Source organism: Panthera tigris, chromosome E3 (genome assembly GCF_018350195.1).
Source record: "Panthera tigris isolate Pti1 chromosome E3, P.tigris_Pti1_mat1.1, whole genome shotgun sequence".
NCBI classification, from domain to species: Eukaryota; Metazoa; Chordata; class Mammalia; order Carnivora; family Felidae; genus Panthera; species Panthera tigris.
This window is the reverse complement of record NC_056675.1, coordinates 32841065-33373983: the sequence shown is the minus strand read 5'-3', so window position 1 is coordinate 33373983 and position 532919 is coordinate 32841065. Positions and strand designations below refer to the sequence as shown.

General features: G+C 47.2%; 2 protein-coding genes and 3 long non-coding RNA genes across 5 annotated transcripts; 4 read left to right on the top strand and 1 right to left on the bottom strand.

Moving 5' to 3' along the window:
• The first annotated feature begins 47367 nt into the window (after positions 1 to 47367).
• LOC122234526 lies at positions 47368 to 53105 on the top strand. The gene is made up of 4 exons (XR_006212290.1): positions 47368 to 47436; positions 52132 to 52253; positions 52424 to 52569; positions 53023 to 53105. It is a non-coding gene; the product is annotated as an uncharacterized LOC122234526 (long non-coding RNA).
• A 72-nt stretch (positions 53106 to 53177) lies between these two features.
• Positions 53178 to 421024, bottom strand: GRIN2A (glutamate ionotropic receptor NMDA type subunit 2A). Its single transcript, XM_042971083.1, has 13 exons — positions 420844 to 421024; positions 418969 to 419400; positions 201406 to 201998; positions 162648 to 162762; positions 126913 to 127118; positions 120886 to 121054; positions 120623 to 120776; positions 115268 to 115393; positions 111659 to 111888; positions 104050 to 104210; positions 85451 to 85638; positions 61555 to 61793; positions 53178 to 55039 (listed from the first exon to the last, which is right to left on the bottom strand). Exons 2-13 carry the CDS (start codon positions 419380 to 419382, stop codon positions 53240 to 53242), a joined length of 4395 nt encoding a protein of 1464 aa, XP_042827017.1. The 5' UTR covers positions 419383 to 419400; positions 420844 to 421024; the 3' UTR covers positions 53178 to 53239.
• On the top strand, positions 57661 to 66664 carry LOC122234525. Its single transcript, XR_006212289.1, has 2 exons — positions 57661 to 58062; positions 66340 to 66664. It is a non-coding gene; the product is annotated as an uncharacterized LOC122234525 (long non-coding RNA).
• LOC122234527 lies at positions 61492 to 62575 on the top strand. Its single transcript, XR_006212291.1, has 3 exons — positions 61492 to 61648; positions 61754 to 61941; positions 62399 to 62575. It is a non-coding gene; the product is annotated as an uncharacterized LOC122234527 (long non-coding RNA).
• A 103741-nt stretch (positions 421025 to 524765) lies between the features above and the next one.
• Positions 524766 to 527742, top strand: LOC122234545. Its single transcript, XM_042971198.1, is given in 5 exon segments — positions 524766 to 525203; positions 525206 to 525856; positions 525859 to 526353; positions 526356 to 527282; positions 527677 to 527742. Coding segments are annotated over 5 exon segments (2577 nt in total).
• The last annotated feature ends 5177 nt before the right edge of the window (positions 527743 to 532919 follow it).

Below are 532919 nucleotides of genomic sequence, written 5' to 3'. Positions count from 1 at the left end.
ATATATATATAAAAAAAAACCCTCCAAAGAGACAAGAAAGTGAGGGAGAGCGCAGGGCAAGATTTGTTACATAAAATCCATGTGAAGAATCCCAGATGCTCACTGGTGGTTGACCACAGATTGATTTCTATACCTCCTAGCATCAAGCTGGAAGATGCAATGACAATTAATTATGAGTTACGCATCTAAGCACAGAAGCAAACACAGTGCAATGAGCATTTATTGAGCACAGACTAAATCCCAGGCCTGTGCACACATTATCTCATCCAGTCCTTACAACTAACCTGTAAGGTAAGTACTACCCTGTACATTTAAAAAAAAATCTTAATGCTTATTTATTTTTGAGAAAAAACAGAGCACGAGCAGGGGAGGGGCAGAGAGAGGGAGACACAGAATCTAAGCAGGCTCCAGGCTCTGAGCTGTCAGCACAGAGCCCGACAAAGGGCTCGAACCCACAGACCGCGAGATCATGACCTGAGCGGAAGTCTGATGCTTAACTGACTGAGCCCCCCAGGCGCCCCTACCCTCTACGTTTGAAGAGGCCTGAGAGAGAGGCGCAAGTTGATAGAGCTAAGCAGTGGTAAGGAGGAAATGGCATACCCAGGTCTAATCTCTCCAAGACCTGCCCCCTTCCCATCGTCCTGTCCCGAACGTCCCCGCCAGCAACTGCTCTGGAGAAGTACCACCTTCCCTTGCGCTGGAAAGTGAACACAAGTTCTCCGAGGCTTCTCAGAGGACTGGCCCTGCATGACGTAATGAGCAATGCTGTCAAAGCAGCCTCAGAGCAAACAGAGAAACATGTTTAAAGATAATTATTTCTCACCTGATCCCTAAAGGCAAGTGGGCAGCATTGCACCAATGTAAAGTTTGGCAAGAAGGCACCCTTAATGGGGGGGCATCTGATACATGACAGGTCATTACTATTTTGTTCTTTAAACGTGCTGGGGTGAAACGCTCCAACAGAGAAACTCCTGGTCCACCGCGCAGTCACAGGGGCCCCGGTGAGCAGACTCCACGTTCTGCGTCTGGCATCCGACTAACGACGTCCTGAGAGGTCAGTTCTGCTTCAGTGGACACCTGCAGGGAGGTAATGAGCTGCAGCCTGGGCTGAAGTAATTACCCAGGTTAGAGACAGAGGCTGAGCAGGGCCCATTTCGGCCGGACACAGAGCTGCCGGGAGCAAGAGCGAGACAGGCGTTGGTGAAGGGAACGAGGGGTAATGAGATGTGTTTGGGAGGCTGTGAATTTCAATCAAGCACAGGCTTAATTAGAACTGAAACAGCTGGGGCGCCTGGGTGGCTCAGTCGGTTAAAGCCTCCGACTTCAGCTCAGGTCATGATCTCGCGGTCCGTGAGTTCGAGCCCCGCGTCGGGCTCTGGGCTGATGGCTCAGAGCCTGGAGCCTGCTTCCGGTTCTGTGTCTCCCTCTCTCTCTGCCCCTCCCCCGTTCACGCTCTGTCTCTCTCTGTCTCAAAAATAAATAAAACGTTAAAAAAAAAAATTAAAAAAAAAAAAAGAACTGAAACAGCTAAAACAGTAAAAAAAAAAAAAAAAAAAAAATGTTCCATGTACTCCCTTAAGTGCCAGCAACGTACGTCTTGGCCTGGTGCTAGACCCCAGTGCTTTCCCATCATTTAATTACGAAATACGTACCATGCACGAGGACCTGCCTCTATGGGTACAGAGTGAGCCTTGCCCTCGGGGGAGCCCCCTTCTGGAATGCCCGGGCTCCGTCCCTCCACTGGGCAGCGGGGCAGAGAGGGAGACAATCTCAGGAAGAGAGAATGGAAATACGCTTTGCCCAGTGGACGGAGGTTTAGGCGTCTAGCTTTTGTGAGTGCCACGCACTTGACATCCATAAGCCTATACACCCCAAATCCTGGGGATGAGGGACCACAGCCTCCCCATAGTGTTGGTGGGTAACAAAGGCTGGAATCGGAATCTAGTTCACTGCGGCTGGAATGCCTGATTCATTTCACGGCATCTCACTGCTCTTGACCAATCAGAGGTCTGGGTCGGGGTTCAGCAGGTGCGTTCAACAGCCTCCCTTAGGCTGTCAGCTTCTCCTGGGCAAATCTCAAATGAGATAAAACCCCAAACCTTGTTATACGAATGGGATTGGGTGTTCACACACCAGAGGTTATTCTCCCTATCAAATCCCCAGTGAGGAGCAGAGATTAAGCCGGCAACCTGGCCGCCAAAACGTAACAGAGGATCCCGAAGTCACGTGGTAGGTTCTGTTCACACTTTAGGCTCTGAAGTCTGCGCTGGAGGGATCATCTCACACTTTGCACCCAACCCAACTAAAGAAGGGGGTGAGGAGGGGCGTGGGGAAGGAGGTGGAGAGGGGCCGCTGACAGCCCCACGGGGAAGGACTCCAAAAACCCTGAAGAGCAGACCAAGCTTAAAAAGCCCGTCATTCCCAAGAGCCAGTCCTCTGAGCCTTGGACATTTCCAAACCCTCACAGTATCATCACACTTAAAGTTCCCAGAGAGGTCATATGCTGAATATTAGTAAGTCAGGGTTACCTGGGCCTAGCATTACTTATACTGAGGTTCAATATTAGTTAAATAGGATCGGTACGGGGAAGAATCTTGATGATTTTTCCTGGAATCCCCCCTCCCTCGCCACCGCTACTCAGTGACATTCTGGGAGATATCTGATGCTACCTCCAGGAAGATGGCCATGCATTAACAGAATTGATTCTATCCCTTTGGGCATTTCTGTTGCCCCAATTAATTGCTTTAAAATATCTGTATTATTTCCATGCACCCTTCAGACAGGTGCTTGGGCCCATCAGTATGGAAAACACTGACTCATTAGACATCCTCAGAGCAGACAGCTGAAAGTAAGAGTGGGTGCTGTGAACTTTGGGGGCAAAGGAGAGCTCACCTGGCAGGACCCTTTTGTTGTACGGGTTCCCATGGTGACGACAGCTGAGGCTGAGAGGAGACTGGGTGATATCAGTAAGAGATGCCACTTGGAGAGAGATTATTGTCTGCTAAGCATGGTGCATTCACCTTTATTTTTTTTAATGTTTGTTTATTTTTGAGAGTTGCATGAGTGGAGGAGGGGCAGAGACATGGAGACAGAAACCCAAGTAGGGGCCACACTGTCAGTGCAGAGCCTGACGTGGGGCTCGATCCCATGAACCGTGAGATCATGACCTGAGCCGAAATCAAGAGTAGGACGCTCAACCGACTGAGCCACCCAGAGGCCCTGTCCATTCTCCTTTAATCCTCAGAAAGACCCCATGGTCTACTTTTTACAGATGAGGAAACCGAGGCACAGGAAGTCAGGTGACGTGTACAAAGTCTTGCATCTAGAGGAGGACACAAGCTGGGATGCGATGCCAAGTGGTCTGGCTCCAGAGTGGACACTGACCCATCACTATGTGCTGCCTGGAGAAGGGGGTGAAGCAGGCAGAGGTTGCCGTGTGAATGTGTCTCGTTGTTTCTGACTCCCGCCGCGGGAGAGACACGCAGGGACCCTGTCCCCTCCTCCGGAGCCAGCACCGTCTCTCCTAGTTATCTTGCAACCACAAAGGGGCTGCCATTGCCCAGAGGAAGGTGCCAAGCACACCCACCATCTCGAGTGAGAAAGAAAATCCAGATTCTCGATTCCTCAACTGTGTTGAAGACAGGAAATGACCAAGGTAAAAACCAGTGGGTCACCCAGGAGGACAGCTGAGGGGTGAAGAAAGAAGAAAGGACAGGCGTTTGAGCTCTATGACACACACGGGCAGACATTCCACAAGTAACTAGACGGAGGGGATCGCATGCCTCGTCTCCTTCCGCGACACAGAGTCTCATTATCCAAGATCTGCTCAAAGACAACGCCGTACCCACGACCCAGCTGCTCCGCATCTAGATGTTTACCCAGAAGAAATCAAAGCTTATGTCCAAACAAAGGCTTGTACGTGAACGTCCACAGCAGCTTGATATGGAGCAGCCGAAGCCAGCAACCCAAACGTCTACCAACAGGTGAAGGGGTGAACACATCACGCTGTATCTGTTTTCTGTACGACGGGATGTGTTGGAGTAGAAGGAGCAAAGTGCTGACACTTGGCAGCAACCTGGGTGAATCCCAAAAATAATTACATCAAGTGAAAGAAGCCAGACCCCAAAGAGCCCGTGCTGTATGGCCCTACTGATCGAAAATCCCAGAAGATGCAAACTAGCCTCTAAAGGCAGAAAGCAGGGACGCCGGGGTGGTTCAGTCTGTTGAGCGCCCGACTCATGACTCGGGTCATGATCTCATGGTTTGTGGGATTGAGCCCCACCGTGGGCTCTGGGTGCTGACAGTGTGAAGCCTGCTTGGGAGTCTCTCTCTCCCTCTCTCTCTGCCCCTCCCCCACCTCAAAATAAATAAAATAAACATTTAAAGGCCAAAGCAGACCGGTGTCTTCCTGGGGGCCGGAGGGAGGGGAGGTGGGGGGAGCTGTAAAGGGACAGGAGGGAACATTTAGGGGGATTCCTACTCCTACTATGTAGATTGTGGCCATGGTTTTCCAGATGTATTCACTTGTCACAACTTTTCAAGTTGCACACTTGAAACAGTGCTTCATCTTACGTCTGTGACATCTCAATAAAAAGACAAGAGAGCGCGATGGGCCAACCAGTGGAGGCAGCTGCTTGCGTAAGACAAGGGGCAGGAAACCCAGCGGTGCAGCGCGGAGCTCAGAGGAAAGAGAACAAATAGAAAAAGTCACAGAACAAAGCTAGAAGACCAGGCAGGACGAGCTGAACTGAGCCCGTGGCCGTGGGGAACCAGGCAAGGAGGCAGAAACCGAGGTACGGGTGTGGGCTGTGGGCAGATCAGGAGTATGCCTGTGGCATCTAAAGTTTCCATGAAACTCTTCATAGGCAGTGGGCACCCAGCCAGGGGGCCGGAAGGTCTGGCCACTGGGACAAAAAGCTTCCTCAAAGGGCTTTGTTTTTCCTTTTCAAAGCAGACCTGCCATGTCCTTGAAGTGGGCAGGCGCTGACCACCCAAGGTCACCTGAGAAGGCGGAATACCCACGCTATGCTGATAATGCAACCACATGCCTTTCTTGCAGGTACTCCCACGGCTTTCAGAGGACCTTGCATTCAGAGACCTTTCCAGAACCTCCTGCTCCTCCCTGCCTCGTGGGCTATTTAATGAATGCTGCTTTCTTCCCAGGGTAAAGTCGGCTTCACAAAGCAATGGGGGGACGGCCACCTACTCACCAGGAGCGCAGGAGACCCAGGAGCGCTGAGGGTGTTCAATGCCCCTGGGTGACTTCCCGCCCCCCCCTCCCCACCCCCCAGCCCTGCTGTCTCTCCACACAAAGAAACTCTCCAGGCAGCTTTCGGTCAAAAGCCACAGTTTCAAGAATGGGTCTCAGGAAACAAAAGCAAACAGATCTGACATAGGTGAGATGGACCTGGAACTCTCACTCAGTCATCACCAGGGGATGGCGGGACTGGATTGCTGACCTGCGCTCGCTCCAAAAATGCAAATCATTTGTCTGTTGCCCACCCCCCAAAAGAGTTTGCGTTTCTCTCCTGGGTTCTTAGAGGAAGAAAAGATTTTTCTGCACAAGCTAGCCAACGACCGGCGAGTGCAAGGCAAGGAATTACGGAATGCCCTGGAACACCGGTGGACCCTCCCTTCTGGAGATGGGAGGGGCAGGGCGGAGTCGCAGGGTGAGGGGCGGCCAGGCCCCAAGTCATCAAGGGGCTGGTGTGCTCACCTTCGTCCTAAAAGCTTGGGAGTAATGTTTTTGGTTTTGTGATTTGGAAGGAGCATGATGGCGGACTTGTGTAAAATAAAGCCCGTCAAGAGACAGGAAGACCATAAAACTCCAGAGTATGGTCGAAGGTCAGAGGGATAACTAGGAATGCAGAAAGGGCCAGCCTGAGGACGGGACTATGGTGGCTGGCTCAGAGGCCACCCCTCCAACCAGCCAACCTTCACGGCTCTTCTCGGTGCCTGCAACGTCTATTACTTTCTAGGTCCCCCTTGTGACCTCCAGAGGTCCTAGCTCCTTGGGTATTCTGCTGCTGACAGTGACCTCTTCCTGATTAGCCTAAACCAGGACCTCCTGCAACGTTTCTCTGGCTGGACTCCAAGCAGTTCACCTCTCTGACATCATGCTGTGGCCTAGGTCCTCTCAACACGAATACAAGCACACTAGACTTTTGGTTCCTTAAAGTGCCATGCTCATTTCTGCCTCAGGGCCTTTGCACGTGCTGTCCAAACTACCCATCTCTGCCAGAATGAACTTGCACCTCACTCTGCTTCTGCAAATGTTGCCTTATCCTTAGAGCTCCACATTTATCTTTAAAGCAGACTTTTCCTGTTAACCCCTGCCACTTCACCCCAGCTAAATTAGACTCTCCCTTTGTTTTTCCTAAGAGTGCTATTCACATTCCGAAATGATAGAACCCATTCTATGTTTAACCACAGTGCTGCGTGCTACACTTTACAGGGCAGGGAGTATATCTGTTTTGTTCAACCCTGTATCCCTAGCATTTATTCTGACGCTGGGCACAGAGCTGATGCCTGACAAACGTCTGAACATTCAGGCCCATCTTGCAGCCTTGAGTCTTCTCCTCCTTTTTCTGATGCACCATCAGTTATAGGAAGTATCCTCAAGTGGTTTCTATATATGAGAACAGCCCTGAGAAAGAAACCCTATTTGGTGGACCTTTGGCATCCCTAAGACCTGGGTTCAAATCCCAGCTCTACCTCTGAGTGACTGGGAACATTACCTAATCTCTGAGACTCACGATTCTCCTGAGGGGGGAAAAAAAAAAAGGAAGATCTTGACTTTATTCACATGGTTTCTCCAGAGTTCAAATAAAAATATACATCCGCCCCTATGGCAATGCACAACGTCCGCTAAGCACTTGGGAAACACAGGTCCCCTTTGTCAGTACAAGCCGTACAAGGACAGGAATGGCTTCTATTTATTAAATTAAACATCTGTGATATTGACAAGAACTTGAAGCTTTTTTTTCCTGAAAATACAAGAATATTTGAATTCACTTCCACCTTAAAAATTGAAAGCATTAAAGGGTCTGTTGAGGTTTGCCTCCTTCTGTTTTTATCTTATTTTGCTGCCCTTCCCCTGTTGTGTTTCTTAAATCCCACATAGGAGTGAAATCATATGGTATTTTTCTCTCTCTTATTTTGCTTAGCATAATACCCTCCAGTTCCATCCACGTTGTTGCAAATGGCAGGATTTCATTCTTTTTGAATGCCTAGTAATACTCCACTGTGTGTGTGTATGTGTGTGTGTGTGTGTGTGTGTGTGTACCACATCTTCTTTATCCATTCATCCATCGATGGGCATTTGGGTTCTTTCCATACCTTGGCTATTGTTTGTTTTTTTTTAATTTTTTTTTAACGTTTATTTATTTTTGAGACAGAGAGAGAAAGAGCATGAACAGGGGAGGGGCAGAGAGAGAGACACACACAGAATCTGAAACAGGCTCCAGGCTCTGAGCTGTCAGCACTGAGCCCGACGCAGGGCTCGAACCCACAGTCCGCGAGATCATGACCTGAGCTGAAGTTGGACGCTTAACCGACTGAGCCACCCAGGCACCCCAATACTTTGGCTATTGTTAACAGTGCTGCTATAAACATTGGGGTGCATGTGCCCCTTTGAATCAGCATTTTTGTATCCTTTGGATAAATACCTAGGAGAGCAATTGCACAGAGAACAAACAGGGTTGGGGGAGGAGAGGCGGGTGGGGGATGGGCGTCAAGGAGGGCACTTTTCGAGATGAGCACCGGGTGTCCTGTGTAAGAGATGAGTCACTGAGTTCTACTCCTAAAACCAAGACTACACTGTATGTTAATTAACTTGAATTTAAATTAAAAAAAACAAAAAAAAAAAACAAAAAAAAGCAGTTTTCTCATTCCCGCAAAAAGCACATTAGCCACGTACAGAAGCTTAGGTCCCTTCAACTGTTTATAAAACACGTGTCTGTGTCACACGTCTACATTCACGTGAAGCATACATGTTTATAGAATTGTATATATTTGCAACTTCAACATCTGGCTTTGAAATCTGACTCTGCCCGCTCACCAGCTCAGGGACCTCGGGACTCAGCCTCTCCTCAAATGTACCATGTAGATGATTACTGACCTCACAGCGGTCACTTTTTGTATCAAGCACTGAAGCGTGTCCCACACGCAGCAAAGGTCTATACGGATTGCAGTGACGACCACTAATGTACTTTGGGACAGAGCCTGGTGTGTAGTCAACAGACTCACGTGAGCCGTGATCAATCCGCTTTTGCTCAAGTCTGTTGGAGGGGACCCGGGAGGAGCGAGAAATGGCAGGGTGAGGGGTCTCCGGGCAGCTGGGGGCAATGCTGCCGGCTGGTTCACCAAACTGTGATGGCTCAGCCACGCAGGTGCTGAGGCGGTGCTGTTGCTTTAAGGGAGGATGTCCGGTATGCTTTTCCTCTAAAACCCCAAACGGGAGAATGCCAGGGCTTGGGAGAAACCCAGCACTCACACACACGTTTCACTTGACGTGTTCTAACCTCACGAGCGTGAGCCCACATCTCCTCTGGGGTGCCCTTGCACGGATATGTCAAGACCGTCTAGGGGCGCCCGGGTGGCTCAGTCCGTTAAGCGTCTGACTCTTGGTTTCGGCTCAGGTTATGAGTTCATGGTTCATGAGTTCGAGCCTCACACTGGGCTCTGTACTGACAGGGCGGAGCCTGCTTGGGATTCTCTCCCTCTCTCTCTGCCCCTTCCCCTGCTCTCCGTCAAAATAAATACATAAACTTTACATACGATTAAATATAATTTAAGTAAACTATGTATATGTATATATATATACATATATATATATGCACACACACATATATATATAATAAAGACTGTCTAATCAGCAGTGTTTTTTTTTTTTTTTTTAAAGCATCTGGAAATATTTAAGGCTTTTAAGCTAGAGCAGAGATGGGAGCGAAGCATAGAAAAGAACTCTTATTTTCCCTCTGAGATCTTAGAGCAGAGCCTCCTCCTGAGAAATAAAATGGGAACAATTTGGTGGCCAGTGTCAGGGGCAGGGCACCTCCATCTGGTTGAAATTGTTTTCTAGCTTGTAACTAGTAAATTAGCACATGCTTAGACTGCCCGGGAGGTAATTCTCTTTAATGGCTGGTTTCCTTCAGCATCTCAGAGAGGATCGTCCAAGAGAAAAATCAGAAGTGCCAAAAGAACACTGCTGTTTGCTCAGTTCTGACTTCTCAGGCTGGAGAGGCTGTGCGGCAAGAAAGAGCCTGGGCCACGGGAGCTAGTTTTCATTCTGGCAGGGAGGAAGCCGCAGCCTAAGAGGCCACCAGGCCACAGGGCAGATAAGGCAGCCAGAGCCAGTCAGAGCCGGAATGTGAACCCAGGACACTGTGGTCTCTGGGTCCAGGGCTATTTTCTTGAGGCTACAAATAAAGGAGTCTTTATTTACTGACTCTCCCTGTGCCAGGGAATCACCATCCAACAGCACTGTATTTATCGTGGTGCACACGTTACCTGGCCCATGAGCCGTGAAGGCTGAGTCAGCTCACGGTGGACTCTGGGAAAGCTTTCCTTCCACAGAGAAGAGGCACAGGAGACATTCACAATCTCTTTTTTGACCCTGGGTAGCACTGCTTGTGTGTGATGCCTGGAACTGTTGCAGCCATCTTGAGGCTGTGAGGTAAGAGTACATCCTGTCTGCTGATGGCGTATCAGAGAGAGGGAGAGAATGTGAGCCCTTGTCATTGTGTTTCTTGACTTTTCGATCCTGGAACCATCCAGAAGACCCCATGCCCTTGGATGATGGAACACGGACTAGACTTCCCCTGTGTGACTGCCAGTAGGATAACTTTGAGAGAAAAATTACAGAAGTGACACATGCATTGTAATGTCTCCACAGTCACACAGGGGAGGTCTGGCCCATATTCCACAAGGACAGTGCCACCCAGGGGTGGAAACCAGTATCCTTCTGTGTGTCCTTTTTTCCCAAAATATCCCCAGCTGACTTAGCCTCCTGGCTTATTGGCCGGGTTTAATGCACATGCCCGGATTACAGCATGAATCACCAGACAAAAAAGAATGGAGTCTCCATGACTATCTCAGGTCAGTGCTTCTCAGTCCTGGCTTCCCAATAGTACCACACTGATGCCTGGACTTCACCACAAGTGGGTTCTCCCTGAGGACACAGTTCTCTCTCCTTGCCTCATATCATGGGGTCTCACTTCTGGACCACCCCCCCCCCTTATTTTGGAGGGCCAGAGAATTCCTCACATTAGGGACCTGTGTGTTACCCAGAATGGCACATACAGTCACTTGTCCCTCAACAACTCCCCACTGAGCATCTGGAATGGGGCAGAAAGTGCTCAGATCAACGCAGATGCTATTTTCATAAGACAGAGGGGTCCATGAGCTCAAGGAACTTTATATTTCAGTGAAGGGAGACGAGAGAATCAAGAGATGCCCATGATAATTTCAGATGGCGATAAATGCCGTGAGCAAAATAAAACAGAAGCATGACATGGATAGAGACTGGAGCTGGAGTGCCAATTTATACAGTCAAGGAAGGTTACTTGGAGACAGGGACACCAGAACGACCAGGGGGCAAGATATCATTCTTGGAAAAGGGGGAACAGCATTCCTGATGAAGCACGAGCCCAGCGTGTCTGGGGGATGCACATGAGGCCCCGGGGCCAGGAATGAATGAGTGATGGGAGCACGGCAGGCGATGAAGTCAGAGACAGGCAGGAGCCTAGTCCCTGAGAAGTTATAGTGGGCTGAGTGGTGGCCCCCCAAAATATATGCCCAGCCAGAACCTGTGAATGCGACCTTATCTGAAACAAGGATCTTTTCAGATATAATTAGTTAACAATCTTGAAGTGATATTATCCTGGATTAAGGTGGGTCTTAAATCCAGTGAAAATACCCTTATGAGAGAAAACAAGAGGAGAAGACACACAGATGAGGGGCGCCTGGCTGGCTCAGTTGGAAGAACATGTGACTTCTTTTCTTTAATGTTTATTTACTTATGAGAGAGAGAGAGAGAGAGAGAGAGAGAGAGAGAGAGAGCGAGAGCAGGGGAGGAACAGAGAGAGAGGGAGACACAGAATCCGACGCAGGTTCCAGGCTCCGACCTGTCAGGCTCGAACCCACAAACTGTGAAATCATGACCTAAGCCCAAGTCAGACGCTTAACTCACTGAGCCACCCAGGCACCCCAAGAGCGTGTGTGACTCTTGATCTCTGGTTGTGAGTTTGAGCCCCATGTTGGGTGTAGAGATTACCTTAAAAAAAAAAAAAAAAGAGATACACACATGAAAGGGGGATATGAAGACTCAGGAGGAAATTACAGGGATGCGTCTAGAAGCCAAGGAATGCCAAGGACTGGCGACAGCCACCAGGAGCCAGGAAAAGACTGTCCCTCAGAGTCTCCAGAAGGAATCAGCCCTCGACTTTGGACTCCTGGCTTCCAGGGCTGTGTGTCACGTTCCATCACCGAACACGCGGTACTTTGTCACGGCAGCCACAGGAAACTGATGCAGAAGAAGTCACGGCTCACGGGTGACCGGAGAGCCCGCCATTGTGCTGCTCTGAACTCGTGCTACATGCTGGCACCCTATCCGGCTCCTGACGGGCCAGGCCAGACTCCCCCGAGCCTGTCCCCTCCCTGGAGACATCTGCCTCTCCGTTCCGCACATCCTAGGAACGTTCAAGAGACCATCATCGCTTGAATGCCCGCGCCTGGAAAGACGACATCTGTGCGTGTTTGGAAATTCAGCCCGACTGTGGAGTGCGCCTTGGCAGCCATTCTCACGCTAGGCTGAAATTATCTTTCTGGTATCATCGAAATCCAACAGCAGCATTAATTGTGCTGGGTCCAGCTCTAATGGCTTCAAATGATTATTAGCGGCTGCTCATTATCTCTTTTGGAAATCCTAAATACACACTTATTTTTTAAGACGTTGGCTCGTGGGGACGGGGAAAGGACAAAGACGTGCGTTCTCAGGGCTGATGTGAATCGGGGTGTCGTCAGGAAGACTGACATTTGGGGCCCGGGGGATGCCAACTGGAAGGACTGAAAGCTAGGATATCAAGCCTCAGCTTTCGGACGCGATGCCCAAAGTAAGACGCAGGGAACGAGGAGGGAACGGTTTCCTTGTGTTCTCTGAGCCATCCAGCTTTCTTTTGGGGTGGCGTATCCCCCATTTGTCACTTGCCCATAATCTCCTACCTTAAAGTGTTTGAGCAAACTTGGGCCTCTGACTTTGGCTCAGGTCATGGTCTCACTGTTTGTGGGTTTGAGCCCTGCACAGGCTCTGTGCTGTCAGCTCAGAGCCTGGACCCTGCTTCAGGTTCTGTGTCACCCTCTCTTTCTACCCTTCCCCTGCTCACACTCTCTTTCTCTCAAAAATAGATAAATATTTAAAGAAAAAAAATGTTTGCACAAACTGGTCTCCCACATGCACCTACGTTCAGCTGTGTGGATGGCAGGGGCTGGCCTAGAAGTCTAGAACAACCTCACTCATGTGCCAGGTGGTTGGTGGGCTCGTGGCTGGGGTGGTCAGTGACTGGGTCACATCACCTGCCATTCAGCAAGCTAGCGGGGCACCTGAGTGAGTTTCCCATAAGAAGTGTGGAAACATCCGAGGCCTCTTGAGACCTCAGCGGCGAACTGGTACTCACTGTTAACCTCTGTGGCACACTATTTGCTAAAGCAAATCCTGAGGCCGGCCACACCCAAGGGGTGGAGAGAGGGACGCTGCTTCTTGAAGCCAGAAATGGCAAAGTCACGTGGCCACGTTATGGGGGCAGCGAGGGGTAAAGACTTGGGACAATTTTGGAATCAATCCAGCACACACACACATCACAGATAAGGAAGGCGAGGCTCAGGGAGACCCAAGGCTCCAGATTTCCGACCCGGGCAGTCTGCACCCAGAGCTCAAGCCTGGAATGTGATGTCACCCAATGAGCATTACCGCGCTTCCCCTATTACCCGCCCCCGTGGATGGGATCCTCTTTGCCCGACTGGTAGAAAGCACGGAAAGAAAGCCACTAATTTATCTGCCCTGAATCACTCGGAGTCTGCAAGAGGCTTCAGTCTCGGGGAGGAGGGAGAGAATGGCTTTTGGACTTTAAAGAAAGGGATCAAAATCAATCTAGAGGGCAGAAACAGACACTGTGGTTTCTGCTTGTCCAGACTCAAGTCCTGCACCAACTTCCAAGACCCCGACTTTCCTTTGGGAAGAACCCCTAGCATGCATTCCATCTCTTGTCCACACCCAGGGATTTAATAATGCCAGTCAGAGCCACTGAGAGTCAGCCCTGGGACTCTGGATGTCTTGGGGACCAGAAGGTCCCTTTCAGGTGCTGAATGGCTACAGTAAGAGGCTGCAATTCTTGGTGGCATCTTATAACCTCATAGGCAGAGCATATTTTCCAATGGGGCAGACACAGAGAAAAGCAAGGATAAGAGACAGAGGGAGATAATACCTGAGCAGCTGGATCCATCCATGCCTGAAGCTGCATGTTACTGAGTTAGTTATATCAGCCAATACAGTTCTCTCTCTCCCTGTCTCCCCCTCTATCAGTTTTTCTTTTTTTCTCTCTCTCAGCTTATGCAAGTTTAAGTTGTGTTTCCGTCCCCTGAAGCCAGCAACCCTACCCAACACAGAAATTCAGCCGTAACAGTCAATCTGTTCCTAATGACTCTTAGACAAAAGTCCTTCTTTCTTGCCCAAATAAAATGGTCTTGCAGATCAACGAAGGCAAAGAGTCTGTGCTGACTGTGAGGGGCACAACATAAGGAAGCTGCAACCTGCAATGAGCTGTGTCTGCCCAGCTGAAAGCACTTCTCGCACACACACACACCCACCTGCACACGCTCATCATACGCATACACTCTTTCCCTTGGAAATTGGGGTAAGATCACCTGGAACTCGCGGTTTCATGTCTCACGGAAGTCTGGGGCCCTTTCTGGGTTTGCCATCAATTATTTAGGAGGGAAGGGTGGGTAGGGTCTTGAGGTCACCTCTGACTTCAGGATCCTGATTCTCTCCAGCCTCCTCAGCTCCAGCCTTCATTGAACAGTGTGAGATTCACGCCCTCCCAAAGTACACACACACACACACACACACACACACACACACACACACACACACACACACAGAACCTGTCAATGTCATCGGTTAAACAAATAAAGACAACTGCATAAACAGCTTTAAATTGAGTCACACGGATCCCTTTACCTTAGTCCACCTCTCCCTAGAGAGCCCCTGCCAGCCCAGAGCCTCACACCGTCCTGGGGACTCCCCTCCTTTTCTTCTCTTTCCCCCTTCATCTCCCGAGATATTATACCTCCCTCATTCTTCCACACAAGGAGAGCCTCCCTCCCTCCCCAAACCACACCAATATCCCCAAAGCTCATCTTCTACACCAAATAGCTCTCTGATGTATGATTTCAGACACTAAAAGAAATTCATGGCCAGATATGAAGATAATATTTTCCCTTTATATCTTTGTGGAGAAATATCAGATAGGAAATGCCCCAACATATTACAAGTGGGTGATTAGGTTACAAGTGGATTTTATTTTCTTCTTTAAATTTTTTAAATGCTTATTTATTCTTTTTGAGAGAGAGAAAGGGCATGAGCAGGGAAGGGACGGAGAGAGAGGGAGACACAGAACTGGAAGCAGGCGCCAGGCTCTGAGCTGTTGGGACCTTAGCCAAAGTCGGATGCTTAGCTGACTGAGCCACCCAGGCACCCCTATTTTCTTCATTAACAAACTGTATTTCTAACTACTTTCAGTGGGTGATGAATTACATTGTTGTATAAGTGTTCCAGAAAAGAAAACAAGGAAGAATAAAACTTTATTTGTAGCCCACACGATGTTATTAACTGGTTATTCTTAGATGCATAGAGTGTGGACTTCTCTGACAATACGTGGGCTCAGGGAGTAACATCGGAGACATCTGATTCGAGCTTTACTTTCTAGAATGACTTCAAGGGCACCTTTTCCTGCGAAACACCGATACAGCTCAGAGAGGTTAAACAATTTCTCCAAGGTCACACAACCAGAAAGAAACAGAGCCAACATTCAGACTCACAGGTCTGACTCTGGAGATGATGGTCTTTTAACTGTTGCACATCTCTACCTGGAGAGCCTGAAACCGGAGATTCAAGGACCCCAGCTGGTGGGGAGGAGCATATCCGAAGAAGCTGGGAGAATCTGTGGTTTCTCACAGGGCTCTCTGACATCAATGGCGAGTGTCCAGGCACACGAACGTGCTGCTGGAGGTTGGACAACCTTCATGCCTCACCCCCAGGCAGCAAGCATATCTGAGAAGATATGCCCAGCTCTCCTGATCACCGCCAGGGGCATTTTAGCTATGTGAAACAGTGCTGGGAAAGAGCCCTAGAACAATTGTTCCTCTAAAACGCTGTGCTTGAAACATGGTCTTTTAAAAATGAATGTGATCAGGCCCGATTTGGCTATAGTCATTTGAGATACTGACTCATCACTCTTTTATTAGAACCAGAAGATGGTCGCCATGGTTTTCTGCTTGGGAGTTGATGATCAACCTCCCCACCCAACACACACACCATTCCGGAGCAAGAAATATGTAAGCTATGGATAATGTGTGTCCACCCATGTGCACACTTGTGATTCTGTGTCTGGTCCAAGGGGCAGGGAAACAGACCCCACCTTGGGAAGGCAGGGTCTCTTTCCCCAATTCTCCCTCCAAGTTTGGGGCTCCATTTTATCTAGAAGGCAATAAAATAAGCATCAAAGCCCAAAGTGATAAGGCCTTGATAGTAACCAGGCAAAAGACAGTAGTGCTGTATAGGGCAGTGGCTATGCACTTGACTCAGACTGTGGGGCTCCTTTGAGTATTCCATTTCTCAAACATTTATTATACACCTACTCTGCACCAGGCACTGTTTTAGGGGCTGGGTCTACACCAGTCACTAAGACAGGCTTTCATGATGTGCCAGGCCACGTTCAGGGAGAGAATCAACTTATAAGCAAGAACCTAGCAGATAGTCGTGAGTGACAAGGGACAGAAAATCAGGGTGGGGTCACGGAGGGGCTGGGGGCTGCTTTCACTGCGGCAGGGGACGGGTCAGGGAAGATTCCTCTGCGGAAGTGACGTTCAAGACAGAACCCGAGGGAAGAGGATCAACCAGCGTGGGAATTTCGGGGAGATGAATGCCATTTACCAGTTGTGACCTTGGGAAATCTCCTAAGCCCCGTAGGGCTCAGTGTGCTCATTTATGAAATGGGGGCAATAAAGACTGAATGCTGTGACTCATCTGCAGCCTCAGCACCGAGTGAAGCTGAACCACAGGAAATTAACGACGCAGGGCGCCTGGGTGGCTCGGTCGGTTAAGCGTCCGACTTCGGCTCAGGTCATGATCTCACGGTCCGTGAGTTTGAGCCCCGCGTCGGACTCTGTGCTGACAGCTCAGAGCCTGGAGCCTGTTTCAGATTCTGTGTCTCCCTCTTTCTCTGCTCCTCCCCTGTTCATGCTCTGTCTCTCTCTGTCTCAAAAATAAATAAACGTTAAAAAAAACATTAAAAAAAAATTAACGACACTTGTTTCTGGCCTACGCGACGGCAGGTTATATAGTCCAGCTATATCTCTGTTTAATTAATGACAGCTATTAGTATTCATGATTACTGTGTATTGAGCACTGGCTATGTGCCAGGCACAGTCTTGTTTACTTTTTCTTAACATGGCTTCTAATCTCTACAATTTAACAAAGTACACATCATGAGCTGTGTTTTCTAGCACAGGGAATGGAGAGTCAAAAGGTGAGTAATATGCCCAGGGCCACAGGGCCAGTAACGGGGACTGTCTGCCCCCAAACTGATGGTGTTTCACCACCACACCCCCAGTGCCCATGGGGGTCCCAGCACAGCGGCCCCTGCCCACAAGGGGCCCGTGTGAGATTTGTTGAACAAATGGAAGCTGGTGCTTCCTCCCTACATCCACGATGACCAAGAATGCCTTTAATAACCCTGAATGGTCAACTCATCTTCGACAGAGCAGGAAAGAATAGCCAACGGAAAAAAAAAAGACAGTCTCTTCCAATGGTGTTGGGGAAACTGGATGGCGACATGCAGAAGAATGAAACTGGGCCACTTCCTTACACCACACACAAAAAAGAAATTCAAAACGGATGAAAGACCTAAATGTGAGCCAGGAAACCATAAAAATCCTAGAGAAGAAAACAGGCAGCAACCTCTTCGACCTCATCCAGACCAACTTCGTACGAACATAACTACTGGGATCTCATCAAGGTAAAAACTTCTGCACGGTGAAGGAAACAATCAACAAAACTAAAAGGCAACCAACAGAATGGGAGAAGATATTTGCAAATGACCTATCAGTTAGTATCCAAAATCTATAAGGAACTTTTCAAACTCAACACCCCAAAAAACAAACAACCTATTAAGAAATGGGCAGAAAACATGAATAGACAGACATTTTTGCAAAGAAGACATCCAGATGGCTAACAGACACATCAAAAGATACCCAACATCACTCATCATCAGGGAAATAGAAGTCAAAACCACAAGGAGATACCACCTCACACCTGTCAGAGTGGTTAAAATCAACAACACAGGAAACAAGAGTCATTGGCGAGGATGAGGAGAAAGGAGAACCCTCTTCCACTACTGGTGGGAGTGCAAAGAGGTACAGCCACTCTAGAAAACAGTAGGGAGGTTCCTCAAAAAGTTAAAAATAGAACTACCCTACGACCCAGCAATTAAATACCAGGTATTCAGCCAAAGAAAACAAGAATACTGATTTGGACGGTACATGCACCTCGATGTTCATAGCAACCCTATCAACAACAGCCAAACTATGGTGAGAGCCCAAATGTCCACTGACTGATGAATGGATAAAGATGTGGTGTGTGTATGTGTGTATATATATATATATATATATATGTATAAATATATATAGTGGGATATTACTGTATATATACATATAGCGGGATATTACTCAGCCATCGAAAAGAATGAAATCGTGACATTTGCAGTGATGTGGATGGAGCTAGAATGTATTAGGCTAAGCGAAATAAGTCCATCGGACAAAGACAAATAACCATATGGTTTCACTCATATGCAGAATTTAAGAAACAAAACAGATGAACATACGGGAAGGGGGGGGGGTAGAGGCGAGAGGGAAACAAACCACAGAGACCCTTAACGACAGAAAACGAACTGTGGATTGATGGAGAGGGGTGGGTGAGGGGATGCACTAGGCAGGTGATGGGCATTAAGGAGGGCACTTGTCATGATGAACACTGGGTGTTATACGTAAGTGATTAATCACCGAATGCCAATAACCAATAACCAATATTGCACTGCATGTTAACTAAAATTTAAAAACCAATAACCAATATTGCACTGCATGTTAACTAAAATTTAAAAACAAAGCTCAAGACTTCCCCAGACATCATTTCCAAAGTGTCATTTTAAAAACGCTCAGGAATTTCCTGCAAGTGTTGTGTCACATCTGGGCTGGGCTGGTATTTGTCACTAATCCCAGCTAGAAACCCCTAAATGAACCCTAACCCTGAATGCACATGGAAACCATCTGGGAGGCTTTAAACGGGATGCCCGGGTCCCAACCCTGGGGATTGGGATTTGATGGGGCCAAGACAGGTAGTTTTTAAAGGCCCCCGCCCCCAAGAAGATATCATGATGTGGCTAACTTTGAAAAACAGTGTCTTAGATACAAAATGACCAAGAAGCATCCGGCTAGGCCAGCAGGGGATCAAGGCACTGGGCCACGTGGGAGGTGGTTAGACCATTTAATAAATAGGACATTTATCTACAACAGCCAAATTGTGGAAATGACCCAACTGTCCACTGACTGATGAATGGATAAAGAAGGTGTGGTACATATATGACAATGGAATATTACTCGGCCGTCACAAAGAACGAAATCTTGCCATTTGCAATGACATGGAGGGAGCTGGAGGGCATAATGCTAAGTGAAATAACTTAGAGAAAGACAAACACCATATGATTTCACTCCGGTGTGGAATTTAAGAAACAAATGAGCCAAGGAAAAAAAGAGAGACAAACCAAGAAGCAGACTCTTGACTATAGAGTACACACTGCGGGTCACCAGAGGGAAGTTAGGTGGTGGGGTGAGTAAAACAGGTGATGGGGATGAAGAAGGGGTGACGTACATATTGAATCATGATATCGTGCACCTGAAACTAATATTACGCTGTATGTGAACTACCTGGTGTTTAAATAAAAACTTTGAAAAAAACCAGGACTTTTACTGCCAAGCTAAAGCAGCTTGGGACTCGTACTCCAGAATACCACTCCTTAGTTTCTTCTCTGCACTCTGCCCTAAGAGAAAGCTGGAGAAGGAGAGAACAGTATATCCCCTGAAACATGTGGATCTCAGCTCTGCTTCTTACCTGCTGTGTGACCATGAACAAGTTCCTAAGCCTCTCAGACTTCAACTTTCTTATGAGTGTAATATGAACAGTGAAGCATGCCCCATGAAGATACTAGTCTCTCTATAAACATACATACATGTATATGAACATGTAGATGCATGTTATAGTTAGCACAGTAATATATGCATATCTCTCACATATGTATTATAACTATTTTTGTAAACACGAACTATATTTATATGTTATAAACATAACGGATATTACTGTATATATTTAGCCATGTGCCTGCCTGACACCTAGAAAGAACTCAAATAATGACAGGTATTATTTTGAAAAGACACAGCGGGGGTTCCGAGGTAGCCACCCCCCAGCTGCTGCAGTGGGCACTTCTGTGTGATATGACATAGACCATTCTCACTGCCATCATGGAGCTGGCTTTCACGTCCATTTTACGAATCAGGAAACCGAGGCTCAGACTGGTTCCCTGGCCGTTAAGATCACACATTTCCCAACAGTAAAGCTGGAAATTGGATGAGGCATGACTTTTTACTCCACCACTGAGCCTTTCAAAGATTCAGGTTAAAATACAAAAAAAAAACTGGAATTACTCCAAGCCTGACCAGGGTTGGGTAACTGTTCAACCTGATCCCCTTCTCTGGCAGGGCTGTGACTCCGGATCAAGGGCATTTTCATTGCCTTGATGGCCCCCATTTCTGATGCAGGAAGGTGAGGTTCATGCTTTTTGAGGTTCCAACAATGAAAGATAAAGCTGGAGGATGTCCCTCATTAAAACTCTTCTCTCCTGTGCGTACTCCAGGACATTTGAGCTGTTAGGAATTCATTTAGATACAGAGCTAAGTCCAGGGGAGACAAAGAGGAAACGCACACAATTAGGGGAAATCTCTGAGATTCATGTGGCTCAGAATCACCTGTGAGGGCCTTCCATACGCTTTTTAATTCTGCATTCAGTGAGGTCTTAGTAATTCTGGCTCAGTATATATAGACGGGGCCCACAAGTCTGGGGTGGTTTTTTTTGTGTGTGTTTTTGAGAGAGACAGAGCGTGAGTGGGGGAGGGGCAGAGAGTGAGGGAGACACAGAATCGGAAGCAGGCTCCAGGCTCCGAGCTGTCAGCACAGAGCCCGACTCGGGGCTCGAACCTATGAACTGCGAGATCACGACCTGAGCCAAAGTCGGTGGCCGACCAAATGAGCCCCCCAGGCGCCCCCCATAAGTCTATTTTTAAGGGGCACCCTGGGTCTGCTGCCCGTGTTAACAAACGCTGCTTGAAAAAAAAAACAGCAGACCTCCTTCTAAACGGTGTGCACCTTGCACTGTTTCTACAGGCATTTAACGAGCATCTATTATGCGCCAGGGGTGACATCGCATGTGCGGGATACAGATGGTAAGTCAACGCAACCCACACCCTTCCCGGTTCCTGTCGTTCAGTGCACGGTTATGGCCACGTCCTGCTCATTGACCTCGGTTAAGTTACTTCTTCCCTTCAGAACCCGCCCTTTTTCAGCTTTATTGAGATGCAATGGACACACAGGAATTGTATGCATTTAAGATGTTCCACTCGATGTTTTGGTAGCTGTCTACCTAGTGGAGCAGGACGATCTAGTCAATGAAGGTAGGCATCAACTCCCTCACCCTAGACGGTTACCTACTTTCCTTCCCTCCTTCCTTTTTTGTAGTGAGAACACTTAGGATCTGCCCTCTTAGCAAATTTCCAGTATGCAATATGCTATTGTTAACTGTAATCAGACTGGTTGGCAAACTGGTCCCGGAGCATGCAGGGAGGGCAGGGACACAGCGAAGAGAGAGGCAGGCGCTCCAGACTGGCGGACAGCAGAGTTAATAAGCAAGCCGACTTAGCTGCAAGGCTTGAAGACCAGGGGAATCTCTGCACCTGCTGCCGGAATCCTGACTTTACAGAAAGGCCCTAATGGGGCTCAGCCACGATAGTCTCCACCACACCTCACTCTCCAGGCTGCTTCCTTGCGCCGGGTCCCACCCTGGGGCAGTGAGCAGGGCGCACATTCCCCCCAGCGCCAGAGGCCAGCTCGCTGGTCACCGGGGTCATGCCCCCTGGATGACCTCTTGCATCGCTTCCCCGGGAGCCCACCTATCCGGGCTCAGATCCGGCTTGGAAGGACTGGGACCTCAGTTGCCGGGGCCTGTGCCCTCTTAGCTTTGCAGAGGGCCACCGAGGACTCCAGCTTCTCCTCCCGCTCGCCCACCTCGCGTACCAGCCCCGGAGCCGCCAGGCCTGGGCCAACCCCGCCCTCCAGCCAGCTCTCTCACCGGGGCTGCAGCCTGCTAGGGCCCCTGGGGCCGCGAGCCCACGGGAGACGCCGGCCCACCTGTCGCCGGCGCCTCCCTTTCCCCCGGCGGTTCCAGAAGCACGCAGAAGCCGACCGGAGGCCTTTCCCCCCGTCCGGTGCTCGCCGGGTCCGCCGGCAGCGAGGGTCGGCCTCCCTCCCCAGATAGAGGTCACGGCCGCCTCAGGATTTCCCAGGACCGGTTCCTCGTCTCCTGGCCGCCCGGCCACCGGGCTCGCAAACCAGCCCCGGACGCAGGGCCGCGAGAGCAAGAGCGCAGCGGGTCGCTGAGCGCGCGCAGGTGCAGGTGGCACGTTAACAAGCGAGGGGACTTACCTGGGAGGCTCCGCCGGGGACACCGCCAGGGAAGCCGGTCTCCGCACCCGCCGTCAGGATCCTGAGTTCGTGGAGGAGACTTCACGGGGCTCGGCCACGTCCACAGGGAGGACGGTCTCCTCCAGGGCTCGCACCACACCTCGCCCTCTCCTTGCAAAGACGCCGAGGTGGGAACCACAGGTGCAGCTTGAGTTCCGGAAAGGGGCGGGCTGAGGAGCCTCCCAACGCGGGGTCAGCCAGGGTCACGCCCTCTCCGTGACCTCCGCCAACAAATCGCTGTGCTGCAGCGCGGGGTCTCCAGAACTCCTTCCTCTTGCGTAATTGAAGCTCTGTGCCTTCCACCGACGACTCCCGGTTCTGGCCCCTGGAAGCCGCGGGTCTGCTCTCCGCTTCCGTGAGTCCGGTGAGAGCCTACAGCACTCACCCTTCTGTGTCCGATTTCGCTTTGCAAAATGGTTTACAGATCCGTCCATGTTGTTGCAAACGGCAAAAAGTGCTGCTTTTTATTTATTGTTTTAAGTTTATTTAGTTTGGAGAGAGAGAGAGAGAGGAGCATGCGGGAGGAGTGTGGGGGCAGAGACGGAGGGAGAGAATCCCAAGCAGGCTCCCAGCTGCCAGCAGAGAGCCAGTTACAGGGATGGAACTCACGAACCGTGAGATGGTGATTGGAGCGGAAATCAAGAGTCTGAGGCCTAACGGACTGAACCACCCAGGTGCCCCCTTCAATCATATATTTCATTATGCGTGTCTTGATTCATCTGTTGATAGACATTTGGGTTGTTTGCATATCTGGGCTCTTGTGAACGTGGGCCTGTGGACACCTCTTTGAGACCCAGAGTTCGTTTCCTTTGGATAAATACCAAGAAGCGTAATTGCTGGATCCTATGGTATTTCTCCTTTTAATTTTTTTGAGGAATCTCCGTACTGTTTTCCATACGGGCTGCACCAGTTTGCATACCCACCAACAGTGCACGGGGTTCCCTTTTTCTCCACATCCTCGCCGACACCAGCTGTCTCTTGTGTTTTGTGATGACACCCTTACAGGAATGAGGTGATAACCCCTTGCTTGGATTTGCGTTTCCCTGCTGATGAGTGATGATGGGCACCTGTTCATATTAACTTTTGGCCACGTGTCTGTACTTGGCATTTGTATGTTGGGAAATGTCTAGTCAGTTCCTTGGCCTCGCTTCTAATTGGGTTATTTCTTTATTTGTTTTGCTATTATGCTGTTTGAGTTCCTTCTATATTTTGGAGATCAACCCCTTATCAGCCAGCCCCGCGGGCAGCAGGTGGAGAGGCCGGGGCCCCAGATGTTCAGTCTGACCCCTTCAGGGAGAAGCTAGGGACTGGGCTGTATGGTTGGAGTGAGCTGTGAGGAGGGGCCATGGGGCATGCTTGTGCCTGGGACGTTTAAAACCACCGGTCTGTTCCCTGCGACCCTGGGGGACTACGAAATGCGGGGCCACCAGCTTCAAGAGGCATGTGGCTGGGGAGCCAGTGCCTCAGGGAGCAGCCTGAAACGGAGCGCTAGATGTGTGTTCCAAACCCTTCGATTCTCAGCGACCAGTTGAGAGCAGGGGACCCCTCCCCCGGTTGTATGGCTGTGCCAGTGGTGGGGGTAGATTACGTCACAGGTTTTCCTACCCATTTGGATGTATTTTCTGAGTCGTCCAGTGTGCAGGAGTCTCGCTAGAAGTCTCTGGACATTTTCAAGGGACCAGACCCGGGCCGGGGCTGCGTATCGGGTACATTCATGGGTAGAGGGTGAGCCCAGAGTCTCCTATTCCGGCTCGGGAGTGCCACCCCCTTTAGAAGTATGTTGACTGCCCCCTGCTGCACGGTGCACGAGGGGAACTGGCCTCGCAGGGGCAGGTGAGGGAGACGCGGCCTTGCCCAGAGCCGCGTGAGCTGGAGTGAATGAGAGACTAGAGCGAGTGAGCTCACGCAAAATACGTTCCATCGCTCAGGACAGTGGCAGACATGGCCAGGCAGCTAAACTGAACCATGAGGTGGAGAATTACAGGGGAGAGCGAGCCGCCTGCCAGGCCCCATCTCCTCATCTGCAAAGTGGGTCAACAACATCACCTGCGTTGTGGCTTCTGCCTAAGGGTTGTACTAAACAACAGTCACAAGGGCTGAATTCACTGCCTGGCCCCGGATAGATCATAGGTGACAGGCAGGGCCCCGCCCTGTCCGTGGAGGGCTAGTGTCGACAATACACCATAGGCTTTGGACCAAATAGAGTTGTTATCTGGCCTTGGGGCCCATCCTGTCTGCATTGCCAGATCTCACCTGTAGGAGGGCACCTTTCAAAAACCCCAGTTTGGGTGACTTAATCAATAGACTCCTTTTCCTTTCCCTGAACCCCTTTTCCCACGTTGGAAATGGGCAGATGGGCAGAGATATATCATTTCCAGTCGATGAATTCAGTAGTGCTGCTTACTCAGTGGGACTGTTTTGCATTCATAGCAATAATCATTACCACTTTCACATAATCACCATCACCATCTAAGAGTTTTCCAGCATGCTCCCTGACCAGAAATCCTCTGCACAGCCAGGTGCATGCCCTGTGGGCCAGGTGGTGAATTGACAGTAGCTGTGCATTCCAGCCACCCTTCTGCCACAGGGCCTTTGCACATGGTCTCCTCCATATCCAGCGTGGTCTGGTCCAACCATCTTTATCCAGTTGACTCTGCTCAGCCTTTACTTCATCATAGATGTCTTTCCTGTTCTCCTAGTCCAGATCGGGTTTCTTTGTTGTTCTCCATTCCATAACAACATTCTGCAAATACATGTCAATGAGTGACATTGTTGGCTTCTTCTCCATTAGACTGGAGTCCATGGGAGCAGGGACGGTGGCTCCTTCCACTCACCATAGGGTTCCTGAACTATGCGTGGCATTTGATTCATAGAAGATGTTCAATAAATATCAGTGAAAAGAAGGTAGAGAAGGTTGAAGGAAGGAGGAAGGGAGGCAGGTTAATGACCAACTAAAATGCAAGCTCTGGGCGTTTGGAAGGAAGGCCCGTCCTTCTTGTTCTTTGGTCAGGAATCATTTTCGATTTATTTGCGTCCTGAGATCACTGACTTAGAATGAGTCAAAATGATACAATCCATTATCTTTGGCTGGCCTAGTCGCACTCAGAAATTGGGTACCAGATGAACGGAGAACAGTTTCGTCAGTAATCAGATCTCTTTGGTGGGCTGTGTCTGAGATGGGGCAGTTTGCTCTGACCCTCTGCTTGCTGAGCCGTCAGCCCATTATTACAGAACTTACCATACTGTATAGTAATTGTTGATTGTCAGTCTCCCCGACTGGACACTTGGAGCCCACAGACCTTGGCTAAGGGGGCCCTGGGCTCCATATTGAACGTCTCAATGCAGTAAATGAATGGGACGCAGATGTCTCTGTCCAGTGTCCTATGCAACATGATAGGAGGACCCTCAGAGAAAGAGCCCCTGACAAAGAGTTCAGAACTGTTAAGTAAACGAAGGAATGGCACTCCCTGTAAGCCCCCTTTTGTAAAAAAAAAAAAAAAAATTTTTTAACATTTATTTATTTTTGAGAGAGTGTGAACAGGGGAGGGGCAGAGAGAAAGGGAGACCCAGAATCCAAAACAGGCTCCAGGCTGTGAGCTGTCAGCACAGAGCCGGATGTGGGGCTCGAACTCATGAACTGTGAGGTCATGACCGAAGCCCAAGTCGGACGCTTCACTGACTGGGCCACCCGGGAGACCCCCCCGCCCCCGATCAGCCCCCTTTGTGAAGAAGCTGAGAGTTCATCTGAACAATCCCAGTTCGTTTAACTAGAGCAGAAGAGATGAACAGAGCACAGAGGGCTGGTAATGCACACGTTCAGTTAAGCTACAAGTCGCTGAGTGAGGGAGAAGGAAAAGAGAGAGACGTCTGTGACACTGAGGGCACCCGTGCAGCAGGCTGGCTCAGTGAACAGGGTGTTGGTTCTGGAGTCAGGATGGCTTGGATTTGAGTACTGGTGCTGCAATTTCTTAGCTCCGCGACCCTGGACAAGTGACTAAGCTGCTTGGTTGTCTCCCAAAACGGGGAAATATGGCTATTCCATGGAGCCGTTGCAACGAATAGTAACTAAATGGTCCAAGAGCAAAAAGAACCAAGGATTAGACCGGACAGCATGTGGAAAATGCCTCGCAACCTGGAGATTCTGCGCCTGGGGGGGACTCTCGGAGAAGATGGCATTCACTTTGAGATCTAGAGGGAGAATAACAGCCAGGGGAGAAAGCAGGAGAGGTACAAGATTAAATTCAGGTTATGTGATGACCTGATGCGTAAAGAATGTTTGTGTGTTCAGGAATTTGAAGTAGAGGGGTGCCCGGGTGGCTCCGTCGGTTAAGCGTCCGGCTTGGCTCAGGCCAGGATCTGGTGGTTCGTGGGTTCGAGCCCCGTGTTGGTCTCTGTGCTGATAGTTCGCAGAGCCTGGAGCCTGTTTTGGATTCTGGGTCGCCGTCTCTCTCTCTGCCCCTTCCCCACTTGGACTCTGTCTCTCTGTCTCAAAAATATTAAAAAAAAAAAAAAAAAAAGGAAAAAAATCTGACGTGTGGCCAGTGTGCCTGGAGCACAGTGAGGAAAAGGGCCATCTGACTCAGATGGAGGTTCAAGGTCATTTGAGGAGGTTGCATTGCATTCCAAGGGGTGAGTAGGGAACAGACTCCAGGAGAGAGCTGGGGCACTTGGGTGGCTCAGTCGGGTAAGCATCCGACTCTTGATTTCGGCTCAGGTCATGATCTCACGGTTCGGGAGTTTGAGCCCTGCATGGGGTTCTGTGCTGACAGTGCGGAGCCTGCTGGGCTCTGTCTCCCTTTCTCTATGTCTCTCCCCAGCTTGTGCACACTCTCTCTTTCTCTTAAAATAAATAAATAAACTAAAAAAAAAAGACTCAAGAGGAGGGGAAGAGTGGAAGCAGAGAGAACTTGCTGTGATGTCATTGAAATGGGGTGATGTGGCCAGAGGGAGGAGGACAGGACTGGCTGGGTGGTGGGTGTGGGCGACGCTGAGAGCGAACGGCGTGCTCTCTGCTGTGAGCGTGGGTGACGGAGGGACCGGCCTCTGCAGCGGGGAAGGCTGCCGGATGAGGGAGCTTTGGGGTGAGCTCAGGAGTTGAGTTTGGGGATTGTCGAGTCTAAGATTCCTGTTGGAAATCTAAGTATTTGGAGATGTCAGGGAGGCACATGAAAATTGCAAGCCTGAAACTCTCAAGGGAGGTCTGGACTAGAGAGAAATCTGAGCTGGAGGGTGGTCAGCCCACAGCTCGTACTGAATGCTGTGAGAGTGCGTGGGGATATAGAAAACACAGAGAGGAGACAGACCTTAATGCTCTGTAATTACACACACCGTAACATTGAACTTGGGGACATGGCTATGTGCATTCTGCCTCTGCCCTTTACAACTGTTGTGACTTTGGGCAAGTTATCGCGCCTCCTGAACCCCACTTCCCTTATCTATGAAATAGAATGTGAAGGTTTCCAGGAGGGTGAGAAATGATAGGCCAGCGTCCCTGGGTGCACCCTCCGGGCACCATTAAGGATAGCAGGCTTGTTGGGGCCCCTTGTACTTCCAGACCCTTCCCCGACCCCCCAGCCCGTGCCCCCATCAGGAGACACCACAATGGTCTCCTGATGTCATTCCAACCCACCCCCCAAGCAGCAAAGGCAGACCATTGATCTCTCTGTGGGGTTCCTGTGATTTCAGATATCTGTCCAATTTTCCTTTCTTCGAGTAATTTCTGGCTCATCTGAGCCATCTCCAGACTTCTCATGTGGAAAAAGAAGAGACTTTGGGGATGAGCCACTTTCTAAGCTGCATGCTAATAAGTAGTGTTCTTATTGTTATTATATTTGCTTTCAAATCAGCAAGAATTCTGATTAGATTGTGTAGCTGGGGGACAATATTAGCCAATGGTGTGAAGAAAATAAAGGCTATTCTTAGAAAATCTCTCTTGATTAGACCCTGATGCTTATTGGATAGTGGATGGTGTCAGTAGCTGAGCCGGAGAAGTGCTGGTGGGGAAGCCGTAGGCGGCAGATGGGGGTGCACGCGTGTGTGGGGAGCGGGGCACGGCCTTCCTTGTGCCAGGCCACCTCCCTCACCAGCAGGTGCTTCCAGCCCGGGACCCCCACCCGGTGCCTCTGAAGTATCTGGCGTGAGGCCGAGGGAAAGACGATGAAGGGCTCAGCTCAGGTCCACACAGGGTGGGTTCCAATGTGGTCTCTTCTAGTTCCTGTGACCTTGAGTGGGATACCAATCACCCAAGGTTTCCACGTCCTCCTCTAGAACACGGGAGACAGGATGCCCCTGCCTTGTGGCTTTGTTGTGAGGGTTCAAGTGGGACAATCATGGGAAAGACTTAAGGACTTTAGTTGGAACATGGTCACTGCTCTACAGATGTCTTTTTTTTTTTTTTTTACCATCTTATTATTTTGGGCAGGTGGTAATATCTTCTCTCCCTGTCTGCCCTTTGCCCAACTCGCCCAGAAGGAAGCTCCAAGGTGTTAAGGACTGATCTGGAGACCCAGAGAAAATCCACAGGGCCAGTGTCCGACTCAGGTTTGAGTTTGAGACTTCCCTAATCACGGCCACCGTCTTTTCTTCTAAACCCATAACCTGAATGCATGCTGGCAAACCAGTGACAGTGTCACTGTGGTGACGTAGAGCTGACGGGTGATGGTGTCCTGGGTGTGTGTGACCTGCCTGAAGACAGGCCTGCCGTGCTTGACGTGCACATTCACATGTTCAGCCAATACCCACCGAGCTCCCAGGAGGGCCACCTGCTGGGCCAGACGCTGGGGGAATCAAAGTTGGGGAGTAAAAGGCAGCTCGAATCTCCGTCCTCCTGGACCTTACGATTTGTGGAAGGGGCTTGTATGATGCACATAATCACCAGATAAGGGTACAGTTACAAAGCAGATAATTTCTACACTGGGAACATGCAGGGTCTCTATTTTAACATGTGTGCGGACACACACACACACACACACACACACTCACACCCTGTGTCCCTGACTCCCTGCCCTAATCTGAGGGCTCAGAGAAGGCTCTCCCAAACAATGTTATTATGTAATAATAATTACTAATGCTTTCATAGCATTACTATGTGCGAGACCGAGTTTTCTTGTTCTGCGTTACACATTATTCTCGCAGCAGCCGTATTAAATATTGCTGCTGTTACGCCCATTTTAAGAGGTGGGGACGCTGAGACGCAGAAAGGTTAAGTGGATTACTTGCCCAAGGTCCCACGGCTAGCGAATGGCAGGGCCGGACCAGGCAGTGGGCTCCAGAGTGCATGTCCTTAGCCTTGCTGAGGTCTGGGGGATATGGGGCGATCAAGCAAGCAGAGAGAGGAAGTAGGGGGGGTGCTCCGGGCTGAGGACGCCACGCACAGATCCCCTTTGCAGTAGGGGCCACAGTTTCCGGGACTGGATGCAGCTGGAGCTCAGGGAGCCAGGACAGCAGTGCAGCAAGAGGGGTCCCCCAAGGGTCTCTGAGGAGAGAGGCACCAGGGGGACCGTGAAGGCCACCAGGTGGGGTTAGAGGTTTTGGTCGTTGACCTGAGAACTGTGGGTGTCCATGAAGGGTTTGCAGACAGGAGCAAGCTTTGCATTTTCTAAAGTTCACTCTGGCTGCTTTGTGAGGACCAGGGTGAAGAGGTAAAACAAGAAGGAGCAGGAGCCCAGGGTTAATGAGAATCTCGTCCTCGTCTGGGACCGGATGACAGGGGCCCAGATGGCAGGGTGATGGCACAGCCAGAGGGAAGCTGGCAGATGAAACACACTGAAGGTACGGGACAGACGGGATTTGTGGTTAACCGGTGCTGTGCGTGAGGGCGAAGCACCAGTCAGTATTTCCTCACTGGGTCGAGGGCATGGCGAGCTGGTCTCTAAAGCCAGTGCTGGTCCACAGAGAAAGGAAGAGGGATGCAATTGTCAACGGTTTGTGATCTAAAGACTCAAGAGGTTGTAGTTAACTGGTATGAGTATAGATCATTGGAATTGGGCCCCAAATACAAACTGTCCAAGAACATGACGGGGCTGTTAGTCCTCATCAGAGCACATAGAGGCAGGACCTTGGGCTCTGAGTCAATGGGGCACGGGTGAGTCATCTGTGTGACACAGCCACCAGAAGATCTCCTATCATCTCTGGGTGCCTCCCCTGGAAAAGGGACACATACCCTTGTCTCTTTTGAGATTATCAGAAGACACCGTATGATGCCCAGTCCTACATATTATGCATTCAAGGAACTGACCCACTCTGGCCTGTTGGACCGGCATCTAGGACACTGATGGAAATATAACACATTTATTCTTGTTTTAGTTTTTTAAAAGTTTATTTATTTTGAGAGAGTGAGAGCACACAAGTGGGAGAGGGGCAGAGAGAGAGAGAGAGAGAGAGAAAGAGAGAGAGAGAGAATATCCCAAGCAGGCTCCACACCATCAGCACAGAGAGCGATACAGGGCTCGAGCTCACCAGCTGTGAGATCATGACCTGAGCTGAAACCAAGGGTCGGATGCTCCCCCGACGGAGCCACCCAGGTGCCCCTCCAAGTGTTTATTCTGCATCAAGCAAGCATTCGCTAGGCTCTTCACAAACAACCCTTAATTTTCCTGACCTTACCATATGTCATCCCTGTTGACCAGGGATGGCCACAGCTCAGATATTTAAGTGACTGCTTGGAGGTGGTACAGCTCACAAGAGGCCAGGAGAAGTTTTAATTTGGGGCAGCCTGACTCAAATGATTATGCTTTGTCTACCCTACTGGGTAAAATGAAACTATGGTTAGCCTTGAAAATACAGATTTGGTATTTGTTTTTTGATACATGATGCAGACTCCCCATCTGTAAATTGGGGATGTTAAGAATACCTACCTCGTGGGGTTATCGTAGGAATCAATGACATAATGTACATAAGGCCCTCAGCCCCATGTCTGACACAGAGTCCTTCAGAAATGTTAGTTTTCATTCCCATTATTATTACTGGTAGTGGTGTTGTTGGAAGGGAATTGAACTTCTTTCAGACAAGTCCAGAAAATAAGATGAAGGCAAATGGGTAGAAGGTGTGGAGAAGTTCATTTGTCTCTGTGGGGTGAGGTGGGGGGGTCCTTCAAAAGGTAGAGCTGACCCACCGTGCAAGGAACAGCCTCAGAAAGGGGTGAGCTTCCCATCACAGGAGCTGCCCAAACCTCGGCTGGACAGCCATTCAAGGAAATGCCAGACGGCAGATCTGCTCCTCAAATTGAGTTGTACAAACCCCAGTGGCCCTTTAAACTGAAAATCTGATATTATCTCCCCCACCCCCACTCTAAAGTGACAACTTTTATTGTGACGTGGAGTAAATCTAGGGCACCAGTTCCCAAAATAGCCTCAGAGTAAGGCGGGAGGAGGGATTGGGCTTGTGCATGTCACCGTCACTTTGACTCCCTCCTCTTGTCTGTCCCAAGGCCAGATGGGAGCTGGGAACCAAGGGGACAGTCTGTGACTTCCCCCAGTGTCTCAACTTGGCTGGGCGCAACTCACTCCATCTGGTCCTGGGAGACCTGGCTCGGTGACTGCCCCTTAGGGACGGGCACTCTAACTTTGACTGAGGCATCTGCCCCAGGGACACCGGCCTGCCCTCCCTAAGGTCCCGATTCTGAATGTCAAGAAGCTGTCATCCTAAAAGGATGCCAGGCTTCTGCTCTTAGGAACTTAGGGCTAATTGAGACTTCTTGAGGATTAATTGATACTAAGCCAAGTGAGGGCTTCTGAAAGATAGGGATTATATTTTGTCTTCATATGCATCACCATTTAGTCCAGGACCTTGCACATAATAGATGCTCAATGAATATATATGAATGAATATATCAGGTAATGAGCAAATACTTGAGTGTTGGAATCCATTCACTTGGCAAATATGGATCTATTTAATGCAAGTGTTAGTGTGTGGCTACAGGTTCAGGCAATATCTATAGGCAGGGAAGAGTCCAAAAACTCCAAGGGGTTCAATTGTATTTCTGTTTCCATGTGCAGGGCTTGGTTGGATGTAACACCCACTCCATGCAACAAAGACAAGAAACCAAAAGACCTACCCTGAGTAAAGTGAGGTCACACGTAGTTGGCTGTCCCCTGTGCTTCACTCTGTCTTGATAGTGGGCTAGCATATGGGCACAAATTCTTTGATACTCTTCATTTCAAAAAGCAAAGTTTTGGGGCACCTGGGTGGCTCAGTCTGTTAAGCGCCAGACTTTGGCTCAGGTCATGATCTCACGGTTCACTTCATGAGTTCAAGCTTCGCATTAGGCTCTCTGCTGACAGCTCAGAACCTGGAGCCTGCTTTGGATTCTGTGTCTCCCTCTCTCTCTGTCCCTCCCCCACTCACGCTCTGTGTCTCTCAAAAATAAACTTGAAAAAAATTAAAAAAAAACCCAAAAGCGAAGTTTAATTCCCTCTTCTTGAGTATGGGCTGGATTTAATGAGTTCCTACTCTTGCATAGACTTTTATGGAGGAGCGGGGGAGGGGGGATCCAGTTCTGAGACAGTGTCAGGGAAGGCATGACAGTCACCTCGCTCATCACCAGCTCTCCCTGGACAAGCAGATCTCATGTCATGAGCATGCTCCAGCAGCCTCTGCAGAGGCCATGTGGCGAGGAGGTGGAGCTTCCAGCAGGCATGTGAGTGAGCCTGGAAGGGGATCCTCCAGCCCCAGTTGAGCCTTCGGATGACTGAAGCCCTTGTTACCCTCCTGACTGCAGCCTCGTGAAAGACTCCGAGTTAAAACACCCAGCCGAGCTGCTTTCAAATTCCTGACCCGCTTTGAGGTATTGTGTGCTGTTGCTTGAAGCCGCTAAGTTTGGGGGGCGGTTGTTTTTGCAGTTGTAGATACCAATGCAGCTGTCATCCCCCTTCTTGGTCCACATTCTGTATTAGCCAAGGTCCAATCAGATTAGAAGCACAGGAGATGGATTTGTTACTGGGACCTGACGTCAGGCGCTTGTGGGGGCTGATTAAACAGCGTCTGTGGGGTTTTGTTTGTCAGGGCTAATGCTGAAGTCTGCAGGGAAGATGGCGAGGAAGGTGCAGACTGGTGTCATGGGGAGGAAAGGGGAAGAGCACTGGGGAGCCTGTAGCATGAGCCCGGTACCCACAGTGAGAGACTGGAGCCCGTGGTGGTTCTCACCACCTGCAGCCACGATGAAGTGAGCGGTGTCCTGCTGGAGAAACTGGCACCTTTGCCGTGGAGCCCCCAGAGTCAGAGGAGTGAGGGGGGGTTCCTTGAGGGTGGTGGAGGAGTTGTGGGTCAACATGTGACCCACCCCAAGGAGGGGAGTGGCAGATGAGCAGCTCATGTGAGCCACCCTGACCTTGCAAGCATAAATGCCATGACTGCTTTCCCCCTCCATATCTCCCTCCATTTCTCTCCTGGCCCAGCCGGTCCAGAGAGTCCACCCAGTGCAAATCCAACCCACTCTTTCAAGTGGGCTCAGCCACACCCATGGATCACGATCTCAGTGACTTCCAGATTAGCTCAAACTTTTGTCCTGTGACTCGTCTAGGTCACTGTCTTTTTTGTTGAACCACTTTATTGAAGTATGGTTGGCATATAAAGAGCCTTACATATTTAATACGTACAACTCGATGAGTCTGGGGATAAGTATGCACACATGTGACCATCACCACCATCAGGGCATAGACATACCCATGGCTTTCCAAAGTTTCTTCCTGCTCCCTTCTCCTCCTTCTGCTGCTGATTCTTATCATTACAAGAATACTTCACATAAGATCTATCCTTTTACAAAATTTTAAGCACATAATGCAGTGTATTTAGCTAGAGGCTCCCTGCAGTACAGTAGATCTCCACAATGTTTTTTATCTTGCATAAATTAAAGTTCCTATTCTTTGATTAGTATCTCCCCACTTTTCCCTCCCAAGCTCCCGCCACCTCCCCCATGCTACCATTTTACTCTCTGCTTCTATGAGTTTGATTATTTCAGAGTCCACATATAAGTGAGGTCACACAGTGCTTGTCTTTGTGTCTCTGGCTCATTTCACTCCACATGACGTCCTCCAGGCCCATCCATGTTGTCAGAGATGGTAAGATTTCCTCCTTTTTGAAGGCTGAGTAATACTCGATTGTGTGTGTATATGCCATATTTTCTCTACCCATTCTCCCACAGACAGACCTGTTGTATCTGTGTCTTGGGTGATGTGCATGATGCCACACAGAAGCTTGGCATGTAGGTGTCTCTACAAGACAGTGATTTCATTTCCCTTGGATCTATACCCAGAAGGGGGATCGCTGGATCAGGGGTAGCTCTGTTTTTAGTGTTTTGAGGATACTTCATACTGTTTCCCATAGTGGCTGCACCAGTTCACCTTCCCACCAACAGGGTAGCGGAGACCCCTTTGCTCCGCATGCCCACCGACATTTACCTTCTGTTTTGTAATAATGGCTGTCCTGACAGGTGTGTGTTTGGGGTGGTATCTCCTCGTAGTTTTGATTTGCATCTTCCTGAAGATGAGCGATGTTGGGCATCTTTTCACATGTCTGCCGAGTCATGCTGGCCATCTTCTTTAAGGGGAGCCTCACAGCAGTAAACCTATAAAGGGGTGAATGATGTGCTATTGTGGAAAAATACACAAAAGGTCAGAGGAGCTCAGAAGATGGTGCCGCTACCTTTGGGGGGTGCTGAGAAAGGGTTCGTAGAGGTGATGTGCGAGCCAGGATATCTGTGTTTGCCAGGTGGTTGCAGGTTATTTATGAAGAGGAAACAGTATCTTTGGGGGACCATTTGGAAGGTTCCAGAGGTTCCTTTTGGCTGTAGGTGCCTGTGTGTGCAAGGAAGTAGTGGGAGACGGGGTCAGAGTGCCTACGTTTGCAAGAACAGACCAGGAGCATCTTTGCAGACACGTCACACAGATGGGTCTTCACATTCTAGACAATGGGGAGCTATTAGCAGTGCCTCCATTGGGGATGGTGTGGTCAGAGTTGCACAGTAGAGCAATTCCTGCAGCAGGTGTGCAAAGAATGAAATGTGGGTCCATATCGGAGGCAGGGAGACCCGTCACTATAGACTATCACAATCCATCACAAGGGAGAAGGTCAGAGACGGAAGGCAGGCAGTGGGGGTGGAGGGCAGGAGGCGTGTGGGATGCACAGGATAGGAAAATTAACTAAAATGGGGGAGTGACGCGAGAGAGGAGAAGGGAGGGTCAGGACTTTGGCCTGGTGACTGGGGGGGGGGGTGATGTTGCTTCGCTGTGACACCGGAGACCCTAAAGGAGAAGCAGGTGCTGGCCGCAGGGGGCATGGATGCGTTTCATTTTGAATGTGTTGAGTTTGGGGTGCCTTTGAGGTATTGAAGGCACAGCCAAAAATGTATTTCTGTGTTATTTTTTTTAGGATTATATATGGTTTGTTTATTTTATAGTTTTTATTCTCGAGATAGTGAACATTCAGTGTTGTCTTGGCTTCAAGAGTAGAACCCAGTGATTCACCTCTTTACTTACCTTATCTTTGGTGAACAGAGGTGAACTTTAAGGTCCTGAGCTTTATCCCTTACGGCCAAACATCAAAAATGCCCAAAGCCAGTTTAACACCTTCCCATGTTTAAGGCAATATCACTGCTCACGGTTTTTTCTCTCAGTTACTCTCCCCTGCATCTCATGATGGGAAGGACGGGGGAAGGTGTGGAAAAGGCTTTGCGGGTTGTGGATTTGGGATGCCCTGGATTCTCAAGCGTCATGTGCTTGTTGGCTACGTTGCAACAGGCTCATGGCGCCACATCCCCTACTCTGATGATGTGTGAACAATTTCAAGTCTGTCAAACATGCTGTGGTTCCGTGAGCCAGGTTGGACCCAGACCTCTTTGTATTACTCTGAGCACCATAGGGAGGCCACAGAGTATCACCTTCTTGAGCAACAGTTGTTTTTAATTGTTCAAATTTACATCCAAGTTAGTTAGCACATGGTGCAACAGTGATTTCAGGAGTAGATTCCTTAGTGGCCCTTACCCATTTAGCCCATCCCCCCTCCCACAACCCCTCCAGCAACCCTCTGTTTGTTCTCCATGTTTAAGAGTCTCCTATGTCCTGTTCCCCTCCCTGTTTTTATATTATTTTTGCTTCCCTTCCCTTGTGTTCATCTGTTCTGTGTCTTAAAGTCCTCATATGAGTGAAGTCATATATTTGTCTTTCTCTGATTAATTTTGCTTAGGATAATACCCTCTGGTTCCATTGACCTAGTTGCAAGTGGCAAGATCTTGTTCTTTTTGATTGCCGAGTAATACTCCATTGTATAGATATACCACATCTTCTTTATCCATTCATCCATCGATGGACATTTGGGCTCTTTCCATACTTTGGTTATTGTTGATAGTGCTGCTATAAACATTGGGGTGCATGTGCCCCTTCGAAACAGCATCCTTGTATCCCTAGTAATGCAATGGCTGGGTCGTAGGGTAGTTCTATTTTTAACTTTTTGAGGAACCTCTATACTGTTTTCCAGAGTATAGAAAGCTGCACCAGCTTGCATTCCCACCAACAATGCAAAAGAGATCCTCTTTCTCTGCAGCCTCACCAACATCTGTTGTTGCCTGAGTTGTTAATGTGAGCCATGCTGACAGGTGTGAGGTGATACCTCATTGTGGTTTTGATTTATATTTCCCTGATGCTGAGTGATGTTGAGCATTTTTTCATGTGCCTTCTGGATGTCTTCTTTGGAAAAGTATCTATTCATGCCTTCTGCCCATTTCTTCACTGGCTTATTTGTTTTTGGGGTGTTGCATTTGATAAGTTCTTGATAGATTTTGTATACTAACCCTTTATCTGATAGGTCATTTGCAAATATCTTCTCCCATTCTGTCGGTTGCCTTTTAGTTTTGCTGACTATTTCCTTCGCCGTGCAGAAGTTTTTATTTTGATGAGGTCCCAGTAGTTCATTTTTGCTTTTGTTTCCCTTGCCTCTGGAGATGTGTTGAGTAAGAAGTTGCTGCGGCCAAGATCAAAGAGGTTTTTGCCTGCTTTCTTCTCGAGGATTTCGATGGCTTTCTGTCTTACATTCAGGTCTTTCATCCGTGTTGAGTTTATTTTTGTGTCTGGTGTAAGAAAGTGGTCCAGGTTCATTCTTCTGCACGTCGCTGTCCAGTTTTCCCAGCACCACTTGCTGAAGAGACTGTCTTCATTCCATTGGATAGTCTTTGCTGCTTTGTCAAAGATGAGTTGACCATATGTTTGTGGGTCCATTTCTGGGTTCTTTATTATGCTCCATTGATCTGAATGTTTGTTCTTGGGCCAGTACCATACTGTCTTGATGATGACAGCTTTGTAATACAGCTTGAAGTCCGGGATTGTGATGCCTCCTGGTTTGGTTTTCTTTTGCAAGATTGCTTTGGCTATTCGGGGTCTTTTCTGGTTCCATACAAATCTTAGGATTGTTTGTTAGAGCTTTTTGAAGAATGCTGGTGTTATTTTGATAAGTATTGCACTGAATATGTAGATTGCTTTGGGTACTATTGACATTTTAACAATATTCTTTCTCTCCAGGAGCATGGAATATTTTCCCTTGTTTGTGTGTGTCTTCAATTTCTTTCATAAGCTTTCTATAGTTGTCAGCATATAGATTTGTCACCTCTTTGGTTAGATTTACTCCTAAGTATTTGATGGTTTTTGGTGCAGTTGTAAGTGGGATCGATTCCTTGATTTCTCTTTCTGTTGCTTCATTGTCGGAATGCAACCGATTTCTGTGCATTGATTTTCTATCCTGCCACTTTGTGGGATTTGTGGATCAGTTCCATCAGTTTTTTGGTGGAATCTTTTGGGTTTTCCATTTAGAGAGAGTATCATGTCATCTGCGAAGACTGAAAGTTTAACCTCCTCGTGGCTGATTTGGATGCCTTTTATTTCTTTGTGTTGTCTGATTGCTGAGGCTAAGACTTCTAATACTATGTTGAATAACAGTGGCGAGAATGGACATCCCTGTCTTGTTCCTGACCTTAGAGGGAAAGCTCTCAGGTTTTCCCTATTGAGGATGATATTAGCGTTTCTCTGCACAACGGCCGGCTGCTGGCCACACCCAGGAACATTCGCGGGACTCTGCTGCTGCCGTCGCCAGAGACTGCGGCTGGGCGCCAGCCCGCCCCAGAGAAGGTTCACACGATCCTGTAGCAGCAGCATTGGAGGGATCATGCAAAATCACAACACGCATCCGGCCCCAGGCTTCGCCCTTCCCACCAGAGCACCGCCAGGTATGGAGGCGAGGAGTTTCAGACTTTGTGCTCCCCATTTATAGAGTCTTAATGGAATTTAAACCCTCTCCTTTCTCCTTTCTCCCTTTTTAATTCAGTCCCTGTGGCTGTTTCCACTTTTCTTCTTTCTCTCCAGCTGCTGTTGGGGTGGGGGGTGCTTTTCCCGAATTCTCTCCCTGTCTCCGTCCTCTCCCTGCACAAGCAGAAACAACTCCTGCCCTCTGAGGCTTGTCTCTCCCCCAGTTTACCTCTCTGTGCCACGTACCTGCTGAGTTCTGTGGTTCAGGTTGTGCAGACTGTTGCGTTAATCCTCAAACCAGTTTTCTAGGTGTGCAGGATGGTTTAGTGTTGATCTGGCTGTATTTCATGGACACAAGATGCAAAAAAACAAAACTTCCATGCTGTTCTGTCATCTTGGCTCCTCCCACACAGTTTTTGTTGTGTTTTGTTTTGTTTTTGAGAGAGAGAGAGAGAGAGAGAGAGCAGGGGAGGGGCAGAGAGAGAGGGAGACCCAGAATCTGAAGCAAGCTCCAGGCTCTGAACTGTCAGCACAGAGCCCAAGGCCGGGCTTAAACTCACGCACCTTGAGATCATGACCTGAGCTAAGTCAGATGCTTAACTGACCGAGCCACGACTCTAATTTTCCAGGTGGGAAGTCTGCTCTGCTCGGTGAAAGGGAAGACAGAGTGGGATCAGGGAGCGGATTCTTAGGGGCTGGCCCGCTCTTCCTTCTCTCGCTGCACATCCCCATACTGGGCTCTTGTTCTGGGCTCTTGGGCATTAGAGGCCCCAAGCAATCAAAGGTAACAGCGGCGGTGAGCACATCGGATCCCATCATTTCTGGGGCCCCTGCCTCTGATGTGGTGACTAGGATTTCTCATCTGCTCTGGAAGGAATGTGAGAGGAGGAAACTCTCCCTCTTCGAAGGGCTGCCCGCAGTCCCCTGAGTTAAGAAAAACAAGACTGCTGCTTCTTCCTTGGGCAGGAGCAGAGGCAGAAGAGAAAGAAAGGGGAGGCTTCCGAAACACAAAACACGCTGGTATGTCAGCGAGGGTTGGGAAGTGGGAGAGACGTGGGCTCTTCTTCAAGGCAAAATAAAGAAGTTCAAACGGAAAGTCAAAGCACGGTCTGCTCCCGGTGTCTGCCAGCATGCAAGCTGGACGGAAGTTCTTGCCGAACCAGAGCGTGTAAGCGTTTGCATCTACCTGCCTAGAAATTTTAGCTCCTTGGAGCTTTCAGAAACAGAAATGTGGACCTCTTTTCTATCTGCCGTCTTAGGACAGTAGTGAGAGCTTTGCACAGTCAGCCCTGGAACTTTCAGCACCCCGGAGAGCTCAGGAACAAAGCCTGTTTTTTCTACCCGCTTCCTTAGTTGGGGGAAAGGCCTGATCTGTGACCTCTGATTCACAGAACCATTGTCACCTCCAGTCAAAGATACTCTGTGTCTCCGGTAAAGCTGGCCAGATGGCATATGGACTTCCAGCCACTTCAAAAGGAAGTTGTTTCTCCTCGGACGTGCCCTGAGCACAACTTGTAAGTTCTGGAACTGAGAAAAGTACAAGGGGGAGTTATCTTTTGTATCGCATGGCTAGAAATGTTTCTGCGCACGCCAGTGAGGAGAGCAGGTTAGAGCCGAAGATGCTATTGTACAGATATGCATGAGAAGAGCAGGCAAAAGAGCGGAGGAGTAAAGGGATTGGCCAGAGGTCAAGCAGCTAGGATGTGGCCAAGAACCTAGACCTCCTGGCTGCTCTTTCTGCTACTTGTTTATTGAAAACTACTTACCGAGCATCCACAGTGCATAAGGCATTAGGCACCCAGGCAGTTCCTGTCTGCTCTCTGTCAGAATCGACGTAATAGCACACAAGTAGAGATGAGGGGCACCTGGGTGGCTCAGTCGGTTGATCCTCGACTTGGGCTCAGGTCACGATCTCGGGGTCCGTGAGTTCGAGCCCCACGTCGGGCTCTGTGCTGACAGCTCAGAGCCTGGAGCCTGCTTCAGATTCTGTGTCTCCCTCTCTCTCTGTCCCTCCCCTGATCGTGCTCTGTCTCCCTCTCTCTCTCTCAAAAAGAAATCAACATTAAGAAAAAAAAGTCGACACGAAAGATCACAGCGTGTGGAGTCCAGCCGACAGGTGCTCACCACTGACCCTAGTGTCACAGCCACCTGGGTCACCTCAACTCTCTGAGCCTTGGCTTCCAAATATGTCAAATGAGGTTTATAATCTCAGCTACAAAGAAGTGCTCTGAAGATTCTAAAAGGGTTTTGTTTTGCCTTTTTTTTTTTTTATATAAAGTTGGGTTAGTTTAATGGCCCCAAACAAATTTCATCAGACTTCTTGGAAAAGAAGACAAGTGACCCCAAAACTCCATTTCTAGCAGAAGACTCCAGGGTCTCCCAAGAGAAATCTTTTCTATCCTCAGAATTCTAGCCACCTTGACTGATAAGTGGGAGCTTTTCCTCCCACAGGACTGCCTGGTAATTAGGTTTGCTCGGCTGTCTGGCCATCTGACTTCAGCCCGCAGAATCTTGGGGCGTAAAGGCAAGAGCGGAGCCGTTCTGGACAGCCGCGTCACTGGCAGGAGCTAACGTCCCAAGTTCCAAGTATAAATCGCCTTCTAATTAGGAAATAATTATGTCCCCAAATGGGGCTACATGGATGTGAAGGCATCTCGCAAATTGCCGATTAGTTTCGTAGCAGCGATGGTGTTTAGTGCCACTTCAGTTTGTAGAAAATGTGTTGGAAATGGCCCATCTTCAGCCACTCAAACAAAAAAGAAAAGAAAAGAAAAGGTCACGGATGAGGAAAAGCTCAGAAGACAGGAATGAAGGAGGACAGGGAAACACTTGGCGTTTTTCTCGCAGTGAGCTGTCCTGTCAGAGTCTGGGGCGTGGCGTAATGGGGGGCGGAATTTTCATTTTCTTCCAGCCATAACGAAAAGTGGTGTAGACGCCAGAGCAGGTGAGGGGTACGATCTAACTCCTGTCTTTAAAAGATTACCTGTGTCTTCTGGAGAGCGGCAACCCCAGGAGGCAAGAGTGGAAGCAGGTGGAGGGTTGGAGAGATACCCCAGTTACATACGTGGGAGGTGGCCGACTGCCGTGATGGTGCTAGAAGAGATGAGAGGCGGTGGCTCCTGAGGGGAGTTTTTTTAAAAAAATGTTTGTTTATTGATTTTAAGTGAGAGCTCACATCCAAGGGGGGAGGAGGGGCATAGAGAGAAGAAGAGAGAGAATCCCAAGTAGGCTCTGTGCTGCCAGCACAGAGCCCGACGCAGGGCTCGAACCCACAAACCGTGAGATCGTGACCCGAGCTGATACCAAGAGTAGGATGCTTAACCGTTGACTAAGCCACCCGGGTGCCCCACTCCTGAGTGGATTTTAAAGACTATGCAGACTGGGCTGGCCAATGCATTGGATGTGATGGGGGAGAGACAGGTGAAGGACGACCAGTGGGTTTCTGGCCTGAGAACTCAGGTCAGTGGCAGTGCTGCTTCCTGAGATGGGGACCCTGGGGAGCATCCGGTTTCTCTTGGGGGAGGGTGGTCTAGAGTACTTTTCAAAACATTTTAAAATGTGAATGTCTGTGACATCTCTAGGCGGAGAGATAAACTATAGGTGTGGATATATGAGTTCAGAGTGTATAGAGGAGGTTGGACCCCACATACGAAACTCGGGGTAATCGGTGGCATTTGAAGTCAAAGGATTACATGAGATACGGTAGATGAAGCAGACAGTCAGGGAAACCAAGAACAGATTCCAAGGCACTCCATCTGTCTGCCCACCCAGCCCTCCGCCCACCTGTCAGCCACCCACTCTTCAACTAGCCATCCCTCTATCCGTCCAATAGTGTTTAATAAATGCCCTGTTTGGGTCAGATGCTGGGCTGAGTGCTGAGATTCAAAGGTGAATGATTTTATCAGCCCCCACCCTGAAGAAGCTGCCGGATGAGGAGGGAGAGCACACATAAACAATATAGCGAAGCCTGGTAAGTTGTTTGGTAGAGGTGTGTACATGGGGCTGGATCATGGAGAAGTCACCTGTTAACTCTGCTGCTGGGGAGAGTTGAGAAAGACTAACAGGTTTCATTGAAGATACACCTCAGAGGAGGTGGGACCGGTGTCCCAGGAATAAGGAAGAGCATGCCGGAAGGCAGGGAAGCAGAAGAGCTTATGGGGTGTCTTTGGAGGAGCACAAAGACCTTTGATCCTAGGAATGGCCATGGCAGGGACGGAGGCCGTGTGTGCTGGGCTATGGAATCCAGGCTTTTCCTGTAAGCCACTGTCTTTTTTTTTTTTTATTTTTTTAAATGTTTATTTATTTATTTTGAGAGAGCAAGCAGGGGAGGGGCCGAGAGAGAGGGAGGGAGAATCACAAGCAGGCCGTGTGCTGACAGTGCAGAGCCTGATGTGAGGACTGAACCCACAAACTTTGGGATCATGACCTGAATCGAAATCAAGAGTCAGATGTGTAGCCAGCTGAGCCACCCAGGTACCCCATGGGCCACTGCTTTAAGCTCAGGGTTTTAAAAGGGGCAGTGGAGCGGACATGACTGGATTTGGGTGTTAGAAATGATGCTTGATCTGGGAAAAAGAGTGATCAAATAAAAATCCAATCTGGATTTAATAAGGAGAGGTCCTATTGAGGAAACTTACTTTAAGGGGGAGACAGGGACTATTATAGTGGGATAGGCCGCAAGAGTTTTTCTGCTACAGGGAGGAGGAAACAAAACCAGAAAGAAGGGAGTCAGGAAGTTATGTGCATTGGCGGTGGAGGGGTGGGGGGGGGGGGCGCGTGATTGGATGGATCAGAGGGTGTAAGGTCAGCCTAGTCCCGGGGGAGGGTGTGTGTTGACTCAGGCTGATGGTGTTCAGGGACCTGGGAGGAGGAGAGAAGCTTAACCAGTGTTCACTTGACAAGCATTTTGTTCTGATCGATTAGTGGGGACAAGAGGTTTGGCTAATCATTTATGAGCAAAGACAGGGATCTTGGAGGGTCTGTGTCTGGCCGTGGCATAGGGAGCCAGGGAGGGGGTGTCCGGGGGTCATATCTAAGTCCTATTGAAAAGGGTGGTTCTTTACAGTAGGCTGTTTCCTGGAATTCATAAAGGAGAGAAGGTCTTTAACTGCCCCCTTTTTCCCAGAATCATGAGTCACGGAAGCTTGATGAAGTTCAACATTATCAGAGTCAAGGCCGCGAGCACGGGAAACTGCACAGGAAGAGGAGAACCAGGTAAGGGACGGCGGCAAAGCTTGCTGCTAAAACCTGAAAGCCGATCCCGGGATTCTTCCGATTCTCTGCTTCCTTCTGTGCTCCTCCTTTGCACAGAGTGGGAAATCAAGTTCTCTGCCCCTTGTGCAAATACCGAGCCTGCTCGAAACATGCGTGATGCCCAGGGTAGCAGCAACAAAGACCACAGAGACCACAACAGCATTTCTCATTTTCATATCAATCGGCAGAAATTATCTTTATTAGAAAAATGAAATTTTCCTGTATTTACATTTTTACACCATAGGACTGGGCACTTTTGTTGCCTCGGGAGTTATGTACATATATCAGTTTGCACACACAGTTTCAAACCCCATTCCTTAAAACAGTTGAGAACACGTTGAACAAAAAGAAAAGACATACTACAAGAAGACAACCATAGTATATACTTCCTCTATCATAGAAAGGTGTTAAGCAAAACGTGTAATTTTGTAGCTATGCTTGGAAATATTTAATACAGTTATCAGCACTTCCTCATGCGGTTGATTAAAACATGACAGGTATAAACTGCTGGGATTGGTAAGTGAGTGTCTGTTCCCAAATGAGGACCACTGAGTGGAGCACACAGCTTGCTTTAGGCCCCACCATACAAGAGATCAAGCCAGTTCTGATGTGGGTTTTTTGGACTGGGTTTGGGTGTCGCTGTGAATGGGAAACGCTCTGCATGTGGAGTGTTCAATCCTGCCCATGTTGGGTGAGGGATGGACTCAGACATGGGTCTTCAAAGCTGCTTCCCAGTCCTTCCTTGTGGGTAAATGACCGGCCTGTGTGTTACGCAACAGGTCGTCATGTGTCTGGAAGGTGAATAGTTGACCCTCTTTTTCTGTCTGAGAAGGCCACTGTTGGTGACTCTGATGGTCTATTTCTTACTCCAACCACCCGTGAAACTCACCTCATCCTTTCGGAATATTCAGCTTGAAACATATATACTATACATAAACACATATGCACAAACATCCTTTTGTGATCAACAGTAAATTCTACCGACTAAGTGATTTGGCAAGTGTATGCTTTTCAATTTGTTTCAGCAGGGGAAGGAACCAAGACTAAGACTCATAGCTTAAGAACAACTGATAAAGAAATCTTTGAGGAACCTCAGGCTTGGAAGGCCTCTGAGCCCCATCTAGCCGTGTAATTAGTTGTTACCGAGTGGTTTCCTGAATTTTCTAAGAAAATGTTATTCTTGGCCTTATCTCCGATTTGGGGGAAAAAAAATACGCACTTGGCATCCTTTCGCAGTGAAAAATGGGGGGAAACGTGAAAGTTAAAAGTCCATTTTCATCTTTGTAAATCCACCAGAATTTTCAAAGATGATCGTCTGAATTTGACCCCAAATACTCCGAATCTTCAGTTTCTAAACTGGAACATTTCCTTAGCGGCCAGGGCTTCAGAGCTATGTCCACAAACCTAATAAACCTAGAGTTTTGTTTTTTTTTAATAAAAGAGTTTTAAAAAGTCAATACCGCTCATTTATTTGAATTAGCTTAACTGAGAATAGAAATAATTCGATAGGTCTTAGATGTAATGCAATGTAAAAACGTCAGTTGAATTCAAAAGGCTATGATTATTTTTCATGGAAAAACTGACAATGTTTTTATATTTCTGGACCTTCACTATTTGCTCAGATATCAATAGTCTTTGATTTGAGCCCTTTCAAAGCTTGAAACAGCAAAATGTCAGATCAATGAGAAGCATTTAAAATGCCAAAGACAAACTTATGTTTGCTGGAGAACAATTAACCTTATTAATTTAAAAGGCAGCTGTGGTATTGGCTACGTGTTACGTTAATATTCTTTAGAAGGCTCGTCTTAAATCCTTCCCAAAGGTGTGAGAGAATTAACTGGAGGAGGTTATGACCCAGGGCTACTGCTAATGAGGAATGTTCCAGAATCGCGAAAATGCAAACTTACTGTTTCATGGACCTGGTCCCTAAGAGGGGTTTATGTGAGTGATAATCTCAGTTTTGTCCTGTTTGTCTCTGCACACTGTGGACACCTTATTTGAGGAAGTTGATCTGAGAAACGACTCCACTGGAGACAGTTCGGTTCTGGCTCCCTGGAGAGCTGTATGCTTTGAAATACAGCCCCAGAGAAGAACCCCTACCAGCCAGATGGTTCTTTGGAGTGTTCCAGTTTCTGCACAGCTCGTCATCCCCTGGAGAATGTTGTCATGCCCTTGTAGACCCAATGACAGGATCTCAAAATAGCTATTAAATCATAATAACTTTTCTGTCTTAAGAGACTTTTGACTGCCAGCTTGGAAGATTGTAAACAGCTAGAGAACTTCTCAGGGACGAGGACACGGCCGCTCAGATGCACTGGCCCTCCAGAAGGACTGAATCACAGAACCTCCCAGAAGAACATTCCTTCAGATCCCAGCTCAGTTTCTTCATCTATAAAATGACCTTAATGTGTCCCCAATTCATGGTAAACATCAACGCCCGCCGTTCTGTGGCTCAGAACACAGGAGCCGCGCAAGAAAGGAACACACGGGCTCAGGGTCTTGGCCTCCCCGATGCGTTATGCACGCTGTCATCTTGGACTCCCAGAGAGCCCGATGGAAACATTCCAGATCGACACCCTTTAAGGAGGCAAACGGAACACTCCGTGGTTCAGTAGTTACCTTGGTGCCAGTGATGACCCTGCAGAGACGCTCCCTTGCAAGTAACAGGACCTTTCTGAAAATGGGCCATAATGTTTAGGGGAGCTCGAATGGGGGCACCCCGGGGCGGCCTGTGTGCCCGCACACACGTGGGAGAATACGATTTGCCCATGTTGAATGGAATGAACCCTGATGTCTACTGGGAAAAAGAAGAGAGGTGTGGAAAGGGATAGTTGAAAGTAGGCACGTGCCAAGGGGAGAGAGTAACTCCCCAGGAACCAAAAAAAGTGAATGCCGAGTGCAAGCGTATGGGGAGAGATGCAAAACCGCATTCGAGTCTCAAAAGGGACCTGAACAGAGGTGAGATCCCCAGGAGTTCTCAATACACCCCAAACCAGACAACGGGGGGTAGGACACTAACAAACCTCCTCCCCGCAGAGGCTGAAACTCCAGAGAGAGCCCCGGGGACCTCAAAACAGCACATCTCTCTTTCCGACTTACATTCTGACCTCCCTGGCAGAGATCAGGCACTTCAAGAATACACCCAACGTTAGGGGTTTATTAGCAAATTCCTGTTGCTGATGAGACTGAGACCAACCTGAGCCTCAGCTTCCTTATCTGTAAAATGGGAGCAATCACACTTCTATCCTATGGTTATGTTGAGGATCTTGTTCTAGGATATGCCTAGGATAGTCTACACTCTGTGTGGAGACATTTTGGTACTTCCAAACTCAGGTGCTGACTGACCCAAGGCACATAGCTGGGACAAGGAGAGACTCCAACATCCTGGCAATGCACAGAACAGGAAGGACAGAGAGAAAAGAAGCTCTGCCCCCTCCCCAAACCCCCCCCCCCGATTCCTGAAACACATCCTGATTCTTCTCACCATCTGTTTGCCCCATTTTCTCTCCAGGGAACCTGATGAGCTCTCTTCTGTCAGCCACACAGTAGGCACTTGGGACTCAACAAGGAATTCTCCCCACTCCCTTCCCTGATACATTTATACCCTGAACTATCAAAAGTATTCTTCATAAGTCAAAAATAAAACCAACCAAACAAAAAAACCTTTCAGGAAATAGTTTTTTTATATCACGGTCTGTTTTCTAATCCTTTGGCGATTTCTTTCAACCTTTTCTTGAAGCACACGTCATAAAGTGGGGCTGGAAGGAGGCAGGATTTGGCAAGAGCTGGAGAACCCCATGGACCCAGATCTGAGTCTCCTGCACACAAACGTGAAGGGTAAGTCTGGTCACCTGTTTAGATGCTCTTGGCTTTCCCAGGCTCTGTCTTGGAAGGTTAAAATCATCAAGGGTATCTCCGGGAGACTGTATTTTCCAGAGTTACTTACAGGTCTAAGGAAGGAGGGGTCTGTTTGTTTGATCCTGGAAAAAGTTAGATTTTTATTTCCTGGCAAGAACTTGATTGATCATTTCCAGTTTTTACACTCAGTCTCTGCTTGCGTTTCATGGGTTCTCAGTTATCTTTTGTCCTAGGGAGCTGAATTTCTAGACCGTAAGCTGCTCATGGGAAGAGACTATATATTTTCTATCACCCTTGCATCTCCCAAACCCAAATTGGTCTTAAAAGGAGAGTAGATCCTTAGGCAAGTGCTATCAGCTGGTCAGTGTCCTTTGTTCATCCTTGGCTCATGAGAAACAGAACTGTTACCTCCGTGATCGCTGCCAGCTTTCATCTTTGGTTTGAGGTTTTAAACTCTACTCCTTGTTGACTTTCCAGGGAACAGGTCCCTGAGAAAAGGTTTCTCTTCCCCAGGAATCTGAGGCAGGGAGTGTTGGGGAGCTGAAGGGAAAACCGAATTCAAAGAGGGATGTATGGGTCTGTATAAGGCAAGAGGCAAAGAAAGCGGGGTCAGTTCTGTGAGGTTCTCTGGCTCTTATCCCAGAGGTTCCCGGAGACCACTTGTGAGAGAAGCCTAGAACTGAGTCACCTGGTCCAGGGAACCAGGTGAAGAATTACGTGGACCATACGTGTGGGTCTTGGTTTCCAGACCTGGCTCTGATACTGTCTGTCTGACCATCTTATACAGATGGTGCCTTTTTGGGACCTTCATTGTCTCTTGATTTTCTCACCTCCCTTCCCCCCAAATCTTGGTGTGGTCCTATAAGTTCTGTTTTTCTAAGACCCTTCTGGGCAGGCATCTTTAGCTGATGCCAAATCAAGAGTACTTCCGGGCACACACGTGGGGATGGGGAAGACGATGGGGATGATGCCCTTTGACGCGTATGCAGAAATCACACACACGTCCATATCGGCACTGTCTTCAGAAGTAAGTGTGAGTAGAACATGAGCTGTGCCCCTAACTCCACATACCGCTTTTGAACAGAGTCCAAGGACACCAACCCCCCAGATTCCCCTTGGGCCCTGCCATCCTCCCTAGAACTGAGTTGTTGTTTTTTAAAGAGTGCCCTCTCTTCCTACATATCCTTGCACCGATAACCAGAATGGGTTTTCCGCGGGTCCATAACCATCATCGTCACATAATTTTTAACATAAACTTTACACTATATACAATGTTATTTGGATAATACACTTACGTGTGAATTGTAGAAATCAAGCATGTGTATGATATGTACATGTGTACCCGAGCATTGGTATTCACAGGATAAGTGCATTTTACCACGTCTGATGTCTATCGAGTGGGAAGCTGACCTCATCGGATAGGACTAGATGTGAACACAGCATGATGTGAGGGGGTTGAATGGAAAAGCACAGCTGAATTTTGGTATAGACCCCACCAAACCTCTCATTCAGCACTTCCAACCCTGTTGGCCAAAAGAATATGAGGCATCCGGAAGGCCTAATTTTGTCTCAGGTGGAAATAAACACTACTTCTGCATGGAAGACCGCCTTTACGTGGAACCCTGGACTCCCGTGAAATACCGACCAATGAGTTTTGTTGCCACGCGTGCCATTTTTTTACCCCTAGAACTCTGAGTTCTGCCCACGTTCGTCGCGGTCAAACGCAAACAGCCTCTGTTTCAGAAACGACTCAAATCCCCTTCGCAAGGATTCCTGAACAACAGCTCTGCACAAAGAAACAGTACAGGGATGTGCCTGAAGTTAACAAATATATTCAGCTCTTCTGAAAGATATTTTGGTTTCTCAAATGAGTATTTATTTAGGTCTTATACCATAAGGGATTTCAGTGCAAGGTATTTATTTATATGGCAACCGATTATTAGAGCTGCACTTCTTAGGTTGAAAGGACATAAATTTTTAATCACCATTTAATTAACACCAACTTTGTTTTTTTGTTTGTTTGGTTTTTTTTTTCCTTTTTCATTAGCAATTCTATTTGCCAAGAATTCAGGGCATTTGTCATTTCCTGAGAAGGACGCAGAATATTAAACACACATCACTGGCAGACATATCAAATAGAATAAACAATGTGGGGCTGTAGGACTGCTATGGATCTGTTGACTAATTAACAGCCTTGGCTAGAGTCCCATTTAAGTGAAACTATTTCATTTGTAAACAAGGTGTAATTTTCTTGTTCCTTCCTTGAAAATAAGTGTGAGTCGATTTGACTGATTTTTGCTGTGATGATCGGTTTCATCAGAACAGCAGAGGGTGAAAACTTCTTAGGCTCTCTGCAACAGGGAAGAGAAACCTAGTCTAATCCACGAGACACCCAGTCACGTGGCTGGCTGTAATGACAAAGTGAGATGTGCAGAGGACAGAAGAGTGGGGAGATCATAATCCCGCACCTCTCAAGGAAGCCTCACTGGCAGAAAAACAGACGCATGAGGAACCTGTCTTCTCAGATCAGTGAAGCCAGAAGTGGCCTAAGACTGTAAGGATAGTGAGGACTATTTTTGAGAAACTCAAAGGTTTCCAGGGTAGAATTCATGCCCTAGAAGGCCCTCCTCTTACACACAGTGTTTTAAGCTGGGCCTGTGTATACTGTTACCGATCAACAGAAACGTATGTGTCTGCATTCAGAAGAAAGAGCCGGATCCCTCTCAAGTAGAGAAGGCCAGTTAGGGTGGCCAAAGTACCATTATGGATGCCAGCTGTGACTTGAGTCAGGTGAAACTCAGGCACAAATTTGGGTTCAGAGATTCTGGCTCTTCTTTGAGATCTAAGATCTCAAGCTGGAATGTCAGCGGAACCGTCTGTGATGGGTCCAGAGTCAAGGGCTTCCTATTTATGCCTTGATAGGCTTCTGCAAAGAACAGAACTGACTTGATTACTTTGGAATCGCTCGGCGTCATTATCTTTCTCTTGGCAATTGCCCATCTGATTCGACGGTCAATTTTCTGATGTTTGTGATCATCACCGTTGAGAGTCAACGAATTTGGAAAAGAGGGAAATTATACATTCATTATATATAGCATTCCAATCCTTATTGTTTATTTTGTTTAAAAAAAAACACTTTGGGTATTAAAGGAAGCACGTGTTTTTTTCAGTATGTTACTGTTGGTTCTTCCAAAAGCCCCATCTTTAGTCTCTTTACCTAGATAAACATGGGGTTAAGAGCAAAAATTATGCTGTTATTAGCAGGAGGGTTTTTGATCTATGGGACGTTATGAGTGTAAGTCACCTTCTCCCTGGAGGTCTCTGTCACAGTTGGCAGCCCCCTTGGGTTTTGAGGACACGGGAAGAAGACAGAAAGCCTCTTTGAGTTGATGACACAACACTGCCGTGTGTGCTGGGGAGACTTTGTAATTCATTTCACGTCATGACACGCCAGTCTTGTGAGGGAAGGAGGTGATCCTGGCTGGGGGGAATGTAGGTCTGGAAAGCAATGGGAGGGCAGAGGCAGAAAGTTCTAAAAGACAATACAGTCAGGGCTGTGCCTAAGACAGGAAATGGATATGGGGCTCTCGCAGTCTAGGCTTCTCCACTGTTGGCTCTTGGGCAGCAGAAGCATACCATCTGAGAAAGAAAATACAATGTCTGAATACGTTTGTCCTCGGTGCCTAGCCAGCCTCTTGGGCCTCTCAACCTCAAAGGTGAGGAGAGGACTTTTGGCCCCTCTGCCTCCCCACCGATGACCCTGAAACTTACTGCGACCACTTCTCATTACTGCCGGGTGCACTGGCCCAACGATGGAGCTATTCAATGAATCCTGAAGCTCTCAAAGAATCGTTCCTGGCCCCGCCCCCTGGCAGGAAAACCCTGCCTACAAGACAGAACGTGCCATGTGTAAAAGAAACAAGGTAGCTACCCCTCCGTCCCCTTCTCTGAGAACCCAAAGCAAAATGCGGGAGGAAACCAGGAGACTGTCAGGTTCATCTTAGCTTAGGGTTTCCACAGTATCTTCTTGTCAAGCAGACTCAGCCACTCTACAGAACCTGAGGCCTAGTCATCCCAGAAATCTCAGGGGCGATAATGAATGTAAAATAATCCAAATCAGAACTATATAAAATGTGCAACTAACATTGTTTGTGGGGGTTATAATACTTAGTTTTTAAACTAGGAAATTCTGAGAAAGTGTCAGAACATAACAACTACCTTTTTGAGGGGGGGGGACTTGGTGTGAGTGAGGTACTGTGCCAAGAGCTTCTGATGCTGAAGCTTCCCCTTCTCCCCGCACTGTTTTTTTTAAAGGCGTATCATTTCATATCACACACAGATCTGAGTAAAGCAAGAATCGGACAACGGGGGTGGCTCGGAAATGACAAATGCTCTGGGGAGTTTGTCATAGATCTCTGTTGGTGCTGGTGAAGCACTGTGCCTCCAATCGAGCGAATGTTTCAGAAGAGAGAAATCGTGTTTGCCACTGAAGTTTATCCACGATTTTGGAGGATGCTCAGGGTCGATGCATGAGGGTCTCTCATGTTTTGAAGGCTTTTGATCTGAGGAGGTTGGGGTGGGAACGAGTGTCCAACTGAATTTCATGAGGTTAAGGACAATTAACCTAAAAGCGTGCCAGCCTTCAGTGGACAGACGGCATCGTACTTTTTACAGATCACGGTACACACGTGGCTGCTGGCATATGCCACGATGTTGACAACCCTGGGAACAGTGACACACACTTGGACTCCACCATAGCTGTTCGGGGACCGAACGAGTGATGGTCACTCTAGGAGGTAAGGGGTAACAGATACTATACAACCCTGAGTCGTCACCAGAAGGGAGGGGGGGGAATGCAGACTTACGTACATAGGAATCTTCGGGATAAACTACAACAGCCTCTGTGTCCAGAGACAGACGACCCACAGATTAGGTGTCGGAGACATACACGTATCGGTTTGTGCAGCTCTGAACAAGACCATCGAAGCCAAGGGTGAGAGAGTGTCTGTGAAACACACAAGTTGACATCCAGAGAGATTCTCGTCGTTCTCCGCCTGAGGGCCCTCCTGGCCTTTTCCTCCAGATGAGTCTTGGAAACAGACTCTAGTGAAGGTAGCATGGTTACTGTGAACACGGGAATTTGCGATTCTTTGTGTGTGTGGTGGTGGGGGGGGGGGGGGCGGAGCCTGGGGTTGGTTCTGGGGTCGGGCCTGGGCAGTGATGGGAGGCATGACACTGAAGCTGAGACGGGTACAAAGCCAAACTTCCTAATCTCTTGCACGTCCAACTCGCTGCGGTGCAGACGCATTCGTAACTGCTGTGTCTGTTTCGGGTTTACATGCGTACCATATTGCTTATTCTGGATGAGAGAGACCGTTAGGCATTTCTGATGAGGAAATTACATGGTGGACTGGTCTTCGTGGACTTTGGAATATAGAAAATCATAACATCACCACTGGCCTCCGACGCATCGTTATTGCCAACATCCCTAGAGGGCGTGTCCCGGAGACCTGCCCTATTATTTATTATTTATTTGCTTTTTTTTTTTTTTTTTTTTTGGTTAAGGACTCACCTATCCGGTATCTGCCATGCTCCGCACACGCCTCACAAGATTCCTTGAGGGGAAGACTATGGCATGGAGCCAGGTGCAAAAGAACCAACAAAAAAAATACCTTCCTAAATCCCCTTCTCTTTGCAGGCACCATCGGACATCCGACATTTACCCTCCAGAACGTTGGCCGTTATGTATGTTTCCCTATAGATAAAACATTAATGGAAGGTTCTAAACATCAGATTCGATACTAGGCATTTTCTTGTACACACGTCTACTGCTGCAGGAATTCAAAACCCTGGGGGTGGAGTACATATTGTTCTTATTTGCAGCATAAGGCCTAACATGCTCTGAGATATACACGTCGTCGTGGCCTCTACTGTCCCTGGAACAGTACGACGCTGTGGACCTCAAGGACGATCGAAGGTAGCTGTCATTCACGGCCTGGGACGGCAGCGAGTGTTTGTAAGGGTCCGAGGGGCATCTCCCAATGACTAAGCGTCGCTCGTCCCCATGGCAGCGGAGGAAAGGGTTCTCGGAGGTGTGGTCCGGCAAGAGAGACTTGCTCCGTTTGCTGTCCTGCAGACCCTGGGGTAAGAGGGAGCTTTTGTTCCCCAAGAGTTTGCTTGAGGGCACGCTACAGAGACTCCCGTACAGGTTTCCCTCCAGAAGCCGTTCCCGGTCCTTGAGGCTTATGCTCCTGGAGGGCCTGCTAAGGTCTGTCTCCCGAGGTTTGTCGAGAATGTTGTCGTAGGAGTGCTGACGGCTGATCCTGAGTTTGTTCTTCTGGAACTGGAGGGTGCTGTTCTGCGCCCAGTCCTGCTGGTAGACCTCCTCCTGGGCGGCTGGGCTCCCTGTCTCCTGGAGCATCTGGTCTTCGTCGATGTCGTACAGGTTCCCCATCCGTAGGCAGGCGTCGCACTTGAATGGGGACCTCACGGTGAAGTGGCCTGAGTAGGTGGGCAGGTTGGAAAGGCAGCTCCTGCAGTGGGTGGAGTTCTGTCGGTACCGCTCGCTGCCCTCGCTGTGAGGGGGACTCTTGTCTTTCAGGGTGAAGTGCTTGGAGTAGAACTTATACTTGTCATTGTTGGGGGGTCCGTCTTCATTGTGCAGGGGGTTCCTGGTGGCCGGCAGCGCGGGGTCCCCCTTGCGGAAGTTCTCGTCGTGGTCTGGGTAGGCGTCGGTAAAGTCCACGTTCTCGGGAAGGGCCATGTTCTCAACGAACTGGGGAGGGTCTAAGTGGAAACTGGGCTCCTTCTCACCATCGATGGTGTAGATCTTGTCCCTGGGGGAGCTCGCTTTGGTTTTCAGGTAGGAGCGCTCGACCTCACTGCAGTCCTTGGGGTATTTGGAGGCTGCTGACCTTTTGAAGTTGTCCTTGGTCTTGTGGTTCTTGTTGTTGTCTGGCTCTCTGTGGCACGTAGCCCGACTCGAAGTTTCCGAGATGTCCGAATGGGCCACCTCTTCTGGAAGGTATCTAGGACTCTTTAGGGAGTGGGTCCTGTTCTCCACTGCTCCCTCGTCCCTCTGGGAGACAGGGTTCTGGCTCAGGGAGTCTTGGCGCAGTGATTCCATGGATTTCTTCCAAAGCTGCCGGGGCCTGGAGTTCGCTTTGGATTCTGTGCTCACGGCCACCTCCACCGTGTTGGGGTTGGACTCATTGAGCGTGAGAGGGTGCTGTCCCTGGAACACATAGTTATTGAGGCTGTCCTTGTGCCTATTGGCCACGAATGTTTGCAGTTCGTTCATGTTGTCCCCAAAAATGGTGTCTTTCCCCTGAAAGGACCTGTTGTCTGAATAGATCAAATTTCCCTTATCTGAAACCATGTCCATGATGAGGGAACCTCTTTGGATGAAGTCTGCAGCCCTTTTGGGGGAATCCATTCTTGAGGAGTTCATGTTGGACATGTCGGAGATGTTTTTGGCTGACCGAAGGAGTTTTAACATGTTGCTCTGGGATCCGGTCAGGTTGAAGTCTGGAGACTTCTTCTTCTCTTCGATGTGTACTCCATGAATGCAGCTGTAAATGCCCTGTGGGAAAGAACACGAGACATCATCAGTGGCAGCAGGGACACAAAAACACTGCACACCCAGGCTTTACCTGCGAAGGTGAGATGTGTCCTTCTGGGAGGAGCCTCGGAGAGATGGCAAAATCCAATCTGAATCCTGGTACTGTTTCTTAAATGTACCAGACCAGTGGCAAAGTGCCCGGCTTCTCTGGTCTCCCTGGCTCAAGACGATCTGACACGTTTGCCTATGACACTCATACACAGAGTTTGAGAGAAGGTATCGACTAATGGTCACGTAACCATACAGGTCTCAGTGCCTCCACAGTGGAACCTGGGGTACTGGATTGATAAGTGGGTTGCTAACTCATCTTTCCCCCTGGTTTCTCAGGATCATCTTTGGAGTGTGGATACCAGGGTCAGTTATTAAACTGGCACGGGGCCCCTGGGTTGCTCAGTCGGTTGGGTGTCTGACTTCGCCTCAGGTCATGATATCACGGTTCGTGGGTTCGAGCCCCACGTTAGACTCTGTGATGATGGCTCAGAGCCTGGAGCCTGCTTCGGATTCTGTGTGTCCTTCTCTCTCTGCTCCTTTCCTACTCACACACACACACACACACACACACACACACACACACACACACACTCACACACTCAGTCTCTCTCTCTCTCTCTCTCAAAAATGAATTAAAAAACATTAAAAAATAGAATAAACTGGCATAAAAGGACCATCCATTATTAATTCTTCAGGGGAGCTGCCCCAGCAACACACTGAAGCTGTCAGTCAAGGCATGAGACCCAAGCAGGTCAACCAGAAAACCCTTTGTGGTCACTCTAAGGGTGGACATCAAATCCATGGGTGATCAATCACACATTTTGGGGAAGGATAGATACAGAAGCTGGAATAGAAGGAGCAGACGCAGGGAACTAGTCTTGTCACTATGTGGGGATGTTAGCCTGAGAGTGAAGCCATCATAGGAGGGAGCACGGTACAGGGGATGGAGAGACAGGACATGGTTGGAACCCCTGGGGACACCACTTGGGACTTTTCACTTATGCCGCTTAATATATTCCGTGTGTGTGTGTGTGTGTGTGTGTGTGTGTGTGTGTGTGAGAGAGAGAGAGAGAGAGAGAGAGAGAGAGAGAGAGACAGACAGACAGACAGACACAGAGTGTTTCTGTGCATCTCTGTGCTGCGTGTGGTTCCTGCTTACCTGCTGCCAGGAGGCAGGGTCTCCAGTGCGCGCTCCTGTGGCTGCTGGGTGACGGGATCACCCAAATGCACTGTGCAGTTCACAGCACAGTGCTTCTGAACCTGGCCTGTGAACCCACACCTCCCACCCAGCTCAGTAACATGGGAATCTTACACCCTGACCCAGCGAGATTTGGCTTGTGTGGGTGAAAACCGGTGTATCTCCTGTACGTTTGGATCAACCCAGGTCTGTGCCTTGATTTCATTTTGTCAGTACTATAAAAAAGTAGGAGTTAATTTTTGTTGTTTTCTACAGGCGCCCCGCTGGCTCAGTCGGTAGAGCATACGACTCTTGGTATCAGGGTCGTGAGTTCAAGCCCCACATTGGGTATGGAGCCTACTTAAAAAAACATTTTTTTTTCTAAATCTGTAATTTTGTTCTAATGAGCTCCCCCCACACTGCTAGAGATTTTAAGAACTTCTGTCTCCCCCTTCCCTGACAGAGCAATATGTTAAAACCAGCTGAGATGGGCTGGCTGTCTGTTTGAGGGGGGCCCACAGAGGTGGTCAGGGGGCTGAGTTATGTTTCAGGAGCAGGAGGATGGCTGCTGACTGCTTTTGCTCTTCCCCAGTTTGCCCTAGGGCTCACAGGATACTGGGGAGGCACTTCCAGCTGCTGGGGTGCAGGGGGAAGCCTCGGAAAGGAGGCCACGCGATGGACCCAGCCCATACCCCAGGCTTGGGTGCTAGTGTTCTCCCACTCAGTTGACCCACCTTCTTGATGGGCTGCTGAGGAGGAGGGGGTGCATATCAGAGACACACGGAAAGAGCCAGAGCCTGGAACCCACTGGAAGTGAGTCCCAGCTCCACCTGTTAGTAGCTCTGTGACCTTGGATAAGCTGCTGCAGCCTAAAAAAAATGTGTTCTAACATTTATTTTTGAGGGGTGGGAAGGGACACAGGGAGAGAGGGAGACAAGAGAATCCCAAGCAGAGCCTGACGCGGGGCTTGAACCCATGAGCCGTGAGATCATGATCTGAGCCAAAGGCGAAGGGTCAACTGACCGGGTGCCCACCTTTTCTGGTGCCCTTCTTTTCTGTCACCTTTTACTCCTTCACACGCTAGCACGAGACCCCACTGCACACTTTCCCACGGCTGCAAGAAGACGCATGCTACCCTTTACTACCGAAGGTTTGTTCTCCTTGGACAGCAGCCCAGACCCTCCCTCGGCCCCGCCGTGGCTCTCCTCAAGGGCCCCTGACCACTCAGAACACTCCTGATGGGGCATGCACCCTACTGCCCTCTGTGGTTCCCTGGAGTCTGGGCTTGACCCCTGATGTATCTTCCAAGGCCTACACGTTTGTGTCCCCCCAACAAATCCACATAATGAGATCCTGACCCTAAAAGTTGATGGTGTTAAGAGGTGGGGCCTTTGGGAGGGGGTTAGGTCATAATGGTGGGGCGCTGGCCAGGCAGATGACTGCCCTCGTAAGAGAGGCCCCACATTGCCCACGGCCCTTCCATGTCGTGAGGACACAAGGAGAAGCCTTATGACCCAGAAGGGAACTCTCACTTGACCACGCTGCACCCTGATTTCACACTCCCAGCCTCCAGAACCATGAGAAGTAGGTGTCTGTTGTTCACAAGCCACCTAGTGTGTGGTGTTTGGTGATAGCGGCCCTGGGAGACTGAGGCAGTATCTACTTCTGCTCTCTTGGTCCTGACTGTGGGGGAGCCAGAAGCCCGTCACTGTTCCCAGGATCCCCTCCAAGGAGCCCATGGGACAGGCTGCCACAGTCTCCATCCCGTGGTCTCTGTCTTTGCTACGTCTCCAATTCCTCATGGCCGAAAACCGAGGTGGGTTCTTTTTGCTGGTGACACTGACTATTTTCTTCTAGGGGAGAGGGAGAACATTTTGGAGAGAAAAATTAAGAGCCTCCTGCAGACTAGAGGGCACATTTATTTTTTAACCCGGAAAAGCCAAAGGCCCCAGCTGTGGGAGAAACTGGGTTCTCATGTGAAGTGAATGACTTCTTTAAGCTCTGGCCCGCCCCCTTGGCAGGCCACGAGTGCCCACATATCCAGTCTGTATTTTGCTGCACTATCCAGGAGCTTCCCAAGGGACATCGGGCTCTTGGGGACACTTGCATGTGTCTGCTGCGTGGCAACAGCTAGGTCCACAGGCTGGGTGTTGAAGGTGCTACCAGAACTGGTGAGTGGAGACCCCTGGCTGCTGTGCAGGAAAACACCTGCCTCGGGTGCAGGCACCTTTAAGAGCATCCTGGATCCACATCCCTACACTCAGAAATGGACGGAAGCATGCAACCCAGCCTGGTGCACAAGACAGTCCTCCTCTTTCCTGCCTTGTTCTGGCATGATAGGTGAAGCAGGAGACATAAGGTGAGGCTGAAAGGGTCCCGTTCCGCCCTTCAGGGCCTCAGTTTCTCCATATCCATAGGATGGGTGTGGTCATGTCACACACAGGTGCTGTCAGGATTAGAGATGACAGGGGGACGTCAGTCACCTGGCCCTTACTCGCACGCTGGGCATGATTCGTTGTGGGGTTGTGATCTTGGCTTGGTAGGAAAAAGTGGGTTCTTGGCTTGGGGATTCCCCACTGCACGTTTGTTAAAGAAAATGTTTACATGCCTACAACGAGGGCGCTTCTGTTTCTGTGTGTATGGCCTGCTCGGTGTAAAGAATATACATGTAAGCTGGCATGTGTGTGAACGTGCCCATAAGACAAATTTAAGAGATGTGTGTTAGCCCTTGATCAGAAAGGAGGAACATTTTTCTTGAGCAATCTGAAAGCCCTGCTATGCGTGAAATTGGGTGCTGAGCTCATTCTGAGTTCCCTAACAAATGAGAGAGGCAGGAAAAGTATATTAAATATGAAATCCTTCTCTTCACACATATTAGGGCTGCACTTATTTAAAAGATAGTATCTGGGGAGAAGGAGGGTCAGTGCTCAAGTAGCATTCCCTTCAGCCTTTGAGGACACAGGAATGCTGGTGGATGGGAGTCCCCAAGGGGCACAAAAGTCCTTGCAGTGCTCCTGTGAGGCACGGGGTCCTCTCTCCCCCAGGGAGGGGAGACTGAAGTTCAGATTCCAGCCTGTAAAGCTGATGATGCCTACTCATGTGTGCCCCACTGCCCCCCAATCCTGCTCAAGATGCTTGCAAGGGAAGCGGGGGATTTAGTTCATGCCTCATAATGACGGTCCTCTCAACTGGCTGCCTTAATGGTATCTCAGAGGAAACGCTCTTCGAGATCCAAGCAGGATTTACAAGGAAATGCAACAGTGTGCATTTGCTCATGATAATCCCAGAGTCATTTGGGTATGGAAAGCCTTTAGTAATTGGTGGAGAGAATTAGCTTAAAGTTGGCATAATACCTAGCTAGATGCGTGCACATTGTTATTTTTAAGCAGTCTGTGTTTAGATGCCATCAAGTTAATTAGGAAATATGTATTTGCACAGAATGCAAGTTAAGAGTGCCACTGAACAGAAAACAATAAATCTTCCTCACTAAGCTAATATGTGCCTTCTGAATCTCCCAAGTTCTTAAAATCACCAAATGCTAAGAAAACACAAATTCCTTTAAAAATGATTATTTAGTTTTCCCAATAACCATTAGCATATAAAACCAGGTGTTTGTGCCCAAGTGTTTTTCACCATGTTTCATGTCTTAATTCATTAAATTCTTTCAGAGTGAAAACATTCCAAGGTGAGTAAATGGGAGAAATAGGTAGATAAATAAATGGACGGGATGGATGGATGGATGGATAGGTAAATGGGTGTAGGGATGGATGTACAGATGGATGAATGAAATGGGTAGATGGATAGATAAAACAGGTGGGTGGATAGATGAGATGAATGGATGTATGGGTGAAATGGGTGAGTGGATGGATGGATGGGTGAATGGATAGATGGACGGATGGATGGATGAAATGAATGGATGTACGGGTGAAACGGATGGATGGATCGATGAACTAGGCAGATGGATGGAAGAATGACTGATGGGCTGTGAGGTAAATAGATGTTATATTCTGTTAGAAGATGAGTGAAGGATATGCACATATGATGTAAGTGACAACAAGATCATGTCAGTTGCACGCACATATGTGTCATGTACTATGATCTGTATCAAATCTCTTGTGTTGCTTGTATTTGATGTTTGTTGCTTGTGTGGGAACCTGTGCTCTGGCTGGTACCACACCACCTCGGCTCAAGTCCCGGCTCCACCAAGGCTGGGCAGCCATGGATGATCCTCTGACCTCATTCCCCATCTGTAATCTGGGATGAAGAACAGTTACACGCCTCACAGAAATGGCTTGTAGGTGAAATGAGATGAAGAGTATGAAGTCCGTACAGGGTGCTTGGCACCTATCTGTGCTGCACAAATACAGGCATTTTCCATGATCGTTGCTATTACTGATGACCCATATGTGCTTTTTTATGGTAATATACACATGCCACATTGTGTAACAGGAGAGGGGTTTTCCTTGCATTGTGGGCGAGTTCGTTATAGCATGTGTGTTTGCGGCTGTAGTTCATGCTGGGTTGAATGTGTATTTTGTTTTCTGTTTGACATGTGTGCCTTTCCTCGTGGCCCTTCGTGTCTTTGTTTCGTTGGAGGCTCTGTTGTAATGCAGACGCTCTTTGTGTTTTGTTAGATGTGCGGATGCAGAGCATGCCATGGGATGTATATTTGGTTTTGGCATATGTGTCCCACTGGGATGTGTGCATAAACTGTAACATCCTGCACAGGAATGGTAGTCGTGTCGTAAAGCACATCGGCTGCTAATGGTGGACGCCAAAGACTGCTTCATTTGGCCTACGTGGTATTTTGGTGTTGTCTAAAAAAATGGAACTAGTTACTAATATTTAAAGAGTGGGAAGCCTTCACATAAAATCAGATGACTACTTTCTCTCTGACAACCTACAAGACCTGATAATATTGCCCTTGAATTCCCATAAGACAATACTCAGCAGGACCTGAGGACTGCCCCCTCTGGGTGTGGTAGGCATTCTCAAGTGTTCCCTCACCTTGAACCCCAGGGACATTTGCTGTTTTTCATCTCACTGGTGCTATTTTTCTCATGCCCAGCCTGCATTACCCATTTTCCTTCCCTCTCTGGCTTCCCGCGGTCACCTGGGTTTGCTACCCCTGGGTTAGGAACACACAGAATCTGGATGCCTTTATGACAAGCCCAACAGGGATTGGTGAGCGAGGGCAGGATGTGCAAATCACCCCCCACCCAGGAGTCCAGAGTCCTCGATTCTCTGGGAGCCCCGTGCTCTTCTGGACCTGCTGCTGCATCGAGAACGAGCCGCCCGAGGTACTGACCCTGCTGATGGAGAACAGCAGCCCCGGCCGGTCGGAGCACACGCCCGTGAAACAGAAGCGCAGCTTCCAGTAGAAGAGGTGTTCCCAGATGAAGGTGATGAGGCTGAGGGCCATGGCAGCCGCCAGCATGTAGAACACGCCCGCCATGTTGTCGATGTCCAGCTGACTGCTCATCACCTCGTTCTTCTCATTGTGGCAGATCCCCGTGAGCCACAGTGTCTCCAGCTCCTCCATCTCGCCTGGACAGAGGACAAGAGCCACAGGCAGTGAGGAGCACGGTATACACTCTGGTTCTGGACACACGCGGGTGACCCACAGCTGGACATGCAACCTGCAGGCGAGTTCCTGATGGCACCATGTCTGCATGCGCTCATTCGTTGGGAGAAGGTAATAACGATAACAATACCTACCTGATCTCGTGAGGAGGATGAAGTGAGATAATGGATAGTTACATTCAGTCCGGGTCATGTTTTTGTTTTTGTTTTTGTTTTAATGTCATTGCGTTCTGCCCTTCCTGCTTTTCTCTACCTGTGTCTCTGACACCCACCCAAGCCTGGAATAGGGCCCTACCATGGAAAGGCTCATGTTCCAGGTATGACTTCATCACTTCCTAGCTCCTTCAGAACTATATCTCTCCTGTCTATAAAATGGATATAATAATAGTGCATACTTCCTAGACTTCTGGGGAGGACCAAATGAGCTGATGGGTGCAAACTTTCTAAAGGTAGTGCCCGGCTTATGTAAGTGTTCATAAATAGTAGTGTTCACAGGATGGAAACGCCCAGCACCATGCCTGGCACACGGCAGTCCTCGCATATATGTTGCTTCTTTCATTTTCCTTTAGAACATCTGGGGCTATTCCAGGAAGTCACCCACCACCAGTGCACTTGGGGCAAAAAGCACGAATGGAAAAGAGGCTTCTCGATCAGCTCTGAATGGCTCCTTGCAAACTAAACACCTCGCCACTTGAGCAGGCAGCTAGAGAAGCAGGTGGAGTTTTCAATGGAAAAGAAAAAGTAGGCGTGCGTAGCATTATTTCATCTTTTATGTGTGTTTCATCCAATTGCCATTTAGGAGGAAATTCTCTGATCTAAACGTCTAGCAATTAAACTGTCTAGCAGTTCACGAAACTATGGCACTTACGCTACGATTCAGACTTTAAAAATTATCCTTCAAGGACAGTGAAAATCACAGATGATGTATATAATGTTAAACGGAAAGTATGATTTTTGGGCATGTGTGTGTTATCTAAGATATAATATGAAACAGGCAGAGAAAAGTAAAGGAAATACTGCAAATGTTTCTTTGATTCCCTTTGGAAGAGGTTAGCACAATTAATGCTTTCAAGTTGCTTTCTTTCTCACTCTTGAATGATTTGGCTGAACAGAGCAATCTAGGTGGATAATGATTTTTTTCTGGACCTTTTGAAGATGTTACTGAGTTTTCTTCTGATCTGGATTATAGTCGTTGAGAAGTCGGCGAGTAATCTAACTGTTGCTACCTTCTATGCACTCTGTGCTTTTTCTCTGATTGTTTTTGAGACTTTCATTTTGTCTTCGGTGTGGAATTGAAATGTGGATTTGCTTTAGGATTTTTTCTGCTCTGTGACCCAGTGGCGTTCTTTGACATGTGACTTATAACTTTAATTCTGGAAAAATCTCACCATCCTTACTTTGAATATCGACTCTCCCTCTCCCCCCCATTTTTAAAAACTTAATAGAATGTACTTTTTAGAGTAATTTTAGGGTTACGGAAAAATTGAGAAGTTCAGTGGGTATAGCAAGTTCCCATACACTCCTCTCATCCTCCCCCCCACCCCGCCCTGCCTCAGTTTCCTCCATTAACATCTGGCACTGGGGTGGTAATTTTTTTTTAACAATTCATGAACAGGTATTGATACATTATTACTAATTAAATTCCACACTTCACATTACGGTTCACGCTTTGTGTTGTATGGTTTTGTGGGTTTTGCCCAATGCTTAATGCCATGTTATCTGCCATTACAGTATCGTATAGAATAGTTTCACTGCCCTAAAATTCCCGTGTGCCCCCGATTCACCTCTCCTCATGCCCCATCCCAACTCCTGACAAGCACTGATCTTTTAATGCTCTCTATAGTGTTGCCCTTTCCAGAACATCCCATACTTGGAACCATAATGCACACAATAGCCTTTTCAGACAGGTTTCTTTCACAGTAACAACATGCATATTTTTTATTTATATTTTTTTAATTAAAAAAATTTTTAACGTTTATTTTTGAGAGAAAGAGAGCATGAGGGGGAGAGGGACCAAGAGAGAGGGAGACACAGAATTGGAAGCAGGCTCCAGGTTCTGAGCTGTCAGCACAGAGCTCGATACGGGGCTCGAACTCACGAACCGTGAGATCATGACCTGAGCTGAAGTCGGACACTCAACTGACTGAGCCACCCAGGTGCCCCAACAGGCATCTTTTTTAAATGTGGGCAGTCATCTGATTTATAAAAAGATGCAACAAAATTTAAAATGATACAAAATATCAATTTCAAAACATCAAAAAGTGAGTGTATTTAACCATACTCAGCCCATAACAGAGCAAATGGGTAAGTGGAATAATTCAAGCTGGAGCATATTGCTATACGAACTGGCAGCAGTAAAAGTTGATAAATGAAGGCAGAGGAACTCTATTCAGAATTAGAACCGAGGGGCTTCATAATCATCTGGCGTCTGTTCCATGTTGTACTTATGGCTAGAAATGCACATGATGGGAACTTCAGAGATCTTTTGGATCCTTCCTTTAAGCTCCTGGTCAGCAGTGGCTACAGTGCAGGGCTTGTGCTGAGAACAATATGCATTTAAGTTCCTCCACGTCCTTCCATGGCTTGACACAGCTTGCTTTTGTTTGTGAATAATATGCCATTGCATAGATGTACAGTTTGCTCATTCCCCTACTGAAGGATATTTCGGCTGCTTCCAAGTTGGGGCAATTACGAATAATGCCGCCATAAACATCTGTGTGCAGGTTTTGTGTGGACATATGTTTCCAGCTCATTTGGGGAAAGACCTAGGAGCACGATGGTAGGATTGTGTGGTAAGAAGATGTGTAGCCTTGTGGGCAACTGCCAAGCCCTCTTCCGAAGTGGCCGTGCCATTTCGTGTCCCCTGTTGAGCTTCCGTCACTCCACATCCTCACCAGCATTTCTCATGTTGTCAGTGTTTCGGGTTTTAGCCGTTCTAATAAGGTGCATAGTGGCATCACATTGCTCTGAGCTGCAAGCCCCTAAGGACACGCGACAATTCTCTTTTCTTCTGATTGTGTTTTAAGTATTCTAAACCTTCTCATTCTGTTCTCTAGGTTATTCACTTTGCTTTAGTATTTTCCATTCCTTTATCACTCTGTCCTGTGGTTAGATGCTTCCCGCAGATCTATTTTCCAGCTCATTTATTCTTTCATTAGTAATATTTAGCGTTATGCTGTCATTTAATCTATTCTAGTTCTTATATTCACCTGGCCATTTAAAAATTCTGCCTGTTCGTTTTTATCATAATGTCTCATTCTTCTGTTATGACTTAAAAAAAACTTCTATATTTAATAATTTCAAACCCACCATCTTTCAGATTATTCTCTGCCTTGCCTCCTCCCCCTAGTCCTTGTTGGGATTCACATACGTCTGGTTGCTGTGTGTGCTGACCTCATGGTGGATTTCTTCCTTGTGCTGTTTGTAACTTCTGAGTCTGAGCTAATACTCAGCAGAGGTTGTTTTCCCCCCTAAAGCATGGGGCCCCCAAGCACACTGGGCTATAGGAATGTTCCTACAGTGGGGTTGAGTTAGCTTCTTCTGTGGTTCCCAAGGTACTCACAAGGTAACAGTTTCTGTATGAAAAAAAAAAAATGTGACTGCCTTTGCCACGCCATTTAGTGTACATTTGGACCTCCATACTCATTTAGGTTTTTAAAAACTATTTATTTTGGGGGGTGGAAAGCACAAGCGGGGAAGGGGCAGAGAGAGGAGAACAGAGGATCCGAGCACTCTGCAGTGACTGACAGCAGTGAGCCCACCGTGGGGCTCTAACCTACAAACCGTGTGAGATCATGACCTGAGCCGAATTTGGACGCTTCGCCGACTGACCCACCCAGGTGCCCGGATATTCATTTAGGTTTTAATTTCTCACTCAAGAGCTTCAAAGAGATGGCAAGGCGACTTTTACTGCCTTCACTTTTATGGACAGCTTTTTCTAGTCTTTTCACAGATGCGCTGATTCACTGGAGAGCTCAGATTTATGCATCCACATACCTTGGATGTTAAAGCCACGGCCTCCACCCCTGCTGCCTAGGTCCCCTGAGGCTGCCGCACCTCAGCAGGAAAAGTGCCCGTGAGAATATCCCATCCCCTTTGGTTTCCTTTCCCTTTGCTCTTTACTGTGCTTTGTGCAAGCACACATGTGCATATGCATGCGTGCCTACGTATGTGCAGATGTGCATGCGCGGGTGTATGCGTGAGCATGCCTGGAAGGGTGCGCATGCGCAGTCGTATGTGTGCGCATGCGCCTACTTCTAATCCTGCGCTGTGATGTGTTTGTAGCCGCAAGGGGGCTGCTGCTGATTTAGTCTCCGTTGTACCACAACCATAGAGGCATGTATACCTCTTGGTATCAGGGCTACAAAAGCATTGCATTTTTGAGGGGAGACAACAGAAAACCTATCCCTTTGTAAGTTCATCACCTACAAGGAAGGGTGCTGGCTCACCAGTGGTGCAGGCTAAGTTATGGGAAGGGACATCTCAGTTTCAATTCCTTTCCTTCCGACAGCCTCCAGAACTTTGCACATGATCACATTTGTCCCGGGATCCTGTGTATCATCATCTCATCGTCTACGCCGGCACCCCCACCTGCTCATCCAAACCCTTCTACGTTTTGGCTTCCTCTTCTCAAAAACACCAGTGCCGTCCCTTCGAAACTACTGTGTGCTGTTGACTTTCCTCTCCCTTTGGAGTTTGGGAGGACACAAAAGTGAGTCTTCTCACCATGTTTCCGTCCATGTTTTGTATGCCCAGAACAGGGTCAGTCTGGGTAAGGAAGAAACATCATTAGATTCCTTTCACGATGTAAATACAAAGACTGCCTTCTCACCAAACATCTCTCTCTGAATAAGTCACCTCGGTAAACCAGACCCGTGTCGCAAAAGGAGGGAAGACACACATTTCTCAATCTCAATTACAGCCTGTTCCAGTCATTTTGCAGTCACTCATTTCCTGCCTTGTGGCCTTCTACTAGTTCACTGAACTGTAGTTCAAATACTTTCTTATTTCGTTTTTAATTTACTCAAGTATATTGTAATCTCCTTGGGGGAGATCAGGGACCGTGTTTCATGATTTTGATATTTTTCATGGCCTGCAGCACACAGCAAGCACTGAATCCCTATTTTCTGTTTCTATTTCTTTCCCTGCATCCCGGGGCTTAAATTAGGCAGCACTGCAAACATGTTCAGATCTGCCGGGTGAGTTTTTCTGCCATATAAATAGAGGAAACACAGATCAAAAGGGAGCTTGCCGTGGGCTTGGGAGTAAGAGGCTGAGAAGTATGCATGTCCTCAGCTGGGGTGAAGCGGCGAGGGTCATTTTTCGAAGGAACAGCTCTAAGATGCTCGTTCCACCGTCCGTTTCTTCCGTTACAAAGAGGCCGCGATCTTTGTCAATGTGGTCTTGTGAGCTGGAGCTGGTAAGTGGGACAATTAAATCTGTTTCCTGAGGCAGACTCATTCTTGCTGGGAAGACAAAAGCTAAGTGCTCTCCTGGGAGCACAGAGAGCCTGGGCCACTGTGGGTGTGCGGCCAGGCTCCAGTGTCGTCCTCCTCGCACCTGAGAGGACAGGTCCCTGCATGAAGCTGCAACCCCCACCTCCCCACACCCCCACCGCCGCATATATACATCTAGGGGCAGGAGGCTCACCAGCACCTGAGGACACCTCTCCATCCATGCATGTCACACCTGTTCGAAAGTTCTTCCTGTATCTGTCTTCAGGGGGCACGATGTTGTCTGCCACAGGTAATCCCTGCCAACCTCTGAGTTCTGTGCCACCCTGAGGAAGGCTGTAAGGCCCATACACAGAGCAGGCATCCCAGCTCTCTCCCTTCCCCGTGTTGCCATGAAAAGGCAGAGTGGTGGGGCTTTAAGAGGCAGGGGCCAGAAAGATGTAAAATCTAAAAGGGAACAGGTGAGAATAATTGAGACAGAATCAGCCATATGCCTGAGACTTGCTTCCATTAGCTGCTTGGATGATGCTGTGAGGCTGCTGAGTATGTATCCAGCCGCTCACTCAAAAGGTACACGCTCGTTTCTAGTTTGCAAAAAGGAGGCAATGCAAATTCAAATAGACACCTTCCCCAAAAGCACAAGAAAGAACGTTGCACGTAGAAAACACTAGGATGAGCCTCAGGAGGGAGGGCCCTTACCTGACAGGTTTGAGGAGCAAGTCCAGGCATGCTGTCGGGTGGAGACTGCCCGCACTGGACTGCCTTGGGCACTTAGGACCCATTTGACCTTGGTCCCGGTACTCTGCTTGCCTACCCATCCACTCATCCATTCCTTAACCTATCTTCCTATTCTCATATTTAACAAAGTTACATAAATTCCCTTCCATTTCAGGCACTATGCCAGGATTTTCCGAAATTAACCCATGCAACCCTCATGTCAACCCAATGTGTTTGGAGCCATCACCACACCCATTTTACAGACGCACAGAAAGGAATCTGCGCTCTCTCTCTATCGCCTACAAGCAGCATGTGACAGCATCTCCTACGAGTCGTGCTGGAGTTCAGTGAGGTCACGTGCACACCCATTGCTCAGGAATCGTTGAAGATACTGTTAGTTCCTGCATGAAGCCAGGGCAGCTGGGGGTGTTGGTGGATCTCATTCCCCCCGCCCTCTGCCTTGCCAATTCGTGGAGTCTGTGATCCCCGGAGGGCACGTCCAGAGAGAAGGCTTCGCCCTCCAAGAGGAATCTGTTATGTCCAAAGTAAGAGAAATCAGTTCCTTATCTGTCCTCAGACTCCTCTGCACTTCCAGAGGGACTGCAGTAGCTTTTCAGATTAGATTTCATTCTCCATAAGACTGTCTGAGAGCTGAGGGGATTGCTTCGGGAAGAGATTTTATAGCATGTGGTGTGTGTAGCCTTCAGACTTCCTGAGCATTTCTCCCCCGAGGTCGCTTGTAAAAAGTTCATTTTGGACCTGTACCCTTTAGGCTTTGTCCGGGGCCTGAAAATATGCTGCAGTACATCTTGTGACACCAACCCACACACAGACCCTTGCTGGCACATATCCACATACTGCTTTTTCTTGGTGTCGGGCCAAAGCACCTGGCCCAAGGCAATGACGCTATGGAAGGATGTAGTGTGTGGTTTGAGGAAGCTGGGTGTGATGCCCTCTTTCATTTCTAGTCAAGGAAGCTGATGCTCTTTGGTTCTCCGAAGGCTTCATTTGGTCTTGCCTTACTCCCTCATTCATTTGCTCGCTCATTCATTCACTGAGAAAAGAACATTTTTAAAGCATTTAGATGGGGTGCCTGGGTGGCTTGGTCGGTTAAGCGTCTGACTTTGGCTCAGGTCACGATCTCACAGTCCGTGAGTTCGAGCCCCATGTCGGGCTCTGTGCTGACAGCTCAGAGCCTGAAGCCTGTTTCAGATTCCGTGTCTTCCTCTCTCTGACCCTTCCCTGCTCATGCTCTGTCTCTCCCTGTCTCAAAAATAAATAAAACATTTAAAAAAATTGAAAAAACATTTAGCACGTCGTTGGCGGCATCCCTGTATTTTCATGTAGAGACAAATCCTACGTAGTCTTGGGGTGCCGCTAACTCTGAGTCCTTTGGGAGGGAGGATCCTGCAAACCAGTAATTCTGGCAAGATGAGATGCCTGTGCATGGGGCTGGAGGCAGGAGAAACGTGGGGCATCTGGACATCGGAGAGAGGTGCAGAATTTGCAGGGAGGAAGAAGTGATCCAAGGGGGCCCAATCACAAAGGACCTGGCTTTTGTGTTGAGGAGCTAGGGTGTCCAGGGGGTGGGGGGGACACCGGATGAGACCAGCTGTATGCTTGCTGCATCCAAGATTCTTCAGTGTCCGTCTCCCCACACATAATGTAAGGCAGGCTGTTACGGGTGGGTGGGGTGGCAGATTTGAGTGATGGGGCTACAGTGCGGAGGTCTCCAGTAAATTCCATGCCGGTGACAGAATCACTGTTGGAGTCCTGTCCCGGTCTCGGGGGCAGGCAAGCCATGCGGATGAAACTCTCCTGCTCTCAGGATATATGGTAACTACAGAGAACTCTATCCGCAGGAAATCACTGGTAAGGATCCGTTGTGAATTGTCATCCCCATCACCAGGGCCCATGACAGTTTACTCTGGATGTACCAGCTGTGTGGTATCAGGCTGAAAACTAGCCAGTGGGCACCTCTTCAGTGCAGCTCAGAGGTCTCCACTTGCAGGAAGTCTTCCCTGAATGCACAAGGACATGGGTACGAGATCACGGTTTCTCCTTCCACAGCATCCTGGGTCTTTCATCAGCAGAGAATCTGTCGCACTCCAGTATAGTTGCCACTTGCTTCTAAGTCTTCTCCATTGGGAGGTGACTTCATTCCCCCATTTGGGGACTTTATTCAGGGTGGGCATCCTGCCATATTCTTCTTATATCCCCAGTCCCTGGCACAGGGCTCAGCACACAGAGGATCCATACAACTGTGTTGACTGTAGATGACACGAGGCTCCTTTCCTTGATCAGCTTCTGATACACTGGAGCATCAGCATAAGGCAAAGAGAGGAAGCAATCTGTGAAGTCCCAAGCAGAGGGGTCAGGAATCATCTCTGAAGCCCAGAAATCAAGGCCAACTCTCAGGGCAAGCGAGTTCCGATCAAAGATCCTGGCATAGATTTTGGTGGTTCCCCACAGGGAACCAACTTCCATCTATAGCCGAAAGACGTCAGGATGATGTCGCTGCTGATCCCATTAGGGTTTTGCTGTCAACGCCAAGAGGAGAGCTGACCCCGTTTCAATCCTGTTTTCATGTCTTGCCCAGGGACTGGGCACTTCATGTTTCTCAGAAGCCCGAATGGAATTGGAAATGGCAAAGGAACAATTTTCTTTGTCGAAATCTAGGGCACCGTCAATGACAGGCTCATGCTCTCGACGATAACAGATTCGGTCATTGTGAGCTCTGAACTGTGGTCCCCAGAGTGAGGACAGCTTGGGGTCTGCAGGGTTGACACCACGTGTTCTCTTTGTCCAGTTGCCCTGGAAGGAAACTGCTGTCAGGTCTGGGATGGAGTCTGTGGGCCTGGAACAGAGTGAGGTCAGCTAGATCGTTCGATTACTGACCTTGGTGCCTTACCTTTGTTAATTTTACATTCTTGACTCAAAGCCAGGTGACCTTGGATCTGGAAATCGCATTCCAGAGCCTAGGACCTCTGTATCCATGACCTATGAGGGTCAATGAACAATTTGCTGGAGAGAAAAAATTAAAAAACCTTCGGTGATGGTGATAGTACAAGAACCTGGACACAAATAGACTAAATCTGGAAGATGCATCTCCCTTATTTAAGTGTCAGAATATTCCATTTCTGTATAATGCTGAGAAGTCACAAAAGCAACATAAAAATAGGGCCAAGCTTAAAAGTATCCAGTCAGATGCAGAGACAGGCTGTCTTTGGCATCAGTGTTTTACTACCACCTTCCAGCTGAGGTCTCTGCTCTGTGGACAGAGCCAGGAGCACTGCATGAGGCAGTGCTGCTGGTCGCCATCTGGCTGAGATTTCACAGGCCACACGATCAACGGTGCACTGTGGACTTGGGGACTTGCATGCACACAGGTCCCCAGCCTGTGTGTTCCTGAAGAAGGGGAAGGAAGAAGAGTATAGAGATTGTGCAGCCCCATCAAACATCAGACAACATACATGGTCGCAATTCTCCAACACATGGTGGGAGTGGGGAGAACTAATTCTCTAGAGTAAAACTGCAGAAAAATGGCAAGATGTCCAGGAAATCCTGTGCGGGCCAAACACCTGTGGAGTCTGCTTAATGCATGTGCCTCACACATGTATGGATGGCCAAGGTGCCATGGCTTAGCAGGCATATGCACTTGTGAGCATAAATGAATTCACAGTAACTTTTTGACAACTGCTCATTTCCCCCATCAATAGTCCTGAAAGTCCTATGACTCATCTTGTATGAGGGCTTTTTAATACCACAAGGAGGTCCTTGTGTCTTAAAAGGCCCTAGACATAAGCGGCCGGCGCTGGGGGGCAGGTATAGAAAAGGACAGCAATAATCCCACATGCCAGGTTGAGGAAGATCTTTGAGGAAGTAAAATGGTATTGCAACTTCCTGGTTTCCTTTTTATTGAAGGGTGATCAAAAGACTACCCGAGACTGTGGAGTCCTTAAGCAAAGGGGATCCCATCCATTGTCCGTTGTACCCACATTCCTCATCCTCAAGGACAGGGCAAGGACTTAAAGGGCATCAAGACTTGGTTGTGGCATGGAGGAGAAAAAGGAGGAGAGATAGGAAGGAAATCGGAAGGGAGGGGAAGGAGAGAAGAAGAGAAGGAAGAAGGAGAATGGAGAAGAACAGAAAGGGGTATAGACCTTTCTAGGAAGTCCCCTGTATCTGCTGTCACTGCTGTCCATAACCAGAGTGGAAGGAAGACCAGTCTGTTGATGGACAGGGTGGGCTACAACTTAAGAGAGCTCTGAGACGGCTTTGATGACAGCCCTCTTCCTCCATTAGGAGCAGCGGTGTTCCTCTGGCCTCCTCTTTCTTCTCCCAAGTCTGAAGTACCAGATAGGGGTGAGACCGTTGGCAGAGAAGAGTGGGAGAGTGGACAGAGATGGTTAGATTAGATGTCAGCTCAGGAAAGTATGTGGGGCAGACACCACAGTCCTCTTGCTCCACTCTACACAAGAAGGAAGGAAGATGGAGAAGGAATTGGGGGTCTCTAAACTGTGAGCTATGATCGTACAAGAACATCCAACCAGTGCCATAATGCACACACCTAGCGATCAGTTATACAAGCCCGCTTTGCCTCTCTCCTAGAAGGGAGAAACAGGGCACTCAGAAGTTTCCAGAACCACACGCTCTGCTGATGGGAACATAAACGGGTTGTACTTTCCCTGCAAATTGTTTGGAAGTGTCTACTGGAACAGAGTATATGCACACGCTATGACCCAGCAATTTCATCTGTAGGTATATTCCCAATTAAGTGCCTACTTGCACCAAAAATGTACACGAATGTTCAAAGCAGACAAAATTGCAAAATAACACAAATGCCCATCGACAACAAATGTATAAATAAATTTCAGTATGTTCATATAACAGAATGCCATGCAGTCCTAAATAAATGATACGCTTTAGTTATATGCATTACTATAGATTAATGTCCTAAAAAAGTTCAAAAGGAGGCAAAACCTGTCCGTGTTCATGAGGGGCAGAGTGGTGGTCACTGTGGGGGGAATCCTGGCTGCAAGGGATTTTCTAGGGTGCTGGTCATGTTCTAGATCCTCATCTGAGTGGCAGTTACACAGCTGTATAAAAATTAATTGGACATGGAGATTTTTTCAATATAATGTACATATGTTCTAATTTACAGAGAGAAAAAATGGGCAGCCATGGCAAAGTAGAGGTGTAAAGCATTCTTCCATTTTGGGGGTCAAGAGAGAAAATAGCAGAACAAAAAAGACTTTCTAAACCAGAAAGAAAAAAACCCTCATTTTTTTTAAGAAACATGAAATTTTTTTTTTTTACAAAGAATAAGTTCTTAAAGGATAAAGAGGAATGAGTTAAATTAAATTCTTCCATATTGTTGGAATTATTTTAAAAGAACATTTTGGACTTTAATGATTGAAGCCAGAAGCCACCAATCTTTCTATAAAGGTCTAATTAGTAAATATTCTCAGCTTTGTGGGCCATCTGGTGTCCGTTGTAACTACTCAGCTCTGCCCCTGCAGGACAAGAACATCCTCAGACACACATGGTGAATAAAAAGGATGTGTCTGTGTTCCAATAAAACTTTATTGACAAAAACAGGCAACAGGCCAATGCGGGCCATAGTTAGCAGAATCCTGATTTAAGCAATTTAAAAAAATGGAAAAAAAATTTTTTTAAAAAGTATATATATGAACAAGAATAAATCCCAATTTAAGGAGACGCTTATCACTGTTATGATCTATGATAACTTGCTGAGTACTTACCATTTCATGGGTAACATACCTAGCAGTTCTCATACATTATACGATTCAACTTGGTGAGGTCGGTGCCATTATAATCCCTAATATAAAGACAAATGTGGCCCTTACAAAGGATAAATAACTCTCCCTAGACCGTGGAGCTAGAAGACATCAGTTGTTCTATTTGAACCCAAAGCCTTTGGTCTTCACTAGACCCCGTGTTGCCACATTTATGACTTTTTTTGTGTGTGAAATATTACAACTAGAGTCTTAATAAATTACTTAGATATACAAACTGTCCATAAAAATCTTTATGTAAAAATAGTTAAATGTTCCAAAAAGAGGAAAAGACAACTCACTTTTTTTTTTTTTTCCATTTTCACTGCTATTCAAAGGAACTCAAATTAAGGCAACTCTAAGATAGCACATGCTCCTTCTAAAACAGCAAAAAGAGCCATAATGCTCGAAGCTGCTTGACTGTTTTAAAACTGGTACATTGGTGCGTTATTAATAGTACTTTTAGATGGAAACAAACTTTTGGGGTATTAATAGGATACTACAGATCAAGACTCCTAGACATGGTTATAGCCATTAACCCTTTGAATTCTACCTCCAAGGGTCTGTTAAAAATAGACAATTAAAAAAAAATAGGCATGGGGGCCCCTGGGTGACTCAGTCAATTAAGCATTCAACTTTTGGTTTTGGCTCAGGTCCTGATCTCCTGGTTTGTGAGTTTGAGCCCTGTGTTGGGCTCTGTGCTGACAGTGAAAAGCCTGCTTGGGATTCTCTCTGCCCTTCCCCTGCTCACACGTGTGCTCTCTCTGTCTCTCAAAATAAATATTTTTTAAAAAGGGAAAATAGTGTAATGAATTATGGTTTCATAATGGTTATAACATTTTATACACCATTGGAAAGAACCGTGAGGACTAGACGATGTAATGACCTGAAAAAAAAAGTTTAAAATACAATGTAAATGAACACAGTGGAATATAAAAGCGTATATAACCAATGCTTATATATTTACAGCAGTGTTTCTGCATGAAAAAGGACCAGGAGGTATAGCTAAACTGAAAATAATTCTGTTGAGGTAGTAGGCTGGGAAATTTTGTATGGACATTAGATTGCCTTTCCAAATACGGGTTTTACAAAACATAGACGGAAAGGGATTCGGGGCCATTGTTTATGCATCCTGTAATTCCCACATTGGGTTCTGTGACATCAGGGTTTGACTTACCAGCAAGCTATTCATTATGTCTTATTTCAACTCTGACGGTTCTCTTGACATTTGACTTTCCCTGGTTTGAGCGATTCACTGCTTGTCAGGCACGAATTTGGCACTGCTGACCTTGTTCTAATCCTGGCATCAGATTGATAATAAACACTGCAGCTCTGAATCTCAAGGGACCTATTGGGAAATTCACTGCTAACTTAGGCATATGAAACCCCTCCAGCACAGAGGGAAAGTCAATGGCCCTCCAGGATATTTATGGATTTTATCTGTTTCTTAAGTAAGTGCTGCTCCATTATTATTCCAAATATGTCTCTAGTTAAAATTAGGAGGGAGATAAACAAGTCTAATTTTTATGGTACCATCTGGTCACAGGCCAATGAAGAACCACTTAAACCCTTTATGGCTAATGTAGGCTTAGGACTGACACATTTCTGCCTTTCAGAACATTTCATTTCTGAATGCATGGTTTGCCGTGCGGTTACATTTTACATCCTAGGAGGGTCAAAGTGACTTGGTTGCTGGGGCGTCCAAATGGCCATCGATCACCACGCCCTATGGGTGGATGGCATCAAAGCTGCCATTCTGTGTATGAGTGACGTCTGTGTGCCTGTCACAGTCATCCACGCACAGGATGTCCCTGTGTTCCATACTGTGGTCGCTGTGCAGGCTGACGCTTACACGTTCTACAGCACTTACTTCTTGCGTTTTCACCATCTCCAAGGTCTCTGGATATGGAAACCCAGCTAAGAGCCTTGAGAGACGAGGCTGGAGAGAACTCACGGTGAAGACCCAATTTCATGGACCCCACACGAGTGATCTGTTGGCCCCTGGCCTCTGTATCCATTACTGACCAATCAGAGATGCATACTACTAAGGGCTAAATACTGTTATTCTAAGGAGTGGTTCTTAAATCTTACTGCGTTTTAGATATCCCAGAGAGGATGTGAAAAAATGCCCCATGGGGTAAGAATCAGGTATCTATATTTTCCATACGTTCTCCAAGAGAGTCTGACGGACACAGTGTGCCACGAAAGCACTTTGTAAGGAAAGTAACTATTAAGAGCAATAGAGCAGGAGCCTCTAATCATTTTTATATTCCACCACCTGGAGCTCAGAAGCTGCTCAGTTATTGTTTGTGAATGAGTGTCTAGAGGCAGACTGAATGAATGAATGAACAACTGGGTTAATAAATCAGGGGGCTTTGTCAATGGCACCCGGTCTTGCTAACTTGATTATAAAGTTCATGATTTATAGAGTAGCCTAGCTCAGCCCAAACTGTGATTTCTGCCTTTGAAGTCTCAATTTGATTAAAACACGTTTAGCAAGGAACAATAACCTTCTGAAATGCCGGGGATTATGCAGCTCCAAGGAGCTCTGTGGGGAACAAGCAATTCCGGCAACCAGGACGGGTCTTTGTGAACCTGGAGAGGCCTCTCTGCAAGCCTGTATCGGGGCCAAACATCTGACTCCTCTTAATTACACTCTGTCCTTGCTCCATTCCTTTTCGTCTCTGGCTTCTGGGTCGTGAGTTTTCCCCAAACTGCCAGGGTCGAATGATCTCAAAAATTAGGCTAAGCCTGTCCCCATGGTGCCGGGGCCTGGGGCATGGACAAGTCTCCTTCTCCGTGGAAAAATGGGGAAAAAAAAGCATAGGTCGCTTGCTCGCCTACCCTCAACCTCTGTTGCCAAGTTATTCTGCCCAGTGTCATCTGCAGGGAACCGATGCTGTGCCTTCAGTGCAAGAGGAATGAACGCTGAATATGGATTCTGGCCAATCTGCATTTAAATCACAGCTGTGACCCTTTCCAGATGGGAAGCCTGCTGTAGAGATGTCGACGAGGGTTGGGAGTAGACAAAAGGAGAAGCACTACTACAACATGGTTAAAGCCAAGGCCCTGTGGCCCGTTTGCCTACATTCCGATCCCAGATCTGCCACTTAGGAGCTTGTACATATTCCTTGACCTGCCTGGGACTCAGTTTCCTCATCTGCAAACAGGCGTTAATGATCATAACTCATGCCATTTAGCCATTGTGAGGACTGGGTAAAATTAATACCTAGACAGACTGAGATTGTTCTGTGACCCATAGGTCTCCCTCCCTAAGTGTCATCTCTAACTGTAAACATCTATAACACCAGTGATCATGGTGGCTGTTGACCCACGGAAGCATTTAGAGAAGTGGAAACTGTCTCTTCCCCTGAAACGGGGCTCTCGGATCCTCGGCATCTCCTCTCCTCCAACTCCTCCCTGCTCACCCACCCCAGCCTTATTCTGGCATTTATCTCTTTAAACCGGTTGAAGCTGCTGGTTGCACTAGGGTGTTGCTGAGTCATCTGAGGACACGGGGACCTATGTCACGAAGAACTGCGGGCAGAGAGGCCAGCGGGAGACAGATTAGAGGCCTCCGAGGCAGGAGTGAGTCAGCCCGTGGTCCGCGCCTCGCTTCTGAGTGGAGCCGGTCGAGACGGGGCGGCCGTGGGCTCTCAGCCTTTTCCAGTTTCCACCGCACCGAGGCTAATTGCTCAGCGGAACAAATGCAGCTCCCTCTGTAGATGCCCGGGCTGAGTCCTGCCTCCCTCTGGCCTGCTCTCCGTGGCTCCTCTGTCTCCTCCTCCCTCCCCTTCCTTCCTGTCTCCTTCCTGTTTGACTCTTTTCTTTATCATTCCTCCCTGCTCTGATTTCTGGCTTCCCTTCCTTCCTCTTTTCCCACCCTCACCTCCCCCTTCCCTTAGGAGAACTGGAAAACCTCCAGTTTTAAGTCTTCTCTGCCCTCTCGTCTTTCTCCAGACAGCCTAAGACCAGGAGCCATCACACTTTTTCTATGAAGGGCCAGACAGTAAATATTTGGAGCTTGGCAGTCTGTGCGGCTGCTCTCGTGGCATCTCGACTCTGCCGCTGCAGGGTGAAAACAGCCACGGGCAGTATCTGAGTGAATGGAGATGGCTGTGTTCCAATAAAACTTTATTTTCAAAAACAGGCAGCGGCTGGATTACACGCCATGGCCATAGTTGGCCAAACCCGGGGGAAGATACTATTTCTCCTGTTTACTTCCTTGATGCAGAGACCACAAACTCGTTAACAACCGATGATCCATTTAGGTGCTAAAAGCTAGGAAATATATAATTTTGCCAGTTATGTCCATCCCAGAAATTCGAGTTAAAAAGACGAGTGCAAGACAGATATCTGACTACAAGAGCACACAGATTCAACAAGGCAAGAATTTGCCTCCATCTTATAGTGAATGAGGGGGTCAGAGGCTTGGGGAGATTTTCAGACTGCACAGTGATTGAGTGATTACTTTTTGCGACTCCCTCCCTAGAGAGGCACCTAATGTCCTTCCTAAAGAAAATGGCATCCCCTTCATCAGAACAGATATTTGATGAAGTCAGCCCTGTAAAAGTGTGCCTGTAGTGTTTTCTTTAAAACAATGTTTGTTTATTTTGAGAGAGTGTGAGTGGGGGAGGGACACAGAGAGAGAGAGGGAGAGACAATCCTAAGCAGGCTCTGCATTGTCAGCGCAGAGCCCAACACGGGGCTTGATCTCACAAACTGTGAGATCGTGACCCGAGCCGAAACCAAGGCTCGGACAGTTAACAGACTGAACCACCCAGGTGCCCCCGCCTGTAGCGCTGGCAAATCTACGCGTTCGTTTGTCCATGCACCAGTGAGTTCTGTGTCAGCACCAAGCTCAGTCGTGGGTCCTAAGGGAGACAAAGGGGCAGCAAGAATGGACACGATAGCGTCTGCCCTCCAGGGACTGAGAACGCAGTGCCCCTTAGCGGCACAAGGAAGTGGGGAGGTCCGCAGTGAGCAGGCATGTAATACGTGCCAAGCACTAGATTAGTTTGTGTTTGCTTTCACATAAGCCCCAAACAGCTCCAATAGAGAGGTAAGGAAACTGGAACGCAGAGAAGGTAATTTGCCCAAGATCACACAGCGAGGGAGTTGGGGAACCTTCCACCTTTCCCCTTCACGCGTGATGCTCTGCCGAAGGCCACCAGAACGCCGTGAGCGCGGTGCTAAAGGGGGTCACGGTTTATGAACGCTATCTAGTGGAGAGCTGTGGTCTTTAAGGAGACCTTAAAGGGGGACGCGTGGGCTGAAGGATAGGTCAGACACCCAATCATCAAACGGGTTCAGGAGCAGATTGGAAGAAGGAACTCCATTTTTAAAGGGGGTTTCATGCAAGAGTCCGTGCTTATCTGAAAATACTTCGGTAGAATTTGAGACACTGCAGAAAGTTGAATGAGGAAAATGTTTAGGGGTCCCTCACTGATCTCCTCAACCAGCGCTGCCCATGCATTCCTAAGTCAGCCTAAGAAGACAGGCCAGGCCACCCAAGCTGTGGGGGTGTCCAGCTCTCCCCAAGACTCGGACGTGAGCGCAAAGATATTAAGCTGGGAAGTTGGACTAGGGCGGGGAGGAGGATATTAATGACCCATCCAGTGGCTCAGAGCAATTTATGAGAATCCTAATTAGATACACAAAGAGCTTCTGCAATCACAAAACCACTGTCTACTCTGGCTGGCAGCATGGGGTCCCTTCCCACCCAAACCCACCCTGCCTGCTTCACTGAAAGAGAGGCCAACAGATAAAAGAATTGGGAGCACTGACAGACCCACTCAGAAGTAGGGAGTGGGCTTCCCCACCAACTCCCTCCAGCACTCCCCAGTCCAAGGTCTGTGAGCACTGTTCTCCTGGAGTGGTGCTTTCCAAAGCTTTAGAGAGTCTATTGTAGCAAGACGTCTGACTGACACAAGAGCAGAGTGTGTGGACCCTTCTAATCTCACATCAATCTGGATGAGTCTTTAAAACGATTGCTGGTGGGGGCACCTGAGTGGCTCAGTCGGCGAAGCGTCCGACTTCAGCTCAAGTCATGATCTCACGGTTCGTGAGTTAGAGCCCCGCGTCGGGCTCTGTGCTGACAGCCCAGAGCCTGGAGCCTCCTTCAGATTCTGTCTCCCTCTCTCTCTGCCCCTCCTCACTCATGCTTGGTCTCCCTGTCTCTCTCTCAAAGATAAATAAACATTAAAAAACAATTTAAAACGACTGCTTGCAAAGTTGCAGTTACAAAGGGGCAAAGGGCCCCCAACGTACCTGTCCAAGTGAAACGATATATATGGTATCTTCCAAATATGTCACATATGATATCTGTCATACGTGCTCAGATAGGATATAACTGGGGTCACTAGTTTTAAACTGGGAGAGTCCCAACAAAATGGGTTGAGTTAATCACCCTATTAATGCAATATTAACACAGGGGCTGTATGTGTCATACCTCTCAAATATTTGACATGATATCCATCATATAGATGTAGATGTAAGTGCAGTGGAATATAGCATATAGCTTATAAAGATGTACGATATACATACATATATTTGGTTTTATTTGTTCGGTGAACTCGGACGAGATACCAGGGACAAGTAATGTATTTCTGGGTTTAAAAATAAACCAACAGCCATGAAAACTGAGCAAAGTACAAAGAGGAAGATTAAATGTGTCTCTGTGCTAGAGCATATTATTTATAGCTAAGGTGATCTGGCCACTAGCAACCGAGGATTTGCCCCTGGAGCATGGCCCCTGAGCAAGACGCTCAGAACCGGAGTTACACGAACCATAAAAAAATCCATACAGGGTGTTGTCCATAGACCAGGAGCAGCTTGTTAGAAATGCAGAATCTGACCCCTGCGCTTGCTTCCCCCATCCCCCGACTGACCCACCGAACCAGAATCTGCACTTTAACAAGATCCCCAGGTGATTCCTGTTTACGTCAAAGTCTGAAAGCTCTGCCTTGGCTCTCTTAACCCAACAGAGCCTCATTTTCCTGCTCTGCAAAATGGGGATAAGATCTGCCCCAGAGTAATGTGTGAAGGGCTGCTAAGAATATTTGTGAGGTACTTGGCCCTGCTGGGCCACTGACAACAGGCTCCAACAACAACTGTTTTCCTTCCTTTTCCCAACATCACTGGCTGCTGAACAGTATTATCATACAGTCTTGTTCTCCTCAATATCTACTTGCTGGCCTCTATACGCCCACAGGGCTTTAACCTCTATGATCTTCCATCCATCTCTTCAAATCCCAGGATCACATTTTTAAAAAGTACAAAATCCGTAAGATTGATGGGACCTAACATCTCTCATTCAACCTCTCCTGTGAAGCCAGAAATGCCGTTTTTTAGGTCCCAGACTTACTTACTCTTTATTTCTCACTCAAGTGTCACCTTTTAGGTGCCAGGGAGATACCAGATACTCAACAGATATTTGCCACTTGCTGGATGAATTAATGAATGAGGCTCTATGAACTCAGGCCGTTCTATTTTTTGTCTAAATCTTACTATACCTATTCCTTATGACTTACTCTGCCTTTTCATTCTTCCATTAAAAAACTCAAGTGTATCCCATATTTCCTCTGGACTCCTCTCTCACCTATCCAAGATACCTAAGAATATATAGCCACATATATGTATATGTTACTTCATATTTATGAATTATTATAATAAGCTTGCATCTTGACATTAGATATTTTAAGTTTGTACATTGCCAACCAACTGGACTGTAAGTTCCCTGAAGGAGAGAAGAAAAAGACCATGATATTCCCCTCTAGGAAAGTGTGTTTCCCAGTAAATGTTGGATACTGATGATCAATGCTGAAAAGTACTCATGAGTGTTGTTACTAAAGTACTGAGAAGCAAAGATCCCCGTGGGGCACTCCACTATTTCAGAAAGGATACAGCAATCAGACAGGAAAAGGAAGGCGAGCTCTTATTGTGATTCTGCGTACCTCTTAAGGGAAATCAGCAGTCCATCTCCTAGGGAAATGCCTGGCAGGCTTCACGTAAGAGGCTCCCCCAATAACTAAATGCTCCACTCAAAGGTTGTATTTACACAGCTCATTAGGAGAATTTTTTATACTTTTAACGCACATTAGACTCGTAATCGTCCACCAAAGCTACTCTATAACAAGAGATAAACACTCCATTCTAGAGGATGAATAATAATTAGGTACTGCTTAGCACTGTGCTCTTTACAGGTCTAATTTTAGAGCATAATTAATCCTGCTGAAGCTGCATAAGATAAGTGAAATATTTATGCAGTTGTGTTAATTCATGTATTTACTCCTAGAGAGACATTCAGAATTGGACGTGCCTTTGCGAGAAGATTATCTTAAGACACCCCCTGGAGCAACGTCATTTTCTCTCTAATGTCTTTGCTTCCAGATGGCCTCTAGAGATGAAGCCGAGAAGACACGTGTCCCAATCCTGACAGTCTGACCGGGAAAGCAATGATTGAGGACAGAAAATATGTGTAAGAATCTAGATGCTCTGCTACTACCAGGAACACACTTTTGACCTATCTGGATGCCTGTATTTTGTATTTTTTATTTGCCACAAAGAGCACATTTTATGTTCAGCACCATAAAGGTTGTTTCCATGATACTATTAACCACCAATATGATACTAAATAGGCTGTACTGAATATTGGAGTTGTGGATGGACAACAATGAGGAGGAGGTGGAGACTGGTAATGATGAGGATGGTGGTGGCGATGATCATGCTGGTGATAAAATGGTGATGGTGGTGATGGTGATGATGATGATGATGGTGGTGATGGTGATAAGGACAGTGATGATGGTGATGGGGATGGTCGTGATGGTGATGGTGGTGATGATGGTGATGGGGATGGTCGTGATGGTGATGATGGTGATGGGGATGGTGGTGATAAGGACAGTGATGATGGTGATGGGGATGGTGGTGATGATGGTGATGGGGATGGTGGTGATAAGGACAGTGATGATGGTGATGGGGATGGTGGGGATGGTGGTGATGGTGGTGATGATGGTGATGGGGATGGTGGTGATAAGGACAGTGATGATGGTGATGGGGATGGTGGTGATGATGGTGATGGGGATGGTGGTGATGGGGATGGTGATGATAAGGACAGTGATGCTGGTGATTGGGATGGTGGTAAGTACAGTGATGATGGTGATGGGGATGGTGGTGATGATGATGATGGTGATAAGGACAGTGATGATGGTGTTGGTGATGATGATATAATGATAATGATGGTGATGACGATAATGGCGATGGTCCTGATAATGATGATGGTAATAGCTTGCATTTATTGAACCACTTCTATTTCCAGGTGCTGGGCCTAGCTAAGCTCTTTACAGGTATCCTTTCATTTCATCCACATGCCAGCCTTATCAAGGAAATATTTCTGCAAGTGTTCATTCACAGATGAGTAAACTGAGGCTAAGGAAGATCACCCCCTTCATAGAAGTATTTATCAGTGGGGCAAAAGATTTCAGTTCAGAGGTATACTAGATTACTTCTTCCTGAAGTGTCTATAAATCTCATGGATACAATTATCCAACTTTGATAGACATCGTTGGGAATTAAATGAAACAGGAGTGTGACATCATCGATCCCCTTCCAGATTAAGGCACCTGACGTAGAGGCTCTACCACTTTCCATTTCCCCCTCTGTGAAATGGGCATAAGCAACACTGAACGTCATAAAGTTATCATGGATATTACAGAACACAGGTAACGTATGCAGTCTGGCAGCTGGCTCCCAACTCTCCACCCCTCTCTGTGTCCACACCCCTGGTCATATAACTCCAAACTCCTCCCATAAAAGGCAGAGTGTACCTCTGATCCCTTTACTTTGGGCTTGGCAATCTGACTTGCTTTAGACAGAAGGGTGTTAGCAGATGTGAACAGGGCCAACCAGAGACTTGAACAGCACGTGTCCAGTTAGATGTCCTTCTCTGTGCCTGTGACATAGCCGAGAAAAGAGCTTCTGCCAGGCAGCCTGCTGCCCTTTTGGCCTGAGACCCAGAATAAACACACGCAGAGCAGAGACCACACATTTGGTCCACGGACGCACAGCGGGGGCCAGAGCCACCAAGGCCACCACAGCCTGACACAGAGCCCCTCCACTGAACCTGTACTCCCACAGGGAAAACAAATGCTTACCGGAATATGCCTCTAAGATTTCATAGCCAGAGCTGACCGACACAGCCACAAATCACGATTACACAACAGAGAACACAGATCGTGATCAGAAGAAGGTGCAAATGCCCCACAGGGAATTCACTGGATCAGACGTTCTTATTTGGGAGTTAAATATAAAACACATTTAGATGTTTGATGGTACTTTGAGAGTCAAGGGCTTAATTCCGGGAGCAGAGAAGAGGGTGCATTGAATGATGCACCTTGTTCAGATCCACGCCACGCTGTGTACTAACCTCTGCCCATTTCAATATTCTATCTGACTGCAGTGTTGACGGATCTGCCTCTCCCAGCTGCAGAGGCACAGCGTCCTGTGTAACCATCTCTGAATAGGGCCTCCAGCCGTCCTTGAGTACAGCTTCTGCCCGGGGCCCGAACTTCTGTACCCCGCTCACACCCACTCAAGTCTTCAGGCGTCACTGGCCATGAGGCTCACTTTGCTTTTCCCTTCTCAGTGTTGGCAATTCAAAGGGACACCCACATGCCATTGGAGCCAGGATGGGATCCTAAAACCTGTGGCGTGGAACTCTCGTGTGCTGAGGTCACCGACCAGGGAGTACGGAAGGCCAGACTGAAGGAAATGTTGGCTGGAGACACAGTCGGCCCAATTACCTACACCGATCCGTACATGCCAAAGTCCCATTAGACTGTGAGACCCACGGGGGTGGGATCTATCTTTTGGTCTGTTGAGCAAGAGGCAGACTTTATTCCTTTCTACAGACTGCTTCTCCTTCACCCCTCCACGGGATAATAACAGGAGCTGTTTGTGTTAGAACAACATAACCCCACCCCTCAGGCACTCCTGATGGGCCCAGGAAAAAGAGGTTGATTCAAAATGCATCAGGAATCCTTCCTCTGCAATGTGAAATTTAGAATTTAGAGAACAGAGCTTAGGACTGGAGCCGAGTTCATGCAGAGTCATGGTTTCTCTGGCCCAGCACTACTAACATTTGGGGTCAGGTGATTCTGTGTTTTGAGATGTGGAGGGCTGTCCTGGATGCCGTAAGATGTATGCCAGTACCCTGGCCTCTACCCACTAGAATCCAGGAGCAAACAGCCTCCCAATCATGACAAAGATGTCTCCAGACATAGCCCAATACCCACTGGGAGCCCAAACTGTCCCCAGTGAGACCTGGTGCTCTAGGACAGATCTACGAATTCCTGCTATTAAGACTCCAGGATCGCTCTGGTTCCTGTTTTCTTTTCTCTAAGCCTATTTGCTCAACCCTTCCCTCAATTCACTGAGATAGACACTTCTGCATCCTTAAAATAAATCCCCTTTGACAATTTCATTGTCTAAAACTGGTTTCTGTTACAAGCAACCTAAAAAACGTGGTGTCGTGTGAGAGGCCCCTGACCAAGAGTGCGCGAGCTCACCCTACCAAGGTCTACTAGAAAGCCAATCAGAAAACAGAGTGCAAGGGTGTCATGTCCCCCGAAAGTTAGGGGGTCACCCAAGGTCTTACCATCACCCACAAACTGGAGCAGGGCCAGGTCAATCTGCCTCTTCCAAGGGGAGCCCTTCTGGAGAGCAATTCCGTAGCCAGTGGTGGCGAAGATGTACCCGCTCCCGATGGTCACCAGCTTGCAGCCTTCATCCCTCCCAGCCTTGTAATTCAAGACCGCAGCATCGTAGATGAAAGCGTCCAGTTTCCTGCAATGATAAAAAACCAGGGGGTCATGGGGATGGCGGGGTACCATTTCGGGGCCCAGCTCCTGGGGCCCGAGGCAGCACCTCACACTGTCTTTCACACCACACGGGGTGACTCATGGCCACTTCGTCCCTCGTCATAAAAGGATCTATTTTTAATGAGGAGATAAAAGCCAGAAGCTTTTCTCTCCAAGTTACAAGAGTCAGCCAAATAAAGACATAAAGAATCCTTATGCCCAAGTGAGTAAACAGTTGAGTTTGCTGGTTTGTTAAGCACTTAGCACTCCCAACAGTGGAGAACAGCGGCCTATTTAGAAAGGTTTGCATCAGACCAAAATAAACCATTAAGGTACAGGAGAATTTTGTGGAGGGTGCAGGAAGGGAGAGCGAGTACATAGGAATGATGTCTTTTCCTCCCAGAGGAAACATGTTTACTGTCTATGTATATTACAGAAATTATTACATGATAATTTTTAGAAACCTCAATAATATAGAAAGTATCAAAAATACAATTAAAATTTAAATTGCCCATAATTCCGTAATTCAGAAGCAGAGGTTAACACACTGGTGAACAGCCTTCCAAATTTCTCAGGCAGTTGTACACATGTATGCTTGCACACACACCCACACCTTTAAAAAAATTCTTTTTAATTTTTTAAAATGTTTTATTATTTACTCTTGAGAGAGAGAGAGAGAAAGAGAGAGAGAGAGAGAGAGAGAGAGAGAGAGAGCGCAAGCGTGAGTCGGGGAGGGGCAGAGAGAGAGGGAGACACAGATTCCTAAACAGGCTCCAGGCTCTGAGCTGTCAGCACCAGGGCCTGACACGGTGCCTGAACTCACGAACCGCGAGATCATGACCTGAGCCAAAGTCAGAGGCTTAATGAACAAAGTCAGAGGCTTAATGAACTTAACGAACAAAGTCAGAGGCGCCCCCATACCCACGTGTTTTAAAACAGGGGTTGGCAAACGTCTTCTGTAAAGACAAGATAATCAGTTAAGCTTTGTGGGCCACACAATCTCTATCATAACCTCTCAACTCTGTTGCTGTAGCATGTTTTGGGCTGGTCCCCCCCCCCACCCCCAACAAATTCCTATGTTGAAGCCCTAACCCCCGGCATGTCAGAATCTGACCTCGTTTGGACATAAGGTCATTGCAGATGTGATTCGTTAGCCTAAGGTCACATGGGGGACTTGTGGGCCCCCAAACCACTATAAAAAAGGGGGAAATTTGACCACAGACACACAGGCAAGGAGACCACCACCATGGGGAGGCTGGAGTTCACACTGTCACAAGCCAAGAAGCTACCAGACGCTGATAGAGAGGCCCCGGAACAGATACTACCCTCGTGCCCTCAGAGCCAGCACAGCCCTGCGGACCCCTTGGTATCAGATTCCAGCCCCACAACAGTGAGACCGAAAAATTCCTATTGTGTAAGCCTCTCAGTTTCTAGTACTTTGTTCTTGCAGACCTGGGAAGTGAGTACACAACACAAAAGCGGCCCTAAATAATGCAGAAGTGAATGAACTCAGCTCTGTTCCAATAAAAGGTTATTTATAAACACAGATTGGCCCGTGGGCCATAGTATGTCCTTGTTTCAACCTGCAAATTATCATTATTCCATACAAACTACTTCCCAAGTTGCCTTCTTTGCTTGTTGCCATGTCAATAACATAGCACATTTTTTCCCTTTGTGGATGTATTTATTTTTATTAAGATCGAATAAAGTGCCACATAAATTTGTACCCATTCTACATCCTGGAAATCACCACACAGATTAAGGCATCAAACGTTATCATCTCAGAAGTCCTGCATGACCCTTCCCAGCCCACGCCCCCAAAAGGCAAGCATTAAATTGTCCCTCGATACCGTGGCTGTACCTCTTTCATTACCCAGGTCACTGTCAGTGGGTATGAGTACTGTTCGCAATTTTTAAAAGTATTTAACAAGGCTGAAGTGGTCGCCCTTGTACATGGGGATGGATGGCTCAAAACTAGGTAGGGATGGGATGGGATGTCCTCAAGTAGATAGAAAAGCTAAATCTGAGATTACTCAACGTCCTGGTACTTTCTCAACTTTACTGCCTTTCTTTATTTAACAAGAACACATAAAACAGTGAAGCAAAGAAAAATAAAAGTGGCAGGGAAAGGAGGTAAAATGTTGCATTCTTTCAGAGACAGCTGCTGAAGGCCTCCCGATGGGAATAAAACTATTTGGAAGGTTTACAGCGGCATGCTTCATTTTAATTTTTTGTTTCTGTAATGGTTAGAGGTGGGGCAAGACTGCAAGGCTCATCTCACCAACACAAAGACTCTAAAGTCTTTCTCCCAAGGCTGCAGAACTGAGGGTTTGGGATTATAGTCAGAGAGTATTAAAAGGGGATGAGATCATCCAAGTGGAAGGGGAAGGAAACTAAGCATTGTTAATGGTGATGGTAAACCAGAGCTGATGAACCAAGAGGAAACAGCCTTCTGGACAGCCAGTAATGCAGAGAGCTGTGGAAATATGAGATGGAGAGTCAAAAACAATTTGTACATGAAGGCGGGGGAGCGTGTGACAGGAGCAGTGGATGGGCAGGTAGAGGGGCTTGGGATTCTCTACTAGACTTGGAGACGGTGGGACCTCGGGAAACTCACTTTCTTCTTTTGGATTGCCAGTTCCTCATCTGTGAGGTGGTCACTGGGGTGCTGCTGAGATACTCCTCTAGCTGTGGCATTCTGATTCCACAAGCCAAGAGTCATCTTCTGTGACTATCAGTAGGGAAACTGAGGCTCTTGATGACATGTGTATCCTGAGGACTTGGGGCCATGGATGGTATCTGTCTTCTTCACAAAACTTACGTGCTTGCAACGTCAATACCTTAACATATTAAGGTTGCCATGGAGATGCTGGGAACGTGGGTTTTGCTGAGACTTCCTAAGCCTCATCCCACTCTCTCAATTCTCAAAAAGACATAAAACAAAAAACAAAAATACACACATACATGCATACAGGGGCATTCAAATGTTAAGACCATCTGTATGTGTGAGGTGAAATCTCTCCCTATCCTGGTAAGCCACCACACATTGAAGCGTTTCTGGGATAGAAATCCCAGTGCGGTTTTAACCAGTTTTTACTGGAAATCCCAGTGTGGTTTTAACTGCACCTGGCAACCATCAAGAGCTATCCAACAGCAGCTTAAATCACCATTTTATGGACAGGCACAGATTTTTGCAAATCATTACCATTATCTCATGATAAAATATTCTTCAGCTGAGCACAAAACGACCAGATGAGCAGAAAGAAAAAAGGAAGTTTTCTCAGGAAACAAAGTTTGCAAAAGTAAGATGCTGTTAAGGCAGAGGGAGGGCGATCGCAAAAGACCCGAGTGAATGAAGCAGTTCCACACACTGGTGTGTCTGGTGTGGGCTGGTGGCCAGGAAGGGCCACAGAGAGGCCTGGCGCGGGTCTCAGGCCCGCATCAGAACCAAAAGGAGGACAGTTCAGGAAGGAAAACTGCAGGGCCCTGTGATGTTGGTTTTCTCTCCCTCATCAGTGATTCTAGAGAGCTGAGGTCTAAATGCAATGGTCAAAGACACCTGCGTGTTTACAAACATCCTGGGGCTTGCACAGCAATCCCCCCCCCACCCCCCATAGATAGCTAGTCCTCACAGCGCTTTGCAAAAGAGGAGGGAGATATACAATTGGTATTGTTCTTTTCCTATGTGGTCTATGAGCAGAGCGGGTCCCATGGGTCTAAGGCAAACGGAAGCCCGTCTATATCACTGTCTCTGTGACAGTGCTGCCCAGTAGAGCTTCTGAAACCAACGCTGCACGTCTACTCTGTCTGATGTGGCTATCACGCATTTGAAGTGCGGTTCGTGCAAGTGGGGAACTGAGTTTTTATTTTTATTTCCTCACATTAATTTAGATTCTGTCGTTAAGTGGTCGCTCACGGCTGGTTGCTCCTTAAGTGGACGGCATAGCTCCAGGTGGGCAGGGGAAGGCTGTGGGGAGCGGGTTCCCTCCTTGCTCTGACCCAAAGAGGTGTACCTGCTCTCTTTTCAATTGAGAGAAAAATGTCCCTATTTTTTAAAAGAAGAAATTGAGACGTGCTGACATCCTCAAGAGTGGGCTCTGTGGTCAAAGACTCGGAGCCAGGGGCCTGTGTTTCCGAGCCCCAGTCTTCTCTCTGCAAAGTGGGATGGACAATCTCTGCCCTTGGGGGGCTTTGGGAACAAGGTGAGGTTACGTGAGTAAAATGTGTGCACCGTGTCTGGCACAAAACAAATGCTTGAAACACACCGATGCGTTCAATCGAATTCAGATTTTATGGCCTTTTCCACGACGTTCTGTGCACTGCCTGTGACCAATCCAGTCCCGGGTACTTGACACGCATTGTCTCATCCCACTGAGTCCTGCTATCAGGGCACGGGTGGATGTGTGGCTGCCATCCCCATGGCCAGGTGAGGAAACGGAGGCAGTGGAGGGCCACGTGACTCACACCGTCTGGTGTCACCACAGTGTCTGGCCTTCCACACAGTCTGATGCCAGAGGCCACAGACACAACCACTGTGGCCACGAGGTTCTGTGACACTTGCAGGGTAGACCAAGGCAAGTCTGTATTTTGCTCATGAAATTCAGACCGGCGGGCACAGCTGTGAGTCAAGCCCGGCGCTACGAGACAAGAAGCCGGGATCAGAGCCTGGCTGCAACAGCCTCGATGGGTCAGCTTCACGTGTCTCTTTCCCAATAGATGCACAGCCACGGAGGGTCCAGAGTCTCCCCCGCAGAAACCTTCTCTCACCCCCAGCACACCCCACCCCTGCCTTCAGGACACGTGTAGGCATAGAGGCCACAGCTCCCGTTGGTGCAGGGTCCGGAAGAGAAAAGCCACCTGAAACGGAAGCATCTGGGGGCCCGGAGCTGAGATTTCGGGAGACAGCCAGCTATCAGGCCGCAGCGTGGTAGCTGACAGCCCCTGGGTGTGAAGCAGCAGGAAGTAAAGCCGGCCCGACAGGAAAGAGGCCCCAGAGCTCACAGGGGTCCCCGGGATGCTGGGGGGGCTTACAGGTAAGGAAGCCAGTCATGCTTCTCTGCTCTGTGTTTCCCGCTCCTGCTTTTCAAGAGGAAACCGTCTTCGTCCCGCCTTCCCAGCTCCTGCCCATGTCCCATGGCTGTCACAGGCTGGAAGCTTCTCCCACGGGCCGGCGGAGGCCTAAAGGAGGGGATCTGAGAATAGCCATGGGGACAAAGCCCCTACCTGGTCCACCTCTCTGCCTGTCCTCCCCACAGAAGGGCCATCTCTTCTCCAAACATTTGTGACAAGTGAACGGCCACCTTGGCTCCCCAGCCTGAGGTGCGGAACAGAACTGGAGTCCCAAATGAATGCAGTGCTGTGCTGTGTGTGCTGTGTGTGTGTGTTTGCTGTGCTGGCCCACCCCCCGCCATGCATCGTAGAGGCGGTGTGGGTGCCCTTGCTCGCTTCCTGTCACTGGCAGTCCTCAAGGAAAGCAAATGATTAAAACCGGCAGCCATTCGGGATGGGGGGTGGGGAGCAGTAACACTTCCGTCTGCCGATGTGCCAACATGCAAAGTAAGGAGGATGTCACACGTGCCCCGTGCTACTTTAACCGAGCACTTTCCTGCCAGAGTCTTCGACGGCTCTGAAGAGGCTGCTACAGCTTTCTTGAGTGTGTCGATCTGACGCTGTCACCGGGGTCGGTGTCCCTTCTGCCAGCGTGGTGGCCTCAGAGTTCACTCCTTGCCCCAAGACTGCCTGTCGGCCAATCTGATGCCCCCAACACGAGGGAAGGCCACGGCCCCGAGGCAAGGCCTGGCCCTTTGGGGAAAGGGACTTGTATGGTGAGGCAGCTTGACATTTCCTAATCAAAAGTTTCCGGTTTTAGCTCATCATCTCCTTCTGCATGTTTTCAGATGCTCTCTGGGGGTCTCAGTACATTTAAAGGCTAATTATATCGTTAGAGTTAATTATTCATCCATTAACATTCAAGAAGCCTTTAACGAGACACTGACTTGTTCTGATGAATTAATGAATCTGGAGTGTGGACGGGTGTGTCTGTGCCTGCGCACGTGTGTTTTGGAGTCTAGTCTAAAGTGTTATGAAAATTAAACACTTCTTGGATGATAACTGGATGTACTTTGGAGCTCACGTGCGAGCCTAGCCAGAACGGAAATGCAGCGGCCAGAAATTCAGGCCAATCAGGGCGTTGGGACGCCTGGGGGTGGGGCTCGGGTGACTAGGCAGTCTCCGCCAGTGAGGCCCCCCGCACGGGACCTCTGTGAGCTTGGGTTTTCCCACGTGGAAGAAGGGGAAATGACACCTCTTTCTCAGGGTGGCTGTTGGATGGACGAAGACAGATGTGAACATGTTCTGTAAATTCAGGCGCAAGTTCAGGGGCTGGCGTGGCCGTGATGACGTCAGTGTGCGCGAAGGCGGTATGGATCCTCAGCAAGCACCCAGACACAAGGCTGTTGGGGGGTTGAGGGTGTTCATGGGCCCAAGAAGTGGTACCAGTGAGGCATGACAACCCTTGGAACTACCTGCTTGGGGAAGAGACCCTCAGCACGCACAGGCTGTACCTGCCGTCGGCACGGGATGGTCTAAAACTGGCTTTACGAAAGTGGCTTAGAATCACATCTGGACTCCCAGTTTGTGAATATAAGCTGTAAAATTAGAGTTATATGGACACGGATGCATTTTCACTAGGGAAGCATTTTTTTTTTTTTTTCAGAGCAAACTCCATTAAGCTAATCTAATTCCTAGATCGATGTCTCCTACAGCCTAGTTATTGTTTCCAACTTTTCTGGAAACTGTTTTCACTGGGATCAATTCTTTTGTGTTTAAATTTTATAAGGATTTGACTCACTGATCAGTGTGTGGACCACAACAAACTTGACTAATTTATAGCTGCTGCCATTTTGAGTTCCTTGTATGGTTATTATTTCCACTAAAGTTCAATTCTCCTGAGTCAAAATTGTGCAGAGACCCAAACTTGCTGGGGAAAGTTTGAGTCATCTATGGATTTTTAGTCAATAACAAATTTCACCCTGTGTGCTTTTAACTGTTGTCAGTTTAATTTGTATGAATTATGTCTACTGGTGATGATAGTGGCCGGGAACTGGGTTTTAAAAAGACCGATAGTTAATATTTATTTTTTAGCTGAGAAAATTCTTAGCAATTTTGTGAGACAGAGACAGAGAAAGGCAGAGAAGGAGGGAGAGAGAAGGAGGTAGAGATATGGATGGAAGCGGGCACCAAGGAAAACAGGAAGAGAAAGAGAACGAGAAAGAGGGAATCAGAAAAAGAGATGGTGAAGGGGACACAGTAAGTCACAGACAAGGAGAGAATAAGAAACGGGGAGATGGGAGAGAGAGAGAGAGAATAAGAGACACAGAAGAGGGGGTGTACCTTTGCCTACTGATGAATAACCTCAAAAGTAAGAAATAGTTGGAAAAAAAATGCAGCAAATCCTTGCTTTGTTTCTGTTCAATTCAACAATGGACCCAACTAGCCATGTCCAAGGAGTTGACAGGTCGTGTAACACTGTCTTTTTCTTTTACTATTTTCCAACAAGGCAACCGAGGCCCTAAGATCTCTGCCTAAGGCCTCCCACAGTCCAGGATTCCAGACCAGTCCATGACTTGCCCAAGCAATGTGCCTTCAGAACACCGCTGTGGGGCTTCCTCACATGGGATGTGGGGTCAGAGGAACAAGACCGTGGCACGTAGAGTGAGTCTGTGTGTTTCTCTAAGCCTTGACCAGAAGGAAAACAATCTCCCTCACATGGCTGTATACTGGTTGGATGAAGTAACAACTACAAACATGTTCTGGTGAGTTCTAAGGCGCTAGGCAAATGCTATGCTTCTTCACCCCACAATTCACGTTCCGACATTGGAAAAATACAGATTCCTTCTGGAATATAAAGCTTTTATACAGAGTCCCTTAGATTACCCTCTTCAAGGGTTGGGATCATGCTAACCATTCTACTGCTAATTCCGTGGCGCATGGCCTGTTATAAAGAATGCTCAGGGGCACCTGGGTGGCTCAGTTGAGTGAGCACCCGACTTCGGCTCAGGTCGTGATCTCACGGTTTGTGAGTTCGAGTCCTGCGTCGGGCTCTGTGCTGACAGCTCAGAGCCTGGAGCCTGCTTTGGATTCTGTGTCTCCTTCTCTTTCTGCCCCTCTCCCCACCCTCAAAAATAAGTAAACATTTAAAAAAAGAGTGCTCAAAAATTTTTTCTTAGACTTTTCTCGAATGTCTGCCGTGTGCCAGACACTATGTTATTTGCCTACATATCTCATTTAACCCTACCTACCCTGTTTTCCTAAGCCGAGGAGCCAAAATTAGCATCATTTTATGCATAGGAAGACTGGGGTGTACGGGGTTGATTGACTTGTCCCAGGCCCCACAGCTGGACGTTGGCAGAGTGGGGACTCCAATCCAGGACACTCAGCTTGGAGGCATCACATTATACTGCTGCTAGTGACAGTGACACTGCTGAGCCTGTCACACCAAAACTGAAAGACGGGCAATCGCAAGGACCGAAAGCCATATGAAAATGAAGGAAAGAATAGAAAAAAAAATCAACATTTGATAAAATGCTGTTATGCATCAGATACAGTGCCGAGTACTTTCCCTAGAGTCAATTCACTTAATTCCAGGGGATGGGACTGTACAGATGTGGGGAAAGCTCAGAGAGGTTATTTATTTGCCAGAAGTCACAGAGGTGGTCGTTATCACAGCTGGGGTATGCATCTAGTCATTTCTCACTCCCAGGCAGATATTCTGCACCAAGAGTCCACCCAGAAAATAAGCCAATCAGTCACCCAAATAAGACTGAGCTTTTTCAAGAAGGTATATATACTTTGACTCAGATATTCTCCTTCTTGAGATTATCCCTAGAGAACTACAGAGGACTCATCCGGATTTTTTTTTCAGATTTTAAAATTTTCTTTCTTTTTTTTTTTTAATTAAATAGAACTTATTGTCAAATTGGTTTCCATATAACACCTAGTGCTCATCCCAACAGGTGCCCTCCTCAGTGCCCATCACCCACTTTCCCCTCTCCCCCATCCCTCCATCAACCCTCAGTTTGTTCTCTGTATTTAAGAGTCTCTTATGGTTTGCCTCCTTCCCTCTCTGTAACTTTTTTTTCCCTATGGTCTTCTGTTAAGTTTCTCAGGATCCACATAAGAGTGAAAACATATGGGACCTGTCTTTCTCTGCCTGACTTATTTCACTTAGCATAATACTCTCCATTTCCAGCCATGTTGCTGCAAATGGCCAGATTTTATTCTTTCTCATTGCCAAGTAGTATTCCATTGTATATATAAACCACATCTTATTTATCCATTTGTCAGTTGACAGACATTTAGGCTCTTTCCATAATTTGGCTATTGTTGAAACTGAGCTATAAACATTGGGGTACATGTGCCCCTATTCATCAGACAGTCTCTTTAACATATGGTGCTGGGAGAACTAGACAGCAACATGCAGAAGAATGAAACTAGATCACTTTCTTACACCATACACAAAAATAAACTCAAAATGGATGAAGGACCTGAATGTGAGACAGGAAACCATCAAAACCCTAGAGGAGAAAACAGGAGAAACCTCTTTGACCTCAGTTGCAGCAATTTCTTACTCGACTCATCTCCAAAGGCAAGAGAATTAAAAGCAAAAATGAACTATTGGGACCTCAACAAGATAAAAAGCTTCTGAACTGCAAAGGAAACAATCAATAAAACTAAAAGGCAACTGACAGAATGGGAAAAGATATTTGCAAATGACATATCGGATAAAGGGCTAGTATCCAAAATTTATAAAGAACTCACCAAACTCCACACCCGAAAAACAAATAATCCAGTAAAGAAATGGGCAGAAGACATGAATAGACACTTCTCCAAAGAAGACATCCAGATGGCCAACAGATACATGAAACAATGCTCAATGTCACTCCTCATCAGGGAAATACAATCTAAACAAAACTAAAAGGCAACTGACAGAATGGATAACAATATTTGCAAATGGCATATAAGATAAAGGGTTAGTATCTAAAATCTATAAAGAACTCACTAAACTCAATACCTGAAAAACAAATAATCCAGTGAAGAAATGGGCAGAAGACATGAATAGACACTTTTCCAAAGACATCCAGATGGCCAACAAACATATGAAAAGATGCTCAATGTCGCTCCTCATCAGGGAAACACCAATCAAAACCACACTCAGATACCACCTCACACCAGTCAGAGGGGCTAAAATGAACAAATCGGGAGACTATAGATGCTGGAGAGGATATGGAGAAACAGGAACCCTCTTGCACTGTTGGTGGGAATGCAAACTGGTGCAGCCGCTCTGGAAAACACTGTGGAGGTTCCTCAAAAAATCATCCGGATTTTTAATGGAGCAATATGACTGCCAGCCCACAAAGAGAAAGGGTTAAACAGACCGTGATGTGGATACCACCCAATTCTGTCCAGTAGTCAAAGAGAATGAAGGCAAAAGACACCTACAGATATGGAAGGTTCTTCAAAACGTATTATTAGTTGGACACCAAACTGTGATATAACTGCATGGCTTGATAGCATCCCACAGAATGAACTGATAATGATGTGTGAACATATAAATACATACAAATGAATCTACCAAAGGTCGAGGAGAAAAGGCCTGGAATATCAAACAGACAGCGGTGCCTATCTGGTGGTGTGTGTGGGGTGATGGTGGTGGCGGCGGTGGTGGCTTGGGGCTGGGACATGGTCAAAGGGATGCTCCTTTTTCTGTGGTTTTGAGTTTTTACAGTGAGAATTTACGTTTCAATGAGAAGCAATGCAGCACAGCAGTTAAGGGCCCAGGTGCTAGAGCCAGTCCGAATCCCAGCTCTGGAGCTTACCAGCCCTCGCCTGGCCAAGAGCATTGACCTCCCCGGTCTAGAGCCCCTGCCTCATAACAAAGGCGTCCATCTCTCCCAGAACTGTCCACCTGTTGGGACAAGCCAAGAGTTAGCACGTACGGGTAGGAAGAGATGCTGGGCTGAGTGTGAAGGCTGGCTGTGACCCTCACTCAACCTCTGGACAAGCTGCCTCTCCCCCTCAGCCTTGGCTTGCTCTTCTGTAAAATGGACAGAAGGCCTACTTGGCAGAGTTGGAACAGAATGAAATGAGATCACACAGTCGAAGCCTCCGTGTGAGTTGGGCAGGCAGTAAGAAGAGGCGGTCCCTCAGGAGAAGGAATCTTCCAGAAACCCCCTGCCTCTTCACAGTCTCCAGGAGGAACTTCTAACCACGTGTATCCTAATGTAAGAAATATATCCTTTGCAGGGGGGTTGTTTTGTCTGTGAGTCCATTCCCCCCATCTCAATGGAAGGAGAAATAGTGCCCCCTTTTTAAAGCAGCATTAAGATTTTCAAAGGGAAAAAAAAGACATTTTAAAGTATGAACAAAATTAGTTCTGGGTTTTGTGTAATAGTGGGCAATTTAGCAGGCTAATTGTACAGTGTTATGGGAATGTTCATATTTATATTCTAAGTCATGGCTCGAAGCATGGGCTCTGGAGCAAGTGTGACCCAGACAAGCTGTTTATTCTCTCTACGCCTATTCCTTCCATTGTATATGGGAAAACATGAGAGTCGTTGGCTTGGGGTGGCTGTGAGGTTTAAATAATGCAGGCACAACACTCAGAGCAGTCCCCAGCACATAGGTGAGCGCCCAATAAATGTTATGGGCTAGGTAGAAATACCTTGCTTAGATCCCCCAAACCATTCAGGTAGCTTAATGCAATAGAGTAAGGTTTAAAAATATGGATAAAGAAATCCGATTGAGTTACGGGAAGTCAGAGGTGGGATAGTGGCTAAAGCTTCAGGGAAAGTCAGGAAGCAGATATTGAGGCCCTAAGCTCTCCACAGTTGCCGACAGAGGATCGCAAGTCGAGCTCTGAGTTATGTAGTAGCCCGGGCCAAAAGAAAATCCCAGAGATGGTGTTATGCACAAGGTAGAAGCGTGCCTTAAGGTGAAGGAAAACGACACTGTGCATGACGGAGACGTCTGAGAGGCGGTGGAGGGCAGCAATGTGAACAAACTGATCTACAATGATGGTACCAGGAAGCTTCCTAAAATAGCTGTTTCTTTAGGGGGCTCCCATGCCAGCCACAGGGTGATGGAAATGCAGAGCCGTGAGTTACATTAATTTATATTCCTCTAACTCGGCGAAATACCGTCCGGTCGTTAAATGTGAAAACAGTCCAACACCATGGTACAGGTTGGAGAAAAGCAAAGTGCAGATGTGCACGCACGGCGATTTGAGGGGTGTAAGCCACACAATGCGAGGACAGACACCAGGAGGAAACGGAGCGTTGTGTTCAGAAGAAACTTTTCTCTGATTATTACGAGTAATACTTTTGTTGCAGAACAGTTGTGACACACACAAAGATGGGAAGAAGATCAGACTCCCGGGCAATGAGCAGTATCTCTGATGCGTTTTGATGTATTTTCATTTTTGCCTTCTTTTTACCTCTCCCTCTCCCTCTCTCCCCATTGCTGAGTTTACAGAATTAGGATCCCACCTTTAAATCCCCCCCCCATTCTTTCCTATTTTTAACATTTTATGGATGGCCTTGAAAATCCATTAATATAGTTTTAATTGAGTTTAACAAGAAATAATTGCAACCACTAAAAAACCCCCCAAAAAAAACAAAACAAAAAAGTGCCTGTGCCTCCCTGAGTTTTTATTTTGGAAAAAAAAAAATCCTAACTCTGTGATGTGGTAGCAATTATTTTTAAGCTTTATTTGCAGTGTGGGGGTGGATCTCAGAAACCAGGTCACTGTTGATCTGACTTTTCTCTAGAGATGAGGCTATCCCATTTAGGAGAACAGCTCGTGGAGCCCTGTTGTCTATGCCTGCTTTCAAACCCAGGAGCTGGAAATGAACCCTCTGAGTTTGATCCTGCCTGACTGATAAAATATAGCTAATATTTTAGCTACGTATGCCACTCAGAGAGCATCCTGGAAAGAACATGCCCCACACAGCAGCTAATCATCGATGACAATCCTTACGCCTTCCCAGGCTGCCTTTGCCTTGGCAACTTCAACATCTCCCAACCAGTTTCTTGTGGGGATAGAAAGGACGATGCTGTGATCTTATCAACTCTCAGGTAGTCAGTTGATAGATATGTAATATAAAATATCTGTATCTTATATGCAGTATTTTAAATATGCCTAGATACACACACACACATATATATCAGAGATAAAACTGCGGGCTCCAAGTCTTTGGAGCTCTAACCTCTTACACCCAGCTGCCTCACTGGCACGCCGCTGAGGAGAGGCAACCCCAGATATCACACTTAGTAACTCTTCAAGGTAGTGACTTGGTTAAATAGCCTGTTGAGTACTTTAGTTAACCTCGGTTCTTCATCCCTTAAAGGAGACACCCGGCTCGGCAGCATGCTGTCAGGATTAAACGGGATTATTATGCATGTGAAACGTTTGGGGCTGCGTCTCACCAACTGCTGGGTCTCAACAGATGCAGAGGGGAGGTGGGTGCCCAATGATGGGGTCCCAGAGACACTTCCAATTAAGCCTGCACAAAACCTCCTCCATGCCTCGTCTCCTCCGGGGCACGCCTTCTCAAATGCCCTTCCTCTTCAGACGGGACACCATCTCCCAACATTCAATGAACCTCTCAGAAGCCATGGACTACCTCTACCTGAGTCACCAGAAGTGCTAATAGAAGCATGGATTCCTGAGCCCCAGAGGCTTGGGGACCCTGTGCTCCAGAACAGGGGCTCAGTGCTCCCCTTTACCGCGAAGGCAGTGCCGCGAAGCTACGCAAGTAGCTGCCTGATTTTATTTTTACAGACACATCCCTGAGCACGACGTGAGGCCTGCAGTAAATGTTTATCGGTCCAAAGGCAACCCTCCCTCCCCACCCTTCTCTCCAAATACTCAACGTAAGGGAAGCCGAAAGATGCCTGCCTGTTTCCCAACACTCTTGGGCGGGACAGGAAATCAGATAGATAGGGGACGGCATGGCCAACGGCTAAAGAAGGATGCTTCCAAAGGAAATTAGGACTTTTCATAAACGTATATACAAATAACTGCACACGAACATCAGTGAAGATAAACAGAAACCATCCCACTGCGTCTTGAAATATTAGGCTCTGAGGAGTCCTGGGGATGTTGACGGTTTAATTTAAATCTGCCGTAAAACACTGGGCTTGCAAGTTTGCCCATTTGCTAGAACCGCTTGGAGAACATGAGCTTCTCATGACAGAGCATTTGTAAATCTAAATCTGCCTCCGCTCATTTCAGCTCCCTCTTCCAGAGTGGATGTCTTCAAACCTGGATGAGCGCAGGTCAGAGTTACCGAAGAGCTTCCTCTGGCATGCCGATTCCCAGGCTGCCGCCCCCGGACATTCTGATTCTGTCGGCTCAGTGGGGCTCAGGAACCCACATTTTTATTAGCACCTCTACTGACTCAGACTCAGGCCACCCTCGGAGAAATACTGGTCTAGAAACCCGGGGTCACAAACCGCTCACCCACCTCTGATTCAGGAGAGCCCCTACCTGTCACAACAGACCCAATCCTGAAAAACCCTATCCCTGTCCATGTTTGCACGTCATATCTTGTTTCCTCGTTGATTTGCCTGCTGATTTCTGGAATGGTTTATCTCGACTTAAAGTTTCAGTAAACAATGAAACCTAACTTAGTTTCAGGTTTCTCTCTACCTCTGGTCTTAAGGCAATTAGGGATCCCAGAGATAAGCTACGTGGTTACATTGACTGGTCTACTTTTTATATGTTGTCTCAGTAGAATGTGTTTATGGAATCCCTTTAGAACAGTAGTTCTCAAAGTTCAGCATGAATCAAAATCACCTGGAGAAGAAGGATGCTTGTTAAAATGCAGACTCACAGGGGCGCCTGGGTGGCTCAGCTGGTTGAGCATCTGACCTCGGCTCAGGTCATGATCTCGGAGGTCCATGAGTTTGAGCCCCATGTCAGGCTCTGTGCTCACAGCTCGGAGCCTGGAGCCTGTTTGGTATCTCCCTCTCTCTCTCTCTGCCCCTCCCCTGCTTGCGTTCTTTCTCTCTCTCAAAAATAAATAAAACATTAAAAAATTTTAATTTTAAAATCTCCTCAAGTTTAACAATTCAGGGGTGCGTAGGGCACCTCTCTCTACCTTCCAGAAGATTGGAATCTTCTGGAGATGCTGCAGTGAAGGAGGGGAATGGCTGGGTGCTGGGTATGTGAGGAGTTCATTTTGTTACTGTTATTCCTTCAACAACACAGCCTCATGATATTTACTCTTGTGAAATGATTGCCTAAGGCACATCATGTTTTAAAATAACCTATTTCCTAGTGGCAAGTTTTAAAAGGAGACGAGATGTGAGAGGTAAGGAAAAGATAAGAAGCAAGGTGAGGCAGACACTTGACTCTGATGAAGTCTTGGAGGAGGAGCAGATGAGACCCCCATGGAGTTGCTGGGATCCTGGTACCATTCTGTGGTGGCAGGTTCCCACATTTTGCTTCTCGTAATCATGTTGAGGGGTTGAAGTCCTATCATATCAGGTCGTGCCCCTTCCCTGCTCTATCTTTCTAAAATAAAAAAAAAAATGCAACTGGGATAGAAGAAAATTCAAGAAAGGAATCTCTTTTTGGAGTAGAGAAGGACTTCTGAATTACAATTCATAACCCAGAAGACTTAAAAAAAAAACTGATAAATTTGACTACAAAAAAAAAATCGGCATGGAAAAAAAAATACCATCTGGAAGCTCCAAAGACCAGAAAGCTGGGAACACCATTTGTAACTACACCACAAATAAAGGGCTTAATAAGAAAAAGACCAAGAGACCAATAGAGAAAATAATGAACGTTTTCAAAAAAGGAGCTACAGAAGGCTTTTAATTATGCATAGATTGATCTGGAGGGACACAGGATGGTCAGGAGATGTGGTTGCTGTTGGGGATACTTGGCAGAGGAGAAACAGTGTGGGGGGAAGGTTCTTCACTGTTCATCTTTTTATACAATACTTTTTGATTTGGAATTATGTAATGCATTCTCTATTCAAATTTTAATTTAATTAATTTAAATAATTAACCAAGCAGTTCTTTAAAAAAGATCCATACAGGGGCGCCTGGGTGGCTCAGTCGGTTAAGCGTCCAACTTTGGCTCAGGTCATGATCTCACAGTTCGTGAATTCGAGCCCCGTGTTGGGCTCTGTGCTGACAGCTCAGAGCCTGGAGCCTACTTTGGATTCTATGTGTCCCTCTCTGTACCCCTCCCCTGCTTGTGCTCTGTCTCTCTCTCTCTCTCTCCATAAATAAATAAATAAATATTTAAAAAAAAGAAATAAATATTTTTTTAAAAAGACTCATACCTCTCCAACTCTGGTTTCTGAGTTTGCTGTAATAGCACAAATTATCTCTCACATGGAAAACTGAGTATAGAGTAAAGCTGCCAGCTGCCCAGGTTTGCTGGGATGGATGTCATAATTATTATATGGCTTCCAGAAAACAATGTATACGATTTATGGCTAGGAACCGTTTCCATTCCTTGACTCCTTTTTGTTCGTATTGTTTTTTTAAAAAAAAAAAATGGGAAAGCAAGAAAGCAACCCATTCACTGCTCTGGGTGACAGATGGATAGAGACGGGGCCAGCGAGACTCCACTCGCTCTTTCTAACCACTGTCATCCACATTTGCGTTCATGGTCCGTCCAAACCGACAGTGTATGTTGAAGAAAAGACCATGGCAGAAACAAACCTACAAAACCCATATCTGGGGCTCAACTGGAAAGTCATCAGAATTTTCTGGTATCTACCGAGATCAAACACACATGCATTTTACAGCTCGGCGATTCCTGTCTTAAGTATGTATCAAGGGCGGTGTACTCCCTTGTGCAGCGAGGGCATGTATGAGAATGCCCCTAGAAGCATTACCCCAAACATCCCCGAATGGGACGCTACCCCAACGTTCACGACTAGCAGACGAGGATGACTCTGTGGCATGTCCCCACAGTGGACTTCCACACCGCCACGGCAATGACAGACCTGCAGTGACACGTGGCAATCTCGCAAACAGACTGCTGGGCTGAAAGAAGGCGAGCGGAAAAGAAGACGTCCGGTGTGATCTTACTGAGATGCTAGAATAACAGGCCAAATGAGTCTATGGTGTTAGAAGCGAGGCTGGTGGCGGGGGAAAAGGGCGTGGCAGGGTTTCTAGGGATTGGCTACGGATGGTCAGTTTGGACAAAGTCGTCAAGCACTGTCCTTAATGTGTGTATCTTCTCTGCATTTGTGTCTGTCCTCCATGAGATGTTTTAAAAATCACTCTGAGCCAGAATGCGCAGCACGTGAACGAGTCTGGGGTAAGCCATGGGCTCGACTTCTCAAGACGTGTTGTCCCAGCCCCTGCTGAGATACCAAAGAGATTCCAAAGAGACTGAAGGGACAAAATGCGACCGGCCAAAGCTCCTGGAAATCATGCGGAAGTTGGGCTTGAGGGTTTAGACGGGGCCCCTAAGGAAGAGGCTGTGGACGAAACTACGGGATGATGCACAACAGTCATGTCTCACACCCCCCAAGATGCATTTTGCACATCCCCAGCATTTTGAAGAGGCCACAGAAGAGAATTTAACCTTTACACCAACTAAGAGCACTGGCAGTCGGGTCGTGTCTATGCAAAATGCTTTCCGGCACATCTTCCCTCAGTCCTCACAAAACCCCTACGAATTAGGTCCCGTTAGGATTTCCATCTTACATATGAGGCTGGGAACAACTCAGCGTCTGTCCCAAGCCACACACGATATCAACGGGGGGAGGAGAGGCACACTCCAGCTTCACCTCCCAAGATCCTAGCCTCTGCGGTCTTTTCTCAGCAGGTCCTCCCTCCGAGTAGGCTACACTCTGCAGTGCCAACAGGTGGACGGGGACATCGGCTGCACCTTTAGAGACGCTGCTCTTCTCTCCAGCTTTCCTTTCTGCTTCGTCAGTGCTACACTATCAGCTTTTACATACAGCCACTCACCAAAAACTCCTACTCCAAATCAGATAAAAGTCTGCAGCACTTTGTTTTCAGCACTTTCGAGAGGCTAACAGACCCTTTAGATCTTTCTCTCTGGCTGAAATATCCCACAGGGTTGCACCAACTTCTTTATCAGTTGAAGAAACCCCTCTGGTTCTCTGCATTTTCAGGTGTCCTGGATTTGTGTTTCCTTAACACGACTCAAAAGGAAACCTGTGGTGCTCATGAGATTAACAAAAAGAGCCCTCACGTAGGGTTCATCTGAACCACAGCTACTTTCCAGAAAACACAGCTGCGAAGGCAAGGTAAGCACCAAGGCACGCAGAGTCATTTTCTGTGAGGTTTATGGGCTGGCAGGCCTGCAGAGAAGAAAACAAATCCCCATCATCCTTACCCAGTTTTCAAGCTGACCAAGGCATCTTCCACTCCCTTCTGATTGAATTTGGTCATGTACTGATGCATGTAGGGGTAGTTATTACGAATGTTTCTCTCGGTACTGCCGTTAGGCACCGTGCCAAATCGGAAAGGTGGGGAATAGTCGTGAGGTCTCTGAAACTGGAGAGACAGACAGACAGACAGACAGGACAGAGACAAAGAAAGAAGGAGGAGAAGTCAGCCACCATTGTGTCTTGTGTCGGGAGTTAAACATATGCACGCCCTAGCACAGGACAGCTGAAAAACCATTCATTTCTGTTTCCTTTTTTATTTAATCCCACCTGCCACTGGCCCGTGAGCTCTGAGAGGTCAGAAACAGTGTCTGTCTCGTTCCCAACTGTCCCCCCAGTGGCGAGCACAGGGCCTGGCTGAGTGTGCGACAGGCATTCGTTGGATTAACTTTTTTTGGCCCCATTATAGACTGGCCTTGCGGTGGGCACACGGGCCGTGCTCAGGAAACACTAACTGCCAAAATGAAGGTGTTACTTTAACTCGGTTCATTTTATCTACCTTCTCATGAAATTTCTCTGTTTTCCCCACCAATCACTCCCTTGTCTGAACCTCATTCACAATTACCATGACCGCCCCTGGGCAATGATGAACAACACAATGTATCACGCCAGGATACGCCTCCTTGGCCTAAGGATTCTCTTCGGCTGGTTATTTTTACAAACAGCAGACACAGGACAAGGTCTGAAGAGTAAAAGCCCTTTTGTAAGAGACGCACTGATATTGGTAGGGGTGTCTTCCTCTCAGCACCTAGAGAAGGAAGATGTCTCATCTCTAGAAACTCTTATTGTTGAAGGCACCAACTTAAGTCTATAGAACAGCCCTCATCCTTGTTTACTGTGCTTTTCCTGACAAGCTCCCCTAACAGGACTCCTCACCCCCGCCCCCCGTGTCTCTCATTTGCCCTTAGCTGGTGACAGTGGTCAAGTTGGTGGCTTGGGCCATCGCAAAGAGTTACTTGGCTTTCCTGGGCATGTCCCACGTCTACACAATGTATCCATGCTATTAAACTTTTGTTTGTTTTTCTCCTGTTCATCTGTCTTTTGTTATAGAGGTGTCTCAGCCAAGAACCTACAAGGGTAGAGGGAAAATTATGTTTCCTCCCCTACAGTAACTCTGTGTTTGCCATTTACTCATTCCCCACTCGCTCATTCATGCATGGCCCACTTATTGGGGACCTAATATATTCCAGGCATAATGGCAGCCTCCACGAACGTTTCTTGAGCTGGAACCATTAGCTTCTTGGGGATGCCCATATCGTGAATGGCTCTCAAGCCTCCATTAAGGTTGGCTCTCCATGCTCCACTTGTCTTCCCTGATTGACTGATATTGTGTTCATAAGTGCAGTGCCTGGGACAGCCCAGCGAGATTAGGAGTCAAGAGTACTAGGTCTGACTGAGTCCCAGAAACAGAATTAAAATCTAGAGTCAGCAGAGGGCAATAGGTACAAGTGTGAGCTCAGGTTCAAAAGTTAAAAAATCAGGTTCTACCATTTATGAACTATGAGACCTTAGATAAGTCACTTTATACTGCCTCCATTTATTTTCCAGATCAGTACTCCTCTTGTAGGGGTTAGTGGGGCATTCTAAAATTGCTAAAATTTGTCAAGTAATTAAAATAGTGCCTGCAACAGAATGAGCACTCAAAAATAGTTATTATTACTTTTCAATTTTATTATCAGCATGGACAAAAAAAAAAGTAACCTGGGCTTCATTTTTCCATGAAATAGGAAATTCTGGAACTATACAGTAATGATAATGACTGGCACTTTTTGAGGACTTGCTTAGGGCCAGCATTGTGCCAAGGACTTTACAGATGCTGGAGCATTTAATCTGCACAACGAATCTGCCAGGTAACAAATCTTAGAGGCTCCATTTTACAGATGGGGAAACTAAGGCTGAGGGAGGTTACGTGACCTATTTAGGATCCCACTGCTTGCAAGCAGCAGCCCAGAATTCCATCGCACCTATGCCTGACCTCAGGTTAAAGTCTGAACTCTGTCCTTCCTCAAAGTCCGTCGCTAGTAACCACTCCTCTTTTAGAGGGAGGACCATGCAACCCACAGAAGGGAAGGATGCCCAGCAAACCCATGGCGGGACCAGGGCTAGGATCCAGAGGCATCTGAGACTTCTAGGTCAGCATGTCTTACACGCAGCTAAGAACTGCCGGAGAAGGCATCCAAGTTCACCCGAGCCAGACCAACCACAACCATCATTCTTCCTTCCAGACTCACACTTCATTTCACCGTTAATTAAAATTTCCACTTGAAAATCGTGTCCCCTGAATTAGGCAAGCTGTTGTGTAATAAGCAGCCACCACTGCATTTGGGGGGAAGTGGCCATACATTGGTCAAATGAGATCTTCCTGCTTGGTGCCTTGCGTTGGTAGAGTGTGTGTGCATGTGTGTGTGCGTGTATGTGTGTGTGTGTGCGTGCACATGAACAACAAAATGCTCTTTGCACTCCCTCTGGCGGGCAGTGCCTCAATTTATCACCAAAAGAGGAAGAGGCACCAGCCCCGCTCGTGGGCACGGCAGCCGCCTGCTCTGGGGACACAGGTAAGTACTCTGTATAAATCTAGGTGCTGTGTCAGCTGCTTCCGATCTCCAGAGGCATGGGAGATGGTCCACTTGACCAGATGTGTCCCCTTCACTCCCTGTCTGCAGCAGAGGGGCCACGTAGCTCTTTACAGGTTTGCTCTGGTCCCTACCTTGGGTTTGCACAGTGACAGAGGCAGATGTTCAGCCTCAGTGGTGAACTTCCACACTTCTCAGGCCTTAACTGCACCATCACCCCCACAAAATTCAGCCCAGCACCGAGATCCAAAAACCTTTCCCACTAGAGTAAAGGCTGTCAAACTTAAAAAAATTTTTTTTTATGTTCATTATGCTTGTTTACTTTTGAGAGAGAGAGAGAGAGAGAGAGAAAGAGAGAGAGAACAAGCAGGGGAGGGGCAGAGAGAGGAAGACACAGAATCTGAAGCAGGCTCCAGGCTCTGAGCTGTCAGCACAGAGCCTGACGTGGGGCTCAAATCCACGAACGGTGAGATCATGACCTGCACTGAAGTTGGATGCTTAACCGACTGAGCCACCCAGGTGCCCCAAGGCTGTCAAACTTTTTACAGCATGACTCTCAAAACACACTCTATGGACTAGGACATTCTTCACGTATACCCTGTCCACACACACACACACACACACACACACACACAAGTGCCACTTCCCTGCACTCTTTCTACATGTGATCTATTCTGATGTCACTAAGATGTTCTATTTCTTTAATGGCCACAACCGTTACATTAATTTCAGGGCTCACTAAAAAGCTAGGACCTACAGTGTGAAAAACAGACCATAGGCACACGAGGTAAGTGTGGGTCATCTCTTAAATCCGGGGGCCTCCCACTGAGGACATCATCCGTGTAGTTTTCAGAAACGATTTCTTGTGCAACTTTCTCCCAGAGAGTTCTGTGTCCAAAGAGAACAAAACAGATGTGGGCTGTAGCAGAGGAAAGGGTGGTACAAAGATGTCCATGGTCAGCAAGACCACAGAGCAATGTAATCACGATGCCGGGGGTGGAGGGAGTCAGTGGAACTCCCTGGGGCTTCTCTCTCTGAAGACTACACTCCCTGGTCAAGTTCATTGCCTTCACTTGGTCTTAGGCTTAGACAATTCAGCTCCTCATCTGCCCCTTAGGAATTGAGTCATTTGGGGCAGCTGCCTAAGTTCTCCAAGCCTCAGTTTCTCTATGTGTAAACTGGGGACCGCTTTTGCAATTAATCATTTGGTCCTTCAAAGAATACGTGGCTTGATACACATTGCCTCATCACCTGCTGTCACCCAAAGTGACTTTAGCCAAATAATGGAGCCAGTTTCCTTCTAATCCGGAGAGCAAAGGATTAGGAGGGTTATATTCTAAACTTTTCTTCCATCCAGTATGTGAACAAGTCTGGAAGTCATCCAAGGGGGCAAGACACGGCAAACCCTTCAGGACCACGCAAGTACAGATGCAGGTCTGGGGGATAAAATGCTTAGGACAAATGTGGCAATGGACCAGGACATTTCTTTATTCCTCTTACACATCCAAACTACACATTTATTAAAAATAACTAGGGGCGCCTGGGAGGCTCAGTTGGTTGAGCGTCTGACTTCTGCTCAGGTCATGATCTCGCAGTTTGTGGGTTCGAGCCCCACGTCAGGTTCTGTGCTGACAGCTGGGAGGCTGGAGCCTGCTTCCGATTCTCCATCTCCCCGCCCCCCTGCCCCTCCCACTTCCCCACCCTGCACTGAGCTCTCGCTCTCTCTCAAAAATAAATAAAGACTAAAAAAAAATTAAAAATATATCTGTCTTCTGTGACTACAGATAAGGGTCACTGGCATGTGGAGTTTCATTTCGAGTACGGTCTGCTCCTGCTGGTGATGTGCCACGAGCTTCTGGAGGTCAGCATCAACCGACTGTGGCCCTTAGAAGGGAGGAGAGGCTCAGAGGCCTCTGTGCAGCCGGTGCCCACCCAGCAGCAGAACCGCAGCGCTCGGGGACAGCACAACTCCACGGGGACACATTCGTGGGCTCCGCTACCGAGGCAGGCTCCTGAATCCCCCCATTGTCACAAGAGGCCAGCTGGTGCAGCACCGCTCCCAGCCCCCAGAGGTGCGGAACAGCTCATGAGGCAGCAAGGCTGAGGAGGAGGAGGAGGAGGAGGAGGAGGAGGAGGAGGAGGAGGAGGTTCATTTGACCCCAAATCTGGCGTTGCTCTCGCCACTACATTCATCTTGGAGCTCCCCCACCCTTTTTGGGAAGCTTCCCCATCAACATTTCAACTTTTCTTTAGTATTTCCTAGGGGAACATCTACCTATGAATCTGCCTATTTAGAACCGAAGCCCGAGCTCATCTGAGTGCGCCACGGGCTTCAACGGTGCTTTTCCCAGCAAGCACTAAGACTGCAAAATGCTTTAAAAGCATCATAAACCTGAGTTGTTACACAGGTAATCATGATTTAAAAAAAAAAGGGGGGGGGGGAAAGGAAAAAAAACACCTGAGTGTGTACAGTATTAAATTGATTCCATATAGATTTTTTTATTTTGTAAACTTTTTCGGTGGATCTGCTATTACTCTTCTGGGAGCATTTAGCTTATTTACTCCAAGAATTTTGCTGTTTATCTAATTGTACCAAACATTTAATTAAAAGAACTATCTGCGTGCCACTAATGCTCTGAGCTTGGGAGCTGAGCTGTGTCCCATGAGGATGTGGTATCTGTTACGAGGCGTCTCAAAGCCAGAGAAGGTCAGTCAAATTATTAGTGGTTCTAATTAGTTTTCCCACAAGCGGCCATGTTATTTAGACCCAAAACTACGTAGCAAGGGATATTTTTTTCTCACCCTTGCCTTTGAAAAGAGCAACAAAAAGCAAAATAGGCCGTGAACTACTTTCTTGAAAAATCCTGGTTCCCGATGCTTCTGCTGTACCTCAACCTGCCTCTTCGAGGAACCATATTTTCGTTCCCCTGATGTGACGGGAGGCACGTACCGGTGCCGGTGGCTGTGGGGGATTTTATGGACTACAAGGCACATTCACGACTGCTGTCTGCCTCTCTCGCTACAATCTCTTCTCCTACTAAACGTCAGGGAGGAATGAGGAGGCACGGCCAGGTTCCGTGACTATAAAAGCATGGAGTAAATCGCACCTCTGAGTTTGCCCTGCCCAGAAGCAAAGGAACGACTGGGGTTTTGTGCTCCCACACTGGTTAGCTGTTGTTTAGAGGTAACCGAAGGGATTGGGGGAACTTAACCTTCCCAGAAGTTTACCGTTCTAGTGCCCCAAGGTGAACCTCCTGTGAAGATCCCCCTTATGAGCCTTTGTCAGCAAAAGTGGGATGGGTACATAGAGCTGGAAGACGGATCCCAGGAGACCCAGGTGAGATGCCTACAGTGTCCTACACAGCATGCATTTGTCACCCAACAAACATATCCTGAGCACCTAAGTGCCAGAGAACTCTCTCCTAAGCATTCCCCTGATAGCCCCTCCAGCCATGTCAATGTTAATCTCACAGGTTTTAGCTCCTTGATAATACTTGTTCCTGCCTGGAATTTTGTTCCCCATTTACATTCATGCATGTGTTGTTTATTTCTCTCTACTAGAAGTGAAGTATCGTGGGAGTATGAGAGCAAGCTGCCAAGTTCGCCACAGTGGCTGGGAACACCCCTCCCAAGAGGTGACACTTTCCCTAAAAGACCGGAAAGTCAAGAAGGAGCCAGCCATGAATGATGGGGAAGAACATTCAAGGCAGAGGGCAGAACAAGTGCAAGGGCACTGTGGTGGAAATCTGCTTGCGGTACTGAGGGTACAGGGAGGGCGGCTGTGCGAGCAAGAGGGAGGGAACACTTGAGGGGTGCACCAGATAATAGAGGGCTCTGTCGCCATGGTAGAGTGGCATTTACTCCAGCCACAGTGGGAAGCGTTCAGAGAGAGGCCAACCACTCACCCCTGCCACTCATCATCTTTCTGATGACAGGCCTTCTCTCTACCTCTTTCAACCACAGCATATGTCACAGATAAGCTGTTAGGGCCTTTCATGGTTGATTTTCTATTCAGCGGTTTGTTGACGAATGCCAAAAGAATACACGTAGACTTAAGTCAGCAAGACATGCTGGTGAGATTTTATGAAGAGAGACAATTATCCACGTACGCGAGACAGAAAATCTTTGCGAGGCAGCAATCCCCACACTGCTGAGCTTAGCAAGTCAGGATTTGCTTCCTGAACCTAAAATTTCAACGGAAGGCTGCACCCGGTTTACCTCTTTTCTTCCTCTGGGTGCCTTTCTGAACAGCCACTCACACCCCGCCTCCCTTGTGACATTCTAGCAGAGAATGGAGACAGCAGGTGTGATATTGGAAGCACAGCCCCGCCCCGAGAGGGAGAGCTGGAGAGGTGTCTGGGTAAAAAGGAGCCGGTGGCGAACGAAAAGCCTCTCTGCTCCTTTTGTGCCCTTGAGGAAATTTCAGGTGAGTCAGGAATGCAGACGGTGGGGCTGGCCGGCTACACGGGTACAAAGGCGCTGTTAGTTTGTCTCTGGGCAGGCCTTAGAGACGACTTTCTTTCGTGTCAGAGATGAGAAATCCAGGCGTGGGGCACATTAGAGACTCAACCAATGCCAGAGAACGGGGACGTCGCTACAGGCTCAGAGCACCCCACTTCCGCCCCGCCCAAGTTTCTCCTTGTCCAGGCTCGTGGGTCTCCTCCAACACCACGCGCTGTCTTACGGGGAGAACTCCAGCCTGAGCTGGAACACAGTGCCACCGTCATCGTTCTCTAAATATGACAGATGACCATTTGGGGAAACGGTGCTTCCAAATTAGACCCGGAATCTTTTAGATCCGGGAGGGCTAAGCCTCAGGTTCTGTTTCTAAAATTTCTAGAAAGATGCCAATTCAAGTTAAAAGAAAAAAAACCCCAACCCTCTGGCTTTGTGCTTTAGAGTTGATGGGTTTGGATGGGCCCTTCTGAGAAGAGAGCATTTAAGATCAGCCCCTCGGGCAGTGAGGGAAGTAAGGTGACCTTACCTTTTTGTCACTGAGGCCGGTCACTTGGTCCACAAATTCCTCCTGGATCATGAAAGCGGCCAGGTTGGCCGTGTAGCTGGCCAGGAAGATGACGGCGAAGAAGGCCCACACGGACACCATGATCTTGCTGGTGGTACCTTTGGGGTTCTGGACGGGCACGGAGTTGTTGAACACCAGGCCCCAGAGGAGCCATATAGCTTTTCCAATCGTGAAAGAAGGCCCATGGGGTGCTGCAAATAACAGGAAGGACATTCTCAGAACTTTCTCCAAAGGGCAATGCGGCAGCTGCCAGCAATCCTGCCGGGTGCCGGAAGATGGGACTGTCTCACGGTGGTACTTCATTGCCCCAGAACCACAGCCACCACACTCCCTGCGTCTTTAAAAATGAGCATTTCCCCCACATTTCTATCTAGCTGGATTTTTTTTTTGGCCACATTTCTTAAAAGAAGGCGAAATAAATAATAAAAACAAACAAGGGAGAAAGGAAAAGAAAAGGGCTCTGCAAAATGTGGTTTTAAATTTGGATTCGATTTCCATCTGGGGGAGCCAATCTCCTTAATCAGCCTAGCGAGGCTTGCAGAAATGCATGTGTGGGGTCGCTTCAGTTGTCACAGGCCGTGCTACCGGTAAGAACCATGCGGTCCAGTGGGACTGACGTGTGGCAGTCTAATCCAATTGTCCCTCGCAACTGCTCCTGTTCAAACTCAGACGTAAAGTGTGCACAATATAGGAATTAAACCCAACTGAAAACGCTCTGCAATTGGAGACATCAAGGAACCCGAATAACAGCTGAATTCTCCCACCACTTCACAGATGAAAGACATTTGGTTGCAGGTCACGGAAAATGAACTCTGATATCACAGCACTTTTTCTTCCTCGGTGTATCCCCGCAACAGCTACGTGTCCCTTTTAAGATTCTTAAATGTCCTTTGTAGCAATCTTCACTAAAGAGGCAGAACAACATGGCACAATTTATTGGGGTGGGGGTGGGATCTGCGGGCTGTAAAATGCAAGCCTTTCGGCTTTCATGTCTGTTTTGCACAAGGGGGAAAAAATCAATTTATGCCCTCATTTCATGGGAAAAAGGACTTCCTTTAACAGAAGGTTAATTTTTATGTCATTTAAGTAAATGAAGATATGAAAAAATGATCTACTCAGACTTCAGTTGGCAACACCAGCAGAGTGGGCAATAAATAAGGTGGCAGAAGTGAATCATTGACGGGAGGTATGAAGTTCTGGGCAGGGAGCCTGGGAGAAGCAAGCTTTCTGCACACTGGAGGCCAAACCCAGGCGGCAGCAATATTTATAATAACCCTATACAGCACATCAAAGGGAAGGCAATTAATTTTGTTATTCTCAATCTCAAGCGCTTCTGTTTCTCTTTGCCTAGTTTCATAATCTTCTGGACTTATTTATTCCCAAGATGCCAAGAAGTCTTAGGAAAAAAAATAATAATTAGAGTCAATCCAGTTAACTTCATGAACTACTTAATTTTATTAGGGAATGAGGCTGACCAGAAGTGATGGCTATTTGGGAATCAGAAATAGGCAGCTGCAGGGCTTCTGTCCAAGACTTTTGTGAACTCCTGATTCATGGATACTATTACTGAGCTGGACATAAAACCTTCCCCATAACGTGCCGGGAAATGTAACAGAAAGCCATTTTGCACAAAGAAACCTGTAGCTGTCATGTCTCGAGTTTCCACAAGCAGAGGAGCAGGAAACAAAAAGCCTCGAGGCGACGGAAGGGCTGGGGAGTTTGCTTGCTCAATTCCTTGCTTTACAATAGTCTTCAAAGTGTGAGCTTTGGCCAGAGAAGGAGTTGTCGCATGTGACGGCCTCTGGATTGTTTTTCGTCTTGAAAGATATATACCTGATTTATCCACTAATCTGCAGCCAAGTTCAAACTACTGTAATCCTTTCTCTCAGAAAACTAGCACCTTCCTTCCACTCCTGCCTGCCCTTCTCATTATCCCAAGAGAGCAGCCCCCGTGATCCTCCTACGCTGTACATGCTCCGTCCCGCCTTTCCCGCCATCTTGTATCACTGTCCACCGCTCTCACTCACGTCTTTTCTGTTTCATCCAGATTGATTCACCGTCAAGGTCTTTCTTTGTATTTGCTGTTCCATCTGCAGAAAATGCTTGTCCCTCCATTTCTCACGTGACTTCTCATTCCTTCGGGTCCTCAGCTCCAATGTCCTGTCTTCCGGAAGTTCTTCCCTGCTTGGCCATCTTATCTAAAGCAGTGCCCCCACCCGTCACCTCACTTTGTCTTTTACTCCCCTTCTCTTGACACTTATTACCATCTGTGACTATTAATGTTACGTGTTCATGTGTTATCTTCACAAGTAAATTCTCAGCTCCCCGGCAGGGGGAGGGGGGATATCAGGAAGTCTCCGCCCACTTTATCATGTTGTCCCTCTGTGCTAGCACAGTGCCTGGGACATGGTACCTCCTCAATAAATACTCGTCAGAGAAATGCGTGAATTCACAAAACAGCACAAACTTTGATTCTATGAATGTAAATACAGACTCCACTGTGGTGCGATCACTCCCAGAAAACCCTCCCAGACCCCACTCTGTTGGAACCTCTGTACTGGTTACTTACGTTGCCCTTTTAGTGGAGGCTGGTGACTCTCCCATTTAAAACACAATTTATGATTATTTATGGCATTTTCACTATGTTAGCTTGACTGGAGATGATTCATGTAGTTACCACCACTCTTCAGTGGTTAAGAAGTGGGAGGATTTCAAGAAAACTAAGTTCCTAGCAGATTCCCATGACCTGCTGACTGTTTCCAATAGTGAATCTTCTGGATAAGAATATGTGGCAAGTTGAAGCACCCTGATTTTGAATGGCTGTATGCCTACTGTCTTCCACCATCCTAAGTCATTTTTCAGGAAAGGGATTTGGTCCAAGCAGCCTTCCCGAGGCCATCCACTTAGAACGTGCTGTGCGCTGAGGAAGAGTCACTCAGAGTGATGTAATGTGTTTATGTCTCTAACATGAATATTGGTTTGCACAGGGGCCTCTTAATAAGTTATAGCCAATGAATGTCTCCCAGTGCAATTTTCTACCTACTGATGGCAGCTTTATCAAGTACAATGCACTAAGGTCAGGCACTATCAAGAGGAAAATGTAATTCTTTGGGGGAAAATACCACTTTATAACTATTTTTACTGTCAAATGAATTCAAGTGTGATTCAGTAGTCTGGAGAATGTTCTTAAACTAGTATCTATAAAAGCCACTTCCTCTGCCCGGACTGAAGTCGAGACTCAAAACAACCTGAACATTTCTTCTGACACAGATTTTAAATGTTAATTGCCAGAAAAAATTCTTCAAATCTGCTTTCTCAACAAATCGCCAGTGGTTTCCACCTAACGGCGACAGGCTGCCACAGGATAACACGATTAAAAGTGTTCCGTTTTGTTTGATCCCCTCTTTAGTTGAAGCAAATAACCTGCAAAGTGTACAGGGTTACCAGTAGCATTGGTGACCTGGCACCGTTCATGGAACCCAAGAGCAAGCCCACACAGGATGATGTGCTCTCCACCTGAAATCTTTGTCGAAAGTCAATGAAACAGGGTCAGTGTGAGGGAGGTCTCACCTTTCCCTTTGGCTAAGCTCCTGTTGTATCCAACGGGACTGAAGTACTCGAAGACGAAAACAGCTATGGCGGACACGATAAGCAGCATCACAAACATCATCACCCACACGGAGGCGCTGAACGGTTCTGCGGATGAACAGGCCAGAGGAGTAGAACACGGTCAGTTTGCGGATTCTCACAACCAGGGCCAGCGGGAAGCCCAGAGGTCTGTTGGCAGGCTCACCCCTCCCTCATGAGCATCTGATCATTCAAAAGAAGCTATGAATCCCTGTCGGTTCATACGTCTCCACCATTCTTCATGCTACAGAACATTTGAGGCATTTTACAAGACTGTACATAACAGGGTAAAAATAGAGAAGAGCATAGGACACCGTCCAAATCGGGTCAAGGAAAGTAAAAACAAACGGGAAAAAGAATGCAAATAGAGAGTCCGTTGGGTCTGATATGATTATAGCATCATCCTGGGGACCAATGCTATGGCGAAGCAAGACCCGGCCCAAAGAGTCAATTCTAAGGCTTCTGCTGACCAGCATGGGTTTTATTCTTATTTTCACTTGTATTCTTACATGGTGGAGGGACAATGTGTGGGGAATTCCAGAAGGAAAGGGCACACTACAACCTGGTAGAAAAGGATCGTAAAATCAGGGGGCTGACAGCAATCAATACTGGAAGGTCAACGTCTGCCACCACTGCTCGGACTACCACACTCTCCTCTCTGCCGTCTGCTCCAGACAGATGAGATCTCTACAATTTTAAAATCTTGTTGATGCTGGAAATGGGCTTGAATGCATTTGAAAAGTCAACTGAGGATATCATATTCGCATGGTAATTGGGTGAAAAAAGCATTGCTCAAAGAAGAGAGACAATGAAGGAGTATTTGGAGAGATGGTAATTTCCCCTAAAAGTAGTTTACATCAGCTCATTTTCATGTGGATGTCTCAGAAGGGCAGGCCAAGTCACAAGGTTCTAAATCTTAGAATGCTCTAGAAAGTTAAGAGATTTTATGTAAAATAAATTAACGCTTATATTCAGTCTGATTGAGGGTATGAAAATGGGCTGAATGGAGCCATTGTATTCACACAGGTCACAGATTTGCTAGAAAATCAACACAGACAAAAATTTTGGAAAATGAACATATCTCCACCTGAATGCATCATTGGGAAGAAACTGCCCTTGGGTACCAATAAAGTTATAATCCTTTCCATCACAAGCAAACATTTTCTTAGGGTAAAATATAAGAAGCCCAATAACACCCTGAATAGTAGGCATTTTATTATTTTTAAATTGTTTTTCTGATGAAGCTGGTAATAATCATAAAGAACTAGGCTGGTAGCAAGCCACCCTATCATTAAAGCCTGTGACACAGCTAGGGGTCATCATAAATTCCAGTTTAATGAGCTTACTATATAACAAGAAACTAATACGTCCGAAGCTTTAACTACATTGGATAATTTAAAAACTGGCAGGAATGCTTTGCAATGCAGTTTCCATGGTGCAAATATGTTAAAAAGGATCAGGTACCAGCACAGGCTACTTAGGTTAAATAACACATGGTGAGTTGGAAGAAATCAATGAGGTTGCCACCATGATATATCTTAGTTGAAATTAGCTTGGGTAATAACAATATTATATCCCTGAAATCATTGCAATTGGGTAATGAGGTGTGCCCAAAAGGGAGAAGAAATAAAGAAATAATTAGGAGATTAAACATACTCAATATTCAAGAGGAGAAATGGTGAACGAATTCTCCAAGCTGGGTATGTTAATGGCATGGTGCATCTGACGGGAGGAGGGTCACCATGATGAGTAAAAGAGCACAATCACAGAAAGCACTTGATGGTGTGTGATGTTTGCTGTGCACACACACACACAGTACATCCCGTGGAAGCGCTATTTGATTCCGTGGGTAAAGCCAGAACCCGCAGTGGCAATGGCGGTAGCGGTGTGCTGTTCGTGGTCCTGAAAAAGGTGTCCTGGTTTCAAACATGCACGTTTATTCATCGGATAACTTCACTGCCACTGCAGGTGGCAGTAACATGATACAACATATTAGGGGCCATCCTTACTGAATACTTCACGCACATGGCTTCATTTGGCAGTTGATGCATCCTAATGCTGACACTAACTGTTCCAAAAATAAGGTGGAAGCCCGATCAAGCAACTGATCCCAGATGTTTCCCCACTTGGAAGCGACACCTGCCCCTTGGCTCATGAGCATGGCAGAGAGATAAAAGGATCCTGCTCTAGTGTTCTGGTTTTAAAAAAGTTTTTTTTTTAATGTTTACTAAAAAAAATTTTTTTTTAAATGTTTGTTTATTTTTGAGACGGACAGAGACAGAGCATGAGCGGGGGAGGGGCAGATAGCGAGGGAGACACAGAAGCAGAAGCAGGCTCCAGGCTCTGAACTGTCAGCACAGAGCCCGACGTGGGGCTTGAACCCATAAACCGCGAGGTCATGACCTGAGCTGAAGTAGGCTGCTTAACCGACTGAGCCACCCAGGCGCCCCCAGTGTTCTGGTTTTGGTAAGTTAGGTGCCTATGAAGTGCCCTTAAGGATTGCTGTTAACACACCACCGCCACCACCACCACCACAACATAGAAAAGCACTGGAATAATGGTGAAGCACCATCTACAGTGTTTAAGGAATGACCCAGAAACATTTGGGATAGCTCCGGATTACATCCTTGACTGAATTAAAACAGATTCAACATTTGTCCGTGAAGGGGCTTCCATCTAGGAGGCTCCAGATCAGCATTTCTTTGGCTCAAACAATCCAACCTGCTTGGAAAGTCTTTGGAAGTAAATGAATGGAAATATTGCACCAGACGCCACCTCTGTCCTTGAAGAGTTGCTGGTTACGTTTGCACACGAAGCCTGGGAGGCTTTACCTGCAAGCGTTTCCGACGTGAGTTAATGGAGTTAGCGGAGAGAGGACAGGAAGTAATGAAGAGCAGTGCAATCAGATTTTGAATGTTTGGGCTCTTCCAGAAGACTGAGCCAGTGAATGGAAAAATGTAGCTTAGCATGGCTCATTATGACTTTCAAAACCTGCAGATAATGGCCGTAAATAAGGGGGTGCACAGTGAATCGAACAGGGATGTAATTTAGTGACTAGAAAACATATTAAGCCTACTGTGTAAAAACTGCTTTGAAAATAGTTTCCTCTGGCTGCAATTTATTTTACTTTATTTTTAAAGATACAGGAGGAAGAACAAGAGGGGGGGGCAGGTAAGGAGGCTTGGCTAAACTTAGCAAAAATGCTTGACTTTTTATGGAAATGTTCAACTAATGCAGGTAAGATAAAAATCTAGGGGAAACTGGGTTGAGGCCAGATTTGATATCAGCAACCCATTTTTTTTTTTTATGAGACAAGCCAGTTGTTGGCATTTTTTCTTCTCTGATTGAATTGGAAAAAACGTTCTCTCACTATGGAGGTATGTCAACAACTTGTGAAAGGAAACACACGTCTTTCCATTCTTTCCATGAACTCACTTCCTCCAACCTTTTCTTAACCCCCAGGGCCAAAGAACTCTGTTACAGAGTCTGCCAGGTAAATGGGAGATGGTGATAAGCAGTGGCTTGTGCATGAGGATCTCCCGATCATCGTTAAGATTCTGCCCGTGTCGTCTCTATTGGGCGGCTGCATTTCTCCTGGTGTAGTGAGGCTCTGTTGTTAAGATATGGGTCCATTATCCATATCAGACAAAGGCACAAAAGGAACATAATGAGGTGTGTGTGTGTCAAGGTCCACGTTAGTCCAACAAAGGTTACGAGAATGGAAGCAAGGAGTGCAAAATCAAATCCAGGGAGTGGTAAGGATTTCAACAGCTTAAATGGATTATCAGAAACGAAAATGGCAAATCCATAGGTCTCTGTGAGTGAGGTGGCACCCAAAATCCTGTTAGTCAATGTTCCACTGAAGGGAACGAAACACGGACGGTTTCACTGGATGCGCCATGACATATAAAAGAAGATGGTGGACAAGTAAGACTATGGGCTTGGAGCCAGTGTCCACAGACTGGCTCTCGTCTGCAAGTTTTAGGTCTCTACCAGACAAGGGTGTGTGTGTGTGTGTGTGTGTGTGTGTGTGTGTGTGTGTGTCTATCTGGAAAAATGTAACAAATTTCAGTGACTTTAATTAGTTCCCTCTGTCATGCAGTTTGCTTTTGGGGTCAATGTTCAATTTCACCTTCCCAAATCTGGGACAAACCCACTGATGGGGGTGCCAAGGAAAACGGAATTTAAATCCCACCATCTTCAAGATAGCTACTGTCAAAAACTGCTGATGGTAACCAAACACTCCACACAATACCATCCTTTAAAGGAAAAAAAAAAAAACACTTGGCTATGTCTCATGCAGTTTCTACACCTGTAGCCAGGCTACTTAATGCATAAATACTGACACTGCTAAGGAAAACAAGATAGAAAATAGAGATCTACCTTGCTCTAAAACAAACCAAAACCAAAACACAAACGACAAAAAAGCAAAACAAAACAAAACAAAACTTATGTCAAAACATACATTTATGGAATAGTTAAGAGTAAGGAATTTCCTCCCTTCCAAACCATTCAGCTTGAAGGACAGTCACATTTAAAATACGATTCCATTAATTTTCAATCAGTGTATGCTCTTCTGGCTACTTCTATTTTGTTTATCAGAGTGCTGGTATAAATCACGGCACGTTCATCATTATTTCACCCTTACAGCCAGTAAATAAACGGCTGTCGCATCAGTGAGGGGTGGAAGATGGGAACGAGGATACCATATAAAGGCTTATGGGCTGATTTAAATGAACTATGGACAGAAGATTTATTTTTTAAATGTTTTCAAGGCTCTAAGACATATATCTACTAATCTACATTGCATACAATCAAGACCAGTATCTGAATACATGCTTGTATTTTCAGCCAATAGTTCCAAGTTAGAGATAAATGAAAGATGTTAATGGGGTGACAGGGGGGATGTGAATTGGGATCATTCAAATATGACACACTTTGGGGGCGCCTGGGTGACTCAGCTGGTTGAGAGTCAGACTTCAGCTCAGGTCATGATCTCACAGTTCGTGGCTTCGCGCCCCGCGTCAGGCTCTGGGCTAACAGCTCAGAGCCTGGAGCCCTGCTTCAGGTTCTCTGTCTCCCTCTCTCTGCCCCTCCCCCACTCATGCTCTGTCTCTGTCTCTCCTCAAAAATAAACCTAAGGAAAAAAAAACACACCAAATACGACACACTCAGGAATGCACTGATATTGTTAAATGGAAGTGAGCAAGGTCCTCCTTGGTTCCATCCTTTGAGCCAACAAGACAAATACCTATAATTCCTCATAGGTAAATGGCAGCGACCATGGCGTTCACTTACCTAGAAAAGCAGAAGGTGAGACCGTGCCATTGCTTCTTGAAACCATGACGCTGATCCCCGTCTCCACGAAGGGCACAGAGAAGTCCACCACCTCAGAACGCTCCTCATTGATGGTGAGCGAGCCGACCGCCATGACCGCCCGTTGATAGACCACCTGCACACGAGGCAAAGGAGCACAGCACCTTTATTCCTCCTTCCCACCACCCCTGAGCACTGCGGGCCCCAGTCTGGATGACAGCCCTAGGGGGAGGAAGACCACTTACCTCACCGATCATTCCGTTCCACACGTTGTTAACTTTCTTGCCGTGCTTCCCGTTGGTCACCAGGTAGAGGTCATAGGTGAACTTCACGGTGCGGGAGAGCTTCTTCAGGATATCGATGCAGAACCCCTTGCAGCACTTTTTAACATTCATCCCCTCGTTAGTTGAATTGCTGTAGGAAAACACCGCGAGACCGTAGAATATTAGCGCCGGAAGATTTGTTGGCAGTCATTACCTATATGCTTCCACTATTTCCATGTGGGAAACAGAGGCTCAAAAATGGGGATGTGGCTTTTCCAAGGACATGCAGTAGTTTACAACAGCACAGGTAGAAGGTGTTCTTAAGGATGAGAGTAACCATGACAATGGCTAACTTATTGAGTGATTATTATTTGTACCATGTACCATGCTTTCTACTAATTGTTGGATTACCCTTCATGACATTTCTCTTAGGTAGTATTTGTCTCCCCCATTACACTGATAAGAGTTACTGCCTCTTAATTCTTTTTTTAAAATTTTTAACGCTTAATTTTGAGAGAGATAGAAAGGGGGAGGGAGGGAGAGAGAGAGAGAGAGACAGAGAGAGAGAGAAACATAGCGTGAGCAGGGAAAGGACAGAGAGGCATAGAGGGAGACACAGAATCTGAAGCAGGCTCCAGGCTCTGAGCTCTTAGCACAGAGCCTGACATGGGGCTCACACTCACACCCTGTGAGATCATGACCTGAGCTGAAGTCAAACACTTAACTGACTTATTCTTAAGTTTATAACACATACAACCTCTTTTGACTAGAGTTCAGTAACATGATCTAAGCCACACTATAAACGCTTACAGGAAAAGAGAAGAAGGAAGGAAGACACAAAACTCTCGGTGGGAGGAGAGTTTTGCTTTATCCTACCACTGCAGATAGAGGTGTGCAACCAAAGAGAAGAAATAACAGTTGCCTTACGTAGGAAGGGCACTTTCCTTATTGAGGAAAACTTGGCTGAGAATCAGAAGACTTGGGGTCCACCTTGTGCCTGAGTCCACAGACTTAATGTGTCTTGATGGAGTCATCTGTCAAATGAGGGCTCGTTCATTTCATTTTCCCTCCCTCCCTACATAGCAGGAGTGTAAAAGGTGACATACTAAATAGCAGTGTCCTTGATCAGCAAAAAGCCCTGTTAAAATACACAGGGTACTGCTTTCTTAAAAGCTATCGTCAACTACCAAGGTGACATATGTTGCTTTGCACCAGCCACCTTGCTTTATTAACCTGGCCGAGTCATATTCAAAGGACACCCATACAAATCAGAAATGCCTTAAAAAAGGAAGGAAACAGGGTTTTCCCAGTTAGACAGCTCGTGTAGGACGATGAACAGCTCTCTGGGCAATACACTTGGGCTACCTTGTGATGGGGCATCCCATTGGCTCAGCTGACTTATGCATGTCCTGAGATACATGCTCTGTCTGAATATTCTGTTGCTGGCTCATCTACACAACAGACTGTTACCTAAGCACCACAGTGATGTTTGTGGAAATCCAACATCACAATAGGAAATCACTTCCATTTCCATATCATAGAAAAAAAAGTAGGTTACACAGTGATGTATACAGAACAGTCCTGGCTATATAAAAACAGATGAGCTTATAAACTATATCTGGATGGAAAAACAATGAAATATGAAGCAAAGCTATTTTTGAATGGCGAGAAATAACTTTTTCTCTTTTTCATATTTTTAGTCCCCCCCCCCAAGCAACTGCAGTGAGTATATACTACATATATAATCAGATATACACATACATCAAGCACCATTGATGTATATCTTTGTCCATGAACATGGGTTCTTTTGACAATGTGACTTTGAGTAATGGAAGCGGGTTGCAAAATGCCATAAACATGATAGAAATGTGTCCTAGGTACATTAAATCAATGGCATGTCCAAATAACGATTTCCTGCTGGGTATTAATCTGTGGCTCTTTGAAAAACATGGTCAGATCCAATTCTCTCTTTTTCTTCCTGGCCACCATGGGCCATGCATCAACGCTTCTTCTCTCCCTCTTCCCACCTGCGTCTCCTTCTCTCTCTTCCCCCTCTCTTCGTCTATCATAGGGTCTTCCTTCCCCTGGTCAGGATTCCTGGGAGAGTCTGGACAGGAGTTATGAATGCCCCAGGCTTAAGATTCAGGGTCACAGGCATACGGTGGTATTCTTTGGCATTGCTGGGAACCTCGGCCAGTTAATGAGTTAATTATTTCCCTTATGTCTCCTAATACTAGGTATATTTATAGATACCCATGGTCATTAATGCATTTTCACCCAACAAGCACCCACTGAGTACCTACTGTGTATAAGACATGGAATTAAACCCTAAGGACACAGGGTGAAAAAGACACATGCAGCAAATGCAACAGATGAATTTATCATGGGGATTCTGGAAACACAGACCCGCTTGTAAGTAGAAATTTTCAATTGGTTCCCATCACAGCCCTTGTATACGTGCGTGGGGTGGGGCGTGACTTAACTACACAGCCATCTAAGAAATGCGCCCAATGCAATCTTTCCCCATTCTCCACCCTCACCCAAAAGAAAGGATGACCCATAGAAGCCAATGTGGGGAAAGGGATCCAATAAGTGACCCAGCTCTCCAGTTCTGCAGTTTCCCAGTGTGGCGAGTGGAAGGGATCACGGCCATGCAAGTCAGACGGAGCCATTTTTCAGGTCCTAGGTCTGCCCCTAACAACCAGGAAGATGCAGGTAAGCCTCCTCACTCATAAGCCTCAGTTTACGTACTTGCAAAGTGAAAAGGTGAGGGCTTACCTTGTGGGATAGTTGGGAAGATGAAAAGAAATATGCAAAGCACCTCTCAGGTAAGTGCTTAAGAATACATATCCTCTCTTCTTACCAACAATTTGATAGTTTGGGGGATTCACTGGCAGTATGGCCATTTTTCCCCAAAATATCAAGCCAGCTAATTTTTCCTCAATTCTCTCTTTATGCCCTAACACCCAACGAACAGATGAAAAGAAACGCTTGGTTTCTTAGCTCATTTCCTGTCACCTATGTTTTTAGAAGATTGATTTGTGTCCTCAAGACCCCACCATTTGCCAGAAGTGAGAGACAAACGCTTTACCCTGGGAGATTATCACCCAGAAAAAATATAATCATGTTACCTCACAGAATCCTTCTTAGAACCAACCGGCCTGCCTCAGAGATACTACCTTTAGGAAAGGCCATTGATCTGCTATGTGTTAATGTTGGGACGAACGGGTCCCAGTAATTGTCTATGGCTTTTGGACACTTCGATTTCATCTCGATGTTCAGTAAACTTGTCCTGTAGCCAAGTGGGAAAAGGGAAGCTGCAAGCTGCCACCTCCCACAGGAACCAAAAAGGTGAATTTTAACCTGTTAATCTGTTTATACTGTCCAGTAAAAAAACAAAAGTCAATTCTTTTAAAGAGAGCAATTTATTGGGGGGTTCGTTTTCTCCATATGAATGTGGCTCAGGACTCGGTGACCTACCGTTGTCAGCTCCAAGGCTTCTGATTTTAAAGATTTGAAGCTCCTGTTATTGACTGTGGATCCCAAGAGGCCCTACTGGATTGGCCCTACTGAGACAAAGCAGGCATTGCTGTCATAAAGGGGGTGCCCTACTGAGGTTACAGTCTTGGCCTCACACCCAACACTCTGCCTTCTCCATCGGACCACGATGTACTCCAGGAACACCTGTCCAAATCAAAACCTCCTGGGACAACGTTCCCACATTTACCCCTTCCATCTCCCCCCCGACCCCCTGCCAGCTCGTCACTCTCTAGCCCTGCACTGGGCTTCCTTCTGTTGCCCAAACTTGCCAATCTCTCTCCTCCCTTGGGGACTTTGCAGCTGCTATTCCCTGTACCTGGAAGGCTCCTTCCCGCCAGCCCCCCAGCTTTTCACACGTTCGTCATCCTTTTCTGGGTCATCTTGCATCTCACCTCACGTTACTCTCTTATCACACCGCCTTATTTATATCCTTCACCAGGCGTATCCTAACACGGATCTGTCCTTCCTTTCCGGGCTGAGTTGTTTTTGAGCTGTGTACACGCTATACCGTAAGATCCCGTCCTTTGTCGTCCCAGCTCAGCACAGCTCTATGCCTCACACACGAACTGTGCTTCAAGTATATCTATTTATTGACTAATCTATTCAGAATTTTGATAAAAAAAATTTTTCCCTCCAAACCAGAATCTGCCTTCATAATACATTTAACAATCATATTAAAAAAAAAATCTTTGTCCCAAGCGCTGAGCTCTGGGGATTTGCACCTTGTGTAATGAAGGCTTCGGTCAGAATCTGCAGAGTGGGACAAAAAGTATCCAGGTGCTCATCTGTTCAATCATTATCAACATTACTGTGTCATGTTTTGTGGGTCCCTGGCTGTACAAAGACTAAGAAGCCATGTTTCCTGTATTTAGGCAGCTTACCCTCCAGGGAGAAAGACAAACTATAAGCCATAAAATCGGGTGATAAAGAGATCGAGTGGTAGGGACTCCATGTTTGAGTTCCTTCGAATTCATGTGTTGAAACTCTCAACTCCAATGTGATGGGGTCAGGAGGTGGGGCCTTTGGGAGGTCATTAGGTCGGAGGGTGAGGGCCTCATGAATGGGATTAGCGTCCTTGGAAACAGACACAGGAGAACTTGGTTCTCTTCTGTCCGTTCTCCACCATGTGATGCTACCGTGAGAGGATGGCCGTCTCAAACCAGAGGGCCCTGGTTGGACACCTTGATTGTGGACTCCAGCCTCCAGAATTATGAGAAGTGTCTGTGTTTAAGCCATGCACTCTGTGGTGACTGGTCACAGTGCCCTGAACAGACCAAGGTACAGAGAGTCTCCAGGTTTCTTTGGAAGGAGGGGGAACAAACCCAACTTGGGGAGGGAGTGGTTAAGACTTAAAAGACACAGGAGAATTATCCAGATGAAAGGACACACTCAGAAAATACTCACAGAAACATTCCAATGGTAGGCCTTTTCCTTTTGGTGAAATCCCCCACAAGGGCCGTGTCTTTGTGTTTGCACCAGAAAACTATAACCAGGGCCTTAGACCTGGTCATGAAGCTTTATGCTTCACCAAAGGGCCTACATATTAGGGAGAAACTTAACCAGAAGCTCTCATAAAAATGGCCAGTTCTTCCTTTGATTGTTAATAAATGAGGAAACGGCCCAGAGGTGATGTGGGCTTGCTGTCGGTGAGCTGGGAAACTTCCAGAAGGTCAGTTCCACACTGATCACATCATAAGGTCATATGTGAGGGGTACAGCTGTATCATGACCTCCCCACAGAGAGAAGTTTTCAAAGTTTTTGAAAAGTTTGTGTCTGGGATATATACAAGAGATGGAAGGAAGCAGATGTGCAGGGCTGGAGGAGGGAACAGCCAGAAAAATTAAAACATAATTTTTGGGGGGCACCTGGGTGGCTCAGTCGGTTAAGCTTCCCACTTCGGCTCAGGTCATGATCTTGCGGCTCATGGGTTCAAGCCCCACCTCGGGCTCTGTGCTGACAGCTCGGAGCCTGGAGCCTGCTTTGGCTTCTGTGTCTCCCTCTCTCTGCCCCTCCTCTGCTCGCACTCTGTCTCTGTCTCTCTCTCAAAAATAAATAAACATGAAATTTTTTTTTAAGGAAAGACCAAAGGGGAGGATCAGTTTGGCAGAGAGGTTAAGGACTGGCAGTGAAGCAGGTGGACGGCGTCTGGGTCCTAGGTCCTCCATTTACTAGCTGGATGGCCATGAACATGTTTCTTAATCTGCCCATAACTCAGTTTAAATCTCTAAGACAGGTAATACCACCTACCTGCAATTGCCGTTGCCGGAAGTAAGTGAATGCAGACCAGCTGGCCTAAGTCCAGCTATTTACTGAAGTCTTTAAAAAATCTAATATCACAGGTTATGATGTACTATTATAATAAGCTATTGTGTATTAAATTTTACTACTATATTACAGATACCACTGTTGTCAATGACAGGCTGTGTTAAAGGACTGGGCACATCCAACCGACAGCATCCCCGGACTCACTTGATTTTGACGAACTTCCGACACGGCACAGTGTTCCTCACGCATGTCTCGGTCAGCGGGTCGATGTCTTCCACGATGACAAAGGGGGCCTCCTCCAGGGTGACGATGCTCAGATGATTGTCGTCTGGCTCGCAGTCTGAGAAGGACTTGTACCTCGGCCACACGGCGTGCCTGAGGCTCAGGCTCTGGTTCTCCCACTTACCCACCTGCATCAGGAAGGCAAAGGCACACCTGTGATTTCTTGCAGCACCTTCTAGAAAGGCAAGTCCTTCCCCATAAGAGGTCTGGGACAAGAACCCTACCCATCCTGAGGGCTTTTCTGCTACATACTTCAATATACACTTTGGTGTCGATGCTAAGAAAAACAGACATAAAGGAGAAGAATCCTGGACGGCCCCCAGGTCTGCCTCTCCCAGGCTAATTAATATGGCGGTGGTACCCAAGCACTGAGATTGCTAGATCTCCCCAGGAGACTCCAAGGTTCTGGCAGATTTCGGGACCACTGGCGGCGGGAGAACAGCATGGACCTTTAGCATCAGAGAAATCTAGGCTTGGATTCCCACCTCTGCCATGTACCAGCTGCACAACCCTAGTTAAGCTCTGAGTCATTGTGAACCTCTGTGTGTCACCTATAAATAGCACAACTCCACCTACTGTACAAGGATGTTGTGGCAATTAAACAAGACCGTCTGTGATGAGCAGGCAGCGCAGAGCCCGGCACGTAGTAGGGACTCCACACTTTTTCTTTGAGGTACAGGAGAGAGACAAGGACAGGGAGAAACTTTTAGAAGGTGCCAAGAGAAAGGGTGAGGAGACAGGGGGATGATGCGGGAGAGCTAGAAGGAAGGAGGATGGACAGGAAAGTCAACACAAGGAGGGCGAGCAGGAGAGGAAATGAAGGGCTTCATTTCAACCTCAGATATCGTTCTACTTAAGTTGCAAATTAAAGTGAACTGTTATTAATTTGGCCTGGAGAGGAGACTTTCAGCGCTTAGCACCAAGACCCGTCAAAACAGCACCGACCTGTTCCCTCTCTAAGCGGCAGCCAGCATGTTAGTGAAATCAAACTGAAGCCTGTATGTTTTGAACCTTAATTTTATTTGACAGCTTATTGGCATTATTCAGACATGCACTGGGAAGAAGCCACTCCCGGTATCACGCTTTTTCCTTCTTCCTCTCGCTCCCACATGCAATTGCTTGACACCGCGGGTCACAGCTTCGTTTGTAATATCAACCTCAAGGAAACACCTTGTCTGAGACGCTAAGTACCAAGTCCAGGCTTGTCTGCATTGACGTGACCTGCTCACCTCCCCTCCTGTAACCTGAGTGTCACCAGAAACGAATTGCAGGCCCATAAACAGAATTCAAACACGTCGGACGCCGAAAGGGGTGACGGCGTGGAAGGAGATAAGGCAGACGGAGTGCCCTCAGATCGCCTCATCATTTGGACTGGAAAATGTTTGCTGCTTAGAGCACAATGTTCCATGCGGCCAATGGCAAAACTGTCCAGCTTCGGTGATACCTTCTGTTTTATGACAGTAGCATGAGCAGTACGGTAATCTGGGCAAACACACTTGTTCATCTGCCTGTGCTGCTATGTGTAACACAGGCTGGGGAGAATGTTGAGCCCATCACGTTCTTCATTCACTCAACACAGATTTATTGAGCACTGACTATGTCCTGGCACCAGCCAGGAAACAATGATGGATAAACCTATCAATTGGCTGTAGGGCAAAGACAGAACTAATACCAATACATAAGCAAATAGGAGATCTCCAAGCTTTTTCTTTTGGGACAAGTTCCATCAATCCTTTCTTTCCACTTCTCTTGGAAAACGCAAACCTTCAAGAGCAGCTGAGTAGTTTAGTTGGTAAGAGAATGGCTTACTGCAGTCAAACAGAACTGAGTGTTGATCCCGGCTTCACCCATGAGCTGGCTCGCCTTAGGAAAGTCACTTAACCTCTCTGAGTTTTATCTGCAAAATGCAGATGGCACCAGGTTATGCCTTTCAGGACTGTGGGGAGCTCTGGATGAGCCAAAATGAACACGAAGCACTGAGCACAGAACTCAGCATGTAACGTACATGGTGGCTGCCATCACTTTTTTATTGTTGTAGTTAGCGTTCAAGACTTGGCTCAAGTATCACCTAATCGGGAAGGGCATTCCTGCTCTCCCCAGTAACACAGAACTTTGCACCTCTCCACGGCTGCTCTTTCATGCCGTCTCATAAGGGTGTCACTTTTGAGCACTCCTGTGTAGGCAGGAAATGTATCAATATTGCCAGTTACTCTGATCCCCATGAATCCTACAGGGTAAGGATTATTATTCCAACTTTACAGTTCAGAGAACTGAAGCACAGAGACGTTGTGTAACCTGCCCAAACTCAAGCAGCTGGGAAGCGAGGGAACCAGAACCCTACCATAGGGCTGTGTGAATCCAAACGTGTTTCTATTAAGTGATCCGTGGTAACCGTAGTATAGCTCCAAGACCCTTCCTTCCCAGCACAGACAGCCCCGGATGTCCCAAGAAACATAAATTAACGCAAAGACTGTTTAGCCAGCAGAATCTTTGGTGATGTCATTGACCACATCTTGTCCCCTACACCGTGGAGTCAGGCAAAGGTCCCCGCCCAAGGCTGACTGCTGGGGAGAGAGGTGGCGAAGGTTTCCTGGAGTGCAGTAACTCCCCAGATCTCCCTAAGTTAGTCTCTCCCTTCCCATGTCTACGTAAGCACCCACCGGTCAGCCAAGGAGGGTGGAAGCAGGTGGTGGTTGGAAAAACTCGATCAGGGCCGAAGCTGCTGTTTCCATGCTGCCCTACATCTTGAGAGCCCCCTCCTCCTCTGAGTCTGACAGGCTGCTCTGGTAGGCTCCCCAGATCCCCAAATCCTGGCCCCAGGATTCTATATACCACATAGGAGACAACAGAGTGCCTTCACTTTACCCTCCTATATGCATTTTCACAAGGGATTTGAACGGAGTCAGTCCAGTGTTTGTAGACGGGATTAACAGAGATTTTTTTCACTCCATAAGTATTTATGGAGTGGCCCTTCGGGTATCAAGCACTACACTAGACACCAAGGAGAATGTCAGGCATGCAGTGAAGTTTCTACTTGCATGGAATTTTTATGCTAATTGGGAAGACAGACATGAGTCAAATAATCACACAAAAACATACACCATACGAACTGGGAGGAAGAAAGAAAAATTGGGTCTAAGAGAGCAAATGGGGGGGGGGAAGAAATCCCAAGGAGGGGTTCCTTGAGGAGGTGGCACTGAAGCCAAGATTGGAAGTCCAAGATGAGTGGTGGGGGGCTGGTTTGGGGGAGCGAAGGAAGGAAGGGAAAGCACTCCACACACGCAGGGGCCAGATGATGCAAAGCCCTGCAGGTCCCCGTGAGGAGCTGAGATTTACCTCAAGAGTTCATCCAGTCTGTTCCCCAGGAGGGAAAAGATGAATGGAAGTCACTGGGGATATATGTCCCTCTGTAACCTGGATGAAGGTGGCAGTTCTATGACTCCTCAATTCATCCTTGTTTCCTTTTCTTTTTTTAGAATGTTTATTTATTTTTGAAAGACAGAGTGCAAGTAGGGGAGGGGCAGAGAGAGAGAGAGAGAGAGAGAGAGAGACACAGAATCCAAAGCAGGTTCCAAACTGTCAGCCCAGAGCCCGATGCGGGGCTCGAACCCAGAAACCGTGAGATCATGAGCTGAGCTGAAGTCGGGAGCTTAACCGACTGAACCACCCAAGTGCCCCCATCCTTGTTTTCTTTTTCTTGATGGGAAATTTTAAACTTATGCAAAAGTGGACTAGGGTAATGACTCAGCATCTTCCCATTCTCTAGTGGCAATAATTACTAACTCATGGCCAATCTTGTTTCATTTATACTGCCACCCACTTCCCCTGTATTACACTGAAGGAACTCCCAGACATGGTAACATTTCATTCACAAATCCTTAATTCGATTTAAATATCCAATTTCTGTTTGCGTAATACTATCATACCTCAATAAGCTATGTGTTTCTCTGATGAGATGACAATTTCCCAGGCTAGGAGGGATTTTAAAATACACACTGATGGATTTTGAGGATCACAGCTTCTAAACTCAGGGCCTGGCGAAAGGAGGGAGTTAATGGACAGCTGCTGATTGAATCAAGGAGCACCTGACCTGAATTCTTAAAAATGTCAGTGAGTCGGAAACTACTAGTAGACTGATCAGTGTGTGCACGTTCGCCTCAGCTATGGAATCTTGCACCCTCAGCAAAACACTGAGGTACTGAAACCTATATTCTCCCCTTCACTCACGCTTCACATCGACTTCAGCCCCCCAGACACAGAGCCACTGAGAGAGGCTGCTGAAAAGCCTCTGTGTATTACATTTTCCAGACACATCCAAGACCATCATGCCAATGCCAATGCCAATTTAAAAGGGGCTCTGGCCACTCTCAAGTGTTCGACAGGACGTCAACAGTCAAAGGAATAAACCCTGAATTGAGGAGAACCTTCACTCACATCACCTATGCTTGCCTCAGTGTCCACAGGCACTAAATGGGCACAGAATATGTATTCCACACGTGCCCTTCTCTAACAGTCGTGTCCCAAACGGAAGGACCCCGTGTACCCTGAGGACAGTAGTGATCCAGCACTCTCCCGGCTCCCGTCTTTGTGCTGAGGGTGACTGTCCTGCTATTCTCTAAACTGGACCTTTTTCTTGCTTCAGGGTCGTGCACACCCCACGTGGCAGAGTCCATAACTTTAGGTCAGCAGTCCTGCCTGACCTGGAGGAGTCCATACATTTCCTGGCCGCGACAGTCCCCCTGGGGTAAGTTCTCAAGGCATCAGAGCAACTGAAGTGATACAGTCACCGTGGAAGCCATGGTCCTGTCTTTGGAGCCCAAAGGGGAAACGAAGTTCCACGAGGCCTTGCCAAACTTTCAGTTAGATCTACACACGATCGGGACAGGAAGTCACACTTCTGTGTGTCTGTGTTGGATACATCCACGTGGACGTGCACATACCGACCCATCAACTTCCCAGGGATCAGCCCCATCCCCACAGGGACTGTTCTTTTCTCTCCCTCACATGGCACAGAGGGAGAGGAGACAGAATAATTAATACCATGAGCCTCGGGGTCAGAGAGACAGGCTCAAATCCCTGTGACCCTGTGCAAGCCACAGCATCTTTCTGAACTTCAGTTCCCTCAACCACCAAATGAAAATATTTCAATTTCATTATGGTGCCTTGAGGATTAGAGCGAGATGATGGTGGCAAACGTCTCTGGATCCACAGCAAGTTCTCCATATGTGGCTCTGTTATCGTTAACCCAACCTTTCTTAAGCCTCTCGTTGGGAAAACGGTGAGCCTCTGCAGCAGAAGCGCCAGCTGAGGAGGCAGAGAGACCCGACTTCTCTTGACAACACGCCCTTGACCTTTGATCTCATTGGGTCTCAGTCTCTTCCCCTGTGACAGACATGGGGAGTGAGGGTGGACCCGATGATCTCTAAGGTCTTTTGGATCTAAAGCTCCATGCAAAGCACGGGAGAAGTTGCCCTCCCATCTCCCTCCTTATCGGGATCAGGGTGACAGAGAATTAGAAAGGGGTGAATGAAGGCTGTGCAGCTTGCAACTTGATGTTGAACTATGGAGAATTCTGAACAGTGGCCATGTCCCCGCAGAGGCCCAGTGACATGCCCAACTCTGAAGAAGACAGGATGGCTCGGAGAACCGAGCTGGAAGACAGAGAAGAAAGAACGAGGTCACCAGAGCCTTCTTGGTTGGGAGTTGTCTGCTGCACAGAAGCCAACGGTGCCCAAATCTGAAGCTTCGCTCAAAGCTGACTCTTGCTGGTTCTCTGCAGAGGGGCGTTGGTTCAAACTCTGACATGGCCAAGCCCCAGCTGTGGGAACTTGGACGATGATGATACAGCCAATCATTAACATTTATTGGGGGGTTTGATAAAGCCAATCATTAACATTTATTGGGGGTTTTACTATGTGTTTCTAAGCACAGTGCTGAGAATTTTCCACACATTATTGGACTCGGTTCAGTTCTCAGAACAACTCCAGGAGGTGAGGAAGTATGATTGTCCTCATTGCTCGGTAGGTAAACTGAAGCTCAAAGAGACCTGTTTTGTGCAGGTCACAATGTAAATGACAAAGCAAGAACTGAAACTCTGTCGGTAAAACCCAGCGTGCTGCTTAATCTCTATGAAATTTGGTTTCTCTCTTTATTTTTTATTTTTTTGAGAGAGAGAGAGCACAAGTGAGTGAGATAAAGAAAGAGACACAGAGACAGAGACAGAGACAGAGAGAGAAAGAGAGAGAGAGAGAGAGAGAGGCGGGGTCACCTGAAGCAAGGCTCATGTTTTACCTGAAGTGGGGCTCTAGCTCACCTGAGCTTTCTTTATATTTTAAAGGTAATTAATAGTGCCCTCCTTACAGACTGACTGTGAGGATCACACAAGATGATAAAAATAAGACTTCCCGTTTCCACCAGTCTGGGGAGCTATACATATTAATTTGCGTAATTCTAAAAATAGACACATGAACAAGATGTTACTACTGTTATCTCTGGGTCATCAATGACGGGACCGAGGCACGGGCACAGGGTTTAAGCAGCTTGTTCAGTATCTACGGCTTGAGAGTGGGATAATCAGGATCTGAACCCAGGACTCACTTTTAAATCAGGGAAGAAATGCAACTAGAAATTTTTCCTGGAGAAAAAAAAAGAAAGAGAGAGAGAGAGAGAGAGAGAGAGAGAGAGAGAGAGAGAGAGAAAAGAAAAATTTGATAGTGGAGAAACCCAATAAACACCTCCTCAGCCAGATGATTAAGATAAGTATCAACAGGGGTGGGTCAGTTTGGTAGTAGGTCCCCTCGATACGACATGAGGGCAGTGCTGCCCCACCTCTGTGGTCTCTTCTTCCCAAGACACGTAACTCAGTCCGATGATAAGAAAAATATCAGAAAAATCCCAGTGTAAGGACATCCTTAAAAATAGCTGACCGACACTCCTCAAAACTGTGGAGGTCGTCAAAATACAAGGAAAGGCCGAGAAACCACCACAGCCAAGAGGAGCCTGGGGAGACCTTGTGATTAAATATTATGGGGTGTCCCGGATGAGGTGAGGGGATGGAACAGAAAAAAAGACAGTAGATAAAAACTAGGGAGGGGCACCTGGGTGGCTCAGTCCATTAAGTGTCTGCCTTTGGCTCAGGGCATGATCTTGCAGTTTTTGAGTTTGAGCCTTTCGTCGGGCTCTGTGCTGACAGCTCAGAGCCTGGAGCCTGTTACAGATTCTGTGTCCCCTCTCTCTCTGCCCCTCCCCTGCTCATGAGTGCACACGTGCTCTCTCTCTCTCTCTCTCGCTCTCTCTCTCTCTCTCTCTCTCAAAAATAAACTTAAAAAAAAGAATAGGCACATGGCCCTTACTTGGCAAATCAGTACACTTGGTGCCTGAGCCACAGTGATTGGCTCATGAATGTGCATGTGACCTAAGCTGAGCCAATGGGAGTTTTCCCTGGGACTTGTACTGGGATGATTAGCATAGGGTGGCGTGACAGAAGAACCTATCAGAGACTACAGAACTAAGAAATAGAGAAGACAGCAATAAAGTCTGGATGGCATTGCTTGAGCTCTTATAATAATAAAAGTTGACATTCGCTGGGCACTTAGTATGTATTAGGCACTATTCTTAGCACTATTTTAATTCTTATAAACACTCTATATACAACAAATAGGCACAGGCAGGCAATTTTTTTTATCTCTATCATGAATTTTTTTATAATTAAAAACAGTCCCAAACTCACCCAAATAGACTGTGTGGGAGGAGAAAAAGAATCTTTACCTTCAAAATAAACTGAATTTTGGTGATAAACCTTTGAGTGTTTTCTGCAAATATACTAAGGTTTTGAGGACAAAGAAAAATAATTGACCTCTGATGGAGAAAAGTGATTCTGTTAAAAGAACCATAAAGAGGGGAAATTAACTTTGTAATGATTTTTTTATCCATTTTTATTAATAAAATTTAAATACAGTGCCTTTAGAAAGCTAATCTCTCTTCAGCTCTTGGAAAATGTTTTGTGAAAGGGCACCGATTACTTATCAAAATGTTCAGCTGCTATTTTCTCAGGGCAGAGACAATTTCATCTCCAAAAACTGTCATAAGTTAGCATTCACCCCTTCGTGTCTGGGTAAATTTGGAGAGATGTCACAGAGGCCACAAGTGGCTGGAAGAAATTAGGTGATGAAAAGATGTTTGTGGCTCTCCTTTCAAAGTGATATGTTTGATCTTAGTTGATCTGTTCACGAAATGCTCACAAGAGACAATTAAAATCTCCTCATAACTGGTTTTCTGGGCTTCCAAGCCACCCCCTAAGAACATATCAAAATGCCAAAATCATACATCTACCTTTACTCAAATCCTTCCATGACTCATACTGCTTACACAATCAAATGCAGACTCCCCTTAACATTAATGGACCCTACAACAATCAATCAATCTCACCAATTTCCCTGCTCTCTGCTTTCTGTCCTTTTCCTCTCTCTCAGACACCCTAGACATACCCTCATGCTAGGACATCTGCATGTACACCTCCAAACACAGATACACTCGCACCTACACATACTCATATATATATACATATTCGGATATATATCAGTCTACCTAAACATCTACACATAAACCCAAAGACAAACCCACACCTATACATACACACACTCACACCTACCCAAATTCCCAATGCAGGCATATATACACTCATATCCACCCATACATGCACGACGACCCATATACACATACCCTGCACACACACGCACACCTCTACGCACCCGCAACAACGCATACACTTTTCCCTTCTCATAAACACTCCCCGATCAACACCTACTTTCCTGCCTTTGCCTGCACTGTTTCTTCTACCTGAAATCCCTCCCCTTGTCACCTCTACAGATTGAAATCCTGCCCATGCTTTCCAGCTCTTGCATGGAGCCTAATCCTCCAGCTGGAATGCCTTTCTGCATTTCCTGTGCCTTTGGAACATCCCCTCCCGCCCTTGAATGCTCTCACTTCTTCATGCGTGGCTCGGTAGGTGCATCTGGGGCTTTACTGCTGTATACTCTTCCAGGCACCGCAGGAGGCTCTGGGACCACAACAGTGAACAGGGCAGGCCCGGCCCCCATCCCCAGAGTTGCCAATCTGGCTGGAGAAGAGGAGTCAAAGCTCAATGGCAACAAAGGGAGATAATGGTCACGCTGGGAGTGAGCACAGGATGCTACCGAAGACACAGCTTCCTGCTCTGGAAGGGAACCAAAAAATGCTTCCAACAGGAAGTGACTTCCAACTCTGAGCCAGACCAGCAGGGCCGGTAGGTGGCTTGTTAAGGGGTTCCGTCTTTATCCTCAGGGCGAGTGAAGTGTGTGGAGGGGTGGGGGCAGGGATTCTTGAATACTTTTAATCAGGGGAAGGATAAAATCGGTCTGATGTATTAGAACACTTCTTCCCAACGCAGTGCAGAGAAACGGTTTGGGGCTCAAAGTTTCTGGATGCAGATGGGTTGGGAGGCAGCTGCATTGATCTGGGACACAGGACCCCCTGGTGAGGCCGGAATGAACTTGAGATCTGCAGGGGGAACAACCAACACAACTTAGAGACTGACTGAATGGCTGGGGGCGGGAGCTGAGACCCAGGTTGTCTTGACTGGTAATTCTGTTCAACAGCCCGTCCTGGCCCAGCTTCTACAACCACACAACCCACTTCGGCCGCAGCACAGGGCTCACCCACCAGCCAGTTCAATAAATATTTGCTGAATGGAACTCGATTCAGACTGTAGCATACTGTCCTTTTTCACTTAGAATTCAAAGTTAAAAGAGGAGAGTAGCCTGTTTACCCAGCTCCTCTCCTTGGAGACAAGACAATAGGGATTGCTAAATTAAAAATCAGAGAGGAAATTTATTAAAACCGACAATGGAAGCAGAGTTCACACTGCCTCTGCTCCAGGTTGACCGGCCCTGCTTAGCTCATTTCATAACCAAAGGGCAAACAGGCCTTAAAACAAACACTTGGCGTGTGCGAAACATCGCAACACATTTCACTCCAGATAATAAGCAGTGATTTACTCCCAAGCTGGAGAAAACATGAGTAATTAACTCTTCAGGAAGATGAATTTAAGGAGAAAAACAAAACAAACAGGAGGCCAATTTCTCTCCACCTGAAATATAAAGTCTTCCAAAGGACATGAGATAAATGGCCGTGAAGGGAATTTAAAATGATTTAATGTCCATACTTAGCATAAACAGCATCATCGATTAGCATCACTTCTTGCCTCGGCATGCAAATCTAACACAAAAACAAGCTGATGGCAGCTTTACACACGAGTAATTTTGTGTCTTGGGCTGATGCTTGAAAGCAAAAGCGGATCTGAATTCGATTGATCTGGAAGCCACAATAAGGGTGTCTGAGTCACGACCGTGGCCTGATAGGAAGTTGAAATGTGTTCTACCTGGAGTACATCGCAGTTGAGCCCAGTGATTTTTGTTTTAAACCAAGACCCAATCTAAAGCTCATCACAGATGGTTACAGTCTGCTGAAACCAGAGGTCACACTGACACCAGCTTTCTCCTGCCCCGTATACACGAACAACCTTCTACACAGAAATTGCTCAAGGGGCGCCTGGGTGGCTCAGTGGGTTAAGCGTCCGACTTCGGCTCAGGTCATGATCTCCCGGTTTGTGAGTTTGAGCCCCATGATGGGCTCTGTGCTGACAGCTCAGAGCCCGGAGCCTGCTTCAGACCCTCTGTCTCCCCCTCTCTCTGCCCTTCCCCTACTCATGCTCTCTCTCTCTCAAAAATAAATAAACATTAAAAATAAAATAAAATTAAAAAAAAAAGAAAGAAACCACTCAAGAGCAGTGTGGGTCACTTTGTCTTCGAGGCCATGGGGTCTCAGATGGCCGCTGGCAGAGTGAAATCGAGAGCTGCTTTTTGCATAATGAGGCCCAGGGTCTGCTTCTTTTAAATACATGGGGGACCATGAGCCTTGGGTGTGAACAAGACCTTCTTGGGGGCCGATTAAGAATGCGGCCTCCTAGGGGCGCCTGGGTGGCTCAGTAGGTTGAGCGTCCGACTTCGGCTCAGGTCATGATCTCGCGGTTCGTGAGTTAGAGACCCGCATCAGGCTCTGGGCTGATGGCTCAGAGCCTGGAGCCTGCTTCCGATTCTGTGTCTCCCTCTCTCTCTGCCCCTCCCCCATTCATGCTCTGTCTCTCTCTGTCTCAAAAATAAATAAACATTAAAAAAAAAATTTAAAAAGAATGCGGCCTCCTAGATCTCTGGAAGGCTTGCATCAGTAGGTCTGGGAGGAGGCCTTGGAATTTGCCTTTTCAGCCGGGATCCTAGGTCACTCGGCTCGGGGTGCTGTGAGGACTGTATGTTGGGAAGCACCTAAAAGGATCAGACCTCCGGCTACCAGCAGGATTAAAAACAGAAGTAAGTAAAAGACGGGGATCTTTTTTCTCAGGTTACTTACGTAACCAGTGGCAATTGCCAGCAGATCTAAAATGAGTTTAATCAGCTATTAGAGCCTTAATTAAATTCCTCTCAGTTGAAATTTCAGAATTGCCTAATTGTTACACAGCTCACATTGGAGGAGTTGATTTTTTTTTTTTTCTCCCAGAATAACCGCTCTCAGGATCATCCAATATCTTTACGGATAACAGCGTCAACTGTCTGAAAATCCAGCACTGATCTGGTCATTCACGGAGACATGCTTTGATGGCTGCTACCTCCAGCAACAACCCGCGTATTTGCTCCCCTTCTCTTGAGATTCAGGAGAAAAGCGCAATGTTTGTTCAGTCTCACATTTAAAAGTGAAAGTCTCTGGAACAATGAGCTGCCATGTTCTTGCAAAGTGCATTTATAATCTTCAGGCCTCCAGAGTCCCTCTGTTCCCAGGTCCCCAGGGATGGATAGAAGTTCTATTTCTTTGGTTTACTTTTAATTTTTTTTTGCGGGCTCTTAGAAGTGATGGGTCCTGGTAATTAGCTCAACAGTTAATAGCGTTTTCTTTCTCTTCTTTGGCTCCACATTGGAAAGGTACAACATTAGAAACTTGAAAAATCAGCAAAACGTTAAAAAGAGCTCTCTCATAATTACTAATTAACTTTTTTCACATGCTCTCGGGATGTATTGGTCGGTCCTCCTCCCCGCTGCAGTGATGACGATTAGATAATTAATAACTATAATAACCACTGTCTTGAGGTGCTGTCATCACCCGACATGTCTTTTGTCATCTCACCCTGAGATAAGAAACCCAGAACAGGGCGCTGTGCTGAGGGAACATTCCATGGATTAGTCTGAAAGATCCTGCCGCATAGAGTCATGTCCTGGGGAGATGGGACTCCGGAGGCATGGGAGGAGGGGAAAGAACATCTAGAGGTGGTGGCCTCGTAGGTCTCTTTCACGTACGCCCGCTTTGTTTCCTCAGTTTACCTGTGAGCTGATGCTTCTGAGGGCTTTGGATTCCTCCACGGGAAAGGCTCTTACCGCAGGACTGCAGTCAGCCCTTGACGTTGAATTCTACTGCTACTAACACCCATCCAAAAGGCGATTAGAATAATAATAGATCGGGGGGAAGAAATCAACCTCTCAAATGTGAACTGAGTGACAATTAGGTAATTTGGGGATTTCAACCAAGAGGAATGTAATTAAGGCTCTAACAGCTGATTAGACTTCTTCGCCTCTGTGGTAATCTCCAACCATTACATAAGGGGCCGTGGAAGGGAGGGTTCCATCGTCCCTTTGTATCACGGTGTGCTTGAGATGGTGACGGTCAAGACCGAGCGACTCTGTTTACATTGCTGCATGTGTGGCTATCATAACTCGAACATGAACTTGGCTGAGCTCTTCAAAAGGCTGTTGCCTTGGACAAGAAAACCAGAGTGGATGCAGGTCTGCAGAAAGAGCCCAGGCAGAGATGTGAACGGAAATGAGACAATCACAGGGTTTGGAATGGAGTGGGGGGGATCGGGGCGGGGGGGGGGGGGGGAAGGCACATAACACAGAATGAGAACCTGACCCATGGTCGGACCTCTGTAACACTAATAGCGGTAACCGCGGTCATTTTTAACCCCTTCGCCAAGACAGTTTTGAAATACGCTCAAGGTTTCCCTTTTGACCTTCCAGTGTACTTTTTTCCAGGCAACTTTGAAAGATCAGCGTGGCTTCTGCTTGTAAGTGAAATGAAATGCCACTTGTGATCTGGCAGAGTAAAGAGCTCTCTGTTGATTGCTTACCGGAATGGTATTTAGCATTGTCAGCAAACGTTAGGGTGAAGTCTGGGCTGATACCTGGGGGGACCCCTCGTTGGTCGGGATTATCAAGTCATTCTTCATTCTTATCAGCCTGCAGATTTGGACAGGACTGGGCATGACTATGGATGGGACTCTTCCTTTTTACTCTTGGGCAACTTCTTCTTCCTTTTAATGAAAACCTTGAAAAGTGGCAAAAATTTGGGACCGAGCGTGTAACAGTTTATAAAAGGAGATAAGTTCCAGGTAATTAAATTGCAGACCAGGGAAGCAAGAGACTTCAATGCATCAACCTGTCTGGAGAGATGGAACAGGGCAGAAGCTGATGGTTTTCCTCACTCAGCATTATGTAAAAAAGCCAATTCCAGTTGGACCTCTGCCCTGAACGAAGTTAACCTCATTGACGGCGTCTGCAGAGTTTTAAAATGCGGTTAAAAGACCTGAGGGTATCGATTCACTGCAAGGCATTTCAGCCCCTTGCCTGAGAGGCTCCCGGGTCGTCAAAGTGGGGCGTTTGGAGCTTGGTGTCAGGTCTCTGCTGGGCATTTGTTCTTCAGTATCTGGGGCAAAATAATAAATTTAAACCTTTGAGCTGCACGGTTTCCTTCTTCCAGACAAAAAGGGCGAGCCAGGGGTTGGTGCGTGAGGCCCTGCTGGTTATCATGAGGACACTAACCAAAGCCCCTGTGAGTGGCTGAAATGCATTGCTCTGATGAAATGCACTGATCACACTTCCAATTCTCCTTAGGTAAGATGGTATTTTGACAATCGTTTTTCTTTGCTCAGCTCTGGCCCCAAACTACATAGCTCCAGGCTTGTCTGAGCCCTAAAGTATTCCAGTGAGAGGATCCTTTGAAATACTAAAGCCAATAGAAGATTTAACGGGGAGGAAACGTAATAAGATTATCCACAGCTTTGCCCACTATTAAACTCATGATTAGTAGGAGGCAGTGGGGGAGAGGAGGATCCCCTTAGGATGGGCTGGATGAGACTCGCTATTGCAGAACTCTGAGCCTAAGCAACCCTCCACTGTCAATCCAATTTCACCCAAACCGATTATTCTCATCTTGGACGCTAATGAACAATTCCAGAGCCCTGGAGTTACTCGGATGAAATTCGGATCTTGGTGACCAACCAGGCAGCTACTTGGCACTTTCCATTGAATTATACTGGCAAACTCGTATTTTAAAAGACTCTTGGAGTCAGAAGACCCAAGTTCAAGTTCAACTACAGGGCCTACAAGCTGTGTCATCTAACTTAAAGCTTTCCAGATCTGTACAAATTGTTTCCAATGATTCTTTTTTTAAAAAATTTATTTAGGAGAGAGAAAGAGAGAGAGAGAGCATGTACAAGCAGGGGAGAGGGACAGAAGGGGTGGGGGAGAGAGAATCTTAAGTAGGCTCCATGCTCAATATGGAGCCCAATGCAGGGCTCAATCCCATAACCTTGGGATCAGGACCTGAGCTGAAATCAAGAGTCAGATGCTCAACCAACTGAGTTACCCAGGAGCCCCTGTTTCCAATGATTCTGAGCATTAACAACTGATCGGCAAAGCTAGTCTCTAGGCTTTAAGCCACTCAGGGTTGGATTACGTGGATGCATAGATAAATTCATTCAATAAATGTTTACTGCATGCCTACTATGTGCCATAAACTGTTCTAACACTGGTGATACAGTAGTAAGTAGACTCAACACTGGGGGTCAGCAAACTTCAGCCAAAGGGCCAAAAGTACTTGTACAGCCCATGACCTAAGAATGGATTTTACATTTTTATTTATATATTTTTAAAGTTTATTTATTTATTTTGAGAGAGAGAGAGAGAGAATGAAAATGAGTGGTGGAGGGGCAGAGAGCTAGGGAGAGAGAGAGAATCCTAAGCAGTGTCCACAATGTCAGCATAGAGCCCGACACTGGGCTTAAACTCACAAACTTCGAGATCATGACCTGAGCCAAAATCAAGAGTTGGGCGCTTGATGAACTGAGCCCTCAAGCATCCCGATGGATTTTACATTTTTATTTTATTTTTAACTTTTTTTTACTTTTTTTTTTTTTGAGAAACAGAGAGAGACAGAGTGTATGTGTGGTGGAGGGGCAGAGAGAGAGGGAGACACAGAATCTGAAGCAGGCTCTAGGCTCTGAACTGTCAGCACATAGCCCTATGTGAGGCTCGAACCCACGAACTGTGAGATCATGACCTGAGCCGAAGTCAGACGCTCAACTGACTGAGCCACCCAGGTGCCCCTGGATTTTACGTTTTTAAATGGTTGAAAAGCATCAAAAGAATCATATCCTGTCACACGGGAAAATTATATGAGATCTGAGTTTGTGTCCATAAATAAAGTTTGATTGGAACACAGCCATACTCATTTCCTTGTCTGTTGTTTACGGTTGTGTTCACGCTAAAACGGCAGAACTGAATACTTGCCATACAGACAAGTAGCCCACAAAGCTTACAGTATTTACTAGCTGCCTTTTATGTAATGTGTTTGCCAACTCCTGATCTAAGATCCTGTCTATACGGGACCCACCGACTAACCAGAAAAATGAAATTAAAGCTCCAAAGAATTAGTTGTAAAATAAAATAGAGAATGACAAGTACCAGAAGCAGAAAGGTGGAATAAATTGGAGTGGGCATCACAGGTGGGGGAGCAGATCTGCCGGGAGAGGTGAGAAATTACAGGGGTAGAATCAGGGGGGAGCTGCCGAGGAGGCACAGGGGTTGGCCTGTGTCTAGAAGTCACATCTAGACACTTGATTGTCTTCTAGACTTCTAGATTGAATGAATTGTGTGGACAAATGCACCAAAGTTGAGCTCAAGGGACATGTTTGTTGAAGGAAGTTCAACAAACTGGATGAAGGAAGTTGCCCGTATTGGATAAAACACACACAATATACAAAGGGGAAGAGCGAGAGGGATAGATAAAAGGAAACATCAGGACAGGATCACAGAAGCCCTTGGGTGTTGGGCTGAAATACGCACACATCAGAATTTGGTTGCATAGGAGTTCAAACTGGCAATTCGCCTTGGGGTCCCTGAATGATTTACTCAACACCCGGGGAGACTCTGGCGATTTCATCCACGTCTGGCTGGCATTTGTCATCTCCTACCTCTTTTGGGATTGCCCTATTTTCTGATAATTGTGTCATTTCCTTCATAAACACATTCATACTCGTCAGAACACATGGACACAGTTAGAGGTGGGTTTTTAAACTTCTCTCCATTGCCCCCCTCCAGGGCACGTTAGCCACCCTTTCTCATGGGGGAAAATTCACTTAGAATTGCTTGACTTTGATGATTTTAAATTTAGAAAGTCCACAGTGCTCTCTTTTGGCTATTCTCATCTCTCTTCCCCAATATCCCCCTGGCCATGGGTCCCTGGGACACGCTGTCTTCCCCAGTTGGTCTGCTCATCACTCACACCCTCACCCCCTCCCTGTTCCAGCCTAGACCTCTTTGTCCGTCACATCACTCGATGTTGTGCCATATGCCCACAAGTATCCCAGCCCGCTTTGTCCTCTGGTCACACCCTCCTGGCACCAAACCCAGGTCATCAATCCAACCACCACCTTACCAGTAAGCCACTGAGTACAGGCTGAGACATCACACAACCACATAGATCAATACCATCCCAATGCAAGGACTCCCTCTCTGGCCAGAAATCCTTCTCCCCTTTCCTCTCTCCAATTCCCTGGAAACTATTTCAAACCTTAACACCTGCCCATGAGACCGAAGCTCCACCACCCCCATGCCGGCACCCAGATGATGGATCTGTCTCTTATTTCATAGAGTCTTAGGGACAATCCACATAGCCCACAGACTTACCTGCCCCTGCACACATGTCTTCCTTCTTCTCTCCTCCAGGAATGCAAGAGGCCTCCCTCTCTCCTCTAGCCTAACACCATCATCTGTGCTCCGGACACAGTCCTCTTCTGCAACCAAGACCACCAGTGGCTTTCTCATTCACCAAACCCAGCAGGTGCATCACATGTGACTCTGAGAGCCCCTCCCATCTTTCATGAGTCTCCCTGCTCTGTGCTGTCACAACCCTACCCTTTCCAGGTTATTTCTCACTTTTTGGACTTTTCCAGCTCTGCCAAAATGCAAGTTCCTCTTTCTCTGCACAGTTTACATGCCCTGCCCCCTCTCCTGGCCTCAGACCTCCACACTCATGTGTCTCCTACTGCCCACTCTTCAAGTATTACCTCTATGTTGACCACCCTCAGATCTGTCTTAGACCAGCTACTCTCACCTGCCTTAGGAAACCTCAAACTCAATAGACTTAGAGTAAAAGTCACCATGGTACCTTGAGTAAAAAAATAAAATGCACAACTTCTCTCCCATGGGTCAAATATGAGTTCTTGAAACCCCAACCCTGAAAATACTCCTTAATTCATCCGTCTCCCTGCACCCCCATATACATATTAAATCAATCACCCATCTTTGACAGTTCTAATGTTTGAATATTTTTCCTTGTCCATTTCTTTCCTAACTCAAGATCACCACTCAGCCCTGGCCTTCACTGCTCACAAGTTTCTGCCACAGCCTCCACACTGGTCTCCCTGCCCCAGACAGTGCCTCTCAGCCTGTCCCCCAAGCCAGCACTCTAAATATCTCTGCACATGTAATTGTTCCATTCTCTCCCCCAGAGCCCATTTTTTAAAGTTTATTTATTTATTTTGAGAGAGAAAGAGAGAGAGGCTGAGAGAGGCCGAGAGAGGCTGAGAGAGACAGACAGAGAGAGAGAGAGAGAGAGAGACAGAGAGAGAGAGAATCCCAAGCAGGCTCCATGCTATCAGCACAGAGCTTGACGTGCGGCTCAGACTCATGAACCATGAGATCATGACCTGAGCTGAAATCAAGAGTCTGACGCTCAATTGACAGAGCCATCCAGGTGCCCCTCCCCCTTAGAGCCTTTTGATGGCTTCTCACTACACTGGGAATCAAGGGGAAATGCCTGACCACAGTCTTAACGACCCAGCCTGTTCCCAGGTCTCTGTAGCTGTCTGCATCCATGCCAACCTCATTTCTGACAACCAAATCCCTGTTCTGCCCCCACCCCCTACATAGGGGCTCTAGAATCCCACAGGAGTAATCACAGCCTCTGAGTACATCACCTGCCTGCCCCAGCAGACACACTGAGGGTGGGGACTGTGTTTCTGTGCTTTAGTGTCCCTTTTACCCAGCCCAGAGCCTCTTACAGAATAGACACATAAATGGTTAGTACATAAGCAACTGAGTAAATAAATGTACCAATGTGACCTCCATAACCCTGATCTTCCTGCAGTCAATTATCAACTTCTTTTGGGCTCTGCTGGTAAAATGTACTGAGAATAATGTGGGTTCTAGAGTTGGCTGAACCTGAATACCAGGAAGTTTACTTCCTGGGCCTTAGTTTCCTCCTCTGTAAAGTGGGCATAATACAAGTAATCATATCTTCTAATTATTGTAAGAATTAAATAACATAATGCCTGCAAAGCCCTTATTATCCTGCTAGCCTCATGGTCACAGCTCAACCGGTGTCAGGTGTTTTATTACATACAGGGCTCTTCATTCATTCATACGAACCTCCCAGCCTGGCCCATCACAGGTATTCAGTCAAGGTTAGGGCCATCCCATCTACAACGGGCACGTCTTCCTGAGGTTGAAGTTAACCCCTGAATGTAACTCCAGAACAGAAAAGAGCAAGGCATTAATTTGATCAAAACTCTAGGCTGAAGGCTTATGTACCAAGATGACACTTAGGAAATGCGTTTGCTTTCTTCCCCGCGAGGGGAGACAGATATGATCGTCCCTCACTGCTCTCTTTTTTAGATGGAACTGATATTATCTATTAATAAAATTCTGTGCACAGAGAAGAAGGTCCTGCCAAGAACAGCTTGGTGTTATTTTAGCTCTATCCATAAATCCAAAGGCCTGACAATTACTTTTAATTCCATTTGCTAGTTTGAGGAGCTGCGCAATTAATCCATACCATTAATTTCATAACTATAAATACAACCCCAGCTTCCATGGAGCCTTATGCCAAAAAGCGCAACCTTCTGAATGTACTTGTTAGCTACACTGGCTAAGAAGCTGTATTGGGGGATAAAAGAGGAAAGAAACAGAAAAGGGAAATTTCAGATAATAGACACACTTGGAAGGGCGTCCTGGCTAAATGCTCCATGTCATTACAGGGTAATAATATAAAAGCCTGAGTTTACACAGGCCTTTATGGTCTACCAGTTGCTGTTTATGATCTCATTTCATTTGACGCTCATGGTAGATGGTCACATAAAGGTGAGGGAGATGTTTTTTACCATGTTTTCAGAGTGGTAGCACTAATGTTCATTCAAGGAATGGGGACCAGAAAGTTCAACACATATGTGAAAGGGCTGGAGGCGGTTCTGTGACCGCCAGACCAGGACCCGTGGGAGTGTGTGTTCCCGAGTTATCTCCTTGTGTGGGAGGCAAAGACAAAACAAGGGGATGGTGATGCTTGAATATGTTCATCTTCAAAGTCTGAGCCCAGCTCCTTCGAGAAAACAGAATGCCAGCAACAGGCTTCTAGAAATCCACTCAAAAATGCAAATAATAATAATAATAAATCCTAATAATTGCCATTTAAAAATCCATATTGCAGGCGTGCCCAGGTGGCTCATTCCATTAAGCGTTTGACTCTTGATTTCGGCTCAGATCGTAATCTCATGGTTCATGGGTTTGAGCCCTGCATCAAGCTCTGGGCTGACAGCTCGGAGCCTGGACAGCCTGCTTGGGATTCTTGGTCTCCCTCTTTCCCTGCCTCTCCCCAGCTTGTGCTCACTCGCTCGCTCTCTCAAAAATAAATAAATAAGCATTAAAAAAAATCCATATTGCAATTTGTACTTCTCATGTCCTCAACTCTATTATATGCCAGGCCCCATACCAGATGTTTGACATGCATTATTTATAATCCCCACAAGTTATCAAGTGCCTGGGTGATCATGTTCCAATAGATTAATTTCTCTGGTCCTCAATTTTCTCATCTATAAAATAAAATTATAATATTTACCATTTAGTGTTCTGGTGAACATAAAATGTGGTAACGTGCTAATATGTTTGGCTCAGAGCTGATGTCTCTGTCAATGCTCAGAGGCTGTTAGGCATTTTGTTTTCACTGTTTGGAACTGTATAGGAAAAACAAACTCCATGCTTTTCTCACTCAAATCCTCTGTCTCCTGTAACACTAGGTGATGTCACCTGCGTTGTAGAATTTGGCTGAGAAAAATAATAGAACTTAGTGGTCAGAATCAGAATTAGACAAATGGGGGTTCAAATCCAGTTCACGTTCTTGGAAATTAACTTGTCCCCTATATTCTTTAGTTTTCTCATTTATCAAATGGGGACAGGGGGGCACAGATGGTTCAGCTGGTTACGCGTCTGACTCTTGTTTCAGCTCTGGTCATTATCTCGCGGTTCGTGAGTTCAAGCCCTGCATCCTCCCCTGCGCTGACAGCACAGAGTCTGTCTGGGTTTCTCTCTCCTTCTCTCTGCCCTTCCCCTGCTTGTGCTCTCTAAATAAACAAACAAAATGGGGCTAATAATAGTACCAATCTCCTAGAATTTTTGTTTGAATTAAGAGAATCTTAAAGCTCTTTCTGGAACACAGAATGCACAGGAATCATTTAATAAATAGTAGCATTAATATCCTCACAGAAAGTCCATGGGGTGGATGTTACTGTTAGTCCCATTTGACTAATGTAGACACTGATTATCTGAGAAATACAAAGAATGACAACTTTTTAGGGTTGGTTTGGGTCTCAGAACTAAGTGTTACCCACGGCCAAACTCAATCCTATAAAGTTGACTGAACCCCCTTTCCTAAATGTCTCAGGTGCTTACCAATGCCATGCTCTAATTCTTGCTTTGGCAGAAGGAAAAAGATAGCCTCAGCCCATTTCTGCTGGCCATGGCGCTAACCTTTCTTTGTCTGCATGGACCCCTCCCCTATCTTTTGACAGTGATTTGGGATTTGGGGCTTTGTTTCCAACTTCTGTCCAGATTGATTTATAGTATGACTCGATGAGTGTTCCATATTTTTGAAGCCTCATCCATTTTCAAAGACATGACAATTTCTGAAGGCAAAGCCTCGGGTGCCATTTTGGTAATGAAGCTCAAATCTCACGGTGATGATTCAAGTTACCAACTCAAATATTACTTGGGGAGACAGATGTGTTCAGTCCTTGCCAAGAAACCCTGCACAAGTCTCTGATTCTGCCTGAATGGTGTCCTCACCTGTCAAAAGGAGTCAAATGGTCCCGCTCTCCTTACAAAAATGGTGCTTGTCAGGATCTGATATCCAAATCTGATTCTTGCCCTCCTTTCCCACCTTATATATGCCTGTCCTATTTTCTTCAAACACAGTTTAATCACAGAAAGAAAAAACCATACCATCAGCTATAATCTGCTGGTGCACATGGATGCCAGCACGGCGGGAAATAACGTGAAGAATCCAGATTCTTCCAACTCAGACGGCCCGCTTCAACGTGAAAATGAAACACAACATAAGAGAGAGGCCATCGATTTCTTCACGTCACTCTGAAACTCCCTTCAAGGGAATAAGAGTTGATTATCTCGTCTTTTTTCAGTTTCAGATTTTTCCCCCTCATACGCATTTCCAATGGAGTCTTTATTTGCCCATTGAGAGCAACCAAGATGGTTCAGCCCCAGCCTCTTTCCTTCTGCAACAGGTCCATTCAGTCTGTCTAATTTGCAGAATTATAATTCAAATGGAAGGAAAATAGACTCTGAGAACTCTCTAGATATGATTGCGGTGAGTTTTAAAACACATTTTCAGAAGACAGTGGCTGTAGATAACGAACCGTATGGTGGAGTAATGGGAAATGAACAAGCAGCACACTGCAGGAGTCGGGGGCAATTTACATCTTCAGGTTTGCAGAGGGATGCTGACTGCCTGTGCACAAAGATGCAAGAGACTGATTATGTGGCAGATTTGCATGTGGCTCAGTGGGACGCTCTGAGCGAAGCTCAGGAAGACGCCGGGTCCAGCAGGGAACCTTGTACCTGTAATAGCTTTTCCTGCAAACACTGGGAGCATGTCAGCCATGCAGGGATGGGGGTCTCCCAGGGTAGCTTGTCATAATTAAACCAAGGCCAACCTTCACCACCGATACACAAAGAACCTCCTTCTCTACCATATGGTGTCATCAGAGTAAAATGGACTTTAGCGTCTGACAGACACGAGCCGGAATCTAGAAGTTGCCATTTACTTGCTCTCTAACCTTGAGCAAGCCACCATATCTCACAGAGCCTCTGTTTCTTTATACATAAACTAGAGGGGGTGCTGATGGTACTCATGTTGAATGTCTGCTAAAAGAACAATCAGGGGCACCTGGGTGGCTCAGTCGGTTGGGCGTCCGACTTCGGCTCGGGTCATGATCTCACGGTTTGTAGGTTCAAGCCCCATGTCCGGCTCTGTGCTGACAGCTCAGCGCCTAGAGGCTGCTCTGGATTCTGTGTCTCCCTCTCGCTCTCTGCCCCTCCCCAGCTTGCGCTCCGTCTCTCTCTCTCTCTCTCTCTCTCTCAAAAATAAATAAAAATTTAAAAAAACTAAAAAAAGAATCAAAGTCACCAATACAAAGCCTCTAGGCTCTAGCCAGGACACAGGAAGTATTTTTTTTTATCATTAATATTTTATACAATGTGGGGAATTATCTCCAGGTGCAGATAGCCAATTTCTTTGTCTTCAGAGTCTGAAAGCACCGTAAGTCTTCCAGAGCTTAGAGCTCGCCACGGGGAATATCCTATCCCTCTCTATCTCTGCCTCTCCCTCTGGCCCACCCAGGCTCCAACAGCGAGACAAACAGCCTAAGTGGGGAGCGAAGCTTCTGCTGCCAACAGCACAGATGAGAAAGCCACACTCCGCACCTACAGAAGGCAGCCCGTCACAGCCACTTGTAGCCAGAAGCAGATTGCTGGGGTAGAGCACTTCACTGTTCTGTCTCTTTGCTAACAGACAAATGTCATCCCTGTCTGCACCAACAGCGTGTGCATGGGGAAGTAAGAGAGACCGACAGAGACAGCGCGGAGAAAGACAGGAGCAGGTCCAGACAACACACCGCTGAGGTCTGGTAGTTGTAGGTGGACTTGGAAGCAGTCTACCTGCTGCCCATCACATGAACTGTGACATGAGAAAAATGGGAGGGGCCTCAAATGTTTGTGATTCAGTTCAGAAAGTGGGTCACATGACCCACATCCCTTGGATAACTCGCCCGCGATCTTTAGGACTCAGGACACATGTTAGCTCTTTCAGGAAGGCTTTGTCTATCATTTTCCTAACAGCTGGGCTTGGTAGATGTCTTGCAATGCCCAAGGCTTGCCTCTACTATTAGCATTCAACTTACTATGAGTATGTTGCAACTTCAAGTTCATTTCTCTGTCTCTCCCTCTAGACCGTGAGCTTTGTGAGGGCAAGGACATTGTGTGATTCATCTCTCCTTCACCCATACCTACCACACACTTGGCACAGCTAGGTAATCTGTAAATACCTGGCAAACAGATCAGTAAGGGTGAGTGGGTGGGCTCAAGAATGACGCCCCACATGGATGGATGAAAGACAGCTGGCCAAAGGGTTGACAGCCAATGGGCAGACGGAGGGTTTATTACATGACTGAACACTGGATGGCTGGAGAGATGGACGTGTGGATAAATGGATGGATGAACAGTTCAATCGCATCAGACACTTGTAGTTAGTAGTCACTTTACCCCAAAGAGTAGTCACTTACCCCAATGTAAAGGCTAGGTATTGTCTTTTCTCCCCTCCACTCAACTTCCAAGGCAGATACTAGCCACAAGAATCTTTTGGCCCTTTCTAAAATTTCACCCTAGAAACTGTACAAAATGGTGGAATGAGCACCAGACGTGGAGGCTCAGAAGACCCAAATTTGAATCTTTTCTCACTATTGATGAAAAATGTCACTGAATATCTTCAAGTATTCCCTACTCCAAAATCAGAGAATACCACCCACTTCACAGGGTTATCATGTAGCTAAAATTAAATTGTGAATACGAAAGCTGATATTCTAAGGTCTGGCATAGAACAGGTGCTCAGCAACGCTTACGATTATGTGCGTTATATTCAGAGGGTCGCTAGAGTCAGTCTCCTAGTCTATTCATGTTCAGATTTGGAAATATGCTTTAGAAATATCATATCTGTTCCCCAAATGACAGCTCACTTGGAACACCAATATACTAGACAGATAAAGCATTACCATCTCTAGTTAAAGCCAGATCCTGTCTCATTAGCTCCTCTCCACTCAGAGACCACTGTGGTACTCTGAAAGAATCTGGCAGCCCAGGGAACAGAGAAAATAAAACTCTGTCCTGTGTGATGCATGGGAGTCTCATCCTACGTTGTGCAGTGTCGAGCTGGAACCATGCTGTTCTCCTTCTCCCTCTCTCCCTCTCTCCCTCTCTCCCTCTCTCCCTCTCTCCCTCTCTTCCCCCTTCTGTCAGAGGAGCCCAGGGCCTTGCCTTCGTCTATGCATAGATGAGTTGATGACCCTGTCAGAGAATAAAAATGGTTTTCATCTGTCTCTTCAGGAGTTGCTAGAAATATTTCTGACTGAGAAGCTCTCTGAATAATTCACTCATTTGAGATCATTTAAATAATCTATTCACTCATTTTCATAATTGATGGCAATGGCACGCTATCAAGGGTACAGCTTTTGTCTTACATTTATACCATCTGTCAGCTTACTCATGCCCCCCTCGCCCTCAGATAGCTTCCTTATCAAGTTGGGTTTAGGAGTTCCGTAGACACAGATACTCCACATGACATCATGGTCGACTCTGGCTCTCTTGAGAGAGCTCCTGCTTGGGTTCCGACTCTGCCTTTCTCACCGACCCCTTGGGCAGGTCATTTATCCCGTGTGGCTTCCAGTTTATCTCCTGTGACATGGAACCCCAATTATAACCGAAGCTGGTATTTATTGACCATCTACTGTGGGCCAGTCGGTGTTCTAAGTACTGGATCAACATATATTTAAATTTTCTCAACAACCTATGATGGAGGTAGTATTACCAGATCTCTTTTAGATATGGTAAAATGCAGAGAACGTTGTGGTATTTAAATGAGATAATGCACTGAAAACATTTAACTGCATCACGCGACAGGAGCTCAACGAATGGCATCTGCCACAATCATGACCCTCACATCAACCAACATCACACCACTACCTCTATCATCATTAACAATCATCCTTATTAACTTTCCCATCAATGCATGCTCCCGCAGAGATATCTTGTCTGTGAATTGTTTGTTTGTTTGTTTGTTTTTTTAATTTCTGAAACCAAGAAAACTTTTAGCAGAATGTTGCCTTGCAGGAGAGAGTACTGGTTTAAATGCTGTTCATTTTGGAGTTGGTTTGAAAAAAGAGAGAGAAACAAGGTAAGACAGAAGGACACACACACACACACACACACACACACAAGGAGACGGTATCACTTATTTCAGTTTGAGGTGTTAATTTGCTAGAGACCTACTATATTTTCCCCACTGTGACCTAACATATTGTACTGTGTAGGTATTTAAAATAGCCATGCTGCACGACTCTAGGGAAGTCAGATGATCTTTTTAAATCTTTTGTGATGCCTTACCTTTCCCTCTCGAGGGCTCACATCATTTGAAAAACTTAATGATCATTACATAAGGAAAACAAGCTAAATTTCACACTTCAACTCTGCTAAGGTAGCAATACCACCAAACCCATTTTACAAAGGGGCCTTCGTCTTTAGATGTAGACTGCGGAGGAAAAAGACAAGAGTGGGGAAGAAGCGAAAGGGGGTGGGGGAGGGAGAGAAGAAAGACGAACAATGTCATTTACGGGCACGACAGATTGCTCTGGAAGCACTCAATCCAGAAATGCCGAAGCACACACCCACGCCTAAAAATTAAAAAAAAAAAATCTGATGCTTCTGCTCTGTCATGAATCTCTCAGCAAATCATCCAGTGAATTCCATGTGCTTCCAATCCCCTTCTGAGGTGCCTCTCAGGTGGCACTACCACTGTCCCTGTTCATGCCTATACTCCCTCTAACCCGAGCGACTTAAACAGCCCCTGAGAAATTTCCCCAAAGATCCATGCCAATCACCATTTTTAAAGCAGCAGCAGAGTGCATGTGTAAGCGAGCTGGCTGTGGGGTCGGTACCCTGGTTTTGCACCTTTCCAGCTCTGTGAGCCTGAGATAATTGTCGCATTTGTCTGGGCCTCACTGTCTAATTTATAAGAGAAGGTAACATCGCTTCTGTATCACAGTCCTCGTATCAGGATGAGATGAGTTTATATATTTGAACGCTTACGTGGTGCTTCAACAATACTAAACAAATGTTAGCTATTATTATTATCATCATTATTCTGTTTTCTCTTCTTCTTCACTGAATAAAGTGCCGTAGCCCAGAATTCACAATCCAGCACGGTCCCTCTTTCCCATAATTTCCCTTGCAACAATCCGTATTCATTTTCTATTGTGTAAGCAACTGCCCCAAATTCAACTGCCTGAAACGGCACCCCTTTTTACAGCACCTCACAGCTCCGTAGGCCCAAAGTCCAGCAGGGCTCAGCTGGGTTCTCTGCTTGGGGTCACACAAGGCCAAAATCAAGGTGTCGGCCAGCCCGGGGTCATGGCTGGGGGATCTGGGAAGAACCCACTTCCAAACTCGTTCAGCTTGGTAGCCGACATCCTTGAGTCCCTGCTGGCTGTTGGCCAGGGATGACACTCAGCTCCAGGTGGCCCCCCACATGCCCTGTCATGTGGCCCCTCAGTCCTCAAGCCTAGCAGTTAAATCCTCCCCATGCTCGAATCTGTCTGGCCTCCCCTACTGCTAGCTGTTGCAGAAAAATCGCTACTTTCAAAGGGTTCGCAAGATGACCTTTAGGTCCACCCTGATAATCTTCCTCTTGATTTACTCAAAGTCAGCTGACAACCCCTTTGGCTCCCTCACCTAAGCATCATGGAAGGTCTATCTCATCATATCCACACACCCTCCGAGGGGAGAGGATTAGGGGGAGGGGGCGGTGAGGGGCACTGGGGGCCATTTTTAGAATTCTGTCAACACACGAGCTATGTTTCAAACACACTGAACTCCTTGATTCTGGGCTTCACCTTACGATGTTCCTTGCACCTGAAATGGCTTTCCCACACATACTCACAAGTCTGGATCATGCCTGTTCTGTGACACCTTGTTCAAGTGGGAAGTCCTCTGACCGAGATGCCTTTGGTCCTTCTGCCTACAACATAACGTGTATCTTCTCTAAATACTGCAGGGTTTTATCAGAACATCTTTTGTGGCACATATCACACCGTCTTGCATTTATGAGCCTCTCTGAGTGCCCTGTTAGACTCTTTAGTATATTGAAGGCTGGTCTACATGTTACTGCAACCCTCAACAATGACTTGCACACAGTAGGCGCTCAGGAAATGTTGTCTAATGGAATACGTGTGTGGATAAATAAGGATTATAGACCCCCAATCCAACCATGTCTGCTTATGGGAGACAGATTTACCAGAAAAATAAATCATTCAGTCACAATACGAATGGAGGACACACCAGGGACAGGAAGTGATCTACACCCATAAACAACATTTCACTGGGTCGATCGGTACGGTCTCATTCACCAGAGATGACTCAAGGGGCAACAAGACACCAATTTCCTTGCTTCCTTTTCCCTCATTACCATTCCTCTTAAACATTGCTACTATGCATTATATTCCAGAGGAAGGAAGAGGCACAGAGACTAAGATGCAAAAAGTCCTGACAACCAGGACGACATAGACGAAACCATTTCTTCACTGTCATAAAGAGTAAATCTATGCCCTAAAGCAGCACTCTACATCCTTAATGGGCATGAGAATCATGAGAAGAGCTGATGAAAAAAGCAGAACCAGAAATGATCATTCCACAGGTTTGAGGCAGGGATAAGACCTTTACCTCGTTCCCATGGCGACTGTGATACAAGTTGCCCCAAGAACTACACTTGAATGGCCAACACTAAAAGACGTTCCACATGGGGGGAAATTCTTGAAAACCAATTTTTCCATCCATTCTCAAAACCATTCTACAGGTATTTTAAAAAGATTTTAATGTTTATTTTATTTATTTTGAGAGAGAGAGAGAGAGAGAGCTAGAGCAAGCAGGGGAGGGGCAGAGGGAGACAGAGAATCAGCACAGAGCCTGATATGGGGCTCGAAATCATAATCCAGGAGGTCATGACCTGAGCTGAAATCAAGAGTCAGATGCTTGACCAAGTGAGCCACCCAGGAACCCTTCCATTTTACTAATATTGACTGAGTCTTGGCTATTGAGCACCAGGCATAGAATGGTCAAAGGGCAAGTGAAAACTTGAAAACCAACTTCATTCTCTCAGTGCTAGTCACAGCCAGAGCGCATGGCTTCATCAATTGGGCTGCCATTGTTTTTTAAGTGAAGCGGGCACATGGAGGAAGTCAAAACGTGCTTGTGACGGCTCGGAGAATGTGCAAATGGTGTGCTTCAGCAACGCACACAATTGCTCTATTGATTGTCACTTACTAGTGGCCTCTCGATTACAATTTTCCTCCATGACTTCCGTCACATGATCATTGGAATATGTGTCTGCAGAGGCCAAACACAATGCTTGCATAAATACTCCAATCTTTCAGCAGAAGGAGCTTTTTCAGAGATTCGTGATATCAGACAAAAACACACACTAGAAATCTTCTGCACATTCTCAAGAGTTCCTGAGACTCACGGGGTCATTCTGGGCTAAGCAAGGTGGGAAAGTGGGGAGGAGTAATAAAATACAGTGGTCTAGAAGGGAGAGGGCTGGAGCATTCCATAATTGGAAATGACATCATGTCACAAGTGCATGTGACAGGCAATTGTTTTGCCATCACCACCGTTGATGAAAGCCTCCCTAAGTCTGAGGACACACTGACGTGCCACATCATGTCTTGGGTGGCTCGGTCAGTTGAGCGTTGACTCTTGATTTTGGCTCAGGTCATGATCTCAGGGTGGTGGGATCGAGCCCCATGTTGGGCTTGGTGCTAAGCATGCTCTCTCTCTAAAATACATAAAAACAAAAAAGAAATTAAAAGGAAAAGACTACCCTGTACCAAGAACTAGGGTGAGAATCTTACATGCATGATCCCATTTAGTTTTTTCAACAGCTCATCTCAAGGAGGCATTCTTAGCTCTGCCTCCCAAATAGAAATTCAGGTTAGTGACCTGTTTCAGGTCCCAACCCCCTCTGCCAGGTACTACATGATGGAAGCTGGAGGCCTGGGAGCTCTCCACCTGGGGGTATTCTGCAAGCAAGTCTGGAGATCGGGAGGTCTGGGCTGCAGTGAGCAATCTGGGAGTCATCCTATGCGGAAGGCAGCTGGTGCCAAGGGCACCAATGAAAACGCAAGCAGACCAGAGAGAAGGAAGGGGAGGAGGGTGCTTCAGAGCACCAGAGTGGGACTCTGGGTTTGGGAAGACACGATGTGTGCCTCTCATGTCTTCTGGAGCATTACTATTATCCTTAATTAGTGCTTCTCTGGAAAACAAGAGGGTTCTTTTACTTCAACAGGTATGGGTTTTGTCCTATTTCTGAGGTCAAAAATTCCAAACTGCCTTCAAAATCTTTCTTGGAGTCTCTCTCTCTCCCTTTCTGTCTCTCTTTCTAAATCTATCTCCATTGTAAAGCTAGTCTGTACATATGTGTATATTTGTGTGTGCACATATACATATATACATTAATTTAAAGTTAAAACAAATATTTTAAATGTTTATTCTTGAGAGAGAGAGATAGAGACAGAGACAGAGAGACAGAGAATGAGCAGGGAGGGGCAGAGAGAGAGGGAGACAGAATCCTGAAGCAGGCTCCAGGCTCTGAGATGTCAGCACAGAGCCCGATGCGGGGCTAGAACCCATGAACCATGAGATCGTGACCTGAGCCGAAGTCAGATGCTTAACTGACTAAACCACCCAGGCACTCCCATGTATATGTTCATTTTAAAGCTAGTATAACCCAAAATGGTAAATACAATTATTCCCAAAGCATTGCTTTCAAGTAGTTAAGAAGAAAATGATTCCACTTGGAGAAATGCAGTCTATACTCAAGCCCAGCTCCAAAGCCCCTAACTTCTTGAAAACTATCCCAACTGGCCAAGTCAAGTTCACCCTTCTCACCCCGGCGAAGGCTTGGTTATGAGCTACCTGAGGAGAGGGATGGTTTCTTACTCATCCTTGGAATGGCCCCGGTGCCTGATGGAATGGTGGCCACAGAGTTGGCCCGTAGTGGGCACTGGGGTGTCAATTGCCTTGTATCTATGGCACTGTTTTCAAATATCTCTGGGAAGCCTTGGACCCACCAAGCTCCAAGGAAGAGCAAAATCACTGCAGAAAAGGAGAGGCAAGGAGCATGGAAGTCCTGACTTGCAAGAAGAAAGCCTGCTTAGCACCGAGTTCTAGGTCTGCTGAACACAGGTGGGCACTGTGCATGGCACTGGAATAATGCCCTCCAGCCACACACAAAGGCCCCGCAGAGAGCAAATGCCCCTCCAACGGCTTGTCACGATTTCCAAGACACCCTCCTTACATGCAGCTGCCTCCCGTGATACCACTGGGTGACCTCAGAGACAAAGAGAAGACGCCTCCGAGCCCCAGAATAACAGCTCCCTCCTTCGGCAGCCTGTCCCCTCTGACGACCTGCTGTACTGTGTCTCCTGCTGGGGAGCAGGTTTAAGGATGACATGACTGGTGTTTAGCTGCTCCACTGGCTTCCTCTTTCTTCAAGACAGAAGCACAAGGAGTTTTTTCTGAAGCACTGGATCCCCTGAGTGCTGAGAGAACAGACCAACCACAGGAAGCAGTTGTACAGTCTAAGCTCCATTCGGCAGTAATTCCCCGAGCTGCCTTTTTGAGAAATTGTTATATTTCAACAGGAATTGGAAGTAGAACACACAAAATATTAAAAGGGCACTTTCTGCATCTGGAAACAGCACATCAAGGGCAGCTTTCTTTTATGCAATGTTATCACCTGGGCTGCAGTGGCCTCCCTGTACACAGGCTCTCTGGCAAATGAGCCGGATCCACGGGCAGCACTGAAAATTCACAGGGGTGAGCCAAGTCGGACCCAGGACAGGTGAGATCCAAGCAAGGAGATGGATTTCACAGCTCCACAAGGGATCCTCAGGTTGTGTAACTTCAAACTGTTGAAAAAGAACCCCAAAACACAACACCATAAGGCAGAAAGGCCCACGTTCCCTACCTCCTATTAAGAATAAGAAGAAGGCAATTTGCATGTTGGCTTTGCATTTGTAAGAGGAAAGAAAACCCAGAACTTGAAGGATAGATATAAGGAGTGGGTCCAGGAAAACATTACAGGTTGAAAAAAAAATAAAAAGTCATGTTCTGTGTCCCAGATGCACTGAGCCCAGCTCAATGATGGAGATGTGGGCCACAGGGTATACCAGGTGCCAGTTAACTAGAATTCAATTCTTTCCTAAAACCTCACAAAAGTACACAGACTCCCACCCTACCCTCCTCCACATGCAGACTAGAATCTAAGTTCTATGAGTACAGAAGTTGTTTTTTTGTCTGTCTTGTTCACTGATAAATTCCAAGTATCAAGAATAGTGCCTGGCATGTAGTAGGCACTAAATAAGTATTTGTGGAAGGAAGGAAGGAAGGAAGGAAGGAAGGAAGGAAGGAAGGAAGAAAGGAAGAAAGAAAGGAGAGAGGGAGGGAGATTCGGTGCTTGGGTGTACCTCCTAGAGGAGAAATAGAGCAGGTGTTCAATAAACAATGGCTATTGTTGATATAATTAGTATTTGTTTCAGGGGGTTAAATACAAAAACTTAGGCAACACTGGTGGTTAGTTGTGCTGGGAATCTCAATATGAAGGGTTTCAAAAATTGTTTTTAATTAAGGTACAACAACATGCAAGGAAACAAACAGATCCTGGGTAAAAGTCTGATGCACTTTGACAAATGTCAAGATAGAGAACAATGCCGTAACCTGAGAAAGCTCCCTATGCCCCTCCTCCACAAAAGCAACCACCATTCCTGTTTCTAACCCCATAGACTGGTTTTGCCTCTTATTGAACTTTACATAGATGGAATTATATAGTATATTTCTCTGTGTCTGCCTTCTTTTGTTCACCATAATGCTTGGCAATTCATGCATGTTGTAGGTATTACCAGTTCATTCCTTACTAATGAGTAGCATTCCATTTTGTGAATATACCATAATTTATTTATCCATTCTTGTTGCTGCACATTGACATTCCTTCTGATGTTCTATTATGAAGAAATAAAGTTGCAATGAACATTCTTATACAAATATTACTTTGGGGGTATATGCTTATATTTATTTACAGTAAATACCTAGGAGTGGAATTACTAGGTTGTAAGGTTTGCATATGTTTAGCTTTGTAAGAAACTGGCAAACACTTTTCCACAGTGATTGCAATTTTACATTGTGATCAGCCATATTTAAGAGATTCAGTTGCTCCATATCCTTGTCAACACTTGGTATTGTCAGTCTTTCATTTTAGCCATTCAGCGGGTGTGAAGTGAAATATCATTCTGGTCTTAGTTTGCATGTCTCTGATGATCGACAATGTTAAGCATGTTTTCATTTACTTACTGGCCATTCGAGTAATATCTTTTGTGAAGTGTCTAACTTAATTTCACACTTCTGTGTTGTTTTTCTTTTTTATTACTGATTCATAGGAGTTCTTTGTGTGTATATGTGTGTGTGTGTGTATGTGTATGTATATGAATAAAACCATAGTTAATATTCTTTTCCCAGTCTGTGGCTTGCCTTTTCATTTTCTAACCGTGTTGGTACATGAGCAAAACTTAAAAATTTTTAAATTTTGGTGGAGTCCAGTTTATTATTTTTACTATATGCTTAATGCCTTGTGCATTCTACTTTCTCAGATCACAGCAATACCCTCCTAAATTTTCTTCTGGGAACTTGACAGTTTTAACTTACATTTAAGTTGGAAATTTATGTTAAGTAGTTTTTATGTATAATGTTAACTATGGGTTAAGGTATTTTTTTTTCTATATGGATATCTGGTTGATCTAGCAACATTTATTAAAAGGACTTTCTTTTCCCTCACTGTCATAATTATTCGTCACAAATCACTTGAATGTATGTTTATAGATCTATTTTCATCACTTTATCACTATGCAAAATGTTACTTATAGGGCTTTCATAGATAACCTTTATCAGATTGAGAAATCTCCCTCTTTACCATGAATGGGTATATTAGATTTCATCAAATGCTTTTTTGGCATCTGTTGAGAAGACCATGCAATTTATTCCTTTATTATATTAACACAGTAAGTTAGACTGATTTATTTTTTTGAACATTAAACCAGTTCATAAGATAAACATCCTTTATCCATGATATATTATTCTTTTTTAATATAGTGCTGGGTTCTGATTACTACTATATTGAAACATTACATAGAGTGCTGTCATTTCTTTTTAAAATGTCTCATGGAATTCACAGTGAAGCCATCTAGGTCAGGAGTTTTTCTTGTTTTTGAAATGGGAAAGATTTTAGTTATGAGTTCAATTTCTTAGCATGTTTAGAGCTTAGAAACTTAGGGAATTCAGTCTATTTCTTTTTATGTCAGTTTTGGAAATTGGTGGGTGTTTGTTTTTTTTTTCCAAAAAAACTTTGCCCATTTTATCTACATTGTGGAATTTGTTGGCATACATTATTCCCAATTTTTTTTATCGTTTTAATGTCTACAGGATCTATAATGTCTGTGTTAATATTCCCTCTTACATTTTTAGTACTGATTATTAGTATTTGTGTTTTCTATCTTTTGTGTGATCACTCTTGCTAGAAATTACGAGTTTCATTAACCTTTTCAAAGAACTAGCTTTTGGCTTTGTTGATTTTTCTCTATATTTGTATTTGACTTTGATTTTTACTCTTATATTTATTGTTTTCTTCCTTCTACTTCATTTGGGTTCCCTTTGCTCTTTTCCTAGCTTCTTAATGTAGAAGCTTCAATCACTGACTTTACACTTCCCTTATTTTTTCTATTTATAAGCCGTCACAGCTATAAATTTCCCCCTTAGCACATATTCAACTTTATTCTTCAAATTTTGACATGCTGTGTTTTTCAAGGTCATTTCATTCAAAATATTTTCTTACATCTTTTTTTCTTTGACCCATGGGCTATTCACAGGCCGGACCTAATTTCCAAACATCTGGTGATCCTGTAGATATACTTTTATTATTAACTTTTGTTTTAACACTGTGTGGTCAAAGAAAGCATTCTGCATTATTTCAATCCTTTTAGATATATCGAGACTTGTTTTATGTTTGAGAACACAGTCTACTTTGGTGACTTCCCTAAGTGCACTTGAAGAAAAGTTTCTTTTGTAGCTGTGGGGTGTAGCAGGCAAAATCTTTCAAATGTTTCTCTTCATCTTCCCTTCTAGGAATGCATCATTGATCGTCCAGAGTCAATGCATCTGTTTGCACAGAACTTTTTTCTGATGCTAGTTAATTATAGGACGGTTCCTCACCACATCCTGCATCTTCCTACCCCTAGGATCTCTCAAGCCCATCTGATGTGCAAAGTGAAAAGAAATCTCAAGCTGCTGAAGCAATTTAGAAGCCATGCCTTGCTTGTCAAAAAAGACAAGATAAAGACACAGGCTTCCTTTTGATCTCTTTTATTCTGCTCTTTATGTGATAGTATGGCCACTGACTTGGAACTTGGTGGGAGAATGGGAAAGTGGAACAGATACTGTCATCGTTCTCATGGCGTCATCTGTAAATCCTGTGACATCTCCCCTCTCTGACTCAGGACACGGCCTTGGGTAAGACGTGTGATGATTTTTTTCCCTGCAGTGGTGGTTTTCATTTTTTAATAGTTAATATACATGTTCTATAAAATGTGCTTTACAAGAAATATAATCAACCTGTGATTTGTAGAAGTGACATGCTTAAGTTTTGGAAATGGGTTGATTTAAAGTAAAAGACTAGAAAATACAGGGGTTCCTCCATATGGCAAAATGTGTAATTATGGTACATAATATGGGGTTTAGGCAGACTCGTGTGATCACTGCTCTGTAGCAAACATGTCTATTGTACCAACATGAACCAAACTTTAGTCTTTACATTATTTATCCTAAGTCCTTCAAGGACCCTTCCTAATGAGATGTGAGAAGCTGACACACCGAACAGCACACGATCACCACAGTTTACCCAGGAAAAGCATTCCACCTGCACCTTATGATATTTGGTCTGCCTTGTTCCAAGAAACATCTGGTCCTGGTCGTGGGATGGGATCTGGAGCCGCTCAGCAGAAAACATGTGAGGAAAAGGAGTAAGCCGAGCCCCTCTGTGGCCCCTGCTTTCATCTTTCCCCTATATGCGGCATGCCGAAGGATGCTCACCTTTTCCCATTCTCTGTCCTTGTTCAGCACAATCACCACCAGCCTGGGGTGCACCTGATAGCCTTCTTCAGTGAAGGACAAGTCTTTGCCATCCCATGTCACGTTGACCATAAATCTAGAGAGAGGAAGAGAGAAAGACGTGTCTTTAGGGAAGAATTCAAGAGGTCAGATGAGCGGATGCCACCATCAACGTAACACTCAGAAAGTGAAGACTTATGTGGCCATCATCACACATGACAGGTGGCCTCTATCCAAGGAAGTATTAGTATGCGTGTGGGCACTGCTAATTGGCCAGGCACTCGTTTCCATGAACCTGTAATCACTCTCAGAATCCCCAATCCTGTTTAGGCATTAGTAATTGTAATTAGCACATGGGATGGACCCTTCCATCCTGCCATGCCCATAGACTTCTGTTCCAATGATAGTATAGGAGGGTCTTAAAGCATGTTCTATTATGTTTTAATAAGCTTCCCTAAAGGAAGCTGCTTGCTCATAAACCACATGGTATACAGCTTCCAAGAAATAGTATCCCATCTGTTCATTACTCATTCTACTAATACTTAATAGATATTTGCTACAGGCCAGGACGCAGCCACTTGGATGAAGGTAAGTAAGGAAACAGATAGGATCCCTCTCCCCATGAAGCTTATAGTCTAAAGGACAGGACAGGCATTAATTAATTACAGATCTATGACAAGTGATATAGTAGACATAAGCATATTCCAGGCAAAGGGCAGCAGCACGTGCAAAGGCCCTGTACTGGTACACATGAGGGATTGACTGCAAACCAGCGAGACCAAAGCAGAGAGAGAGACAGAAGAATGTGGGATGTGGTATGGCTGAGAAGATGAATCGGTGAGATACAGCAAGACTTTTCAGGCCATGTTAAAGACTTTTGTTTTTGTTTTAAAACAGTAGGAAGATACTGAAGGTTTTAATCAAGGAGGTGGTACAATCGGACTTTTCTTGTATAACATGACTTGAATGTTGTGTACAGAATGAGTTGGAGGGGACATAGGGGGTTGGTTACATTGTGCTTATTATCCAGATCAGAGAGGATGTTGGCCTGGGAACTGTTGTGGCCCCAAAAGAAAGGGAGGAGAAGGAGAAATACCAGCTGCCACAAATAGGACCAAGTGGAGAATATTTAGCAGGTGTTTAGTGATGTGGAGGTTGAGGGAGAGAGAGGCATCAAGGACAACGCCTCGCCTCACCATCCGCTTTATATAACATCCGTATGGTCAACCCTTAGCCTAGGTGTTTTCATTGCACAACATCTGTCTTCCTTGTGATACTCTTATCTCCAGCACCCCTCAAAGCCACCTTGCCTGTAGGCAAGGTGGATGCAGACAGGGAGGGAGGGAGGCAGAGGTCAACTCCCATGATTCGGGTGGGAGGGTCCCCAGGATTCCACTTCTCCTTGCAGCTTAAGAAAAAGGTGAAGCTGTCAGACTTGCATGGGAACATACCACTTGGCAGATACTCAGTTAATGTAGTATGGTGGGTTGAAATATTCAGAGATCCCAGACAGACAGACTATCTCAAGGCCATGGCATTTTCTTGCTTCACATTCCCTTAACACCAAAAGCAGCTGAAGAAGTAAAATATTAAGGAGGAGAAATAGACTATGAAAAAAATTCTAAAACCAGGGACTGTCCTAACTGGTCACATGTCTGCCCCTGGGCAGCCATAGTGGAGACTGTGTTGTGCGGAGGGAGAATCAGGTCTCCAAGGACAAGGTGAAGAAACTGGGGAAAAGGCAAAAAAGCAAATATTGTGTATCCATTCAATGAACTATTTGTTTTTTTTTCTAAATCGTGTTTTGATGACAAGTTAAGGGTGAAGAGAAAATGCTCACTATTTAATGTTAAACAGAAGAGAATAAAAATAGGTTTTGTCTATGCACAGAGGGATTACAGGTACCTTTTATTTGTGTGTGTGTGTCTTTTTGTTCTCCAAGTTTCTTGCAAATAGTGTTTGTTAAAAAACAGAAAAATAAAGCACTGCGATTCTAGAAGGAGCAAAGAGTAATCACTCTATTTGGTGTGCATGCGAGGTATCTGTGATCATTTCCTCATAGGTATTTTGTTGATTCAACAACTATTTACTGAATGTCTATTATATGTCAGACCCTATGGGGAGTCTTCTAGATACAGGAATAAAAACCGCAGTGGCTGTCCGCCCTCCTACAGGTATCTTTACCGCTCTGTGACACAGGCACATAAACAATGACAGCACATAGAACACCACTCTTGCACAAATGCACAGTGAGTGGGAGATGTAAGAATGCCGAGGAAGGCCACTCACTCAACCTAAGGGATACAGGTGGCACTTCCTGGGGAATCTAGGAGAGTAAAACGGTTAAGAAGAGGTGGGAGAAAAGAGTTCTGAGCCAAAGAATCACCCTGAGTAAAGAAGAGTCAGCAAAGGCAGTGACACATGCTAGGGAAAGCAGGGAATAGCTTAGTAAGCTGAGGGGCAGTGGGATTTGTCTGAAGAGAATCCCTGAAGCCAGATCGTAAACGACTTTGAATACCACCCTAAAGGGTTTGGATGTTGTTCAGAAGACCATGGAGATCCATGAAAGGTTTTAAGTAAAGCAGTCATGCAGTCGGATTTCCTGCCAAGAGAAGAAGCAAAAATGCTTCTCTGCATTGAAGGACAACTCCAACATTTTTGTTTATGTCTAAAAACCTCTCACTAACTAGGGGGACCTAAATTACTCTGTTTGTATTTTTCCAGTTTGACTTTTGCTTTTGTTCCCCATGATTAATTTTAGCCATGGCCCATTGTAGCACTGGAGTTCATGTTTGGTGGTTGAGTATGTTGACAGATCATCACCACAAGTGTCATCCATCCGTGTATACATCCATTCATCTATCGTCTGTCCATCCATCCATCCATCCATCCATCCATTCATCCGTCCATCATTCCATCCATCCTTGTATCCATCCAACCATCCATCCATCCAACCGTCCATCCATCCATCCATCCATCTATCCATCATTCTGTCAATCTGCCCATCCATGCATCTATCCATCCATCCATCAATCCATTCATCTATCTGTCCATCCATCAGTCCATCCATCCTTATATCATCTGTCCATCTGTCCATCCATCCATCCATTATTCTGTAAATCTACCCATCCATGCATCTATCCATCCATCCATTTATCCATTCATCCATCCATCTGTCTGTCCATCCATCCGTCAATACACCCATCCATGCATCTATCCATCTATCAATCCATTCATCCTTCCATCCATCCATCCTGTTATCGTCCATCTGTCCATCCATCCATCATTCTGTCAATCCACCCATCCATGAATCTATCCATCCATCCATCCGTCCGTCCATCAGTCCATCCATCCTTGTATCATCTGTCCATCCATCCATCCATCCATCCGTCCGTCAATCCACCCATCCATGCATTTATCCATTCTTCCATCCATGCATCTATCCATCCTTCCATCCATGCATCTGTCAGTCCATCCATCCTTGTATCCATCCATCCACCCATCATTCTGTCAATCCACCTACCCATGCATATATCCATCCATCCATCCACCCACCTACCCACCCGTGTATCTATCCATCCATCCATCCACCCACCCACCCACCCATTCATCCATCTGTCCGTCCATCCATCTGTCCGTCCATCCATCTATCCATGTATTGATCCATTCACCCACCCACCCATCCAACCTATAGACATATTTGAGTACCTACTATGTGTCATGACCTGTGCCAAGAGATGTGATAGGAAAAATGATACAAAAGTAAACAAATACATTCCTGCAATAAATAATTGGAATAAAGACAGTAAGTATGAAATTAGAGATTTGTATTAAGTAGGCTGGTGAAGAGCATAAGGAATAGAATGGCTCTGCTCTGATGGCAGAGTTGGAATCAGGAAACAAAGTGGAAACATTTGGATTGTGTCAGGAAGGGATAATAAGGGCTGGCTAGGTGAATGGCCAGGGGAAAGGGGTGGTGATGCACTGCATGGAGGAAGCCATAAAGCCAACGGCATAGAACCATGGAACAGGATGGAACACTGTTCATGGAATTTCAATATAAATATTGCAGACAAAGACCACCAGTGAGTAGGAGCTAGTATGAAATCAGTTGCCAAGTCACTCTGTATTTGCTACCCAAAACTTAGGGTTAGGCCAGCCAATTCACTAAGGTCTTTTATTTATTATCACTGTTGTTGTTGTTGAATCAAATTAGCTACCAAGCCAGGTTTCAATTTGTCCATCCCTTTGGGATGGAAAGAGCTCAGGATGGATCTATCTAATGGCCCAAATGTGGACGAACTGAAAATTTCAGTCAATTATCAAGAGGTTTAGAAATATCCAGTTTGTTATCTTTTTGGAAAAGGCAGACCAGAGAGCAAATGCTTTGGCTCTGCCATAGACATGAGGCCGGGGAGGGCTACTCACAGCATTACATATCACGACTGAACACCACAGTCACTATTTTATCCACGGAGCTGGCGTGTGCCACGGAGTATCCATATCTTCTTTTGATTTGCCAGCTGAATTTACTTAAGCCTCCCTCTTCTTTGATTCCCCATCATTATTTCTTCCACCCATTCCTCTTTTCCCCTCTTGTAGTGAGATCAGATGGAATGAGCAGGGTGATTATCTGGATGTGATGGCTCTTCTTCAGGTTATATGGAAACAACTATACGGACGTTCTCACACTCCCTAATTTTCTGTGGTCCTTTAAGATTTAATATTCCGGACCAATGAGTCTGTATACTCAATGTTAATATAGGTTCTTTAGTTTTTCCTTTTTTTTAATTTTATTAACAGTCTTCAATCCCTTGTATGTGTGTGGTTGGGGGGGGGGAACCTCTACCAAAATTTTTTGTTAAACGGTAATTTCATTATGAAGCTGGCAGGATGCAAACACCTATTACCTTCAATTCCCCCATCCAATTTCTAGGAAGGAGAATCCATATTTTCTCAGGCTTTCTTCCCATTTAAACTAGCTCCAGAGCAAAATCCTTTACCTAGGGAAATGCCATTACACACCCCATTGCTTGGTCCCCATTAACACCTGCTGGGTACTTGTATTAAACAGCAAAATCTTATCATTGTTTTGTTTATCTCTCTAAAATGGATTATAAACTTTCGGTGATCAGATAAAATATTAGAAATTCTGGCAGCTGCTAAGCTTCAAATTACATCTTCAACATTTCCATCAGGAACAATAAATACAGGAAAGCATGCTGGCAAAATTGAGCAGGGTGGAGGCTCCAGGGGTCTCCCGAGGGTCCACTTGTGTGTTATTATCAACGACTGATGGTAAAGCCAACTAGCTGGGGTTTTCATTGTCAGTGACATACACAACATTAAACTAGAAAACATGTAAATTATGTGACATACATACGAACAAGTTTCCTCTAGTATCTACTTAGGTGTATGAAGCTAAAGTCCAGATCATCACTTGTCTACTGCTTGCATTGTGTGCCCTATGAATGGGTGATACGAAGAGATCAGAAATAACACTGAAAAACAGAGAGGGCCATTTTTCCTGTATTATGACTGCAAAGAAACTAGGCCTGAATTTCAAGTTCTCTCTAGACCTGAACTGTTTACTATAACAGCCACCAAGTACAGCTGGCTATTGAGCACCTGAAGTAGTCTGAATAGAGGTGAGCCCTAAGGACATAACACACAGAAGATTCGGAGAATCTGTATTAAAAAAAATCATGTAAAATATCTCATGAATAACCTTACGTTGATTTCATATCAAAATATTTTGGACAGCTTGGGTGAAATAAAACAGATTATTAAAATTAATTTCATCTGCTTCTTTTTCCTTGTTTAATGTGCTGCTAGAAAACATAAGATTCCATGAGGCTTACATTCTACCAGACAGCTGCTCTAGACTGTCTTTGGTCTTGGGGTATTTTTTAACCAATAGATGGTGAGCATCATGAAGGTCTTTAGTATCGCATTTCCAGGGCCAAACAGAGTGCCTGGTACAAAGCCGATGCTGAATAAATATGTGCACGAATTGCTATTTCTCTGTTGTGGACAACAGAACAGGAATCCAAGCCTGGCTTTGTGTTCCCGGCTGTGTCACTTTCGGCAGTGTATTTAAAATTCTCTGAGCCTTCATTTCTTTCTTTGTAAAAAATGGATCAGGTTACACTGCACGAACTAGCCAAGACAGCTGCATGTGGTTGGAGCTAACAGTTACCTAACTCCCGGGTTTAGGGATGCTGCCCTTAAAATACTGTTCCGGCTTTACTATGCCTGGTTTATAGCTATAACCTAATAAATAGTAGCTAATATTTACAGACATTTCCTATGCATTTTTTTTACTAGTTTTCCACCCCGTCACATTTTCTAACACCCCCACTCCAAATGCAATGGTCTTTTTAAGGCCATGCTTATGGTGGCCACTCAATGCACTTACTTCCAGGGTCCCTCTGTTCTCCCGTCAAAAGCTACCCATACATAGGCTGCAGAAGCTCCTCCCACTATCGCTTAAAATGTCTCATTCCCTCTGATTTCTATTTCCTCTTTTTTGCCTGTATCGTCCTAAGTCTCCTTTAACTTCCCAAATCTGATTATTTGAAATGTTCCCTAGACATATTTATTATTCACTATTTGCCTTCAGACTCTAATTCTCTTACTGTCTCACAAATGCCACCATAACCCATTTAGTGTTTCTCAATTTTTGGTTAATTTTCCATCTGCTTTGCCATTTCCCACATTCCCCTGGGGCTTTAGTCCCCCCCTCCTCCACTCCCAATCACACTCTGCCTTCAATGCCTCCTCGAACTGCTTTGGGTATCACCCTTCTCCGTCTGCGATGTAATTTACATGTTTCTGAAAACAGAGTCTCTGTTTTCTTCAACCTCCTCAAGACACTCGATTCTTGAAAACGTTTTTTGCTCTTGGCAGCACTCTCCTGGCGGCCGGAAATCCCTTCAACTCTGATGCGTGTCTGAGCGCCCCCTCATCTTCTATTAACTACCCCCCGATGGCCACCAAACTCTTCCTTCTTTACGCCCCACGCATAGCGCTTTCGCCCCGCACGCCAGCCCTTCCCAGCATGCAGCGTGCCCTGCTTCTCTCCAGCAAGCCTCCAGTTGTCCTGGTGCTCAACTTCACAGGCTCATCGGTGCCCTCCCATTTCCCCTCAACAATTACCAAAAGGCACGACCTCAGGGCTATGACTTAAATGTCAGGACAGAAATGTAATCACTCCAACACACAGATTTCCATATTCTAGGCTGGCAGCATCCCAAACGGGCTCAGAAACGACAGCATAAAGACCAAGAAGGAAAAAAAAAAAAACTACTGGGTTAAAAAAAAAAAAAGAGGTAAGTATTTAGTATTTACTCTTTAAACTCAAATTCTCTTGTGGCTGATTACAAAATAATAATGTCAGTTGCCTTGGCTGAGCAATTATATATACATATACATATATGTATATATGTACACATATATTTATATATTTAATGTGTATTTATTTACAGAGAGAGAATAGGCAGGGAAGAGGGGCAGAGGGAGACGGAAAGAATCCCAAGCAGGCTCCACACTCCGTATTGGAGCCCCACGTGGTGCTTGATCCCACAAACCATGAGATCATGACCTGAGCCGAAACCACAAGTTGGACGCTTAACCGATGGGAGCCACCCAGGCTCCCAGCAATACTATAGTTTTAAAAATTGCCACAGGAGAGGGTAAGCTCCATCAAGGCAGGGAATCTTTGTCTGGCTTCATCGCCATGCTTCTAAAACACCGACGACAGTGTGTGTTCCAGTACAAGCTTAAAAATATTTGTGGAATAAACGAACAGACCTAGGCCTCCGGCACCTCGTTCGGTCAGTGCTTATTTTCCATGCGACAGCCTCACAGAGACGAGTCTGTGAAGCAACTGCTGAGTTTGCAACCACTCGGCCGGGGCTACGATGTCTTGCTGTTGCTTCCAAACCCAGGAAAGCATCCTACATTCTCAGAGCTTCTGTTTCCCCTTCCGTAGAAATCAGGCTGTAACAGCCACGCCACTGTGTCACTGCAGGGATGAACTTCGATGGACCATAATGAGGTCAGTGAGGGGTGTGCAATGGCAGCCAGCATCTCGGTTTCACAGAAGTATCTTTTCTCCTCCAAACATTTGAGATTAAGGGGCTTTAATCTTTTAGATGCTGGAGGACTGTTTTGGCTACTAATCCCAGTTCCTCAAGGGAAGTGATGTGCTGCCTCAGTCTCTCACCCCAGGGAAAGAGAGGCGCTGGTCTGATTGCTCGGAGCCCGTGGGACCCCTGGACCAGGCTATCATGCACAAAGGGCTGCCACCCTCCCCTTCATGCCTCCTGGACTTCCTGTCTCCATTTGGTGAGCACATCTGAGCTGACGGTGGTTTTGGGGGAGATGCCCCACATGCTGCCTTTTGTAACGCAACCTCCAAGTCTAAGACTTGTAGTACGTAAGTCAGGGAGAAGCTTTCTCTGTGAATATGACCGTCCCCCTGCCTCCGTCGCCAGACAGCAGAGCTGAACCACTTGGCCAAGGCTTATGTGGGGAGCAGGACATGTCCAGTAGGCTCTAAGAGACATGCCCTAATTGTACTTTGTCAGGAGTCGTCAGAAGCTTGAGTGTCCACGAATAACGTGGTTCTCAGGATCTCACATGTGTTCTTGTTCCTTATATGAGTGGTTCTCTCAGGAACCTGATGGGGGATCTGGAAGTTTTAGAAATGCTGGATCGCATTTTATAACACCACCCACGTAGCACCAAACGTATCACCATTAACCTCTAGTGACTCTGCATCACCTAACCATTTGGAACTGGCTGGCACCAGGGCTCATGGAGCCATTTCACCTAATGAGCTTCTATTCCAAGAGACCCCACAAAACCAGGTAAGGTGGCAAGCAGTTTCCAGGAGCTCACTCGATCACCTGTGTCTATGCAGCACAGGTCTTCAGGATCTCGAACAGGCAGATATGCATGGAAGGTGCCTCCTCAGCACCCCTGACCCCACTCCCACCAACACAATATGCAAAATGACTTGATGTGAATCAATTCAACGTGCGATTTCATCCAAGAATGTCTGGATAGCCCCATCCGGGAACATGAGCCCCACAGGGGCAGGGCATTTGTTGCCCATTCTCTGCTGCACCCCGTTCTAGAACGGGCAATGGTTCCCGGCATAAAGGAGATGCTAATCACCCACTTACTGAGGGAAACAAAGGTCTCATCATATTTTCTCGCCTTCTGACAATGACCCTCCTCTATCTATCTGTCTAGTGGGTGCCCACGCGTGCTCGGTGGATCCCGAGGGATCTGATGAGGTAACCCAAAGGCACAGGAGGAAGTTCGGGGGGAGGGGGAAGCCAGTGGGTTTCTAGGACACCCACCTCCGCTCGAATCACAAACACACTGCACTTCCTGAGAAATTATTATTGGAAAAAAAAATCCTACTGCTTCTACCAGTCAATTAAACTAACAAACCAGAAAACAATTAAGAACCTGTCCCTCCGTGCCACTGCATACAAAGACCCCGGTCTTCAAATCAGGAGGCCAACAATCTTGTCCCATCTCCTTGGACATGTGAGTAATAACAACCGCTTTTTAAAAAAAAGGGACAAAAACATATTTAGCAACTAATATGTGTTAAATGTTGTACCAGATACTTTCCATATGCCTAAAATTTTACCCAAACAACTAAGTGTGGATTTTCTCCTTTCATAGAGAAAGTACAGAGGCTTGGAGAATTTTACGATGGTGCCACAGGCCTCACAGGGTGTCAGACACTTCTGGTTGTTCTTCAGTATCCTCTCTCCTCTCTGGCCTTAGTCATCAATACCCCCATTTTTAGCTGTGCACATAGCCTTCTACAATAAAGCATACATTTTCCAGCCTTCCCTGTAGCCAGGCATGCCCATGGCTATGTTCTGGCCAAAAGCAGGGGAGAAGGCATAATATTTATAACAGGTAACATGTATCATATAAAGGAGGGGATGAACCCTTCTTTGCTCCTTCCTCCTTCCTGATGACTGGGATACAGACATGATGGCAGGAGCACTCGCTGCCAGTTTGGTCTGTGAGGTGGAAGCCACCGGCTAAGGATGATAAAGCCAGAGGCAGAGGAGGCCGGGTCCCTGACATCATGGAACATCATGATGAAGCCTTGGACAACCCTTGGATTTTGTTTACAGGAGGGACAAATCCAATGCTTCTCATGTTTAAGTGACTTTTAGGTTTTGGGCTTTCTGTTGCTTGAAAACAAAATTAATCCTGGCTGGTTTCAGTGCTGTAGGGACTATGTGAACCAAAGTAGAGTCCACAGACTTTGAATTAAATGGTACCAGTTCCCGATTAGCCTCTCTGCACCTCAGTTAACCTTCTCTGAAAAAAAGTGGGCATGGTCCTACAAATTCCTCCGTTTCCTTCCTAGCTCAGCAGTACTTGATCCTCGCTCCTGGCTCCCCCTCCCAGCACACAGCATATTTGGTCCTACCCGCATCTCTTACTATCTCTGTCTCTCTCTCTCTCTCTGCTCCCTCTCACTCTCACTCTCCCTCTCTTCCTCTCGAAGAGAGGGAGAGCGAGAGGGAGAGCAAGATCCCTCTCACTCAAAGTGTCTTCCCTCCCCACTAACTTCAACCCAAACCCAATATTTTTTTTGGCGGGGCAGGGGTGTGCACAAAGCTGAGTATCAAGCTCCATTTCTCCCATGTGGCCTTTCCTAATAATCTTTCCTTTTCTTAGCTCATTTTAATCCACACCTCACATTATAAGCCCTTAGCAATCCATAGTCCCTGACTGTTTCCTAAGAATTTCACGTTCACACATTTGCTCTCAACAGAAGCAAAGATAAGGACTTGGCTTCAGTCGTTCATGTTTCTCTAGCATCATGTTATCGGGCACAGCGTGCTCAACAATTATTGACTTGATTCAAAAAGCAGCACATTAATCTTCAACTCAGGACCATGTTTCTCCCCCTTGACAGCAAACCCAAGACAGGGGTGACAAGAAGCCAGGCCACATGTCTTTGTCCACACAATATTCGGTGGCTATAGCTCCTCCTCGTCCCCTCCGCCATGTTTCTTGGCCACCCTTCAAGGCCATCTCTAATAATGCCTCCCCCACAAAGATTTCCCTGACACCTCCAAATCAGATACAACCTCTCTCACTGATTAACACTGATTGTTCACATGGTGTGAATCTTAGACCACCAGCCACCCCCATTATTTATGTGTAGTCCCAACCACGTGGAGGGAATTTTTTAAAGACACCTCTTTCGGAAAACCCTTGTGATGGTTAGCTTTATGTGACTGGGCTATAGGATGCCCAGATAGTGGGTAAAACACTATTTCTGGCTGCATCAGTGAGAATGTCTCCAGGAAGAGATTAGCATTTTTGTCGGTACAGTAAGTAAAGAAGATGGTTCTCACCAATGTGCGGGGGCTCATCCAGTCCACTGAGGATCTGAATGGAACAAAAAGGCAGAGGAAGGGGAATCTGCCCTCTCTCCTCGAGCTTGGAGAGCATTTTCTCATGCCTTCTTTGTTCATCTATGCTTCTGCCTGGAACCATGCCACCGGCTTTCTGGGGCCTCCAATTTACAGCACATCGGGGGACCTCTTGGCTCCACAATCCTGTGAGCCAGTCCCTCGTAATAAATCTCTGACTTTCCAGCTTCTTGGTTTTGCCTCTCTGGAGGACCCCAGCTAATACAACCCTACACTACCATCTGCTGGAAAAATAAAAGAGGAGTCTTTGATGAATGTAACATGGAGGGAGATTCCTGGCCTGATGTCATTCATGACCTACATGGCTTTACCTGCTCTGCTGGACTAGAACCTTCCTGAAGACAAGAAGTCATAACCCAGGACTCTGAACTCGGGAAACACTGTAGACACAAGAGCAGATGCAGGGGAAATGAGTTGAGGTCGAGTTTTAAATCCACCATTTATGGCACTGTCCCCATGAGCAAGCCACCCAAGTCCTCGGGGGTCCAGCTCAGTCGCGTGTCAAATGGGTAACACCACTGTCTGAGGCTGCTCGGGCTGCCCTAACAAACTACCACAGGCTCTGTGGCTGAAATGATGAGAATTTGTGTCTCACAGTTCTGGAGGCTGGAAGTCCACGGCGGAGCCCTGGCAGATCCCACATCTGGTAAGAGCCTGCTTCCTGGTTTACAGATGGCCATCTTCTTGCCATGTCCTCACGTGGCAGCTCGAAAGAGCATGCTCTGGTCTCTCTTCCTCTTCTTAGAAGCCATCCCATCCTGAGAGCCCCATCCTCATGACCTCATGGGACTCTAATCAGCTCCCAAAGACCCCACCTCCAAATAACATCACATTGGGGGTTGGAGTGTCCACATATGAATTGTTGGAGGACACAAACACTCAGTGGACAGGAACCACCCAGTGTAGCTGAGAACTTCATGGCAGTACTCGTCAGAGGTTGATGAGGGCTTATCACTAATACATTTTTTGACTGACTTCCATAACTAAATGTGAACAATTCTCCCAGTTTTCCCAGCACTAAGGGCTTTCCTGGGGCATGGAACACTCAGTATTAAACCCTCCAAAGCACATCTAACTGAAATGCTTCAAATCCATTTCTTAGAAAACACATCCACTCAAACAAATATTAGGTGAGTACCGGGTATATGCCAGCAACGTGCAGGCGATCAGACGGTAAATAAAAAACTTGGGATCCTTTCTTCAAAGTCACTTAGAGTTTAGGGAGAAATAATTATTATCAGGATGTAATTACAACAATATAAATAACGGTAATATATTTGCAGCTGAAGCCCCTGATACTGTAGGAATATTAGCAGGAAGTCCTAACCTTTCAGAATACTGCTTAGACTCCCATTATTCCATTTCTACTTGTTTGTTTGTTTTGTTTTCAGGGAAAACACCAAGTTGAGTTCTCAGGAGGAAGCACAAAGTCTCATGCTTTCTAGGACAGGGCAGGTAAGATCCACGAGTGAAATGGGCTAGGTGCAAGATTACCTATGGAAAGCAGGGAAAATCCTAGCGAGAGGTATTTGAGTTCATTTAAAAATAATACTTTAAATGATATAAGCCACATCTGCAGACCCTTCATTTGAACTTTGTTCTAATTTCAAACTTAAGAATATTCATGTTCCTTCCCCTAGCAAAACCCAGGCTTCCTTCTATGCTGGTACGGTTCACAGGATCGCATCCCTCCTACGGTGGCTTACTGACACGCAGTGAGTCCTCTCCTTTGACAAAGTTCTCCTTTCTATATACCTGAACATTTATTCTTCCTTTGGACACAGAAAACAGATCTGGTGGGAGAGAGGGTGTGGCTTCCCAAACTCCAGCCACCAGATTCTCCTTCTAAGGAATTTGAAACCTGATATGTGACTGGGTGCCTGGGTGGCTCAGTCCCTTAAGTGTCCAACTTTGGCTCAGGTCAAGATATCACGTCTCGGGGCGCCTGGGTGGCTCAGTCGGTTAAGCGGCCGACTTCGGCTCAGGTCATGATCTCGCGGTCCGTGAGTTCGAGCCCCGCGTCGGGCTCTGTGCTGACAGCTCAGAGCCTGGAGCCTGTTTCAGATTCTGTGTCTCCCTCTCTCTGACCCTCCCCCATTCATGCTCTGTCTCTCTCTGTCTCAAAAATAAATAAATGTAGAAAAAAAAATTAAAAAAAAAAAGATCTCACGGCTCATGGGTTTGAGCCCTGTGTCAGGCTTTCTGCAGACAGAGCCCAGGAATGGTCCCATCTGGCACAAGGTAACAGTAACTTTCTTCCATCAATGACTATGCCTCACCTTCTGACCTTTCCAAACCTGGGCTACTCAACTTCTACTTTAAAGTCCCATTATTCCTTCTTTGTTACCTCCTTTTGTTTAAATTAAGTCGTTCAGAGTTTATTTCCCTCGCTTACCACCTGAATACTTTCAACAGTACTCACTTTGCTCCTGGCTGACGGGTATAACTTCTTACCTGGTCTCCAGATTCCCTGTATATCATCCCCCCACACTCACATCAAGTCCACCTGCCACATAAATGTTCCGAAACCTCACTTCCGATTATGTAAAATTCTGTTCAAAAGCTTAAAGTGGGTCCCTATTGTCCAGAAATAAAATCCACACTCCTTGGCCAAATTTAACTTCCAACCTTGCTTCCTAAAACTATTCCTCACATATCCTGCATTGGAGCAAACCCAAACAACTCACCATGTCCTTGTGATTTCCCACTCTCTGGCTTTTGCTCCTATACACTGGGAAAGCAGTCCGAGCTGTTGACTCTGGCTACTACTCATCTCCTTGGAACTTCCCCTACCGGGCCAACAGGAGGATCTCAGACCAAGGTGATGGGTTTCAGGGGTGGGTACATGACTCAGGCTCATCCCATCAGATTCCTTCTCTGGGACCAGTTGCAGGTAGAGGGGATAAACTGTGTCTCTTAAGGAGAAATGGTCACAAAAGTATGTGAATCCACACCTATTTCAGATAATGCTTTTCCGCATCTCATGGTGGGAAATGAACCATCTCAGGCAGAAACATAAAAGAGAGAGAGAGAGAGAGAGAGGGATCTGAAGACGTCATTCGAATCTGGATCTAGATACGCTGGTTGACAAACACACCTCACCCATTGTAGGTGAATGGCCCGAGAAATCTTTCTGTTGTTATTTTTGTTTTCTGGTTTTTTTTTGGGGGGGGGGGGATTGCTAAAGTCAATGAGAGTTGGTTTTCTATCACTTAAAATCACAGAAGTCCCAAATGATACACAAAGATTTTTATCCCCTCAGTAGTCCCAGGTTCAGACCCTCTACAGGTGAGTTCACCTCTTCCCCAGAGGCTCACTGAGCTTCCAGCCTCCATTCCAGCCTCGGAACTGCCATGGCTTCCTCTGCACCTCCCTCTCCACCCTGTGATTCGAGTTTTTCACACACACACCATGTCCTTTGCTGGAGGCTAAACTCCTGGGGAAAAGAGAGACCGTGTCTGAACTGTCTCCACACGCCCCGCACCCTGGGCACAGCGTCCAGCATATGGCAGGGGATCGGTGACTATTCGCTGAATGAACAGGAGCAGATTTTCATCTGGCCAGTGCTGGAGTCCTCGGCAGCATGGAGAATGTCCCGTTGTGCTGGACGGCACCTCAGAACCATCAGGACAGAGTTAAATATGTCTTGGCCTAAATAGCAGTCTAAATGCCACCCGGTCTCGTAATGAAACTTGACAGCTCTGCGTAAATTCAGCAATAATAATGTCTCACATCCTGCCACGGATTTCTGGTGTGGAAATGTGTCCCCCAGAAGACTCCGCTTTGCAATCCCAGCCAGTGCCCTGATATCCTATCTTCGCCCAAAATTGCTAAGCCACTTCCTTTGGTGGGGAAGAAAATGATGTATTTTCTTGCCAAGGAGCAAAGAAGAAATGTTAGATCAAGGAGGATTTGGCGACTTTTTGTGTGTGTGTAAATTATAGAAAGAATATAGCTTGTTTCTCCTTCTTGTAGAGCTCTTTTATTTGTTTTCCAAATAGTTAAGGGTTAATTTTCGAACTACAGGGAAATAATTGTGGGGAGAATAGAATGAAGTGGGGGAGAAGGACAAAGAGGAGTAAAAGGACCCAAGAAGGAAGAGAAGTTACGGAGAAGGAAAAGCCAGGGAGAGGGAGAGAAAGACAGACACGGCAGTGTAGGGGGGGAAGCGCGGAAAAAGGAGGAGCTATGTCTTCTAACACTCAAATAACAAGACAAAATGGAGTGTGAAGCCGAGCAGGGCCCTTCAGGAAAGCTGGAAAGTGCTATGTGGGAGGAGATCCTCGCGTCAGTGGCACGAGAGGGTGAGAGAGTGGCAGGATGGAGTGAGGCCAGAGCTGGCTGAGGACAAGCAGGAAGGGGAGTGGCAAGAGGAGGTCCCACGCTGTGGTTTGGCCCCAAGCCCTCCCTGGTGACATTGGAAAAGTAGGTCAGTTTCAGAACTGGCTGGGGGATGAATGGTCAGCCAGGAACAAGTGACAAGAAGCGAGAATGCTGAGTGAGAGGCTGACTTCGGCACGGGACCTGGGGATAAGGTGCTTCCCTAGTGAAAAAGGAAGAAGAAAATTCAACTCCAGACAATACTGTCCAACTGACGTCTCCCCAAGGATGGAAATGTCATATATCTGTGATGTCTGGGATGGTGGCCACTCGTCACCTGTGGGTCTTGCACACTTGACATGTGAACGGTATGACTGAGGAAATGACTTTTAAATCTTACTTCATTCTAATGAATTTAGATCTAAGTAGCCACATAGGGCTAGTGGCCGCCATATTGGACAGCTTAAATCTAGGAAAAGGAGCTATGTAGATCACATTCAGGAAGGAACCAATCGCCAAGTGGAACCGAAAGGCTGTTTTCCCAAATGACATCAGTGTATATGAGATGGTACACAGACAGGTGCATTTAGATGGCGCATGGGTTACCTTTAGTTTTAGAATTAAATTTGCTTTGTTTAGTGCATATTTAAAAATGGAACTAGCGTTATCAAACCCATTATTTTATAGACTTCATTATCTACGAAGAAACTGTGGTGAAATTGTCTATCTCCAAAAAAGTGAATCAATGCAAATAAAAAGTACTATGTGAAAAATATTACAGAGGACTTACAGAGATGATAAAAAGTACTGAACATATTTCATATAAGTGGAATCATAGATATGTGGTCTTTTGTGTCTGGCTTCTTTCGCTTAGCATCATGTCCTCAAGGTTCATCCACGTAGGAGCATGTATGAGTGTTCCATTCCTTCAGGGCTAAATAATATTCCATTGCATGGGTGGATATACATTAAGCTTATCCATTCACCTATCGACAGACATTTGGGTTGTTTACGTCATTAGGTTATTGTGAATAGTGCTGCTATAAACATATGTGTACAAATTTTTGTTTGAATGCCTGTTTTTAATTCTTTGGGGTATATAACTTTTGGGGTAATGAAAAAGATAGCAAAACTAGGTATCTCTTGAAACAACTACCTGGAACTAGATAGCCGTGATGGTTGAACCACATTAGCAACGTACTTACCGCCAATGAATTGTACAGTTTGAAATGGTGAAAATGGAAAGTTTCATTTTATATGTATTTTCCCACAGTGAAAAAAAAATTTTTTTAAAAAGCAATGAAAGCAGTATGTAGATGGCTGAAGAGACTGAGCCAATTTGAGTTGATAGAATAGTTGTCTAAATTGGGATATGAGGTTTATCAGAGATTCAAGTTTTTTAGAGTCAACATTCTACCCAAGAGTCATTTCTACAATATCTCTGACAGAAAGGTGAGCCTGGACACCAAAAGCACAAGCAACAGAAGCAAAAATAAACAAGTGGGACCACATGAAACTAAAATGCTTCTGCACATAAAAAGGAAAAAAAAAAGAATCAACAAAATGAAGAGGCAGCCTACAGAATGGGAGAAAAGTCTTTGCAAACCATATAGCAGGTAAGGGATTAATACCCAGAGCGTGAGAAACTCACACAACTCAGGAGCAAAAATATTAATAATCCAACTTAAAAATGGGAAAAGAAGTAGAATTTGTTCATTTTTCTCAAGAAGACATACAAATGGCTAACAGGCTCATGGAAAGATCCCAACAACCCTTGTTGTCAGGGAAATATGAATCCAAATCGTGATGAGATATCCCCTCACACCTGTCAGAATGGCTGCTACCAAAAAGACAAGAGGTAAGTGTTGTCAAGGATGTGGGGACAAGGGAACCCTGGCGCATGGCTGGTGGAAATGTAATTGGTACAACTATCCCACTTCTGGGGACAGATCGGAAGGAAATAAAGAGAGACCCTCAGAGAGATCCCACAGCCCCAGGTTCCCTGCAGCATTATTTACCACAGTCAAGATGTGGAAACGTCAGTGCCCATCTACAGATGAATGGATAAAGAAGATGTCACACGCACACACACAAATATTATTGAGCCACAAAAAAGAATAAAATCCTTCCGTCTGTGACAACGCAGATACGCTTTGAGGGCACCATGCTAAGTGAAGTAAGTCAGACAAATTCAAATGCCATATGATCTCACCTACATATGGAACCTAGAAAAACAAACCAACCAACCCTATAAATACAAGGAACAGATCGGTAGTTACCAGAGGCAGGGGGTAGAGGATAAGAGGTAGCAGAATGGGTGAAGGAATCAAAGGTACAGAGTTCCAGTTATAAAGCCAGTAAGTCCTGGGGACTTACTTACGCTGTAGCATGGTGACGAGTTAACAACACCATATTCCATGTTGGAAAGTTGCTAAGAGAACAAATCTCCAAAGTTCTCACCACAAGGAGAAAAAAAAAATTGTAACTATGTAACAGATTAAACTGACTGTGGTGATCATTTCCCAATATATAGATAAATATCAAATCATTCCATTGTACACCTGATTCTAATATGAGGGAATATGTTAATTATCCCTCAAGTAAAAATAAATACTCCTCTCCGGGGGCAGCTGTCAGTATCTAAGGAGCGGTAGGAGCTATGCTATTCGGCAAAAGTGGATGAGGGAGATTCTGAGGCAGAGAAATTAATGGGCCCACACGGTCTCCACATAAAAGGATCTTGGGGTGCCCGGGTGGCTCAGTCAGTTAAGCATCCTACTTCGGATCATTACCTGAGCCACGGTTCATGAGTTTGAGCCCACATCACACTCTGTGATGTCAGCACAGAGCCTGTTCTGGATCGTCTGTCCTCCTCTCTCTCTGCTCTTCCCCCCTTCCTCTCTGTCTCTCTCTCAAAAACAAACTCTAAAAGAGGGGGTCTTAAGGTTATTTATCTAAACCGAGGAGCAATCTCGCTCCACACGCTGTGGAACCCCTTCCTGACAGACAGGGGTCCACCCGTTGAGATGTTCCCAGGGTCCGAGGGATATCCCCCCACTTGCGACGACAGTCCCTCTCACTGACAGCTCACAGTGTTTAGCAAAGACCTCCTGTCGCTGGGCCAGGATGATTTCCTTGGAAACTCACCCTACTGGCTCCAGTTGTCTGTTATCAGCAAAGGACACGTACTCCACTCTTGTTTCCAGATGACAAACCCTTGACCCTCCGAAGACAACTCTCGTGTCACCCCTCAGAGGCTCTTTCATGGGGCCCTTCAACCCTTCCTTGGACAGAGGTATATTAGACATGGAGTGCTGCCTCCCGTTCGAAAAACAAACTTGTCGGTTCTTCTCCCTTTTGTCCAGACAGGCTCCGAAATTTTCAGAACATTTTCAGAATGAGATCTTATCCCAGGGACCTTTTGGTAAAGATTTATTAGGCATTCATTACAAGAAATTACACCATCTTGCATTTCTGGTCAAAGAAGTAATTGAAATGAGCTGCTTTCTACCGAGGTGAAATTAGTAAATTAATAAATGATGTTGAGTTGAGGGTCCAACATGTGCCGGGCACGGTGCTGAATGCTTAACGTGAGTTACTCCACGTTAACAGCCCCGTAGCTAAGCAGCTAACATAACCAAGTGAGAGAGTGTTCACGTGTTTTGGAAATTGGGGCTTGTATCCAGGAAAGCAGCTCTATCCTACGTTTCATTTGCACTTCACTCATAAAAACACCCTTTGGTAAGAGCTATTTGATGTACAAGGTCCCTTTTTTTTAGCTTTTGGCTTTAAACTAAGAGGTCACGTTTTGCATTCTCTGACTCAATCCTCAAAGGCTCTCAGCCTGCTTAAAATGTAGAGGGCAGATCACATTGATGAGGGCTTCAGGTTGGGGAAAACATTTTTTTCCTCTGTCCCTTCTTTGGGAGGGATACTGCATTTCATCATCCACAAGGGTGCTTTCTACCCGTTGCTAATTTTCAAAAGAAAAAGGCAAAGAAAGGAAGAAAGAAAAAAATACAAAAAGCCATTAGGTGAGGGCATTAAAATCGAGTGTGAGAAAACCATTAGGAACAGAGAGGCTCTTGAGAAGCTGTAACTTAAAGAGAAATAGAAAATCACTCCTGGTCACAAAGATGATGCACTTCCAATATTAACATGAAATCAGAGAGTAATTCCTTCTAGTTGGAGTGGACCTCCCAAGTCATCATTAAAAAACGGCAAATCTTAGTATCTCTCTCCTTGACAGGAACACCTAGAAAGACAATAAAACTTTCAGAACTGCCAGTTTCCACCACGCTGGCGGCCGAACCCGGCAGCTGCAGTCGCAAGAAAGGCCGACCCAACCAGCCCAGCAGGGGCACCATTTGGCAAACGGACCGCCCTGCCACCATACTGCTTTCTATTTCAGACAACAAAATTGTCCAACACGGTCTAATAGAGTTAACTCAACCAGCTGTGTGGCTGACAGGTCCGCACCTGTTTTCAATGTCAGATCCGGCTCCTGAACAGCAAGGTCTATTCCGGGCTCTTCTCACCATGCTAAAACACAGTAGAAAATTTCCCAGGGTACGCGTTCAGGAGCAAGCTCAGTGCCGATGATGGGCTGTGGCACAGAACTTAGGCTTATCAGAGATGTGAAAATGGCCCCAGACTAAAAGGAGCTGGAGCCTAAGGGGCTTTCGGACCCAAAGCGGAGGGAGCCGTCAGGAACCGAACTTGCCATTAATGCCACGTTAGCTCCCTCACCTGGATGTGAGGGTGGCGCTCAGACCAGGCCCCGGAGATGAAGATACCCAACTGGAAGCTAGCGCTTCGCCCCGCGAAGGCAGCTAAGCAGCACCTCGGCCAACAGCGACATTTCCCACATGCAGGGAGGTGCATATGTTTCCATTTATTTGCATCCTATTGAGTATGCAGAATTCTTAATAAGGCAGGAGGAAGCAGCAGCAGCTGACAGCAAAAACAAGTCAGGAAAATAGGAATCCGCTGGTTAAGAAACACACCAAAACAGGGAAGGCTGGCACCGAGTCGCGATCCTTAATAAGAGCAGCCCCTTCCTCAGGAAGAACGGCAGGGAGCTGATCCAAGTAGAAAATACGCAGGAATAAGTTTTTCTATGATGGCAGCTTTAGAGTCTGATTATTTATTGAGGCAATTTCTCCAATGACTTGTTTCTATTTGCCTGTGTGGAAAGAGCGTAAGAGCAACCTGTTCCTAAGACTTTGACCTCTTTTTTTTTTTTTTAATGCTGATTTATTTTTGAGAGAGAGGAAGACACAGTGCAAGCAGGGGAGGGGCAGAGAGAGAGGGAGACACGGAATCTGAAGCAGGTTTCGGGCTCTGAGCTGTCAGCACAGAGCCCGACACGGGGCTTGGATCCACGAAACGTGAGATCATGACCCGAGGCAAAGTCGGATGCTCAACCGACTGAGCCACCCAGGTGTCCCACTTTTTATTTTTTTTACACCAAGAGTAAGAGAAGAAATTCACAACCAGGAATACGGTTGATCCAATGAACGGGTGGGATTCCTATAAAGCAAAGAGCATGGCATGAATAGAATCAACGTAGGTGGTGGTAACAGTACTGTTGTGTAATTAAACTGAAGTCTGAACTGTCCCCGCAACGTTCCGGTTATGTCAACTGGGATAAGTTGTCCCTTTACCTCAACTTCCTCATCTGTTAAATGGACAGAGCAGCATCTACTTCATGGTGGTGTGATGGGGAGGGAGTTGGTTAATTAGTAGCAAGAACCTAGCACAGTATGCCAGGCACACTCAAGGCTCTCCATAAACGCCAATGATTGTACGAGTGGGAATTCCGTTAGTCTTTGTTATTAATCGACATCTTTACTCCCCCCTCCTCCCACCCGTATTGTTGAGAGAGGAGGGACCACATCAGGCTTCCACTGCTTTGCAACCTGTATCTTGTGGATTCGGAGGCAGAGAGTTCGGTCACTGTCTTTGTGTGGTCTAGATGACATCACATTGCCCCGTGAACTTCATCACCTCCACCTGTTACGTGGGAATATATGCCACGTGACTTACAGAATTGTTGAGGATAAAAGGATCTTTGTATTTGAATTTAACAAGCTCTGAGTAATACTATTGTGACAGTTATTTGACTATGTCTCTGCAGAAGGGGGGCCGGGCAAAATGATGGTCCCGTTAATCATGGATCCTCCCACACGGCGCCAAGCTTCAGGACGTGACTTCTTGGGAAAAGCAAAAAGGAAAGTGACTTTAAGGTGCCACCCAACCTTTCAAGGGGTCCAAGAGGTGGAAGGTGGGAGCTTTACCAACACCAGGAACGTGCAGCCATTTATTAATCTGGGTCTTCTTGTTCTTTGCTTAGTTTTAGCACCTCCTGTGGGGAATGCAGGTCCTGGAGGAAGCCACCTGATGTCTAAAAGGCCCAACTTTAAGAGCCACGGGGGCAATGTGCCTCCTGCTCTGTGGATTAACAGTGACACCTCATGCCCCAGGGGGAAGCTGGGAGCTGGCCCGAGACGTGGCTTTGACTAGGGGTTGGCTCAAGTCAACAAGCATCATTCACCCCAGCTCTCCTTCTGCCATCTTCTCTGTTCCCAACTCTTCAAGGAAGATTCCCGCCTGCCCCCAGCACATCTCCTATGGAAGGTCTCCAGATACCTCCTCCTGCTGTCACAGCACAGGGATGGGGCGGGTCAGGGGATGTCTGAAAGGAATTCACATCTGGAGGATGACGTTCTTGATGTGAGGAGACAACTGGAATCACTCTGACAGCCTCTGCTCTGTGGTCTTTCGTGACCATCACTCAACAGTCCCTTGGGTAGAGGCAGTGTGGCCTCATGGTCAGAAAGACCTGAAACTGAGTCTACCCTCATAACATTTATGGTTTTCATTTTCTTATATACCCTAAAGGCTTTCCCATCTCAGAGACTTTGCACGCTCTGTTCCCTTTGCCTGGAGGGATTGTTTCGGCCTTTTCTCACGTCTGGTTCCTCTTTCACCCTTCAGTTGTGATGTCCCCTCCAGAGAGATGCATTTTCTTCACCCGCTCAAGTGAAGCCTTCCTCCCATCCTTGGAGTTTTCCATCTCAGGGCCCTGTATCCTTCCTTCTCAGCTGACCTAACGAAGTGCCATTATTTTATTTATTCGATCCCCTTCTCATCTTTGTCTAAATTCCCTAGGAGACCGTAATCTCATGAAGGTAGGGACCGTACTCTGGTTTTCCCTCCAGTGTCCCCTGCAAGGCTTGGCAATGAACACGAGATAGGTTCTTCAAACACATGGACGGATGCAATTATGGCTCTCGCTCGCTCGTCATATGACCTTGAAAAAGCCCCTTTCCTTTCCTGAACCTCTGTTTTCTTGTGTATAACATGAGGGGATCATCAGCTTATAGACAGAGCACTGGATACTGTCAGTCTAGAGCAACAATTGTACAGATACTCATCTGTTGCATTGTGACCTTTTTTGAAATAAAGATCATTTTATAATGGCTTGGGTCTTAAGACTCTATAAAATACAGTAATATCTCAGGCAGGGACCAAGGTCTTCTTGGACTTAAAAGAAGTCCTCTGGAAAGCCACGGCGATGTGGCTCCACGTATGTGTTTGTCATTTACGGACCAAGTAAACAAAAAACGCTGACGCACTCTACTCCCCAATTTCCCCATAACCTCCCCCTCGTTTCCTCTCTGAGGACTGCCTCCTCCCCACTTTCTTAGTTAATGAGACTACTTTCCAAAATTTTTAAAAAATCCATTTTTCCTTCAAAAGCCCCAGGGAGTCCACATAATGAAACACACTTAATTAAGCCATGCAGAACAATCCTGCCACCTAGGAGGTATTTTTCATTCCATTTCCTTCGGTCTTTTGGAGAATCATATTCGTATCCAAGAGCTAACATTCAGAGGCTCACATAGCACGGGCAGGGCAAGGAGCTAAGTGCTGTTCATGCCTTACTGAATTCTTACAAACTCCCCACTGTGAGAGGGGACCAGCATCATCTCCCTTTTATAGATGACAAAATGAGGTCCAGATGTAGTTAGTTACTTGCTCAAGTTCTCACAGCTAACGTGTGGCAGAAAAAGCTAGAATCTCATTCCAGAGACTGTGGATTTATAGGCTGGAATCCTCCAAAGGCTACAAATATATACCGAGCACAAATTATGTCCATCAAGGAGTCTTCTGTCTGGAATTACAGAGCCATAGTTGTCTTGTGTAAAATAATCTTTTAAAAGTGTTTATTTATACTATCCCACTGTTGGTTAAATTCAGCTTTACCAAAGGCAACCACATTAATTTAAAGGGTATAATCCATGAGTTAGTTAGCATAATGCTACAGATCAGCTGCCAAACAGGCATATCCATCAAAATTCTTTTGGTTGCAAACAGCAGGAAACAAACTTCAACAACTTAAACCACTAAGGGAGCCTGGTGGTTAATATCTGAAAAGATCAGTGATAGGGCAGACTTCAGGTACAGTATGATCATGGCTTTGGTCTGTTCTCCATGCTATGCTTCTCTTAGTTCTGCCTCAGGTGTGAGTCACCTCTAACTGCAGCCTGATTTCTTTCATGGAGAAAACTGGCAACAGAGATTCCAGGCCTCACAATCTGCACATTTCCTATACATCAAATGCCTACGATCTACGACCCATCAGACCAACTCAGACCCGTGTCTACTCATCAAGCAATCAGCATGGTGAGACGGATGGATGGATTTTTGTTGTTGTTGCTGTTGGCTGTGGCCAAGGGCCTGCCCAGCACATGCTGCACAACGGAAGAAGGGAGGATTGCAATCTGGAGAAGCCAAGTGCCTTACACTCCACACCAAGTTCAGGGGTCCCCGCAGAAGCCTACCCCACTCCCCTGCTAACACTTTCCAACACCTTCCCATAGCACTGGAAACAAAGCTCAACATCTTCACCGTGGCCTCTAAGACCTCCGTCTACCTCTCCAAAGGCATGTTCCATTGACCGACCCATCCTGCTTCTGCTGTTCCGACCTGACTGCTGTGCCTCAAGCCATGCAAGCAACTTCCCAGCTCCAGTCCTTTGCCCGCACTGGCCCCCCATCCATAACATTCTGGCCCCAGATCTTCATATCACTTTCTTATTCGCTTCATTTGGATACGGGCCTAAATGTCACCTCCCCAACCATTGTATCTGAAACAACACCCTTTCATTCTCTGTCCCCTTATTCTGCCCTATTTCTCTTCCTATCCCGTGTCAATACCAACCTGACATTATACATTTGATCATATATTCTCAGTCTTCCCACCAGCCTGGGAACTTCAGGAGGGGAACCTTTGTCTGTTGTGCTTGTGGCTGCCCGTGTCCCATACCTACCACGGGGTTGAATACACGAACAAATGCATGTGGGAATTAAAGGAGGAAGGGTGAGAGGGAGGCAGAAGGGAAGGAGGGGAGGAGAGAAGGAGGGAGGATGGAGGGAAAGAGGGAGAGAAGGAGGGAAAGAGGGAGAGAAGGAGGGAAGAGGGAGGGAGGGAGGGAGGGAGGGAGGAAGCAAGGGAAGGAGGGAGGAAAAGAGGGAGGGAGGGAGGAAGGGCCAAAGGGAGAAGGGAAGGAGGAAGGAAGGGAAGCATGAAACGCAGACAGTCAGGGGATGAAACGTGTAACAGATACCAGGGACTCCTTTTGTTCTATTTGTTTTGCTTTGTTTTGTTTTCACCTAGTCGGCTGAAGACAAACACTTTCTCCTAGTTCTGTGTTTGGAGCTCAGAGTCTATTTAAGAAAGGCTCTGTTTTGAAAGCTTAAGGTTTATTAAACTCAAGATCTGTAAAGGGCTCAGAGGCAGGCATGATGACTTCCTCCCCCATCTCCTACACTGAGTGGAAGATGTTTGCCAAGGCTTTGGCCTCCCTGCATATGTGTGAAGAGAACACTTTAAAAACCAAGGCAAAGGCGCCTGGGGGGCTCAGTCGGTTAAGCATCTGACTCTCGATCTCGGCTCAGGTCATGATCTCACAGTTTGTGAGTTCGAGCCCCGTGTCAGGTTCTATGCTGACAGTGTGGAGCCTGCTTGGGATTTCCTCTCATCTCCCTGGCTCTCTGTCCCTCCCCTGCTTTCTCTCTCTCTCAAAAATAAATAAATAAACTTTTAAAAAAGATGTTAAAAATCAAGGCAGACAACTCCACTGGGACCTGCCCTACAACCAGCATCAAGATTAAATATTGCTTCCCTCTTCCTTTTTACCTTCTATTTCTTTCCTTCTGCCTGGTCAGAATTACTGAGACTCCCTTGCTGATGTTTTTGCTCAATTCTTTGCATCCAGCTAATATTTATTGGCGCTCCTCAGAGATGCACAAAGTCCGAAGGGACGCATTCTAAAACTCATTTAAAGGGAGCTGATGACTCTGCAACTGAGCTTTCGACTATTCTCATAAAAATTCTCCCAGGAAAGGTCAACTTCTACCCTTTGTTCTCCCCTCTCTTCATTCTTGGCAACATGCCAATGCTGATCTCTGTGCTAATGACAATAATAATAATTGATGTTGATGATAAAACTATTAACGTTTTCAGGGAGGTTTTGTGATTTATAAAATGAAACCCCATGCATTGCATTTCTGTGACAAGTTAACTTGCAAGGCACGCCAATGACTCCTGCCCCAAATGGGGAGATCTCTGTACGTGCTTTGGGGCACTGGGAAACTTCCTAGGGCCTCATGAAAACACACCTGGAGAGTCCTCTTTCCTGGGGCTGCCAGAGGGTCAGAGGAGCAGGTGCTGAAGTCAGAGAGGCCATCGTGGTCCTGGTTGTGCCACTAAATGACCCTGGGAAAGTCCTTTTTCTCCCTGAGATTTTTCTTTCTCATGCAAAAAGAGGAAAAATGATACCATGGGTCTCATGGAGCTGTTGTGAGAACAGAATAAGATAATACAGGTCAACATCCTTAACACAGCATCAAGACCAGAGCAACTGCTGTGTTAGCAACTATCACCACTCACCCACTGACACACATTTAAGTGTCTACACCATGCTACGTAGTGGTGTATACAGTAATGATGACCAGGTCCCTGGTGATGTTCTTCTTCATCTCCACCAGCACCACCACATTATTATTATTCATCACAAAGGACCTAGAAGGAAAGAGGATACAGGTGCAGTGGAAGCAACCCATCTAGCTCTGGGAGAAAGAAAATCTGGGTTTCCCATGTTTCTGCCATTAACGAGTCTCTCATCAGTGAAAAATGAACCCTGTGTCTTCCAGGCCTCAATTTCCTCACCTATAAAAAGGAAAGAGAAGCAATGGACAATCTCGATGTTACAAAACCAGCTGAAAATAATTTGTAACAACTAATAACATACTTGGCGAATTTGGGCCATAAACAAGGAAAAATCAGATCAGAACCACATACTTGACAAGGTGATCAAGGGACTTTTCCAGCAGTGACCGGTAACACACAGCATGGGCTCCATCAGACTCCCTTGTTGGCCGTTTATTGGACAGGTTCTAGGATATTGCAAAAGGCTAGATCCCTGCCCCACCACCACTGAGAACAAATCTCTCCTCCCAGCTTTAGAAGAACATCTATGACTTAATCCACTCTGATGGGTGGGAACTCCCCGTGGGTAGTTCAGGAAGTACTTGTCTTTGGGCAAAGTCAAATTCCCACCTGTAAGTTGAACAGAAAAGTAGGTTTAGGACCCAGGGCCACAGAGAATGACCACTTAGCCCCTGATGACTATGTCCTAGACACCCCCAGCTGAAACTTTTAAAACACTGTGTTTGTTTGTTTGTTTGTTTGTTTGTTTTTGAGAAAACGTGAGTGAAAGATTAGGGGCTCCTCTCCAATATTACGGGGTGTCTCATCGCAGAGAATCACAGACTAGCAGATTTTTTACATGACTTCTCTAGGATGTCTGTCCAGTAATGTTGAAGGCATACAGAAAGACAGAGACCTATGTTGTCCACAGACCTACTTGTTTGGACCCAAGTGGAAAGATCCCTGGAGGTGAGGTACCAAAACTTCCTGTTACCACTCATTCTATTATCTACCACTCTTAAGGCTCATCAAGTTCTTATTTGGGTGATGATTATGAATGATGATGATTATGATAAAATAGTAAAATACAAGATGCATAAAGAGGCCATTGATGTAATACAAGTAAGTAGCCCAGGAGGGGATGAAAATAAACTGGGCAGGCCTTCTTGATAACACCCAGTTGACCATCTCCAGGTAGGAGATAGGTTCCTATACAAGATGGCAGTCTTGGAGGCTCCTGAACTTACCTCCTCTCATGCACACCAAATCTAGAATTACACATGCAGCAATTACCTCTGAAAGAAATCCGGAAACTAGATCAGTGACTCCTATATATCAAGTGAACAATACCCACATCAAAGTGGGTAGGAAAGGCCGAGATACTCTTGCCATAAACCCTACCACCTGCACAGCAACATACAGCTGGGACTCCCGACTCCCAGCTTCCTCCTGAGGAGTGAAGGGTTTGGACCCAACACCTAGAGCTCCAACCTTTAAAACTTCCAGATAGGCATGTGGAATTACTGTCATCAGTGTTTCATATTTTTTAAGATTTGCTGAAAATATAATTTTTTGTGACACCTTTCAATTTTTAAATGTTGGGATTTATTCAAGTTTTGAAAACAATAAAAACATTCTGAGTCAAAAAAAAAAAAAGGAAAATACAACTTCAGGTCAATTTGCAACCTCAGAAAGTAGTGTAACAGGGTTTCGACCCAAACAAAGCTTGATTGGAATTCTAGCTTCATTTTATGTTAGCTGTGTGCCTTTTGTCCAGTTATATAATTTCTCTGGTCCTCAGTTTCACCAACTAAAATATGAGTTATTATGATTTATAATTCGCCTGCTGGTAATAAGTCTATTCAGCATCCATTGTCTTCTTCCTTGTTCTTAACAGAATTCACATTTGTTAAAACATCATGTTTGCCATAAAGCTTGATGGACCTTGGGGGGAACTTCTCCCATCCCCAATTCTTAGAGTAAGTCTAGATTGGTTTAATGTATTCCTATTTGCCTTTTCAGTGACTGGACTGGGAATCCAGAATTAAGCCGGTGAGCACATGGCATTTTCAAAATGGCTGTTATTGGCCCAAATATGGACACATGCCCAAATATGGACACATGACCTAATGGACACATGAACAAAGAAGTCATCCGAGGTGTGGCTGACAGCAAACTTAAGGTCCCAAAGAAAGAGGTTTGATAACCAAGAGTACAATTACCAAAGAGCAGAGTCAAGAGATCATAGGGAAAAGAACAAGAGCCTTGATCATACTGCTTCTGAAGTCCACCCTACCTATGAAATTCCAATCAAATAATTCACTCACATACTGAATTTAGCTGACAGTTGCAGCAAGAATATCCTAGATGCACATCTAAGGATTATAGATAATTTATTTAAAGTGACTAGCACAGAAAAGACACTTAATACATGGCAGGGCACTTTAAAATTTCCATTACATCACATTTTAAAATATATATGTTTCTATAAGGTAACTTATGAAACTTGAAGTTACACACACACACACACACACACACACACACACACACACACACACTGATGTATTAATTAACTTGCTAAAACTTCCTTTTACTAATAGTGATGGAAATATAAAGGAAATGAGTCCACATCTCAGGAGAGCTGTTCTTCCTCACACAGGAAACTGAGTAGTGTGTGTATTTATTCCTTGTGTTTGGACAGGACTTAACCAAACGAACCAAATCTCCGGAACTGGTGGTGGGGATTTGGACAAGAAGAGTACACCAGACATGAGCAGATCAGCCAGTGCAGTCCCCAAACTGTGAAGCCTGGATAAAAACATGGCTGGCCTCCCCCCATGCCCATGCCAAACCTAGCTGGCAAACTAGCCTAACAGGGGCTCCTCCAGCCCTGGGATCCATGACAGGTGGTCAGGCACCAGGAGGCTGCATGGGGGCTCAGTCACACTGCGTGCAGGCAGCATCTATGTGGAGGCAGGAGAAGGGGACCAAGGCAGAGAACAGGTGGAAATGCCCACCCATACTGGCTGTCCAGCACGAGGAGGGCTTCTGTCCTATATACAAGGAGGTGCATAGACAGACACTCTTCCAGGAGAGCCAACAAAAGAAAGCCTGTAAATAAACTGGCCCTTCACATGTGCCCTTTACACTGTGGCACAGGTGCCCCCCTTGTGGCATAAAGGGTTTTTAACTTATTGTTTTGTATTGCCTCAGATGTCTTCCAGATCATGTTAAGAATGAAGCAAAAGCAGGGGCGCCTGGGTGGCTCAGTCAGTTAAGCGTCCGACTTCAGCTCATGTCATGAGCTCACAGTTCGTGGGTTCCAGCCCTGTGTTGGGTTCTGTGCTGACAGCTTGGAGCCTGGAGCCTGCTTCAGATTCTGTGTCTTCCTCTGTCTCTCTGTCCCTCCCCTACTCATGCTCTCTCTCTCAAAAATAAATATTAAAAAAATTCTTTTTTAAATAAAGCAAAAGCAGAGGTTTTGCCCCCTTCTTGAAGTATCACTTTCTCATCTCTCCAGATGCAAAGCTTGGCTTGCCATCTGTGTCCTGACTCCAGCCGAGTACGGTATTGGCTTCTTCTGACTCCAAGAATTGGCTGCTCGGATGATTTGCCTGGCACTTCATCGTGTGATTGGTCTTACTTTCTCCATGTATTGATTAAAACTGCTGGTATGATTATCTAACTCTCCTAGGGTGCACTCAACCTGGGCATACTAGCAATGGCCATAGATTATAGAACTCCGCAGGGCCCACAGTGCCTGCCATGATGTCTAGCATACAGCAGACACCATAAAGACACCCACCAGGCTCCATAACAGAAGCAGGGCACAGACAGTCTCCATGGGAAAAAAAGGTGGCTGAAGTTCCCAGCCCAACTCTTTCTCCCAAAGATTCTCCTTTCCCTTGGGCCTTATTTGCCAAGGAATGCTGAAGTTCCTCAAGGTTTCAGCCTGGTTCGTCTTCTGATTCTTCCTTACCCACCCCTAGGTGATATCACCCAATCCTGGGGTTTCAACCGCCACCAATAGCTTTGAAATGTGTGTTGCATATATCGGTGTCAACGGAGACCCTCTTCTTCAATTGCCTACATGAGATTTCCACTCGGGTGTCCAGGGTGTGTTCCATGAACACGTTCGAAATTAGATGCTCTTCCTGACCCCCTCCTCTCAACACCTGCTGCTTCCCCAGTTTTGTGAAAGGCACCACCATCTACTCAGCTGTATAAGTGCCAAATTCTTGATTAATATCTTTTATCACTTTATGTTCATCTGTGAAGCCTTGTTCATTTTACTGCACAACGCACATTAAGCTCACTTACTCCTCTCTGAATACATGGCCATTACTCTCACACAAGTCACTGCCTGCTCTCCGCTGGACTATGCCACAGTCTCCTAACTGATCCCGGTGCTTACACATTAAGATCCTCTGCCCCAAAAATACTGTCTGTCAGCAGGCACCAGAGTAATGAGGAGGGTGCTTTTTCTTTGCTTTATCTTCTCACAGAAGAGAGTTGCAGCAAATTATTAGTATACGTCACCAAATTAACAAGTTTCAAAATGAAAACTGTCTCAGCGTCCAACCCTGGGGGAAACAGATCGATCCATATTCTTGTTAGGCATGCGGGTCCCCAAATCCAAAGACTCGCATCGGGCAAATCTGAACAATATTTGTGCTGCATGTATGACCCCGAAACCACCTTTCCCTCAAGGTAAAGGCATGGCCAATTTCTGGTCCTTTCAAGTTGCCAGCATCCAGTTCCCACCATTTGTCAAGCTATTCATTGGATGCCAGTTGGAAATGATTGACTTGCATTGCAGGGTTGGCATACGGTACTTTTGACTTCCAGCCAAAAAAGACACGGCTGTGTTCCAGGAGAGATGCCACAAGCAGAGATGATGCTGAAGAGAGGCTGTTGACTTAGCTGTCAGGCTGAATACCCAGGGAGCAGAGACCACCTCTCATGGGTCTGTCAGGACACAGGTGGGGTCAGATCAAGCTGTGCACCCGGCCCTGGGAAGGAGGACAATTAACAGATCAGGGGCCAACTATAGCCTAGATGCTTGGCTGAGTGTATTACACGCATGTAAGTGTCACCACAGTCCCCTAGGGCTGGGATGATCTCTGCAGTCAAGAAGTGGAGGCTCAAAGAAATCAAGTAACTTGCCCAAGATAACCATGGCACTTTCCGAACTCACGTTCCACAAAGTCACAAAGCCTGGTGGAATGTACTTTGCGTTCTCAATCTGGCACTTGCACCTGGATTCTCTCGAATCTCATTTCTATATATCTCTTGCTGATTTGCTTTGAGGCTCAGCCTTTCTTCCTCATCATGGAGTCCAGAACCCCAGTCAGATTTGCAGCACAAGCCCACAGGACGGCTGGGTCTCGTGGGTGCCTGGTGCCATTGCCAGAAATGTTTGTCGAGCATACAGTAATCCCACAGATAAATATTTGCAAAGAGTTATCACATTCACCCAGGGAAGTTTTAACTCCGGTCAAGCTCAGAGACTTAACGGAGTAGGCTCTTTTATTGGCAATAAAAAAAGAAACCAACAGTGTTAATTCTGACTTCTTAAAAACAAACAAACAAACAAAAAAACCCAAAAAGGCAGCCCAGTTTAGTGCAGTCTGTTAATGGGTCATTAAGCCAGGAACTTTTCCTGTGGTTATTTTAGAAATGAAGACTGAAAAAAGTATCAAGGAGGGGCGCCTGGGTGGCTCAGTCGGTTAAGTGTCCGACTTCAGCTCAGGTCATGATCTCGCAGTTTGTACATTCGAGCCCCGCGTTGGGCTCTGTGCTGACAGCTCAGAGCATGGAGCCTGCTTCAGATTCTGTGTCTCCTTCTTTCTCTCTGCCCCTCCTTACTCTCTCTCTCTCTCCCTCTTTCAAAAATAATTAAACATTTAAAATTTTTTAAAAAGATAAAAGTACCAAAGTAACTTGGAAATGAATTAAGGTCACACATATAGATCTTCCTTCCATTTCGTTTTCTGTCAGGGTCATAATTTACAACATTATTGCTTCTTTTTGTTTAAATTTTTTGTTTGCTTGTTTGTTTATTCTGACAAAGAGAGCACAAGCTGGGAAGGGGCTGAGCGAAGCAGAGACAACCGGGCTCCATACCATCTGTACAGAGCCTCGTGTGGGGCTCAAACTCACGAACCATGAGACCATGACCTGAGCCAAGATCAAGAGTCCGATGCTTAACTGACTGAGCCACTGAGACGCCCCAATGTCGTTGCTTCTTAAAGCAGAAGCCTGATAAATCACGAAGTTAATTTAAAACACGTAAGTGCTCAAGCCAGATATCGTCAATTAAAGTCAAATAACTTCTCTTCAATAGGAATCCATTAACTCTCCTGGGAGAAGATGTTCTTTCCCCACTCATCTGGGCTAAAGATCTACTTGAACACTTCTGACCTCCAAGACACTTGTCCACATCCTGCTTCCTTAACTAAAATGGAAGCCACAGGATGTACAGTCATAATTCAGTCGTTAAAAAGCAAGGTAGAGATCTATTTCTCACTTCCCTGCCTGTAAATAGCTTGCAGTCTAATAAGTATAATTATAGAAACAATAATGACAATCACCACCACAATAGTAATAACAACAGTAATTTTTGAAATGCCTCCTACCAGCCAGGCTTGTGTTTCAACATACATGCTTTCACTTAATTTTGGTACAATAAGATGACTACCCCCCTACACACACACACACACACACACACACACACACACACACACACACACACGTGTGTGTGTGTGTGCATTTTAGAAAAAATTCTGGGTTTAGCATGGTTAGTAACTTAAACTTGGTAAGCAGTACGTGGCTAATTCCAAACCTGGCCATACGGACTTTTCTCTGTACCGAACTGCCTTCTTCCCACTGGCCATGCTCCTCCCAGGGTAAGCCTTTAGCAAGAGAGTTTAGGTCTAAAAAGAATCCACCTTTTGGGGTGCCTGGGTGGCTCAGTCAGTTAAGCGTCCGACTTTGGCTCAGGTCATGATCTCACGGTTCAAGCCCCGCATTGGGCTCTGTTGTAACAGTTCAGAGCCTGGAGCCTGCCTTGGATTCTGTGTTCCCTTCTCTCACTCTGCCCCTTCCCCCCACCAAAAATAAAATAAACATTAAAAATTAAAAAAAAAAAACAAAGCTACCAGAAAGATGTTTGGGAAATGTCAGCAAAACATTGAGCCATCTCAACTCCAATCCACTTCTCCTTAGGTGTTATGATTCCCCAGAAGGACATCCCTTTCCTCCTGTACCTCCAACCTAGTGAGACGAGCCTCCGCTATGAGATATTCCACTGCCCCTCAGGCCTCAAAGACAAGTCACAAATGGCAACACTGAACACTGCCTGACCCAATATTTATATGGGGGCTTTCTCTGTCTCGCCATCCAGGGATAATTGGTGTCTAGCATACAGAGGGACTAAATGCCCCATGGGGAATGAATCAGTGGCAATCCTGTGGACTGTGGCATACAGACCCATCTGTTCCACTACCTGTTCTGTATCTACAAGTTATATTATAACAGTAACGACGTATAGATTGCAGTCCATATGTCAGGCTCTGGGCTAAGAGGCAAATATTTCTCTTGTCCCCATGTTATGTCTCAGGAGGCAGCCTTGGAGGAATTAAGGGACTTGTCCAAAGCCTTCGATCTAGAAGAGTTCTAATCTGGGATTCAAACCCAGGCTTTGGTGCCAGACTTTTCACCCTATGCCACATTGCCTCCCAGAGGGCCCTATCCACCAGAGGCCTGGACGGACTCTTGGGACAGGACTGGACAGAACAGCCTTGGTTCCACACCAGCAGAACAGGTAATGTTCTACCTTCACAGCTCCAGGAATTACCAGTGACGTGCTCTGCGCTTGGTGAAGGGACAGATGTTTAATAACTTTGCAGTAGCAAGGAGGAGGTTACATAACATGGCTGAGCTATTTTTGAACTTTATAAAATGCTGACTGCTCTTTTCAAAGTGCCTTCTGTAAAACCAGGAATATTAAACATAAAGAACATTTTCCCCTTTCCCCCACCTTTTTCCCCCCTGAAATCCCAGGGACAGAAACAGGTCCGCGGCAAGATCATTAACACGTCATCCTGAGCAAGCAGTCTCTTCTACCAGGTCCCACGTCATAAGAAGTCATGGTTACAGTGTCCTAATAACGCAAGCTCTGGGTAGGAGATTACAAGTCATGTCCCTGAAGACCACACGGGGACATGTGTAACTGGTTCCAAGATGGCATACTCAACCAGTCAAAGAGGGACCCCAGATCCCCACGTCAATGTAGCACGACAGCCATCCATGTGAGTTTATCCGAACTTCTTCCAAGGTATTTGCATCCTCCTGACTACGTGGTGGGAGTAATGACACCTACTTGGTGACTGGATGCTTTGCGGAACCCTGAACTGGAGAATCCTGGGATTCCAACTCGACTACAGACACTGAGGATCCCTTACATTACCAACCTAAATGTCCATCCGAGGGGGATGGTTAAACAAACAATTCAATAGTTACATGCGCAACAGAATGCAAGACAGCACCTAAGATGAATATGCCAGAAGGACACGGGTCCTCATAGATGGATCTTGAACCACAAGGTTGACATAAAGGAAATTGGAACATATCAAACACCACTCATGTGCATTAGAAAGAACTGTGCCTTGGGTCTGAGGTTGCAGAGACATCTGTACTAAAAGTAAAAACATGCACACAGATCTGGATTCCCACCAAGTTCATGGCAGTGTTTTTCCCTCCCAGGGAGAGAAAAGGAAGAAAGTGGGACTCGGGAGAAGTATATCAGGACTGCTACGTGGTCGGTAATGTGTATTTCTTTTAAAAACTTGAAACCAATGTGACATATTGGGGTGGGTGTTTCATAAGACTCTGTACTAGCTTTTTGTTCTTCCCTCATATTTTTAAAAAAGCCCTTGTTACCTGAGTCTGTCACAATGCAAACCTCCTTCTTCAGCACACTGGACGTTCTTTGAGGACGGAAGTTATGTCTTCATTCCTGTGTGTATTCTGGGGGCTAGCATGGGTTCCACTGGAAGGAAGGAATGACTGATAGAGGAGAAGAGAATGGTGTCCTTAATGCGTTTCTGAAAAACTGCGATTTGGGGGCTTTCTCCAGCTCCCAGCCCTTCCCTTGCCTGGCAAACTGCTCCCCTGGCCTGGATGAGTTTAAGAAACACCATGACAGCGGGCAAGTATAGTAAGAAGCCACTGCTTGCACCACATTCCAGCCTCACACACAGGGCGAGCATCGCCAGCGGTCCACGGAAGGAGAGAGGTTTCATTAAACACCAGGCAGTGGATGACGGCTTACCACACTTGATCCATTACTACTCTGGGGCTGAAGCACCATCTACAAAAATTGCTGCATTCAAAACATAACTCCTAGAAACAGCATGACAGCATTTTACAGCAGTGGGGTGTTTTTTTTGGTTTTTTTTTTAGGAACAGAATTCAGGATGGTCACTCGAAGGAGCTCTGTATGTCTTGACGATTATCCTTCTCCAATTCCTTTTCCTGTATACATTATATTTCAATTGACCTAAAATTGAGTTGTGTTTTCATCAAAATTATACATTTCTGAATATTCCAGCTGCAGGGCATTTTTGATGGGAAGTGAGTACTCATTAGCCCAGCCCTCGTGTTTGTGCTGGCAGAAATCCTGCCTCTGTAAGAGGCTTCCAGGCCTCATACTCATTTCCCGGAGTTCCCTCCTGATCTTTAGGCAATTCTTCAAAACGCTCAAAGCGGTAATGGAGAAACAGGATGGCTAAAGAGAGAATCAGAGGGGAAGGGGAAATTCTGAAGGACCACGATTTCTTAATTCAAGAGTTTATTTTCCATGTGTATACCAATTTTATTTTTTTTAATTTTTTTAATGTTTTTATTTTTTTGAGACAGAGAGAGACAGAGCATGAGCAGGGGAGGGTCAGAGAGAGAGGGAGACACAGAATCTGAAGCAGGCTCCAGGCTCTGAGCTGTCAGCACAGAGCCCAACGTGGGGCTCGAACTCACAGACTGTGAGATCATGCCCTGAACCAAAGTCGGATGCTTAACCGACTGAGCCACCCAGGCGCCCCTGTGTATACCAATTTTAAAGACATATAATCTTTCCACACGTGCACACCTCTGGACTCAGAGATAATCCCTGCACTGTAGCAGATTCAAGGTCCTAAAAACTCCCAGAGTCACTTCGGAGTGACGTGTTACTCTGCTGGTAATAAACCTACCTAGTCTGCCTACTGTCATTTCTAATGACCGAAAACAACGTCACTGGTCATTCTGACAGCTATTCAATAATCACTGGGGGCCAGGCACGGCACTAAGCAGTACTTTTCACGCATCGCCTCACTTCATACTCAGGACAATCCATGGAACACTGGTTCTCAATATCAGCAGCACTGAAGAACCTGCTACAATTGCAAATTCTGTCCCCCCATCTCCCGTGGCCCCCGGAGCTACTGAATTACAGACTGAGTGTGGAGCCCCGAAATCTGTGGTTTAACAAGCCCTCCTGGTGATTCGGATGCACGCTCAAATTTGACGAGCACCCCCTAGGAAGCAATGCTACCATCACCACTTGGCAATGAACAACTGAGGCGCGGAAAGGTAAAATGGCTATCCGATGCAAACAGAAAGTGGGCCAGACAAGATGTGAACCCTGATAAATCGAGGCCTGGAGTCCAGGCCCTTAAGCACAGAACTACACCCCGCATTACATACAGAAAGAGTGTGGATTAAATCACCAGACGTCAGGCAAAAGCATGCAAAACGGGTGCAGGGGTGATCATTCTAAATGTCAACAGCCAAGCCATAATGATGGGTCACAAGGAACAATGACACTCCTGAGAAACACCGAACTTAAACGTCCACCAAGATGGGAGTGGTTGAATACATTAGGATACATCCATGTGATGGAATACAACGAGGCTTCAAAAGCGGTATCTGCCAAGATTTCCAATGACCTACCAAAATAGGACACAAGAAGGGAAGAAATTCAGACACAGACTCAAACAGAGGATGGAACACCCAGCGTGGGCAGTTTTCCCAAACTGTGACATGTTGGTGGGGACGTGGGAAGCCTGGTGACTTCACAAACTGCTTGCGTGGATATAAACTGGTAGAGTTACTTTGTGGGACAAATTGGCAACAGACACTTCAATTTTTAAATGCGTGTGCTCTGTGACCCCAGAGTTCTACTTCTGAGAATCAGCCCTGGAGAAACCCTGACACATGTGCACAGAGACATGTGGGAGGGTGATCCCTGTGGTTTAGTTTGTGATGGAAAAAGACAAATCAGAAACAACCTGAATTTCTATCATTATGGAGACTGCATAAACAAACCATGGTATATCTCTATTGAGAGAGGTAATGTGCACAGGTTTGAAAGAATACACACACACACCCATACGTATGTATATCGACACCCACATATGTATCTGCATACATTCATACATATGTATGTGTGTATATATATACATCTTTGTACATATATTCATATATGTGTATATATCTATATATAAAAATATATGCATATGTACACACACATGCACGCTGGAGATACGGTTATAGATAGAAAATGGATAGATCGAGAGATACGTAGATGGATATGGAGACAGGTCTCGTATATAGGTTTCCAAGGTGTATCATCGAGTAAAAACAGAAGGTTGCAGAGGACGAAGCATGATGGAACTTAAAAACGAAAGATGAGCCGGGGGGTGAGGGGAGGAGAGACTAAGATCAATGGAACAAAGCAAGTCCCGTAAGCGCACGCACAGCACTCCCTACCGTCAGCGCACATTTCCAGCAGCAAGAACGTATGTGTTGCTCTGAGTATTTCAACAACCAAAGAAGCAAACAAACAACAAAACACTGGTCCCATTCTGGGACACAAGCAAAGACGGCCCTCTTACTGGTGCAGGGTGTGTGGTGGGGCCTCCGGCTTCTCCGTCTGCCCGTAGCAGCTGGCCTTGGCCTCAGGAATATAGGAGAACTTCTCCAACATGGAATATGCAGCAGTGGTTAGGATGCCCAGGCCGTCCCTCACTCGCGCCTCCAGGCTGTAGTCCCAGTCGTCGTAGGAGACTGAAATGAGTCCTGATGGAAACTCTTTGGGGATGAGCTCCGTGTTCCCAGAAACCAAGCTGGGGACAATCCAGAAGAAATCATATCCAGTGAGGCCCAGGGAGCGGGCCTCACTCAGGATGAGGACGGCCTCATCTTTGGAACAGTAGAGCAGGATGACGGAAGAGTGGATCTTCTTCAACTGGACTTGCGTCTTTGCGTCCTCGAAGGAAGTGTCCAGGGTGATCACGTTCTGCATGTCCCAGCCCACAAAGCTGTTGTCCACTGTGGTCTTGATGAAGCTGATAAAGTCCCTGTAGCCAGGGAAGATGGTGGTCACCAAGGAGAAGACATGCCAGTCGTAATCCTGCATGATCTTCAGCATGACCGTGGCTTGTTGCTGGATGGACGCTCCAAATTGGAAGAAGGTTGACGTCGGATCCTGCCAACAGGTTAAAAAAAAAAAAAAAAGAAAGAAAGAAAGAAAAAGAAAAAGCAAAACAGAGGATGAGGCAGAAGGTGGTTTATATATAACCATCTGTCTTTATAGGCTTTAAAAATGCCTTCTTAGAAGGGAGGGAAAACATATCACACACGTATTCATCCCCAAACATTCCTGAGCACCTACTATATGCCACACTTGGGAACAGATGCCGGGAATACACAGAGGAGAGAGACCCTGAACTTGGGAGCCCACGGTCTGGTGCCTGAAGGACATCTGTTATTTGTTCCAGCTCATTTTCCTCTAGTTCATTCCACAACCTGCCCCCCGCCCCCACCTTTGGGCCCATGTGGCTTCAACACAATGAACTCTATCTGGCCCCAGGCTCTGGACTGGAAAATGAATTCAGGGGAGGTAACATCAGGACACAGAGACACAGTCCTGATGACATACTTGGAGCACCTGGAGTCTGCTATGCCTGAAGACTTTCACTCTAAACCTGTTGGTTGTGTGAACCAACAAGTCCCCAAGTTCACCTGAGCCACTGTGAGTAGGATTTCTGTCACGTGGACTCTAGACTCCTGTGTAATATAAAGTATAATAAATGCTAGGTGGACATCTATCTGGATGTCTATGTGAATCAGCAAGTATCTGTTGAACACTTACCTAACTATGCAGCAACACCATTTTAGAACTTGGGCAAACAATGATATATAAGACAGACAAAGACAGGGTCTCTGCCTTTGTACATCCGGCAGGAATTTGAGGAAGAACAATTTCCAGGGACTAGAGGCTGAGAGAGGCACAAGGAGATGCCGAAGGAGTATCCAGGTGAAGAAGAGGGGAAATGAGGGGGCATTAGAGTCAGCGGAGACCTGCAGATACACCTTGGCTATTCTAAGAGCTGGAGATAAATCATTATGGCTCATGACGTAGGAGGGAGATGAGATGATGCTGAAAAGGCTTGGCAGAAATCCCATCATGTGTGGCCTCAGGGATATGTTCAGAGGCTGAGACCTTATTCAAGCATAAGAGGGAGCTGCTGGATGCTCTTACTCTGGAAAGTGACATGGCGACTTGTGTTGGGTTAAAGGGCCCCTTAATAGTCCTAACATCTCCCCAAGTCATGATCTGATCGTGAGAACATACTTCCATTTAGAAAAGGCAGGGGATGCCTACGGTTATGTCATTTACAAACCACCTTCATGCCTCTTAACTCGTTAAATCCCCCACGAGATCCCATGAAGGTGGTGTTACTGGCAGGGGGAAATGAGGCTCAAAATGAACTCAGGTTCTGGTTCCACGGCCAGCCCCCTTTCCAAAACACAGCCACGACTTTCTTGGGATTATTGAAGATCTACAGATAGCAGATGCTGAAACCATGCTGTTGACTGGCTGGCCTGGCACAAAGATGCCAGCTAAACAGAAGGTATGCCTGTGTGTTACAGCAAAACACAATTTGACAAGTGCTGAGATAGATTCCTCCCCATCCCCCACCCCAGGGAACTAAAAGGATTCTCAAGGGGTCCTTATTATAGTGCAGCCATGTTTTCATTTTCCATTCTGTAGTTACCATACGCATTAACCTCAAAACTATGAATACAGGGGTTCCAGTGTGTGTGTGTGTGTGTGTGTGTGTGTCTGTGTGTGTGTGTGTGTATGTGTGTGCATGCGTGAGTGTATTAAGAGTGGATGATATCATTCGTCTTTCCAAACAATACCTTGTAGCTGTGCATGGCACTCCTTTAAGAAGTCTGCAGAGTTTTCCCCCTGGGTGCCCACAGAATAGAAAGTTTTATCTGAACGGGCCAAGAGCTACATAGTTCTTCGAAATACTTCCCTTTTCTAAAATGCATGAGTTTGGGGGATAATTCAAGTGCAATGTGGCCTGAAGGCAGAGAGAAAAAACACAGGAATAAATGCCTCTGGGCTCCTTCTAACAATACAGTTTTATAAATTTTACCTCATTAAATCAATTAAAGTGGGTAACAGATTTGAAGACTTTGGATAATTATCTTTTTCCCTACAGTAGCTTTTGGAGAAATCCAATGTTCGTGGATTGATTAAACATCTTAAATCGCGCTTCGACAAGACTGAATGGCTCAAGGGCAGAGATTCTGCTGTGTCCTCATCTCTCTGTCCCCAGCACCCAGTGGAAGACTTGGCACATGACCCATCAGTAAATGGAGGATGAAGGAATGCATGAGTAGATGACGGTGTGAATGGAGTCTAAGAGGAATGTCCTTGGTTTAAACATAATGCCAGATGGGAGAAGTCCACGTCGGAGCTTTTGCATTTTTTTACTCTTCAATGTCACGCCCAGAAATTAAAATCTTTCAACATCACCAACCTACTACTCCTCCATCCAATGTCTGAAATTAGTGGAGGGTGACCTTCATTGATCAGAAGAGGAATCGAGAAGTCCTACAAGGCTCAACAGCTGTCCAGGGAACCTCATTAAATACCAAAGACAGCGACAACATAAAGAACCAAAAGAAGACACAGAAGCGAAGTCCCAAGGCAGTTATAGCCACCAAACTTAGCACTGCCAAGTGTTTCCTGGGAGGGGACTGGGGAGTCCCATACTTAATTACAAAGGGTATGTAATAATTCCCATGGAACCAAGATGCTCCAAGGACACTGGTCAGCAGGGTTACACTATGACTGCACAAGGCAGTGAGATCAGCACCTTCCTGTGAGCACACGAGGAATGGAGAAAGATCTCAGGAGGGCATATGCTAAGAGCATGGCTGAAACCCAGTAAAAAGGATCTCTGAGACGATCCGTATGTACACACACACTCCCTAGGGATAACCGGTACTGGTGGAGAGATGGAGATCGAACCTGCTAGATGGGGGGCCGGTGGTGCTGGGGTTGCACCAGCACCCCTGCTCCATGTGCTGTGAGCAAATGCAGCCTTATCTGGCTCTCCATGTAAAGAGGAGGGTATGGCTGCCTTGTGAACTTCATGAAAGAGAGAGATTATAGGACAGCAGTCCATTAGCCGGGAGCTCACCTGGCATAGCCATCTGTGTAAAGATACGTGCGGGCTCCTTTGCCTGTGGCATCCCCGGTCCCCGGTCCTGTGGTGCATTAGTCCAAGCTGAATCTCTCCTGTTACCCTCTTCTGATCCCCATTAACGTCTTCACCCCCAGGACGGAAAACAGTCTAACTTCCGGGGTCACGCTGTCCAGGCACCAATTCTAATTGTAACCTTGGGAAAAATCACTTCACCTTTCCAAGCCTCAGTTTCCACATCTGTATAATGGGTGTGGCAATGCCAATAATTATACCACTTAACGTGCCAGAAGGACTTAGCCTATGAGAGTCACGTGGCTCAACACTTTCAATGTAGTATCTCATTTAATCCTAGCCCCAACCACCTTCCTAAACTGGTAATGGTATTATGCCCATCATACAAACGAAGAAAGACTCAGAAGTAGAGGGAGTCCTGCAGGGTCATACAGGCATTGAATCGGGCTTGCCTACTTTGGGTGCAAGCTTTTCACCCCTGCACCACACTGTTGGTGACAACAGCACTTCCCCATTGAGCTGCAAGGATTAAATGACCTCCTTGTATAAAAGCTTCCAGCGCAATAGCCATCACATGTCAAGTGCTCAACAAATAGATGTCACTGTTATTCTCCCCGTGGGTCAGGACTCTTGGTATTTCACATCAGGGGCTTATGCTACCCACTTCCCACTCTGGACTTGGACATCCCAACAATTCACCGCGTTCATGACTGCCTGATTGAAATTCCTAAACGCTGCTTTAATCGTGCCACTTGTCTCCTCTATGGTCATCAATGGCTCCCCTAGACCCTTCATCACATTAAGTATAGACCCTCCAGCCTACCCCTTTATGCACAACAGTCAAACTCTATAGCTGAAATAGTATGGGCCCCCGGGTTTGCTGGACTTGAATTCAAGTCTCAGCTCTGTGTTAACCAACCGTGTGACCGTGGGTAGATTCTGAAACTTTCTGCATCCGAGTTTCTTTGCCTATAAAGTGGGTATAATAAGCACCGTCCCAGGGTGGGGTTGGGGGCTGCCATGAAGAATGAAAAAGGGCTGAACTGGCAGGCTGACAGACTCATCTATGGCTGCCCCCAATAGGCTGGGGACTCCTCTCCATCGTCCTCAGTGCTCTAGACAACATGGACTGTGCCAGAGACCTAAGGGGACCTGATCCTATTTCAGAAACTGGTATGTCCGGATCTACTGACATGCTCGTTTCACATTGCCCCTCCCCTCCGCAAACCAGCCCACTCATTCTGAGCCCAAGGAGGCTGCATGAAGAGAAGGAACTGTCTTTCCTCACGGTGATGAATCATGCTTTGGAGAGAAACCATCACTCATGTCCTTCATAGACCTCCCACAGTCACCCTACACCACTATGGTTTCCACTGGCATCTGAAACTCCGGAACGCATTATGGACCAAAGGCACTCTATACCTTTTGGAGGAATGTAAGCGAGAAGTTATTTGCCAGATAGAACTGCACAGCGACACACTGAAGAGGCTCACGTTTCGCTCTGGATTTTTCAAAGGTATTTTTATGGATTGGCAGGAGGTGATGGAGGAATTTGGCCACACTCCCAGGGCCTGGCATCTGATATGCCAAATGCTGCCCTCTTTTTCAAGGCCCTGAACGTTCTTCCCGCTGCCTACCTGAACGGCAGAGGCTGTCTCTCCTGCTCCTACCACCTCCTGCCATCACTCAGCCTGTCCTTTTCGGATTCTACAGATCCGTCTCTGACCACCTCTGGCACCGGCTTCCTCGGCAGTGTGCAGCCGGGGGAGAGGAACAGATTTCAGACACCCACTTTGGTTCTGAAGCGAAAGCAGTTCTCTCCCCGGGCTCACTGCTCTGCTGAAGACAGAACAAACTGTTTTAAACACAGAGCGAGGGAGGCAGGGGGTGTGGTAGATGAGAGTTCCTGATCTAATGTTCTAGAATGTTCCAGAGCTTGCTGAGTGCTCAGGGGAAGACCTGACTACCGTGGGTATCAAGGCATGATGTTTAATAGGAGTCTAACACCAACTTTCATTTCAGTTACCCACTCACAAAGGCTGTTCGATTCTAACGACCCAAGGGATGAGGTATTGTAAGTGGTTATAACCCTCACGGATGGCGTTTCTCATTAAGACACAGGAAGAGAGGTTAAGTGACTTCCCTCAAATCCACATGGCGCCATGCTGACAACAGCTTTGTTACTGCAAGATGTCATTCAAAGTTCTCTTACACACACCAGTGGCTCTCACTCCTGGCTGCATAGGAAAATCACCTAAGAGTTACAAAAAAAACAAACAAAAAAAAACACTGCTTCTGCCCCATGCCAGTCCAAATGAAACTGAATTTCTGTGATCTGAGTATATAAACTCCAATGGTTTGTTTTCCTTGGTCTCATCTCAATGGCAGCATGAATAGTATCCAAGTTAGTATCATCAAAGCCTAGAACAATGTTTGACACATAGCAGGGGCTCAATATATATTTGGAGAGGAAATAAATGAGCAGGAAGTTCATTCCTAAGAGGCATGAGAGAATTGGTCACCTGTTGTCAATGCTGCACACATTTCCATAGCTTATTTTCCTTTGGGTACCAAAACAAACAAAATATAATGATGTAGGTGACCCAGCAAACATTGAGAGGGACACCTTGGGGATTTTCTTTCTCTTGGTAGAGGACTGTCCTGGTGAGCCTTGATGTGTTTCCTGCCACTCTTACTGTGTATGGACTGAGCTTTTAAATATATTTTATTTCTGTAAAGGCACCAGACGTGATAAGCCTGAGGATTCAGAAGAGTAGCACTCTCACATACATATAAGCTCTGTCCCACTGGAGGATCTCTATCCCATCATCAGCCATTCTCCTCTTCCTCTTCCTCTTCCGTCACCACCACCACCATCTATCATCACCATCATCATCATCTACCGTCATCATAATCCACCATCACCACCATCATCATCCATCATCACATCATCTATCCATCTCCCTCTCCTCCTTACCCGAATTACTGTCATCATGGTCAACATCACAGCTAACCTTTACTGGGCATATGCAATATGTAGGACAACGTAGCATGTCGTAAAATGTCTTAATATTATCCCTGTAGTACAGATTTTTAAAACTCAGGTTGAGAGAAAGTAACTTGCCTAAACTCATACAGCTGGTACATGGCAGGGCCAGGATTCAAGACCAGGCAGTCTGAATGCAGAACTTGGATGCTTAGCTTCTAGGACACCCTGATTTCAGGTGTGCAGAATAGGAAACAGAAGAGTGTATGTGTGTGTGGGGGGGGGGTGTAAATAACCACCACTTAATCATTTTTGAGGCATCCAACTAGAAAAGAAAATGCCCCAGAAATGGAAAACCATTGCCAATGATCTCACATCAACTGGCAATCAGTTGGTGCAGAAGACTGGGGCTAAGAGAGGAAACCATACCCGGGTACCATTTCCCAGAGCACATCAGCTTCATGATTCACAAAAACAAAATTTCATTCCAAGCAACCTCTACTTATTGAACTGTTTCATGATTTGTGTTTTATCCCTCATTTTTTTTCCTTTCAGGATAGGAGGGATCTCTTCCCACATTTAGTACAACAGGTAACCACCACTGAAGCTAGAGGCATCCATTATTTCTTTATCACCCCACAGGTTTATTTCTTTTTCCTCTCCCCATTACACGTGCTCATGTTCCAGTCTCACGGTGGTTCGCTCTCAAACAACAGCAAGAACCTCCTGTGTGGAGTCCCTATCCCAGTCCTGTCCCTCTCCCACCCACCTTCCACACTGCTGCTCTGGTTACTTTTTATAAAGTTCAAACTGGAGCATGATGTCCTCCTGCTTAAATTTTTTTCAGCAGCTCTCACAACCTTCAGGATAAAATAAAAACACACACAGCCCCATCACAGTTTGGACTCAAGGTCTGGGGCTTAGCATCCATCGGAGTACCCCGAGTGAGGTCAGGTACCCTACAAGCACGTGACAAGACGAATCGCTGAGTGAGCTAATGAAGATAACGAATGTGTGCTCGGAAGGAAAACCAAAGGAAATCTTCCTCCCTCTGGCTATCATTTCCCAAAAGCACATTCGCCCCATCACCCCCCAACACAGAACTCCTCTATCAGCAACCTGTGCTCATTGCACCATTTCATCATTTCCATTCTGTCCCCATTTTGCTTCTCCCAGAAGCCAATCCACCATGATTCTTCTAAAATGACCTAACACCACCGTTCTCTGTTCTCTCCTTCTCTCTTCAAATGAGAAGTTGAATCTCAAGTGTCTGGTGACTGGTGGGTTCCCAACTAGGGTGGCTGCTGGGCTCTGGGTTGAAGACCAGGACAGACACTCCAATCTTAACTCAGAGTCTGTGCACTAAGCTCTCACACTGGGCTGCAGGAAATGAGGAACACATAAGATAAATTCTAAGATGAGCTCTATGGTTGGGGATGGAGGAAGGAATGGACCCTCCTAGAATGACCAAGTCTTCAACCTCTTCCTAGCCTGGGCTTCCAGTATAGCACCTACTGGCTGCAGGTGAGTATTCAGCCTTACTTTACAAGAACTGAATAAAATTAACTATGGCTTCTCAGGCACACGAGCCACATCTCAAAACTAGTGCTCTCCCACCCCCACCAGCCCCACACCTAAAGATGCCAACTGACTTGGTCTGGGATAGGGTCTGGGATAGGGTCTGGGATAGGGTCTGGGATTTTTTAATTCCCTGGGTGAATGTAATGTGCAGGCAGGGTTGAAGACATTAATCTCAGTCTGGTATCCAACCTTGTAGCTATGCTCCCTTGGGGAATTTCTCAGGCCCTCAGATCTCTGGGCTCCGGGCCACCCCCACTGGATCAGAATCGTTGTCTAAAATACGTATTTTCTCCAGAATATGCTTATGTTCAGCAAGACTTGGTACCTCTAAGTCCACTTCCTCTATCTTCTAGGGGAGGAAACAGGCTTTAAAATCTTAATGACTTGCTTCAAGTTTCACATAAATCAGTGGGATCTCAGGAACAGACCCAGGGTCTCTCACCTTCTAATTCAGAGCCATCTTTACTGTGTCATGATGCCCTCAAGGGGGAAACGTTTTCTACACAGAGAAACCACAAGGAACAGGGGGTGTGTAGGAGGAACAGGGGCTTTGCGGACAGCCTGAGCAGGATCAGCTTCTTTTTAAAAAAAATTTTTTTAACATTTATTCATTTTTGAGAGACAGAGAGAGCCAGAGCATGAGTGGGGGAGGGGCAGAGAGAGAGGGAGACACAGAATTGGAAGCAGGCTCCAGGCTCTGAGCCATCAGCACAGAGCCCGACGCGGGGCTCGAACTCACGGACCGCGAGATCGTGACCTGAGCTGAAGTCGGACGCTCAACCGACTGAGCCACCCAGGCGCCCCAGGAACAGCTTCTTGATGCGAGAAAGTTCCTTCACCCAAGCCTCTGTTTCCCCATCCAAGAAATGGAAAATGACGGTAACGGTCACCACCCCGAAGGGCTGCTGCACATATTTTGTGAGGTGATGTACATAAAGCCCTTGGCATATAGGAAGGGCTTGGTCAGGCTGAGTTGGCCATGACTGTGGTGAAGATGCCGGCCTTGACCACCAAGCCACGACTCCCACGTCCATCATGGAGTCCTTAGCACTCCCACTTGTGAATTTCCAGCATCTCTGCCTTTACACGTCACTCCTCAGCCCTGACTGGTGGGTGGTTGCCTAGTTACTGGGAGGCACGCATCTCGCCCGGCTCCTCAGACTAGAATTTTTAAGGGCAGGGCACAATGTCCTTCCGAGTCCCTCTTAACACCCTCAGGGCACTGGGCCGCTACTTTGGGGAAAAAACTGGAAGCATCATTCTGCATCTGCAAGGCTGCCCGTGGGTAGAAAGAGAGAGACTAGTGCTTTATGTATTTGAGCAACCCACTGCTCCAGAAACATTCATCTATTGATTGCTTTTCATCCATTCAACAGATTTAACAAACTCCAGCTACGTGCCAGGCGTTGTTCCAGGCGAGGGAATCTAGGGAAAGAGGCTACCAAAAGTGAAGGTCCCTGCTTTTACGAAGTTTGCATTCTCAAGGGAACAGACAGAAGAGAAAGAATGACATCGACACACAGAATAACTTCAAGGAACTCAGATGATGTAACAGTTCAGGAGTGGAGAGGAACACCACTTTAGATCTGCCGGTCCGCCGCGCTGGAGCCGATCAAAAGAATGTGAAGCAGGAGTCAGCCAGGCAAAGCTGAGGGCCAGGGCGGGGTAAGGAAAGCCATCTGAGAAGAAGGAGCGGCATGTGGTAGGAAAGGGTTTGGCAAGTTCAGGGAACAGAAGGAAGATCAAAACAGCTATAGTTTAATGAGCGAGGCAGAGAGAGAGAAAGGTGAGAGATGAATGAGGGCAGAAGGCAGAGACCATATCACACAGCACGTGTCCCGAAGATCACGGTAAGGGGTCTGATTTAATTCCCAGGTCAGTCTCACTCCAAACAATTCATCTACTAAATGCACCAAGGAGTATCTTCTGGCAGGGAAGCTGGGAGACGACCTGGGGGTGTGGGGGTTTCATGTGAGGCAGCCCAATTCTTTCCTTTGTAATTCTGATCTGTGCCAAGAGAGGAGCCTACATGGATGGTCAGTGAGGCACAGAACTGTTTGCCCATAACGATCTACTGTTGAGTCAACTGGTACCCTAACGTCCAATGGTGTGCCTAGAACTCCCATGTCTGCCTGGGCATTCCAGACCCAGTCCCAGTCCGTCATCCAGACCCAGGCTCCTCCTCTAGCAAGTGATGCGATGCCCGAGGAGAGAATACACAGAGAATACACAAACGCATGGGGAGGTGCATTCCTTGAGTCCCACTGCAACTAGTTGGGGGCAGCCCAACGCCCTCTACGTGCTTCAGAACCACACGATGATTGCTGCTCTGGGACCCAGCCCTGCTTTCTAGATCGTTAGCAGCCTGGCCAAGAAGAGACACCTGCTGAGACCGAGGCTCTTATTTCTGTGCAAGGACACACCAAAAGCCCAAACTGGCTTCACCTGGTGCTCTGTCAACCTGCGGGTGAGTGTCTGACTCAAGGCTCCTAAACCGGGTCATTCGTGATGATGGATTGTCTAAGGCTGGGTCCAGCCACTCTCACGTAGAAAGCTACAGGGAGATTCTACCTGACCAGAGACCAATGAGCACTGAGTCAGGTCTCTGAGCTGCCGATAAACCCAAGTATGGGGCATCTTTTTTTCTTTTTTTCCCAGTCCCAACCGTGACTGAGCTACCGGCCTTGCTCTATGCATCAGAAGCCATTTCTTTCAGGTTTGTTTTCTTAGAGAAGCACAACCCTCTCTGAGACACGTGACGGGCACCTGTTATTCCAACCACCAAGCATCCCCTCTCTTCCCTTCCTGGTAATAGTGAATTTCCACAGAGAGCCGTCAGCCAAACCCACTGGCTCATCCAAACCCCACAGTGTCAGCCATCAGTTCAGGGGTAGGAATGTGTCCTAACAGGTCCAATCAGAGTGACTCTTGGGATTTCTGGAAAAAGTGACTGGGCAAAGACAGTTTCTCTTATTGTTAAACTTGAACCTGGAAGGATGCTCAGCCAGGATTTCTGGCAGCCATTGGCCACCATACACCATCTTGAGCACCAAAGGCGAAGCGGAAAGACAGAGTTACCAAGTCCTGATACGCTTGGTGAGCATCTTGTTCCGGTCATACCTGAAGCCATCGCACCCTCGTTGTCACTGCATGTCCCAATTAATCACCTCATTTTGCTTAAGCCCGTTTGAATGAGCTTTTCTGTCACTGGCAAACAATGATTCCTGACCACGTTGGCTAGGAAAAAAGGCGGAGAGTAACGGCGTTCATTCTGAGCTTGGATTACAAAACTACGCTGTCCTTCCACTTGTCACCCTTCCTGTGTCTGACCTGCACTTTTTCCCCAGGATCAGCTGCCTCTCCCCACACAGCTCCCTCCTCCCTGCGTGAGCCCTTCATCCTTCCTTTGTTTCTGTTTTTCCTTTAATATGTCACCGAGACTGGCTCCCGCTCGGGGACTCTGACAGCCACCGCTGCCATGACCCAGACCAAAGACAGGACAAGTTGCCACCAACAATAATCGCTTGTCGTTATGCTGTTGCAGCAAGGAGAAAACACAAACAGGTCCTGTTTGTTAAGCTTTCGTCTCTGGCTGTCACACTCAGAGGGCCACTGCCGGACTGAAGGGGGCAGCTTTGTTTGTGGAAAAAGGAGAATTTCAGGCTTTCCCATAACCCTTGTGAGGGGCGGGCCCCGGCTGTAAACATTAGAGTAGAAATGTCTTCAAAATGCCCCTGGTTCTCTAACAAATGTCTACGAAGAGCTCTGAAAGCTGAACCTCGGCAGGTAATTACCTCTCCCTTTGGGGGTCTGTCTGTTGGTGCGACGGAAGGCACAGAGGGCTCAGCCTTGGCCCCTTCCTCTTACTGACGTCAGAGGCCTGGGCAAGATATGGGGTACCTGCGAGGCTCCATTTTCTCGTTCGTGAAGTGAAGGGAATTTGTTCCCTACTTGAAGGAGCTTGTGATTGAGATAATGCATGTGTGGCTCTCGCACATCAAGAGCTTGATTCATGAGAGCTCGGATTACGGGGGTTGTTGTCCTCGCAAAAGAATCAACCGGGCTGGCGACAAGGAAACCCACAACACTACCACCCGCCAGCGCAGCATTAATGCAAACGCGAAGAGCCCTCCTGTGGCTCCTCCCCACGTGTTTCCTAAATGTCCCAGTAAGGACACACAACTCCGCAGCCGCTCTGACTGTGTGCCGGGCACCGAGCTGACAGCAGGTGGACAAGTCGTCCGGGGCTCACGCTGAGAGCCTAGCACCCCCAAGCCCCGCAGGGCTGGGCAAACCAGGATGGCTCGCCAGCTAAGCAGAGAGCTTTGCAGCCGTTTAATCTGCAAAGTGACCTTTCGGGAGAAGTGTTTCGGTTCCCATTTTACAGGTGAGGAAGTTGAGGCTTATCGAGAGGTCCTTACTTATTTTAACGAGCCCAGGAATCCCTGGGGGATCTTGCTCCACGGCAGATGCAGATTCAGATTCAGCACACGGTGGCAATGAAGATGCCGGTCCACGGACCGAGCTTGGAGGAGTGGTGCTACAGGGTTCTTTCCATCCAGCCTCCCCGGCTGAGACAGCCACGTGTCACAGCCTGTCAGTCCCTGTATCTCACCTGACAAAGGGCTTTGGGGCGGTGGGGGCCCGTGAGTCAGAATGTACTGTGGGGAAGGCAAGGAAGAGGGGCTTCCCCAGGGTGAACCGTCCCCACTCCCGGGAGAGAGCTGGAGCCACCCAGGAACCAGGGGAGTGGTGGCCGCCACCCAGATGGTGTCCGTGCCCGTGTGCCGTGCGACCAAGGACTGCACGGGGCACAGCCACCCTCTCTCCTGCTCTCTGGCCCGGCTGCAGGCTGGAGCCAGTCGCCGAGTCTCTCTGCACCTCCACGTTTTCATCTGTAAAACGGACCTAGTGGGGCTCTGGTTACCTGGAGGGGTGCTGGGTACCCAGGACTTGGCGACAGGCAAGAGCCCCGTGAACCACGGAGGGCAGACAAACGAGCCAGCTCACCCACCGCACGTGGAGCGGCCGCCTCCTCTTTTGTCCTCTCCCCCCCTTCCACCCCCACGGCGCTCGCGGAACACGCTGTCCAGGCCTCTACCGTCGATCTCGTCGTCAGCAGGTATTCCGAGTGTCTATTTAAGAATCTGTCTCCACGCAACTAGATTCATGCTAATTCATCTCCGCAGCAACAGCACCCAGCCCGGCTCCGCGTATCTGGTGGAGCTCGGAGCGCGTTAGCGGAAGGTATGAGTAAGCCGAGGCATGAATGAATGAATGACAGAGTGAAGGAAGGAGTGAGAGAAGCAGCGGCTGAGTTAGGGGCGCGGATGGAGCCGGGGACGTGTGGCCGCCTGCGTGTGGCGCGAATGCGGGCGTAAGCCGAAGGAGCCGGAGGCGGATCTCAGGAATCCTCTCCTGCCCGAGCTCTGACAATCTGAACGCGGGAAACAAATGCACAACTTCGGGGGAGGCTGGGCTCGTATCCCTCAGTGTCTCCACTCCTGCCACTTGCTGTCCAGAGCTCGGGACTCCAACAGGTTCGGACAGAACGGTGGCCCCGCCCCTCCACACCCAGGGAACAGATCCGACGTCCACACTGCTCAGGGCTCTCGTGAGCACAGGGCATCTCGCTCCCCTCCCCAGTCCACACCTCACTTCCAAGCCCCTCTCGCTACCTCTCCTCGGCACAGGAAGCCAGACGCAAAACGCGTGACGCCATGTGCGCGACGCGACCGGAACAGGCGAACCGCAGAGGCGGGACGCGCAGCCTGCCCGGGGCCGGGACGGAGACACAAATGAGAAACGTGGCCAACGGGCCCTGGGTTTCCTTTGGGGGCGATGAAAAAGTTCCGGAAATAGGACGGTGGTTGCATCACACGGGCCGTGTACTTAATGCCACCGGAGTTGTACACTTTAACAGGATTGCACGGTAAACCTTACGTTATATGGGTTTTACTGTAATAAAAAAAAAAAAATCCATGAAGCAAGCAAGCAGAGCCTGAAGCTGAAGCTAGAGAGGCTTCTCCCAGGTTCCTCCCTGGAGTGAAGGGGGCCCTTGAGGAGCCCTTGGACCTCATGGTGGCCCGAGGCACTGGACCAGGTGGAAGGAAGAAGCTCCTGGGGGTGGGGGGTGGGGGTCCTTTCAGAGAGCACACTGCCACCCACCTCTCTGTTCCCCAGGGACCCTAAGTCCCCGAGCAGCCTTGCGGTCATCAGTCACCCCCGAACCCGCGGAGCCTACAACTTAGTGGGCTATGACAACAACCTTCTCTGGACGGGGCCACCGCGCAGGCATGGCCCTTCCCGTTCTTTCACACGCTGTAACAGGGGGGCTGTAACTGCTTTGCAAGAGAGCGCAGACCCCGCAGTCGCGGGAAGGGAGTCGGTGTGGTGGCAGGCACACTGATCTGGCGATGACACAGAGCTGAGTTCAAACCTCTGCTCTCCCACATAGCAGCTCTGTGGCCTTGAGAAACTGACTCAACAGCGTTAAGCCTCCGTTTCCTCCGCTGAGAGACAGGAAAAGCAACCGCCACCTACCCGCCTCGTGGATGAGATGAGCCTTGCGCACAGCCCGTCAGCATCATGCCTGACCCACACTGGCTGCTGTCTCCAGATTGTTGATTGCAGAGCGCTCGCCTTCCCCACGGCGTCTCATTTAACCATTGGTGCAAACACATGCAGGAGACAGTGTTCACGTCCGAGGGCATTAATTTGGATTTTGTTCGATCCCAAAGCATTCGCTCCCCACCACCAAGCAATGGCACCCCTCCTCTTTATGAATTTTAACCTGCTTGCTAGGTTAAATGGGGCGGGTAGGGGGGGTGGGAGGGGATCCTGTTACATATATTCAAATACCACCCGAAGATCATCCTTCATTGTCTTCTTCCTCTAAAAGGGATGTTTCCAGATAGCAGAACGAGCCCCAGACCAACACCAAGAGATTTAGCCACCTCTCATCGGCCCCATTCCACTAGGACATAACATTCTGCGTGCTAATCGCTTCCCCCACAAAGCTAACAGCACGTGGAGCTTCCCGTAACACACACAGACCCAGGAATTTTAAAAGCATCAAGCTTGCTCATCTCTCATACTCTTGAAGACCAGGAGACCAAACAGGGATGCCACTGGCCCCTCGAATAGAACGACACTCCATTCTCATGCGACCGCTTGTGCTCTGTGCACACACGCATGCATCCAAAGGCTACGTCCGTTTGTTTCCCCCAACGAGTAGGAAGCAGGACCCGCTGGAAACTCAGAAAAAGAGGATGGACTCATTGTGACCTGAGTTCACCATCACATTGAACCCCGAGCTCAAAAGGCATTAGGAAATGGTAAACAGGGAGTGGGAAGAGAGAGGTTTTAACAGAAAAATTGACGGTTTGAGTGTTTTCCTAAGAACTGGCATAAAAGGGAAAATTGAATGTCAATTCGATGTGGATTCAAAGTGACGTGCAGCCTCTGGAAAGGGTTCCAAATGACTGTTTGAAAGGAAGAAAACACAATCGATGACGGCCCATTTGTGTTCCTGCTCAGCCCCGGGGGCTCCAGTTCCGGCCACACTCAGGGCTGGCGTTGGGCCAGGACCCGGTCGGCTGCGGAGCTCTGCAGGCTCAGGCTGGTTCGTCGTCTCCAGAGTCGTTGGGCATGGCAGGGACCCCTTCTTCAGAGTCTCTGAGGCAGGGAGCACCCCAACACGTCACCCTCAGGTATTCGGTATTTGCTGCAACCCTGTGGCAACCATGAGAAACCCGTGGATGGCTGTCTTTCTTCCCGCTTTATACATGAGAAAATCGAGACCAGAGATAGGGGAGGGAAGCTCGCTGGCCTTCTAGACTCACTCGGTGACAAAGCCACAGAGCTCGGCCCACCCTCAGGGGGCCCACAGTCCAGAAGGGCTGACAGCCAAGACCCGGAAATGAACAGGGAACCAGGGGTGGATCCAGAAAGAGGGAGTCCACCTGACCCAGCGAGAGGGGGCATAAGGGTCCAGAGCAGGTGACCCCTTCACTGTTTCCAAATGGAAGGCAACTGGGCACAGGCCAGAGAGCCCCATAGAGAGTGTCCATGCAAAGGGGACAGTGTGCAAACTGCAGAAGTATAAAGCATATGGCGTGCATAGAGAACAGCAAGCAGCTTGGGGCCAAAGAAACGTAAGCAAAAATGCCTGGAGTAGGGGAAGCATGAGGCTGGGGGGCAAGGGGGGAGGTGGGCCCAAGGGGAGGCTCGTGCTTCTGGCTCAGATATAGAGCACCATAGGATCTGGTTTCAAACACTTAACACCTTCATGTTCCATATAACTCCTATGGCTTTCTTACCATGTTTACTGTTTCCTGTCTGGTTGTCCCTGGTAGAATATAAGCTCTATGAGGTCAGGAATATCTTGTCTGATCATTTGCTCGTTGATGTATCCAAGGTATTTGTAGTCGAGTCTGTCATATAAGGGAACTTAGTAGATAATATTTTGGCACTGAGTTGAAGATGGTCAAATCCTTGCTGGAAGGAGATGGGGGGGGGGAGTCAGCTAAGGAGAAAGTGGGGGAAGGAGAGAGAAAGAAGAAAAATAAAGAAGGAGAGAAGAAGAAAACAAGGAAGGAGGGAGGTGACAGAAGTATGGAGGCAGGGGTGGGGGAGGAGAGACACAGAAAGGGAGCAGAAAAAGAAGATAAGGAGCTAAGGTTTTCTGGGGTTGATGAGAAGAATCCTTACAGAATTTTAAGCAGAGATGTGACGGGACCAGATTTCTGTTGTCTGAAAGGACAGCTCTGGCTTGAGGACGAAATAACAGAGACAGGAAGGGCATGCGGAAAGGCCACCGAAGCAATCTCAGGACAGGGAGAGACACCTGAACTTGGGTAGTGGTGATGGGGACAAAGCAGAGGAGAAGGAGTCCGGGGGTCCTAAGCAGGTGACATCCACTGGCTTTGGCAACCAAGTGAGGGGACTGGCAGGGGGTTCTGGGGTGTGGAGGAGAGGGGGATTCGAGGAGGCCGGCTGGGTGAATGGCAATGTCACTTAGAAACGTGGAGAAAAGGTGACACACCTTGCTCCCTACCTCATGGTTGCACCCCTGCCACCTGGCACCATGCCAGGCATAGAGTGGTGGCTCGGTGAGGGAGTGAGCCAGGGGGCCAAGAGGGTCCAAGGCTGGGGTGGGGGGGGGTGCCTGGGTGGCTCAGTAGGTTAAGTGTCTGACTCTTGATTTCAGCTCAGGTCATGATCTCATGGTTCATGAGTTTGAGAGAGGGTGACAGGTGTCTCGAGGGTCCGGGAGCACAGAGACTGGAAGGTACTGCTGCACGGGGCAGGGAGAGGCTCACTGGAGCGTGAGTGGAGGGGACAGAAGCCAGGCCTCAGAGTGACCCACAGGAGGGAAGGAGACACAAGAACGGAAGGAGACCATGGAAGAAACCCCCACAGCTCCCAACTGAACCGTGCACCATGCTTCTTGTCAAACATGAAGATATTCTGAGACAGAAGAAGCCCTCTCGATCATGGAGTTCAAACGGGGGCCAGGCGGCTGTCCCACCCCTTGTTCTCTCTTCCCGTTCGCGAGGTCCTCCACACCCTTCCTGTTGTGCTGGGCAAAGCAACGTATGCCAGAAAACACAGAAAAAGTCCGAAAGTAGCTTCCTCCATGCAGAAGGACGCCGAATGATTCTCTTTAATTCCGAAATGTACGCTCACAATACACCTTCGATGCTGAAGGAGCGGCCTTCCTTAGCTCTTCGCTCTGGACATCCCTCTTTCTTCGCAGGGCAAACAGACAACCTAGCTGGGATCTGCTCCCAAGAGCACGAGGAAGGTCTGCAGAGGGGGACCACTTCTCAGACGTCCTCGGGGGCAGAGGTGGCGGCTTGTTCCAGCTCGCACACACCACATCATCTTTCTGGGGCTGTCTCCTTGATGGCTGCCAGCACCTCCTCGTCTGAACAGGACAGACAGACAGAACACCGAGGGGCCGTCCGACACTCGGCTCATTCACAGCTCACAAAGGCGTCTCCTTTCCTGAAACTCATGTGAGACTGAGTTTGGACGGTTCTGATATTAGAGCTCAACTGTCTTCGTTTTGCTCATCCCTGGCCAGGCGAAGCTTTCAGCCCACGAATCAGAAAAGCAGAGATACCACAGGGACGAAAAAAGAGTTGGGGTTTTAATGAGCCTTCTGCCTCTAAGGGACACTACCTTCCCGACACTCCGATGCGGGAGTGTGGGGAGGGATGTGGTTTCCCTCACCTGGGATCGTGAGATCCTTATCCCGCAGGCTGTCTGGTTGGGCTGGGGGAAGGATTTGGTGTCGATCCTATGGACACTCAAATCCCTACAGCCAACTGCCTGAATCAGGAGAGAATTTCACCCTCCTGGCCCCATGAGTTTACCTCCACTCTGGCACTGACCACTCACTGTCAAAATGCTCTACAGTGTGGCCTGTAGGTGCCAGCAGGGTCCGAGTCCTGTCACCTTGTAGGCTCGTCCCAGACCACATGCTGCCTTGCTTTCTCCTCTCGCACTACAGTGATGACCCCTCATCCCCTCGTGCTCATGCTGTTCCATTTCCCTTGGAAAGCTCCCTCTGTAAGCAGATAGGGTCAGGGGTTTCCGGAGAAAGAAAGAGGAGACACAGTTTTCTTAACATAACAGAAGTCGTTTTAGACCTCCAGACATTTTGTGATTGATGCCTGACTGGCACTACTTGCCTGAGCACATTTCTTGCGGAACTTCCTGGGATATGTTACAATTGCAGAAAAATGGACCTCAGGAATTAATGGTTTTAAGGGAACAGAAAAATGTAAAAACAAACAGGACTACCAAGCCAGCAAATGCCCTCACCATATCAGAGACAATAAATCAGTGATAAAACTTGCGATGCTGTTTCAAAAGTAAAGATTGACCCAACACACATTTTGCAGTCATTTTTTTTTTTTTTTGCAGGATTTAACCCTCTTTGGGCAAACACTGGACCAAACGGAGCCAGAGAAATGATGATACCAATTCTTGCTGGCCCCCAGGACTTTGATCCACCAGACCCCAGGATTTTGACCCTCCAGATCCCTAGGACTTTGATCCATCAGGCCCTGGACTCTGTCAACTTACTGGATGACTTGTGCCCCAATTCTAGACTTCCCTTGCCAAGCCCGTCACGAATGTGAATGCATCTTTAGCTTAAAACTTGCCCAATTTTGTTGTTCGGGGGGGAGGGCACCATTTGGGGAAAAATCCCCAGTAGACTCCCTATTTGTTGCACGCAAACCACTTCCTGATCCCAGGGTCTGGCTTGGTTGTGTCTTTTGGCCCCACTTCTGCCAAGAGACGAACCCACTTTCAGGTGGCACCTTCTCATTTTCACTCAGCCTTTATTTCATTGCCAAATTCTCACTTGTTAAGAGATGCTTTTCCAGACCTCCTTGGTTAGGTCAACGTCCTCCCTCCTAAGGCTCTTTCTTGTATTTTCATAGCACGTCATGTGGCTGTTAATTGACATTTATTTATAGGCTGTTTTGAGTGAGTGCATGAGACTGAGTGTGTGAGTGTGCGTGAGTGTGTGTGAGTGTGTGTGTGTGCATCTGTCCCCCAATGGAACTTACACTGACTGCAGACAGGCAGGCACCACGTGTGATGTTTTATTTCATCTGTTCTACTTCGTCTTACTAATCACTGTATCCCCAGCACACAGAGGGGTCTGATTCAATTTTTGCTTTTGTTTTGGTTGACTGGTTTGTTTTGAATGAGGCGAGGAGTCTTGCCCGGGGCGTGTCAATGCGAATTAGGTTCTCAAGTCACACAGCACCAAGGAAGACACTTAACTCAGGTTCCCTATGCCAGGAAGCCTAGCAGGCTGCATGGCCTTTGGGCAGAAAGTTCCGGCACCTTATGCATCATGCTCACGAATCTCGGGTAGCCACTGGGTGTTGGTTCCTACCACCATTTCCACGTCGTTCCTGAAGTCATTGCATCATCCTCAGAAGGTTTTCTGGCTCAAAGTGGTGGTTAAGATGCAAAACTATTCCTGGGGCTGGAACCAGCCCCTCTGAGCTGCTGCCCAGAACACCAAGGTTTGTACCAGGCCAGTTAAAGGCAACAGGCAGACCTTCTTCACGTGTAGCTGATCCTGGAGTATGGAGCTTGAACAGAATCCACTGTCGTCTGTCTTTCGTTTTTGTTTCTGTTGTTGTATGCTTGTTTTCGTCTAAACATTTAAAACTTCTACTTTCGCCAAAAAGCAACATGATGCCCGTGTTTAAAGCAAAGAGGAATAAAATCTCAGATTCTCAAGGGTTCTGTCCAAATGCCAGTTTATAAGGCATGTACATGTCTTGGGAAAGTCACTTTATCTCACTGATCTTCAGAGCCTCAGTTTCTTCATAGGAATGACAAATAGCAACAGCTTCACCAACTTCAAAGATCACTCAACTGTGTCTTTAGCTAATTAATTCCATTATTTGTTCATCTCTGTACCAGGCACTGTGCCAAAGGGTGGGGATCCGTGGTGGAAAAAAAAAAAAGAAAAAAAGAAAGAAACCAGCCATGGAATCTGTATCCACAGAGCTTATGGTCTCAAAGGGAGAGACAACCATTAATCAAATAGTCACATGAATGTAAAATCAGTACTGACATTCATAATTTGAAGGAAAGCTTTAGGGTGCTTTAAGAACCCACACTGAAGGAAACTGAACAGTCTAGATGGTCAGTGATACCCCCGAGGAAGGGAGGCTGGAGTAGGAGTGATGTAGGCACAGAGGAGAAGAAAGAGCATCGTGTACAAAGGTCCTGCGGTGGGAGGCAAGTGTGAGGGTCTGAAAGGAAGCCACTGGGGCAGCAGTGGGAGAGATCCATTCTCCACTTTTAAAACATATATTGATTCCTTTATGCACAGAGTACAGGCTATTTGCTTTCTCTCACTTCTCAGTTGCCCACGATCTTTTCACAGCTCTGTTTCATCTCTTTCGAGAATTCCCTGGCGGCTAATCGGAGAAAAGGTGCTAATTACCTTATTAGCACTCTGCTTCTCTGTGATTGCAAAGCACTCTTAACTTTCTCCACCGTGGGAGTATCACTGGCTTGTCACTCTGGCCCTGCGTGCTCCCTGCCCTGCACCTGTTCTCAGCGAGGAGTGTCGGAACTACCTGGCTCCAGACCCTCGTGGTTCTCCTGGGAAAGATACATCAAAGGCTCTGCCCTGGGTCCGCCCACAAATGGTGGATCCAGGCCGGCCCTGAAAAGCCAGGGCTGCTGGGGCCACACGGCACAGCCACCGCCTGCCTCACGGGCCATCCAAGGAGGAACAAGGTTTTTCACTCCTAAAAGCACTCCTCAGCATTTGGATCCAATACTGCGATTTCCTTCAAGGAACCTTCTTTTTCACGCCTGCTATCGGGAACAAAACCGCAATCCACAGTTGTCCTCTGCTTATTCTGAGCAACCAGAGCATCAAAAATGAAGCAAATACAGACCCTGAGAGGCAGGTGATACCGGACAGGACATTACTAGAACGATGCAAGTGCATCGTGCCCACACATGGAGCCAGAAATCCCAGCCACTGGAAAGGCAGCAAGGGTTGGGGCAATTCCAAGTCTTCTTTAGCTGGGCAGGTTGACAACACCGAGGTGACCAACGACAACTCAGAAGGTCTAGGTGGCTCACAGAGGTATTTCTTGGACCTCTCTTAACCTTGCCTGAGAACCATTCTAGAGCCTCAGGCAGGAGAACATCGCCTGAACCTCTTCCCGGAGGTTTCTGTCAACCACACTCTTAGGGTTCCAGAGCGTGACACAGGTCACCCTCATGAGAGGCACTTGCCAGTGAGATGAAGGTCCTCCCCAAAGGGCAGGTTGGCTTGTTTTTGACATTTATGGTGTGTGCCTCTTGAGTCTTTTCTCTCGCTTGCACTGGAAGCATAGCAGGATCCCAGCTCTGCAATCTCCAAGCTGGGTGACTGAGAGCAACTTGCTTCACCTCTCTGTGCCTTGGTTTCCTCTTGTGTAAATGGAGATAACAACTATACATTCTGCATCGGAGACTAGGAGGACCAAAGGTGGCGATGATGCAAAAGCACCTGGCATGCAATGAATTCCAAATACATTTAGTTGTTACCATACCTGCCATTGTATGTCATCCAGTCTACCCTGAACTTCCTACCAAGTCCATCTGCCTTCAACACTGACTTGCCCCAGGACTCTAGCTTCCCCTTGCTGGACTGGGCAGTGTTGGGTCTCTAAAGCTGTCTTTGTTGCCACACCAGATTGCAAGGTGCCAAATGTATTACTGACTACGCCTCACACCTATCGGTGGCCACGCGCGCAAACACACACACAGATACACACACACACACACGCACACACACACACACACAGAGGCATATATATGCATTCGTGCACATAAGTTCAGCATGCCCCTCCATATTTTTACCCGTGGTCTCCGAGGAACCTATTCCCATAGATTTTATCTGGTATGAGAGCCTGCGGTGTGTCACAGAAATATTTATTTTGTTTTTTTTTATAAAATATTTTAATGTTTATCTTTGAGAGAGAGTGACAGAACATCAGTGGGGGAGGGGCAGAGAGAGAGGGAGAGACAGAATCCCAAGCAGGTTCTGTGTTGACACCAGAGAGCCCGACGTGGGGCTCGAACTCATAAACCGTGAGTTCGTGACCTGAGCTGAAATCAGTCGCCCAACCAACTGAGCCACCAAGGCACCCCAGGAAGCTTTATTTTAAAAGCAGATTCTCAGTTACCTGGTCCTCAAATTGGCCCTACGACAGACAGACCCAGGGGATGGAAACCTTCTTGCCAAAATGAACTATCAAGAATTATAGGGAGGTGAGGAAAGAGTATTTACTACCCCTTGGGCATCGTTGCATATCTTTTTTTTTTTTTTACGTTTATTTATTTTTGAGACAGAGAGAGACAGAGCATGAACGGGGGAGGGTCAGAGAGAGGGAGACACAGAATCTGAAACAGGCTCCAGGCTCCGAGCTGTCAGCACAGAGCCCGACGCGGGGCTTGAACTCACGAACCGTGAGATCATGACCTGAGCCGAAGTCAGACGCTTAACCGACTGAGCCACCCAGGCACCCCAGTCATTGCATATCTTAACTTTCACACCAGACTGCGAGCTACTTGAGGGGCGAGATTAGAACTTGAAGAGCTTTCTACGTCTCCCTCCCCCCGAGCCCCATCTAGCAGGTGCTCAGGAAATATCCCAAGGATTTATTTGGGTGGCTGCTCTACCCCAACAGACTACAGAGTCCCCCGGCATGGTGCTGCTCACAACTGTACTGGCTATGTGTGCATACGGGAGGTGTTCAACACAACCTGCCGAACGAATTAACGAGTGGATGAATACAGAGGAACTGGTTTGGAAAGAGCACCAAAAGAGACGAATGAGCACTAATTTATGTTGGTACAAATGTTCAGTTATGCCCCTCAGCACACATTTGTACAGCCATAGAGCCTCTCTGCAGGCTCAGGAGTACCTGTTTCCATTCCAATATTTGGTCCTGAGTGTCATGAGGATGAGCAGCGGTCCAGGCCACATAAATAGGCTGGATTTGCATTTATCTGCTGCAACGCCCTGAAATCTGCCTCGCAGGACTCAACAGCCCTCTCGAAAAGAGCTCCTTCAACCCTCTAGGGGCTAAAAAGACTAACTTCATCGGCCCGCCCCCGACCCAGGCACCAACTCTCCTCTCTGAACCAAGGGGGAAATTAACCTGACATCTGTCCCCTAGTTCAATTCCTCCTGCAAGCATTCCCCAGGAAAAGCTCATAATAGGCTGGCGGGTCACACCTGATTTTGGAAAACAAGTTAGGCACTCGGGGGTTTGGAATCCCTTCAATCTATTTGCAGAGCAAGCCTTGTTAGTATTTAAATATGCAACCCGAGCTCCTGGTGTGTGATATCTGAACTCCTCACCTGTGATGATGGATTCCAGAGTCCCTGCTCCCATTTGTTACTCAGGATTCCGGGTGAGCAAACCAAAGGGCCCAAGGAATCTGCAGGGAATTGTTGATGGTGTTCTTGTGGTTGACTTCTCTGATTAATTAAAAAGGTAGCACACAGAAGCAAACCTAGGAATCCATTAAAGGCAATATCCAGTAATGCCCGCAACCTAAGCAAGAGATGGTGTGGCTTCCTGGTTGGGACCTAACTACACTGGCTCAGGTAGGGGACAATAGAGCCTAATAGTGAAGAACATGAGTTTTGCATGGTGCCCTGCACACAGGAGGGGCTCAATAAATAATGTCGCACAGTAAGTAATCCACAAACAGCAGTCGAATGAATATTGAATGAAATTCATCACAGCCACTGACTTTATAACAGCCCAGGAAAAAGTTACATAAAAAAGTAAGATAAAATAATAAAGATTACAGCAGAAATAAATGAAACAGAAACTAAAAAAACACAAGCAAAAACAAAACAAAAAACAATAGGACAGATCAATGAAACCAGGAGCTGGGACTTTGAAAAGATCAACAAAATTGATAAAGCTTTAGCCAGACTCCACGAAAAAAATAAAAAAGGTCTCAAATTAACAGTATCAGAAATGAAAAAGAAATACAAGGGATTATAAGAGAACATTATGAAAAATTATATGCCAATAAATTGGACAAACTAGAAGAAATGGATACATTTCTAGAAACACATAACCTTCCAAAACTGAATCAGAAAGAAATAGAAAATTTTAGCAGATCAATTACTAATGATGAAATTGAATCAGTAACCAAAAAACTCCCAACAAACAAAAGTGCAGGACCAGATGGTTTCACAGATGAATTCCACCGAACATTTAAAGAAGAGTTAATGCCTATTCTTCTCAAACTATTCCAAAAAATAGAAGAGGAAGGAACACTTCCAAATTCATTCTATGAGGCCAACACTGCCCTGATACCAAAACCAGATAAAGACACTGAAAAAAAAAAGAGAGAATTACAGGCCAATATCTCTGATGAACATAGATGCGAAAATTCTCAACAAAATATGAGCAAACTGAATCCAACAATCCATTTAAAAAATGATTCACTATGATCAAGTGGAATTTATTCCCGAGATGCAAGGGTAGTTCTATATTTGCAAATCAAACAATATGATACATCACAACAAGAGAAGGGATAAAAAACCAGATGATCATTTCAATAGATGCAGAAAAAGCATTTGACAAAGTACCACATCCATTCATGATAAAAACTCTCAACAAAGTAGGCTTAGACAGAATATACCTCAACATAATAAAAGCCATATGTTAAGAAGCTACAACTAACATCATACTCAATGAGGCAAAACAGAACTTTTCTCCCAAGGTCAGGAACGAGACAGGGATGTCCACTCTCACCATTTTATTCAACAAAGTACTGGAAGTCCTAGCCACAGCAGTCAGACAACAAAATAAATAGAAGGAATTCACAATGATTACGGAAAGAGTAAAACTCTCACTATTTGCCGATGACATGATACGATATATAGAAAACCCTAAAGACTCCACCAAAAAAAACTGCTAGAACTGATAAATGAATTCAGTAAGATCACAAGATACAAAATCAATATACAGAAATCCATTTCATTTTTATACAATAATGAAGTACCAAAAAGGGAAGTTAAGAAAACAATCCCATATACAATTGCAGCAAAAAAAAAATAAATAAAATGCCTAGGAATAAACTTAACCAGGGAGGTGAAAGACCTATACTCTGAAAACTAGAAAACACTCATGAAAGAAACTGAAGATGACAAAAACAAATAGAAAGATATTCTTTGCTCATGGATTGGGAGAACAAATATTGTTAAAATGTCCATACTACTCAAAGCAATCTATAGATTTAATGCAATCCTTATCAAAATACCGAGAACGCATTTCACAGAACTGGAACAAATAATCCTAAAATCTGTATGGGATCACAAAAGACCCTGAATAGCCAAAGAAATCTTGAAAAAGAACAAAACTGGAGGTATCACAATCCCAGATTTCAAGCTGTATTACAAAGCTGTAATAATCAATACAATATGGTACTGGCACAAAAATAGACCCATAGATCAATAAAACAGAATACAGAACTCTGAAATAAAGTCACATGGCGACCTAATCTTTCACAAAGATGGTAAGAATATGCAATGCGAAAAAGACAGTCTCTTCAACAAATGGTGTTGGAGAAACAGGACAGCCGCTTGGAAAAGAATGAAACTGGACCACTTTCTTACACCATACGCAAAAATAAATTTCAAATGCATTAAAGACCTAAATGTGAGACATGAAACCATAGAAATCCTGGAAGAAAGCACAGGCAGTAATTTCTCTGACATCGGCCATAGCACCAATTTCCTAAATATGTCTCCTATGGAAAGGGAAACAAAAGCAAAAATTATTGGGACTTCATCAGTATTAAAAGGTTCTGCACAGCAAAGGAAACAGCCAAGAAAACAAAAAGACAACCTAGTGAATGGGAGAATATATATGCAAATAACATATCTGATAAGGTGTTAGCATCCAAAATACATGAAGAACTTACACAACTAAACACCAAAACAAACAAACAAACAAACAAAAAAACCTCCTAAGTAACCCAATTAAAAATGGGCTGGAGATGGAGTGCCTTGGTGGCTCAGTCAGTTAAGCGTCCGACTTCAGCTCTGGTCATGATCGGCTAGGTCATGATCTCGTGATTGGTGAGTTCATGCCCTGCATCGGGCTCCGTGCTGCCCGCTCAGAGCCTGGAGCCTGCATTGGATTCTCTGTCTCTCCTCTCTCTGCCCCTCCATGCTCATGCTCTGTCTCTTTTTGTCTCTCAATAATAAATAAATGTTAAAAAAATTTTTTAATGGGCAGAAGACAAAAATAGACATTTCTCAAAAGAAGACATGGAGACAGAACCACAGACATGTGAAAATATACTCAACGTCACTCATCATCATGGAAATGTAAATGAAAACCACAATGAGATACCATCGTCACACCTGTCAGAATGGCTAACATCAACAACACAAGAAACAAGAGGTGTTGACGAGGATGTGGAAAAAAAGGAACCCTCGTGTATTGTTGGTGGCAATACAAATTGGTGCAGCCACTGTGGAAAACAGTATGGACGTTCCTCAAGAAATTAAAAGTAGAATTACCATGTAATTATCATAGAATCTAGTATGTTAATAGAATTAGCACATAATCCAGTAATTCAACACTGGATATTTACCCAAAGAATATGAAAACACTAATTCAAAAAGATACATGCACCCATATGTTTATTGCAGCATCATTTACAATAGCCAAATTACGGAAGCAACCCAAGTGTCCATCCACAGATGAATGGATAAAGAAGATGTGAGATATATATGCAATGGAATATTCCTCAGCCATAAAAAAGAATGAAACCTTGCCATCTGCAACAACATGGATGGATCCAGAAAATATAATGCTAAGTCAGTCAGTCAGAGAAAGACAAATACCATATGATTTCACTCATGTGGAATTTAAGAAACAAAACAAAGAAAAAGGGGGGGTTGAGGGATGGGTGAAACAGGTGATGTGGATTAAGGGTACACTTAGGGTGAGGAGCACGGAATCAAGTATAAACCTGCCGAATTGCTACAGGATACACCTGAAATAAACTTTAAAATAAATAAGTAAGTAAATATAAGTAGACAGCTCAGACAGGTGACGGGAACATATTCATTGCTATCAACCTGTCTCTCACTTTTTAACACAGGACCTGGACCCAACTTGCAACTTTCTTGGTCTCAATTTCCTGACTTACATGCTAGAGATAATAACATCTACCATAGGAGTAAGTCATTGTTTTCATTTACATGAGATAATGAATGTAAAATGCGCAGCACTACAGTGCCCAGGGTATAATCAACACCCCACAGATGTGAGAGCTTGTTCAATGTACTCACTTATTTGGTGGCCCCTTCATTAAGTCTCGATTAGGTACCAGCAGCCACTTTCTCACGGATGCTGTCACCCATTTGCAAGACATCCTGAGCCGGAATCACCAGCTGCCATTCAGACGTGCGTAAGGAGCCATAATCCAGTAAGAGGCTCACCGTCCAGACCGGGACTCATCTAATAGTATGGGGATCCCTGGTGGAGAGCAGCAGTCAAGAGCTTTCTACACTCAACATTACGGGTGAACCTCAAAAACATTCCACTGTGTAAAAGAAGCCTGCCACAAAAAGAATGCATACTACATAACTCATTTATCACAGAAGAGGACAAAAATTTTATATAAAGTTCAAGAACGGTCAAAATTAATATATGGTGATTGAATTCAGAGTAGTAGTTGTGTTGGGTTTCATGGGAAGGGAGCAAAAGAGAACTTTCTGGGGCACTGGGAATGCTCTGTGTCTTGATCTGGGTGCTGACGCTACAGCTGTATACACATGCACAAATTCAACGAGCCGTGTGCTTCAGATCTGTGTTACACTATATGTAAATTATACCTCCAGAAAGTCTCATTGAGAAAATAAGTAAAAGGATTGTAAGCAATTACCACAGGTTTCCTAATTCTCATGCTCTGTATATTTATTAAAGCCACGCTACTCACTAAGTCGTCCATTCTGCAGATTATTTATGGTGTACCTACTATGTGCCAGGCACTGTTCCAGGCACTGGAACACAGCAATGATGGGCAGGCCAGATCTAGTGCTATGTCCTGATAAAGACAGGTACTGCAATCCAGGAGCTGGGAGAACTCAGTCTGGTGGGAAGACAGACACAGGCGAAGCCATTCTGTGTGGCAGGTGCTGTGATGGGACATGTGGACTTCTTTGGTGCTACTAATGAACAGGAGAAACAGGTCCTATGGCCTGACAGCAACTCTGGAGACACAGCACAGCCTGAGAGTTGAGCAGAGCTCCCAGGTGGGTCTCGGGAGGAGGCGGGAGTGTCCTCAATGGCCTGAGAGCAAAAGCACAGTTCGAATGAAGTGGCGGAGGATGGACACTCAGGGGTCCACACGGAGTTTGATACCAACATGAAGTCTCAAGACCAGCGAGGCTCTGGAACCAACGGTCCAGTCTCGGCTCTACCACTCGATAAACACGTAACCGTGCAATTACGCGGCCTTGGATTCCGCTTCCCAAAAATGTGACTGATGCTAATAGTTAACTCACAGGGATCCATTGAGGATGTAGGGAGATCAACCACGGTGTATTCGTTTCCTCTTGTTGCTCTAACAAACTACCATGACTTTGGTGGCTTAAACAGTACAAGTTTGTTTTCTTACAGTTCTGGAGGTCAAGAGTCCCTAAAGGGTCTCTGTGAGCTACGATCAAAGAGTTGCACTCCTTTCTGGAGGTTCTAGGGGAGAATCCACCCCCTTGCCTTCCAGCCTCTAGAGGCACCTGTGTTCCTCAGCTCCTGGCTCCTTCCTGACCTATCTGTCCTCATCTCTCTCTCTGCCCACAGCCTGGAAAGGTTCTCTGCTTTTAAAGACCCATGTGATTAAATCAGGCCCACCTGGAAAATCCAGGCTAATCTCTCCATTTCAAGGTCCTTAACCTTAGTCACAACTGCGAAGTCTCTTTTGCCATGTAAAGCAACAAATTCACAGAATCTGGAGATGAGGACACGAACAGCTTGGGGACCATTATGGTGCCTACCACACACCATATTCGCTTAGCACAACGCCCGGCTTGGAAAATGTGCTGGAGAATGGTTAGTTGCTATGATATTACTCTCGTTATTATGACACCAGATTCAAAGAAGGAGGAGAAAGAAATGCCAGAGCCCCGGGGGCCAGTAAGCATGCAAATCTGAACCAAACTAGCTGTCAACCCTGGGAGTGCTCAGGTCTTCAGAAACGGCTCCAAAAGGTGGGCAAATGTGGGATTTCCATTTGGACAAAGTTTTTGCTGAAGTAAGACTTTCTCATGCATTACCATCTAGTGCGTGCTCATGTGCTAGCAGAACAAACACTGAGGGTGCTTCAGCATTTCCATACCAACAGCAAGAACAAATTCCTCTCCTCACTCCCCGTGCTGGATCAACCAGCTGGTCTGGTCTGACTCACAGATGATGATGGCCTGGTGGTGGGTGACAAGAGCCATGTGAGCCATTTGCAAAGAACCCCCAGCAACTTGGGGGGGGGGTGGAACGAAGCATGCGTCCCCCCAAATTGCCTCAACCTCCTTAAAAGTTGGGCAGCTAGGAAGCCAAGAAATTGAGTACAAGCCTATTGGGCTGGGCTACAAAGTAGAGGGTCTTTGGATAGCTAGTAAACTCTATTCCCCGCATTATAACCAGACGTTTTCATAGATCTGGACACCGTTTAACTGTCTCCCCCCAACACACACACACGTACTTGATAAGACCACCAGCTCCATGAGAGCAAGGACCTCACCAGGAATCAGCAGCCAATCTCCCTGTGTGCCTGGTTCAGGGTCAGGCACACGGCTGGGACCCACTAAAAGGTGTTGAACTAAAGAATGAATGGATGGGTGGGTGGAGAATGACTGATGGAAAGATGAGCAAACCAGGATCACACCCAAGGGTGATACTTAGATTCTAAAGCTGGGGTTGGCAATCTGGCCCACAGGCCAAATCCACCATCCAGCCTATTTTGTATGGCCCCCAAAACACAGCCACACCCATTCTGTAATACATTGTCAGTACTTGTTTTCTGCTACAACAGCAAAGCATGTGGTCTCTTTGTCTGCCAAGCCTAAAATATTTACTGTCTGGCCCTTTACAGAAAACATGTGTAGACCCCTGCTTTAGAATACATTATGGTAGCTCAACAGAATAACTTTGGGACATTTTAAATATGTAGTCACATAGGGCCAGGGTCTGTATTTTAACTAGTTTTGCGCTAAAAGGGTAGTGAACTGCTTTCACAAGGACAGGGTTCTAAATGCTTATATTGAACCACAATCACCCAAAAGGCTTGTTGAAATGCAGGTCGACAGGCCCTGCCCCCAGAGTTTCGGATTCAGTAGGACTCGTAAGGGCCCAAGAATGTGTACTTTTTGGTCCTATCCCCAAGTGATGCTGATGTTGCCAGTCTGGGGACCACACTTGAGAACCACTGCAAGCAGGTGACCCAGGATCCATTACTTCTCAAGCATCACTCCTGTTCCACACTGTCAGCAGTAGAGCCTGAGTTGAGTAGGGGTGAAATCTGGGGTAAATTCTTCCTGCAACTCTGTGGCAATAAAGAGCATAAACTGAGTCCATCAGGAGGTAGAGGTAGCAACCTGGCAGAGAGGTACTTGGTGACTGTGGCTGAACTACTTTCATTCAGTGTTTCAGCCCCTACAAGGCTGATCCTCAGCTATCACTTCATTTGAGTCCCAGAATAACCCTGTGGGGAGGCATTATTATTACAGGCTCCTCATCCCCATTTTGCAGGAGAGAAGAATGAGCCTCAACAAGGTTGGGGGGAGAGATGGAGAGACAAGACCGTCTCCCCTCGATGCCACCCATCTGATCAATGACGCTATTTCTCGGCCTGTCTTGCTTCGTTCTTTCTTTGCGACTCACCACCACTTCTTCTCTATTCGCTGTTTTGCCCTTGGCCTCAAACACGCTGTCCAAGCCTCCCTTCCTAAAAATACACTCTGTAGTGCTGCCTTTTCTTGTAAGGTAACAAGAAAAACATAATGCCAGCCACATATGTAATTTTACATTATTTTGCACAAACAGGTGGAATCAATTTTAATCATGTGTCTTATTCAACCCAGTATATCCAAAATATTATCATTTCAATGTGCAATCACCATAAAAATGATTAAGGAGGTATTTTATGTTCTTTTTCCTAGCAAATGTGAAATCCAATGTGAATTTTCTATTTACAGAACATCTCAGCTCAGGCTAGCCACGTTTCCACTGTTCACGAGCCACAAGTGGTCAGTGGCCATCACATTAAATAGCTTTAGTCTCTATGTTCAAGATGATCTCCTGGTGGACATGTTCCACGAACCCTTTTCAGATCTGGTGTTGGTGAATCTTTTTTCTGACTGTTATCCCTTTTTTTTCTCCTTGCCCATTTTCCTCTATTGTCTGTGACACTTATTCTCTTTTCCCTTCTCCTATATCCCTGACCATTCCTTCTTACAGGCACCTCTTCCTTTACCCACCTCTGAAAGAGGTGATGGTTCCCCACGTTGATGGTTCTATTTTCCACCCATTGTTCCTCTCAGTTCACATTAACCTGGAATTTTTATTCATTCTTTGTGGTTTCAAATATTTGCTGATGGATCTCAAATCTGTATCACTAGACCTGACCATTTCACTTGGTTTCTATATCCAACTAACTGGGCTTTCATGGTACCCTATTAGCCAATTGATCTCAACAGGCTCTAAAACTGACCTTATAATCCACTACTCCAACTTGTTCAGTGAATGATGTATCAATCCATGGGCCATCCAGACCAGAAACCCTCAAGGTGTGGTTCTTAGCAGGGAGTGATTATGCCCCCTACCCCCACATGGGGACATTTGGTGACATCCAGAGGCATATTTAGTTTCCATAGCTTCGGAGGAGGCAGTGCCACTGGTACTAATGGGTGAAGACCAGGGACGCTGCTAAACACCCTGTAATGCTCAAGAAACTCCATATGACAAGAATTATCTGGTGAAATTGGGTCCTTATCTTATGCCATATGCAAAAATCAACTCAAAATGGATTAAAGGCTTAAATGTAAGACCTGAAACTGTAAAATTCCTAGAAGAAAACATAAGGGGAAAAGCTTCATGACATCAGTCTTGGCAGTGATTTCTCAGATATGACACCAAAGCACAGGCAACAAAAACAAAAATAGACATGCAGGGCTACATCAACCCAAACAGCTTCTGCACAGCAAAGGAAAAAAAATCAGCAGAGCGAAAGGTGATCTCCGGAATGGGAGAAAATATTTGCAAAACATGTATCTAATAAAGAGTCAATTTCCAAAGTATATAAGAAAGTCCTACAACTCAGTAACAAAAACCCAAATAACCTGATTTCAGACTGGGCAAAGAACTTGAATAGACATTTCTCGAAACAAGACATTTCTCCAAAGGCCAACAGGTATATAAAAAGATGTTCAGCATCACTATTCATCATAGAAATGCAAATCAAAGCCACAGTGAGATTTACCTCACACTTGTTAACATGACTAATATTGAAAAAAAAAAAAAACAAAAGATAGCAAGTGTTAACGAGGATGAGGAGAAAAGGGAGTGCGTGCCTTTGCGCACTGTTGATGGAAACATAAATTGGTGCAGCCGCTGTGGAAAACGCTAGGGTTGTTTTGCAAAGAAATCAGAAAGAGAACTACTGTCTGATCCAGCAACCCCACTTCCGGGAAACTCAACAAAGCTATTGAAATCAGGGTCTAAAAGTGAGATTTGCAAGCCCATGATCACTGCAGCATCATTCGCAGTAGCAAAGATACGAAAACAATCTAAATATCCACTAATAGATGAATACATAAAGAAAACGTGGGATATATACACAGTGGAATATTATTCAGCCTTTAAAAAAAAAGGAAATTCTGCCATTTGCCACAACATGGAAGAACCTGGATTTTGCTGAATGAAATAAGCTGGACACAGAAGAGCAAGTACTACGGGATCGCACTTAAATGAAGAATCTGAAATAGTCAAACTCATAAATGCAGAGAGTAGAATGGTGGTTGCCAGGGCCTGGTGATGGTGGGAGACGGGGAGTTGCTGTTCAACAGGTATATTCTGTTATGCAAGATGAATAAATTCTAGTGATCTGTTGGATAACACCATGTCTATAGTCAACAATATTATGTAGCACACTAACTTAATACTCATGTTAAGTGTTCTTACCATAATAATAGTAATTTCAAAAGACTACCCAGCCTAAAATGTCAAGACTTCCACTGGTGAGAAACACTGCTTTAAAGCCTTGTCACTCAAAGAGTAGTCTAGGGACGAACTCCACATCAGAGCCTAGTGGATATGCCTATTCGTGGGCTCCACCCCAGACATGCTGGACTGGTATCTCTGAAGTGGGGCCCAGAACCAGTGTTTTAATGAGCTCTCCAGGTGATTCTTAGGCATTACTCAAGTTTGAGAGTCATTCCTTTAGGTGAGACAACCTGATGTCAAAGACATCTATTGAGGTTTTGTTCTGTGCCCGGCATCAGGAAAGTGATACAGATAAAGAAGCCCAAATTCAAAATCTGAGGGAGAACATGACGTCAACCTTCGGGATTCAACCTCCTGGGCCTCCAGGTGAATAATTTAACTCTTTCTTTATTATCATTATCCTGGAAGAATTTAACATGGAAATTTTGTGGTCCAAGGTAACTGGTATTTGATGCACTCGGTGCTTCTTGGTCATAGAGCTCAGGGCTGACTTCTTCAAGTGTGAAGCCAAAAAGAGAACAGATGCTTGGTGCATTGCTCATTAGAGAGACTGGGGTAGAGACCAATGAAGGAAAATCCCCAACCCTTTCCACCCCATTAAACTCAGTTCATTTTTTCAAACATGAAGGGAGGTGCTCTTGAGAAATAGGATAAAGGTGTATGCTGGATACATGAAGGAAAATGGACCTTGAGGATTGTTTAGACTCACTCAGCTGCCAGAGAGCCCTAAAAGGAATTAACTTAGAGGGAAAACATATCTGGAATCTACTTCTGGTTCTGCCTTAACTGACTGTGTGAATTAAAAAAAAAATCGATCTAGGACAAGAAATGTTTGTTAAGCATCTTGATGAGCGAAGCACAAAGCGAGGCACTGGGGACATAATCACCAAACCACGCATAGTCCCCAGCCTTAGGGAGGTTACAGGCTGGTGAACTCTCAACTGAAGAAATGTTGGATGTATCAAATATGGTTCCTTCCCCTGAGAAACTCAGACCAGTTTGTGAGGAAGACAAATAGATCTTATAATTGCAGAACAATGTGGTAAATGCTAAAGTACATTCAGGATGCTGATGACAACAGAGAGATGGAAAGTTCATTCGCTCTAGGTGATAAAGAAAAGGCTTTCTTGAGAAGGCAAGGAGTGGTGCAGGTAGACATTTAAGAGAGGCAAAGAGGAAGGGAGGGAAGGGGACAAGTTAGTATTTCAGGGTCCTGTAAAGACAGGATGAGGACATGGACAAAGGCCATGTGGCAGGGATAGGGAGGAGCTGTCAGTATCAAGTGCAGTGAATTACAGGTGGCCACGTATTTTTACCAGCCTCCCTACTGAGGTGGTTGGTTTCTCTTTCCTCCTCTTAAAACTGGCTCTCTGACTGTGGGACCAATAGAAGGGGATCTGAAATAAAGGATTTTACTGGGTAGGAGAATAAAGATGACATAAGAAAGAATCAGAGAACTTGGAGATGGATCAAAAGAAATTACTCAAACTGAAAAGGGGGTTTTTGAAAATTAAGAGTGATGCCTAACACACTTGTGATTAAAGTGCCTGAAAGAGATAGAATGGGGTAGAAAACAATATTGAAGAATAATGGCTACAAATTTCCCAAATTTGTTCGAAGACATAAATTTACAACTGCAAACATCTCAGGGAGCCCCAGAAAGAATTTATGTGAAGGAAACCATGCTAGGCACATCAAAGTCAAACTAATGAAAATCAAGGGCGCCCGGCTGGCTCAGTTGGTTGAGTGTCTGACTCTTGATTTCAGCTCAGATCATGATCCCAGGGTCGTGGGATCCAGCCCTGCATCGGAGGTAGCCCCACGTCCATGGTGACATTGGAGCCTGCTTAGGATGCTCTCTCTTTCTCTCTCTGCCCCTGTCCCCAACTCATGTGCTCTTTCTCTCTCTCTCAAAATTAAAAAAATAATAACAAACTAATGAAAATCCAAAGAAAAAAGAATCTTGAAACTAGCAAGAGAAAAAGGACACATGATACCAAGACAGCAACAGTTCAAAGCTTCCACAGACTTAACACCAGAAACTATGGAGTCCAGGAGACAGTGGAATAACACCTTTCAAGTGCTGACAGAAAACCAAATTCTGTATCTGGTGGAAATGCCCATCAAGAATGAAAACAAATGAAAGGCTTCTCAGATAAAATAAAACGAGGAGTATTCATTGTCAGCAGACCAGCACTCCAAGAAATGCTAAAGGAAGTTCTTCAAGCTGAAGGGAAACGATTGCAGAGGGAAACCCAGATTCTTCCAGGAACAAATGAACAGCATTAAAAATGCTAAATATCTGAGTAAGTGTTCAAGACTATTTGCCCTTGATTTTAAGAAATACATATGCATAGGAACGTTTAAAGCAAAAATTCTTAAATTGTCTCCTGGGGTTTTAATGAATGCGGATGCAATACAGATCACACTATCGTCTGAAGGATGGGGAAGGGTGGTAATGGGTTTATACAGTGAAAGGTTTTGACTTTTCACAGTTCACATGAAGTGGTGCAATATTAACTCTACACAGCCTGTGAAAAGCTAAGGATGTTTATTGGAATCCCCGGTGCAATCACTTTAAAAAATGCAGGATGTGTAGCTAACACTAATAAATAAGTTAAAATGGAATTCTCAAATGTCCTACAATTTTTTTTTCTTTAAAGTCAGGCGTTGTAGATAGAACAGCCCCCAAAGATACCCACACCCTAACCCCTAGATCTCATAAATATGCGGTTACATGGAAAAAAGACTGCAGGGGCGCCTGGGTGGCTCAGTCGGTTGAGCGTCCGACTTCGGCTCAGATCATGATCTCACAGCTTGTGAGTTCGAGCCCCGCATGAGGCTCTGTGTTGACACCACAGAGCCTGGAGCCTGCTTCAGATTCTGTGTCTCCCTCGCTCTCTGCCCTTCCCTTGCTCATTGTCTCTCTCAAGAATAAATAAACATTAAAAAAAAATTGTTTTTAAAAAGACTACAGATGTATCTAAGGACCTTAAAAACTGGAGATTATCCTGTTGTGCCTTATCTAATCACACATGTCCGTAAAAGCAGAGAATTTTCTCCATCTAGAAGCAGAGATATAGCAGAGAAGCTAGAACCTTTCAAAGATTCAGTTTGTGAAAGGAACACAACTCGCCATTGCTGGAGGGGCCACATGGAAAGTCTGAGACAGAGGTGGGCAGCCTCCAGGGACCAGTCCCCAGCCCCCAGCCCACAAATAAGTGCCAACGTCAGACCCGCAACCTTTTGCGGTAATTTGTTACAGCAGCGATAGAAAATACCACAGCAGGACAGGGAGAAGGGAGGAAGGAAAACAAGCCATGAAAATGGTATATATAATCCAAACACATCAACAGTCACATTAAATGGCAGTGGATTACAAAGGCAGATATGATCATAATGGATCATAATGGATCAAAAACTCCTTGCTCTCTCCAAGGTGCACTTTAAATATAGAGACACACACAGAGGGAAAGTAAGTTAATGGGACAAGATATGCCGCACAACCAGCAAATGCTAGAAGGCTGAAGCCTCTGTATCAGATGAAACAGACTTCAATACAAAGAGTACAACCAGAGGGATGTTGCATAATGACAAAAGGGTCGATTCATCAGGAAGATATCACAGTCACAAGTGTGTGTGCGCTTAATAACAGAATCCCAGAATGTAGGACAATATTAAAGGGAGAAGTAGACAACTCCACAGTTTCTCTTCAATGTCAATCACAGATATTTGCAATGACTTACTATTGTTTATAAATCAACTCAGTTTTTAAAACATAATTTAAAAAATTTTTTTACTGTTTATTTTTGAGAGAGAGACACGCACGCAGAGTGTGGTCACGAGAAGGGCAGAGAGAGAGAGAGAGAGAGAGAGAGAGAGAGAGAGAGAGAGAGAGAGAGAGACACAGAATCCGAAGCAGGCTCCAAGCTCTGAGCCGTAGGCACAGAGCCTGACACAGGGCTCGAACTCACCAACTGTGAGATCATGACCTGAGCCGAAGTTGGATGCTTAACTGAGCCACCCAGGCACCCCAAATTAAGGTATTTTAATGTAAATTTGATAACCTTGTATAAACGGGAGACTGCATCACTTAGGTAGGTAATCGCCACAAAAACAAAAAAGGACACATACTGTTAGGTCTGAGTGTTAATGCATGATCCACGCCTGCTCTGTGAGTTCATGTTCTTCCATTTGGGGCCACACCACCCATAACCACCTCATTCACTGGATGTATCCCACATTCTGGGAAACACATATGTGACCCAACTCCCTCACATGTGCAGAGAGAGCGGGGACAAACTGGTCTCACGTCACACAAGTTACTGCCGGACCCCCATCTCCAGATCCTTTACTAAGTGCTCCTTCCTCTGACCTGTTCAATCTCCTATTAGTAAGGGAACCCGAAGACTCCCCCTTGAAGTTGGTATTTAGAGGCTAACAGGAAACCCCAAGATCGAGGATCCAGAACCAACTCAGAGTCAGGTACATGTAGCGCATACGCTTCTAATTGATCTGTATATTAGAAATGACATCTTAAAAAGCTTTCCAGCTCAGGAAAGACTGCCCGTTCTGGGGCTAGCCAATTCCTGGAGATGACCAAGGGTTCAGTGGGAGCACACCTGTGATCTTTAGTCCAGCTTTACCTCCTCTATCTGGCCAGGCACCTTAGGACACAACATTCCTCTGCCTTAATCACCCAAGGACCAGGTGCCAGGCACCTAGGGACCACTCCTACAGTTTAGAGGCCACCGAAATTATTCAAACTAGCCAATCCTAAACTGTTTACCCCGTCCTGTCATGCCTGTCTCCCAGAAACCCCAATAAAAGCTCCAGCCTGAATTAACTACTTCTGTTTCTTGATCAAAACCTGGGCTTCCTCCTACATGGTGAGCCATGTCTCTCTGTAAGTAACAGGAAAATTTTCTTTCAACGGCATTGGCCTCTCCACATTGTCGCCCGGTCCCCTTTATAAATTAAGACCCGAGCACAGAGCAGCGTGCGGGCGGCAGTCAGTATCCAAGAATGCTCAGAGTCAGATCTGTGCTGTCTTCCTAACACGACTGATGTCATCAGTGGAGTTACAGAACACCAGCAGTGACCACTCCAGTTCCAGAAAGGGACTCTCAGGTGGGCAGACCCCACAGGAACCTCGCAAATGATGCACGTCCTCCAAAGCTGTTGGGCCGGCATGACTTGTGAACTGATCCCTGGGGGGGCAGGCCACTATTCATCAGGCGAGGAATGAGATCTCAGGGCTCAGGTCTTAGTGGGCAAAGCCCGCCGCACGAGTGGAACACAGGAGTTTATCCTGCTGACGCTCGGCTCCCTGCTGTAAGTGAACTTTGTCTGAGGCCTGATAGGGAGAGCTTACTTCTGTTTCCAGCAACAAAGAGGGAAGTTAATTCCCGAATTCACTCCCAATCAATTCCCGAATTGATCGATCACGTGATTAATTTCTAATTTGTGACCCGGCCCTCACTCGAGGTGAAGCTGGCGGCCAAGGTGCCCGTTTCAGAAAGCAAAGCAGACCCGGATTCGGGTCCTGGTCTGTCAGTTGCTAATTTGTGTGGTTTGGGGAGGTTGGCCCAACCTGTCAATCTCAAATTTCCTAAACTCCAAAAGTGAGGATGGGAAATTAGGGTAAAAACTAACTGCATTCATTGCACACCACCTGTCAGATGCGAGGTGAAGCCTCTCACGTGTACCGGAGCGCCTACGCAGAGCAAAGGGGAGCGGTGGGCACACAGGTGCTCAGGGCACAGTATGGCGCCCCCGCCCGGGCTTGAGCGTCGAGGGCCGAACTCAAGCACGTGTCCAGGCAAACCGGCCTCTGAATCTCAACTAGTATGTGTGGAAACGTGCCCCGTCCCCTCCCTGCCCCCACTGCACGTGCACGCACACACACACAACGCACACACACGCACACATACACACAGAGCTGGTTGGCTTTCCCTGGCGGAGCAGACCACGGTGACTACACCTCTTTTAGCCTCAGTCCCCACTCCAAGCAAAGTGAAAACGCTTTCCGTTTCCGAAAGGCAGGGTGTCCTCGATGAGGCTGACCCTGGAGCCTGACCACGCCGTGCTGAGCCTCTTCCCGCAGGCAGCACGAGACCGCCGGACGCTCCACCTCTAGGATGCTATGATGCCACGGCGTAAGCCGAGCACCAGCCCCTCACTTCTCAAAGCGCTCACGGAGAAGCTGTGTGCTGCAGGGAGTGGAGGTGCACAGGCCAGGCTTGACCTCCTCCTGGCTGTGTGAACTTGGGCAGGTCACCGACCTCACTTAGCCTCAGCTTGTAAAAGGTGAGTACTGATTCCTAGCCTGGCTGGGGTTTTGTAGGGATGAATGGAGTATGTAAAGTGCTCCCTAAGTGTCCTCCTCCCCTCCTCCTCTCCTCCCCCCCACTCCTCCCCCTCCTCCTCTTCCCTCTCCTCCTCTTCTACTTCTCCCTCCCCCTCCTACCCCTCATCCCCCCATTCCTCTTTCTCCTCTTTTCCCCCTCCTTCCCTCTCCTCCATCACTCCTCTTCTCCTTCCCCCCACTCCTTTCCCTCCCTCTCCTCCTCCCCTTCTCCTCTCCCCCACTCCTCCTTCCTTTCCCTCTCCTCCTCCCCTTCTCCTCTCCCCCACTCCTTCTCCTCCTCGCTTTCCTCCTCCTTCCTCCCTCTCCTCCTCCCCTTCTCCTCTCCCCCACTCCTCCTTCTCCTCCTTCTCCTCCCTCTCCTCCTCTTCTACTTCTCCCTCCCCCTCCTACCCCTCATCCCCCATTCCTCTTTCTCTTTTCCCCCTCCTTCCCTCTCCTCCATCACTCCTCTTCTCCTTCCCCCCCACTCCTTCCCCTCCCTCTCCTCCTCCCCTTCTCCTCTCCCCCACTCCTCCTCCTCCTCCTTCTTCTCCTCCCTCTCCTCCTCCTTCCTCCCTCTCCTCCTCCTCTTCTCCTCTCCCCCACTCCTCCTTCTCCTCCTCCCTCTCCTCCTCCCCCACTCCTCCTTCTTCTCTTCCTCTTTCCCCCTCCTTCCCTCTCCTCCACCTCCTCCTCTTCTCCTTAAAGGAAGGGTCTACTCTCAGTGATAACATCACAGTTCTCCCACTCTCTGGCCTGGGTCAAGTTCACCATGAAGACAATATGTCAGTAGGAACTTTGCTCCAGAAGGCTTTCTATCACTTTTCTCTTTGAAGGAGAGCGAGCCAGGAATGAACAGGTGGCGTCTCTCACAAGATGAAAGTTGCTCCGTATTCTGAGCTGAGACTCCACATGCACCAGAGCGATGCCTTCGTCTCTGCTCTGATGACAACATGTGTCTTTGGATCTTCATCTCGAGTGGCAGGTCCCTCAGCAACACAGAGGGACAGCAGTAGATGGATGTGACAGTAAATTCTGCTATGTGCCCACAGACACTCCTAAGACATTAAAAAGTTGTGCCCACATTTCCTCCTCCCGCAGCAAAACCTGTGCAGAAACCCTGATGTCAGCTTGCAGAGCATGCACGTGGCACCTGGCTTCTCCAGGCCACCCGAGTGCCTCCCTCTGGTCCCGCGAAGCACAGCTCAAGCTGACCTCTCTGGCTGTGACAAACAAAGGAGCTCAAGACCGTAATGGACTTGTTGTAACTGTTTGGGAGGAACGCCAGCTCTGGAGTCTGAGGAAAAGGATTCGAGCTTTTGTTCTACGACGTGCTGGCAAGGACACAGGAGGGCTGCCTTATTTCCACCATCCGTAGAACGGGAAGAACGAGAGAGCAGCCCACGTGGTTATTCTGAAGACCAAGGGAGACCCCATCCCTTGGGCCACTCTCCCTCTTGCTGATTCTACTCTAACCACAACAGACCTTGACGGTTTCCAGGCTGTGATCAGCTGGTTCCCGGCTCAGCAGCTCTGCACTGGCTGTTTCCTCTGCCTGGAATGCTTTTCCCCCAGCTCTTCCCATAGCTAGCGGCCCCTTTTCATCCTTTGGGTTTTAGCTGAGGTGTCGCCTGCTCTGAGAGGCCCTCCTTTTCTAGAACAGGGCCTCTGCCCATCAGTCTTGACCACAGCTCTGCTTTTTTATTCCCCATAAGACTTTTCCAAACCTGTAATTCACTGCCTCACCTGCATATCGATGTCTCCCTCCACTAGAATAAACTAGAACCTAGTCTTTTCAACTGTAGCCTCATCATCTAGCACCGTGCCAGCCACCGAAGCATTTCATAAATCTTCACTGAGTGACTGAGTGTACTAGAAAGCACTTGGGACCCGTAAAACCCTATATACATGTAGGGGACACACACCCTCGTACCCGATGGAGACTGAAATCACAGACTCGTGCTGGTGATCCTGGAAACCCAGAGACCACTTCACCCAGTGGTCCCTCTGCCCACGCAGACTCAGAGGAGGGAAAGAGGCAGACACAGCTGCAGACTGAAAAGATACCAGTCCTGGTGACTGCCCTGCTCCCAAGAGGAAATGCACCAATTAGCATTAGGATAAAAACGGAAATGCCATCCGGTTGTCTGATATCAACTTCCTGACTCCCTGGATTCTCTACACTCTGAAGGCAGCACGGCCACGCTGTTCAGCATTTCCAGCGACGAAGAGAAGAAACTGGGTTGGTAGATTTTTACCCATCTGCACGGCTTCGTGACAGCCCAATTAAGTCGTTTACAGGAACATTTACATAAACTCAGGTCACTATACTCTTTTTAAACTTGCCATGATGAGAAATGGCAAACACGGGAAAGAGAAAGAATATTGTAACGAACTCCCACATACCTGATGAGGGAGCATGTTCCTCTAACACTCCTGGCTACCCAAGAATAAAGGAAGCGGGCTAAGTGCTTGCCACGGTAATGTAGGAAACTAAGGCATATGACAAATTAAATCCCCTTAATGCCTGCAGCCCATCGACAAGTCCTTGAAACCTGCAGAGTGACCTCCCTCTAGGAGCCCAGCTGCCTCGGTGATGACACTTGGCTGGGAGCAAAAGAGAATCTTGGCTTAAAATTATCCCAACCTTGAGGAGCCTCTAAAGTCTACTTCCTTTACCTCAACTGCCCCAAGTTATATGCTGGCAATCAAACTCCAAGCTTATGCCTCCCCCCACCCCATATACACGAGGGGTTTCATGACTGAGGTTTTACTAAACAGTAATAAATGACGTTTTCCTAGCGACAGCTAGCCCCTCAAGGTCCTAGAAACCGTGCTTCCAAAATACCTTAGAGACCTACTCTACCCCTGACCCGCTCCCAGCCTGAGGGTATATAATGAGTTACCTGGCTCTACCCCAGGGCAGCTCTTCCTGCCGATGGGTCCTGTCCCCATGCTTTAATAAATTCACCGTTTTGCACTAAAGACATCTTCAAGAATTCTTTCTTGGTCGTCGGCTCCAGACCTCCCCACCATCACCCCAAAACTTCATCAATACCCATCACCTAGTTTCAGTAATTTTCAGTTTCTGACAATCTTGCTTTTTGTCCATATTCTTACCAGTGTCTTCATTTCCCTGGATTATTCTAAAGAGAACTGGCCCCCCTCCTCCCCAGACATCAGGTCAGTACACGCGTCAATATTTTAGTATCTCTAAAAGCCAAGGACTGTCCTTTTCAGATATCCACAATACCATCATCACACTAGAAAAAGCTTTTAAATCCTTAATGTTATCAAGTGTCTGTTCTATATTCACAATTCTTGCATATATGTTTAATTTTAATTTTACTTCTTTTAATTAGAAACAAACAGGATCCATATATTATGATTAGATAATATGACTCTTATCTCTTTGAATATATAGGTTCCCCTTCTGATTTTTTATTTCATTGGTTGAGAAAACCGGGTTTTTTTTCTCAGTTTCTCACCGTCTGGATTTTGCTGATGGCATTCCCGTGGTGGTGTTAAAAAGAAAACCACAGGTCCCAACTGGAGTCATTGAGGCCAAATCACGAAACTGGGGCTCAAAGCCTAATCTCATTTCAGTTACAACCACCCCCAGAAATGTAGTCTTCACTGGTCAGTCTGGCATTTTCTGAGAAGCACCAGTGAGGTATTGTCACAGGGGCCCTCTCCAAGCCTCCAAAGGAAGATGAGGTCATCTGCAGGGTAAGAACCCCCGCTCCTCCCCCTAAGGGTAGATGACCATGCCTGCAACAATCCTTTCTTTCTTTTGGCTAATAACTTCCTTGCCCCACCCTCCTTTCCATAAAAACCTTCCATTTTCTACAACTCCTGAGCTCCCCTCTGCTTGCTGGATGGGATGCTCCTGGGTTCATCAATCACTGAATATAGATCTTTGAATTTACTCAGCTGTATTTTTGTTCTTTAACAGACTTATGTCCCCTCCCGTGTTTGTTAGAAATTGGTAGTTTAAGCTAAAGGTTTGCTCAGATCCACATTTCATTCATTTTACCAAGACTATGTCATAAATGATACGCATACTTTCCTTAGGAGATGAAAATTTGTAGTTGGCTCTTTCTATAACAAGCACTGATGATCATTGCCTGGATCCATTAATTCATTAGAGTTTGCAATGCAGTATTATTCCAATCCTATGACCTCTTTTCTTCATTAGCTGGAACAATACCAATTACTACCTTTGGAACAATGACAAAAAGAGAAGAAAATCCCTCTCCTCAACCATTTGGTTAGCCTGAAAGATAGTTTATCTAAGAAAGGCAGAATAAACGCTGATGCTTTCCCTTTATATAGGTTTTAAAAGCAAAGAGTTGGTTTCTTAGCATCCTCCAAAGGTTCGCTGTGAGGTATCTTTTAAAATATTTTATTATAGGGGCACCTGAGTGGCTCAGTCGGTTGAGCATCTGACTCTTGCTTTCATTTCGGCTGAGGTCATGGTCACATGGTTCGTGAGATCCAGCCTAGCACTGGGCTCTGTGCTGACAGCCAGGAGCCTGCTTGGGATTCCCTCCTTCCCTCTCTTTCTGCCCCTCCCTCACCTCAAAATAAATAAAGAAACATAAAAAAGATAAAATATTCTATTTGTAAACTCATGAATGTCTTATTATAAACTCATGGATTTTGTGTGTTTCAGTCCCTTGCAGTTTACTGACACCCACATTGTCCCATCCCTGGCTGACGGGGCTTCACTTAGCTCCCAGCTCCTGAGACCCATCATTTTGGGTAACCGCTGTGTTCCCTGCTATGGGCATCTGCTCTAAGAAGGATCAGCCCCTCACCTTGAAACAGCCACTTTCCTCAATGGAAAATGTTCTCTCAGTGGAAAGTCGTATTTAAAAACCCCAAACTGGGGCGCCTGGGTGGCGCAGTCGGTTAAGCGTCCGACTTCAGCCAGGTCACGATCTCGCGGTCCGGTCCGTGAGTTCGAGCCCCGCGTCAGGCTCTGGGCTGATGGCTCGGAGCCTGGAGCCTGTTTCCGATTCTGTGTCTCCCTCTCTCTCTGCCCCTCCCCCGTTCATGCTCTGTCTCTCTCTGTCCCAAAAATAAATAAAAAACGTTGAAAAAAAAAAATTAAAAACCCCAAACTGAATGCTAAGGGTGTTTATTGTCATGTGGCTGATCACTGCTTGAGTAAATATATTTTAAGTTAAAATGCATCACACATGCCTGCTGACAGTTCTTATTCAAGTTCAGGGGCTCAACCTCACAGGTCTCTTCTTTCGTGACAAAATGTTCATTCTTAATGTTGAAGGCGGAGCAAAATATATGACCCCAAAATATGCCCCTTTGGCTGATGGATGACATTGGGATGGTTAGCTTCAAGACAACAGCAGACGCGGAGAAGCTCTGAACCCCAAGTAAATAGTAAAAGCTACCCTTTTGTAAGAGGCATTTACATTTATAAGAAAGTCTCTGTTTGCAGGGGTGTCTCCCTCTGGGTACCTGGAAGAGGAGTAACAAAATCTCTAGAGAAAACAAGGACCCAGATCTGCACAGCAACCTCACCCTGTTTATGGTGCTTGTCCTGACACCCTCCCTCACTGCCTCCTCATCCCCACCCCCCACATCTCTCTTTGGTCTTTAACTGAAGATGGTGTGTAGGCTGGCGGCTTGGACCATTCTGGGGAGTTATTTGGTTTTCCTGGGCATGTCTCCTGTCTACAGGAGGTATATGTGTTTGTTTAATTCCTGTTTGTTCAATTCCTGTTAATCTCTCTTTTATTACAGGAGGGTCTGAGCCAAGAAGCTGGAAGGACAGAGGAAATATATATACATATTCCCCTCTATGTACAGAGAACTTTGTAGTTCTCAAGTGTTTCCTAATACATTCACTGGGTATTCTATTCTGCATTCTTTTTTTAGCCTAAAGCCTTTGTATGGGATCCAACCATGATCCTTTGTTGCCCTCGTTGCTCTTTTAAAAGGGAAATTCGATACTTTCAGGAGGGACAGGTGGGCCATGGTAGCTTCTTGACCTCATGGCTCTAGAGCTCCCTGTTTTTATCATGGCGTGATTAAAAATATGGCCTCTAATTTCTTTGAGAGCTTCCTCTCTGTTCCTGTCATCTTTTTTCTTTTTAATGTTTATTTATTTTTGAAGGAGAGAGACAGAACATGAGCAGGGGAGGGGCAGAGAGAGAGGGGGAGACACAGAATCCAAAGCAGGCTCCAGGCTCTGTGCTGTCGACACAGAGCCCAACGTGGGGCTCAAACTCACAATCTGTGAGATCATGACCTGAGTGAAGTCGGTCGCCCAACCGACTGAGCCACCCAGGCGCCCCATCCTGTCATGTCTTTTCATCTGGACGTCTTCTATGGCTTGTCCGTACTGCCTCTGTCTTGCCTGCTCTGGTCCCTACCCCCAGCTCTTTCTCCTCAGTGCAGGAGACAACACTTAAGCCCATCACTTCAGAGAGTTTGTAGGCCTGCGCCCTCTAGACTGTTCGGGTACCTGCAGCCCCCTTGCCCTCATTCTCAATTAGACCCTGCAAGACACTCTCCCCCATCCTCACCCCCTCACCACCCCTCCCCCCACCCCACAATTTCTGCTGTCATCCTAGAATGGTCTGCCTAGCTTTCCAGGAGGACCTGACAGTGATTTGGGACTTCTCAAAAGCTCAGCGTCACCGTCACCGTAAGCAACTGTCTTACCTCGCCTTTCTCGCATACCCTTTCTAATGCCACACCTTTCCTAACAGGTGGCATTTATCCACACACTCATTTGGGGCGCTGGCGGGGACATCCTATCTCGTAACTTTTTTGCAGATGTTACCCTTGAGTGTTGTTTGTCCATTTTATTACTTTTGTTGCTCTTTTTACAGAAAGTGGTTTCAACAATGTTCAAAAGCTAAGCCGCTACTCCATTCCAGATGTCCCCAGTAAGCCTATTCTTAATGGGACACTCTTCTGGCTACAAATACACATGTACCAGTATGCTCTCCTTTTCTCACATATATACACATGTGCACACACACGCATGCACGCTTCAAAGTAACAACTCTGTGAGGCTCTTCCAAAAATGAAACTAGGGACCAAAGCTGCCAGATTCAGGAACCTTCTGACTGTGCCCCTCAGTCGATCTCCTAAGGAGATCAATTCCTGGCCATTGGTAAGAATAAACCAAATGACGTTATTACAACACCCAGCTATGGGGCCAAATAATCTATATGCTCATTTCTATTTGGTTCTCCATACAGAATGGGAAGAAATTTCAACTTATCCTTCTGGTTCCTATCTGCCTTCAGCATTGGGAAGTAATGTTTTATTACTAAGTGCTGTAAAAGGAAAATACACTGGAATGAGGCTGTTACCTGGCCAAAGCCTTATGCAATCACAGTCATCTTGCTCCTGGCAAATGCAGCGTTCTTAACCATTTGGCTGGGATAACAACTTTGAAAGAAAATAGAAGCAACTATCTTCATTTGGAAACAGAAACCATCAACACCCGCACCCCTTCTGCCTGGGTACTAAGATATGCTGGTAAGAAAGGAAATCCCCCAAACGAATATTCTACACCCAATAAAAAGGGATTCCACAGCCAAGAAAAAAGTGTTGGTGGAAAGGGTATAATAACAGGGGGTATGCTACGATATCAGGTGAGTACACGCAGGTCACAAAATGTATGTACAAGACAATCTTAAAGAAAAAAGAAACACTGAAGACTAAACCACAATGTTACAATAGTGATGAGATTACAAGTGATGTTCTTCTATAGTATTTTTTAGTACTTTCGTATTTACCAACATTTATTTATAGTAATAACCAAAAGTATTTTTAAAGAAATAAAATATGCTAATTTTGTCAACATTTTGTTCGTCCAGCAAGGTCTAGATGTTACCCTCTTCCATAAACCCTACAAGCCCACATAAGGATGTCCCCTTCCCCACATTTTGCAAGTGCCGAAGGCAATAATTCAATAATCTGATGAGCATCAGAATCACCCAAATGAGCTCTTTTGAAGGCATATACCTGAGTTCCGCTCACTCCAGCCCCACTGAATCAGGACCTCTGAATATGGTGCCTGTATTTTAAACCAGCATATCTGGTGTTAATAATGCAGGTGTCCCATGGACCCCACTTTGAGACACTGTAATAAGGACTTGACTTTTCACTGGGCATATAATTTGATACTGGGATAGCCATTCATTATTGCAGAGGACATCTAGTGCCTGCAACCAGGTTAGCAATTATAGGAAAACAGCCAAAACTTATCCCCAAATCCTCTAAAATGATCCTGGGTGAAAGACCAATAAAGATGACCCACAGATGTGCTTACCTCTTCCTTTTTTTTTTTTTTTTTTATGGAGTTGCATATCAAAGTCTACTCATTTCCATCTGAAATTCGGAAACTACCAGAAGTGGGGAAAACAGAATAATGGGGTTTTCTTTGTATACCTTCAGGCACAAACGTGGAATTCTACCTCTTCACTAACAATAGTATCTGTCTGATAATAGCTACTTTTGAGGGCATATGAAGGTAAACAAATACGCCCACACATATTTTAAATGTGGCCTATTAAAAATACCTACTCACCTCTGCCTTGAGCTAAGTTGAGAAAATAAAACCAACAGTCCCAAAGAGAAGCAAATTGTTAGACAAGTTGTATACACTGGGCTTAAATAAAAGCAAAGCAAAACAAAACAAAACAAAACAAAAAAACAGACAAGTTCTCATTCACATGAGATCTGTTTATTCTGCCCAGCCCAATTCAGAAGTCATGGTCTTACACAGTCCTAGAAGGACCTAGATGAACTCACACCCAGATTAGGTATATATATTCACCCATTCCGGGAGGGGAAATTTCCCAAGCATGGAGACAATATAATGAACATCAAGATGCTGTGCTACAAAAGTCGATGTGTTTCCAGACTGGGGGTAGGGGGTTGGCTCTATCCACTCTTAAATCTGAAAAGTATGAGGTTAATATTTTAATGACCAGCACTGTGATAAATGGTTTACCTGAGTCATCTCTAACCCTCCAGGAGCCGTTCTGCAGACAAGACATCTGAGTCTTGTACAAAATAAAGTGAAGATTCAAACCCTGGTTTCTCTGCTTCCAAAGTCCTTGTGGCTTTTCCACTACACCAACCTACCACCCAACAGAGGCAATGGAAGAATGCTGGGCCCAAAGAAAAATATGAGCCTAAGTCACAACCTACATCAGGGCAGGAATCAACAGTGCAAGAAAGGAGGTGCCAAGATGTTCTAGGATTGTGTCTCTCCTGGCCAATGAAAGGAAGAGGCCCATTGTTCTAAATACTCCTGTGTAGGTGTGATAGAGCTCACAGACACACATTTTTAGTCATATTTTAGTACACGAGGACAGTGGACAAATCATCATGGAGTACCGCTCAATTAATTCTTTACAAGCTGAACACATCACTGAAACCACTTCCCAAACCAAGATACAGACGGAAACTGCCTCTGAGTCTATTCTACCCAAAGGCTCTCTGTGATTCTCCAGTCGTATCTCTCTCTCTCTCTCTCTCACACACACACATACACACACTCACACACGCGATCACACACACACAAACTTTTAACAAGGACAAAGAATATGTCAAGAGCACCTTCAGTTTACCTTCAGCCTGGCAACAGCCCTCTAAAGAAGCCAATATTACCTTCCTCATGACCAAGAGGGAGTTTAGGTTGAAGATGCCAAATAATTTGCCAGGACGATGCAGCTAAAAAGAAGCCAAGGCAGAATTTGACCTCAAGTCAGACTAACCCCCAGCCCATGGTCTTTCCACAACACCACAGAGGCTCTAGCACTCCCACTTTTAGTGTAATGTAGCTTAAGACCCCCCAGAACCACATGTTGTCAACCAAAAAGGCAAGGAGGAAGAAGGGTATCATCAACATAACCCGTCTAGCCAGTAGTTGTCATCCTACAACCAGCCCCTATTTTTGCTACAAGTCAACGTTGAAAACTTTGTATGTTGGTCCATTTTCCTACTTAATAAGGAGGTGAAATCTCAAGGTGTGATGGTGACTCCAGCACGGCTTGGGTACCCTTACTCTGAACGTCACCAATCTTTGGCCAGGGACCAAAAATAAGGTTGTGGTAAAAATGAACACTGACACGAGATTCTGTCTAGATACAGAGAATCTGTATCTATGCTTATATTCTTTCAACCCACCTTTCTCATAAAGGTCAAGTGTAGGAGAAATTTTGCCTAACAGAGCTTATAATGTATGTGTTAGATAATACAATTTTCTCATTTTAACAAATAACCTGATATTTATAAGATGCCAATGTCCTCATTAAAAGGAAACCGGAAAAGGCAAGGGCCTGGCATTTCTTAACAAGGCTCTACGCTCAGCATATCACAGGAGTTATCAGATTTAATGTTCCCAACAATCCAGTAATACCACGTACTATTAACTCCTGTTAACTATTTCCTAAACTGCAAACAGTTTAGGAAAGACAAGAAATGATTATCTCCAGGGGGGAAAAAACAACCGAACCTTGGTCATTGGACCTCAAAATCCAGCTGTGCATGATTAAACGGCCCAACTGGTAACATAAATGCTGAAATTTCAAGCTGCAATCATGGTTTTTAGGAAGAAGGCCTCGCAGTTACTCAGACAGCTTATAGAAAGAGCGGAAAGAAGTGGAGGTGGGGATTTACATGCCTAGAATCTCCTGGAGCTTATGTTCCCATGTGAAGATAGACCAGGGAAGAGATATTCTATTTGCTCAGCAGAAAAAGGGCCCTTGGCCAGTTAACTACAAAGTGTTTGTGTCTTATTTCTTTGTGCCATCAAAGGTAAGAAACAGGTCAATATACTACTCACTCAGTCCCCGACGTGCAGGAGGAGGTATCTGTGGCGAAAATAAACTGTTCTGCTTAGCTCCTTCAACCCGAGGCAAAGCTCAGGACCAACTAACTCATTTATTGTGAATAATGTCCTGGGTATTTGCTGATGGGGCAGGTTATAAATCGTTGTTGATTTCACACAGAAGTTTGCTTTGCATCAAGCAAGGCTGATAAATCAGGCCAAAGAGGAATCAAAGCAGCCATACAAAATGCAGTTCATGGGGAAATGGTGACACTGGACAAATCGGAGACAGAGGGGCGCCGTTCCACTAAGCAACTGAACAGGACGCAATAATAAGTACAATGCTCCCATGGTCCACACTGGGGCCCCAATTTATCTCCTGTCTTTTCTTTTTTAATTTTTTTTAATGTTTTATTTATTTTTGAGAGAGACAGAGACAGAGTGCGAGCAGGAGAGGGGCAGAGAGAGAGGGAGACAGAAGCAGAGGCAGGCTCCAGGCTCTGAGCTGTCGGCACAGAGCCCGACGCGGGGCTCGAACCCATGGACTGTGAGATCATGACCTGAGCCAAAGTGGGATGCTCAACCGACGGAGCCACCCAGGCGCCCCTCCTTCCATCTTGTTTCCAATACCACTGCTTCCTACAAGAGATAATGGTGATATACTCTCACGTTGTTAAAAAATACTGTTTTCTCTAAGAGCTGAGACTCTTCTATTTCAAAGTGCTCCCATGCCGGGGATGCATCTCTGTCCTATACTTCAGGTGATGGAAATGTGACACAACCGGGTAACTGGGTAACTTCCCCAAAGGCACCGAACAAGTCTGCCAAAGGGAGAACTAAGGGCATAACCTAAAACCTACCCCCTTGCCAACCCCCTCCCCCAATGGCAAAGACCCCGGGCTCCAGATCAACAGAGGCAAGAGACCTCACGGTACATTGTGACTCAGTAAGATGGCCTGCGGGAGGAAGAGAATACAGTCCCTGTGCTTGTTATCACCCCAGATTTCAGAAACGTCACGGCAATTGGCTGGTGCTCTGTTGCACTACCATTTCTACTCACTTGCAAAGATTAGTAGTTTGATATCTTACAGGAATTGCAGGTGGACTTATTCTTGAACATTCTGGAGCAAGCAAAGGGAAAAAAACCCGTTCCACGGGTATCATCCTGCATCCCATAACCTGATCTCTTTGGCAAAAATGCCCAGCAGTAAGGGTTATGCTGTGAAAAGCCTCCTTTCCCACTTAAGAAAAAAAATTTCTAGATCTTCAACTACGAGGTTCATTTTCCCAATTTCAAAGGCAAACTGCTGAAGAGGACCTCACAGCTGTCAGAATACAAAACCCGTTGATCGGCTCTTGGATAGTTTCTTTCAGTTATTTGAAGAGGTCACTTGGGTTACTCGTCTCATACTGCCTGTGCCCGTGCCTCGGGTCTCCTTCTCTCCAAGGCAATAAAGCAACATGTCATTGTTCGGGGGACCGTGGAGCCCTCCACATCCCAGGTGAGAGGTGGAATGAAAGGTCCTCGGCAAGGGGATCCAATCAGTTAGGAGGAAAACATTCTCTTAACTAAGTTTTGCCCTAAGCATCCACTTCCCCAAGATGCTAACCTTTGTGTGTCAATGGAAAGGGGAGACTGGAGAGTTGATTCACTTTTCTAAATGCAGGTGTGAGATGAAGGGAACTACTGATTTCTATCAACATAGACAAAGAGCAAATAGAAGTGAAGACTATGGACACAGACAGACTTGAATACAAATGGGAACCACCAGGTGTAACACTGAGAGTTTCTGAACTCAGTTTCATTTCAGAAACCAGGGAGCTTAAATCACCACAACATGAAAAAATAGTAAGCAAAATTCTAGGCTCAATAGCTCCATGTCATTGGATTTCCTTTATCCTGAATGTGTTTCCCATGATCTGCGGTTGCTATGGTAATGAAGGTGTTCTTGGCCAGGATCTTGATGACAATAAGTAAGCAAACAAACAACCTGGTTTCAGCTAGTTATAACGGTTAAGAAGCAAATGAATCAAGCTGATGGCATACAGGGTGACAAGGGAGGGGGTCACTCTTAGAGACGGATCTGGCAGTACAGATGCCCAAAAGGTCCAGGGATGGGCTTCAGGGAGCTAAGAAATCCCTAGAGATTGGGGAAAATAAAAATTGATATGTGTACGTGCACATTCCTCTGAAGAGAGTCCCAGGTTTTCATCAAATTCTTCAAGAGGTCTCTGCTCCCCACCCGCCCCCACTGCCCTCCAATAAAAGGATAGGTAGGGATAACTGCAAGAAAGAATCATGAGAGAAGGCCACTCCAAGGACCTGGATGACGGGAAGAAACCAGGCAGGGTTGGGGAAAATCTAAGGGAAAGTAAGGCTAAGCTGATGACACAGTTGATAAAGAGATGGTCAAGAGAAATTTGGGAACCAACACGAGATGAGAGATTTTTAAGCAGGTTCATGGAGGAGACAGAGGAGGAAACAGGATTCTAAAAAGACTTTCTAGGGGTGCCTGGGTGGCTCAGTCGGTTAAGCATCTGACTCTTGACATCATCTCAGGTCATGATCTCACAATTTGCAGGATGAAGCCTCCCACTGGGCTCTGTGCTGACAGTGCGGAACCTGCTTGGCATTCTCTCTCTCTCTCTCTCTCTCTCTCTCTCTCTCTCTCTTTCTCTCTCTCTCTCTCTCTCTCTCTCTCTCTCTCTCTCTCTCTGGCCTTCCCCTGATTTCACGCTTGATCTCTCTTGTTCTCTCCTCTCTCTCAAAATAAATAAACAAACATTTTTTAAAAATTCTGAAAAGACTTTGAGGTGTTCATCCCTCGGGAGTTTCAACAAGCACAAAAAATTTGTTGCTGCTATTTGGGCTAAGATATGATGAGGGAGTCCCACTTTTTCCAGCTACACTGGCCAGATTCAAGAAGGAAGGCTTGGACACATGTGAACAAATAGAGGAAAGGTTCAAACCAGTGTGACCTGTGGCCAGAATGAAGCCTCTTTAAATAGATAACTGTACCCAAGGTCCTGGTCATCTAGTTAAACACCTACTACGTCCTTGTCTCCCGGACACACCCCAACAAATGAATACTGTGCTTAAAACGTTGAGAATTCTTGGGGCACCAGGGTGGCTCAGCTGGTTAAGTGTCCGACTCTCAATTTTGGCTCAGGTCATGATCTCACAGTTTGTGAGTGTGAGCCCTGTATTGGGATCCATGCTGACAGTGCAGAGCCTGCTTGGGATTCTCTCTTTGTTCCTCTCTGCCCCTCCCCCACTCACACACACTCTTGCTCTCTCTCTCTCAAAATAAATAAACTTTAAAAAAAGATTTGGGGGGCGCCTGGGTGGCTTGGTCGGTTAAGCGTCCCACCTCGGCTCAGGTCATGATCTCCCAGTCCGTGACTTCGAGCATCACGTCGGGCTCTGTGCTGACAGCTCGGAGCCTGGAGCCTGTTTCAGATTCTGTGTCTCCCTCTCTCTCTGCTCCTCCCCTGTTCATGCTCTCTCTCTGTCTCAAAAATAAATAACGTTAAAAAAAAAATTTTAAAAAGATTTGGTGGGGGGAGGGGGTGGTGCGCCTGGGTGGCTCAGTCGGTTAAGCGTCTGACTTCGGCTCAGGTCATGATCTCACAGTCTGTGAGTTCAAGCCCCGCATTGGGCCCTGTGCTGACAGCTTGGAGCCTGGAGCCTGCTTCGGATTCTATGTCTCCCTCTCTCTCTGCCCCTCCCCTGCTCATGCTCTGTCTCTCTCACTCTCAATAATGAATAAATATTTTTAAAATTTTTAAAAATAAAATAAAAAATTAAAAAATATTTTTTTAATGTTAATGATTCTTGCACTCCACATTCCCTCCTGTTCTTGCTTTTCTTTGAGTGGTTCTCCTAACCCTATAACCTCAGAATGCTTTTTCAATCCAAGGGGTAAGTGGCCCCTAGAATGCTAACTGGCACCTGTGGTCGGAAAATAAATTAATGCTTACAGGGTCCATGTGGCACCTTCAGTGCAGCTAATACACAGTGGGGGAGGGGCTTGGAGGGACGTAGGGAAATAAACGACACAAGGATGGCTAGAAGCTCGCTGAACAAGAGTGAGAAAGGAGGCAAAATAAGAGACTAAGGACCAAAGGGGATGGGAGGGTCAAAGAGAGAGCAAGGAGTAAGAGGGAAGAGAGAAGGAAGGAAGAGAACAGAAGGAAAGAGAAAGACAAAGAAGGGTTGGGAGGGAAAGAAAGTGAAGGAGCAACAAATGTGGAAATAAAAGAATAAAAGCATGGAAGACAAGGACGGCAGAAAGGGGAGAAGCAAGACAACCAAGAAAACCCAGAGCTGGGCACGGTGGAAGGTCATCGGCAACCACTACATCCACCTGTGTCATGATATGCATCTTCCTGCCTTGAAGGTTCAGCTGTAGATGGAAGAAACCCGAGTCTCTTCCATAAAATTGCACTGGGTGAGATCACTCCGGCCATCACTGCCATGATGCATGTCCCCCACACTCCCCCAAACAGCCATTCGCTCTGACTTGGGTGTGCATGGAAACTGAGTTCAACTAAATGCACACTGACCTCCACAGGACCTGCTCCTGCCATCACTACAGTCATTAAGGGAGAAAATTAATTGCCTGAGGCCAGAGTATGGAAATCCAACTAGACATCTCCTCCTAAGTGATCTGTCCCCGAGTGGGCACTGGTGGACACATCTGTAAGAAATATTCCAAATTCACTTCCCTACACAGAATTTCCCTCTTCGGGATTTATAATCACACAACTCCATCCATGGGAAGAAGCCATGGCTAATTTTTTTTTTTTTTTAAAAGAATTGCTTTATTTTATTTTTAATTTATTTTGGGACAGAGAGAGACAGAGCATGAACGGGGGAGGGTCAGAGAGAGAGGGAGACACAGAATCGGAAACAGGCTCCAGGCTCCGAGCCATCAGCCCAGAGCCTGACGCGGGGCTCGAACTCACGGACCGCGAGATCGTGACCCGGCTGAAGTCGGACGCTTAACCGACTGCGCCACCCAGGCGCCCCACCATGGCTAATTTTTAATCCCCTCGCATTTGGTGCCTACTAACTACTCATTAAGTAATTCTGAAGAATGAGTAAATGAATAGGGGTGGAGATCCCAACCCAAAAAAAGTAACACCGCTCATTTTTTCTGGTCTGATTCCTCTAACAAGTTTGTTGTTGTTTTTTTTTAATCTTAAAATTAAGGGTACCTGGGTACCTCAGCTGTTTAAGCATCTGACTTGGGTTCAAGCCATGATCTCAGGGTTTACAGGTTGGAGCCCCACATCAGGCTCTGCAATGACAGTGCGAAGTCTGCTTGGGATTCTCTGTCTCCCTCCCCCTGCCCCTCCCTCACTGGCATGTGCTCTCTCTCTCACTCCCTCAAATATAAATAAATAAAACTTTTTAAAAAATCTTAAAATTATTTCCCACAATAGTTAATGGCCATAAAGTTGTAAACAAAAGGGGCCGATCTTTACACAATTCCTAAAGCTATGCTCTTCCGTTCTTTTGGGCAAACCGTAATTTTTTTTTTATCACCACCATCCCCCAAATTTATCATCCTGACAACACAGAAAGAACAACTTGATTAAACATGGAAAACTTTCTCCAAAATCGAAACACTGATTGTTGAGTCAGACTTGAAACAGTACATTTGTCCTGAACCGGCCTCTAGACTTTCTAACACTGGAGCAAACCAATAATCACCAGCGTTGGAGATGCTATAATTAAAGTCGGTTTTTACAATGGGGAGAAGGCCGAATCTAAAATCTCTCGCTGTTTGACACTCCTCCACTCATGTTGTTCCGCTCCAAAGGGTAGAGTAATGATGTGATGGATGGTTTCACCCAAACTCCACCCCAGGGCATCTCTGCCTCTCCGTGGGCTTCCCTCTGTGCCTCTTTGTTGGTAGTGCTGGGTTCTTTCTCTCTGTCTTTCACTCTCTTTTTCTTCTTTCAGTCACGTTCAGTATATAAATATATTCTCCTCTAGCAAATCCAGACATTGAGAGACAGAGCCAAAGTCCCCTTGACTACCATCCATAATCCCAGGTCAACCCCCACAGCCACCACCACTGTGTTACCTATTTGTTGTAAATCCATCCAAACCTCTGCCTGTGCATTTATGTTCCTATATTTATACGGAGAGTTATGTCATCCTGTTTCATAACTTTTTACGTAAATAATAGTATATACTTTTTGTCCTATAACTTGCTGCGTTCACCCAGAACAGTGTCTTAGAGACCTCTGTACATCAGCATAAGACTCTACTTCATTCTACCTAGTGTGTTTTCCCATGGTGCAGGTGTGTCATAGACTAGCCACAGCCCTACAGTTAATATCTAGTCCACGCCTAGTTGTTGTTGCCATTGACACACACAACAACACGATGAACCTCGAAAACACTGTGCAAAGTGAAAGACGCCAGACGCCATGTTGTAGGTAGGATTCCATTTACAGGAAATGCCTAGAACAGGTCAACGTATACCGAGAGAACACAGATCGGTAGTTGCGAGGGGCTGGGGGAGGGAGGGAATGTAGCATGACCATTTGATGGGCATGGGATTTCCATGTGGGGTGATGAAAAGGTTCCTGCACAACACGGTGAGTGTACTTACTGCCACTGAATTGTCCACTTCAAAAATGGTTATGACAGTAAATAAAACAAGTATAGACCTGCTGGCTCACAGAGTATATGCTCTTTTCATTTTCATAAAGACTGGTAAATTGCCTTGCAAAATCTTCCTCCTTTTCTCTGGTGTTTGTATCACTGTATGTCCCTTTCTTCCTGTGTATCTTTCTCAATTTACTCCAATATCTGTCTCTCCCTCTCCCCTTCCCTGTGCCTCTCTCTCCCTCTCTCCCTGCAGCCCCAGGGTTCTGTTCAAATACCTCCTCTGACCTTCCTCTCTGACTCTATGAATGGTTGTGACCAAAATCAGATAGTCACAAATGCTCCCTCCATCCCCCCCCCAAATTCAGATGACATATTGGTTCACATTACACACATGGCATTCCCCTTCCGGTGCCTCACAGCTGACTCCCTGGACAGCTAGCTGAACAACATAAACATGCTGAGTGTGGGGATGTGTGGAAACATTATCCCTGTAGTCAGGTCAGAATCAGGGGGAGCACTGCATCAGTAGAAGAACCAAAGTTAAGTCAGTGGTCCCGGTGCACCACAACTCCTATTACACGGGAAGGATTTCCCTAAGAACAGCACGAAACTGTGCACTTAAGGCCATTTCCCAGGTACCTGCTGGCCTAGAAAGGGCGTTTCGATGTCCAAGATGTCCCAGCTATGTTAGGGAGGTAGTATACAGTGCAGTGGTTAAGAACCCAGGCTCTGGTATCAGACTGCCTGGGTTCAAACCCTGACTCAACCACATAACCAATGAAGTGACTCTAGGTATATTAACTTACGTCCCTGAGCAGTATTTGGTGTTCTTTGCAATGAAGGATTGGTTAAAAAGTAAGCAAGAATGTATGCAAACCATGGAGCACAGGCCTTGTCACATGGAGTATTAGTTACCATTTGCTGCTAGAACAAATTACCATAAGCATAGTGGCATCAACCAACACATACTTATCCTACGATTCTGGAAGTCTTCAGTTATAAATGAACTCCACTAGGCTAAAACCAAAGTGTCCTCAGGGCTGTGTCCCCCTGGATGCTCTAGGGGAGAATTCACTTCCTTGATTTTTGTTTTCCAGCTTCTAGGATTTGCCACATTCTTTGGGTCCTACCCTACGACCTCCAGCAATCTCACTACTCTGACCTCTGCTTCTTCTGCCTCTGTTATCATGTCTCCTCCTCTGCCCCTGACCCATCTGCCTCCTTCTTTCACTTATAAGGACCCTTCTGATCACATGGGGTCCACCCAAATAATCTAGGTTTATCTTGCCATCTCAAGATCTTTAATTTAATCGCATCTTTGAAGTCCCTTTTGCCATGTGAAGTAACATATCCACAGATTCTGAGGACTAGGATATGGACATCTTTGGGAACCCATTATGGCGCCTAGCACCTTTGGGGAGACTCATGTATCACCTGCTGCTTCTTCTATGTTCCTCCTACTACTACAGAGAAAGAGAATTCCTTGTCCTCCTAAAAGGGAAATGAGAAGCAGTCATGGCTCAGCTATCAAGAAACAATATCCTTCTCTCTTGACATTTCTCTCAAATTACTAAATACAACATCTCTTTTCTTTTCACCCATGGGCCACCTGTTGAAGTACTAACCACTGAGTTATGTTCTAAAGCATTATTTCGTGGCCCTGAAGTACCAGAAGGTACTTTGGCACAAAATACCCAAGGAAACAGATGAGGGAAGAAGTGTTCTGGGTAACTCAGCCTAGCTGAACTGCAGTGATTTCATTGTCAAGGAAGAAAAAGGTAAAGATTCTTCTCCTTTATCCTTCATCCTTCTTTTGGTTTAAAAAAAATTTTTTTTACATTTATTTATTTCTGAGAGACAGAGCGTGAGCAGGGGAGGGGCAGAGAGAGAGGGAGACACAGAATCTGAAGCAGGCTCCAGGCTCCCAGCTGTCAGCACAGAGCCCGACGTGGGGCTCGAACTCACTAACCATGAGATCATGACCTGAGCTGAAGTCGGACGCTCAACCAACTGAGCCACCCAAGAATACCAACTCTTTTTTTTTTTTTTTGAGAAAGAGAGACAGAGCATGAGCGGGGGAGGGGCAGAGAGAGAGGGAGACACAGAATCCAAAGCAGGCTTCAGGCTCCGACCTGTCGGCACAGAGCCCGATGCAGGGCCTAAACTCACAGACCGCGAGATCATGACCTGAGCCGAAGTTGGACGCTCAACTGGTTAAGCCACGCAGGCACCCCTCTTCTTTTGTTTTAGATAGCATCTCATGAGCATCTTTCTCCTCTTTCTCCTTTTTTTTCTCTTTTCCTTCCCCAATGTCTTCACTCACTCCCTTCTCTCTCACTTTCCAAAACCTGTTGCAATACTGGGTATGTTCCGCACATAAACGCCAGACTCCTGCTGGCCCCAGGAAGTTTGTCTCCTTCCTCACTGTAACTGTGATCTGTAGACAAGGGCTCGGGATCAATGAGAAGAAACCCATTTAACTAGTATGATAAACAGAAAAAGGAATAAAGGTGCTGTCATGTTGAAAAGAGCCATGCACCGGGGTCCAGCCCACCTTAGCCTTGAACCCAAATTGACATGGACAAGTTACTTTTCCTTTCTTGGCCTCAAGTTCCTTGTGTGTAAACATCACAAGTTGGACAGTACAATCTCGCTGATCTCTTTCAGCCATGAAACTCTACAATTCTATGGAAAGGTGGTCTATCCAAATCAAGCACAGAAGAACAGAGATGGCATCAACTTGGGAATCAGATGGTCCTTGGTTTGAATCATGACCCCAGTGCTTACCAGCTGAGCATATCCATCAATCAGGATTCTTCTGGCTGCAAATGACAGAAAATTCAGACCATCTTAAACAATAAAGAACATCATCAGCTCTTGTGACTATCACCCTATCATGTGAGCATCAGTTCATATGACTGAATGACCAGTGACAAAGATAGCTTCAGAATTATTTTGAGTTGGTGGACCAATGATGCCATCAAGATTTTGTTTTTTTCCAACTCTTTGTTCTGCATATCTTATGCTAAAACCATGCCTATGGACACAAGATAGGAACATGCCACCATTCCAGAATCCATATGCAAGCTTCCCCATGTCCTGGGTAAGAAGAGGGTCTCTTCAGAAGCTTCTCAGAATTCCCCTGACCAAATCTTCTCCAACGCCTTGTTCTAACTGTACCCCAGGCTAAGCAATGAACCAATCGCTGTGGCCAGTAAATGGGAATTGTACCGATTGGATGAAGCCTGAGTCACATGCTTCCTTGTCCAAAAGACATGAACTGTGTGGGGCGAGGGTGGACATCCAAAGGGAAATTTGGCAGTTACCAGAAGACAGAAGAATCAGTTCTGGAGAGACAAACACAATGTCCGCCACAATGGACTTTGAGAATACATTTAACTGCTTTGAGATGCAGTTTACTCATCTATAAACTAGGATGATACCTACCTTTAATTACAATTAGATACAACAATGCTTATTAATCAATTGTCTTGACATATGGTTTACCCCAGATGTACTTTTCAAATTAAAGGTAGCTACTAATATTATCATTATCGACGCCATCATCACTATATATCATTATCAATATATATCATATTATAAAACACTAATATATCTTCCTTTGGGTCCTAACAAGTGAGCCTTGAGAAATCTCTCAGATGGGTTCACACATCAGACTGGAGCTTTCAAATGGCATAAAACAATCAGATAAAGAACGTTATAGGATGCAGAGGCATCGCCTGGTGCTTCATAATTAACATGGTGTAAATGTTGAATTACAGCCCTTAATGGGCCTGAGCCCTGGGGAATGCAGTAGAAATCGATTTTGGGAGGCATACAATAATCCACATCCATGTCCCACAAGTATACCTTCAACCAAAGGGTAGAAGGACTCAAGAGATGAAAAAGTTACTTCAGTCAGTGGAAGAACTTTCTTCCAGGGAGATCCGATTATAAAAGGAATAGCTACAATGCAGAAACAATGAGCACTTCATCTCTGGAGGCTGAATGACCAGCTTCAAGGTGTAGGAAAGGGACCCTGGTGGATCGGGTGGGTGCTGGAGGGATCAATGCAGATGTCTCCATGGTGCCTTCCTCCTGTGAGCCCACAACTCCATGAGAGAAACTTCACACACCCACATCAGGCAGGCAACATAACCTAGCAGAGAAGGGTAGATCACTACCAGATCAGAAAGAACCAAAGATTGCCACCTTATCCCCACAGACAGCGGGGATATTCAATGCCAACTACCTGTGGCCACATGAGACTACAAGCTTAATATTGCCCGATCTTTCGGTATTTTAAGAGAATCCAAAAATCAGGATTGTGTAAGAAGTATTCCTATTTTAAAACTGGGCACCTCAATCACATTTATGATCTCGTGTAGGTCAAAGAGAACCATTGGTGAACCAGAATCACCCAATGGGCCCCCAATTTTGTGGCCTCTGTAAGAGAGGTAATTTCCTCATATGACACCATGAGGTCTTTATTCATGTCAAAATTCATCAGCACTTTACAAAGCGTAATAAACTTTTAAGCTTAACTGCTAAAAGTGTCTCGCATATTGCTACAGAATGAGTATGTAGCTGCAGAGACTAACACTTACGGACATTAAGCCCCAACCTAGCTCCTGATGCATATTTAAAAAGAAATAGGGGCGCCTGGGTGGCTCAATGGGTAGAGCGTCTGACTTGAGCTCAGGTCATGATCTCATGGTTCCTGAGTTCGAGCCCTGCGTAGGGCTCTGTGCTGATAGCTCAGAGCCTGGAGCCTGCTTCCAATTCTGTGTCTCGTCCTCTCTCTGCCTCTCCCCTGCTCGTGCTCTATCACTGTGTGTGTGTGTGTGTGTGTGTGTGTGTGTGTGTGTGTGTGTCTCAAAAATCAATAAACATTAAAAATTTTGTAAATAAAATAAAAAGAAATGAAATTTACGGCAGTCAATGTAAAATTAGAACCACATTTCTTGGGAGGCCTCCATTTGTCTTTCTATATGGGGAATCTAGACTCCCTAATCCTCTATCCACTTGGATTCGTGCAGTCCAGATGGAGGGCAGAAACAGAAACACAAAGGAAAAGGAAAAGGAAAAGACATGATTAGCTAGGAGGAATTAAAGAATGAAGTCAGTAGATTCAGGAAAAACTGTATGGACCTGCTAAAACATTCATTAAAAAGGTAACAAAAATGAACAGGTTTGACCACGGAATGGTTTGCATTATTTTGGCTCCAGGAGATAGGAAAACCAAGAACACAGTGGGAGCGTACCAAGTGGGTCTGAGTTCTTGGACAAGATTGAAGTTGTGCAGGCTTGCACTTCTGGTTGCCTTGGCAATGAGACTCCTACTTTATACTAATGACATTAGAATGAGTAAAACCCCATGCAAATGAAGTACACTGTAATTAGAGGCTTCACCGCATGTAGTCTAGATAACACCATGTCAAAGGAAAGTTTAGAAAATAGTTTGGCTGGGCCTGTGCAGCAGAGGAGGTCACAAAAGCAAGGAAATTGAGTTAGGAATAAAAGGGGAAATGCTTGAGACAGACTGAGTTTTACTGACTTGTTGGCTCTCCCATTGATTTCAGTCATATAGTCATATGCCCACAACACCTCATCTGCCCTGTTTTCCTATGTCTCTCCTGGGAAGTAACCAAGGAATGGGGGAAGATGGTGATTTACTGTCTTAGCTCCCTGTATGTGCTGCCTGCTTGTATCCATAAAAGAGAATCAAAAGGAACCTGGAAAAGTTTCGTGGAGTGGCTTACAAACACGTAAGGAAAGAGGTCGGTTATGGAAAGTAATGCTTTCTTATGACTGCTGTAACAAACTACCACAAACTCAATGGCTTAAAACAACACACATTCATTCTCCTATGGTCCTAGCCATCAGAAGTCCTAAATCAGCGGCAATGAGTTAGAATCATGCTATCAGTCCTCTCTCCAGAGGCTCTGGAGAAAAATTTGTTCCCTTGCCTTTTCCAGCTCTTAGAACTGGAGTCCTTATATTCTTCAGCTTGTGGCCCCTTCCTTCCTTCATCTTCAAAGCAAGAAATGTACCATTTTGCTTCAGCCATCAAATGCCTTCAGCCATCAAATGCTGTTCCTGTGGTGGAATCTCCCTTCGCCTTCTCTTGTAAGAATATTTCCGATTATATTATCCTGCATAGTCCAGGATAAGCTCCCATCTCAAGATCCTTAATTCAAACACATCTGCAAAATACCTTTTTGCCCCATAAGGTAACACACTCATAATATTCACACAGTCCAGGGATTATGACATGGACATTTTAGGGAGTTATTACCCAGCCACACCGTGGGGCAAGAAAGAGCAGAAGTGGAGAGGAGAGGTGATTATAAGAACTGTTTCTTAAAGTGCACTGCAAATTAGATCCCCATTAATGTTATTAGAAAGACACAAGTAAAGATGGGAATTTCTTTTTAATAACTGTTAACTAGGTTTCTCTGGATTTGATGCAGTTCTGATACTGGACCACAATGAGCACCAGCATATATGTAGGTTACACACACTAATCCATTAAAATAATCATTTGAGGGGCACCTGGGTGGCTCAGTCAGTTAAGCGTTCAACTCTTGATTTCAGCTCAGGTCATGATCTCATGGTCATGGGACTGAACCCCGCGTAAGACTCCACACTGAGCGTGGATTGGGATTCTCTCTCTCCCTCTCTCTCTGCCCCTCTTGCATGCTCTCTCTCTCTCTCAAAATAAATAAACACTTAAAAAACATTTTTAAGTTTAAAAAACACCATGCAGGCCAAATGAAGCTCCTGTAACCTGTGGCTTGACATTTGATAAACTCCATTATAAATTGTTAAGTATTTTTGACTTTTCAACCTGGGCATACAAAGAGTTTCACCCAGTGGCAAGATACAGCCATATATGCATCGGCTGTGTTTGTTTTTAATGCAACCATGTGCATGCACACATAAGCACATGTGCACATGCACACACACACACACACACACACACACACACTCATACATAAACCTATGACTGTGTGACTTAATTACTTTTGAAACCATAAATTCTTTAAAAAAATTTTTTTTAAACATTTATTTACTCTTGAGACACAGGGAGAAACAGGGTGTGAGCAGGGGAGGGACAGAGAGAGAAGGAGACGCAGAATCTGAAGCAGGCTCCAGGCTCTGAGCTGTCAGCACAGAGCCTGATGCAGGGCTCGAATGCACAAACCTCAAGATCATGACCTGAGCTGAAGTCAAACGTTTAGCCACCTGAGCCACCCAGGAGTCCCTAAACCATACATTCTTAAAAGACAGCTTTTACCCTCATCTTACAGCTGTGGCCAGCACTGACCAATCACTGTTTGCCTACATGAAGATCTATACAGGCCCAAGGGTTGTTGTACATTACCCAACTTCATGTGAGAGAAATGAGCCCCCCAAATGCAGTGTGAACCACCTTAGAGGTTAATCTAGGTAAAAGACCTGGCCAGTGAGGCCACTGGTCTTGAATGGAACCATCTCAGTCACAGAAGCTTCAACAGATTTCAACAGTTTTTAAAAAAGTGACTCCAGCATCCACACCAACAAATAAAACTTGTGAACCATGAAAACAATTTTGTCGGATCGTGAAAAGAGATCTGTGCAAGACAGAACAGGGCAATGAGCTAGAGTGTGATAAGAGGATGAAGTCGAGAAAGGTGTGCCACTCCTGAGGAGGTGACACACCGTGGAAGAAATCAACCATGTAAAACATAGGGGGCTAAATGTTCTTGGCAGAGGGAATTAGAAATGCAAAGGCCCAGGGGTAGGAATGAGCTTGGAGACTGACGTGGCAGAAAGAAGGCTATGGCACCTGGAGCGAGATGGGAGAGGAAGTAAATGGGAGTAACAAGAAGCTGAAGCCACTGGCAGAGGCCGAGTAAGAACCTGGGAGCACCTTCAACCGGATGGTCTCAAGCAGGAAGTGACTTAGTCTTACTTACGTTTTGGAAAGCTCACTCTGGCAAGTCATTCTATTTCTTTGAGTCTCTGTTACACCCTAAGACACAGCTAATACGCTTATTTTACAAGGCTCTTCATACAGATAAATTGGATCTTGGGCAAGAAGGCACCTGGGGCATACGAGGCACACTGAAAATGAGCTGAACCTCAACAAAGTGAGGGGATAGAGCACTGACTCCCCGGAGAGGAGGTAGGGGCTGCAGGTAATGGAGGAAAATGGGTCTCCTGATCCCTCACAGCACCAGCTCCTAAGAGAGACTGTGATTCCATAGCCGTGCCTCCCCCCACCCTTGATGGGACGGCTCATGCCTATGCTACAGCTGTGCCCCAACTAGCATCCTATGGTGGCTTCCAACAGGAAAACTAATTTAGTCGTATCACGCTGAGAAATCCATCTTCTAATACCAACCTAACAGGTTAGCACACAAAGAATGGACTGCTGGTGACCACAGGGGTTAGCAAGACAGACTCCAGAAGACTGAGCGGTGTGCAAGCACTCTCCCCCCCCCCACCCCCGCCCACTGCTGCCCTGCGGAGCCCAAGGAAGTGTGTGGATTGTTTCTAACAGTAACGACCCACATACGATGTAACAGTCAGGCAGTATCTACTCAAAATCACAACACAACCCATCAGTTCATTTTGTAGGATACGTCATATAGGTACAGAAACCCATAGATGAGGAGATCTGTGCAGAGATGTTCAGGGAATTTTGTCTGTGACGGCAAGAGATTGGGGACAATCTAGACGGCCATTGGAAGGGGATTACTGGCATCAGTTAGGGTACGTCCTCATCGTGGATGCACATTCTCTGCAGTTGATTAGAAAGCACAACTGATTCACCTGCACTGACAAAGAATAATTAGAGAAACACAGCACTACATGAGGAAGGCAAGATCTGGAACGGTGTCTACAGAGGGCTACCATTTGTGAAAAGGGAGTGAGTAGTATGTTCACCTACTGAGTGAGAGCTTTTCCTGCTGCCAGGCACTGGGGTTACAGCAGTGGGCAAAACGAGACCTGAGTACATGGAGTTGACAATCTGATGGAGAGAGGCAATTCGCATGAGAATCCATCACGTATCAGGTGGTGATACAGTACAGATGCCAAATTTCTGCTTGAATTCAACTAAACCACGCAGACTTTCCAGCCTGTGACTGCCCTGCCTGATAAATAGTTTCATAAGGTCTAACCTGACACATATACAGACTGAATGATGGAAAACAAACAGCGCACCCCCCCCCTCCCCCAGGTAGGGAGACCAAAGAAGAAAAAATGCTTGCTCTGCATGCGGTACGCTGATTAATTATCACACGCATGCACCGCCTATTCAAAACAAGTAACTATCTTAAAATACATAATCATAGGAGAATAGAGTTGGCGCACAGAGAGAGGGGAGAAGGTAGATATGGACGGAGTGACGGTTCAGAGCTAAGAAGGGGTGGAATTTTTTAAATGCAAAAGTCAGCACAGACAGTGACAACAGTCCAGAAGGGTACGCTCAGCTGGAAACCAAAAGTAGCTTTTTCTTTGGGATTCAACTCAGTCCCCAAGGACAGCATAAACCCTAGACACAGATCAGGAGAGACCAGTGGTAACTGGGGAGAGACCTGGGCAGGACGGGATGCGGTGGGCTCTGTGGCTCAGCTCACCAGTGCGCCTGCCCCAGATGACCCTCGTCATGGGGCTGATTTACACCGGACTCGCTGATACAAAAAGGGACTGCAAAAGGCCACATCCCATTGTCACCGTCCACATCTTCACATGAGCAAAACCTGCTGACGGATCTTTCCTGCAGGAAATGAAAACCCTCTGTTCCGGCCCAGAACAGAGAAGCGTCCAGGCAGCAAGGTCTCGTGGCCAGAGGCAAACTCGGCAGGGAGACGATCTTGTGGCACAGAGATGAGCGAGAGGGAGAAACAAGACGGGGTGACAGCCAGACAGACACAAAGACTAGACGTGAGGTTCCTGAAGATGCGGCCTGGCATGGAGCGGCCACTTATCCAGGGCGAGACACAAACCCAGTGCGCCCTGTTCTATGAGTGAGTGGCGAGGGACAGGAAATGTGTAACTTTGAACCTGGTCCACATTCCTGTTCTCTACTTCCTAGCTTTGTGCCCTGGGGCACACTGACGAACATCACTGATCCAGTCTAAAAGGCAGCTAAAAACAAGCCCTATCTGGGGCACCTTGGTGGCTCAGTCAGTTGGGCGTCCGACTTTGCCTCAGGTCATGATCTCACAGCTCGTGGGTTCGAGCCCCGCGTCAGCTCTGTGCTGACAGCTCAGAGCCTGGAGCCTGCTTCGGATTCTGGGTCTCCCTTTCTTTCTGCCCCTCCCCACTCACTCTCTATCTCTCTCAAAAATAAATAAACATTAGAAAAAAAATTTAAAAAAACAAGGCCTATCTGATTAGTGTCCTCATCTCAATTGCCTAGTTATTCATTTCAGCATGTGTGTCTAGCTTTTTATAGTACTCTGTATGCTTCTGCAAAATAGACTCCACCTAGGCAAATGTCCACATCCTTATTTTTCTGAGCCCAGAACTCTCAAGGTAGGCACATATTGTAGAAACAAGATAGTATTTAAGAATTAGTGATTGTATCTACCTGAAAATTATTGTAAAAATGTAATGAGATGATGCATAGGAAGTGTGCAACACAGCTCCTAGCATCTAGCAGACTCTTGATAAAGGCATTAGTCCCTGTCTGTGAATACCATGGGCAGGCAGCTTTAACAAGGGATAGCTAACTGAAAGAACAAAACCCGAACCCAAGGCACCCTTCCCTTGCCCATCTAGGGCTCTTCCCCTGGTCCCCAGGGACACCCTTTTGTTCTACATTGTGCTAGGCTCTTGGCCAGGACTGCCATTTTGCACAAACCCAAGGGGAAGCATTTGGATTGTATTCCACGAGCACTGTCTCCCACTGGCATCCGGGGTTGTGCAACATGGCAGCCCTCGCTTGTCCAAGTTTCAGGTTCACTAGGTTCTCACCACAACATCCGCTTCCATGGAACCCCACCTGGACTCTTCAAGGCCATCCGTCAGTGCCACCTTCCCTCCGCAGCAACCATCACTCCACAAGCAACTGGGCAGATACACACCTACCTCTCCCCCTATTTTTCTGATTCATGAATCAATTAGTAATTATCAGGAATATCTGTGCCTTTACTGAGAAGATGGCTCTTACCGTTAATTGCAGAAAAATGCTAAACTAAATTTTTGAATGCTGAGATGATCTACCCAGGGCCAATGCCAAATAGAGCTCTAGGCTGGGGGGTGAGAGTCGTCTTAAAAATGCTCCAGGCTGCACCCCCCACCTTTTTTTAAGAGGAAAAATTGAAGCCCAGGGAGGAAAATGTATTTGACCAAGTCCACTGAGCTCACAGCAGCTCTCCTCACTATTCCTCATCACCAGTTCACCCTTCTGGACTCAGTCAGATGCTGAGGGACTTTGGATTCACCCGGGCCTCAACATAAAAACCTTTTCAAGTAAAAAGCTGACATCAGTATCCAACCCTTCTTGGAGTATGGAGACATCCTGTTTCCCTTTGGGACTCACCTCTCCCCATTTACGTTGGTGAGAGCATCAATCAAGGCTCCTGACCTCCTCAGGTCAAGGTGGGACCCACATCAACCCATCAGACTCATTCCCCCAAGAATTCACATCTCAAGGGGGAAAACACAAGTTCGGGGCTGATTTCACCCTGACTGCTGAGCGCAAAAGTAACTGCCCATCAGATCCTGCCTCCTTAGTCCCCAGAGCAGCCCTCCTTCCTATTCTCATAGAGGTGTGTTTTTTCAGAGCATCCTTGACACCGGCCAATAAATCATTTTTCAATCCGACCTAGCCAAGCGCTTTAAATCAGAGATCACAAATGCGAAAGGTCTACGGTGGAGAGGCAGGGAAAGGAAACACATAAAACACTTTCAGCAGTCTACAGGGGCAGCCACATGGGGTGCACAGAGTGATAGCCCCCAAAGATGTCCATACCCTTATCCCTGTTACCTTGCATGGCAAAAGACCCAAGGACAGAGACCTGGGGCATACCACCAGAGACCTGCCTTCAGGTGACTTATGTCAAGTCAGTGGCAACAACTAGCTCACCCAAACAAGGAAAAACAAAAACAAAAACTTGCTGATTCGGAAAGCAATTCCAATGTCTGAATATCCTTAAATTTGGAAAAACAGTTTGCCCTTCTGCACACTCTGCATTAGATTGATTTGCATGCATTTAACAGTGCTGTGTGAGTGTGCTCCTAAGCCCTTCACCTGCTCAATCATCCATTCACTGCATGACTTTGGCAAACATTTACTGATCATGTACTACTTACCAGGCTCTGGCAATCGCAGGGGACAGGGAGGCCGAACTACTCAGCCCCAGCTCGCAGGGAGCTTAGGGTTAGGGTCCGCGTGGGAAATGGGCACCCAAGCAGACCCCCTCCGCCGTGTTCATAGGGCAGATAAACATCCAGCAGAATGCCTGGCACATGACACGTGTTCAATATATGACAGCTACTGTTTATTTTCCTTTTGAAATCATTGCTGTCATCGTTATTATGAGATTGTGAGGATTAGGTCATGCATGTAAAGCATCCATCACAGTCTGGTGCAAGGCATTTCAGAGAGGAAAGCTAAGATAGGATTTCTAAGAAGAATCTGCGGGCACACTTCGATGTAAAGCCAAGACGCATTTATGATTAGCAGCATTATTTGCAAGTAAGACAACTTATCTACCCAAGGCAAAAAACAAAACAAAACAAAACACTGTTTGCTCTCAGGTGGATTAAACCCACCCCGCCCATGCCCCAATTCCTGATTCTGCTCATTTGCTTGGCAAATGCTTTCCTCTGAGACTGCGGCCAGATCAATTTGAGCCTAACTTCAGGACTCTGGATGTCAGAAGCGGCTGCTGGATTTGCCTCATACTGACTTCCATGCCAAATTAGAAACCACCCCGAAGAAATGAAAAGTCTCTGTAGCTCCGTGCTCAGGGTCTGAAACCACAAAATTGTACTTTTTCCCCATGGGTGGCTGCTTTAGAACATTTAGTCTCCGATTTTCAAGGAAAATTTTTTTCACAGATGCCACTCTGGGCCAGAAACGTGGGGGAAACGTTCAGTCTAGGAGATGTTGCTATAAAACAGCGATCTGCATTCTTCCATGTTGGAGATGGTTCATCAATAAAGAGGGAGAAGAACGAAGCGGGCTCACGTCACCCAGGCTGCTGAGCTCAGTGATGCTGGAGTTACAAAAGTGGTCCAGCTGCTGGCTGGTCGAGGCCTCCCTCCTCTGCAAGTCCCTGAGGATACACACAAACTGTCCCTACAATTATACTTCACCTTCCTGCCAGGTACTGACTTCCTTATTCCTTGTCCACCATCCAGCCGGGGGTCCTGGCAATACGTGAGGACCCCCATGGAAACGGGCCCCAATGAAGCAGGGGGGCCTCCAGGATCCTACAAGAAGGAGAAGGTTTTCTCTGTGCTACAAGAAAAAGAAAAAAAAAAAAAGACAGCCCTGAGTTGGGATTGGAGATACTGGGTACCAGACCTGGCTCCACCACGAACCCAATCTCTCTGGCGCCCAGCTTCCCTGTCTGTAAGAAATGGGGAAAAGAGGGAATAATCCCTGTCTGCCACCTTTAATGAACTATTTCAAGTGAAATACTGGACATAAACATTCAAAGCCCAACTCAGCCTTCACTGCACATGAGCATCATGTAGGGTACATTTGAAAAATTCAGATGCCTGGGCCTCACTTCAGAACCATGAAATCAGAGAGCGTTCTAGGGTGGCTAATGTGCATGTGGGGTCGGGGGCCAGCAGGCAAGGAAAAGACGAGAGACTGAAGAAGCGGTGGGTCCTTCTCAAGGAGTGCTGCTAAGTGTGGCTCGTGGGCCTGTTCGTTATGGGTCCCTGACGAGATGATGCAGAAACCGAGGGTTTAGTGTCAAGAAACTCTCACAAAGAAATGTGGCACTGCTTCCACGTCCAACTGGAGGATCATTTTGGTAGTAATTCATGTTTATTGCACGTTATAAATGTTTCAGACAATGAAGAATTAGTAATTTAAAAAATAAAAGTAGGGGCACCTGGGTGGCTCAGTTGGTTAAGCGTCCGAGTTCGGCTCAGGTCATAATCTCATGGTTCGTGAGTTTGAGCCCCACGTCAGGCTCTGAGCTGATTCTGTGTCTCCCAGTCTCTCTGCCCCTCCCCCGCTCACGCTCTATCTATCTGTCTCTCTCTCAAAAATAAATTTTAAAAAACGTTAAAAAAAATAATAATAAAAAGCAGGGGCACCTGGGTGACTCAGTCGGTTAAGCATCTGAGTTCGGCTCAGGTCACGATCTCGCGGTTTGTGGGTTCAAGCCCTGCATCGAGCTCGCTCCTGTGAAGCCTGTCAGCACAGAGCCCACTTTGGATCCTCTGTGCCACTCCCTGCTTGTGCTCTCCCACAAATAAGTAAGTATTTTTTAAAAATAATAATAATAATAATTTTTTAAAATAACATTGAAAACAATTTAGAAGCACTGCTATACGTAGCACTGGTTGACCAGCTGTGAAGTCAAGTGAACCCCTACCAAGACCCAGGCTCTGTCCTTCATTCGCTGCATGCATGCGCATGCTCACTGAAGCTCTTTGGGTCTACTTTCCTCATCTGGAAAATGAGAATCTGCATACCTTCTCTCTGCTCTCTTTCCAACAAGTCCAGGGGTCATTTATGTAGAAAACACCTTTACCAGTGCCAATACATGATGACCAATAAATCTAAAACAGAAGTCCTGCATATCACTTTAGTACAAGGGGGAAGTTGAATGCATGGGTACACAGTAGGTGCTCCATCAGTGCAAGGTTAGAGTCTTTTCCTCACTGAGTTTCTGCACAACCAAGGGGAATGTGGCCTCTGGAGCCAAGAGATCAAACGTGCTTACTAGCTCTAGGATACAAGGCGGGTTAATTAAGTGTTCCGATCCTCAGCTGCAAAATGAGGGTAAGTAATCACGGTGTAACCCGTGATGTTACAAGGATGAAATAAAATTAAGCGCGTATAAAGCACCATGCATAGTGCTTGGCCCCTGTTAAGTGTTGAGCAAACAGCAATGTTGTTCTGTAATAATACTCATCAGTGTCATCCCTCCTTCTCTCCCGCCAGGTAGGGCGGGGATCCTGGCTGCGGCAGCCCCAGCACACAGGAGCGTGGACACAGAGTCTGGACACGTCACTGAGCTGCTGTGTGGGTCTCAGTCAGGGCCCCTGCACTTCCACAGCCTCTGAGTGGTACCATCTGAGTGGCTTCTCTCTCTCACCTCTCAGTATGTGCCAAACAGCTCACCCAACAGCCTCAGACTCATTAACATCTCATCGGTCGCAATGAGCTGCGATCCAGCAGGCGGGTCTCTGAGAGCAGGCCTTCCAGGGGGCGGGTGGCTGCCAGAATCCCCACAGAAGCATACCCATGGCCTTTAGGGACCAGCCACTCAGGGCGTGGGACAGGGAAGCCCAGAATTTAGGTCCTTTAAGAAACCCGAGGCAGCCACAGGAAGTAGGCGTTGAATGAGGGACTGAACGATACATGTACTGAGCATAGTCCCACTCCACACATATTTATTGAGCACCTACTATATTCCGGGTGTTGTGCTAGGTACTGGTGTGCACCCCTGAAGGGCACAGATGGAGTTTACAGTCCCGTGGGGGAGATCGATCAAAAACCAAGGGAACAAGCTCCTCGAAACAGTCAGCATTTATTGACCACCTATCGTGTGTCAGACTCTGCCCTCCTGGATGACCCTATGAGGTCATGTGTATCATCATCCCCATTTCAGAGAAGAGGAAAATGGAGCCCAGGAAGTTGGCCCAATATCCCAGCCATTGATAAGTGGTGAAGCCAGGAGTCTAATCTCAGCGATCTGCCACAGAATGAACCACCAGCACACATCAAGATGGCAGGTTGCAACTAGGCTCATCTCATGCCACAACATAAACGAACGAAATGATGACCTCGGGTTGTTCGGGCATATTCCGGCTGCATTTCAAAGCTAGACACTGAGGCACTTCTGAACTGGGAGTAATTCGGCCAACCAAGGCAGTGGTTCTATCAACACCACCAGAAGCCCAGTAGAAAACACTGGATAGATATCACATGGCCTATTTGCTATTTTCTCTAGGACTTGTGGTTTTTCATAAGGCCTCTTCAGCGTCTGTATCATGATGACAAGTTTACAGATGAGGAAACAAAGGACAAGATTTGTTTGGTGGCCTGGCAAAATTTTAAAACCAGGAAGGGGACACACCAAGATTTAAACACCAACACAAACTCATTTTCTACTGTTACCACGGACGGTTGAGTACTGAAAAGTCCTCCGTAACCAGTGATGAAAGAAATAGGCAGGACAGAATTAACACAAGCAGAAAGCCTTCTCATATTTCCTCTTGCGCTGGCTCAAGGGCCTCTCGTGGAAGGAAAGCTGTCAGTGTAGATTGATCTAAACGGGCATTGGTATCCTGCTAGTTGAACCTACAGACAGAAATAACAGCAAGTCCATGCGTTTCCATATGCACTCTGAAGAGGTCTTTGATATACGGCCCTGGGAGGTAGGCTCTGGTGCCATTTTGCATATAAAGAAAATGAGATCCCAAAACAGTGAGAATAGTGACGACCAATATGCATTAAGCAAGTGCCTTACGCCAGGCACTTTACGCATTATGGCATTTAATCCTCTCATATGAAGCTGTCACAGTGCCCACTGTTTAGAAGAGCAGATTGGGGCTCAGAGAGGTGAAATGACTCACCCAAGGTCATTTGGGTGGTCAGCAAGGCCTGAACTCTAACCCAAAGATACGCTCTTAACCAGCGAGGCCTCCTGGACAGACAAGGGCTCAACCTGCGTCCATCAGACTCCTCGTGGACACCGGCCAGTTCATTTGGATTTGTGGCTCACAGAGACTCTTGTGAAGACTTTACTGATGCCATACACGGTCCTCAGCAAAGATGTGTTTCAGTCTCAGCCAACCTATGTCCCTGCCACCTCTTTCCTGTCTCCTACTGCCTGTCAGAAACCACACGATGGACCACGGGGGCCTGGCTTTCAGACACTTTCATGCTGCTATCCCATCCAAGCCACAGAGTTAGAGTGGCATCTAGATGAGAGGCGTCAACAATGCTGGGAAGGCCCACAGTTGAGCACCACCCCCTACTCCCCACTCACTGAAGAGGTAGGCACAATAGCTTTCCCACTGCTTGGCATTATTTTATGTGAAGTGAGAGTCATTGAGTGGCATGGAGACCACTTGTCGTCACAGAATGGCTCTTTGGTTCATTGGTTGTTCATTTTTTGAGGAAACAAAGAGAGCTCTGAATTCAAATACAGCCTCCAACAAATTAACCCAAGAGGGAATGAGAAGGAGGTGAAGAGAGAGAAGGAGGTGAGAAGGAGAATGAGAAGGTGAAGGTGAGAAGGAGAGAAGGAGCTGAAGTGGGGGAAGAGTCTGCGAGACCAAAGAATTTGGCTGGGAGAGGGTCAGGGAAGAGGAAGAGAAAGGGAGGGGTGAGGAGGAGAGAGGGGAAGGGAGAAGGGTGGGAAGAGATGGGGGGAGACCATGGAGGAGAAAATAAAGAGACGTGGCAGAGATCGGGGGGCTGACAAGGAATAGAAATGATCACCGGTGCAGCTGAATCATGAAATTTCCACGTTTATTGGAAACGTGGCTCCGGGGTTTAACAAAAGGTGTAATGTCTCAACTTGCCAGATTGGGGAAACAGCAGGACTTCTGGAATCTGGTGAAGGAGGCCAGAGTGCCTTCCCATTTGACTCCAGGAAAGGGACAGTTTGCCCCAGAGGTGACAATGAGAACGCAAGGGTAGCATATCAGGCAGGGTCCACCCAAGGGTACTGACAACAGCCACCACCCCGCTGTCTCGGGTGGCCGCGACAGGCAGGCCAGGGGGTGCAAATGCTCCCCGGTGGACACACAGCCTTTTTTACAAGGAATCTTGCTGCAGACCCAAGAGACTCCCAGACCAGGGCTTTGGACAGGATTGCAATGACGTTATGTATCCCAGGCAGTGGAAGTTTCCTCCAAAGGAAACGGGAAAGCAAGAGGCTTCAGCAAGTCAGGCAGCCTCTCCGACTCACAACGCTGTCTCACTCCACACCATCGCTGCTCCCAGCCCTGCCTCCTTCCTGGTCATAACAGCTCTGTACAGTCAGTCACATAGAAAGCAGACACAAAGGCAGAAGGATGCAGAGAAGGTGTCCGGAACCCCCCACCCAGTGGCGACCACTAGGACACAACCCAGTGGGTTGAGAGCAGGGTTCAAATCCTGACTTCGGTTCTAACTGGATGGTTTGGGGGAAAGGTACTTCACCTTCCGGGGCCTCTCTTTCCTCATCAGTTTGACGGAAGTAACAAAATACGAAACAATAAAACGCGGAGGCACTGTTTGGCACCTATAGGAAGCTACTGCTGTTATTTATTAGTGTTACTATTTGCACCTGTTCTTTCCTCTCTTGCACCTTCTCCCAGTTAATCTGTTTTCAAAGGGCTGTGGCCCAGTGAAGTCCCCTCTGATGGCTCTGTCCAGAATCAAAAACCCATGCACCAACATCCTAACCTTCCCTTCAGCCCTTCCCTGCTCTGCTTCTGCGTAGTGTTTACCAGTTGACATATTACACATTGTCCATACTTAGGTCTCTCTCACCTTCCCCCCACCACTAGACAGGAGCCCCCGAAAAGAGACTTTTGCCTATTTTATGTATCTGCAGCACTCAGAGCTGAAAGAGAGAGAGAGAGAATATATGAGTTGCTTATAGCTCCCCCCAACCACGGCATCTGCACGAAGGTTTGCAGGACCTTACAAAGCAGCTGTCCATATTACAGATGAGGAAACCAAGACCCAGGGAGGAGATCTTGTCCAAGATCTCACAGCAAAGTTTAGCAGTTCGGCCGGCAAGAACACCCCGATACCAATGGTGGAATGTGGCGCATTTCCCCTCGGTGCTGCCTCGTCTCAGAAACGACTTCCGTTATCGAAGCAGCCCGGCTCCCAGTCCTGGGTCTGCAGCAACTAGCTATGTGAGGTTGGCGTGTCCCTCAGTGATTCCATCTGGCCATCTGCAAAATGGGACAATAAATCCTGCTCTTACCATCAACTGGTGCTGCGCTGAGCATCGGTAGGACATTTTGGAAAGTTTCTTGGCTTCCATGGTGGGAAGGGAACCTAGTCACACAAGAGGAGCCCTTGCTGGTGTGCTACAGGAAGTGCTGAAGTCAGCGTGCTCCCAGCGGGGGCTGGCCCAGTGCCTCGGTGACTTCCCATTCAGGGACTCCCCGGCCACTTGTCACAAGCAAGGGGATGCTGTCTCAGTAAAGGACAGGACCGAAGATGCTGCTGCTCCCACGAACCAAGCACTCTCTCTGCTTGGCTGTGTTCCTGCCCTTCCTCTTCCCAGGCATTCCACAGACACCGTGTACCTTACCCTCCGTCCATCCCCCCTGCCTTGGCCTGGACAAATCTCTCCAGGAAGCATAGCCTTTCACATCCACGCAGGGAAGAGCTCTACTCTACAAGATGCCCTAAAGGGCGGGGCTCACACACCTCTGGTTTTCTGGCAAGTCGCTGGAAATGCCATCATTATCGCTGGTGGCTTTTTCTCTGTATGGCCCCAGGCCATACCTGTGCCAAGCAGTCCACACGGCACACAGTACCGCTCACTCCTACAACAACTCCATTAGGCAGGCACTGTTGTTACACCATTTCAAAGATGTGGGAACAGAGGCACAGAGTGTTTAATTAAATTCCCCCAAATTCCACAGTCAGTAAGTGGCAGGGATGATTTAAAGCCAGGCATCCAACATAGCCAGAAAAGAGTAGGACGGTGATAGCGATCTGTCCAAACTACGTGTGTGCTCCCGTTTACATGAATAGTATGGCCTTGTCCCTGGAGGCAGTTGCCTAGCCCAGAACTACATTTCCCAGCACCCCGTGCACCTGGGTGTGGCCATGTGACTCATTCTTACCAATAGGATGTGAGCCAGAGTTTAAAAAGGTAAGAAGATTTCTCTTCTCCTTCCTTGCTCCATCAGCTGGTGTGGGACATTCTAAGGTACTGAAGGATGGCTGGGCCACAAGACGATAGGGACTGCCTTCCTAAATCCCCACATGATGGTAAGCTTCCTGCTAACCTGCACTGCACCATTGGATGAGCAAGAAATAACCTTGATTGTTAAGTCAGAGGTCAACCAACTTTTTCCAGTAACAGGCCAGAGAGCAACTACGTGCAGCTGTATGGTTCCTAAAGTCTCTGTCACAATGACCCAACTCTGCCATCGTACCACGACGAAAGCTTCTTCAGGCAATCTATATATAAATAAACACGTGCAGCTGTGTTCCAATAAAACTTTATTTACAAAAAAAAAAAAAAAAAAAGACAACGGGCCAGACTTGGCCCACAGGCTGGAGTCTGGGAAACTCTGTGTTAACCCACAGAATTGGGGAGGGGGGGAGCATTGGTCTTTGCGGCTGTTAATCAAGTAATATGGGGCAGGGGAGAGGAATGATCACAGTCCTCAGTTCCCTGGTCACCCATGACCATACACACGTCCCCATCCTTCCTCCCCAAAGCTCGAGCAGGCCATGAATCCAGGCCATAGGCTTCACTGCCTGTGGAAAACCAGAAGGGGGAGTCCCCAAAGGGGACCCTCCATTTCCCAGCCAATTCACACAGCTTCCCAAAGGCTGCACTCATGTAGATTCAAATGAAAAAGGGCATTTTTAAAAAAGAGGACAGAAACGCTGAATAAAACACTAAATAGGAAAACCCAATGCAGCACTTAAAAGTTAATGTCCCAACATTTATTTGGGGATGAAGCATATGTCTCACTTCATCTGTGGTTAAAAAGTTCCCTGCCTTACTCGTGCGGTGGCTTTTTGGTTGTCTGCACAACGCAGCCAATGAGAGTAGAAACTGCATGTGGCGATGGGAACGGAGCGCAGGAAAGGTGCCGCACCTGACTGCCCGCAGGCGGCAAGGAATCCTTCCAGAGCCTCTCCGACCCATCTGCACATTCTTGCGAGACTTTTCCTTTTAATCATTAAATGCCGTACAACGGCGTTTCTCTCGTCACTCAGCTTTCCTGCCAGTTCTGGCAGAAAATATAACAGACACGTGCTGAGTTTCCCCACCTCTGCTCCAGACGGGCGATGCGATCACTTAGCGACGTCTTGACAACCAGGATGTGGCCTGTCAGATGCGGTGGCCGCGGCTCTCTGCAGCCAGGTGCTCCGTGGGCAGGGGGGTGCGAAATCCCGAGGGTATTCGTTTTGGTCCCCTGCCCACACTTTCTCCTGCAGATCCATGCATCCCGGGAAGGTCCCAAACAAGGACCAGGGCATTTTCAGACAGAAAGGTGTGTCTTTTAAAGCTTTTTTTTTTTTTAAGTTTATTTATTTATTTTGAGAGAGAGAGAAAGCGGGAGAGGGGCAGAGAGAGAGAGGGAGAGACAGAGAATCCCAAGCAGGCTCTGCACTGTCAGTGCAGAGCCCGACTCAGGGCTCAAACTCATGAACCGTGAGATTGTGACCTGAGCCCAAACCAAGGGACCGATGCTCAAGTGACTGAGCCACCCAGGTGCCTCCAGACAGAAAGGTTTTATCTCAGGTTCTTTCCGCATGCATTCTGTCTCAAGCCCAAGACTCTTTCTTTCGCACGTTTATAGTGATGTGTTACAAAGGGGCCTATCTTCCTTCCTTGTCTTCTTTCTAGCCATCTCCCCCCGCTGTTTCTCTGCCGAATCTCTGCTTTTGGGCCGGGAGGCATTACCTAGAAATGTAAGTGCAGCGTGATCATCTATTCACTCAGCAAACAGTTACTGACATCTACAATCTCTGAGACTGTTTGAGGCTCCGGAGATACAGCAGTGAGCAAATCACAGTCACTACCAATGTGCCTACATTCTAGCGGGGAAAACAAAACATTTACAATGTGTCACCCAAAAACTTAAAAAGCAAAGCCTCTTCCGTTTAACGTCTCCTACGCTGTTCAGGGGGTGGGGTCCGCCATCCCGGCTTCTGGCATTAAAATATGCTAATGTTCAGGGGGCCAAGTAGAAATCTGAACTTGGGAAAACGGTGCGGGGGCCTCAGAACTGGAGATTGGAAGGCCTGGGCTGGAGTCCTTCTGCCACTGAGTTCACATCATTTCCCAGTTTCCACAGGCTTCTTTTCGCTCCCAGAATAGAATCTAACTCCTCGACATGGACTTCAGGCCCCACGTGATCTGCTTCTGCTACTTCTCCACTCATACATTTTATTCCCTCTCTCTGATCCACTGGCTTCTTTCCTGTTCCACACATACAGAGCCTATTCCCACCTCAGGGCCTTTGCACCTGCTGGGCCCTCCACATGACTGCTCTTCCTCAGACACCCACGGGGCTGCCACATTCACTTCCAATGTCCGCATTTTTAAGAGGTCTTTCCTATCTAAATGGACAGTCGATATGCTATTGTCTTGCCCTTCTGCTATGGACTGAACATTTGTGTCCCCCCAAAATCCATGTTGAAATCCTAACCCTCCATGTGATGGTATTTGGACCTGGGGCCTTTGGGAGGCGATTAGGTCTTGAGGGTGGCACCTGTGAATGGGATCAGTGCCTTTACGAAAAGACAGAAGAGCTTTCTCTCTCTCCCCCCACCCGCCCCGTCCCTCTCCCTCTCTGCCCTCCACCATGGGAGGGCACAGCAAGGAGACAGCCATCTGCAAGTGAGGAGACGGGTCCTCACCCAGAAGTAAATCTGTTGGCACCTTGACCTTGGACTCTGCAGCCTCCAGAACCGAGAGAAGTAAGTGCTTGTTGTTTAAGCCACCAAGTCTATGGTAACTTGTGGCAGCAGCCAGAAAGGGCTAAGACACCAGCTTTCAGCTTTTCCATCCAGCCCACATCACTCCCTGACACGTTATCTGCACTCGCTGGCCTCTGTGGCCTGTCCTCCTTCTCTAGAACATCAGCTTGTGAAGGCTGATCCGGGGATGACGAATACCATTCAGCAGCTGGAACTCAACATGCCCACTCTCCTCACTTCCTGCCAGCTTTCCATGTGGCTGTCCAAAGGTGCTTCGAGAAGGTATCTCTGATGCTTACCACTACCACCACCACCCCCCCGCCCCCCGCCACGGCTGTGAAATCTTCGCCAGCTTCTCTCTCCTCTTGGAATAACGATGTAACTTCCCAAGGTGGCCTGCAAGTGCCTGGGCCTCCCTACCTTCACCCTCACCCTTCAAATAGCAGAGTCTTCTGCGGCATGTTTTTCAGACTTTATATTCGCTCCAGTCCCTCCTGCCACAGGGCCTTTGCCCAGGCTACTCGCACCACCTGGGACACTCTTCTCGCCTCATCCAGTCACCACCTCCTCGTCTTCATATGCCAGCTTCTGTCCACGTCCTCAGGCAACCTCAGACCTCCCCGACGGGTCAAAGCCCCTATCACCTACTCTCACAGTGCCTGTGGTTTCACAGGACTTAGTATAGGAATTGTATTTTTATTTAGGTGACACTTTTTCTCGTGTCTGCCCCCCTCTTCTGGACTGTAAGCTCCACGTTAGCAGAGAGACTACTGCTTTTACTCCCTGTTGTACACTCAGAGCCCAGCACATAGTAGGCTTTCCAGAAATCCATGAACAAATAGCTAAAGGAACATGATTTTCAAACAAGCTACTTAATGCTTAACGAGCCCCAAACAGTAATAGCAGTATGGGGGGGGGCATTGATGAGATAAAACTTAAAAGTTAGGACGATGCTTTGTAAAATGCAATGGGTAGGGCTGCACAAATTAACTGGTTACTTAAAGACTCGGGCCCAAGCATCTGTACACCTCCCCTCTGACCCATCGAATCTGAAGGCTTCCAGAAGACACCTGAGCCCAAATACCACTTGTGCTCAGTTTCCTTAGCAGACTTTTGCTCTATTAAAAGTCAGTATATCAGGGGCGCCTGGGTGGCTCAGCCGGTTAAGCGGCCGACTTCGGCTCAGGTCATGATCTCATGGTCCATGAGTTCGAGCCCCACGTTGGGCTCTGTGCTGACAGCTCAGAGCCTGGGGCCTGTTTCAGATTCCGTGTCTCCCTCTCTCTGACCCTCCCCCGTTCACGCTCTGTCTCTCTCTGTCTCAAAAATAAATAAACGTTAAAAAATTAAAAAAAAAAAAAGTCAGTATATCAGAGGCTCTCCTCACCAACCCAGCAGGTTGGGCATTCACCACGTGTTCTAAGTGCTTTGTACAATGAACACATTTAGCCCTTGCAGGCTATCATTATCCTCGTTGTACAGAGTGGGAAACTGAGGCATGAAGCAGCGAGAGCACTTTCCAACATACACGTAACTAGAAAGTGGTGGATTCGGGGTTTGAACCCAGGCCTTCAAACACTAGTCCCTGCAACCATCATGCAGTAGGGCGGAACCCACGCGCAAATGACAAACAAGGAAACTGAGGCCCAGACAGGGTTAGTCACACGTTCTACCTGACTCCCAACCAGAACTCAGAATATGAGACCAGTGTCCAATGCCCTAGCCAATGGGGACCCCCCACCCATCACCATGCTATCCTGCCCAGCACACCAGGATCCCAGGACCCTCCCAATGCCCCAGCGAGGCTGCACCTATGGGTGTGTTTCACCTGCACTCCTGGGTATACGTTTGCATCTGTGCTGGGCCATTTCTGTGACCTGCCCAGGTGCCTGTCCCTGGTGTCCCCACCTGTCATGTCAACCTTGGACTGTAATTCAACTCCATCAACATTCACCAAGATTCTACCGCACGTAACTGGGCAGAGAGGGAGGGTTACAGTCAGGCCTGTGTTCAAATAATTCATTCCTTCACTCCTTCATTCATTTGTTCAGTTGTGGAAGCCTGGCCAAATGATGGGGCTTCCTGATACACTCGGGGTACCAAGGAGAACCCAAGAGAAAGGGACGCTGCCATCAGCAACTCAGAGCCACTAAGACACTAATCACATGAACAGACAAGAGAACTGGCTTGCAGTGATGGAAATCAGCAAGGTGATGTGGCAGGAGGAAACTGAGTGGAAGGTTGGAGAGATCTTTAAAACAGGGCTGGGATCGGTCCTGGACAAGTTCCACGCCTTTGTGCAAGTCTCTTAACCCTGCGAGCCACGGTTCCCAAATCCATGAGTGGGGACGGTAACATCTCTGCATATGTATAATGGTCAGAAATGAAAGCTACGCTTTTGTTAAGCCAGGTACTAGGCATTCAAGTGTGAACAGGACACTATCTGCAGCCCAGAAGGGGAGACAGACCACAGGAAGGCGTGTGGCACCAGCATTAAGGGGACACCACAATCAGTCCCCTCTGGAGCCCGGCCCCCTGCTCCTCCCAATGCAGCCTTCTATGCCCAGTCCAGGCCTGTTCAGCCCCCACCAGAACCGGCGAGCTCTCCAGCCCCAGCCAGCCTGGCAGCCAACCAGAAGAAAGGCACCCACCTCCTCCCACCTCGCTGGGTCACCGAACAAAGAGGAGACAGAGGCAGATGGGTGCACTTTCGGCCCCTTCCTTGGTTTTTCTCTCTTGCCCCAGGCCAAAAAACCAGCAAGGAGAACCTGCTGAGAGTCCTCACAGGAAGAGGCCAGACGTTGGCAGAGATGGATGTCTTCATGAAGCCAGGCTGCCATGAGAGCCGAGATTAGCAGGGCGACGGGGAGACAGGGCTACGTCCCGTCTGACCAAATCATACTGCTCCAGAGACAACGGCCCGTCATTCTCTGCCTTCGGGCTGCGTCGGTGATCAGGGCAGCTTAGCAAATTGGGTCAAAACCGACCCAGATATGATAGAGCCAGGCTCTGACGGGGGAGGAATCATGATTTGTTGGCTAGTGGTCAAGGTCAAGAGACAAAGGAGTCACTCATCTTTTAATAGCCCCAGGTGGGAGAAAACGGGTATATCGATTTAGCAGGTTTGCTGGCTTGTGGCCTTCTTAAAGACCGCCCAAATCAAGGCAGTCCTGGCATTGGAACTACACACATAAGTGCACACACACACACATGCACACACATACAGACACACATGCGTTGCATACAAACAGATATAAACATGTGTGTATAGACACATGCATATGTATATAGAGTAGAGACACGCGTATTGTACATAGACATGTGCAAACATTTATACATAAATACACACATGTGTCTGTGTAAAGATACACACGCATATAAACAGAGGGACATATGTATATACAAAGACACACATACATATAGAGACAGACATACAGATATGCACACAGACATACACCTATACAGACAGACATGTATATATGCAGGTGCTGGTGCCATATTCTACATCGGTATCTCCTCAACTTCCATCGTTCGGACACCATCTTTGTGATTTTTGCCGTGGGTGCAAACCACCTATTTTATTAGTCACATGATACCTTTTTTAAATTGAGTTGGGTTTCATCTCAATCAATTTATTCTGAAAGACAGTCAGTGAAAAACCAGCACCATTCACCATGACACAGAGGCAGCCATAAAAATAAATACAACGGATACAAGATAATGCTGGAAGATCCCAGCTGGGGACAGGAGCCTCAGTCCCAGATCTACCAATGGTTTGTTAAGAAGGGAGGGCAAGGGACGCCTGGGTGGCTCAGTCGGTTAGGCGTCCGACTTCAGCTCAGGTCACGATCTCACAGTCCGTGAGTTCGAGCCCTGCATCCGGCTCTGTGCTGACCGCTCAGAGCCTGGAGCCTGTTTCAGATTCTGTGTCTCCCTCTCTCTCTGACCCTCCCCCACTCATGCTCTGTCTCTCTCTGTCTCAAAAATAAATAAACGTTAAAAAAAAATTAAAAAAAAGAAGGGAGGGCAAAAGCTGGGGCAGGAGGTGGGAAACCTCCAAGTAAGACCTTCTCCTTGACCTGATCTGGAAAGAACTGGGCAAGAACTGAAATGGGGGTCTGTGATTGCGCCGATCTAATGTGGTGCTGGCCTAAGCCCCTGCCTTCATCTCGGGAAGCACCTGTCTGCGACCTCCGCTGGGGGAAACGGGCCGCGGGCACATCCCCAGGGATGTGTCGGGTGGCGCATCCTAAGGGGTTGAACCGGTCTGAGTGTCACTCGCACCAATTACCCAGCGACGCGTCCTCCTACCATAATCGTCCTGAAACTCCTTCAGGGGCTCCCCCGATTAAGTCTGAGCTCTCCTGGCTTTAGAATCCTTTACAACTTGACAACTTCTTTGGCTTTGTCCTCACTTCCCACCGTGTGCCTGTGCTCATTTCCTCTCCTCTTCATGTGCTCCGCCCCCAGGCAAACAGGCCGCTCTGCTTCCAGACACACATCTCAGGCTTCCACACCTCCCTGCCTCTGCACCATCTGACGTGTCCTTCCCTGCTCCTCCTGAAGCCCTGCCCATCCTCCAAGGTGCATCTAGAAGGCCACCTCCACTGGGAAGCTTCCCCTGCCTTCTCCCGGGTCTCACATACCCTAGGCCAGTGGTTCTCAAACTTGGGCATCTGGCGGCACCACTGGGGGTTTCCAGTGCGGGAGGTCTGGGGAACTTGCACTCCCAGGAGATGCTGCTGCTGCTGGTCTGGGGACCACACTTGGAGAACCAGTGCACTAGGTAATTAATACATTTCCGCGGAATTTAATCTCCTTTCTGCCTCCTGGTTCAAGGTGAGAGTGGCAACCGCACGGTTGGTCAGATCCCCCTGCTGACAACCCCTCGCTTGTGACCCTGAGGTCTGAGGGTCTCTCTGAAATACACCAGGACCTCCTCTGTTCGTAACCACTCTGCGTGCCCTGATATATTCATTCCTGGGGCTCACACAGCAAAGATCCACCAACTGAGTGGCTTAAACAACAGAAACATATTCTCTCACAGTTCTGGAGGCTCGAAGTCCAAGGTCAAGGTGTGGGCAGGGCTGGTTCCTCCCAAGGCTGGGAGGGAGAATCTGCTCCAGGCACCTCTCCTGACTTCTGGGAGCCTCAGAAGTTCCTTGGCCTTGTAAACGGCACTCTCCCATATAGGCCGTAATAAAAATATCAGTACTCGCTTATTTTTAATTTAAAAACAATTTTTTTAATATTCATTTTTTTTGAGAGAGAGACAGCGAGCAGGGGAGGGGCAGAGAGAGAGAGGCAGACAGAGAATCGGAAGCAGGCTCCAGGCTCTGAGCTGTCAGCACAGGGCCCGATGCGGGGCTTGAACTCAGGAGCCATGAGATCATGACCTGAGCCGAAGTCAGACGCTCAACCGACTGAGCCACCCAGGCTCCCCAGTACTTCCCTGCTTTTTAAAAAAAACTATATGTGTCTTCACATCATCTTCCCCCTGTACATGTCTGACTCTGTGTCCAAATTTCCCCTTTTTCTAAGGACACCAGTCATTTCGAATTCAGGCCCACCCTCATGACCTCATGTGAACTTGATTCCCCCTGTAAACACCCCATCTCCAAATGAGCTCCCACCTGGGGTCCTGAGGGTTAGGACTCCTACATGTTTTGGGAGGCTGGGGGACACAGGGGGACCCATGATACCCCATCGGGTCACCTCCGATCCCAGGGGACCCATGCTGTGGAGACAAACAACTCACTTGCCTTGATGACACATCATCACACAGGTGTCCCTTGTCACCAGTCCAAAGCATCGGGGTTTGGGCGACTGGAGAATTCTGCTCGGGTTAGCAAAACTGAACTGTTCGTGTCATTGTGCAATGCGCTGACCTGGTTGGTAACTTAAATGAAAGGGTGCTGGCAGCCATGCAAAACGGTGGATGCACATCTCACCAATGCTTGTCTTTCCAGAGCTTTCTTCTTGAAACATAAAAAAGACCCTGTTATGTAACTGCGTTCCGCTGCACTGAGTTAACTGAGCCGATTCTGAGCCCTTCTGTGGAGGCAATGATTGCCTCCGGCTTGCCTGAAGTGAGGACCCCTGGCCTGGGCCAGCCCCGCCCCCTCCAGCTCACCTGCCTGTCCATGTGCAGAGTGATCTAAAACCAAACTTGACCCTGACACTCTCCTGCTGAGAACGAGTTAGGAGACCCCCCACCCTAAGATAAAGTCTAAACTGCTTAGCAGGACGGTCAAGGGTCTTCCTTCACCGGCACAGGACAGCCTCTCCTCCCATTTCCAAGCCCTTCCCCACACTGGCCAGTCCTTCCAGAAAGACCCAGCTCCCTGCAGCTCCTCTCACATTACCTGGAATGCCTCTCCCTCCTGCTTTGCCCGGACCAGGGTTTCTCAACTCAGCACTGTTCACATTCAGGGCTGGTAATTCTGCCTCCTGAGGGGCTGTGCTGTGCCTTAGAGACCAGCGGCAACTCCTCCCCAACCCCAGTATTGACAAGCAAAGATGTCCCTAGACATTGCCAAACGTCCCCTGGCCTGGGTAATTCCAAGTGGTCCTTTAAAAATCAGGGCCGTGTCACCTCCTCCAGGAAGCTCTCCAGGCCCCAGGGTGCAACGTCCTGTTCTCACTGTGTCCAGCACACTGCTAGGTGTTTACTTTGGGTCTCCCCCAAATCAGAAGGAACCACGTCTGCTTCTATTTTGCGGCCCTGGTGCTAACAGGGTGCCTGCCCAGCGGGAGGCAGATGCCATTTGTGTACCAAGCAAATGAAAGACCTGGAAGGGGGGGCAGGTCCTGCCCACCCCTCCCCCCACCGCGCCCCATGCCAGGACTGAAAGAGGTCTCACGGAGTCTGGGACGTTTCTTCTGAGCTGTTCTCACGCTCCCCACTCAAAGGCAAGTAAGGAGCTACCTACCCGAGCCGACACCAACCAGCTCTCTATTCCCGGGGCTCAGATAAAGGTTGCCTCGTTGCAACTACACTCACTAGGTTTTCTTTTCTTTTCCTTTTTAAACTTTCAAAGATAGGGCTGCTTCTTCTTCTCTTTTTTTTTAAGGCAAGAAGCTGAAGTCTCCAAGGCTTTTGCTGAGGCTAATCTCCCCAGATGCAAAGATGGGAGCAAGGCTTATCAACGCTGCCACCTACAGAGTGGTGTGACGGCAGCCTTGAGCTCCACCGGAGCAGGAACAGGCTGGAGGGGCCAGGTGAGGGCCCTCCAGGACCGGGGTGCAGGGTCAGCGCCAGGGAGGTGGGGGGGGCGGCCCCTGGCCCCTCCACTAGCAGGAGGCGACTGTCTCACAGAAAAGCTCAGAGAACAGGGCGCTGGGCAGAAATTGTCTCCTCTCGGCTACGAAGATGTTGGGCTAAGAGGGGGAGAGAGAGAAGAGCTCTTTCTCCACTCACTCAAAGGAAGGGGGGGCGCACACACACACTCATACAAAGCCAGATTCACACACACACACACACACACACACACACACAGAGGCCCACGCACATACCACACATTGCAGGCAAAGCACAACACACGTTTGCACACACGTTCACACGGACACACGGAGACACAGAGGACACTCACGCATTCGTGCCTCTGGTTGTCTTTACATCTGCCTCTGTTCCTCAGGAGGTCATTCTGGAGGCTGAAATACAGCCATGGGGGGGGGGGGCGTGCGGGGACACAGCCAGGAGGCCCCACACTGCTTCCAGGTGAGGCGTCCAGGCCAGGTAAGCTTCCCTTCCGCCTCAGGTTGTTGGTGGTTTGGGTCTGGGTTGTGGTTGCAGCAGAGGGTTTTCTCTGTGCTTCCTGTGAGCCTTTTCCAGCCTCTACACCCGATGCCAAAGCATCTTGACAAACTGATCAAGGGTGACGCCTTCTGTCCTCCCTCCGGTGCTCTATTCCCATACCCGAGTGAGCTCCAAGGGAGAGGCTGGGGTTCCAGGTGTTAATTAACAACAATGAATGGGTTTTTACTTCAATAAACCTTATCATCTTTGTAATTAAAAAAAAAAGTGAATTCACTTTTTAAGACCTTGCTTCTGCCATGAGACCGTCCCAGTCTTACAAGCTAATTCTTCGAAGCTAATTGTTCTAACAACCAAGCCTACAAAAGCTGGAACGCAGAGTAGGAACTCCAGGGGGAGAGATGTGCAAAGTAAATCTTAATCAGTTTTGAATCCTATTTCCAAATCCACTGGGTGGGGCGTGGGCTTGGTGATCAGGGAGACTCTTCAGTAAAGGTTCAATAAAATGACAAATTCTTTTGTAAAGAGATTACTCACTGCTGTACCTACTCCCTAAAATGAAATTATTATATAAAAAGCCTGACTTTGAACAAGCTAGCCACGTTTCTCAAGGCAAGACGCTGGCCCCCAAGCTGGCTGAAACACAATCTGAGTGGAGCCTCTTAGAGGCTACTGGTCCTCTGGGGAGTCACTTTATGCCTCCGAACTTGTTCTTTCATCTGTAAAATGGGGATATTATTGCCTCTCCCAGAAGCGTCATAAGGGTTAAAAACATGCATGTGCTGTGTGTGGTATATATTAGGTATTCAATAAACGCCAGCTAACACCTTTGGTATCATCACGATCCTCACCAACCCCAACCCCATCTCTGCCAGTAAATCTTCCAGTTTAAAGCCTACCTCCTCCATGAAGTCTCTCCATGAAGGTGCTTATTCGAAATAAGCCAGTTCCTTCTATAATCTACACCCACCCTTTGGGGCTTTATCTGTCCCTTTCCTGGGACCCATTTAGCTTTCTAGATTGTGCTACAGTCCCCAGTATGTCTTACCAGAATCACCGGGGTCTGTGCCTAACTCACCCCCGCGGCTCCCTCGGCACCCAGAACGATGAGATGCACATGAGCACTCCATGTGGGCCACTGAGTCAGCAGTGGTAACGGCTTGGCAAACAGGGTGGCTGGTTCCCCGACGTGCACTCCACCCCTGACCAGCAGACCACTGTTCTAAGACAATCATGAGGTTTCTGTTGCATCGCCCATGTGGTAGTTTTAAAACATGTCCACAAAATATTCACATACTGCTCCCCCTTCAGAGGGCAGAGCCGGATCCCCTCCGATGCGGTCAGTGATTCACTCTTCATAGACAGAACGTGACAGAAGTGACAGTCTGGGGCTTCTGAGATGATTCACAAAACCACTGTGACTCCCTTCTCTCTCTCATTCTGAGGGAAGCCAGCTGCCATGACACGAGGACATTCAAGTAGCCCCCGTGAAAAGGTTTCCCAAGGGAAGAAGGGAGGCCTCCTGCTAACAGCTGTGCGAACAAGCCATCTTGGCAGCAAGGGTTTCCACCCTGGTCCAACCCCTAACCAACTACAACCCTAACCAATGCACCAACCTCAACTTCATGAAATACCCAAGCCAGACTCCACCAACTAAGTTGTTCCCGAATTCCTAACCCACAGAATCTTGAACATAATAAATGTTTGTTGTTGCAAACAGCTAAGTTTGGGGATTGCTTGTTACGGGTCAATACCTAGCTAACACAGCCCATCAGTACGTGGTTCAGAAAGTTGATCCAGTCCTGGATGATACACTTAGAGGAAGCTACTGAGGGAGAGGGGTCTGCAGAAGCCTATTTACTCATTCCTCAGGGAGCCACAGGAAGATAAAGTCTCTCTTCTGCTACGAGATGTTTGTGTCTGGATGTGATGCCGTTTGGTACCAGAAATCCATTGGTCCCAGCTTGTGAATGGAGCCAACACCAAGGATGGCCGGACAGAGAGAAGGAAGGAAGCTGGGTTCTTGATGATGACAGTGAACCACTGAGTCCACCAACCCCAGAAGCCTGATCTACTCCAGTTTCTGGTCACATGAGATAATAAATTGACACACTGTACAAGCTACTTCAAGTAAACACACTCCAACCCATTCAAAGAGCTACATGTAATCCCTACCTGTATTTTACATTAAATACTATTCTTGACACTTCCCACAGATTATTTCTAATCTCCCTAGGATCCTGCAAGTGAGGATCCTTATCCTTATTTTAAAGATGAGGGGGGTGCCTGGGTGGCTTAGTCAGTTAAGCGTCTGATCATTATTTCGGCTCAGGTCACGATCTCATGGTTTGTGAGTTCGAGCCCCACGTTGGGCTCTGGGCCGACAACATGGAGCCTGCTTGGGATTCTCTCTCTCCCTCTCCTCTGCCTCTTTCTCTTTCTCTCTCTCTCTCCCTCCCTCTCTCAAAATAAACTAATAAACATTTCGTTTTTAAGATGAGGAAATTGAAGCCCAGAGAGGTCAAATAACTTGTATGAGGTTCACACAGCTAATGAGAGGCACAGCTGGGATTCAGCAATTGCCCGTACTGAAACTCCAGGTCTATGTTCTTCCTGACATACCATGCCGATGAGCACACAGAATGCGAAAACACTTCTCCAAGATTCACCCAGACGGGCAGCTAGGACTACGTCAGCAGCAAGACTGAGCCTTAAGCGCTAACTTCTTATCTTTGTGTGCAGCTGAACTCTGCCCTCTGCCATGCTGCCTCCCAGAGCTGGACAGGTCTTGATGTGATTCTCCGCTTCTCACTATATAAGGTATTATTTCTCAATACCCTCCAAAGACACCACCTACCTTCAATGATCTCAGCTGGGTACGCTTCTGCAACCACTGCAGCCCACAGAAGGCTCCCCACTCTGAAATCCTACTGTATGAAAACCGGAACCACATCGTTTCATGCTGAAAGGGTTTTCAAATTGCTTCAAGCATGCAAACCTGCCTCCATCACCCAAGCTGTCTGCTTCGTAAGATCAGATCGCTGTGCAGAATGCTTCTCGCGTTTGGCTTCCAAAGTAGGTGTCAAAGTATTAGGCATAATGTGGGTACCTAATATACGTTTTCACACTGTCTGATTGATGGAAAGCGGCTGCAATATTTTTTAAATCATGTCTACATGGCTTTTTTGCTGCATCAGAAACTCGAACCTGCCTGCCCTCCTTTATGTTCTCTCCCCTATGCCTTTGCTCAACCCTTGTGAAGTCTTTCCTAATACCATCCTCAACCCCCAAATCAAGTTATTTTCCTTCTAGGCTATCATTGTATTCTATATATCTTTAATAAAGCAAGAATTGTATTACTTGGGACACCTAGGTGGCTCAGTCAGTTAAGCATCCAACTCTTGATTTTGGCTCAGCTCATCATCTCATACAGTTGTTAGATTAAGCCCCACATTAGGATCTGCACTGGGCATAGAGCCTGCTTGAGATTCTCTCTCTCCACTCTCCCTCTGCCCCTCCCCACTCATGCTTTCTCTTGAAAGAGAGAGAGAGAGAGAGAAGAAAAGAGAAAAGAAAACAATCCTATCACTTTATGATTATCTGCCCTTGAAAAGCTCTTGGTGAATCAGGTATGTGAAACAACAACAACAACAACAACAACAACAACAACAACAACATATTTTCAATTCCCCAAGTACCAAAGGTTGATATTTAGTAGATACTTAATAAATGTTGGTGAAATGAATGAGCACAGTTATGATTCAAATGACATCCACTGTCTGCTGTGTTTCTGTATCAGTTACCACCTGTCTCAGACCACTACACTGTAGTTGTATGTTTGAGACTGTCTCATTGGACCCAGTTTCTAAGAGCAAAAAAAAAAAAAAAAATTCTTTTCACCACTGTGTCTCTAGAGTCAAGTGTAGGGCACAAGGCAAGCATTCAAATGCTTGTACATAAACGTATCATGGTTATTACCTGTTTCATTAAATGTAAATGAGTTATCGTCCCTCAACTGGTGACCAGTGGATTACTGGACAATACAAAGAAAATGGTCTTGAATTAAAAATTTACTACACACAATAACCTGGTGGAAATAGTTCAACATTTTTAGGAAACTGTTTCGGAGGGAGCAGTTGATGGCATAAACTTCCTGAGTTGGTGACAGCTCCTTGCCGATTGGCCAAAGTCTTTCTTTCGTGGTACCTTTCATCACAAGGTAGCAAACCTGGCTCAAAGGTCTCTGATAAGGCCTGCCTATGAAAATGTATCTCAGGAGTTCAACACCACAGAGCGGCATCTGAAAAAATACAGATAACCCCCTGCCAGGAAATTATTATTTCCTTCCCTGACAAAGAAGCAAGTTAAAGATGTTCTGCCTTCCCGTTACGCTCACCAGGGGTCTCTAGCTGGTTTGGGGCCTAGAGCAGGCTTCATCTCTGGCCTACTGGAAACCGGTCGGTACTGCTCAGGCTGCAGAAGAGAGAGGTTCAAAGTGGGACACAGCTTCACCATCAATTAATCCTGACTGATCTCCTGCCAGAGGTGACGTCCTATCTCCGGGGTCTGGCAGCAAGCCTGACGGAGATAAGAAATGCCAGACTGGGTCAGACCAATGGCCCGTTCGGGCCACAGCAATGTCTGACAGAGGCATCCAGAGATGTTGTGGAGACAAAAACTGTATGCATCTCCTGTGACATCAGTCATCAGAAATGTGCAAAGTCCTTCTGCAGTAGACGATCCTGGTGGCCCATCCAACTTCCGTGCCTCCCTTCTCCATGCTGACGGAGTCCCTGTTTTTTTCAGGCATCCATGCCCCTGCCACGAAGCTTGGGATTAAATCCCTCTTGCCCCACACCAGGGTATCTCAACCTCTGCACTACTGATATTTTGAACCAGATAATTACTTGCTGTGGGGACTTTGTAGGATTGTGCATGACAGGATATTTTGTAGCAGCCCTGTCCCTTCAGGCTATCTACTGGGAGCAACCCCCACCCCCCAACACCAGCTGTGACAGCCAAAAATACCTGTAAACATTGCCTTTAGGGGAGAGGGAGACCAATTCTCCTCCAGCTAAGAACCACTGCTCTAAGCTAATATGGCAGCCCCGTTGCCTTAGCCAGCCACTGGTCGAAGGGTGAACTTGTGATCCAGTTCTGACAATGAACCGTGAAGGAGGAAAGTCATCTGAAGGCCTTCTTATGACCACCCTGTGGTCATAATGCAGCCAGTGAAAAGGACACAAAAGTTACTTTTAAAACAAAATTTTTTTTTAACATTTATTCATTACTGAGAGACAGAGAGAGACAGAGCACAAGCATGGGAGGGGCAGAAAGACGGGTAGACACAGAATCTGAAGAAGGCTCCAGGCTCTGAGCTGTCACCACAGAGCCCGATGCGGGGCTCGAACCTACAAGCAGTGAGATCATGACCTGAGCCGAAGTCGGATGCATAACCGACTGAGCCACCCAGGCGCTCCCAAAAGTTACTTTTTAAAAACCATGCTTCCCAATTCACTTAACCAATCTGAGGGTCACCACTCCTCCAGACTTTCTGTTATTTGAAATAAATGTCGTTATTGATAGAACAAATTTGAACTGGACCTTCGTTACTTGTAGCCAAAAGCATCCTAATGGATATACCTTCTTATCTTGTCCATAACGAACCCACTTTGCCTCACTCACTCATAAGTAGATCCAAATGTCACCCTGGAATGCACTCAAAAGCCATGTAGAATAAAGGGCCCAGGATGCTGCATTAGTAAACACAGTGCAATCTGTAAATGTATCAAGCCAAGAGGCACGCATCAATATTATACAATGTTATATGTCAAATATCTCAGTTAAAAAAAAATTTCTTTTAAGGAGTCCTGGATTCTGAGTCAGACAGAGCTGAGTTCAAGCACCAACTCCACATAAAGCTCTGGCATCTCCAGAAGTCACTTAATTTCCCACCTCTTTACGACAGTGGTAACACCATCAACTCTGCACTCCTTTGGGATCTTATGATGGCCACATGAGATAATGCATATAAATATGCCTGGCGAACTCTACATTCTTCATGAGCACATTTTCTTCTCAATCCCTGCCATGCTATGCACTCATCATCCAACATTCAGACATTCAGCTGACATGTATGAATGAAGCCTGACGGTATAGTAAATAACCCCTGAGCACATCGGTTTCCCAGAGCCAGCACTGTTGCCGTTTTGGGCCAGATACTTCTGTGTGGTGCGAGGCTGTCTTAAGCACTATGGGATATCCAGCCACCTCTCGGGCTCTACCCACTAGATGCTGGTAGCCTCCACTCCCCCAGTCATGACAACCCAAGATGTCTCAGGCATTGCCACATACGGGACGTCTGTCTCTGAAAGACAGAATCGCTCCTCATGGGAAACCACTGGTGTGGATGATGATGGTGACATACGGATGAAAAGATTTGTTCTTTGACCTCAAGGAACTTACATTCTTGTGTAAATCGTCATTTATTTTCACACTGCAAAACCACCATAACCATTACTTGGTAGCAGATAGATCACAGATCTAGAATCAAATGCCGATTCCACTCTCTATCAGCCCGAGGCGTTACTGTCTAGGTCTCAGTTTCCCCACCCAGAAAACGGGGGTAACAAGGCCTACCCCTCTGGATCATTTTCAGACTTCAATAAGATAGCGTGTGCGAAATGCCTAACAAAATGCCCAGCATACAATTAGTACTCGATACACGTTGGCTTTGCTTATTATTATGTTCTTGGTTCAAAAATTGGTGGCTGGTTTTGGAAATGAGGACTTAGCTCTTGTCAACTTTCTTTACTTGGTCCTGTGACTTTACAGACCTGGGTCCCACACCTGACAAAACAGATGTTGGTGGTCCCCTGAAGGTCTTACCATTTCAGCAAGGCTGGCTTGATTCCCACCAGCCAGTACCTGCCTCTTTGCCAGAGGGCAACCCTGTAGATGTTGGGCCCCCATTCCCCAGATCCTCTGACCCCCATGCCTACTCCACCCTGGAACAGCTTTTAAGTGAGGACTGATAATGGCTGTGAGAGTATAAATACCCCCACTTATCCCCCTTCTTCAGCAAGGATAACTCTCAAGCATGTGCTTTACATGGATTCCCAGAACTTCCCCGCAGGATTCAGTTTCACATGCCCACCACACTATCTGGCTTACGAACATACCCCTCCCTGTATCACCTCTACTCTCCCCTGCTCTCCTCGGCATGCCCCAGATGAACAGCCGCACACGATCTTCAGTCAGGGTCTGTTTCTACGGGGAACGCAAATAAGACTCTCTTCCTTGAGTTTCGTGATTAAGAGTCCAGCCTCTAGAGCTCTACCATCTGGTTAGAATCCCACTTCCAACTTTCATTAGTTCCGTAGCCTTGGGCAAGCTATGTAACCTCTCTAGGATGCCATTTTCTTTATATAAAATGGAGAACATAAGACCTACTTCACAAACTTATTATGAGGACAAAATGGGTTAACATTTGCTAAATACCTAAAACAGTGCTGGATAACTCGTCAGCCCCACATAAGTAGTTATTCCTTTAAACACCTTCAGGATGAATCTCAGTCTCCTTGGCGGTCTGGGTCAAGTTTCCTTCCCACCATCTGAAGCCAAACACATGAGGATTGTTTAAGAATCTGATTTTCAAACACAGCCAACAGCAAGTAGGTAGCTTCTCCCATTTGCCCCAGTCATCGTTGGCAGAGACATATGTGGGGACAGGTTGCTTGCAAACTGCCTGAGTTTCTGAACTTCAGTTAACACTCAGGAAATGTGCCTGGCAGGATCTGCATGTGCTGAATAATCCCTCCCACCAGGTAAACAGACTCCTGCTATCAGTGTCCCCGGAGGCTGACACACCCCAGCACTTCCCTGAAGACGTGGGCATTTATTTCTGGGGTGGTGGACTGGTCCATACTGCAAGACAGCAACACCACCACACTTAACCTTTCTTGGGTGGGCGCTGTAAGGGGCTCAAACGTCTCGATCCATGAGGGATCTGTCTCCACACTTCCTCTCTCCATGTCAACCCTGTAGGAGTTCTATCTCCCAAAACCTTTCTACGCTGCAGTTTGGGACCTCACTGCAAGCTCCAGGGCCAAGTTCCCCAAGTGTGTTTCCTGCTGACACGGGGGAAGGAGCAGGAGGCCCCTACTCTGGCCCCACCTGTCCAATATTCTGGCCTCAGAAACTGACTTTCCCTACTCTGAGCCTTCCTCCTAGTTGTTGCTATTCCAGAAGAGAGCCAAGGGGGAGGAAAATCTCTAACAGTATTTTAATTTTCTGGTATGTCATACTCCATACAGAAATAGCCCTTCCAAAGTTAAGAGTGCCTCTTGGCAAAAGCCCAGTGAATTTCAATGAACGTCACCATCCAGAGAGACCAGGATTTTGTTTTATGGGGGTGTGGGGGTGACAATAAGGGGATGGATTACCTATTTATGTATTTAACTTAATTTCTTTAAAAAAAATTTTTTTAACATTTATTTTTGAGACAGAGAGAGAGAGAGAGAGCATGAACAGGGGAGGGTCAGAGAAAGAAAGAGACACAGAATCTGAAGTAGCCTCCAGGCTCTGAGCTGTCAGCACAGAGCCCGACGCAGGGCACGAACCCACAGTCCACGAGATCATGACCTGAGCCGAAGTCGGACGCCCAACCGACTGACCCACCCAGGCGCCCCGTATTTAACTTAATTTCTAATCTACATTTAAGAGGGTTTACTCTGTGCCGGGCACTGTACTAGGCAGTTTACACTCATCATCTCAGCTGTCACCCCCTCAGTGAGCCCCAGTGTGTCCACCTTGTTTCAATGGGCAGCACCTTACCCGACACTCTGAGTTCCCCTTCCTGCCTTGAACTTTGTGCATCACACTCAATACCCTCCCATATATTGCATCATGTATAGCTTTTAAGTTGTTTTAAACTTCAAATTTTATTTCACTAACTTAAAATGTGAGCAAAAGGTGTACTTCAAATCTTATTAAAGTCATCTATCTAAATATGTTTACATAGAGGACAAAAAGATACAAGATTTCAGGTAACTTATTGTAGAGTCCACTGTGCATTTAAAAACAGGTTTCTTTCTCTTTTTAAAAAATGTTTTTAACGTTTATTTAGTATTGAGAGAGAGAGAGAGAGAGAGAGAGAGAGAGAGAGAGAGAGACAGAGCATGAGCATGGGAGGGGCAGAGAGAGAGGGAGACACAGAACCGGAAGCAGGCTCCAGGCTCTGAACTGTCAGCACAGAGCCCGACACGGGGCTCAAACTCACAAACCAGGAGATCATGACCTGAGCCGAAGTTGGTCACTTAACCGACTGAGCTACACTCTTGTTTTCTTTTTAATATTTATTTATTTTTGAGAGAGAGAGAGAGATAGAAGAGTGAGCGAGAGCACACAAGCAAGGGAGGGGCAGAGAGAGAGAGACAGAATCTGAAGCAGGCTCCAGGCTTCGAGCTGTCAGCTCAGAGCCAAACATGGGGCTCAAACCTACCAACCTTGAGCTCATGGCCTGAGCCAAATTAACTGAGGCCCCCAGGCACCCCCAAAACACATGCTTCTTTCTTCCACAAAACCTCAGTGTTGAAAGGCAAAAAAAAAAAAAAATTCTTTCCTACTGCATAAGAACTAGATGCAAACTTTTGATGTAAATTTCCTCCGCTGTCCGGTCTGCTGCTAAAGCTGGAAGAGGCACCAGACGGTCGTCGTCCAGTTAGATGACGCAAACGAAAAGCTTCCGTTTCTCCCAATACCAATCAAAAGCCTCCACTCATGCCTCCCAGTGAAAGGACACATTTGGCTCTCGTGTCAGGGCACTTCTTTCTTCCTTCTCCTTCCTGGAGACCTTGGTCACCACCTCGTGTGGTGGGGGTCCTCGTGTTTCGGTGACGTTATCATTTGCACTGCGCACGACATCACCGACTCCAGACGGGGGCCATGTAAGACGGGGGATGCCCTCTCCCTGTTTGAGCTGGACCCGACTGCCCCTGTACAGAGCACAGTCCCATTCTCTAGAGTATATTGTATTTTTCTCAAGAAAGACGTGAAATGCAACTACTGAGCATACATCTTGAACCTCTGCAGCTGCAGGATCTCAACAACCTTACTTATGGTAAGCCGCTTCCCCTCTGCGATGGTCTTCTTTTATTTAAATAAGCAGGCCACGTACAAAGGAATCCGTCCTGGTCAGTGCACAGACATCTTTACCAGGGCCGACACTGCACCAACCCAGGGCCAGCAGCAGAAACAGCGGCCCTGCTCCCGTATTTTGCTTGTCTGTTTCCCCTGATTACGATGGAGGCTCTGGGAGGACATGGAATTCTGTACGTTTTTTGTGAGGAGTGCCCAGCTCAGAGGAAACATTCAATTACTCTCTGCTGAACAAATGAATAAATCAATCTCCTGGGACCCTTCTGATAGCCCAATAGAGAAGCCAGGGCTATCATGATACCTTGCCATTTATAGCTGCTAGGCAGAATGATGCCTCCTCCCCGCCCCACTTAAAGATGTACATGCCCTAATACCAGAAACCTGTGAATATGTTACCTTTCATGGCAAAAAAGACTTTGAAAATCTGATTAAGGATCTTGATATGGGAAGGTTATCCAGAATTTTCTGAATGGGCTCAAGGTAATCACAAGTGAATGTCCTTGTGGCACGAGGTTCAGAGGGAGAGACATTTGAGGACGCAATGTGGCTAGCTTTAGAGATAGGAGTCATGAACCAAAGAATGAATGCAGGGGCCTCTAGAAGCTGAAAAGGGTAAGGAAGCCTATTCCACCCTAGTTTACAGTGAAACACAGCCCTGCTTTTACACACCTTGATTATAACCCAGGGAGACCCATTCTGGACCTGGGTCCTCTAGATCGTGTAACTTGTATGAAACGATAGGTATGTGTCACTTTGAGCTAATACATCTGTGGTCATCCGTTACAGCAGCAAGAGGAAACTAACACACCCGCTACTCAGATGAGGAAGCCAGGACTCAGGATGCTGTCCCAGGTCCTGCAGGCAGTTAGCTGGTGGGTCACAGATGCGAACACAATCACCCCAACGCCCCAGCTCTCCCTCTTCACTACTGTACAAAATAGATCAATTGGAGCTCAGTGTACTGGTCAAATGAAAAGAAATAAACTGTGTGTAACACTCAGCTCCCGGGATGTTGGTGCTAAGAATACATCATGATCATTCACTCCGCAGTCACTTAGGCACCTACTACGCCTTCAGGGCACACTTTTCCCTCTGTGTGGCACTGCCCACCTCCCAATGCAAGTGCCTGCAGTCAGCAGCGAAAATGTAGAAATAAGAACAAGACACTGCCCAACGTGGATCTCAGAGTTTAGGGGAGCAGAGTCATAAGTGAACGGGCATAAAGTTCTGGAAAGATAAACTCCGTGGGTGCAGGGACACTGCCGTTTCAAAGAGCCTAGATCGATGCCTGACACATAGTAGGGGCTCAACGAATATTTGTTCAATGAACAGATGAGTGAGTGGAATTCAAAGTAATATTTTATTATAAAAAGCTTTTTCCGTTCAGCAAATAACATTTCTTCTACGGTTGAAAAATTTAATATGTATGCACTCAATTCACAACACTGCATTGTCTCGTTCTTGATAGTAAAGCTGGGATAATCAAAACACCAGCAACACTGGGGCCGTGGTATTTGCTTCTGTCTCCTCCCTTCCTTTTACAGAAAGTCTACTTCCTTCTTAGACCTCAACAAACAATGTTAAGTCTGGCATACAAGAGGTCAATGTTCCTAAGCCCTTGGGACTCACTATTCCTTCCTCAGCTACACTGAAGTATAATTGACAAATAAATTTGTATATATCTAAAGTATACAACGTGATGTTATACGTATACACTGTGAAATGATGATTGCGATCAAGTTAACAAATACACCCATCACCTCACATAGTTACTTGTTCTATCCCCCCTTTTTAACCTCAGAATATTTAAGATCTATTCTCTTTGCAAATTTCAGGTACACGATACAGTGTTGTTAGCTCTAGTCACCATGTTTTACATTAGATCCTCAGAACTTATTCAGCTTATAAATAAAAGTTTATACTCTCTGACCAACATGCCCCCACTGGCCCCCACCCAGTTACTCTCTATTTCTATGAATTTGACTTTTTTCTATCTTCTTTGTTTAAGATTCCACATTTAAACAATACATATACAACATCTGTTTTTCTCTGTCAAGCTTATTTCACTTAGCAGAATGCCCTCCTGGTTTACCCATCAAACTATTTTTTAAAGTGCTCTGGGCACATAAAGCTGGAAGAAATTAATTCTTCCCTGGGTGTGTATATGGCTAGGGGCACAGGAAGGGGAGATACCAGAGAACGAATCATTCAAAGTGAAATGTCCAAGATTCCTAAGATTCAACAAGGAGAAAGAGCATTCCCAGGCATAGGAACAGCATAAGCCAGGGCTAGGAGGTTGGAAAATCCCAGAGGAAGAATATTCCGGGGCAAGTACAACACTGGACAGGTAGCTCAAAAGGCAGGACTCAGGCTGACCAGGTCCTACCTGACCAGCCACGGGGCCAGCACAGACATCCAAGCAGAAGGTGACACAGATCGGTATTTTATAATAAAAAGATACTGTTAGAGCAGTGTGGACATCCTAATGATGCATTTCCATTTCTCAGATAAAAAAAAAAAAACAAACTTCTTCTGTGCTGAGAGTTCCCAAGCTACCTGTTTTACTGAAGACATTAGTAGGAAAACTGCAGAATCATAATGGACTGGAAAGGTAAGTCCCTGAAGGACAAAGATTGAGGCCAGAAGACATCACGCATGCTGAAAACAATGTCGTCAGGAAATTCAAGAGGTTATTAAATCTTACCGCAGAGGAAAATAACAGAAAGATAATCTTAATGATAGATGTATTCTTGTGATAATTTAAGCCATTCCCCATTTGGAATAGGAGAAAAGGAAGCAATTCTTCAAAGAGCCTATGATGTTCAATCTTTCCCTGAAGACCAGCGAGGTGGACAAAGCTATCACCACTTTATAGTTAAGACTGAGCATCCACTATGGAAAACAGCATGTAAGTTCCTCAGAAATTTAAAACAGAACTACCATATAATCCAGCCACCCCACTTGTGGGTATGAATCCAAAGGAAATGAAAACAGGATCTCGGAGAGATGTCTGCCCCCCACCCCGTTCACTGCAGCGTTGATCACGATAGCCAGATATGGAAACAACCTAAACGCCCATCAACGGATGAACGGAGAAAGAAGTTGTGGTGTGTGAATACACATACACACAGACACGTATGCACACACACACTGGAATATTATCCAGCCACAAGACAGAGGGACATCCTGCCATTTTTAACATGGATGGAGCTTGAGGATGTAAGTTAGAGAATGACAAGTGTGTATGATATAACTTATATGTGTAATCTAAAGAAGCCAAACTTGTACAAATAGAGAAAACAATAGTGATTACTAGGGGTTGGGAGGTGGGGGACAGGGGATGTGTTTAAGGCTACAAAGTTGAAACTACTGGATGAGTACGTCCTAGAGATCGAACGCACAGCAGAGTAATTACAGACAGCAATGCTGTATTATAAACTTCAAAGTTGCTGAGAGACTAGATCTTAATTCTTCCCACCACAACACAGAAATGATAAGTATGTGATGGAATCAGAGGGGTCAGCTAACAGTATGGTGGTCATCATATTGTAATATATGAACATACCAAATCAACACAATGTACACCTTAAATTTATAGCTATATGACAAATATAAGGTACATATCAATTGTATCTCAATAAAAATACATTTTTAAAAAAGAAGAGGTTGAGCCAAATGTACCGGATCAGAGCCAGGATATGAACCTGGGTAGTGACAAAGTTGTGCCTGCTCCACAGCTATGGCTATCCATCTCATTCAACTATTTGTTAAAAATGATAAGGCACTCAGGAATGTCAAATAAGATAGGTGAGACAGTTATGTAGAAGTTTTAAAACTCCACTGAATGACTTAAAATATGTCCCAAATAAATGAAAAGGCTATACCATACTCATGAATAGGAAGATTACCTATCAAATGCTGATTTGCTCTAAATTGATCTGTAAATTCAATACGACTCTAATCAACCAATGGAATCGGTGGAATGTTTTATAGAATATGACAAGCTGAATTCAAAATTTGTATCTGAGGATAAAGGCCAATGAAGAACAAGGACATTATAATAAATACAAACAAGAAGGGCTTACACTCAGAAATCAAATCTTATTAAAAGCTACATGAATGCAAAACAAGCAGACCACCAAACCCGCATGAACAAGTTAGGAGGATAAACAAATAGTTCGATAGAACAAAAGAGAATCCAGAAAGAAGTGTATCACTAAGGAATCACTGAAAATTTGTGAGAAAATGTTGTCGATTTAAGTGATTCACATTTGCCAATGCGAAGTAAGTGACTCTTTGCATGAAAACTAGATCCCTCGTTCATGTCACATACATGTTCCGGATGGCATAAATATCGGAATGCAAAATGCAAACCTTTAAACTTTAAAGGGTCTACCTTTATGTCACTGGGACAGGAAATGAGTTCTTTTGAAAGATGCAAGAAGCAAAGCCCATTAAGAAAAAGTGTGATAAATTCTCACTTTTTAAATTATGAGACTCAATTTATAAGTCTAAAAGACAAAGTAAAAGATTGGGATTTTAAAAATGTACAATGGAGATTTTTTTAGGAGATTCAAAGCCTAGGAACTATGATTTATTTAAAAATGCCTCCAAATCAATAAGAAAAAAAAATAAGCACCCCAATGAAAAAGAAACCCAAATGGCTAAAAGACATGAAAATATGCTCAATTTCCCAAGTAAGAAGATACATGCAAATGGAAAAAACAGTGACTCCATCTCACACCTATCCTGGAAGCAAAAAGGGACAAGACAAGATTTGAAAAGAAGGCAGGAAAGGTGCATTGCTGATTCTTTGCTGTCGGACAATAAACTGGCTAAGTCATTTTGCAGAACGCACTGGCCATCCCCAGTGATACTGAAGATGCCCACGCCTTATCTCTCTGAAACTACCTACAGGTAGATTTTCTTGAGAACGTCTCTCCTATGTGCAAGGATCTTCACTGCTTCGTTGCTTGTCATAACAAAAAGGTGCCCACCATTCGCATTATGGACGGGTAAAATTTTTACACATTTGTACCATAGATACTATAAAACAATGAAATCAACTGGAGCTAGACATAATTGAATCTCAATAACACACTACTGAGGGGAAAAAAATAAGCTGTGGGAGGATATGTAAAACACAATATGGTTCATAAAAACCTTTAAAATACTAATACCAAACACCCTCTAGGTTGGCACACACATATGGAAAGACACGTTTATCTGCTTCAAGTGAGAGGTGTCCTCTGAGGAGGGAGACAAGGAAATGGTGTGAAGGTGAAAGTGTTCAACAATATCTTTATTTGTATTTTTTAAACTGAAATAAATGTGACAAAAACGTTCACTTTCGTTAAATCTAAATAGTTGACCCATGGGTGTTTGTTATTTTATTCTCTGTCCTTCTCTGTATGTCTGAAAAAGTCTAGCACTTATAAATCTTTCCTCCTTGAACAGAAAAGGAAAAGTTTTCAAGCACAGAGATAAGAGTACTTCTCTGAGACTTCCGAGTTCACGTACCTGGACCAATGCTAAAGAATGCTCTGAGCAGACAAAACACCTGACATCTTTGGCATCTGATGAAGTGCATCCATCTGGCACCAACCTGCAGCCCTCCTATTAAAAGAATGCTGGCAAATGCAAATCACTTCAACAGACAACATCAGAGCAGGTGCTTTTAAATTCAACTAAGCCCTTCTTCAGACAAATAAAACCTTCAGGAGAAATCAACACTCAGGGGCGTCTGGGTGGCTCAGTCAGTTAAGTGTCCGAATTCTGCTCAGGTCATGATTTCGCGGTTTGTGAGTTCGAGCCCCGCAACGGGCTCTGTGCTGACAGCTCAGAGCCTGGAGCCTGCTTGGAATTCTGTGTCTCCCACTCTTTCCGCCCCTCCCCCGCTTGTGCTCTCTCTCTCTCTCTCTCTCTCTCTCGCAAATATATATAAAAACATTTTAAAAAATTTTTAAGAAAAGCAATCAACACCAAAATTTAGAATTATCAAAACTGTAACATTAATCATTGTCCAATCTGAAACAATGAGAGCAAATGTGCATACCTACTGGCATATTTATCAGATTTAAATTTTGAAATACATAATTACTAGGATATGAAACAGGGGTGTCTGTATATGTGTGTATTGTATGTATGTATACATATATGTATGTATACATATATTTAGTTCCTAAAAAACAAATTATACCCAACATGTAATTTGTTAACCTAGTTGTCCCAGATGCCAGAAGCACACTCCAATCTGCACATAAATCCAGACTGGATATCACATAAGTGAATTCACACACGCGCAAGCATATGCATGCGTGCATGCACACGTGCCCACACACACACACACACACCTCCTATAGAGGTTCACAGACCAGGAAAGCTGTCAGTAGTCACTCCAGTGAATTTCTGAATGCAGAGAAAACAAGACAACGAATATTTAATAAGCACTTCCTAAATGCAAAGAATCATACTAGGTAATAAAGAGAGAAGATAAACATACATGCCATGAATTCTACTATGAAGAAGTTTATAGTCTAATTGATTCATCCATACATCTATCCAACCAGCCATATCTCCACTCATTTACTCTTCTGCCCACCCGACTTTCCACTCTCTACCCACTCAATCGTACATCCTTCCAGTCATCCATACAACAACCTCTTCACCCATCCATCCTTCCAAACTTCCAACAAACTTGATCCCCTCTTACAACTCTCTAGTCACCTACTCAACTCCTTCCATTGAGCCACACATCCATCCCTTCAACTCTCTGACCATCTGCACTGGGTTAAATAATGTGCCCCTAAAATATTTGGAAATAGAGTTTTTACAAGTTTGATTAGTTAAGATGACATCATACTAGATTACAGTGGGCCCTAATCCAATGACTGGTGTTCTTACTAGAGAAGAAAACAGACACAGAGAGACACACACAAGGGAGATGCCATATAATAAGGGCAGAGAATTGCCAAGGAATGCCAAGATTTGCTGGCAACAACTAGAGACTAGGAGAGACAAGGAAGTATCCTCCCCTAAAGTCCTCAGAGAGACAGCACCTGCCAACACCTTGAATTTGGATTCCTGAACTCCAGAACTCAGGTACAATAAATTTCTGTTGTTTTAAGCCACCAAATTGGTGGTACTTTGTTTCAGCAGCCCTAGGAATCTAATACACCACTGTTCCCATCAACTACTCTTTTCCACCTCCAACCCCTAACAAGTGACCCTTCCGATTATCCAACTCTCCACCCATCCACCCCATCCACTATTCATTCCATCCACCCATGTATCCATCCATCCATCTATCCTTTATTTCACTCATCCATCCACCATTCACTCCATCCATCCATCCATCCATCCATCCATCCATCCATCCATCCATCCTTAGTCTATTTAGGGTATATCTGCCAGGTATAGTTCTGTGTGCTAAGGTATGCAATGGTAACAATGGCAGGGGCAAGGTGTCATGAGTTTTGCCTCCCATACATGCTAACATCCACACTAATATCACTAGACCCCAAGTATAAATACAAACTAAGTAAATATCATGGCTTGCTACGCAGAATGAGCTTCAAGGCAAGTGTCCCAGCCATCCCCGCCATCCACAACACAACGTTGGCACTTAGGCCCTTCTAAAATAAAAATTCTGAAGCATCCACCAGGTGATGAGCAAAACACCCGTGTTCTCTTCTATAGAATAAAGACATTAAATAAAAAATCCCACAAATAAATACATACTCGTAAGCTATGCTAAAGTCTATGACGGATGGAGAAATCTCAATTCTGTGAAGGAGATAGCAACACTGCAGGGGCCAGTGCGCAAATTACAAATGGGAAGGCCTCTATGAGTTGGAAAATGGAACACAAACTCATAAAAAGTGACACATCCCCTCCCAAAAGGGCTTAATGCAGGACTGGGTATTTCTTGGGTTTGCCAAACATATGAGTAAGTGCTGCATACTTTCAGAGGAGGAGGAATGTACTGTGGGATGCAAAGACTTCTTGGAGAAAGACCTGTCTGGACCCTGAAGGATAAACAGGACTGAAGTAATTGCAGGGGGCGGGGTAGAGGGGGTGGAGAGAGATGTTCCTGTTCTCAGTGTGGTCCTCAATAAACAAACGTACAGAAGCTACTCATCCATTTGAAGGGATCTTGACCTTCTGAGCCAAGGACCACTTTGGCAGGCTGGTGAGGCCTCAGATTCTTACTCGGAACAAAGCGATTATGTGACTAAAAACACGTGAGATTACAAGGGAAGCCAGTTATGTCAAAACACACTCATATCAACAACGTGAGAAATGATAATAAATTTGTGCAATGTAGATGTCTGCATTAGCATGTCATGTAAAAAGATCTATGCTGTCTACTGATGACAGTGACTTCAAAGATACGTGATCAAAGTATGCAATAATTCTAAGCTATCTGCAACGATGGTGATGTCATATGAAAATATAAGTGATGCCTCTTGGTGAAAAAAAAAATCACAACTATGGTTTGTTGCTACTATCATGGTGGTAACACTATCACGGGGGTTTGTTGGTACCACTCAACAATGAAACAAAAGGGAATTTTCAGTTCCAGGTGAGTGGCAATAGGTAGTTTTTCCCACATCCAGGCTCACAGATCACCGAATTCTATCCACAGGCCCCTTGGGGACCCCTGGACCCCAGGTTAAGAACCCCCAATGACACGTTTAAATATTTATTCAGTGACCCAATCGTTTCTCCACTCATTCGTTCCCCAAGTCCCAAGAGCTTAGGACATGCTTGACAATGTGCTTACGCACTAGGAACACACTGGTACAAGAAGACAGATGTGGTCTCTGCCCTCGGAAGGTTATATTCTAGGAGGCGGAAACAGTCAAGATGCAGGTAGATACACAAGAAGGCTACAGACCGTGGTAAGTTCTGGGAAGGGAGTCCACAGGTGACATGGCAGAGATACACCGCGCTGGGAAGAGGGCATACAGTTGGCGGGAGAACCCATGAGGCTTCAGCCACGCCAGAGCCTGGGCAACCGGCAGGCGGAGAAGACTGCACAACACAAGGGCCCCACGACAGGAGAGGAGCGTGGGTTCTGAGGCACAGGAAGAAGGCTCGTCCGGCTGCAGTGAAGACGGCACTAGGACAGGCAGGAGGTGAAAGCAAAGACAGATCGGCGGGACCTTGAAGACCATGGGAACAGGTTTGGGTTGCACGTGCAGGGCAGTGGGTAACCGCCAAGGTCAAGCAGAGGAATAAGAGGACCTGATCGTATTGTTTTCAAATATTTCTTTGGCTGCAAAGTGGAGTGGATGGTAGAGGGAGAAACATGACTGGCAGGAGTCACTGGCTCAGAGACACCTGTATTCATCCAGTGACAGGCAATGTGGCTTGGGTTGGGGCTGGGGCTGAGGCGAGGGAGGCATCGCGGGTACAGAATTCAAGGAAGCACTCACTCTGGGGGCCGTGCAAGTGCAGGGTGCAGTTAGCCGTGTCTTGCCCTGGTGGCGGAGATAGAAAAACATGGGCCGTTTGAAGATACGTTTTGGAGGTAATGGGCAAGACAGAAAAAAAAAATTATTCTGGGAACATTAAGGTCAGAAGTGAGTAATAATTTCACAAAGGAGCTTATGCAACAGTCCATGGAGGGTCCTGAATAACAGAAAAAAAAGGAATTTTAAAGATTCTCCAGGAGCTAATGAAGACTCGTGGAATTAAAGAAATTAAATGACACGCATCGTCCTGACCAAAGGCTGTGGAGCTCCAACAGCCATTTGGGACCAAGAAGCAACTTCGATGATGTAAACCACTTGCCCAGGAATGCAACAGAAATACAGAGGGAGCCCTGATCTATGATGACACTGGGAAGCCACCAAGCCACCATGCCAGCCTGAACCACCTACCCCCAGGCTGCTTTAAGCTAGAAAGAAGTAAGCTTCTATTTTGTTTTAGCCACTGACTTCCAGACCTGCCCACTGGCAAACACAACTCCTAACCGATGCAGGAAGCTGCCCACAGTGCTGACCAAAACCCAAAGGAAGAGAGATCTCTCTACATACTCATTTCCGCTCACGCACTCTGCTTTATATGCAGTCAACCAGGTGTCTCCTTTTGGTTGACTGCGTGCCATCTGAAGGAGACCTTTTCCCCTGGTGCTCTCTGAAACACTCTCAAAGCCAGAGTGAAGTGACTCTGGGGCACAGAGAGGTGGTGTCATATGATATTTGTCATCATCAACTCTGACTCGGCGGAGGTTAGCATAGGCGAAGGCACCAAAACATCACAGCGATGAAGAGAACATGGTGGAAAGGGGTTGGGGAAAGTAGGAACTGATAAGCGTCAGCTCCCACAAATGCCAGGCGTCAACCAAAAGCGAAGAAAGTAAGGTGTTGCCTCCAAAGGTGGGGATGGGGACACCTTCATGAGCAGAACACAAACAGAGCTCCAACCCAGCCCTGAATGGAAGGCATTCAGCCCATGCCTGTCATCCTGTAAAGCCATAAAACCAGCTTCTCTGCTGAAGTCAAGGAAGTTCTGCAAGGGGCTTCTGAAGCCAGCTGCTCAGTGCCCCCCATTCTATAAGTGAGGAAACTGAGGTCCAGACAGGGTAACGGCCTGACCAAAGTCCACACTGAAAATCAGTGGCATAGGACAGGAACCTGGGTCCCACGCTTACACACTTCTCTGTTGATATACCACTTCCTCATGGATCGTGAGAATCCCCTTTTACCCAAGGCGGGGTCTGCAAACCCTCCTGGAGGGGGTCAAATAGTAAATTCTTTGGCTCTTTGAGCGAACTCTCAACTCTGCCATTGTTGGAGTAGGAAAGCACCCTTAGACAATCGCAAATAAATGGGTGTGGCTGTGTTTCAACAAAATTTATTTACAAACACAGCTGGACTTGACCCATGGACCACAGGCTGCCGCCCTGTGACCTAAGTCATTGTATCCCTGTGGTCCCCGGATCAGCAGCATCGGCAGCATCTAGAACTCGCTAAAACTGCACATCCTCAGTCTCTCTCCTCCAAACCTAATGACTCATAAATGCCAAGGGTGACATCTAGAAACGTATTTTCGCTACCCCTCCAGATTCTGGCCCACACCAAAGTTTGAAAACCATCAGGCTCAAACAATGTGAGCAATCACTATCCTGCATGGCCATGCCTAGTACAGAGTCTGGTGCCTGTGACAGCAAATACTAGCTTCCCACCCAAAAAAATCTATTCTCTTCTTTCTTACTGTTAGAATCCCAAGTCTCACCTGGACTTAAGAGCTACCCAGAATAAAGCCTACATTTCTATGTTTTTCAGGTTCCTGTATAGCTCGATTTTGCCGTACAACTACATTCTGACAAGTAAGGTGTAAGATAAGTAGTGAGTGGCGGCTCCTGGGGGACTCCATTAAAAGACAGCCTCTTTTTCCTCTTTTCTCTGTCTGAAATGTAGACCTCATGGCTGGAGCTCTGGCAACCATATTGAACCATGAAGTAGCCTTGGGAATAGAAGCTATCCAGTAAGGAACAACAGGAGAGAAGGAACTTTACCCTCCTCATTGTGTAGCCACCTTAAAGGAATTGAGTGAGCTGTCGACAGGTTTCCTTTATGCAGAAATTAAATAAAATACTGTCTCACTTAAGCCACTGTAATTTGTGTTTTCTACCGTAAGCCACCAGACCTAATTCAACTGGCTCATTGTCCAGTGAATATTTGTTGAATGAACACATCAGCTGCAAGCAAATTAGAAGAATCTGGATTTCAAGTTAGAGAAGATTTGATTAGGAGAAACAATTCTTCAAACCAGAATGTTGCACAGAGGCCAAAATAAGAACTGCATTTGGCGGTGAAAACATTGGAAATTTCTACACATATGGGAGACTTCATTTCTTGCACGGCCCAAAACCAGGCTGCAAATGGAACAAAACCCCCCTCCTCAGACTCCCAGAGGAACAGGCCGCTGTATCCCTGACCCCACAGTCGCTTCACCCTGGAAGCCTTTCCTAATTAGGGCATTCCTAGCATTCTGGGGTTCTGTGTCTCAAAGCAATATGCATGGGATTGTTGTGTCCTGTGTCATTAGACTCACACTCATCTGTCACTTGGCAGTGATTCTCAAGTTACTTCTCAAGGAGAGAGCTCTGCTAACCCAGCTTGACTCTCAATCGATACTGTAGAACTAAACTAACTTCGTTGGTGAGCGTTTTGTTTCTCCCGCTAGAACAGAAATTCCTTGAGAAGCTGGGACTGATTTTTCTGTTTCCACGACAACCCCCCACTAGCCACGAGCTCTGCCCCGGTAGGCATTCTATGCTCCTTGGTGCGTCCCGGGCACTTCCCCTGCCTTGCCCACCTTCATGCATCAGAACAACTTCCCGAACGGCCTCTTTTCATCTCACTTTCTGGGGACTAAAGCCTGGCCTGATCCCCAAGGCCCTGCAACAGAATCCTCTAACGTTTTCAGCAAGGACCTTAGGTATCAACCGGGAAAAAAAAAATGAATGGTTTGCTCTGTGTCACCCCCAAACCTACAACAAACCAATGCTTATTTCCACTGTTCATGCCTTTACATGCGTATTTCTCAAGCTTTTATAACCCATGCCCCTTTGACACATTTTCAATAGGTTTTCAACAGCTTTACTGAGATCTAATTGAATCTACAACAAACTGTCCAAACTGAGAGCACAGAATTTGATGTTTGGATATATGGATATACCTGTAGAACCACCACCACAATGTCAAGGTAACTGGCATAGGAAAAAACCTTGCGTTTCTATGTGTTCCTGTGCGTGTTCGTTTTGTTTATGGTAAGAAGACTAACAATTTAAGAGGACAGACCTCGTGTTAAGTGCATAATACGGATCTGCGGACCACAGGCACTGTATCTCTGAAACGAATTTGTCTTGCAGAACTGTAACTTCATACCAATTGGGCAAGTCCCCAGTTTTCCCTCCTCTTGGCCCCTGATAACCATGGTTCTATCTTCTGCTTCTATGAGTTTGACAATTTTAGGGACCTTCTATGAGTAGAATCACACAATATTTGTCCTTCCAATGACTGGCTTATTTCACTTAGTGTAATATCCTCCAGGTTCATCGATGCTATCACAAATGACAAGATTTCCTTCTTTTTTTTTAAGGTTGAATAATACTCTATTTTATATAGAATATATACTTTGTATATATAGATAGTCTCTTTTCTCCATTCATTCATTCATTCATCTTGGTACACATTTTTTATTTGCATCTTTCACCAATGTTATTTGAAATTTTCAAGATAAATTGACATTGTGGCTAAAACATATCAAGTCAGGTCAATGTTCAATGTTCAGCAGCTCCTACAATCAGCACCCCAGGATGGTCTCAACTGAAAATCTTTGCTAATGGTGCTATTCTCTCTGGTTTTGTTTTTTTGTTTTGTTTTGTTTTAAGTTAATTTACTTAGTTTTAAAGAGAGAGAGTGTGTGAACAGGGGAAGGGCAGAGAGAGAGGTAGACAGAGAGAATTCCAAGCAGGTTCCACACTGTCTGCACAGAGCCTGATGTGGGGCTTGAGCCCACAAACCATGAAATCATGACTTGAGTTGACTTGAGTCGGTGTTTAACTGACTGAGCTACCCAGGTGTCTCGCTCAGTCTCTGTTTTGACTCCAGAGACTAAAGCAGAGGAAAATCTCCACTGCTTTGGGGCAGAACTGATATCCAGCCAGGTGTTGGATGGCTGGAATCCATTCATCTGGTCAGTGCATCCATTCAAACTGACCAGCGCCCATGGCTGACCACTTGTTGTAACATATAAGGAGGCTCTCCACACAGCATCTTACACAAAGCAAGAGCGTAATAGATCTCGGGTGCAACTGTGAACTCAAGCAAGCCAGTTAAGTTCTGTGCTTCATTTTAAATAAATATATGCCTGCTGCTACCCACCTGGAAGCCTGCTGTGTGGAGGTACCCACATGAGACACAACCAGTTAGCAAAACAACGCACCCACAACTCACAGTGTCTACCATTATGACTTTCTATTTAGGGCTCCTTGTTCGAATCACGGTTTCTTTCTCCATCACTGCCCACCTCTCCAAGGTGGCTTCAGGATCCACCCACCCCCAAAGTTCATTTAAGGTTCGTTTAGATAGTTTAGAAGTTCATTTAATAGCCTCTACCTCCTAGGGTTTAAAAGAGTTCAGGGGGATCATGGATAGGAAGCAGCACCCAGTGTGGGGCGTGGTGGACAGCATGTTTTCAACAGTGTCAGTCATGATGGAAGATTTCCTTGGCCACCAAGTAGAACACTAAACTGGAAAAGAGTTGGACGCACCATTTACTGGAACTTTGGCCCAAAGCAAGAGCATACAGCATGCTGAAAGTGACCTGCCCATTCTGTAAAGCCTGTTTCTTGAGACACCTCTTGGAAATGGATTGAGACATCCTAACTTCAACGGCCAGGAAATCAATTCTCCTGTCCTCCCAACACCTTCTATAGCCCCTCATGTGCCCACCCCATCTAAGAAGCTGAATGGAAATGTCCTTCAGGCTCTAGAAAGCAGAGGACACTCTGTCCTGCCGCAGGATTTCATATCTCCCAGTGTCAAAGCACGAGCTTGACAGCCTTCGAAGTCTGGGATGTGTCTCCCTCTCTGTGCCTCTCAGGGGTCTTTACTTCTGCTACACTGCACTTCTGGGGAGGGTTTGCTGAATGCTAGCTCACAAAGCGGCCCCCGGGGTCCTCCCCAGATTCTGATCCTGTCTGTCTCATCATGTCCTTCTTCCAAAGAGATCACCAACTTATGTATCTCCCTGCCATTAAAAAGGAGAGAGGAAAGGAGTGGCAGAGAGCGTCAAGGTTAGCCAACATTTGCCGAGTAAAAGTGGTATGTTGAAGGAAGATGCGTGCTGTGCAAATACGGGGGCGCGGGGGGCGGCATCGTCAGCAGAGTCAAAACTATGGGCTGTCGCATTTTCTCCACTGAATAACACCTCTCTCACAGTTGCTAATTCTGCTTATAAAAAGGATGAGCCACATGGGGCACCTGGGTGGCTCAGTCGGTCGAGCATACAACTCTTGATTTCGGCTCAGGTCATGAACCCAGGATCGTGAGATCAAACTTCACATCGGGCTCTACACTGAGCACAGAGCGTGCTTAAGATTCTACCTCTCTCCCTCTTCCCTTCCCTGGCTCGCTCTCTCTCTCTCTCTCTCTCTCTCTCTGTAACATAAAAAAAATAAGTGATGAGCCACAAAGAGACTGGTGTTCCCACCAAGGATCTATCACCTTGAGTCCTTGAGACAAGTGGCCGGACCAGGTTAAGCCTCCAGGTCATCCTCACGTGGGAGTAAGGATCAAATGAGAGAATGTGTGTGCACACAGTAGGCACGGAGCAAATGTCAGCTGTAACACTGATTAATAAAATCAGCCCATTGTAGCACACTACTCACAATAGCCGTAAGGTGCAAACAACCCCGATGGCCATCAACTGATGACTGGATAAACAAAATGTGGTCTATCCATCCAGTGGAATATTATTCAGCCTTAAAAAACAAAGAAATCCCATCACATCCCACAACATGGATGGACCTGGAAGACATTATGCTAAGTACAGTCAGTCACAAAAGGACAAATAGTATATGATTCCACTTATATGAGGCACCTGGAGTCATCAGATTCATGGGCACAGAAAGTAAAATGGTGGCAGCCAGGGGGAGGGAATGGAGACTTGTTTAATACAGAGTTTCAGTTTTCCAAGGCAGAAGGTTCTGGAGATGGATGGTGGTACCACAGTGAGTGTACTTAATGCCACTGAATTGTACACTTAAAAATTATTAAAATGGTTAAAAGTTACTGGGAAGGCCTGAAACAACCTCCAGATTTTGGCAGAGAAGACAGGGGAACATATTCCAGGGCTCTTCCTCTTTACCTCCCACTCTGAGTTCCAAGATGATGGGGAAAGTGGCTCTCACCAAAATACCCACTCAGCAAACCAAAAAAAAACAAGCCTCAAGTCAGGAATGGACAATGCAGATCACAATCAATCAAGGCTGGAGAGGGGGTGTTCTAAAACCAATGACCGTCATCGGACACTCAAAGGGATGGCTCAGGACCCCGCAAGAAAACCAATTAAAAAACAAACCTTTAGCCTATAGACCCTCAGGTTGCTTCCTGAGGAGTATAAAGAGGGAAGCTTTGATCTCAGAAAAGGAAGAAGAGGGTAAACAAGCTATGCTCAGCAACCAAGGGACAGTTCCTATGTTAGCAGAAGAAATCCCCGCAGGTAATAACAATAATAATATGAAGCAGGTATTGGGCACCAGAGACTTTAAATACATGCCCCTAATTGTGATAATAACCCTGAAAGGTAAGTACAGTCATCTCCACCTCTCGGGGCCTCAGTTTTACCTGATGGTAGTGCTGACCTCATAGGGAAGCTGTGAGGGCTAAACCAGATCCCCTGTGGCTAAGCATGGCATTCAGGAAGCTCTGAGGACACTGGCAATAACAGCAGTGAGTACAGACAGCTTGCTCTCTGCCCCCTTCTAAGTGGTCTGCTGAAAGTGAGCAACTCTCTACTCAAGGCATTTCCTGCAGCTACAAGGAAGGATGAGGACCCCTGGGGAACCCTCAGTTTACCCCTTCCAGGAAGTTTTCCCTGATTTCCCCAAGACTGGGCCTTGACCCCTTCCCCTGATTACCCTAGTCCCTATGCTTCCCTCTATCCCACCATTTGACAGACTGTGTTGTAATGTAGTAAGTGCTGACTTGTATGTCTTCCACAAAATATACCTAGAGAGTGGGAACAAATTTGTGCCCAGCCTCCAGCACCACCACACTCCCTAGCATTATATATTTGGTAGATGAATAGGTGGACAGAGAGACAGATGTATGCGAGGACGGATGGATGGACGGAAGAATAGATGGACAACACATGGATGGGTGGATGGATGGGAGACCTAGGGAGACCTATCTCTCACTGGTTCCCCTGGCTAGAAACTCACACACATTCTCTCTCTGGCATACACACTCCTTTTCTATGCCTTTCTTCATCCCTTGGACTTAATAGGACACTTGCATTTGGACCTTGTTCTGAAGCTTCGTCTCTTGTGCTTCAAAAGACACTTGCATAGGGGGCTTTTATCTGCCCCCCAAAAGGCAGGAAATAAATTCTTACCTTAATTCCACATAAAATGTCCAAAACAAATTCACACTCGTCTTTGAATGAAGAAAGGCTGGGAGGCTAGGCTGTCCCAGCGGTGCAGCCACGAGTGTGTTTTGACAAGTTATCTCCTCATAAACACACGGGTTTATCTCATGCTAAACAATTAGACGTGCCATTTAGGCAAAGGAAAAAAATATATTGCACATTTTCTACACAGTCTGTTAGTGTCCATGCCAATGACACAAGCTTCTCAACACAGGGCTGATGTTAAATAAACCAGAAAAGCAAATGTTTATTGCAACACTTGGAACACACCATCCATTTGCTGCATTCCCAGAGGGCTGCGCGGGAAGACTGCGGGAAATGAGGGGAGGAGGAAGAGCCCACAAGAAACACAGTGGACCGGGACAGGCAGGGATCAAAGTAGGGGGCTTGTGAGAGGCCGAAATTATCCACGGGCTGAGCTAGTGATCCTCACCCGGGGTTAGTTTGGCCCCCAAGGGGCGTTTGGCAGTATCTAGAGATAATTTGGGCATCCTAAGTTGAAGGGTGCTACCAGCATTGATAGGGTGGAGCCCAGGGACTCTGCTAAATGTCCTACAATGCACAGGACAGCCACCTCTTGCACCCTACAGCAAAGAACGACGTGGACCTAAATGTTGTAATGTCAAGGTCAAGAAACCCTAGGCTGAGAATAAGGCAGGTGCAAGCCAGCTGTGCTGCTCACAGGCTGTGTAACTTGGGTAAGCTGCTCTAAGTCTCTGGGCCACAGATGAACATGACAGCAGCCAGTAGGGGAGAGTAAATGAGAGAGGAGAGGTGTAATCCACACACAAGTAGGCGCTTCAATGACCATGAGCCTCTTTCATGCACTCAGCCCTGTCCCCCGCCTTCCCAAAGCTTATTTGTTCATTAATTCACACCCTCCTTTAATCAATATGTGTTGAACATCTACTATGAGTATAGACCTGGGCATTTCAACAGTAGACAAGCAAGGCAGGATCCCTGCCCTCGTGGAACGAACACCCATGCAGGGGAAGGAGGCAATCGATGATGCCGAAACCAAACTTCTGGTTAACGCCATGAAGGAAAATTACAGGTGTTAAGAGATGCATCAGCTCTAGGGAGGTCAGGGGAAGCCTCTCTGAGGAAAAGACACCAGAGAGCTGAAGGCAGCAGGAGCTAACAGTGAAAAGAGATACTTTATTTTTTTTTATTTTTGTGTATGTATGTATGTATATATGTATGTATGTATGTATGTATTTTTGCTGGTTCTAGGCTGAGGGAACAGAATATGCGAAGACTCTAAGAACACAAGGGTGTGTTGGGAACTGGCAGAGAGCCAGTGTGGCGGAGCACAGCTGGCAAAGGGGAGAGGGGTAAGAAGGGTGGGGCTGTGAAGGTCAAGAGGAGGCACCTGGATTCCAGCCAAGATGTAGTGAGAAGCCTCTGGAGGCTATCAAAGAGGGCAGTGACCTGACTGCAGTGGGAAAGACCGAGTGGAGAGGGATGGAGGTGGGAACAGGGAGACCAGGTGGAAGGTGACACCAGAGGTCCAGGGAAGTGGATATGGTGGTGGTGGCAGGGGAGATGGGGAGGAATTTGAGATACATTTTTGAAAGACAATAACTATAAACAGCACTAGACTAAGTATGAGGGAAGAGAGAAAGGAGATATCTCACTGTTCACTGGGTGCTCAGGCTGTGTGACCAGGGTTAAAAGCCAGGTAAGTGTCACCCATGGAAGAGATAGATGCATGGCTCAAGATCACTGGGAACAGAAAACACACACACCGTGTTCAAATGGTCCAGTATTTACTTACAGCAAGAGGAGAAAGAGAATGTAAAAGATCCAATCCCTTGCAATATGTCAATCCCCACGGCCAGGGGATCCATGCCAGAGCCGATGCTGCTGTGTGGCTGCATATTACCCCACTTCAGGCTGCGGGAACAGATCCCAATCCCTCCCCACTGGGAACAAATATAGCAGTGGGGGGTGGCCGGGTGGCAAACGACACACATGCATAAGCAGAACTAAGACGTGCACATCAAGCCCAGAACAGGGAAAGATACACCCAAGCAAGGAGACAAACCCAGCATAGGCTGTGAGGGCTCTTTATCTCGTTGCGAGAAAATGTTCCAGGCCCGAGGCCACTCTTACGCAGCCATGCAGGAGCAGTGCAAGCCACGCAGGACTGCCTTTCCCAGCAGCAAAAAAAGGACAGCTCCCACATCTCCGGCTTACGCAGCTGGATGAATGGTGGGTGCAATTATTGAGCAGAGAAAAAAACTTGAGAACAAAGAGTTGGAAACGGGAAGTAAGAGGAAAGACCATCAAGAAACAGTATCTATGGGTTCCCTCCTCCCTGACCACCCCCTCCTCTCCCTCTTCCCTTATCACCCTCTCTTCTCCCTCCTCCTTGACCGTCCCCTACTCTCCCTCCTCCCTGACCACCCCCTCCACTCCCTCCTCCCTTATCACCCTCTCCTCTCCCTCCTCCCTGACTACCTCCTGCCCTCCCTCTTCCCTTCCACCCTCTCCTCTCCCTCCTCCCTGACCACCCCTCCTCTCCCTCCTCCTTGACCCTCCCCTACTCTCTCTCCTCCCTGACCACCCTCTCGTCTCCCTCCTCCCTGACCCCCCCTTCTCTCCCTCCTCCCTTATCACCCTCTCCTCTCCTCCTTGACCCTCCCCTACTCTCCCTCCTCCCTGACCACCCCCTGCTCTCTCTTCCCTGACTACCCTCTCCTCTCCCCCCTCCCTGACTATCCCCTATCCCCTCTCCTCTCTTTCCCTAAGCTCAATGGCAATGTTCTCAACTCCAGCAGCCCTGGGATTTCAAGCACAACTTCTTCCTGACAGATAGCCAGAGAGGCTGACTCTTCACGCTCGGCTAGAGGCGGTCCCCCAGCCCTCTCCTTGACAAGGGCCCCAGAGACGCCGGCAATGCTTTCTGGGTACCCCAGCTGCTTCCCTGCCACCAGGAAATGCCTCCAACTCAGGCCCCTGCATCTGTTTACCAAGCATTCCCGTGGCCTCACTACTCCTGGTATGATCCACGGACCAGCAGCACCGCATCTCCTGGGAGCTCCTTACAAATAAGGAGTCTTGGACTCCATCTCAGACCTGCTGAACCAGAATCTGCATTGGAACCAGATCCCAGATTCTGGAGCATATTCAAGTCTGAGAAGCGCTGGGCTACAGCTCGGAAGCCAGCCATCTATAACGTTCCTGTATGTCAGGTGTTTGTAATTATGGTAAAAAAATGCTACCGGCGTGGCCTGAGATGATTTGTTCTTAAACTCCAAGCACCGCCTGGGGCCCAGGATCCTGGTGACATGGAGAGATTTACGAATTTCCCCCTCTTGTGTTGTCTAACCACTAATCATCAGATTTCCCAGGTAGTAAATTTTAAGCAGGTCCTTCTCTTCCCCCTGCTCCCGTCTGGCCCTCCGTGGCTCCGATCTGAGATTTCGTGAACTGGCTCAAATTGCTGGGCCTGTGCGTTAGCCAGCTCTGCAGGCTGCCTCACACGCAGACCATCTGGGCCCTAACAAGAAGACACGTTCCAAGTGCCCTCTTTCCTTCATTTGTTTTTCCCAGGGGCTGTTTCCCCTCTAAGAAGTCAGCTCCCTTCAGTCTCTTTGGGTCTGTCCTCCTCTGTGTCTGGGGGAGCCGCTGACATCAACGTGGGTGTCCCCTGCGAGCCCGGGGCACGGGCATCGTGGGGATTCCATGTCCTCCCCAAGTGAACACTGTCATCTATCCAACACTTGCCTGGTGTGAAGCGACGGGCAGTTATCGATCAGAAGGGGAAATAGCATGTTGGAACTGGGAAATCAGCTGAACTGACTGTACATGAAAGAACCATGCCAGGCACACGGTCAAGGGAAAACTCGGGATCTGTGGTCAGAGGTTTTGTAAAAGCACAATCATGCAGATCCATACAGGTGGAGATACTCTAAAAATTACATGAGTAGAAATGCAGTGCTGGAAATTTACCAGCTCCGGGAGCACATGCCGTTGTCGGTCACTTGGACCCAGAGCCAGGGGAGGTGAGGGGAGAACCATAAGGGGTCTACACTCTGTAACTACAATATAGTCAAGCAGGGTCGTTGGAATCTGACCAGATGAGGCATGGGTCTCCCCAAGAAGAAGGACATGTGTCTCTTCTGGTGGCCTCGACATGAACAGCCCCTCCTCACAATGTGGACATTACACAGAGCGTAACTTCAAGCGCATTAGGAGGCCAAGGTCGGAGTCCACAGTGTTATCACAAGCTGTGCCTTCAGGGAGGGGCTGACTTGGAACGTGGGAAGGTGTTAAATAGAGGGCCGATGACAGTGTCACCAGGCAGGGCTGGGGCAGTAAACGAGAGGGATCTACCAAGCCTGTAGATCAATGACCCCTGAGATCATTCTGGATGAGGTACCCAGCCACTGTTTCTGTTGCTGGCACGGTCCTAAGCACCTGCCCTACCTGTCAACGCAGCCGCTTGCAAGGTAACCGTAGAGAAAGAATGGGAGTTGACATCAGCCATGGGGCTAAATATTTTACATGGATCCCCTTTGTTTCATTCTTCAGGCACTTCTTTTCTTTCATTTTTTCTTTCTTGCTTACTGGAAGCTTAATCACATTTATTCATTTGTTTGCTTATGTTTAATTTTATTTTATTGTGGAAAGAAGACTTCACATGAGACCTACTCTCTCAAGACACTTTAACTACACAGCATAGGATCACCGGCTGCAGGTAGAACGTATCCACCTTGCTTAACTGAAACTTTATTCCCATTGATGAGTAACTCCCCATCTTCCCCTTATCCCAGCTCCTGGCAACCATCATTCCACTCTCTCAATCTATGACTTTGATAGAGTAAAAATCTATTTTATTAAAAAAAATTTTTACTGTTTATTTATTTTGAGAGAGAGAGAGCGACAAAGTGAAAGCAGAGGAGGGGCAGAGAGAGAGAGAGAGAGAGAGAGAGAGAGAGAGAGAGGGAGACACAGAATCCAAAACAGACTCCAGGCTCTGAGCTGTCAGCACAGAGCCCGATACGGGGCTTGAACTCAGGATTGGCAAGATCATGACCTGAGCCAAAGTCGAATGCTGAACCATCTAAGCCACCCAGGCACCCCTATTTTATTTTACATTGTTCAATGCTTATTTATCTTTGTTGGGGGTGGAGGGGCAGAGACAGAGGGAGACACAGAATCTGAAGCTCCAGGCTCTGAGCTGTCCGCACAGATTCCACACAGAGTTTGAACTCACCAACTATGAGGTCACGACCTAAGCTGAACTTGCACACCCAACGGACTGAGCGACCCAGGTGCCCCTGACTTCGACTATGTTAGATACTCCATATAACTGGAATCATGCAGTGTTTGTGACTGGTTTGTCTCACTTAGCATAACGTCCTCTGGGTTCATCCAAGTTGGCCCATTGCAACATTTCCTTTTTTTTTTTTTTTTTAAGGCTATTATTCCATTGTATGTTCATACAACACTCTCTTTATCCATTCATCTACTTAGGACAATTCTTCAGTACTTTTACGTGTCCCCACTGCACAGATGAGGACACAGAGGCTCAGGGAGGACCAGTAGTTCACCCCCCTGAGCAGTAGAGCAAAACTTCAAACCAGGCAGCCTGACTCCAAAGCCCACGCTTCGACCACTTTGTAGAACAATCCCCAGAAAGACCAATGTGCCACGGGTTCGTGATCAGAAGGTGACAATCCCTTTATCTGGGGGCTGGGGATATCAGTGGCCCCCTCACAAAGTCCAGGTTAATCTAGCATCGTCATGATAACAGGCAAAGGTGTGTCAAGTGATCCCCTGTGCGGCCGGCCAACCCCCTGTTGTAGGAACTTGGAGAGGTGTGCACACTCCCTCTCCCCCAGTTCTGCACCCTCCATATGCAGCACGAGGACAGGGTAAATTGCAGCATGGGTAAAAGGGAAGAGTAAATTGCAGAGTCCAGCTTACCTGAGGGGGGTTAGAGGGCTTAGCAAAGGAAAACAGCACATAAAATTTTATGGCTGCCGGTCGAGGCCGGTCGTATAACCTCTGATTCTCAGCCTTAGCCGCACCCTGGAACCACCCAGGGAGCTTTAAAAACTATTGATGTCTGGGTCCCACGCTCAGAGATTCTGATTTGACTGGTCCATGCTGTGGCCTGGCTGTAGAGAGGTTTTAAGTTTCCCCAGGTGATTCTAATATGCGGCCAAGTTCAAGACCCACTAGGCTTACCCTCTCTGGGGTCTCAGGACACATTTGAGTGGGTAGCCTTCTGGACCAGGGTGGGGCCTCTCAAGAATGTGGCCTGTGGAGCCCCAACATCTGAGTTGCCCGGGGGTCTGGTCAAACACGCCCATCCCTGGGTCCTCCCCCAAGAAATTCAGATTCAGTGTTTGTGGGGAATGGCTCAGGAACCTGCAGGTTTACAAGTGTGCCGGGCAGCCCTAACACACACTGGAGCTTGGGGCCCCCGAGACTCAAGCACAGGCCGAGTCTGCAGCTGGTCTCCATCGCGGAGGCTTGGGGACACAGAGAAAAAATGAGCTGTGGCAGATACAAGGAAGGACTGAGGAAACGCAGGGACGAGACCCCATATGGCTTGAGCACTCCTGACACCCAGGGAGGGAGAAAGTTGAGGGGCTCACAGGCAAGGCCCAAGGGAAACAGACAAAAACGTTCAGACAGGTGCTTCCAAAGACTCGAGGGGCCGCCTCCTCCCACACTGAGGTCATGCAGGGTTGGTCTGGGAAAAGGATTCTGAAGCCGGGGGAGGTGACGGAGGCCAAGAAGCGCTAGCCTCGAGGGTCTCTTGACCCATGTCATCCTGAGTCTGGGGTCTGGCAAAGCACAGAGGGCTGGTCTTCCTCACCCCCAGAAATAATATTGTGCTAACAAACTCCCAAGCTGCTGTCTGAAGACAAAAAAAGGAGGGGGACCAGAGGGAGAAATGGATCATAAACAATACTAGGCATGCTTCATCCAAACTAAAATTTTCTGCAAAGGGTACTATCAAGAAGTGAAAAGACAACCCACAGAATGGAAGGACATATTTGAAAATCGTATATCTGCTAAGAGTCTATTATCCAGAACATATAAAGAACTCTTACAACTCAATAAGAAAAAGACAAACGATCCAATTAAAAAACAGGCAAAGGAATTCAATAGATTTTTCTCAAAAGGCAAAATACAAATAGCTCATGAGAAGACAGATGCCCAAGGGCACCTGAGTGGCTCAGTCACTTGAGTGTCCAACTCTTGATTTCATCTCAGGTCATGATCTCATGGTTTGTGGGTTCAAACCCCGCATTGGGCTCTACACTGGCAGTGTGGAACCTGCTTGGGATTCTCTCTCTCTCCCTCTCAAAATAAATAAATAAACTTAAAAAAAGAAAAGAAAAGATGCTCAACATTGTTGGTGATGAGGGTGGTACACCCTCACATCCACCTCAGCATTATCCACAAGAGCCAAGATACAGAAATAGTCAGAGTGGCTGTCGATGGAGGAGTGGGTAAAGAAAAATGGAATATTATTTAGACCTTAAAAGTGGGGAAATCACGCCATTTGCAACAACATGGGTGAACCTGGAGGAAATTATTCTAAGTGGAATAAGCCAGACACAAAAAGACAAGTATTACTTATATATGAAATCTAAAAAAAAAAATAATAATTAATAATAATAATAAAAGCTAAATTCACTGTGACAGAGAGTGAAAATGGTGGTTACCAGAAGCTAGGGTGTGGGAGAAAGGGGGAAAGAAAGAAAGAAAGAAAGAAAGAAAGAAAGAAAGAAAGAAAGAAAGAAAGAAAGAAGAAAGAAAGAAGAAAGAAAGAAAGAAGAAAGAAAGAAAGAAAGAAAGAAGAAAGAAAGAAAGAAGAAAGAAAGAAAGAAGAAAGAAGAAAGAAAAAAGAAGAAAGAAGAAAGAAGAAAGAAAGAAAGAAAGAAGAAGGAAAGAAAGAAAAAAGAAAGAAGAAAGAAAGAAAGAAGAAAAAAGAAGAAAGAAGAAAGAAGAAAGAAAGAAAGAAGAAAGAAAGAAAAAAGAAAGAAAGAAAGAAAGAAAGAAAGAAAGAAGAAAGAAAGAAAGAAGAAAGAAAGAAAGAAAGAAAAAAGAAAGAAAGAAAGAAAGAAGAAAGAAGAAAGAAAGAAAGAAGAAGAAAGAAGAAAGAAAGAAAGAAAGAAAGAAGAAAGAAGAAAGAAAGAACGGAAGAAAGAAAGGAAACAAAGACAAGACAAGACAAGACAAGACAAGACAAGACAAGAAAGGAAGTCTGTAGGTAGGTGGGCAGGTGCAGGGACCGGAGGGAGGGGAAACTGGGAGTGAGTGTGTGTGTAACGGGCACAGAGCTTCGGGTCTGCAGGATGAAGAATGGCTATGGACGGCTGGTGGGGGTGGTTGCACAGCAACACGATATACCGGATACCTTGGAACTTTACACATAAAATGGTTAACATGGTAAGTTTTACATTCTGTATATTTTACTACCATAAAAAATTGGACCAAAAAAAAAAAAAAAAAAAGCCCTCAGCCCTGACCTTGCTGGCTGTAGGACATTACATTGGCCGTCTCATCTCCCCATGCCTCAATTTCCTATTCTGTATATTGCGGGAAACATTAGTGCCCAGTACCTGGCACACAGTAAGCATCTAGTAAGTGCTGGCGATTGTTATTTTCACAACCACCCACAATCGGGTGAGGAAACTGAGACCCAGAAAGATGACAAGACCAGTCTCGGGTCCCGAGGCCAGCATGTACAGATCTAGGCTCTGCATGAAGGCAGAGGGACTCCAGAAACTGTTCTTAGCCACCGTGCTTCTAGAAGGACAGTGTGAGAATTCAAACAACAGGAAGAAGTCCGTCCCAAGACCCACTTGCAAAGGCAAAACAGGTGCCCGGTGCGCTGCCCTGAGAAGGCACGGAAAACTCCGGAGGCTGCTCACGCTGGCACACAGAGCAGAAAAGACCACAGACTGTCCCAGCTCTGCACTTGGGACGTCAGTTAGCAAAGTGGGGGGAGGATCCCACGCCCAGAGGCCTGGCTCTGAGTCACCGGGAGGAAGTCTCTCCTGCTGTTTGTTTGTATCTACCCTCTCCGCCGTTGGGCACTGTGAAACTTTGCAGAGTACCTCCCGGCGGGATCTGGTGGGCCGTGGAGCTGGGCTGGGACCCGAAAGCCATCCACAGGTGTCTGTGAATCAACATCTGCTGCACCCACCCCACAGAACTGCGAGCCACGGTCCAAGTTCGTGTGCAGCGACAAATGTGGGGACTTGGGGGGGGGGTCTTTCCACTCTGCAAAGAACAGGTGTTGGTGGCTGCCCCAAGAGCTAGAACCTAGATCTTCCCTGGGTGAGAGATGCGTTTGGTGCAAATTCGGTTTCAAACTATATTCATGTCACAGCCCATCTGGAACATTCTTTGGGGTATCGCTCTGAGAAAGACAAAAAGGAAAAGACACACGCTCTCACTGTGCCCGTGGTCTGGAGGAGAAAGAGCTGTGGGCACAGAACAAACACAATGTGTGAGTCTGGGAGAGTTGAGTTGAGAGGACTATGGTCAGTCTGCTGTCCGTCTGTCATCCGTCTCTGAGCCCCCGCCTCAGTTGCTCAGGCCAGACACTTCAGAGCGTCTCTGACTCCTCCCTTCCTCTGGCAGCTTGCATCCCATCCACCAGCAAACCCACCCAGCACTCAGCACAGCCACTAGCAGCCTGGTGCATGCCATCTCACCTCTTCCCAGATGAGCATTCTGTTTCCACTTTTGCCCTACTGCAATCTAAGACCGACAGAGCAGCCACAATCGCCCCACCTCCCTTATAGGCCCCAAACCCTGCAATGGTTCCCCAGGCAAGACCTCACCCCATCCCACAAGGTCCTCTACAATCCAGTTGGCCTCTAACTACCCTTCTGCTATCATTTCCTCTCCCAAGCGGTCCTGGCCTGAATGGTCTCCAAACACACCTGAAATGCCCCCCCCCCCCACCTCAGGGCCTTTGCACGTGCTGTTCTCACTTCTCAGAATGCTCTTGTGAACAGTGTACTCTCTCACCTCTTTGGAGTCTCTATTCAGATATCATCTTCCTTGACATCATATTTAGAACTGCAGCCTCATGTCTGACATTCCTTGTCTCTAAGGTGAACATGTAATTGTCCAAACTAAGATGTTTCTGAGACTATCAATAATCACCCTGTAACAGACCTAACCTGGGACATGATCCCAAACCTCCCTCCCTGGTTCATTTTTCTCCATAGCAATTATAACTTTTTAAACTACAGATTTTACTCATCAGTCTTATTTTCTGCCTCTTCCCCCTCAAGAAGGGAGGCATCATCACGGGATTTGTGCCCACCTTGTTCCTTTCCCCAGCACATAGTAGCTGCTCAATAAACATTTGTTGGAGGAGAGAATGAATGGGCATCAGAAGAGTTCCCAACCCAAAGGGTGGGTCATGTCAGAAGAGTCTTCTGGAAAAGGTAACACCTTGAAGGGCAAACAATGTAACAGTCACATGGAGGGGGAGGAGGGGGAGGAGGAGGAGGCAAGAAGAGGCACCAGCTGGGCAAACGTGTGGTATTAACAACAAACACAACCACCGACAGAAACAGTAACGGCGGCAACGTATCCTGGGGGCTTTGCTCTGCTCCTGACAACGTACTAAGCATCTGTCGTGCATTGCCATAGTTAGCGCATGTAACACACACGCGGGGTCAGCGTTGTTACGATCCTCGCTGACGAAATGGAGGGCCCAGAGATTGAGGAGCTTGTCCAAGGTCATGAAGCTAGCAAGTGGGAATTAAACCAGGCAGCACGGCTGCATGGATTAAGTCGAGGAGACGGACAAAAGATACTTCGGGGAAAAACAGCAGCCTAACCAGTGCATGGAGTCTCAGGAACGCATCCAAAAGCTCTCCAGAGTCTGAGCTGAAGAACACGCCCAGGGTCTGGGAGAGAAGGGAAGCTGCTGGATGGGCACCAGGTCTCATGCCTTTGCAGTTTCGGGGGCCTCTGGAATCCAGCGTCCTGAGGCTCCGGAACTGGGATGCCACGCCTGGTAACACCCGTAAGGTTTTCCCAAACATTCCCACATGTCACTGCGTTGAGGGGACTGGAATCGATCTACGGTGTTCAGACGCACCCAGCAGGCCGATTACCCACCGGGAAAGCTGGAAGGCGTCGCTCTCGGCGGCCTGGCTTGCTGAGGCCATGCTCTCCCCTCGCAGAGTAGCCTGCTCATTGGGAAGCGAGCTCAGGGACACGGTTTCAGGCTTGCAGGTCATAGCGCCGTGGCTAAGGGGACCAACTGACGTGACTCGGGTTGTTCTGCCCTTCGGCGCTCCAGACCTCCAGGCAGGTGTGAGCAACCACACCAACAGGGACCATCCGCTATGGGGGGGGGGGGGGGGGGGGGGGGGCAGTGCACGCAGTGGCCAGGAACTCGGGCCCAGATCGGACAGCTCTGCCCCTGGCTGCCGTGGGATCCAAGAGAAGACACGTATATCCCTAAGCCCCTGTTTGCCTCATCGGCACCAGGGGGATGTGATGAGGCTTGATTAAATCACAGTGATGGTTTCCTAGGGGCACGTGTGTGTCAACACTCGCAAAGTTGGACAACTGTGCCTCAGTAAAGCCGTTACAATTGCAGACTTTGAATCTTAATGATAATGAGCTTATTCCAGTACCTGAAACATCTTCATTCTACGTGAGATGTTGATTTGTGGTCGTCAGTAGCATGGGACGGGCACCTCAGAACTTTACCGGCCGAGCGTCCCAAATGGTGTTGGAGAAACGGCAGCCCTATCTAATCCCCATGGCAGCACCACCAGTCAGCTCAATCCCCATTTCACAGAGGAACAAAGTGAGGCTCAGTGGCCATGTTCGAGGATGTTCTAAATTTTTTTTAATGTTTACTTATTTTTGAGAGAGAGAGAGACAGAGAGACAGAGAGTGCAAGCAGGGCAGGGGCAGAGAGAGAGGGAGACACAGAATCTGAAGCAGGCTCCAGGCTCTGAGCTGTCAGCACAGAGCCCTACACGGGACTCGAACCCATGGACCATGAGATCATGACCTGCACTGAAGTCCAGCACTTAACCGACTGAGCCACCCAGGCGCCCCACAGAATGTTCTAGAACAAAGTCCTGTTTCTAGCATGTACTAGTGACAGACGATGTAAGGCGTAAAAGAAGAAAGCAAAACAGAGGGCTGCAAAATAAGGTGCTGTGAGGGAGGCAGCGATAGCACCAAAGATTCTCCGAGCACTGGACGGGTCCCCAGGTCCTGAAGTTATGTCCTTAGGGAGAAGGCAGCCTGGACCCCCAGTTCTCTGTTCCGTCACTACTGCCCTGTGGAGGCACCGCCACAGACCGGGACTGCTCCCTCTCTCTGCCTGCAGCAGCCACAGAAACCTACCAACCCACCTTGCGGTGGGCTGACAGAGTCCCCTCCTATCACCCTAGGGAGAGGTGCCCATTGACAGACTCTCATGACGCTGGTTCTGCACTGCAATCCCACATGTTCTGTAATGTTCCATTGTGCCTTTGGAGTCTCCAGTGTCCTCTCTCTTCCCCAGCCGTGGCTAATGACAGCATTAACAATGACCACACAGCCTCACGCTCCCAGCTTGTCATTCTAATGACAAGGCATTCATGGTGCCTGAAATTTGGTCTGTACCTGTGCCCCTCCCTGACTGCCAGGTAGCCCTTTACTGAGGACCTGTCATGGGCCAGGCTCTACCGCAGGGCTGCAGATGTGAAGATAATTAAGGCACACAATGCCCATGCCTCTGGGAACTTCAATTCTAGCGGGGACGGGAGGGGAGGGACAAGTGGATTAAAGCAAACGTGGGGACGTCACAATATGATAAAGGTTATGAAGGAAATGAAGTGTTGACGGACAGAGTGAGATGGGAGAGCTTAGCAGATGCCCTGAGAAGGCCTGCAAAAGAGTTGAGAAACTCAGTGTTTCAAGGAGAAGGGAAGCCCCTGGGGTCAGAGAGTTCTGGAAAGAAATGACAGAAGACCACGGTGATGCCAGAATGGCATAAGCGTCGTGATGCTTATGTGGTTCATATCAGAGAACCCCGGGTTCAGTTCCCAACACAGCTACCTAGCAGCTTATATGAGCTCGAGCAAGTTACCCTCTGTACCCTATTCCTATGGTTCTTGAATAGCAAACAAGGTTCCTAATGGCACCCAACTCCTTGAACCATTGTGAAGATTGATCTAGTTAATTCAAGTGAGGCGCTTAAAACGCAACATGTAGTAAGTGCTCAATAAATGTCAGCTATTATTTTTATCACGCCCCTGCCTGGTTGCCAGGATTCAATACCAAAGAGTATGTCCAGGGCTAAGCGCTTAGATCTGATTCAACCTCTGCGCGATTCCCCCCATTGAGTTTCTTGTTGTGCTTCTTACTTACAAGGCAGTCAGCAAATATTTGTTGAATGAACAACAAATAAATGAACGAGGGACTTCCTGATTACCTTATCTTTAAGCCACTGAAATGCACCATCAGGCCAGCCTGACGATCAAGGTTTCCCTTTGTAAGCAATGTGATCTGGCCTGGAATTTTGCGTTCCTGCAACTGACAGGAAAGAAAGGTGGAAGGGAGATGGTTATTAGCCACTGCCTCTGCAAACACCAAGCCATCTGCACCCCGTTACCTAAGCACAGACCTCTGTGGGCGCCGAACTTCAGAGCCCTGAAAGTTGGAAGGGATTCCGAGCTTGGATCCCTCGGGCTAGGCTATTCTTGGAAGCTGAGTGCCGCGCCTGCCACAGGGAGGTGAGTCATGTACAGGGTAAAGGCTTGATGGATTTCTCCGCAGCAGCAGCAATCTATCAGGGCAGATCTACAGGCCACAGAGCACCAGAACACGAAGTGGGGGCGTGGGGGTGGGGGGGCTCTGATCCGATGCTGCTAAAAACAATACCACCCCTGCCTGTATCCTTGCACTGTTTGCAGGTAACGCCAGGGACCCCCTCACCAGGCAAATGCCCACCCCAAGGAGGCCAAATGCGGATCGGTGACATACTGTTCCCCCATTATATATACGCGCAGTCCTCCGAACAGCTGGGAAAGTGTGTGCCCAGCCACATCTCCGCCCTCCGGGCCCGAGTAGCCATTTGTGAATCCCTGTCATGCGGCTTCTATCCTGTGAAGGTCCTCACTTCCCTGGGGGACTCGGAGGTCTTGGAAGGTCTTTTACGCAGAGTTCACCGTTGCTCATAAAACTGAGTTGTGACTGGAGGCGGAATAACAGGGGTCTTACTTCATTTTGTTTTTGCAATGTCCCAACCGTGGAAGAGAGGGACGTGCCATGAATGGCTTAAAAATCCAGGGACATAAATAGCCACTATGGGGCAGTTCCCTGACATTCCGTGAGCTTGGTCCTGGGTTCAGCGCCAGGCAACCCCACCCCCCTTGAGGCTTCGCGCACTCCTTACAAGGGACAGCAGGCTGGGACCCGGGACGGACTGGGAGGTGGCACACCACTGGTGAGTCCCGCTTTGCTGGTGTCCTTTGTTCTTCCCAAACTGCCTGGTGACGCGTCTCTGAAGTCAGCCTCCAGTGGCACTTCTGAAGTTGTGCTCCTTACATATGCTCCCGGAAAGTTGTTCCAAGTGAAAGCAGCTTAATTAAAACCACATTCCATCAAACTGTCACTTTGTTTATGAAAAAGCGTCGAGTGGCTGGAAATGGCAGGAACAAGCACGGAAGAGAAATGCTCCAGATTTGTTCTGATTAAAAGTGCGATCGAGGCATTAAGAAAGCAAGCCCGTGAACCCAGGGGGCCCCTGAGCCCGACACTCCACTCCGCCATTTCCGAATACAACCGAGGACACGTGTCAACACAAAGAGAACTTTTCCCTGCCTAGAGAGGGTCTCCGCCTTCATGAAGACAAAGCATCCAGCCAGGACTGGTTAATTTCGAAGGGCAACATACCTGAGAGGTGCTCGCCCGTATCTCTCCGCATACGCGCACCTGCTTCTTAAATACGACATGCCCCGAATGTGCAAGCTCCGGACCTGGGTCACACCACGGAAGTGACACGGACACGAGTAGGAACCTGACACCCCTCTTACCCTACCCCCTCACCTTTCAGAGTGGGAAGCTGAGATGTATGGACAGAAAACAGCACGCTCAGGGACACCCACGGAAAGAGACCTGGAGTCGGGAGGCCAGAGGTCAACTTCACCTCTGGAACCCGTCAACTCCCAGAACCCTCGTCTTGCCACAGGGTTACAAGGTCACTGCTCTGTTGTCTCCAGCAGAGAAATCAGTTCTGACAAAGCCCACCTAGAAACAGGTGGCCTTGACCTGGCTCTGGAAACCAGGGATGCCTCTTCTGCATCTGCCGGTTCCATTTCCCCCGTATCTCAAAACTCCAGAACATCGTATGTCACACTCCACCTTCTCTGATGATGCAACTACACGAGGGCTTTACGAAACAGCTGTTGTCCAAGCCACGCGCTTAATCCAAAGTTCGGGAAGAACAGAATAGAGTCTGAGACTTAGGTTACCAACTCTTGCAGGCAGAAATCCAAGATGACCACCCATGACCCACTCCCTCACGGGGTCTCCTCCCCTTGAGTGTGGTCGGCACCTGGGAATATGACGGGGATCACTCCTGTGACTATGTTACCTCATATGAAAAAGGCGAAGGGAGCTACAGATGTCAGGAAGGGAGAGTAACCTAGGTGGGCCTGACCTCCCCAGGCCAGTGCTTTAAAAGAGGGCTTACACTTTCCCTCTCCTCCCCCCAATCCTGCTTTTGAACCAAGAAGCCTCTCTGAGCTCTAAAGCTGCAAGGAAATGAATCCTGCCATCTGCCAGCCACCTTGTGAGCCCGGAAAAGACCCCAAGCCCCAGGCCAGACCGTGTGGCCCCACCAACACCTGGACTGCAGCCCTGAGCGGAGAACCCAGGCAAGCCACGCCCAGGCTCCTGACACAAAATCTGTGAAATACGAAGTAGGTGTGAACCACTAAGTTCGGGGCAATTCGTTCCAGGGCAATAGGTGACCAATACACCAGCTGGGCACCAGCACTTTCTAAAGAGGCCAACGTGGGGATGATGTCAGTGGTACCAAAATGAGGCAATGGCTGGCAGCAAACATTCCCCTCCACGGGCCTCCTTCAATAACAATAAAACAGAAAGGACTTCAAAACCTCACTGGCCCATTTCCTTTACCTGTGGTGCTCCTTTTGAAAATTAAAGGCTAACACAGGCGCCCCGGGCTGACTTGATCCCACCAGGAATAGACAAGCTTCCCCTAAGAGTTAAGAGGACTTTGTTAGCCTAGGAGGAACAAGTTGCTCTTTGAGAGACAGAGAGAGAGAAAACACGTTTTCAAAGGAAACACTGGAGTCTCAAACCTAAAAAAACAACAACTTCAGCCAAGAAGAAACTCCCACCATTTGGCATTTGCAGGCGCTAGAGGCGATGATGCAAAAGAGACCGAGCTCTGCGTGTGCAAATCTCTGACAGGTGTGCAAGACCCAACACTCCCTGCGTCGAGCCTTCTCGCCCCAGACCCCAAAACAGGTGCCTGTGCATGTGGGAAGGCAGCCCTGGCTGCCGGGAGGTGGGATGGAGTGCGTGAGACGGCATTTAATTAAGTGCTAACCTGCTGGTCACGGGGTTTAAGCGGTGACCTTTGTGCGGAGCCAGTTTGATCGTGGGACACTTCCGTTCCAGACAGTACTTGCATGGTTACTCAGTGCCACCGAGATGAAAATCCAAAGGACGGAGCAAGGCCTACAGGGCTTCTTGCGCTCCCCACCGTGCCCACCTCTCCACCCCCACCTTTCCTCACTTCCGGGTCGACCATCCGTCCTGCAGGCTCCCCAAGCTCTCTCAGCAAGCTGCTTCCGCTTGCAGTGCCCTCCTTACAGCGCCCTCCTTGGCTCCCCTTTTCCCACCTGGACAGCCGCTAGACACGCTTCAATCACTGTCTCCAGGAAGCCCTCTCTGACTCTTTCTCCAGCTATCCTAGGACAGCCTGCGTTCGGTTTCCCTATCTGTTTGACGGGTAGCACATCAGCTGTAAAAATTAGGTAAGCAGACACACATCAAGTCCTTACAGGCGGGTGACATGTCTGCGGCATATAATAAGCACTCGGTGATTATTTCTGTTATCTACTGAGCACTTAGTACAAAATATCGCATGGGCCGCTAACGTGCAAAGCAGGCATCGGCCCTTCCCTTCTCCCCAGGTCCTGATGTGTGGGGCCCAGCACAGTCCCCTGCACAGAGCAAGCCCTTCTCGTGTTGTCAGTCGGGCCCACCCCAAGCTGGTGCATCCTCTCCGGGAATCAGAGGCTGGGACAAAGCCCTTCCGGAACTCTGGACCCAACACCAACATCATTAAATCCAGAAATAAGCCCTGGGTCCCGATCTCATTTAGAACCCCTGTTTACAGGAGGCGAGGGAAAAAAGGAGGTGACCAACACAGCTTCTGAGGAGAATATTTCAACATCCCAGTGAACTCTCATGTGAGACTGGAGGCTGTGTGGGCCTCACAGGATTACGTCCTCATCTCGGCCACCGTCACCCCCTCTGGGGGGCTTTCCGCAGCCTCTGCTCACTAGGAGTTAATCCCTCCCTCCTCTGACTTTCCTAGAGTCTGACAGGTATCTCTTGTGCACATTTCTTCCAAGGCTTAATCGCTGGCTGATGCATTATATATTTATTTATTCTCTGCCTCTGTCGTCTGAACTATAAGCTCCACGGGGGCAAGGGTCTGCATTTGGCTCATTGGTCTGTGATGAGGACCCAGGGCAGCACTTGGCCTGTAGTAGAGGCTCACTAAATAATCTGCTAAGCGAATGAATGACAGGAGGAAGAGAAGGAGGAGGAGTCGACACATCGATAGTGTTTCCTTCGCATCAGGATCTGCTCTGAGTGCCTTTTGTAGATGAGCTCTATAAACAACAACTCTGTGAGCAGGGCACTGTTATCAGCTGAAGCATGGGGGCTTCAGTCACTTGTCCTGCCAAACAGCCAGGGAGTTAGAGTAAGGATTTTGAGTCAGGCAGTATGGCTCCAAAGTTTATGCTCTTAACCACAACACTGGCAGGCAGGCAGGCAGGCAGGTGGAGAAAGAAGGAAGGAAGGATGGAAAGAAGGAAGGAAGAAGGAAGGAAGGAAAGAAAGAAAGAAGGAAGGAGGAAGGGAGGGAAGAAAGAAGGAAGGAGGGAGGGAGGAAGGAGGGAGGGAGGAAGGAGGGAGGGAGGAAGGAGGAAGGAAAAACGAAGAAAGAAAGAAGGAGGGAGGGAGGAAGGAAGAAGGAAGGAGGGAGGGAGGAAGGAGGAAGGAAGAAGGAAGGAAGGAGGAAGGAAGAAGGAAGAAAGAAGGAAGGAGGGAGGGAGGAAGGAGGAAGGAGGGAGGGAGGGAGGAGGAAGGAAGAAGGAAGGAAAGAAGAAGGAAGAAAGAAGGAAGGAGGGAGGAAGGAGGGAGGGAGGAAGGAGGGAAGGAGGGAGGGAGGAAGGAGGGAAGGAGGGAGGGAGGAAGGGAGAAGGAGGAAGGAAGAAGGAAGGAGGGAGGGAGGAAGGAAGGAAGGAGGAAGGAGGGAAGGAGGAAGGAGGGAGGGAGGAAGGAGGGAGGGAGGAGGGAGGAAGGAGGAAAGAAGAAGGAAGGAAGAAAGAAGGAAGGAGGGAGGGAGGAGGGAGGGAGGAAGGAGGAAGGTTTGAAAAAAGAAGGAAGGAGGGAGGGAGGAAGGAGGAAGAAAGAAGGAAGAAGGAAGGAAGGAGGAAGGAAGAAGGAAGGAAGGAGGGAGGAAGGAAGAAGGAAGGAGGAAGGAAGAAGGAAAAAAGAAGGAAGGAGGGAGGGAGGAAGGAGGGAGGGAGGATTTAAAAGTTAATGTCTATCACATCCTGCAAATATAATGCCCAGGTTGTTGAGGGATGTGCTTATCTGCTCCCCAGGTATCTTCTGAAATGCTGTAACCTCTACACAAAGCAAAACCCTACGTTTTGCACAGAGTAGGCACTCAGGAAGTGTTTCTTGAATTGGGTCACACCCGGGCTAGTGCTGCAGCTATCCCAAGTACCTTTGCAGGCACCTCCCCAGCTTCCCTTGCCATGGAGATTCACAACACCTATGCCACGAGCTGCAGTGTTGCTGGTCCTTATCTGGAGCTTTTGACAATAAGCAAACCAAAGCCACCACGCCTCGCAGTGACACTGCCACCGGTTTCTGGACCATGAGAGTGTTTGATACTTGTGGACGAGTCTGGAGGAGCAATGATACTAGAGGAAATCACCACTCCCTGAGCCTTCTGAATCCTCATTCTCCGTGGGGAGGGAGGGTGCATCCCGCCTGCCCAGGAGGGTAGGCGAAGCTGCAAACAGAGAAGATGTCTGTGGCAAGAACCAGCAGCTTCCTGGCCAGACTCAACTGCAAGTGAGCAAATCCCACTATCTCAGCCGGCTCAGAAGCAGCTGCAAAATCACGGTGGGTCCTCAGGAGAAGCTACAACATACAAGGGGGAGGAGCAGCTCCGAGGAGGAGGGAAGCGGGGGGGGGGGGGGGGTGGAAAAAACCTGGCTACATATCTACCTGGGACAATCTGTTTTCCCAAAAGCACAGAGGACTGTGTACCAGGACCAGGCGGGCAGAGCGTGGGCATATGCCACTCCCGGGTTAATCCACGGACCACAGGGAAGAGCAAGCGGCATTGCAGGGCTGCCGAGATCTAAAAATACCCAGCACATCCCCTCCACGGCGCGAACGGTAAGCTCTTAGCGGACAGGCACACTGCCAAACAATGCCTAGCCGGACACTCCAGAAGGAGTCTCGAGGCTGGGGACTAGGAAAACGTGGAAAGCAGCTAGGGAAGTGCACTGTCAGAGATTGATGAAGCTTTAAGAGACTGGTTTGTTTGGACTGACCTGAGCTGGAGAGAGGGAGAGAGGGAGGAGGAGAGGGGAGAGAGAAGGCTGCTGTCGCCCTGGCAGTGGAAGTCAATGTAATGCAGAGGTTAAAGCCACAGGCTCTGGGGTCACACTGGGTCTACTCAAATCCAGGATCCACCACTTAATAATTACACGACACTAGAGAAAGATGTACTCCGTCTGAGCCTCTGTTTCCTCATCTGTAAAAAGGGAATGATAATGATAATCGACACCAGCTACCTCATTGATTTTTGTGAAGAGTTCAGTAGATGACGTTATTGTTCAAATATCCACTGGCCCTCTCTGCAGGATCCCTCCGTGCCGAGCAGCTAGAGTGCCTCCCGATGTCAGCCCTGGAGCCGGGAGAAGTGATGTGTGCCACCTCCAAGAAGAACCCTTAAGATCCATCTCACGGTCTCATGCCTCTCATTTTCCTATGCGAGGAGACTAGGGCTGACCCGGACAGGGCTACTTGTTCAGCCTGAGTCCTGGCTCTAAGATTTGCATGAAGCAGAGCCACAACTAACCCAACATAACCTGTGGGCAACAAATAAATCTTTGTTTTGTAAGCCGCTGACATTTTGGAGCTGTTTGTTACTGCAGCATAAATAAACTTAAACTGACACAATGATTAAATGAGATAATGTACCTGATACACTTACCACATATCTGGGATTTTCTACGCACTCAAAAAAGGCCACTTGTTTTGACCATTATCCATATTGCCACCACTGGTTCTTACCCTTTGGAGACGTCACCAATCGCCACAGTTTCTTGTTGAGAAACTAATGACAGTTCTGGACACTCTCCCTTAGGACACAACGACGCAGGCAACTACAGATGGTTCACACGTCCCGGGCTTAGGAACCCTGGGAGAGGGACTCAGGTTGAGAAATTCATGTGGCAATCCTGAAACAGATTCCCTAAGCTTCGGCATGGAAATTGCCATCATAGTGCATCAAGTATCACTGAGTCCCGATGGGTAAAAATGCCACAGGGCAACTTTCTATCCTAGACCAACAGGCCATGACGCACAAGAAGCATGAATCGAGAGGTGTGTAAGGGGACTGGCCATGGCTAGGTCTTCACTCCTGCACTTGGGCTGTCTGTGAGAAGAGAAAATTCCACCCCTCCCTGGGACCCGTGGTAATTCTTGCTGTGCCCCTGTAAGATAGCTCCTGGCTCCTGATCCTGGTGCCCAGGGAACATGCAGTTCTTCGGTGTTTAGATGCACCAGCCAATTTCTGTGTCTGATTTCAGAGGAGCTGTTCTTTCCTGGGGGAGTTTCTACTCAAGGGATATGCTATCTTTGGCTCCCACCTACTCAGCTTGGTTGTGGGAATGGCTTCCCACTCACTGCCTTCCAACCCTCACCTTTACCCCAGTCTGAAGCCACAGCATTAGAGTCCTAACAGATGCCCCAGACTTCTCCATAACCTTGTAATCTCATCCTCCCACCAAAAAGGCAACTCAACACTCTGTAGAGGCCCCATTCCCAACTACTAACAAAGGAATCACTTCATCCATTCCTTGTTTTTTTATTTCTCCACCCACTTTTCATTTACTTGTTTTAAACTGTATTTATTTTAGGGGAGCCTGGGTAGCTCAGTCGGTTGAGCATCCAAATTCAGCGCAGGTCATGATCCTGCAGTTCACGGGTTGGAGCTCCGCATCAGGCTCTGTGCTGACAGCTCGGAGCCTGGAGCCTGCTTCGGGTTCTGTGTCTCCCTCTCTCTCTGCCCCTCTCCCACTCGTGCTCTGTCTCTCTCTGTCAAAAATGAACATTAAAAAAATTTTTTAAGTTTATTTATTTTTGAGAAGGAGAGAGAGAGGGAGGGAGGGAGGAGCAGGGAGACAGGGAGAGAGACAGAATCCCAAGCAGGCTCTGGCTGTCAGCACAGAGCCTGATGCAAGGCTTGAACTCATGAACCATGAGATCATGACGTGAGCCAAAATTAAGAGTTGGATGTTTAAATGACTGAGCCACCCAGGTGCCCCTCCATCCATTTTTTAAATAAATATTTATTGAGAAGTTTCTAAATGCCATCAACTAGTGTCTGTGTGACTTTGAGTGACATAATCTCCCTCTCTCTTTCTCTCTCCATGCTTCAGTTTTCTCATCTACAAAATGGGATGGAGACTATCCCAGTGAGGTACAGTAGTGATTAAATATATTAATATATGTACAAGACTTGTCTGATTTCTGTTTTGTGAGGCACTGTACCAGGCACGAGGGACAAAAATGGTGAGTGAAAGCAAATGCTACCCCTATGAAGCTGATGATCCCTTGGGAGTGACATAAATTAATCAAACAACTGTACTAATTAGTATTTAAAAAGTGTAGCTCTCATTAAGCGTTACCAAGAAGTACATGGTACTACGAGGGTATACGACACAGTAAATGATCTAGGAGATTCTTCTCTAAGGAGGTGATGATGGTCCATTTTATCCTACCCATCCCCAGCCCCCAACAGACACCGGGGGAGCAATCTCCAATAGCTGCAACAAATAAGATTAAAATAAACGGCAGAGGAAGCCTTCAAATAAAAATGAAGGGAGCTGGAAGAAGTGAGGGCAAGAGGCAGAGACCATTACCCCCCAGTGAGATGGAGAAGGCCCTACGGCACCACAGACTCGCCTTTTCTCTAGAGCAGGAACGTGGAGTTCAAGTCGGACAATAAAGTTCCACGTGAAACTTAGGACTTTTTTGCCACTCTTTCTGTGAAAAATGCCATATTTAATAGGTTTTTCAAATTATCACTTTGGGTAATATGGAGATTCTCACATTCTGACTGTACTATGTCTTGGGGTGATCTTCTTTGGGTTGATCTTGCTTGGGGTCCTTCGACCTTCATATACCTGGACATCCATATCTCTCCCATGATTTGGGAAGTTTTCAGCTATGATTTCTTCCATCAAGTTTCTGCCTCTTTCTCTCTCGCTTCTCCTTCTGGGACTCCCATGATGCAACTATTCACTCGATGATAGCTCATAATTCGCACACAGCCTGTCTTCACTCTTTTCCATATAAGTTATTTCTTTTGAAATATACTTAAACTAGACTGACCGAGAAAATAGGAGAAGACTTCAAATTACTAAAATCTGGAATGAAAGGACACATCGCCACCAGCCATACAGAAATCAAATGGATTAAAAGGGAATATGATGAACAACGTTATGGCCACAAAGTTAACAACTTAGACACATTTCTTAGAAAGACACAACTTAAAAACCGGCTCAAGAAGAAATATAATATTTTAATAGACCTATAGCAAGTGAAGAAATTGAATTAGTAACTAAGAATTTCTCAGAAAAGCCTAAGCCTCGATGGCTTCACTGCTAAATACTATCAGTTATTTAGAGAATACATAATACCAATGTTTCACAAACTCATTCAGAAAACAGAAGAGGGCACACTTCCCAACTTACTTAGGAGGGCTGTGTTACCTGATACCAAAACCAAATGTGGACAATAAAGGAAAACCACAGCCCAATAACTCTCATGAACACAGATGCAAAAATCTTTAACGAGATACTAGCAAACTGAATTCAGTATATATTAAAAAGGATTATACACCATGACCAAGCTGGATTTATCCTAAGAATGCAAGGTTTGTTAAATATCTGAAATTCAATTAATGTAATACATCATATGAATAGAATTTTTTAAAAGCCTCGTCACCATCTTCATAGATTCAGAAAAAGAATTTAACAAAATCCTACAACCATTTATAGTAAAAACCCTCAAAAAAAAAAAAACAAGGAAGAGGGGCGCCTGGGTGGCTCAGTCAGTTGAACATCCAACTCTTGATTTCAGCTAAGGTCATGATCCCAGGGTCGTGGGACTGAGCCCCACATCTGACTCCGCGCAGAGGGTGGAGGCCTGCTTGAGATTCTCATTTTCTCTCCTTCTGCCCCTCTCCCCCACTCACACTCCCTGTCTCTCTCTAAAATAAAAAAGTTTTGAAAAATAAATTTTAAAAAACCAGGAAGAAAAGGATACATTCTCAAACTGGTAAAGGGTTTCTACAAAAAAATCCACAGACAACACCACACTCAAATAAATAATATTTAATTAACTAAATAAATATTATTTATTTAATAATTAGTTACTATTAGTTAATAATACTTAACTAGTAATTAAATAAATAATGTTTGATTAACTTAAGCTTCCAGATAAGAAAGGAAGTAAAACCTTGTCTTTATTCACAGGTGACATAATACCGTATATAGAAAATCGTAAAGAATCCACCAAATACAAGTTGAACTAGTGAACAAATACTAGAAATAAAATTCAGGAAACACGCTCATTCAAAGTAGCATCCAAATGAATAAAACACTTAGGGACAAATTTAACAAAAGAAGCACAAGATTTGTACCCCGATGACGGCAAAGCATTCTCGAAGAGAATTAGAGAAAGTCTCGATAGAAGGGAAGACAATTCGTGGTCGTGAATTGGGAGACTATTAGATCCAATACAATCTCCATCAACATTCCACCAGCAGACTTGTCAAAATTGACAAACGGACCCTAAAACTCGAAGGTGAACGTAAAAGATGGAAGAGCCAAATGCTGGAGGACTGCACACCCCCCAATGTCAGACTTAATATCAAGCTACAGTAGTTCAACCAAGTGTGGTGTTAAATTAAGGATAGACATCGGCGCACCTGGGTGGCTCAGTCGGTTAAGTGTCTGACTTGGGCTCAGGTCACGATCTCATGGTTCATGGGGTTTGAGCCCCACGTTGGGCCCTGCTGATGGCTCAGAGCCTGGACCCTGCTTCGGATTGTGTCTCCCTCTCTCTCTCCCTCCCTCCCTCCCTCCTTTGCTCATGCTCTGTCTCTGTCTCTCAAAAATAAACATTAAAAAATAAATAAATCAATGAAAATAAAATAAAGTAAGGACAGACCTGTAGGTCTGTACATAAATAAAAGTTCAGAAATAAACTCTTAAATTTATGTCAAATGATTCTTGACAAAGATGCCAAGACAATTCAGTAGGGAGAGAACAGTCTTTTCAGCAAACGATGCTGGGAAAATTCAGTATCCATATGTAACTGAGTGAACGTAATGCCGTATCTCAAACCACACACAAATAGTAAGTCAAAATGGATCATAGACATCAATGTAGGAGCTAAAACTATAGAGCCTTTAGAAAAAAAACTAGAGAAAATCTTCATAACTTTGGGTTAGGCAATGACTTCTTGGACACAGTACCATTATTTTATAAGCCATAAAAGAAAAAAAATGGATAAACTTCCATTCAACTTCACTAAAATTAAAAACCTTGGCACTCCAAAAGACATCATTAAGAAAATGAAGACATACCAGAGACTGGGGGAAAATATTTTCAAATCATATATATATATGATAAAGCACTTGTATCAAGAATATATAAAGAATCCATACAACCCAATAATAACAAAAACAAACAACTCAGTTGAAAAATGGTTAAAAGAGTTAATGGGTACTTCACCAAGGAGGACCTACAAGTGGCTAACAAGCACGTGACAAGGTCCTCTGGTGATTCTCCATTAGGGCAATGAGAATTAAAACCACCCTGAGATCCCAATTACATATTCAGCAGAAAGGCTATACTAAAGAAGACCAGTACTGGCGACGAAATGAATGCGGATGTGAAATGGGAAAGCCACTTTGGAAAACACTGGCAGTTTCCACTCCTAGATATCCACCCGAGAGAAATTAAAACTGTCCACACAAATACTAGTGTGTGAACGCTTGTACGACTGTTACTGACAACACGCAAAGGGGGAAGCAGGAAGCAACACAAATGCTCAGGGGCCGATGAAAGGATACACAAAGTGTTGTATATCCATACAATGGAAGAATATTTGGCAACAGAAGTGTATAAAAGACTAATGCCTGCCACGACATGGATTAACCTCAAAAATGTTATCCTAAGCCAAAGAAGCCAGCCTGGAGAGACTACATCCTGTGTGACTCCATTTACGTGAAATGTCCAGGAAAGGCCAATCTAGAGAGACAGAAAGCAGATCAGTGGTGGCCTGGGGGTGGGAAGCAATAATTGACTATGAACATGCTTGGGGGAATTTTGGACGGGTGATAAAAAATGCTCTAAAACTCCCTCGTAGAGATGGTTGCAAAAAATGTGTAGATTTACTAAAAATTCATGGAATTTACAAAGAGTGTATTTCATGATTTGTAAATTGTACAGCACTGGATGTGTGAAAAGAGAGAAGGTAATTAACTGCCCCCTGCCCAACCCCCTCCCCCAATAATCTAGTCTTCTCTGTAGTTTACCATAAGCCCCAATCTGCTCGTTTCAACAAGGGGTAGGAGAGTTTAGTCAGAGGAGAAGTCTGTAAAGTTGGAGAAGTTCTAACCTCTTTCTCTCTGAATAATCCTCCCCAAACAATAGTTAGGAAGAGGTTTTTTGTTTTGTTTTTTTTATATAATTTTCTCCTTTCTTTAATGTTTACTCATTTTGAGAGAGAGAGAGAGAGAGAGAGCACAAGCAGGGGAGGGGCAGAGAGAGAAAGAATTTCAAGCAGGCTCTGCACGGCCAGTGCAGGGCCTGATTCGGGACTTGAACCCATTAACCGTGAGATCATGACCTGAGCGGATATCAAGAGTCAAGCTTGGTAAATTCTCTCTTCTCGGAACTATCAGAACAGGAGGAATCCTCCTTTATCAGATAAAATAACTTCGCAGTTCCAAGAAGAGAATCCGAGATTTTTTTTTCTCTGTCAATGATTTGTCCTTTAATGATAAGTAACTCTTAATGACTGCTTACTATTTGTCAGGCAGTGCGCTAAGCACTCTCTCTATATTATCTAATTTCATGCTCCTAACAACCCTGAGGTCAGTTGTATTTTATTCCCCTTTTACAGATGAGGAAATTGGGAGCATAAGATTAAGTCACTTGCCCAAGATCACACAGCAAGGTGGTAAAATGTATGGGCATCAGGCAGAAACTAACTCTGAACACCCTTTCCGTAAGCCCAGGACCTCTTGTACTCAGAGGCAGGAAATTTCAAGGTGTGAGAAAACTGGAAGTAGTTTTAGTGTTCATTTATTTTTGAGAGAAGGAGAGACAGAGAGAGTGTGTGTGAGCAGGGCAGAGAAAGAGGGGAACAGAGGATCTGAATCAGGCTCTGTGCTGTCAGCAGGGAGCCTGACACAGGGCTTGAACTCACGAACCACGAGATCATGACCTGAGCCGAAATCAGATGCTTACCTGACTGAGCCACCCGGGCGCCCTATTTATAAGTAATTTTTAACACTACCTCCTACCTTTCTGAGACCAGGAAAGAAAAAAAAAGCAAGTGGAACTGAGAGTTACAGTTTCCTTCCCTTGCTGGCGGGGTCAGTATGTTACAATGGCAGACTTAAGATGCTTTAGGTGGGATATGTTCGCAGCCTACAGGTCCTGGAAGAAAGGATATCCTTTTTTTCTTGCCTGGTCAGAACTCAACTATCCGAGGCACATCATGGGGGGCGGGTGTCCTGTTTTTCATCTCGTCTTCCCCCTCACTGGACCCCTGAGTTCATCCCTGACTTGCAGGAAGGGGTGGGCATCGATAGCTTCTGAAAGTACACAGCTAAAATTCAGTGTCACTCCCCCGTTTGCCACACAGCACTGGCACCTTAACTCAAGTGACTGTGTTATAATCATGTGGCATCAGCTAGCTTTATATTTAAGACCTACAGTCTCTGGTTATTTTAGGGGACACCCCGGCAACCAAAAAAGCAAAATGGGGGAGGCTTTTGTGGAAGATTGTATTCCCAGCCCAATTCTCCACTCCTTGCGATAGATGCATGGATCCCATGTCATGTGATTCTGCGGTCCTTCCACTAAAGGAGCAGGCAGGGTGTGTTCCCTACCCCTTTACTTTGGGTTTTGTCACGTGACTTGGTGTGGCCACTGGAGTGAGGCAGGAGTGACCATGTGTTGGATCCAAGCCTGGGCGTTCTGAGACCTTGCACGCTTCTGCTTCTTAAGTCCCAATTATGATCAAGAGGAATTTCCCCAGAGAGCCAGCCCCTGCCTTCTTGGTCTCAGCCACAGAACAAACACACCTGGGCAGCCCTAAGCCCAGCACCCACAGAGGAGCTGAGCCCAGACGAGATCAGCCAATTCCTGCCAACCCACAGGTATACAAGTGATAACAGCCAATTCCTATCTTCAGACACTGAATTTCAGGGTGGTTTCTTACACGGCAAGAGTTAACCAGTATACTTTATTACAGTGTGGCTTTTGCTTGGGGGGGGATGCCCAGGGAGGGAACGGTCCTAGGGACCACTGACCAAGACATCCCCATAGAGCTCACATAGCTTGGTTTCTCTCCTTTGAAAAATGAACAATGCGGGGGCGCCCGGGTGGCTCATTCAGTTGAGCGTCCAACTTCGGCTCAGGTCACTACCTCATAAATCGTGACTTTGAGCCCCGTGTCAGGCTCTGTGCTGACAGCTCAGAGCCTGGGGCCTGCTTAGGATTCTGTGTCTCTCCCTCTCTCTGCCCCTCCCCTGCTCAAAAATAAATAAACATTAAAAAAACTTTTAAAAAATGAAGAAGGTGGCCCAAAGAAGAGAATTGATGTGTCATCCACGATCTACGGTGGAAACTCACATCGCCTCTATTTGCCTAGAAGGTGGCTGCCTTCGTGCTGTGTCCTTACATGGTCTTCTGTCTGCACACATCTATGTCCTAATCTCTGCTTCTTATAAGGACACCACTCATAGATTAGGGCCAGCCCTCATAACTTCATTTTAACTGAATTACTCTGTAATTCTTTTTAATGCTTATTTATTTTGAGAGAGGGAGCAGGGGAAGGGCAGAGAGAGAGGGACAGAGAATCCCAAGCAGGCTCTGCACCGTGAGCACAGAGCCTGACCCAGGGCTTGAACCCACAAACTGTGAGATTACGACCTGAGCCGAAATCAAGAGTCAGATGCTTAACCGACTGAGCCACCCAGGCGCCCCTGAATGGCCTCTTTAAAGACCTTGTCTCCAAATACAGTCACATTCTGAAGTCCAAGGGATTAGGATTTCAACATACAAATTGGGGGGTTGGGGGTGGGTACAAATCAGGCTGTAACAAGAAGTGACTCTCCGCTCAGCACTGTGACAAGGGTTATGAGGGAAACATATCATAATCAGAGACCCAGTCATGCTCTCTGTTAGTATCTCCCCCACAGCATTTGGCACATTAACCTATGACAGAGCAAATGAGTCACACGCCTGAAAGAGTGAGACACTTACACAGAAAACAGGGGGCAGCAGGGTTTGATTTTCAACAAGCAGGGACCCGGGAGCCAGGAGATAAGGGTCCTGGGCTCAGTTCTGCCACCTGCCTGCTATGGGACTTTAAGTGAGTGCCTCCTGGTCTCAGCTTCCTCACCAACAGACTCACTGTGGGTGTATAGGAGGGAGCTGCTTTAGAACTAGAATTCTCAATTCGGGCTGCGTTTTATTCCCACCTGGGGAACATATTTTTTAAAAAGGAACCTAGACACTTGGAGAAATCGCTGACTGCCGACTCCAGGGTTAATGCAAGGAAAGTACAAGATGAGCCTGAAACGTCTTGTTGTTCCAGAAAGTAAGTACGCAGAAAGCCACAGGGAATGGTGTGAACTGAACTGTGCCCCCCAAACTCATCTTTTGAAGCCCTAACCTCCAACGTGACTATAGTGAGAGACAGGGCTCTTCGGAGGTAGAATTAAGGTTAAATGATGTCATAAGGGTAGGTCCTAATCTGACAGGAGGGGTGGCTTTGTGAGGACAGGACGATGTTTTTCCCCTCTTTCCCTCTTTCTCCCTCCTGCCACCCCTTTACTGCTGTCCACGCACAAGTTCATGTACCAAGGAAAGGCTATGTGAACACACAGCACACCAGACTCTAACCACACGAGAACCCTAATCTTAGACTTCCAGCGTCTACAACTATACAAGATAAATTTCTGTTGTTGAAGCCACCCAGTCTCAGAGCACCCAGTGCTCTCTTATGGCGGGCCTAGCTGACTAAGCTAGTAATAGAGCCAGGGTCGCCCGGGTGGCTCAGTCGGTTAAGCGTTCGACTCTTGGTTTCAGCTTAGACCACGATCTTGCAGTTTGTGAGTTCGAGACCTGTGTCGGGCTCTGTGCTGACAGCTCGGAGCCTGGAACCTGCTTCAGATTCTGTGAGTCCTCCTTCTCTGCCCCTCCTCCATCACACTCTGTCTCTCTCTAAGTGTGTGTGCACGCACACACACACACACACACACACACACACACACACACCAGGCTGAAGAGGGGCTGATTGGCCAAATCTGGGAAAATTTAAGCATAAAAATAATGATAGTAGCAGACTACTGCCCATGGAAAAAAATTAAGAATCCTAGGTCCATACTGGTATAAATAAATGAAGAAACTCTTCCTTTTTGCAGACTACTCACCAATGAAGAGAAGGAACGATGTATTTAGAAAACATCAGTGGATGTTAAAACTCGTGAGCAAAAAAACACGGTGGGGAACCGGTGTGCACCCAGTATCACCTCACCTCCCTGCACACCACGTACGAATTACAAAGAGGAAAACGGTAACTTCGCGGTGAAGACTGCAAACACTGACTGAACCAAGTAACCCAAACGATTTCCACCAACATTGGGGCCGGCGTGTCCGACACGAGGACAGCACATCACTTCACGCCTGCCGAAATGCATGAAGGAAACGGGGCAAAATGTAAACAGGGGGTGAATCTGGTCAAGGGTGCAGAAGAGTTCTTTCTACTCTTCCAACTTTTCTGTACACCTGAATTACATCAAAATACACAGTGTAAGAAAATACATAGGTCCAGTCCCATCCCAGACTCACAGAATCAGAGTCACTGCGTGTGGGGCCAAGGGGCCCACGTACATGCTTTCATTTGCCTTGTTTAACTTCCCCAGGTGCTTGTAAAGTGCCTCCTGGGTTGAGAACTCCTACAGGTCACGGAGGACACTTCCATTCCGACCTTCTCTAGAGCAGGGCACACCCAAGCGAACAGTCTCCTTCAGCGTGGCTTGCATTACAGCCCCCAGCCAGCAGCAGGGGGCCCTGCTACAAATGCAAATCCTTGGGCCCCAGTCACAACTGATGAATCAGGCACCGAAGAGGTGGACCGGCAAGTTTGGGTTTTTTTAATAAAAAATTAAAAAAAAAATTTTTTTTTTTTTTTGCTGTTTATTTTCGAGGTGGGGGGGAGGGGCAGAGAGAGGAGAAAGAACATCCACACTGTCAGCACAGAGCCCGATGCAGGGCTTGAACCCACGAACCATGAGATCGTGACCCGAGCCGAAGTCGGATGCTTAACGGGCTGAGCCCCCCAGGCACCCCAGCAAATTTGTTTTAACAAGTCTCCAGAGGGTTCTTTTGCTCGGCAAAGCCTGAGAACCACAGTCTACACGCTTTCTCAATTATCTTTAAGGTGACTATAATCCTCTTTACCTTTTTAAGTTGTTTTAACCTTTCACTGTGGTTAAAAAGAAGAAAAAGACTACATAAGATAAAATTTACTATCTTAACATTTTTAAATGTATAGTTCCATAGTGTTAAATGTATTTACAGTGTTGTGCAACAGGGCTCCAGAATTCATTCATCTCGCAAAACTGAAACCCTGTGCCCATCACACAGCTCCCCATTTTCCTCTCCACACAGCCCCCCCCCACTGTCCTACTTTCTGTTTCTAGGAATGTGACAACTTGAGACACCTCATCTAAATGGAATCATCTGGTGTTGGCCTTTTTGCGATTGGGTTATTTCACTTAGCATAACGTCCTCATGGTTGATCCATATTGCGGCATGCAACATAGTTTCTTTCCTTTTTTAAGGCTGAATCATATTCCATTGTCTGCATATACCACACTGTATTTATTCAGCACTGGGGTTGCTTCTATCCCTTGGCTACTGTGAATAGTGATGCCATGATCATGGGCGTCTAGGCTCAACTGTAACATTTGTACAAATCACCTATGCAGAGTGTTAGAATGCAGACAGTGACTCAAGAGACCTTGGTGGGGAATCCCCAGTTTGTGCATTTCTAACAAGCTCTCAGATGATACTGATACTGGTCTATAGACAGCAAAGGTCTAGACCCAGTGGGAAGAGATAACGTCGCTCAAAAAAGTTTTAAACCAGAGTAGACTCCAAGCCCCAGATCACCTTTCCCAACTCTCTCCCAGAGGACAAAGTCCAGGGACAACAGTGTGATCGTGAATTTAGCCTCCGCTATTCCAACCCACGCCAGATACCCTCCGGTCCATGCTCGAGACCCCCATCTCTTTTATTTCCCCTGCTGGTCTGCCCCCCATACACCACCCTGCTACAACGACCCCTGACTCTTGGAAACAAACTCGCCATCAAGCTCATGGCAGACCCCCTGAGCCTACCTTGGAAACAAACAAACAGTCTATAGAATGAACTGATTTGGGGCTGTCTGCTGGAAAAGGCTAGAACCCTTCTCCAAGTGTGAGGCTGTAACACCAGGGTTAATTGGGACGGTTTTTAGGTAGTACAAGGATACAGAATTAAATAACATCAAATCACATGGTGAGAAAGGTGCTCCCTTTCAAGTCTGTTTCAACCCTTCTGAAAACGTGGAGGAAAAAGTCCCGGGCACCCTCCAATACTTGCTGATCCCTGTTCCGAACAGAGACCAGGCCTCGGGCTCACAGCCCTAGGCAGGCAGCAGTCTCCAGCTAGAAATGAAAAGCATGTTTGGTCTTTGTTGTATTTATTTTTGTGCTTACTTTGTATTTGTGGGAAGTGAAACTGATTTACCATGCATGGCTCTGATGCCAAGTTGCTTTTTTTAAAAATAAATGTACTTAAATTTAAAAGCAAGTGATTTAAAGCACACATTACACAAATAACTGGAGATGTCTGAAGTTGGAAATGTGAGAGGAGGAGGACCCGGGGGCCTCTTCCCTGCGAATGTTCAAACCGCACGCGTGATCCTGTGTCCCCAAGATGGCATCCTCCCATGATGCCATGCATCAGAGGCATGGCTTCAGAGAAGGAACAGAGCCCCCAGCCTGGAGTACCCATTCCACTAGAGGGGCCAGCAGAACCTATTTTTGTCCCTCCTTCTGGTCCCTGAAACTTGGGGGCTGGAAAAGGACCCTGACCAAGTCGGCCACTGTGAGAGGACCCCAGATTCGTTAGAGCCACAGGTGGGCAGCGGTGGAGACAGGATACGTGTGGTCAGATCCTTAAACTGCAGACTGGCTTTCCACACTTCTCTCTTAAACTCCCCCCTCTACAGGAATTTGGATGAAAGCAAAGACGTTTCTAAAATTCTCCCTACCTTGTGCATCTGACCAAAGATTTCCTCCTTGACCTTAAAGCCTTATAAAGGGCATCATTATGGGTAATTGCAAAACCATTATGAAAATCAACTACCTATTTTGAGATGATGCCACACACATTCAGGATAAAAGATACGTACTCTAAAGCTTTTGGTGTATTCATTCCAATGGGAACTTCTTTTAATGCTCGGAGCAGCATTACAATTCTAAAAGAGAGAAACATTCTCAGTAATTAAATGCAAATCACCAGAGCTCCAAATTCAAGGCCCTGTCTCCGGAGTGCTTCGCCTGGATTCAGCACCAGGGGAAACAAATAACTCAGAAAAGGAAAGAGGATGTTGTCCTCCCTCTCTCCCTCCCCCGCCCCTCCCTAGCTCACTGTGCCCCCCTAGCTCAAGGAAAATAGGGAAGCAGGTGCCTGCGGCTAGCCGGAGCTGTTTTCTTCCAAGAGTCGGATGGGTCATTCTCTGCTTCCCAGTCCTGCTATCTCTAAGGTGCTGATTTGCTGACCTGTTTACTAAGGCCAAGAGACACAACAAAGTAACTGGCTTCAAAGGCCGGATTCCGGGACTACTTGCTGCAGAATGCCATCAGGACCCTCTCTCGGTACCACATGAAGGGACCCTGGCTTTCCCATGGCGGTAAAGTCAGAACGTTCTCAGTTCCAGCACCAGTACCGGAACATCTACCCTCTCCACGGAGCTCGTGAGCACCTGCTATGGACAGAACAGCGTGCTGGGTGTGCCTGATACGACGGTAAAGACAAATGGATAATTCTATATCCTCTGGAGCTTAGAGCACAGGGAGACAGGAGCTGGTCAAATAATTCACCAACGTGTACGGAACACTAGAAATTGTAGAGAGTGCTATTAAGGCACACGAAAGGAATTTGCTCCTCAAGGAGGGATTGCAGAAGCAAGGCCAGGTGCAAAGGGCCTGTGTCAGAAAGGAGCAGAGGACCGTGAGGGGAACTGCAAGGCCAATGTGACCTGTGCAGAGAGCAAGCGAGCAGGGGAGAGATGCGGCCGGGGGAAGAGCTGAGCCCCGCCACGCAGTGCCTGGAAGCCCACGGAGACCAAGTTTGCTCCAATCACCACGGCAAGGGAGCCGACAAAGGAGTGTAAGCAGAGGAGCGAATGACAGGTTTGCCTTTGGAAAGATCCCCTGGCTTCAGTGGACGAGGGGACGCAAGAGGGGAACCACCATGCACGTGGGACAGCAGGCTAAGGACGAGCAGTGGTTCCAGCAAGAGGCACTGGGGGGCGGCTGTGGGGAAGAAGGGGTGATGGTAGAGACGGAGACAAGTATTTGTACGGGGGGTGCGAGGTCAGTGCAGTCACTTCTCTCCACCCTCCATTTCCCCATCTGTAAAGTGGGAATAACCACGCCCACATCTCCTAATGACAGGAGATGCCCTGTGGCAGCTGGCTCATCAACAGGACTCATTAAGTGACAGCAACTGTTACAATGACATTCCTCTCTGCACCTCTTGTAAGACCCTTGTCCGTTACGCTTTCGGTGACTGTCTGTCCACGCGTCTCATGTCATCTGTGAGGCTTTCTGTTCTTTGAAGGCAAGGTCCGTGCGGGATTCACCGTATAGACAGCAAAGCAGACTGCCTACCAGGATGACCTGCATCCAGGAAGTGAGTAGCTATCTGTGGAGGGAACGGACTTGAATGGCCCAGATGGTGGCCCTCAGCCAGCCTCCCTCATCTTTTGAGTTTATCCATCACAGACATGCTGGCCTCCAGGTGTGGCTTCCAGGGAGGTTCCCCTCGGATCTGCCTTCCAGAATGCCTTGCTCGGCCGGAGGAGCACAGTTCACTCAGCCTCCAATGACAGCGCCTTCCAGATGGTTTCTGCTTTGGCCACGCTCCACCCGGGCCAGTGCCTGAGCACAGTGGGGGGCAGGGGGGCTGGGCCACTTCTCCCCAGTGCAGGACCCCCCCGTGGGTGATCTCGGCTCCAGAGTTTTCTGTTGGGTCAGCTGAGGCTCCGTCAGATCTGCATCTGGGTCTCCCCCTTGCCCAATCCTGCTTGCTCCCTCCCTCATTTTATTTTCCACAGGCATGTAATGTCCCTCTGCCTCCTCCCAACACACCTCTTGCTCTCCTGACTCTGACTCAGCCTCTGCCTCCTGGAGGAGCCAATGGGCACGCACCTTGGGGAGAAGAGAAACTAACCACTACCCACATGAAGAGACACAGAAGAGACCCAGGTGAGATAAGTAACTGAGTGCTGTCTGCTCACTCAAAGGATTAAAAGCTCCAAGAACTGTAAAAGAGAACGGTCTCATTAACTAAGTTGGCTCAAATTGCCAGGAAGCCTTCTGAGTAATAGCAGACGTTGAGGTTCCCTGCTTTTGGCCAGGATCCCAGGGGTCATTTAGGGCTGGGATTAGGCAGTTCTCCCTTTCTGGCCAATACCTCTTAATCCGTTATTCTGGATACTAATTATAGACCTGGGACAAAAGCCTAATCTTTCAGCACGGAAAATCCAAAGATGTCAGTCTAATTCACCTCTCCCTGCCTTGAAGATGAGTCTCAGGCAAAAAGAAATTAGACAGAGAGAGGGAAAAAATATATAGGCATATTGTACCCCCATCCCTAACAGAACTTCCAAATCTCCTGCTGGAACGTAGCACCACTCTAAGAGGGGACTGTTGTCGGTATAATTTGGGGGATAGTTTGGCAGGTTTAGGGGGATCCATGCCAAGTTTAGTCTAGACTCAATTTCTAGGACATCAAGCCACCTTCGAGAAGGCAAAGGTAACAGGCAAAACTGGCAACAGGGTGGTAATCTTAAAGATAATATTAGCAACTAGTATTTTTGGACCAACTGGTATATTTCTAGCACAGAGTGAGGTATTCACGTAATTAACTCATCCGCTGATGCCAGGGACTTCCTGTCCTTGGTAATCCTATCGCTCATTTTCTTTCAATGAGGACCCAGAGGCTCAGGGAGGTCAAGTCACTTGCTTGAGGTCACAGAGCTAGGAAGTAGCAGAGTTAGGATTCAAACTTAGGTCTCTCTGGAATCAAAGACTACATTTACCATCCTGCCTCCACGGTCCTAGAGCTCTCTCCTTTTGGGACGTCACTCATTCTCCGGAATAGTCACCCACACACAGACATACAGGGGTGCTTTGGTTGCAGCATCATTTGACAAACATTTATTGTCTGCTCTGAGCCACACGCTATTCTACACAGTAGAAAGAAAGAAATGGGCGATCCTCGACCTCAAGAAGCTCACAGACCAGTGGAAGAGATGCTATGTAATAATTTCTCTTACACTCTCAAATGGGAGACCCATTCTCACTCCGAAGCGCTACATTTTTTTAACGATGGAGAAACGGAGGATGCAGGGATGTAGACTTGTCCAAAGATGAACATCTAGTCTTAACAAGGCTACGGCTCAAGCCAGGTGAGCCAAAATATCACAGCCTCTGGGTTACCACTGCCGAAAGAAACAGCACATGTGGGGATGGGGAGGGCTCTCCTTGCACAAGTCGGAATGCAACCTGTAGACGTTTTGCGGAGCAGAAAATATAGGAGTCTCTGAAGGGCGGTGATCAATCATTTCAGCCATCCTAAGTGAGACCAGAATAGATCCAAAGAGAATCACAACAGTACATAATACTAACAGTCAAGGGCATTAACTAACCTCCAGAATCCTCCTCCTTGAAATTCTATGGCCACGGTTCTAGAATTTGGGAGGGTGGGGGGTAGAAGAAAATAGTAGTTTAGGCAGCTGAAGCAATACCTATTTATACGATGGGACTGTTGCCAGAAGTCCTGATACCCTTACAGAACCTGAGTGAGGCAAGGTTACACGTATGCAAGTGAAACCCAACACAAGAATACCCACCAGAGCCTGTGACATACGCTCATTATGCCCAATCAGCCTGATGATCTTCCAGTGACAAAGAACTCTAAACTCAATGAGCCCACCCACTGCTCTTCTCTATAGGTTTTGGAGCCAGATCCTAACTCGTCTGGGTTCCACTTCTCCTTTAGATTCTAGAGCACGGCAGAATACATCTCTAGCCCTTCAAATAATCTATACACAAGCTACCGAATCTTCTCCCCCTTCTTTCTCCACTCCCAGAAACACACACATTTATCCTTCCTTTGATGTTCCCAGGAAACCATTTCAGGCAGCCTGCTCACCACCCCCCCCCCCAAGACATTTTCCTTTTAACAAGCTCAGTTTATCACCAACCTTAAAATACAGAACCCAGAAATGAGCACAGCCAAAGAAAACATATTTGTGAAGGGGCTTTGAAATCTGTAATATATTAGGCAAAAGCAAAGGAATTTTTTATTCCCCCTGTAGGACCAAGCAAGAATAAAAACAACGATTCTCAATACAAACCAGTTTGAAGAAACTATTAAATTCATTCATTCATTCGTTTGTTCACTCATTTCACAGATCTCTGCTGGTTCTAAACCTGTGGCCTAAGAGAAGGACTGGCCGTAAGATGGTGAAGAAACTCAATCTTTGTTCTGGACTGGTTATCATCAAGGCTCAGCCCATGACCTTCTTCTCATCCCTTCTAGCGTGATTGTATCTACCTCCGGTGAAGCTTCCAGAACGCTCGTGTGCCACCCAGCTCTAGACTGCTTCCCCAACATCTCCATCCGGATCCCCTGCAGCCTCTTCCAATGCAGCACATGCAAGAAAAAAAACCATTTTCTTCTCTTCGAACTAACAACCCCCGCTCCAGTACATGGCCCCACCACCCCGCCACGTGCCCAAGCCGAAACTCTGGGGCTCTTGCCTCCTTCCTTTCCCTCACACCCATGCCCAATCACTAGACCTCCTATGTATCATTCCTACCCATCAATCCACTCTTCTCTTTTCTCTCTTGGTCCAACTCCCTGTAATCTCTCAGCTGGACAAGCTCAGTAACGTCCTAGCCTCTCTTCCCACTTGCGTGGTTGTCCCTATAATTCATCCCCTACCCAGCAACCAGAGAGCTCTTTTAAAGAATGAAAATGTAAAAAAAAAAAAAAATTAACTAAAATTTTTTTTTAAAGAACCAAAATGTGATTGTGTATCTTTCCTGCCTAAATAAAAAGCTTCATGGATCTCTGCAAAGGAGCCCGCTTACCTACCCTCCATGGTCTGGAATCATTCCATTCCCTCTACTCCTATCCCTTCATCATCAGCATCATCACACTGACCTTCTTGCAGCTCTTTAACGGGGTGATAGGCCTCCCGATCACAGGGCCTTTGCACATGCTGCAATGCTTGGCTCCTCTGCCACTCTCCTCTAACCCTTGTCTTTACCTAGCTAACCCCTCAGAACTCTTCAGAAATGGTTCAAACATCACATCCTTAGAGAAGCCTTCCCTGAGCAGTACCTTCTACTACCCTGAAACCATACCCCCGAACAGCAGCCTGAAATTCCCACACACTGCAATATGGTAGTTACAATTAAATAATCTGTTGCATCATTCATTATGTGGTGTTTCTCTCCAATGAGACTGGAAATTCAATAAAGCCTGATACGTCATGGCTAGCACCTTGCACTGTACAAGACAGGTGGTGAGTAACAGGACGAACAGGGGTAACAAAGTCAAAAAATACAGATACAGCAGATGGAGAAAAAAAGCGTGAATCAATCCCATCAAAAGTACACCAGCTGGGTAAGAAAGTTGAGCTCAAACCCGCCTATGTATATAGACACGACCACGGTTCAGACACGGCCATGAACGATTTATATTCCCACCTCAGGACCCAAAGCAATCTTTGGGTCAATCAGACATGATGTTCACTTTTCATCGCGCCTAAAGAAACCCTCTCTCCCCCATCCTCTCCCAACTCCGAGAAAGCAGGAGGGCGGGAGATGCGTACGAAAGGACAAGCGGGGAGAGGACCCAGAACATCATGTTTGTTTGCATTGCTGTTGGAGGATTTGTGTTCCGCTTTGTTCTTTTGCCAAGAACCTGGCATGACGGCAATGCTCGTACCTTCACCATTCTGTTTCTACCGCGGGTGAGAGTCAGTGTGTTCTTGCCGGCTTGTTGAGGGACGTACCCCCGCCACTCAAACAGCGGTAAGCACTCCACAACCGTGTGCTACATGAACGACTTCAGATGCGAGAGCTGCGTGGGCAGGAGAACACAGCATTTTCAACCCTGGGGTCCCCGGTGCCTCGCAGAGGGCCCCGAATGTCATAGGAATCCCATCCACGCCAGCGGGATAAGTGGTTTCCTAAAATAACTAAATAATAAACACACAAGCCACATTCCTTCTCCTGTGTCACTTCATTCCCATCTGATGAAACGCATTCTTTTATTTGGGGAGCTTCCGTGCACACGATTTTAGTTGTAGGGACAAATGCTGTCCCCTGTGTGTATACGTGTGTATATATATTTCTCCAATTACTGGAATCGGTCACCCGCATGACAATGCCAAGTCTCTACACGGAGGCCCGATTCCCTGGAGGAAAAGTGCAAAGAATATGTATAAATAAATAAAAACCCAACCTTAAAAATCAATAAAAGGATCCCTCAGCCCCCTGGCAAGTCAACACTGCAGACCCAACTGTGTGTGCAGGCGCAGGGAGCTCAGAGTCTATGAGGAAGCCTGATGGGCAAGCCAAAATAAGATAAAATGGGAAAGCAGCACAGTGGGATAAACAGCATAAGGGAGACACGCGCAAAGTGTTACGGGAGTGCAGAGCAGGTATAAGAGCCTGAGGTAAACTTTTAATTAATTGCCAAAAGTCTATGGTCTTCTCTGCCAAGATTAATGCAGCGCTGCCCTGGGTCTGGGGCCTGCAGTCATGGTCCCAAAGGAGATAGGGTTCATCCTAAATCTTTTCTGTAGGTGAAGCCCGAAGAAGTTGGTTCACCAGAGGAAGGTTTTGGAACCTTGACAAAAGGCCTAGAGATCGTCACCCAGCAATGCTGATGACGACAGTGAAAACCTGAAGCCAGTCCCCCAGATAGGAAAAGACTTGCCTTTCAGTGAAGCTGCCAAAACCCTCCAAAGTTAAGTCTGTACTGAGAGGGGAAGCCTAAGGGTCACTTCAGAGCCAGAAGAACTTTGGGTTGCGAGGCATCAGTCATCCCAGGCCGGAGGGGGTGGGGGGTAGGACCAGCTGACCCAACGTTAATAGAGATACATACTAACTGGGGCCCTGGGTGCTCAGTCAGTTAAGCCTCTGACTGTTGGTTTCAGCTCAGGTCGTGATCTCAGGGGTTTGTGAGCTCCAGCCCCGCAGCGGGCTCTGTGCTGATGGCATGGAGCCTGCTTGGGATTCTCTGTCTCCCGCGCTCTCTCCCTGCCCCACCCCTGCTGGTGCTCCCCGCCCCCCATCAAAATAAATAAACTTTAAGTAAGTAAATAAACAACAAAAATATACAAACAGAAGGAAACCACATTTAAAAATCACAATGAGGGGTGGGTAACTTAAACACATATGAACCCAGCCACAAGAAGGAGCACGTGGTGGCCGTGACAAACGTAGATAATTTTAATGGCATAGGAACTCCTTACGACATTCCTAAATAAATAAAGCAAGCTAAGAGTTATATAGCAGGCCATTGTATTAAAGTTTCTTCTATAGCCGCCTAGTACACAAGAAATTATGAATGGGGAAAGACTTGCACCCCCAGAGCTCTGGCACGGACACTGAGGCAAGCATACATCCCCATCTAAGACATCCAAGATGACGAGCGTCCTAGAGAAAGAAATTAATGGGAAGTTTTCTTGGTTTGGGGTTTTTTTTTTAACTCCTGTTAAAAAATTGGGGGGCAGGGGCGCCTGGGTGGCTTGATCGGTTAAGCGTCCGACTTCGGCTCAGGTCATGATCTCACGGTCCATGAGTTCGAGCCCCACGTCGGGCTTTGTGCTGACAGCTCAGAGCCTGGAGCCTGTTTCAGATTCTGTGTCTCCCTCTCTCTCTGCCCTCCCTTCTTCATGCTCTGTCTCTCTCTGTCTCAAAAATAAATAAACGTTAAAAAAAATTAAAAAAAAAAACTGGGGGGCAGGATCAGGGGACGCCTGATAGCTCAGTGGGTTGGGTGTCCAGGTGGGTTGGCCTGGTCAAAGCCAGATCAGCTGGCTTCAAATCCACAAAACTCTACCCCTAAAGTAACATCATGAAGCTAGACAGCTTGGTGCCAGGGGGTGGGGGCAGGTGGATGACGGAGACCAGACTTTGCTACAGAAGTGAGGTCCAACCAAGCACTGTGTGCTGCAATCCTAAACCCACAGAGGGAAGTTCTTTCTGCATTTGGAAGGGCTGGGTCCACAAGTCTACACAGCACTGTTTCTATCCCCTGCTCCTTCTACTAGGTGACAAGACATGTGAATGTAGGAAGACGGGGGAGAACAGGAGTATGGGTCCACTTGCACCAAAGGAGACCACAGAGTATGAACAGCAGCAGCACCCCGGCCCCCTTACCTGAGAACATGACCTGTACAACCTCTTTCCTCAGCTCTGCTATGGAAACTGCCAAGAGCCGAGCTTAAATTCATGGTGCGTGGTTGCATGAAGGGTGCTTACAGGATCCTGCTGGGTCTGTTTTTACTTTTTATCACTGAGTCCTGCAGCCTCGGAATAAATGCCGGGGCTCCTGCCAGGCCAGGTTAGCGAACAGCCACAGTGCTATGTCTGGAATTTGCAAACCCGGGCTGGAGGAAGATGGGCACACTCCTGTGCAAAGGAACTGCTGTTCTCCTGGTGTTCGCAACATCCCCAAGTTCCTGGCCCTCCACAGGGGTCCCAGCAGTCTAGAAGATTCTTGAGAGGAAAATGAGCAGCTCACCTGAGATAAACAGGTGCCAGGGAAGATAACCAGGGGCTAGATTCTGAGGCTACTGTCCACCTGCTGGGCTTCAGGGCACTGAAGTCAGAGCACAGGCTTAATAAACAAGGAGAGGGGCGCTCGGGTGGCTCAGTTGGTTAACTGTCTGACTCTTATTACGGCTCAGGGTATGATCTCACAGTTCGTGAGTTTGAGCCCCGTGTCTGACAGTATGGAGTCTTATTGGAATTCTCTTTCTCTCTGCTTCTGCCACCTCTCTCTTTCTCTCTCTCTCTCAAAACAAATAAAATAAACTCAAAAAAAAATAAACAGGAAGAATCCATTTCACAAGTACTTCTGAGAGCCTGCTGATCTGACCACACTGTTCTAGGTGGTAAGGATACAGAGATGGGCAAAACACGACACTGACCTTCTGATGGGAAGAACTGATGTGCTGGGAGATGAAGTCTGAGGGAGCACTCCATACACATCGACCATGGGTGAGGGGCTCGTGTGGGTCTCATGCAGGTCTCCTGACGACCCCATGGCTAAGTATTCTGTGTATGAAATCATTTTATTTATTTTTAATTTTTTAATGTTTATTTATTTTTGAGAGAGAGAGAGCGCACAAGCAGACAGGGGCAGAGAGAGAGGGAGACACAGGATCTGAAGCAGGCTCCAGGCTCTGAGCTGACTGTCAGTACAGAGCCTGACGTGGGGCTCGAACCCAAGAACCATGAGATCATGACCTGAGCTGAAGTCAGACGCTGAACCAACTGAGCCACCCAGGCGCCCATGTGTATGAAATCATGTTAAAGAAGAGAAAGTAATTGCCTCCAGGGTCACACAGCTGGCAAGCTGGCAGAGACAGACGTCACACCTCGGGCCTCCAGATCACAGCCAGTATTCTTGGCTGCCCACACAGCACAGCACTTATCTTGGGAGGGAACAGAATCCACAGGAAAGGACTTGGTGATTCACAACATTTGTAACCTGTGCCATGGTGCAAAATTCTTGGCATCAGCTTCCTGTAAGATGGGAATAACTGTACCTGTGGCTTGTCACAGGAATCATGAGATCCCTAAGCCACACCCCACTGGCACATTCTGGATGCTCAGCTGGGCTTCCCTCAGTTACAAGCTTTAAGCAGCAATGATTCAAAGGATCTCATGCCATTTTTGTCAAAATCATAAACATTCAGGGCAAAAATCAATTTCCCCAAATGTTTTCCATATAACTTTATTCTGCAAGATGCTTCTCAAAGAGCTGTAAATAAAAAAAGGCAGCTTGCCATTTATTAAGCTCTTACTGTATACCAGGTACCCATGCTGAATACACATGAACTCATATATTTCCCACAACCCCGTGAGATAAGCACCATTATATTTCCATTTTACAGATACAAAAACTGAGGCCCAGTGGAGTTGACCAAACTCTCTAAGGTCACACATCTAGTGAATTGTAGAGCCAAGATTCAAGTCCAGATTGACAAATTCTAGAGCATACACTCTTACTCTTAATCACTGTAAATAGTGCTGTTCCAACACATTCAGAAACTGCCTTGTGTCCCTGGAAATCTGCAAGGCACATTAGCATGTTGGGTAGAAATATTACTGTTCACAAATACCTGAAAATTATATAACAGCAAGGAAGGTACACAATGAACAGATGATGAGCAAATAAAAAATAATTACACATGCCACTTTAGGCAGAATGGAAACATCCTTCTGAGAAGACATTTAGGCAGAGAAGTAACTAAAAAATAGCAGAAAAACACCAATGAAACCCAAAGATGGTTCTTGGAAAAACAGTAAAACTGATACACTTAGATTGGACAAGAAAAAGAAGACAGTAGCAAAAATAAAATAGGAGACATCACTACAGACCTTTTGGATATTAAAAGTATAGCCAAGGAATATCATGAACAACTTAGAATACTCTGACAGCCTAGATGAAATGGACAAATTCCCGGAAAGACACTCTTTTGGTGTTCTGAGACAAATTTCAATGTGTTTGAGCGGGATGGGGGGGGGGGATGGGTGGGTGGAAGCATTCCAACAAGCAATTCTCGGTCACCAGTAGGGTGTCTCAGAATTCAACTCAATTTCAACTCAGTTTCACCTCTGTCTACCCACAGACTGCATCAGATCCCACAGGTAAAGGTCTCAGTCCCACACCATTGCCCCTCTACCCCCTTGAGATGGGTCGTAAGTCCATGTTGTCACATGTGCTTTGAACCAACCAACCATAAATCAGAGGTTCCCATAACATCCTCCCTGCTTTGATTAACTTGCTGGACAGGCTCCCGAACTCAGAAAAACAGTTTACTTACTAGATTGCCAGTTTGTTACAAAGGATGCAACTCAGGAAAAGCCAGATAAAGGAGAAAGAAGCATAGAGCAAGATCTGGGGAAAGGCTGCCGAACTTCCCTGCCCTCTCCTGGCACGCCTCTCCTGGAATCTCCTGAAAGGTCTTTTGTGTTTTTACAGAGGCTTCATCACACAGACATGACTGGTTAAATCACTGGCCATTGATGACTGATTCAACCTCCATCCCTCTTGTCCCTCCCCAGAAGTTGGAGGGGGTGGGGCTGAAAGTTCTAACCCTCCAATCACAAGGCTGGCTCCAATGGCAACCACCCCACCTTCCCCGTCTCTTGCTTTCCAAAAGCCACCTGATTAACATAACTAAGGATACATTTATAACACTTAACACTTAGATAATTTCAAGGGTTTTAGGAGCTCTGTGCCAAGAATGGAGTCAAAGACCAAAAATATATTTCTGGGGCACCTGGGTGGCTCAATCAATTGAGCTTCTGACTTCAGCTCAGATCATGATCTCACAGTTTGTGGGTTCGAGTCCCGTGTTGGGCTCTGTGCTAACTGCTCAAAGCCTGGAGCCTGCTTTGGATGCTGTGTCTCCCTCTCTCTTTCTGCCTCTCCCCCAGTCATTCATTCATTCATTCATTCATTCTCTTTCTCTCTGTCTCAAAATAAATAAATAAAAATTTACTAAAAATTAATAAAATTTGGGGCACCTGAGTGGCTCAGTCGGTTAAGCATCCGTCTTTGGCTCAGGTCATGATCTCAGGGTTTGTGAGTTTGAGCCTGACATCAGGCTCTGTGCTGAGCCTGCTTGGGATTCTCTGTCTTTTTCTCTCTGCCCCTTCTGCACATGTGCGTTCTCTCTCTTTCTCTCTCAAAAATAAATACACATTAAAATATAAATCATATTATCTCAAGTGTAAATTACCAAAACTCTCCCAAGAAGAACCAGAAAATCTGAACAGCCCTAGATCAAATTTAAACATCAAATTATTCATAATTTAGAGCCTTCCCACAAAGAAAACTTCAATCCCAGATGTCTTTCCTGATGAATTTTTATCAAACACTTAAGTGGGGAGAAAAACCCAATCCTACACAAATTATTTCATAAACCAGGAGGGAGCGTTACACTCCCCAATTCATTCTATGAAGACTACCGTTAACCTGAATGCAAGGCCAGACAAAGCCTTGGTAAGAAAACTAGAACCCGATATCCCTCACGAACACAGATGCAAAAATGCTCCACCAAATATCAGCAGATCAAATCTAAAAATATATCACCACCAAGTGGGTTAAGCCCATGAATATAGGCTGAGATGGATGAGTCAAGGGATACTTTGAAGACAAAACCAACAGGGACTAGATGTAGGAAATAAGAAGAAATTGTGTAGCAGAGTTTGTATAAGTGATCACAAAACCCACTTTTCCCTCTTGGGCACACTGGGTCCTTATAAAACCTCCTGTGCTCCACCCGTGCCATACTCCATGTAGATGAGCCCAGTAGCCCCAGAAACCACATACGGTAAAGCAGGCAGAGACAGAAAATGGAACGGAGTCCCTAACTTACCACTTGACAACAAAACAGAACAAAACAAAACACCGCCCTCTGAACATAAACACCCACATCAGACTTCCGGTGAATAAGAAATAAATTTCTACCGGGCTAAGTCCCTGATGTTCAGGGCTTTGTGTTTTACAGTAACCACTCTTTATCTATTCAATCTAGAGAGAAAAACAAGAAAAACTAGTTTACTGGCTTGAACAGTTGACCAAGGAGACTTAAGAGTACTCTCACTTCAGCTCTTATAAGAAGAATTGATTGAATGTAACAGAAGTTAGATGGTTGAGGCGCTCTCAAGAGATGAATTTGATCCCATTTCTATAAGGAATCCATGTCAAGAAAATAATGAGATATATAAAGATTTATGCACAGAGATGTTTGTGACAGTATTACTCATATTTAGTGAAAGTTTCCATGAAAACAGCCAAGACATCCAACACTGGATAAGTGGTTGAATAACAGTCTGAGGATATGGCCTTAGGCAGGCATTAAAAACGATGCTTACAGAGAATTTAATAGTAAGTGAAAAAGGCAGACACAAACTTTGTGAATGAGTTATTCTCAATTACTGCTATACGTTTACATATGTTTATAGATGTATATAAACACACACACGCATACATACACATTGCCACAGACTGAATGTTTCTGTCCCCCCAAATCGCATGTTGAAAACCTAGCCAGTTGGGAAGGGAGGTGCTTGAGAGGTGCCCGGATCAAAACGGCAGAGCCCTCATGAATGGGAGAGTGCACTTAGAAAAGATGTCCCAGAGAAATGACCTGTCCCTCTGCCGTGTGACGACAGGAGGACTAGACCGCCATCATCAAGGAGGCATGCCCTCACCAGACACTGACTCTGTCAGCGCCATGATCTTGGACTTCCAAGGCTCCAGAACTATGAAGAGTAAGTGTTTGTTGTTTATAAGCCAGCCAGTTTATGGTATTCTGGTCATGGCGGCCTGAACAGACTAAAACACATACAGGTGCACACCAACAACACATAGTTAGAAAGGAATGTTTAACACGTATGGCAGGATTTTTGACAATTTTCATTTATTCTGTACTTCCCAAACAATGAGCACGTGACATTCTTGGGATCAGATGAAAATAAAATAAATCCATGAGTATGATTTGTAACTTCTTTAAAAGACCATCTCGTGATCTTGAGAAGAGGCGATTCGATCCTTCGTAAAACCATACGGCGGGACCCAAGGTCGCTGTGCCCTGCATACTGTTGCTGAATTGTGCTCCTGGGAAAGCCCCCACAGTGGGAAACCTACTTGCATACCTGAGAGAGGCATGAACAGGTTATTTTTTATCTGCCCAACAAGGTAGAGGTATGCAAAGCCCAGAGAGCTCCAGACTTGGAAGGTCCTGTCTGGACGAGATGAGCCAAAGGAAGAAGAGCCAAAAGAGGATGCCCCAGGCCAGTCGCCCACAGAGGAATCCTAACCTTTGAGCCTTTGAGAGGTGACTGTGTAAACACATGGGGAGGGGGGAGGGTGTAGCCTGTGTGTCCCCAGCAGTCCCCGGGCCCCAGCCATATGGATCCCTGGACGTCCACGGCGAGTTTGTTCGGGGGAGCTAAAAAACACTGCCCACTTAACCAAAATAAAAGCGACTTCTGCAAATGGTTATGCAGCCATCGATGTCTCCAGCAAGTATTTCCCAAACAAAATCCAGACCTCTGCTCCGAACTCTGGTGATCCAACCAAGGAATCACAAATGAAAGCATCCTACTAGAGTCAAGTCAACTCGACACCAACAACATGGAGAATCCATGCCTCCTCTGATAGTGCGAAGTCAGGCCCCCAACCTATCAGGCCTGAACAGTTTCAAAACTGTTTTGTTTTGAAATATGTGTGTGTGTGTGTGTGTGTGTGTGTGTGTGTGTATGGGTATGGGTATTTCATTTAAAAATCCCACTTGCCAGTATTTCCCTGGAAAATTGGAAGAGCTGGCAATGGTGGACCCATATTCCCATGTAGCACTAATCAGTCGACTGGCCTCTTTTCACTCACAGTTCTCGGCTGTTTCCTTTAATTTTTCTGAGTTTGTAGCCCCTACTGTAGGGGACTTAAAATGTGGTGCTCAAGGGGCACCTGGGTGGCTCAGTCGGTTAAGCACCAGACTCTTGATTTTGGCTCAGGTCATGATCCCAACGGTTTGTGAGTTCGGGCCCCGCACTGGGCTCCGCGCTGAGAGTATGGAGCCTGCATGGGATTCTTTCTCTCTCTCTCTCTCTCTCCCTCTCTGCCCCTCCCTGCCCCTCAACAATAAGTAAATAAATATTTTTTAAAATGTGGGACTTCCAATCCTCTGTTGGAATTGTGTGTCAAGTCAGAGGATTCTCCTTTGAGTAAAGTTCACAGAGCTTAAGACGGTTGTCCACCATTTAAGATTGTTTTCCCCTTTCTCATCTTGCTTTGTGGGTTTTCATATGAGCTCAAGGTGCTAGATAACCGGTCTCCAGGTTAGTGAAACGCTGCTGGGACCCTTCAGCGAAGCTGATGGTTGCATCGCCGACTTGGCGTTTGTGAGTACGTTTTCATTCACAGAGAGTAGGAAAGACACCTTTCTTAGAGGATCAGGAAGCTTGGTGGCCAGGCTCCACAGCACAGAAGGAGAAGAAGACGGGCTTCTTGGGACGACACTCAGGCTACCCCATAGCTCGCTTCCTCCTCTGGAGTCACAACAGCGTCCAGCCGGGGTTCTTGTCCACACATCTTGTTCCGGGTCCCCGTGACCATGGAAATCAGGCAGCTCTCTAGAAACTTGGGGACACAAAGCCACAAGCTCATGGACTGCCATAACACTGACACAAGTGCGGCACTGGCTGGGGCCAGCTGCACATCAGTTTCCAGGCCACTCTGCCTGAGTTGAGGTTTCTTTCACTGCACAGGAATGTGGGGGTTTCTCTAAACTATGACTCACAGCAGAGCATCCAGGCAAACATGAAGAGAAACCTGTTTTCCCGGGGAAAGGAGGTAAGCAAATGTTAAAACTTCTGACACTTGAACACAGCACTGGCTTTGACGAACTCAATGTGAAAGGTGTCAAGTCATGGGAACACCGTCAGGCAAAAAGAAAGGGGGGGTGGGGAGAAAAACCAGAATGTGCATAAAGTCTCCTAGGGCCCTGCAAACAAGAAGGAAGCAGTGGTTTCATTAAAAGAAAGTTAAAGGTTGTTTTCCAGGCTCCTGAATACCCTCTCCGCAGGCTTCATGCCAAAGGAGTTTCATTCACCCTGCAGCATGAGTCCGGCTGCCGTTCATTCAATGCCTTTTCTTCCTGGGCACTACCCGCTGTGAAATTGGTAACCTATTGATAAATCTGTTATTTTTTTTCCAGCGGCACCTGTACTCAAGAACGTAAGCAGCAAAACTCCCTAATAATATTTGGCCCCAAGTCAGAACGCATTACACCCCTCCTGCAGCCAGAGCCAAGAAACCCAGAGGAAACCTGGCTCCGTGCAAAAGATCCCCTTTTTAGCACTGGCTGTCCCCTTTTGCAGTTTGTTAAAGCTGGAGGAATCATAATCCAAGTAAAATCTCTTTCAGGAGATTCTTGGGAAAGAAGCTACAGGGGCGGGGGGTGCGGGGGGCCTCTGCAAAGTAAACGAACATTGCAGCAGGTTACGTTATTCAGAACAAGCTATTTTCTCCCCAACCCTGTAACTGCCTAGAGCATGTGATCTTCCTGAAGGTCATTAAAGACATGCTGCTGTCCGGCTCCTCCCAGAAAGTTTCTGCTTTGATTAGTTTCCTGATGCTTATTTCCTAAAAGGCTCTTTTTGTCCCTAAAAAAAAAAAAAAAAAAAAAAAAAAGGGGGGGGAGCATTAAAATGTTTAAAAAGGAATTCGATGAGTAACCTACTACAGGTAACTCAGCAAGATGAAAGGAAATCGCAAAGTAATGTGAAAACGGCACTGACCTTCCTGGGGTCCCCTGCTGGCTGGCCAACCTTAGAGACACCGACGCATGGTCAGCATATCCCCTCCCCCAAAGTAAGACGCCTCAGAGGGACATGACATGAACCATCTTCTGCACAACCACTCATCCCTGACTCGAGCATGACCACATACACCTCTGGTAAAGTTCACGTGGCCTCACAGCCCACGGGGCATTTATAGACCGGAAACGATTAAAAAAACCCAAAAACCTCTCCTCGTCTGTAAAGGTGTGGGTGTCTCAGGGTGCATCTACAAGGCCCTAATGAAAAAGCTTGGAGACTGTCCAGTGATGGTGATTAAATCTACAGCTCACAATGCCCATGTTTTGAATCAAAGAAGGAAATCAAAGTATTTCCCCCAACACAATAAGATAGAGCCGTTCCTCTGGGATCAAAGGCTCCTTTTGTGCTCACCACCTTTGCAGATGTGTGAGTCACAGGCGGACCTGATGTGACAGTTACCTCTCTGGTCCATGGAGATACCGTTTGCCAAGAATCAGCCTGCAGCAATCCCAGTTCAGGGGCTCCCTGGTGACCTGGATGTAAGAATCTGTCAATAGTGTCCTGCAGACGATAGCAGCCTCCTCTTACTTATTTTTTTTAAGCCTTGGATCAACTTTGCAAGTTCAACTGGCTTTTATTTTTGTTGAAGGCACTAAATTAATTTGTTATGACTCATCCCTCGAGCAAAGGAGGCGACTGCTCATTAATGCCATAATTTGTAAGATCCTGAACTCACGGGCTGTCTCCGACAACCCACACCCCCTAAACCCCCAGCTTTCGACTCCATTGAGGACACATTTGCTTCACATTTGCACGGCCTCTGGAGCAGAGCCTCTCAAGACTTCACCGGCACACGGATCACCACCGGGGGACTAGCCAACATGTAGATTCCTACCCAGGTGTTCCAGGGCAAGGCCTGAGATCTGGCATCTCTAACACGCTCCCAGGGCTGCTGGCCCATGGATCATATCCTGAGGGGTAAGGGCCTGGGAGGCAGAACTCCGCTACTTAGGAGGTACATGGCGGTTGAGCCCTCAAGCTCTGAAATCAGATCGCCTGGCCTCACAGCCAGCCTCTGCTACTCACCCTCTTGAACCTTCCTTTTCCCCCTTTTCCTCACTGGCAGCATGGTGCCCAAAATAATAGCAAAAATAGAGTTGCCGTGAAGATCTAATGAGGCAATAGGTATAAAGCGCTCAACACTGCATGAGGCCCATGGTAAGCATCCAAGATGTGGGCTGTTGCCACTCCAGTACCTTCGTGCAGTTCCCTTGGGTCCCCTCCTTCCTGGCCGGAAGAAATCGGTAGAGTCCCAGAGGGAGAGGAAGTGAAATCGGAAGTTTCTGACCCCCACGACTCTATCCACCAGCTCAGTCTTCTTGAAAAGTAAGGTGTTGCCAGAGTATGTGTTTGCGTATGTACACGTCTCCCCAAAGCCACACTGTAGGGTGGAGAAAGAACGTGGGCTTTGGAGTCCGGCAACACTGTGTGCAAAAGAACCTCTGACATCTTCTATTTCCTTTTTTTTTCCCCTTCTTTTTTTTAGAGAGAGAGAGCAGGGGAGAGGCAGAGGGAGAGGGAGAGAAACTTAGGCAGGCTCCACACTCACAGTGGAGCTCGAGCTCACGACTGTGAGATCATGACCTGAGCCGAAATCAAGATTCAGGTGTTTAACCAACTGAGCCACCCGGGTGCCCCAGCTTCTATTTCGTCACCTGTTCCATGCAGATGGTAAAACCCACCATACGGGGACGCCAAGAGGAGCAGGGATAATGATGCCAAGTGCATCCCCCCCCGCCACGTACAGCAGACATTCAGTGAATGAAGTCTATAATATGCTGCCACCAGAACCCCATATGCATGACGACAAACAGGAGAGAAAGCCGGCATTATCAGCGACACAGTCCGGGTAACTCGGTCCATCCAGGACAGGCAGAGGCTATTCGCCAACATGTCCAGAATGACCGACGGGGCCAGGACTGCTTGGGGTTGGGCACAGAGCGTTTCTGTGACCTCAGATACAGGGGCACCGAAATGAGTGGATGTGAGTGGCTTTTCCCTGTGGCCCCGGTGTGATGGAGCTGGGCAAAGGCAGGAATGATGTACTCACGTTGGTTTTCCTGGAGAGTTATCCAGTCATTCATAATAATTTCAAGTTGGCCCATGTGCCAGCTACTCTAGCAGACATCCCGGGGTGAACGAGGCAGAGGCCGCACCCTCACAGAGTGCCCACGTCATGGAGGACAAAGAACCACGTGGAGGAAACAGGTGAGAGTTACAGTTGTAGAACAGCCCGTGACGGCAGGGCTCCTAGGAGAGCAGCTAACAGGACTGTCGTGGAGGGCCTTTCTGAGGAAAAGACCTTGAAACAAGACAAGGGAAGGATGATTCTTGAAGGATGGGAAGGAACCAATCAGGTGCAAAGCAGAGGAAGAGCATTCTAGGCAGAGGGAACAGTGAGTGCAAGGGCCCTGGGGTTAGAAAGGAGGGGGAGAATGGTAGGAAACAGAGCCTAAGGCAGGTTTTAAACAGGAGAATGCCACACATCTGTCCCACTAACCCACAGACTGAGCACCGCAAGAGTCAAGTCCCACGGACAGTGGCCTGAAACCATGGTTGTCCGGACTGGTCTTCCAAAAAGCCTCTGCCTCCTCCTCCTAGAAATGGAAAGTCCTTGACCCTGGGGACGCCACCGTGGCATGGGATTTCGGAAAGCCTTCTGCATTCACTGCCAAAAGAACAGGAGAAGCAAAGTACACGCAGAAATCCCGGGAGGCGCTGGACAGAGTGGCCCCAAATGCTGGTTTGCAAGACGAGAGCCTGCAGGAGAAGGTTCTGAGCAAACACGCCGCTGACCATCCCTCCATCGTGGGCCCTGCGCTCCCGAGGAGGAAGCAAATCCCGACGTAAATTGCCCTGGCAGTCTCCTCAATTACACAAATCCCAGACATTGACAGGGAGCTGCAGAGATTCTCCTCCAGTGACTCGGAAAGCCGAGAGCAAAGCGAAGGAGCTAAGATCTAATCCCTGTGCCTCGAGCAGCCGGAAGGAAGCGGGGCTCCCCCGGGGGTCCCCTGTGCCCCGGCTGTTTAGCTCAGCCCTAGGTCGGTCTACCTGATGCAGGGTCGTCAAAGGCAGAGGGGCTGCTTTACCACTATGGCGATGTCTCAGGCACCCTGGGGCGGGGGTGGGGGGTGCTTCCTCCTCTGCACAGAAGCTCTGGCGTCCTGTGGGAAGAGGCTGGGGGACAAGGATGCTCAAAGGGGAGTCTTTCCCTGTCCTCGCCTCACCGGAGTGCAGAGAGTTCTTGCCCACTGAGAACGGAAGGAAGTCTGACACACGCACACCTGCCAGGGAACCAGCGGGCAACTGGTGGGAGACAAAAGGAGGGCACGGGAAGCGGCCAAACCACAGAGCGGGGGAGCCCAGACCTCCGTCCCCTGCCCCGCTTCCCGCCAAAATGAAGTAGGGAGGCCGAGGAGAAAACCCCTTCCCAGGGCCTCATGTCGCTTGCTTGCTATTTTGCTTTCCTTTCGTTGTAAACATAACACAGCGCCCCTCTTTTTTAAATGTTTTTCATGTTTATTTTTGAGAGAGAGAGAGAGACAGAGCGTGAGTGGAGAGGGGCAAAGAGACACAGAATCCGAAGCAGGCTCCAGGCTCTGAGCTGTCAGCACAGAGCCCCTCGTGGGGCTCGAACTCATCAACCGTGAGGTCATGACCTGAGCTGAAGTCAGACGCTCAAGCAACTGAGCCACCCAGGCCCCCTAACACAGCGCCCCTCTTAACCACACTTTTGTGTTGACAGATGGACTTCGATGTTTCATTTAGAAAATCTTCTATTATTAGAGGGCCTTAACATTTCCTCTGAGGGGTTATTAACCTTTGTGTTTTTATTCTCTAGCCACGTATTAATTTTCCTGGCCTGTTTTTCATTTGGCACATTCGCCCCTCTCTTAATTTGTAAGTAATCTTTTTGTATAAACAATACTAACCCTTTGGCCAATACTGCAAACTTTTTCCCCTTCTGTTTGCTGGTTCCTATTGATTTTTGGGGGTATTTCTTGAACTCTCGGAAAGAACCGCAAAGCAGCCATCTAATTCCCCCCCACAAAAAAAGCACATTCTCTGTCTTTGAAATACAGTGTTAGAATCCCCATGAATCACCTGCTCCTATGCCCAAAATATCTCAGAAACCCTTTGCTTTCATAAGCAACACTGTGGCCCGCAGCACCAGTCTACTCTTTTTCTTCTTCTGTGGAGGCTGCGACCAGATCTGGGAAACTTCCTAGTCACAGTCTGAAGTCCTGAGGTCACCGTAGACCAGGGACAGTTCCCTGATGGCTTGGAGAAGCCTTAAAGTCAATGAAAACCACAGCTCACATCACTGGCCTCCCTCAACCCCTTTCACTCACCTCCATTCCTTTTTGTCTAGAAGACAGCCTAACAACAACAGGACCAAGAATCCCTCACAGAAACTCCATTGCGTTGGTTTCCTAACCCAACTGCGCTGGTTCAAGATGGAAGAAGCTTCGATGGTGTTTACTGACCACGTGCCGAATATGAATCACCTGTGAGCTGTGGCATCCCCCAAAATAAAAACGGAGCGCTCCTCGTGCCCATCACGTGCTTTCCCATCCCCGTAACCTTTGTAGGTGATCTTCTTCTACCTAAACGCCACCTTCCACCCCCATACACCACCCGGATGGGCCACCTTCCAGTCATCTGTCCAACCTCAGCTTAACTGTCACAACTTTTGGAAAGCCTTCACCATCAACCAGGCTGGAACAGACACTCCTCCACTAAGAACTTTTAGAATCATTTCTAGCACCATAAGTGTATAATTATGTACGAGTATAATTGCCTGTTTACCCATCTGTCTCCCCAGCCTTTGATGGCTTGAACTATGTCTTTCACCACGGTATCCCTAGCAACTAGCAAAGAGCCAGGCTCGTGGCTCACAATCCATACACATTTGGGGAATCGATGGATCTTGTCAAGCGTTAGAACAAGAAAAGGGCTAGCCCCATTGCCATCTGCACAAGTCTACACCAGGAACATCAGGTTTCACTTTTGCATAGTCAAGAATTGAACCTTGCCCAAAAGGAGATCTGATCATTCCCTGACTTTTCACTCAACCCTTGGGACGTCATGGCTAATAGGAGTGTTTTTGTCTTCCAAAGTCTCGGCTCACACTGGAGAGTCTGTCTAACAACGTGATTTAGGGTGGGGGCACTGAGTCCCCTAGTAAGGACTCAACTGGAGTCTGAGATTAGCCATGTGGGTTGTCAACTGTTCTGAGTCCATTCCCTGAGCATGAAGGCTCAGGCACGCTTCTCTGGTTGGCAACACTGCACGCTGATTGTCACATTTCTTTGCTGGGAAAGTAGCACTTTCCCATGCGTGACTCCTTGGGAAATGGTCAAATGGAGGCTCCACATTTGGAACCTTCCTGGACTCTCTCTGCCCCTTGGTCAATTTTAGTCTGAATCCTTAGCTATAATAAAACATATCCTTGGGTGTAACAGCTCCCAGGGAGTTCTGTGAGCATCCAGTGAATTGTTGATGCCATGGGTGTTCTTGGGGAGTCCCAAACTTGGAACTGGTACCAGAAATGAGGGTGGTTTGGGAGACTGTGCCCCACCCCCCTCCTCCAACTTTACAGTTCCACTCCTAAGGACATTCTGAAGACAGTAGCTGCAATAATAACTCTTCTGGAAAATGTGAACCATAAAGGGCAGGCCCAACGCATAGAAAGTCGAGACTCACAAAGCCACTATTACGGATGCTTCATTCATTAAAACCAGCCTGGGGAATGCAGACTGTTCCCCTGTGTCCCCCGCCGTCCGGGACCAAGATGGGCAGCACCCTCCAGGCAAGAGAAGGAATCATGAGTAGCTGTTCACTGCTCCCCCTCTCTCTGACAGATGACTGGGCAAAAGTAGATGAGAATTCCTCCTTCATAAATATCTTTACGTGCTAAATGTCTCTAAAAGGCACCATGTGCCAAGCTAGTCTGCTAAGACACAGATGCAGAACAGATGCAATGGCCCATGAGGTAGCTGAGAAGTTGCAGAATTTTTCTTCAACAAGAGGCAGGAAAGTTTCTTGGGAGGAGAATACGATCCAGGACAGGCCCGAGGCCGCTGGCAAGCCATGGAAAGTCTGGCTCCCAGCTGTGAACATAGCATTTCTTACCATGGCACTTTCAAAACCTACGTATGTATACACTTTTATCTCCTCCCCAAGTTCACTCTGCATCCATTTGTTTAAAAGATATTTACTAAGCACCTACTATGGGCAAACTCTCTTCTTAAAGGATACAGAGATAACCAAAATAAGTACAAAAGACACACATTCTAATAGGAGTCAGATAAAAATATAAACAGAATAACGTTTATAATATTATTATAAATATAAAGTATAAACAGGTAGACCTATGCTGTGGAAAAAAATGGAGCTGATGTTATAGTAATGCTGAAGGAGGAAGCAACTTGAACTTGACTGATCAAGAAAGGCCTGTCGGAAGCAGCAACGTTTCAGATCAAACTTGAAGGATGAGAAGAAGCTAGCCAAGATCCCAGGCAGAGGAAACATCAAGTGCAAAGGCCCTGAGGTAGGTGTTAGGATTGTTTCAGGAAAAGGAAGAAGGAACAGGGGAAAGGTTACCTTCTAGAAGAAGGTCTGCTATGTGATCAGGAGATTATGGCAAGCTCTCTAGGCCACGGCAAAGAACTGATTTTCATTCCTACATGGAAAGCTGCAGGAAAGTTTTAGTAAGTTACTATGATCAGACTTAGGGATTTTGTTGTTGTTCTTAATCACACAGTCAGCTACGTCACGTATTGACCATAGGGCATTGAGGCTGGAAGCAGAGACCCCCTGAAGAGGTTGCTGTCATCGATGGTGGCTTACGGAGTTGCAGTACAGATGGAGAGATGCTTGATGGCTATGTTTTGAAGGCAGACCTAGCCGCACTTCCTGATGACTTGGATGTAGCCTGTAAGAGGGAGAGACAAATCAAAGAAGACTCCCGGTCTGTAGCTTGAACAGCTTAATGGGAAGTGAGGTCGTTTACTCAGATAGGAAAGATAGAGGGAGGCATACATCTGGGGACAGACTAAATGAGAAAATGAGACTCAGAAAAGCCAAGAGACTCATTCAAGGCCACACAGCCCGGACACGATGGAGGCAGGGTTTGAACTCTGGCGCACGGGCCTCCAGGGCAAAATTCAAATGGCAAAGCAAACCGAATGTCCGAGCCAGGTTCAGAGAGGCCTTGAAGGAAGAAATCAAATCGGTAACCCAGGCAAATTCAGGGCATGCCATGTGGCTGATCTATTTTCGGCACCCACTCTCGTGAAGGCTACTTGGAGAATCATAGAATTAATAGAATTTTCGAGCTGAGCAGATCCTTAGGCTCAGAAGGGCACCCGCGTCTTTGCAAACATGATTCACCGAACATCCCCTGAGTAGGCAGATGGGTCAGGCTGCTGAGTAGACTTTGCTTTGAATGGAGCTCTGGACACAGACCCATCTTCCGAGCCATCCTATCCGCTTCCTCCCCCCCACTCCTCCCCCGCTGTCAAAAGGAACAGGACATTATATAAACCTTCTGAAATGCCAAAAGGAGGAATTCTATATTTAACTCCCCTCCCAGCATCCAAACATCACGTGACGGGACGGTGAGGATCCAATTCAACAATGTTGAGTAACAGGGAGATAACTCAAGGGACTCTCCTCTTCTCCCTTCTCCTCTGACTTCCTGTCTCCTGCCACCCACGGTCACATCTTCATTAAGGAGGTTCGGGAGCAGCATGGCTCTGGCAGATCCCAGGGAAAGCAAACCGCTGGGGGGGGGGGGGGTCAAAGGATTATGCTAATAGAGATGCTATTAACACAGGCAGCTGCTACCACCACCGCTGCCCTGCCCGTTGCCTGCCGGGGAAGCTGGAACTCAGAGCCAGTCGTGGGCTCTTCCCGCTCATCAGCCTTCCCAACAAGTGTGGGGACTGAGGAACAGACAGCAAGGGGACTGCTAAACCAGTGCCCTCAAGGCTCAGGAGACAAATCAAATGGGACTTCAGCGACTGTATCTCCACAGCTGGGACGTCGGTTAGAAACACGACCAGTAAAAAATTAATTACGTAACAAAAAAAAAATCAAGGCATGTCCACAAGGTTGCAAGAGCTGGGGGATGGAAGGAGCGTGAGGGGCAGATGGGGAAGGCTGGGAGAGAGGCTCCCAAGCTCACTTATTGACCAGCCTGCACGCTGTGGGCGATCGATAAATATTAAACACTGAGGCTGGCGGAGAACAGGTTTTAATGAGGCCGGGAACACGGATAGAGCGGGCCGTCGTGGTGAAGGGGCCATGGGCAACCAGCCTCATCTCTGCAGGTCCTGCGTCCACGCCTCTCCCAGGGGTGCTCTCGTCACAAAAGGAAAAGCAAACCAACTCAGGGGAAATCCACGGGAAGCTGGAAGGCGAGGGGCCCTCCCTGGCATAGCTTAGGTCTCATCCTGTCTTTCGTTCAATTAAAAAAACAAAAATCCCCCAGGACACAGCAATACAGGAGAGACTGAGGGAAGCTCTACCCTCAGGAAGTTTCCAGGCCCCTGGGGGAGGTGCCAAGCCTACCGCCAATACCAGAGTACCAAGCCCACAGGAGAAGGGCATCTATTCCAGCCAAGTCAGGGAAGACTTCCCAGGAGACGGGGCTCTGGAATACAGAAATGAGGACTCCAAACAGAGTAGCCAAGTAAGCAGCACAGAAGGGCGGTCCGTGGGGAACGTGGCATTTGCAAAGGCTTGGAGAGCCCATCTTCCTCTTTGCTTGTAACATGCTTGTACCTCTTATCCGCCAGGGATCCTGTGTCCTTTCCCCCCGGTGTCACTTCGCCTAGAATTCTGTAACAGGGGAGTAATTCACCACTGTTATCATACAATTTGGTTGTTTCGTCATTGCTATTACTACTATCGTTGATGTGAATTATGTGCCAGGCACTGTGCTAAACATTTGACCCACGTCGTTCTCTTTTAAGCCCCACATCCTCGTAAGAAAGATGCAACCAGCAGCCCCATTTAGAGGTGAGGAGAGACTGAGGCCAGAGAGGTGAAAGCTCACCTGGCCAGTAAAAGTGGCAAAGCTGGATGTGAGCAAGGTGATGGGCCTTCAGTGCCCTTAAACATCTGTTCTAGCACTTTCCACTGAGCACCACACACACCCTGGGTAAAGCCTCCAGTGAACTTCGTCTTCACAGCTCTCCGGCATCGCTGTGTGTGCCCCTGGGGGGCCTCAGCATCTATCATTCGGGACCTAGTCCATAAACACTGGGATCAGTTGGACATGGGGTTAAACCCCTGGCCCACGGCTTACGGGCTCCACCGTTTGAGGCAAGCTCTCCAAATTCTCAAGGCTTCTGTCTTCACGGTCACACAGTGACTACACGGGGCCCACCCGGAGAGCCAGGGTACGCTTCCCATTTCAAAGTGGGAAGATTCTTCACTTACTCATGTTGTCAAAGTCCCTCTGCCATCAAAGAGAACCTGTTCTCAAGTTTCTGGGATTGGAAGGTGGATACCTTCGGGGGCCTGTGATTATGTCTACCACAGTCCACCGTCTGCCCCAAATGGGTCAGAAGTGGCTCACACATAGAGCACATCCGCCCCACCCCCGAAAGTTTCAACCTGTTCCAGCACCAACTCAGAGTCTCATTTTAAATCTCATCCGTTCATCTTGCTCAGGTGAAAGTAGGAGACTCTGGGTATACGCCACCCTGCGGCACGAGAGGAAATGACAAGGCCAGGTACCCCTCTGTTCCCAACATCCAATTGTGGGGCAGGCATAGGAGCCCAGCTACAGGCATTCCTGACCCGAACAAAAACCAAAACTAGAACGGCAACAAAGCGATGGAAAGAAGACACTTGTTACCACACCCGAGCCATTTGGAAATCCAGACAGGCAAAGAGTTTGCCTTCCTTTTCCATGAGGGGTGGCTTGTGTTGCAGCCCTAGTATTTTTAGCAGTCTGTTTCCAGCCTGTAGAACTTGGAGAGCGCGTGGCCTTCTTTCTCTCATCCTCTGTTTCCTTCAGTCAAAGTTGGCCATGTTTCCGCGGATGTGAAATTTCAAGAACCTTGCGGGTCTCCTGTGTATCCCACAGGGACTCATTGCATCAGACAAGAGCTCTGCCTCTGTCTTTCCTAGATAATTCCATCTCTATCCTGGCTGCTGAGTAGATGACTGAGGGGTTCAGGAGTCACGTACACCTGGTCTCTTTAACGATCCCTCTGTATGATCAAATACTGTTACTGACTCTAACTTTGTTTATTCTGAGAGAGAGAGAGAGAGAGAGAGAGAGAACATGAGCGGGGGAGAGGCAGAGACAGAACCAGAGAGAGAATCCCAAGCAGGCTCCATGCTGTCAGTGCAGAGCCCGATGCAGGGCTCGAACCCACAAACGGTGACATCATGACCTGAGCCGAAATCAAGAGTCGGAAACCCAACCGAATGAGCCACCCAGGCGTCTGAATACTGTGACTTCTTGATTCTTTCCAGGCACTCAAGAAAATGTTATCTAGCCACACCTTTGGCTTTCTCTCCAGACTGCCTTTCCGGGCAGTGAGTCTCCTAATTTTAGCATCTTTTACCACTTGGATAGATGGGGAATTTCCCAAGTCAGCCTTTCTGCCTTACCAGTTTTTCTCTCAATCTACCTCTTTCCTCTCACATTTTCCTAAAAGCAGCAAGAAGAAATCGGGCTGTACCTTCAACACTTTGCTCAGAAATCTCCTCGGCTAACTATCCAAGTTCATTGCTTTACAATGGGATTCTCTCTCTCCTTCTCTCTCTGCCTCTCCCCTGCTCATGTTCTCAATGTTCAGATTCCCACGGAACTGTAGGACACAATTCAGCTAAATTTTCTGCCACTATGTAAGAAGCATCCCCTTTCCTCCAGTTTCCATCTTAGCGAGCCCTCACTGGTAGTGCCTTCTGTAACAGCCGTATCTCTACCAACATTCTGTTCTTGAGGATTTAGGTATTCTCTGAGGTGATACATTTTTCTCTATGATGCCTCAGTTCCTTTGGAATCCTTAATACGAGAGTTATTAGCACCCCTATTTCTACTAACAGTATGTTCAAGGAAACCTAGGGGTTTCCTATGATGGGACTCAGAATTCTTCCAGGCTCTGTCCACTGTCCGATTCCAAGGCCACTTCACTCTTGTAGATATTTGTTACAGAAACACCCTGCTCCTGGAACCCAAATCTGTATGAGTCACGGTTCAGTCAGAGAAACAGACCGATGGGAGATGTATATGAGGAGATTTATTACAAGGACTTTGCTCGCATAATTGAGGAGAATGGGTAGACATGTCTGAAATCTGTAGAGCAGGCTGGAACCCTAGGACAGGAGCTGAAGCTTCTATGCTCAGTGGAATCCCTCCAGGGAAGCCTCAGCCAGACTCAAGCGACTGAATCAAGCCCGCCCGGATTATCTCGGATCATCTCCCCTAGAGCCAACTGATGGTAGCCTTTCACCACATCTGCAAAACACCTTTACAGCCACACCTGGATTAGTGTTTGACTGAATAACTGTAAATGTAGCCCAGCCAAGTCGATGCAGCAAACGGATGCAGAATACCCATCAAACAGGTGTTATATTCAGCACGCTGTGTTCTTAACCCTCAAGACAGCCTCTCCGGGGGTGCCTGGGTGGCTCCGTCGGTTAGGCATCCGACTTCGGCTCAGGTCATGATCTCACGGTTCATGGGTTTGTGCCCCGAGTCGGGCTCTGTGCTGACAGCTCGGAGCCTGGAGCCTGCTTCCGATTCTGTGTCTCCCTCTCTCTCTGCCCCTCCCCTGCTCACTCTCTGTCTCTCAAAAATAAATAAACATTAAAAAAATTAAAAAAGAAAAAAAAAGCCAGCCTCTCCTTCATTTCTACATCCCCTCCCTGAGAGCCGGGGTCCAGAGTAAGCACACATAAGTCAAATGGGCAAGTTCACGGGCAAATGGGCTTCCTTTATCACTACTTTTTATCACCCTCTCTCTCCTGCTCCAGCACCCAAACCCACCAGTTTTAAAGACTCCTCGTCCCTCCCTCCCGGCTGACGCATTATCTTGTAACTGTTGGGAAGCCAGTCTCGCAAACACTGGAGCATTACAACCCACAGCACAGACCCTACAATCCCACCTCTTCAACAGGTAAAAGCTAAAGCAATAAAAATGCAAGAGTAATTCTCTCTGGCCCACAACAAGGAATACAAGCTCGAAGAGCAACAGCAACTTCCAAGATGAGGCTCCTTTGCAACTAGGTTCTAATGAAACCGGTGCCCCTTCCAAGAAAATCAAAATGGGGAACTCAGAATGACCAAATTAGGATGCAGAAAGCATCTGACTAATCATACTCCATTGGAGACCTGCTATCTGTGGTGCTGCACAAGGACTGAAGGTTACAAATACTGATTAATAATTAATAAACTGCCTCCTTAAAAAAAAAAAAAGCAACGATTTCAATACTTTGCAGCATACTGCTGGGTGACCTTTTCCATCACATTTTTCTTCGTAATTTCGGATGAACTTATCTGTCAGCGCAAATGCCTTGAGAGAATGAGCTCATTCTACCTTCAGAATGATGAGGATTGATGACGATGATCATGACCGTGACCGTGGTGATGGTGATGACAGCGAGGTACCATTTACCTTGTGCCAAGTTACTGTGCTAAGCACTTTACAATACAGCATTTAATTCCATCGCTTTACAACCTGTCGTACGTTGACTTCTCCCAGCAGGAGACACTGAGACAGAGATTTGAGACATCTGAGAAACGATCCCAGAAAACACTGGTAGGGGCGGGCACACAGATGTGACAAAGGGAAGGAGAAAGAAACAATTAGTGATGTTTTTTAAAGCAAACTCCGGGCAACCGCACCTTATACCAGTGGGGACATTTTGACCCGAGCATAAAATATCTACATCTCGGTCATGCCACTTAAGAGGCAAAGGACTGGCAGACTTACCCGCAGACCCCTGCCTGTCATTGGCTGCTTCCCTCCCCTCCCTCCCCTGTACAGCCTGAGGTGCTGGGAAGGGGCTGGGTGTAGAGCAAGAAACCAGAGGCCGAATCTGGCTCTGCCAGTTTCTGACCGTATCAACCCCAGACCCCGGTTTTGTCATCACCAAAGAGGGCCCAGCACCATCCCCGTGGCAGGAGCAAGACTTAAAGACTGTTGATAATGAGGGCGCCTGGGTGGCTCAGTCAGGTAAGCATCTGACTCTTGATTTCGGCTCAGGTCATGATCTCGCGGTTCATAAGTTCGAGCCCCACGCCGGGCTCCGCGCTGACAGTGTGGGGCCTGCTTGCGATTCTCTCTCTCCCTCTCCCTCTCTCTCTCTCTCTGCCCCTCCTCTGCTTGTGCTCTTTCTCTCTCTCAAAATAAAGAAATACGCTTTCAAAATTAAAAAAAATAAAGACTGTAGATAATGTTTCCTGAACAGCGAGTCCCCTTCATCCAGTTGGACTCATGTTCGTGTATGACATGGTGTGTCCCTCTCTGACTCACAAGTCAGAGACAGCTGGGTCTGGATCCAGGTCCAACCACTTAGCGGTGGTTTGGGTGCTCTGTTTCGCATTGACCAGCCTCAGTTGTGTCACCTGCCAAATGGGGCTAACAATACTGATAGCATCACACAGTTGTTTTGAGGGTTAAATGAGATATTTACAGCACTTGGTACAATGCCTGGCACATCACACATTTCCAGGACGTGCCAAATATCACCATTATCATTAGTATTGGTATGCCGTCATTACCAGAATGCGTTGAATGAATGAGAGCTGAGAAAAGAACATTATCAGCTCAGGGCTGGCAGTGCCTAGATTTCAGAATTCTTCATATGGAAGTTCTCCGCCGGGGAAACAGAAAGCCTCGCAATTAGGAAAACCGAAAAAGAACAGGACGGGCCTGGCCAAATTGCCTAAGCCCAGTCGTGTGTGAAATGCTTCAGAACAATTGATGGAGACGATGCAGAGCCTGTGCCAAAACAGATCATGAGACAGGCCCGGGGCCTGGAGTCTGCACACAGTCGGTGGACCTGGGGGTCAAGTCTGCCTTCTCTAACGAGCCAAGACCTCCAGCTGTTTAGATTCTTCTCTTTAGATTCACAGAGCACCTTTCCAGGTCATCTCTGAGTGGCGGGAGGTCAGGGTGAGCATCCCCCAGGGGTGGGACAGGTCTCTACTCGCCTCTCCCCCCCCCCCCACCCCCAAAGGCGGGAGACACGGACTCTTCTGAAGAGGTCCGGGACAAGGAAGGCTGGTGAGGAACTTACTAAAATGAAAACAGAAAAGAGGTCAAACCAAAAGCCAACGTACTATGCTGTTCAAATGCCGATTCTGGTTGTCTCGGGTAGGGCTGACATTCGTGACTTAAACAAGATACCCCAGGAAATACAGACCCTGCGGGGCCACTTGTCCCACTCCGAATAGCATGATATAGATATTACTTAGTCCCGTGTTTCCAAACTATCTTTTATTTGTTTTTAAGTTTATTTATTTGAGAGAGAGAGGAGGGAAGAGAGCATACAGAGAGGGAGAGAGAAAATCCAAAGCAGGCTCCGTGCTGTCAGCATAGAGCCAGAAGTGGGCCTTGATCTTACGCACTGTGAGATCATGACCTGAGCCAAAATCAAGAGTCGGGCGCTCAACTGACTGAGCCACCCAAGTGCCCCCTCAAAACTTCTGGGACTACGTCATTAAAAAAGCAAATAACCAGGGGCACCTGGGTGGCTCAGTCGATTGATCATCTGCCTTCAGCTCAGGTCATGATCTCGCAGTTTGTGAGTCCGAGCCCCGTGTTGGGCTCTGTGCTGACAGCTCAGAGCCTGGAGCTGCTTCAGATTCTGGGTCTCCCTCTCTCTCTGCTCTTTCCCTGGTTGTGCACTCTCTCTTTCAAAAATAAATAAGCATTAAAAAAATTTTTAAGGCAAACATCCAGCCTCTCCAAACCCACTGAGTCAAAATGGGTGGGATGCGGGATACCCCGGAAGCTGCATGTTTAAAAAGCACCCCCAGTTATGTTTAACATGAAAGTTTAGAAAAATGCTGATGTGGTCTGTGTCCGGCATAACAAATTCAAATACCCTGGAACCCAGACATGAGATATGAGCGATCTAAACTGTCCACGTGTAACAACAGATAACGATTACAGTAAACTTGGAGGGGCAAGCCCCAGCTAAAGGAGGCAGCCAGGTTTTTGCTCACATCAGACGCTGCCATGAGGAAATTCAGGCCGCATGTTTCCAGATCTTTTGAGTTTTCAGCAGAAACTCCAGATTCAGATTTTTCGGTGAAATGTCTTGACATATTTTAAGACTCCGGCATGAGCAAAACAAACACATCTGCAGGCAACCATCTGTAACTCCTGGAGCTCAGTCGATGAGAAAGAGAGATCCATGGCTGTTTGAATATTCATAAGGCCTGGCAGAACTCAGGCTGCCCCTGGCCAATCTGTGCACTCTGTCCCTTGGTCACAGTGACTGGCTCAGGGATGGTCACATGATGCAGAGGAGTCCAATCAGAGTTTGCCCTGGGTCTGTGGATGGAGTTACCATGAAGAAAACTCTCTGCACTCTGTAGTTTCTCTGAGTCATTTTATCGGTGGAATGAGGGTCCAGAGCTCCCGGCAACCATCTCGCTACACTGAGAGTTGGGGGGAAGGGTATTCCCTGGGAATTAAGCCAATACAGAGAGAAGCCAAGCTGAGAAATGGGAGAGGCCAATGGCATGGGGATCTAGCCAGGCTAGAAGATGATTCCTGGTATTTTCAGGTACATCACCCACCTCGTCTGACTTTGTACAGCTGCCAGCGGTTAATAACCGCCAAAGCGGATTTTTTTTTCTTGTACTGAGATTTAGATTTTACAGATAATGTTCATTTGCATTCTGGCATGTCACTCTGAAAGCAGCTCTATGAGGTAAACAGGCCACGGGCTGTTTTCCACATTTTACAGATGAGATCCCAGGGCAGAGAGGGGAGCGGTGCCTTGCAGAAGATCACAGCTCACCAAGGGCAGGACGGGGGCAATAAATCTCATCTGTTGATCCCAGAGTGCTTTCCACCCTCTCTTCCCTGCCTCAAATAGGACACGTGTCCGTCCCTACTCTAACTCTCAACAGGCATGTGTCTGGGGGGCTCCACTGCAAAATCCCGGCTCCACTGCAAAATCCTTCCCGGCTACTTGTTCCGAGAGACAGAAGGAAGATAGGTACACCCGCAAATGCCCATTTCCACACATTCCAGGAAGTGGAAGGGCACAAGCCCACAGTGAGAAACTGGAAGATTTATGGCATCACAATGAGTCGAGAACAAAGTAAGTGGGACAGGGAAGACAGGGCCCAGAGTCCCAGTCACCTGAACAAACGGAACGTCAACGCCTAAGTTTAGAAAGGGGAGCAGGTTTTAAAAACAAGTGAACAGTAAGGACTCGGGGCTCCACAAAGGCAAGAGACCCACCTTACCTCAGCCACCCAGGCTCAAGCTCAACCCACCCTAGACATCCCAACACTCTCCAGTTCCCTCCCCGGTGCACACAACCCCTGCCTCGGAATCGGGCCCCCTTGCCATGATGTCCTCCGTCGTGTTCCCATGTAAAATCCTCGGGTCTCGTCCCTTTTCCAATTAGGTACTTAATACAACTTGGATCCCTGTGCCACCACATAATAATTTACACAGAACACTTAATTAGCTTCTTAGATAAAAATAACATGTAATTTGTTTGGTAATTATATGTTTCCACAACTGCTGAAAGCAACTCATTACAGGAATTTGGTACACTTAGGATAGATTACCTTAATTCTATTTTCTGTTTATCCAATTCGATCTGTCGGTCTTAATTGTATTGTAAATTGTGTGGGGCTGGTGAAGGTGACTGTGAAACTGTTGTTCCCTCAGATTTTGTGGTTGGTTGGCATGTCCCTGGTGTTCGCTCCAGGCACTGGCTGGCTCTGTCGGCCTGGTGAAAACGAGGGCAGGCTGAGACCCTTCACACGAGCGAAGAAGAGAGTCAACACAACTTCCTGCCAAGCGCCTCCGTTAACATGGCGTGTTCCAACCTGAGGGGACATGGATACATTTTCCTCCCAAGTGTTTAATAATTCAGGAGTTCGTCTAATGTGTATGAGAAAAAAATTATAAATGGCACTTCCAGACCATAATTCCAAGCAAATTGTTGCTTGGAATGAAGCTTCAGTGGGTATTTATGTTTAAAAACATTGAGGCAATTTATGGGTAATTGATGGTATTAGGGATTTGTTACCTTGTTAAATGTAATAACAAAATTACGTTTATATTCAATGAATGGAGCCCTTATCTTTTAAAACATATACTGAAATTTTGTAATAAAATGGCATTAATCCCTGGAATGTGCTTTAAAATAATCGAGGCGGTGGTACTGAGGAAGACAGAATATTAAGAAAATAAAATTAACCATGAGTTTAAAGCTGGATTGAATGTCCATGAGGGTTCATTGTATTTTCTCTCTACTCTTTTGTGTTTGATAATTTCCATAATAATCTAAAGATCGACTCAATTTAAAGAACAAGTTGGTTAAAAAATAATGTAGGCCAGGGGTCAGTACGCTCTTCTGTAAAAGGCCAAATAGTAAATATTTTTTAGGCTTTGGGAGTCATACAGACTGTGTGACAACTACCAATGGCGAGGTTCCGTGAGAGCGCCCGTACGCACTATATTCATGGATGGGTGTCGTTCTGTTCCGGTAAAACTTTATTACCAAAACGGGGGCGGGTCACGGTTTGCACATCTTTGATGAGGTGATACACTGATATGGCAAAAATCATGAAAGCAGTCTAGAAAAGGCTGTAAGAGGGAGAAAAGTGCCCAATTCTTGGGACCCTGAGACTCCTTCCTTTAGGGTAGCAAGTTCTTACCGATTCAGTCTGAGAGGCAACAACCAGCCAGGCCCTGTGCTAGGCAGGGACACAGATGGAACGGAAATGGGGATAAGGCGGGAGCAGAGAAGTATATCCATCCATCCATCCATCCAACGTTTTATAGAGGACATCACGTCGTGACACCATCAGGGGATGGTGAAAGGGGAGGTATTTAATCCATTCCTTGTCATCTCCGGCTCCTGCTGAGGCCAGCCCACAGATATCCCTCCACTGTGTCTAACCAGCGTGGGAATAAAGGCTCCCCGACTGAGTTTAAATTGCTACAGCTATTGCAGACTGAGGGTTATTAACATTATTATTGTTCTGGCTCCGAAAGGCCGTTCACCTTTGGGTTTCTGTCCAGAGGTGAAGGACAGATGTTGGCGAGGTGACCCCAGGGGGGTTTCAAGGCACCAGCTTGAATACTAGAGCTCACAGTAAATAATCACACTTGAGATGAAGAGTTTCCCCATCTCTGATGTCCACTTGCTTCTGGAGAGACTACATGACGGTGGCACTCCCCAGGTGCTGAAGGAGGCATGAGGCGAGAGACCTCAATAGTCCAGAAAGTGCAAGAGAAATGACAGCAGGATGTGGCTGTCCCCATGATGATGTCTATGCAGCCCTCTTGGGTCCAACCTCAAGTCCTGGATCCCCAGCAAAGATCAGACGTGCTGAACTCTTTCCCATACACCTCCGTTCCTTCCCCATTAGATCAGCCAGGTATGATGTGGCTTTGATATCAGACAATCAAAACACCACTCACTCAACAAAATACTTGCTGAGCTGTTAATATGCACCAGGCACAGGAGTGGGAACCAGAGCGACCAAGCAGAATGCATTGAGTCCCTGCCCTCCCAGAGCTCACCTTGTGACTCAGCGGTTCTCAACTAGGAACAATGGCATCCCCAGTAGGTACGTGGCGATGTCGTGACACATTTTTGGTTATCATAACCAGCTGAGGGGGGGCTATCGTCATCTAGTGGGTAGAAGCCAAAGATGCTTCTAAACATGCTACAGTGCCAGAACGGCCCCCTCAGCAAAGAATTATCCAGCCCAAAATACAAAGGCACCAAGACCGAGAAACCCAGCTCTCAAAGAAGACACAGATTTTAAACAAAAGGCCGTGTGAAAGACTCAGTTATAGAAGCGTGTGCAGGGTGTGGCTGCAGCACAGGGGAGAGATCAGTGCTGAAACACAAACATGGCTTCTACCTTAAAAACAGAAACAAAAGCCCTTATTTGGTCCCGTGCCCACCTCTGGGTAAGTCTGTTTCTCTGTTCTCTTTTATAGCAAAATTGGTCCTAGTTGTCTATAGCAACCACCTCCACTTTTTCATCCACCATTCTCTCCCCTACCAATTCCAGGCAGGACTGGTCACCACCACGCTGCTCAAAGTCTGTCATTAAGGGCTCTGCATCTCCATGCTGTGGATCCCACCCGACATCTGACCCTGTGGACCCTTCCTTTCGGTGACTCACTGGCCCCCAATTGGTTCAGGCTTCTTGCTGATTCTTCCATATCCTCCTGACCTCTCAACATGGGAAGCACCTAAGAGTTTACAGCCTAAGGGCCAAATGTGGTCCACCACCCTGTTTTTTGTAAATAAAGTTTCATTAGAGCCCAGCCATGCCCGTTCATTTAGATATTGTCTAGACTGCTTTCTCTACACCTCAGAGTTGAGTCATTGCAAAAGAGACTGTATGGTCCACGAAGACTACAATATTTTCGATTTGGCCCTTAAAGAAAAGTGTGCTGACCTCTGGTCTAAATTATTATTTAATTTCATTATTTTTGTTTAAATTGACTTCATTTTTTTAATATTTATTTTTGAAACAGAGAGAGAGAGAGAGTGCACACAAGTGGGGGAGTGAGGGGACAGAGGACCCAAAGCAGGCTCTGCGCTGACAATAGCAGACCCAATGAGAGGCTCGAACTCACAAATTGTGAGATCACGACCTGAGCTGAAGTTGGAAGCTCAATTGACTAAGCAATCCAGATGTCCCAAAATTGACTCCATTTTGAAATGAATTTCTCACTATAGAAATTATGAAATAGGGGCACCTGGGTGGCCCAGTCGGTTAAGCCTTCAACTCTTGATTTCAGCTCAGGTCATAATCTCATGGTTTGTGAGATCGAGCCCTGTGCTGGGCCCCATACTGACAGTGTGGAGCCTGCTTGGGATTCTTTCTCTCCCTCTCTCTCTGCCCCTCCCAGGCTCTCTCACCAAATAAGTAAATTAACTTAAAAAAAAAAAGAAATTATGAAATGTATGAGTAGAGAGTTCCATGACATTAAATACCGTGTAGATGCCTGCAGCAATGTCTACCACCCAGGCTCCCTCCTGACTCTCAGATTCACACATCCAGCCAATTTATTTGACATCTGTCTCGACTCGGATGTAAAAACGACATGATAATAGGGCCAAAGCAGAACCAGAGACACCCCATCTTCTCTACATCTCCCCCCCTATCTCAATAAACAGCAACTCCACCCACCATGTTAACCACATTAAAACTGGGGAAGGGAAGACTGGGTGAGGGGTCTACTGATACTGTATTACTTTTGCAAACTTTCTGTAAATCTGAAATGACCCCTCAAAAAGTTTGCTGAGCAAAAACCCTAGGGGTCCCTCTTTGTCCCTCATCCTTGATCTCTCTCTCTTACTCCTCATATCCAACCAGTTAGCAAGTAAGAGCTGTCCACCTTCCAAGCATATCCCAAATCTGATTCTCACCACGCCCACCAGCACGGAGTAACCACCAGCCCAAGTAACTCTGCCCAGCCTAGTCTCCCGCCCAGATTACTCCAATCCCCTCCCAAATGGCCTCCCTGGTGCCCCTCTTGTCCTCTTTGTCCCCTTCTACTGTCAACACAGCAGCCAAATTGTGAGAAAACATAAATTAGGTTATGTTACCCCTTTGTTCAAATTCCTCCGATGGCTTCCCATTGCCCTTGGAATAAAATCCAAACCTCTCTTCCTGGCCCACAAGTCCCATGGGAGATGCTTCCGCCCACCTCTCAGAACTTGTCTCCACCCACCTGCCATCTGCTTACTCTGCTCCAGTCACCTGGGGGCCTGTTCCCTGAACGTGCCAAGCCTACCCACTGCCACCCCAGGGGCAGGACACTTGCTGCCACCCTCAGATCACACAACACCCCCGCCCCCCCTACACTGGTCTCTACTGAGATGTCACTTCCTGGAAGAGACCTTCCCTGGTCAGTGTATCTAAAATCCTGTACCTCACCTATCCCCGGTATTCCGTCTCTCACCTTACCCTGCTTTGTTTCCATGCCTAGCACTTATGGCTACCTGAATTCATCTTAGATGGTTATTCACTCCTTTATGATCTATCTTCCCCACTAGAAAGTAAATTCCCTGTTGGCAGGGGCCTTATCTATCTTGTTTATCGCTGCACCTGGTTGCTTTGAACATATGTGTTGAATGATACATGTTGAAGGAACTCTGCCTGGAGAAGTCAGAGAAAACTTCCATGAGGAGACGATCAGTGAGCTGGGGCCTGAAAGACGGTGAAATGTTCATAAGTTAATTTCTTTGGCAGCATAGCAGCCATCACTCCCACGAATGCCTTTGGGGAATCTTCCCTCTTGCCATCCGCCATCTTGGTGAATCTATTAAAGGCCCTTCCTGGTCAAGATCTGAGACACAGGTTTCGGAGGGAGGGGTGTGTGGGTTTTGAGTGGTTTTTGTTCCCCTAACTTCAGGGGCTACCTTGGCCCTGCCCCTTCTGCCTCTCAATTTTATGAGCTAACCCCTCTTTTCTTTTTTTTTTAATATGTTTTTTTTAAGTTTGTTTATTTTGAGAGACAGAAAGAAGGAGAGGGAAAGAGAGAGAGAGAGAAAGCGAGAATCCCAAGCAGGCTCCACACTGTCAGCACAGAGCCCAATGCAGGGCTCAAATTCACCAACGGTGACATCATACCTGAGCCAAAATCAAGAGTCAGGGGAGGGTAGATGATGGGTATTGAAGAGGGCATCTTTTGGGATGAGCACTGGGTGTTGTATGGAAACCAATTTGACAATAAGTTTCATATATTAAAAAAAAAAATAAAGAGTCGGACACTTAACCGACAAAGCCACCCAGAAAACTCTAACCTCGCTTTTCCTGGCCAAAGAATATGCTTACAAGTGAGTTTGCCGATTGGGTGGGGAGGGGCATTCTAGACACTGGAAACAACTTGAACCAAGGTACTGAAGCATAACACAAAAGGAAATGATGAGGCATGAAAATCAAATGTGACTTCAAGGTATAGATGGATTGTCCCCAAACTCTTGGACTCCCTAGGGACCTGATTCAAATGTTTTGGAGCTGTTTTCCTAGAACATCTCTTACCTGCAGGAAATCTGGACATTTTCTGCAAGATCAATGTTGGGCCAATATCATCAGCCTCCACTTTTGCTGATATCCACTGGACAACTGAAACTTTCCTCTTTATCATAATTACTAACAGCCATTCCCATCCTGTGTTGGTCTAATAAATTCAGCTTTTCAAAAGCTTCCAAATCCACTAACAGAGAGGCCTCCCCAAAGCCTCTGAGTTCAAGGCATTAAAGGTTCTCCAGGTAGCTATACCAACACGTAAAAAAAAAAAAAAAAGCCCTCAAAGTCACCAAGACTGCCCACCCTTGATCTGACCACCAACCCTTCTCATCAGACACTAAAGCTTTTCTCAAGGAAGCTGCAGGTGAGACATTCATTCAAGCCAGCAGGAAGATAAATGCTGAGCCTACATACTCAGAACCTTCTGCTGACTTAGCGTCATGCCAACAGAGATGCTGAACCTGTCACTCATCCTGAGAAGGAGTCACCATGTGCCCAAATGAGCCTGTCTCAGGCAGCCTCTCCCTGGCAGTGGCCACCAGGGAAGCTGGTACAGTGGTGGTCTGAGTAGACAGGCCTACAGGACCGAGCAAGCTATCACGAGAAAATCAAGACACCTGGCATATCCAGGAACATGGCTCGTGCCATTTCCACTTGCCCCAAATGAGCATCAAAGTCAAGAAGATTTAGGGGTAAGATGAAAAGACACCATGCTCCAACCACAACCATCTACATGCGGTTCCCCATACACATGGTATACTTGGCCAGCTGTATCTTTCTTCTTTATTTTAATATATAATTTATTGTCAAACTGGTTTCCATACAACACCCAGGGCTCATCCCAACACGTGCCCTCCTCAATGCCCATCACCCACTTTCCCACTTGTCCAGAAGTGGGACCCCCACCAAACCTGTTTGTTGTCAGTTTTTTAGAGTCTCTTATCGTTTGCTTCCTTCCCTCTCTGAAACTTTTTTCCCCCTTCCCATCCCCCATGATCTTCTGTTAAGTTTCTCAGGATCCACATATGAGTGAAAACATATGGTATCTTTCTCTGCCTGACTTATTTCACTTAGCATCACACTCTCCAGTTCCATCCACATTGCTACAAAGGGCCATATTTCATTCTTTCTCACTGCCATGTAGTATTCTGTTGTGTATATAAACCACAACTTCTTTATCCATTCACCAGTGGATGGACATTTAGGCTCTTTCCATCCTTTGGCTATTGTTGAAAGTGCTGCTGTAAACATTGGGGTACAAGTGCCCCTCTGCATCAGCACTCCTGTATCCCTTGGGTCAATTCCTAGCAGTGCTATTGCTGGGTCACAGGGAAGATCTATTTTTAATTTTTTTGAGGAACCTCCACGCTGTTTTCCAGAGTGGCTGCACCAGTTTGCATTCCCACCAACAGTGCAAGAGGGTTCCCGTTTCTCCACATCCTCGCCAGCATCTATAGTCTCCTGATTTGCTCATTTTAGCCACTCTGACCAGTGTGAGGCCACCTACATCTTTATTCATGCTGTTCTCTGGCTGGATAAGCCAGGGAAATGCTTATTTTTGCCAACGTCAGCACTTAATATGGACATAATTATGGTCAAACGCCACGGATCCAACGTGTAGCTCCTGAAGCTCCACAACTGAAATTCTACTCATCCATCAAGCGTGTTCTTCCTCCCCAGAAGCTCTCACGGTTCCTTTCCCTGTGGCCTCAGCTAATTGTTCTCAAGCTGCATCATCCTCCTTGATTTGGTATTCAGCTCACCAGTGCCTTTCCCAGATAAATTCACTCTTCCTTGAGTCAAATCCATTTTGCCAATCGACAGGCCATGGCGCTAAAGTCAGAGCTCTCTCCATACCCAAACCCTGAAAGATGCATGGCATCCTCTTCCCTCAGCCAACCAGTCCACAGGTACTGGATACACTGGTGGTCCATCCCTTGCCAGACACTATTCTAGGTGCTGAGGACACTCAATGAAGGAGACAGACACACCTCTGCCCTTCTGGGGTGGGTAACAGGTCTTCTGGACAGACAGAGTCACTACAAACATGATAAACTCATCAGGTATACACATGGATAAATACTCCCTTTCTTTTTTGTATGCATTCAGTAAACATTACATGGTTAGAGTGACTTCACATGTTTCTTGTTTCATGGCTAAAATCTAAGATCCCTGAATGAAAAGCCCTTGGTCAAAGGACAGGTGAAAATAAATCATGCAGCCAGAGACAAGTTCAATTAACTGACTGTAAGTCTTTTAGATGAGAGCCTCCCAGTATCAAGCAATCCTTGTTTGGGCTGGTTAGACGTGCTGTTCCCCGAAGCATGCACTCACCTCTGTCACTTGGGCAGCTAGAAAAACAAGATCTCACGAATGGAGGAAGTCCAGGAATTCAAAACAGTCATTCAACAAACATTGTCTGCTTACCTGCTCAGTGCTAAACCCTGTGCTGAGGGGTGAAGGATCAGTCTTTGTACGTGCAGTTTCCTCCACCAGGAAAATGCCCCTCTCCCGGGACCCACATGGCTCCTTCCTCTCTCATTAAGGTGCCTGCCCACACAATCTCCTAGCAGAGAGGGTTTCTGTGTGCTCATTACTGCCGTCCACCATCCACTGCAGTTTCTTCTTTCCAGGCACAAGGAGGACAGCGCTTTCCTCCGCCCTTTAGTCAGTTGTGGCCAACCAAACATGAGCCCTTAGGAGCCAGTATGGGACTCACTACCCTCTTTCTCCTCCGTCATGACAACTGGCCATACTCCATGTGGCCTAGGCCCTGCCCACCTGGGTCCCCAAGTGAAGAGATATGGAGCAGAGCTCACTGTCCCTTCGTGGGTGTGTTGCATAAATGAGCACCAGGCCATGGCTATTATAAGCCATTGAGATGTGGGGACCGTTGTTCCTGCAGCAAAACCTAACACATCCTGGCTGATGCAGCTTTTCTGAAATCCCTAAGTCAAAGGGCATCTCCCGTCACCCTCGGTCTCTTACCCAGCTTCTATCTTAACCCTTACCAAAATCTAACAGTATCGGTTCGTCTCCTTGGATGTAAGCTCTCTCAGGGAAGGGACTCTGTTCCCCCAGGAACCCCAGGATCTTCAGCAGTGTTCCTGGACACAGAAGTCACAGTACGAATTTAGGGAATGACTCCGTGAGTGAATGAATAGAAATAGGTAACATGTGGCTCCTACCCTCAGGGACAACATCACCTGCAGAAGCTACAAAAGCCCAACAGCACAGCAAACACACCTCATCCCACGGGCTTAGCAGCACATGTTTTCCCAAAGGGCCTGCCTTCTGAGATGAGTTTGGAAGGACGCAGAAGCAGCAACACACGTGCCAGACATCATGGAAGACGCCCAGAGTCCTGACACCACCAGAGCAAGAGCTCCTGTTATCTTTTATCAAACCACCGACAACAAACACTGGATGAGAAACAAAAGGGGGCTTTTGTGATCAAATCGATGTAGGAAACACGTCAAACACAGTTTAAAAGCATAGGACCTCTCAGAGCCTTGAATGGGCCAAAATGTACTGTAAAGGTCCAAGAGTTTCAAGACATTCAGGATCCCCTAACGTTATTCTGGTTTAACCTCTTCTCTGGAGGGAACACCTTCCAGAACTCTCTTTGGGGAATGCAGGACTAGAGCAAATTGCAAAAGGGGGAGAGAACTGAGCAGAGGCTGGAGACGTAGGCAAAGGTCAGAAATCAGGGAGAGAGAATTCATGTGGCCAGAGGTTTACATTTTATCTGAAAGCAATGTGGGGTAAGCGACGAGTTTACGGCAAGAAGAGATTTTCTCACTATCCCCTATCACAGGAAAAGGATGTCCTTGCGGGCCCTTTCAACAGCACCATTAATCAACATCTGACGGGCCAGGAGGCTCGTGGGCTGGGACTCAGGAAGAAGGGTGCCTTTCAGCAAGTCCCTGGACCTCTCTGAGCCTCGTCTTCCACATCTGCATAACCACTCAGCTAAATACATGCTCTCTATGGACCCTGCCGATTATTATGTCCGATAACGTGACTCTGATACCATCAGTGATTATGGTGTTGGGTGGAAAGGTCTAAGGACCCACCTTTCCCACTGAAAGAGCTCAAAGGCTCAAAAGACTTGAAAAGAAGCAAAGAGAGTGAATAACCATGCAAAAAATCTACTTTAAGTGGAAGAGACCCTAGACAACAAAAGGGATGGTCTAGCCTAAGTTTTGCAGTCAGCTTCTCGGGGTGGGGGGGGGGGAACCTCTGCACCTGCATGCATTCCTGCCTCCTTCCTCCCCAGGGGTGCTCGGGTCCCCCAGGCAGGTGAGTTTCATCACTCCTGTCACTCACAGGATCAGCCGCTCTGCGGCTCCACCCAAATCTTCCGAGGCAAAGAGGAAGAGGGAGGCAATCACACCATGGGGCTGGGCTGCCTGCACATTACATGTGGTCAGCAGCGTAGCAGAGGATACATTTTTAAAGCCCAAATGATTAAATCGTCACTCCCTATTAGAGGAAGCACATTCAAAGGTGCAGCTAACAGAGGAAGAAGAAGCAGGAAAGAGGATGGAGCCAGACAGCGGCAGCTTCCTCCACTCCTGGTCTAGGAGACGGGATGCTCTCTCACAGGCGGGCACAGATTCACTCTTTCAAACTGCAGGTACTAGGCACTGGGGACGGACGGAGATGGCTACAGCAAGGACAAAGAAAAGGAGTATGTTCAGCCACGTGGGGAGGCCGTGCTGTGTGCCACGAGACATGAAAGATATGGACGGCACATGACACAGGGAAGACAACTGTTTCGAAATTAAGGGGTCGAAAAGGCAGCTTGGAGCCCCTGACGATGAAAAGCCTAAGGACTGCAGAGAAAGCAGGACCAGCAGTGACGCGTTTTGCACCTGTACTTCTTTTTAAAGGATTCACCATCTCTGTATGCCCTGCCTCATTTGATCTTCCTAGGAGTCCCTGGGAGTTAGGTCAACCGACAGGAACGCAGGTGAAGGGGGGAGCCACTCAGTGACAGAGAACAGCATGCCAAGCTCTAGTTCACGTGATGAGGACAGCACTGGGAGGTGGAAAGAAGTGGAAGGTGATGGGGAGCAGAGTGTGGTGATTCTTGGGCACCTGGCTAAGGGTTTAGACTTCATCCCAGAAATAATGGAGATATCACTGAGTCGAGAGTAATACACTCCAAACCCCCTTTTGCGATGCGAGTGGTGACTGATGAAGGAAATTAGAAGACTCAAGTCAGGATGTGAGTGAGAGGTGATAAGGACCTGGCGACACAGAGACTGAAGGAGGTCGCCAGGAGGTGGGGAGTGGAAGAATGGACAGAACCAGAGGGCCAGAGGTGGTAGCAGAGATGCTTCTGTCCTACATAGACAAGGCACGCAGTAATATTAAAGCATACTAGGTAAAAAGCCCTGATTCTCTTTCTTTTTTTTAATGCCTATTTATTTTTGAGAGAGAGAGCAACAAAACGCAAGCAGGGGAGAGGCAGAGAGAGAGGGAGACACAGAATCGGAAGCAGGCTCCAGGCCCTGAGCTGTCAGCACAGAGCCCGACGCGGGGCTCGACCCCACGAACCATGAGATCACGACCTGAGCCAAAGTCAGACTCTTAACCAACTGAGCCACCCAGGTGCCCCAAGCCCTGATTCTCTTTCGATCCTTCTAATTAGTTGATAAGAAAGTCTCATTTGGGAGCTAACAGATCTTCAATACCTTTCTAACACTTCCTAATTTCCTTTTTAAGGAGCGTGTAATATGCTGAGCCTTGGTAGGAAATAGCACCTAGTTATATTTTAATAGCACTGTTGTATTTCCATTTTCATTTTTGAGTTTTTTAAATTTGCATGATTTTATTTGTAAGTTAACTGTTGCCATCTATTAATGGCAAAGGAAACTGGTTTCTTTTTCTTCCCCCCCCCGCCAAGATTTTATTTTCTTTTAAATAATCTCTATACCCAACTTGGAACTCGACCTTACAACCCTGAGATCAAGAGTCACGTACTCCACTAAATGAGCTAGCCAGGTGCCCCAAGTGATGATATAGCATTGCCTTTTTCAATATATTTATTTTAATATGTAACCAAAAGCGCTGCGGGAGGAAAAAAAGGAAAGAAAAAAAAGTCAATCCCCAATAAATTCAACATAGCCATTTGACCCCCAATTCACTCCTGGATAATATATCCAAATAATTGAGAGGAGGTGTTCAAACTAGAAAGTTATGCTAACATGCATAGCGGCACGACTGGCGATCGCCACATGGTAGAAACAACAGACGTGTCCACTGAGGGGTGAATGGACACACTAAATGTGGTCTGTCCCCACAATAGAAGAGTATTCGGCCATAAAAGGGAATAAAGCACTTGCTATAACACGGATGAACCTTGAAAACATCACACTCAGTGGAAGATGCCAGACCCAACACGGCTTACAGGATTCCATTCCTTTCCACCTGGAACAGGTAAATCCACAGAGACAGAAAGTCCAGCAGATGCCGGGGCTGCACGGAAGGAAGTGGGGGCATGACTGCTTCATGGTTACGGGGCCCCTGTGGAACAAGGAAGATGTTCTGGGACTAGAGAGAGGGGAAGGTCACACAACGGTATGAATGTGCTAAGCACCAATGAACTGTTCACTCTACGGTGGTTAAAAGGACCTATTTTATGTTATGTGTACTTTACCACAATTTAAGAAACCATAGTCAAAAGGGTCAAAAACTCGTGAAGGTGGGGAAGGACTGAAGCTTAAGAAGCTCTGGGGGGGAAAAAAAAACACAGGCTGTGGAGTCAAGAGACCTGAGCTCAAGTCCCAGCTCCGTTACCTCCTAGCTGCGTGGCCAAGAGCCAGTGGCTGGTACCCCCTGGGTTTCCCTGCCTTCCACACGGTGAAGGCGGTACTCCTCCAGTCCCTGCCAGCAGCATGGTACCTGCACAGCTAAGAGCTCAACGGACGTCCACCCTTCCTTCCCCTTCTGAGAACAGGTGACTCCAACAGCAGGGACATCACTGACACAGAGACGGAACCGAGTAAGAGGTTCTAGGCAGGTTTGGTTTGAGACGCTTGTGGCTCAGTGGCTCAGGTATGGCCTGTGGCTGGTGGACCACTGCGTAGGGTGTTCTACGTTACATCAAGGGGAGAAGCCCCCCCTCAAGCAACCAGGGGGATGGAACGTAACCCAGGGCGAGAGGTGGGGACTACAGGTGTGGACTGGGCATCTAAGCAGCTCCAGCCATGGAAGACCATTATCTGGGGAAGGGAAGCTTCCAGGGATGCTTTGAGGAAGGCCCTGCCTCTCCTGCATTGGGGCACAGGCCCTCCTGAGCAGAGAGAAGGCAGACTGTCATCAGCCACGATGGAGTGATTCCTGACCCCCAAGAAGCAGCAGACACCCCGTTGTCAAGGGGGGGTGGCTTAGCCAATCACAACCCCACCCTAAAGATGAGGAAAGGTAAGGTCCAGAGAGGAGAAAGAAAGGAAGAAGATACACTATCAGTGTATGATTTCATATATGTAAAACTCCTTTTTGACAGAATGACAGAATGTTGACTTGCAGAGGCCATCCCAGGCCTGCCTAACTCAACGCCCCCAAATGTGACCAAAGCGACCTGCTGTTCTGACCTCACAGAATTCCCCCAGAGAAGGCAAGATGTTAAAGCTGGAAGGGCACTCAGTCCCACCTCTTCACTGGCAAACGAGGAAATTGAGGCCGAGTTTGCCAAGCCTGCCCACCCAAACTCATCCTACCAGCATGGTGACATAAATGACACTGGTTAGCACAATCTTGCCATGCCTCTACAGTGAGTCGGTTATAATGGCCCCTGTGGTCCACTAAACCATGGCCCCCAAGATACCCAGGACCTAATCTCCGGAATTCTTAAATGCTACCTTAAGTGGCAACAGGGTTTTTGCAGGTATGATTAAATTACAGGCCTTGGGGGTGGGGGCCTGGCTGGCTCAGTCAGTAAAGTGTGCGACCTTTTTTTTTTTTTTTTTTTTTTTTTTTTTTAGAGCAGGCGTGAGAGCAGGAGCAGGGGAGAGGCAGAGGGAGAGCGAAACTCCCAAGCAGGCTCCGCACCCAGCGCAGAACCCAACACCGGGCTCGATGTCATGTCTGTGAGATCATGACCTGAGCGAAAATCAAGAATCAGACACTTAACCAACTGAGCCACCCGGGTGCCCCAAAGCATGCGACTCTTGATCTCAGGGTCTTGAGTTCAAGCCCTAAGTTGGGGGTGAAGCCTACATACACACACACATCCATCCATCCATCAATGTCTATTCACTTATAAAATAAAATAAGGATCGTGGGCTGGGGAGACTATCGCGGATATTTGAGTGAGACCTAAGTGTAATCACAACGGTCCTTACAGGAGATGTGACAAGCGAGGCAAGATGCTTCTGGCTTTGAAGGTGGAGGAAGGGGTCACAAGCCAAGGAGTGGGACGCTGGGAAAAGCCAGGAAATAGATTCTCCCACAGAGCCTCCAGAGGGAACACAGCCTTGCTGATTTTGGCACAGTGAACCTGACTTCAGATTTGCCCTCTGGAGCTCTAAGAGGACGAAAATGCATTGTTTTTGGACACCACCAGGTCTGTGCTAAGTTGATACAGCAGCCGTGGGAAACCAGCCTAGTCCTGGCCCTAGCCCTTCCGACTTACCTGCTATTTTATTTAAATATCTATTGAGTACTCACCCTGCCCCAAACCAGTGTCCTGGGTCCTGGGAACGGGGAAAGACAGAGTCCTAAATATAAGTGGGTACAGGGCTCACAAACCAAGTGACTGGGAGCACACGCCCCATGGAAGAGTGGACCAACAGCAGGTGAATGGTGGATGAGACGTGGGCGAGACTAGGTCCAGCGGAACTTCTTGTGCCCCAGCCAGGACACCAGACACGGCTTTGGGAATGAAAGAGAAGGCTGCCTGAAGGGGCCTCGTCACAACCTGCATTCTAAGCAGGATTCCTGGTAACAGGTGGGATCAGAGATCTACCTAGATCTCTGATGTTGTCACCGTGCAGCTGATGATTCGTATTCTTTGCTTGGAGGGGGAACGTACGGTCAGGGAGCAAAATCGTTACCATGTGCAGTGGAACCAGAGATCTTGGCTGCTTTAATGAGTTCTTCCAACCAATTGCACTCACCCAAATCAACCATAAAAGTTAACAGGTTCGTTTAAGAAATAAAATTTGATCTCAATCTATTTTGGAGAGACGCCCAAATTTACAGAAAGCTCGTTATTAATTTGTTTCTCTCTCTTCCCCAGGTATCCTGAATTTCTTGGTTCTCCCCCCCGCCCCCGCCCTCATCCAGGTCCAAGAGTGATGGAGAAACTGTTCATAAAGAATTTGGTGGAGAGGCAGAGTAATCGTTCCGACAACTCCCCGTAAGGCCATGTGTGAGCTACGTGAATCATCCTTCTCAAAAGAATATTAAGCGCCTATGTGCACAAGCATCTGTGTCTTTTGCAATCTGCTCAGTGCCCTTACGCACTGTGTCTCAGCATTTCTCAGCTGCCAGAGGAGCCAAAGAAAAGTGTTAACACCCTTGTGCAAAATGTCTCTCTTGGTCTTGACACCAGCCCCCAAATAAGGGAGTAGATTCCACTAGAGAAAGAGACAGGCACATTGACTGACACTTGTCTGGTCCAAGCTTCAAAGGTTTTATGAAGCGTGGAACCCCAAGTGTAATGATGACTTTACTTATTAAGCACCCGCTGTGTCTCCAGGATCACACAGAGACCAGACCTCAAACCCTGGAACCATGGTTCTCCACCAGGAATGAATGCAACCCGCAGGGAACATTCATCAGCGTCCGGAGACATCTGGGACTGTCACAACTGGGGGTGGGGCGATGCTACTGGAATCCAGTGGGTGGAGGCCGGGGGTGCTAACCGTCCTGCAACGTACAGAACAGCTTCCACAACAAGAGACTACCCAGCCAACACGTCAGGAGTGCGAGTTTAAGAAACCCCGCCGGAATGCCAGACTAGCCGGGTTCCGATCCTGGCTCCACCTGTGGATTCACACACATGCCAAAATAATGAAACCTACTGCGTCACGCGGTTGCAAGATGCCAAGTGTTGATACGCAGAGAAGATTTGTATTAGAGCACGTTCTGCTTTAGGGGCCAAGCAATGTGCTATAAATGCTTCTCACAGATAAATTATTGGTCTTCACGAACGAGCACAGGAGGTTGTTGCAAGACAGAGGTTATGATTAACCCATTTTATAGCTAAGAAGTTGAGGCTCAGAATGGTGAAGTGACTTGTCCACAGACAAAGAGCCGGTACGTTCGGGAGCCAGGTTTTCAGCTATCTGGATTCAAGGCACACACTCTCAAACTGAGGCAGGCACAGCCCAGCAGGTGCAGGGAATGAATACAGGAGTTTCCTAGAGTATGATTTTGCTCGACTATTTGGTGAAGGGAAAAACTGACCCGTGTATCTGGTAGGCCATTTTCAAATTATTTTGGCCTTAATACCAACAGAGTTACACCATGAGATGGGATTCATCACCCGCATGAATCTCCAAGGTCAAGTGCAGTGAGAAGGCCACCTGGGCCACAGCCTGCTGTCCACAGGTGCGTACCAGACTCTCCACTGTACAGGATTCCAACAAATCACCACAAACTTAGTGGCTTAAAGCGACACAGATTTGTCCCCTTACAGCTCCAGGGTTCCAAAGTCTGGAATGGGCCCCCCTGGACGAAAATCAAGGTCTCGACGGGGCTGTGTTTCTTCTGGAGATTCTGGTAGAGGATCTGTTTCCTGGCCTTTCCCAGCTGCTGGGGCCACCTGTGTGCCTTGGCTCGTGGACACTGCCTCCACCTTCACAGCAAATCACCCGCCCTCTGCTCTGTCATCACCTCTCCTTCTCTGGCTCTTCCAAGGATCCCTACGATTCCACGGGCCCCACACAATGATCCAAGAGAATGTCCTCAAGTTGCAAGATCCTTGACCGCATCCTATTCGCAAAGTCCCTTCTGCCATACAAGGCAATGTATTCTTGGGTCCAGGGACTGGGACGTCTTGGGAGGGCCATTATTCTGTGTGTCACAGCCCCTAAGGCTCTCAGAGTAAAAGTTTTGGGGAAGCACTGAACCTGGACGTCCTAGACACGTTCCAGGAAGGATTCCAAGACGAGGAAGGACTCGGTTCCTCACGCAGGAGCCCTGGTGCCAGCACAGAAGCCCCATCATGACGAGGGGAAAGTCAGTTTTAGCGCAGATGGGGGTCGGGGGTCTGGGCTGGGCACCTAAGCCCTCCCAGTTCAGGAGATGAGGGGCACTGAGGAGCCTTGGAATGAGCTACCTCCCAGCCTCTCCGAACCGGTTTGCTAGGGCCGCTGTAACAGAGCGCAGCTCTGAAGGCCGGAAGCCCAAGACCAAAGTGTCAGCAGGCTGGTTTCCGCCGTGGCCGCTCTCCTTGGCCTGCAAATGGCCGTGTTCTCCCTTGATCCTTACACGTCTTTTCTCTGTACCTGTCTGTGTCCTAATCTCTTCTTAGAAGGACACAAGTCATATCATATTAGGGCCCGTTTTCATGTAAATTAGGACCTCATTTTACCTCCTTACCTCTTTGAAGACATCCATCTCCAGATACAGTCACATTCTGAGTCGCTGGGGGTTAAGACTTTTAGGGCGACACAATTCAGTGCGTAACCTCAAAAACGATAAACTCCAACCTATTCCAGGCTCCTCCTACCCTTAGATGAAGTGGGAGACGTGCCCCTTTCCCCCTGGAAACTATGAGAATTTGAAAACCTCTAGGCACCAGTCTGGGAATGGAGAATTTCCCATTCTGAAGGAGGGAAGGAAGCCAGAGACACTACCAGCAAATAAGCACATGATCCCACTAGGGCATCCATGGCCCTCCTCTGAAAGTTCTTTTCCTTTTTTTCTAGAAAGAGTGTGTGCACATGAGCAGGGGGAGAGGGGCAGACAGGGAGAGAGGGAGAGGGAGAGAGAGGCAGAGGGGGAGAGAGGGGGAGAGACGGGGGGGGAGGGGGAAGGGGGAGAGAGGGAGAGAGGGAGACAGAGGGAGAGAGAGGGGGAGAGAGGGAGAGAGGGAGAGGGGGGAAGAGAGGGGGAGAGAGGGGGGAGAGGGGAGAGGGAGAGAGAAGGAGAGAGAGGGGAGAGAGGGAGAGGGGGAGGGAGAGGGTAAGGGGGGAGGGGAGGAGAGGGGGACAGAAGGGGAGAGAGGGGGAGGGGGGAGAGAGAGGGGGAAGAGGGGGGAGAGAGGGGGAGAGGGAGAGAGACGGAGAGAGAGGGAGAGAGAGGGAGAAAGGGAGACAGAGGGAGAGAGGGAGAAGGGGAGATGGGGAGAGGGGGAGAGGGAGGGAGAGGGAGGGAGAGGGAGGGAGAGGGAGGGAGAGGGAGGGAGAGGGAAGGAGACAGGGAGAGAGAGGGAAACAGAGGGAAAGAGGGGGAGAGAGGGAGGGGGAGAGAGGGAGGGGGAGAGAGGGAGGGGGAGAGAGGGAGAGGGAGAGAGGGAGAGAGGGAGAGGGAGAGAGGGAGGGGGAGGGGGAGGGAGGGGGAGAGGGAGGGAGAGGGAGGGAGAGGGAGGGAGAGGGAGAGGGAGGGAGAGAGGGAGAGGGAGAGGGGGAGGGGGAGATAGGGGGAGAGAGGGGGAGAGAGAGGGAGAAAGGGAGACAGAGGGAGGGGGGAGAGGGAGGGAGAGGGAGGTAGAGGGGGGAGAGAGGGGGAGAGACGAGGGGAAGGGGGAGAGAGGGAGAGAGAGGGAGACAGAGGGAGAGAGAGGGGGAGACAGGCAGAGAGGGAGAGAGGGAGAGGGGGGAGAAGGGGGAGGGGGGGAGAGGGGGGAAGAGAGGGGGAGAAGGGGGAGGGGGAGAGGGGGGAGAGGGAGAGAGAAGGAGAGAGAGGGGGAGAGAGGGAGACAGAGGGAGAGGGGGAGAGAGAGGGGAAGAGGGGGGGAGGGAAGAGGGGGGGAGGGAGGAGAGGGGGAGAGAGGGGGGAGAGAGAGGGGGGAGAGAGAGGGGGGAGAGAGAGGGGGGAGAGAGAGGGGGGAGAGAGAGGGGGGAGAGAGAGGGGGGAGAGAAAGGGGGGAGAGGGAGGGGGGAGAGGGAGGGAGAGGGAGGTAGAGGGGGGAGAGAGGGGGAGAGACGAGGGGAAGGGGGAGAGAGGGAGAGAGAGGGAGACAGAGGGAGAGAGAGGGGGAGACAGGCAGAGAGGGAGAGAGGGAGAGGGGGGAGAAGGGGGAGGGGGGGAGAGGGGGGAAGAGAGGGGGAGAAGGGGGAGGGGGAGAGGGGGGAGAGGGAGAGAGAAGGAGAGAGAGGGGGAGAGAGGGAGACAGAGGGAGAGGGGGAGAGAGAGGGGAAGAGGGGGGGAGGGAAGAGGGGGGGAGGGAGGAGAGGGGGAGAGAGGGGGGAGAGAGAGGGGGGAGAGAGAGGGGGGAGAGAGAGGGGGGAGAGAGAGGGGGGGAGAGAGAGGGGGGAGAGAAAGGGGGGAGAGAGAGGGGGGAAAGAGGGGGGAGAGAGAGGGGGGAGAGAGAGGGGGGAGAGAGAGGGGGGAGAGAGAGGGGGGGAGAGAGAGGGGGGAGAGAGAGAGGGGGGAGAGGGAGAGAGAGACGGAGAGAGAGGGGGACAGAGGGAGAGAGGGAGACAGAGGGAGAGAGGGAGACAGAGGGAGAGAGGGAGACAGAGGGAGAGAGGGAGAAGGGGAGATGGGGAGAGGGAGAGAGGAAGGGGGAGAGGAAGGGAGAGGGAGGGAGAGGGAGGGAGAGGGAGGGAGAGGGGGGAGAGAGGGGGAGAGACGGGGGGAAGGGGGGAGAGAGGGAGACAGAGGGAGACAGAGGGAGAGAGAGGGGGAGACAGGGAGAGAGGGAGAGGGGGGAGAAGGGGGAGAGGGGGGAAAAGAGGGGGAGAGGGGGGAGAGGGAGAGAGAAGGAGAGAGAGGGGGAGAGAGGGAGACAGAGGGGGAAAGAGGGGGAGAGAGGGGGGAGGGGAGGAGGGGGGAGAGAGAGGGAGAGAGGGAGAGAGAGGGGAGAGATGGGGAAAGAGGGGGAGAGAGGGGGAGGAGAGAGGGAGAGAAGGGGAGAGGGGGAGAGAGAGGGGGGAGAGAGAGGGAAGAGAGAGAGGGGGAAGAGAGAGGGGGAAGAGAGAGGGGGAAGAAAGAGGGGGAGAGAGGGGGAGAGAGGGGGAGAGAGGGGGGAGAGAGGGGGACAGGAGGAGAGGGGAGAGAGAGGGGGAGAGAGAGGGGGAGAGAGAGGGGGAGAGAGAGGGAGAGAGAGGGGGAGAGAGAGGGAGAGAGAGGGGGAGAGAGAGGGAGAGAGGGAGGGAGAGGGAGGGAGAGGGAGGGAGAGACGGGGAGAGGGGGGAGGGGGAAGAGAGGGAGAGGGGGGAGAGGGGGGGAGAGGGGGGGAGAGGGGGAGAGAGGGGAGAGATGGGGAAAGAGGGGGGGAGAGGGGGAGAGAGGGGGAGAGAGGGGAGAGATGGGGAAAGAGGGGGGGGAGAGGGGGAGAGAGGGGGAGAGAGGGGAGAGAGGGAGACAGAGGGAGAGGGGGAGAAGGGGAGATGGGGAGAGGGAGGGAGAGGGAGGGGGAGGGAAAGAGGGAGACAGAGGGAGAGGGAGAGAGGGAGAGGGAGAGAGGGAGAGAGGGAGAGGGAGGGAGAGGGGGAGAGAGGGGGAGAGAGAGGGAGAGAGAGGGAGAGAGAGGGAGAGAGAGGGAGAGAGAGGGAGAGAGAGGGAGAGAGACGGAGAGAGAGGGGGAGAGAGGGAGAGAGCGGGAGAGAGAGGGAGAGAGGGATAAAGGGGGGGGGGAGGGAGACAGAGGGAGAAAGGGAGCCGGGGAGAGGGGGAGAAGGAGGGAGTGGGAGAGAGAGGGAAGGAGAGATGGCGGTGGGGGGCAGGGAGAGAGGGAGAGAGAGGGAGAGAGAAGGAGGGGGGGGGGAGAGAGAGAGAGAGAGAGAGAGAGAGAGAGAGAGAGAGAGAGAGAGAGAGAATATCCCAAGCAGGCGCCACCCTCAGCACGGAGGCCAACGCAGGGCTCCATACCTCGAGCCCCGGATCTCGACCTGAGCCAAAACCAAGAGTCAGACACTCAACGGCCTGAGCCGCCCAGGCGCCCCCAGGGTCCGTCTTTGACGAAGCTCATTTAGGTTGCCGAGTATTTCCACTGAGTTACAAGGTTATTTTTTGCTCCCGCAAATGGCCACGTCGCACCCCAAAACCAGAGACTGACACAGACCGTTTCATCCCCCCAGTGAAGACAGAAGTTTCTGGGGAAGGTCTGGCTGGGAGGAAAAGGGGGCGGGGACTGGGGACAAAAGCCGGGGGGGGGGGGGGGGGCGGGGGGGGGAAGGGCCTGGCAATTTTCACAGCGGACAAAGGGAAAGCCGGGCTCAGGGGTGGAAGCTAATGAAGCACATTTCTGCTCCGTGTTTTAGGACAGGAGCGTCAACATGCTTCCAGCCCCACCTCCCCATCTCAGGGCACGGCAGACCTATGGCAGAGGAAAGAGCCATCCTCCGCCACGTTCTGGACGGTTCCTCCAGAAACCCACGGCACACGCTTTGGCACGAAAGACGCAAGAGATCTCAGTCCTGCTCTAGTCAGGGGTCCAGCTGATACACGAGGGCACAACCGTTCTGGTTGCTGATACGTCAAAACGCTTTGGTTTTGACAGTTAAGGGCCACAGTCTCCAGGGTCTTCAAGTCCCTCTGCCCCCAGGAAGCCTCTACCTTCTCATAACCAGCACCAGAGGACTGACACCTGACCCAACAGGGGCTCCGGGGGCACCTGCTCTCATCGGTCGTGATTGTCTCGGTTGTAACAGAAGGCCACAGACTGGGCACGGGGGGGATTATTAGCAACACACATTTGTTTCTCACAGTTCTAGAGGCTGAAAGTCCAAGATCAAGGCACCGGCAGATTCGGTGTCTGAGGACCGTCCACTTCCCAGTTCACAGATGGCCGTCTTCTCGCCGGGACCTCACACGGTGGGAAGGGCGAGGGAGCTCTGTGGGCTCTCCTTTATCAGGGCACTTATCCCATTCATGAGAGTTCCACCCCCACCCCCCCAATACCCCCCTCCCAACACCATGCCATTAGCATTAGGATCTCGACACAGGATGGGGTGGGCGGTGGGGGGACAACCGTCCAGGCTGTAATAAGGATCATTCTATACTAATAAATATGTTGGAGATGCCCCCCACGCCTGTTAATGTCAATCCTAAATCCCTTCTGCTTTCCTTTAAGATCCATTTCACTTCCCTCATCCCTGCCATGGGAAAGAACAGCGATGACATACCGCCCACACAATATCCCTTTCGGATCACAGGGCAGTTACCGTCACAGTGTCACCCTGCCTTTGCTCTACTAGAGAAAGGAGCAAAGCATAACATAGCTACTGTTCACCACAAAGCCCGTGACATGAGCACATCCCAGGCCCACCACGGCAAGGTTCTCTATCTTTCCTCCTGGCATATCACAATAGTCAAACCCCACAAAATAATTCTCTGCTGGGAAATCTCACATTTTAAAGCAATTCTTGAAGCAACGCTGATACAGACACAATGGTTGAGCAATGCCTAGTGACTAAGAATGAATAATCGCAGAACTCCCTGCCAGGCTTCAAAATATTTATTATTTTTTAGAAATTCAAATTATTTTACCGTACGTCCTATTGGAATCCATCATTTTCTGAGGCTTTCCATTCACACAATGAGAAATATCAAACAGGTTAAGATGTGCAACACCTAGGGATATAAAAGTCTGACTAAATTAAGATGCATTCTGCAGCAGGTGCCGTAAAAGAGATGCAAATTAAAATAATGAGATGCCATTTTCATGGAACCAATTAGAATGACTTTTGTTTCAAGTGTGGGCCAGCGTTAGGTGAGGGAGCTACTTTCACATAGCTATCCGAAGTGTCCAGTGGTCCAATCCTTCTGGAAACCAATTAGCAGCATGTATCATGAACCTTAAAATTCTTCACGCACAGTGACCCAGCGATTTGAGACGTAGGAATCAATTCAAAACCAGTAATCTGCAACTCAGACGTTTCATTATAAAGCTCTTGAGCTGAGGCGTTGTGTTTAACAGCAACGAATGTGAAGAAAGCTAAGTCATCAAGGAAATCATGATGTGTCCACAGAATGGAAAAGGTAGCAGGTAAGAACGCTTCCAAATAATCTGTAATGCTAGTGATAGAATGTAAAGTAAATTAGAAGCTATACATGAAATTATGTAACCGATATGTATCTGTGTGTGTACAGCAGGCAAAGAAGACTAGAAGAAGAAAACAAAACAACTAGAAGGAAATCCACGAAAATGGCAACGGTAACTGTGACGTCCAAGGTGATTTTTATTTTCTTTATACGTCTTCCAATCTCTCACGTCCTCTAAATTGTACACTTGTTAGATTACTTTCATGTTAGCTGAGGTTTTTTTTTTTTTTTTTAAGAGTTGTGGGGTTTTTTAACGTTTATTTATTTTCAGAGAGAGGAAGCAAGCAGGGCAAAGAGAGGGAGAATCCCAAGCAGGCTCCGCATTGTCAGCACGGAGCCCGCTATGAGGCTGGACCCACGAACCGTGACATCAGGACCTGAGCCCAAACGACAGCACTGCGCGGGCGCCCCAGCTGAGGTTCTGTCTTTTAACAGCCTGTAAAATCCTCATCCTTTGGAGATATACGCTGACGTATTTGTAGATGAAATAGAACAATATCTGGGATTCGCTTTAAAACGATCCAGCTGTGGGGCTGGACGTGAAACAAGAACGGTCATGCGTCAAAGCCAGGTGACGGGGACGTGAGGGCTCACGCTGTTGTCTCTACTTGGGGACGTGTTTGAAATTCTTCACGGTAAAAGTACTGCTTTGAAGGCTACCAAAGGTCACAGAGGAACGAAGAAAATAAGGAAACACCAACAGAAACAAAAAGGAGCACCAATGAGCCAAGGCAAAATCAACAGCCATCAACCAAAGTGCAACTGGGCCGTGAAGCTCGGCCTTCACCCAGGGGCTGCCTTTTTCAGAATCCCGCTGGCAGAAACCATGCCCATCACCAAGCACCAGAGCCGCGGCCAGCGGGTCGGTTTCTAGAGCCCCACATCCTGTCCCCTCTCCCCGTGCTGTGGCTCTATTCACACGAGTCAACCAACACCACGTTCCTCAGCCCTACAAATATCTTAGCTTTAAAACAATTCGTCTAGAAAATATGTTGTTGTTTTTCAGCCCGAGGACTACAGGCATGCAAGATGACAGGGATTTCAAATGCCACTCACTCTTTCTGGCTAGAGTTTCCTAATTTGGAAGAGGCAAGCTACAGCAGGAGACATTCAGCCATTTGTGACAACAAAACAGAGATCAGCAAAAAGCTCAATGTTTTGATTGTGAGAACTGCCATCCAGGGGAAAATTCAGGAGCTATCAAAACCACACTCGAGCCTGGCAGCTTGGTGGAACACGTTAAGGGGAAGGAAAGGCCTAGACTGTAGGCCGGCACCTGGGCCTCCGTGAGCCAGCCTCCTCTCCTCTCTGCGGCTTGTCCTCTGCAGCCACGGATGTGACCTGCAGTGGCAGACACATGGGATGCCAGCCTCCTCTGGCCAGGAGTTCTCGAATGCAAATCGAGCCCAGATTTGACCTTCCAGCACCTTTTCTGACAAGCCCCCACCCTCACGCCTCTGGATGAGGGGCCCCTCTGCTATGTTCCCCAGCCCCCCTGAAGCTACCCAATCACAGATGCACCACTCTGGGCTTTAATTGCCAGTCTCGTCCAGCTAGATGCACATCAGAGCAAATCTGATCACTGATATATCTACAGAACATTTTGGGACAGGATACAGGCTCCTTAAACGTTTGAAGAATGAACATATTTATAAACCAATAAATAAATAAATTCCTAGGAGGTCTACGAATGAGTATCAGGGGACCTGTGAACCCCTAACAATTGCACATAATATTGAATGCATGTTTAGGAATGGGCATCCCTCCGGGGGGAGGTCCATACCTCCTATCAGTGTATGAAATGATCATGACTCCCCAGCGGGCTCACCCCAAATTATCTTAAATTTCTTGGGTGAGTATGTGGGCCTGGCTTTAAGGTGTCAGTGATTTGCACAAGTCACCTTAAATTCTAGAGTAAATTTTTATTTTGTTTTGGAGAAACAAGCACAGTTGGGGACCAATGGAAAATGATTAAACCTCTTTTTTGTTAAGTCAGTGAGACTTAAGAAGAAAAGATCCTTGTTAACATACCAATAGCCTGCAAAAGTTACAAATGGAAACAAACTACCACTCCCATTTCATATTCTTCCTCTTTGAACCGGTGACCTGGTCACCCCCTCGGAGAGGGGCACGTGTGTGAGGACCTTCCATTCATGCATTGAGCAAACATTCTGTCTCTGAATTCTATATTGTATTCCTTGGATTTTTTTTTACTGTAGTTCTAATAAATAAATAATTTTGGTATACCCATTTCCATCATATGGAATGCTGTAACATTTGAACGCAAAGACAAAGCTTTTGCAAACCAATTCTGGATTTTGTTTCTTCCTGGGACGTGTGAAGGAAGAACAAAGGACGTGCCCAACAGTGGACGAGCACCCAGAGCCACTGCTGCCCTAAGGAAAAGCTCAAAATGCAGGGGGTACAGCAGACAAGAGAGAAAGATTTGGCAAGTGGAAATTCAGAGAGGGTTCTGGCTCTCTCTTTAGAATATGAACGTATTCTTACAATAACGTGTGCAAAAACGTGAATATACTTTCATAAGTAATCATGATTAACTGGGTGCGGTTCTAAACCCCCCCCCCGCATTTGGAGATCACTGGCAATTATTCTAAACATCATCTCTGGTAGCTGTATTTCTTAGCCAAAAACATTCCCACTAGTAAATATGACGCCGGCTGACCTACTTATGTTTATATTTATATATGTGTGTGTGTGAGTTGATATATACATAGGTTTTCTGCTTTTCAAATACTGTCTACCCTTCAGGATGATGTAAAGTCCTTTGGAGATTTGAGGTGATGATGCCAGGATCATAAATTCCTCCCCCAAGCCAGGCAAGTTTATACTGAATTACTCACACGCTTGCAGAAAGTGAGGATGTTGGTTTTCAGCCAAATCCAAGGGCCTAAAGTACCAGGACTTGGGGATTTAAAAAACAAAAAAAACAAAACAAAACAAAAAAAACCCACAAGGATTTGAGAGGTGCAGAGCTTCTGAGTTAGAAACAACCTCAGAGGTGACCCCATCCAATCTTTCCATGAGTCCAACACCACACCGCCCCCCCCCCCCCATCCCGCTCCTGACAGACGACAGTCACTTTCAGCTCAGCTACGTCTGACAGACACTCATTATTCTCCGAACCATTGCGGTCTTCGGTCACAGACCTAATTGCCAAAGCTCATCTTACCATATGTCATTTAGATCCTACACAACCCTGAAGGCCCTTCCTCTGGACACACTGTCGTTGTTCAATATCTGTCTTTAAATATTAATCCCCCCATCCCTGCCAAACTAAGTCTATGGATCATGGTGTTTGTGTGGCTGGAGAAATCATCAGTTATATCACTCAGCCATTGCTCCTACGCTTCTGCTAACAGAAGCAAATTTTGCTTCAGTGGCAATTATCCATTCTTGGCGAAGAATCTTGACTGTTAATCTCTACCAGTGATATTCAAGGGGAGGCATGTAACCCAGTTCTGGCCAATGAAATGTAAGGGGAAGTCAACTCTAAAAGAAGAGGAGAGGGCCTAGAAAAAAGCTTCTTTTCCCCCTCCTTTTTCTTCCCATTTTAAATGCTGGCATGTGAAGATGTGATGGCTGGAACAGAAGCGGCCATCCTGTGACCAAGAGGAAACAGCAAATAGAGGCAAAATAGAAAAATGGAAAGGACCTGAATCCTTGGTGGGTTACCGAGTCACTAAATCACATCTGGGACTCCTTGCTAAAAAAAAAAAAAAACAAAAAAAAACAAAAAAAAAACTACCTGTCTTAATTGTTTAAGCCATCATCGGTCAAACATTCTGTTATTTGCAGCTGAAAGCACCAGTAACAACAGAAAAGGTATAATGCAGCTATCGCCTCTCTTGATTTGGACATTATATTTCTAGAAATAGGGACTTCACTTTTTCTAAGAGCCATATCACTACTTAGAATCTGCTGAGCATCGAGTGCAAAACAAACAAGCAAATAAACACAACCCCCGTGACTGGAGATCATAATCTCAAACGCTTCAGACACCACACAATTAACATAAATGTGTGAATCTGGATGGATGTCAGATAACAGGGAGCAAGGACATTAAAATGCAGGCACTTTAAAGAGCTTATTAGTGGGGCGCCTGGGTGGCGCAGTCGGTTAAGCGTCCGACTTCAGCCAGGTCACGATCTCGCGGTCTGTGAGTTTGAGCCCCGCGTCAGGCTCTGGGCTGATGGCTCGGAGCCTGGAGCCTGTTTCTCATTCTGTGTCTCCCTCTCTCTCTGCCCCTCCCCCGTTCATGCTCTGTCTCTCTCTGTCCCAAAAATAAATAAAAAAAACGTTGAAAAAAAAATTTAAAAAAAAAAAAAAAAAAAGAGCTTATTAGTAAAATAAAATACTAATGCATTTATGAGGCTGATCCAGTAGGCAGTCCACCAGTTCACGGCTCTTGCGGAAACCATCCTCAAATTGGAGAGCTACATCTCCCCCCTTCCTATGAGAAAGTGCCATTTCTTCTTAAATCCTCCAATGTAGTCAGTAGTATCTGACTCTAGCCCTTCAATCCGGAAAGACAGTTCTGAGTTTTAATTCCATCACCCAACATCTTAATCAATTTAGGTAACCAAAACATTAACATCAAAATCCACTGTCCCTCTTGAATGTAAGCCCCTTCCCTAAACCTAATGGAGTCCCAGTCATTAACTTGAGAAGGCAGTAAGAGCAAAAGAACAGTGGATAAGGATTCTCTAATCAAATACCTTTGGGGCTGCCAGGTTCCCCAGGCTGTCACCGAGTTACTTAATCCTTGGCAGAGACCAAATGAGAGACTGTATCTGTCCACAGCCTAAAGCCCTAAGCCCAGCGCAAATACATAGTCCAGTCGGTGGAGTTATTTACTGCAAGGCTCACGGAGACAGTCTCCTGTGGTGGTCATTTTCACCCTGGCCACATCTGATCTTCAGTTTGCCAGGATAAAGCCCACGGCAAATTCGAAGAACTGAAAGCCCCTGGTTGTCCCAGGAAACTCATATTCCCATTCATGTTCATATTAAGGCAATATGAACCGTCTCATGTTGGACTCTCCACTTCTAACACTTCTGTGGGATTCATCCCCTGTTTCTTGCAGGGGTTACCATCACATCGCCACACGACCCTTCATCATTTTTTCTGGTGGTGAAAAATGCAAGTGCATTGGACACAAATAAAAATTACATGATATAGACACAATAACAAAAGTGTTCCTGTAATAATTATTTATTACGAGCCAAGCACTGAGCTACCTGTTATCTCATTTAAATCTTACAGCGCCATGAAGTACATACTCTTTCTGTCCCCTTTTTAAAAACAAAGGCATCGAGGCCAGGCTGGGGTCAGAAACAAACAGTGAGGACACTGAGACTCAGAGCCATTAAGAAGCTTTCTCATGATCAGCCAGCTGGTAAGTGAAAGCCTGAATTTAAATACAGACAACCAAACTCAAGGTTCAATTTATCAACCACGCTGTAATGACATTAACAAAATTTTTTTAATGTTTATTCATTTTTTGAGAGACAGAGAGAGACAGAGTGTGAGCAGGGGAGGGGCAGAGAGAGAGGGAGACACAGAATCCGAAGCAGGCTCCGGGCTCTGAGCCGTCAGCACAGAGCCCGACGCGGGGCTCGAATGCACAGACTGTGAGATCACGACGTGAGCTGAAGTCAGCCCCTTAACCGATTGAGCCACCCAGGCGCCCCAGTATGACATATTTTTTAAAAAACTGAAATAGCAGGAGTCTACCACTCAAAGATAACCACGGCTCACATTTTGGGAGGTCTCTTGACAGTCTTTCCTTGAAGGTGGTAAAATTTTCAGAGCTGGAAGAGGCCTCAGAGATGATATCACCCTAAACGTCATTTCACAGGAAAGCCTAAGGACCAGAAAGGTGAAGGGCCTTTCTCTGGGTCACACTGCTATTTGGAAATGGAATTCAGGTCCTCGGACCCTCTGTCCAAGGTTTTCGGGGGCCTTTGACTCAAGTTGGTTGGTAGTGGCTTCCTCGAGTACCGTGTTGAGAAGGATTTAAGGTCCTTAAAGATTTAAGGCTCAGGAGATCAGCGAAGGCAGCAGTAAACACAGCAGCACAGATATATGCACATCCTGAGTTTGCCACTTGCCAAGGAACAGCCCTTGGGAGAGAAGCGGAGTGCCCAGGAAAGGCTTTCTTAATAAAGACCAGCTGTATTCTTCACCTACACCAGGGTCTCAAACCCCAGCGCCTTCAGGGATGAGGTTCTAGCATGAATGAGGGAAGTGGGCAAGCAGAGGACTGAACATGGGAAGAGCGCCAGCCCTAAGAGGGTAAGGGTGCTATTCACCTCCAGCCGCCTGTTGCCTGCCAAGGGGAAGGGTGGGGCCCATGTTGCCAGGCCTTCTGAATTCTTGCAGTGAGGCTTGAAATTTGGATTTTTAAAAATGTGAGGTCTCCGGGGCGCCTGGGTGGCTCAGTCGGTTAAGCGTCCAACTTTGGTTCAGGTCACGATCTCATCGTCAGCGGGTTCGAGCCCCGCGTCGGGCTCTGTGCTGACAGCTGGGAGCCTGGAGCCTGCTTCGGACTCTGTGTCTCCCTCTCTCTCTGCCCTTCCCCCGCTTAGGCTCGCCCTCTCTCTCTCTCTCTCTCTCTCTCTCTCTCTCTCTCTCAAAAACAAACATTAAAAAAATTTTAACTGTGATGTCTCCTAACTTTAATGCTGGCAACGAATCCAAATCTGAATAATAAACAGGGAGTGAAGAACAAAGAAAACCCACGAGCTAACAACATTATAACCGCTCGTTTTCACTATGGGCTTACCAGAAGCCATCATTCTGTACTGCAAACCCAAGATGCTATTTGTATGTCTTTCTCCCTCTCTTTCTTTCTGCCTCCCTCCTTCCCTCCCAGCCCCCTGATCCCTTCCATCACTCCAGCTAGAGAAGCCTTTCCCACCTGGGGCTACCAAAAAGAACATCAACACTGTACCTTCCAAACCCACCAGAACACAGCTGCCAAGAGTCCAAGCGATTCCCAATGACCCCCAAGGGCCACTTGGAAAGTGAGTCATGCCTCTCGGGGTGATGCCTTTTGCTGTCCAATGACTTATGGAAGGAGGGGTAGATGATTGCATCTGACATGCCTCATCACAAAGGCTCAAGATAGGCCTCCTCACTCTCTCAGGAACTACCCAAAGCCTCCAGAGCAGGAGCTGAGTGGGTTCCACCAACGTTCTGGTGTGCACGTCTATCCTTCCCATGAGCTTTGAGGGTCTCACTCATAGCCTAACCCTGGAGGTGCCCGGTTACAAGAGAAAGTCCCACTTCTGGCTGATGACCTATTACTCAGCAGCACTACCTGGGCCCTTTGTACGGAACACCCCCAATTTCTGTTAATCCCAAGGATGGCTAGTAATTATCTGCCCACTAGAAAGAAGAGGAGACTGACACACACCGATGAGATCAGTCAGCAAGTAGGGAACAAACACTGCATGGGAAGCCCCGAACCACAGTGTGGTAAGTTCATCTGGAAACTGCAGCAAGCTGGCATTGGAACCAGGGACTTGATTCATTCAATCAACAAACATTTGCCAAGAAACAAACGCAAAGGGCGAGATCAGCACAAGGTGCTGAAAAGAACACACACGCGAACCAGAAATAAACTTTAATAAAGGTGGAAAATAGAAATATTAGTCACAATGACTGTGGTATAAACAGAATACTCCGCAGCCATTTAAAAATCATGTTTGAGAAGTCTATCTTATTAAATAGGATTTAAAGGGAAAATTCCACAAATACATAATCAAGCTTGAAAAAAAATGAAAGCAGGTTGTGAAATATAACTGGGTCAAAATCAGAGTGAACACACTCAGTAATTCCTCCCCTGCTCCTAAGATGCAGAATTTATAGATAAACCTTTAGATGTTTTAAATTTTACATAATACTGCTTGGAAATAAGACAAGGGAATCACGAATGAAAAATAAAGAGGACTCTCTAAAAATAAATGAATCAAAAGATGGGACTCTACAATCTCAAACAGGACTCAAAGTCACATGGTTCATGGGGGATGGGTCCAATATGAGCCAAGGAAGCAGAGGTCCCAACATCTACCCAGGGAATAAGAGGCAAAACTGGACTCAGAATCATGCTTCCAGGAGTCACAGTCAAAAAGGATGCCTCCGTCTGTGCCAAGGAGCAAAAATGAAGCAACTTACATGAGCCTGGGACCCAAGCGGGCACCATAGGATATACAGAGCAGAGAGAGAGCCCTGAGTTGAGCTGTTGACATGAGCTCTAGTTGAAAAGCACATACACCCTTGCAGACATAGGGCAGAAGATATCATAAAATCACCTTGAAAATAAGTTCACAAACAAAGCATATGAAGACATAGGAGACATTAGAGAACACAAGAGGACATCCAATGATCAGAATCTGCAAAATGAAAGAATTCATATCTGAAGAAACAAAGATGCCAGAGCAATCAGAGAAGGACTTCACGGTATTTTTTTTTTTAATCCTCAAAGGGATAGAGGAAGAATTTACCTTCACAAAGTAAAAAGAGGGTTTTTAAAATAAAATAAAGAAGCAGGAAGGTATAAAAAGGGGCCAATTATTTCTCTTGGAAATACGGTGAACATTGGAAATTAAAAGCTCAACAGACAGGTAAAATAATAGACAAGATACAAAGAAAAAGAGGTGGTTAAGGCAAAATAATAAACCAGATACAAATAAGAGTTGGTTAACTGGAGTACAGACCTGGAGAGACCTCCTCAAACATGACACAGAGAGATAGAGAACTGAAAAAAAAAATGTTTAAGATACATGGAGAAACTACATACGGAGAGAACAGAGAAAATACTGGACAGGAAACAGCCAACAGATAATGGCTGAGATTTTTCCGCAATTAAAGAAAAACCTGAATCTTATGACTAAAAAAAGCCCACAGAGTGCAAAGTACAAAAACAAAACAAAAACAAAACATATATACAGCACAATCCTGAACTGATAACTAACTGAATACAGCTTAGAAGAAAGAGACCCCCGTGTCCAACAGTGGCTGGCTGCTCCTGGTGACAGGACTTAGAGGGAAGAACTTTATTTTCTTCTTTAAAGGTTAATATATTTTCTAAACGCTCTCCGGTGAAATGACATTATTTTTGTAAACTGTGGAAGAGTAGTATTCATTATTTCAAATACACATAAACACACTTTTTAAAAAGATTGTCCTCAAGGAACTTCCACTCGAGTAGAAGAGATGAGGTATGGATCGACACAACATATCAAGTCCATGCAGTAAGCGACATGGCTAGATGTAGCTAAAATCTAAGCCTTGTCTTTTCCCCCCATGGACTCGCTAGAAATCGAGAGGGAGGAGGAGGTGAGGGCACTGAGCAGAAACATGAAGGTCTAATGCATATGCCTGATTTATTAGGGGCTATTGCTGCAACCAGAGTTGTGTGCCATTTGGAGGGGATCAAAGTGGCCAAACCAAGATAAGATTAGAACTTTATCTACATCAAACATTATTTTCACCTCTACTTGAATTATATTTCAGGACCACCCACTGATAGAAGCAAAAATTAACGTCTCTACTGTAAATGAACATCACACAAATCTGCCACTTAACACATTTCAGTTATCAGAAGGCTTTGTTCTTTCTCACACGGGTCAGGTAGACTGAGGGAAAGGTAAAAATGGGAGGGGGGGCATGCTGAATTTAACTGATAATCAAGTTAAATACCATTCTTATCCACAGGGGCACGATCAACTATCATGCAGCCAATTTGGAAGTGAAAACACCACAGGTACGTTCTGGGCTTTACCAAATGGACATCATCTTAGCGGGGAGACAGAAAGGCCTGTTCAGTCTGGGGAGATTCAGACTTTGTGGCCGTAACACTGTTGGCACATTCAACCAAGCAAGGTGGAGTTTTAGGCAACATCTCACGGCTGCCTCTCCAGAGCCAAACAAACTGCACTCGGCATTCAGCTCCAAAGGAAACAGGTGGCAAAGGCACAAGCCAGAGAGATGTGCTACTAATATGGAAGGAAGGGCTGTTCCCATCTCAGATTATCTCTTTCTTTGCTTTAAGACATTCAGGTTTCTCAAAATGCCACTCTTTACCCACCTCCACCCAACATCACCTGCACATCCCACGTGTGGGGCCCAACATATACCCCAACATTAGCTCCGCTCCCTTCTTTGATTCCCTGCCATCAACACCAACTTGGCCAGCCCCGACAATTCCCTTCACAATTTTTGAACGAATGAACTCTTTCATTCCTCTCCCAACACCACCTTGTAAATCTCTCTCTTAACGGGACTTCTCTAAAAACGTCCTTTCTTATCTTCCTCTTGCATTTCCGGATTCCCTTTTTCTCCTTTACTCCGAAGTGGGGCCACACTCTTGCCCAATCCCCAGAAGGTGGTTTCCTTTGATAGGAGACGAGGATACGTCCACCCACACCCTCCCAACTCCCTTTCTCACGGCCCTTTAAGGGAGGAGCAGCCGCGGGTCCAGTTGGTCAGAGCCGGGCATTCACAATGGGCAGGGTCGCCATCTACCAAATGGGTGCTCAACTCTGAGCCCACTCCTGTTCCTACTTACTTGCCCACAGTCAGATGGATAAAATCAGGTAAGAGCCTGAGCCACAGACCTGCCAGATCAGACCTCCCAGACTCAAGACACCGTCTCTAAGTCAGATTACAACAGATTTCTCCATTGATGGTGCTGGGCCCTAGTCAATCCATAAATTTCACTTTCCACATGGCAGTACTATCTTTCGTGTGCTGCTTTTTTGGTCAAAACTTCAGATGGGAGGTGGGATCAGGGGTGATATTTAGATCCCCAAATCACCAACCCCTGCCAGAAACTACAGTTCTCATTCATGCCTTCATCAGACGACTGGTTAGTCCTTACGCACGAGCCCTGGGCTCTGATTCACTGCACCTCTCCATGGCTCACTATCTCCTATAAAATGAGATTAATTCCTTGACCCTCCTGAAGTTAAGATGACAAAATTAAAGGACAAGCTTAATTTGCTGGAAAGTGAGATCACAGCTTGAGACCAGAAGACCAAAATCTAGTCCCATCACCCACTGTGTGGCCTCATCCAAGTCTTTAACTGCCCGAGCCACCCACCCCCCACCCCCCCCACCACCGCTATGCCTCAGGTACTTCATCTGAAAGTTGCAGGATGCTCTAGGAGACTCCAAGACCTCCTCCAGTTCATACACTGGTGCCAGGGCACAGCTGTTCCCTACTTCGTCTTTTTTTTATCCCAGAAAGGAGCTCCCCAAAACACAGAGGTGGCTGGGAAAATGCTCGGCTGCACGGAGGAATTCTGCTAGACTGCAAGGCATTTCAAATGAATGTTTAATAAGATACTGCATTGGTTGTATACTTCGGCTGAATGTGCTGCAGCCCAGGAGACCTGAAAGAATTAATACAGTTCCCAAAGGAGCTGGTGGGAATTGCTGAGGCAGAGGCAGAATCTGATTTGATGAATATGAAAGTGCTTTGAGAGCGTCAGAAGGAAAGTGCTCTGACAAACGTCTGTTCATTCCATTAGCATGTCTCCCGCTATTTAAGGAACACATTCCAAGAAGGTCTCGGGACTGGGGACCACAGCACACAAGGGCAAGCTCCCTCTCCCCCGCACCCCCCTGCTTCCGACCCCATCTGAGGCCCTTCCTGGGGCTTAGAGATACAGTGCACCCACGACTCCAGTTTTTTCTCCTTCCTCACTGTGCTTCTCCCTTCTGATCCTCAAACCAGGCCCTCATAACATCTCACCCAACCTTAAAGTCTCTCCTCTTCCCCAAACCAACACTCTCGGACGGTTCGCAGAATAACCTTCTCTCCCATCCTAAACCAAGAGATGGGGACACACCTTCTTTTGTTCGGACACTATCCAAGTTCATACCAAAACCCATCCTTGGGAAGCAACCCCTCCATCTGACGTTCTGGGCGCCCCTGACAGCCCCACCCAGGGAACATGTAGGAAAATGCCAGGCCCTCCATACTCAGGGTCTACAGTCAGTTCCCTCCACTCGCACCCACTCCTTAGAGGAACGCTCTGCTGTGCGCCTGCACAGGACTTCTCAAACTCTCCGCCCCTCTTCCCCCAACTGCGGAGTCTGTGGAAGCCTATTTCTCTGCCCTTTTGCGCTTTACCTAAAGACTATGCGTTTTATTCCGTAACATAGCCACGTTTCAGCTTTTTGAAAATAGTTTTAGTCGCTTACCGCAAAGGGGGAAAATGGACACTTTTCCACAAATCAGGTAAAAGTGACATTCTAGAAATATGAGTTGGAGGGTTTCAAGTGTCCCCAAGCTCACCTCTGTGCACTATCTGGAAACTTCCAAGCGTTCCACCACTTCCTGACCAATCTGCATTCACTGAGTTCTCCCTGGCATACCCAAAGTGCCTGAGACCCTCAGAACCAAGGCAGAAAGCGTTTCCATTCATTTCTGGGTTGGAAAGGCAAAACCTGGCTTTCACCAGAGCCAGTGGCCACGACCCTCTCTCAGATCAAAACAGATGCCAGAGGCTCCCCAAGACCTGTGGTGGCTGTGGTATGATCAGCACACTCCCGGGGCCTGGCAGCCTATCACCTCTCCCACTTACCTTGTCAGCCATGATCATAGATGCGCCCCCGTGGATGCCCAGGATGGGGATGAAAGTCTGCGAAGAGATAAAATCCAGCATCTGAGCCACGGCCTCCTGGTCGGTGTCGTCCCCAAACACAAGGCCATGGATGCGCGCCCCAGACATGAGGTCGCACACATGTGTGATGAGGCTCTTGGGGTCCGTGCGGTTCATCAGCAGGGCCACCACGTTCACGTCCAGGGGCAACCCTGCTGCCTGCTCGGGGCCCCACAGGTTTCGCAGTTCGCGCTCCGTCACGTCGTGGCTGTGACCCAGCAGCACCGCAATGTTCAGCGCCGGGGGACCCTTCTCCGCCGCCGCACCCTGCGCCGGACCGCGCCAGACCAGAAGGGCCGGCAGCACCAGCAGGGTCCAATAACCCAGTCTGCCCATAGTCGCCACTTACGGTCCCTGCAAGGCGGAGAGGGAGAGTCAGGGCCGCGGGGAGCAAAGGTTCCAGAGGAAAGGGATTACAGACCCAGCCCCTTGCTCTAGGAGCCTGGTATACAGCCCATCCCCAGCGCGAGCTGACAGAGTCACTGACTCCATTCCCCATTCCCGCCGCCATCCACATCCCTCCACCCAGCTCTATCCACAACTCCAATCGCAGCTAAGTCTCCATCACTATCCCTAAATCCATTTTTGCATCCAGCCTCCGTCTCATCCCCTGTCTCCAGCCTCCTCTCCATACCCAACTCTGCCCACGTTTCCCACCACACCCCCAAGTTAGCTGTGGACCACAGCCCCCGAGCGTAGGCGCACAGAGCAAACCCTCCACCCACCCCTCTCCCACCCGACTAGTTCAGACCAAGTTACCGACCCCGCCCCCTGCTCGAGGGAGCCAACTACAAAGCAGCCCCCGCGTGCGGAGGCGGTGCCGAGACTCCGCAGCCCTGCTCCCGCGCTGTGCTAGATGACTGACCCCGCCCCCTCTGAATCCTCCCGGTACAGCGCAGACCCGGCTCCACGCTGCACGCGCTGCAGACCCCACTCCTCTCCTGCAGGGTGGCCCCCACCAAGTTCACGGGAGTGCAGACATTCACCCGTGCGCCCCAGGCGCGTGGGGGAAATTGCCCCCCCCCTACCTCGCGCGGGGGTACAGTGAAGCGATTTCCACTCAACTGCAAGCGAGCCCCAGGACCCGCCCCCTACACGCACGCATGCACACACACACACACACACACACACACACACACACACGCCCTCTCTCATGCGCGCCGCGTGCAATGCAGAATCCCAGAGCGGAGAGCAGGCGCTTCCACCCGTGGGCCGGTGTGTGGGAGCTGGCAGGGAACTGCGTGGGGGGAAAGGTAGGCTCCTAAGCGGCTCTCCGACGGACACGAACCGTACAGACCCTCCCCAGGCTTTCCACTACAGGTCCTGTTACCAAGTCTTAGATGCATGTGGGTAGTGGGCTGCACAACCTGACAGGCACGCGCGCCGTTCTGCGCACAGCCGCAGGCCGCTGTGGCGGTGCCCACGGCCATCCGGAGTCCACACACGTCCTCAGTCGGTGCACACACATGTATCGCGCCAGGTGCACAACTGCGCGTGCCTGCAAATACCAGCACAGTCGTGCACGCGTGCACAGGCGCGCGCCCCTCGGGCCCGGCGCTGCTGGAGCCAGGGGAAGTTAGGGAGAACTCGTTCTGGCCGAGGCACTCTTAGGGTGAGCACAGCGGAGCGCGGAGCCGCAGCGCCCCCTGGTGCTCCTCCCGCGCCTCGCTACAGATAATCCCTCTCCCGCTTCCTCTCTCCCTCTCTCTCCTGTTCCTTCTCCCGCTCTCGCTCTCTCTCCGGTCGAGTCTTCCTCTTCCCAGGCCGGCCGAGCCCAGGTCTCCCGCTGGGACGTACCTGTAGCCGGAGAAGGTCGAGGATGCAGTGGGGCGCGCTGCGCGCACGAGCATCTCGGCCGCCTCAGCAGCCACCGGGTTTAGCGGGTTTCCGCATGCTGCGGCCCCCGCGCGCTCCCCTGGCTGTCCCGCGCTGTCTGCATCGCCCCCACGGGGGGCGGCTATCCCAGCCGGAGGCTCTGCAGCAGGGCTCTACCGGGGTGGAGAAGAGACGGAGAGGCTGGGTCAGCCCGCGGGCAGGAGAAAGGGGACTGGGGGGCAGGCTGCAGTCTGCAATGCTCACAGCCCCCTGTGCGCACAGGGGGCTCGACCGAAGAGGGGGAGCTGAAGCTCCATGCCCAAGACCCCCTGTGCGGATCCTCAGACCCCGTGGCCGATATGGAGAGCTCCGCTCCTGGGCGCACAGGAGAACCCGAGCCCCAGGTTCGCCACGCACGAGAAGCTAACTGGGCATCTCCACCCTCACCCCCTACCACCTCCCCGGCGCCGGCTGCTGGCAGTTGTTCGGCCAGGAGCTGCTGAGCGAGGGGGGTAGGGAGAGAAAGAGGAGGGAATGGAGGGGGGTGGCTGGCTGAGTTTGCGATGAGCCGGCAGGAGAGGGGGAGGGAAGGACTCGGGCTCCCGCGATCCCGGATCCCCGAAGGAGGTGCGATCATTCCCACGCAACGACCCTCTTGCGGTCCTGCCGCCCCCTCCTATCCAGGCCTCCCACCATCTTTTCCCCCAAAGGGGCCTCCCAGGCCCCGCGTCCCGCGCCAGCACTCACCGCAGCCTCTCTCCACATAGTTCTCAGCAGTGGCCGCTCCTGGTCATCTCCAGGGCTGATGGCTGCGGCCGCGACTCTCAGCGCTCACCCAGCCCCATGCTCCGGCTAGCCCCGCGGCGCCTCCCTCCAAAAGCCGGAGCTCGGCTTCCTGCCCCACTCCGGACAGCAGCTGCCCGGTCCTCTAAGCGCGCCCGGGAGCCCTCTCCGCAGCCCAGGCTCCGGCTGGTGGTGTGCGTGAGGGCGAGTGTGTGTGTGAGTGAATGTGGGAGCGCGCGCGCGTGTGGCCGGGGATCCCCGCGGTCCCCGCTGGAGAGAGGCGCGGGCGGGGGATGGCAGCTCCCTCTGGGCCCTTCGCTGCGGGGCCAGCTCGCCACCAGGCGTTCAGCTCCCCATTTCCCGACGGGAGTCCGGAGAGCGCCCAGCCACCCTGGTTCACAGCACTGGCAAAGCCGGGCTCCTGAGGCTTGCTTCTGCTGCGGTCGCCTCGGAGGAAGAGGATGAGGAAGGCAGGGGCGCCCCCACGTCAACTTAGGGGACTTGTTCTCAGTCGGCTAGACGCAGCAGCCCCCGCGACAGCCAGGGAGGCTTGGAGCTCCGGTGGGCGAAAGCATCTCCCGCCCGCAGCCGCCCTCCCTGGAGGCGGGCCGAGGCAGACCCCGCAGTCCCTCGGCGGCGGCGCGGAGCACTGCCACCCTTCCCCGGGGCGCACAGCAGCGACAAGGCCAGGATAGGCGACTGCCTGGCGAAGTGGGTGCCTGCAGCGGGGTGCCGCTGTCCCTGGTGCTGAAAACGCGCTCTCCGCCCGCTCCTGAGCGTCTGGTGCGGCTGAAGAATCAATTATTCAGATCTCTGCTACCGCTTCCTCCTCCCCCAGTGCCTTGCGCTGGGTACAGCAATCCCCCTCCACGCACAGGCACGCCGACACACACACACACACACACACACACACACACACACACACACACACACACACACACCACAGAATCTGCTCCAATGCTTCTCCCTGTGTCTCACCACCCCCGTAAGGGAACCCACTCCTCTGATCTCAGGGAGCCAGAATCCTAAAAGTAAAGACATCTCTACATCCCCCACTTGCTTCCTTCTTGTTTTCTAAGTTATAACAAAAGTCGCCCTGAGGCTGCCACTTCTAAGCTACCAGCAGGGGTGAGCCAGAGAGCACGGGACTGCCTGGGTGTGTGGGGCCTGGCTGGCTTGAATTCTGGCAACTGAGCATGAAAAACATTGTCAAATGAGCACCTTTGCCCCTTTTACACTCAGCCGTATCTCTCCTTCCAACTCCCAGGTCCCTGCTTTCCTTACCTCAGGCCCTGGAATCAAAGAGGCCTTAAATTATAAGAGGGTTTGCAATCACAGTTTTTTCTAACCCTGTATCCTCCACTCATCAGCCTCATATCACCTTTGGGCTTGCTATGTATTTATCTTTCCTTATCAACCGCTAATCTGAAAAGCAGAGAAGAACAGTGAAAGTATCTATTTCTTAGGGTTATTTGGAAAAGAAAACGAGATAGCTTTGGTAAAGTAGCCAACAAAGTCCAGCACACAGTAGGTGCTCATTAAACATGAGGTCCCTACAAGGTGGTCTAGGAAGGAAGAGCCTCTTTCCAAGAAGGCTGAATACTGAAATGGAGACAGTAAAGGTACACAGTTCCTGGAGACCTATGGGTGCATTAGTAAGCGGACTGTGTACATTAAGTTCCCTAGAGTTTTATTATTCAAAAGACAGAACGGAAGAAATTCTGAAAGGTACATGAAAATGGTGGGTTGTATGACATACAGCAAAGAATAGAAAAGTGTTTCATTTCTTGAGGCAGTAACTGGGCTGAGCTAGATTGAGTGAAGATGATCATTTCTTGGATTTTGGCACAGGTGCAGAACCCCGGTTTGGAGACTTACAGGGAAGTTAGGCTCTTTGATTTAAACGATGTGGAAATTATATACAATAAAACACACATCTCTTAGGGCACCTGGGTGGCTCAGTCGGTTAAGCATCTGACTTCAGCTCAGGTCATGTCTCCCTCTCTACCCTTACCCTGCTCGTTCTCTCTCTCTCTCTCCCTCTCTCTCAAAAATAAACATTAAAAAATAAAAATTAAAAAATTAAAAATTAAAAAAAAACATCTCTTAAAAATTCAGTTCAAGTTTTGAAATTACACGCATCTGGGTAGACCATCACCCAAAACAAGGTATAAAATATTTTCATCACCTTCAGAAAGTGTCCTTGCGGCCCTCTGTTGTTAATCCCACATCCCCCTTTTAGAAACCATAATTTTTTTTCTAACACCATTATCAGCTTTGCTTATTTTCAAACTTCGTACAAATAGATTCTACATTGTACATTTTTTGGTGACTGGCTTTTTTCACTTAACCTAATGTCTGGGAGATTCATTGATGTTGCTGCACGTAACAACAGCTTTTTCTTTGCTGTTGGTGAGTAGCTTTCCATTATGTGAATAAACCACACTTTGTGTATCCATCTTTGATGGCTGGACATGTGGATTATATCTGTGGAGTTTTTTTTAATTTTTAATTTAAAAAATTTTTAATGTTTATTTATTTTTCAGAGACAGAGCATGAGTTGGGGAAGGGGAGAGAGAGGAGACAAAGAATCCAAAGCAGGCTCCAGGCTCTGAGCTGTCAGCACAGAGCCCAATGTGGGGCTCAAACCCACGAACCATGAGATCATGACTTGAGCTGAAGTCACTTAACTGACTGAGCCACCTAGGTGCCCCTCTGTGGAGCCTTTTAAAATACAAGCCGAGGGGCGCCTGGGTGGCGCAGTCGGTTAAGCGTCCGACTTCAGCCAGGTCACGATCTCGCGGTCCGTGAGTTCGAGCCCCGCGTCAGGCTCTGGGCTGATGGCTCGGAGCCTGGAGCCTGTTTCCGATTCTGTGTCTCCCTCTCTCTCTGCCCCTCCCCTGTTCATGCTCTGTCTCTCTCTGTCCCAAAAATAAATAAAAAACGTTGAAAAAAAAATTTTAAAAAAAATAAAATAAAATAAAATACAAGCCGGTTGTGCCCACTTTACATCTTCTGCATCAAAATCTTCAGGGGTGACATGTTTATTTGTTTTAATTCCATAGGTGATTCTGATGGTGCCCTGGTTAATAATCCACCATACTTTCCATATTCGCCTATCAATGCTGACCGTGAAATAGTCTTTGATAAAAACTATTGGTATGGGAGACTTTGAAGTCATTTGTGACCAGACTTGCAGAAAGGTAGATCAAACTGATATCGTCTCTTTTGAATAGAGAAAGAACGCAGTCCCCCATTTGAAGGAATAGTCTGTCTCTGCAGACACAGGCAGCTACAGCTGCCCCAGGGTGGACATCTCCCCAGTGTTGAGAACTACTTAGGGTCAGACATCTGGAACCCCACCGTACAGGTGGAGACTGTAATAGTGTGCACGTGATCATGACAATTTGCCCGATGCTGTACTGCAAAAGCTAAACCCTCCACAGAGGTTAGGACACCGAGCAGGATTTTGCTACTCGACTTTCAGATGAAAAATCTTCATAGCAGCTATGCTGACAAAGACTATGTGGGGAGGGGGGAAGCCCCCTAGTCACACTGTTCTGCAGTCAATTTTGCCAATTGGTTTTATTGCCAGTCACATCAAAGTAACAGAAATTACCTAGTCTAGTCTTAAGGAACAAATTGTTTCCGCTGTTTTCAATCTCATTGATTTATCTTCAAAAGCTTTACTAAAGAAATGAGCCCCCCTGGTTGCCACTTGCTTTGAGCCACTTGAACTCTGTGGTTAAAAACCAACCACCAAATCGTGTCTATAGCAGAGAAGCGAAATAAGCCGATCACTGATTGTGCCTCTAGTGCTACCTCTATTGTCAAGGGAAAGGAGCAAAGAATGGGAACATTTTGAAGCTGAAAGACCTTTAGAGACTCTACTGAATTGTGCATTCTGTTTTCAAATAAGTTTGGGGAGCTATCTTTTTTAAGTTTATTTATTACTTTGAAAGAGAGAGAAAGCATGAGAGGGGAAGGGCAGAGACAGAGGAGGGAGTGACTCTCAAGCATTCTCTGCACTGCCACTTTGAGCCCAATGTGAGGCTCGAACCCATGAACTGTGAGATCATGACCTGAGCCAAAGTCAGACGCTTAACCGACTGAGCCACCCAGGCGCCCAGTATCGAGTCACTTTAGCACGAATTCTGACATTAAAGGATCTGAGAAGTCCCATGGGTTAAAAACATTTTTTTTAATTAATCCAGCAATATTCCAAAAGAAATTGATCATGGAAACTTATGTTATTCCACATAATAGCTGTTAAAATCCTATGAGAATTTCAGACCTTGACCAAAACCTTTATTTTGCATATGGAGAAAGTGAGACTAACTTTAGTACTATATGAGGCTAAATCGAAGGCAAAATTTGGAGTGGTATCCAAAATTTTTGTTTTACATGTCTACTGTATAAAACAAAGTACATGGGCATTCTCATTCTACAAGGTTACGGGGATTCCAAAGCAGTATAATACAATCCTGAGAGAGAAAGAGTAAAAAAGTAATTTAGGGTGGCCAAGAAGCCTAAACACCAGCCTAGCCACCACTGGTAGTCCTTGGATTGTCACTGGTGATCTAGCTTCACTGTCCCTCCAAATTCCAGCCTGTGGGCTCTACCTCTTTGGCTATCCACAGTCCCAGACTTATTGATGTTCTATTTTACATAGTAGCAGATAAATAGTACTCATCTGTCCTGTGCCAAGGCAGACGTCATTAATCAATTCATGAACTATTTCTCTCAAAGTTTAGGTGGAACATTCTAAGCTTGCTCAGTTCTAGGTTCTGGGTAGCCCCATCCATTGATTACAGTTGGTTCCAATGTGATATTCCTAAATAAGTTCTCATAGATTCCTGAGTTTAGCATAACCTGACTCTGATGACATGTATCTCCTTTACTTTCTCTTGGATCCTAACTTCCATTTAAAACCACCTCCGCTTTAGACCTCAGTTTATCCATTTGCTAAATCAAGGCTGACACTAGCCATGATGAGCTGCCTTCCATATCTGATGTTGAATGATTCTGTAACTTTTTTTGAAGGTCTTGACCTTGGGATCAACCAAGGGGCTAGTTAACTCTCCTATATCTTATCCAAAAGGTTAAAAATCCCTTCCTGCTCCCATTAGCCATTCAGATATCAGTAGTTCTAATCAGGGAGGAAGGCTTTTTCTAAACAAATCCACAGTTAGTCTTGAGAACTAAAATTAAGACAGCAGCAAAAGATTTAGTACCTTACTGGTTTTCACCCAATGCAACCCACTGTCCTCCCTTGTATCGGGCAGGAGGCTACACATACCATTGGGGAAAGAATAATGGTACATTCTAGCACTTTGGGAGAAGTCATTTTTGACATTTTGAAAAGACCTCAGTTCCTTCATCAGGAAAATAGGAGTAAAATCACCCTGCCTCCCCCAGCACTGTAGTGAAGGTCACGTAAGTTAGACGTCTTAGTGTGAATCCCTCCACCAACAGTAGGGGTTACGCACCCAGTTCCAAAGTTGGGGAAGGGGTGGCTTCGCCCACATCAGCAAGCAACTCTTAGACACCAGTGGGTGTCTCAAAATTCAACTCAAATCTGACCCTACGTGGAGATACCGTCAGACTCCACAGGTTAAGGGCTCAGTCCCACAAGACCACCTTCCACTTCAGATGCCACTTTGAAGTCCAGGTTGTTTCCTGTGCTTCCGTCTGGTTATAAATCAGAAGTGCCCACAATGCCTTCCTTGGGGTTGATTAATTTGCTAGAGCAGCTTACAGAAGTTAGGAAACCAGTTTAATGACTAGATTGCTGGCTTATTACAATGGATACTATTTTTTTTTAATTTATTTATTTATTTTGAAAAAGAGAGAGAGTGCAAGAGTGCACGCAGAGCGTGAGCCTGCAGGTGGGGGAGTGGCAGACAGGGAGAGAGAACTGTCAGCACGGAGCCAGATGCAGGGCTTGAACTCATGAACCACGAGATCATGACCTGAGTCAAAGCCAGACGCTTAACCGACCGAGCTACCCAGGTGCCTCTACAATGGATATTAAAGGATACAAATCAGATGAAGAGATTATATATAGTATTACATATATAATACAGATACATGGAATATAGATTATTATATATAGGGCGAGGTAGAGGGAAAGGGTGCTAAAACCTCCACACCCTCCCCAGATGCCCATCTCTCCCAGCATCTCCACAGGTTCACCTGGAAACTCTCCAAACATGTCCTTTGGGTTCTTCATTACACAGGATGATTGATTAAATCACTGACCATTGGTGATTGAGTTCGCATTTCCACTCCCTTTCCACTCCCTCGGAGATCCAGGGATGGGGCTGAAAATTCCAACCTTCTAATCACAAGGTTGGCTCCACTGGCTGGATGACCAGCCCCCATCCTTAGGTGCAAGCCAAAATTCACCTCATTAGCATAACAAAAGACACCTTGGCGCTCTTATCTCTTAGGAAATTCCAAGGGTTTTAGGAGTTCTGTGCCAGAAACAGGAACAAAGACCAAATATAGATTTCTTATTATAAATCACAATACCACAAGCAGACCTTGAGACCAGGATTTGAGAACCTTAGTCTATTTGGGAGGTGATCCAGAAAGAGGAAGTGGGCAAAGAAGAAGCCAATAAAAGGCGTGTGGCCAATACGGCACTTCAGTCACAATCCAGCTGAAGACCGGCTAGGAGACAGTGCAGAATACGCCTCAGGATTATTCCGCTTGGCAGCAAAGAATGAGGAAGGGTGGGTGGGATTAATCCACCCCCTCCTCCTTCATTGGTTGGAGCTGTTAACTGGGGCTGCACACAGACTTGCTACGAGTGACCTCATAGACAGGGTGGGCCAGGGAGGTGCAAGGGCATCGAGGAGCACACTGCCTTCACCTCGAGCAGGTGAAGGCACCTAAGTGAGCAGGACACAGGGAGAGAGAAAGTCAGTCGTCCTCCATCGTGAAACGATCTGAGCCTTTTAACTACTTGGCTTCAGAGAGAAGGAGCCCAACACGTGCATCATCTCTCAACAACCAGACATGCTGCTCACTAGAAGATATGGCTCCAGAGTGTTCCGGAATCTGACCAGCCAGATCAGCAGCATCCTGTCCGAGGGAAGGAATGAGAACAAACCCCTGCAGTGCCCACGCAGGCCATACTGTCATATCCCTGACAAACTGCCCTGGGTACACCTTCCCCACTCACCCACACAGGGCAGTTTCTGTGCCCAGCGGAAGGCAGGCCTCTCCTTTAGAAAGTCTCTTCCCTTACAGGCTCCCACCTCCTTGTGTGGAGACCTAAAGGTCTCTCAACCTGGCTGTGGCTGGGTTGTCCAGAGCAGTCACTCAGGATAGCGCTTTGAAAACCCTGCAGCCAGACCATTTGAGGCCAATTTCCCAAGGCCAGGAATACTCAAAAAGTCTCATCACTCACCCCACAGATACAGAGGGAGACTCAGTCTATTATGATCCTTCCTGATTCATGAGTCTGCACGTAGGCAGGAGACTTCTCAGAGAAATGTCTGGATGCCAGGGAGAGAGGTCATATTTCCTGGTGCCTAGGATCACTGAAGCATGCCATCTTGAAGCTTCAGGGGCCATGGGGATCATCAAACCTCCTACACCGCTCTTTAAAGGTGAGGCCGCGAAGCCTGGAGATGTGAAGCACGCTGCTGAAGGTCAGTTACGACGGGTCACACACAGTCTCTTATTTGTGTCTTCTTGTCACAGGGGCGGCCCTTTCCCTACCCAAGAACACAGTCCCTGTGAGGCATGAATTCCAGGAGAGGCTGCCACACGGAAAGTCACTACAAATTACTCCTGGAGGTGGGGACGGTCTTTGGGTGCCCCTGGCATCTGCACCTAACTGGGCAAATCCAAAGGCCTGGGATTGGGGGTGAGCAAGGGAAGCAAAGACAGCCCAGTTACCGAGTTCTTTCATCAGAGAAGTGACTTGGGGCCTCACTACCCCACTTGGAGCACTGAGTGGTAGTAAAACAGGGATTATGTAGTAGTCAAGAGCTGCCCTAGGGCCAGGGACACCTCTAGGGCCAGGCAGAGGTAGGGCTTGCACCCACCTGCATCTTTGAACCACTCCATTTTCTGCCTGAATCACCAATTTGCTGGACCTCTTCGGATGGGTCTCTTCCCCTCTCTGAGGCTTACTTTCCTCCTCTCTTTGGGGACAAGAATGTTGGATCGGCAAACGCTAATGCTCAAACTTATCCTAAGCAGCGGAACCCCTTCTGCACACCATCCCTCATGCATAACCCTCCTACAGGAAGCAGCGAAAAGAGGCACTTCAATCCCAAGATGCAAAGGGGTAGGAGGCTGGGGGTCGAGTCCTCATCCTCAGCTTTCCCTCGCCCCTGCCCCAACTCCACCCCAACCAAAATAGCTACTGATAGAATGCCAGCATTCTGATGAATGCAATTCAAAACTTTATTATTTTTTTAATGTTTCATTTATTTTTGAGAGAGAGAGAGAGGGTGCAAGTAGGGAAAGGGGCAGAGAGAGAGGGAGACACAGAGTCCAAGGCAGGCTCCAGGCTCTGAGCTGTCAGCACAGAGCCTGATGCGGGGCTCGAACTCACAAACCGTGAGATCGTGACCTGAGCCAAAGTCAGACATTTAACCAACTGAGCCTCCCAGGCGCCCCCTGATGAATGCATTTTGAAAACGTGGTCCTACCCCCACATTGCACAGAAGAACTGTAAGGTACCGCAAAGATGTTACTCATCAGTGACAGACTGAGCAAAGATCAGAATCTGGGACTCATGAGTGAGCCAGGCATTAAAAACAGAATCTGAAGTCTGGCTCTTGTAACTTAGAAGCTGCATGAGCATGGGTAGGTCCCTTAGCCTCTCTGTGCCTCAGTTTCCTCATGTATAAAATGGGGATCATAATAGTACTTAAATGTAGGTGTGTGTAAGGAGTAAATTAAGTAAGACAACACACACACTGCACTTAGCATAGGGTTTAACAGACGTCAGTTACTAGCTTGCTTATTATTGCCTGATAGGGCCCTGTGGGGCCTAAAGAAGAGGTTCCCCTGGGATGATCTGTCCCCTGACAGATCCCTCCCTCAGCTCAACACTCCTGGTGGGTGCTCAGGGAGGTGAGGCCCGCAGGGCGGGGGAGGCAGCCATTGGCCGGCCCTGGCTCCCCGGCTCAGTGCATCCCAGATGGCGCCCGCAGGGGAGCTGGCCAGGGACACGCTGGCAGAGTCTCCCTTCCTTACACAGTTCACCGAGCCACACGGGGCCCAGGAGCCTCAGGCTGGAGCCCACTGTGCCAAGGAGGCAGGCTGCCCGGCCCGGCCCGATGGAAGACAGGCGTGGTGAGCCCCAGGAAGCAGCCTGTGCCTTCAGCCTCTGGGGAAGGTACAGGTGGGATGCCAGTGCGGCCACCTCCCGAAACTCCTCCCCAGCTTCTCTCTGGGCGGGACAGGGAGGGACACAGACAGAGGCCAGCCCCCGCTCCACATGACTGGAGTCCATGGACCGCTATCTACCTTTACTCTTTTTCTCAAAGTGGTAGCTCTTAGAAAACAGCCATGCAGAGGAAAGAGATAACAATAACTCATTTAAAGAATGAGAGGTCGGGGCGCCTGGGTGGTTCAGGGGGTTAAGTATCTGACTTCGGCTCAGGTCATGATCTCACAGTTTGTGAGTTCGAGCCCCATGTCGGGCTCTGTGCTGGCAGTGCAGAGCCTGTTTGGGATCCTCTCTCTCCCCCTGTCTCTCTCTGCCCCTCCCCCACTTGTTCGTTCTCTCTCTCTCTCTCCGCCCCCCCTCAAAATGAGTAGACTTAAAAAAACATATATGAGAGGTCTATTTCTTCAACTGAAAATGGACATATGATAGCTACTACATAGAGTCACTGAGGGGATTAAGTGCCATATTGGATACAGCGGCTGGAACAGTATATGCCACATAGAAAATGTCCAATAAATGGGAGCCACTGTCTCTGTCTGTATGACATTCATATTTGTGTCGATATTGTAGCACAGTGATAACAGCATGGACCTGGAACCCCTCTGCCCAGGCCCAAATCTTGGATGTATCTCCTTCTACTTGTGTGGCTGTGGGCAAGTGGCGCCATACCTGAGGCCTCAGTTTCCCCAACCTCAAAATGGGAAGGATATTTTTACCTCTCTCCCTGGCAGGATTTCTGAGATGAAGTCAGGTGATGCACATAATATCTTCAGCACAGCACCTGCTACATAATAAGAGACCGGTAAGTAGAGGCTATCACTATTATGGATGAGCTTAATATTATTGCCCAATGTCACACAGCCAGTTAGGACTGGAATCGGAGTCTTCGGCCTCCCCATTCGGTGCTCACTCTGCTACTTGCTGCTGCCTCTCCCCAGATGAAGTTCCCAGCTCAGCCTTCTGAGAGTCACTGTTCCTAAAAAAGAACTCCATTTTTACTGGGAAGTCACAAAATAAATTGTCGCCAAGTCCAGCGGTCAGGTCCAAGTTGCATAAAGAACATTTCTGTCCATTAGGCAAAGCTGCCCAGGGATCCAGGCCATGGGGAGAGGAGGAAAGACTGGAGTCCCACAACCAAAGTTCTCTTGGGACATTCGTTATTGTAAAGCACGGCTTCCATGCTATGAGGAAGCCTAGCATCCAATGGAGAGACTTCCATGTGGAGGAACCACGGACCACAGCCCACAGCCCACAGCCCTGGAAGGATACAGCACACAAACCTGCCAGCCGTATGAGTGACTCACATCCAAAGTGGACCCTCCAGGTCCCAGCTGAGCTGCCCCAGCAAAGATAAGGGGTTACTGCAGTGACCCTCGCTTGAATTGCAGATTCATCGGCAAAATGTTGTTGTTTTAAACCGCTCAGATTTGGGGCAGTGTATCACACTGCATTTTTAACTAGTCTCCCAGATGGTTCTGTCACAGGTGATCAGAAGTTACTATTTTGGGACAGACTGCCCTGGGCCAACCTCTGTGAACCCGGGAGGCACCTTAGTGAACCCACCATAGGGTTTATAAACACCAAGCCCACCTACACAGAGAAACTTCAAGAATCCCTTTCTCTATATCGGTTGGTTTTTGTTCTTGTTTTTTCTACCTCAGTTTTGATGGGCAAAACCTGGGCCGCTTCTGCACCCGTATGTGTTTGCACCAATGGCTTTCCCAAGAATGTCTGAATCTCTTGCCCACTTGTGAATAAGCAAAGCCAATTTTCCATCCATATTTACAGAAGCATTTGTTACCTAAGCAAGAGGCAGCCTTGCAGATTCTTGGGTAAATAACACAAGTCCAAGAACAATACTCCCATGCCAGTAGCCATGAGACACTGGAAATTACAGACCTCTTGGGACTGCTCAAGCTCACTCACAGACTCAGCAAGGCACAGGCTCCAAGGAGTGTGGGGCCACTGCCACTCTCAGTAGAGGAGGAAGCCAAAGACAAGGCAGAGGGCCATGATCAACCACAAAGACTCGGGTGTGCGTCCTGACTCTGGGACTCATTAGCTGTGTGACTTCAGGCAAGCTGCTGAACCTTTGCAGACATCAGTTGTCCACTGTGCAAAATGGGAAAAACGGCATTTTCTTCACTGGGTTGCTATTAAGGTAATGTGTGAGAACCACCAAACACAGGGAGGAACTTAGTACATACTCAGTAGATAGTAAGAGTTGCCATTTTTTCACATGTTTTATGATTAGATGCTGTCCAAATAAAAAGTAGGCAGAGGAGACCCTGGGATGAAAGTCAGGAGATCCGGATTCTTGTGTTGGTTTCGCTGCTTCGCTGGCGTACCCGAGCCAAGGTGGTTAACAATGCTGGACGGTGGGTGTAAAATGAGGTGGAGGGACCGGGAGGTGATCTCTGAGCTCTGGGTACACTCTAGCTTTCTCCTTCTTTGGCCTGCTGAGAGGATCCTATTGCCTGGTATCTCAGACACGGTTTTAGACAACTTCAAAACCACTTAAGCCAAGAGAGAGAGAGAAATGGTTGGCTCAGAGAAGCCGTAACTGGGTTGAACAATCAAACCCCAGGAATGCAGCTTGATCCCAAGAACAGCCAGAACCTGGCTCTCACATGTCTGCCTCTCTCCCTCTCGCTTGCTCCCTGCATTCACCCTCCCTCACCAACCTGCCTTCCTCTATAGTCAGAGAGCAAATCAGTGTCCCTGTCCTCAGTTTAAACCCAAACCCAGAGGGAAGAATGACTGACCACGCTCCCTCCCCAAGCGCCAACAGGCCAAGGCAATGATTCATTGGCCCAGCCTGGCTCAAGTCATCAACACCATGACCAATCAACCATGGCACTGGGGTAGGGTCATGTCAGAAGGTGACAGCTCTCCAGGAAACCACATGCTGCCACCTCCCTAGCCAGGGTAGTGCCTCTGAATTTGCAGCTCCTATAGTGCACCCTAGAGGGGACCTCTTATGTCTCCATCATTACTTTTCAAAGCACTCCCACTTGTATTCCCATATAATCCTTATAACCACCTCACAGAGGAAATAGAACTGACAGCTTTAAATCTGACCTAATGTAGGAGGACAGCGGGACGTGCGGAAGCTGGATGCCACGGCCAAAGACACACAGCCTGTCCACGGCAAAGGCAAGACTAGTCAAGAACCCAAGTGGCCTGAATGGTTGTTCTTTCCCAAAAGGCACTGTGCACTGTGCCTGATTTTTCCAGAATGAGCATGAAGGCAGACCCAGGAATGGAAGAGTTGGTGAATCCCATGTGCCCCTTACTCTGGCAGCTACGGAGACTCTCTTGAGGGCTGCTTTCTGGGTCTGATGTCTCTTTGCCTATAAATAGCAGACTCGGGAACTCTCAAGCTCAGACAAGGAAAAGTGCAAGCTTCTTAGAGCCCTTCCAATCTGCTAAGAATGGAAGAAAAGGAAAGGAAGCAGAAGGAAACCCTGGGAACGTCCAGGACAGCTCCAAGCTCCAGCTGAAAGAGAGATGTAATCATTGCAGACAGCACTCCATCCCCTCCATGGACATCACGGCACGGTCCACCCCTGGGAGATGTCACCGAGCATCCCCAAGGGAAGGCAGCGTTGGCTTCCCTACCTTCCTCCTCAGCTTAAAGTGCCTGTTTCAGTTTAATGCAGCATGGCGGTTAAGCATGCTGGCTGGAGGGCCGGTCTGCCCAGCTAGCCGGCCCTGGCAAGTTATTTCACTTGTGTGCTCAGCTTCATCGTTTATATAACGATTGATTTAACACGAAAAAAGGATTTATGTCTTGGGCTTATCATGTTCTGTGCACAGGGCACATGTCGTTGCTGTGTAGTTGCTTACACAGCTGGGAGAGTGCCTGAGAAGGACAGAGGGGGTCTTTTTTGTATTACATCATTTTCCTATTAGAAAAGCAATGCAACCACTATGGAAAAGCTAATGCAGAAGTGGAGACATTCAGGGGAACAAACGGCTAGGTCTGTTCAACAGTCAGTGGGATGGAAAAAAAGGCAGCAACTGTGCTATGCTTGATTTGAACAGAGTTAAGGGACAGGACAACCAAATGAAACCATAGTGCTTAATGGATCCTGGCTCAAATGAACCTACTTTAAAAAAAAATGTGAAGTACAATTGGGGAAATTTGAATATAGACTATATATCAGATTTGTCACATGTGATCATGTTATCACGGTTAGGTAGGAAAATATTCTTATTTTTTTAGAGATACGTACTAAAATATTTAGGAAGAAAGTATTATAATGACAGTAACTTTAAAATATTTCACCCAGGGGCACCTGGGTGGTTCAGCTGGTTAAGCATCTGACTCCTGATTTGGGGTCAGGTCATGATCTCACAGTCGTGAGACCGAGTTCCATGTCAGGCTGAGCATGCTTAGAGCCTGCTTAAGATTCATTCTCTTTCTCTCTCTCTCTCTCTCTCTCTCTCTCTCTCTCTCTCTCTCTCTCTCCCTGCCCCATGCCCCTCTCCCCTATTTATGTGCACATGCTTTCTCTCTCGAAATAAAAAATTAAAATTAAAATTAAAAAATATATATTTCACCCACAAAGAAAAAAAAGATGAAGCAAATATGGCAAAACATTAACAATCACTAAATCTAAGTGATGGGTTTATGTTCATATGTTCCTAATACTTATCTATTCAGGAGTATGCTGAGAAATTTTCATAATAAACATACTTATGTAAAAAAAAAAAAAAAAAGAAAGCTACAAAAACTACACTGAAGAAAATAATGGCTCTACAATCTAGAAGAAAAAAATCACCAAAAATGTTTTGCTGTATCTCCATCCTGCTTCTGTTTTGACATCACTGCAGTCACAAAGCACAAGACACCCTCCAGTCTGCTTTTTTCCTCAACTGATCAGAACATAAGCACTTTCCCCGGTTATAAAAATATCTTTGCAAATATCCTTTTTGACGACTCTGAAATATTCCTTTGAGGGGATGAACCAGAAAAACCTTTCCATTCCTCTGCATACCAAGTTGCAATTGTCATAATGAAGGTGCGATGTAAATTGTGATAATGAAAATGGCCGTGATGAAACTGATAACGACGAATATTCTCCGAGTGCTCTAACATACAACACCCCTTTTCATCTTTGTAAGCTGTGAAGTGGTAGCTACAGCTGGCATCATTACCATTTCACGGAGGAAAAAACACTCAGAGAAGTGCAGTGACTTATTCAGGGTCGCACAACTAGCAATTAGCAGAGCCAGACTCCTGTTCAGAGGTACGAACAGAAGCTCACACCTTTAATTCCGCTCATTTATTTATTCGCCAAACAGAACAGGGGCAGGTATTCAGCGGGGTGGTGGCCCGCTCTATGACCGTCTGGGGCAGGAACGCTAACAACTTAGATTCGTGGGAACAGCAGCCATGATTCCTGAGTCTCCAAAGCTTGCATTCCTTCTCCAAAGGTGAAGGAGCCAAATCCCACACGTGTAGTAATGACTCTTCCTGCCCAGGGAAGAAGGGATCCCTGACAGCCAGAGAGAGGGTAGGGGTGGGGAATAATTTATTATTGATAATTAATGGCACCCGAAGCCTTTTAATATTCTTCTTATTTATTCTCCGTCCTGCCTGCCTGCACCGGCACTAACAGTTTGTTGTTAATGAGACTGAAGCATTTTTAAATCAACTTAATTGACATTTTTATGGTGTTCAGCGGGCCCTAAACGCAGGATTTTCAGTGGGGAGCTGATTATGAACTATGGGAAGGGACGGGGCCCTGCGGAGCCTGGTGCAAAGGAAGGTCACTAAGGAGCAGCCTGAGGGCCAAGGAGCCTCATGGCTCCAGAGCTGGTTATGCAGGAATTCTGTCCCATGGCTCCATCTCGGTCCTCCACCTCATCCCCATCACAGCTACGCTGCCCCTCCCCACCGAGCCCTGGAGGCTCCCCTCGTTCTGCAGTGTTGGGCATGGGACTTTAACTGCTCAGGGCCTCAATTGCCCCATCTGTAAAATGGGAATGATAACAGCACCTCCCTCACAACGTCGTTATGAAGGTTAAATGGGTTAACTTATGAAACCACGCCTGTACTGTGCTACTGTTAATATTGTTGTTGTTCACAAAATGAATTTTATAAAGTTTCCATGGTTGATTTTAATGGTGTTTGCCAGAGATCCTGGACTACCTCTTACAAGAGTTTTAGATCTCCAACCTAGAGAACTCAGCAGTGGCCACGTGACTTGTTTTGGCCACTCATAGGCAGGTGAAACTGACATGTGTCACTTCCCAGCAGATTTAACAGCCAATACGCTATTTACTATGTCTTTTTTTCCCCTCTGCCACAAAACTGGCAATGTTCCACAGACAGGTTCTTCCATCTGCCAGGTCCCAGAGTCAAGAGGACACGGAGAGAGGCCACTGCCAACCGACAGTGGATATGCAGTATAGGGAAGACATGAGCCTTTGCGGTTGGAGGCCACGAAGCTTTGGGGGTCATTCGTTACTGCAGTAAAACCTCGTCTATGGTAACTGACACAGTACCTTGCCTTCAGGTGCTCTCAGTCCAGAGGGGGAAAACATCATCAACAGAGAGGGCCGTGACAGTGGAGAGCAAAGGGGCTGCTGGAAGTCCCAAGGAATAACACCAGCCCCAGCCAGGAAGGACGGGGTGGGGGGGGGAAGGGTCCCGGAAACCACCCTGCCAATTTGAGCTGGGAATAAAAATTACATCACAGGACTATATGCTTTTATCCATTGCTTTCTCGGCTCCAGGGTAGTCTTTACCTGTTCTCTCATTTAATCTTCAAAACAGCCCCATGAAGTAGTTATTGTTATTATGATGCATCCTTTTTTAAAAATTTTGTAATGTTTATTTACTTTTGAGAGAGGAGAGACAGAGGCGCAAGTAGGGGAGGGGCAGAGAGAGGGGGAGACACAGAATCCGAAGCAGGCTCCAGGCTCCGAGGGGTCAGCACAGAGCCCGACATGGGGGCTCAAACTCCCAGACTGTGAGATCATGACCTGAGCTGAGGTCGGATGCTTAACCGACTGAGCCACCGAGGTGCCCCATTTTTTTTCTTTTTTTTTAGTGGGGGTAATGAAACTTTAATAGTGTAAGTAGCTTGCCTCAGGTTCCATAGGAGAGATCTGGACTCAGGCAGAGCGTACCTGCTTTCCACCACGTTGTACGCTCTCTTGTGCATGTCCTCACTTTCTGCCTGTATCTGGACCACTGGGAGCATGGTGGGTGGGGGCATTACTAAAATGCAGATTCACAAGCCCACCCCAGATCTGCTGTGATAGGTGGAACTTTCAGATGCCCCCCAGCACCTCTACCCCACGGTGTTACGCCCCATACAGTCCCTCACCTGAGTGTGACCAGGGTCTGCGACTTGCTTCTAACCATTAGAATACAGAATAACTGGGTACCTTACTGTCATCTATGAAGTAGGGAAGTAAGGCTACAGCTGTCCTTGAGGAAGATTTGGCAGTCACACCTATTAGCCAGGATGGGGGCTGCTCGGTCACTTGCACGGTTTGGACAACGTTCCTGTTTTGGCTGTGTTCAGACGTGATTGCTTCACTGTGTTGACCCATCACGGTCACAGAGCAGCGTCATCTGATGTTGGTGATTTGTCAAACCGTTTCTGCTCAACACCCACCAAGGCCCAGCTATGAGTGCCGGGCCTGCTCCCAGCCATCAGGGGCCACTTTTCTCTCTCTTGGGAAAGTTCAAAGTGAGGAACAGAGCAAGGTAAACTGAGAAAGGAAGGCAACTGCCAGCTACCGAGGGGCTTCCCCATCAAGACCTGGCCCCTGGGGGGCTGTTAAAGAGCCAAGGGCTGGCTGGTGGGAGCTCGTGGAGGAAGAGAAGGGATCTCTCTTTCCTTCCCTCTCCCCACTGCCAGGAGCTGGCATTATTTAGGACTCAGTCAGGGAACCTGTTGTTGTCCAAAGTCAATGGCTACCCACCTTAGAAATGTAAATACGGACCACCCAGCTGGGCTTTAGATCTCCCCTGCCCCAGCCCTGCAGACTGAATAATCATGGATTCCTTAATTCATGCGCTCATTACTTTATCTAATATTTATTAAAGGCCTACTGAGTGTCAGGCACTTTGCCTGCACATTGCTGATAGAACAGAAAACAAGACCAGTGAATGTGTCAGCCAAGCTGTTTTCAACAAAATTCCTTTTCCCCAGATCACATGCTTCCCTCTTCTGGCCGGCACTGCCCTCCCTCTTCTCTACACCATGCCTGTCTGTGAAAACCCCAACTATCCTTCGAGGTTCATGCCGGAAGCCTCCTTCTCCATGAGGATTTCTAGATCCATCCTGGTGCCAAATAGGACACCACCCCCCATAAAACCCTTTCCCCTAAACACTTTCCTATGAAGAGGTGCTGTGTGACAGGACAGGGGTCTGACGGTCGATACACATTGGACCCGAAAGACAGACAGCCTAAACCAACAAGAAGAGAGAAAGGGCCCAAAGGGTCAGTGACTGCTGGGGGACATTGCGCCCTCATGACTATGGAGAGGCTGCACCCAACTGGGAAGCCGCAGGAACTCGGCCCAAAGAGCCTGCCCGCCCGGGAGCAGGGGCCCAGGGCACGGGGTTGCAGAGCCGCCCAGCTGAGGACTCCGTGAGCTGGAACACCAGACTCAGACCTGAACGGAAGGACTTCGTTGTGCATTCTACTGAACACTTAGTCATAGAGACTGTTAAGCGTGGCCCTCCCTCAGGTGCAGAGCGGAGTCAATTATATTCAGGAATCGTGGTGGTTGCAGGGTTGAGTTCCCAGCACGCACCGGGCTCTGGGCCAGCCACCAGACAAGTTGAGATCGTGCTCCTAAGAGCTGAGACATTCACCGCAGGACTGGGGCTCCCCAACATACTTTTTGCAGGCTTCTTTTCTGCTTAATCAGCCCAAGCTGGCTTCTATTAAGAACTCTAATGGGTACGCCCACAATCCCACCTACTTGGGGATGATTGCCGTTTAACTCCATGGGGTCCAGACTTCCAAATCTTTTTCTGGTCATATATGAATTAATGCTTTCTCATAAAAGCGGAATTGCATTTTTATATAATGCTGTGTAACCTAGCACAATTTATTTGAGCAATTCACCAATTGTTTGAAGTATTAAGCTTTTTCCTACTAATCCTCTATTTTTGAACAATTTGATTGTGTCACCTAATCCTTGACTATTTCCAGCGCTCACACTGAGGGGAACTATTTGATTGATAATGGTTTACAAAAGAAGAAAAGCCCCTCCCCACCCCCCTAGTTCTTTCAGGCAGACAAAATATTAATGACTGGCCAGCAGGTTTTGAGTGTTTACTATGTATCAGGTGCTGTTCTAAATTCTTAACGTGTATTATCTCATTAAATCCTCACCAGAATCCAGCATGGGTTGGAAGAGGTGGGTCATTCATTCTCCCCATTTTCCAGATGGGGAAGCTGAGACCTAGGGTACATCTGATGCTTGCCCAAGGTCACACACACAGACTGTGAGTACCAGAGCCAGGATTCAAACCTGTATACTCCGACAAAAAGCTCTTGGCACACTGCAGCAGGGAGGACCCCCGTCTTTCGTGGATGTTTAAAAACATCGGCCTAGGAACAGCTTTCTGGCAGCCCTGACCCCTCCAGTGTTCAAATACCTGATAAGGTCTGCACATACGCTCTTCTAAATTTCTTCCTAGCCCTGCCATTCCCTTCTCTTTTCCTCTCCAGGACTAACTCGGTAAGAGAGCGGACCCCAGCCTTACATGCCAACCCTCCCTTATCTAAAACCCACCATGGACATTGCTAATCAATCATGTTCTTTTTCCTATTGATTCCGAACTGAATCTCAGCATCTCTTTTAATACGGTACCCCAAGCACCCTCTATCAGTCAGCGAGGACAGATGAGATGAAGCCTCTTGGCCATCTCTATTCTCGGCTGTGAGTGCTTCCAGGGCGGGAACTGGACATTATTCAACTCTTTAATACAATTTCTTAAAAATACTACCATCAACACCATTTTGGATGCTTGTAATATGCTTCAGACACTGTGTTTAGTGGTTTATATGTATCCTCTCCCTTAATCCTTACCAGGGAGATACTTATAATGCCCATTTCTCAGATGGGCAAAGAAAGGCACCGAGAGCTTAAACGACACACGAAAAATTGTCCTGCTGAACCCCAACCCATGGAGTCTGAGTAACAGGAGACCCTCTTCACCACCATGCATCATCGCCACTGTCCCCGGGCTCCATACAGCGGGCCTCATGCAGTAAATGCAAAATCAGCGTTTCATAAATGAACGCATGCACACATAAATAAATGGATTGGATCCAACTCGGGCTCGAAGCGGGAAGGGCAGGCTGGGATCAGCCTCTCTAGGAGGCTGGGCTGTGGGAGATGGTTTCTGACTCAGACCCAGCTCCCAAACCCGGCAGGAAGAACTGCCTCCCTGCTTCTCAGCCTGAGATTCAAACCTTCCAAGATTATAATTATCTGGCTCGCCCCGCCCACGGCCCTGCTTCTCCATGGAGCCACCGCTCACGGCCTGGGGGGCTCCAGAGGAGAGGGGGTGGCTGAGGGTTGGCAGAAGGGGGGCCTCCGGGGTTCTCTTAGTCAGAGAGGGGGAGGAACCAGCCAGAGAGAGCCGCAGCCTGGGGTGGGGGAGGGATGCCACGGAGAAGGAGCCACAGGTCACCACGAGTCCCCCAGCAACCTCTAAGGATACGGTACGGGGCACAGGCATCATGGCAAGCATGCACAGAGAGCCAGGACTCGGTGGGGGGCTGGGGGGCCCTGTGGCGCCCCAGAAAAGCACGGGGTCTTATGCCGTTCATTTCCGCCACCCCGGCCTCCACTGCCCCGTCGTGAAAATGGCAGAGGAGCAGGATCATCTCAGAGGTCCTCTGAGCCAAATGTTCTCTACCTGGCGGTTTGTGGTTGCACAGGAAACACGTGTGCTTTGCCCGCACGCGCGCTCTCCGCTTGGATCAAGCCCAGCACCTTGGTGCGCAGACCAGCCCCTGTACCGCCCTGAGCATTTTCACCACCCAGAGTTGCCTGCGACCTTGGTCGTTGCCAGTCCGTCCCCCGCCCGGCACACACAGGGAGGCCAGAAGGTCTGGCGGCACACGTTATTCAGGCATGCGTTTTAACATCAATAGATCATCTGTTAGGCATTCTCACCTGTGCTTCTGGACTTCATGGCCACGCTCCGGAAGGCACGCTGTACATGCTAGTGGGAACCTCATGGGCTTTGCGTTCACACAGGCTGAGCTCCAAACCAATTCCCACGCTTGCCACCTGCGTGGCTCAGGGAGTATCTCCACCTCCCAGAGCCTCAGTTTCCTCTTCTGTCCAAGGGGGACTGGACGGGTGCAAGGATGACAGGCAGACGTTACTGTGACTATCATGTTTCCTCAACCATTTTTGCTAATTATCATTTTTGCTAACTCTTTTGCTAAGAGGTTTTCCTACACAAGATCAGGCAGGTTAGCAAAGGGCCCACAAGGAACAAACATCTAGTGAGGCCCCGGGCTGCCCCCTTGAGCAACTGAGCACACAACACGATCCAAAGAGGCGAATGAATGCATACCTGTTCTAGGGGAGGGGGCAGGTGACGTGGTTGTGGCTTGAAGCCCAGTTGCACCTTGTGCCCGACTATGGCTACCTCTCTGAGTCTCGGCTGCCTCACCCGTAAACAGAACGCTAACAGAATCTAGCAGGGGGCTGGTCGTTAGACTTAAGTCAAGGTGAGCACCTGGCCCAGAGCCTGATTTACAGACTCAATTAATGTCAGCTGTAGTCACCATTACCGGGGAGACATTAGCCCCCAGGCCACCCGATGGAGCAAATAATCTGGCCACGTTCTTGGCTCACAGCATGGGTAATTGGATTCAGAAGAAGCAGGAGAAAAGAGAGGGGTCCTCTGAGCGCCGGTCTAGCCTGAAATGACCCTGGAGGGGTCAGGCTGCCAAGAATCCGCAGCTTTTCTAGCATTTTCGTCTGACCGTGCCCAGCTGCCCTGCATCTCCTTTTAGGCTGACACGAAGGGGAACGAGAAGAAAATGCAGAGTCACGGGAGACACAAGGGAGAACTTCCTGGCTGCAGTGGAAAGGCTTGGGACTCCAGCACAGGGGTGCGTCGCGCGGGCTCTTTCTCCCTCTGACGTGGATCCTTCCTCCACTCCAGCCTCCCTCCACCACCACCTCTGGCTGCAGCCGCACCTGACGCCATCCCTCCTCAGGCCTCCATGTCCCTCCACTTTTCCACAACTACAGAAGCTCACTCCGTTAGGTCTCCGCCCGCACACAGGGCAGGCTGGACTCTCAGAGGAGTTACATCCTGGTGCAACCGGCAGCCATCATCTGTCAGTGCCCAGGCTCCCATGCTCTGGAGAGACAATCCTCAAGTATATTCTGGGTCCCAGACAACCGAGGCCCCGTCACCCACAGGTCAATGATACACTTTTTACTGACTTCCTCCCTTCCAAGACATGCCCTGCCTTCTCCCTCGCTCCTGCCTCCTGGGGTCCTCTCCCAAATGCAATAGCCGCACCCACATCCTTGTCTTGGGTTCTGCTTTCAGAGAAGCTTGAACTAGGAGTAAACCTAGAGTGACATCACCTCTGCACCTGCTCCAGGACACCCCTGCTGACCTCTCCCCCAGGCCGACTTGATCCTGTGTCTCCTGCTCTGTCAGACATCTGTGCAGACAGCTGCATGACCCACCCCATCATATCCGACAGTCACGGTGCATTTGTGAGCTCGCTCCCCGTGGGGCTCCGAGATGCTGGCAGACAGGACAGTCTCATCGCCATAAGGTCAAGGGGCTCAAGACACCCCTTATTGTATTGCAGTTGTGATCATTGTTATCAACAAACACAGGGGCTCTGGTGGCCTCCACACTGACATTTTGCTTTCCTAGATGGTAGCGGGGTGCTATGTGGGAAAAACAGGGTTGACGGTTACCTTGATTACCTGATTCTTAACTATCACCTGTGGGTTTAATAAAGGAGTAGTTACATGAAAAACGACATATTCACTCAGTAGACTACTCTGCAGCCACTTATGATTTTAAAGTGTTTTATTATAATTTTTGCTGAGCCCTTAATATATACCACACACTGGGCTGAAAGCTTTTACACACATTATCTCATTTAACCCCCACAATAACCCTATCGTATAAGTTCTGGTATTACTATCATTATTATCATTGCTGTTACTTCCATGTTACAAATGAAGAAACTGAGTCTTTTATAAGATCAACTCATGCTCATAGTGTAATACTGAGGTAAAGAGTAGGGTATAAAATGGCTTATTGAATAAGTTAACTGTTTAAATAAATATATGTGGAGGGGGAAAAAAGACTAAAAGGTAATGTCAGCCATTGTCTCTGGATAATGGGGTTATAGACAACATCTTTCCTCAGAGTATACTAGCTTGGTGATTGAGATTATATACAATTAACACGTGGCAGGGGTGGGATGGGGGGGTCCCCAGGGCATCTTCTCCCTGACATGCAGGCTAGGTCCCCAAGGCTCCTTCTCCTCCCTGAGATGCAAGCTGGTTCCTCATGGCTCCATCATCTCCTCCCTGAGATGCAGGCTGGGTCCCCATGGCTCCATCATCTTCTCCCTGAGATGCAGGCTGGGTCCCCACGGCTCCTTCTCCTCCTCCCTGAGATGCAGGCTGGTTCCTCATGGCTCCTTCTCCTCCTCCCTGAGATGCAGGCTGGGTCCCCACGGCTCCATCATCTCCTCCCTGAGATGCAGGCTGGGTCCCCACGGCTCCATCATCTCCTCCCTGAGATGCAGGCTGGTTCCTCATGGCTCCTTCTCCTCCTCCCTGAGATGCAGGCTGGGTCCCCACGGCTCCATCTCCTCCTCCCTGAGATGCAGGCTGGGTCCCCACGGCTCCATCATCTTCTCCCTGAGATGCAGGCTGGGTCCCCACGGCTCCTTTTCCTCCTCCCTGAGATGCAGGCTGGGTCCCCACGAATCTTTCTCCTCCTCCCTGAGATGCAGGCTGGGTCCCCACGGCTCCTTCTCCTCCTCCCTGAGATGCAGGCTGGTTCCTCATGGCTCCTTCTCCTCCTCCCTGAGATGCAGGCTGGGTCCCCACGGCTCCATCTCCTCCTCCCTGAGATGCAGGCTGGGTCCCCACGGCTCCATCTCCTCCTCCCTGAGATGCAGGCTGGGTCCCCACGGCTCCATCATCTTCTCCCTGAGATGCAGGCTGGGTCCCCACGGCTCCTTTTCCTCCTCCCTGAGATGCAGACTGGGTCCCCACGACTCTTTCTCCTCCTCCCTGAGATGCAGGCTGGGTCCCCACGGCTCCTTCTCCTCCTCCCTGAGATGCAGGCTGGGTCCCCACGACTCCATCATCTTCTCCCTGAGATGCAGGCTGGGTCCCCACGACTCTTTCTCCTCCTCCCTGAGATGCAAGCTGGTTCCTGATGGCTCCATCATCTCCTCCCTGAGATGCAGGCTGGGTCCCCACGGCTCCTTCTCCTCCTCCCTGAGATGCAGGCTGGGTCCCCACGGCTCCATCATCTCCTCCCTGAGATGCAGGCTGGGTCCCCACGGCTCCATCATCTCCTCCCTGAGATGCAGGCTGGGTCCCCACGACTCCATCATCTTCTCCCTGAGATGCAGGCTGGGTCCCCACGACTCTTTCTCCTCCTCCCTGAGATGCAAGCTGGTTCCTGATGGCTCCATCATCTCCTCCCTGAGATGCAGGCTGGGTCCCCACGGCTCCTTCTCCTCCTCCCTGAGATGCAGGCTGGGTCCCCACGGCTCCATCATCTCCTCCCTGAGATGCAGGCTGGGTCCCCACGGCTCCATCATCTCCTCCCTGAGATGCAGGCTGGGTCCCCATGGCTCCATTATCTTCTCCCTGAGATGCAGGCTGGGTCCCCACGGCTCCTTCTCCTCCTCCCTGAGATGCAGGCTGGGTCCCCACGACTCTTTCTCCTCCTCCATAAGAAACAGGTGCCAGAGCCAAGAGTCCTGAGGGCCCTCCTTGGTTAGATATGTCAGGATTCTATAATTTCGGTGTAAAGAGAGGAAATTTCCAGGAGCCAACACCCAGCATATAAGAGAGGCTGCAGCAATTACAAACGATTCGCAAAACCCAGTACGAGTCATGGAAGGTTTCGTTGTAGGCAAAGAGCACTGAGCGACAGAGTAAGGCGACGTGGAGCAACTTGAGGAAGACACACAACATCCATGAGCAGTTCCCCCTCTCGTTCACACAGACCTAGCTCGATCTCTGGAACATTATCACCTAAACAGGTATGGAGGGCCTCTGCCTCAGGGATGCCAAGGCATAACTTTCAATGAGACATTTGTTCATTTTATCTCCCCAAACTGGCTGAGTTACCCCGCATAATAACTGAAATCAGGTGCAGACCATCTATGTGTTTACAATAAACTATGTAGCAAGTTAGTACGGGGCACCTCCAGGCAGTTTTGGACTTCAGACGGCACGCTATAAATCACTGATTAATACATCCCATCCCTTCTTGGCCACGTCTATGGCTCCAGAGGCTCCGGAGACAAGCACAGAGTTACACAGACCAGCTGCAAGTTGGCCCTGTTCTTACAGAGGCCAACACTGAAGATCGGTCTTCCTGGGCCCCTGGAAGTTACACCCAGCCGCGCTTCAGATAAGAACAGCGCCAAGTATGCAAGAAATATGGTCATGGGGAAAGCATTCAGATATGTCCCCCTGGAGCCTGAGTCCAGACTGGAGTGTCTCTTTCAGTCACCGCTGATCCTCTGAATCTGGCAAAGTGACAGCAGTGGAGATGGGGATAAAGCCTAATTTCCTGCCTCCTCACTCCTGCATCCTCTCCCTCCCCCCCTCCCCATAAAAGCCCTCTGGCAGAATAGAAAAAGCTTGACATGGAGTGGGAGCCAACCAACTCGAATTCCATCTCCACTCAATAACTATTAACTATTCCCGTGCGTCAAGAACTGTGCCAGATCCTGTAGAGTACGGAACCAGGCAGAGGCCATCCCTATTTACATGGGGTTTGCAGCCTAATAGGGGAGACGGATATTTAACAAACATTCAAATATACAAGTTCAAATCCATACAAGGGAAAGGAAACAGGTTGTCATAAGAGAATAAAGGGAGCTGAAGCCTGCAGGAGATCAGAGGTCAAGGGAAGTGATACTCTTTAAGGGATTGACACAGACAGGAATGAGGGAAGGGCATTCCAGTGGGAGGGGACATCATGTGCAAAGGCCCTGTGGAGGGAACACTTGTTAAGTTAAAGGAAGATTAACTTAACAAGGGGGAGGGGGGCGCGGGCAGTGTGGCTGAAAGGCAGCAGGTGCTGGGGAGGGTGGTAGGGGTGAAATTGGAATGACAAAATCCCATCATGCCTGGCCCTGCAGCCACAGTCAGGAGTTTGGATCTTATTTCAGGCCTGATGATATCGTGAATTGGGCTGCCCAAAAGCAGAGCCTGAGACAAGGGTTTGGTGCAGGTGGTTTATTTGGGAGGTGATTTCAAGAAGTAACAATGAAGCTGTGGAAAGATTTGGGAGGGAAAGCCATCCACATTCATTAGTGAGGATAAGAGAAGCTCAAAATGCTGTTGGGACCTCCGAGAAGTGAGCAAGGAGCCTTCTAGAAATCTCCTCCTGAAGGAGGGAAGGTAGTGCGTTTGTCGACCGGCTCCCTTTCCCTGCTGGTTCATGGGTGCCTCCTGGGCTGTTTACTCAGCACTTCTGCACAACCTGAGCTGGTACTGGCAGTATCTGAGAAGGCCCCGGGGCAGAAAACAGAAGACGCTGGACACACTTTCGAGGTGAACAGCTGTGAGCAAGAGAGTCTCAGCTCAGAGGAGGACCACTGGGATAAGAAGCAGGCACAGGGGACCTCTGTTGTCAATGGGGAGTCTCAGATATGTCTTTAAGCAGAAGAGGCCCATGTGATCTGCAAGGCAGGGGTCATGTGCCCAGCTAAGCACACAAAGGAATCAGGAAGAATCTCAAACATATTAAGCATGTCCTCTAGGCACCAGTACTGGGGCCTTCACGTACGTTACCTTTAATTCTTCACAGCAGGAATATTATCCCCATCTTACAGATGTGGAAACTGAGGCTCAGAGGCAGGAACTCATTTGCAGGAGGGCTCACAGACAAGGAGCAAAGGATCAAGGAGCTCCCATCCCAGCCCCCACTGTTCTCGTCTGAGCCTCCAGCAAGACCAGGGGGCCTCTGCCACTGTGTCCTCCTCTGAGGGGCTTCCCTCCCCATGGACTCTCTGCAGCCCAGGTGGCACCGAGAAGCCAGCTCTCCAGATCACCCAGGGCCCCACATCTTGACTTTCTGCCCCTGCAGGTGTTTGCCTCCCCCACGCGCAGAACTGTGCCGCCAGGAAGACTAATTATAAATGCCGGATATTTATAGTGAGTTTCTCCACCCAGTGCCTCCAGCACCTCGAGGGAACTATTTACAGAATCCTCCCAGCACCTCGGAGAGAAAGGCAGAGCCTAGGAGGGGAAACTGAGGTGAAGCAGAGGGGGTAAGGCGTCCCCAAGTAAGGACCCTGGGTCGAGGGGACTTTACAGGTGTCGTCCGGTGCAGCTCTGGTATCTGACTGGACAGCCACAGGGGAGAGAGCTCGAGAGGAAACCTGTGACTGCACACTTGCCCGTGGCCACACGCTGGGCCATTCCCAAGCATCAGCCCACTTAATCTCTCAGCCTTAATTTTCTCATCTGTGAAATGGAGCTAGCGTTGCACTGCTCCCCCCGCCCCCAGACTTGTGAGATTTGAATGAGTTCACACAGGTGAAGAAGAAAGCTGGGCAAGGAGTGAACCTCAGGACACGGTGGCTATTTCTTACCATCACTGTGATCATCCTTACAACTGACCCGATCATGCAGGTAAGTGCGCTGCGGAGGGTTTGAACTTCAAGAACTTCATAATCATAATGAAGCTCCCCAATGCTTTCCTCTGTGATGTACGGTTGTGCCACGAGGATATTCGGGAGCCAGATAAATCAAGGCAAAGGCAGGTGGTTTCTCCATGCCTCCGCCCAGGCCGGAGGAAAAAGACAAGGAAGAAAGGACATGGTCAGGGGATACACAGCGACTGGTTTCTGGTTCTACGCTGATGGCCACAGCATGTGACAGGTGGGCTGGTAGAAAACGGGAATTGGGACAAGATCTCTGGGGGCTGCCGCACACCCACGCCTCCCACCTTGTAACAGGGGCCGAGCCGAGAGCTGGGCCCAGGCCATTCAAGTTTTCAGCTGTCGCCCAGGCTCCAGTGCCTCAAGCACAGAACTCCGGAGATCCTTCCCAAAACGTGCAGAATGCGGCAATTATCATCTCCCACCTTGCCAAGAGCCAATGTGGACCGACCGAAAAAAACGCGTACGAAGTTACTGGCGCATGGTGGGTTTTCCAAAAATGGCCACCATTATTTCCTTTATTATTTGTTTCTTGACCAGTCTCTAGTATTTTCTGTATATAAAAACTACAGCACGCTTGACATTAAAAACGATTCAGACTAAAGAAGGATAGAGGCAGGGGGAGAAAAGGGCTCCGCCTCCCCCCCTCCCCCGCAAACTGTCACTAATATTGTTACGACTCTTTCTGCTTCCCTGGGTAAGGGCAGGAGTCCTCGATCCAGAAAGTCAAGTGTCTCACTCCTCTTCTGGGATGGCCAGCAACCCTCTGGGTGACCCTGCACAAGTCAGTTTTGCTCTGTAGGAAATGTCCTGTACTGTACCAGGAGGAAGCTGGACTAGACCCGGCAGTCCCAAACCGTGATGCACGTTAAAATCACCTGGGAGAGCGCAACAATCCCAACTCCCAGAGGCCGCACCCCAGGCTAGTGAGTCAGGTGGGGCCTAGGCATCAGTGTGGTTTTTTATTTATTTGAGAGAGACAGACAGCATGAGTGGGGGAAGGACAGCGACAGAGGGAGAGACAGAATCCCAAGCATGTTCTGCACTGTCAGCACAGAGGCTGATGTGGGGCTCGAACCCACAAACCGTGAGATCATGACCTGAGCCAAAACCAAGAGCCAGATGCCTAACCGACTGAGCCACCCAGGTGCCCCAGCATCAGTATGTTTTTCCAACACTCTAGGTGATGTCCATGAGCAGCCATGGTTGCTGGGAACCACCCCAGGGCCCTCTCAAACTTCAGTGTGTGTGTAGATTGTCCTAGGACCGTGCTAAAATGTAGATTCTGGTTCAGCAGGTTCTGGGCTAGAGCTGAGATTCGGAATTTTTAGCAGACTGCCGGGGATATTCGTGCTGCTTTGGAGCCGTAAGGGACTAGACCGCTGGCCAAAAAACTCTGTTAGCCTTGGAATACTCTCTTCAGAGGACATTTTACATGGAAACGTATTTAACAGAACTCGTCTAGTTGAAGCAAGGGATTGGACACGGGGGTCCCAAACTCAATCTCACCTCAACTCTCTGTATGAGGCAGAATCACGGTCCCCCAAAGCTGTCCTAATCCTTAGAACCCATGAATATATTGTTATGTGGCAAAGAGGGAAATGAGACTTCAGATGAAATTAAAGGTTGTTAATCAGCCAACTCTAAAATAAGATTATTCTGGATGATTTGGGTAGACCCAATTAATCAAAGGAGGTCCTTAAAACTGGAAGAGGTCAGAGAGATGATATGTGAGAACTCACCCCACTGTTGGGGGCTTTGAAGATGGAAGGGGCCATGAGCCAAGGAGTACAAGTAGCCCCTGGAAGACAGCATGAGGAGACAGTCTCTCCTCCTGAAGCTCCCAGAAAAGAGCACCTTGATTTTAGCCAAGTCAGACCCACACCAGACCTCTGACCCCCAGAACCATAAGATCAATATGTGCTTTTTTGTTAAGCCGGTCAGACCTTGTGTCACTTTATTACAGCAGCAACTGGAAACTAATACACCCCAACAGCATCTCCTGTGACGTCCTAACTCACTGAAAACGGCTGGACCAGATGACCTTCACCACCACGGATCCGCGGTGGGGCTGAGATGCGCAAACCTGCCTTATGCGGCCTCCTCCGAGGCAGTCAGTTTTCCAGGGCTTGCTGGCACATCCTAGCCTAGTGGTATCAACTTCCCTGGGATTCCAGGACCCCACTGCCCCCTTCTCTGGCAGGAGGGGAATCCCCAATAGCCTCCCTCAGCACAATGGAAGCTATTTTCAGCTCAGTAGTTGAGCATCTCAGCAAAGAGCAGCTTGGAAGTGTCTCTTGGCCCCACAGGGGGACCTCTGTTCCTCTCCTTGTGGTATATGTGCCAGATTTAGCCTAACACCTGCCTGCTCCCCACTGCCGTGCTACTCACAGCATCTCTGGTCCAGCCAAGCAGCCCAGGGCAGGACAGGGTTAGGAGGAGACCCTGAGTCCACCCCAGTCTGGTCTCTATCCCAGAGGTGGGTGCTGAACCGTTCTGTAGAAAAGCAGACGGACGGGGTCCCAAGAGGATCCTGGAACAGACGAAGTCTCAACAAAAAGCACTAGAAAAGTGGTTCCCGGCCCTGCTACACACTAGATTCACTCAGGGAGCTTTTACACGGGTGATGCCCAGACTGTGGCACCCCAAACCAGTTAAATTAGAATTTCGGGGGCAGGGCCAATGTGGCGGGTGTCTTAAAGCTTTTGGTGTGCAGTCAGGGGTAAGACCCACTAGATCAATGGTTCTCGGAGAGTGGGTCACAGATCAACAACACAAGCATCTCAGTTCTAACAAGCTTAGACCCGTCGGAGCAGGCTGTGCATTCTAACAAGGTCCCCGTGAGTCCTTGGTACACTAAGTTTGAGAAGCATGACAGTGGGGCATAATAGTTCAGGGTCTGGGTCAGACTGCCTGAGTCTGGGGAGGGTCTCCATCACTTTTAGCCACAAGGCCTTGGACACATGACTCTGAACATCTCTGTTGCTACCGTTGGCTTGTTCCCACATCCCATGGTGGGGTTGAGCCAGGAAACCTCGGGGTCCCTAATACTTCAGAAAGCTTAGTGGGGAAATCCCAGAGACTCAGGAGAACCCACAGCCTATCTTGGAAGAAGAGGTTCAGGTGGACCCGGAAGCGGAAACAATTTGGAGGGCCTCCTGAAGAAAACGAATATAGAATTCCAAATATAAAATCGGATGCATCAGTCAATGGGTCCAATTTTAAGTGCTCTGCCTCTCAGGCTCTTTAAATGAGCACCCCACCGGATCCCAGGTCCTGACTTCCGGTTTCAAAAAAAAAAAAAAAACCCAGCCTTTGCGTATAAGTGGATTTACAATCTTAGCCTCTGGGAAAATTAACAACCCATCCATAGTAGCTGAAAAATACCAGAAGCTTCAGGATGTTCAAGGGAAGGATTACGGAAAGCACTTAATTGAAGCTCCTCCATTGATGTCATCAGAGACCTGGAAGAATGTTGGAAAAGCCAGCGCTTCAAGAGGGGGAACCAGGCAGCTCTCCGAAGAAATTTTTAAAACAGGAACAAGGATTTCTCAGTTTGCAGGGCTCTCTGGAAGCGGGCCCTTTCGGATGAAGGCAGGCAGGCTATACTTAGGCATGGTGAAGAGCAGTTCTGTTACTATAAATTCATTTCCAAAAGCCAAACATATGTGTGTGCACACACATAAATACCATATATATGGAGGAGATAAATCAGCGTATGACATTTAGCCCTTCCTAAATTGGGAAATATATAAAATTACTACTTTTTTTTTTTCTGAAGGGTGGGGATAAGAAGGAAGGCCTCTCACTTCAGCAAGATTGATCCGATAGAGAATAATCTATATTCCCGAGGGGAGCTCATTCATTCACTTATTCAGGACGCGGAGTTGACAGCTTCCGTGTGCCGGTGAGGAACAAGACCAGGGTCATTCGGGCCTTCGTGAAGCTCGCGACCTAGCGCCCACCACTCCAAGTGTGGTCCTAGACCCAGCCGCATCAGCCTCTTCTGGGAGCTTGTGGAAATGCAGATTCTCAGGCCCCCTGGTAGATCCACTAAATGGGAATCTGTACTTTACCCTGGCAGCATCTCTCGGAGACTTGGATGCACATTAAGTCTCGAGAAGCACTGATCTAGTACAACCCAGTTTCCAAGTCTGCTGAGCCACAAAGGAAAGCTGCCCGGGGTCTAGATTTCACCCATGGCCCACCGATAGGGTATCATGAAGTGGGAATGTTGACACAAAGTTAGCTATGTCCAGCCCAATCACTGCCCCCACCGATGCAGACACTGCCGATTTATATCATTGCAGAAGACCATGGAAACTGGCAACAGTGATTTGGGAAGCTGGGAGGTATTATAAAACCATTTCATGATTCATGGGTCCAGGAACCGTCTCAGGAAGGAAGAGATGAGTTCGAGTTGCTGGGTAAGAGGGTCTGGAGGAAGAGCTTGCTTATCTTGGTACAGAAACTCCAAAGTGTCAGATTCCAGCTCCAACACTCAAGCCCACTAATGGATGGCCTGGCTCCAAGATCGGCAGGGTAACAGATGGAAGTGGAAGGAAAAAAATATCATTTCCCCCAAACTTGCTGAGTCCGAGGAAGATGTCGGAAGATTTGGACGCAGCCAGCATGATTAATCTCACCGACTTTACCTTGAGTTTCGTTTTTGGCGGGGGAATGGCATCAGCTTAAAAGTTAATTACAAGCAAGAAACAAATCATGCAGCTGATGTGCACATTACAAACAAATTAAGTTCTTAAAATAGGCAACACACCACTTGGAACAATGGTTTATGAGCCCAAGGGTGCATGAAAATAATTGTGGAAGGTGAGCAAACTAATAGCTAATATATATGAATTAAATGAGGACAAATTGCAGATATCAACCAAAAAGGAAAGAGAAACATGGTCAACCTCTCATTTTATAAACAACAAGCCAAGCAGAACGATCCAGAACGCAGCCCCTCTGTGGAACGAGGAGGGGGGCCCCTGATGGAGACAGGGCTCCCCAAAGCTGTAGAAGCAGCCAGAGAACTGCAAATCAGGGCAGGAGGAGGGGCCGCCAGCGGGGAAAGCTCAGAGCAGCGCTGGCAGGCAGCATCCCACCGAGGGTAAATTCAGAGGTGTGTGGGAGAGGAAGTTTCAGATGTAGAAAGTTGGAAATTGAGTCCAAAGTCCCCATCATGATACGAAGAAAGCAGGCACAGAGAGGAGAGGTGATTTCCCAAGGTCACACGGCAAGTATTGGGGAGAGCCAGGCCTTGAACCCTAGTCACCTTGCTTCCTTCTCATTTGGCAGGGGCTGCAAATTCATGTGCCCACAAACTCAGGCAGACAGCAGAAATCCAAGAGGCTGGCCTGAGGTGGGAGACTGTGGACCGGCACTGTCCACAGGAATCCAAGGGAAATGCAAGGGCAATGGAGCTTTCCGGAGACGCCCTTATAAGGCATTAATCCCATTCATGAGGGCTCGGCCTTCATGACTTATAAGCTTCTCAAAGGGCACCCCCCCCTTCTAATACCATCACCTCTGGAGGTTAGGATTTCAACAGATGAACTGAAAGGGAGCAGAGGAGGACACAAACATTCTGACCACAGCACTAGGCTAGCCTAGGCTAGACTCTCACATCTGAGAGTCATCCGGTGGGCGGCCATTTTGCAAACTTTATCTTACACCATGCCGCCTCAGAAGCAAAAAACAACTTCATCAAATAAGCACCTTTTTAAAAAAAAAAAATTTAATGTTTATATATTTATCTTGAGAGAGAGACAGAGAGAGAGCAGGGGAGAGGCAGAGAGAGGGGAGAGAGAGAAAAAATCCCACGCTGCCAGAACAGAGCCCGATGCGGGGCTCGAACTCGCAAACTGTGAGATCATGACCTCGGCCAAAACAGTCAGACGCCTGACTAACTGAGCCACACAGATGCTCCCACCAAATGAGCATCTTAAGCATCCTTAGGAACCCGATTAAGCCCTATCAACCACTTTTACTGAGAAGTCCAGCCCTGTCCCTCCTCCACTATAGGAAATTTGGTGAGTTAACTCCTCTGGACCTCCATTTTCTCATCTCCGAAATGGGAATAATCTCTTGTGTGGGCATGTTTTAAGGGCCACATGAGAAAACTGAATGGAAAAGCCACTCCTAAGTGTCAAAACACTGTACAAACACAGTTGTTATGGAGACACTCTCAGAGAACAGGGCATATGGCCAACGGTCATGATGCATCTGAGACCCCACTGGCCTTTGTCACTGGGATTCCAAGCCCTGCCTCTACACACCCCATCCATGAAGTACGGAAGGCCCTTCTTCACTGAGAGTTTTCTGCCCTTCTCGTCCCGTTGCATCCACGGCAATCCACACCAGTCTGCAATCTAGGACACTGACCCTCTTGTTCGTTCAACAAACACCACTGAGCACCCATGTGGCATCTGTTGTTCTGGGGACTGAGGCTAGATGGCGTACTGGACACTGCCATTGTTCCTCCCATCCCCTTTCTCAGTTCTCTGTTCCTCTCCCGGCTTCTACGTGCCCAGCTCACTCCTGGTACCGTCTTCAGAGGGTCGCCTTTGAGCTACAGGATCAGTCCCCCGCAGCTCAGCCATACAAGTGCCTGTGAACCGACATCCCCAATGACTCACGTGGGCAGGGGTGGACAAGCCCAGCTGCTCCTTGGCTCCAGGTGGGACACACTCTAAAATGTCATTTATGTTCCAGAGCTCCCCACGGGATCAGACTGAATTGGTCTGAAATCTCACCCTTTTTGGCTGTGTCCCCTCCCCGGTCCTGTTTCCCCACACCTTGGCTGTCGATCTCTCCTGGGAACACTTTCCTAATGAATCACGTTCACGTGCTCTGGAACCCTCATCCCAGGATCCGATTCTGGGAGCATGTGACAAGGACACAGACATTCACACACAGCCCCTGCCCTCAAGCAGCTCTCCAGCTAACCAGGGAGGCTGGCAGGCCACAAAGTGCAAAGGCTTTATTCACCAGGATTCTTTTTGGGGGAACTACTGTATTTGGAAGGATGTCTTAATAAAGTCACCGGGGGCAAAACGGATTCCCTACGGGCATGACTGCTGCTGTTGCCAAGACTTCAAGAGAAGAGGACAGAACTGCTCTGTGAGAGGCCACGGGAAGGATTTGCTCGTTCCCCAGAGCAGAAAAGGAAGGAGAGAGCCAGGAGTGGAGGGGAGGCCAGGGGCAGTGTGATATGGTGCGATGTTCTCAGCTTCCACAAGTTGTCGAGGCAGCATGCAGGTGCAGGGGCTGGAGACAGAAGAGACCACAAGGAGCCAGGCCCTCGAGAAACCTTGGAGAGGGCTTTGGACCCTCCCAGGCCGCGGTGTCAGGGACCTTTGAGGCAAGTTTGCAAGTGGTCACCAACGCCCATGAGGAAGGCTGTAGTAGGCTCCTATGTGGGCTCCTGCTTCTATGCCTGCCACCTCCCAGCTGTCGGTTCCCGACCGGCAGCCAGAGGGGGCTTCTGAAATGCAACGAGGTCTTGATATCTACATTTATGAAGTCCAGGTCTGTTTCAAACCCTCCAATGGCTTCCCGTTGCATTCACAACAAAATCCTGGAGTTCTTATCCTGGCCTTCCTAACCTGTAAGGTCCTTCGTTCTGTTCCTTGAAAAGGCCCATCTTGCTACCTACCACCCCAGTGCCTTTGCACCAGCTGTTTGTTCTGCCTGGACCACTCTCTCAACTCTCATACCTTCCCGTGGCTGGGTGTTTTTTGTCATTCAGTTCTCAGCTCAACTAACACCTCCTCACTCAAGTCCTTCCTCTCCATTCTGCACTTGGGCACCTCCCTCTTCAATTTATACCATGTAATTCTATATCCATTTCTTCAGAACACTCACCGTCAGCTGAGCTTGCACTATGGGTTCACGTGTTGTCTATTATCTCTCTGTCCCCAGAACACAAGCTTCATGAAGGGCAGTGACCTTATCTTACTTACCAATGGTCTACAGGGTCTGACCCATAGGATATGCTCAAGAAACACTTGCTGAGTGATAAAACGGGCTTCTGAGGGACAGGGGTTGGGGGAGGGGTGGGGACATATGGCATTTGGATGATGCAAACAAGTGATGCTGACCTAGAGTGCATAAAGGAAGGATGTACCAAGTGCTGTGAGGGAACAGAAGGGCCAGAGGAGGTTCGGCAGAGGAGAGGGTATCTGAGATGAGCCTTGGCATGCCAGCCTTTACCTTGTTGAAAACGTTCAGATTGTTCCTCAAAAGCACAAAGCTCCTTGTGATTCGAGCCTTTCATGGATGCTGTTCCCTCTCTCTGGGAAGCTCTTCTCCATTCTTCACCCGGCTGATTTCTGATCGCACTCCAGGCTTCAGCTAGAATGCCACTTGCTCGGCCACACACTGATTCCTTGACCCCCCACCCCCACCCCACCCAAATTAGGTCTCCCTACGCTTCTCTCTCCAGGCATCCTATCTGCATCATTCTCCTCCTCTCTGGGGATCCTCGGTTTAATGCCTGGCTCTCCCCACTAGACTATAAGCTCTGTGAGGACAGGAACTGTGTCTTCTTCACTGTGGTATCCTCCACTCTGACGGTGCCGCCCAGGTGCACAGCAGGTGTTCAATAAATCTTTGTTAGCAAATAAATCAATGGGAGCCCACAGGCAAGACAGAGGAAAGGGAGATTCCCAGTGGAGTTAAGAGCATATGCAAAGCTAGTAAGCTCTGGTACATTTGGGAAGTCACACATTGCTGAGTGTGCCAAGAGAGTAACGTGCACAGGGAGAGAAGACACGAGGTGGGGTAAGAGAAGAAGATATGACGTCTGGGTGGAAATTTTCCATCACCTCTGTTTTCCCTGCTGGCCAGACAGATCCCTACAATTACGGGCTGCATCTGCAACTTTGAGTGATAAAGGAGAGAGTGGGTTTGCTTGTGCAAGTTCTCATGAGACCAGAGAAGAATTCTGCAGCTACCAAAGGGAAGAAACATCCCATGTGCGAAGAAGGCAAAGATGCAGACAGAGCGAACAGTAGGCCACTCTAGTAAATTATAGGTTACCATGGGTCTGGACCAATGACGCCAGGCGACACACACACTTTGGAAGAAGACATCCAAACAAAACCCAAGCAAATGTGGGTCCATCTGGGACACTTTGGATCTGCTCGCTTTCCCCGGTGATGATGCTTTCTGAAAAGTAGGCAGACTATGTTGGGAGAGATGACTGGATGGGAATGTGGGCACAGAAGGTCCTGTGAGAAGTATCTGGAATAATCCCAGTCAGAGAAGGTTCGGGTCCCAAAGGTGCCTGTTGTGGTCATCAGCACTGTTTCACCTGTGTTTTCCGGTTTCCATCTTCCAAGTTCATGGCAGGATAGTACTTCCTGTGCCTTTGCCGTGGAGTAGGGCCACATGACTAGTTCTACACAATGAGTCAGGCACCGAATGACAGGTGTCACTTCTGCACTGGGGCATTCGATTGACGGCACAAACACTTCCGCAGCTCTCCCAATCTTAGTGTTTCCGCAGGATGCACCATTATTTCTGCTGAACTCCCTTCTCCCCAGCCCCTGCCACCCAATCTAGGGAGAAGCCCTGGTCTCCTTAAACACTACGCCAGCCACCTGGGAATTCTTCCGAATCCTTTTCACTCTCGCAATGGCTGAGATGTTTGAGCACTAAAGTCAGGCTCTTGCAGACTTTCTTCTTTATACTGCCCCATATATTTTTTATACCATGCTATTCCTCCCCCCAGGAAATAGCCCAGCCATCTGTTTAGCTCGGGGTGAAAGAAGCATAGAGAGAAAAAGGAAAATGGAGACAAAGTACATCAACTAATACTTCAAAAATACCATTGATCTATTTTCAAATTCACGGACTCCTTCCTCTGTCATCTTTATTCTGCTGTTAACTCCTTGCTATGGATATTTTATTTCAGATATTATACGTGTTAGCTCTAGAATCTCCCATTTGCTTCTTTCCTATCATTTCTATTTTTGGCTGAGATTTCTTATCTTTTCATTTATCATGAGCAGATTTTCCTTTACATCACTGAGCACAGTTACAGGAGCTACTTTAAAAATCCTTGTCTGCTAATTCCCACATCTGGGTCATCTTGGGCTCAGCCTCCATGGATTGTCTTTTCTTTTGAGAATGAGTCACATTTTCCTATTTCTTTGCATTTCGAGTAATTTTGGATTGTATGCTAGATATTTTGAACGTTAGGCTGCAGAGACTGGATTCTGTTCCACTTCCCCCAAAGAGTGTTGATTTTTTAATTAGTATTAGGAGGCAGTGAACTTCATTGAACTCAAACTGCAAATTCTACCAGGTGGGCAGCAATGCAAGTCTTTTAGCCTTATCTGGGCCACTTCAGGTTTGCCACAAGCAAGGATGCTTCACAAGTCAGCCAGAGACTTGGGCAGATTCACCCACAGATTTGAGGCTCCCCACTCTGTCTCCTTTCCTGTGGCAGCAGTAGTCTGGGACACTCTGTCCTCTCCCTGTTGAGGCCAGAAAGAATGCAGGCTTCCTATCAGAGTTTCCTGCAGGCAGTTGGGTATTTTGTGTGTGTGTGTGTGTGTGTGTGTGTGTGTGTGTGTGTGTGTGTGTAAGCTTCCCCCCCACTCCCCAGGGTAGATAATTGTTATCTACGGGAAGATCCGTTCAATCAGCACTTACTTAACCATTATTAATAGAGCAAAATTCCACATTTCGCTTAAGAAAGGATTTTAAGGGGTGCCTGGGTGGTCAGTCAGTCATTTGGGTGTCTGACTTTGGCTCATGATCTCACAGCTTGTAAGTTCAAACCCCGTGTTGGGCTCTGTGCTGACAGCCCAGGGCCTGGAACCTACTTCAGATTCTGTGTCTCCCTCTCTGTCTGCCCCTCCCCTACTCTCTCTCTCTCTCTCTCTCTCTCTCTCTCTCAAAAATAAACATTAAAAAAAGAAAGGATTTTAAGCTAAAAAAAAGTCAAAAGCACATTATCCTCATCATAAAGGATATGCCTTGAGAGGTTTATGCATCTCTATTAATAACCACCATTATTTTTCATTTTGTTGCAAACCTGTGAAAACTTCAGCTGGGATACACGACAGTCAGAGAAGAAGTCTGGGAATGACTCTGAAATTTGTAACCATTTCCCACCTTCCCCTGCAAGCATGGCTCCTCTTTAGAAACCAAAGGACAAAATTAATAATTCTAGAGTACCTTCTAAGTGTCAAGGTCTTTGCTAGACGATCTGCCAGTTGAAGACACAGTCTCATCTTCATTATACTGATGAGAAAACCTGGGCTTTGAGAGAATAAGCAGGTTGGCAAAGTCTTGAAGTCACAGAGTGCTGGCCCTGGAGTCTGCCCTCGGGTGATGAGGGTGTTCCAGAAAGGCAGGTGCTATCAAAGAAGACACCAGCCAGGACACCCCCTGCACTGGAAAAAAATCACGTGTCCATCTTTTCTAAACAACGCTACTGAAGCTCAGCCAGAGGTGATCGGGCAGGTCAAGAGTATTGGGACCCCCTCAATGTCATTTTTAATGGAGCTCCAAATGAGTCCAGGCTGATGGTCCTGTGTGAGCCACAACCTCAAAGAGATCCCAATCCCTGTTTGCCTGCTCTGAAATTTCCCCAGTGTGCCCTTATTATCAATTACAAATACCAACCCCTCTCCTACTCTGCTGGGGGGGGGGCACAAATTGCCCTTTCTGGGGGGCACTTTGGCGATACCTTATTAAAACTATCCAGACCTTTTCACCACTTCTAGGAACATAGCCTGAGGGTACAGTCATAGAAGCACACTGAGATTTATGTACAAAGATGAACATTGCAGTATCATTTATAATGGTGAAAAACTGCAAAAAATTGAAATGTCCAAAAGTAGGGAATGGCTAAATAAAATATGATACAGCCATACCATAGAATATTAATGTGCAGCTGCTAAGAATCATGTTCCTGGAGCATATTTAAGGACGTGGGGAAATGCAGATGGTATATAGCATTGAGCTAAATAAATAATGCAGAACACAGAGCTCTGTGTAACATGATCCCACGTACAGGGGTGTGTATGTGTGTGCATATGCATATATAGGTATGGATCTATCTCTGTATGTAGCTAAAAGGATATACAACAAAATGCTAACTGATTATCTCTGGGGGTCGATATTACACACAACTTCAAATTTTTACTTTCTCATAGCATATGAGTACATATGAAATGAGTATGTATAGTTCTTAAAAAGAAATACGCAACCTATAAATGCTATCAAGAGAAACCAAAGTGTCAGAGGGTAGAGGAGATGGTAATATAGACCCTTAAAAACCAGAGTTTCAAATATTTCGGGAGAATAAAGGCATTTCAAATCAAATAATTAACAGGCATGTATCAATTAGCTCTGCCACATAATAACCACAAAATCTCATGAGTTATGACAAAAGGCATTCATTAAATTCATGTGTCTGAGTTGACTGGGGTTGGCTAATGGACACTGAGCTCACTCGTGTACCTCTGGGCTGGCAGGGTCTGGATGATGGAGGCTGAGCTGCATTGGCTGGGCTGGGTAGCTACAATGGTTCTGTTCCACTTGGTTCTCATCCTCTCCCCGGGACCAGGGGGTAAGGGCCTTGCAAGTTTTTCCTATGGTGATGGGAGCGTACAAGATGGCAAGTCCTTTCATGCAAGTACCTTTTTAAAGAAATTTTTAATGGTTTATTTATTTTTGAGAGAGAGAGAGAGAGAAAGAGAGAGAGAGAGCATGAACAGGGAAAGGGGCAGAGAGAGAGGGAGACACGGAATCTGAAGTAGGCTCCAGGCTCTGAGCTGTCAGCACAGAGTCCGACGCGAGGCTTGAACTCACAGACCTTGAGATCGTGACCTGAGCCGAAGTCGGACTCGTAAACAAATGAGCCACCCAGGCACCCCATGCAAGTAATTTTTGACTCTCCGGTGATATCACGCATGTTGCCATTCCATTGGCTAAAGTGAATCACATGACCAGTCCCAAATTCAAGGGGCAATCCTGCCTCTTTAATGGGAAGAGCTGCAAAGGCACGTGGCAAAAAGTATGAAAACCTGGGGCCATCAATTCCATTCACACGTGGTCACCACTCTACTTTGACAGACGCTTCCATGTGGTGTTGAGTCAGAGACCATGACTTAGGAGGGCCATCCCGTGTGGCCAGAGACAGATTGCCCCAATTCTGCCACGTCCACCTCCACCAACGCCACCCAGCTGATCCTTCTGTGTTCCATGGATATCAAGCAACGCCAAGTTTCTCGATGCCTGGTTGTTTGAGTTTGTCTGTTGTTTGCTTTGCTGGTTGGTTTGGGCTGTTTTACATCATTCACGTTATTAATTACCTTTGAGATGCCTGTTACAGTGAGACTGCACATGTCACTCTAGCATTCCTGGTGACACAAAGAAAAAGAGCAGTGTTCTGAGAGATGTGTGCTGTGCCCAAGAAACACAGAAGTCGAAACCACAACTTTCAGCCACGCAGGCTGGGCGCTGTAAGACTCCAGGCCTGTGCATCCAAATAGTGGCTGCTACTGGGATTTCAATGTTAGTTAACTAAAACTAGATGAGATTTCATGAAAATTAAATACAATTTAAAGTGCAGTTTCTCAGTTGCACGAGATACATTTCAAATGCTCAGTGGCCACATATGGCAGGTGGCTGCCCTAATAGTACGGACGCAGAATGGCTCCATGTTTGCAGAAAGTGCTGACGGACAGCACCGCTCCAGGTGGCACCATAGACGTGGACCAGGACGTGGATGGCGCCCCCTGGAGTTGTGCGATCCAGCAATCCTGGTCCAGGGACAGCTTACTTGTGCCTAGGTCTCCTGGCGCTCAGTCTGTGCTAAGTGTCTGATCACCATTTCTAAAGGCATTGGCTTCTTCCGTTCTTTCAATGCAACCAACGTGTACCTGCTGTCCTTTGAATTTAACCAGCTTCTGCCAACCCAGTTCATCCTGGATGTGTTTCAGGAAGTAACGGGTTTCTCTGACATTCTAGTTCCTCCGCTAGGCAGCCCCTGGCCCTCGACCATCTCAAGGTTCCCACCCCCACACTCCCTGCCTCACGCTCTTTTGCGCCAGCACTCTGTAGTTCAGTACACATGTTATACTGCTCTGTGTCTCTGGACTTGGGGGCCTCTAGACATTCTGTCCCTCAGCTAGAATGCATTTGTCTCACTCATCACCTGGTCTTTTAAGACTGAGTTCCAGCTTACATTGTGGGGATGCTTTTCCTGACCACACTGGTTCAGATGCTTCTCTCCACCCTCAGGTACCCAGAGTATCTTGGGTTTACCTTTATCGTTGGTCCTTTGCTCTATTGTCTGGCTTCCTTTCTAGGATGTGAGCTCCCCCAAGACAAGATGTTCAGGTTATTATTATCTGTCCAACTCGTATTATTAAAATGGCCAGGAACCTGACCCATCTGGGTATGAACTGCTGTTCTACCACTTGCCGGCTGTGTAATCATAAACAAGTTGCTTAAGCTTTTCTGTGCCTCATTTTCTTCATCTGAAAAACAGTGATAATAATAGGCGTGCTTTGAGGATGACATGGGATGACACCAAGAGGAAACTGAGAACAGTGCTGCACACACACTTTAAGGGTCTGTTAGTTATTTCTCTTTATATGGCAAGAGTCTGGCTTACAAGAGGTGCTCGGTTATTGCTACCTGAATTAGTAAAATGACAGAGACCCAAATTACTTTAAAGGATAGTCCCTATGGGTTATCATGGTGCTACAGAAGAAACAGGTACTTCTAAATAATCCCCTCCCAAGAAAAGCTGAGAGTTTTCCTCCTAAGGTCAGGAACAAGACAGGGATGTCCACTCTCACTACTTTTATTCAACACAGTACTGGAAGTCCTAGCCACAGCCATCAGACAACAAAAAGAAATAAAAAGGAATCAAAATAAGTAAGAAAGAAGTAAAACGTTCACTATCTGCAGATGACATGGTACTATATATAGAAAACCCTAAAGACTCCACCAAAAATCTGCTAGAACTGACAAATGAATTCAGTCAAGTCGCAGGGTATGAGATCAGTGTACAGAAATCCTCTCTATACCAATAGTGAAGCAGCAGAAAGAAAAACTAAGAAAACAATCCTATTTATAATTGCACCAAAAACCGTAAGATATCTAGGAATAAACCCAACCAAAGAGGTGGAAGACCTTTAAAAACTATAGAGCACTGATGAAAGAAACTGAAGATGACACAAGAAAACAGAAAGGCATTTCATGCTCACAGACTGGAAGAACAAATACTGTTAAAATGTCTACACTGCTCAAAGCAAACTACACACTTAATGCAATCCCTATCAAAATATCACCAGTATTTTTCACAGGGCTAGAACAAACAATCCAAAAAATTTTCATGGAACCACAAAAGACCCAAAATAGCCAAAAGCAATTCTGAAAAAGAAAAGCAAAGCTGGAGGCATCATGATTCTGGACTTCAAGCTGTATTACAAAGCTGTAATCATCAAGACAGTATTGCACTGGCACAAAGACAGACATATAGATCAATGGAACAGAATAGAAAACCCAGAAAAGGACTCACAACTATATGATCAATTAATCTTTGACAAAGCAGGAAAAAGACAGCCAATGGGAAAAAGTCTCTTCAACAAACGGTGCTGGGAAAACTGGACAGCAGCTACATGCAGAAGAATGAACCTGGACCACTTTCTCACACCAGACACAAAAATAAACTCAAAATGGATGAAAAACCTAAATGTGAGACCTGAAACCATAAAAATCCTGGAAGAGAACACAGGCAGTAACTTCTTTGACATCAGCCATAGCAACTTTTTTCTAGATATGTCTCCTGAGGCAAGGAAAACAAAAACAAAAATAAACTGTTGGGACTCCATGAAAATAAAAAGCTTCTGCACAGCCAAGGAAACAATCAACAAAACAAAAAGGCAGCCCACTGAATGGGAAAAGATATTTGCAAGTGACATATCTGATAAAGGAACAGTATTCAAAATACATAAAGAACTTAAAAAACTCAACATCCAGAAATAATCCAAGTAAAAAATGGGCAGAAGACATTAACACATGTTTCTCCAAAGAAGACATACAGAGGGCCAAGAGACACATAAACAGATGTCCATCAGGGGCGCCTCAGCGGTCAGTCGGTTAAGCATCCAACGTCTGATTTCGGCTCAGGTCATGATCTCATGATTGGTGGGTCCAAGCCCCACATCAGGCTCTGTGCTGACAGCGTGGAGCCTGCTAGGGATTCTGTTTCCCTCTCTCTCTCCCCCTCCCCCATTCACTCTCCATCTCTCTCTCAAAGGAAATAAAAACAAACTTTAAAAAAAAGAGGATGCTCATCATCACTTATCAGGGAAATGCAAATGAAAACTACAATGAGATAGCACTCATGGGTATTGTATTATCTCATTGATATCTCATGTACAATGAGATATGGTAAGTATTCCATTATTTACAATAGCCAAGATATGGACGTAGCCCAAGTGTCCAGTGACTGATGAATGGATAAAGAAAATGTGGCCTGTGTATACAATGGAATATTACACAGCCATAAAAAAGAATGAAATCTTGCCATTTGCAACTGACCTGGATGGAGCTAGAGGGTATAATGCTAAGTAAAATGAGTCAGAGAAAGAAAAATACCGTTATGATTTCACTCATATGTGGAATTTAAGAAGCATATCAAACAAGCCCAGAGTGGAGGGACAGGTGGAAATGAGAGAGAAACACACACAAAGTAACAGACTCTCAACTCAAGAGAACAAACTGATGGTTATCAGAGGGGCAGAGCAGGGGGATAGATGATCGGCATTAAGGAGGACACTGGCCAACATGAGCACAGGGTGAAACGTGGAAGTGTTGAATTACTATATTGTACACCTGAAACTAATGTAACACTCTATGTTAACTACACTGGAATTAAAATTAAAAGTAAAAATAAAATAAAATAAAAACAACCCTCCCAAAAGGAATTGGGAACAATCGCTCCTTGCCAAGGAGAAAGCACAGCTCTTTGGAATGGTTTTCAAGCCACCCTAGCCAGAGAGCAGATTTCCCCAAGAGGCTGCCCTCCTGGCTGCAAGAGACATTACGAAATTCCCCAAAGGACCTTCCCGCAGACCAACTTTGAGATGGCTTCACGTCCAATCAGAATAATCGTCATCAAGTGCCTACCAGGTGACAGGCACTCACTATGTGCCAGTGCTTCTCAAGTGAGGGCAGTTTCTCCCCCACAGTGGACATGTGTCAACATGTGAAGACATTGTTGGCTGTCACGACTGGGAGTGACAGTGTTCCTGGCACCTAGTGGCTGGGGCACACAGGACAGCACGCCCCCGGTGGAGATGGGTCCAGCCCCAAATGTCAATGGCGACAAGGTTGAGAAACCCAGTTAGGTCCCAAGACATGGGGCATCGGAAGCACCATCTCACGTGATCCTCACGATGGCACTGTATGAGTGAGGCATGGTTGTCTTCACTGTCCCCATCCTCCAGTGAGGGAGCTGAGGCTCAGTGATGCAATCCGCCCATGGTCACACAGCCGGAAAGTGGGAGAGGCTTGCTTCAGACCCAGGCGGCCTGACACGGAGCCCAGCCCATGCTCTTAGCATCTGCTACACAGTGGGGGGCACCCTTGAATCCCCTGTCGTTTAACGGTGAGAACCCCGGGCTGTCATCACCTAAACCTGGGTTGGAGTCCTCATTCGGGCCATGTGATCTTGGGCACACCATCTGTTAAGCCGTCTGAGCTTCTATTTTCCCATCTGTACAATGGGGGAAGGATGCTCACCTCACAGGGCGCTTTAAGGGTTAAATCTGACCATGACTGTAAAGTGCCTGAGGAAGAGTCTGACACTCATTAAATGGCAGCTGCTTCTGTCACTGTTATTGTCCTTGTCGAAATCACTATTACCACGCCCATCGCCTTGGAGGCCTGGACTCCCTCCCACCCAATCCCGAGGAAACAAGAACTGGGTTTTGAGGCTGGTCCCAGTGCGCCAGCTGGTGCTGGGAGACCAGTGGGATGCTGCCTCCCCAGCGCCAGATTTGTCCCCTGGAGAAGGGGGCCTGTGCTTCGGGAGTGGTGACAGCAGCAGCGGAGGGAGAGAGGCATGTTGCTCACGTGCCCGGGGCTGTGGGAGCCCAGGCGGGTGGCCGGACCCCTCGGGCTGCTCCCTCTCTCCCAGGGGGTGGTCAGTTCTTTCTGGGAAGCACTGGGGTCCTTCCACATGGGAAGCGGTGATCCTTCGGCCCGCCCCAGATCCACGCTGCCCTCAGAGGCTCTGTTCCCCGATGCGGGGAGGGAAATGGTGGCCAAGGGGGAGAGCGGAATTCTTTGAAGAGAAAAATGATTTCTCTGCTGTCTGGGAATGCCTATATTCTGGAAGGTGCCAAGAGGATGCAACAGCCAAACTGGAGAGAATATGCTAGAAGAGCTTCCAAAACATGGGAGCCGGGGTTGATTAAGGCAGTGCTTCTATGAGGCTTCGCAGACCTAAGGCCAGCTTCACGGCACGTCTCTGTTCGTAACAGTGAGAAGCAGGAGGCCCGCCATTTGTAGCCCACTGAGTCTCAGGCACTGTTACAACCGCTTTGCGCACAGTCACCAACTTTAACCCGGCAATCGGCGCACCCAGCAGAGGACTGTTGTGTCAACACGTGAAAGATGCTTACGAGGGGGCCAATGGGAAGCAATACGTCAGGATCCGCCATCAGCATCACTGTTCTCACTACAGCTGTGATCCTACTACCTCCCTGCAGGATGCGTGTTATCTCCACAGAACAGCGGGGCAAAGAGAGGCTGATTTGCCCAAGGCCACGAAAGAGGCAGGAAAGCACAGTGGCTATCGCACTGCCGACATTCAAACCCTGATCTGCCTGTGTACTACCCAAGCGCCAAACTTAGGCAAGTTATTTCCCTCTCTGAGCCTTGGGTGTCTCTCCTGTGAAATAAGGTAATAGAATCAAGGCTAACACGGTGATTCAACCTGTTTGTTTCATCCTGAAAACGCGGCTCTCAAGTACAGGAAGTGGAAATCAGACAACTTATGTTTTGTGAAGACTGAGCCCTCCCCGCCCTTACAGAAACAAGAATGACCTTTTTATGGCCAATATTATGTGAGCTCCACTGTTAATGGTCAGAGAGGATCATCTTGCTCGGCCACAAAGGCTACCGTGAGAGACAAGAGGGCAGGCAGGACTGGGGTTCGGAGCATGCAAAGGGGCAGGAAGGAGAGGCCGGAGAGGGGTGGGGGAGGGACCCGACACCAGGGGCCCTGAACCAAGAGTGGTTCTGAGTGGGGCCAATCCCCAGGAAATGCCAGCCGAGCGGGACCCTCTCTCCTGCGGCCTGCCCCTCTTCAGGTCATCCTCTAGGGCAAGGGAGGCATCCGCCCAGGACCAAGGTCTTCATTCCTGCCACATGTAGATAGCTCAAGAGCACACCCCTCCCCACCCCTTGACAGCCATGAGACCAAGGTAACGTCCAGATAACCGGACACCTAAAAGGTCAGTGAGAAAGACACACACACACACACACACACACACGCATGCACGCACATCTGGTGGGTTAAAGTGATCTCAACTGGGTATTCTGAGCTGAGACAGTGGGGAGTGGATGCCACCAACCCATTAGCTGCTGTCATTGTCACTATCCTTCATCATCCTCTCAGGCTGGGCTGCAGGTTGAGTTAGAAGCCCCTGAACTCTGCTGTCAAGTCCCTCCAAAGCCTCTGACCGTCTAGCGCTGACCTCTTTCCTCTGCTCTTCCAGAAGCCCGTCTCTCCCCCCACCCCACCCCCCTACCCCCGCCAGCTCTTGCAGGCTGGTCAGCAAACCCGCCCCCAGCAGGGAATGGGAGCGCAGGAAGTAGCCTGGGCGCCCCCCTTGCTCAGCCTCTAAGGCAGGGGGTGGTGTTGGGGGAGGACAAGGCTTTTGTACACAAAGCAGATGCGCCAGAAACTCATACTCCCCAGGCACAGACACTCCGGGGGAAATGCTGCCGATTTTACCCACTCATTCCTCTGAAAATAACTGCACGCGCTCCCTGCCAAGTTTCCGGAGCAGAACGAGTGCTGAGGAATAGGGACCTGATGGAGAGATGGGGTTTGGGGCGATAGGAAGTCAACCACATTGCTCTGCCCAACTACAGGCCTCTGACAGAGGAGAAGGATTTGCAGCGGACGCTCTCATGTCAAATGTTTTTAATAACGGCGATACTAATTGCTACCATTTTTAAAGCAGCCGCTCTGTCCCGGCTCCATGCTTTACATACACAGTTCCACTTAACTCTGCTGCCGGTGTTAGTGTCCCCAGTTTTAGAGATGAGTAAAGTGAGGCTCAGACAGGTTAAGTTACTGGTCCAAGGTCACACCAAATAAAATCACAGAATCATGATTCAAAGCCAGGCCTCCTTGGCTTCTGAACTCTTCCTTCTAAAGCTGCCTCTACAAACATTCCATTCACCTGTGTTTCTCAACGATAGATGGATGGATGGATGGATGGATGGATGGATGGATGGATGGATGGATGGAGATTGATAAGATAGAGATAGGTAAGTGGTAGGTAGATAGGTAGGCTATAGATGGATGGATCCATAGATAGATGATAGATGAGATAGATGGATAGATAGACAGATGGGTGATAAGGGAAAGAGAAAACTGGAAATACCTGTGATGAATGTAAGATACCTCTACCACCCACTTTTCTAGATGAGGCAGCTAAAGCGCCTAGAGGTTGAATAAAACTTGCTCTAAGTCACAGAGTCAGCTGAAATCAGAACTCATCTGTCTAGAATTCAATGACTATGTGTTGAGGGTCTCAACATGTCAGGCACTAATGACAAGCCCGGCTCCCATGGAGCTTAAAGTGTGCTGAGTGGATAGATTGAAACGAGTAATAACAGCAAAGGTGGGTCTGTGCTGCAATAGGGAGAACGTCTCTGGTCGTCCCGGGCGGGTGGGCGGGCATCCTTGATGGGGAAGGATTTAGCCTGATGGTCTCTGGAAGGGCAAGTGTTGGGGAAGGAGAGAGGGGCTGGAGACAGGGGCCAGCTGAAGCATCCGCTGGTAGGACCAGGGGCAGTAGAGAAGACTTAGGTTAGCAGCCGGACCACATAGGACCATAGGGACCATGCTTATGCCTTGGAACATTAGTCTGAAAGCACTGAAGCCTTACTGCAGTCTGCCAGCTGGAGGCTAACATGACCAGTTTGCATTCAAGAAAGATCCCCTGGGCTTCTGGGTAGCTGCACAGACAAGTTAGGGGGCCACTGGAGTCATCCAGGGGAGGCACGAAACTGGCTTAGAAAGGTTGGCAGCCATGGGGACAGAAGGAAGTGGGAAAGTTGGAAAACGTCTAGAGGAAGAAATGACAAGATTTGGTTAGATGTGGAATCAACGGTGACCAGATGGCCCAGACATCTGAGGAGCTCCCTGCTTGGAATACAATGTTCTATTATTTGACCTTATTGACCTGATTTTTGGTTCAAAATCTATAGCCCCCTTAAACAGTTATAGGTAGGTATCCCAACCCCTAGATTGGTATTTATTCCTATTCTATTGCCAGCTTTTGTATGAGGGGACATCCTCTCTAGAGAGAGATCTTTTGAACACGTGTAAAAGCAATTCACCATGGGTGTGGCCCCACCATGATGACAGAGTAATGTCCTTGGCCCAAGATGTTCACATCTTAGTGCCCAGAACCTGTAAATAAGATACCTTAAATGGCAAAGGGATTTAGCAAAAGTAGTTATGGAACAATCATGAGATGGTGAGATTATCCTGGATTATACAGGTGGATCCAGCATAAAGCAAGGGCCCTTATAAGAGGAAGGCGGTAAGAAAAAAAAGATGATGAAGGAAGCAGAGGTTGGAGTGATGGACTGTGAAGGTTGAGGAGGGGCCAGGAGCTGGGGAAACGCATGCGGAAGGCTCCAGAAGCCAGGAAAGACCAGGAGACAGATTCTCCCTGGAGCCTCCAGAAAGAATACAGTCCAGCTGACCCCTTGACTTTAGCCTCCATAAGCCTCACTTTGGACTTCTGACCAGAACTGTCATGTCATAAATTAGTGTTGTTTTAAGCTGCTAAATCTGTGCTACTTTGTCACAGCGGCCATAGAAAAATAGTACAATGGGCTTCTTGGTTTAAAATAAAACTGCATTTCACAAAATAGCAAATACAAAGATATTTCGGGTCTGTATTACATTCATGCAAGGAGAGATGGAAAGGAGCAGCAGTGTGGGAGGAGATTCAGAAAGAAACAGAGAGACACCATCACAAACAGAAACGAGAACAGAGTACAATAGATACCTACCGTTACGGGGACTGAACTGTGTTTCCCCAGAAGAAATATATTGAAGCCCTAACCTCCCAGTACCTTCTGACTGTGACCTTATTAGGAAATAGGGTCACTGAAAACACAATTAGTTACTATTCAGTCTGATTGGAGTAGGATGGGCCCCTAAACCCATAGGACTGGTGTCCCCAGAAGAAGAGGGAAATTGGGCCACGGGCACACAGTGGGAGAAGGCCATGTGATGACAAAGGCAGAGACTGAAGGGATACAGCTGCAAACCAAGGAAAGGGAAAGATCACCAGCCACCACCAGACACTGGGAAGTCGGGAAAGGATCGCTACAGGTTTCAGAGGGAGCTCTGCAGATGCCTTCATCTCAAGACTTCCAGCCTCCAGAAACACACATGAGAGAACACACCTCTGTTGTCATCCTTCGGAAGGGTAGCCCTAGCGAACTAAAAACACCTGCTTTCATGAAGCCCCATCTACTGGGTTCTAGGAAGGCTGTTACTAAGCACATCGCATAGCTGCGGCTACGGGATGTATTTTTCAGGCCCTCCAAAACTGAGGCTTATATAGTTTCGTGTTTCTGAAACTTCTTACCCCAAGTATTCATGTTTAATAGAGACTGTCTCCTTTTCTCTGTTTTTTCCTTTCCTTTTACCACCAGGGGCCACTCTTCAACTCGTGGTGCATCTCATAATCAAGAGCATTGTAGAATCAAGAAAATAAGAGGATACCCAGTAGACCTTAAGCAACATGAACGCGAGGGTACCTCTGCACCCCAGTACTTAGAGCAAACACTGGCAGGTGGTGGTCCTGTTTGATAAATAACTGTGTGTTGAAAGAGAGGCAAGAAGGGAGGTCAGGGAGAAGGGGGAGAGACAGAGTCTGGACGGTTTCCAAGGGACTGGAAGGAATTCAGATAAGGCCTGGCTGAGACCCCAAGTAGAAATATCCCCCACCGGCATGTAATACTGGTTTCTTCCCTAAGTGCCACTAAGCTCTGTGACTCTGTAATTCTAAAAGAACAATTAATTTCCTATTGGGAACACCCCGTGGTCCCATAAACTCCCTGAAGGGCTGGAGAAATCCTCAAAGCCATACCAGTGTGTGAAGAACTGTACCTGGAAGTTAGGGGAAACGACAAACCCCCTGGGGTTGGGGTTGGGGTTGGGGAGACGGCAGCTGGAAAAGTCTCAGAGGTGCATAAATCCTGGGGGATGTTCCCAGGGGACATGGCAGTACGTGCACAGGAATAGGGAGCTCAGCTCCCCAGATACAGGCTTTGCTCTGTCCCCAGCCCAGCGGAAGATGACACCGGTTGGGACCCTCAGGGTCTTCAAGGGTTTGCAACTACAGCTGGGGCCATGCTGGTAACTTCACAGGGAAAGCAGGTCAAGTGTGAGGCCGGTAGTCAGGGGTGACGATGGGAGCTTTAATGGCCCACAGCAGGGGTTCTCAACCTGGGACAACTGTGCTTCCCAGAGGGCACTTGGGAATGTATGGAAACATCCTTTGGTTGCCACAGCTTGGGAAGGAGGTGTTAACAGCATCCAGTGGGTCGAGGCCAGAAGTGCTGTTAATACCCTAGGATGCACAGAACAGCCCCTCTAGATGACAAAGAATTATCTGGCCCAAGATGTCAATACTGCCACCCTGGATAACCCTGGCCTCAGTCTACCAGCATTCAGATTTGTTTTGTTAAAAAAAAAAAAAAGTAGGTGTAGGGGATAGGCAGAAAGATAAAATAGGTGGGTGGGTGGGTGGAGAGAGAGAGAGAGAGAGAGAGAAAGAAAGAAAGAAAGAAAGAAAGAAAGAAAGAAAGAAAGAAAGAAAGAGAAAGACACAGATAACTTCAGTGCCATTAGTCAACAGTTTGTAACTGGGACAGAGAGAACATCTCACATTCGACTTTGAGGACAAGCACATCCCAAGCAGGGTTACAAGACCTTGCCCAGGGAAGGTGTGCCCACTTACCAGGCTAACTCACAGCAAATAACTGCTGGGGAGCAAGGGCGCCTGGTTAAGTCACCACAGCCACCCTCACTCTGTGGGCTCACCTCCATCTGCCTTGGTTGCATGTGGAAAGGACTCAGGGTCACAGAACCACCCAGAACGGTCCGCAGCTAGGCAGTGAGTTGGGAAGGAGACACACTCCCTAAGGACTCCCCCAGCTTGAGTCAGGTCCCCCTTTTAATGCGCCCCCACTCTTCTTAGGGTGCATTACACTCTTGCCAGGGTGTAATGCAGTAATATCCAGTATTATCATTTAAGGATTATTTCCAGCCACACCTTAAGCTCCATGATACTGGCACCTTCTGTGTCCTGCTCACTGCAGCATCCCCAGCAATGAGCAGCATGCTCGTTAACTGTTTGTTGAGTGAATACGTGACCACACGTGACGACGACTGCATCCTGGGAACCAGATCCCAATGAACATAGCTCCGACAAAGGAGATGCCCAGAGGAGGGCTGTAATCAAGGCTGCCTACCAGTATCTGGGTCACCACATCGCCACCCACGGGGGTCACCTTTTCTTCTCTCTGCTAAGCTTCATCATCTGGTGCCTCAAAGCCAAGGGGCTCACTTGGAGTCACTCCTGTCCCCAGCCAAATCCAGCCTAGGGAGGAGCATGGAAAACAGCGCTTGAGAACCCAAGTCGGAACGCTTGGGGCCACGTGAAATCAGGGTCTGAAAAAATATAAGCGTAACTAAGACATGTGTGGAGATGTTTGGCATCTTTATTTTCTTCCTAAGTACCAATTACTCATCCCGAACCCAAATGGCGGCAAGTTTCCTTCCCAGGAGGACAGATTGCAGACGCCAGAGGAGAGGGGTGGGTAGAGGAGGGTTGAGGAGGGCACAGGATGGGAAGACTGGACGCCACCTTCGCCACAGACGGGGCGAGGGAGAGCGGCAGGAGTGGCTACCTTCCAGGACAGCTGCAGCCCCCCGCAAGGTTATCTGCGGCACAGGCTTGGAAGCGACGGGGCAATAAAAGTGAGTCATCGTCACCCAGCGAGAGCCGACTCAGCCGCCCGGTGCTCCGTGAAGCGTGTCCCCAGATGCAAAGTTTCTCAAACGCTGGAAGGAGTTTTGCCTGAATAAAGGGCATAAAAATGTCCGTGCCCCTAAAGACCGGCTGCTGTGGATAGCCGGCGTGGCTGACTCCACCAGGGCGATCAGCTGACAAGCACCACCTGAAATGAGCCTCGTGCTGGAGACAGTGTCATACCCTTTGGAGACATCTGTCCTCGGGCTCCTAACTTAGCTCCCTGGCTGCCTAGCTGTATGACCTTGGACAGGGACACCTCCTCTCTGATATTCACGTTCCGTACCCCTAAATGATCGCTAAAGTGCCCTTCGTACTCTGAAATTCATGCAACAGTTATGAATAGCTCTGTGTATTGTTCTTCCCAGGGTTGATGTGTGCACTTGAACCAGAAGTGTCTGCTCGCTCCAGTAGCCTACCGGTGAAAGTGACAGGTCCCAGAATCCAATGGTCCAGGTTCAAATCCTGGCCTCATTAGCGGGTACCTCCATGACTTCAGGAAGATCACTCAACTCCTCTGAGTCTCCGTTTCTTCATGCTAAGGATAATATAACCAATGGAAGGGCAGGGAGTCTTCTCCCAAATCCCCATCTTTTGACTGGATTCCCCACGGTGCAACATCTTTGGGCTGAAATTTCTGGGCCCTAATGTTTGGGGCAGAAGCCAGAGCATCATGATAACCATGCCATTCGCTCCACAGATAACAGCTTGCAAGGCCCTTGGCCAACATGCTTTCTCTCTCTCATTACTCTGTGTTATTTTTCTTTGTATACCTATTACCACCCGGAATCATCTCCTTGTTTATTTACTCATTTGCTACCCATCTTCCTCCAGGGGATTTAAGCACCGTGAGATCATGGCCTTTAGTGTAGTTCATGACTATGTTCCCAGCAACTAACATACCCCCTGGCACATAGCAGGTACTCGATCAACACCTACCATCGCATGAATGAAAAAATGAACGAATTGCCACTCACGGGCTGCTTCTCACATCAACCTTCACAAAGTCACTTTTCTCCATATTCCCACTTCACAGATGAAGAAATGGAGCCCTGTGGGGTGGGAAGGACCCAAAGTCACCGGGCAGGGACTGATACCCAGGTCTCCCTGACTCCAAATCCCACGCGTCAGCCCCTCCCAGCAAGGTGTTTACCCTTTAACAAGAATGTTTTGATGAAGGCAACAGCACCAAAGAGGTTAGGGGTGCGAGCTTTGAGCCTGCCGGTCCCAGGTTCCCTCTTAGTGCTATAATAGACTCACTTCGTCAAGGGACTTAACCTGGGCCTCAGTCTCCCCATGTGCAACATAAGGATAATACTGGGAATGTGTTCTTTAGGCTGGGATTATCAGGAAGATTAAGCACACTGTGCACCATGCGCATAGCAGGCCCTCAATAAGTGTTAGCTCTTATGCGGTACTACTCCTCGAAGCTTGCGGAAAACCCCACCGGGCTCTTCCACTCCCCCCAAAGGCACGTGTAGCCCTGCGACAGCCCACACCAGTCTGCTGTCCACGTCAGGCCGTGCCTCCCCTGCACCCACCTGCGTGCGTGTGGCACGCATGGGCACCTGCGTTCCCGTCAGGCCCGCACCCGTGGGAGGAGAGCCCCACTGCCAAGGCTGACTCGGGAGAGCAAGCCTCACTGCCCCTCACTCCTTAATCCATTGCCATGTGGCCTCCTCCCCGGGCCGCCCCGGACCTGCATCCACTATATTTTCCAGGGTCCTGCGTGTCTCCCGGGAACACTTAATTCCGATGACCACCACCTCACCACCACCTTAGTCGCGCCGCCTCCTCTCCCAACTTCTCTGACCCTGCACGCGCCGAATGTGCTGTCCCTTCCTGTCCAGATTCACTCACTCCCACACTCTTCCCTCTACTGAGGTTCCACCCCGAGAGGCCAGGGCAAGGTGAAGAACAGGGCGGACCCTCGGAACGGTATGCTTCCAGGGCAGGAGACGGCATCGACACCACCTGGGATCGAATCCCAGCTCTGCCAACCTCCTAGCTGTGTGTCTTTGGGCCGCGTGCTTGCTACCCTCCCTCGGGCTCAGTTACCCGCCCTGTAAAATGGGATCAATTGTGGGGGTTGCATGCATGCCTATAAAGGCTTTAGCATGGTGGGTTTCCATCGTCACCCCACCTTAATCCATTTTCTACACAACAGCCAGGATGATGCTGAAACATAAATGAGGTTTTAGCAAGTGCTCACCTAAAACCCCTCCAAAGGCTTCCTGCTGCTGTAAGCATAAAATCCAGAGTCCTCGCTGGTGGCTTCCCCAGCCCTGGCAATCTTCGAACCTCATAGTGGGCCTCTCCTCTTGGTTCAGAAAATTCCAGCCACATGAGCTCATGCCTTCATCGTGATGAATGCAGTGCTGTTCCCTCTGCTGGGAATGCTGAGCTCTGCCTTCCCCACCCCTCCTGACCACCTCAAATCTCAGCTTCAATGCCACCTTCTTGGGGCCCTTCTCTGACTACGAGGAAGCAGATACTACTGTGCACCCCCCCAGATCCCCAACACCAGGCCCCGGCGGGTACTGGCCGCTCGTGGCTCACACCCGCACCCTCCTCCGGAGAAGGAGCCGTGGCCAAAGCAGGCTGCTGCACCTGGAAATGCTGGCAGGTAATGCCCTCCCTGGGGGGCCACAGCCCCCTTGCTTCTGGGTAGGACAGTGTCTGTGATGCGGTCCACGCTCCAGAGCTCCCATGGAAGCAGGTCAAAGCTAGTTTCTCCTGGAACTGCATTGTCACTCAGCTCCTTCCCTGTCCTCGCTGGCTTCCCCCACTGTCCTTTCTCCTGAGAGCATCCCTCAGTACATCACTGACATGAGGACCCCTGCTTCTGGGGAGCCCAACTCCAGACAAGCTGGGTCTTGTTCTTTATCTCGGTTTCTCTCAGAGCACTCAGGTTCATCGCTAACTCTGGATGTTCGGTGCACGTCTTCTCTCTGTCCGCTCCATCACAGGGGAAGCTCCATGAGGGCGAGCATCGCATTTGCTCGAGCCATCACCTCCCAGCCAAGGCCCGGCGTGGGGCTTGCATGCAGGACGTGCCGGACGACTCCTTCCTGCATTCAGGCTCTCAATAAATGCGTTTCTGACGATAGCTTCCTCCCCGGCTTCTCCTCTCGCAGGTGTCTGCTTTGTCCACTGCGTTTCCCCTTAGGATCCGAATTCAGAGGGTCCAGGCGAGAGTTCACCGTCCGCCCTTGGGTCAGGACCCTGACTTCTCTAGCTCTGGCAGGGACAGCAGGACCAACGCTGGAAGCCGGGGTGTCGCTGTTAGGTCGCTCAGCCCTGCCACGCTGCAGGCAAGAGGTGGCCCAGACGGGTCCAAGCCAGCACATCCACACCATCCTCTCCCCCACATTCTGTGCCCACAGACTTCAGGCCAGCTCAAGCCCATGCACAAAAGCCCTGAAAGTCCACAAAGCCACATTCCAATGCTTTGCCTTAGCCTGGCACTCAAAGCCCCCAGTGATAAATCCTCAAACCACCACTTCCGGGCTTTTCGAGTAACATCAATAGTGATAGAAAAGGTTTACAGAGCTCTACACTGGGGGCTGCACGCCTCCCTGAAACACGGACGGCACCTGCCCCCCACATGACAGCTACTCGATATAGATTCCATGGGGAAATTTTTACAATGTGCCAGGCATGTTATTTACACTGTATTTAATCTGCAAGATAAGCCTACAGGGTGAGGACAGTGAGGTTCAGAGACATGATCGCTTCCCTCCAGGCACCAAGCTGGGGCGGAAATCCAGGGCTGACCAAGCGGAGAGAAGGGCACTGAACCACGATGCTCCCAGCCGCAGCGCCCCCGCCCCCTGGCTACAGCTGAACCAGGCTACATTCCCTATCTCACACTATACCCCACATCCCCATGCCTTCCAACCTTTGCTCAAACGAAGCCTTTGCTTAGAATGTCCTCTCTGTTCCTGCATATACAGACTCTTTATGGCCTCTCTTGGAAACATCACGTCCATCAAGAATTCTTTCAGATCTGTCCCCAGCCATTGTATCTTCCATCAAATCCCCAGGGGACTTCTTTCCAATGCTTGCTCGTGGAGTCACACAGTCATTCAACAAACATCACCTGAGCGCCTACTCTGGGCCAGGCCAGGTGCTCGGCAGAAAGAGGTGGATGTCACAGTCCCCTGCATTCAAAGGCCTCACAGTCAAGTCGAGAAATCTGTCCATCCATTGATCCAACTACCCACCTATGCATTCATTCAGCAAATACTGACTGAGCTCCTACTATATGCCAGGCATTGCTCCAGGGGTTGGGTGGACAGCAGTGACAAAAGCGGTCACAGTGTCTGCCCTCAAGGAGCTTATATTTTGGTGGGAGAAACAGACGATAAGTAATAACCCCTGTGTACAGCAGAACTCTTCTAAACACCCCACACCGCACGCTGACTTAATCCTTACAACCGCCTTATGCTATAGGTGTGGTTATCTCCATTTCACAGATGAGGAAACTGAGAGTTGGTGCAATTCAGTAACTTGACCAAATCATGTCTCTTGTGAAGGCCAAGTGGGCTGAAATCCTAACCCAGGACCAAAAAATCTAAGCTATTAACCACCCGATACTGTTTCCCTGGTAATTATCCAAACAAACAAGGAACATGTCAAATGACAGAAGTGCTCTGCACAGAAACAACATAAAGTAATGTGAAGGAGACAGGCAAGGCTACGACGGGTAGCTTTATTTTTCCTTCTTCCTCTTCCCCTTCTTCTTCTTTTATTTTTTAAACAAACCCTCCAGGACATTCTGTAGTCGGGCTTACAAGCCACAGGTCAAGGAACAGACAGATAGATGGACAGGGAGACTTACAAGTCAGAAAGTTGTAATTATGATTCCCAGGACTATGTCCAAGCAGCTAAAAGCGCAAAAGCCTTGCGATCCTCTCTCTCGGAAAACCCAAGAAGGCATCAAGGAGGAGGGGACTTTTGAGCCACATCTTACAGGGGGAGGAGTCTGCAAAGAAAAGAGGAAGAAGGAGAGCCCCAGACAGACAGAGCAGCCTGCACCAAAGGTCGTGGGCTGTGGCAGTGCAGGATCGCAATAGGGAGCTGGGACTGCTTAGGAGCAAGGGTTGGGTGCAGGGGTATGCAGTGGCAGGGGAGGGGGCTGAGGCTGGAGCTGGGGCAGTGAGGGCTGGACGGGGAAGAACTGTGGGGTCTCAGTAGGCTGGAATTTCTCCTGAGGTCACCCGGAGGCACCATGGGTCAAGATGGGGACTGGTTGGAGTAGCTTCCCTCGTCTGGGAAATGGCCCTGAGGGGGGCTGGTAGTGAGGTGGCTGTAGCAGGAGAGAGTTTATAAAGAAATAAAAAGGCCTGACTGTGGGCTGTAAAGGCGATTTACAGCTCCCACAGAAGTCTTCTGGCTTGCATTACAATTAGTGTGCTCCCAACAAACAAGAGGCCAGGGGCCAGAGGGCTTTCCAGGGGAACTCTACCAAACATTTAAGGAAGACTTAACACCTATTTTTCTGAAGCTGGTCCAAATAATAGAAATGGAAGGAAAACTTCCAAACTCCTTCTACGAGGCCAGCATCTACCTTGATTCCAAAACTTGACAAAGACCCCACTAAAAAGGAGAACGACAGACCGATTTGCCTGATGAACATGGATGTAAAAATTATCAACAAGATACGAGCCAACTGTATCCAACAATGCATTAAAAGAATTATTCATCATGATCAAGCAGGATTTATTCCTGGGATGCAGCACTGCTTCAATATCTGCAAATTCATCAATGTGATACATCACATCAACAAAAGACAGGACAAGAAACACATGATCCTCTCAATAGATGCAAGAGAAAGCAAGAGTATTTTTGGCAAAATATAGCATCATTTCTTTTTTTTTTTTCCTGTGCTGCTTCTTTTTTTTTTTTTTAAATCTCATATATCATCAAGTTAGCTAACATATCGTCAACTGTGCTCTTGGCTTCGGGAGTAGATTCCCATGATTCATCACTTACATACAACACCCAGGGCTCATCCCAAAAGTGCCCTCCTCAATGCCCATCACCCATTTCCCCTTCCTCCTCCCCCCATGAACCCTCACTTTGTTCTCTGTATTTAAGAGTTTCTTATGTTTTTCCTCCCTCTCTGTTTAGAACTACTTTTCCCTCTCCCCTTCTCCCATGGTTTTCTGTTAAGTTTCTCAAACTCTATATATGAGTGAAAACATATAATATCTTTCTCTGACTTATTTCACTTAGCATAATACCCTCCAGTTCCATCCACGTTGTGACAAATGGCAAGATTTCATTCTTTCTCATTGTCAAGTAGTATCGCATTGTAGACATATACCACATCTTTTTTATCCATTCATCACTTGATGGACATTTAGGCTCTTTCCATAATTTGGCTATTGTTGATAGTGCTGCTATAAACATTGGAGTACACGTGCCTCTACCAATCAGCACTGCTGTATCCTTTGGATAAATTCCTAATAGTGCAATTGCTCGGTCATAGGGTAGTTTTATTTTTAATGTTTTGAGGAACCTCCACACTGTTTTCCAGAGTGGCTGCACCAGTTTGCATTCCCACCAGCAGCGTAAAAGGGCTTCTCTTTCGCTGCATCGTCAACATCTGTTGTTGCCTGAGTTGTTAATTTTAGCCACTCTGACCAGTGTAAGGTGGTATCTCATTGTGATTTTGATTTGTATTTCTCTGATGATGAGTGGTGTTGAGCATCTTTTCATGAGTCTGTTGGCCATCTGGATGTCTTCTTTGGAAAAGTGTCTATTCATGTCTTCTGCCCATTTCTTCACTGGATTATTTGTTTTTTGGATGTTGAGTTTGGTAAATTCTTTATAGAATTTGAATACTAACCTTTATTTGATAAGTCATTTGCAAATATCTTCTACCATTCCATCAGTGCCTTTCAGTTTTGATGATTGCTTCCTTCGCTGTGCAGAAGCTTTTGATTGTGATGAGTTCCCAATAGTTCATTTTTGCTTTTGTTTCCCTTGCCTTCGGACACATATCAAATAAGAAGTTGCTGTACCTGAGGTCAAAGAGGTTGTTGCCTGTTTTCTCCTCTAGAGTTTTGATGGTTTCCTGACTCACATTTAGGTCTTTCATCCATTTTGAGTTTATTTTTGTGTTTGGTGTAAAAAAATGGTGCAGGTTCATTCTTTTGCATGTTGCTGTCCACTTTTCCCAGCACCATTTGCTGAAGAGATTGTCTTTTTTCCATTGGATACTCTTTCTTGCTTTGTCAAAGATGAGTTGGCCACACATTTGTGGGTCCAATTCTGGGTTCTCTATTCTATTCCATTGGTCTATGTGTCTGTTTTTGTGCCAATACCATACTGTCTTGATGATCACAGCTTTGTGGTGGAGGCTAAAATCTGGGATTGTGATGCCTCCTGCTTTGGTTTCCTTTTTCAACATTACTTTGGCTATTTAGGCTCTTTTGTGGCTCCATACAAATTTTAGGATTGTTTGTTCTAGCTCTGTGAAGAATGCCGGTGCAATTTTTATTGGGACTGCATTGAATGTGTAGATTGCTTTGGGCAGTATCGACTTTTTTAACAATATTTGTTCTTCCAATCTATGAGTATGGAATGTTTTTTTCCATTTCTTTGTGTCTTCTTCAATTTCTTTCATAAGCTTTCTATAGTTTTCAGCATACAGATCTTTTACCTCTTTGGTTAGGCTTATTCCTAGGTATTTTATGGTTCTTGGTATAATTGTAAACAAGACTGATTCCTTGATTTCTCTTTCTGTTGCTTCATTATTGGTGTATAGAAATGTAACTGATTTCTGTACATTGATTTTTATATCCTACAACTTTGCTGAATTCATAGATCAGTTCTAGTAGTTTTTTGGTGGAGTCTTTTGTAGAGTATCTTGTCATCTGCAAAAAGTGAAAGTTTGACTTCTTTTTTGCCAATTTGGATGCCTTTCATTTCCTTTTCTTGTCTGATTGCTGATGCTAAGACTTCCAATACTATGTTAAACAACAGTGATGAGAGTGGACACCCCTGTCGTGTTCCTGATCTCAGGGGGAAAGCTCTCAGTTTTTTCCCATTGAGGATGATATTAGCAGTGTGCCTTTCATGTATGGCTTTTATGATGTTATGTTCCTTCTATGCCCACTTATTTGAGGGTTTTTATTAAGAAACGATGCTATATTTAGTCAAATGCTTTTTCTGCATCTATTGACAAGATCATATGGTTCTTCCCCTTTCTTGTATTGATGTGATGTATCACATTGACTGATTTCTGAATATTGAACCATCCCTGCAGCCCAGGAATGAATCCCACTTGATCACGGTGAAGAATTCTTTTAATATACTGTTGAATTTGATTTGCTAGTTATCTTGTTGAGAATTTTTACATCCAGGTTCATCATGGATATTGGCCTGAAATTCTTTTTAGTGGGGTATCTGTCTGGTTTGGGAATTAAGGTAATTACAGCATCAATAAAACCCCTCAAGAAAGTAGGGATAGAAGAATCATACCTCAAGATCATAAAAGCCATATACAAAAGACCCACTGCTAACACCATCCTCAATGGAGAGAAACTGAAAGCTTTCCCACTGAGGTCAGGAACACAACAAGGATGTCCACTCTCACCACTGTTATTAAACACAGTATTGGAAGTTTAGCCTCAGCAATCAGACAACAAAAGGAAATAAAAGGCAGCCAAATAGGCAAGGAGGAAGTCAAACTTCTACTCTTCACAAATGACATGATACTATGTGGAAAACCCAAAAGACTCCACCAAAAAACTGCTAGAACTGATACACAAATTCAGCAAAGTTGTAGCATATAAAATCAATGTACAGAAAATGGTTGCATTTCTATACACCAATAATGAAGCAATAGAAAGAGAAATCAAGGAATCGATCCCATTTACAATTGTACCAAAAACCATAAAATACCTAGGAATAAACCTAACCAAAGAGGTGAAAAATTTATACACTGTAAACTATAGAAAGCTTATGAAAGAAATTGAAGAAAACACAAAAAAATGGAAAAACATTCCATGCTCATAGATTGGAAGAACAAATATTGTTACAATGTCAATACTACCCAAAGCAATTTACATATTTAATGCAATCCGTACCAAAATAACACCAGCATTCTTCACAGAGCTAGAACAAACAATCCTAAAATTTGTTTGGAACCAGAAAAGACCCCAAATAGCCAAAGCAATCTTAAAAAAGAAAACCAAAGCAGGAGGCATCACAATCCCGGACTTCAAGCTATACTACAAAGCTGTAATCATCAAGACAGCATGGTACTGGCACAAAAACAGACACTCAGATCAATGGAACAGAATAGAGAACCCAGAAATGGACCCACAATCGTATGGCCAACTAATCTTTGACAAAGCAGGAAAGAATATCCAATGGAATAAAGAACAGTCTCTTCAGCAATTGGTGCTGGGAAAACTGGACAGCGACATGCAGAAGAATGAACCTGGACCACTTTCTTACACCAGACACAAAAATAAACTCAAAATGGATGAAAGACCTAAATGTAAGACAGGAAGCCATCAAAATCCTCAAGGAGAAAGCAGGCAAAAACCTCTTTCTTTTTTTTAATGTTCATTTATTTTTGAGGGAGAGAAACAGAGTGTGAAGAGGGAAGAGGTGGACGGAGAGGGAGACACAGAATCTGAACCAGGCTCCAGGCTCTGAGCACAGAGCCCGATGCAGGGCTCGAACTCTGAATGGTGAGATCATGACGTGAGCCGAAGGTGGATGCTTAACGAACTGAGCCACCCAGGCCACCTAGGCAACAATGTCTTTGACCTCGGCTGCAGCAACTTCTTAACTTGATTATGTCTCTGGAGGCAAGGGAAACAAAAGCAAAAGTTAACTATTGGAACCTCATCACAATAAAAAGCTTCTGCACAGCAAAAGAAACAATCAGCCAAACTAAAAGGCAACCAACAGAATGGGAGAAGATATTTGCAAATGACATATCAGATAAAGGGTTAGTATCCAAAATCTATAAAGAACTTATCAAATTCAACACCCAAAAAACAAATAAGCCAGTGAAGAAATGGGCAGAAGACATGAATAGACACTTTTCCAAAGAAGACATCCACATGCCCAACAGACACATGAAAAGATGCTCAACATCTTTTGGGAAATAGAAATCAAAACCACAATGAGATACCACCTCACACCTGTTAGAATGGCTAACATTAACAACTCAGGCAACAACAGATGTTGGTGAGGATGCAGAGAAAGAGGAACCTCTTGCAGTGCTGGTGGGAATGCAAACTGGTGCAGCCGCTCTGGAAAACAGTGTGGAGGTTCCTCAAAAAATTAAAAATACAACTACCCTATGACCCAGCAATTACACTACTAGGAATTCATCCCAGGGATACAAGTGTGCTGTTTCAAAGGGACACATGCATCCCAATGTTTATAGCAGCACTATCAACAATAGCCAAATTATGGAAAAAGCCCAAATGTCCATCGATGGATGAATGGATAAAGAAGATATGGTATATGTATACAATGGACAATTACTCGGCAATCAAAAAGAATGAAATCTTAAAATCTGCAACAATGTGGATGGAACTAGAGTGTATTATGTTTAGCAAAATAAGTCAGTTAGGGAAAGACAAATATGTGGAATTTAAGATACAAAACAGATGAACATAAGAGAAGGAGAGCAAAAATAATATAAAAACAGAGATGGAGACAAACCACAAGAGACTCTTAAATACAGAGAACACACTGAGGGTTGCGGGGTGGGCGGGGTTGGGGGGGCGATGGGCTAAATGGGCAAGGGGCATTAAGGAGGGCACTTCTGGGATGAGCACTGGGTGTTGTATGTAAGTGATGAATCACTAAATTCTGTTCCTGAAATCATTGTTACACTATGTTAACTAACTTGAAAGTAAATTTAAGAAAGAGAATTAGTGTGTGCACCTATCACATCTCCCCACTAAATTGAGAGACTCAAGTGGAACTAAAACCTGTGTAATGTGTTGGCTAACGCAGGGTTTCTCAGCCTCCTCACTAATGACATTTGAGGCTGCTAATTCTTTGTTGTGAGGACCGTCCTGTGCATTGTAGGATGTTCAGCAGCATCTGTGCCATACCCACTGCACGCCGAGAGTAATCCTATCTCAATGAGTGACAAGCAAAAATGTCTGCACACATTGCCACCTGTCCCCCTGGGGACAAAATCACCCTCAGTTGAGAACCTCTGGGTTCAAGTAAAGGGCTGTGGGGCTCTACCCAATCCTGGCTCTGCCAGTGCCCGGCTGGGTGCCTTCAGCAGACTGATATCCCCATTTTACAGATGAGGAAACTGAGAGTCACTTCTCTGTGCTCTGTGTTCTCATCTATCAAGTAGGGACAATAAAGTCTTTATAGTCATTATAAGAATTACATACAGCAATTCATGTGACGTGTACAGGTGGTGAAGAGCAGCTACCTTGGGCATTATATTTTAAGGGAACAAGCACTTAGCCTAAGGCTGGACATACGTGAAATGCTTAACAAATGTTAGCTACTGTCACTTCCATTATTATTTTCTTACTTACAACTGCTGTACCCCCCCCACCCCCCGTCCCCTGGCACCTGGATGGGTCTCTTGCACATACTAGCCAAAAGAAGGTCAGTGGATTGGAATGAGAAGGGAGGCACCTATTTTCTAAGACATGACCTTGACCCTACTGACACTGTCTCATCATCCCTGAGCACACTAAAATTTGTGGGTGGTTGTGGTACGCATGATGAAGGCACCACACCCCCAACCCAAGAATCTCCTAAAGGCACATTCCAAGGAACACTCAACTTGAGAGGTATTTCTCCTAGAAAGAGTTTCCAGGCCAGAAAATATAAGACACCCCCCCCTTCCTTTTTGAGCCAATGAGGCATGTTAGGTGAACAGAAGCCCTCAGAGGCCTAGATTCTAAGCTCTGGAAAAGCAGGGACCAAGCCTAGCTCACCATAGTATCCCTGCTCCTTGAATGATGCTGAACAAAAGGGGCACTCAATGAGCATATGATCAATGAATACATGAATATTTACATGAGGGCACGTGTTCATTAAAGAAGCCATTTTGGCTGCATCTAACGCAGTGCTCCCAAACTCTCTGGATCACCTCCCATGGACATTCCCTACAACTAGAGCACCCCCCCCCACCCCACCCAGACATGCTGGAAAATGTGGCCCCGCCCCCCCCCCCCCCGGGGATGACAAAGCAAAGGTGACTGACTAGGAAGGCAGGAGTGCCCACAGTACACGTTTCTGGCTTCTATGGTTCGCAGGAAGTTCATCTGCACCCAAAATTAATTGAAAACATTTTCTTTTAGCACCAAAAGGAGCCCACAGCGATTGAAAAGAAAATACACTCTTCGGGACTCTTGACCAAAGGGTTCCATGTTCTAAGAGAAGTGTGGCACTCCGTGTGCTGTGTTGTGTACAGTGACATGGCAAAGCAGGTGTCATCCACAGAGGGGACATCAACCTCACTCCTCACATCCACAGAAGCATGTGTCACAGCACAGGCCCTGGCCCCTACACCCCAAGAAACGAAGTTTTTCCCAAGAAATGTTTCTACTCAATGGCAATGCTGTCCAACGGCACTTAGGGCAAAGATCAAGACACCCGCCTCTTGCAAACTCAGTTCCAGGTCCAGAGTTTTCAAGTAAATGTGTTTGGACAAATGCCCACCTTGTTTGCAGCTAAAATGTCCACCGGGATAAACAGTAAGCAAAACTAACCACTGCGGGAAGCGTGCACAACAGACATCCATCACTGGATATCAGATTCTGTTGCAGAAGCTTCTCAAAGGCAAGCTCAGCGGACCCTCCCAGTACCCTTCTAAGGGCTGGGTGCTGGCATCATTTCCATTTGACAGAGGAGCCCATTGTGGCTCTGAGGGTAAAGTGACTGGGCCCAGGACACATAGCCAATGAGGCAGGAGCTGGCATTTGCACCATGGTCAACACCACACTATGCAGCCTCAGGAACATGCAGTAATCGCGGACGCTATTTTTATTTTTAAGAAAAGTTTTAACACGCACTTCAGTGACCCATTTGTACCACGAATGCCTGGGTTAATTATCTGCTAGGAGTATGAAATGTATGGGGAGAAAGAGTCCCTGTCTATCCCCAATATATATTAGATAGCTTTACTCCCCTTTGACCCAGACGACATACAAGTCAAGGTGTAGTTACCGTTTGGCGATAATAGGGAGTTACCAAATCTATCCCTTGCCTTCTTTCATGCTCCGTGTATGTTCCAAATAGGTTGAAAACAAACAGAAAACTTCTGGGATGCCAGCCCAACTTGCATAATTTTAACGAATCAATGCCCAAAGACATTCAAAACAGTAATATCCCCACCTCACACACTGCCCTTCCCCCAATCCACCCCAAAATCACTTGATCCCTTTGTAAACAGAGGCATAGTAACATTGCCTGTTGTACCTCATTTAAACCCTGGCTTAATCTAAAAAGCAGAGCACAGTCCCCATTCTATAGACGAAGAGACCAAGGGTCAGAGTGGTTGAATGTCTTGCCCAAAGTCACAACAGCTAGTAAAGGATAGTAAAGGTTCTAAACCAGGTCTCTGTTCCAAAAACTCTAGGTCCTGCTGACTTACATAGTTTCAGGTAAATTCACCCAAAAAGCCCAGGAAAAAAGGTTGTTTGTTTGTTTGTTTCAGTCAAATGTCCTCACAAGGGCTCGAGGTACTGTAAATGTTATTGAACTTGAGGTTCTGTTGGCTGAGAACTGTGACCGATTACATAGCTGTTTCTCTGTTCTGAGCTACATCAGGCTTGTTGATGAGACCGGCAGGTCAGCAAAGTGAACTTACTAGTAACTCTGAGGTGTAAGGCCAGGAATCTTACGGGGGAAGACAGAGGCCAGGTAATCAAACTTAACATGGGTGGGGCCCAATGCCTTTATTTTTTTTTTTAATTTTTTTTAATGTTTATTTATTTTTGAGACAGAGACAGAGCATGAAAGGGGCAGGGTCAGAGAGAGAGAGAGAGAAACAGAATCCAAAGCAGGCTCCAGGCTCTGAGCTGTCAGCACAGAGCCGGACACGGGGCTCGAACTCACGGACCGTGAGATCATGACCTGAGCTGAAGTCGGACGCTTAACCGACTGAGCCACCCAGGCACCCCCCCAATACCTTTAAAAATACATTAATAGTGGGGCACTGGGTGGCTCAATCGGTTAAGTGTCCAACTTTGGCTCAGGTCATGATCTCATGGCTTGTGAGTTCGAGCCCCGAGTCAGGCTCTGCTCTGACAGCTCAGAGCCTGGAGCCTGCCTCGGGTTCTGTGTCTGTCTGTCTCTCTCTCTCTCTCTCTCTAAAATAAAATAAACATCAAAAAAAAATAAAACTACATTAATAGTAACACTTCTGATATCCTTCCTGTCAATGAGAATGTGATACATATATATAAAAAAAATGTATCATCTTTCCCACATTAATTCAGATCCAGTGGAGACGTGAAATCTTTCTGTGAGTTTCACTTATTTTGGGTACAGACACATTTTGTCATATTCAAACATAAAATCTCTGAGACTAATGCTTGCTCTTGAACAGCTAATAATGATGCCTCCACTGATCCACTGCTATAAAAGCTATTTCCTGCTCTGGTTGAAATTTTCCCAAAATCTCTAGGTGGACCATTTCTTCCAGGGCTTTTACAAGGTTGCCGCTGTTTTCCAGGGCACACATCCCAAACTGTGGGAGTAAGAGGGAGGCTGGGGATGTGTCAATGCCAGACCTTCCATGTGAATATTTCAATCTGAATTTCAAACATATTTATTAATTCAACAAACTGTTTCTGAGCAACCGTTTTGGGTAGAGAGCACGGTTCTGGCAGTGGGGCTAGCCTCAGGGAAAGGAGAGGATCAGGTCTGCCTCATGGAAGCTTAGATCCTAGGGAGAAGGGGTGGGGTAAAAAATAAATAAAACAAGCTAACCTCTGTAATGGGTAGAATTATGTCCCCCCCCCAAAAAAAAAGATATGTCCAAGTCCTAACACAGAGAACCTATGAATATGACCTTATTTCGATAGAAGGTCTTTGTTTATGTAATCAAGTTAAGATGGGGTCCTGCGGCTTTAGGACGGGCAATAAAGCCAATGACTTGTGTCCACGCAAGAGGCGGGAAATCTGGGTACAGACACACAGGGGACGCGGCCGTGTGAAGACAGGGGCAGAGATTCGAGGGATGCAACTACAAACCAAGAAAGGCCAAGAATGTCTGGCAGCCGCCAGAAGCCACGTAGGAGAGAAGCAAAGAAGGATCGTCCCCTGGAGCCTCCAGAGGGAGCATGGCCCAGAGGACACCTGGCCTTCAGACCTCTGGCCTCTGGAACTATGAGAGAATAAATTCCTGTTGTTTGAAGCCACTGTGTCTGTGGTACTTTGTGACAGCAACCCCGGGAAAGGGATGCAACACCTAACGAATGTAGTATCAGAGAGTGACAAACGGTGTGAAGAAAAATGAGCAGGACAGGAGCCGAAGAGTGACTGGGGAGGGGGCTACTTCTGACAATGGACTTGGGCGAGGGGGGAGGGCACCAGGTTGGAATTGTCACATCGGCGCCACCCTAAGCAGAGGTCATCTGAGCTCCAGCTGCCCTGAAAAATACCATAGACCCGATGGCTTGAACGCAGAAATGTGTTTCTCACTCTTCTGGAAGCCGGAAAAGTACCAGATCAAGGTGCCAGCGACGTAGGTTGGACGAGGCCTCTCCTCTGGACTTGTAGGAGGGGAGCACACATCTGCTGTGTGCTCACTGACCTCCTCTTTGTGCAAGTATGTAACCTTAACTACTTCCTTACCCCACACACAGCCACACTAGGGGTCAGGCCTTCGACATTTGGAGGGGAGGAGGTGGGGGCGGCCACATATACACAGTCCCTAACAGATCTCACCCAAAAGCAGGCTGTACTTAGACTGCACAAGATTCAGGTGACTCTGAGACGCAGGTGCACAAGCAGGAGTCTGAGACCCCCAGGCCCTGGATTCACAAACGCCCCGGCCAGAATTCACATATGTGGCCTGTAAGCAATGCAGGCAGGACAATTCTGTGACACAACATCTCCACGTTATACGCCAATAATTACATGGTCGACAAGGATGTTTTCCAAAAGTCCATTCATTCCGAGTAAACTCAACCAAGCAAGTCTAGCCTGCTGAAAGCATTCCATTCCAAGAATAAGGCCCAGGACCGGCTACACAATGCCAGCCCCAGGGCAAAATGAAAAGGAGGGGCGCTCTGTTCAAAACTTATTTAAGAATTTCAAAGATGGTGGCTGCAGAACATTGAACCGGGGGGTTGGGAGAGGGGTTTCTAACCACAGGGTCCTGTGTGACTGACAAGGTGGTGAATCCCACCAGGAGGAGTAAGAAGCTTGTTGGCTAGGAGGTCTGACTTGACCCTTTATTATCTTCTCTCCCCTGGCTTCTTCAGGTCAAGGACAGTGGACCACAGGCCAGGGGTAAGGCTCCCTGAGTGAGCAGGCATTGGACCACAGCCTTCCGAGGAGGAGAAGAAAAGTGAGAGGTCCCTAGGGCCTGGAGGAAGGACTTTGGTCCTAGTTCATGGTGATGAGGCCTCAGTGGCAGGCTTTGAACGCAGGGGTCACGTGATCTGACATTTCTGAACGCCCCCCAGCTGTTGTTGCGAAGAAGCAGCAAAATAAGGCATTCCTCCTGCTCCTCAAGGTTATAATCGTAGGAGAAACAGCCAGAGCTGCCATTCTGACCTAACACAGCAAGTGACACGTGGTCGTGTGGAGGGGCTGACTTTTGAATCGTGCTTTTACCCTCGGGGCCGTCTGCCCCCCTCCCCAGTCAACCCTTAGCTCGATGAATAAATCTGTCTCTAGAGCCCAGCACTGCGTCTCACACACGCTAACACTCCGTAAATACTTGTTGAATGAAATAGTCCTTTTCAAGCCAAATGCTTGTGCTGTTGTCTTTGTTATCATTATTATGCTAAAATACACATAACGTAAAATTTGGTATTTTAACCGTTTTTTAGTGGCATTAAAACACATTCACGTTGTCATCTCTAGAACTTTTTGTCAGCCTGAACTGAAACTCTGTCCACATTAAAAATAACTCCCAGGGGCACCTGGGTGGCTCAGTCAGTTAGGTGTCCGACTTCGGCTCAGGTCATGATCTCGTGGTTCCTGAGTTTGAGCCCCACATCAGGCGCTGTGCTGACAGCTCAGAACCTGGAACCTGCTTCGGATTCTGTCTCTCCCTCTCTCTCTGCTCTCCCCCATCATATTTTGTGTGTATATCTCTCTCAAAAATAAATAAACATTTTTAAATTAAAAAAAAAAAACCCACCTCCTATTATTCCCTCCCCTCCAGCCCCTGGTAATTACTGTCCTATATTCCGTCTTTATGAATTTGACTACTCTGAGTACCCCTATAAGTGGAATCACACAGTACTTGTCCTCTTGTGCTGGCTTATTTGATCCAGCTTGGTGTCTTCAAAGTTCATTCATGTTGTAGCACATATCAGAACTCCCTTCCTTTTTAAGGCTAACGATTCATTGTACGGATAGACCCCATTGTGTTGACCCATTCATCCATCGATGGACTTCGAGGTTGTTTCTACCTTTGGGCTATTGTAAATAATGCTGCTCAGATGGGTGTGCAACTATCTGTTTGAGGCCTTGCTTTGGATTCTTTTTGTGTATTTTTTTAATTACACTTTTTGGTTTGAAAAAATTTAAAACCTCAGAAAAATTGCAAAATATCACAATGAAACCCAGGCACCCTGTACTTCTACACTTCATGTTAGGTTGGAAAACAAATCTTAATAGCTTTTCTCAGTCACCTGGATTCAATTGGGGGTGGAGAGGAGGTAGGTTAGAGGGAGGGTACTGATTGCTATTTGAAAACAAAAGGAAGTTTCTTTTCTTTTCTTTTCATGTTTATTTATTTGAGAGACAGAACATGAGCAGGGGAAGGGCAGAGAGACAGGGAGACACAGAATCCAATGCAGGCTCCAGGCTCTGAGCTGTCAGCACAGAGCCTGACGCAGGTCTCGAACTCGTGATCTGTGAGATCGTGACCTGAGTGAAGTTGGTCGCCTAATGGACTGAGCCACCCAGGCGCCCCAAGAAAGTTTACCTTCTTGTGCAATGTTTAAATGAGAATGGCAGCCTCATGGGGGCAGCAGGACTTTGGGGACGATACAGTTTCTCTGAGCCTTACTTTCCTGGACTGTAGAATGGGAATAACTCATAGAACTTAATTCACAGGATCATTATTAAAATGAACTGAGATGATCACAAGTTCAAGCTCCGTGTCGGGATCTGTGCTGACAGCTCAGAGCCTGGAGCCTGCTTCAGATTATTAGTCTCCCTCTCTCTCTGTCCCTCCCCTGTTCATGCTCTGTCCCTCTCTGTCTCTTAAAAAAATAAATAAATAAAACATTAAAAAAATTGTTTTTAAACGAACTGAGATGATATGGGTGCTGGTCTTACCCATTAGTGCCTAAATACCCATAAGTGTTAGCCATTCTGATCACTGAAATGATCGGCATTTCTATTTTCCACCCGATTTCACTCGACTGACCGCTCAGAGGAACTGTAACTTCCCAAGGTCGCTAGAGGCAGGCTGGGATTGGAACATAAGTTTGGACGGTGGAAAAAGGCTCCGAGAGACCTGAATGGTTTGCTTTGGATCTTTCAACATACTCTTGACATTTAACCAAGAGGGAGCTTTATTCTTTCCTAAACTCTGTGTCCTTAACTCATATCTTGATGGGATCCGGACAATCAAGCAGGACTAAAATAACACATTTACAAGAACAGAAATGCCAAGTGGGACATAGTTTCCCTTTAAATATGAGAATAGTCAAAATCAGTAAGTACTAATTCCCCCCTGCCTATGAGCACGCATCCTGGACTCCTGGGCTTGTTTTTACTGAAGCAACAACTTCAGGAGGTTCCAGAAGTCATCCAAGGCCACCAAGAGTATAAAACACCTCTTGATAGCCACACTAATTAATCAGACTCACCAAAAGTGGCTGAGCAAATTAGATAGGATGAACAATTGAGCACACTGAGTTTTCATACTGAGAAACCACAAAGCCAAAATTGCTTCCTCTGGAGTTGATGATCCATAGTCATCATTGGGTATTCCTAATTAATCCAAAACCAACTCAGAGAAATTAGCAAGCTTCAACTGACAGATTTGGGCTCTTCCATAAAGGAATGTAACATCTGCATGTATATCTTGCTTGTAATTTTTAGTCACTAGGTAGGATTAGTGTTAGATTAGCTGTATGAATTCACATGGGTCTGATTTGACACGTCAACTCCTTGCGCTGACACAATTTTCTTAAGGAAATTTTCTCCAAGTGAAAATTACATAAAATTTTGAAACTGAAAGAAACTTTTCAAAAATTGAAATTGAGTTTTTAGAAACTGAAATTTTGGAAGTGGGAGGACAAGTTTGCACCCTTAAAATTCTGATCCGTATTGCCAAGTTGTCCTTCCTTCGGGGAGTCTTAGCCATTTTCAGTGACACCCAACAGAACATAAGCATCTCCCCTCCACACATCCCCACACACTGGCTCCAGGCTCAGTACAAACTTTGCCACTGTGATCGGTAAACAACAAAGGTATCTCACTTCTGCAGTAAGAATGATGGGATAGTCTAGGGAAGAGAAATCAACAAAGTCTCCCCAAACTAGGATGCTACTTCTTTGGAGGGGCCAGAAGAGCAGATCGACTGCCAATCAGCCACGCCCCTATATCTGCCTTCCCAAAGACCTAACCCTAGGCAACTGCCAACCACTGTCTCAGTTGTACCTACAAGCAGACTTTCAGTAAGAGCGGGAGACTTTGGGCCAAGTGAGAGAGTCCCATGTGTACAGAAGCCAGAGCACTGAACTAGGGACAAGAGCCCCGGTTTTTGCTCTCCTGGGCGTGCCATTTCCCTTCTCTGGGATACACAGTTCCAGGGGCTAGTGGTCGTATAGTCCAATGAAATGGTTCAAATGAAATGAATTTCAGAGACAACTCTGCAAGTCTCCAGTTGTACAGAAGAGGAAACCAAAGCTCAGGGCATTTAAAGTTCATCTTTGATGAATGATGAGTGATGGAGGTTCATCACTCAAACACTTGCGAGTAACTAACATATTCAGTGTCAGGCATTGTGCTAGAAGGGGACGGTGAGGGAAACTGGATAGGCTTGTTCCTGACCTCACAAAGCTCACAGTCTAGCGCTACAAAGGACGCCTGAACATAATTTGGGGTCAGGGACTACTTGGAAAATCTAATGAACCCTCTTATCAAAAAAAATTTTTTTAATTTAATTTAATTAAATAATTGTACATGCACATACCCTCACATAAACACAATTCAGCCTATGCATTCTGGTAGATTCACCACCTCTTGGAAGCCCATCCATGGGTCCCTAATTTACAAACCATTCATTTATATGAAACACACTGTCACTGCACCGAGCGGTTTCATTTTGAATCTTTCCACCAACCCATCAAGTAGGAACTCACAGCCTCATTTTACAGAGGAAGAAACCAACACACGGCACAGAGTCAGCAAACCCGCTCAGATAACACTGCAAGCTGGTGTTACATTAGTGATGTTCTTTGGGTGCAAGTAATGGAAATTTGCTCTGGCAAGCTCACGAAGAAAAGAAAGGAATGGAGAAGCTATCAGATAACTTGAAGAATCAAAACAAAGCTGTAGAATTGGGCTCAAAACCGTAAGAATCAGGGCCGCTGTGCAACTCTACATTGTTTCCCCAGACCTCTGTATTAGTCTTGTTGAAAAACAGGACGACAAAGTGGAGTTGCTTATGCTAAGCCTCAGATAACCAAATCGAGACTGAACTTAATCACAGTGTTGGCCTCTCCCAGAAATGGAATTTTAAACCAGTCAATCAGGAATCATCTACTTGGCACTATTGAGGTCCCCCTCCTGACAGACCCCTGCCATCCGCCAAGGGAAAATGACCTTGCAATAACCAACCTGGTTCTTGCCTACTACAATTTCCTTGTTCCTGCTCCCTTCTGCCTGCGACACTCTCATTTTGTACGGCTCCTCAGAGCTCCTTTCTATCTGCTAGATGGGATGCTGCCTGATGCCAATCAATTTTTGCTCAAATAAACTCTTAAAATGTTTAACGTGCTTTAGTTTATCTTTGAACACAGTCCTTAAGCAAACTGGAGTCAGGTTCCTCTGAACCCTCTTCTCAAGTAGGCATGAACCTTTGGGTTTCCTTGCTCATCACTACAGGGCCTCATTTGAGCAAAATTCCGCACCTTCCGCGTGTGATCAAATTCCTCGCCTGCCACCATCCCGGAGTGCTGTCTGCTCACCTGGGGCTGCCTTGGGCAAGAATCCCGTTAGGCCAGTATAGGAAGAATGACCCTACCTTCTTCCACCCATGCCTTGCTTTGAATCCCCACTTTTTCTGCTACATTAGGAGCTGAGCCAGGCTCTCTCCCCTGCTGCCACGAATCAAGTCCTTGGCATTGAATCAAGTCCCTTGAATCAAGTCCCTTGAATCAAGTCCTTGGTATTGTTCTTCACCAAGTGTCAGAATAACTTTTTTTGACACCATGGAGCAGATTCCTCTGGGGTGGGTGCTATGTACACGCAAGGCCAAGGGAGGGCCTTCACGTAGGGTCTATGTGCTCTATGGGGGGGCATATCTCTGAAAGGCAAGTGGAACGCAGTGACTACAAACCAAGTAAGGAGGCCAAAAGTACCAACAAACTTACAGTAAAAATGGCACGTGTAGAACCATGGTTTGGGAGTAAATCCAATAAGGCTATCTCCATCCTCCTTTCGAGATCCTCTGATTTTACCAAAAGTAAGGCTCGTTGGTAATTAGACAATGTATCTAATTGATGCTTCTCTCCACCCTGAATTTGTAATTCAATTATCCTAATGATATGCCAGAAATTTTGAACCGTCTCTGACCTGTGAGCACTCAGAAAGTAAATCTAAAGCCAAATGGATTGTTAGGCTGTGTCCCAGGCCTTGGATGAGTCATGAATGTGCAGATGTCATAGAAGGATGTAGTTCTGCCTTCCCAGCATCTATCTATCCCTCCTTCTTCTGATAACAGCATCCTGATTTTCCCCTGCTCTGTACTCAAGAGGGAGTAGAGGAACCAGGCAGAAATAACCAGCATTACTCCCAGGACTGAAAATATTTGGCAAATTATTGGGAAATGCATTTTTCTTCTGGGTTTTCTAGACTCAGGCTAATGGGTGTTTATTTCATCATTTAAGCACCTAGATCCAACCATGCCTGAAGCTTCATGAACTTTTCAATTAGGTCATTTGATGGTGTGTGTGTGTGTGTGTGTGTGTGTGTGTGTGTGTGTGTTTTAATATGAAGTCTATCACCTGGATATAAATACATATATACATATTTTATTAGCACACACACACATACATGCATATATAAATATATATGTATATATAGGCTAATATAAAGGTGTTTTACCATGTCTAATCATGTAGTGATATCGATGATTTTAGTATGATAGTAAAGGCATTTTGTTTTCTTTTTTTAAATTGATCACATAATATAAAACAGACACAGAATAGAAGGAAAAACACAAGATAGCAAACACAAAGCCAGCTCGCTCTTTTCCTATTCCATCCCTGTCTATTTCCAGGCTCCTTTTTATAGGCACCCAATATTATTGATGCTGGGTTATCAACCACTCACAACTCCGAACCATGGGAATATACCGCTGATTTTAAATAAACTAACAAAATTAAATAACTAACGGCCCAAGACTTGAATGTATTTTTGTCACTGCAATGGTGTGCATTTTAAGAGGTGGCTTTAGAGGCTGGCTCAGTCTCTAGCACCTGTGACTCTTGATCTCAGGGTCGTGAGTTCTAGCCCCACACTGGGTATGGGCCTACTTAAAAAAGTGTGGGGGGAACCTTTTAAGAAAGGGCATTGTAAGGGTGCCTGGGTGGCTCAGTCGGTTAAGCGTCCAACTTCAGCTCAGGTCATAGCCACACAGTTCATGAGTTTGAGCCCTGCATCTGGCTCTGTGCTGACAGCGTGGAGCCTGCTTCAGATCCCCTGTCTCCCTCTCCTTTTGTTCCTCCCCTGCTCACGTTCTCTCTCTCTCTCTCCCTCAAAATAAATAAACATTTTTTAAAAGAAAAAAATCACCATTATAAAAAAAAGCAAAGGGCAATGTATAACCTAATGGAATCAATTAACAATGGTGAAATTTCAGGTAAGGGTCTAATGCAATGGACTCAATGTTTACGTCCCCCTCTGATTTCATATGTTGAGATCCTAACACTCAATGTGATGGGATTAGGAGGTGGGGCCTCTGGGAGGTGATCAGATCACGAAGGTGGAGACCCCATGAATGGGATCAGTGCCCTCATAAAAGGGACCCCAGAGGGCTCCCTTGTTCCTCCCCGTCTGCGAGGACACAGCGAGGAGACGCCATCTGTGAGCCAGCAAGTGGGTTCTTGCCAGACACCGAATCTGCCAGCACCTTGATCTCACAGCCTCTAGAGCTGCGAGAAAGATGTTCCTTGTTTACACCACCCAGTCTGTGGTATCTTTGTTATCGTGGCCCAAAGACACAAAGGTATCTAAAGATTTACTGAGCTCCTACCCTGTGCCAGACAGCATGCGTGATACGAGAATATACAGGTGTCTGCTCTCAGAGAACTCGCAGACAACTTCGGGCAGCAGCTAAGTAAGCAGACTGGTCCACAGCAGAATGGTAAGGGTTAACACGATGCTGGGAAAACATTCCCTGGACGCCTCACCTCTGGAGGAGGGTGATGGCCACCGGGAGAAGCTTCCTCCAGCCCCGCACATTATGTCTAGCCCTGGCACGCACAGGGTGTTGGCTCCTTAGATATTAATTATGCAACGAAACAAGCTGATGTGAGACCTGGGTGCCCGGGGGCTGCTGGTCGGCCTCCTTTGCTGCCGCCCCTCCAGCTCTCTGAAGGGCACCCCGTCAGCCCGGCCTCAGAGGGGCTGCCAATCGGCTAGCTCTGTTTACTTGGCTGTCGTCCCCCTCCCAGTCATTAATGTCCTATTGTCAGGGCTGGAGGCTTTTGACTACCAGCAATTAGTCAGAGAGTTCTGCATAGGACAAACAAACAGGGAATTGCATCAGAGCCAAACTCAGGCACCGGGCGTATGACTTTGAAGGCTTGAAGGGAGAAGGGCTGAGCCCTGGGCCTGGCCGCAGCTGCCCTAAAACGACTACAAAGGAAGCGGAGAAGGTGGAAACATGGGCCAGCAACCCCCTGATTATATTGATCAAAGTTAACGAGTTATGATGAAAAGGCACCTCCATGGGCCAGGAGGACCCAGTATGGATCCAACTGACAGCAGTTTTCACGTCCAAGAACAAATCCCACACATGAAAAACAGCATACGTGAATATTGCCAAGCAAAGGGAATAAATGGAGATGTAGGCAGGTCGGCAAAGGCTTAAGAGATGAACAGGAGGAAACACTCACGGAACTGGATAGAAGCTAAGGGTGTGTAAGTGGGGGGGAGGGGCGGGCATGGTGGGGGGTGGGGCGTGTGTTCACACATTGTGGCCTAGTCAGGGCAGAATTCCCCATTAGGGGACGCTTGGGCGGCACAGTCAGTTGAGCATCTCACTCTTGATTTTGGCTCAGGTCATGATCCCAAGAGTTGTGGGATCAAGCACCATATCAGTCTCTGCACTCGGCATGGAGCCTACTTGGGATTCTCTCCCTCCCTCTCTCTCTCTCTCTGTCCCTCTGCCCCTCTCCTCCACTTGTACTCTAAAATTAAAAAAAAAAAAAATTTAATTTAAAAACAAAAAGAAAAAGAAAAAATTCCCCATTAGGCAGAGTGCTCACAATACCTAGAGCCCATGATACTTTTAAGTATCATGTTTTAATTTTACTCTATGGTCACCTCTGTGACTCAGCTGGTTAAGCGTCTGACTTTGGCTCAGGTCAAGATCTCATGGTTCATGAGTTCAAGCCCTGCTTTAGGCTCTCTGCTGTCAGCACAGAACCTGAAGTGGATTGTCTGTCTCTCTCTCTGTCCCTCCCTCCTCCACTGGTGCATGTGCACTCTCTCTCTCTCAAAAATAAATAAACATTTTTTAAATTAAAAAAAAATTTAATAATTTTACTTTAAAATCAGAAGAAAGAAATGAATATGGCAATAATTATTCCAGCTTGCATTTTATTCACCTTTATGCCACCAGAGCTGCAAAATATTTTATATTTTTTTTTAATTTTTAATGTTTATTTCTTTATTTTGAAGGAGAGAGAGAGAGGGAGAGCCCAAGCAGGGGAGAGAGAGAATCCCAAGCAAGCTCCATGCTATCAGTGTGGAGCCCTACTCAGGGCTCCATCTCATGAACTGGGAGATCATGACCTGAACTGAGACCAAGAGTCAGATGCTTAACCAACTGAGCCACCCAGGTGCCCCCAATTTTATATTTTTTTATGAAGGAAAGGGCCTGTGACAGCAAAAGTGCCTAGAGCCCATAAAATCACAGACGGCCATGGCCCCCCAACCCCATCTAGAACAGCACACGTGCTGGCACTAAATAAATTGTTGAATGGATGAATGAACTGTCAGTGGTTCCCCTGACTGGAACGTGGGACAAGTATTAGATGGACACGAGCTGCAACTGTGGACAATCTTGACTTTTGGTTAAAGACCTTGGTGAGGTGAGAGGTGAGTGAGAGGTGTCACTCAGAATGGAGTTTGGAAAAGTCCCCTCTGGCTGTTCTAGAAGAAGGTAGAGGCTGGAGGCAAGGCAACCGCTGTGGTAGAAGCAAGGAAGACACTCAAGGAGCAGGAGGCCCTTCCGGTTGGACATCACTCCTGGCCAGCGTTTCCCATAGCATGGCCACCAAAACCTCCGCCAGCACTCGGACACTCAGGGGCAGCAAGTTCCTGCGGCATCAGACAGACTCAGATCATATGGTTAGGAAATCCCTCCCTTCTCGTTCATCTCCCAGCGCTGCCCATGACAGCACAGAAAAAGCCTGTTTGGTGGTAGTCTGTCTGTAGACCCCTCTCTAATCCTGGCTAACATCCCTTTGCGACAGTAAGAACAGGACCAATGTCTTCAGGGCCAAGTGTATCCTACCATTTGATAACCTTATTTTTGTATCCATTGTATTTATTTGCAAAGCTGTCTTCCGACAGCAAGCAATCTGGGACTTCCCATTCATCATAGGGATGTCAAGTCTCTTGTTGAAAGAATTGTCTAAGTAAATACAAAAGCAAGTTGATTAAAACTGACATTATGGGGGCACCTGAGTGGCTCAGTCGGTTAAACGTCCAACTTTGGCTCAGGTCATGATCTCACAGTTCATGAGTTCGAGCCCCGTATCGGGCTCTGTGCTGACAGCTCAGAGCCTGGAGCCTGCTTCAGATTCTGTGTCTCCCTTTCTCTCTGCCCCTCCCTCGCTCATGCTCTGTCTCTGTCTCAAAAATAAATAAGACTATTAAAAAATAAAAATAAAAATTAAGTAAATTATGGAAAGTAAAAAAAAAAAAAAAAAAAAAAAAAAAGAACTGTGAAGCCACCTGGGTGGCTCTTGATTTCTCAGGTCATGATCTCAAGGTTCGTGACTATGAGCCCCACATCAGGCTCCACACTTATCGTGCAGAGCCTGCCTGGGATTCTCTCTCTCTCCCCCTCTCTAACTCCCTCCCATGTTCTCTCCCTCTCTCAAAATAAGTAAAATAAACTTAAAGAAAAAGAAAAAGAAGTGTGAAGGGTCAGAGATTTTAGCCCTCTTACATGCTAACAAGTTAGCCAACCACAATTTAATGGATGTTGGTAAAAGACACGATACTCCTGGGTGAGAGAAAAAGAACAATTGTTACTCTCGGGAGTAGCCAGAGTATTAACATTTTTGGTACCAGTGTGCCCAATCCAAATTCTCACAGGGCAACACAAAGAGGGTCAAATAACAGTTGTACCCATAGTAGATAATATAGGGAGGGCTCTTGAACTTGGGGAACCTAAATCTTTTATAACAAGCAGTAAGCAAGCTGGCCTTTTGTTCCAGAGAGAGCGCCATTATTTTAATTACATTAGACAGTAAGCATGCCTGCCTTTTGACCTGAAGTCAACACCTCTATCTCCCAGAGCTGTTCACTACACAAACATCCCTGAAAAGTCCAGAATAAAAGGCAGTTAGTTCCTTGCTTCATATGGTGTAAACAAGAGGCAAATGGAGAACTGTCTTGTGATAGCCAGCAGCTGATACTTTACCATAGTTTGAACTGCCTTTCAAGCCTGGCCCCATGAGCACATTGGAGAGTTTACAGCCAGATACACATAGTTAACACTGAAAATTTTCTGGGTCTTATGGGTGTGTTGTTTCCCTGCAATAGCTCTTTCGGGTAGATAGCATCCCCACGTTACAGATCAAGAAGCAAACGCTCGACTAAGCTGACTACATTGTCCGTGATCACCCAGTGAACAGTAGGGAGACTGGATGTGAACCCTGGTTGGTCTGACTTCATCCATCGGGAACACCCATTACCTAAATAAAGTTAGACAGCCAGGAATACTTGTACTTGCTTTTCACCCACTATACAATCTTGCACTGCATCTGCAAAGATGAGACTGGTCCAGAGAAAGGCTCTGCCCCGTGCCAGCTGAGCCCTGGGCCAGCCCAGGTGGTGATCTAGGGGTGTGCAGCACCTCCTTGTGGACCTGGCTCCATGCAGGCCAAGGTTCCAGCAGAGCCACACTACTGTTAGCACCCTTGCAGCCAGGATGGCTCTTCATTGACTCAGGAGCAAGGAAAAGACTCAGGTGGGAACAGGGCACCAGGGTCAGGATTGGGGGGGCAGGCACACAAGCCGGGGTGCATGACTGCCCAGTGTCATAAATAAATGAGGCTGCCTCACTGAGTTAGAAAAACGCTTAAAGGAGGGAAGAAGGAAGATTCGTGATGATGATACTTCACTCAATCACTACATACTAATTATGGTTGCTTGTTACCCTAATATCCATTTCTTTCCCTGGCAACATCAGCTCCACTTAACAGATGAAAACGTTGCTGCCCTGAAACAGACAGACCTGAGGTGAGAGGGCAAGGTGGTGATAGAATGAGGGGTGGAAACCAGGTCTCCCACCTCCCAACCTCAAGCTCTAACATGCGACGCTATCTGCCTGAGCTACACTACCTGTCAGAGAGAGCCCTGAAAACAAATCACTGGTGGCAGGAAGCAACATCTACAAATCAAGAATAACAGTTTATATGGGATGCAACACCATCATTTCATCTCTCAGATGATCAATGCATCATCCCTTTTGGGTCCTGCTCGGCCCCACGGTGACTTCTGCAGCCTGTGCTGATTAAACTCAGGATTCACTAGCACACAGGCAAGAATCTGTATCTTCCAAGAAATATTAGGATCATAAACTATCACCAGGGAGCTGAATACCACGGCTCCACCAAGCTTGGGGCCTCCTTCTTGCCACCAGCAGACAGCCTAAACCCAGCGGAGCAAGGTTGACGGTCAGCACTTAAGGTGACCACCACCTGGAAACAGAATTCCCTTGAAGGCTCCACTTGGAGAGCACTATCCTGCAATATCTCCATTAGGCCCACTCCAGCCAGCGTTGCCTACTTCCAGTAAAGAGAGACATCACCATCTCCTTTGTTATGTGTTAGATGGTATGGATAAGCTACCTTTAGGGGCCAGGTTGCACCTTAAAACTAAACTAACCTTTAGTATGCAGCAATCGGCTTACCTATTCAAGTTCTCACTCTACAAGAGCTGGGCTGGCCCTGACTGCCCAAGGGACCCGTGGTCACATCTCCCCATGGCACAGTCACCCCAGAGCACAGATCACAGATTGGAAGGTGGGATGCCCCACACTATTTTAAATTCCCTCCTTCCTTTTCTCCCTCCCTCTCCTCCTTGAGTGAGTATAGCTGAATTTACAGATGTTATTTGCATCTAGGATGTGACTTCACATTACTCAACAGAGCGCAGTCTTTGGAGCGGTCACCTCTGGGTTCAAATCCCAACTCTTCCACCTCCTAGCTGTGAAGCCTCAGAAAGGTGACCTTGCTCTGCTCCAAGCCTTAATTGCCTCATCTGTTAAGTGGGAATAACACTCGGGAATAATCTGTTAAGTGGGAATGATACAGGTTCCTATGAAGGTTAAAAATCATTTATGCGTTATCAGGTCCTTAGTGACGGAAGGGCATTATGGCATAGCAAACTCTGTCCCACGGGCCAAATCCAGCCTGCAGCCCATTTTTATCAGAACATGGCCACATCTGTTTGTTAATACATTGTCTATGGCTACTTTCCTGCCTCAATGGCAAGAAATGAGTAGTTGCAACACAAAAATGCATGGCCCACAAAGACTAAAAGCTTTACCATCTGGCTCTTTGAAGAAAAAGTCTGCTGACACCAGGCATAGCTCATTGCAATAATAATAACATTAAATTAATTGAACAAATAGGCCTGGACTAAGTTGGTTCTAATACCTTGGCACCCTACACAAGCAACCCAAAACCTAAGCCAGGCAGTCAGAATCCACCTGCTCAGCTGGGTACCTAACCTGACCTAAAGGTCCCTTGTTATTCCAAATAAGGAAGGTCACGCTGCGTTAACCAATCAGGGTTTCCCTGGGATGACTTCCTTCTTCCTGCTTACCTTGGCTATGAAAGCCTGTTGCTTTGTGTTGCTCTTCAGAACTCCTTTCTATTTTCCAGAATGGATGCTTCCCGATTTGCTAAGTAAAAGTCAACCAGATTCAAAAATTAAGTGTCTGTGGGATTTTAACAATAATAATTTTTTTAATATTTATTTACTTTTGAGGGGGGTGGGGCAGAGAGAGGGGGAGACAGAGGATCCGGAGCAGGCTCTGCACTGACAGCAGAGAGCCCGATGTGGGGCTCGAACTCAAGAACCACAAGATCACCATCTGAGCGGACTTAGAGATCATGCATGACACTTAACCGACTGAGCCACCCAGGCACCCCGACAATAATTTGTTTTAATGTTTTCAAGTCCAAAAGAATGTAAAGACCTTTTCTAGAAGGTCTAGTTGCTTTTGTAGGGGTTCAGAATATGTCCCCCAAAATACACCACTTTGCCATAGTGATTATTCTGATTAAAGGTACTTCAGAAATAGCCAGAAAAACACTCTGAGCTTCCTATGTCCCCCTGAAAGCAGGACATAAACCACCCAAGTGAAAGGTACCCTCCCTGTCCCAGGCAGGGAGAAGGCATCTTTACTGATGAGGAAGCATAAAGCAAGCTGAGGGCAAAGTGCAAGCTAGCAAACCCTGCCCCCCAGGTGGGAGATGTGGGATGTTCCTCATGTACTCCCAGCTGCCCAGGAACAAAGGAGAGGACAGAAAATGATTAAACTCATACAGTCTCCATGGGTCTACCAATATCTTAGTAATTTTACAAAAAAAGAACAATCTGATGAATAGCCTAAAGTCTAGGAACTCCCTATGGTCTTAGTGTTAATACTTTGCTAGAGGGAAAACAACCTTAGCTTGACAAAAGCTAGGCTTCCAGTAATCTAGAGTCTTCTTTAGCATATGGAAATGCCTTTAAGAAACTTCCTCTTGGGGCGCCGGGGTGGCTCAGTCAGTTAGGCGTCCAACTTCGGCACAGGTCATGATCTCGCGGTTTGGGAGTTCGAGCCCCGCGTCAGGTTCTGTGCTGACAGCTCAGATTCTGTGTCTCCCCCTTCTCTCTGCCCCTCCCCTTCTCATACTCTGTCTCTCTCAAATAAATAAATGTTAAAAAAAAATTAAAAAAAAAAAAAGAAACTTCCTCTTGGGGCACCTGGGTGGCTCAATCTGGTTAAGCACTGGACTTTGGCTTAGGTCACGATCTCACAGCTTGGGAGTTCAAGCCCCGCATCAGGCTCTGTGCTGACAGCTCAGAGCCTGGAGACCTTTTCAGATTCTGTGTGTCTCCCTCTCTCCCTGTCCTTCCCCCGCTTATGCTTTGTCTGTCTCTCTCTCTCTCTCTCTCTCTCTCAAAAATAACCATTAAAAAAAAAAAAAGGATAAGAAAAGAAACTTCCTCTTGACTTTCCCTCCCCCAGCTCCATAGTATGTAAGCAGTCACTCTTCCCAATCCCAGGGCAGCTCTTCCTGCCCATGGGTCCTGTCCTCATGCTTTAATAAAATCACCTTTTTGCACCAAAGACATCTTCAAGAATTCTTTCTTGGCCGTCGGCTTTGAACCCCCATCATTATCCCCAAAACCTCATCATTATCACCAGAGACAGGGAATTTAGGGCCAAGAAAACTGTATAGAGAAACAAAACTTGTTACTTCTTCACCATTGTACCGCCCCTAGCCCGAACCCCTTTGTCTTGTCAATTCTTCGCAAATTGTGTCTTTGCCTAAAAGCTATAAAAGCTTCCTGCTTTGGTCACTTCTTTGAGTCTTACATCTTTGTGGGGCTTCTGTTTGATTATAATGTGATTAAACTTCTTTTTCTCCTGTTAATCTGTCTTAATTATGGGGGAGGGGGTCTCAGACAAGAACCTAGAAAGGAACATTTTTTTTCTCCCCTATTTGGAGAAAGTGAATGGAGCCCCTCATCTGCCTCTTTCAGCTCTGTAAGCGAGGGCCTTCAAATCTTGCCTCTGTCACTCACTTGCTTGGAAATCTGGACCAAGATGTTCATTCTCTGTATAGCCTCCTTGCCTTAAAGTTACCTCAAAGTCATCCCCCAGGCCCCCACCCTACCTGGCAGAGTCTTTCCAACAAGCACTCAACTCCCCAAACCCCTGGTCTTCGCTTGGGTCAGTTCTCAGTGTTTACATTGTGTCTGGCTTTGTAGAATAGACCTTCATGAAGGCAACCTGGGACCCCTGGGGGCAGAGATTGGGGGTAAGAGTCTCATTCCCAGTTTAAGGTGGAGTTTCTACACACGGGTCAGACCTCCCAGGAAGCCAGGAGTGGTCTCTTCCCAACACCTGGGCTTTATCAGACTACTAGTCCCATCTGTCTTTTCTCCTCCTGAGTCGCCTTGTGAAAGACCCCTGCTACCCAGGCTGGGGAGGGGCTGACTTGGGGAAAAAGGGAGGGGGCTGGGGAGGAAAAGGAGGGATGGAGCTTTCCACCTCAATCTGGGTCACACAACTCCTGGCACAGACAACATAGGCCGCCTTAACAGATTTGTACTTTCAGCCAGTCATGGCGCTAAGAGCTTTCACGGACTTGTCATCCCAGCTCCACTTTGAAATTGGCTCTGTTCTTATTCTTTTTCTTATGAATGAGGCCAAAGTGGTTAAATGACATGTGTCTGATCACAGAGCTGCAGTGTCAGACCCAGTCCTCAAAACCAGGATGCCTGAGGCCAAACCTATACTCCATCAAAGCGTTAAGTCTCAGAAACAAAAAAGTTTTTAAATAATTCGCATTCAAACAGATATTACGCATGTGTCCAAGTCTTATTTGACTTATGTATGAGGGAAGCAAACTAATGACAAGACTACTGCACTGTGGGAAATGGAAATATTGGAAACACTTACAAAAAAAGATAGAAACAAAGTTAGGATAGGATTGCTATTACCAAATTAGGACACAAAATCGGTTAATATCCTGTAGGACAATGAAACTATAATTTTTGGGTTAATGATCCCTGTTAGACAGAAAAGAAACATCACCAACCCTTACTAATTTTACAGAACAGTAAGATGTCTGGGCACGAATCGACTGTGCACAGTGGCATTCCCTGAGGGTGTCAGCTAAGCTTTAGGAGGGCTCTTTAGATGTTCTGGCAGGCTGTGGTCATTTTTTTTTTTTTTTTTTTTTTGCCTTATTTCCAAGTTTTAGATGGATCACCTTAGCAACTCTTAACCTCCATATTATTGTTGCTGCTGATGTGGATGGTAATGGGGCCCTGCTCCTTGGTCCTCTCAATAAATCTCCACTATCCCTATCCCGGGCATTTCCTGTGGTCCCATTCCTCTACTGTTCCCAAGTCTGGTCAGGACCAAGATGCGGAACTATCTCACCAGGCAATAATCAAGTCTGACACTTGGTCAGGAGCCGGGGACATGAACTTCCTTCCAGCTTTCAAGGATGTGACTCATAATGCAATCAGACAACAGGGAAACTTACATACTGGGATCTTCACCCTTTCTGCTTTGGCCACTCATGTATTTAAAATGACTTCTTCTCGCTGCCTGTCTCTATTAACCTCACTTTTTATTGGAAAGTCAAATGCCTCCAAGGAAAGTCATCGTGTTCAGAGGCAAATGAGCAGAAAATCTGCTACTGGCTAATTGGGAAATGTACCGTGAGCATAAAGTCTTTGGCTCAAAAGGGGCCCTCTGGTCTTGCCCTTGTTTTCTGGGGAGGAAACTAAAGATGAAATTAGGGGAGAAATTGCTCTGTTTCTCCCCTTGTTGAAGTTCACATTTTTTCCCTTAGAATTAACCTCCCAGAATAATTTTAACCATCACTCATGTGATATGAATTTAAAACATTCCTGACTTTAAAACTTAATCCTGATGTTGTGGGGGTCGTCAAACACAATGGCCAAGAAAGAATTCTTGAGACACTGTATGGTGCAATTCAGTAAGTTTCTTTAAGTAGCTCGGGACAGGACCCATGGGCAGAAAGAGCCGCACCTTTGCTGTGTGAAGCTGGTGGTTATATGCTTAGTGCTCAAGAGGGAGGGAACGTGCAGGGAATATTAGATCATAAATGTCTTCTTCAAATTTCTACTCATAAAACTACCTTGGCAAGATTTCTCTGGTGCGTATCATTCAGTGTGATTTTAACTATCAGTGACATACACAGGCAGTCCTGAGACCCTTTAAGAGGACAGCAACCAGCACTTACTTATTTGATCCTCATCGAAACTATGCATGCTATCAGTCAGCCTTCCACACTAAAGGTGGACATTTTCTGCTTCTACCCCTCATCACTGGTATTCCCTCTGGTTCAGAAGATGGACCTTTGGACATGGTAACATGGTAACATCTTGTAATCATGTTCACAGTAAGAACAGACACTCGCCCATGAATAACAGAAACTCTACATTACAATGGCTTATGAGAGCAAACATGAAAGTGTATTTCTCTTTCCCCCCAAAAGGCAAGCAGCTTTGGTGGTTCTGCTTTGAAAAGCTGTCAGGAGCCTGGGAGCCTTTAATTTTATTGCGTTTTCATCTCTAAGGTGTTATCCTTGTTCCTGAGGCCCAAAGCCCACATTCCAATTGGCAGAAAGGAGAAAAATGACAAAAGGAAGATACACAGCTTACTTTATAAGGCATAACCTAGAAGCTATCCATAGCACTTCCTCTCACAACCTACTGGACAAAATGCAGTCACGTGGACATATCTTATCACAAAGGATCCTGGGAAATGTAGTTTTTATTCTGGGAAGCCTAACCAGCAACAACCTCGCAGACCTCTTAATAAAGAAGAGGGGGATGGCTTTTAGAGAACGGCAAGCAGTTTGTGCCATGGCTAGGTTGCTGAGTATTTGACAATTTCCAGACATGACTGATGATTTTATTGCTTTGCCAGGAGCTTCTTTAAGAGAAATTTACCCAAGACAAAGTTGTTAAATACTTGAAATTCTTTCCAGTGAATTATATAACAAATGAAAAAAGTGAGTTCTTTTTATGGATGTGTGTGTGTGTGTGTGTGTGTGTGTGTGTGTACATATATATTTATCTGCCCTGGAAATTTCTGAAAGGATACTCCAGAGGCTGTTAAAAATGGTTAACTTTGGAGAGTAGAACAGGCTGTGAAGAGGAGGGAGGCTTTACATTTCATTTTATTCCCTTCTATGCTGTTAAAGACACTAACCATGTATATGGGCTTTCTTTATAATAATGAGAACTAGTTAATGAAAGTAAGTGAGCTTCTGGCTTTGATTCAAAAGCATACAATTTAAAGCTGGGAAAAAAGGGATTCAGAGGAAACTCAACTCAAGATATACTATCAAATGGAGGGGGAGGGGGGAGCAGTTGATGATTCGTTTGACTACTATGATCCTGTTCAGGTTTTTAAATTAAATATAGGATATAAATATATATATGTAGATGTGAATATAGATAGTCATCGCTACATTAAAAAAAAAAAGAGTAACGAATTGGAGGAGTACATATCAAGTCGTGAACTGTGCTTATCTCTGGAGATTAACCGTGTGGAGGAGTTTACTTCCTCTTTTATTTATTTTTGTAATGACTTTATTATTATATTGGCTCATATTTTAATAAGCATGAAAAAAAACCACCAGAGATAAAAATGGAAAGATTCCAAGGAGGCTTTTTTTAATTCCTTCCACAACAGCTCTAGCATTTAGGCTTTCATTAAGTAATTTCAATAAAGAAGAATTCATTCATTTATTACAGAAAAAAAGTATGAATTATGGCCCACAGGGCTCGGCCCTAGGAATACAAAGAGGAAATAAATCCAGAGGATTTCTGGAGGATAGTTCTGGAGCCCCAAGTAGTCAAACGAGGGTAAGGATAGAAGAGGAGGTGGGCCAGGAGGAGGAGAGTCAAGAGAAGAGCAGCGTCAGGGCGGATCACGCCTGTCTTTTCATGGCTGTATCCCAGTTCCTAGACTAGAAGCTGGCACATAATAGGTGCTCAGTAAATATTTGTTGAACAAACGAGTAGCAGAGGAGGAAGAGATGGCAAATTATGTGATCTGCCAGATGGAAGGGTCATTCTGCCAGCGGTAGAAGGAAGAACCGGGGATAGGATAAATGAAGGCAGCAGGGATGGTCAGTTGGTGGCGGGCGGGGGGGTGGGGGGGCAGGGAACACACAACTGGATGTCAGAGGAAAGGAACTGGAAGAGAGACAGGGTTAACCTCTAATTCTCAGGCTGCCCTTTCTTTTGTGACACCTTCCTCCTTGTGCCTTCCACTCACTGGTATTTTGCTACATAAATAACAGTGTTATGCTGGTATGGTGATTAGAAAATTAATGATAATTACAATCGCTTCCTTTGGTTCTCCTGCAATTAGTCTAGATAAGATATTTCATTGGGTATATACATTTTATTCAATTATAGTGAGCTAGCTTTGATGATGGAAAAATACAAAAGAGTTCACTGTTAATTATAACAGGATATTTACATAATTTCCAAGCAGTCCCAGATTTAGTTCATCCTTTTAGAGTGAACCTCAAAGGATGATTTTGAGTTTCCTTATATTTTTTTTTTTACTTCAGCAATCTCTTTACAGTGAAACTGTTACCTTTATAGTAATACTTTGGAAAAAATTGACCAATAAAAGTAAAACAACTTTAGATTTTATTTCTTCTGTTCTAATCACTCCTAAAGTTTGGGGGGCGTTGGGTGTCACCTGCAAAGGGGAAAAAAAAAAGAATTTTCCAGGCTGCTAAAATGGAAAGTGACCACTTATCCCCTTCCCTGTACCAGAACATTTCCATTTACAACCATAAACCCAGAAGTTGTAAATCCTTTCTCTAATCTTTCAGTATGCCTGTAAATCTCTTTAAAGGTAAAAAAAAAAAAATTCTCTTGACCATTTTACAACTCAGAAAAGTTTTTGGAAAGGTCTGGAATTCATCCCTTTTGAAATGTGAACTTCTGAGAAGGTAATGGTCCAGTCTCCCTGTCACTGTGGGTACTTTTCTCTCAGCTAGCAGGGAAGGAAAGAGAAGTTTTACTGCAAATTTTCAACCCACTCAGGCAAGGAAGCCCAGCGTCTTCACCATCTATCTGAATAAAAGAGAAACTCATCGATCCCTCAATAAAAAATCGCACATAATCAATACCACTGGAAATGGATGGGATTCTCCAGTCGACATCTAGAGGTTGGATCTTTCTAGCAAACCAGACAAGCTGTGCCCATGAGATTTCCTAAATCTGAACTGGAAACCAGGACCCTCAAACGGTAGTCTCAGCTCTACTGCTGATGAGAAGAGGGATCGCCTCTCAAAGGTCTTCAATTTCATCCCCCATAAAGGGGAAGTGGTAAATCCTTTCCACTTAAATTACCATGAGATTCATTCAGCCTGAGCTGGGGATTAAATCCTCAACCAACATTAATATCCCACAAGCCTCTGCCAAGAATTTGATTAATGTCTGCCCCAAAGTGCTACAGACAACCAGGGCAAAACGTGTAAGTTGGAATGCCCCACCAACTCTAATGAATCCTCTCCCTCCTTTGGGTAATGTCTTTTTGAGCACTGTGGGCAAATAAGGGATTTACGACAAATAAGATGACAGTTTTCCTGTCTTGTCCAAAACCCTAGATGGTAATTAATAGCCAAATGACTCAAAAAGAAAAAAATGAATGGGTGGTATCATCCAGGCGATGCCTACCAAGCCGGCACTTGGTGTTGAGTGGGCTGGTTAATGCTGCAATAAATATTCATCATGTTTCTGGGAAATTCAACCTAGGACAAATACAAATTCAAACACACACACACACACACACACACACACACACACACACACACACACACAGTTTTTTAATTTATCTCTTATCTCAGTTTAATGGTCTTTGCAAATAAAGGGCATAATTTGGCAAAATGAATAAATCCAACACAAAGGATGAGGTAAGATGTATCTTAACCAACCAGGTGCTCTGGAACAGGGACCAGACCAGGCCTCGGATGTCACTGGACAGTGATATTTGGAATAATATCAAAGAAACCGCAGGTCTATAAGATTCAGAGTTCATTAGGAGTGCCTGAGTGGTTCAGTTGGCTGAGCGCCCGACTTCAGCTCAGGCCATGATCTTGCGGTTAGTGAGTTCGAGCCCCACGTCGGGCTTGCTGCTGTTACCGTGTCGGATCAGAGCCTGCTTCCGATCCTCTGTCCCCTCTCTCTGCCCTCCCCCCCACTTGTGCTCTCTTTCTCAAAAAATAAAACATTGTTTAAAACTTTTAAAAAAAGATTCAGAGTTACTTAGCTTTGGTGAACAATCATACAGTCAGCAAATATTTATTGAGCAGGGATCACTGCAAGATATGACGGTTAGTGCTGAAGCAAAGCCACACATGATCCCTGTCTTCAAGGAGCTCACTGTCAGATAAGGGAGACGGGCATTTATCAGACACCCAGACACATGTTTCATCTCCCATATACAGAATGAAAGGGTCTCAAGTAGGTGGTTTAAACCCAAGCAGAGAGCAGAGGAGTCTCTCCTGACGAAATGATGCTTAAGAAGGGTGAGAGCCGAAAGCAGAGAGGAAGCAAGAGGCCAGTGCCAAAGTCGTGGCCAGAGGGAGAGGGGCAAGTACACAGGACAGAAGGAGCTCATGCGTGGGCAGAGCAAAAAGAGCTGGAAGGAGGACAAGGACAGCTGATTTGCATGTTAAAAGAACTCTCAAAGGAGCTACCAAGCCCTGAAAAGACACAGAAGAACCTTAAATGCATATTACCAAGGGAAAGTAGCCAGTTTGACCAGACTGAGGGGGAAGGGAGGGATGAGGAGACGGAGCACAGAAGATTTTCCGGGCAGTGAAACTATTCTGTGTGACCCCATAATGGTAGAGACATGTCACTATGCATTTGTCCAAACCCAGAGAACATACGACACCAAGAGTGAAGCCTAATGCAAACTATGGACTTTGGGGGATAATGACATGTCCATGCTGGTGTCAGAGGACAAGAATTCTTGCCCTCTCACAGGTCCTTCTAGCTGGACTAAGAATCAAACTGACATGAGATGGATTAACAGGAGAAAATAAAATTCAATAGGACACATACGGGGAATCCACACAGACATGGAAATTCCAAAGACAGGCAGGCAACGTGAGGTATAGGCGTCATCCTGAACTGAGGAGAAAGGGGCAGGGGCTCTGGGATTTCAGAGGAAGGGAATGCACTTCCCAGGGAGATAAGAAGAGTGGATGTTCAGTAATGAGATGTTTGTCCTGCCATACAGATGGTCACTCAGATAAAATTTATCTCTGGAAATAACCCTCATTCTGGGAAAGACTCCCAATCTAGATTCTTCTAGGTAGTTAAGAGAGAGGCAAAAGTTTCTCAAGTCTGTAGGGTCTTGATTGCCTCCAGATCAAAATAATCTGCACGCCAAAGTGGTAGCTGGGGGCAGGGGGCTGTCCTGAACTCCATCATAGGTTCATCAGTTATAAAAATGTGCCATTCTGATAGGGACGTTGATAACTCAGGAGGCTGTGTATGTATGGGGACAGGAAGCGATCAGGAAATATCTCTATCTTCTGCTCAATTTTGCTGTGAACCTAAAACTGCTCTTAAAAAAATAAGGTCTATTTTTAAAAAATGCATCTCTAGCTTCATAATCAAGAATGGGACCAGTGGGAAATGTATGCAAAATCAAAGTTAGAAGGGTGTCTATAACAATCCAGGCAAGAGACGGCCAGGTCTTAGACCAGAAAGGTGGCAATGAAGACGGACAGAAGACAATTGATTAAAGGAGATATTTAGGAGAGGAAATCAATGGGACCGGGCGATGACTGGATGCGGAAGTCGGGGAGAAGCAGGGGGGCATCGGCAATGATGTGCTGGGGCCGGATTCAAACTGTCTCATGTGAGCCAATGGTTACATTTCTGGAAATGTTGCAAGGTGATCGTTAAACAGCCACTATTAGAAGTTATAAAACGGCAAAAATTATAGGTCATATTAAAAGAGAAAGATAATACTCAAAATGTATCACCTTCTAGTTACTTCAGCACATTTTACTATTATGTACACCCTCCAGATTAGTTATGCCGGCAATAGCTACAGTATCTATGTGGCGGGAATGCTGTATCACGGGTAGCTACTGCAAATTTCTTCCCAGTTCCGAGTTCCATGACACCATGTTGGTAGCTTGAAACTGGCCGTGGTAGAAATATTTATGCCACAAAAGTTGGCAAAGAACACACATCGAGGCTTTCTTTTCCCGAAAGAGCAAGTTGTTGAACATTTACTTGAAAACCACTGGTCAGGGAATAAAACAGTAATAAGGTTTTCTGCAAATCCTCAAGACAGGAAAATCATTATAAGGGTCTCTGTACTAGAAACGAGTTATTATTACGCATCATGATTATTCTACCACCAAACATTTACCAAGCCCTTGCCAAGTGCCAACGTTGTGTTCACTGCTCAACACGGGAGTCTTCTAATCCTCACAGTAATCCTACGAGATCGGCGCTCTTGGTATCTCCGCTTCGCAGATGAGAAAACCGGGGTTCGGACAGGTTAAGTGACGTGCCAGAGGCAACGTGGCGAGGAAGGAGCAGAGCCAGGACCGCTGCCCAAGCCGATGCGCCTGGAGTCCTACTCATTCATTCTCTTAAGGGATTAGAACCAAATTCCATTCTGAGACATCTTGAAAATGGATCCAGCGTCTCTTAATTCAGAGACCAGGTGAGCTCTAGAATCATCTACTTCCCTCCCCATCTATGTCTCTCCTCCTCTCTCCACTCCTTCCCCATCTCCCTCCATTTCTGTCTCTCTCTGCCTCTGCCTACAAAACGGCTCACAGTTTCCTCACGGAGTAACTAAGAAATAAATGCTGGGGCGCCTGGGTGGCTCAAGTCGGTTGAGTGCCTGATTCTTGATTTTGGCTCAGGGCATGATCCCAGGGTTGTAGGATCAAGCCCTGAATGGGGCTCCACACTGGGTGTGGAGTCTGCTTAAGATTCTCTCTTTCTCTCTCTCTCTCCCTCCCTCTCTCTCACTCTCTCTCTCCCCCTCTGCCCCTCTCCCCCGCTCACACTCTGTCTCTCTCAAATTAAAAAAAAAAAAATTGTTTAATTTAAAAAAGAGATTTAAAAAAGAAATTAATGCAGACTGTCATTTTATTCAATTAATAATAAATATTACAGTTATAAATTATCAAGGCAAACAACACTGAAAACAACTAAACATCACAGAGGGCCAAACTTACTTCTGCTTAAAAAATGACAAATGAGGGGCACCTGGGTGGCTCAGTCGGCTGGGCGTCTGACTTCAGCCCTTGGGTCATGATCTCACAGTCCGTGAGTTTGAGCCCCACGTCAGGCTCTGTGCTAACAGCTCAGAGCCTGGAGCCTGCTTCTGATTCTGTGTCTCCTCTCTCTCTCTGCCCCTCCCCTTCTTGTGCTCACTCTCTCTCTCTCTTTCTCTCTCTCTCTAGAATAAATAAACATTAAAAAAAAAACCTGACAAATGAACCACATTTTTTTCCATGAAATGTGTATCTTTGCTAAATTTATCCCAGGAAAACAGGACTTGGCAGAAATAATGGTCTCAAAATGAAATCAATAGTAAGTTGTAAGCAACATGGGGGGAAAGAGATTAAATAAAATTCATTGCAAAACTTAAGTGGAAAAGAATCGATTCCCATGCTACTAATTTCAGCAAAATTAACAAATGAAAAGATTTAAGAAAAATTAAGACAGGCTTAATTGACACATGTAGATCACTGATCACAGAATTAAACTGGTTTAATAGAATTCACTTTGGATAATGCTTTCCCACTCACTGGCAATTCATCTGTGTTGATATCGTTCTAATAAAAACATCCGTATTCAAAATATCCTTTGCATCACACTGGTATGTGAGAGAGGGTACAAACATTTTCCATCTCCTGAGGCCGGTTCTACCCTGAACATCCTTGTTTGTTTTAGTTTCTTTCCTCCCAAAGTGTCCTGACCAACCCAGAAAACAATGAAGACCTTTGGGTTTCCTGTAAAGGGATGTTGCCACAGTCAATACTGAGGAGGAGCGACAAACCATCCTGAGGTCTTGGGAATTAACTCTGGTCCAAAGCACTTCTGAAAGTTGAAGATGAATAAAGATTTTGCCGCCATTTACAGCACCTGGCATGTAGCAGCTGCTCAAAAACAGTAGCTGGATAGATGGGTGGATGGGCAGATGTATAGATTTACTGGGAGAACAACAACCCCTTAAGCACCCATGTTCTGTCTTGTCTCCTTGGTTTACAGTATAGTTACAAAAGCTAAGTATGGAGGTACCTCGATCACCCAATCTAGCCAATAAAGTAGAGGTCCTAGAGATAGTAATGATCAAGTGAGCTAAAATGTCAAGGCTACTGACACTCCAGGTACCAAGAGAGTTTGAGGAAAAGTTGATGACTCACACGAGAACATCTGGGGAGAGCAGGGTAGGCACGGGCAGGTCCAGACTGGCAAGAGGGAGGCAGAGAGAGCAGGTGTGGCCTTTGAGGAGGCTAAGGGGTGAGGCTGGCGGAAAGTTCCTACGCTCAGGCTAGAGATTGGTGAAGTCGGAATTTCCTACCAGCGCCAAAACAGGACCAGCATGGGGCCAAAGGAGAAAGGGAGGGCGAGGTCAAAAGAACACCACCAAGAACCGCAGTTGGGACTCTGTACTGTAACCAGGGCCGAAGGGTCCAAAGCACCTGGAGTCCCAAACACACCAGGCTCGGCCACCCACTCCTGACAAAATTCAAAGGCAGAGAGATGAGCAGAGGTGAAAACAAGGGGTTTATTGCAGGGAGGCCACCACTGGGAAGGCAGTGGACTAGCATCCCAAAGACCGTCTCCCAAGTGCTGACAGTACGTCTAGGTTTATGTGAGGACAATGTAGGACAAAGGCCGGTGCGTACATGCAGGTGGGCAGTGAGGCCTGGCAGATTGTGGCCTTGGGGTCTATTCATCAGGATCTTGCTGGTGTCAGGGGGCAGGCGTCACCGCGACCAGGTAGTTTTAGCTCCTGTCCTGAATGTTTGCCCACCAGTCTGTTGCTTGAGTTCAGAGATAAGCTGTAAAGAAGAACTTAATCAATTAGAAAGTACAGACGGGGGTCAGAGTGGAGGCAGCTGAAGTCCTCTTTCATTTTTACAATAACATATGCCCTAACCTATCACACTGGCTATCATGAAGATAAAAGGAGAGAAAGTAGGTAGCTTTGACTTTTTTAAGAAATTTTTTTTCAGTTTATTCATTTTTCAGAGACAGAGACAGAGACAGAGCTGGAGTGGAGGAGGGGTAGAGAGAGAGAGAGAGAGAGGGAGACAAAGAATCCAAAGCAGGCTCCAGGCTCCAAGCTGCCAGAGCAGAGCCCAATGCAGGGCTCGAACTCACGAACCTCAAGATCATGACCTGAGCCGAAATTGGATGCTCAACAGACTCAGCCACCCAGGCGCCCCAAAATGTTTTTAAAATGTTTTTTTTCTGTTGTTGAGAGAGCGAGTCTGAGTGGGGGAGGGGCAGAGAGCGAGGGAGACAGAGGATCCAGAGCAGGCTCCATACTGGCAGCAGAGAGAACCATGCAGGGCTTAAACTCACGAACCGTGAGATTATGACCCGAGCCGAGGTCAGACACTCAACCGACTGAGGCACCCAGTCGCCCTGAAAATATTTTTTATTTCATATTTGCGTGTCTTTATCATTACCAAGAATGCCACAGATTAAGGGTCACCAATTTTTTCTGTAAAGGGCCAGATGGTAAATTTGTTAGGTTCTGTGAGCCACTCAGTCTCTGTCACAACTATTCAGCTCTCTTCCTGTAGTCCAAAAGCCACCTTGGATAATACCCAACACATGGGTGTGGCTGTGCTCCCCTTAACTAGGATGCATCAGGGAGTTCTCAAATAAGAGAGCTGAGTGTTATGGCAGAAGGGAGAAGGGGAGGGGAAAAAAGCAGAGAAGGGATGTGTTTTGCAGAGCCCAGAAACCAACAGTTCCAGCCAAGAAGATGCCCACCTAGGTGTCTCGCCTGAGAGCCTCTTAGGTGAGCCAGTTTGAGCCAGCCTGGAGCTGAGGACCCACGCAGAAGCCCCCCTGAGCTGACCCGAAGTTCCCTTTAGCTCATCGCAATACTGAGATCTCCTATGGGCAGTCTTCTGCCATTTTTTGAACTCACGATGCGTGCACTAGCATGTTGACGTGCTAGGCGTGTGCCATTGAACCAACGGTGCCTCTCCAAGCTCCCTAACCCTAACCCCTAATGCACTGAAGAAGGGATTCCTGTAACCCCACAGGGAGACATTATTTTGAGAGCTATCGCTCTGTCTCCTTACTTGTCAAGTAATGAAAGCTCTTGGCTTTCAACACTTCCTTGGATTGTGTTCCATTTGACATATGTGAGGCGGCGAACCTCCTGAGTTCAGTTACGTTCCTGTAAAGCTGAAGGGGTTCAGAACAAGTGTCCCCAAAATGTGCCGCTGTGGCATGTGGACTATTTTGAGATGAAGGCGACCAAGACCCAGAAGTTTCTAGAAAAACTTTTACCTCGGCCTGCCTACAAGACTTTAGATAGAGGTCCTGGTCCAGAAAGAGAACTGTCACCAGAGACAACTACCAAAAATATGGACCAGGTGTGGTAAGGGGGGGGGGGGGGGCTCAGCAGGGCCTGGAGATCAAAGTCCTCTCTGTGCCCCACTGCTTCTATATGGCCCAGCAAACATTTGTTTACCAAACATTTACTCTTCTTCACCTCCTGTGAGTTGTCTCTCTCTCCTTGAAAGTCCCAGATCCTGACCCCTTCTGCTCAACTCTGGATGGCATAAAAGCCTCAAATGCCTGATCGTCTGTCTAGTCTTAAGGAACCCCAGAATTAAATTTGTTTTTCTCCTGTTAATGTGTCATATGTTAATTTGATTATTTGAACAAAGAATCAAGAAGGATAGAGAAAAAAATGTTTCCTCCCCAACAAAACTTGATTGGTGGACACCGAAATCTGAATGTCATATAATTTTCACATGTCTTGAAATGGTATTCTTTTATTTTTTCAACCCTTAAAAAATGTAAGAAACATTCCTGGCTCCTAGGCCATACAAAAACAGGTAGCGTTGTTGAAATCAACAACACAAGAAACAGGCGCCGGTGAGGATGTAGAGAAAAAAGAACCCTCGGGCACTGCTGGTGAGAATGCAAGCTGGTGCAGCCACTGTGGAAAACAGTACGGAGGTTCCTCAAAACATTCAAAAGAGAACTACCTTACAATCCAGCAATCGCACTACTGGGTATTTATCCAAAGAACACAAGAACACTAAGTCAAAGGGATATATACACCCCTATATGTATAGCCACATTATTTACAATAGCCAAGGTATAGAGGCAGCCCAAGTGCCCACTGACTGATGAACGGATTAAGAAGATGTAGGTGTATATACGTGTGTGTGTGTGTGTGTGTGTGTGTGTGTGTGTGTGTGTGTAATGGGATATTATCCAGTCATAAAAAAGAATGAAATCTTGTCATCTGCAATAACATGGATGGAGCCAGAGAGTATAATGCTAACCAAAATAAGTCAGTCAGGAAGAGACAATTGCCATATGATTTCACTCATATGTGGAATTTAAGAAACAAAACAAAGCAGCAAAAGGGGGAAAAGAGAGAGAGAGACAAACCAAAAAACAGATTCTTAATTAGAGATGACAAATACCGGGGGGAAGTGGGGGGAAGGATGGCGGAAGTAGGTGATGGGGACTAAGGAGGGCACCTGTTGTGATGAGCACAGGGTGATGTATGGAAGTGTTGAAGCCCTTTACTGTATATCTGAAACCAGTATCACTGTGTATGTTAACGACCTGAAATTAAAACAAATTAAAAAATAAATAGATGAATGATAAAAGCCAAGGGTACAGCTGGTTTCAAATTTTAAAAAAAAAGCTCTGTAATTAAAAATATATATATTCTCTCCCCCTCCGCAATTTCCATTGATGGAGTATATTTCCCAGCTCCTTCGATGCTTCCTTTGGACGATGAGATGTCAGCAAACATGACGGATGTAAACAAAAATAGGAAACTGTGATTTATAATAAGAAATACATATCTTGGTTTTCATCCCCATTTCTGGCACAGAGCTCCTAAAACCCTTGGAATTTCCTACGTGATTAGAGAAATGAAGCCTTCTTTTGTTATTCATAACAAGTCCCTTTCAACCACACCGGAGTTTATGGAAATGAGGTGGCTTTCAGAAAGCCTCCAAGGAAGGAAGCCCGTTGCCAGGGGGATCAAGCAGATTATAAAGTTAGAACTTTCAGCCCCAACCCCACAACCTCCAGAGAGGGGGAGGTGGAACCAACGGCACGGTGGGATGGTGGGAGGAACTGCAGAGGCCAAGGGCAGGCCACCCCAAGATGAGTCACCTTGGCGTGCAGACTGTTTTGACCTGAAAGCAATCAAGACCCTACAGGCTCAGGAGAAATTTTCTGTCGCTCCCTTAACTACACAGAAAAATCTAAACTAGGGGTCTTTCCGAGAATCACGGTTATTAACAGAGATAAATTTTATCCGAGTGACCCATCCGTATGGCAGGGCAAAGATCTAATTTCCCAAACATCTGCCCTTTGAATTGCCCTGGTAACTGCATTCCTTCCGGCTGAAATTGCAGACCCCCACCCTTTCTCTTTAGTTCAAGATGACCTATACACCTCATTCCGCCTGTCTTCGGAATTGCCATGTCTGTGTGGATTCCCCACACATATGCTATTAAGCTTTATTTTCTCCTGTTATTCTGTCTCACGTCAACTTGATTCTTAGTCCAGCTAGAAGGACCTAGAAGGGGACAGGAAATTCTTGCTCCCCACAAATCCTTAAGCCGAGGGATCTAAGGCTATCTCCAGGCCGATAGTGTGAGAATCGAGTTAAATCTTTGGACCTCCAGTCAAGGTGTGCGGGGAACTAGAGAACTGCTTGGTGGGACTGACAAAACCTCCCAGAAAAGGTCCGGACGGCACTGGCACGGTTCTGCCGTCACCTGAGGGGGCTTCCCATGGGTAGCTGCTGACACTTGGCCTGGGCCCCGGAGTGATGGCACATGAAGCAGACCTAAGCCCAAGTGTCAGCCACAAGCCAGGCCCAGCTAGACCAGCCCCCCAGCCTGAAGCCCAGTCACCCAATCAAGTTCACCAACCCCTAGCCAGACCTGCAGATGCCTGAGAAACGAACACTTACTGCTAAGTGCCACTGAGGCTCTGAAGCTGATTACTACTCGGGAAATGCTGACTGATACAGGCAACATCATCATTTGTAAACTATTATCTCTGCCAGGCATTCGTTTTATTATTGGGCATCACATAGATTGCTTTATCTTATTTTTTCTTAACTTTTTTAACGTTTTTATTTATTTTTGACAGAGAGACAGAGAGAGCGTGAGCAGGGGCAGGGCAGAGAGAGAGAGGGAGACACGGAATCCGAAGCAGGCTCCAGGTTCCAAGCCGTCAGCACAGAGCCTGACGCGGGGCTCGAACTCACGAACCGCAAGATCATGACCTGAGCCCAAGTCAGACGCTTAACAGACTGAGCCTCCCAGGCGCCCCTACTTCATCTTATTGAATCTTCACTTCAAGAGACGAGTATTATTATCTTCCCATGTTATAAATCAAGAAACTGAGGCTCAGAAGTTTCCAAGAGGCTTGAAGAACCAGGAGACAAACCCAGGTGTATGTGGCCCCAAAGCTACTGTCTTTTCTGTTATGGTCACAAACAGCAGTAGTGCTGCTCACTTGCAACCCACTTGCAGCCTCCCCCTCGGAGGCTTTTTGCATCTGAAAAACCCAGGTAACAAACAGGGCAAACTCCAAAGAGTTCCTTTGGGGACTAATGAGAAAATGTCTATAAACCATTAATTTCGCCACGTGGCACACAGTAAGTGATAAACGGAGTCGCTGTTGTTATGCTGAAAATATTATCAATAGGAATATTGTGGTCTGTAAGTATTGCCTACACTGCTTCCTCTCCCTGCAATATCCTTCCTCCTCCACATTCTTGAGGGGAATAACCCATTACTTGCCCTTCCAGCTTCAACTCCCCTGAGCTCTCCTGGCCTCCTGGACTGATCACCTCACAACTCTTTTTCCCCATCGCACTTGTAGGAGATTCTTCCCAACACGAACCAACTCTGACACCAACTTAGTGCAGAGCAATTCATTCCAATTCTGACACTAACTCCAGATCCCACGAGTTAAAAGGGCTCCATCCCAGAAGACTGCCCCATTTCAGATGTTGAGTCACAAGCCCTGGGCCGCTTGTCCTTTGGACCAACCAGCTATAAATCAGAGCTTCCCAGGACTCCCTCCTCAGGTTTGATAATTTGGTAGAATGGCTCTCAGAACTTGGGAAAACACCTTACTTATGTTTACCAGTTGTGATAAAGGATACAACTCACGCACAGCCAAGTGGAGGGGACGCACAGGGCAAGGTATGGGAGACGTATGCATAGAGCTCCCACGCCTTCTCTGGGTGTGTCACCTTCCTGGCATTTGGAAGTGTTCACCAGCCCGGAAGCTTCCTGAAATTCATTTTTCAAGAGCTTTTCTAGAGCTCAGTCTCAGCTCAGCCTCCCCTCCCCAGGGTTTGGTGGGTGGGGTTGAAAGTCCCCATCTTCTAACTGCTTGCTCTCTCTGGTGACCAGCCCCATCCTGAGGGGATCTAGGGGCCCCATCCTGAGGCAATCTAGGGGCCGCATCCTAAATTACCTCATTAGCATAACCTCAGGTATGATGGCAAAGAGCTCCTTATAAATAACAGGACATTCCGATCACTCAGGAAAGTCCAAGGGTTTTAGGAATTCTGTGTCAGCAACCAGGAACAAAATCCAAATACTGTATATTTCTTATTCTTCCACCACATGGCTCTCTGTTTCTCTTACCCCTGGCTTTTGAATGCCCAAGGGATGAGTCTAGTCACTTGGAATTCCCACTGCTTGGCACATGGTTAAAATCAATACACAATTGCTGGTTTTATTAATCCTCCCATTATGGTTGTTCTTTTATTAGGAGTATAATGTCTACCTCATCATTCAGTGACATGAGCTCTGTGAAGTTATTTAGTAGAGGATTTAATGAGTATTGCTCAATACTTTTTCCACGGAAGTCCAGAGAAGGCTGGCTACCCACTGTCTGTCTTGGCCAAAGCACCCTAACTCTTTAGAACAGAACTCAGATTTCTTGACTCTGGAACACTGATTTCATCTCATCCTCAAAGACACCCAAAGAACCTTTCAGCATACTGGTAACTGAGATAAAAGAATTTCCAAGCCTAGAGACAGATCCCAACTCTGGCTTCTTGACTCCCTTTTTCATACCATCTTCCCAGGTCATCCTTTCCCTATGGCTGCATAAAATAGATGGAATCAAATGGACCCCATGATACCCACTGCTTCTCTCCACTAGGGCCGGGAGCAGCCCAGCTGTACAGCACCAGCTGAAGACAGACCATGGTCAGAGGGCTAGGCTTCTCCTACCTCCGAATGAATGAATGAATGAATGAATGAATGAATGAATGACGTTTTAAAAAAAAAGTCACCCAAGTTCACAGAGAGACTTTACAGTGACTTTGAAGTTGCAAGAGTAACTTTACAGTGAAAAACCTGACAAATACTGAGAGACTAAGAGAAAAATTACCAGGTGTACTCACAACTGCAAAGAAAAGAACCCCACCCCCCTCCCCGCCATTCACAGAACCAGCCAGGGTGTGCCCGGTTGTGGTCTGACCTAAAGGCGGGAACCAATCAAGTTCTGCTGAGTGGTTTGAAAAAAAGGCGGGAACCAATCAAGTTCTGCTGAGTGTTCAAATTTAAATGTCAACCAATAACAGCTCTGTAACCGCAAAAAAAATCCCTAACTTGTTTATGCCTGTCTATAAAAGAAGCTGTAAGATCCTCGCTCGGGGCCTCTTAGCGTCACCGGCAACGAGTGCATGGAGGACCGGGTTCGAACCTGCAATAAACAACCCTTGCCGCTTGGCTTTGACTCTGGACCCTGGTGGATTGTTTTGGGGGGTCTCTCGAATCGGGGCATATCATTTGGGGGCTCGTCCGGGATCCCCCCAAACCCACCAGACCCCAAGTCAACGGGTCGTCCCTGAGACCGATCGGTAAGTGAGCCGGCTCTGTCCATTTCTGTCTGTCTGTTCGTTTCTGGCTCTCCCGCGCGGGATCTGTATCGGTGACTGACACGGCCCTGGCGGATGCGCTATAGGGCAGTCGGTCGGGTCCAGTAGGAGACGTCCACTGGCACCCGTCTGGGGCACCTTTTTGGGCCCATCGGAATTTTTCTGTTCGGGTGGCAGACACCCAAAACGCGCTAGCGATCTAAGTGTTGTGTTCTCTATTCTATAACCTTTAAGTGTTAAACTCCTTCTCTTTCACAGGTGACCTGGCCTGGCCCAGCCAGAAATCCTCATAACTTTACTGTTTCTCCTTTTAATCCTTTCCTCCACCTCCAGGATACAGATGGGCCAATCTCAAAGCACTCCTCTTTCTCTCCTCGTTGCTAACTTCAGGGATGTTAGAACCAGAGGACAGAATTTGAGTTTAGACATCCGGCGGGGAAAATTAATAGCCCTCTGCCGCTCCGAATGGCCAACCTTCAGCGTTGGATGGCCAACCGAAGGAACTTTTTGCCTCCCTATAATTGCTAAGGTGAAATCAAAGATTTTTCTACCGGATCACGAGGGACACCCGGATCAGATTCCCTACATTCTTGTATGGCGGAATTTAGTGGAAAATCCACCCCCTTGGTTGGCCCCCTTCCTATCCTCGGGAACGTGTAAAGTCCTTGCCATGCGGCCTGCAGATCCCCCAAAATCAAGGACGCCAGCCGCGCCCTTGTATCCCATATTGCCCAATAGTCAGGACCTACTATCCCTAGACCCTCCACCCTATCATCCCCCTCCCCTCGTACCCCAGACCCTGCCCACAGCAGCTGCCCCACCAGTCGCCCCGCTAGTTGCCCCCCCAGGGGAACCGGGAGGACGGGAGGCAGCAGCCGCGCTGGGCCCCATTGAAAATGAAACCAACCGCGAGGGGCCAGCCGGCCGAACCCGCGGGCTCACCCAGCGTGAGCCAAACCCTCGCCTCCCCGACTCCACTGTGGCCCTACCCCTGCGGGAAATAGGATCCCCCGATGAAACAGGCAACCCCCGACTCCAGTATTGGCCCTTTTCCACCAGTGACCTTTACAACTGGAAAACACAGAATGCTCGATTCTCTGATAACCCTAAAGACCTCTAATAGCTCTTTTAGACAGTGTCATGTTCACCCACCAGCCCACCTGGGACGACTGTCAGCAGCTCCTCCGCATCCTGTTCACTACAGAGGAGCGAGAGAGGATCCAATTAGAAGCAAGAAAGCTGGCTCCCGGAGACGACGGTCGGGCGACATCTAACCCTGACCTCATTAATGCGGCTTTCCCCCTAACCAGACCTCCACAGGGCGAATGGGACTACAACACGGCAGAAGGTAGGGGAAGGCTACTCATTTATCGCCAGACTCTGATGGCGGGTCTCCGGGCTGCAGCTCGCAAGCCCACCAATTTGGCTAAGGTATATTCGGTCATACAGGGAAAGGCAGAGAGTCCAGCTGCTTACTTAGAGAGATTAATGGAAGCCTTTAGGCAGTTTACCCCCATAGATCGAGAAGTCCCTGAGAACCAGGCTGCTGTCATTATGTCCTTTGTAAATCAAGCAGCTCCTGACATTAAGAAAAAACTCCAAAGGCTAGAGGATTTAGAAGGTAAACAGATCCAGGATCTGCTCCGTATAGCACAACGGGTCTACAACAACAGGGACGCCCCAGAAGAGAGACAGATCAAGGCCACAGAGAAAATGACTAAAGTCCTGGCCGCTATAGTCCGGAAAGAACAGCCACCCCCAGAAGGCACTCAAACAACACGCCCTCCCAGGCAGCACTTAAAGATCAATGCGCCTATTGTAAAGAGAAAGGCCATTGGATACGAGAATGCCCCAAGAAGAAACAACCCCGCCCCAGCCAAGGACAATGGCAGCCTAAAATAGCCCCCGTACTGTTTACCCAAGATACAGAATAGGGAGGACGGGGTTCGGATCCCCTCCCCGAACCTAGGGTAACGTTGCAAGTGGAGGGGACCCCGGTCCAGTTCCTAGTTGATACCGGGGCACAGCACTCAGGTCTGGTCAAGCCCCATGGAAAAGTATCTGAAAAATCATCCTGGGTACAAGGGGCCACCGGAATAAAGAAGTACCCCTGGACAACTCAGAGGACTGTGGACTTAGGAACTGGGAAGGTAACCCACTCCTTCCTGGTCATTCCCGACAGCCCCTGCCCCCTGTTGGGGAGGGATTTGCTTACCAAAATGGGGGCCCAAATTCATTTCCAACCGGGGGGCCCACAGTGACTGACTTCCACAACCAACCCATATCTGTACTCACTGTGAGACTAGAAGATGAATACAGGCTCCACCAGAAACCCACTCCTCTGGATCAGGGCATCGAGCCCTGGCTTCAACGCTTCCCAGACGCGTGGGCAGAAACGGGTGGTATGGGGTTAGCAAAACATCGCCCAGCCCTATTTATAGAGGTCAAGCCCAGGACGGACCCCATCCGCGTGCGCCAATACCCTATGCCCATGGAAGCCAAAAATGGCATCACACCGCACATCCGCCGCCTCCTTGACTTTGGAGTCCTACGCACCTGCCACTCAGCATGGAATACCCCCCTGCTGCCCGTGCGCAAACCCAACAGCGGGGAATACAGACCAGGGCAGGACCTGAGAGAAGTCAATGAGCGGGTGATGGACATACATCCAACAGTTCCTAACCCCTATACTCTCCTGAGCGCCCTCAGCCCAGAAAAACAATGGTATACTGTTCTGGATCTAAAAGATGCTTTTTTCAGCCTACCACTAGCACCTAAAAGTCAGGAGCTATTTGCATTCGCGTGGACAGATCCAGACAGGGGCATAAATGGCCAGCTCACTTGGACCAGACTGCCACAAGGATTCAAGAACTCTCCGACCCTGTTCGACGAGGCTCTACACGAAGATTTAAGTGAGTACAGACAACAACACCCTAATATAACTCTCCTACAGTATGTTGATGATCTCTTAATAGCTGCTGAGACACCCGAAGCCTGCATCCAGGGAACCGAAGGTCTCCTGCGAACTCTGGGAACCTTAGGCTACCGCGCCTCAGCAAAGAAGGCTCAGATCTGCAAGTCAGAGGTAACTTACCCGGGTTACTTGCTGAGAGGGGGGCAACGCTGGCTAACGGATGCCCGGAAAGAGACTGTCCTTCGTATTCCCAGACCGCAGACACCACGACAGGTGAGGGAATTCCTAGGGTCGGCTGGGTTCTGCAGACTATGGATACCAGGGTTTGCTAAATTAGCAAAACCTTTATACCAGGCAACAAAAGATCAACAGCCCTTTAGTTGGACGGAAGAAGCCAAACAGGCCTTCCAACAAATTAAAACTGCTCTGCTATCAGCACCTGCCCTGGGACTCCCCGATGTCTCCAAACCCTTCCACCTATATGTAGATGAAAACCGGGGCATAGCCAAGGCGGTTCTAACCCAGCATTTGGGCCCTTGGCGCAGGCCAGTAGCCTATCTGTCTAAAAAGCTAGATCCAGTGGCCGCCGGATGGCCACCCTGTCTCCGGATGACTGCAGCCACTGCCCTAATGGTAAAGGACGCTGATAAGCCGACCATGGGCCAAGAGCTACAAGTCACCACCCCGCATGCCATCGAGGGCATCCTCAAGCAGCCGCCTGACCGATGGCTGAGCAATGCCCAACTCACTCATTACCAAGGACTGCTGTTGAACCCCCTCAGGGTCATCTTCACCCCCCCGACGGCCCTGAACCCAGCATCACTGCTGCTAGACCCAGACATGGGAACCCCAGTTCATGACTGCGCCGACATACTGGCTCAAGTTTATGGGGTCCGGGAGGACTTGCAGGACCAACCATTATCGGATGCGGACGCCATCTGGTTTACCGACGGAAGCAGCTTCATTCACCAAGGACAAAGGTATGCGGGGGCGGCCATAACTTCAGAAACCGAGGTGATTTGGGCAGAAGCCCTACCCCCCGGAACCTCGGCCCAGAAGGCTGAACTAATAGCCTTAACCCAGGCCCTAAAATTAGGGAGAGACCGCAAGCTAACCGTATACACTGATAGCCGATATGCCTTTGCCACCGCTCATGTACATGGGGCGATATACAGAGAACGGGGGCTCCTCACAGCTGAAGGGAAAGACATCAAAAATAAAGAAGAGATTCTAGCCCTGCTAGCAGCCTTATGGGAACCCAAAAAGCTAGCGATTGTGCATTGCCCAGGACACCAGAAGACAACCGGCCCAGTTTCCCGGGGCAACAATTTGGCCAATCGGACTGCAAAAAACATAGCTCGGCCCCCAGCACAATTGCTGACCCTACAGCTGCCAGACCCCGGACCCCGGGAATTGCCCCCCAGCCCTGAGTATTCAGAAAGCGACATTCAATGGATGAGTAAACTTCCCATGACCCGAATCAAAGATGGCTGGTGGAGAGACTCCAAAAGCAGCATTATACTCCCAGATAAACTAGGATGGCAAGTTCTAGAGCGGATCCATTGCAGCACCCACTTAGGTTCCCGGCAAATGTTGGACTTACTGAGACAGACTGGACTAAAAATCAGAAATGTCTCTGATAAGGTCGATCAAGTAGTAACTAAATGTACAGTGTGCCAACTCAACAATGCGAGTAGCAATCCTCAGACAACAGGGGTAAGACAAAGAGGGAGCAGACCGGGGACCTATTGGGAAGTAGATTTCACTGAGGTAAAACCAGGAAAATATGGATATAAGTATTTGCTAGTTTTTGTAGATACCTTTCCAGGATGGACTGAAGCCTTTCCAACCAAGAATGAAACGGCGCAGATTGTAGCCAAAAAGATCCTAGAAGAAATCCTGCCCAGGTATGGTTTTCCAGTAATGATAGGGTCAGACAATGGACCTGCATTTGTCTCTAAGGTAAGTCAGGGACTGGCTTCCATACTTGGGGCTGATTGGAAATTACATTGTGCATACTGACCCCAAAGCTCAGGACAGGCAGAGAGAATGAACAGAACATTAAAGGAGACCCTAACCAAATTGACCATGGAGACTGGCACTAATTGGGTGGTCCTTCTCCCCTACGCTCTGTTCAGGGTGCGTAATTCCCCACACAAACTGGGACTCACACCCTATGAAATAATACATGGTAGACCACCCCCCATCATCCCTAACCTAAAAGATAACCTTGTCAAAGCTGAGAACGATAATAGTCCTGAATTCTTGTTCTCCCTACAAGCCTTGCAGAGGGTCCATGAAGATGTATGGCCCAAATCAAAGGAACTCTATGAGACTGGACCCCCGCCTATTCCACATCAATTCCGGCCAGGGGATTGGGTCCTCGTCAAACGTCATCGGCAGGGAACTCTGGAGCCTGGGTGGAAAGGACCCTTCCAGGTCATCCTGACAACGCCTACTGCCATCAAAGTAGACGGAATCGCCACCTGGATCCATTTCGCCCACGCCAAACCAGTGGACCCGTTCTCAGACCTCATCGGACCTTCAAAGACAACCTGGACTGTTGATCGGACTAAGGACAATCCTTTAAAATTGACCCTACGCCGCCAACGGACTGAGCCGTAACTATGGTACTTGCCCTCCTCTTGACTGTTCTGCAAATTCTGTCTGTAAATCCAAACCCCCACAACCCCTATAATTTGACATGGGAAATTACTAATTTAGAGACTCATGAAGTCTACAACAAAACCCTAGGAAATGCCCCATTAAATACCTGGTGGCCAGATTTATATTTTAATTTAGAAAAAATTAGTCCATTAGAAGAAATGGAAGGAGGTAAATGGAGGCAACTGCCAAGGAGGGTATCAATAAGTAGAAATGGATTTTATGCATGTCCGGGATTTAGGACGGGGGCGATGAGGCGCACATGTGGAGGGTTTGAAACCCTCTATTGCGCAGCCTGGAGTTGCATCACCTCCAATGATGGGGAAGGGAAGTGGGAAGTAAAACCCCAATTTATTGAAATGCCCTATGTCCAACCATGTACCCGCACCAGGCATGATGAAAACTGTAACCTTATTCATGTAAGATTTACAGAGGAGGGGAAAAAGGACAGGCGGTGGGTCTCAGGACTCACTTGGGGACTCTACTTATATCAATATCCCCTCTTTGGGACTGCCATTCAAATAAAATTAAAAGTCTACCCTCTTGTACAACCAGTGGGGCCAAATCAGAAAAAAAAAAAAGAGATGAGCCTATCCCCGGGCAGATCCCCACTACTCCCTCCAGCAGGACCCCCCATCCTTATCCCAGGAGTAAAAGCACAAGCTGTCCAAGAAAATCAGAACCCAGAAGGCATAGACTCCCTATGGAAATTGCTAACAGCAGCGTATGAGGCCTTAAACCGATCGGACCCTGAGGCAACAAGGGCCTGCTGGCTATGTTATGATATAAAACCCCCCTTCTACAAAGCCATAGGTCTAGCTGCCCCTTTTTCACAGTCAGGAGAAGAGTCGCCAGCAGCTTGCAAGTGTAATCGAAAGGGCCCCGGCCTCACACTGCAAGCGGTCACTGGCAATGGGACTTGTATAGGAAAGGTCCCCTCTAGCCATATCCAGCTCTGTGCCCCGACTAATTACTCTATGGATGAATCTAAATGGATAATTCCAGCTCCTGACAGTTGGTGGATTTGTTCTAAGACAGGGCTCACCCCATGTGTTAGCAGAGATGTTTTTAATTCGTCACCCGAATATTGTATTATGGTATTAATATTTCCAAAGGTTATTTACCACCGAGAAAATGTTGTATATGATCTGTGGACAGAAGGGACGGAAGCAAGAGAGTCAATAAGAACAAAACGGGAACCCTTTACGGCCATAACCTTGGCCACCTTATTTGGCCTCAGTACCATAGGGGCAGGAACAGGGATCTCATCACTAGCCATCCAGCACCGAGGGTTCAATAGCCTAAGGGCAGCCATTGATGAGGATATAGCCAGACTTGAGGACTCAATCTCGCACCTCGAAAAATCTCTGACCTCCCTTTCTGAAGTAGTCCTACAGAACCGAAGGGGGCTAGATCTAGTCTTCCTCCAACAGGGAGGTTTATGTGCAGCCTTAAGAGAAGAATGTTGTTTTTATGCTGACCACACCGGAGTAGTCCGAGAGTCCATGGCTAAAGTTAGAGAAGGCCTAGCCAAACGGAGGCGTGAACGAGAACAACAACAAGGCTGGTTTGAGTCTTGGTTCAATCAGTCCCCATGGCTAGCTACCCTGCTTTCTGCTCTAGCTGGGCCCCTTATACTCCTCCTTCTCCTCCTCACCTTCGGGCCTTATATTATCAATAAACTAGTTGCCTTTATCAAAGGCCAAGTTAACACGATCCAACTGATGGTCCTTAGGACCCAATACCAACCTATCATTACCGAAACATTTGAGTCAGACACATAAGATCCAAGATTGGCTCTTAAGGCACCGAAGAAAGGGGGGAATGAGAGAATAAGAGAAAAATTACCAGGTGTACTCACAACTGCAAAGAAAAGACCTCCCCCCCCCCCCCCCCCCCCCCGCCGTTCCCAGAACCAGCCAGGGCGTGCCCGGTTGTGGTCTGACCTAAAGGCAGGAACCAATCAAGTTCTGCTGAGTGGTTTGAAAAAAAGGCGGGAACCAATCAAGTTCTGCTGAGTGTTCAAATTTAAATGTCAACCAATAACAGCTCTGTAACCGCAAAAAAAATCCCTAACTTGTTTGTGCCTGTCTATAAAAGAAGCTGTAAGATCCTCGCTTGGGGCCTCTTAGCGTCACCGGCAACGAGTGCGCGGAGGACCGGGTTCGAACCTGCAATAAACGACCCTTGCCGCTTGGCTTTGACTCTGGACTCTGGTGGATTGTTTTCGGGGGGGTCTCTCGAATCAGGGCATATCAATACTACACCAGGGTCAGCATCAACCTTGATGAGTCGTGATGGGATGAAAAATGGCAGTAGGGCGCCTGGCTGGCTCAGTTGGTAGAGTGTGCAGCTCTTTATCTCAGGGTTGTGAGTCTGAGCCCCAGAGTGGGTGTGGAGATTACAAAATGAAATCTTTTGGGGGCACCTGGGTGGCTCAGTCATGATCTCACGATTCATGAGTTCAAGCCCAGCACCGGGCTCTGTGCTGACAGCTCCGAGCCTGGGGCCTGCTCTGGATTCTGTGTCTCCTTCTCTCTCTGCCCCTCCCCTGCTCACACTCTGTCTCTCTCTCTCTCTCTCTCTCTCTCTCTCTCTCTCCCTCTCTCTCTCAAAAATAAATAAACCAAAAAAAAATAAAAATAAATATAAAATTTAAAAAACAAAGAGAATCTAAGGAACTGAAATATAAAATTTAAAAAACAAAGAGAATCTAAGGAACTGTCACAGCCCAGAGAAGCCTAAAGAGACACGACAACCAGATATAATGTGGTATCTTGCATGGGTCCTGGAACAGAAAAGGGACATTAGGTAAAAACTAAGGAAATCTACATAAAGTATGGACTTCAATGAATAATGCTGCATCAATACTGGTTCATTAATCGAAATAAATGTGTTACACTAACACAAGGTACTGACTGGGAAAATTGAGCAGAGGCGTAGAGGCAGCTTTTAAACAGGCTTGAGCAATGGAAACTTGATCAAGACAAAAGGGCCCATGGCGACCCCCTGGTTGAATACAAACAGGCCCATCCGAGGACCCCCTCAAAGTATCCATGAGCCCTAGGTGACCAATGGGCTCCTTACAACCAGGCACAGTTACCAGAAAGGGAAAATTCCATAGTTGCCATACCTTCATGGGTAGGAAACCTGTCAAGAGCAGAATAAAAAAAGGGGAGGGGGAGGGGCAGCCAGATATCTGAGACGGGATACTCCCCTTGCTTGCTTTTGGCTTCCGTAATCTTG

Coding starts and splice junctions, on each gene's coding strand:
- GRIN2A (XM_042971083.1), bottom strand. CDS start 419,382: ATGGGCAGACTGGGTTATTGGACCCTGCTGGTGCTGCCGGCCCTTCTG. Junction 121,055..126,912: donor CGGAAGTTCGTCAAAATCAA/GTGAGTCCGGGG, acceptor GTTTTCCTACAG/CAATTCAACTAACGAGGGGA. Junction 55,040..61,554: donor TGCTGTTCTCCATCAGCAGG/GTCAGTACCTCG, acceptor TCTTTCCCACAG/GGCATTTACAGCTGCATTCA.